Below are 576,716 nucleotides of genomic sequence, written 5' to 3'. Positions count from 1 at the left end.
CTAAACTCTTCTAAGCACCTTTGTTGCTTTTCTCTGCACTCTTTCTAGAATCTCAACATCTTTTTTATATTGTGGCAACTATGATGATGATTCCAGTATTAAGCATGTATCAAATTTAGCCAAAGTAATTTGCAATTCCTGAGATACCAGTGTCAAATCAACTATTAGTTTTAATCCAGTTATGTCTCTTGCCTGAACTCTAGTCACAAATTCCACAATTACTATGCAGGTTTTCAGGAATCCACATTTTCCTATGGAAAGCTGGTACTTGTCAAATTCATGACATCCTTCCCTCCTCCCTGGAGTATAATTGAGTTCAAGTGTAGTGTATTGGGCCTAACTGAAATAAACACTTTTCAACTTTGCCGACAGTTAAGTGCAAGAAAAGCTCCTGCATTTTAAATGAGTAATTGGATAGTAGGCTCTTCAACTGACAGCTCCATTCTCTGTTGGCTGAAAAGTTCAATCTGTTGTGTTAATGCTGAAATTTCCTCTTGGTTAAAGGGGTTTCTGTTGGGGCTTTTTAATGTTTAGATGTATTTACAGAAATTGAGAAAAGAAGAAAATGGCAGTCACAGTTACATGTACATGTAAGACATCTTGGCTTATCTTGACCAAGGGCTAACTGGAAGATAGGTTTGTGACTCAACTGTACAAAGGCTATGTGTACTAAAAGGCTATGTATACCATAATTGTGGCATGGGCTACAAAGAATAATATACACTGCCATTTTACATAGAGGTGAAATTAGCTTTAATATTGACTATTTTACTATTAGGATTAACAGGGATTTTATGTAGCTACTTAGTACAGGTGGTCCTCGGCTTACGACCACAATTAAGCCCAAAACGTCTGTTGCTAAGTAAGATAATTTATTGAGTGAATTTATCTCCATTTTATGACTTTTCTTGCCATTGTTGTTCAGTGAATCATTGCAGTTGTTAAGTTAGTAACATGTTTGTTAAGCGAATCTGGCTTCCGCATTGACTTTGCTTTGTCAGAAGGTCGTGAAAGGGGATGACATGACCTTGACTGCAACCGTCATAAATATGAGACAGTTTCCCATGGGGATGCTGCAATGGTCATAAGTGTGAAAAATGACCATAAGTCACTTTTTTCAGTGCCACTGCAACTTCAAATGGTCACTAAGTGAAGTGTTATAAGTTGAGGACTGCCTGTTTTTTGTGTGCTTGGCAACTGACCTGCATTTATGGCTGTTTGCTGCATCCCGTGGTCACATGTCCTCCATTTATGAGATTGTTACTGGGAATTGGCACTTGCTTCCAGTTTCTGGCAAAAACTGGCTCAGAGCAAGCAATGGATTCACTTAATGACCATGGTGTCCGCTCGACAACTCTGGCGCATGCTTAACGACCCTGCAAAAAAAAAGATTATAAAATCAGCTCAGTCACAGGATGACCTGTTTTACAACCCTTATGACTTACGACCATAATTACGCCCTTTCCTGGACCAACGGTCCCTACTCACAGTCACTCATGCCCAAGTCACTTCCCGTCTTGACTATTGCAACACTCTTTACATGGGGCTGTCCTTGAAGAGCACCCAGAAGCTCCAGTTGGTGCAAAATGCTGCGTGGTTTTGTGCAGACCCTGGAGTGCACGTGTGTCACCTCTCCTGTAGGAACTGCATTGGTTGCCGATTTGCTTCTGGGTGCAATTCAAGGTGCTGGTTGTCACCTTTAAAGCCCTTCATGGCTTCGGACCGGGTTATCCGAGGGACCGTCTCTTTCTCGCCAGTCACATCTACCTGACCCACCAGAGTGGGGAGGCAGGGAATGTTGCGGATCCCATTCCTGAGGGAAATATACCTGGTGGGACCCAGACGAAGGGCCTTCTCCGTGGTGGCTCCCTCTCTCTGGAACATCATCCCCGCAGAGATTAGAATGGCCCCCTCTCTAATACTCTTCTGGAAGGCACTGAAGACCTGGTTCTGCCAGCAGGCCTGGGGAACCCAAGGCGGGATGGAGTCCATCCAATGGCTAGTATGATCTGCTGGTGGTTTTACACTATGTAAGCCTCCTTGAGTTGCCACGGGTGAATAGGCAGCAATATAAATTAAACAAATAAATAAATAAAATAATTGCCAGGCTCAATTGCCGTCATAAGTCGAGGACCACCTGTGTTATCCTACAGATGCTGACATTTAAGGAATAAAGTGATTGGTTCCTTCTAATCTATTTTGTTATCAAATCACAGCCCTTATCAGTATTCCAGTGAAGGTCATATTGGAAAAGTGATCGCAGGCCTATGGCTGAACTTCATGCCAGTCTGGCCTTGGTAGGTGGCTGGAATGGGAGACTAGCATCTGATGTTTTCTTTTCCAAAGCGTGGGAAGGAAAATGGGGCCAGGTTGGACGTATGATTGACTGAAAGCCTCGAGGAGAATATCATGGCTGAGTGGCAGAGCGCCTGGGTTGCTTGCAGAAGTCCTCCTTCTGTCTCCAGATCAGGCTTGACTTGAAGTCAGCGTTGGCAACGTGGAGTTAAAACGGCCCATTGATCTGACTCAGTATGAAGCATGTTCACAAACGCGTCAGATGGACCTCACAACGCAGCAAATGGCGGATGCCTCCATCTGTCTCACAAAAGCTTTCTTTCAGCCAGAGTTTCACAGCCAGGCATCCATTATGAACTTCCTCTCTTCTTTGCTTTAACCGACCATCTCCTTTCTCCATTGAGTTTCCATTGTTTTTGGAAAGGGGCCAGTACCCAACCCCTCCTTCCCTCAAAATCCCTCGGGAATTGCCAGATGGACTCACAACAAGAGTTCATTGGCAACGTCTTTGTAAAAGAGAGAGAGAGAGAGAGAGAGAGAGAGAGAGAGAGAGAGAGAGACCTAGATTTGTTGGCCTTTTGAGAACTGTGAAGGTTGCTGGGATGGGAGAAATTTGAGAGCCCTGAGGAAGAGCTTTTACGATACCAAAATACCCTTGGAGCTGCAGCTGAGCCTCGACACTTTAGCAACGGGCACTGTTGTAAAAAAAAAGGTCAATGGAAAACCTGGAATCCTTAGCCAAATATACTACCAGTCGGGACTTGTAAGAATTACTGCTGGTTGCAAATGTTCAGGTGGTATGAGACAGGGAGCTGTTTTCTTTTGTATGTAACTCGAGATGTACTGCCTTGAGGCAGTGTTGGGAAGCTGAAGCTTTGTGAAGGCCAAAGAAACCTTAATTATCAGGAAGGTCACATACTGAGGCCTTCTACGCTCAGGCTTAGACAGGTGGTTGGTATACAAAATAGCCTTGCTCCATCTCTGATTCTAGAGAAAGGCACAGTGGTGGGATTCAAAAAAAATTTTTACTATCGGTTCTGAGGGCGTGGCATGATGTGGCTTGATGGGCATGGCAGGGGAAGGTTACTGCAAAATCCCCATTCCCTCCTCACCCCAATAAGCTGCTTTCCAGCTCCCTTCTCCTGTGCAGGGCAACAAAAGAAAACCCAGCTGATCAGCTGAGACTCGGGAGGCAGAGAAGAGATGGGGGCGGGGCCAATCAGATGTGGTATTTGCTGGTTCTCTGAACTACTCAAACTTTCCGCTACTGGTTCTCCAGAACTGGTCAGAACCTGCTGAATACCACCTCTGGGCAGGGGTGTCAAACTGAAGGCCGGGTCCAGCCCATGGGGTGCTTAGATCTGGCCCACGGGGCCGCCTTGGAAATAGCAAAGGGGGTGCTTTGCCTTGTTTTATGACCTTCCTTGCAATGATTGAATCGTTGCAATTGTTATGTTAGTTAAGAGCTGCAGTGGTGCTCAGTGGTTAGAATGCAATATTGCAGGCTAACTCTGCCCACTGTCAGGGATTTGAGCCCGACTGGCTCAAGGTTGACTCAGCCTTCCATCCTTCCGAGGTCAATAAAATGAGGATCCAGATTGTTGGAAAGCAATAGGATGATTCTGTAAACCACTTAGAGAGGACTGTAAAGCACTGTGAAGTGGTATATAAATCTAAGATGGTGCTACTGCTAGTAACCTGGTTGTTAAGTGAATCTGGCTTCCCCATTGACTTTGCTTGCCAGAAGGTCTCAAAAGGTGATCAATGTTACCCAGGACACACAACCATCATAATAACTATGAGTCAGTTGCCAATTTCTTGCTGGCTGGAGAATTCTGGGAGTTGAAGTCCACAAGTCTTAAAGTTGCCAAGTTTGGGGACCCCTGGTGTACGTAAAGGAAAAAAAATACATTCATCAAGAATCATAAGATATAACACTTAGTGATAGTCATAGGTTACTAATAAGTAATCAAATCATACTAGGAAACAAAACAATATAAATTGTAAAGATACAAGCAACACGGTTATAGTAATAAGTGGGAAGAGATAGTTAATAGGAAGGATGAGAAGAAGGATAGTAATAGTTTTACTATATAGTTTGACAGTGTTGTGGTGTGCAGTGCCCTATAGCGTCGTTTTGAGGGTAGAAATTAAAACAATTTATGTCCCGGATGTGAGGGGTCTGTAGGTATTTTCACATTTACAAAAGAGATCTAGTTCTCTTAGCCCTCCTATCCCTTGACAATAGTCCTGAATTCCTTTCTTCTTATTACTTTTAGTACAGAAAAATACCATTTTTTGTGTTAAAATGACCTCAATACAAAGGACAGCGACTAACTTGGATATTTTAATTAGGAAGACCCCATTTGCATTAATCCTTAACACCTTGCTCTCATTATTTGAAGGTATGTATAGGTTAGCCCACTCCTTCCTAAAATTTCACCTTTATCGTTTTAAAATGCAGTTATACTGTTGGTCAGGATCCAAATACTGCCCAGGCAAGAAGGACTTTGGACTTCTATTTCCTAAGTAGCAATTTTCTCGCTCCCAACTCAGTGCCACAACTCAGACTGCTTTGGAAATGAAGAGTGCAGTCAGATGTTGAGCTACTAAACAGTGAACAGGGGGAGGGGGAGAAGTCTGCTATCAGTAAAGCTGTCAAAAAGTCCACCTGCAGGACTTGAGCTGAGTGGCAGAGAACCTGTTTTGAATACTGAAGACCCCAAAGTTCAGATCAAGGCACCTCCAGGTAAGTTATGGAACATCACGGAGAGCTACCACAAAGCTAATCAACACAGACAGTTCTGTGCTCAAAAGTCCACTTGTCTGACTAGGATCTTGTTTTAAGATCCATGTTTTGATATTGCCTAAAACAGTCAAAAGGTAGGATTAGGGGGAGGACATGATAGCTGTCTTCCAGTACTTGTCCGAGAGAAGAAGGGATTGACTTGTTCTTCAAAGCACCAGAGGTCAGGACAAGAAGCAGTAGGTGGAAGTTTGCTAAAGAGAGATACAACCTAGAAGCAAGGAGAAATTTTTTGACAGAGCAACAATGGAATCACTTGCCTCCTGGGATTGGGGATAATCCATCACTGGAGGTTTTCAGAAATAGATTGGACATCCATTTGATCAGGATGGGGTAATTTCTTCTTTCTTGAGCAGGGATTGGAGGAGAAGTAGCAGAGGATTCCAAGGTGTCTTCCTGGCCTGTGTTCTGTGTTTTAATTTGATAGATCCAGAGTCATATTCTAACTTAACGGATTGGTTCGCTAATCTACTTTCCTTTTGTCGATTCCTTCCTTTTGAATATAGTCCTTTAAATTGATGAATTTTTCCAGGGAAAAACAAGAAGGTTCAAACAGCTACTTCACCATTGCTGTATGGAAATAGGCCATACTTTATTTACCTGAAGCTTTGCCTCCAAAATTCATCCTGGGGGAAAAAAGGATTTTGATTTCTTATGCATTTTATTCTAGGATAGGTAACACACACCCACACCCACAACATACACATGCAGGCAGGTGTGGGATTCAAAATTTTTAACAACTGGTTCTGTAGGCATGGCTTAGGTGGTGGACATGGCTTGGTGGTTTTAAAATGCAGTTATACTGTTATTGGCTGGGCATGGCCAACTCAATGTCACTCACATCGAGGCATGCATCTCCTTGCCTGGCCTCTCATGACTGTGGGAATGCTGCAACAGTCATAAGTGTGAAAAATGGTCATATGTCACTTTTTTCAGTGCCATTGTAACTTTGAATGGTCACTCCACACAAGCAAAGTACCAGCAAAGGAAGGAAAAACAACTCCAGAGAAGTTCCTGAGACAGGAAGTCTAGTCCTGCCAAGAATGTAATAAGGGTTAAAGGAGAGGCAGTTTCTGTAAGCAACACCAGAATGTTTCCTTCCTGCCTTCCTTACAGGATTAGGTCAGTAATTTCTTCTAACAACCGGTTCTCAGAACTGCTTAGAAAATTTAACAACTTGTTCTAGTGAATAGGTGCGACCTGATAGAATCCCACCCCTGCATACAGGTTGCTGAATTACTATTCCCAGAAGCTGCAGTTAGGTTAACCATCAGAGAGGGAGGCAGGGACTTCAGATTAGATCTGGATTATTATAGATTTCCCACTTTTGCTTGTGTTTATGCTGAGGAGCTCTCACTTTCATGCAAAGCAAGACAAGGACAGAGAAGAAATGCTTTTTTAAAGATTGGTTAAAAGCAGGGGTGGGATTCTACCAGTTCTGTCTGGCTCTGTAGAACCGGTAGCTCCAAAGAGCAGCAGATATAGATCCGGTTCTATGTCTGCTGCTGTTTTGGCCCATACACCCCCACCCCCGGGCTCTTACCTGACCTTTATTTCCTGTTTTTTCAACCTCAGCTGCTTTGCGTGGCACAGCTGTGGTTGAAAAAGCAGGAAAAAAGTGCTTTTTCAAATGCTGCTTCCCTGCACGCAGCACTGCTCGGCTGTCCAGGCAGCAATCTGACGACGATTCACACGTGCGCGCATTGCGCGTCAGGCGCACGCGAAGTACGCATGCGAGCACAAATCGTAAATCACCGAACCGGTAGTTACACCAGTCGGATCCCACCCCTGGTTAAAAGATATCTTAATTATGAAACTAGCAAAAAGCATTAATAAATGGTCTGACGCTACCTGTTGTACAAATTAGCACCCAAATCAGCCCTTAGAAACAAGATTCTAGAGATTGTTTGTTCTGATAAAATTACTGATTTTATATTTCTGTGAAGTTTTGTGAAGTTATTAGTCAGGGCTCTGGATTTTTTTTTTGGGTTGTGAACCAGCTCCAATCTAGCCTACTAATCCTTATTGACTTAATTCAAATGTATATAGGGTTGCAGCTTTGATAGACAAGCTATGTGGATGTAACCATGAAAAAAATTACGTTGCCAAGAAATTCAGCTCTCAGATATCTTGATATTTTTCTGCCTGCAGAGTTTTCGTTTAAGCTGCAATTGTAATTGCCAAGCTATTGATTGAGCTAAATGAAATAATGAACGTTTTGTGAGAAGATGATGATGGCATTTCTGTACTGGTTCCTTAAGTATTTGAGCCTGTTGTTTTTAGCCAAGTCAGAATAATCTACTGCCAGCTAGCAAAATGGTAATATTTACTAATGCATAATTTTTATCTGTTCTGACTGCTGTGTTTATTTAAGAGATTAAGCTTTATTTGAGTTTCTCAGAAAAGGCTTATCAGCACCAGATTGTCTCCTTGTCTGCACAATGTATAAACACTCTGAAAGCCCGGTTCATTTATATATTTATTTTATTTAGAAAAAATAATAATAATCAGGGTGCATCCAGATGGCAATTTCTCATGCGCTTCATTTAGAGTTCTAGCGTGCAATTGGGAGCATGGGAATTCTTCAAAAGAAAAAGACTCAACTCCACATTCAAGAAGCTCGTGTGAAGGTTTTCCCAGTCATCTTTGCTTCTTTTTGCATTAATCAACGTATATAACCTAAAATAAACAACGAGAGAAATTCTTCGGCATTTTTTTTTAATTAAAAAAATGCTCGTTCGGTTTGGAAGAGAATGCTTTGAAATTTCTTTTCTTGAAGAAGAATGGATATGAGATGCCTCCAAAAGGGGTCTATGACAACTCACCATGGCCAACTTGCCACGGCCAACTCTCCTTGGGACCACTATCCCCAGCCAACTTGCTGTGAGATAACTTGATGCAGGCCAAGAGTGGTGATAGAATAAAAAAAATTAAAGAAAGGATGGAAGAGAAGGGACAAAATAAAATAAAATGTGAATGACAAAAATTAAAATATTTTTTATTTATTTTAAATAGTAAATTGAATTGTTCAATTGTCCTGCGGTGAGTTGGCTGCGGTGAGTTGGCTGCAACAAGTTGGCTGTGCCAAGTTGGCCATGACGAGTTGGCCACAATGAGTTGGCTGTGGCGAGTTGTCCCATTCTGGTCCCACAGAAGATCCCAAAGACAAAATCGATGTTGTGCCATGGACACAAGCTCAACCAATTTCATAAATGTGTGCAACCTCATAGCCCAAATACAAAAGACATGGTGCTTGCTTCATATTGGTGCAACTTTACTTTTCGAATTTGTTTCCCTCTTTTTTGCTTGTGATGTTCTTGTGTTTATTGAATTAGAAATTGGCAAAGGGCAGTTTTGGATGTCTTCCATTGTACCTTCCTCATTCTATCATTCCATTGTCTCTGGTTTCCCACACTTGCCCCCTAACTTCTGACAAAGAGATGAAAAAGGTGTCCTTTCTTTGGGACTGCTTCAGTAGCAACTATCATTGGAGGAAGTCCAGGGTGGGATGTTATTGGTTCGGCCCAGTTCTATAGTACCGGTAGCTCTGAAGAGCAGCAGACACCGAACTGGTTTGCTGCGATGACCTTTTGGTTGTCTGTTTGGCCCACACACCCACCTGGGCTCTTGGCTGTCCTTTATTTCCTGCTTTTTCAACCGCAGCTCCTTTGCACAACACAGCTGAAGTTGAAAAAGCAAGAAAGAAGAGGATTTTCAAATGCTGCGCACCCACGCACAGCACTTGTCAGCTGTCTGGGTAGCACAGCTGATGGTTTTTTGCAAATGCTGTACACGCGCATGCAAAACGCACTCTCGCTGAACCGGTAGTAACACCAATGGAATCCCACTCCTGAGGAAGTCCTACTCTTAGAGAAATCTTGGAGGAATCCTCATCCTCATGGAGAAATTGGGAGAAGTTGTCCATCCAAAGTCTCTGCTGACAACTGGATGAAGGATTTTGAAAGGATATTTAGGCCCAACACTAATAACAATAAAGGATGTTTCTGCTCAGAATTGCAGAGATGCTTGTAAGGTTGGGTGAAGAAGAATTTGATGCATCCACCATTTGTAACCAGTAGCCACAGTAGCAAATATTTATTTTTATTCTATCCTTCAGCTGAAAATTGCCTACAAATATTCAGAAACGAAAAAGCCCTGATATTAAGCTACAATCTACAATGGAAGGAGGGAGGGAGGGAGGGAGGGAAGGAGGGAGGGAGGAAGGAAGGAAGGAAGGAAATCCTTGATTTTCTACAATCTAAAATAGTGGAAAAGAAGAGAAACTCCATCAAAAGAAAGAAAAACAGGCTAAATCTTTAAGATACTGTTTTCCCCCTTTTGATAGCAGTAAATGTGCATCTTGCGAAGTTTTAGACTATAATAATTCAGTATTTCCTAATTCCTTATATTTCTCCCTTGCCTCCCAACAACGACCATTCACATTTAGAACCTTAATGATAAATTGGAGTACAAGGCAAAGCTATTTTTTAAATGTTCCATTTAGTAAGAGTTGTTTAAGGCTCTCTTGTCATTTTGGGTGCTTTTCAGTTTCTATGGAGAACCAATGTTCATCCTGTGTGTAAATGGAGGAAAACCAAGGACCAGTTGGATTATTCATCTGAGCGTGGATAGGTGAGCACATGTGCTATGCCCACATACGAAAGTCTTGTAGCTCCTATCCACCATCCCTACTCTGAGGTCTCTCTGATGTGATAACTCCCAAAATTTCCTGCCAGTGTTGACAATGGAATTCAGTGAGTTGTAGTTCCCAACATCAGATGCAGGGAAACTCTGAAATATTACACTTAACCCCTGAAGAATAAAAGCAAATAAAAACACTAAGATCCTAATTCTTAGAAGAGAACCATTTCTCTGCATAGAAGTCTTGGATTGGCAAAAGCACCCCACTCACATTGTCTGGTTCCCCCAATGCAGCACTGCGCAACACTAAACACAGGTAGTAGTAACTTGCCTTAACAAATCACTTTGTGCTCTGGACGGAACACAAATAGTCACTGAAGTACTGTGCCTAATTCGTTTATTTATTTAGATTTTTAATCCTGCTTTCGTTGCTTTAGTTGTAACTCAAGGAAGCAGACAATTAATCCTTCCTCTTCCTAGTTTCCCAACAGTAACAATCCTGTCAGGTGAATTGGACTGAAAGAGTGTGACTGGCCAAAAATCACCCAGCCAGCTTTCACGCCTAAGGCGGGACTAGAATTCATCCTAGTTTCTAGCCTGATGCCTTAACCACTATACCAGGGATGTCAAACTCGTGTCATCACAGCATCGTCACCTGATGTATTGTGACTTTTTCCCACTTCGCTAAACTGACCATGGATGTGGCCATTGTGTGACACATCCGGCCTGCGGGCTGGGAGTTTGACACCCCTGCACTATACCAAATTTGTATCAGTAGCTCTCTGGAAGTGTTGGAAAAGTCTTCTGCAGATTCACAGAATCCTCTTTTGGTCACGGGATGTTCTGGAGAGAATTCTAACTGTGAAGCAAAAGACTTTAATGAAAAGAAGAATTAGGGGTGACATGATAGCAGTATTCCAGTATTTGAGGGGCTGCCACAAAGAAGAGTGGGGGTCAACCTATTCTCCAAAGCACCTGAAGGCAGGACAAGAAGCAACAGATGGAAACTAATCAAGGCAACAACCAACCTAGAACTAAGGAGAAATTTCCTGTAAGTTAGAAGGACGCACCTCCAGAAGTTGTGGGTGCTCAACTGGAGGCTTTTAAGAAGAGATTGGACAATCATTTGTCTGAAATGGTGTAGGGTTTCTGGCTTGAGCAAAGGGGTTGAACTACTGGTAGAAGACCTCCAAAATCCCTTTCAACTTGGTTATTCTGTTACTTTTGAGTAGCATTTTGAAAAGATGGGTCATTTTTGAAGTAGCCTTTATCTTACAACAGGGCACATTTTTCATAGTAACATAGATTGAAATCACCAACACCCCTAGATGTTCAGGAGAAGGTTGTTTGCAACTCTATAATCTTGATTTTTTTTAAAAAAAATGTATTAAAGTGTGGAATAGGATATAGAAATATATGTATATAAATGCATGCATATATGTACATACCGACACACTCAATTTCTTGCACAATGTTAAGCCAAGCAACGTTGCAAGGCAAGAATTCCTGTCCCCACCCTGCACCCCAAATGCCTTCAGCAGGTCATGTCATTCCTACCTCACAGCAAAAAGAGAAGCTTGCCCTTGTGCAAACAACCCTAACAGCCAAGAGTTTTATCTTATCGCACTCATGTAGGGCGGCTTGTCAGCCAATGTGCCTTTTACTGCCAAAATAAAATAAATCGAATCAGCTCACACATGATAACATGCACTTTTCTAACTCCAACTAATTGCTTGGCTAATTGATGTTTGTTGAACTTTCTCCATTTCATTGAGTGATTAGGTACAAAAGCTAACAGTTGACATCTGTAGGCGCTTAACTGGCATCTGTAATTACTGTTAATGTTAAATAATTGTTAGTTAATTGGAGTGGTAACTGACTGAATGGAATCCAGATTGAAGGGAAACAAACATACAGCCCCTCACTCCCACCCCAACAACCACTGACCTAATTAAATAAATATTCCTCTCTACTTCACAGAAACAAAACATTTTTCCCCTCTCAAGAAAAAAAATAAACAATATATCTGACCTTCTTGCAAGGATTAAAATGTCTGTCTAGGTTCTTTTGGAAAGCAAGAAACTAAAATGATACTGAACCCTCACTTGTTTTTTTTTTTTCACCTCTTATTTACAACAAAAGCATTTTTCCTCCTGCTTCATACCCAATACACAGATTTATTCATCTTTCCACAGCTGTGAATATTTCAAATGGAATAGAATAACAGAATTGGAAGGGACCTTGGCGGTCTTCTAGTCCAACCCCCTGCTAAGGCAGGAAACCCTATACCATTTCAGACAAATGGTTGTCCAATCTCTTCTTTAAAACTTCCAGTGTTGGAGAATTCACAACTTCTGGAGGCAAGTTGTTCCACTAGTTAATTGTTCCAATTGTCAGAAAATTTCTTCTTAGTTCTAGGTTGCTTCTCTCCTTGATTAGTTTCCACCCACTGCTTCTTGTTCTGCCCTCAGGGGCTTTGGAGAATAGCTTGACTCCCTCTCCTTTGGGGCAGCCCCTGAGATATTGGAACACGTCTATCATGTCACCTCTAGCTCTTCTCTTCATTAAACTAGACAAACCTAATTCCTGAAACCATTCTTTATATATTTTAGCCTCCAGTCCCCTAATCATCTTTGTTACTCTTCTCTGCACTCTTTCTAGATCAGTGGTTCCCAACCTTTTTTTCGCCCCGCACCCGTAAAGAAATTTCACTCTAACCTCGCACCCCCTGAAATAAATAATAAATAAAAATGCCAACATATAGCCAATATCCTATTATTTACCTGGACTTTTCTCGCACCCCCTGGAATATCGTCTTGCACCCCCAGGGGGTGCGAGCACCCCCAAGTTGGGAACCCCTGTTCTAGGTAGAGTCTCATTAACTTTTTTACATCATGGTGACCAAAACTGGATACAGTATTTCAAGTATCCTAACATTGGGTGACTAGGACTGTTCTGTTTGTTACATGTTTCCTTTGGTTTAACGTAGGAAGGATTTGTCCTCCATAGTTTTTTTTGTTTTCAAAGGATGGAAGATGGTTTTGGAATGTAGGGTGGAAATCCAACCTCCTACCAATCAGCCTTTCCCCCATCCCTCTTTCTCTGACCTTTCAGCCAAATTCCTGTGAAAGATTAGAGATTGCATTTATGCATATTTCAGCCAAATTCCAGTGGAAGATTAGAGATTGCATTGAAACAGATTTAACCCCAAGGTTGAAATTAGTAAGACACGTTTGACACCAAGGTTGAAATTGGCAAAAGGCATCAGCCTTCTCAAATAAAGGAAGTCTTTTCGGCTAATGGAGTGTGACATTTTATCCCATCATAAGTGAGAAAAGGGCCAAGAGGAATATCTGAACACTGTGTATTTTACTGTGGGACTTTTTCTCCAGAAGCCTGTAGACTCTGTGACGTCTAAAAATAAGTATTCTATATATTGATAGCTAGGGCCATTTATCCAATTAAGCACAATATTTATTACTTGGAGAAAGTGTGTTTTTCCTCCTGTATAAGCTCTCAGATGACAGCTAGTCACTATTTGATCCAGTATCTGCTGGGGAAGATCACGAGTCACATTCCGGGGGTGGGTACTCCGCCCCATTTAAACAGAGAGCCACCCCTCCCTCAAATCTTCTCCCAGAAATACTTTTGGCTTCCATGGAAGAACTAGATCTGCCCTGCAGTATAATGGTATAAGTCAGGGGTATCAAACTTGCAGTGTCACATTGTTGTCATGTAATATATCGTGACTTCCCCCCCCCCCTTTGCTAAACCAGGGGTGGGCGTGATCAGCACTATGACGCATCCTGCCCACGGGCTGCGAGTTTGACACCCTTGGTGTAGGTCAATGTTTCTCAACCTTCGCTACTTTAAGATGGGTGAGCTTCAACTCCCAGAATTCTAGGAGTTGAAGTCCACCCATCTTAAAGTAGCCAAGATGGAGAAACACTGGTGCAAGTTATTACTATTTATTTTGATTGTGTGTACATCAGTAGAGACAGTGGGTCACTCTGGATCTATATGTTGCATGGGTCACATGTTGCATGCCCCCGTCGGAGTCTGAATCCGAGGAGGAAGATGAACAGCCATCAGGGAGTGGGAGAGTGGCTCCATTGGCTGTGGAGGAAATTGGGGAAGGGGAAAGTCAGACTGGACAGAGCAGGGAAGAGGTAGAACAAGGGAGAGGTTGTTCAGAGGAAAACCAAGGCCCACCCCCTCTTCATTCTATGGTATGCAGGGAAGAACGGAGAAGAGAGCAATGTGGGTTTCGTGACTTACAAGGTAGGAAAGGGCCCTGATTCCCTTCACAAGACACTTGGGAGGGAGTTTAAAGGAGAAACAGTTGGGGGTGGGGGCATTTGTCAGGAACCAACATTGTCAGGAACCAACATTGAATCTAATGTTGGCTGCTGTTATCTTAGTTCCTGGCACCCTCCCAACTGGTTTGATTTACAACCGTGTTACTTCACTTCTACAACTCCTTATCTTGCCCTGCCACTTTGGATTGGAATATCTGCAGCCAAAGGCTGTTGCAGGTTCCTGGGAGAGTTTTTCTCCAGACTGGAAGGTAACCGGGACATTGGGGGCAAAGTTGGAGCTAATAAAGGGACCTCTACTTATTTTCTGGCTGGGTTGCCTTTGTGCCACACCCCAGGTCATCACACATATGCTGTAGACCTCTGGTAAACAGAAAGGAGAGGGCTGTCTTTTGAGGTTCTAGCTCTTGTTAAGGACCAATCTCAGGGAAGTAGAATGATTTTTTGTTCTTCTGCCTTTACAGATTCCCTGCACATGCTATTTTTTACATGTCCTTAGCCTTGTGGGACTGCATGCTCTCTTGTTTCTTCCCCTTTTGGACTCATTTTCCAGTTTTTCCTCTGGAGACACCTTTGTGGATGTAGCTGATGATTTTTTTTTTCCATCTCTGAGCTGGGTTGGACAGCTAGCTTGCTATGGGCTTGCAGGTACCCTATAATGACTCTGAAGGTGGTCAAAAAAAAAAAAAAAAATCCCAGCTAATTTTTGGGGAAAGTTTGAAACTTTCAGGGTGTTGAGGGATGAAATGGATATCTTAATACTTTCAAACATTTAAGGCACTCTTTAAAATGCTGAATATGATTCTTTTTGCTCCATTGGACGCATTTAACGAACAAAAGGAAACCTGGGCTGCATTTCACTTTGCATTTCTCCCTTTCTGTCCTTGTGTATTTTCCTTCTTGGGTTACCTCTTTCCAAAGAGCAGTTTACAATTGGCCCCCATGCCAGAGGAAATACTTTTGGTGAACGTTTAATATTACGCCTCGATTCCTATGGAAAACGGGCAGGCTTTGAATCCTGTAAATCCCACGCGAGTTATTTGTCTCGTAAAGGTCCGCCGTGTTGCACCAGGCAGGTTCTCGGAGGAGCCCAGATGGGAGAACCTGAGATGAACGTGTAAAACAGTTGTTTGTTTCTCCTTCCCCTCCCTTCAGAAATCTGCTTTTTATGTTTCTCTGACAACATAAGGTGGAACTGCCTGTGAAATTCCATGTGGAGCTTTTAATGTCAGATTGTTATTTGGTTTGACAGCAAATCCTGTCTAATCTTATGTATGCTTTGGAGGCGTTCCCCATCCCCCCCCCTCCCTGCCTTAGTGCAAGAGTGACAGCTTGATGAATCCAAATCCTACCCAAACAAAGAACCTTGGAAGAGAAACGGTCATGGCTTGACTGGCTAAGAAAACAAGATTAGATGGCTGACAAGTCCAAGCTGCAAAGAAGGTGACAGGGAGGTAGGGTTTCCCAACTGTCATGTTCTCAGCCAGAGATTTCTCTGCTCCTTGATCCTTCTCTCTCTCTCTCTCTCTCTCTCTCTCTCTCTCTCTCTCTCTCTCTCTCTCTCCATTTGCAAACCTTGATGCTGCTTTTGGTCAATGTGATATGCTTGATTGTCTCAAGTTTGTTTTGATTTTCTATAGCCCAGACAATTTAAATTAGTTTATAATGTGCTTTCTTAGAGAATAGATTTATTCAGTAACCAGATTAAATGGCTGGTGTGAAAAAACTTCTCTCTTCCCCTCCCCTCCCCTTCCTCTTCTTTCTTTTCTCTTTCTCTTCTCTTCTCTCCTTCTCCTTTTTTTTCCTTCTCCTCTCTTCTCTTCTCCCCTCCCCTTCCTCTTCCTCTTCTTTCTCTTCTCTTTCTCTTCTTTTCCTTCTCCTTTTTCTCCTTCTCTTTTCCACTTCCTCTTCCCTTGACCTCCCCTTTCTCTTCTTTCTCTCCCTTTTCTCTTCTCTTTCTCTTCTCTCTTTCGCCTTCTCATAAAAGAGAATTTTTCTGATAAAAAACAGCAGGGGGTTGTCCAGCCAATCACCATGAATCAAGACTGAATATTTAGGCTACACCATTCACTCGGTTCCTTCAATTAGGTCACATACACTTATTTATTTAATATTTCGTATTTTCATTCAGTCCATGTGCTTTCCACATGCACCTCTCCAAAAATATAGTTCATATCATCATGGAACTCCAAGAATGATCATGTATCTCATCAGAAAAACTGCAGGGACTTGTATAGGCAGTCATCCAGAGTCAAGACTGACTTGAAGGCAACAAGTACATGCATTTATACATACATGTACATACCAACATACATAGTGCCTTCAAGTCATCATTGATTCTTTGGTGGCTGCCTGGGCAAGTCCCTGCAGTTTTTCTTGGCAACATTTCAAAAGTGGTTTGCCATTTCCTCCTTCCTAGGGCCAAGAGAGAGGGACTGGCCCAAGGGTCTGGATTCATGCTTCAGATGGGAGTTCTTTAACTACTGGGCGTGTGGTGTGACCATTGTTATCATTTGGAAATTAAGCATGATCAAATAAATTAAAAATGAATGCCATTCCCTAACTCTAACTTGAATTTGTATCTAAGTCAAAACTCATACTTACAAACTGGCCACCTGTTACTGAAAATGGCAGGTGGTATTTTCCTTCCTTGAGCTGATGAAACAGTGAAGTCATGCAGGGCTTTGAGAAGCCAGTGAAAACAGGCTGTATATTACAAATGCCTGGCTTCAGAACTTTCTGAAAGCTCAGCTCGAGGAAGAAGATGCCATCTGTTGAGGTAATTCCCCGTTAGAAGAATGACTGCACACAGGGAGACATAGTGAGAGTGATGTTGAATAACACACGACCAGCACACAGATAACACTGAATAGTAAAATGTAGGTTTTACTTCCAGTGAACAGTTAAGCAAAGTCCAACAAGCAGTCCAAGTCATACATGGTTAAAGCAGTCAGTTTTCAGTCCAGGGATAATCCAAATAACAAAGTCCAGTATCATACACAGTTCAGTAACAGACTTACAGCAATCCAAGAATAACAACAATCAGCAACAGTCAATAGGAAAAATGCAGGAACCAAGAACATCGACCATCAGGACATCTAGCAACTAGCAACTAACAACAACAAAACTAAACAACCCAGGTTTCTGGCTCCATCTTATGGCTGTTTAAGGAACCACACCCATTTACAATTTAGCATTCCCTTAAAGAGACAGTATTAAATATCTATCCTGGTTTATATATTTCCAACCCAACTGTTAGGGGACTATCATTCCTCACATTCTCCCCTTTGAGTAGGACAATATATAACACCTTACAGTTTAAGTCCATAATCCTCACAGCAAGCCTTATGCTTTACAGAGCCTTGGGCTTTTGTAAAATGATCTGCAATGTTAATCTCTGACATGCAGTACTCTAGTTTAATCATTTTACTTTGTACACATTGTCACACATTTAAATATTTTAAATCCATGTGTTTTGATCTTGTCTTTACAGCAAGATTGGAAGCCATCTATATTGCTGATTGGTTGTCTTCATAAACAACAATATAATCTGTTACATCAATTCCCGTATCAATCAATAGTTGCTTCGAACAAACTAAATCTGTACATAATAAAGACAAACATGAGAATTCAGCCTCCATTGTTGATAAACTTAGATGTTTCTGTCGAATAGACCTCCATCCAATCAACACCTTTCCTAATAATACTACAGTACCTGACGTAGATTTATGTGTATTTACATCTGTAGTGAAACTTGCATCAGCATATGCAGTTAAAATGAGTTCATCCTTAGGCTCCAAATATAATGCATTGTTTGTTTCAGATATCTTAACACACGTTTAGCAGCTTGCCAGTGCCTTTCAGTTGGCTCAGCATTAAATCTGGCTAATTGGTTAACACTGTATACTATATCTGGCCTTGACCAGTTACTGATATAAGATAAGCTACCAATCAAAGACTGATAAATGTTCTTATAAAAAACAGGACTTTGTATATCACTGTGGCTAAACTCCTGGCTCATTGGTGTCTTAGCCAGTTTACAAAGTTCCATTTTAAAATTCTTTAGTAATTGATTAATTTTATCTGCCTATGAGATATTGTATCCTCCCCTTGTTTTATCTATCTTTAAACCAAGATGTTTAATTTCACCTAACTGTTTTATCTTAAATTTCTTTTCTAATAGTGAAATTAGCTCAGTATCTTGTTCAGTTTTGGTGATTAATGCTATGTCATCAGTAAACAATAGCAACAATGAAACTACACCATCACTTTCCTTTTTAAATAAACATGGATCAGCCATGCCAGCTACAAAACTTACCTTAGTTAATTCCTTAACTATACACTGGTTCCACTCATATCCTGATTGCTTCAAAGACTCTTTTTCAATCTCCAGCAATCAGTTGTATTATCATTTTTGATACCTAAAGCTTTCTTTAAATAACGGTGCATGCAGGTATGCCGTCTCTACATCTAAATGATTTACAATGTAAATCATTTAGATGTAGAGACGGCATATCTGCATGCACCGTTGCAACACACTATATATCTGGTCCTCATGTTACGGCTCGTGCAACACACTATATGTCTGGTCCTCGTGTTACGGCTCTCTGTTGATTATACTGACTGGACAAAGATTTGCTGATTTTTGTGGCAGTGTGATTTTTCTTTTTTTTTTTGCTCCTTGGGGTTATTTAAAGGTTGGACAGAGTTGTGATAAGCAAGGCTTAATATATCCCCAAGACTTAACACATCTATCTTGAGGCTGTAAACTGTCTCCAAAGGTGAAAAGAAAGAAAAATGGTCTGATAAATTTTGCAGCACCCATCTACCCCCTCCCCCCCCCACCCCCCCAGTAATATCTCTGCATCACTGGATATATTTGCACCACTCACAAAGGTTAAAAATAGTAATCATGGGGGAAAATGCCCATATCTGAATTAGTATGATTGAACAAACTATGGTTTGGTGCAATGTGCAATTCCAAACTGTCCCTCCTTTCCATTACCTTATTTATTTATCAAATTAATTTGGGCCCCCGTCTCATGTGTCTATATTTTAAATTGAGATACGTGAATGAGGACAAATTAATTCCTCTTCTCACAATGCATTGGGAGTTTAATTTTGTTCCATAATCTGCCTTGAAATACAATACAATAACTTTTTTTCTCTCTGTAAAAGAAGCTTCTTTTCATCCTCATTCTTAAGATACTTGGGAGTTTCTCTAAATGTCTCCCTCCCTCCCTCCTTCTTCTTTCTTTCTTTCTTTCTTTCTTTCTTTCTTTCTTTCTTTCTTTCTTTCTTTCTTTCTTTCTTCTTTCTTCTCTTTTCTCTCTTTTCTTCCTTCCTTCCTTCCTTCCTTCCTTCCTTCCTTCCTTTCCTTCCTTCCTTCCTTCCTTCTTCCTTTTCCAGTAGTGCCTGTCTCACTCTCAGAATGACTTGGGGGATGTACAATTAAATTATTATGGAAGGCCACAGTTTTCAGTTGCACTTTTCTCCTTCATTACAAAGCCTCCTTCCTTTCTAGATTTGCCAGACTTAAAAGACTAAGGAAGTCTCTCCAATAGAACACTTCATTCCCTCTTCAAAGTCCCATTTGTCTTGGAACTGGTAGTGGGGGAAACCATGAACCCTGGCTAGTTACATCCATGTTCAATTAAACTTGTACACAATGAATAATTAAACTTTGGAATTTAGTGTGGCACTGGCTACCAACTTGGCAGGCTTCAAAATGGGGTTAGACCAAGTCTTGGGTATCAATAATGCTTAGTCTTGATGGTAATGGGACTGCCTCTAAAGGCCACCTGCTGGGATGGGTCTCCTTATGCAATTAGTTGGCCACTGTGAAGAGGCTACTGAACAGAGAGGCTAGAGGGCTGATCCAACAGAGCTCGCTTGTATTATTCCTTTCTAAGAGGCATTGCTCTTATCGTCCTCCTTCTTTCCCATAAAGCTAAGAGTTTTCTGCTTGCTATATTAGCAGTTCGAAAGCATGTAAAAATGCAAGTAGAAAAATAGGGACCACTTCCCACTTTGGTGGGAAGGTAACTGCGTTCTGTGTGCCTTCAGCATTTAGTCATGACAGCCACATGACCACGGAGATGTCTTCAGACAGTGCTGGCTCTTCAGCTTTGTAACAGAGGTGAGCACCGCCCTCTAGAGCTGGAAATGACTACCATGTATGTATGTGGGGAACCTTTACCTTTTATACTAATAAACTTGAGAAACATGTTTTATACCAGGGGTGTCAACCTGAAGGCCCGTGGGGTGCTTAGATCCAGCCCACCCTGGAAACAGCAAAGGAGCAGCCCGCGGTGCCTCTGCCAGCAAAAATGCCTCCCCCCGCCCCGAGTTCTGTTTTCTGCTGCAATGGCCTCCTGCAGCCTTCTGCCAGCTCACGTCCCTCCCGAGCTCCGTTTTCACTGCCAGAGCACTTGCGCCACTACAGGTGCCCCCAACATAAGTGACGAACTAGCCACACAACCCTCCTCCTCCCCCGAGGTCAAACACAACCCTGATGTGGCCCTCAGTGAAATTGAGTTTGACACCCCTGTTTTACAGGCTAGATGAAAGCCGGAAGGATTAAGCTGGTGAAGCTTGTGGGAATTTAGAGAGGTGTGTGGGGAGAGAGAGAGAGAGAGGGAGGGAGGGAGAGGAGGAAGAGGAGGAGGAAGAAGAAGGAGAAGGAAAGAAGAAGAAGAAGAAGAAGAAGAAGAAGAAGAAGAAGAAGAAGAAGAAGAAGAAGAAGAAGTAGAAGAGAAGTAGAAGTAGATCCTTCTGGTGAACTCTGTTACGATATGATTTGGGGAATGTCTCCTTCCCCTTAGGACCATGTAATGGGAAAACGAGACCAAGAGATGCCTTCAGTCTATAGTGAAAGCGGCTAGGCTACCTAGCTAACTAATGCCATGAATGTACTGTGGAACTGAATACAGATAGTCCTCGACTTACAACAGTTCATTTAGTGATTGTTTGAAGTTACCATAACACTGAAAAAAATGACGTATGACTGTTTTTCGTACTTATGACCATTGCAGCATCCCCATGGTCATGTGACCAAAATGGCAACTGACTCCCATTTATGATGGTTGCAGTGTCCCAGGGTCCTGCGATCCTATTTTGCGACCTTGTGACAAGCAAAGTCAAAGACATGCTATTAACAATTGCAGAGGTTTCACTTAACAACTGTGGCGAGAAAGGTCATAAAATGCGGCAAAACTCACTTAAGAAATATCTTGCTTAGCAACAGAAATTTTGAGCTCAATTGTGGTCGTAAGTCGAGAACTAACTGCAAATGTCTGTTCTGGAATCCTTCCAATGAAAAACCCATCAGCAAGACCAAAATCTTGCATGATTTGGTAATCTCATGAGATTTTGGCCATTTTCATTTATTTTCAACTAAAAGACAATAATTATTAACCCCCACAGTTACTACAACAATGGATTTCTAGTCCTCCCCCCCCGTCCCACTGCATTTCCAAACTGGAAAGCACCACACTCCACAGTTGAACTTGCACAACAGAGCATATTTTTCAAACTCAGAGCGCTACCAAATATTATCCTAAATGTAATTGTATATAATTTAATGGCATGGATACCATGGAAAGGTGCAGTGGACTGCTTAGATCCACGAATGTCCTGTTACTGACCTTTGTTGTAAAACGTGACCGTTTTGGAAGGCATTTTTACTTCCTGTTGGTCCCTTAATTCTTGAATATTTCTAATACAGGATTGGACATTGAAGGTATATAGGAATATATCTCTAATGAACTCTACTAGTACAGCCAATGACTAGATTAATCTCCCTAATCCCCTAATCTCCCTAGTCAATCCCAAAGAGAGAACCAACCTAGAATTATGGAGAAATTTCCTGGCAGTTAGAACAATTAATCACCGGAACAACTTGCCTCCAAAAAGTTGTGGGTGCTCCCACAACACTGGAGATTTTTCAAAGAGTGGATAATCATTTGTCTGAAATGGTGTAGGGTTTCCTGCTTGAGCAGGGGGTTGGACTAGAAGACCTCCAAGGTCTCCTCCTACTCTGTTGTTCTGTTATCCCCTCACTCGCTCAGAGTTCTGCAAAAGGACAGGTTGGGTGGAAGACTGATGTTCTAAAGTCCTGTTCTGTCTTTGGACTTGTACCCAGAATATATTCCTCAGGAGGTTTCTAAAATCAAACTTAACCGGGAAAGTTTCAAGTGGAGAGGGAGGATTCCATTTTTAAATCATCCTCCACTATTTCAGAGTCATGAAATGCGGCTTTCAGAGTTTAACAATCCTAAACTGCTGCTGCTGTTGCTACTAGTTTGATGGCTGTTTTCCTTCTTTGTGAAGTTTGTGCATTTTCCCCCAATTTTTTCCCTCGTAATGGGGTGGAGGGTGTTTTGTGCCAAGAAGAAAGTTGGGAAAATGATGGAAAAATATTGCAGATTTATGAATGACAGTTTTAGATGCCAGACTCAGTGGAATTGTTGGCCAAAATCTGCAGGTCACCAAGTTACCACCCCTTCCATAGCTTCATCTGCCTTCTAGATCCTGTTCATTTGTCTTGTAGAAACAAAGATGAGACCTTGTCTTCTCAGCAGCCAAAACCTTTTAGAAAGAAAGGTGGGATTTTTTTTTCAAAAAACACAAAGCCACCTGGTGCGATCTCTGATCAGTAAACATGCAGGTGGCTCCTGTAGAAGAATACATGGGGAACCATATTTCCTTCACAAAAAATGGGTAGCGGTAGTAGGTAAAGTTTTAAATGATATGCCATAGCATCGTTCAGCCCACCTGGCTAGCTGGAGAGGCTGGTTTAAAAATAAAGGTTTCCCTGTCAGTTGGGTCCTACTCTAGGGCATGGTGTTCATCTCTGTTTTTTGGCCAAGGAACCAGTGTATGTACAATGCAAAGACAATTTCCATGGTCATGTGGCCAGCATATATGCCAAAGGCACATAGAATAGCAATAGCGCTTACATTTATATACTGTTTCATAGTGCTTTTACAGCCCCCTCTAAGCAGTTTACAAAGTCAGCCTATTTCCCCCGACAATCTGGGTCCTCATTTTACCCACCTCGGAAGGATTGAAGGCTGAGTCAACCTTGAGCCTGGTGAGATTTGAACTGCCAAATTGCAGACAGCCGGCAGGCAGCAGAAGTAGCCTGCAGTATTGCATTCTTACCTTCTTACCTCAGCTCTTACCTTCCCAACAAAGTGGTACCTATTGATCTACTCACATTTGCATGCTTTCAAACTGTTGGGTAGGCAGAAGCTGGGGCAAAAATGGAAGCTTCCCTTGCTGCATGGAGCTTGGATCTCAAACTGAATTGTCAGCTCTCCAGCTGACAAGCTCAGCATTTTTAACGCTGAACCGTTGTGCCCTAGATGCTGGATTAAGTCCTACCATATCCATGGCTTAGCAGAAGATGTAAACTCAGTTGTGTTACTCAAACACAAGGTGGGGTGATAAAGGCATAGGTGGCTTAAATAGTTTGTACTAGATTTGAGAATGGCCAAGCCCTGAAAGCAAGGACTTTTAGCATGTCCAGTTCTTGTGCTATAATAGCAGAAGTGTTTCACTGTATCAACTAACATTCTTGGTCTAGACAAAGCATAGTCATGCTTCAGTCTGCTTCCATTGCCCTTGACTTTTTGAAAGCCCAAGAGCATTAAAAAAAACGCTAATCAGAAAATCCTGAATAAATTGCCTACACTCTCAAAACTTGAGCAATTTGATACTATCTAAACAACCATGTCAAGCTTTGTGCCTTGGGCTGCAAGGGAAGAGAGTCAATAGAATGAATTGGAAAGCATTGATTATTTTGTTTGATTTGCTGTCAACACATCAAATGCACTGATTTAGCCTCCCAATGACCAATAAACGTTTATCTTTAGCTGCAATAAAAAGAAACAAATTCTGTGTGACACTTGGTTGCCAGAGTTAACCACTTTTTTATCCAAAGTCCGGTGAGAGTCTTATATTGATCACGACAGTGCAGGGTTTATTTTTTGAAGAGTGTGAGATCTAGGAAAAAGTCACCAGGTTAATCACCCAATTGTTGATCTGGAAGGAAGGATCAGCATTCTATTATGGGATGCTTTGTTTAAGTAAGTTCCATTGTTGAGTCCTTGTTGTGATTTCAGGAGGCTTAAGAATGAAAAGAAGGACTGGGGGTGATACGGCGGCAGTGTTCCAATATTTGAGGGTCTTCCACAAAGAAGAGGGGGTTTCTCCAAAGCATCAAAAGGCGAGAAACAATGGATAGACACTAACCAAGGAGAGAAAAGCAACCTAGAACTACGGTGAAGTTTCCTAACAGTGAGAACAATCCAGCAAGGGAATAGCTTGTCTTCAGAAATGGTGGGTGTTCCACCGCTAGAGGCTTTTCAAAGAGAGGCTGGACGAGAGATTTGTCTGAAATGGCATAGGGTTTCCTGCTGGAGCAGTGGGTTGAACTATTATTCTCTGTTCTAAGATTTAGTTCCTAATATCTTCAATTAGGGCTGAAAGCAGGGGCAGGAGCTCCAGTAATGGGGGCCATAAGAAGAGACTCAACTCTAGCATTGGTTTTATATCAAAATGTATGCAACGTTTTATCAAAAAATGTGAGAAGAGAGAGGGCAAGGACGATAAGCAGCTTAAAGTTAAGGATGACGTTTTTGCTCTGGATCTCAGAATGGCTAATGGTTGTATTCTAGAAAGAACAGGAGACAGTCCACATCTTTGATATATAGTAGCTGGATGTGACCTATGTCCATAAGTTACTTCCCCCACAATTACTGTTTTTATAAGTAACTAGAATAATCCAGCACTTCAAAATTGCCTTAATAGCATTGCCAAATTCTGATTTTGGCACCTGGTGAAAGGGACAAACTTTCGTGTACAAACAAGCAATCCTATTTGCTGTGTTTGATTAATTGAATTTAATTCACTGAAAGTGATCAGGAAAACAAACCGGATTGAATGTTGGTCCTGACTCCTGAGCTCTTTCTTGTTTTGCCTTCTGGTGGTTTGGAGAATAGGTTGATCCCCTCTTCTTTATGGCAGCCCCTCCCCCCCAAATTTTGGAACACTGCTATCATGTCGCCCCCAATCCTTCTTTTCACCAGACTGGACATACCCAATTGCTGCAGCTGAGCCTGCACATGGAATTGGCGTATGGCAAATATCTCAGAAGGAACCCTCCCTAGTTTCTTGGATTGTAAAAGTGACGGGTGAGAGAAATGTACTTTCAGACCTTCAAGATTCTCTAATCTTATATCAAATGTAGAGGTGGTACTTTTGGTTGTGCTTTTTATCTGGGCTGCCCCACAAGGCTACCGCCACTCATGGCTCCATTCTGGCAGATATTATATATGTTATATTATCCTGTGTTGCATTTATTGGATCACCTGTCCTGATGGGGTTTTAAAAGCCATTGAATACCTCTGGCTGATCTTCCAGGTTTTGGGAGAAAAGAGACTATTGAGTCCTTGTAGGTTGCTTTTGTTATTATAAATGATCTCTTTCTTAAAGTATTTCTTGCTTTTGAAGCATGTTCCGCTTCCTCCCTCTCCCTGCATTGTTTGGGATTGGGAAGCCTCTGATTTTATGTTTAACGAACAAATTGAAATAAATAAAACTTTGAAAAGCCGAACAAGATTGGGTCTGGTAAATTCATGGACAGGGGTTTTTTAATCACAAATCCCAGAGCTGAAGTCTAAGCTAGGAAATATAAAAAGTCTCAGAAGGAAGCAGTGCCAAATAACTTTTATATTATTGCTAAGAACCCACCGTGAAATGTGGATGGGATCATGCAGCTCTGAGAGCTGTTTGACCCGAGGAAAATTAATTTTTACTTGTTTTGCATTGTGTAGTTTGAAAAACAGACCATGACCCCGTACTATAGATCTCAGTTATCTCACAACCAATGAACTGGATGAGCAGTTACAAGTTTATACTGCAAGTGCAGTGATAAAACCTCATTTATACAACACCCCCCCCCCAAAAAAAAACCTATTCAACAAAGTAAGCATTCCTGTGATAAAGACCCCTCCAGGTGGGTCACACTGAAGAGATATGCTTACTTTCAGAATATCTGCCGCATCTGTTTTAAATTGTTTACCAGTGTTTTCCAGCTATATTATTCTTGTTTCATGTGATTCACTGCCTAAGTGTTTCAGTCCTCCTAATTCTAAATCAAAACCATCAGATCTCTGATTCAAATAATTGGTTTTCTGTTTCCAGTTGTCAGTAAGGTTTTTAGCTGCCTAAATTCAGACATGGTAACAATATGTGTAACATGGGAAAATATTTAAGCGGTAAGCAATGTTGTTTTTCTTCTGGATCTGGATGAAAGCTTAAACCAAAGTGGACCTCTAGTCTGCCGCCAACTCAATAGGCTGTTCTACCTCAAGAAATAAGGAGATCTTTCTTTTCAGATAAATGAATGAATAAATTCTTTATTGGCCAAGTGTGATTAGACACACAAGAAATTTGTCTTGGTGCATATAATCTCAGTGTACATAAAAAGAAAAGATACATTCGTCAAGAATCATAAGGTACAATACTTAATGATGAGTCATAGGGTACAAATAAGCAATCAAACCATACTAGGAAACAGTCAATAAAAATTGTTAGGCTACAAGCAACAAGGTTACGGTCATACAGTCACAAGTGGGAGAAGATGGGTGAAAGGAATGATGAGAAGATTAAAAGTAATAGTAGTGCAGACTTTGTAAATAGTTGGACAGTGTTGAGGGAATTATTTGTTTAGCAGTAACTTGGTTATTTAGTGAATCTGGCTTCCCCATTGACTTCACTTGCCAGAAGGTTGCAAGAGGGGATCATATGACTTTGGGACACAGCAACTGGTCATATATATGAACCGTTTGCCAAGCATCTGAATTTCTGATCACATAATCATGGGGATGCTTCAAAGGTTGTAACCGAAAAAATGGTCAGAAGTCATTTTTTTTCACAGACATGTGTGGAACAAATGGTGGGAGAGTATATTCCATTTAAGCCGGAATTTTTTCTCCTAGGAATAATACCAGAAGGGTATAGGAAGGATCTAATTTATTTAATTGTACATGTGTTGATGGCGGCTAGAATAATACATGTGCAATACTGGAAGGAAGGAAGCATATTGCCAGAAACAGAGATAATAAGGAAAATTATGGCCTGTGTAGAATTGGACAGTTTAACCCTAGAATTACAAAATAAGGGGGAATCTAAGTGTTATGAAACATGGAATAAATTCTATCAGCGGTTGCATAGAAGAAGGCAAGGTCGGAACATAAATAGTTATGATGATTAGAATAATTAGGAAACAATGTATCAAACAAGAGGATTGTAAATGATGAAGTAACATTTATATATGTATAACAATTGTAATGCCAGAATGCCTGCGCCGTGTTGTATTTTTATGTATCCCTCCCACTTGTGACTGTATGACTGTAACTTTGTCGCTTGTATCCTTACAATCTATATGGACTGTTTCCTAGTATGATTTGATAGTATGACTATTGTTAAGTGTCATACCTTATGATTCTCAACTCTTGACGAATGTGTCTTTTCTTTTATGTATACTGAGAGTATTTGCACCGACAAATTCCTTGTGTGTCCAACCACACTTGGCCAATAAAGAATTCTATTCTGTTTTGTTCTGTTCTATTCTATTCCACTCCATTCCATTCCATTCCATTCTATTCTATTCTAATTTAAATAAATAAATAAATAAATAATAGAATTCACTTTTTTCCTATGACGTTGTGACTTTGAACAGTCACTAAATGAACTGTTGTAAGTCGTGAACTGTATTGCTAGCCAGTAATTTAGACAGGGGATGTTTTCTGATTACTGACCAAGTACTAAAGCCATCAAAAGATAAGGAGATTGCTACTTAATTCAGGAGTGAGCTGAAACTGTAATTAACAACATTGCCATATCAAACTAGAAGTCAGCTTTATACGTTTGTATGCCTATGAAGAAATGGCCCTCCTGTGGTTAGGAAGCCAGCTGTTTAAAATATGCATCTGTCCAAAGCAAGGATGGTTTATCTCCCCTGTCCCTTTCCTCTGGGGAATGTTGTAAAGAGTTAGGAGCTTAAATCCAACTATCCATTTACTGTCAGTCTCAAATGACTGTTGAACAAATTCAAAACAGAAGCAAAATGGGGTATTATGTTCTTGGAAAGCTTTGCACCCTGGGGGAACCAGCTTTTCATGGAACAGAACTTTGCTGAAGAATGAAAAAGAAACCCACATGTTATTTTATTACCATAATTGATGGGAGGGAGTTTAATATTTCCATTGCAACAGAGGCTTTGTCAACAAGCAAAGCACATAGATTATTGGGTTTTGTTTTTTTTTGTATGGCAGATTTTGGTCTATAATTGCATCTCCCATTCTGGAGGAGCCAAGCTCTTGAGTGTTGACTGGATGTGCTTTCTTACAATCTTGGCATCAATCTTCCTTTCAAAATTACAGTTCCCTGAGGCTGTAAAATAGGACATCTCGGTATCTCAGCAGTAAAATCCAGGCTTTGCACGCAAAAGGGTCGTTCCACCCATAGATATCGACTAGCAGGGCTGGGAAAGACATTAGGTATGATGTCCTCCAGATGTTTTGAACTTCCATTGTGATAGTTGAATTCCAGATACCCAGAAGGCTGCAGGCTGCTTACCCATGCTGCAGAGATCCAGTGACAGTTGGAGTCATATATATTAGGCTAAATTAATGGCGGATTCTTGAAAGCTTTGAGCCAGCGATAAAACAGACCTAAAAAGGACAAAAGATGGCTGTGGGACACTGGCCAAAAGCAAAGTTGTACATCAGATGGGTGGACAGTCTGCCATTCTTCACCAATATTGGTCCTATTGGGCATTCTTTACCATGTGGCAGTCATTTTGCCACTTACCTATAGCAAAATTGCTCATGCAAAAGATAACACTTAAGAGTTTGACTTAAGCGATACATTGGGTGGGTGTGTACAACATGTTAGAATGGGTTAGCATGTAGTTTGAGAAACATATGATTTATAATCATTCATCGATCATTTTTGAGCTCTTGGCATAGCATGTTCTGTGAAACAGGGCATTGCACTGCAAAATAGAAGGAGGTAGTGGCTATTGGCATAATGATAAGAGCAACTGGAGTTTTAGTTTGGAAAGGGGAGAGTAACAGGAGGTATAAAGAAAATTGGAGGGAAGGAGGGAAGGAGGAAGCGGGAGAGAGATTATATATATGACATAGGAAAATATTTATTTATTTATTTATTTATTTATTTATTTTCACAATAACTGAAGAGCCTCCTGTACTGAAATTCAAAATGGACAGAATACGATTCTTAATAGAAAACAAGATAAATTCTGGAATAAGCTACCAGCATCCTTGTTAATAAAAATTGATTGTAGTCAATTGGAGTGGTTTCAAAACGAGTCTGGACAAGTTCATGGAAGATCATCCTTTGGTTTAGGAAGAAGAATTAAATCAGTATACTGATGTTATTTGACTACATATTGCTTTATCAGATACTTTGAGATGCTATGGAAATGTGTCTACAGGCAGTGAAAGTCTAAATTCACAAAAACAAACTTAGGCTAAACTCCAGCAAGATGGAATTACTGTTTGTTCACAAACATCTTGGCTCCTTGATGTCCTTTGTGATTCCTCCAGGTTAGGGACCCATCACTCTGAAAAAAACAAATCTGCAATTGGAGATCTTCCCAGATCTATACTTCAAGAGGTGGCTGGCCTGCTTTGTATGTACTATATCTCTTGAAGTCTGGATGAGTTGTTTGATTAAGTGGTACATAAGTTAGATGTCAGTTAATTAGGTAGTAGTACATAAGTTGGATGTCAGGTACAGTTGAAGACTGTGAGGTTCTGATGAAAGTGACTCAACCATCAACACTTGCTTTAATTATAGTAATACAACTCTCCATGGGCTACCTTTGAAGACAACAGAGAACCTAGTTCCAGATTCCTTGGGGATGGTTTCTTCCAGGTGATATCTATGCAGATGTGTATAAGCAGGGAAGAGATATTTAGAGTCATGTCCCACAAAAGTTCAAAAGAACACACCTCTAAAGACAGCAATTCTCTATAGAGTGTGCACTCCAGAGGTGTGCCAAGCATCCTCATTTTCACGCAGAGCCATGAAAATTATTTTGACGCATGGGCATTTGATGATGATCTTTTAAAATTTGTTATTGGACTCTACGGCTTTGGGATGCCTTTTAAAAATTCTTTGTTGATGTTATGTACAAGCACATCTTGTTTTTAACCTTTTTTTTTTTTTTTTTGTAAATTGCTTGGAGTCTTGGGACCTTGGCAGAGTAGAAAACCCTGCAAATAAATAAACAGAATATATGTGTGTTTACTTCCTCTGGAATTTCAGGCTGCAGGCCTTGAATATTAGTTAAGAGGAAGTAATTAAAAAAAAAGAGGATACTTAACTTCACATCCAGACTTGTGAGTTCCTTGGATGATTGTGCAACACAGGAAAGAAGAGTTATTTCTCTAGGGCTCTTCTTGAGTTCTTAGTAACCCAAAATACAGATAGTCTTTGACCTACAACAGTTTACTTGGTGACCGGTTGAACTTACAACATCATTAAAAAAAAGTGACTTATGACCTTTGCAGCATCCCCGTGGTCAGATGCTTGGTGACTGACTCATATTTATGACGGGTGCAGTATTCCAGGGCCATGCGGTCCCCTTTTGTGACCTTCTGACAAGCAAAGTCAATGGGAAAGCCAGATTCACTTAACAACCGTGTTACTGACTTAACAACTTCAATGATTCACTTAACAACTCTGGTAAGAAAGGTCGTAAAATCGGGCAAAATTCATTTAACCACCACCTCACTTAGCAACAGAAATTTTGTGCTACATTGTGGTCATAAGCTGAGGACTACCTGTACACACCTAAACTTCATTTAACGACAGATTCATGGCCATCTTCATCTGTGGAAGGTGTTGCTTTATTTTTTTAAAAAATATTATTATTGCTTTTAAATCCTTGCATTACTTTCCTTAAACTTGGAGATACAAGCCAATTCAGATGTTTTTAATAAAACTAGATTTGTCATGGAGCAATAACTTGGGCTTCCAAGCCTGCTCCCCTCGGCTCTTTACAAAGGTTTTCCATGCTGCAAGGCTCCCAAATCTTCTGAGGTCTGGAAAAAGAGACAAGTGCTGGCTGAGTTAATGAATGTTTACCCAAAATGACAGCCATAAAGTAGAAGCTCTGTGAGGTCTGCCAAGGCCCTGTCAGCTCTCCGCCTCTGTGTGTACAAAACTAATGGGACTAAAACAAGTCCAGAGCTTTCCCTCAATTTGTCTTTGTGGATTTCAGCAACTGAGAAGAATTCTAAGCCTTGGCAGCCTCCATCACTTTTCAGCTTACAATAGCTGACTTGGTAGACTGTTAAGGTTTAATGCATCCAGCAGGAAGGAATTGAGGTCTGGTGGATCTCATCTTGAAGGAACCTTTGTCTTTTCACCAGACAAGTAATTTACTCTCTCTCTCTCTCTCTCTCTCTCATCTCTTGGTAGCTGCAGAGGATATTCCAAGTTTTGATCTGGAGGAGTTGTAGATAATGCACTTGTGCATGGTCCAAGCAACAGACCAAAAATAGTAAACTAGGGCATCAAATTGCTTAAGATTTTTTTTTTGGTCTAGTCATTACTAGTTACAGGTAGAGTAGTGTGGTGGTCAAGACATTCATGTCTCACCAGGAAGGTTGAGAGTTTAATTGTAGATCGGAACAGATGTTTCTCTCTCGGGGCACAAAGAGAAAATAACTGCTGCGAACTTCACATAGGTGTCAGGAAGGGCATCCGGCCAGTAAACGCTCAGCTTCATTTAGTCACCCAGACTCTATCCCGAATAAAGGGATTATAGTCGTAAAAATAAAAATCTAGTTATGGGTAGTCCTAGACTTAGGAATGCTCACTTAGCAGCTTTTGGAATTACAAAGAACACCCCCTCCCCTGAAAGTTACTTACCGATTTTGATGTTACAATGACTGCATGTGCTCACACACATACACGCACACAAAGTCATGGGGTCACATTTTAGACCTTTGTCAACCAGATCACTTTTATAGCTGTTTGCAGAATCCTGAGGTCACATGACTCTGATTTTCAGTGGGTTTCTTTGCTAGTTTCTGGCATTTACTTCCATTTCTTGCAAAACAAAAAACAAAAAAAAGAACCTCCCATTGGGTAAAATGGATTTGCCTTAATGACTGGTGGAAAAAAATGCTGAAAAATGGGCTCCAGTCATAGGGTGCCCTGACTTAACAACTACAAACATCTTATGACCATAATACTGAACTCAATTATAGTTGTAAGCTAAGGTACAGGTCTTAAAATAGTTATGATTCTTAAAAAAACAAAACAGATAACAGATCATTAGAGTTGGAAAGGACCTTGTAGGTCATCTAGTCCACCCCCACCCCCACCCAAGCGGGAGACCCTATACCATTTCTGACAGATGGCAGTCCAATCTCTTCTTGAAAGCCTCCAGTGATGGTGCTCCCCCAACTTCCGAGGTCAACTTCTGTTCCATGGGTTGATTGTTCTTGCTGTCAGAAAGTTTCTCCTTATTTCCAGGTTAAATCTCTACTTGATCAGTTTCCATCCATTATTCCTTGTCTGGCCTACAGGCACTTTAGAAAATAGCTTGACCCCTTCCTCTCTGTGGCAGCCCCTCAAATATCGGAAGACCGCTATCATGTCTCCCCTGGTCCTTCTCTTTACTAGACTAGCCAAGCCCAGTTCCTGTAATTGTTCTTCATATGCCTTCGTCTTCAGTCCCTTAATCATCCTGGTTGCTCTTCTCTGCACTTTTTCTAGAGTCTCAACATCTTTTTTATAATGTGGTGACCCAAACTGGACGCAGGAGCTCTAGGTGTGGTCTTTATAGAGTGGTATTAGTGCTTCACTTGATCTATTATAAAATAAAAAGACTGTCTCATGGAGAAAGCTGACTCAGTAAACAGTGTGCTCTTAGTGATTAGCTATTGACGATAGCTCCACTTTGTTCCAATGTCTGGAGACTCTGTGGGTTTGAACGGGGAGGAAAAGGCCTAAGTTGAATCCAGATAAGGTTGAGTGGCTGTGGATGTTTGGACGGCCTAAGAGTCGAGTGATTCCATATTTAGCTGTAAATGGGGTCCCACTTCCTATTTCAGAGCTAGTGCACAATTCGAGGGTCTTTTTGGACTTAATAGTGCTTATTGATGAAGCAGATGGCAGCTGTGACCAGAAGGCCTTTGCATAGGTTACCTATTATGACAGTGGTGCTCATATCTCAACAGGGAGGCCCTTAAGGCAGTTACACGTGCTTTGATAATTCACGTCTAGACTATTGCAATGAGTTTTAGATGGGGCTACCCTTGAAGACTACTCAGGAGCTATAACTGGTCCCAAATGCAGTAACACGGCAGTTACGAGTGTGCCATTGTATGCCCACGTAACATCTCTGCTGCTGTGGGGGCTTTTTTTGGTTATCAGTAGACTAGCAGGTACAGTTCCGTGTGCTGGTTACTGTCTATAAAGCCCATCATGACAAATCAGTCTGTTTATTTGAGGGACTGAGAGGTCCTTGGTGCTCTGTTTTCTTGCAGACTTTTCATTACTCAAACTAAGTAACATCATCCATACTAGTGATCTGTGACTTGCACTGATGACGTTACCTAGTTTGGATAATGATACATCTGCAAGAAAACAAGCAAACTCAGAGAGCACCAAGCAGGGGTGGGATTCTACCAGTTCGCACCTATTCACTAGAACCGGTTGTTAACATTCTATGCAGTTCAGAGAACCGGTTGTTAGAAGAAATTACTGGCCTAATCCTGTAAGGAAGGCAGGAAGGAAACATTCTGGTGTTGCTTACAGAAACTGCCTCTCCTTTAACCCTTATTACATTCTTGGCAGGACTGGGCTTCCTGTCTCAAGAAGATCTCTGGAGTTATTTTTCCCCTTCATTTGCTGGTACTTTGCTCGTGTGGAGTGACCATTCAAAGTTACAATGGCACTGAAAAAAGTGACTTTTTTCACACTTACGATTGTTGCAGCATCCTCACAGTCATGAGAGGCCAGGCGAGGAGATGTGTGCCTCGATGTAAGTCATATTGAGTTGGCCACGCCCAGCCAATAACATGATCACCAAGCCATGTCCACCCAGTCACATGACCACCAAGCCATGCCCACCACCTAAGCCACGCCCACAGAACCGGTTGTTAAAAAATTTGAATCCCACCCCTGGCACCAAGGACCCCCTCATTTCAACCCCAAGTTACAAATATTCTCCTTTGGGGAATCCCTTGTAACTTTTGCCCAAGCCATACATTCTGACACACTTGGCGTGTTCCTGGTTCCATCAATTAGAAAGTGCCATCTGGTGGGACCCAACAATCTGCTCTTCTGTGTCATGATACCTGTCCTCAGGAAACATTCACCCTGAGATTCACATGGCTCTCACTTTAACTCTGTTTAAATGTGCTTTCAAGAGCTGGTTCCCACAGTCTTCCAGTACCATGAATGATGCACCCCTTTGGTGGCACTTTGATTTTTTGTTGGGATTTTTTTTCGGATTTTTTTTAAAAATTCTTGTTTTGTATCGTTTTGATTTTGCAAGCTGACCCAGAGCTATGATTTTGTGAATGAGCAAATAAATAAATAAGTAAACAAATAGGCAAGCACCATAAAATGTCCTGGCATGAGTAAAATTGCCCATATCTTAAGTGTCCTTCAAGAGGTTCCGCTCAACTACTTCAAAAGCTTTCCTTGGCTGTCACACACAGCTTGTTAATTTCAGTGGTATGTGTTGCAGGAATGTTGTTTATTTGGAGATAATCTAGGAAAGCTTTTGAAGCTCCATTGGCACCGAAAGGATTGAGTCATCTCAATTTGTCATCTCAGGAGGCTTAAAAAATAATCACAAGAAGAGTGCCTTCACTCTTTTGATGCCATACTCTAAACCTGAGATGCTCTCGCAATTGACATTCATCTTTGAGTCATTTGTGGTGGTAAACAAAGAGTTTCATTGGATTTCTTCACATGAAGCGTTTAATTTTATTACTTAATATATTTGTACTCTTGTTTTCAAAAACCGTTTGTGGCTTTGTTAATTCTCGCTGGTAAACAAATCGGGGATGGTTGGTGTTGATCCTTCATCTTCTCTCATAAAGAAAGGTCAGGCTGCAAATGGTTAGCTTTTCGTAGTTAGTTTTTCTATCAGGATGTAAAACATTAATAGAAAATCAGCCAGATTCTAAGTGGTTTAGATAGATAGATAGATAAATAGATAGATAGATAGATAGATAGATAGATAGATAGATAGATAGATAGATAGATAGATAGATAGATAGATAGACAGATAGACAGATAGACAGACGGATAGATATAGATATATAGATTTAGATAGATATAGATAGATATCAGAGCAACCTGGTCTTCCCAAATATGGGACAGAGCATACTGTTTCTACTTTCGCCTTTCAGCCCCAATCCAGGAGCCTTCGTAGGCAATCACTTTCGCAACAAATCTATACTAGTCTCCCTTTATTTCTTTGTCAGTAAATATAAACTCAACACAGTCAGACTCTAGTTTGTTCACCTAACATGCTAAAGTGTAGCTTCAGAGTATGTGTAGTTTGCCTTATTGTACCAACCATCTTTTAAAAAATGTGTTTGATGTTTTTGTTTCTAGATACAGACTTAGGAGTTGTTACGCTAACAGAAAATGAAGATCAAGAGGCCAGGTCTTTGGCTCTCCCCAAAATATCAGGATTAGAACGGAGCCAAGAGAAGAGTCAGGACGGTGGAAAAGAGCCATCGCTTGACCCTGTTGTGCCTCAGGATCTTTGTCCTCAAGTTTCGCAGCCTTTGGCCCCACCTCGTTTGGAGCCACCAACGGAGGCACGTTCTCCAGAGCCTGCTGGTGTCCACCCTGCTCGCTCCTCCTATTCGGAAGCCCCAGAGAAGCAACCAGCTTTGGAAGAGGCCCAGTTTCCCACCGTTCCTCCTTCCCAAATACAACATCCACCGAGACCTCCCTCTCCTGGGCAGCCGGCACATCCAAACCTACCACCTTCTCAGCTGCGTCCTCCCTCCCGTAGCCTTGCACAACAGTTGTCGACTTACAACAGCAGCAGTTTAAGCCTCAACAGCTTGAGGTGAGGATCACGCTGGGCTTTTTTCCAAGCATTTCTTGAAAAGGGGCCAGGCTCTTTACTTGGGTGAGTGCTGTAGGACAGTTGGAAAGCAGCCAACAAATTATAAATAACATTATCTCCCATAATCCAAAAACTCTGGGCCAATCCTGGAAACTGAGACTAGACAAAAAACGAAAGAGGTGCCAGTTTCCAGTACTGTTGTCTGCAATTTAAAGGACTAAAAGTACAGCAAGGCTCTTGCTGTGTCAAATGTTAGGGAGAGACTATTAATCAGGCAAGAAAATAAAGTACTAAATAATTAGACTGGATTCCTCACACCTCTGCTAATGAAACCCAGAGATGTGTAGCAACATCTTCCATCGCCTCTATCAATTTCTTGCGCTCCTCAATTTCAGATTTCTTTAAAAAAAAATTAAAAATAACTAAAGGGGAAATTGACTCGTGGCTCAGACAAGTATCAACCTTTATCCATATATATTTCCAATAAAATATCTGGGTTTCGTGTAGACCCAAGAAATGTCCTTCAGAAATCAAATGGCAGGTGGATATGGCTTGTGCTTTCTTTACAAGTTATGGCCCTTTTCCCTAAGAAGAAGTCAGATAAGGTGAGAAAATTAAATGCCTGCTGGGGAAGGTCTGAATTTGGCATTCTAGTAAATGAGTGTTTAGGGACTGATTTTATCCCTCAAGGCAGCCATTTTGTGAGAACAGTTATGGCATTCTCTCAAAACTGCTCAAGTGTCTGTCAGTCCCTAAACTTACTTTATTACCTGAACCTAGCCATTATAGCTTATAAACATGTGGTGCATGGCTTGGTGTTTGTGGAAGCAGGAACATGTTGGTTTGTTAGGCAACCAGGCTGGAACGATAATTTTAGCAAAAAGGGGAAGTCTAGCCATAATCTGAATCACCTTGTGATGAGATGGGCGGCAAACAAATTTAATAAATAAAAATAATATAATCATCTCTAAATCTCGCTTTCCATCAGACTGGTAGGATGAGGGAACCTCAGGCTACATTTCGTGGACAACAGATTAGGCCAATGATAATGACCCTTTGGATTTGGTGTGTCAAAAATTTGGAAAATGCCTAACTTGGCACTGCTGGTGTGTCGCACCCCCTCCCAAACAAAAGAGGAACAATTCTCTATCTCTTCTCCCCCCACCTCCAATCTAGCCCACTCTGAACAGTGGTACTCAGTGGCAGTGCCAAGACAGGGCCTGAAGTGGAGGCCCAGTTCTCTATTTCAACCCTTGTGCCATGGCTGCCACACACAAAAGGCTGCTTTGTGCCATGTGAGCCTTGGATAATGGCACAATTTGCCCTCACAGCCCAAGTGCTTCCCCAGGATCTGCTGTGTGGCGATTAATTTCAGTCTTTTCCTTCTGTTGACAGGCCCTCGTAGCCTAATCAAGGGTGTTGTGGGTCCCACGAGGCATTCGCCCTTGAAGCAAATCAGAGAACGTTCTTCCACAGCCTCTGAAACCTTCAAAAACTGCAAAATCATGCCCCATTCTTGCCCAAATTTTCGGAGGCCGTGTGAGAGCACACCTCATTCTCATGTGCCTTCCACAGCCTCTGAAAATTGTGTGAGAACCCGGCGTGCTTTTGACAGTAGTTATCGCCAGGTATTGGTGAATGCTGGCGCATCACCCCAAAGGTTGCGGCATATCATCTTTGACATGCGGGTCATAGGTTCTCCATCACTGGATTAGGAGGTTCTGATCTGATGTGGAGAATACGTGTAGTCCTTGACTTACGATCACAATTGAGCCCAAATTAAGTGAGTTTTGCCCCTTTTTACGTCCTTTCTTGCCACAGTGAATCACTGCAGTTGTTCAGTTAGTAACGCAGTTGTTCAGTGAATCTGGCTTCCCCATTGATTTTGCTTGTCAGAAGGTCGCAAAAGGTGATTATGTGACCCCAAGACCCTGCAGCCATCATAAATATGAGCCAGTTGCCAATTGCCTGAATTTAGATCACATGACCTTTCTGCAGTGGTTGTAAGTCTGAAACATAAGTCACACTATGCCGTTCTAACTTTGAACAGTCACTAAACAAACTGTTGTAATTCGATGACTACCTGTATTTTGGGAAGAAGACCTGTTCTCTCTGTGTGGCAATGGGAGGGCTTGTGGGTCTGCCCTTCCCTACTGGATAATTCCTTTCTGTGCATTTGCTAACATCTTCCTTTCTGCCTCTTTCCCCACAAACAGCAGCAGCAGAAGCAGCACCCCAGCCAAAAGTCAACCCCCTCCTCCCCCTCCGCCTCATCCCCCCATAGCTCATCACCCCTCGGCATCCCCCTTCCCTCTCTCTTTACCCAATCACAGCCCCCTTCATAACTTCACACCTGCCCTCCAGCCTTCTAATCACACCCATCACCCCAATATGTTTGCCCCTCCCACGGCATTGCCTCCTCCTCCTCCTCTGACATCGGGGACATTACAAGTTCCAGCTCATCCCGCTGGCACTGCTTACTCAGGTAAGGAAGAAAGCATCACTTGCCAGGTCAAATCCTAATTTCTTCGCTCGTTTTAATCAAGGTATTGGTGTCTCAGGTTATCTGAGGGACCGTGTCTTGCCAGTCACATCTACCCAACACATTAGAGCGGGGAGGCAGGGAATGTTGCGGGTCCCACCCCGCAGGGAGATACACCTGGTGGGACTCAGAAGAAGGGCATTCTCTGTGGTGGCTCCCTCTCTCTGGAACATCATTCCCTCAGAGTATTCTCTGGCCCCCTCTCTAATACTCTTCCGGAAGGCGCTAAAGACCTGGTTCTGCCAGCGGGCCTAGGGAACCCAGAGCAAGATGGAGCCCATTAAATGGCTCGTGTGAGGTGCTATCGCTGGGGCGGGTGGTGGTTTTATTATATTGATTTATTATATGACTCTTATTTGTTTTATTGTTTTTATATGAGGTTTTATATCCTGTAAGCCACCTTGAGTCGTCCCACCCTTCATGTTTTTCTTTTCTTTCCTCGCTCTATACTCTTCCTCCCTCCCTCCCTTCCTTCCTTCCTCCCACTCTCCCTGTTTTCCCTTTCCTTCCTTGCTCTATGCCCTCCTTCCCACCTTTCTTCCTTCCCTTCCTCCCTCCCTCCCTTCCTATATATCACACATGTAAAAAGACTCAGGGTTTTGATTGCCTGGGTCATACATTCTGATGTCATCAACCTCCCATGGCTGTCCCTGACTTTGCACATATCTAAATTATCCTCTATGCAATAAGGAGAAATCAATGGAAGGAAGATAGCCCAGGTTTTGGCTGTGTTACTTGTTTTTTCCCTTCCAATAAGATAAGATTGAGCCTTATTCTGGGTCCCTACACAGAGAAAATGGAGTCTTTTGATGACCTTGAAATAGCATCCCTACCAGGGGTGGGATTCTTCCGGTTCAGACCGGTTCACGTGAACCATATGTTCTGGTGACCATATGGCCCCGCCCACCTGGCCTTGCTCTTTCCTCTGCTTTATTTCCTTGTTTTGGAGCACAGCTGATTCGCACGGCAGAGCAGTTTTGCCGTGCCTCAGCTGTTTTTCTCACTGGGGCTGCATTAGAAGGTAAGCATTATAGCTGAAAATGGGCTTTTTAAAATGGTGTGCATGCGCGCAAAGCACGCAATCACCAAACCAGTTGTTACATCAGTTCAATCACACCATTGATCCCTACTGAGATCCACATGGTCTCAACCTTACTAGGTTTTATGAAGGTCATCAAAACCTGACTTTTCAATAGTTTAGGAGGGGGATAAACTTTGGGTTTCTCATACTATTCCTTTGTGTACAATTGTGAGTTGCTTTCTCCTTTGCTGTTATTTTAAAGATCCTGGTGTCTATTTTTAGCCTTCCTTACAGAACTAGGCATGCACATTGTTCAGAGTTGGCGATGATTGGAATGATGCATAAGATGTCTTAAAGGAGGAAAGGAGAGACTTTCATGATGTTGTCTTCCTTTCCAGAGCAAGATCTTCTCCGCCAGGAGCTGAACACTCGGTTTCTGGCTTCCCAGAGCGCCGATCGTGGCGCCTCGCTGGGCCCACCACCCTACCTGAGGACCGAGTTCCACCAACACCAGCACCAACACCAGCACACACACCAACACACGCACCAGCACACCTTCACGCCTTTTCCTCACGCCATCCCTCCAACAGCCATCATGCCAACGCCAGCACCTCCCATGGTGCGTAATCCAGGCAGAAATGTGAGGATAAGTAGCGCGCAGACTTCTTTTGTTGCAAAGTATATCGTGACAGCTACAAATAATAATCACAACAGCAAAGATGTTTGTGGAGTCATGGGAGAAAAGACTGAAAGGCATTTGGGACCCTCTGGACAGTTCCCCTTTGCAATGGGGAAGGGTCTTGAGGTAAAGGGACTCCCATGTATATAGATTTGGCATCCCAGATCTGGTATTCGTAATTTAATAGGTAATTTAACTTTTTGATTTTACAATCATGAGAAACATCAGTCACACTTATGTGCAAAGAAAAATAGTTATATAATTAATATTCCCACCCACTTCACAATTGTGCATCTGGGCGATGAGTAGAGAATGAAAACTGAACATACAAGTAGTGCAACCATTAAAACAAGTACACATCTAAGGATGATTAGAGCAACACTATAACAAATGCCCCACAGAATTGCCTGGATATTTTACAGCAGTAATTTAGTTCCAGGGCTGAAGTTTCAATTGGTCACATAGCTAAATTATACCCCATGTATTTCTAGCTTCTCTGATAATGAGCATGAGGAAAATCTCATTGAATAAGTACCATTTTTGATGTGTATTGAAAGTTTTCTGCATGAAATTTCTGGCTATTTATTCATCAGCTTAATATTTCCCTTGATTCTATTTGCTGTAAATGAGAGGCAGACTTTAATGAGTGCCTTTCTTTTAAAACAAAATAGAGGTATTTATCATATTTTAATAGAACCTTTTAATTAAAGGTGTAAAAGCCCCAATTTCATATCCCTCTCTGAGGCCACTGTTATGTTTATTGCAATCTCACAATTCAGACTTGGTAAAAAAAAATACAGAAAACATGGGAATGTGACAATTTGGCAATGATGTCATATAGTGTCTTTGAATAAAGGGAATGAATAAATAAATTTTATTTATTTATCTTTATTGCCTTAAATAAAGATTTAAATAAAACTAAACCACTGCGGGAAAGAATACAGTGAATTGTCAGTCTTCTTTCTTACGCTTCACTTTATTTACAGTATTACAATATTGTAGTATTTCTATATTTAGACCTAATCTATCTCTATGTCTATCTCTATCATTTTATTGTCGAGAGGGCAGCATACATGTTTAATAAATTATTAAATTTAAATTATTGATTATTACATTTAAATTAATATAAATAATCTTGGTCACTCTGATCAGAAATTCCATTTGGGTAAGTTTTAGCAGAATTAGAACTATCACAGAGATGACTGAGAAATGTGAGGTAGAAATGTGAGGTAAATATTAGCAGGATGGGTAGAATTTTGAATCTCACCATTATTGCTACAGGTAGTTCTCGACTTACGACCATAATTGAACCCAAAAATTTTATTATTAAGTAACACTTGTTAAGTGAATTTTGCCTCATTTTGTGACCGTTTGTGCCACAGTTGTTAAGTGGATCACTGCAGTTGGTAAGTTAGTAATCTGGCTTCCCCATTAATTTTGCTTGTCAGAAGATTGTAAAAGGGGTATACATGACCCCAGGACCCCACTGCAACCGTCACAAATCTGAGTCAGTTGTCAAGCATCTGAATTTTGATCATGTGACAATGGGGATGCTGCAGTAAATGTGGAAAATAATCATGTCACTTTTTACAGGGTCGTTGTAACTTTGAATCATCACTAAATGAACTATTGTAAGTCGAGGAATACCAACCAGTAATATTACTGATATTATCACTACTTTTATTATTATTATTTTTAAAAAACCCTACCTGCTGTCTTCATAAACCAAATCCAGCAAAAAATGAAGATGCTGTAAAATGATGAGTGAGGGATGAAAGGTTAAGGCGCCAGAGCAACAGAATGTCTAATCTTTGCTTGTTTTATTTCATACCTGAAAATTTGCTACCTGTGTTTTTCTTGATCTGTTTTGCTTTATGACTGCTAGTTCCTGATCCTTCTTAACTTCCAGGGACTTGTTTTGTTTTCGTTCTTTTTAAGTTTTCTGCTGTGATTTATATTGAGAGGCATCTTTGGTTGGGTTTGTGTGTGTGTATGAAGCATAAAAAAAAAACACACACAACAGTGACAACAGCAGGCAATTGAAGCCTTGTTCTTTTTTTTTTTAATGTGCTTCATGAAATGCACATTTTAAAAGGTGGGTTTTTGATACTGTGGTTGTGGCTACCATCTTGAGTTTATTATCCTTCTAACCCTCATCAATAACTATGAAATATGTATAAAAACTAATAGGAACATTTTTAAAAAAAATCAAAACTTCACAAAATGAAAAAAAAATGTGTGTTATCCTCTCCCCTCCCGACAAGATGTAATGTAATGAGTTTGTATTTCAATCCCTTTACAGTTTGACAAATACCCTACAAAAGTAGATCCTTTCTACCGTCACAGTGTGAGTTCTTACAATTGCATTAACGTGATTCTAATTGCTTTTCTTCCATGAGTTTACATCACTGTTCAGTCACTGAGAGAACATCCAGTTTTATGTCTCATTCCTTCACATCCATTCACTATAAAAAGTATCTGTCATCAATATTGTCAGTTGCTTTAGTTGTTGCCTCGTTGTCTTTTTCTAAAGAAGTAGCATCTTCTCCTTTTTAAAATTGCTAATGTTTTTTTTTCTCAACAAGTCTAGTTTTTTCATAATGAGGCTGGGTGTTCAGTGGATTTACAAAATCTCCCTTATTATTATAGGCTTCCTTATAGCGATAGCATTTAGAATTATATACCACCGTCTTTGCAGCATTCTCTAAGTGGTTTACATATTGCCCCCAACAAACTGGCTCCTCATTTTACCGACCTCAAAAGGATTGGAAGGCTGAGTCAACCTTGAGTTGGTCAGGATTGAACTCCTGGCAGATGGCAGAGTTAGCGTGCAATTCTGCATTCTAACCACTGCATCATCTTATTCATTCTAGGGTGATCGTTATTTTGCAGTTTGGTATGGCAATGAAGACAAGAGAGCCACATTCACGTGTTAAATAAAATCCCATGTTTATTCATCTTTTCATATCTGAGGTGATTTGTGCAGATGCAGTGCATACAGCTATGTCTCATAACTGAGATGGAAATAAGTTTTGCTTTGACTTTAAATCAGAACAATCCCAATTGGAACACTGGCTGTCATGCCCCCGTCAGAGTCTGAATCCGAGTAGGAAGACAAGCAGCTGACAGGGAGTGGGAGTCTAGCTCTGTTGGCTGTGGAGGAAACTGGGGAAGGGCAAAGTCTGGCTGGGCAGAGCAAAGCAGGGGAGAGGTAGAACAAGAGAGAGGGAATTCAGAGAAAGACCCAGACCCACCCCCTCTTCATCCTAGGGCACACAGGGAGGAATGGAGAAGAGAGCAACATGGGTTGCATGGCTTATGGGGGAGGAAAGGGCCCTGATTCCCTTCATTAGCCACATCTGGGAAAAGAGTTTAAAAGAAATGTATGCTGAGTGCGGCAGCTGCTGGGAGCAAACGTGAGTTTATCTTGTGTTGACTTTGCTTATCTGTGTTGTGGGCATGTTGAGTTATTGTCGTGCCTTCATGTCTGGAATTCTTGCTCCTGCCCTGTCAGACTAAATACCTCATTTTGCCTTGATTGGACTTATAGTTTTTGTTGACCACATTTTGGACTTGATTCTCTGCAGTCAAAGGCTGTTCCTGGGAGAGTTTTTCTCCAGCCAGAAGGTAACCAGGACATTGGGGGCAAAGTTGGAGTTAATAAAGGGATTCTTATTGATTAACTGACTGTATTGCCTTTGTGGCATGCCCTGGGTCATCACATTGGCTATGGGACATTGGGACAGACTGAGCCTTGGCAAAGTTGTGTAGATTCAAAAGCCAACTAAACTCCCTGAATAATCTTCTTCAGCTTTGGATGGAGTTGTGCTACCCGAACTTGCAATTTGTGGGGTCCTATTGGACTCACAATTTCTGCTTCTTGTAAATTACAGGTGGGATGTCAATTGCACCCATTCCTGGATCAGAGAGCTTTGTGTACAGTAGTTAATTCCTACCCTGTCACCTCACAGCTGGATTATTGCAAGTCACTGAGTAGGAGATCATCTTTAAAGACTGTGTACAGGTAGTCCTCAACTTACAACTACAACTTATGTTATTAACTGAGAAATTTGTTAAGTGAGTTTTGCCTCACTTTATGACTTATCTTGCCACATTTATTAAGTGAATCATTGCAGTTCTTAAATTAATAACATGGCTGTTAAGGGAATCTGGTTTCCCCAGTGACTTTGCTCGTCAGAAAGGCTCAAAAGGAGATCACATGACCCTGGGACACTGCAATTGTCATAAATGTAAGCCAGTTGTCAAGCATCCGCATGTAAATCATGTGACACAGGAATGCTACAGTGTTCATAAGTGTTAATAATGGTCATAAGTGACTTTTTCAGTGCCATTGTAACTTAGAATGGTCACTAAATGAATTGTTGTAAGTCAAGGACTACCTGTATTTATTGTTTGATATAATCCAGTCAAAACTGTTGGAATATAAAACCTTGAAAAAAAAACAGCATGTGAATAAATCAAACTATAAGATTAAAAGCTTAAACAGCACCTTATTTTAATGCATCCTAATTGATGGATCTTACTTAATGACCCAAAGCAGAGAGCTATTATGGTCTAAATTGGCAAGTAAGCTAGAATTTGCTTTTTACGTTTTGGATTTTGAGTGTTTATATGTTTTTTTTTTTACCAAAAGATACCAATGTAATTAGAAAATCACTATTGTGTTCAAATGTATTTGTTTTCTCCACTGAGAGTATAGAATTGGGCATAAAAAGCAAGCAAGCAAGCAACCCAAATCAAGAATATAATTTAATCCTGACATAGGATTATGAAAGTTCATAAGATCATAACAGTTAGAAGACCCGTTTAGCCCAACCTCCTATTCTATGAAGGAATTCACTTTTGTTAGTATCTCATATGGCAACTGTTTAATACATCCATTTAATGCATCAAGGTTGCAAATTCAAATGCGTTTTTCAAACTGAGCATGTATTGATCACCCCACTGGGGATATATTCCTATCATTTGCCCTACAAAGGAGATAATTAAGCTTTGCATTCATGTTAACACTTTTAATTTACCATATAGATAAAGAGTCATTTGACTTTAGTGTTCAATTTCTTGACTGTTAAAGAATCTGCGGACAGTAATACAAATCTCCACCTACAAGCTCCATCATTGTGATTCAAAGGACCTGACAGTTATATAAATGTTATAAATAAATAAAGTTAACCAGTTCATAATAAGGAAGCATAAAAAGGGAAAGGGGAGGAGAAAGACTCCACCCCAATATCTGTTGGGAATATATCAGGGAAATATTTTCGGTCACTGGAATTCTTGCAAGTTATCTTCCTTTCTTGTAAAGTAGGTAAGTCTTTTCTAAAATGGCACTGGAAAAACTAGTTTTAGGCAGAGGTCAAGAACCTGAGAACGATTGACAATTAAAGATTTTAATAAATGCCCATTGAGTTAAAGTTTAGAACATCCAAATTAGTAGGAACCACAGAGGACGCTCCAAGATAGATGTTGCTTCAGCATTGTTTAATTTCAGTGGAGAGCTTTAAGAGTTGATACTATTGTCCCCTCTGCTTTGGAGCACAAAACGTGAGATGCTCCTTGCTTGATTGCCAAGAATGAATTTGAGATGTTGGGATGTAGTATGACCATTGCCACAATGGTCATTTTGTTGTTAACAGCCGGTGGGCAGTAACATTGCTCTGTCCCTGGGCCTTTTTGAACAGCACATTATACAGAAAGTTAAATGTTACAGGCATTGGAGTCTTTAAAGATGCTCATTTTAGGCATTAAAAAGTGATTTCAGCCCCAGACTCTTGACTGCCTAATGACTTCTTAAAGCTTTCGGTTTCAATATCAGTTAATCTTGGAAATGTTTTCTGCATCATTGGACATTCGTGCTAAAATGAACTGCATTAAAACAGCACCGAGCTATCTTCAGGAAGAGAGATAGTATGTTTTTCCTAATGAGGTTGGAAGTATAAAAGGGGTTGAGGATTTTGAAGTATATGGGGAATAAGAGTGGCTTGCTTTTTGAGTTTTGGGACTTAGAAAGCATGGGAGTTTCACTATCCCTTGACTTTGCATTGGAAGTTTCCAAAAGAATGTTATTTTCTTGGTATAGCTGTGTTATTTTGGATTAGTGGTGTATCATTGTTTCTTAGGTTCAGTTCCCTGGTCTGTAAAATAGGAAAAATGGTATCCTATCTTTCATACCCGCATGCAATTAAATATGTTAATGTTTCCACCGAATTAAAAGTTTTGCTTGGCTAGGAATTTAATAGTGACCACGCTCTTATTTACTTTTCCTGCTTCTTTTCAATTACCAACGTATTAGCAATCTATACCAGCTCACGCAGCATTGCAATTATATTTGAGCTAAATGCAAAGTATAAAGAAGCAACATTTAATGAACTCCAATCCTCTCAAAATTGTGCTTTTTAATGATACACTCTTTCCTTTTGCAAATGGGGAACAGCAACTCATCAGTTAAGAGTGGGGATAGAATCATTCTTTTGGTGATGATGATGTTATCCATTCAGTTGTGTCTGACTCTTGGCGATTCTAAGGGCCAGGTCTCACCACATCTTCCAATCTTGCACTACTTTTTTTTTGAGTTGTTCTGTGTTCTGGCAAATGTCAGCTTTGATAGTGTCCAGCCACCGTGTTCTTTGATGGCCTGGTTTCCTTTTACTGCTAACTTTTCCCAACTCAACTGCTTTCTCCAGTCCCAAAGGTGCTTTTTCAGGAGGCAACTGGACTTTCTTGTTTTTTTTTTCTTCGAAGACGTTTCACTTCTCATCCAAGAAGCTTCTTCAGCTCTGACATGATAGTGTGGAATGGAATGATTTATATTCCTTGCAGACAGCTGGTCATTTGCATCCTTTTAGAGGGCATCCTGCAGTGCAAGAGGTTGGACTAGAAGACCTCTAAGATCCTTTCCAACTCTGTTATTCTGTTCTGTTATTCATGTATCTATTTTATACAAAGCTTCCAAGTTACCTAGATAGGATTGAAAGTAATACTATTACATTTCCCAACTGTGTCTTTTCCAGACAATTAAGTAATTATTGAATTAAAGGCATGGAAGAGAAACTGAGATACTATTTCTTTGTACGCTCAGTAGGATGATATACTATATTACACTAATGTTGGAATGCTATATACTTTTCATTTTTACATATAATGCATGAATTCTGTGCTCTTAATTGCATTTTAATGACTGGGGAAGTGGGAACAGGAATCCTGGAACTCATAACAATTTCTTCCCCAGCTTCAATTAAAGAGCAATTTTTGCCAAGTCTCATATCAAAAATCGCAGAGTATTTTCCCCCATTTCCTTTTCCAATATATAGAAAACTGGGTGAAGAGACTGTTTTCTACACTGCTTTTAAGTTTAAAAGCAACTGCTTTTGTGGCAAAATAATATTTGTGGCAAAATAATATTTTGGATGAAGATGGTCTCAGGTTCAGTTTCCTGACTCTCCAAGTATGGATGGAAAATCCTGAAGACTGAATGCTCCAACACTGGAGGTTTTTAAGAAGAGATTGGTCAACGATTTGTCTGAAATGGTGTAGGGCAGGGGTGTCAAACTGGATTTCTTCAAGGGCTGGATCAGCATTGTAGTTCTCCACGGGCTGGCTGGTGGGAGTAGGAGAAAGGAAGGACGCCTCTTGCAGCACCCAAAATGGGCCTGCGGGGTGTGTGTATGGCCTCCTGTACCCCATTTTTGGCTGGTAGAGTGCTGCAGGAGCCCGCTCCCCTGTGCCCTGAGGCACCGTGGGCCAGTCTTTTGCTATTTCCAGGCCAGATATAAGCACCCCACAGGCCAGATCTGGCTTGTGGGCCTTGAGAGTGACACGCCTGGTGTAGGGTTTCCTGCCTGAGTAAGGGGTTGGACTAGAAGGCCATCAATTCTATTCTGTTATTCTGTTACTATAGATGGTTATCTTTTAGACAACAGAAGTATGCAAAATTTGTCAGTCATGGATCAGAGTGTTCCATTCCCCTCCAGACTATCAAATCTCTTCCAAGTCATTTTGTTCTGGAGATAATTGCTGGCTTCCAGAAGCAAATCCTCTAAACCAGAAAGGGCTTGAGATGTTTTAGATATGATATTTGGATGAAAGAGACTGTTGGGAGCTGGATCATCTATCAAATCACCTTGAATTCAGATGATTGACATCTGAACTCCCCTTCTCGTCACCCCCTCGACCTAGAAGGGTATGGTCTGGAGACAAGCAGATCTCTCTGAAAATAAGTAGAATGTTCTTTTCGAATGGTTGCAAGAACTGGGCTTGGCTAGTCTAGTAAAGAGAAGGACCAGGGGAGAGATGATAGCAGTCTTCCAATATTTGAGGGGCTGCCACAGGAAGGAAGGGGTCAAGCTATTTTCTAAAGCGCCTGTAGGCCAGACAAGGAATAATGGGTGGAAACTGAACAAGGAGAGATTTAACCTGAAAATGAGGAGACACTTTCTGACAGTGAGAACAATCAACCAATGGAACAGAAGTTGCCCTCGGAAGTTGTGGGAGCACCATCACTTGAGACTTTCAAGAAGAGATTGGACTGCCATCTGTCAGAAATGGTGTAGGGTCTCCCGCTTGGGCAGGGGGTTGGACTAGATGACCTACAAGTTCCCTTCCAACTCTAATTATCTGTTATCCTGGACTAATTAATGTTGCACATCTCTATTAAGCAGTAATTTAGTGTGCAAAGAACACCTTCCTGTGATCTATATTACTTAAGTCATGGATGCATTAATTTTCTGGGAGAGTTTCGAGAGTTGGATATTAATTGCATAGCAGAGTTAAGGACTCATGAGATCAGAATCTACGGGGCTGCCACAGAGAAGAGGGAATCAACCTATTATTCAAAACTCCTAAAAACAGAACAAGAAGCCGTGGATAGAAATACATCAAGGAGAGGATCAACCAAGAACTAAGGAGAAACTTCCTGACAGTGGCAACAATTACTCAGTGGAACAACTTGCCTCCCGAAGTTGTGGATGCTCCAACACCAGAGGTTTTTCAGAAGAGATTAAACAACCATTTGTCTAAAATAGTATAGGATTTCCTACTTGAGGGTTGGACTGCAAGACCTTCAAGGTCCCTTCCAACTCTGTTATTCTGAATAACCAATAAGTGGGTGTGGGTCAAAGCAAAAAGAGAATTTAAAAAGTGCATTTTATTTTAAAAAAAAGTTTAATCTTATTCACAAGTCAATTCCCTCCTGTATTTTGCCACTTCTACTTTATCCTGCAACCGTTAAGTTGAATTGCATTGTATTTACCAAGTATCAGCAATCACTGAGAAGCTGCCTGGATGTTGAATGAAAAGTCTTTTGGGGCTGGTGCTGAAACTTGCACGCCATTATTTCAGTGCTGTATCTAATGCAATTGACAATGAGATCTTCTTTCTGCACTAGCTCCTTCCCTGCACTCACATATTTTCCGTAACGCAAGACGGCAGAGATAATTTTTGTATATCTACTATCGTTCTACCTCATGATGCATTCGCTCAAACAAGTCCTTCCCTCCATATCAATCATCTCTCGTCTTGCATGTCACAAATGCGCTGCGTAATCTTTTGCTGTCTTTGTTGTCATTTCTTTGTAGGCTTATCATTTCCTCCTTTGCCTAGTACTCGACAGATTAATAAGTTTCAGTGATCCTTCATGGTTTTTTTTTTTCTTTTTACATAGTCAGTTCACCATCTCATTCATGCTTGTATCTCTTTTGATTTCTTGTAAGTTGAAACTGCAAAACTTATATATATTTTTTCTTAAGTTTTCGCGGGTACTTACATGTATGGTATTCAGCTTTGTTAAAGTATTTTCCCACGTCATTATAGTTGTGCTTTTAAAGTAGTAGCAACGTTTCGGCAGAATCTCATCTGCTATCATCAGGCTTCAGTATTGTGTTCGTCCGTCCACAGATGAACACGATACAGAAGCCTGATGATGGCAGATGAAATTCTGGCGAAACGTTGCTACAACTTTAAAAGCACAACTATAACATGTGGGAAAATACCCAAACAAAGCTGAATACCATACAGATATATATGATTATGAATATATGTATATGTATGTGTGTGTGTGTGTGCATATATATATATATATATATATATATATATATATATATATATATATATATATATATATATATATATATATATATATATATTAAAATTAAAAGAGGGGCGGGAAATTAAGTCAGTAACACTAATCTCTTTCTACCACAGTTATTCCACTCTTATCCTCCTGCTGTGTCTGGGATCCCTCCTATGATACCTCCAACTGGTCCTTTTGGCTCACTGCAAGGAGCGTTTCAACCCAAGGTAAACTTACACTCTATAAAAGGTAAAGGTTCCCCTCGCACATACGTGCTAATCGTTTCTGCCTCTAGGGGGCAGTGCTCATCTCTGTTACAAAGCCGAAGAACCAGCACTGTCTGAAGACGTCTCCGTGGTCATGTGGCCGGCATGAGTAAATGTCGAAGGTGCCAGTAATGCTTTTACCTTCCCACCAAAGTGGTCCCTATTTTTGTACTTGCATTTTTACATGCTTTTGAACTGCTAGATTGGCAGTTCTACAATTACACAGGAAGAGGTAAGATATGGGGCAAATTATGAGATGTCAGTGACCTGCAAATATTTTGAGAGGGAGATTCAGAGCAGAGATGTTATTCATATTGACTTCACCCAACCTGAGATTTGCAAAGATTTTTTTAAAAAAGTAGAAATTAACTTGCCCTAACATTTCTTGAGTCCTTTTCAGAGGGGTCTTTTAAACGTCTTTGCCTCTTTAAGTTGACTGAGATGGGTAATGGATAATCTTCCTTACCGTAGCCATTTCATGTGTTTGGATATGACTCTTTCCGATGATTTGAATATTGGATATCCTTGATCTGTCAGTGAATGGGAGGACTCACCCAAAATTGTCTGGAGATTCCCTACAGTTTAGAGGTGGGCTGAATTTGGAAACAAAAAGAAGAAGAAGAGAAGCATTGGTTGGTTTTCAAACTATTTAAGTTGGGGTTTGTTTTAGCCATGGCTAAACAATAGTGAATCAATCCACACATATCCTTGTGAAGATTACAAACCAAGCGGCTAGGCTTTCATAACTTATTATGCTAAAAGGAAATAAAATTATAGTTTTGGTGTATGAATTAAATCAGAGGGAAGCCCAAGGCTCCACACTATAAATGCAGGAGTATGAATGAGAAGATGACAACTTAGAAGTAGTGATGAGATCTTCAGACAAGCTTTCAAATTCTAATTACTCTAAACTGTTTATACATCCTTTGTATGTCAGATATTTTATTTCTTTGTATGGAATGTTTTGTGAATGTGGGTGGTTGGATGGATGTATATAAAGTGGAAATCTATATTTTCAGCAGTGTGTTTTAAATCCACACTTTTTCAACATGAATCCACAGTAAAGTTGTGAATCGCTAACCGTGATTCAGGCTGCTTAAATATGTAGATTATGGGTCATTAACAGAGGCCTTCATATGTATGCTAATCAGTCTGTTAAGAATCCATTTGAGTTAAATCATCCATAGCATTGTAGATGGTTTGTTTTCTGAATATTTTTTTAAGGAAATACTTAACTGAGGATTTTTTCTTGATTTCAGAATTAGTTGCTCTTATGGAAGAACAGGCTTGCAGTTTGTGATTGAGAGGGGAAATGCTTGACTCTGGGGGTTGAAAGCATATGCTGTGGTTAGAAATGGGAGAATGGGACAGGAAAAAAGGGAAAAGATCAGCTTTAAAAATCTTCATCATTCACACTCTGAAATTCTTCCACTTCAAATCATTCTATATATATCATCAATCATCCAGTGTATATTATATACTTATAATATACACTAAAACATACATAAATTAAAACAGGCCAGTTTTCAAAACCTCATCATTGTTCTCAGATGGATTGGAATAATATGGCTCAACTTTCCGCCATTTTCTTTTTTTAAAAAAAAAAAATAGAAGAATAGAATAGAATGGAATAGAATAGAATAGAATAGAATAGAATAGAATAGAATAGAATAGAATAGAATAGAATAGGAATAGGAATAGGAATAGGAATAGGAATAGGAATAGAATTCTTTTACTGGCCAAGCGTGGTTGGACACACAGGGAATTTGTCTTGGTGCAAATGCCCTCAGTATACATAAAAGAAAAGACACATTCATCAAGAGTCAAGAATCATAAGGTACAACACTTAAATATAGTCATAGGATACAATAAGCAATCAAATCATACTAGGAAACAGTCATTGACTGTTGACAATTGAAATTGTAAGGATACAAGCAAAAAAAGTCATACAGTCACAAGTGGGAAGGGATGGGTGATAAGGAGTGATGAGAAGATTAACAGTAATAGTAGTGCAGACTTTGTAAATAGTTGGAAAGTGTTGAGGGAATTATTTGTTTAGCAGATTGATGGTGTTTGGGAAAAAACTATCCTTGTGTTGTTTTGGTGTGCAGTGCTCTATAGCGTCATTTTGAGGGTAGGAGTTGAAACAGTTTATGTCCAGGGTGTGAGTTTATTGTCCAAGATTAACTTTGAAAAGACATCGAAACTGTATTTCAACTTCTCAAAATTGCACACATCTCCATAAACTTAGAGAATGGAGCTAGATACCCTTCAAGACGGTTTCATCTCTGATCAGATGACCTCATTGAAGCAATGTGTGGTTCAATCTTGAGCTTCACGGGTATGTGGGAATAGCAAGGAAAAGACGAGATATCATCATTGAAGCAACATGGGGTTTAATCCTAAATTTCACAGAAATGTGGGAATAGGAAGGAAAAACTGAGATGCCATCATTAAAGCAACGTGTGAGTTATCTGTGAGCTTCCTCACTATCCAAAGCTGATTATATTTAAATTTATGTATGTTTAAATAATATATGTTTCATGTATGTTACATGTGACATTTGCAGACTTCAAATCCTATTGATGTTGCGACAAGACCTGGAGCTCTTCCACATACTCTTCTTCAGAAGGATCCCAGGGTAAGTCCCGTGAAGTTGCAGCTTCTAAAAAAACCTTGGAAAATCTAAAAATAAGTTGACCTCTTCTTCTTTGTGGGAGCCCCTTAGATATTGGAACACTGCTATTATTTCAACCCTTAGTCTTTTTTTTTTCATCATAACTCTTCTCACTGTCTATGCAGAAAGTTCTGATGACTTCAAGCAGTTACATAGAAGTTCCACTTCATTGGCAAAATCCATTCCTAAGATATCCAGGACTTGGGCATGGTCAATTGCATGGTGACAGGCATTCAAAGTTGGAATATGATATTGCTGGAAAATCCAGCATTGGTACCTGTGCTCTGTTGTTCATACTTTAGCCTCACACCCAAAGAAAAGCATAAATAAGATTTATAGGATGATATAATGGCCTGAAAAAGTACAAGTAATTACTTGAGCTTCCATGAATTCCTTCCAAAAGGAATCAAAGCACTGTAATAATATGAGTCAATTCTTGGGTATTTGAACATCATCACTTCATCTGAGTTCAGAGCAGTTTAATCCCAATGAAGTGTGCAGCCAAAAGGAATTATGGTCAGAAAGTTCTAAAAAGAAATTCAATTATATCGTAGCCTCAAGTCCCTAGCCTGCATTAAGAGCCCTCCAAATGAGAATTTTCTTCATAAGTCATAAGTAGTGCTGACCGTAATTCAGCACATTCTTAAATTTCTGAAACTGATGCAATAAAATCAGCTTCAAGGATCAATTCAAATTTAAATAGGTTGCCATGAACACAGTAATTTGATTTTCTCTAGATTGCATTTTATATCCTTACCCATTTTCATAACTTAAGGCATTTGATGTTGATTATTATTTAGTAAACCACTGAACCTGTCATTGCAATTTTTAGACTCTGGAGAAAAGAGGAGAAAACTAGCATATGCTGAAAGTTGATCTAACTGGAAGAGAAGGAGGGGCGTTTAGCACCGATGATTATTTTCTATATTGGAATTTCTCCCTTGGTGAAAAACTTTCTCTTAAAACCTAAGCTTATTCCCAGTACTGTTCTTCATTCATCTTGAATTTTAGAATGGAATGACTCTGAGGTGCTTCAACAGAAGGGGAAGGGTAGGGAATACATATTAGCAATTCTTTATGGATAATTCAGCTGCTTCTCAAATTCATTCCCCCCTTTTATCTTCCTGAGCTTATGCTTAGCCTGAAACCCAATGTCAATTATCTCCTTTCCAGCGTTTTATGAATGATGTAGCTCCAGGACAAACTATCACTTTGGAGACATGATTCCTAGGAAGTTGACAATCTGTCAGAACGGTATATATGATCACTTGCCCCTCGGCTCTCGAACTAGAGAGATAGGGATATTAAATTTCGTTATCTCCCCATGTATGAGATTTTACCTGAAGAATTTCTCAGTTCTTAACAACGTATATCTGGTGTGGTGGCTTTATTTATATTGACCACCAAGGGGCAGTAAATGATTAGATTCATGCTATGCTAGGATTGTTCAATTCTATATAAAGAACGGTTGCTGAAATTGGGTATGTCTAGTTTAATGAAAAGAAGGACTAGGGGTGACATGATAGCAGTGTTCCCATATCTCAGGGGCTGCCACAAAGAAGAGGAAGTCAAGCTATTCTCCAAAGCACCTGAGGGCAGGACAAGAAGCAATGGGGGGAAATTAATCAAGGAGAGAAGCAACCTAGAACTAGGGAGACATTTCCTGACAGTTAGTACAATTAAACAGTGGAACAACTTGCCTCCAAAAGTTGTGAATGCTCCAACACTGGAAGTTTTTAAGAAGAGATTGGACAACCATTTGCTTGAAGTGATATAGTGTCTTCTGCCTGAGCAGAGGATTGGACTAGAAGACCACCAACTTACTCTGTTCTGTTCAGATGGAATTCAAAAGAATCCCAGTATAGCAGCGTTTTTCAACCTTGGCAAGTGTAAGGCGTGTGGAATTCTCCATGTTGACATCCAAGCATCCACACGGCAATAGAGGATGAAGTCAGCCATGTTCTGCTGCTTGGTGGTCAATCCAAGATAATTAGGAGAATGTGGATTGGGATTATTTATTTGCTAATTCATATAAAACATTGTCCCTTCATCATTCTTCAACCAAAAAGCTTCCAGGGTGGCTTATAAATATATTGTTCCCCTTGGACACGCAGACAAAAACAGATGGGAAGGCAAGATGGATTAAACCAGATTTCATCCTCCCACAGTCCTTATGAAGACCATCTGGGAAGCTAACAATTCAGATGCATTGCTAGAAAAACAGCTGGCAGTAGACCTAAAGCTAGCAAAGAAATTGCTTTGTTTTTCTCCTCTCTATATTAAGGTAACAGGAAGTGCTTACTTGGGGCCACATGTACAATTTAGAATAGGCTAATGTTTTCCATTTTCAGATTCTTAAAGAGTGCTGATCTGCTAATTACCTGAACAGAGGTCTGAGTGACAGATTTTAATTCTCTCTCTCTCTCTCTCTCTCTCTTTCTTCAGTTGACAGATCCATTCAGGCCCATGTTGAGGGTAAGATGACAACTAACCGTTTTTGTCTTGTTTTGCTATGCCACTTCTGTTTTTCTTAGAATTTTCCCCAGCTGCCTTCCTCTTTGACTATTGCCCACCTAAGGCACTCATCACAAGGCATTATTTATTCTTTTTTTCAAAAAAGTGGGTCACCTTTTATGCTATATAAAAATTACTGTTTGTGCGATCTGTGATAAATCCGTACAATTTTCGAAGAGGAATAGACCGCAAAAATAATCTGGTCCAGTCCTCTATAATGTGCAAAACAACAACGAGAACTTCTTTGAGAGGTGGCAGCCTCTTAAAAACCTCCAGAGATGCCGAACTCACATATTCTTTGCCTCTTCTAGCTTCATCAAATGCCAGATTTCCTCCACAGTACATCAATAGTAGCCGCCCAAGAGCATCTTGGCATCTTGTGCCAAAGATTTTCCAGACATAGCAAGTGCTAAGGAATTGCCCACATTATGTACTTGGTGTGGCCAGCTTGGAAGCCACAGAACACATGCCAGAGAGTTTTCCAAACCACTTGATTTTAATCAGTCCTGCAGACATTCCCACAGCATGTCTGCATCTTCTTAGCTATGTACCTCCTTCTCAGTGGTTGTCAAGGGTTCTGGCAAGCAAGCGCTTCAGAGAAGTCATTGCTCACCTCCTTGCAAGCGTTCACCACAATGAGTGGTACCTCTGACATTCTCCAGACATTTTGACCATCATTGTATGGATGAACTGTGCATGTGTCAGCACATAGACAACTTTTGGCACTTGCTGGGGGGCGGGTTCCAGGTTGGATAGCTTGGGGACATGATGTGGGTAGTCCCCAAGGATGTTCAACCTGGAACCATTCTGGCCACAGGAGTGTTCAAAAGTACTTTGAAGCCACCCAGATTGTTTCATGTAGGCATTGGAGATATTTTTGTTTCAGCAAAATGAGTGATAGTGTCTCCACAGTTCAGATCACTTTACTGAAATAAATCTGCGTGGACAAGTTGTGGCGTATAGGCTACCCAGCACCATCAGAGGTTTACTTTGCAAGGCACAGTAGATGGACATGATTATTTTCTCTTCCTCATGTCGCCGCATCTTTTTTCCTTTGTCACATTGACTTTGTTATTAAAGTTCAACTCCTAACAGATGTCTTAATATAGCTAACTTAACAGCCAATGTGAAGGCACTCTATTTGGTCACAGAGCCTTTCCAGAGGTCTGGTAAATCTGCACATCTGCTTCTGCCAGTTTGGCAGGAGATGTTTTGTGATTGTAAAGATTCTCAGGGTATCAATAGTTATATCAAAAAAGTGCACTGTAAAATCATGTCTACAGCAATTGGAATCAGAGTGAAGGTGGAAAGGAAGAAGATGAAGATCTGTGTTAGTGGGCTAAATGTTTTGTTATGGACCATGACTGATGTCCATGATTATATCTGTGATGCCTTATCAATCAGTTGGCCCCACATCCCAAGATAAGACAGGTTGTCCTTGCTCTCCATTTTACAAGCTGATCCTGTTATTTCTGTGCCAGTGTGTGTGAATCCCCCTTCAGCAATAAAACATGCTATGTACCTTACATAAAAGGTGGCTTAAAGCAGCGGTACACAACTTTTCTCCATTAAAAATTGGCACCGTGGAGGCTCACAGTCTAAAAATAAAAATGGAAGGACAAAACCCAGAAATGATTTCAGTTTATTGATTTTTATATGCAATGATAGTTAATAAAATCAAATTCCAATATGGAATTAATAATTTCTCCTTTCCATTGTATTGAAAAATGAAATTTGGTCACAATTTTTGGACAGATCTGAGTCTTTCATGGGAGGGAGGGAAGTTTTCTAGTGACCCATGCAGTTCTAGGGCCTTTGGTTTTGAATCTTTTCTTTCAATGTATATAATGCTACAACTTTTGTGAATCTAAAAAGCAATTGTTCTCATCAGTGCCTGGATAGGAGACTCCTTATAGAACACTGCATTGTCTTATGTGTTGAAAAATAAACCCTCATAGATGGCAATTCTCAAGCAACAACAGGTTCACCTTTAAATTTCATTATTCCTATAGCCAAGAGGTATTGTTTTCAATTCTTTTTAATTCTTGTTTCTTTTGTAGAAACCAGGCAAATGGTGTGCTATGCATGTTCATATTGCTTGGCAGATATACCACCATCAACAGAAAGTCAAGGTGAGCTCTTTTGGGTAAAGATTGATTGATTGATCTCAGACTCTTTATGAGGTCCATAGCTCAATGACAGAACAAGAGTTTTGCATGAAGAAGGTCTCGGGTTCAATCCCCGAAAGTTCTCATGAAAACTCCAAGAGACCCAGTCAATATAAGCTCCTCTCTGCCTTATGCTTTGGAAAGCCACTGATGCTCAAATGAGGTAATACTGGACCAGCTGTTTAAGGCACTTCTTACAGTTATACATGTCAGGTAGTGTGATGACCCGTAGTCTCTCAAAATAACCCAAAACATACTTTAAAAGTCCGGTAATGCCTTCAACTTAACTTCACTGTTTTATTAGGCACAGTTTAAAGTCACAACAGTAAATAATGAGGCAAAAGGAAACCAAAAACAAACCGCATTGACAAGAGTTCCAAAGTAAGCCAAGATAATTAATCATACATTCCAGGAAGATAACTGGGGAGTCCATGGGAAGAACGCCAACAAAGATAAACCTCATTCAAAGGAAGCACTAAATGACTCCAGCAATTCTGACTATTCAGTTACAAACTTATATACATAGCTCCCAGCTGCAAGTCATGAGGAGGATCATGGTAATCTCCTCCTGATCCTCTCCTCTCTGCGTGCCCTAGGATGATAAGAATGTTCCACCTGCTCTTTTCTTAGTCACACTCTCAATGCCCCGGCCAAATGCTGCTACAAGTCCATTGTCCAGAATATTAACTTCTTGGCTTCCAGTTCACAAGTATGGATTACAAATATTGGCATCTATAAGACATGTATTATAAAAAGAACCTGACCTCTCTCTGATTTCCAAAATACTCCTGGTATGTTCCTTTTTTTTATTTTGGAAAAAACGTTCAGCCACCATCATGATTTTTCCCTCTATTTCAGAAACAGATGCAGTCTGATCCCCACAAATTGGATTTTGGTTTGAAACCTGAATTTCTGAGCAGACCTCCAGGTCCCAGTCTTTTTGGGGCCATCCATCATCCTCATGACTTAGCCCGGCCATCAACTCTTTTCTCGGCAACCAGTGAGTTTGTAAACCGCCCATCTGGTCTCTGTTTGGAAATGGAACAGGAAGAAATGGAAGGGAGGGCCATGTGATATGCGCTTCAGCAATATACGATAGTGTTTTACTATTGATAAATATTATCAAATGAACAAATAACTTCATGAATTAAAATATGAGACTTGAATTGACCTCGTTTGCTGTTATTTTAAATGCATTCTTCTTTTGATCAGAATTTCATTGGGAGGGTGGGATATGTGTATATAGGTAGTCCTCAACTTACAACCAACCACAATTGAGCCCCAAATTTTTGTCAGTCATTAAGTGAGTTTTCCAATGTTTTATAACCTTTCTTGCCATCATCGTTAAGTGAATCGCTGCAGCTGTTATGTTACTAACACAGTTGTTAAGTGAATCTGACTTCCCCATTAATTTTGCTTGTCAGAAGGTTACAAAAGGTGATCACATGATCCCAGGCACTGCCACCATTATGGGTTGCCAAACATCTGAATTTTGATCATGTGATCATGGGGATGCTACAACAGTCGTAAAAGAGTCAAAGGTCATTTTTTTTCCAATGCTGTTATAACTTCAAACAGTCAGTAAACAAATGGTTGTAAGTTGAGGATCACCTGTGCTGTCCATATGCTCATTTGAGATAATCAGTTACATTAGAATCAAAATACTGGAAGGGGCTGTTTAGGCCATTGAGTTCAATGTCTTGCAATGTGCAGGAATCCAGCATCCCAACCTCTCTGGCTAAACTTTAATCCAACTTAGGATACGGTGGTCCCTCTACAAGTGTTGTACTCAAATGTTTTGGTTTGCTTGCTTTTGAATTTGTTTTGCTAGGTGCCGCCCATCCTGCCGGTCCTACGTTTGGCCCTCCCCCGCACCACAGCAACTTTCTCAACCCTGCAGCCCATTTAGGTAAGTAGAAATCCTCAAAGTAAAGCAGTCAGAACCCTCTCAGAACGTGTCAGAGGCTGTCCTAGATTTCAGGATATTGTCCAAAGTTCCATGACGTTGAGCAGATTTGAGTCTTAGTCAACGTCCACTTGGGAAACGGCTTCCTGTCCCATTTTTTTTCATCTTGAGTTCTTTCGTGGACCAAAGGTGGAATGCAAACCTCAGAGATTATCACTGAGTTGAGGTTGCAAATGATTTTTAATCTGCATCGGATGGGAGAAGAGCATTTTTACTTTAGAACAGGGGTCTCCAACCTTGGCAACTTTAAGAATTATGGACTTCAACTCCCAGAGAATTCTAGGAGTTGAAGCCCACAAGTCTTAAAAGTTACCAAGGTTGGAGACCCTTGCTTTAGAACATGAGAACTTCCATACGTTAGTGTGCTGTGCAGCCTGTCTTTTTTTATTTTCTTTCAAATGTGGTCTCTTGTTCAGGCTTTCTTCTTCCATCACATCAGTATGATGCTTTATATATTTGGGTTTGTTCCTCAAAATTGGCAACACATGGTGAAGAATAATTCAGTGTGATGGTTTAGTTCAACTTTTCCACATCCAAAGAGCAGAGTGACTTTCCCTTTATAATTTTCCGCCCAACCTTAAATTTTAATTTTGGTGTGACTTACATTGCTTAAACTTAAGAGGGTGCTGTAGTGCAACACCTTAAAGATGCTGGATTTGTCAGCCAGAGGAAGTAGTTTGAGCCCACGATACCACGTGGTGGAGTGAGACCCTGTCATTTGCCCCCAGCTCCCGTCCACCTAGGAGTTCAAAAGCATGTAAAAATAAAAGTAGATCAATGGATACTGCTCTGGTGGGAAAAGCTAGCAATGTTTCATGCAGAAGTGGGAGCCCATGCCGGGCGTGTCCGGATTTCAGGAGAGGTCAGCGGAAGAAACTCCGGATGACCCGATATCTCCCAAACTCTGCTAGCCAGCTGGGGCAAAGTTAGTGTCAGGATTCCGGCAGTTACCCTTATTTAAATCATGCGTCTGGAGCCAAACTTCCAAAACTTCAAAAGTATTTATTGGGAGTGAAAAGGTCTGACACTGCCTGGATGATGCCGACTCTGAGTCACATCATTCATTGTCACCCTTGACCCTGGTTTCCCCCCACCCCTGGGTGTATCGTAATTCATATTCTCCAATGGGACACATTCATAGCCAAGAGTCATCAATCATACTCTCCAGTTAGAAACTTCAGTCACCTAGTTACTATCTTTGAAAACGTTTATGGAATGCAGTTTTGGTTTTCAAGCTGCTCCCCCCTCCCTTTATGCTGGCAATTCTAAAAGACCATAGAAATATTTTATGAGTTGACAGATAGTTCTCTCCAGTGGTGTGCCATGGATAGTATGCATGTGTGAACGAATGAACTCAGAATCTTAGGTATCCAGAACTACTAATTTTGGAGAAATTACAAAGTAAACATAACATTAATCTCAAGCATATTTGTTGAGTCTGAAATTAGTCCCATTGAATTAGCAGATCTTTAAATTCACATGGTGGCTCCTTTCTGTACAATGAAGCATCTAGTTAATGTTTTACTACAGCAAGCCAAGTTGTCAAAGTTGGAGTTTGTGACCCGGTTCAGTTGTCTCAGCCACTAACTTTCACAGTTTTAATTCTGACTTAACTTCTGTGGGCCTCACACCATATTTAAGCGTCCCTAAGGGTGTGTGCGTAAATGCACTAACTTGCCTATCATCCCTGTCACATTTTATTTTTTGTATTTCTTTGCGAGTTCAAATATGTAATTTTTGTTTGACAAATAACATTTTTTTTTTAAAAAAAAGGTAAAATGCAGTTTAATCACATACTTCCCCTTCCTTTCTCCTTCAACGTCCTTCAAATGTAGTACTGTTATATTTCCAAGATACAAAAGAGTTTCTGGATATGAAATCAGATCAATACATTTTTTTTTGTATGCTGCTAGTTTTGCTACAGTGCAAGCTTTTCCCCCTTTTTCAACTATATGTTCTGTTACAGACTTTTGCAAAATCCAAAACTGATTTGTTGTAATTTGAGGTTACTATTAGCCATTGTCTTTAACAAACATGGTAGTGCTTGATAGTCTGTACAATTAGGAGGGGCATCAGATTGGGTAGCTGTAGTGAGTTACTCTATTCAATCCGAAATCTTGATAATAGCATTATCAAGCTTGGGGATAGAGTAAGTCAAGTATCAAGGGTTTCTTCTCCTTCCCCTCCGTCTCCTCCACTTTCTTTTCTTTGTCATCCTTCTCCTTCTCTTCCTTCTCTCCTCCACCTCCTCCTTCTCTTTCTCTTCCTCCTTTTCTTTCTCTTTCTCTTTTTCTTTCTTGTTGTCTTCCTCCTCCAAACTCATTGCTTCCTCTTCTCTCCATTTCCATTATTTCCCCCTTTTTATCCTTCGCTTATTAATCTTATTTCCACCCTCTCTACATATTCTTAGCTTTCCATCTCTTTTCTTTATAAGGACATGTCCTCTTAATGCTTTGCTTGCCCTAGTCAAATTCAAGTAAGCCACTCTTTCCTCCCAGGAGGTAACACCCCTCCCATTAGCATCTTTCCGTTTGGTTTCAGAGACTTTTAATCGGCCCACGACGTTCACCAGCCTTGCAGCCATGAGCAGCAATGCCTTCGGGGGACTTGGCAACCATGCCGTTAGTGAGTAAATTCTCCTTCGGCTCTGGCTATGTCATGCTTTGGGTTGGTTTAGTGGCAAGGGTGATAGAACAGTAGTTCTAATTGGCAATGGGGACATGGAATTGGCCAAGTAGCCCTTCTCTTAGAGGGTACCACATTTAACATTGCTATGAAAACACTGGGATGGGTCATCCAGCAACTCAGCATAGTTTAGAATCACAATACTATACCCATCTTATATTCAGTTCTCAGCTTAGCTGGAAATTTCATTGAGGCTCTGTCCAGTGGTGGGCTGCAACCGGTTTAACAACCGGTTCTGTGCGCGCATGCGCACAGCATTCAAAAAACACAAATTTGAACCTCTGCATAGCAGCCCTGGTAGGTAGAACAGCTGAGGCGCATAAAATCCATTGTGCCGTGCGAATCAGCTGAGCTGAAAAAGACTGAAAGCTAGGGTGGGGGTGGGTGGGGCCAGCTGATCGTTGGAACTACCGGTTCAGTAGAATCGGTCCGAACCAACAGCAGCTCACCACTACTCTGTCCTACTTTACATTAGATGGAAAAAGGAGGGAGGGAGGGAGGGAGGGAGGGAAGGAAGGAAGGAAGGAAGGAAGGAAGGAAGGAAGGAAGGAAGGATCTTTGTGATACGGGCTGGGTTGAGACAGTTGACGGGCTCAGTGTCACTCAGCTGGCTCTCATGCCTAATGGCAGCCTAGAACTCATATTTGCCTGGTTTCTAGGCCAGCACTTTAACCACTACACCAGACCAGCTCTTGGTACATAAGCTACCTTGAACTGACCAGAAATAAGGATGAGGTTTTTTTAAAAAAACTTGCAATAAACAAAACAAATGTAAATTTGCTTAGTATTATATATTGCTTTGGGCTTTAGTAAATGTGTATGTATGCATGTATGTGTGTGTGTGTATATATATATTGCATCTTCGTTTTACTGGCAGTTTTAGTAGCATTTTGACGCTGTTCTACGCTGCCACGAATCTCAGAAATTCACCATCATATAAATTAGAGATCAATGGTTAATTCTAGATGATCATGTAATCTAACACAAATAACTCTCCTGTCTCTATGAAGACACCTTGAGTATATTGGTATATTTCCTCAGACATTGTAAAAAAGAATGTTCCACTAAATGGCTTTTGTAGAAGTTGGGGCAGATTAATTCACTTACTTCAGAAGAGGTAGCTCTGTCAATAAATTGTAAAAGCTAATGTTTTAAAACTGAAAAGTTCCCATTTATTTCATTAAACCGTAAGTAGGACCTGCTCTTTGGAGTTGGAAAAGAATCACAAGCCACCATTGTCCACATTGTTCTCAGTTGCAAGATGTAGATGCTACTAAATAACAAGAGGAATTCGAAACCAGAAAAGAATGATATTTTGATGAATGTTTAGATTAAGCAGTGAAATGTATAAGATTTTATTGCATCTGGTAACGACAGCAAATCAACTCAATTGGGTTGAATGTATCCTATCACTGATTGAACTCATCGTCTCTTATTAAGGACTGTTGGAAGGGAAGGTCCTAAATAATTTATCTACAGTTCTAGGCTGGTCATCTCAAAAAGCCCAGAAGAACACCTATCTTTGATCCAAAGCCTGCATTAAATAAGTCCATATGTCTTATGAGATAGCTTAATCATATTGATTGATTATGTGCTGTCAGTCATTGTTGACTTTTATTGACCACATAAATCACTGTTTCTCAAACTTGACCACTGTAAGGTGCATGGACTTCAATTCCCAGAATTCCTCAGTAGATTTTCTCCATTAAGGATCTGCCCATAATAACCTGATTCTTTAGGCCTTGCAGTAGTTTTGCCCATATTCCTCCCTGTTAATAAGTCAGTGGAACAAGCAAAGGCAATACTGTAGAAATGGAGACTGCATGGTTTTCATTATCAACTTTTATAAAAGGAAACATGGCTGGTGTTTTCCCTTCATTCAAAGTACCATATTTTTTGGCATATAAGACGCTCCGAAGTATAAAACACATCTAGCTTTTGGGGAGGAAAACAAGAAAAAAAAATCTGCCTGTGCCTCCCAGCAATTTGCCTCCTTGCAGCAAATAGCAAACAGCCTGTTTCAGCTTCAACTTCAGCACAGCCTGATTAGTACAAGCAGCCGATTATCAGTTGGATCGGCTTCCCGACAATCAGCTGTTTCAGGCTGCAGGGATCGCCATAGCCTATTGCCGCCTTCATGCACCCCATTTTTGGCATCTGCATCCCATTTTCAGCTTCTGCACACCCAATTTTCTGCCTGTTTTGGGTGGTAGGGATCAGAACAGGTGGAAATGGGGTGTGTCAAGGCCGGAAATAGGGCGTGCGGAGATGGCAATAGGTAATGACAATCCCTGCAGCCTGAAACAGCTGATCGTCAGGAGGCCGATCCAACTGACAACCAGCTGCTTGTACTAATCAGGCTGTGCTGAAGCTGAAACAGGCTGTTTGCTGTTAGCTACAAGGAGCCAAATTGCAGGCAGGCAGAGGCCAAAGGGTGGGGGCCAGCAGGTGGGCGGGACTTCAGCAATATTCGGTGTATAAGATGCACAGACATTTCCACCCACTTTTGGGGGTGGAAAATGTGTGTCTTATACTCCGAAAAAATACATTATCTTCAAATCCAAAGCTTTTATAGGTAGCAAGCAAAAATTTTAAAGAAGAAACAAACGAAAAGAACAGAGGTTTTAATTCTAAAAAAAATCAGTAAATTCAAAAGAAAGGAATCTCTAATTAACCATATGCAACATTCCTGAAGGAACAATAGGAATTAATCCTGCATGCGGGCATCTCTGTTGACTTAGGAAGTTATGGATTTGGCCATTAGTATATGTACATTCCAAACTTTTAGGGGCATGAATGGAGTCAAGAAAAAGTCAAGATGGCAAGCATGATGCCACAATCAAAGTCCCGTAGGTCAAATGTAAAATAAAGAAGGCTTCAATCACACAGTCCTGATTTTGACCAGTTGGAGTTTCTTTGACCCCTCCTTATAGATGCTCCTGCTTTTATTGACTATGATCTATCTAGTCTGCTCCTCTGGGTTATCTTCTCTATGGGCTTTGGATGCTACAACTATTTAAGGATTGTCCTGTTTTGCCACAATGTAAGGAAGACTAAATATTTTCCTTAAACCAGTGACACTCAATGTGTGGTCTGGGGACTCCTGCGGCTGCCAGAGACCCTTTCAGGGTGTCCGCCAAGTCAAATAAATGTTTAATAGTTTCTCAGTTTTAATTGCCAGTGCAGTCAACCTTAATAGATATAACCCACATAAAGCAAAGCTCCGTAAGGTTCTCAAGCTTTTTTAAGAGTGGAAAGGGGTCCCAAGAATCAAAATATTTGAGAACCCATTACCTTAAATTGTTGACTTGGTGAGAAAATTATGTTAAATTGGCTGAGAATCCTGCAATGGAAAAAGGACACTTTTTCCCATCTAACTTTCCTTTCCTGAGTGATTTTTTTTAAAAAAATTGGATAGTGTCTCATGACTTTGTATGCCTTTTTATTACGTTGCTGTGCCATAGATTCTCTTGACAGACACAGAAACAAACAGGTTCGAAATGTTTTAAAACAGCAACCAGCTTCGTGCTGGGCTCATTTTCTAATTAGTTTGGGCTTAGTTTTGTGTTGTTTAGTACTATCTTCAGGTTTATTTAGATGCTCTTCCTGTTCATAAAAAAAAAAACTAAAAACTTAAATGGCTCCCCCTGTCTTTCAACAGAGGGGTTGCATCTCTTCCCCTTAAATGAGGTGCTAACAACCATCTATCAATCTCCTTTCCTTTTCCAGCTCCCCATAATATGTATTCCTTTTAAAACTCTTGAGTGCTGTTAAAATAAACAAACTTGGGTTTGATTGGTAAGTACCCTCCACTGAGCATATTGCTTTCTGTTTCCCCTCCCTCCCTCCTTCCCCTTCCACTTCACCATTTCAGCACCCAATGCTATGTTTGGCCACAAGGATTGTCCCGGCATGCAAAGCTATAGTAACCCACACGAGCCTTGGAATCGTCTGCACCGAACGCCTCCTTCGTTTCCAACTCCACCGCCCTGGCTGAAGCCAGGTGAGCAGGAACGCAGCGCGTCCGCTGCAGCTCATGAACGAGACAGAGATGTAGATAAAGGAGATGCTTCTCTTAGTAAAGATGACAAAGAAAGGTATGAAAAGAACACAACGTGTATGAGCATTCTGGGAGACTTGTGGTTCCAGGGACCATCAATGGTCAGTGATGACACTATAAATTTTCAACAAAGGAGAAATATCTGCAGCTCAGGGTTGAAATGAGGGATCCTTGGTGCTCCCTGAGCTTGGTTGTTTTCTTTCAGACATCTCATTTCCCAAACTAGGTAACATCAATGCCTGTCACTAGCATCAGTGGTGGTATTCTACCAGTTCAGCCCGGTAGTAAAAAATGCTACCGTTCGGCCAAACCGGTAGTAAAAAAAAACAGCTACTGGTTCGCCTAAACCGGTATTTCTTTTTTTCCCCCTCCCAATGATCAGCTGTTCCAACGATCAGCTGTGCCGGAATCCAGGAGGCTTCCCTGAGGCGTAGGAGGCAAAAAGGTGTGTGTGCGTGCAGCGAGGCCCCCTGTGCTCTGTTTTTTGCCTTCTGGGCCTCAGGGAAGCCTCCTGGCAGCAAAAAGAGCTTCCCAGGAGGATTCCCTGAGGCGTAGGAGGCAAAAAAATGGAGCGCAAGGGGGGGAGGTGCTGCAAAAAAAAAGAAGAAGCCACATCCACCCAGTCACATGGCCATGCCCACCTAGCCACTCTCACCTAGCCACGCCCACAGAACCAGTAGTAAAAATATTTGCATCTCACCCGTGACTAGCATTGATGATGTTACCTAGTTGGATAATGAAATGTCTGCAAGAAAACAACCAAGCTCAGAAAGCACCAAGGACCCCTCGCTATAAATTATCCCTGTACACCAGTATCTCTATCTCTGTCTCTGCCTTTCAATTTATCTACCTAATCGATGGCCAAAATCTTGTAAAATTGTCAAGATTTTAGCCAGCAGGTTTTGACAATGCTTGCTTGACATCTCACGAGCTTTTGATATTCCTGATGAAACTTCCCTGCAAGATTTTACAGGGGAACTCTTAACATCCTTTTTGAGATCTGGGGATTCGGAAATATTTGCCAATTAAAAAAAAAAAAACTGACTACATTCCATTTTGATTTCCTTGAATATGTTTTGGGAAGTTACATTGACATGATGCCAGCGTGTACTTTGTTGGTAATGTTTGAGTTACATCACGGTCTTCAAAAGCTTTTTCATGATGACATGGTTTGCTTAAAGCAACAGGTTGGGGGAACTACCGTTTAGAAGCCTGGGGAACAAGTCAATATTTTAGAGCTGAAATTTACATCCGATGCTTTCATTTGTAGATCTTCCAATTTCATTTTGTAGAACTTTGTCACCACAACATATTTAGAGTTGATAGCAAGACTAAGATTGCAACCTTTCTTCTTGATCTGAAAATTTGCTCACCAAACCCAAAATAGTAGTTAGCTATGATGACCCAGAGTGTAACAAAAATGTAACAAAATCCAAAACAAACTATAATGAAGGAAATTCCACAATGGACCAGGATAAGTAATTACCAACTTCAAGGAGATAACAAGGCACAGTCTGTGGAAGAACGCCAACCAAGATAATTTCAGCCCAAAATAAAACATGCATTGCTTCTGGCAATGCTGTGTTGTAACCGTCTCTCTTATATACTATTCTCCCCACCTGCAACCAATATGGGGGATCATGGCCGCTTCCTCTCTCATAAGTCAAGTTGTTTCCTTCTCTGTTCCTCCCTGCATGTCCTAGGATGCAGAGGGGATGGGCCTGGTTCTTCCTCTGACTACCCAGCCGGCCTCTGCCCTTCCCCAGCCTCCTCCACAACCTCCGGAGCCACACCTCCATTCCCTGTCAGCTGTTCCTCCTCTCCCTCAGAGTCCGACTCTGCCAAGGGCATGACATTAGCTTCCATTGCATTTTCAAACCATTTAAATACAGGTAGTCCTCGACTTAACAACAGTTCACTTAGTGACCACTCAAAGTTACAATGTCACTGAAAAAAATGTGACTTATGACCATTTTTCACACTTAGGGCCTTAATTTTTATCTACATTACTTCTGGTCTCCGTGATAGTTGGAACCAAGTGTCCCAACAATCTCTTTTGAGTCTCCGGTTTCTCAGCCCATCTCTAGAATAAGACAGACAGATAAGGGTGTGGAGATACAGAAGTCTTCCTTTTGTCAAAAAAACATGGGTCTGCTTCTGAATTAGGAACTTACATTATTAAATCACAGGTTGCCTTCTTAATTCTGCATCTGATGCTGTTTTGATATACAAATGGCAGGGAGATAGAAGCCTTCTAGAAGATGATGTTGGAATCTGATCTTTGCCAAACCATCTGAAACTATAAGGAGCTGGAACTAGTTATCCACACTTGGCAGGTTATAGTTACGCAGGACATATTCAAAAATTTGGTTTTAAGCACCTCCATATCCCTTCTTCTGTGTTAATTTTTGTGCCTTTTAATACTTCTAGGGAGACTGTTGAGAAAAGACACTCAAGCCACCCTTCACCAGCATCTATCCATTCTGTGAGTTCCCTTGGACACAGCCGCAGCTCAGTTGAACAGATGAGGAGCCACCTGAACTCAGAAGCTCGTGAAAAAGAGAAGTCCAAAGAGCGGGAGAGGGATCATCCAGAACCACGGAAGGAAATCAGTGCCGATGAGCCACACAAGGCAAAGGACAACTACATTTCAGACAAGGAAAGCGTGAGCCACGATAGCAGATCGTTGGAAGAATCTAAGCAAGCATCTCAGGTGCCTTCACCCTTCACCAGGACACCTGTAGCAGAAAGCACCAGACCGAACAGCAACTCGAGTCGGGATGCTGAGAAGAAGAGTGAACCTACCTATGAGAACCTGAAAAAATCGAGCGAGGTCAAAGTGAAAGAGGAGAGGAAGGAAGATCACGACATTTCTCCGGAAACACCACAAACACACCGGCCTTCTGAGCAGCCACCATCCATGCCCACATCCAGTGTCCATCCAGGCTCTTTAGCGTCCATGCCCATGACGGTGGGCGTCACTGGCATCCACCCCATGAACGCCATCAGCGGTCTGGATAGGACTCGCATGATGACCCCTTTCATGGGCATTAGCCCAATCCCGGGGGCCGAACGCTTCCCATACCCTTCATTCCACTGGGACCCCATGAGAGATCCCTTGAGGGATCCCTACAGAGATTTAGACATCCACCGGAGAGACCCTTTGGGTAGGGAGTTTCTCCTGAGGAACGATCCGCTGCACCGCCTCTCCACACCCAGGCTCTACGAGGCAGAGAGATCTTTCAGGGACCGAGAGCCACATGACTATAATAATCATCACCACCACCCTCTTTCTGTTGACCCGCGCCGTGAGCACGAAAGAGGAGCACACCTGGACGAGAGGGAAAGGTTGCACATGCTCCGAGAGGACTACGAGCATGTACGGCTTCACTCTGTGCACCCGGTGGCGCTGGATGGTCATTTGGCTCATCCAAGTCTCCTTACTCCAGGACTTCCTAGTATGCATTACCCTCGGGTCAGCCCCCCGTCAGGACTTCAGAATGGCATCCTCAATAAAACTCCTCCCACAGCGGCCCTGAGTGCTCCTCCCCCTCTCATTTCCACCCTCGGACCTCGTCCTGGTTCCCCCCGAAGGACTACCCCTTTGTCGACAGAAATGAGGGACAGGCCGCCTTCACACACTCTCAAGGACATCGAAGCGCGATAAGTAATGGCCGAACATACATCCAAGTGAGAGAACAATTAGACAAACAGATCTTCTTACTCAATAAATGTAGACTTTGGTAATGACCCAGCTGTATAAGATGTACACACCCAGATGTACTAAGGTTTTTCTTTTCTTTCTTGGTTTGTTTTTTCCAAAAAAATAATAATAATGGTTGGGTTGTGTGTTATATGTTGAAAAAAAAAGTTTTCAGAACCTTTTAGACAAATTGGCACATTTTCTACGTAAATGCTCTTTCTTTCTTACTGTTCCTAACAGAACAAGATGTAAGGCAGTATTTCATCTCCCCCTCAAAGTTGTCCCTCTTTCCACCTTTCTGTCTCTCTCTCTCTCTCTTCATTCTCTCCAAGTTGAAATGAAGAAAAAGTAGAATCCCTTTATTTTACTTTATTTTTTTTCCTACCCTGTAAGAGAGTTGTTGAAAATAACATTATTTCGTGGGTTAGTGGGTCATATATGCAACATGGGTGAGACGAAAGCTTTACTTTGTAAATATGTACATAGGGGGAAAAAAAGAATAAGTAACATAATGCATTGCTACTTCTTAAACTGTGCTCTTTGCAGACTTTAATTGTGTGAAAGACCGCAGACCTGCGGTACATCTAATGTCATAAGACAGCTAAACCCCTTCAGCTATGCAATTAATTTTTGAGGTTTTTCACAAAAGCCTCTTTAACTCAAAGGAGCCTTGTCAACACACACAACCACACACAAAGTCATACTTTCCCTGAACAAACTCACATAACCCTGAAACCTTTTGGATGAAGAAATAAGTCATCTTCATCTTCAACAAATTAGAGCTTGGATTGCTCCTATTGTTCGTTTTTCCTACCTATTTTTTTTTTAAAAAAACCCTTTTGCTAGCTAGTGTTGTTCCTTTTTCATTATTTAATTTGAAAAAAAAATGTTGTACAATGTTAGATTACATCCAGCCTCTTCATTGCTGTTCCTGGGTCACTGTGAATCAAACTTTAAAACTTAGAAGTAGACCATTTTTTCTGAAAGCCATTTAGAGGAGCCAAACAAACTCTGAATTTAACTCCCAAGAATCCAGCCAGCATTATTGCCTGGACTGTCCTTCTCTTTAGGTCTTATAAAATGTGAGGAATGGGTAAGAGACTCACAATTTGCTCCCCCACTTCCAGGTTTTTGGCCAGATTACAACTTTGAATTAAGAACTATGGAAATTATGAAATAAATGAGAAATTACTATGTTAATTTCAATGTTATCAAATGAAGCAATTGTCCTGACTTTGCCTATTTGGTCATCCTTGTTTCATGCAACATATAGAGTATAAGCCAGGGATCTCCAAAGTTGGCAACTTTAAGACTTGTGGACTTCAACTCCCAGAATTCCCCAGACAGCATGACTGGCTGTGGAATTCTGGGAGTTAAAGTCCACAAGTCTAAAGTTGACTGGCTGAGGAATTCCGGGAGTTAAACTTACCAAGTCTTAAAGTTGCCAACTTTGGAGACCCCTATTATAAACAATGATTTCTCTAAGTGACAAAACGAGTGTCATGAAACAAGACTGACACTTATATAGGCTAATCTGCCCAGTGGGGTTAGAAAAGGCAAGATGGTAGTCACAACATGATCAATGCCCAGCTTATTTTTTAAAAAAACTTTTGCTTTATGAAGCAAAAGTTATGAAATGCCTGTAAAAATAGGCCGGACTTTGATCATGCAGTCACAGCTGCCATTTGACTTCCTAACCTCTCTCCCAGATGCCCCCATAGTTACATGCTTATACCAGATTTTGAGGTCAGAGTAGTTAAAGCCCAATAACAATATTTGTACAAGATCCTAAACGTGGTTCATAATCACCTTGGTTAATTGTTTAGTTTTGTGGTTTATGAAAATCCGGTCCATAGGGTGAGTTTATAGACTCAAAAACAAAACCTCCAGATTCTTGCCCCTAATTCTCTCATTAAGGTTGGGCAAGCAAGGAAGTGTTACGTAGAGATGAATGATGGGGTTTGTAGTCCAAAATCTGGTGGGTAAAATGATGGGTCTTGGGCGTTGCCTTAGTGGTTCTAGCCACCTCCAAAACTCAGCAAACAAAGGGCACCTGATGCTTCAAGACTATTCGCAGAAATATCTTCTCTTATTTTGGCATCGGTTCGATCTGATGGGAATTGGAGTCCAAAACAACCGCAGTACACCATGTTGCCTGTATTGAGTTTAGAGCTGAGCCTTATAACTTTTCTAAATGCTATCTGTTGTAAACCTGATACCTCTGGTGCTATATGGAGTAGGAACTTGGAACGTAAATATCTTTGCCATTTGGGAGAAAGAATCACTGATTTTGGGGTCAGGTACCAATTTTCTTAACCCTTTTCCTGCATTCAGACTCTAGTTGAACATCCATTAACATAGGCATAAGCCTTGTTATAAGGATGCACCTCTGACTAGGCGAAGAAGTCTGCTATTAGCTCTTCAGATACGTTGGTAAGACAGTACACTTAGGTTAATATTTTTCCACCATCCCATCATTGTAGGGGTGAGCAGTAGAGGACCATGGCAACATGTTGGCTGTATCCCCCTCTGGGAATCCACAGGAGCACCATGAATATTCCAGAAGCGAGAAAAGGCTTAAATTTCATGAGATCAAATAGGTTAGGAGATGTCAATGATCTCATTTGAAATTTCATGCATTTTCAGGTGAGAAGATTGGAGCCTTAGAAGATGTGGATGGAGGTGTGTAAGAATCCTAAAATTGCTTGAAATTGGTACTCCCAAGAGGTTTGGGCCATTTTAAAAAGGATACTCTGCTTGATTTTTGGGGTGTGCATCCCATTATAGGTAGTCCTTGACTTACAACCATTTGCTTAGTGACCATTCAAAGTTAACAGCGGCACTGAGACAAGTGACTGATGATTATTTCTCACACTTACAACCATTGCAGCATCCTTATAGTCATGTGATCAAAATTTGGCCACTTAGCGACTGGTTCCTATTTTATGACAGTTGTAATTTCCTGGGGTCATGTGATCCCCTTTTGTGACCTGGTTCATATTTATGACCTTTTTCTGTTTCCCAGGATCATGTGATCCCATTTTGCACCCTTCTGACAAGCAAAGTCAATGGGGAAGCCTGATTTGCTTAACGACCGTGTTAACTACCTTAACAACTGTAGTGATTCACTTAACAATGGTGGCAAGAAAGGTTGCAAAGTAGGGCAGAAAACTCACTTAACAGTCTTGCTTAGCAACAGAAATGTTGGGCTCAATTTGTGGTTGCAAGTCGAGGATTACCTGGACTCAGAATTATGTAATGATATTTATAACTGAAAAAGGTTGCCATTGTGAATTGTTTGACATTGATTTTTGTAATTGTTTTAGCATCAATCACAGGCAAAAAGAAATGACAAGTGTCCATTTTTTTCCCTAAGTAGAAATGGTTTTCATATGTTTGATGCTTCTGTTTCCTTAAGTGTCTTGATTTTAAATGCTGAGTTCTGTTTTGAAATACTTTGGAGAGAATATGACTTTTATCAGAAAGCGTACAATACCTTGCCTCCTAATAATCTGTAAAAATATGTGTATGGGATTAAAAGAAAATAGTTCCTTTGGTCTTCTAGTGTTAAAGTGATATCTCAAATTGTTTCTCCTGTTTTGACAAAAAAAAAAAAGTCTATTACAGACCACTGTTTCTAATGATCAAAAATCTATTTTAGTAGTCAACTAAAAAGTTTTAGTTGTGAACTTCAGATTTTGTGAACTCCAGATGTTGTGCAGTGTTTTTTTTAAGAACAAAACAAAACAAAGCAAAAAAAAAAAAAGAGAGAGAATCTGAAAAATATGTACACTGGCACTGTAGTGATAGCTTTCAGTATTGTATAAAAATATTGTTATATACAAACCTTTTTTTGCTGTTTCTCCTGTATGTAATAAAGTCCTTTCTAAATCTTATGTGAAAAAAAAAAAATCAACAACTCTGAAGCGACATTCAATCCACAGCATGTTTCCTCATGAGCAAAGCCTTGTGTAATGTAAAATCTGTGCCATGTTATTAAAAAATGTGAACTAAACTGGTAGGCATTCTTTGTTTGGTGGGGCATAGTTGAAAAGACAAGGAATTGGCAGTAACTCGTCAAACAGACCTCAGAGTTTGCTGAACGTCGATGGAGATTCTCAAGTCATCCAGGTCATTGTTATCCCAAAAATGCTTCTCTTTTCCCATATGCAATTAGATTTTCTTGGTTTTGCTTGAAGGCATTTCGCTTCTCATCCAAGAAGCTTCTTCACTTCTGACTGAGTGGTGGTGGGGAATTGAACTGGCATCTTGGTGTCTGGAGCTTCGTTCTATCTCCCCCTTCCCTTCTCCCATTATCTGTTGGCAAGCTGAGAAGCGAAAATAGGTGCAACAGCAAAAACGCTGTATGAAGCTTGACATTACCTGTCTATGTAGATAAAGAAATGCATTGAGAAAAAAAAATCTGATTAGTTGAGATCAGTTGAGAGTTCCTTCTGATGGATATCTAAAACGTAATAATGGAGAACGTAACAAGAGTAGACAATAGAGTCACACGTTGGGAGCCACCAGAGGTTGGAAGAAAATATAATAATATGTCACATATCCACTACAAGTTGTGCTTCCAACTCTGTTATTAATTCTGACAACTGCCTACAGCACTTTTCTTGACAGTATTTTTTGGAAGTGACAGGGAGAGAATGACTGAGCCAAGATTACCAACTAAGGTTAACATTGGACTAGAACTCACAGTCTCCTAGTTTCTAGGCTGGTGCATTAACCACCACACCAATGGCTGTTAAAATCTTTACACCAGTGGTGGGATTCAAACTTTTTTACTACCGATTCTGTGGGCATGGCTTAGTGGGCGTGGCAGGGGAAGGATCCTGTAAAATCTCCATTCCCTCCCCACTCCTGGGGGAAGGTTACTGCAAAATCCCATTCCCTCCCCACCCCGCTAACCTGCTTTCCAGCTCTGTTCTCCTGTGCAAGGCAACAAAAGAAGACCCAGCCAATCAGCTGGGACTTGGGAGTCAGAGAATAGATGGGGGGGGGCAGTCAGAGGTGGTATTTGCTGGTTCTCCGAACTACTCAAAATTTCTGCTACCGGTTCTCCAGATCTGGTCAGAACCTGCTGAATACCGCCTCTACTTTACATGGTCTGGCATCCTTCACCCTTTTTTTCTTTCAAATATCTGTCTGTCATTCTGTTGCAAATTCTCCTTCCTGGCTGCAAGTTAGCATGGCAATTAATTTTTTTTAAAAAAAATGAATTATTTGAAGTAGTTTTTTAAGTCACTGTGTTCTCTTTTGTGGGTTCTGTAATTCTTGTCAGCATCTGATTAGAAGACGTCAAAAGTGTACAAACTGGTTCCTCTTTCCATTTCTTTATTGATATTGTACATTTTTTAAACCCAAAATCTTATTTTCCCCCTAATTGCTTTTCATGGTTTGACATAATTAAAAGCTGATTTCATGGTTCGTCAACTTGTAAAACATTCCTTTGCCTGTTTTCAAGTTGCCATAAATAAGGAGAGGGGATCTGAAGGAGCAGTACTGGCAGTTTAAAACCAGAAGTGCATTCCACTCTTATCTTAAAAAGATGGTAGCTAGGCTACCGGATCTTCTGCCACTGAAAATCCTTCATTGGAGAATGTCACCCAGCCTATGAATGTGCTTCATTGTTGAAACTTGGCTCATGATTTATTTCTTTACAAGAGAGTTTACAAGAGTTACAAGACAGAATAATTGCCTTCAGAATAGATACACCTCTTTATTGAAGAACATAAAGGATGCTCATCATATTCCCACCCTTTCATCTTGATGGTTGTTAAAGACCATGGATAGGACTCAGTTCAGCTTAGTGAAGTATGGAGAAGGGTTCTCTCTTGAAGTAGTTTTTCTTTTTAAATTTTGATAGAAAGACTTAATAAATCCATGTTATAGGACTTGTTTCACATGCTTTCATCTGGAGTCAATGCTGACTTGGAGGCATAAATAAGTCTACTAACAACAGAGCATCAATCAACAATAAAACAGTTCCACCCTCAGGACTATTCCATCCCACCTGATGGAAAAGAAGAAGACCTAAAACATTCCCAACCAATGAAGTTCACTTCTCCAAAACTCATGAATGTCTGTAACAGAAGGAGTCATGTTGTAATGGTTACAAAAGCATGGATGATGATGATGATGATGATTAATAATAATTATTATTATTTACAGAATTACCTCAGAGACTACCACATCAACCCCCAGGCAGGTTAGAAAATAAATGAATTGGGAAGGACAAAGATGGAGGGATGCAAAGTTAGTTTTGGAGGCAATCAGAAGTATTGTAACACACACACACACACACACACACACACACACACACACACACACACTCCCAAGTGTCTGGTAGAAGATTGAGAAAGAAACATACCATCAATTCGAGGGAAAGGACTTTATATGTGTGTGTGTGTACATAATGGCAGGAGGGAGTTTGTGGCAGATGATTGTCTGTCTGTCTGTCTGTCTGTCTCCCCCCCTCTCTGTGTCTATCTACCTATCTGTCATCTTTCTTTCTTTCTTTCTTCCTTCCTTCCTTCCTTCCTTCCTTCCTTCCTTCCTTCCTTCCTTTCCTTTCCTTTCCTTTCCTTTCCTTTCCTTTCCTTTCCTTTCTATAGAGCTATGGTGGCACAGTACTGTAGTCTAATTCTGCTGACTGCCAGCAGTTCAACAGTTTGATTCTCACCAGGTCAAGGTTGACTCAGCTTTTCATCCTTCCAAGATAGATAAAATTAGACCCCAGATTGTTGGGCAATATGCTGACTCTGGAAACTGCTTAGAGAGGGCTGCAAAGTAGCGTGAAGCAGTATATAAGTATAAGTGCTCTTGCTATCTACCATACCTCCCGCTCCTTCCTACATGTCTGTCTGTCTGTCTGTCTGTCATCATCTTTCTATACTGCCACAAGCTCTTGGTAATTTAACAGAAAATGCATGCCAATAAAATGTCTAGTGTACATTTAAAAACTCATCAAAACCAAGAAACCCAAATGTCAAACCACCGGTGTTGCCATTCCAGAGGACTGGAACTGCTGTAGAAAGGCATTGTCTCTGAGCTTTAAGATCACCAGCTGGAAGATTTAATCTGATGGGCCAATTCTTGTAAACATTGATATTTATTTGCTACAATCTTGCATACAATTCTCCCCTAAATAATGCACTTTCCCCAAATCCTTGATTTCCTGTATGCTACTTTCAAAGTAGGCAGCTGGGATGAGGTGATTGGGAAATGGAAGGATGCATTTGAGTTCAATCTATATATCGATCCATGAACATTAATGTTGTCAGAACCTCTGCTAGAGACAACACAATATTCTGCCAAGCAGGGGTGGGATCCTACCAGCGTAACAGCCAGTTCGGTGAGCTTTGCACTACGCAAGCATGCACAATACTTGCAAAACAACTTGTCCTGCAAGCAATCACCATCTCCTGCTGACATGAGGCATTCAGCTGTGCTGCACAAAGCAACTAAGGTAAGAATAAAGGATAGCCTAGAGCCCAGGTGGGTGGGTGGGCCCAATCTAAGAAAATAAGTTCTTCAGTGAGAATCGGTTCGATGTCAGCTGCTCTTTGGAGCTACCGGTTCTATAGAACTGGGCCAAACCGGTAGAATCCCACCCATGCTCCCAAGCAGACCCACATCCAAAGTTTTGGACCAGAGCTCCCCACAGGAGAGCAATTTTATTCTCCTTTTCTGAAGTAAGGCCAGTAGGTGGCAGCAGAGCAAAGCACAGCAGAGCAAAGATTTTTATGTCCAAAAAAGCAAAGCTTTTGTGTTAGGGAAGAGATAGAAGACATACAAATTACCAAATACACATCTTCACATTACTCTGCATCTCCATGTTCACACATATTTTAAGGATAAGATGATGAAGATGAAGATGATAATGATGATGATGGAGGAAGAGGAAGGAGGAAGGAGGAAGGAGGAGGAGGAGGAGGAGAAGAAGAAGAAGAAGAAGAAGAAGAAGAAGAAGAAGAAGAAGAAGAAGAAGAAGAAGAAGAAGAAGAAGAAGAAGAAGAAGAAGAAGAAGAAGAAGAAGAAGAAGAAGAAGAAGAAGAAGAAGAAGAAGAAGAAGAAGAAGAAGAAGAAGAAGAAGAAGAAGAAGAAGAAATGTCGGATGCAAAAATGGCCAGAGTTTTTTATATCACTTTTTGGTCATATGCAATTTTCTGGAGTTTTGCAGCCCAGATCTATTCCATTCCATTCCATTCTATATAGAAAAATGAGAAGGAAAAGGAAAAAAATGGGGAAAAATTGTTTACATCAAAACAATGGGGAATTTCAAATCCTCTGATTCCTTCTTAGTCACTCTGCATTTTAACGGCTCTTGCAAGATCCTTCAGCCATGCCATCAAGTCTCTATGGTGCAGTCGCTGAAAGTTAGGAATGGCATTTTATTTTATTTTATTTTATACTATGTTTATTTCTTTTATAAGTACCTCGAAGCAGCAAATATACCTAATACAGGGGTGTCAAACTCATGGCCCGAGGGGCCAGATGCATCACGCACTAGCCAGCCCTACGCCCATTTTAGTGAAGGGGGAGAAGTCGCAATACATCACATGATGACAACTTGACGATACAAGTTTGATATCCCTGATGTAATACTTCTTCCTCCCCTTATTTTTCCCACAGCAACAACCTTGGTGAGTTGAGTTGGGCTGAGAGAGAGTGACTGGCCTATGGTCACCCAGCTTGCTTTTATGCCTAAGGAGGGACTAGAACTCACAGTCTCCAGGTTTCTACGTTGGTACTTTAACTACTACAACAGACTGGCTCTTCTCAAAGAAAGATGCAAGAAATATGCACAATTGAAGTTCCAGCAAAACACTAGAAATTCTGCAAACATCTAAGCTTTTCTGCCCTCAGAAAAATCCTGATCCTGTGTCCTTAGCCATGAAAACTGTAGATTATCATTCCAGGTTACTAGAAGGAGTTCCTAGTCATTGGTACCTAAGTAGCTGTCACTATTTTTACCAATCTGATTTGGGGTCAGGTGCAATCCACTACAGCAAATGGATATATCAGGATAGCCTGAATCAAGGATTAGTTGTTTTAGTCTATTATACTAAATATTTATTTTTATTTATTTGTTTGTTTGTCAAGCATGTACAAGAAAACAAGTATAGATATGAACATAAACAAGAACAAAGGGAGTAAATACAGATAAATGGGGACCGTAAGACAGGGACGGTAGGCACGCTGGTCAGCTTATGCACGCTCCCTTTAAGGACCTCTTAGGAATGGGGTTGAGATCCACAGTAGACAGTTTGAGTTAAAGCTGCGAGGGGTTAAGGTTGTAACAATGGAGTCGGGTAGGGTGTTCTAGGCATTGACACTCTGTTGCTGAAGTCATATTTTCTGTAATGGAGTTTGGAGCGGTTTACCTTGAGTTTGTATTGGTTGTTTGCCTGTGTATTATTGTGATTGAAACTGAAGAAGTCATTGACAGGCAAGATGTTTATAGCAGACAATTTTGTGAACTATGCTTAGATCGGACCGCAGGCAGCACAGTTCCAGACTGTCCAGGCCCAAAATTTTGAGCCTAGAGGCATAGGGAGTTCTGTTAGGAGTGGAGGAGTGGAATACTTTTCTTGAGAAATACCTCTGAACTCGCTCAATTGTGTTAATGTCTGATATGACAGTGTGGGTTCCAGGTGTACGAGCTGTATTCGAGAATTGGTCTGGCAAAGGTTTTGTATGCCCTAGTTAACAATTCAAAGTTGCCGGAGAAGAAACCTCACAAAATAAGGTTAAAAATAGGTTGAGTAAATAATGATTAAGCTAACCAAAGATGAGAAAGCGACACAGACATAGCTAAGGGATGCAAACTGTTGAGGATTGCACTGCAAAGTTCAATAGTTTTTCTTAAAACTGAATAATTCACCATGTATTTATTTTATTTGGTTTGTCAATTGCATACAAGATAATAGGTATAAGTAAAAACATAGATATGAATACATGGATACATATACGAAAAAGAAAAGGAACAATAGGACAGGGATGGTAGGCACGTTGGTGCTCATATGCATGCTCCCTACAGACCTCTTAGAAAACGGGTGAACTCAATAGTAGATTCTAAGGTTAAAGTTTTGGGGGTTATTTCAGGCTGCATTCAAATTTAGTTATAGCACGCTAAAACTATAAAACCCACAACTCAGAGGTAGGAAACGTCAGCTGACAAGATCTTTGGTGTCTGTACAAAGCTGTAACTTACTAACATCTGGCTTGTTCCATAACTCATGTCCCATAGTATCTTTAAAAAACAGGTTAAATCATGGCCACTGAACCAAAGTTTATTAAAACTGAGACATTTCATTATTCATCCAGGTAACCTCCTGCAGTCTGTATGGCAAGAATTGGTTCATTCCAATGACTCTCTGCCTATCCAACATTTCCATTTTGACTAAAGAAGTTACTTGGATGAGTAACAAAACGTCTCAGTTTTAATAAACTTTGGTCCAGTTGTCATGATTTAACCTTTTTAGATACTTTTGGCCTGAATGATTGAGTCTTCATTTACAGGAAACATCGTGTTCCATTGGCTTCAATAGAACTGCTCTAAGTTTGACTCTTTGCATCCATCCCGTTGACTGTCCTAATAAATATCCTTTGTTCTTATTTGGGTTTTTTTTTCTTGCTGTAATTGAGAGGGAGATGAGAGGTTGCTAGATAATCCTATAACCATTAGGTGGTGCTAGATGAATAAAAAATGTTCGGAGAAGATAACTTTGCTGCAGTTCAAGCAACCTTTCTGTTTCTGAGATTTCTTTGGTAAGCTACATTCGAACCTTGTTGTTTGGACTTTGAGGGTGCTATTTCTTCATGCTCTTGGTTTCTGTACATCTGCTCTGTACCACATCATGGCTAAATACAGGCCTCCAAGGAAACTCGCAACAATGGTCAGAGTATAGAGCAGGGGTGTCAAACTCAATTTCATTGAGGGCCACATCAGAGTTATGTTTGACCTGAGGGGCTGCCACAGAGGGGAAGGGATCAAACTATTTTCCAAAGCACCTGTAGGCCAGACAAGGAATAACGGATGGGAACTGAACAAGGAGAGATTCAACCTAGAAATAAGGAGAAACTTTCTGACAGTGAGAACAATCAACCAATGGAACAGAAGTTGCCCTCGGAAGTTGTAGGAGTACCATCAGTTGAGACTTTCAAGAGATTGGACTGCCATTTGTTAGAAATGGTGTATGGTCTCCCGCTTGGGCAGAGGGTTGGACTAGATGACCTACAAGGTTCCTTCCAACTCTGATTATCTGTTATCTGACCTCAGGGGCCGGATGAGCATGGCCAAGTTGGGTTTGGCCAGCGGAACATCATTCATGTCAGGGGCACCTTTCCCAGGCTCCATTTTCAGCTTCAATAGCCTCCTGCAGTGCTCTGCCACGTGTCTCTCCTGAGCTCTATTTTTATTCTCAGAATGCTGCGAGAGGCTGTTGCAGCTGAAAACAGAGCTCAGGAAGGCCACGCACGGCCCACCCAAGCTCTGTTTTCACTGGCAGAGGCACTGTGGGCCAATCTTTTGCTGTTTCCAGGGCGGTCCTGTGGGCCAGATCTCAGCACCCCTCTGGTATAGAGAGGAGCAGACTGTCTTGTTCTAGATGCTTATATTTTAAGCATTTGCGTTAAACTGCACTAGTGAGGCCACACTTGTAATACTACATCCAGTTCTGGTTGCCATGACACAAAAAAAGATGCTGAGATTCTAAAAAGAGGGCAGACAAGAGCAACAAAGATGATAAGGTGACTAGAGGCTAAGCTATATAATGAACAGTTAAGGAAGCTAGGTATGTCAAGCATACTGGACTGGAAGACATGATAATTGTCTTCTAGTACTTGAGGGGCTGTCATAGAGAAGAGGGGTTGACTTATTCTCCAAAACACCAGAAGGCAGGACAAGAAGCAATGGAGACATTTAAGAAGAGACTGGACAGCCATTTGCCTGAAATGGTCTAAGGCACGGGTGTCAAACTCGCTGCGTCATGTTGCCATCAACGTGACATATCGCAATGTTTTTCCCTTCGCAGAGCTGGGGTGGACAGGGCCTGTGGGTGATAGATCCAGCCCAGGGGCCACCAGTTTGACACCCCTGGTATAGGGTCACCTGCTTGTGTAGAGGGTTGGACTAGAAGACCCCTGAAGTCCCTTCCAACTCTGTTATTCTGTTATTCAACGAATGGAAGCTTGTTAAAGAGAAATTCAACCTGGAACTAATTTCCTGACAGTGAGAACAATTTATCAGTGGGAGAGCTTGTCTCCTGAAATTGTGGGTGCTGTATCACTGGAGGTTTTCAAGAAAAAGTTGGACAACCATTTGTCTGGGGTGGTATAAGGTCTCCTGCTTTGGGCAAGATGTTGGACTAGAAGGCATCCAAGGTCCCTTCCAGCTCTGAGATTCCAGAGGTAGAGATTATGGAAGGCCCATTTAGGTCATTAATCCCCTGCTCAGGACCAAGTCAAATTAAAGCATTCCAGACAGATGGCTGTCTAGCTGTTGCTTGAACATATCCAGCAAAGGGAACCTACTCTCTCTCTCTCTGAGAGCAGAGGTCTTTTAATGTAAATAATCATTAAGGCTTATTGAGTGGTGGCAGCCTAGTGGTAAAGATGCTTGCCTCCCACTCAGAAGGTTGAGAGTTCAATCCCAGGTAGCGGCAGATGTTTCTCTCTTAGGGTTCAAAGAGAAAACAGCTACTGCAAATGCCACTCTAGCCAGTAAATGCTCGGTGTCATCCAGTCATCCTGACTCTACCCCAAATTAAGGGACTACAGCAAAAGTCTCCGTCTTTTAAGAGCCATGGTGGCGCAGTGGTTAGAGTGCAGTACTGCAGGCTATTTCTTCTGACTGCTGGCTGACTGTAATTTGGCAGTTCAAATCTCACCAGGCTCAAGGTTGACTCAGCCTTCCATCCTTCTGAGGTGGGTAAAATGAGGACCCAGATTGTTGGAGGCAAATATGCCGACTCTGTTAACTGCGTAGAGAGGGCTGTAAAGCGGGGTATATATAAGTCTAAGTGCTATTGCTATTGCTGTTTTTTCAGCTTTGTGGACCGGTGTGGGTGTGTGTGAGAAGGGGATAGTTCCATGTGAGTGGTGGGTGAGCATGGGCACATGCAGCTCCATTTGCATAAGCAGAAGGCATATGTGCCCACAACTCACATTAATCAAGCTGCATGCGCTCAGTCATCCCACGTATTTGCCCACCGCTTCTGTGGCCTGGTTATGAACGGGCCATGGCCTGGTAATGGTCTGCAGCCAAGAGGTTGGGGACCCCTGGACTACAGGGTCATAAAAAGGAAAACAAATCAGATTTATGCCTTGGTTGAAAAATGTGGTAACAGACTCTGTTTTTGTCTACTATAGATGGTCTCCTCCTACACTGTCTGTTCCTTTCTGAGTAATAGGCGACACTGTTGAATTACTTTTATTGTTCCAATTTTTTTTTAATGCTGTCAGTTGGAATCTATCTTTCTTAAATCTCTTCTTCCGTGTTTTGCGTGCTGGAATGAGAGAACCAGTCTAGATCAACTTCCATGTTGGAAGAGTGGTCTTATTTTTCTTCCTGCATTTTTTTTATTTTGTAAACCAAGCTTGTTCAAACATTCTTCATTGAACTTCTAGTCTCCCGATTGACTTTGCTGGATTGAGAACAAGTGGGAAGGATCCAAAGAAGGCTGTCAGATGATCTGATATTCTGGATTAGAGTTAATGAATGCAGAAAGAGAAATAAAATTATAGGCCCAATTAAGGAGCTTTGGGAGTGTCATAGAATGCAGCCATCATCATTATCATCCATCATCTTTTAATAACCCCATAATCCCTTGCAGGGTGGAGTCTGGGCAACTGAATGGAGCTAGCAGAGTGTTTACTGGCCAGATGCCCTTCCTGTTGACAGCACAGAGTTTTGTTCAGCAGATATATTCTCACTGTGCCCAGAGAGAGAAATATCTTTCTCTACCTAGGATCAAACTCACAGCCTCCTGATTGTGAGGCGAGAGCTCCACCTCTAGGCCACCATATTACTTCAGTGGTTGGAATGCAGTATTGCAGTCTTATTCACTGCTCACTGCCAGGAGTTCAATCCTCATCGATTCAAGGTTGACTCAGCCTTCCATCCTTCCGAGGTGGGTAAAATGAGGACCCAGATTGTTGAGGGCAACATGCTGACTCTGTAAACTGCTTAGAGACCGCTGTAAAGCACTGTGAAGTGGTATATAAGTCTAAGCGTCATTGTTATGCTTTAAAGAGCCTCAACGTATGAATCGGTGAATACAGATTAAATGTGGATGGGGATGGAAGTAAGGAGAGCCAATTTGGTGTAATGGTGAAGGCATCAGGCTAGAAACTGGCAGAGCGTGAGTTCTAGTCCTGCCTTAAGCACAAAGCCAGCTGGGACTTTGTGCCAGCCACTGTCTCTCAGCCCCGAGAAGTAAACAATGCCAAAACATTTCTGAAAAGCCTCCCCTAGAAATATCTGCATCCAGACTGGAAAGTATTGAAATAATTGCTAAAAGAGCACCTATATCATGGTCCCTCAAAATGGTATAAAGAATGACCAGGCACAAACTGGGCAAAATCTTCTAGATGCCAGGTGAATTTGTCAGGAAGGGATAGGCTCAACGGCACTTAATAATCAGTGTAAAAACATGTTCATTGGTCCCTGGATCTACCCATTTAATGCCCCTTAGCTCAAATGAATCAAGAGTCTGGCAGTCAAGAGAAGATATGAGATTGAATTTCAAATGTCGTGACTAGAAAGCATGAGTTTAACATGGAGGTATGACAGGAGCAGAACCTTTTTGGGTGCATAGGAACAGTGGTGGGATTCAAAAAAAATTACTACCCATTTTGTGGGTGTGGCTTGGTGGGTGGGGTGTGGCTTGGTGGGCGTGCCTTGGTGGGCATGGCATGGGAAGGATACTGTTAATCTCCATTACCACCCCACTCCAGGGGAAAGATACTGCAAAATCCCCATTCCCTCCCCACCCCACTAACCTGCTTTCCAGCTCCATTCTCCTATGCAGGGCAACCAAAGAAGACCCAGACAATCAGCTGGGACTCGGGAGGCAGAGAATAGATGGGGGCGGGGCCAGTCAAAGGTGGCATTTGCTGGTTCTCTGAACTACTCAAAATTTCCACTACCAGTTCTCTAGAACTGGTCAGAACTTGCTGAATACCATCTCTGCATAGGACACGTTTGTGCTCATGGCTGTTTTTCTGAAATTCAGTATGTAATTCCCTGGGGAAGTTCCAGTTGCCTTGCCTTCACCTGCATCTCTCATGCATCAATTAAAGGAAGGACATTTTGTTTACAAAGGTAGGTTACAACCCCCCTTCTCTCTCTCTTGCTTCTCAGTTGGATTTGTCTGAGTTTTTCCCACATGTGTCATCCCAAGTTTCCCAAAATAGTTATTTTCATGTTACTTGTCCTTAGTAGGTTTCTCCCAGGTGAAATAGAATGTTGATAATGAGGACACATCACACATTATACAACAATAAAAAATTTAGATGTGCTTTCTAGGATTTAAATAGAAACTCATAAGCATCTTTAATGTTCAGTGTAAAGGATAGATATCCAAATTGTGGTTCTGCAGCTGAAAACCCAAATGGAAAAGGAAGAATAAGCAAGCTACTATGTATCTTTTCATAATGCCTTTAGTCTACATTTAGCAGTTCACCTTTTTTCCCTTTCTTGATGAAAATAAATCACCGGGGCCTGATGGATTACATCCCAGAGTTTTAAAGGAGCTGTCAGAGGTCAACTCAGAACCACTGCGCCATATTTTTCAAAAATCCTGGAGCACAGAGGACTGGAAAAGAGCTGATGTGGTTCCCATCTTCAAAAAAGGAAAACAAAACAGACCCAGGAAACTACAGACAATCAGCCTAACATCAATACCCAGGAAGATACTGGAAAAGATAATAAAAAAACAGATCTGCCAACATCTAGAAACAAGTGAAGTAATAACTAGCAGTCAGCACGGGTTTGTTAAAAACAGATCATGCCAAACCAATCTTATTTCATTCTTCAACACAGTGACTATATTAGTAGACCAGCAAAATACTGTGGACATAATATATTTAGATTTCAGCAAGGCATTCGACAAAGTAGACCACAACCTACTTCTTAGTAAACTAGAAAAAAAGGTGGAATAGATAGCACCACCACTAGATGGACTCGCAACTGGCTGGCAAACTGTACTCAACAAGTAGTCCTTAATGGGTCTAAGTCTACATGGAGGGAAGTAAGCAGTGGGGTGCCACAAGGTTCCATCTTAGGCCCAGTACTCTTCAATATCTTCATTAACGACATAGATGAGGAAATAGAAGGGGAACTTACCATGATACTAAGCTGGTAGGAATAGCTAACACCCAAGAAGATAGGCTCAAGATCCAGATGGATCTTGACAGACTAGAATACTGGGCCATATCTAATAAAATGAAATTCAATGTAGAGAAAAGTAAAGTCCTACACTTAGGCAAGAAAAAACCAAAAGTATACATATAGACTGGGTGAAACCAGGCTCAACAGCAGTAACTGTGAGAGGGATCTTGGAGTCTTAATGGACAACCTTCTAAATATGAGCCAGCAGTGTGCAGCAGCAGCCAAAAAAACTAATGCAATCCTAAATTGTATTAACAGGGATACAATCAAGATCAAGGGAAGTACTAATACCACTCTATAAAGCCTTAGTAAGACCACACCTAGAGTACTGCATCCAGTTTTGGTCACCACATTATAAAAAAGATGTTGAGATTCTAGAAAAAGTACAGAGAAGAGCAACCAGGATGATTAGGGAACTCAAGACTAAAATATATGAAGAAAAGTTACAGTAACTGGGTAAGGCTAGTCTATTGAAGAGAAGCACCAGGGGAGACATGATAGCAGTCTTCCAATATTTGAGGAGCTGCCACAGAGAGGAAGAGGTCAAGCTATTTTCTAAAGCACCTGTAGGCCAGACAAGGAATAATGGATGAAAACTGAACAAGGAGAGATTTAACCTGGAAATAAGGAGAAACTTTCTGACAGTGAGAACAATCAACCAATGGAACAGCTTGCCTTCGGAAGTTGTGGGAGCGCCATCACTTGAGACTTTCAAGAAGAGATTGGACTGCCATTTGTCAGAAATGGTGTAGGGTCTCCTGCTTGTGCAGGGGATTGGACTAGATGACCTACAAGGTCCCTTCCAACTCTGATTATCTGTTATCTCTTACCTTTCATTATTTTAACAATAACATACTTATTTTAAAATATAACAAGGACACCATTGTGAGGGTTTTTTTGCTAGAGGTATATGGGTGTGTGTAGTATGTACAGATTTTTAATTAAATAAAAATCCACTTTGCATTCCCTTTGAAGACCGCAATCACATTTAGGAGACACAAAATTATTATCTTTACAGTCTAACTCAAAATTATGCTGTAATTGTGTTTCCCCTCATTTATATACAGTATAAAATCAAATTGGTAGATTATGGAGTCAGATCTTGCTCACATTTTAAATTTTTAGTGCCGCTAATTTCCTATCCGACATCTCAACTCTACTTTTGTAAAAATAAAATCCATGATGGTTTGGCAGGAGGTTTTTAAATATTTTAAACAGAAGTTGCGCTGGGTTATTTTAGCTTGGATTTAACACAGAATAGCCTGAGTAAGGCTTCCATGCTAAGATTCTGTGTTATTTGATAAATAAGATGAATAATACCCACCGTTTGAGGATCCTGGAAAGCAACAGAATATTTTTATTCTGTTCCTTCCCTGTATCCTGCATGTGATATTTTCAGGATGATTTCTGCCCTGCCTTGCAAGGATCTAATTACACAAAATATCCTAAAGTGGTTTCCCCACCCTCAAAAGGCAACTGGACTTTTCTTAGGTTCCCCACTCCGCTCTAATTTGAAAAAAATTTGCTTCATGACCTTGATGTTTGAAAATCTCCATAGACATATACACAAAGTATCTTTTTAAAGAACTTTAAGAGAGAGAGTCCTAAATTCCCAGCTATGTTTTATCTTGAATAACATGGAGGGGTATTTTGATAAAATATGATGATTTTCAAAATCTTGAGTCCTTCATTAATATATTTAATGCAGTGGTTGAAAAGAAATCTGGATATGCATATTTAGATAAAGTTGAATTATTTCTACCCATGGTGGCACAATGGTTAGAATTGTATTGCACGCTGACTCTGCCCACTGCCAGAAGTTCGATCCTGACCAGCTCAAGGTTGACTCAGCCTTCTGAGGTCAGTAAAAGGAGTGTTGAGGTAACTTCCCGTTAGGAGAATGAGCGCATACAGGGCGACGTATTTGAGAGTAGTGTTTGAATAATACACATACAGCACACAGATACACTGTACAGTAAATGTAGGTTTTTACTTCCAGAAACGTTAAGCAAAGTCCAAACAAGCAATCCAAAGTCATTCACAGGTAAATCAGTCAGGTTTTTTTTAATCCAGGGATAATTCAATAACAAAGTCCAGTGTCAAAAACAGTTCAGTAACAGACTTACATTAAATCCAGAAAATATCAGTCAATTAGGAAAAATTGCAATATTCTCCAACAGAACGAAACAGAGACTTACTCACACTCTCTTCTGAGACTAAGGCTAAACAACCCAGGTTTCTGGCTCCATCTTATGGTCGTTTGAGAAACCACACCTAATTACAGTTTTGCATTTTCTTAAAGATACAGTTTTAAAATGTTTATATATTTCTAACCCAAATACCTGTTAGGTATTATCCTGGTTTATATATTTCTAACCCAAATACCTGTTAGGTGACTTATATTCCTAACAATGAGGACCCAGATTGTTGTCGATTGACATTTGTAAACCACTCAGAGAGTGCTGTAAAGCACTATGAAGTAGTATATAAGTCTAAATGCTATGACTATTGCCATTTGTGTGAGGAGGATTTGGTCATATGGGGAGCATGCTGTACTGGTAGGCTGTATTTTATTTTTTATATAAATAACTTAAGGCAGTGAATATACCTAATGTGAATGAATGAATTCTTTACTGACCAACTGTGATTAGATACACAATGAATTTGCCTTGGTGCATATGCGCTCAGTGTACATAAAAAGAAAAGATACATTCCTCAAGAATCATAAGATACAACACTTAATATAGTCATAGGGTATAAATAAGCAATCAAATCATACTAGGAAACAGTCAATATAAATCGTAAGGATACAAGCGACAAAATTACAGTCATACAATCACAGGTGGGAGGGGATGGGTAATAGGAACAATGAGAAGATTAATAGTGATAGTAATGCAGACTTTGTAAATAGTTGGACAATGTTGAGGGAATTATTTGTTTAGCAGAATGATGGCGTTCGGGGAAAAACTGTCCTTGTGTCTAGTTGTTCTGGTGTGCAGTGCTCTGTAGCGTCGTTTTGAGGGTAGCAGTTGAATAGTTTATGTCCAGGATGTGAGGGGTCCGTAGATATTTTCACAGCCCTCTTTTTGACTTGTGTAGTATACAGGTCCTCAATGGAAGGCAGGTGGGTAGTAATTGTTTTTTCTGCAGTCCTAATTACACTCTGGAGTCTGTGTCTATCTTGTTGGGTTGCAAAGCCAAACCAGACAGTTATAGAGGCACAGATGACAGACTTAATAATTCCTCTGTAGAACTGGATCAGCAGCTCCTTGGCAGTTGGAGCTTCTTTCCTCCTTCTATTTTCCTCAGAACATCGACCCGGTGAGCTAAGTTGGGCTGAGAAAGGGTGACTGGCACCAGCCAGCCTTTATGCTTAAAATGGGATTAGAACTCACAATCTCCTGGTTTCTAAGCTGGCATCTTAACCACTAGATCAAACTGGCTCTTGTCAATTACTTTAAGCAAGAGCTGTGATGGGACGATTCATTCATTCTTGTTTTCTTTGCTCTTTCAATATTCAGTGTTAAACTCTGAGCTATAAATATGATCTTCTATTAGTTTTTCAAGGAATCCTTCTGGGACAATTTTGGGGATGAAGGTGAGTATTCCCTCCCCCTTTTTATTGTGGTTCTTCTTCTTTCTCTTGGCTGGTTCCAATAAGTGTTGACAATTTGGGGAAAGATTGCTTCCATGGACCTTCACTAGTAGATTGCTACAGTATTTGGTGTTCTTTTCTGTTTAACATCTACGTGAAACCATTAGGTGATGTCATCTGCCAGTTTGGGGTCAGATGTCATTAATATATGGATTATATTTAGCTGTATATTTCTATGCAATTGTAGTTTGGATTCCCAGGAGGAACCCTCTGCACTCCAGAGGGCCAAGAGAGTTGGGAGAAAGAAGGTCAAGTCATTTCCTTCCTAGATGTTCGGAGAGTAGAGTACTAGCAATAGGACTTAGACTTATATACCGCTTTACAACCCTCTCTAAGTGCTTTACAGAGTCAGCATATGGCCCCCAACAACCTGGGTCCTGATTTTACCAACCTCAGGAGGATGGAAGGCTGAGTCAACCCTGAGCCTGGTGAGATTCAAACTGCCAAATTGCAGGCAGCCGGCAGTCAGCAGAAGTAGCCCACAGTACTGCACTCTAACCACTGCGCCACCGTGGCTCGTATAACTTTAATGATGCAAGTAGTGATAAGGAACAATGAAAGGAAGTAACTCTGTGTGTCCTTCTTGGTTTTGATGAGCCTGACGGTACCCTCTATCTCAGTGATGGCTAACCTTTTCGGTACCAAGTGCCAAAAGCATGCTAGTGTGTGTGCGTGCACCCCCAAAATAAATAAGTGTACCCCCTGCACATCTGCTGTCCTCCCCTACACATGCATACATATCCCCAGTACATGTGCCCCACACATGCACATGTGTCCCCCATGCATGCACATCCCCACCCATACATGTGCATCCCCACCCATGTGCCCTACCTGGATGCTGCATGCCTCTGCACATGCACGGCAGATACCCAACAACCAGCAGTAGGGTGTGCATGCATGTGCAGTGGGGCTCTTCCAGGTGACCTCTTGCATGCCACTTCCAGCACACGTGCCATAGGTTCACCATCACGGCAATAGAAGGTCAATCTACTCTCCAAAGCATCTGAGGGCAAGACAAGAAGTAACAGAAGAAAGCTTATCAATGAAAGGTCCAGTCTAGAACTAAGGAGAAATTCCCTGTCAGTGAGAACAATTAATCAGTGGAACAGTTTGCCTTCAGAAGTTGAAGTTGAAACAATTCAACGTCAGGTTGTCCTTAATTTGAGGACTACCTGCATTTACTGAACAAACAAAAAAAGCATTTTTACAAATGTTTCAGAGAACAAATGCATCAATCAATTAGAATAAAGTGCAAGAATGTCATGGAATTTCCTACAAAAGACACATGCATACATGTCCCCAGTACATGTGCCCCACACATGCACATGTGTCCTCCATGCACGCATATCCACACCCATGCACGTGCATCGCCACTCATGTGCCCTGCCCCCCCATGCATGCACGGCAGAGACCCGAAGACCAGCTGGCCAGTGGGAGGTGCACACACGCATGCGTGGTGGAGCTGAACTGGGGTGATGGCTGGTGTGCCCAGAGAGGACTCTGAATGCCATCTCTGGCATGCGTGCCATAGGTTTGCCATCATGGCTCTAGCTGGATATATGATCTGGTCAAAGCCCTAACTTAGTTCCTGGAGGCTGTGCAGGCCACTTTGGGAAGAAACAAGGTCCATTATGACATGAACAAATGACTTTGATTGCATGGGCCCCAGAGATCTAGACGTATTCCACTGAATGTTATAAACACAATTAAATAAATATGGAGAAAATTATGTGATTCTATGAATGTTCCTTGTTCATATGAGGCATAAGCATCCCTATAAAACAGGGGTTCCCAGCCAACAGGCCACAGCTCATCTCCAAGCCTTGAGCAATTTGGAACCAGGTCGTGGAAGAGATAGGCGAGTGTTCATGTATGTCCGCCACTTGCACAAACAGCAGGCAACCCTGTGCACACGTGCTCCGTTTCATAAATGACGGACACGCATGCCCACGTCTCATGCAAAACCATCCTTTCTCCACCTGCCCACCGGTATTCAAAGCCAAAAGGGTTGGGGAACTCTGCTATAAAATGATGATCCCATTATCCCCATTTGGTCTCAAGTTTCTATAAAGTTGAAACACGCTGTATGGAAATAATAGTACAAAGAAGGCAACAGCAATAACAATAATGACAACATCTGTTCAAAAGAAAAGGTTGAGGGACTCAAAGGAATATTCAAATCAAACAGGTTCCATCATCTTCTTTATTTCACTTGCATTAATGCATTGAGCATGTATGGGGAATATATGCATTTGCATATGATGGCTCATTTCATCAATATCTGGAGTGAGATTTATTAAAGATAATTACATTCAGCCTATTGTGTCTCTGTAATAAGTATTGCAAATCCAGTCTTCTGGGGAAAAGATGCGAAAGGAAAAAAGCATAAGGACCTTCAATGGCCTTTTAAAGGGGTGGCAGGAAAAAAAAACAAGTTTTTCAAGATCTCATAAGTTAAGAAACATTGTTCTAAACAGCTGCAGAGGCATTTTTCTCTGGCCAATAATTTTAAAAGAAAAGATTGCTTTGCTATTGCTTTTTTTATTTAGCTGATGACATTTCGAATAGGACTAGTAAGTGCAAGGCAATCACATCTGCAGAAAGATCTTTGCGGTCAAAAAACCCCCAATTTCTGGTTTCTTGTCTGTCCAGGAAAGCCACAGGTTTTTTTTTTTTTTTTTTGCTACCAATAAATTACAGGTAGCCTTCAACTTACAGCCATTCATTTAGTGACTGTTCAAAGTTACAACCAGTGGTGGTATTCAGCCGGTCTGCACCGGATCGGGTGAACTGGTGGCAAGGATTTGGCATGGGTCACCAAACCAGTAGTAAGCTCTGGCTGGCCACGTCCCCCGACCTGGTCACCTGGTCGCAGCTGGCTCGCTTGCTCTGCCCGCCAAAAGCTCACCCTCAAGGTATTTCTTTCTTTCTTTTTCCTCCCGACAATCAGCTGTTCATATGATCAGCTGTGCTGGGATTCCCCTTGATGAGGCCCAGGAAGGCAAAAAATGGAGGGAGGGGCTCAGCCCCCCTCCATTTTTTTGCCTTCCAGAGCCCCAGAAGAGGCTTCTGGGAGCAAACACACACACACACCCAGGCTCCTCTGAGGCCAAGAAGGTCCCAAAATGGAGTGTGGAGCGGTGCTGCACGTCCCTCCCATGCTCTGTTCCTTTTCTTCCTGAGCCTTAGAGGAGCTTTAGGGGAGCAAAAACGTCCCCCCAGAGCCTCCTCTGAGGCTAGGAAGTTCCCCAAAACAGGTTAGGGGGGTGGCTGCTAAAAAAAGCCACGCCCACCCAGTCACATGGCCATGTCCAGCTAACCACACCCATCAAGCCACGCCCACAGAACCGGTAGTAAAAAAATTTGAATCCCACCACTGGTTACAACGGCACTGAAAACAATGACATATGACCACTTCTCACACACTTACGATTACTGCAGCCTCCTCACAAAATTCGGATGCTTGGCAATTGGCATGTATTCGTGACTGTTACAGGGTCCCGAGGAATCACGTGATCCCCTTTGGTGACCTTCTGACAAGCAAAGTCAAGGGGGAAGCCAGATTCACTTAACAACCGTGTTGCTAACTTTGACACAGGGATTTTCTGTGGCAAGAAAGGTCATAAAATGGGGACACTTCATAAGTGTCTTGCTTAACAACAGAATTTTGTGGCTGAGTCATGGTCATAAGTTGAGAACTACCTGTACCTAAAATACTTCCCATTCAAATGGTTCATAAAGCAAAAATATTTTCATTTTGTTATCTATGCTGTGCATCTAAGAAGCCACTTCCTTTTAAGATAGTAATGAATGGACAAATATGCGCCAGTTTAAGGGCTTAAGTTTAAAGCATTTGGGGATGGGGGTGGAATGAGAGAGAGAGAGAGACAGCCATTTTTAATTTACATCATATCCAGGCATAAAAATTCCTTGCTAAAGTTGTTTTATCTTTCCATTGTGGAACTAATAGCAGCTTTGGGGAAAATCAGAGGAAGGGAAAAGAGAACATAGCAAATGTTTCACCAAGGACTTTGAGGTGTAAGAAGAAGCAGACACAGAAAAAAGGGAAACTTAATGTTTTGTTTTTCTGGAATTAGCAGCTGTGTTCTCTCTGAATCCGTCTTGCCGAGGAGCTGTTCAAATATCTCCTCAAATGATGTATTTCAACATCATTTAATCAATCCAGTTATCTGAAGTCTTCAGTCTCAGCTCTGGCACAAATAATCCTAAAATCAAGTAGAAGACAAGAGATTATAACAAGGTCCTTGGTCATTCAGAATGCTCAGCTGATGTTTCAGCAAAGAGGGTTAATTTCTGGGAACTAATTTCCTAAGAGATTGAAAAATCACTTCATTTTTTGAAAAAGGAGAGCAATCAGGGCTTGGCGAAGGGAAATTAATGCAGTGCAGAAAAATTATCTTGCATTTCTCTTCTCTATTAGTTCTTGTTCAGTTGGACCAAAGAGAATTTGCTCTTCAACATTTCTCTTTGAGCTTTGCTTGTTTAGTTGTGAAGTGGCTAAGCTCTATGTGTGAATCATCTGTCTGTCATTGTAGACCAATTTCTCCAGCGGTCTGCAGCCTTTCTGCTTCCCACAATTCCATGAAATCTCAAGGAAAAACATTACATATATTCAGTTTTTTCAGCTGGGAAGGATACTTTCTCAAGTATTCAGAGGCTGTAAAATAATGTGAAAACACGGCACAAAAAAACACAGCAGTAGAAGCTTCTTCAACCACATTCAACAATCAAGCAATATTACAAGAGTTGTTGGGAGAAATATCCACCTGGTTCAGTTCCAAGCTGGGACAAAGATACTGGAAACATGGAGGCTGATTGGAAAGATGGTTTATTGACGAACAGGACCACAAGGGTTTGAGGTCCTGGGCAGCTGACCACATGGAGTTGAGAATGAGGGTTATTTATACCTTCTCTTGGGCCTTGCTCTTGAGGTTCCTGTTCCTGTACAAGAACATGTATTCTATTGGCTGTTGTAGGGGGTCATAGCTAACCCTGTAGGTTTTCTGAGAAGTTTGGTGGAAGCCTGGAGGGTGATGCAATGTCCCCAGGTTATTCTGCAATGCGGTGAGCTCTGCTGCTAGACAATCAGAGAAGAGCAACAGAGATGATAAAAGAGTTTGGAGGCTAAATAGTATGATGAATAGTTGAGGGAGGTAGCTACGTCAGGCCTATCAGAGAGGAGGATTAGGAGGGATATGATAACTGTCTTCTAGTACTTGAGGGGCTGTCACAGAGAAGAGGGGATTGACTTAATCTCCAAAGCACCAGAAGGCAGGACAAGAAATACTGGGTGGAAACTCATTAAAGAAAGATTCAAACTAAAAATAAGGAGAAATTTCCTCCCAGTTCCGATTAATTAAGTTGTGGAGGTTTTCAATAGGCTAGACAACCATTTGACCAGGATGATATAAGATATCCTGCCTTGAGCAGAGAGTTGGATGAGAAGACCTGCAAGATTCCTTCCAACCATATGATTCTGTGTTCTAATTCATTGGTCACAGGATATAATTGGTGAATGGATGATGCAAAAATGCATGGTGTTGTGTTGTAAAGGAAGAAAGTCTAGGGGTTTATCTTTTAAACTTGATGAAGCTCGGTTTACAAGGGACCTGAACCCATAGACAGATTGGATGGCTGTTGATTTTTTATTTTTATGTTATGTGTTTGATATTCAATGGGGAAAAGTCAGTGATGTCAGACTTCCCCCAATGGTTCATTTTCCAGGTGGGAAAATGAACATCCGTCAGTGGCTAAAGTTGTGGACAGCAGCCTGTAAAAAGAACAGCAGGCACTCCTGGTGGCAGTCTTTACTCGGAGCAGAATAAAGAAATCTTTCCCCTCTCCCCGTTGTCCTGCCTCTTCAATCTAGCCCATATCTAACGGCTGGGGCTTAGAGGACGGTGCCATGGCTACTAAAAAGACAGGCCACAGTTTCCCTCCTCCCTCCTTATTTTAATGCCACAGTGCAAAGGATATATTCCTTCCCCTCTTTACATGGCACATTCAGCTTTTTCATTGCCATATTTCAATGAGCTGCTAATGCCCAACTATAAATCGGACAATACCCTTGGATGTATTCCTTAACACAAAAATAAATATGATGTGCAATTAGCCCTTTTACATTTATGTTGTTGTTACAGTGCACACGAGATCATTAGTTTCACAAAGAAACTCTGTCTCAAAATGCTATCCTAAGCACACTTCATTGATTAATGAAATTAATGTGTGGACGGGCAAAATATCAGTCTCATCTGAGCTTCCAAGATCAATAAATTCTTCCTTTTCTTCTCCTTCCCCCTTTCCCTACCTAAACAAAAAACAAAAACAAATACATTGCCTTTTGTAGGAAATTCCATGACATTCTTGCACTTTATTCTAATTGATTGATGCATTTGTTCTCTGAAACATTTGTAAAAATGCTTTTCTGTCTGTTCAGTAAATGCAGGTAGTCCTCAAATTAAGGACTACCTGACGTTGAATTGCTTCAACTTCAACTTCTGAAGGCAAACTGTTCCACTGATTAATTGTTCTCACTGACAGGAAATTTCTCCTTAGTTCTAGATTGGATCTTTCATTGATAAGCTTTCTTCTGTTACTTCTTGTCTTGCCCTCAGATGCTTTGGAGAGTAGATTGACCTTCTATTGCCATGATGGTGAACCTATCGCACGTGTGCCAGAAGTGGCATGCAAGAGGTCGCCTGGAAGAGCCCCACTGCGCATGCATGCACACCCTACTGCTGGTTGTTAGGTATCTGCCGTGCATGTGCAGAGGCATGCAGCATGCGGGTGGGTTTGCGTGCACATGAGAGAGGTGTGCAGTGCAGAGGGTCATGCACGCATGCGCAGGGGGTGGGGGGAGTTCTGCGTGCATTGCATCATGGGTACAGGCACACAAATGTATGTGCACACACTTTTGGCACACAACATGAAAAAGGTTAGCCATCACTGCTCTATTGTCTGTAAAAGCCCCTGAGATATTGGGCGACTGCTATCATGTCACCCTTAGTCCTTCTCTTCATTGGACTAGACATACCTAGTTCCCTTAGTCGTTTGTTGTATGGCTTGGCTTCCAGTTTCCTAAAATCGCCTGACTGAAAGAGACAATTAGACTGGTCCAGAAATCAAGCAGGCTTAAAGTCTGTGAATATGATTGGGAAAGATACCATATGCCAGCCTTTAATGAAATTGGCATGATTTGGGTTCAACTCTGGTGTTCAGCCAGTCACACCTCAGGCAAAGGGCAGCTGCAATGCTATTCCTCCTGTTGTGACAATCTAAACTTTTATTGCATCTATAACTCATGTCAGGGTCTGCATATGCCGCGTAGGTATGTGATATGAGTCTCTTTAGAAAATTAAGTATGTTGTGGTGGCATGCACTACTCACTTTGTGAACCCATGCTAAAATCAGTAGAAATAATAAAAATATTAGGGGACGAGGAGGAGGGGGCCAATCACACAATTTTAATTAATATTTTCCACAAAGCTTGAATAGCAGTATAGGTAGTCCTCAATTTATGACCACAAGTAGGAACTGTTCAGAGTTTTGCAGTATAAATTTAGCGCCAGAAAAGTAAACACAGATGGCTGGTGCTTCATTTAATGTCTTTATAAACATATTAAATAAATTTTACAATACCAGTTGTAGATTTCTCCAACATGGAGCAAACTCATACAGAAGCAGACCTGTTGCAGGTTCAGAGAAGAACAGCAACTCAGCTTCAGCAGACAAGCAGGCAAGTTAGTTTCATTTTCAACAGACCGACTCAGAACTTAACATAGCTCCAGAGCTCCAGAGCTAAATAGACTAGGCTAAGGGTCACCAACCTTTTGGACCTCAGGGACCACCAAACACATAATTTTAAATCCAGGGGGACCACTAATATGAATTTTGACTGATGGTGGCTTGCTGACATTGGTGGGAGAGAGAGAGAGAGAGAGAGATCTCATCTAACCTCTCTCTCCCTCCCTCCCTCCATCCCTCTCTCTCTCTCACACACACACACACACACACACAGAGGCAGGGGTGGGATTCAAATTTCTTAGCAACCGGTTCTGTGGGCATGGCCTAATTTGTGGGTGTGGCTTGGTGGTCATGTGACTGGCTGGGCATGGCTTGTATGTAAATATTATAAATATTTATATAAATATTGAATTTTTTATAAAAAAGAGCAACTTTTACCCAAAATCAGACAAAGCAGGCAGGCAGATTGAGTTGCTTTCAGAATTGCAGATTCATTCAGAGATCTATCTATCCGCCATTGGCTAGCTGAGTCTGTCACATAAAATTTGCTTGCAAGGAAACTCATAAAATTAACTCACAACACAACATGAATGTAAATATTGAATTTTTTATTAAAAACGAGCAACTTTTACCCAAAACCAGGCAAAGCAGGAAGGCAGATTGAGTTGCTCACAGAATCAAAGATTCATTTAGAGATCTATGATTCTGCTTAAAAGCAGAGCCGAAGATCTAAAGATTAGTTAGAAAGCAAGAAATCCAACGATTTCCTGCTTTCTAGCTAATCTAAGTCTCCCAGCACAGCAGAACAGTTGATGGTCAGGGGAAAAAAAGGAAAAATAGCAACTTAGCAGGCAAGTTTTCCAGGTAAGGAGTGAGTGGGCGGGATGGGTTCCCACGGGCCATGTGGGCTGCGCAGCCTTGTGTTCCTATGCAGCCTGGATTAATTGCTTTGTGGGGTGCTCTGGGGGTGACATTTCTCTGTGGACCACCAAAATTTTCTTGCAGAGCACCAATGGGTCATGGCCCACCAGTTGGTGACTGCTGGTCGAGGCTACTTCTAGTTTCAGTTTCCAAACAATCCTCATTGGCTGACTTAGTTGCTATGCCCATTCATTGGCTGACTTTTTTTTACCATGCTCTATTACAGTTCATGAACATACTCTGACAGGAACTTAATTTCCATTGCTGTTAAGTGCATTGCACCCAATTTTATGGCCTTTTTTTTTTTGCCATTGTTGTTAAGCAAATCACTGGAATGGTTAAGTCAGGGGTGTCAAACTCGCATTGTCACGGTGGTGTCATATGACATATTGTGACCTTTTCCCCCACTTTGCTCAACCAAGCATGGGCATGGCCAGCGCATGATGCACCCATCCCGCTTGCCATGAGCTTGACACCTTTGGGTTAAGTGAATCACGCAGTCCTTAAGTGAATCCAGCTTCTCCCATTCCCTTTCTTTTGGAAACTGGATTGGTGATCACCCTGGGGGTGTTGTAACTACAACTGTCGTAAATAGATACTGGTTACCAGGTGCCTAAACTTTGATCATATGACTTTAGGGATGCTATAATTCTTGTAAATCAGCTTTTTTAAAGCTCCACTGTAACACTGAAGAATCACTAAATGAATGGTTGCAACTTGCAAGTCTAGAATTGCCTCTGAATCAATCCGATACTGCCACTTTCTTTTGGCCTGCAACCAGTGAGGGCATTACAGCTCTAGCAGTCTCATTTTCCAATATCTTTACTAACTGCATATCTCCAATGGTGCGTGAAATTTTCTAGGCTGTCTGGTATTAACACAAGAACTTTATTTTTTAGTTTAAAAAGGCATATTGTTGGCAATTTCAGCTTTAACCAGTGAACTATCTCCATACAAGTTTTAGATGTTATCAGGGTGTCAAAGAAGACTGCCTGTGTTAGTCCCCTTGGGCAGGGCTGTCAAACATTCAGCCTGCGGGCCAGATGCGTCATGCACTGGCCACACCCATACCCACACCCAGTTTAGCAAAGGCAGGGGGGAAAGTCCTGATATGTCACATGATGTGTTTGACACCCCTGCCCTTTGTGGATAGGTGCAGAGATGGTATTCAGCAGGTTCTGACCAGTTCTGGAAAACCGGTAGCAGAAATTTTGAGTAGTTCGGAGAAGCGGCAAACACCACCTCTGACTGGCCCTGCCCACATCTATTCTCTATCTCCCAAGTCCCAGCTGATTGGCTGGGTCTTCTTTGGTTGCCCTGCACAGGAGAACAGAGCTGGAAATCAGGTTAGTGGGGTGCGGAGGGAATGGGATTTTGCAGTATCCTTCCCCAAGCCATGCCACGCCCACCAAGCCACACCTATAGAACTGGTCGTAAAATGTTTTGAATCCCACCACTGGATAGGTGGTAAGATGGAGAAAAGGGATTTGATTGAGGAAAGAAGTGTCTTGGTGTTGCAATGCATGCTCCACTCCCTTTTATGCAAATTGTCTCACAAAGAAGTGGAGTCTCCATGTGTGATGCCTCCGTGATATTTTCATTGTTCTGATAACAAAGTAAGAACCTAGGGATGCCTCTGCAGACCACAGTAGCCAATACAACACCTCAGGAGTCAACCATAGAAGAGGGACATTCCATAGGAGCATACAGCTGTGATCTCTTCCTTATCTTTTTATATTTATATAGGGAGTGATCCATAAAACTCTCAGCAGGTGGTAGCATTGACTGATATTATTGGAGGATGGAAATTAAGCAGGGCCAGGCCTGGTTATTTCTTGGATGGGATCTGTAAGGTGCCTTTGACTTTGGTACTGAAAAAGTTCCCTCCCAAAAGTCAATACAGGTAATTCTCGTTTAACAACCGCTTGTTCAGCAACCATTCAAACTTGCAACGGTGCTGAACTAGTGGTAGTTATGACTATCCATGAAATTCCAGCCATCACAGAGATCTCACAATCATATGATCGCAATCCAGGGCATGCTTGTGATTATGAAATTGCAGCATCCTATGGACATGTGACCATGATTTTCAACATTCTCTTCCAGCTTCCCTGGGGAAGTCACTGGGGAAGCCAACAGGAAATCGGAAGTTGCAATGACTTAAAAACTCCTCTGATTCTTAATGCCATTAAGTTTTAATCCATGCTATTAATTACCAGCTTAATTATGGTAGTTGGAAACCGACAGAGCTGCTGTCCTTAAAGAACACAGTTACATAATGTCACCATTTATGGCCTCGTTGATTAGTGCTGGAAATTCTGATCTTAACTACCATTGTTACAGGATTACCTGTAACTTCTGGGTTGACAAGGAAGTTTCTGTTGTCCAGAAAACCTGTGGTTATTTGGAAGACGTCATCAGAAAGTTTGATTTAACAGATACTCTGATTTTGGTCTATAAATAATCTGAATCAGAAAAAAAACAACACCAAATTGCATCCAACTCATGATGAAATAAATAATTGCAAATTTGGAGCAGAGGTACGCCTCAAATTTGGCAATTTATCTGGCACCAAGACTAAAACTCATTGTCACTTATCTATTTTAGTAATGGAAATGCTTCGAAAATAATGTGCTTTCCATGGTCATTCTGGAAAAACAACAGGGCAACTTCAACAGTGAAAGAAAAACAGATTGCATGGAAAATGCACACTCCAGGTTTGACCTCTAATCCTCTGAAACAGCCTCCAGCGCATGATGTTGGCAAGGAGTATAAATAAAAATATGTTGCTTTCTGTGTGACATCCTGTGAGGCAGGAGCTATTTTGATGAAGGATCTAAAACCTCAAAAGTTGCCTGGAGATGTGGTTGATAAAGATTGGGAACATAGCAAATTATGAAAAGTTGCTTGGTAGTCCTTGTGGACATGGAACATTTTTTTCTTTCAGGATTGCAGATTTTTAAAAAAATGTTCTACATTTGCCAATCTCATTTTATCTCAAGTGCTTATGGGAAGATTCATAATGTTTTTAAGGGCTATTCCATTACAGTTAAGAAGCAACCGAGCGCTTGTATATCAGCAGTACAACTAATATTTTAGATGCAAATTCTGGGTAAGATTGCAGGAGAACGAGAAAGAGATGTGATGCTGGTTACCAGTTGGTTGACTTCAAAAAAGGTTGGATATATTCATGGAAATATTGGGGATCAATAGTGCTTAGCCTCAATGGTGGCGGGATTGCCTTTGAAGGTCACCTACTGGAAGAGAAAGGACTTCCCAGTGTAATTTGTTGTTCAGTAGCAAAGGTGTGACTGACCCTTCATGAGTCCATGGACATAGCACACCAGGCTCCCTTGTCCTCCACAGTCTCCCAGAGTTTGCCCAAATTCATGTCCATTTGTGTCAATGACACTATCTAATCAGCTCACTGGACACATTCGGATCTGAAGATCTCATCTTCCAGCATAGTATATTTTAGCTTTTCGATAGTGTTTTCTTGGCAAGGATACTGAAGTGGGTTGCCATTTCCTTCTCCAGTGGGCCACATTTTGTCAGGGCTCTCCATGAGAACCTGCCCATCTTGGGTGGCTCTGCACAGCTGAAATGGAGCAACTCGCCATGGCCAATTTGCCAGCGTCAACTTGGCATGGCAATCTCGCCAGGGGACAACTTGCCACAGGATAATTCAATAAATACAAAAGTTAAATTAATTTTGACATATCCATGGTCAATAATAATAATAATAAAATAAGAAAGTCATTCCATGAAATACAAGAGTTACAATAATTTCTATGAAGATAGGGTCACCAATAATAAAAGTATGAATGAAATGATTAATACAGTGTTGAATTGTCCTGCAATGAGTTGGTCATGGCAGGCGAGTTGGCTGTGATGTGTTGGTTGTGATGAGTTGGCTGTGACGAGTTGGTTCTGATGAGTTGGTTGTGACGAGTTGGTTGTGATGAGTTGGCTGTGGCAAGTTGGCCATGGTGAGTTTTCCTAGACCCTTACCCAGTATAGCCTATCGCATTATTGAGCTGAGAAGCCCCCTTGCCATGACTGGTGTGTCACTAGGAAAATAGACTGCTAGACTAGCTGGACCAGGGTTCCAACCCAGAAGGGCAAGTAATTGTGCTTAGAGTACGTTCTTCAAACTTTAAAAAAGGTTATCAGGAACTTCCAGTATGCTTCTCATAGCAAAGAGAGGAGTTACTGTACCATACTTGGTTTTAATATAAACAATTTCTTGCTCCCTCACTGGGGTGTACTTTTAAAATAACCTCCATTTAGAAGGGCTATTTTAAAGCTTCATTGTTCTGTGGAGGAGGCTTTCGAATGGAGACCATTAATGGGCAAAGAGGAGAGAAATTTCCTCTCTGAGATTGCTGCCTTATTTGGAAAACACAAAGACACATATGCCCAGGGACACATTAAAACTTCATGTGCTAAAGCCTTATGGCTCCAAGGAAGACATTTTCAAGGGTACCAAACTCCCTTTTGAAAATGAGATATAGATGAAGGCAAGCATATGTGAATGAATGGGGGTCCAGGCAAGGGCTTCCTGTATTTAACGCTTGATTGGATATCTATGCTGCCTTTCCTATTTGTTCTCCTATTTTTTTCCCATGACAACAGAACAGTCCTGAGAGAAAAGTTGGAATGAGAGAGCAGGCCTAATTCCAAGTCATTTCTGGGGTGGAGAAAGACTTGAATTTGAGTCTCCCCGCTCCTAATCTACGATAGCAGTATTCTATGCTTTCACTGAGAAGGACGCGTCAAGCTATTCTCCAAAGCTCCTGAAGGCAGAACAAGAAGCAATAAATGGAAACTAATCAAGGAAAAAAGCAACCTAGAACTAAGGAGAAATTTCCCAAGAGTGAGAACAATTAAATCAGAGGAACAACTTTCTTCCAGAGGTTGTTGGCGCTCCAACACCAGAAGTTTTTAAGAGGAGACTGGACACCCACTTGTCTCCAAATAGTATAGGGCTGTGATGGTGAACCTATGGCTTGTGTGCCAGAAGTGGCATGCACAGCCATCTCTCCATGCATGCCAGCTGTCACCCATTGCTCTTCTGGGTTCTGTTGCATGCCAGCCAGCTGCTCCTTGCACACAAGAGCACCAGAAACCAGAAGAGCAGCTCCCAATGCGTGCATGTGCATCAGCCACCTGGTTTTCCGGCTTCTAATACACATGCACGTGCGAAGACCAGCTGGCCGGCCAGTTTCTAACATGCATGTGTGTGCTGCCAGCTAGTCTTCACGCATGCATGCATGTTAGAAGCTGAAAGACCAGATGGCCAGTGCACTTGCATGTGTCAGGAGCTGATCTTCCAGTTTCCAGCATGCACACATGCGCATGTGTTTCAGCATTCAGTTCTTTTTCGGTGTGTACATGGTCCCATTTCAGCACTCAGTGCCGAAAAGGTTAACCACCACTGGTATAGGGTCTTCTGCTTGAGCAGAGGGTTGGACCACAAGACCTCCAAAGTTCCTCCCAACTCTGTTATCCTGTTAGTCCACCATCTTCACCTACCTTGTCTTTCAGACTTAGAAGGAAAGTCTGGTTCAGTTCACCCAGCAAGATGAAGAAGGAATAACAGATAACAGATACTCAGAGTTGGAAGGGACCTTGTAGGTCATCTAGTCCAACACCCCACCCAAGCGGGAGACCCTATACCATTTCTGACAAATGGCAGTCCAATCTCTTCTTGAAAATTTCAAGTGATGACACCCCCACAACTTTGGAAAGCAAGCTGTTCCATGGGTTGATTGTTCTTACTGTCAGAAAGTTTCTCCTTATTTCCAGGTTAAATCTCTCTTGTTCAGTTTCCATCCATTATTCCTTGTCTGGCCTTTAGGTGCTTTGGAAAATAGCTTGACCATTTCCTCTGCGTGGCAGCCTCTCAAATATTGGAAGACTGCGAACATGTCTCCCCTAGTCCTTCTCTTTACTAGACTAGCCAACTCCAATTCCTGTAACCGTTCATTGTATGTTTTAGTCTCCAGTCCCCTAATTATCCTGGTTGCTCTTCTCTGCACTTTTTCTAGACTCTCAACATCTTTTTATAATGTGGTGAACAAAACTGGATGCAGTAACTTGACGTACATTTGGAGGTCTAATCCACAATGCCCATTGTTGTACGATGACTGTTTCTGGAACATGGATCCTTTCATTCCACACTTTAACCACTCTACCACAAGACTCTATATCACCCAGGCTTATGTGTACATGTGGCGGGTGAGCCCCCCTGTTTTCAAACTGGAACAGGGATTTCAGTATTTTTAAGGGCTAGTGCTTTGTACAATTTTGTACTGGTTTATTTTTGGTAAACTGCCCTTTGATTCTCAGACAGATGCATGCACACGTGGACATGTTCGCCACACGCGGAGTTACCCATAGCTCACTCCACTCATCAGCTAAAATAGGCCCTCCATCTGCTCCTTCTAAATGTTAGAGGAAAAGATTTCCTATTCTGGCAAGGGGTGGACTGGGTGACCTTTGAATATGGAGATAAAGATCAGTTTATGGCTGAATTCACACAACCTATTAAATGGAAATGCAGCTGGCTGATTTATGGCTCATGCTCAACTATAAACTCAGAGCCAACTAGGTTAGCTCAGGAAAAGCGTAGTTCACTCTAAAGCTAAGCCTCTCTGTTTTGGATATACTTAATCATACTTCTCGTTCCTCCTCTTGGGTATTTGTTTAATATGTAAAGTACGAAAGAAAATGTTTGCATTTTCAAATGCAATTTCCACTGTTTGTGTGTGTGTGTGTGTGTGTGTGTGTGTGTGTGTGTGTGTGTGTGCACAGCTTCTCTACTGCTGATGTACAGGTAATCCTTGACTTACAAACATTTGTTTAGCGACCATTTGAGACTACAAAAACACTGGAAGAAGTGACTTCCTTATTTTTTGTAAAAAGTGTTTTTATTTTTTGACAACAAACATAAACACAAAACAACAGATAAAACCTGCTTTCAGTTGTACAGTGTGTCGGTTGGTACATAATTCTTGTGCACAATATCTATCGTCTTTCTCTCTTAGATTTAAATTTATATTCATATTATATTAATTAACTTTCCATATCATGTTATGTTATCATTACATCATCATTAGACTTTAGTTGAAAGTTCAGATTGTCCTTTTCGAGCAAATCTCAAATTTTGACAAATTCTAACTTATATTATAATTCCGAAAGAAGTGACTTTCAACTGGTCCTCTCACTTATGAACATCACAGCAGCCCTATGGTCACATAATCAAAATATGGGCACTTGGCATCTAACATATATTTATGAGCCATGGCAGCACAGTGGTTAGAATGCAGTACTGCAGGCTACTTTTGCTGACTGCCGGCTGCCATTTAAAGACTTAAACACTCTCCTTTTCCCCTTATTTACTGTTTTCTTAAAGAGATAATCTTATAGTTGTGAAATTAATTAAGCTGGATTGTCTTTGAAAGCTATTACCTAATGAGGTGTTTCTCTCAACCTCAGCAATTTTAAGATGTGTGGATTTCAACCACTTGAAGCATTTGGAAGAACTGCAATATCTGACATAAATGAGCATCTGGAAGAGTAAAGCCTCACAACCAAATGCAGATTAGTTAATGGAATAATTTTCCCAATTGCTACTTATGGCTGTCAAACCTGGACTCTGAAAAAGGCAAATAGGAGGAGGTTGGGCGCCTTTGAACTCAGGTGCTGGAGGGTGACTGTTAGGCATCCCATGGACAGCAAAAGTAGACCAAACCTCACCAAAAATATCACTCAAAGCCAAGATCAACAAACAGAGGCCGTCATCAGGGGTGGGATTCTACCGGTTCGGACTGGTTCTATAGAACCGGTTATTATAATTTTGTGCAGTTTGGAGAACCGGCAAATAGTGCCCCGGCTCCCCCCATTCCTATCCGTCCACCACTTCCCTCCCCATCCAATCAGACTTTATCGTGCATGTGTGACATCACACACATGCCCAACATTGCTGACTGCATTCTCCCCTGCCCAGTCACTCCTTAAGGTATTTCTTTTTTCCCCCTCCTGACGATCAGCTGTTCCAATGATCAGCTATGCTGGGATCCCCCTCGCTGTCTTACTACTTTGCCCAGGAGGCTTCCCTGAGGCCCAGGAGGCAAAGAGGGGTATGCGGGGGATGATGACAAGGGGGAGCTGTGTGCACCCATGCACTCCATTTTTTGCCTTTCAGGGGAGCTTCCTGGCCCCAGGGAAGCTTCCTGGGAGCAAAAATGCCCCCCAGAAGGCTTCTCTGAGGCCCAGGAAGCCCCAAAACAGGGGAGGGAGGTCCCAGGGAAGCTTCCTGGGAGCAAAAATGCCCCTCAGAAGGCTTCTCTGAGGCCCAGGAGGCCCAAAAACAGGGGAGGGAGGTTTGCTGCAAAAAAAAGAAAAAGAAAAAAAAAGACGAAGCCACGCCCACCCAGTCGCATGGCCACGGCCACCTAGCCATGTCCACAGAACTGGTTGTTAAAAAGTTAGAATCCCACCCCTGGCTGTCATATATGTCTTGAGAGCTGACTCTACAAAGAACATGGGGATACAAAAAGGACTAATGTTATAAAGGAGATTTGTTAGACAAGCAAATATTACTATTATTATTGAATTAATATCAGTATAATGAATATTACGGTAAACATTTTGATTATGATTTCCTGAAAATAATTGTACCCAGACAACACACTGTTTAATTGAAACTGAATTTTTATGTGTTATATAAATAAAACAAATGAAAAAATTGGAAAAGAAGAGAACATTTAAGGTTTGTAGCAAATATCTTCTTTTAGAGCAGGGGTCTCCAACCTTGGCCTCTTTAAGACTTGAGGAATTCTGGGAGTTGAAGTCCACAAGTCTTAAAGAGGCCAAGGTTGGAGACCCCTGTTTTAGAGCCATGGTGGCATAGTGGTAGAATGCAGTACTGCAGGCTAATTCTGCTCACATTGTCAGGATTTTGATTCTTTCGATCCTGACCAGCTCAAGGTTGACTCAGGCTTCCATCCTTCCAAGGTGAGTAAAATGAGGACCCCATAGTGTTGGGGGTGATAGTCTGACTCTGTAAACCACTTAGAGAGGGCTGTAAAGCACTGTGAAGTGGTATATAAGTCTAAGTGCTCTTGCTGCGACAGTTGGAGTATAGATATGACAGATGTTTGCAACCTTCCTTTCCGGTGTCTGATAAGCAAAGCGAATGGATTCACTTAACAGCTGCATGATTCACTTAGCAATTGCAGTGATTCGCCGAACAAGGGTGCCAAAAAAAAGGTCATAAAATCGGGCATAACTCACCTAATAACCTCCTTGCTTAGTGATGGAAATTGTGGTTCCCATTGCGATAATAAACTGAGGACTATCTGTAGATGTAGCACTGTCAGGACCAACAAATACAAATGCAAGACTAGCATGAGCCTTGGTGGCACTGTGGTTAGAATGCAGGACTGCAGGCTACTTCTGCTGACTGCCGGCTGCCTGCAATTTGACAGTTCGATTCTGACCGGCTCAAGGTTGACTCAGCTTCTCGTCCTCCCGAAATCAGTAAAATGAGAACCCAGATTGCTGGGGGCCAATATGCTGACTCTGTAAACCGCCTAGAGAAGACTGTAAATCACTGTGAAACGGTATGTACGTCTGAGTGCTATTGCTTCATACCCTTTTCCCTTAATGCAAAGCATCCCTGAGAAGAAATCCCTCTGTACGTTCTACATAGAACAAACTTTGTACAAAAGAATTAATGGAGAACAGCTTCACATCAAGACTTAAAATAAGGGCAAAGTAAAATCGGAATTTTTTTCAATCTCCTAGGACACTTCATTAATGATCTCTTTTGGAAAAAGAGAAAGTTTAACAGCTTCATTTAGCAAGAGATTACTGAACTCATAAACATTAGAAGGTTGCAGGCAATTTCAAAAGGTCTCGACAAACGCAAAAGGTTTTTAACACATTACAATTGTTAATGCTAAGGTACTTGTAAACTGTCTCATGTGTAACCGACATCTGCATAACTACTGTCAGGATTCCGGCAGTTACCCCAATTAAATCATGAGTCTCAAGCCAAACTTCCAAAACTTCAAAAGGATTTCTTGGGAGTTAAACTGTCCGGCACTACTTGGTTGCAGCTGACGCTGAGACACATCGTTCATTGTCACCCTTGACCCTGGTTTTCCCCCACCCCCTGGGTGTATCATAATTCATATTCTCCAATGGGATACCTCCATAGCCAAGAGTCATCAACCCTGTTCTCCAGTTAGATATTTGCTCAGCAGAAACTTCAGTCACCTAGTTACTATCTTTAAAAATTAATTATGGAATGCACTTTCGATTTCCAAGCTGCTGCACTGCTCTTTCAAACCCCTTTCCTCGCTCTCTTTCTGTTGGCAACTCTAAAAAAAGACCATTTTCATTTCCCTTCCCTTCTTCTCCCAACACCTCCTCTCAGTTTAAACCCTACAGCAGTTCAGCCACCCTGGGCATCTGATAAAGTCAGCTCTACTCACAAAAATGGATGCCTTTTGGAGGCAGGGCTTGACTTACGGCCACAACTGAGCCCAGATTTTCTGTTGCTAAGCCAGACAGTTGTTCAGTGAATTTTGCCCCATTTCACGACTTTTCTTGCCCCAGGTGTTAAGTGAATCACTGGAATGGTTAATATAGTAACATGGTTGTTAAATGAATCTGGTTTCCCCCTTGCCTTTGCTTGTCAGAAGGTAACGAAAGATAGTCACACGACTGCAGGATACTGCAACCATCATACATACCGCAACCATCATCAATTAATACCACACCTAGAGTACTGCATCCAGTTTTGGTCACCACACTATAAAAAAGATGTTGAGAATCTAGAAAGAGTGCAGAGAAGAGCAAACAGGACAGAGGTGGTATTCAGTAGGTTCTGACCAGTTCTGGGGAACCAGTAGCGGAATTTTTGAGTAGTTCAGAGAACCAGCAAATACCACCTGGGACTGGAGATTTTACAGTATCCTTCCCCCACCAAGCCACGTCCACAGAACCGGTAGTAAAAAAAACCCTTGAATCTCACCACTGAACCAGGATGATTAGAGGACTGGAGACTAAAACATATGAAAAACTGTTGCAGGAACTGGGCTTGGCTAGTCTAGTGAAGAGAAGGACCGGGGGAGACAGGATAGCAGTATTCCAATATTTGAGGGGCTGCCACAGAGACGAAGGGGCCAAGCTATTCTCTAAAGCACCTGTAGGCCAGACAAGGAATAATGGATGGAACCTGATCAAGGAGAGATTTAACCTGGAAATAAGGAGAAATGTTCTGACAGGGAGAACAATCAACCAGTGGAACAGAAGCTGTCTTCAGAAGTTGTGGGAGCTTCATCACTTGGTACTTTCAAGAAGAGAATGGATTGCCATTTGTCAGAAATGGTGTAGGGTCTCCTGCTTGGGCAGAGGGGGCTGGACTAGATGACCTACAAGGTCCCTTCCAACTCTGTTAATCTGTAAAACATCTGTAAAACCATCATCATTAAAGGGATGCTGCAATTGTCATAAGTGTGAAAAATGGTCATAAGTCACTTTTTTCAATGCCATAAGGAATTTTTTTTAATTGCTCAAAAACAGAGTAGACATGCAACAATGCGATGACATCACACAACTTGGCCACGAATTTTAAGGAAGAAGTTGAGGGGGTTTACATTTTTTTTTTCATTGTGTAACGCTTACTCAGTGGTTAATACCTTAAATAATACACTTAAATCACCAAAGTGAGTGACTGTCTATGGAGATTCACAACCATCCAGGTCATGGTTGTCTCAAAGGTGCTTTTCCAAAAAGCAACTGGACTTTGTTGGTTTTTTCCTAGAAAACGTTTCACTTCTCATCCAAGGAGCTTCTTCGGTTCAGTTCATGAACTGAAGGAAAGGGGTAAAAGAAAACCAGGAAAGTCCAGTTGCTTTTTGGAAAAGCACCTTTGGATCATCAAAGTGGGGTTTCCCCCTTTATTTTCTTGAGACAAGATAGCAATAGCAATAGCACTTAGACTTATACACTGCTCCACAGTGCTTTACATCCCTCTCTAAGTGGTTTGCAGAGTCAGCATATGGCTCCCAATAATCTGGGTCCTCATTTTACCAACCTCAGAAGGATGGAAGGCTGAGTCAACCTTGAGCTGTGCAGAATCAAACTCCTGGAGTGAGCAGTAAGTTAGCCTGCAGTACATTTGTGATGACCCGGGGCATGGCACAAACACAGTCAGAAAATAGGTATCAGTCCCTTTATTTGCTCCAACTTTGCCCCCAGTGTCCCGGTACTCTCCAGCCTGGAGAACCTACAACATGAACCTACAACAGCCTCTGGCTGCAGATACTCCAGTCCAGACGCTGTAAGCAGAATGACTGCAATCAATCACTCCAGCAGGGCAAGATAATAAGTCCAATAATTCCAGCAAGGCAGATAAGCACACAGAAGCACAGCAATAATTTGCACAGACAGGAGGAATGCCAGGAATGCAGGCTAAAACTCACAATACTGCATGAATTCAACGTTTGTTCCCGACAAACACCCTTCCCAATTGCCTCTCCTTTAAACTCCATCGCCAGTTGTGCCTTGTGAAGGGAATTGGGGCCCTTTCCTTCCTCATAAGCCATGCAACCCAAGTTGCTTTCTTCTGCGTTCTTCTCTGTATGATGGGGAGAGGATAGGCCTTGGTCTTCATTTGAACTCCCTCTCCCTTGTTCTACTTCTTCCCTGCTCTGCCCATCCTAAATTTGCCCTTCCCCAGTTTCCTCCACAGCCAACGAGCCGCTCTCCTGCTCCCTGTCAGCTGTTTGGTCTTCCTCCTCAGATTCAGACTCTGACAGGGGCATGACAACATTCTAACCACTGCACCCTCACAAATGCTGCTAAATTTCTGAGGATCACAAAGGGTAGAGGATCACTTGAAGTGACTGGCTATAGGCCTGCCCACACTTGTTTTAAATAACATCTGGACTTTATCCAAACTGAAAAGCGTAAGGAAAGGTTAGCATAGCAGAGAGTCTTTATAAATTCATATTTGGCTCAGTTTGCTAAAACCTCCAACTTAGAATCAATATTTAGCTAGGTTACTGTGCACAGCAAGCAGGCTGGTAGGTGGCTGTGAGATCTGAGAGTGACTTAGAGAGAACAAGATGTCACAATTGGATGCTTGGAAGACAACTTGGGAATGGGGTGGTGGTGGAAGGGGATAGATTTGCAAGCTGTTTTTCATGTGGCAACCAGGGTTTCATGTGGGTGATACAACTCTCGGATTGCGTTTGCTGCCTCTGTAGTTTTTGCAGACTTATTTATGGATTTGAGGTTTAGTTTGCCACCATGATGTGACCATCAGTGGTATACAGAAGGTTAGAATTGCAACTTTCCTCAATTTGGGGTCCTCCAGTTGTTAAGAAGTTAACTTCCAGCATGACTAGTTGTGGAAAATGGATATAAACTGTCACAGTGATTGCAAAAGACATCATTTTTAAGGCAGCTCTGTTACAGTTGGGGGGGGGGGGCTTTGAAACAGCAGGCCACACTGCCATTTGCATGCGCAAACAGAGGGTAAGATGGATGTGTTAGGAATAATAGAGACTGAAGGAGGTGGACAAATTTAGTCTGAGGGGGAACAGGTTTCCTTGCTTTAAACCTCTGCAAAGCGAAATACTCAAAGGCAGCCACAAAAAAGGGAGTCCCTGTAGATTTTACTTGGCTAGTCATTGCCAGCTATAGAGGGTAGTGCTCACCTCCCTCTGAAGTGCTACCTATTTATTTATTCACATTTGCATGCTTTCGAACTGCTAGCTTGGCAAGAGCTGAGGTAAGTAATGGGGGCTCATCCAGTTGCACGCTGCTTGGATCTTGAACCTGGGTTGCTGGCTTTCCAGCCGACATCTGAATCACTGAGCCACTGTGTTGCCCAAAGGCAGCCATGGCCTTGTTTTTCTCACTCCATCATATAGAACCTGGAATTATAGATTCAGAACACAGCAAGGCAGACATTTATTGAATGCTAGGGGGAAAAAACTTGTGAGGTCCTTGGTCCTCTACGATCTTGGTTATCTTCTGGCAGACATTTCATTACCCAACTAGGTGACATCATCAATGCTAAAAAGGAGTGGGTCTGTCTGCTCTCTGTTTATACACTAGTTGCTTGCCTAGTTGGTGGGAGTGTTCCTGATTCGGCTATTGTTTACTGTGAGATTGATTGTCTGAGTTGATAGTTCCTTGATTGGAGTATTATGTCAGCTTTGGAAGCCATATTAAGATCAGATGCTCCCACACTGCCATATCTGAGCCTGGGAAAGTGGGAGTTGGGAATATATTGGAGTATATCTAGTTAGACATAATAAAATTCTTTTTCTGATTCAAGGTCAGGTTGTGTTGCACATAACTGAGAGGAAGTCTTAACTGGAGATGGATGGTGATTGGGCCATGTGATGTGGTGATGGGTGCAGGGGATGGATTTGTAGTTTTTACTTATTGTAAGGAAGCCCAGAACTTTCAGATTCGGGATTCCCCAGTTGTGCCAGTTACTATCCAAATAAAAAGGAACCTTTGAGACACGTCTGTCTCAGAGTTATTGGGTGGAATGGAGGGTTGCTGGAACTCTGACATGTTGTTTACTGCTTGAATGACCAACTCAGACAAACAATGTAATAGTAAACAGCACCCTAATCAAGAAACCATCAAGAGCACTCCGACCAACACTGACAGGGCAAGCCACTTATACAGTATATAAACAGAGCTCTCAAGCCTCACTCCTTCCTAGCATTGATGATGTTATCTAGTTGGGTAATGAGATGTCTGCAAGAAAACATCCAAACTCAGAGAGTACCAAGGACCCCACCGTTCAACTCTCTGCCATAAATATTCTGGTGAAAAAAAAAACTTTACTGTCCTTAGAAGCAGTTCAGTGGTGGGACTGATCATCCAGAAAAGTGAGGCCTTCAAATGGAGAAATGGAAAGAACTGGGAATGCCTAATCTAACAAAAAGAAGGACTATGTGTGATATGATAGTAGTCTTTCAGGAGTTCAGGGCAGTGGTGGGATTCAGATTTTTTTACTACCGGTTCTGTGGGTGTGGCTTGGTGGGCGTGGCAGGGGAAGGATACTGTCAAATCCCATTCCCTCCCCACCCTACTAACCTGCTTTCCAGCTCCGTTTTCCTATGCAGGGCAACCAAAGAAGACCCAGCCGATCAGCTGGGACTCAGGAGGCAGAGAATAGATGGGGGCGGGGCCAGTCAGAGGTAGGGATTTGTCAATTCTCCAAACTACTCAAAATTTCCGCTACCGGTTCTCCAGAACTGGTCAGAACCTGCTGAATACCACACTGGTTCAGTGGCTGTCCAGAGAGAAGAAGGGGTTTATTAGGAATATAAGTCACCTAACAGGTATTTGGGTTAGAAATATATAAACCAGGATAAACATTTTAGTACTATATCTTTAAGGGAATGCAAGCGCATGAAATTGGGTGTGGTTTCTCAAACGGCCATAAGATGGAGCCAGAAACCTGGTTTGTCTTAGGTCTGAGTCTCAGAAGAGAGTGTGAGTGTATCTCTGTTTCCTTCTGTTGGAAAATATTGCTGTTGCTCCATTTCTTCTAATTGACTGATATTACTGGATTTAATGTAAGTCTGATACTGAACTGTTTTTGACATTGGAATTTGATATTTGGATTATCCCTGGATTGAAAAACTGACTGATTTACCTGTGAATGATTTTTGGACTGCTTATCTTGAACTTTGCTTAACATTTCTGGAAGTAAAAACCTACATTTACTGTACAGTGTATCTGTGTGCTCTGTGTGTATTATCCCTACACTACTCTCTATACGTCTCCCTGTATGCACTCATTCTCCTAACGGGGAATTACCTTAACAGGGCTGACTATTCTCCATATTACCTGAAGGCAGGACAAGAAGTAATGGGTGAAAGATCCAACCTGGAACTAAGGAAAAACTTCCTGACAGTGAGACCAATTATCAGTGGAACGATTTACCTCCAGAAGTTACCGGTGCTTCATCACTGGAATAGTATAGGATCTCCCGATTGAGCAGGAGTTTGTTACTAGAAAAGACCTCCAAGGTCCCTTCCAATTCTATTATGCCATAGTCTATGTATGTCAAGGACTGGAAAAGGACAACTCACCATGGCCAATTCGCCATAGCCAATTTGCTATGGCCAACTCATCACAGGACAACTTGCTGTGGGACAATTCAACAACTCAATTTAATTATTTAAAATAGTTTTAAAATATTTTAATTTTTGTCATTCACATTTCATTTTGCCCCCCCTTGGCATCCTTTCTTTAATTATTCTATTCCTCTATTTCTTTGATATTAATGTAATTCATGTCCCGTGGCAAATTAGCCGGGGCAATTTGGCTGTGGTGAGTTTCCATTTGGACATTCAGACATTATTTCAATATCTATATAAAAGAAGTGGGATTTCATGCATAGCATTGCTGTCTGTAGAATGACAAAGTCATTCTGGTTTGAAATTCCATAGACATCATTATCTACACTGTAGTGCTGACCTCCAAAATTTAAAATAATGTTTTGCACACCAATGTAGTATCTGAGAATCAAACCCAGGAATTCTCTATATAAAACCAAGCAACTATGAGAAAAGGCAGCCAGATGTGAAATGATATTATTTCTCTTTATAATACAGTTTTGCTGCTGCTGGCCTTGTATTATTTTATAGGATGCTTTAAAGTATCACTACATTACCAGCTGTAGATTGAACCAATAGAAGTGCTGTAGCTTCAAAATCCATCTTTGCTAGCTGGATTCAAATGCAGTGCTAACTATGGCTTATTTTAATGATGTTTTGTTGAATAATACCTTGACACCCAATACCTTGACACACAAAATGCTTCCCTGGCTGAATAGGTTTCTCCAGTTTTAATTCATCAGGATAATTAGAATAACCTGCCATTTCATAAGACAAAACATACCTTGTACTGAAACACACACAAAAAAATCCAGATCTGACATGGGTCAAAGCTAATATTAAAACTGATAAGAAACCTATCCATCTTCTCTGTCACTTAGATGAAAAGAAGCAAAACATGGATTTCAAGGTCATGAAATGGCAGCCACTTTTACAAAAATGTTTTCTGATTTTAAAAAAAGAGAGATTTTTTTAGGATCTATCCTAAGATTGGGGCGGAACAAGCCTCATTTGCCACCATTAGCAAAGCTGCTGCTTCACATTATGTTAATTAATCTGCCTTGATGATTGATGGATTTTACTGTGCTGTGGAAGCTCACCTTGCCTTGAGCTCCTCTTTATTGCAATTCAAAGCTAATCCTTCTGCCTTGCTTTCCAGAAGAATATATACTGTGAATATATACTCTCTCTCTCTCTCTCTCTCTCTCTCTCTCTCTCTCTGTGTGTGTGTGTGTGTGTGTGTGTGTGTGTGTATTTTCTTAAGTTTTCGTGGGTACTTACATGTATGGTATTCAGCTTTGTTCGGGTATTTTCCCACATCATTATAGTTGTACTTTTAAAGTTGTAGCAATGTTTCGGCAGAATCTCATCTGCCATCATCAGGCTTCTGTATTGTGTTCATCTGTGGGTCAGACTTTTATAATGGTTTCAGTTTTAAATTTGGGGCTAGCCTACTGCTGTGCCAGAATGGTTTTTTCTTCATCCTGATTGGTTGGGAGTCTTGGTCTGTGTTTATTGGTCTTGGAGTTTGCTGTGTACTGCTTGATTGGTGTTTCTAATATCTTCTGTCTGTTTTGTGGCTTTTTTTGTGTCTTAATTGGCTGGCAACATTGTGTTCCTGTATTGGAGGCTTTTAGTGCAGCTTGGCTCCGAGTAAATGGACGGCTATCATTTGTTAGGAAGCTAGGTTTCATCTGGGTGACTGGTTGGGGTGTGTTTGAGCTGGAGGTATCAGGGGGGATCTGTTTGTGCCCAGGTGTTTGCCTGACTAGTGGTGTGGAGATTTTTTTGTTTGTGAGTTTTGTTTTTTTGCTTGAACGCTCACTAAATGAACTGTTGTAAGTCAAGGACTACCTGTATTAGATCTGGACTGTAACATATCAGAAAGCCCACTAGATGGAGGCTGGGATATTGAGAACTTAAACTTATTGCTACCATCTAGTGGTCATCTAGATTGTTGCAGCCCAGACCTGCTGGACCTGGCTCAGAGTAGGCTCCTCCTAACTCTGTGTATATGTGTAGGTAGTCCATACATATGTAGTTATAGGATTATCTGTGTATATGTATGTGTATATGTACTACGTATGCATATGTACCAAATAAATTGTTTTTAGAGTATGATTTCCTCCATTAGGCCTGAATATTTATATTTCTTTTGTATCTCATTCTTTTCATTTTCTAAGTGCTTAATTTTAAATGCTTACTATTTCTTACTTATTTTATGCACTTTGCACAGTGCTGTTTCTCTGGAAGGGAATAAGATGATAGTTATGTTCTGTTTATTCTCTGTATATCTGCATACTGATCAGATTTGCCAGCAGGCTTTGATATATATAATTGGATACTTGTTTTCCCCCAGAAATAGATTGAATACTTTTCCAAAAGCAAAATTAGTAGAAATTTTACAGATCTGACTTTACAAACACTGCACCTGCTTGATGATGATATAGCTCTTTTTTAAAAAAGCACAATTTTCTACAGATTACCAGAGAAAGAAGTGAGATTTCATTTCCTGCTTTGTAGAACTACACATTAGCTTCATTTAAAATTTGAAATCTACATTTTGTTTGGTTGTTAAGATTGGGAGGTGGGCAATGTTTCTTTGGAGATATCTTAACTCACTCGTTTCCATTGCTTTTTTCTAAGTTCTCCAAAGGAAAATGTGAAGGCTGAAAATCCTGCCATCCCAAAATATGCCCCCTTGCATTTTCTTGGATTTCCTTTTCCTTGTTTTGGGGCACCAACACAAGAGCAGTAGCTTCTGAAGACAGCTCTTGACCTCAGTCCAACCTTCTAAGAATCAGATTCTGAGATGTCTATGGAAATTTTCAATCATCCAGGTCATGGTTGTGGCAAAGGTGCTTTTTCCAAAAGGTAACTGGACTTTCTTTCTTTCTTTTTTTCCTTTGAAAACATTTAGTTTCTCAGTCAAAAAGCTACTCCCATTCAAAAGTGAAGAAGCTTCTTGGACGAGAAGTGAAACATCTTCAAGGAAAAACAAAGTCCAGTTGTCTTTCCAAAAAGCACATTTGGGACAACCATGACCTGGGTGACTGAGAATCTCCACAGATATGAAAAAAATAAATAAACCCAGTTGCCTTTTGGAAAAAGCACCTTTGGGACTCTGAGAGGTAGATCTTCAAATTCTGGACACTCTTGAGACACTCTCCTATAGAAATTTAGCACCCAGCCATCTCCTAGAAGAATGGAAGATTTTAGCAAATATTAAAAAGGCAGAATATTTCCCCTAAAAGAGAAACAGAAATCTTAAGGGACACAGAAACTCAGCCCCAGCTCCATCAGATATTTTGGTGCCAGCCTATCTACAAAACAAAAAACCTTCAGACAGGGGTGGGATTTAAAAATCCCAGCAAACAATTCACTGCCCAGTTGCTGGGTGGGTGTGGCCATGGGTGGGTGTGGCCTACCATAACTTCCTGTTTCCGGCTTCTGGTGGGCCTCCAGAGCCTGAGAGAGGCTGTTTTTGCCCTCCCAAGGGTCCAGAGGCCTCCCTGAGCCTCTGGGAAGGTGAAAATGGCCTCCCCCGGGCTCTGGAGGCTCTCTGGAAGCCGGAAACATGCCCATTTCCAGACTTACAGAAGGCCCATTTCCCCCTCTCCCAGAGCCTCCGCGTAGACCTTGCACTTACCTCCACTGAAAATGGGCCACATGGAGACTCTTGGGAGGGGAAGGGTGGAAGAGCAGGGCCAGCCAGTCAGTTGAAATACTGGTTCAGTGAACCAGCTGTAACTTTAATATCTGGTTCGCTCGAACCGGTAGAATCCCATCCCTACCTTCAGCTCCAGGATGATGGGATTATCCTTCAGAGCAAAGCCATTCAGCCCCAATAGGAACTGCACAAGAAAGCCCCTTCATTACCTCAGACCAGGGTTCAACCAAACTTGATTCAGACAGCAGAGTCTGACAGCAACCAATAGAATACATGTCCTTGTCACAGGAACAGGAAGCTCAAGGGCAAGGCCCAAAGAGAGGGTATAAATAACACTCACCGTTCACTCCATGTGTTCAGCTGCACCAAGACCTCAAACCCATGTGGTCCTGTCTACCACCAAACCATCTTTCCAATCAGCCACCAGGTTTCTAGTTCTTTCTCCCTACTTGGAACTGAACCCAGATGGATATTTCTTCCAACACTTTCATGGACTGTAGGATTGTCGTTCCATCAATAACCATAACCAAGCCTTGACATGGTTTGTCTTTTCAGATTGCCACTTGGATAACCCCGACGTAATTTCCTCTTTGCTTTGGCAATGTAACTAGAACACGCAGAATCATGCTTGCTCCTATGTAGATTATCTCTCTCCTAGCAGCAAATGTTATTCGCCCCCGTTGGCTTCAAAGCAAAAAGCTTTTGCTCTGCTAATGCAACCTCATTATCTCTTCCCACCTCCCCCCCAACCAGTCATATTTACATTCTCCCTCCCCACTCCATGGAGTCTCTAGGCAACCATCCCACACTTCTTCCTTCCTTCCAGATGTCTTAACAAGCTTAACTACTCAAGGTAATTGGGTCGTGAGAGCACCCTACTGCTTGTCACTGAAAAAGTGGTGAAATCAATAATTTGGGGGCAGATGCATTTAATAGCTTAGTTGTTATCACTGAGTAGCTGAAGGAACACCTTCTGATGTAATGTCCTCACCTCCCTGCCCCAATAATTCCTGGCATAATAAATTAAGCTGGTATTCAGGGAAAGCCCCAGGAAAGCAATCTTCTTTTTATGACTTGCAAATACGTTCTATGCTTTGCAATGAAAAACAAATAATATTCCAGTTCGGATGGATGCTGCTTCCCATCAGTTTTGCAATTTTCTTACCAAGGCAAGATCTATGCATGATTCTTATATTTTGGATTAACACTGGTACCAAGTTGGAAAATTCTCCTGCCTTTTTTTCCCTTCCAGTTCTCATTGGGTTGGAGGAAAGAGATTTTGCTTTTCAATTCTTCCAGAGGAAAATGGGATTTTAGAAGAATTTGGATGAGTGGAAGATAGGCTTCTTTCTCCTAATGGAGTTAATGGAGGTGAACAAGGGTCCTTTTAAATGCCTCTCTTTCAAAACTTTCTCCCTAGCTTCCCCATTTGGAGGTTGGGTTTTTTTTGAAAACAATTTTATTGATTTTTTAAAAACAAACAAAACAAACAAAACATAAAAACATCAGCTCTCTTCCATACATATATACAAACAGTGTGTCGGTTGGTTCATCAGTTTTGTGCATAGAATAAACTACCTAAATGATAGTTATCTCATAAAGTATGAATGAATAAAATTATAGTCAAATGATTTTCTAATAGTGATACTAGGATATATAAGTTTGGATTGATAATATGAGTTATTATGTAATGTAACTGTAATTGAGACTACGAAATGAATGCCCATTTGGAGTTTTGTGTCCAGTTCTGAGCACCACAACTCGAAAAGGACATTAACAATTTGAAGGATGACTACTGAGACAGTGCAGAATCTGGAAAGCAAATTATGTGAAGACTGGTTAAAGCAGGGGTCTGCAACCTGCAGCTCTGGAGCCACATGCAGCTCTTTTGTCCCTCTGCTGAACCCACCGCTGGCTGGCCCCTCCCCTCCCCTCCCCATCACTTTTTGCCTGGCCTGAGAAGGTAAGGGTGATGGCTGGGGATGGAGACTCGCTCCATATTCCAGAGCAGGAGGTGACTGGGTGGGAGTGAGAGAAGTCGAGTTAGCCATGCCAACCCAGTTACACCGGTTGTTAAATTATTGGCTCCCGGTGTTTTCTTTTCTGTGGGAAACAATCTAAATGGCTCTGAGTGTTTAAGGGTTAAAGACCCCCCTGGGTTAAAGAATCTGATTAAACTGAGCCTCCAGAAAAGAAAAGATAGTCATTATGATAACAGTCTTCAAATCTCTGAAGAATAAGTGAATGTATGGAACTGAGTATTTACTGGCCGGATGCCCTTCCCAATGCCATGTGGAGTGGCAGCAGAATTTTTTCTTTGCCCCTTAGGGAAGAAGCATTTGCCACTACCTAGGATTGAACTCTCAACCTTCCAAATGGGAGGGAATGTCTTCACCACTAGGTCACCATGCCACTCTGCCATTGTGATTTCATGTAGCCCAATAAACTCCTCTTTCAATGGCTTTTTTAAAGAGAAATATTGCAAACACTCTTTACATCTTTTGTAGGGGAATTGTTTAAGCCTTTGACAAATGATGTTGGTTACCTACTTCTGCGCTTCATTCAAAGGGTGAGATCAGTTCAAACTCACGTTATAGCCCAGCAGACAGGTGAAGCACTTACTCTTTTCAGAAGAAGAAATATAGAGTAATTGTGGAGCCCTTTCCCTTGTATGCAAGAGGTCAATGGTTCAATTCCCAACATTTCCACTCAAAACAAGCTTATGTAACAATTGAAGAGCAATGACCAAAAGGCTGGTCAAGTCCTCTTCATAATTCATACAAAGACTTGACAGAGAGAGGATTTAATTGGGATTCTTGAATTGAGCAGTAGTAGGTTTGGCCTGATGACCTCAAGGGCCATTTGCTGCTCTAAAATTCTGAATGTTGACTGAGTCACTGAAAAGTGATGCTACTCGGGTGATACTTGACCTATCTACAATTAAATTCTTATATGAGTCAGAAGACAGAATTAACTATAAGAGGAGCTTAAAGTGTAAATGTAAGCATCTTAGAAACAGTAAGAATCATTCACTGAAGTGGATAAAGACAAAATGTAATGCTGATGTCATTGTTTTGATCCCTCCACAAGAGAAATGAAGAGTTGAAAAAGACAATACTTTGATAAGAGCTTGATGTTTATTTAATGTGTTAGGAAAGAGTGTTAAATCTCAGCTCACCTATGGCAGATGTAGAGAAAGGGAGATGAGAAATAGATGAAAAGAGATCACGTGAAAATAAATGAAATTGTGTATTATTCATTTGAGTATCTAGGGTCTGTCTATATTAGGGTCTGTCTTTTCTAAACTGCTTACATTCCTGTTGAAAGCAATGGCACTTAGTGTAGTCATCACAGTGAGCTCTTCACATCAGTTTTAAAAAGATCTAATTTCAACTAACTTAAAACAGTTTTAACTTAGGGACTAAGTGATTACCTTAGATCGGATCATTTCTAAGTCTAGTAGCTTCAGGCAACATTGTATTCTCCATCGTGGAAGGAACAGGAACTATTTGAATTTGGCCACTGCAGATGGGAGAACATTGCTTGGTTCAATTTTACTTTTGTTACCAGTAGTTTGTCTGAAAATTTCTTATTACCAAAGCAGAAAAAAACCACCATAAAACAGTAAGAGCCGTTAACCACTGGGATGGGTTGCCTCATGAGCTCTTCATTTTCGTTGGTGGTCTTCAAAGAAGTTGATGGTGTTCTCCATTCAGTCATGTCTGACTCTTGGCTACTCTACCGGACAGATCTCTTCACTTCTTCGGATCTTGCACTCCTTGAGCTATGCTAGTGAGGGCTAACATTTTGGGCACTAAGTGCCCAAAGCGCATGCTTGTGCATGCATCCCCAAAATGCAATATGCATGCATTCTCTCTGCATGCAACCTGCCCCCCACGCATGCACGTGTGTCCCCATGCATGTGTACATGTCCCCAGTGCATGCACCCTACCACTGTGTATGCCTCCACTCCTGTGCATGTACATATGTCTCCCACAGATGCGCCTCATCCCTGCATGTGCCCCTCCCATGCGCATGCACAGCAGCCACCCAAAGACCAGCTGGCCAGCAGGAGGCACATGTGTGGCAGAGCTGAGCTGGGTGATGGCTCATGTGTCCTCAGAGAGGGCTCGCCATCATGATTCTATGCTCTGGCTACTGTCATCTTTGATGGTGTCCAGCCACCACGTTCTTTGATGGCCTGGTTTCCACTACCACCAACTTTTCCAAACATAACAGCTTTCTCCAGCGAATTTCCCCACACACCATGGCCAAAATAAGACATTGTCAAAGAAGACTGGAATGTCAGCTGCCTAATGGCCTTAAAACCAAAGGGATGCATTAGATGATTTCTGATTCTTCTATCTACTCTGGGATTTGGGTTATAAATGACAGATGCTTTTTCATCTTTCAGTCAGATGAATCTGGTCTGAAAGATTTTTTTTTGTACACTCATATGATTTACGAGTGTATGAATGTGCCTCTCTTCACCCCATAGTCTTAGAACAGGAGTGTCAAACTCAAGGCCCACAGGCCAGATCTGGCCCATGTGGTTCTTAGATCTGGCCCACAGGACTACCTTGGAAACAGTGAAAAACTGGCCCGTGGTGCCTCTGCCAGCAAAAATGTTGCTCGGGAGGGCCACATATGCCGCTCCCGAGCTCTGTTCTTGGCTGCGATGGCCTCCTGCAGCTCTCTGCCAATGAAAACATTTTCACTGCCAGAGTGTTCGGGCCACCACAGGTGACCCCGACAAAAATGATGTTGAGCTAGCCATGCCCCCCCTCCCCCTTGAGGTCAAACACATCCCCGATGTGGTCTTCAATGAAATCGAATTTGACACCCCCGTCTTAGAATCCTGGTGGGGTTTCAAATTATAAGAAGAGTCTTTTTGAATCAAGCCGAAAGCTGATTTAGCTAAGTAATCTGTGTCACCCAGTAGCCAATCAGAACCAAACCCTGAAGTCCCTTCCACCATGCCTCCCTAGCAACTGGTATTTAGAAAGAGAAGGCAGCCATCGCGCAGTCCCTGATATCTCCATGAATGCTAATATGGTGTAAATTAATCACATTTATCATGTCAGATGTCACAGAATGTCATGATTTAAATGAAAACGTACATCAAGGGCTACTGATGGGAGAGCAAAGAAAAACAATGTAAAAAAGCCTCTTTCACAGTTTCTCAAAAGATTACTTCCTTGGCAAAGCAGAATATTCTGCTTGACTCTTGGAGTGCGAGAGACTTTCTTTTAGCCTGCTCTTGACAGATCTTCCAAGCTTATTCTGGAGACGGTAAAGGAAGCTACTGCTTACTTTGGTACCTTTTGGTGACACTGGTTTTCATTATCAGTAAGGGGGAGTATTTGTAGCTCAGGGTTGAAATGAGAAGTCCTTAGTGCTCTTTGAGCTTGGTTGTTTCCTTACAAATGTTTCATTATCCAAATTAGGTAACATCATGATGATATTACCTAGCCTGGGTAGAATAGAATAGAATAGAATAGAATAGAATAGAATAGAATGGAATGGAATGGAATGGAATGGAATGGAATGGAATGGAATGGAGTGGAGTGGAGTGGAGTGGAATGGAATGGAATGGAATGGAATGGAATAGAATAGAATAGAATAGAATAGAATAGAATAGAATAGAATAGAATAGAATTCTTTATTGGCCACCTGTGATTGGACACACAAGGAATTTGTTTTCGTGCAAATGCTCTCAGTGTACATAAAAGAAAAGATACATTCATCAAGAGTCAAGAATCATAAGATACAACACTTAATAATAGTCATAGGGTACAATAAGCAATCAAATCATACTAGGAAACAGTCAATATAAATTGTAAGGATACAAGCGACAAAGTTACAGTCATACAGTCACAAGTGGGAGGGGATGGGTGATAAGGAGTGATGAGAAGACTAACAGTAATAATAGTGCAGACTTTGTAATAGCTGAACACTGTTGAGGGAATTATTTGTTTAGCAGAGTGATGGTGTTCGGGGGAAAATTGTCCTTGTGTCTAGTTGTTCTGGTGTGCAGTGCTTTATAGCGTCGTTTTGAGGGAAGGAGTTGAAACAGTTTATGTCCGGGATGTGCGGGGTCTGTAAATATTTTCACAGCCCTCTTTTCGACTTGGGCACTATACAGGTCCTTGATAGAAGGTAGGTTGGTAGTAATTGTTTTTTCTGCAGTCCTAATTATCCTCTGAAGTCTGTGTCTGTCCTGTTGGGTTGCAGAACCAAACCAGACAGTTATAGAGGTGCAGATAATAGACTCATAGAATAGAATGGAATGGAATGGAATGGAATAGAATAGAATAGAATAGAATAGAATAGAATAGAATAGAATAGAATAGAATAGAATAGAATAGAATAGAATAACAGAGTTGGAAGGGACCTTGTAAGTCATCTAGTCCAACCCCCTACTCAAGCAGGAGATCTTAATGAAACATCTGCAATGTAATAAAACATTTGAAAGAAAACAATCAAGCTCAGAGAGCACTGAGGACACTTCATGGTTTTCATTCCTTTGCTGCCTCTTTGGTTGCTTCACATTTCCCAGTTGGGAAAGAGGAATAGCCTCCATGGAATTTCATTCATGAAGTCTTCTTTTGGGATTTGATTGACCAATGAGAAGCCAAGTGTCAGGGTTCCAAGTAACAGATCCAAGACAATCAAAACTCCGAAGCCTGAGTGTTTTTCAAAGTACAGATTTATTAGGCATGTCATATCAGCACATCTGGTGAACACCCGACTCTAAAAGTGCTGTGGTTTCCCTACCCAAATTAAAAGTAAAAGTTCTCCCCCCGCCCTTCCACATGACCATCATATGGTCCAATCAGCTCACAGTCCAAACTTCAGTTGGGGTTTCAGTCCATGCCTTCCCAGTACCCGGTGAGAACATCCCTAGTTCTCAGGAGAAAGAATTTTATTTTGTCTACAAGTCCCCAGTTATCTCTATTCACCCCTCCTGTTCCCACAGCTTCAACAAGTTCTGTTGTGGCAGCCCCAAAGATGTTCCACAATGGCTGCAGGGTTGACACCAAGGATCTGCAAATCACAGATGAAGCAGAGGTGGTATTCAGCAGGTTCTGATCAGTTCTGAAGAACCAGTAGCGGAAATTTTGAGCAGTTCGGAGAACTGGCCCCACCCCCATCTATTCTCTGCCTCCCGAGTCCCAGCTGATTGGCTGGGTCTCCTTTTGTTGTCCTGCACAGGAGAAGGGAGCTGGAAAGCAGGTTAGTGGGGTGGGGAGGGAATGGGATTTTGCCGTATCCTTCCCCTGCCACACCCACCAAGCCACACCATGGCCACCAAGCCACACCCATAGAACCAGTAGTAAAAAATTTTGAATCTCACCACTGGATGAAAGGATTGTAGAATGACAGCCAAACACTCTCATGCAGGCATACTATTTCAACCACCATTTTAAGGGGTAAGCCCTCCATCATTAAAAAATGAAAGCCTTCTACCCTTTGAAAGAAATTCTAAAGTGATTTTTTTTCTTCTGTCAGGTTGAATGAAACTTGGACGGGAGAAAAATGCAGGATTTCTCTCGGCTGCCCACGCTAACATTGAAGCAAGAAAGTACTTAGCAGAGTTCAGAGAGTAAAACCAAGTCAGAGAAGACATTCTGCAAGTTATACAATGGAGCTAATAAACTTCTGATCCCCAACATCGAGGTTGCTATACTTCAACATCTCAATCATTTCATGATGTGAACTTTAGCCTGACAATCTCTGAGGAGCTGCAGATTTTTTTTTACTAAAAACCAGAAGAAAAACTGCTTATGGGGGAACAAGAAGAGAAATAAGACAGCATAATGGGCAGTAGGAATAACTTTAAGGAATAGGACAAAAAAGAGCCATGGACAAGAATTAGATAAAAGAAATTTGAGTCCAAAGCAGAAAAGTAAATTGAGAAAGGGTCTTGAATTTGACTTTCTCTAGATTTCATGAAGATAAAAGAAGAGAAGAGAATGTTTATGGTGATTCTCAATCATCCAGGTCATGGTTGTCCCAAAGGTGCTTTTTCCAAAAGGCAACTGGAGTTTCTTGGGTTTTTTTCCCCTGCTTCTTTAAAAATGTTTCACTTCTCATCCAAGAAGCTTCTTAAGTTCTAATTGATTAGTAGAAAATGGAAGGATTTGTATTTTTTACAATCATGCAGTCGTTAAAGAAGGGAACCTATAAGATTCTGTTATTGCAGCCTTATAATAAAAGTATTATTTATCTATTCATTCATTCATTCATTCATTCATTTTTATGCCACCCATCTTCTCTGCAAACTCTGGGTATATTAGTATTTGTAACTTTGGTTTTCTAGTCTTGTCTATCCTATTACTCTTATAATAACACTATGATGAGCAACAGAAGAGAATTAAGAAAGAGAGAGATGGCTACCTTGAGACAGAATGAGCATTTGTTATGGAATGACCACTAATGAAAAGAAAGTCACGCTTTAAGAGTTATGCTTTCTTTAAGGGAAAAGGTTGGGTGAGAAGGAACTTGAAAGGATTTTGAATAAGGCTGAATTGTCTAAGATTTGTGTGATGCCACTAGAATGAGTAGGCACTGCTCCTGCATTAGTCATGCCATCCTGGAGAATCTTCAGCAGGGTTGGAAGTTTGGGAAAGTACTGGTGTTCTAGTAAGGTATGTCTAGTTTGAAAAGAAGGACTAGGGGAGACATGATAGCAGTGTTCCAATATCTCAGGGGCTGCCACAAGGAAGAGGGAGTCAACTTAATCTTCAAAACACCTGAAGGCAGGACAAGAAGCAATGGATGCAAACTACTCAAAGAGAGAAGCAGGGGTGGGATTCTACCAGTTCGCACCTATTCGCTAGAACCGGTTGTTAACATTCTAAGCAGTTAGGAGAACCGGTTGTTAGAAGAAATTACTGGCCTAATCCTGTAAGGAAGGCAGGAAGGAAACATTCTGGTGTTGCTTACAGAATCTGCCTCTCCATTAATCTTTATTACATTCTTGGCAGGACTAGACTTCCTGTCTCTGGAACTTCTCTGGAGTTGTTTTTCCTTCCTTTGCTGGTACTTTGCTTGTGTGGAGTGACCATTCAAAGTTACAATGACACTGAAAAAAGTGACTTATGACCATTTTTCACACTTTCGACTGTTGCAGCATCCCTACAGTCATGAGAGGCCAGGTGAGAAGATGCGTGTCTCGATGTGAGTGATATTGAGTTGGCCAATAACATGACCATCAAGCCACATCCACCCAGTCACATGGCCACTAAGCCACACCCACCAACTAAGCCACACCCACAGAACTGGTTGTTAAAAAATTTGAATCCCACTCCTGGAGAGAAGCAACCTAGAACTAAGGAGAAATTTCCTGATAGAACAATTAACAAGTAGAATGACTTGCCTTCAGCAAGAGATTGGAGAACTATTTGTTTGAAATCATACAGGTATTTTCCTCCCTGAGTAGTGGGGTTGGACCGGAAGAAAAGATAACAGAATTTGAAGGGACGTTAGACGTCTCCTAGGGTTCTAGGCTGGCTCATATTTAAGTGATTGTCCACTTAGACTGGGGAATGGGTGGGATTCTATTGGTTCGGCCAAACTGGGCCGAACCAGTAGCTCCAAAGATCATCTGGGAACGAACTGGTTTACTCCAACGAACTGCTGTTCGGCCCACTCACCAGTCCAGGCTCCCATATTGACCATTATTTCCTGCTTTTGAAGCACAGCTACTTTGTGCGGCACAGCAGATTGCCACGCGTCAGCTGTTGAAGACACAGGGAGAGTGCAGGTTTGCAGGAGGTGAGTAGGAAAGCCTCTGCACATGCGCAAAGTGCATGTTTGGCACGTACACGCGCGCAAAGTGTGTGCCTGCACGCAAAGAGCACCCACCAAGCCATGCCCTCTGAACCGGTGGTAAACCACTTTGAAACCCACCACTGACTAAGACTCCAAGGTGCCAGCTCTGGTGGTCTAGAGGTGGAACTCTCACCTCACAATCAGAAGACTGTGAGTTGGATCCTAGGTAGAGGCTAAAATTTGGAATAGACTCTCCTGCTTAAGCAGGGGGTTGGACTCGATGACCTTCAAGGTCCCTTCCAACTCTGTCATTCTATGTTCTATGTTCTATCCCTCTCACAGTCTCTACTATTGAGCCAGGTACCACCTGCACTATACCCACGGATTTGTTTTTTCCTGCCTGAATATAGAACCTTACTTTTTTCACCATTGAATTTCATTTTATCGCATAAGGACCAATGTTCAAGTCTGTCAAGATCTTTCTGTATCTTTAACCTATCTTCTGGAGTGTTGACTGTTCCTGCCCAGGAATATCTCTTTAAAAATTGCAGTGTTGGAGCATGCACAACTTCTGGAGGCAAGTCGTTCCACTGGTGAATTGCTCTAACTGTCAGGAAATGTCTCCTTAGTTCTAGGTTTCTTCTCTCCTTGATTAATTTCCATCCATTACTTCTTGTCCTGCCTTCAGGGGGGGTTGGAGAATAGTTTGACCCCATCTTCTTTGTGGCAACCTCTGAGATATTGGAACACTGCTATCATGTCTCCCCTAGTCTTTTTCATTAAACTAGACATGAAAAGAAGGACTAGGGGGTGACATATCTAAGGGGGTGCTACAAAAGAAGAGGGAGTCAAGCTATTCTCCAAAGCACCTGAAGGCAGAACGGTCCTCCCTTCTGCCACCATAAAAATTGCAAATGGCTGGCAAATTTTTAGAGGGGATCTGAGGCCACATTAAAGCTTACAAGCTCCAGTTCATTCAAGAGCTTCAGGCTATGCCTCCCTGGCTTAGAATATTGCAGTTGATGTTGACATTCCTAGTCTATAACCTCATTCATAACTCTGTCCGACAGCATGAGCTTTATGTGCAAATGAGGCCTTCTCTGCTAACCGCCTCTCTGCTCCCCTTCCATCAGTAAGCCATTTCATAAAAGCCTTAGTCAGTATTCTCCTTTATTAAAACTTGCCCATGCAGGGAAACAAAATCACAACTTATTTTCCCCACTCTTCTTGGACAATTACAAGTGTTGAAATCCATGTCCCATCGTTCACCAGAGTTGTAACCTTCTGATTCCCACTCACTGTGAACATATGAAACTGGGATGGCAGAATTGACTCCAAGATCTTTTATTTTGTGCACATTAGAAGCAAAGAAGAGTTGGTACAGAAGAGACCAACTCACGTGCTAGAGGTTCCAAATCTGGAAAGAATAATGTGGAAACGTATTATATACTATAGTAAAAGGCATAGTGGCTCAGTGGCTTAATGATGCTAGAGATGGTGTCAGCAATGGAGGTTCGAGCCCAGGCACTGCATGGCAGGGTGAATCCCCATCACTCGCCTCAGATTCTGTCCACCTAACAGTTTGAAAGCATGTTTTATGCAAGGCACCACTTTGGTGGGAAGACAAGCTGGTGCTCTGTGTAGGCAGTCAGACAGATATGGTATTCAGCAGGTTCTGACCAGTTCTAGAGAAGTGGTAGCAGAAATTTTGAGACTTTGGAGAACCGGCAAATACCACCTTTGACTGGAGATTTTACAGTATCCTTCCCCTGCCATGCCCACAGAACCGGTAGTAAAAAAATTTGAATCCCACCACTGCAGTCAGATTCCTGACAGCTCTGAACTTTCCCGACTGTGGCGTCAACTTGCAAGACTTAGACTTAAATACCACTTTACGGTGCTTTTTCAGCCCTCTCTAAGCAGTTTACAGAGTCAGCCTATTGCCCTCAACAATCTGTGTCCTCATTTTACTCACTTTGGAAGGATGGAAGGCTAAGTCAACCTTGTGCCTGGTGAGATTTGAACTGCCAAATTGCAAGCAGAAATAGCTTGCGGTACTGCACTCTAACCACTGTGCCACCATGGCTCATATTCCTGTTCATTGCATCAATGACATTATCTAACCATTTTATCCTGTGCTATCTCCTTCTCCAGCCTCCCATTTTCCCAAGGTCAGGGTCTTTTTCAATGAGTTCTCTCTTCTCATCAGATGGCCAAAATATTTGAGCTTCACCTTCAGTATCTGTCCTTCCAAAGAAAAATGAAATACACTGGCATATTACAAGCAATTGTAATTTCAGAATCTACTCAAGTGAAAGAGAGGCATTTAAAAATGCTACCCTGGACACACATTTCATTGCAGAATTTATCCAGAAAACAACCTGATGGTGATATCAATTGTTGTGAATTTTCAGGTGAGCGGTGGCAAATGAGGTCACTACATTTCACCTCTCTGCCTTTTTGCAGCTTTCTTTGAGGATGCAAAAGAAAGTCGCTATTAAGTCTCCATGCCGTTTTTCTATTACAGACCACATTAAAGATGGCCGAGTGCAATAAAATCAAATAGACGTAAAATTAAACATGATCGTAAAAACAAAAAAAATTGTAGAATAAAAACATTGTTGGAAGCACCCCAAATGAAAAGGAAATTTGGAAATGCATCCAACCCAAACCCTCTGAATGTGTGTGTGTGTGTGTGTGTGTGTGTGTGTGTTGAAAGGTAGCCTGTCTTACCAAAACTGTGGTTGAAAACTTTATAGAATAGAATAGAATAACAGAGTTGGAAGGGACCTTGGAGGTCTTCTAGTCCAACCCCCTGCTTAGGCAAAAACCCCCACACCACTTCAGACAAATCCAGTGTTGGAGCATTCACAACTTCTGGAGGCAAGTTATTCCACTGGTTAATTCTTCTCATTGTCAGGAAATTTCTCCTTAGTTCTAGGCTGGATCTCTCCTTGATTAGTTTTCATCCATTGTTTCTTGTCCTGCCCTCAGGTATTTTGGAGAATAGCTTGACTTCCTCTTCTTTGTGGCAGCCCCTGAGATATTGGAAGATGCTATCATGTCTCCCCTAGTCCTTCTTTTCATTAGACTAGACATATCCAGTTCCTACAACCATTCTTTATAGGTTTTAGTCTCCAGTCCCCTAATCATCTTTGTTGCTCTTCTCTGCACTCTTTCTAGAATTTCAACATTTGTTTTACATTGTGGCAACCAAAACTGAAGACTACAGGTAATCCTCAACTCACAACAGTTCATTTAGCAACTGTCCAAAGTTATAACGGCACTAAAAAAAAAGAAGACATTTTTCACACTTATGACCTTTGCAACATTCCCATGGTCACCTGATCAAAATTCAGAGGCTTGGCAACTGACTCGCACTTATGATGGTTGCATTGTCCCAGGGTCACGTGAACCCTTTTTACGACCTTCTGACAAGCAAAATCAATGGGGAAGCCAGATTCACTTAACAACCAAGTGACTAACTTAAGAACTGCGGTGATTCACTTAACAACTGTGGCAAAAGGGTCACGTAATAGGGAAAAAACTCACTTAAGCAGGCGGGGCAGATGATTCCTAGAATGTTTCTAGGAACATTCCTGGCATATAATTTCCAATGATTTTCTAATCTATAAAGCCTTAGGGAGCATATGGATTTTTCCCCTGAATCAGAGGTGAACACGCGGAAGCAAAATATTATTATATTTAGTTATTATTTCATAGTATATATTTAATTGGGAAATTTATACGCCACCACAATCTCAAGGTAGTAGACAGGAGCACTAGTCTCGAACAAAATCAGTGCAGCACATAATAAATATGGAACAACCAGAATATATTCTGTATGATAATAATATTCATGCATGGTGCTGCTCAACCATTCCAATTAAATCCCCAAATTCTTTCAGAACAAGTGAGATTTTACAAGCTTGTGTAGGCTTCTGAGGCCATAAGAACTGAATATAACTGAGTTTCCTCCCCTTTTCTTGGATCAGGAAATGATCTCCAACCTGGCAGGCATTTCTTTAATTATGAATTCATTTCTATATTTGTTTTATTTATATCTCAACTTCAGAGGCTCATGACAGTATAGTTCTTTTCCCCATATTTCTGCACCATCGCCTTGTAAGCGAAATAGGATAGCCTGAGTGATAGAGACCATTTCTTTACTAGTAACTTGTAGCATTATTAACCATTCAACTGTTGTTGAAATGATATGCAGATAGTCCTCCACTTATGACCACAATTGAGCCCAAAATTTCTGCTGCTAAGCAAGGCAATTATTAAGTGAGCAGATTTACTCTTTACAATCTTTTTTTTTTTTTTTGCCACAGTTGTTAAATGAATCGCTGAAGTTGTTGGGCGAATCATGGGATTGTTCAGCAGATCTGGCTTCCCCCATTGATTTCGCTTGGGAAAGGTAACAAATGGTGATCACATGACCCCAGGACAGTTCAATTGTCATAAATAAATACATAACAGATAATCAGAGTTGGAAGGGACCTTGTAGGTCATCTAGTCCAAACCCCCACCCAAGTGGGAGACCCTACACCATTTCTGACATATGGCAGTCCAATCTCTTCTTGAAAGTCTCAAGTGATGGTGCTCCCATAACTTCCGAGGGCAACTTCTGTTCCATTGGTTGATTGTTCTCCCTGTCAGAAAGTTTCTCCTTGTTTCCAGGTTAAATCTCTCCTTGATCAGTTTCTATCCATTATTCCTTGCCTGGCCTTCAGGTGCTTTGGAAAATAGCTTGACCCCTTCGTCTCTGTGGCAGCCCCTCAAATATTGGAAGACCGCTATCACGTCTCCCCTGGTCCTTCTCTTCACTAGACTAGCCAGGCCCAGTTCCTGCAACCGTTCTTCATATGTTTTAGTCTGCAGTCCCCTAATCATCCTGGTTGCTCTTCTCTGAATAGCTACACTTCTCTGTACTTTTTTTAGAATCTCAACATCTTTTTTACAATGTGGTGAGCAAAACTGGATGCAGTACTCTAGGTACATAAATATATGTTGTTAGGGTTCCAAGTAACATACCCACAGCAAACAAAACTCCAAGGCAGGTAGATTCCCCAAAGAATACTTTGATTGGATATGTCATATAGGCACAGATCTGGTGAAAACCAACTCTGAAGTTTCCCATGGTTTTCACCTAATTAAAAGTAAAAGTTGTGAAAAATACCATGATATCATGGGCCCGGAATTTTGGACATAATATTGGTCTAGATGAATGGGAGAAACTATGGACTACAAATTATAAATGAATGACATCTATGGCATACAAAGAAAACTTATACAAAATGTTTTACCGGTGGCACCTGGCCCCAGAGAGATTGGCTAAGAGATACCCCAACACAAGTCCAAAATGCTGGAAATGTGAACAAAATGATAGTACCTTCTATCATATCTGGTGGCTATGCCCAGAGAACCAGGAAATACTGGATTAAAAAAAAAGATTGGCTACATGAAATTACCAATTATCAAATTGAGCTTAAACCAGAACTTTTCCTATTAGGAATAATTACAGATCAATATCTAATATCTGATGGTAGCCAGAATAACTTTTGCAGAAATGTGGAAAGGGCCCAACATCCCATTAGATGAGTTAATTATATGTAAAATACTGGAATGTGCGGAAATGGATATGCTCACGTTAAAAATGAAAGAGAAGGAAAACTCAGAATATTAGGCAATATGGCATAAACGGTATGAATGATTAGAGAATAGATATAAAAAGTAAGAAGATTAGAGCAATGTAACCAATTTAAGAGGCCTTAAGAGAGTAATAATAGACCGTTCTTCATATATTTTAGTCTGCATACACTGCTCAAAAATACAACATACACTGCTCAAAAAATAAAGGGAACACAAAAATAAGACATCCTGGATCTGAATGAATGAAATATTCTTATTAAATACTTTGTTCATTACATAGTTGAATGTGCTGACAACAAAATCACACAAAAATTATCAATGGAAATCAAATTTAGCAACCCAGGGAGGTCTGGATTTGGAGTTACACTCAAAATTAAAGTGGAAAAAAAAAAACACTACAGGCTGATCCAACTTTGATGTAATGTCCTTAAAACAAGTCAAAATGAGGCTCAGTAGTGTGTGTGGCCTCCACGTGCCTGTATGACCTCCCTACAATGCCTGGGCATGCTTGTGATGAGGTGGCGGATGGTCTCCTGAGGGATGTCCTCCCACACCTGGACTAAAGCATCCCCCAAATCCTGGACAGTCTGTGGTGCAATGTGGCGTTGGCGGTTGGAGTGAGACATGATGTCCCAGATGTGCTCAATTGGATTCAGGTCTGGGGAATGGGTGGGCCAGTCCATAGCATCAATGCCTTCATCTTGCGGGAACTGCTGACACACTCCAGCCACATTGTCATGCATTAGGAGGAACCCAGGGCCAACCGCACCAGCATATGGTCTCACAAGGGGTCTGAGGATCTCATCTCGGTATCTAATGGCAGTCAGGCTACCTCTGGTGAGCACATGGTCATGCTGGAGGATGTTGCAGGCAGCAGAACATTCTCCACAGCATCTCCAGAACCTGTCACGTCTGTCACATGTGCTCAGTGTGAACCTGCTTTCATCTGTGAAGAGCACATGGTGCCAGTGGCAAATTTGCTAATCTTGGTGTTCTCTGGCAAATGCCAAACGTCCTGCAGAGTGTTGGGCTATAAGCACAACCCCACCTGTGGACGTTGGGCCCTCATACCACCCTCATGGAGTCTATTTCTGACTGTTTGAAAGCCACATGTACATTTGTGGCTTGCTGGAGGTCATTTTGCAGGGCTCTGGCAGGGCTCCTCCTGTCCCTCCTTGCACAAAGGCGGAGGTAGTGGTCCTGATGCTGGGTTGTTGCCCTCCTACGGTCTCCTCCAGGTCTCCTGTTGTACTGGCCTGTCTCCTGGTAGCGCCTCCATGCTCTGGACACTACGCTGACAGACACAGCAAACCTTCTTGCCACAGCTTGCATTGATGTGCCATCCTGGATGAGCTGCACTACCTGAGCCACTTGTATGGGTTGTAGACTCCGTCTCATGCTACCACTAGAGTGAAAGCACCGCCAGCATTCAAAAGTGACCAAACCATCAGCCAGAAAGCATAGGAACTGAGAAGTGGTCTGTGGTCACCACCTGCAGAACCACTCCTTTATTGGGGATGTCTTGCTAACTGCCTATGCTTTCCACCTGTTGTCTATTCCATTTGCACAACAGCATGTGAAATTGATTGTCAATCAGTGTTGCTACCTAAGTGGACAGTTTGATTTCACAGAAGTGTGATTGACTTGGAGTTACATTGTGTTGTTTAAGTGTTCCCTTTATTTTTTTGAGCAGTGTATATAAGATAGAAACAAATATAGATAAAATAAAATAGATATGCGTTGATGTATATAAAGAAAAATATATATAATAAGATTTATATGACATATATATTTGTCGATGCAAATGCACTGTTAAAAATATAAATGAGATTAGTACTTGTGGGAAAACACAATAAAAATCTATTTATAAAAAAAGTAAAAGTTTTCCCTCCTTCTCAAACAATCAGTCACATGGTCCAATCAAGGTTCTGTCTGGTTGCCTGGTGACATTGCTTCTCCTTCCTCTGACCAGGTGTGAGAATGCCCTTGGTTCCCAAGAGAAGGTATTTTGTTTTGGCTATAAAACCCAAGCTATCTCTATTCCCCATTCCCTATTCCTCAGCTCCAATGTGGCAACAGTGAAGCTCCAAGATGTCTTCGGTCAGGTCAGCTGCAGGGTTGACACACACCACTTGCACGTCCAAATTTTGATCACATGATCAGGAGGATGCTGCCACAATCATAAGTGAAAGAAAGACTTTTGTTGCTTCTGATGCTTTCCTTGCATGAAGCCAACAGAATCTCTCTCTCTCTCTCTCTCTCCCCCTCCCTCCCTCCCACCCTCCCTCCCTGGGAACGGAGCTAGAGACGGTATCCTGCGATCCCAAATAAAGAATGATTGATTGGTAGGAAAATGGGATGGGGAATTTTCCTGCAGACTTTTTGGGGGGATTTTCCCAGGGTCTCTGGTCTGCGGGATTTAAAATGATGAGTTTGGTGGTCCCTGAGGTCCAAAAGGTTGGCGAACCCCGGCTTAGAAGAAGAAGCTAAAATTAGGAAACTAACTCACACCATTAGGAAACTACGAAGAAATTTCCTAACAGTGAAAGCAATTAACCAGTGGAACAACTTGCCTTCAGAAGTTGTACATGCCCCATCCCAGAGGCTTTAAGAAGAGACTGGACAGCCATTTATCTGAAATGGTATAGGGCAGGGGTCTTCAAACTTGACAGCTTTTAGGCTTGTGGACTTCAACTCCCAGAATTTCTCCTCCAGTCATGTGAGCTCAGGAATTCTGGGAGTTGAAGTCCACAAGTCTTAAACTTGCCAAGTTTGAAGACCGGTGGTATGGGGTTTTCCTGCTAGAGAAGTGGGTTGGACTAGAAGACCTCCAAGGTCCCTTCCAACTCTGTTATTCCATGTTCTAAAGTGATGGCATATTGTGCAAGTTCTATGTCTAAGTGAGGCAATTTCTCATCTTCAGGTGCCTTTGAGCATACGTCTAGGAGAAGATGACCGATGGAGATACCATCCTTATCTTCTCAAATCTATTCTGACATTTAATTAACAAGTCTGAGATTTAATCAATTTAATCAATGATTCCCTGAGATTCTGACATTTAATCAGCCATTCAGAATGAGGGTAGCAACACTGAGCAGAGCTAACCAGAGGAACTGTAAAGGAAGCAAATGTGAGACAGGTCCTATCATTAGCTGAAGGTTGAACATCTGCAGGATTTGAATACTATTTTTAAGGGAATGGAAGTGAACCTGAAAGAAAAAACATATAATCCCCAATTGTATTAAGAACCTTTTATCCAACTACTCAATTTATCTAATTACCTTGTTAAGATCACAGATCACAGATCACAGACTGGTGAAGATTTTAAGGCAATCTTCCTTCCATCGGTAATCACGTTCATTTTTGCAACTAAAAGGATGCCAGACAGAAATAAAAGAGTTACCATGTTTTTTGTATATTTGGGGAAAGGCTCAGCGTGTGAGTCACGTATACTCCTAAAATGGGAGAAATGATACTGAAAAAAACACCTGCTTTTAATAATAACCCATCCCCTCCCACTTGTGACTGTATGACTGTAACTTTGTTGCTTGTATCCTTACGACTTATATTGACTGTTTCCTAGTATGATTTGATTGCTTATTGTACCCTATGACTATCATTAAGTGTTGTGCATTATGATTCTCGACTCTTGACGAATGTATCTTTTATTTTATGTACATTGAGAGCATTTGCACCAAGACAAATTCCTTGTGTGTCCAATCACACTTGGCCAATAAAGAATTCTATTCTATCAACCCCCCACATGTTTTCTATATCTTTTCTTGTTTTAGATAGAAAGTGTGTTGAGATTATCAGGATATTGTTCTGACCCGAACTCTTTTCCAATAAAACAAACACGAACCAAAGGGAACAGAAACCTTTTAATGATTCTTATGAATCCCCAGTTAAAAGGCTGCTGCAAACTAATTAACTTCGATAAGCACAAGCCTCACCAAAACTATGCAAGGCTGCCAAGAATCACAGATAAGGTTACCTAGAGATATTTCACAACACAAGGGTCTTCAAAAACCAACTTAAGATAGTGCAATGTCCATGAGGCTCGAGTTTCAAAATGTCTTTGCTTCCTGCAAAGAACGTCTGCTTCACAGCTGGCTTTTATCTTCTTGACAGAGGGGGCATCAACTTGCAGCCTTACTCCAGAGTCACTCATGCTGCTGCAGCTGTTCTTTCCTATGAGCAGCCCTGCGTGCACATGCACTTGGCACAGGCTCCTCAGGAACCTCCTCATCACTGCTGCCAGCCCCCACAATCTCTGAAGGCTGCAGTCCACTCCCTAATGGTCCTGGCCCCTCATCTGAGTCCTCGCTCTCTACAGCCATCCGCACCTGCTGCCGACTAACCGCAACAGATATACAGGTAGCCTTTGACTTATGACCATAATGGAGCTCAAATCTTCTGATAAGTAAGGCAGTTGTTAAGTCAGTTTTGCCCTATTTTAAAGCCTTTCTTGCCAGTGTTGTTAAGCGAATCACCACAGCTTTTAAGTTAGCAACGTGGTTGTTAAGTGAATCTTGTTTCCTCATTGACTTTGCTTGTCAGTCGTTTACAGAAGGTGATCGCATGACCCTGGGACACCATAACAGTCGTAAATATGAGTCGGTTGCCAACTGTCAGAATTTTGATAAGGTGGAAATGGTGACCATTATAAGTGTGAAAAATGGTCATTGGTCACTTTTTTTCAGGGCTGTTAGAACTCCAATTGGTCACTAAATAGAATAGAATAACAGAGTTGGAAGGAACCTTGGAGATCTTCTAGTCCACCCCCCACCCCGCTTAGGCAGGAAACCCTATACCACTTCAGACAAATGGTTATTCAATATTTTTTAAAAACTTCCAGTGTTGGAGCATTCACAACTTCTGGTGGCAAGTTGTTCCACTGATTAATTGTTTTGTCAGGAAATTTCTGCTTAGTTCTAGGTTGGTTCTCTCCTTGGTTAGTTTCCATCCACTGCTTCTTGTCCTGCCTTCAGGGGCTTTGGGAAATAGCTTGACTCCCTCTTCTCTGTAGCAGCCCCTGAGATATTGGAACTCTGCTATCATGTCTCCCCTAGTCCTTCTTTTCATTAGATTAGAGATACCCAATTCCTACAACCGTTCTTCATATGTTTTATCCTCCAGTCCCCTAATCATCTTTGTTGCTCTTCTCTGCATTCTTTCTAGAATACGTTGAGTGAATAAGTTGAGGACTACCTGAAAAATACAAAGGAAAAGAAAGGTAACTGGGACATGGGAAAAAGAAAGAGAAGGGAAAAGAAAATGTGTGAAATGGGGAATAGAAAAAAAATTGGCTTCCAATATTTATCAGCACATTAAAATACAAAATAAAATTGCAGCCTGAACGTTTACTTTTACATACAGTACTTAGCACTGTCTAGTACTTAGTATTAGTCATTTCTATAACAACATACTAATCAGTAAAAGCCCAAATCAATATTTTTAATTTTGTTAGTTTGTCTCAACCACAAAATCTAGAAGCAGTTTCTAGGAAGAAACAAAACTGGATATGCTCTCTTCTTTGATTAAAACAGTTAATGTTGCCATTTCTGCTAGCTCCTTCACTTTTTCCATCCATTCTTCCATTGTGGGGATTGTCATATCTTTCCATTTTTGTGCATAAAGAAGTCTCATTGCGGTCAACATATACTATAAGAAAGTTCCAATTTGTTGGGGAGAGACTGGCTGAGCTAGGGGGAGGAGTCAAGTGGGGAATTAGTCTGGAATCGTTACATAGTCCTAAGAGAGCAAGGCCAGACTCGCATTGAATGCCACTGAATTTTATTTAGTCTGGCCCAGGTGCATACTGCCAGTATGGGAAGATTCTTGTAAAATAGACATGAGCAATAAAGTAACTAATTGAATTCTTCAGGTGTGGATCTAGTTCTGTATACCGGACAATACTCCCCCCAATTTCTTTATCTATGGGGGTGGGGACTGTCTTGAAAACATGCTGGATTGCCAAGCTGTGGCAATAGCACATCCCTGGACTGTAATGAAATGCTATAAAATATGAATCTGGAGTGAGCTAATTACACCCACAATCAAATTAAAATACATATAGAGGTTGCTCAGGGAAACTGCAGAGCAGTGAATTTTAAAAACTTTAAATGACTTCACTGTAATGGTGTTACTATCTGAAATTCTTGGGCTGAATTTTTAAAATGTGCATGAAAGAAGCATCTCTGAAGACCCAAGAGAGAAGCTCAGTCATGTTGAGGACCAACAGCCAAATTAAAAATGCTGGAAAATATGCAGGATAATCAGATGGAAATGGCACCGCAATTCACACACACTCCTTGGTCATCTTTTTAGATCGGGGATTCCCAACTTTGGCAAATTTAGACAACTGGACTTCAACTCCCAAAATTGCATGGGTGGCTGGGTAATTCTGGGAGTTGAAGTCCATATGTCTTAAAGTTGTCAAGATTGGGAAATCCTGATTTAGACACACAACACATATGTAAAAGAGCAGGTGTTCAATCATACAACCATGGCTGTTGTCTAGATTTTTTTTACACCTCCCTAAGGATGCTCCTATCCCAGTACAACATCTGGCTCCCCAAAGTCTTGGCAATAACCAAGTTGTTGTTGAAACAAAATTCTAACAATTATGAAAAAGACAACATACTGAATGTATATGTAGGGGATGATACCATGAAACATCCTGAATGCATATGTAGGGGATGATATCATGAAACATATTTAATAATGTCAATGTCAGTGTAAAAACAATCCAGTTTTTGTTCTGACCTATACCATCCTTATATGCTGCCATGTTTTCTCTTCCATTCATTCCCCAATTTTCTCATGCAGTTCTTTTTTATTGCATTCTTCCCCAGTGAATGCCTGAAAAGAAATAAAGGAGAAATTTCAGCACAGAGAACCAAAACTGCAGCAGCAGCAACAACAATAACAACAGTCTTTAAAATGTCTGGTGGGAAACTACATAATGTTTCAGCTTCTGAGAAGACTTATGTGTATCAACAAGGAACCTGCAAATTTATAGTAACAATAAACCTTGGTTCACAGCTAAACTTCCAAAGAGGAAGCCTACAGAAAAGGTGACGAAATGCTATACAATCAGGCCAGAAACATATTTTTTCTGGGAGATCAGAGAAGCAAAAAGAAGCTACTCTGAAAAGTTAAGGAATCAGATCTCAACAAATGAACAAGCAAACATGTGGAAAACTCTCAAAAACATCACTGGCTACAGCAAACCTCCTTCCCAGGAAGAAGGAAATCAACAACTAGCAAATGACCTGAATATGTTATACTGCAGGTTTGAAAGGAAACTACAGCCACCTATCTCCACAATCCCCATCTCAAACACACCAACAACAGCCAGGCCTCCTACAACTGACTCCAATCCATTGGGTTCACAACCTCTGGTGATCACAGAAAAAGAAGTGCAAGATCTATTTCACAGACAAAAGTCAGGAAAAGCACCAGGGCCAGACAAGATAACTCCTTCTTGCTTAAAAGTCTGTGCTGACCAATTGGCCCCCATCTTCACCCAAACCTTCAATAGATCACTACAGATGTGCTATGTTCCTTCTTGCTTCAAACACTCTACTATCATCCCAGTGCGAAAGAAGCCCTCCATCAAGGAACTGAATGACTACAGACCAGTTGCTCTAACATCTGTAGTTATGAAATTCTTTGAAAGGCTAGTGCTGTCCCACCTGAAAACCATCACGGATCCACTGTTAGATCCCATGCAGTTTGCATAACAAGCAAACAGATTGACAGATGATGCTATTAATATGGCTCTGCATTATATCCTACAACACCTTGAATCTCCAAACACAAACACAAGAGTCCTCTTTGTAGACTGCAGTTCAGCATTCAATACCATCATTCCAGACATTCTTCTAAGTAAATTAAACCAACTAGCGGTACCTGAACACACTTGTAAGTGGATCATAAGCTTCCTAATAGACAGGAATCAGCAGGTGAAACTAGACAGAATCACACCTGATACCTGTACAATTAGCACAGGGCCCCCCCAAGGCTGTGTGCTTTCTCCACTTCTCTTCTCCCTAAATACCAATGACTGCATCTCAAACAATCCATCTGTTAAAATACTGAAGTTTGTAGATGACACAACAGTGATTGGTCTCATATGAGACAATGACGAATCTACATACCGACAGTAGGTTGTACAACTTGCCTCATGGTATAACCGGAACAGTCTGGAACTGAACACACTCAAAACCGTAGGAATGGTGGTAGGCTTTAGAAGAAACCCTCACATACTACCACCTCTTACAATACTAGACAACACAGTATCAACAGTAGAAACTTTCAAATTTCTAGGTTCTATTATATCACATGACCTAAAATGGACACCTAACATCATAAATGTCATAAAAAAAGCACAAGAAAGAATGTTCTTTCTGTGCCATCTCAGAAAGCTCAAACTGCCCAAGGAGCTACTGATACAGAGGAATTATTGAGTCTGTCATCTGAACCTCTATAACTGTTTGGTTTGGTTCTGCAACCCAAAAGGACAGACACAGACTTCAGAGGATAATTAGAACTGCAGAAAAAACAATACTACCAACCTGTCTTCAATCAAGGACCTGTATACTGCACAAGTCAAAAAGTGGGCTGTGAAAATATTTACAGATCCCCTCACATCCCAGACATAAACTGTTTCAACTTCTTCCCTCAAAACGATGCTATAGAGCACTGCACACCAGAACAACTAGACAAAAAAATAGTTTTTCCTGAAAGCTATCACTCTGCAAAACAAATAATTCCCTCAACACTGTTCAACTATTTACAAAGTCTGCACTACTATTACTGTTAATCTTGTCATCACTCCTTATCACCCATCTTGTGACTGTTATGACTGTAACTTTGTTGCTTGTATCCTTACAATCTATATTGACTGTTTCCTAGTAAGATTTGATTTCTTATTGTACCCTATGACTAGCATTATTAAGTGTTGTACCTTATGATTCTTGACTATTGATGAATGTATCTTTTCTCTTATGTACACTGAGAGCATTTGCACCAAGACAAATTCCTTGTGTGTCCAATCACACTTGGCCAATAAAGAATTCTTCTTCTTCTTCTACATGTTTGGACATTATGGATGTCAGTTTAGGGTGCAGGAAACCAAGCAGGGAGGATATAGAGTAGGGGCTAACAGTCCAGGGTTTACAAATCAATGTGTCCCAGTATGGATTTTGCAATTTGCACAGAATCCCCATGTTGCAGAAACAATGACCCAGCAGCCCCAGAACAACAAAAAACAAAAAAGCAAGAGTCCTCTATAACATATAGTGTAAGGGACTGTAACAGCCACTGTGTAGGACAAATAGACAGAAGGCTAGCAGAGCACATCCGTGAACATTAACCAGCAGTCAGAAGACATGATGAAAACTCATTAGTTTCACAACGCATGGACAGATTTCACAGTAATTTAAAATGAGAAATTGTGAGCATAGTAGGCTAAGCCAAATATAAAAATCCTAGAGAATTTCTGGAAGCTTGACAGTCAGGCAAAGCAACCATCAACAAGCACATAGAGAAAAACAACACATACGTACCATTCAAAAGAGACAATCAAAAAGCCAAAAACGAAATGAAAATACCAAAACATCTCTTCATTAGCAATCAACACCCAGATAAGTAGAGATTAAAATCATGATTAATACTAGACCAACAATCAAGCAATAAACAACAGCTTTGGTTGCCATGATGTAAAAAAGATGCTGAGACTCTAGAAAGAGTGCAGAGAAGAGCAACAAAGATGATTAAGGGACTGGAGGCTAAAGCATATAAAGAACAGTTCCTGGAATTGAGTATGTCTTGTTTAATAGGAGTGACACAATAGCAGTGTTCCAATATTTCAGGGGCTGCCACAAAGAAGAAGGAGTCAAGCTATTCTCCAAAGCACCTAAGGGCAGGACAAGAAGCCATGGGTGGAAACTAATGAAGGAGAGAAGCAACCTAGAACTAAGGAGGAATTTCTTGACAATTAGAATCAGTGGAACAACTTGCTTCCAGAAGTTGTGGGTGCTCCAACACTGGAAGTTTTTAAGAGGAGATTGGACAACAATTTGTCTGAAGTGATGTAGGATTTTCTGCCTGAGCAGGGGGCCAGACTAGAAGACCTCCAAGGTCCCTTCCAACTCTTCTCTTCTCTTCTCTTCTCTTCTCTTCTCTTCTCTTCTCTTCTCTTCTCTTCTCTTCTCTTCTCTTCTCTTCTCTTCTCTTCTCTTCCCTTCCCTTCCCTTCCCTTCCCTTCTCTTCTCTCTACTCCAACAGCCTAATGAAAGAACCAACAAGAACACTTTCACTAATGCTTACAAAGCAAACAGAGAGCAAACCTCACTCCCTTCCAGCACTGATGATGTTATCTACTTGGGTAATGAAATATCTGCAAGGCCTCATTTCAAACCTGAGTTACAAATATTCTCCTTTATCAGTACCACCATAAATTGCACAACTCTGCAACCCCTCAATTCCTTATAACTGTTTAGGAAACAATTTAAACTAAGGGCAGCTGTGGAAAAGATCCGTGCTTTCCAACTAATAAATCACACATTGAACTGCAAGGCTCCCCGCACCTCCCCCAGAGTTTGCCAAAAGAGGCAGACCAATTCCTACTGAGGAACAGACCCAATGATAAACTTGTCAGCTGCCTCCATTTGGTTTTTTTTTATAGATATGGCATTTTGTTTACTAAGCATGTGTTGGTCACCCTGAGATTTCCCTAGGCAGAAACTATATTTATTAAAGCAGCAGCTATTTCATTTTGAGTGAGTCAGCTCTGTGTTCCTCCCAAACAGAAGGAATATTGCTGAAGTCGTAAATGGGATTAAAAAAAAATCCCTGGTATGATTGCAACTATTTTTGACTAGGTTGGCATTACTGTGTTTTGAGCATCTGTTCTTCCATACCAGCTACTTTTAAACCCCAGGGTTTGTTTTTTTTTCCCAAGCAGATGGCAGCATACATCTAGGTGACTTTTGGTGATCCCTGCAAAAGCTCACCAGGGTAGACAATTAGCACTTTGATCAGAGGTCATTTGGAAATTCTAGAATTGCTGGCTAAATTGGGAACAGAAATGATATCATACCGCTTCTATATTATTTCCAAGGAAACTGTATGTGAAGGTCCTAAGAGTCAAGGACAAGAGAACAGCAGTCGTTGAATAAAAAAAATATTAGAATCAAGTAGAATAGAATAGAATAGAATAGAATAGAATAGAATAGAATAGAATAGAATAGAATAGAATAGAATAGAATAGAATAGAATAGAATAGAATGGGAAAAAACAGAATAGAACAGAACAGAATAGAAAATATAAAATGGAATAAAATAAAGAATAGAGTAGAGTAAAATAGAATAGAAAATATGGAATGGAATGGAATGGAATGGAATGGAATAGAATAGAATAGAATAGAATAGAATAGAATAGAATAGAATAGAATAGAATAGAATAGAATAGAAAATATGAAATGGAATGAAATAAAGAATAGAGTAGAATAGAATAGAAAATATGGAATGGAATGGAATAGAATAGAATAGAGTAGAATAGAATAGGATCGTGTAAACACAAAACTCAAAGTGTTAACAAAGATGTAAAGATTTTAACATCCAGACTGTCTAACGGTTTTCAAGAACTGTCATTCATCACAATGAATAAATATGCCCTATGTCAGTGTTTTAAATCAGTCAGAATAGAGCTGGAAGGGTCCTTGGAGGTCTTCTTGTCCAACCCCCTTCTCTAGCAGCAGACTCTATACCATTTCAGACAGGTGGCTGTCCAGCCTCTTCTTAAGAACCTCCACTGATGAAGCACCCCAACTTCTGCAGGCAAGTCATTTTACTGATTAATTGTTCTCACTGTTCTCAATTCCAGGTTGCTTTTCTCTTTGAGTAGTTTCCATTCATTGCTTTTAGCCTTGCCCTCAGGTGCTTTGGAAAATAGCTTGACTCCGTCTTCTTTGTGGCAGCCCCTCAAATACTGAAACATTGCTATCATGTCACCCCCTACTCCTTCTTTTCTCTAGACGAGCCAAACCCAAATCCTGCATATGTTTCAGTCTCCCGGCCTTTAATCGTCTTAGTTGCTCTTCTCTGAACTTTTTCCAAAGTCTCAAAATCGTTTTTGTAGTGTGGTGACCAAAACTTGGATGCAGTTCAGGATCAGCCGAGATCAGCTAGGAGTTAGGTTTTAAAAGCAAGGACTAAATGGAAATCAAACAACTTTCTCTTCTACTTCTGCTTCCTTTCATTGAGAAACGGTAGAACCACCGTTCTTAAGGATCCACGTCTTAGTATCTAAGCAGTTAAGTCTCAAAGCATAACAAGGACCAGAGCGACAAGCTGTGTTCAGTACTGTACTCAGTACTTCATGGATAGACATGAAGCAGAGTTTGCCACATTCCATCTTGCAGCTGCTGAGTTGCATTTTGGACTATTTTAGAACCATGATGCTCCCCCTCCCCTCTCCAAGTATATATTTAACTGAACAAACAAATATCCTTTGGGTTTTTAAATGGTGGGAAACAGCTGTTGCGGAATAAGTGAAGGCAGCGCACAGTGGATGGAATAGAAGCCACAGAACTAGGGAACTCAGCAGTCATGGACATGTTTTCTGGACATCGAAAATTGCCATCCAACTACCTTAAAGTGGGCTGTAAAGCAAGAAAAAGACCTAATTTAGAAAGAAAGCAGAAAAATTAAGTCTTGCCTGTAAATGTAATAGGAGTCTGCCTATCTTGCACCATTGGTTTGCTTACTGTATTTCTCACTCTCCTCCCCAAATTTTAAATATAGACTTTGCTATCAAAAGACACCCATGTTTCCTTCTCAAACCTGGGGATAGGTGTTGTTAGATGTGCAAAGTTTCATTCCCACCATTCTCCAGCCATAATGGCTGTTAGGAATAACAAGGTTACCTAACGTAGTTTGGGTAAAATAATATATATAAACTATGATTGTAAGTTTAAGTGTGTGTCACTTTAAACTGCAAAGCATGTAATTTTGGGTGCGGTGTGAAACCGCCATAAGAGGGAGCAAGAGAACCTACTGATGATTCCCTGATGATTGCTGGTTTGATGGATTGATGGTTTGCTAACTGCGTGTTTCCCTACTGCTGAGTTGTTGAAGGAAGAGAGGAGTTTTGACTTCTTCATATCTCTACTGCGAGGAGATATATTACTGGACTAATATTTGTAAGTTTATTGACCTCTCTTTTTCGACACCGGACTTTACAACTGAATAATCCCCAGACAGACTGAATTAGTGAATGATATATGGACTGTTTGACTATGCTAAAACTCTTGCTGGAATAAACTATTTAACTAGCACAGTGTATCTGTTTTACTGAGTGTAAGCTACAAAAACGTTTATCTCACATATTTTGCCTGCCTGCCTGACTGCCATGCAGATTCTGCTAGGGTGTATCCCTAACAATGGCCAGGCTGATAATTCTGGGAACTGGACATACTTGCCTCAACGATGATGATATTGAGGAAAGTCATTTACAACAGGGGTCCCCAACCTTTTGGACCTCAGGGTCCACTAAACTCGTAATTTTAAATCCCAGGGACCACTAAGTGATTCTGTGGGTGTGGCCTAATTTGTGGGTGTGGCTTGGTGGTCATGTGACTTGCTGGGCATGGTTTATATGTAAATATTATAAATATTTATATAAATATTGAATTTTTTATTTAAAAAAAGAGCAACTTTTACCCAAAATCAGGCAAAGCAGGCAGGCAGATTGAGTTGCTCGCAGAATCATTCATTGATTCTGAGCTAGCCATTGGCTGTCACATAACATTTGCTTGCTGTGAGTCTGCATTGAGTAATAGAACCTTCAGTGCTAAGGGAGGTTCGGCTGTGCTTAAAAGCAGAGCTGAAGATCTAAAGACTAGCTAGAAAGCAAGAAATCCAACCATTTCTTGCTTCCTAGCTAATCTAAATCTCCCAACACAGCAGAACAGCTGATGGTCGGAAAAAGGAAAAATAGCAATTTAGCAGGCATGTTTGCCGGGTAAGGAAGTAAGTGGGTGGGGAGGGTTCCCACAGGCCATGTGGGTGGCACAGCCTTATGTTTCTGCACAGCCTGGATTAATTGCTTTGGGAGCGGGGTGCTCTGGGGGGTGAGATTTCTCTGTGGCCCACCAAAATTTTCTCATGGCCCACCAATTGGCGGCTGCTAATTTAGAACAACATTCTTAATGTAGGATTCTTGCATCTTGATTCTCCCTGCAAGTTGGACTGTCCTTCATCTCTTGAGGCAGTCTGCTATTGTTAATCATAGTCAGCATCCCTTTTGTTGGGGCTTGTTGCCACTAGCCCCTCCAGCAGCTGAATCAGAGGAGGAGGAGGAGTGGGAGTCAGATGTCAGCATTCCAGCAAACCTCCATTCCAACCAATAACTCTGAGACAGACATCTCTCAAAGGTTCTTTTAATGGGATAGTAACTGGCACATCTGAAGAATCCTGAATCTGGAAATTTCGGGCTTCCTTGTGAAAGTCAAAACTACAAATCCATCCCCACTTAGCCACATTACATGGTCCAATCCCCGTCTGTTTATAAAGTAGGATTCCCATTTCATTATGCGCCACACTCCGTGACCTTGAACCGGCAAAAGAATTTTATTTTGTCTAACTAGATATACTCAAATGAATTCCTCCCTCCCACTTTCTCAGGCTTAATTGTGGCAGCGTGGGAGCATCAAATCTCAATATGGCTTCCAAAGCTGACAGTCAGGGTCAGCATCAAGGCAACCTGAGAGCTCTGAGGGGGAGGAGGGAATGGAGCTGGCAGAGACAGAGAGAGAGAGAGAGGGAGGGAGGGAGTCAGAGTCGAAGCCTGAGCTGTCCGTCAGCCCTCAGATGGAAAGTCAACAGCCACCAGGTCTGGAGGTGGCTGATGAGGAAGACGAGGATGCGGCTGAGCAGAAGGCAAAGGAGAGGAGAGCAATGGTAATCTGTGGGCCGATCCTTGGGAAGGAAGAGCCACCACTGCGAGTGAAATCCCAACCTAGTTCTGGGGATAAAAGGCGTGAGGTGGAGAGGAATAGATGTGGCAGATAACTTCATCTTCTGGCCAACCAGACTTGTTAGCCTGCGAGAGAAATTTTTTACCAGGCCTCCTGGCATTCCTAATAAAGGAATATTTTGAGTTCATGTGACAGGGTTTGTTGTGTTTGGGCGGCTGGGTCAGAACACCTCTTGTTTCTCCTAATTGGTTCAAGGTTGAGGCCAGTTGGATCAGCTGAGACCAAAAAAAGTCTGTTTTCTGCACAACCACCTTCATGAATCTGAGGACAGCTCTGAGAGTTGTTGGCTTGAGAAATGGGTCTTTAAAAGAGTGTTTCTACAAATTATTTAGTAGCAGGTAAAACCCAAACAGGGAAGAGAGCTCCCTTGCTTACCCCAAAAAAGGAGGTGTCACTATTTCTCCAAAGCATCTGTAGTAAGTTAGCACCCACCCCTCTCCTAGAAAATTGAAATATCCTAGGAAATATTAAAAAGGCAGAATACTTCCCCTAAAAAGAGTAGAAACTCAGAAGCAGAAACTCACTGCTACCTTTGTTAATGGGTGAGCCATTAAGCCCTGGGCCAGAATACTTTACATAACAAAGATCTCCAGGTAAAGCTATAGCAATTGCCAAAAGCCCTTTCAGTGCATCATCATCCAGCAAGGCTCAACCAAGCCTGGAACTCAGGACAGCCTACAGAGTTGCCCCTGCATGGCCCCATGGGAGTCTGACAACCAATTAGAAACAAGCTTCAATTCAAAGCCCAACAAAGGTTATAAAACCCAGGCACTCTCAGCATCTCAGCCCTTTCTTGATCTCTTCCTTCACCTTGGAGCATGTGATCATCCTTTCTTTTCACTTTGGAGCTCCAGGCCATGTGGTCCTGCGCACCATTAAACCTTCCAAACAGCCTCCATGTTTCCAGTGTCTTTTTCCCCACTTGGAACTGAACCCAGAAAGATATTTCTTCCGACACATCTACAAACTTTTAATAAGATAAACATGTGAAAGCAGAACAAGAAGCAATGAATGGAAATTAATCAATGAGAGAACCAACCTAGAATTAAGAAGAAATTTCCAGACAGTTAGAACAATTAGTCAGTGGAATGGCTTGCATTCAGAAATTGTGGATTATTGAAGATTTTAAAGAAAAGATTGGACAACTATATGTCTGAAATGGATTAGGTTCTCCAACTTAAGCAGAGGGTAAGACTAGAAGACTTCCAAGGTCCTTCCAACTCCGTTATTTTATTTTTCTGTTAAGATAGCATCTGAGTCAGAGGCATCAAAAATAGCATTTATTAGTTTTTAGATCTGTGTCTTATATGCTTAAATTTATATCCCTCCTTTCCTTCAGGAAGTCAAGGTCGCATATATACTACTAGTGTTTCTTCACAATAGCAGCCCTGAGAGAAAGACTGGGCTGAAAGAGATTAGGTAGCCAAAGTCATCCAATGAGGTTTTTTCTTCTTAAGAGAAACCTGGAACCAGATCCTTCTAGTGACAACTATAAAACATGTATAGAAAATGTTTTACCTCAGAGTCAGCTATGCCCAGGTCATGCCGACATGTTGACTTCTAATAAATCTTTGAAGTTTTGAGAATGTGGCTTGAGATTCATGATTTAATTGGAGTTACTGCTGGAATCCTGACACTTAGTCTGCAACCAATACCTTAACCACCACACCTGATTCAGGCATGATCAAATCCCCACCTCCACTTTCTTCTCCTTCCCAAGCAAAGCCACCTTCTGAAACAGCCAGGATGAAGACTAGCTGTTAACCATTAAAGGGAAGCTAATGCTGGATGCTGGATGAGTTTGGGTTAACTGAATAACAAAACTGGGAGGGTCTTTGGAAGTCTTTTTGTTCAACACTGTAGGAAATTAGCACCCACCCCTCTCCTAGAAAAATTGAAATATCCTAGGAAATATTAAAAAGGCAGAATATTTCCCTTAAAAAGAGTAGAAACTCAGAAGCAGAAACTCACCTCAGAAGTAGAAGCTCACCCTGGAAGGCGGAGCTTTCATCGCAGTGGTACAGCATGCGATCTTTAAGCTCTAAGATCGCTGCTGATATCTCCATTGCAGGACGGTCCCAACGGACCTAAACCATCCCGTAGAGATGGTGACAGAGGAGGGCACATCCTGTCGACCCCAGGGACATCACAAAGTCCCCGGTAGATCCAGGAGAAGCCCTTTTTTCCTGCAGTGGAGAGGCAGCCATTAAAGCTGCTGAAGCTGGGACAGCTCCGGAACAGAAGAAAGCTGGAAAGAAAGTGTGTCAGTTTGGTGAGATAATTTTCTACTTATTTTTTTCTGGAGAGAACACCCTAAAAGATTAAAAATTAAATTTAAAAGTGAAAATAAAAGTGCTTAAGCGGCGAGATTAAGCACAAATTAAACCTGAAGGTTTTTTCTTTCTTCTTATTGGAACTTTGGATTTTGTTAAAACTTTTCAACTTTTCAACTGGATTGATCTTTCCTTTTTTAATTTTAATTTCAAAATAGCTCTTTGGAAAAGCTTTTTTTCTCTTGTTTTTTCTTTTTAATAATTTTAGATTCTTTTTATATTTTTTATTCCTGATTTTAATATTAGAGGAGAAGGAAAAGGAAAGGGAAATAAGCAGCGCTGCCACCTCGAAGCTTGGATATATTGTTTTCCTTTCTTTCTTTTTTGTGGATACATTTACTGTTACATTCAAGGACTCTGTGCTTTTCATTGAAAAGATAGTGGGGAGAGCATGTAGATTGCTTGCAGGTGCTCTTCTGTGGAACTACTGATAGATGGAGTCTGGATTTGAAATTGAAGAAAGAAGATTGAAGTGACCATGAAAAGAGAACTGAAAATTTTGTTTTTTTGATTTAGTAAAGAGTCTCGAACATATAGTGGCAGTGCTTTGCTTATTGAGAGAATTGCATTTTCTCTTTCCTTTTTTTTTCTATCCCCCCCCCCAGTTGGATTTTTATATTTGGACTTGTGTTCTTTGATGCAAGAATAAGACTACTTTTTTTTCTCCCTCCCTCCTCCTTTTGTTTTACCTTTTTAGCAAGGGGAATATACAAATTTCTGTCTTTTTGAATTTTTTCCTATTTTTTTTTATTTTTTCATCCTTTTTCCATTTTATATTTTTTCCCCTTTTTTCCTACATAATTGGAACCAATTGGATTAAGGTATTCAAGTGCCTGAAGATTTTTTCCCTTCCCTTTTTTAATTTTTATCTTTTTTTTTTTATTGGAGTGGCAGTTGGCTGCTCATGCTCTTTCTTCTCAATTTTCCTATTAAGTATTCTAAGATGAGCAGAAAGATACAAGCCTCAGCTTCCTCAATCCCAACTTCTTCCTCCTCACCATCTGGATCAATACAGGTGATCTTACAACAAGAGAAGGAGAAAGAAGTGACACTGCAGATGATTATGCAAGGAATTCAAAAGATACAAGTAAAAACAGATAATATTGAAAAGAGAATGAAGAATATTGAGCAAAGAACTGAAAAGACAGATGAGAAAATATTCAACAGATGGTGATGCAATACGAGGACAGAATCAAGAAAATTGAAGAACAAGATGTACAAAGAGATAAGAAGATTGGAGATATGGATACCTGATGGAATGAAGTGGAAAGAGACAAGGGCAGATCTCTGCAGTCATTGGGATGGGAAATTATTAGATCAGAATTCTATCTTAGATTTCAAAATATAGAAGAAGAAAAGGGTGAAAACCTTGCTGAAATGATGACAGAAATCCTGGCAGAAGCATTAAAGGTAACTAAAGAGAAGATGATGGATGGAATGGATGAGGTTTTTTTGTGTTTATACAAGATATGCGATGAGAAATAAACTGCCAAGAGAAGTTCATATCAGATTTACTAAGAAAATAATTAAATCACAAATACTGCAGGCGGCAAGAGAAAAAACACTAAAGTACAAAGATAAAGAAATAGTGGTACTGAAACAGGTACTGCTGTGAGAGTGAGAGAGATAAGAAGAGAATATTTATTTTTGACCAAAGAGTTACAGATGGCTGATGCCTGAAGGTCTCATGTTTACCTGGCAGGAACAAAGACACAGAATTGATACAATTGAAAAAGCGGAGTTATTCTATCTGGAATATTTTAGAGGAAGGGAGGAAGATACAAGAAAAGAAGAGTCATTAATTGAATTTCAAAAGGGATCCTTCCATCATCATCTGTCCATCAAACAGCAATAATTGAAAAGAAGGTGGTGTACCCAGAGAACAATGAGAACCAAGATCTACTAGAGCAACAAATCCGTCCTATAAAGTCTAAAATGGATGAGAGAAAACTGATTACAATTAATATAAATGGCTTTAATTCAGCTATTAAAAGAAGAAAAGTATTTCATAAGTTAGAGAAATTAAAATTTGATATAATCTGCCTACTATTAGAAAACAACATGATTATATATTGAAACAATAAAAATTAGGGAAATTATTTACAGCGTTGACACGCTAAAAAGAGAGGAGTGGTGTTATACATAAGAGATACAATCCCTGCGGAACAAATATATACAGATGATGATGGAAGGATTTTGATGGTGGAGATAATGGACAATAATCTAAAGACACTTTTAATAGCAATTTATGCCCCAAATGATAATCAAGAAGATTTTTACAGGAAATTACATAAGAAAATAGTTGAACTGGACTATGCTAATAGCTGTCTGATGGGAGATTTCAATAGAATAATAAATGACAAATTGGATTATAAAACACAAAAAAAAGCAAAGAAAGCTAGAAAGACATTGCCAAAATCCTTCTTTCGAATGGTAGATGAGATAAACTTAAAAGATGAATGGAGAGAGAGAAATGCAGAAAATAAACAATATACCTTTTATTCAAATAGACATACATCATGGTCTAGAATAGATATGATATGGATATCAACAGAATTGTTTTCAAACATACAAGACATTGAAATAGAAGCAGATACCTGGGCAGATCACAATCCAATAACACTTGTATGGAAAGGACAAAAAAGGAGATCTAGATGGACTTTAAATAATACAATATTAAAGGAAAAAGACTTTAAACAGAAAATGGAGAGAGAATTGGATTTTTTGTCTTTAAAGAAAATACAAAAGAGGATACATCATTACAGAACCTCTGGGACACGATGAAGGCTTTTACAAGAAGTTTGATAATGGGCTATACAAGGAAAAGAAACATAAAGCAGAAAAAAATCCTTAAAATATTGGAAGATGACTACAAGAAGTTGGAAAAAGAACTACAGAAATCACCACAAAAAAGGACATTAAAATTAAAATGGACATAACTAAGCATAAAATGGGGCTAATGGAAAAAGAAGAAATAGCACAAAAAATTTAAAATGCTAAGCAGACTATTCTGAAGATGCAAACAAACCAGGCAGATGGCTAGCATATAAATTGAGAAAGGAAAGAGACTTAAGAAAAATAAATCAATTGATAAATGAACAAGGACATGTATGCTATGGAAATGCAGAGAAGAAAAAAATTATTCAAGATTACTATGGAAAACTGTACCATCAACAGAATGTTCAGGAAGAAAGAATTCAGCAATACTTACAGGAAGCAAATTTGCCCCAGATACCCAAAGATATTGAAACAATGTTAGAAAGTAATATAACAATAATGGAATTAACAGAAGCTTTAAAAAAGCAAAACATTGGGAAAGCACCAGGTCCGGATGGTTTGCCAGTGGAATTTTATAAGACATTCCAGGAAACACTGAATCTTTACTTATTAGATATTATGAATGAAGTTATGACAAAGAAGAGAATACCCAAAACATGGTCAGAAGCATATATCACACTTGTATAGAAGGAGGACACAGATCCACAGCAAGTTAAAAATTACAGACCTATATCATTATTAAATTCAGATTATAAAATTTTTGCTTAAATTCTGGCAGAAAGACTGAAAAATTACTTAAACAATTTTATTCATCCTGATCAAAATGGATTTTTGCCGAAGAGATAAATTAAAGATAATAATTTAGATTAAAGAGAATAATTTTGGATACACTGGAATACTATGAGGCACATCCTGAAAAACAAATGGCTCTGATGTTTATAGATGCACAAAAAGCCTTTGATAATGTGAATTGGCGTTTTATGCTGTTACAATTGGACCAAATGGGCTTCGGTAAAAAATTTACTCAAGCCATTGAAACAATATATCATAAACAAACTGCAAAGTTTATGATAAATGGAGAGATAACAGACTTTATAGATGTAAGAAAAGGGATCAGACAAGGCTGCCCACTGTTGCCTCTGTTGTCTGTTAACACTGGAAGTGCTGAATAGGAACATCAGAGAAGAAAAGGATATAAAAAAGGATATAAAAGGAATGAAAATTAAAAAAAGAAAAGTATAAATTACAAGCCTTTGCAGATGACCTGGTATTTATATTAGAGGATCCATTGGAGCCTGCACCTAAACTGATAGAAAAGATAGAAGAGTATGGGAAAGTAGCAGGTTTGAAAATAAATAAAGATAAAACAAAGATTTTAGCAAAGAACATGTTAGTAAAACAAAAGAAAGAATTGGAGGAAGTTTTGGGGATCCAGGTCACAAACAAGGTTAAGTATTTAGGGATACATATAACACCAAGATGTAGCACACTTAAGGAGGACAATTATCTTAAACTTAAACAACAGATTGCAACAGATTAGATAAAATGTGAAAATTGACAATTATCACTGATTGGGAGAATATCTACAATTAAAATGAATGTATTGCCTAGAATCTTACACTTATTCCAGACAATTCCAATCAGATTAGGGAAATAATTTTTTGAAGATTTAAACAAAATAGTGCTAAAATACATTTGGCAGGGGAAGAAAGCGAGAATAAAACTTAAATTGTTACAAGATGCAAGAATAAGAGGAGGATTTGCTTTGCTCAGTTGGGAATTATACTACCAAGCAACAAGTCTGATGTGGGTAAAGGAGTGGATAACACTAAGGAATACTAGACTTTTGAATTTAGAAGGACATGACCTGCTGTTAGGGTGGCGTGCCTTCCTCTGGTATAAGGGAACTAAAACGCAGGGGTATTTTAGAAGATATTATATTCGAGAAGCATTGTTTTTAAACTGGGAGAAGATAAAAAAGCAATATTGTTTAAAAATTCCGCTATGGTTATCTACTATTGAAGTTTTTTCCTATCCAATAATATATAAAAAAGAACAAACAGTTAGATATGGTGAGATATTGAATGAAAAGGGTGAACTTAAATCTATGCAAGCATTGGAAAAACAAGGTGTAAAAATTAATTGGTTTTCATATTTGCAAGTACAATCTAGATTTGATAAAGATGTTAAAACAGAAGGTATCTATAAGTTGACTGATTTAGATAAAATTTTGACAGGTACTGATGAAAAAGTAATAAAAAAAACTTTATGGACATTTGCTAGAGTTTAAATTAGAGGAAGAACAAGTAAAAGAAACAATGATTGTGCGGGGGGAAAATTTCAGGTATGGGATTGATTTAGATAAATGGCAAAAATTGTGGTCTCAAAATTATAAAATGACAATGTCAACTGCATATAAAGAAAATTTGTATAAGGTGTTTTACAGGTGGCACTTACCCCTGACGAGAATTGTGAGGATGTTCAAGAATAAATCGGATAAATGTTGGAAATGTCATCAGATACCTGGTTCATATTACCACATGTGGTGGACATGCTCGGGTGCAAAAAGATATTGGACTATAATCCACACATGGTTGGAAAAAATGACAAAACAACACATAGACTTTAAACCTGAGATATTTTTTATTGGGAATTATACCAGAAATATATTGTAAAGAATTGCAATATTTAATTGTAAATGTTTTAACAGCGGCTAGAATTGTATTTGCTAAGAATTGGAAAAATGAAAAAATACCTATGCAGGAGGAAATTATTAAGAAAATCATGGACTGTGCCAAAATGAGTAGATTGACATTTGAAATTAGAGAACAAGAAGATAAACAATTTTATATGATATGGGATTTATTTTATCAATGGTTAGATAAAAAGACATGGTAAAGAAATAGATTAGTAAGCCTTACAATAACAGTTAATAGACTGATAAAGAATACAATATAAAATATATAACCATTGGATGAATGTATAAGATTAAATCATAATGAAAAGTAGAATATCTCATCTAAAATGATGGAAAAATAGTCAAATGAATGTTTAATAATTGATATTATATAAGCACAAGCTAGATCAATAAGGTGAGAATTTATATAACTTGTGAGTAATGGTAAAAAAAGGATAGCATAAAAGATTGTAACCAATTGACACACTGTATGTATATAATTGAAAGAGGGCTTTATGTTTTTATGTTTTGTTCATATGTTTGTTGTAAAAAATAAAAACTTTGTAAAAAAGAAGAAGTAGAAGCTCACCCCCACCTTTGCAGAAGGCAGTTCTTTGTAGAAGATGGGTTCTTTTCATTTCCAGATTTCAGGCTGTTGGAAGTTATAACTCACCCCTCTCCTAGAAACATGAAATATTTTAGGATATACTAAAAAAAGGCAGAATATTTCCCTTAAAAGAGAAGTACAAACTCAGGGAGGCAGAAACTCAGCCTGCCTTGTCAATGGGCCATTAAGGCCTGAGCCAGTCTATTCTACACAACAAAGGCAGGATTAGCCCTCTACCCACCTCACCACATGGCACCTGGAAAGATTATATCAGCCAGCACTTAAACAAGCTTGGGGCACAGACAAAGCCTACAAAGTTAGCTAAGACCCCACCACTCCCTGGGAGTCTGAAAGCCAATGGGATACATTTCTTAAACAGGAACAGGAAACACTAAGGTGTGGCCCTACAGAGGGCAATAAAACTCAGGTACTCTCAGCATCTCAGCCCTTTTTTCCTTCCTTCACCCAACATCTTGAAGCATGTGATCTCCCTTTTCACCCAGGATCTCCAAGCCATGTGGTCCTGTCCACTATTAAACCCTCTTTCCAAGCAACTTCCATGATTCCAGTGTCTTTTTCCCCATTTGGAACTGAACCCAGAAGGATATTTTGTTCCAACAAGGCCTTGGTTCATTTGAAGCCGAGGGTATGAAAGTAGATTGTGTAATCAGCTGACCTATTTCATGCGATAGAGGTGGCGTGGTTAGTTTTCCTTCAGCCTGTACATTTGGATTAACGTAGGTAAATCTCTGTGGAGATTCTCAGTCATCCAGGCAAGAGCTGAATTTAATTCAGAACTGGTGAAGCTTCTTGGATGAGAAGCGAAACGTTTCCTTCTTCTTCCTCAAGGGAAAAACAGTCTGGTTATCTTTTGAGAAAGCACGCTTTGAGATGGATAAATCTCCCTTTTCAGCCTCACCATCGAGCTGGAAGTGGGGATGTCTGCAGAGGGACCGTTGCAACCACAGGATTTCTCTAAGCAACAAGCAGGTGGCAAAGGACCAGTTTTACCCTACCCCTTCTTTACCCCCTGCATGGTAGCTTTGATATCTAGTGGAATGCGTATCTGGAGGTGGAAGGGATAGGAAATATCACTTGACTAGCTGTTGCAAAAAATGTCTGGGATAGGAGCCAAAGAAAAGGGCAAAGAACCATCGGTTGTTGTATTATCTAGCACAACAGTGGTGGGTGTCTCTCATGATTTATGCCAAGGCAGGCTTAGCTTGTCATTCAGTCAACTCATCCTTGACTATAAATTAGCTGCTGGAGTTAAACCCCCTGCTTATTTTATTGCCTTTTATGTAAAACCTTTCGGCTGGGGGATGCACTTTAAGGGAGGGGTGTGAATGTCTAATAATCATGACATCACTGGTGTGGATAGAAGGGGTGTCTGTGAGGGAGAGGGAAGATGCTGGCACACATTAAAGAGACAGGGCTTTAGTTGTGCAATTGTAGCCATCAACTGTTGTCTCTTTGTACTCCCTCCCACAGATGTAGACAGTCTGCAATCTCCATCCATTTTTGGTTTTGGGAGTGCTCTGAAAGTTTTAAGGTGCAGAAGGAGATATTCGAAGCAGCCATCTTGTCAATCTGATTCACTGCCTGAAAGGAATCCAATAATTTAGCAATCCATATTGGGAAAAGACCCCATAGGGGACAAAACATGTGTGTTTACCATGCAATGTGTGTGTGTGTGTGGTGTGTGTGTGTGTGGTATGTGTGCATGTGTCAGTGAGTTTTCATGTGATACTTAAATGTGGGTACATTGTGTATGTATGTGTGTGTGTGTGTGTATTTGCATGCGTTGCCCAAGTAATGTAGACAGAAATACTGAACCCCAAACAACTGCCAACATCATTCCAACAGTTGTCCTCCCGCTTTGCGTGGATAGTTTGCAAATAAATTCCAAATATTTGAGACCGTGCAGACTCTCCAGCTTTACGAATTAAACCCTGGGCTGCTCTTGGTTGAAAAACAGGGATGGCTCAGCTTCTCCTCCTCTCACGTGTGCAATAATAATAATAATAATGAAATATTTCACAGTCCTGTGGTGATCTAAAAGGTATGAGGCATTTTAAAAGGTTTTTTAAAGTGATTTGTTCTCCCATTCAGATAGTCTGGAGATTGCCGTGTCTCTCCATCTCCTGCTGCCTTATTAAGGGAGGAGGGACTGGAGCCCAACCACCTGTCTTTTCACTGGATGTTGTGAAGTGGTTCCAGGTGAGGTTAGGCCAAGTATGAGGACAGGCGTATCAGTGGCTTCTCTAACAGTGGAAAAAAGAAAAGTTATGTATTTTTCAAGCATTGACATGCACTGTTTTCTCTTTTTTATGATAACTTTATTCGATTTTCAATGAAGAAAGACAGAAATTAACAAAAACTAAAAAGGAAAGAAAGAAAGAAAAAGAAAGAGGGAGGGAGGAAGAAAGAAAGAAAGAAAGAAAGAAAGAAAGAAAGAAAGAAAGAAAGAAAGAAAGAAAGAAAGAAAGCTGGCTTCTCTCAGATTGATCCCTATCACAAAGGAAAACAATTAATATTAATTGTAAAAACAATTCCATGCATTTGTTTATTTTTCAAGTCATTTCAACCAATAGATTTAAAAAAGAAAATTCACTTATTTATTTGTTTGGGATGTATAAGGCTCCTGCCTTGACCAGTGGGATGGATTGGAAGATCTCTGAGGTCCCCTCCAACCCTATAATTCTATGTTACTACAGGTAGTCCTCGACTTGTATCCATCAAGTCCACTTAAGTCCATAACGAAGCCTGGCATTATGGTCATAAAGTGAAGCCATTGTTTGTTATGGGCCACTTCATATGGACAGTTTGTACATGCAGGTTTGGGCAAAAGCATTGTAAAACATGTTAGAATAGAATAGAATGGAATGGAATGGAATGGAATGGAAAAGAATAACAGAGTTGGAAAGGACCTTGGAGGTCTTCTAGTCCATCCCCTTATACCATTTCAGACAAATGGTTCTTTAATCTCTTCTAAAAACTTCCAGTGTTGGAAAATTTACAACTTCTGGAGGCAAGTTGTTCCACTGGTTAATTGTTCTAACTGTCATGAAATTTCTTCTTAGTTCTAGGTTGCTTCTCTCCTTCATTAGTTTCCACCCATTGCTTCTTGTCCTGCCTTCAGGGGTTTTGGAGAATAGCTTTAACTGCCTCTTCTTTGTGGCAGTCCCTGAGATATCAGAACACAGCTATGACATCACCCCTAGCCCAATCCCTACAATCAAGATCAAGGGAGGTACTAATACCACTCTAGAAAGCCTTAGTAAGGCCACACCTAGAGTACTGCATCCAGTTTTGTTCACCACATTATAAAAAAGATGTTGAGACTCTAGAAAAAGTGCAGAGAAGAGCAACCAGGATGATTAGGGGACTGGAGACTAAGACATATGAAGAACGGTTACAGGAACTGGGCAGGGCTAGTCTGGTGAAGAGAAGGACCAGGGGAGACAGATAACAGATAACAGATAATCAGAGTTGGAAGGGACCTTGTAGGTCATCTAGTCCAACCCCCCCACACACAAGCGGGAGACCCTACACCATTTCTGACAAATGGCAGTCCAATCTCTTCTTGAAAGTCTCAAGTGATGGCGCTCCCACAACTACCGAGGGCAACTTCTGTTCCATTGGTTGTTTGTTCTCACTGTCAGAAAGTTTCTCCTTATTTCCAGGTTAAATCTCTCCTTGTTCAGTTTCCATCCATTATTCCTTGTCTGGCCTTCGGGTGCTTTAGAAAATAGCTTGACCCCTTGCTCTCTGTGGCAGCTCCTCAAATATTGGAAGACTGCTATCATGTCTCCCCTGGTCCTTCTCTTTATTAGACTAGCCAAGCCCAGTTCCTGCAACCGTTCATTGTATGTTTTGGCCTCCAGTTCCCTAATCATCCTGGTTGTTCTTCTCTGTACTTTTTCTAGAGTCTCAACATCTTTTTTATAATGTGGTGAACAAAACCGGATGCAGTACTCTAGGTGTGGTCTTACTAAGGCTTTATAGAGTGGTATTAGTACTTCCCTTGATCTTGATTGTATCCCTCTGTTAATGCAATTTAGGATTGCATTGGCTTTTTTGGCTGCTGCTGCTCACTGCTGGCTCATATTTAGCTGGTTGTCCACAAGGACTCCAAGATCCCTCTCACAGTTACTGCTATTGAGCCTGGTTTCACCCAATCTATATGTGTACTTTTGGTTTTTCTTGCGTAAGTGTAGGACCTTATTTTTCTCTACACTGAATTTCATTTTGTTAGATACCGCCCAGTGTTCTAGTCTGTCAAGATCCATCTGGATCTTGAGCCTATCTTCTTGGGTGTTAGCTATTCCTGCCAGCTTAGTATCATGGTAAGTTCCCCTTCTATTCCCTCATCTAAGTCATTAATGAAAATATTGAAGAGTACTGGGCCTAAGATGGAACCTTGTGGCACCCCACTGCTTACTTCCCTCCATGTAGACTTAGACCCATTAAGGACTACTTGTTGAGTAGTTTGCCAGCCAGTTGTGAGTCCATCTAGTGGTGGTGCTATCTATTCCACTTTTTTTCTAGCTTACTAAGAAGTAGGTTGTGATCTACTTTGTTGAATGCTTTGCTGAAATCTAAATATATTATGTTCACAGTATGTTGCTGGTCTACTAATTTAGTCACTGTGTTGAAGAATGAAATCAGATTGGTTTGGCATGATCTGTTCTTAACAAACCCATGCTGACTGCTAGTTATTACTTCACTTGTTTCTAGATGTTGGCAGATCTGTTTTTTTTATTATCTTTTCCAGTATCTTCCCAGGTATTGATGTTAGGCTGATTGGTCTATAGTTTCCTGGGTCTGTTTTTTTCCCTCTTTTGAAGATGGGAACCACATCAGCTCTTTTCCAGTCCTCTGGTAGTGCCCTGGTGCTCCAGGATTTTTGAAAGATATGGTGCAGTGGTTCTGAGATGACCTCTGCCAGCTCCTTTAAAACTCTGGGATATATCCATCAGGCCCCAGTGATTTGTTTTCATCAAGATCAGACAGGTATTCTCTTACTATTTTTTTGTTGTTGATTATTTTAACTTTTATTTTTGGTCTGTCTTTTACAGTTATGTTTTTGGTGGGTTGAGCTATAGTTTCTTTTTGCGTAAAGATGGATGCAAAGAATGAGTTAAGAAGTTCTCTCTGTTGCCTGTTATTTCCTTTCCATCTTCTCTCTTTAGCAGACCGACTATTTCCTTGATTTTTTTCCTGTTATTTATATGTTGGAAGAGACTTTTTTTTTTTGTAAATTTTATTTGAGTTTTCACAAAGAGAAAAAAAATACAAATAAAACATCTTTTTTGAAAGTAGCATAACCCCGGGTTACATTTCTTCGTACAGACACAAATTTAGGTTCCTGCTCATTTTTATATTCTATTCCATATCTTATTATTATTTTACATTTTCTGCATAGCTTCTCCCCTCTTTTAATTTTCTCAATTTTATTTTAATTATCTCATCTCAATTCAAATCATTGTATTTATATTTTTTGTCTGTCCTGTTTCAATTATCTATTATCTTTTCTCATTTAACAAAATTTCTCCTGTAGTTACTGATTGGAGTATGACACCTTTATATCTTTTCCCTAAAGTTGTAACATTCAATATAATACATAACTTCCATTCGGATTCTGCTTGGTACATTCTTAAAATACACACTGTATTCTTAAAAAAAGAAAAAATTATAAATGTATATAATTAAAACAACATTCCATTCCAATTCAATTATATCATTAATATTCATTAAAGTCTTAATATCTTTAACATTACTTTTCAATTAAATATCATACTTCTATGGGAACAATTATAAGCTTTCCATAGTTAATCCCCCCCTTCACTTATATTTTATAAAACATTAACTAATTAAAATTACTCCTCACTTATATTTTATAAAACATTAACTAATTAAAATGTTCCCGTTCCTTCCTAATTCAATTTTCTCATTTATTTTATTTCACTTATTTTATTCACAAACATTTCACTAAATTACACCAACTATTTTATCCCTCATTTTAATCATGCGTTATTTCCAATTTTCTAAAATTATTTCTATTACTAATATAACAATACAATCTTATGTACCTTTACAGAATCCCTTTTTCAGTTAGATTTTCACCCATTATCTCTAAATAGGTCCTGTTTCTCTATATCTTGCTCCGGTCCCTTGTAACTTCTTTTCCTTTCCTTCTTCCCTCTCTTCTCTCTCCCCTTTTTACCCACTTGTCGCTCTACCTCTATTTCTCTCTTCTGTATTCCCCTTTTCTGTTGCTTTCCAGTATTATACTTATTTTTCGAATTATTTTTCTTTTCTTTGGTTGTTTTTTTAAGTCTTAAATTCTCCATTCTCTTTCCCCACTTTCCTTTTTCTTCCTCACATAAAATTGCTTGTTCATTAAAGATGGCTTCTTCTTTGTCCCAGTCTTCTTGTTTTGCAGTCATTTTCTGTTGTTTCTCATAGTTCCAAATCTCCATTTCTAAGAATTGAAAAACAAAGCCAAAAGAACCCTTCCCTTCTTGTGCATCTTCTTTGTACTTTTTAAGTTCCATTTTCAATTCATCCAGAAGTGATGCCATTGTATAAATTTTTAAACAACCACCCGATTGATTTTAGTCATTCAAATATAATAACCAAGAATCCAAAGATCACCAAATAATCCAAATACATGCAAGCTGTTTCTTTTTTGCTCTTTTTTTCACTTTCTCTTCCTGGGGTTACTATTTAGTTGCAAAGTTTCAGTTAAAATGTATCTTTTAGAAGTCTTGTTGAAGTTTTACTGTAGATTCTTTTTAATTACAGGCAGTGTCCTCCCTCTTCCAGATCCTGCCCTTATTCTTTTTCTCTCCCTTCCTGCTTATGAAAAAGAAAAAAAAATTAATATCCAGAAATCTTTATTATCCCTTTGGCATTTTGTTTTATTTTCAGCTTAATTGCCTATTGATGTCAAAGCGGATTTTTCTGATTTCTTATTTAAGTCTCTTAGTTGTCAGTATAGGGAAGGAGAGAGAAGGAAAAAAAAGCCAAACCTTTCCCTTTTCACTTTCCTTCGCTGCTTCCAACTCTTCTTTGGGAGCGATGTTATTTTTTGTAAGTTTAAATTCCAGGGTACCTTAGTTGTTGCTTTTACAATTTAACCCGGTCAGCCAAAACTTTCACCTCTTATCTTATCTTACCTCTTATCTGCAAAGAGACATGATAGCAGTCTTCCAATATTTGAGGGGCTGCCACAGAGAGCAAGGGGTCAAGCTATTTTTTAAAGCACCTGAAGGCCAGGCAAAGAATAACGGATAGAAACTGATCAAGGAGAGATTTAACCTGGAAATAAGGAGAAACTTTCTGACAGTGAGAACAATCAACCAATGGAACAGAAGTTGCCTTCGGAAGTTGTGGGAGTGCCATCACTTGAGACTTTCAAGAAGAGATTGGACTGCCATTTGTCAGAAATGGTGTAGGGTTTCCCGCTTGGGTGGGGGGTTGGACTAGATGACCTACAAGGTCCCTTCCAACTCTGATTATCTGTTATCTGTTAGTCCTTCTTTTCATTAGACTAGACATACCCAGTTCCAGCAACTGACAGTGAGAACAAACTTTATATGTTTTAGCCTCCAGTCCCCTAATCATCTTTATTGCTCATCTCTTCACTCTTTCTAGAGTCTCAACATCTTTTTTACATTGTGGTGACCAAACGTGGATGCAGTATTCCAAGTATGGCCTTACCAATGCCTTATAAAGTGGTATTAACACTCCAAGTGATCTTGATTCTATCCCTCTGTTAAATGTTCACATGACCATTGTCAGAACTTTCAAACCAGGTTGTAGGTAGAGACGGGGAAATCTGTAGTAACTCCAAATGGCCACCAAGGAACCAGTCATATGTCAGGGATTATTGTATTTCATAGTATGTGGCTTAATCCAGCAACACACGAAACAATTTTACAAATCAAACGTTCAAATAAAAAGCTACTTCCATAACTGGATGATTTGCGGCTCTGACATTTTTCTTCGGACTTTTTTCCCCCCTTAACGGATCTGAATGGTCTTCAGAGCTGGTGAAGGTTATACAGGCAGTCCTCAACTTACCACCGTTCATTTAGTGACCATTCAAAGTTACAACAGCACTGAAAAATGTGACTTGTGACCGTTTTGCACAGTTACGACCTTTGCAGCATCATGCAGCATGATCATGGGATCAAAATTCAGATACTTGGCAACCAGTTCATATTTATGACCACTGCAGTGTCCAGGGGTCATATGATCCCCTTTTCATGACCTTCTCCCAAGCAAAGTCAGCCAGATTCACTTAACAGCCAGGTTATGAATTTATCTTCTGCAGTGATTCACTTAAGAAAGGTCATAAATAGGATGAAACTCACTTAACAAATGTCTCCGTGAACAACAAAAGTTTTAGGATCAGTTGTGGTCGTAAGTTGGGGACTATCCATATTTAATTTTATTTGAAATATAAGCCAAAGGGATTTTCCTCTATTGGTGTTCCAACTTTTAAAACACTTGATGCACAACAGCAGGGCTGTCAAACTCAATTTCATTGAAGGCCACATCCGGATTGTGTTTGACCTCGAGGAGGCGGGTGTGTGGCCATCATGACATCACTCATGTTGGGGGGAGGAACCTCTGGTGATCCCAGCACTCTGCCAGCAAAAATGGGCTCCTGAGCTCTGTTTTCAGCTGCATGCGGCTCTTGCAAGCTCTATTGTCACTGGCAGAGGCACTGCTGGCTGGTTCTTTGCTGTTTCCACAGTGGCCCCACGGGCCAGATCTAAGCACCCCGTATCTCGGCCCTGGGCCTTGAATTTGACACCCCTGCACTACAGCAATTCCAGATTTAAAATAGAGTAGAGTATAGTAGAGTGGAGTGGAGTGGAGTGGAGTGGAATGGCATGGCATAGCATAGCATAGCATAGAAAATAGAATAGAATAGAACAGAACTTTATTGTCACTTTGAAGGTACACTAATTGGCATACATTAAAATGAAATTTCATTGCATACAGCTCTCAAAGAATCTCCACTGCTAATATACACCACATAAACATGACAAGATAAATAAATAAATACAAAATTATGCATATACCCCCATATATGATATGATACAGAGAAACAACACAGTCTAGTTCGGATGTATACATGTACATGGTGAAAGAAACAAATCTTATGAGTTCAGCAGACGGATGGCCTAGGGAACAAAGCTGTTACAGAATCTGGAAGTCCTGCTAGGAATACTTCAAAACCTTCCCCCAGAGGGGAACAACAGAAACAGACCATAAAGTGGGTGTGTGGGCTCTCTAACAATGCTTCAAGCTCTAAGCACGTAGCACTTATGATTTATTTCATGGAGGGATTTCCCTCCCCTTCCCTCCACTTGGCACTTCCAGAATTGCCCATGTAATTTCATAGTCGAGGTGGTTTCCATGGTCATTCCTGGAAAATCAGGACTAATTCCTTGGACCCGTGAGGGGATCACAATTTAGGTGTGTTTAGTTTCTCCTGCTGCGGCTCTTTCTTTTGAGTTGTGTTAAACCTTTCGCTCCTTAAATTAAAAGAAGCGAAGACATAGATTGTCCTGGAGGAAGGGCTGCCCTAAATGAATAAATATTTCTGGTACGCTCGGTGTGTAAAACAAGTCTCTCTTTGCCAATGACATGGAATAAAAATTAATTCATTTTAACCTTGATGTGGAATACATTGTATTTTTAATCTGAGCAATGAATTCCAAGCCCTCTCCCCTTTAAAAAAAAAAAAACACAGGCATTGTGAAAGCTGATATCAATGGATTGGCTCAAGAGCATAGAGTCCCTTTTTATGTGCAAGGAACTGCAAATACATTTCAAAAAAGAGGCTTGATACATAATGCTTTCGGAAATGTAAAGGAGACTATAATGGAGCAAAAAGAAAAAGGGAAGGAAAGCTTCAAAGGGAGATAAGTAGGTCAAGAAATAGGAGGAAATAAGTTATCCGCCTTTTTGCTTTGTGAATGACATTACAGTTGCTCTGAGAACTACAATCTCTGTGGGAAGCATCCTAGAACAAGACCACAGAGGATAGATCCGCACATGACAGGAATATGGGGTGCACAGGGACCATTTAATCCAGCTGGTGGACTGAGATCAAGAGCTGTAATGGGAAGAAGTAGTAACCTTGGGGAACAGGAGGAAGGCAATAGTCAGATAAAGGAAATCTCTCAGCCTCAGGGATAGAAATGTAATTTGAGAAAGCATCTCAGATATGATCCTCTCTTGAAATGAAGAAACATGGAGGATGGGGGGAGGGGATGTGCATTTAGAGTTGCAAGATTCTGTTGCTACAGAGGTTCTCCAACCTATGGTCCCCGGTTGTTAGGAATCTGTCCACCAGTTAGTTGGATTGGCAATATATAAACCAGCAATGTATGTTTGTAGCTTTAAGACAAAATCACTGTATTGATTTATACTACATATATTCCGATTGGTTGATTATATTGCAAATTACCATAAGAGGGAGCTAGAGATCATAGCTTGCTCTCTCTGACATTCTGTCTCTCTGACATTCTATTGCTATCTAAGGATCTCTGTTGTATTTATGTTGTGCTGATACTTGGATATCTTTGTTTACTGTAAATGACAAAGGCAACCGGTAAGAAGATTTTGTAATTGGATATTCTTTGGACTGTTAAACGTATATGCCCTGGACCATTTATTGGACTGTGCTATTTCTTAAAGTAAACTTTAACTCAATTTAGTGTATCGGTGTGTGGTTGAATAATTATTCATAACTACTCTCATAAACGTTTCCATGTGCATATCCTTGTTACTCAAGAGTTATTCTGTACGTATCATAACACCAGTCCCCTGCGATATTGTCACAGGAGGTTCGTGAAGTCTTGAAGAAACATTATGGTTTAAATCCTGAGTTAAGTCTTGGTGGTCTGTGGCCACTAAAGGTATTTAAAGGGAGTTCATGGTGAAGAAAAGGTTGAGAACCACAGTGTTATTCTATTTATGGATTGAAGGAGGTGTGATGGCTCAGTGGTTAAAAACACCGCCAGCTTTCCTTTATCTGACCATTGCATTACTTAAGAGTTTTCCTACTGTTCCTCAAAGTTATTCCTTGTTCCCATTACACCTCTTGATCTTAGTCCACCAGCTGGAAAGCTGACAGCCTGGGTTCGAGAACTTCTTCCAGAAGTTGTGAATTCTCCAACACTGGAGGTTTTTAAGGAGAGTTTGGACAACCATTTGTCTGGTGTAGGGTTTCCTGCTTAAGCAGGGGGTTGGATTAGAAGACCTCTAAGGTCCCTTCCAACTCTTCTCTTCTCTTCTCTTCTCTTCTCTTCTCTTCTCTTCTCTTCTCTTCTCTTCTCTTCTCTTCTCTTCCCTCCCCTCCCCTCCCCTTCCATTCCATTCCATTCCATTCCACTTGCTCAAGCTCCGCTTTGGCAGAAAGGTTACCACATTCCATGTACCTTGGCATATAGTCATGCTGGCCATATGACCATGGAGGAGTCTTTGGACAACTCTGGCTCCCTTGGCTAGGAAACAGGAGGGTGAAAAATGGGCCTCCTGGAAGTTCCAGAAGGCTGGAAATGGGCCCGTTTCCAGCCTCTGGAGGGCCTCCCAGAGGCTCAAGGAAAGCTTCTGGAGCACGGGGAGGGCAAAAATACCCCCCTGCCATGGTGCACTAGGCTGACTAGGCCACGCCCACCATGGCCACACACCCCAGCCACTGGGCAGAGAACCCATTGCTGAAATTTTTGAAGCCCACCCAGTGGTGGGATTCAAATTTTTTTATTACCGGTTCTGTGGGCGTGGCTTGGTGGGTGTGGCAGGGGAAGGATACTGTAAAATCTCCAGTCAGAGTTGGTATTTGCTGGTTCTCCGAACTACTCAAATTTTCCGCTACCGCTTCTCCAGACTTGTTCAGAACCTGCTGAATACCACCTCTGAGCCCACCCCTGGTGTGGCAATGATGGAAAATAAATTAATTACTTCTGAAGAAGTGTAGCATAAGCCCCTTTGAAGAGAGAGAGAAATTCAGTGAAGTAAATAAATTCCAAAATATCTCTGCATCCACTTTAGCAGTTCCAGTACGAATATGCTCCAGCAAAGATATGAATAAAATAAATGATAATATCTACCTATAACTTTCTAATTCAGATATCTTCCCCATGTAAATTTGCTACCTTAAAATTTGGGACATTTGGGTCTATGAAAAAATGGCTGCATAATTCTGGGTGGTTGAGTCAATCATCATTATAATAATATTTTGAAAGCGTCTGGTGCCTTTTATTCAATTTGTTAACTTCTAATTCATATGTGAAAAAATGTGAGATAACTCTTTTGAATTCATTAATTGTTACAAATTTAGCAAATTGATTTTCCTTTTTAATGTTTCTGGTCCAATGCAATGAACATTTTTTTCCCCCTGGAAAAGCATCTGAAGCATTTTTTCCATGTCATTGAATTAAGAAAAAGAGAAGCAAAAAAAAAAAAAACCTAAACAAAAATGAATTTATCACTACTAACAACATAAAAAGAGCTGTGCTGGTGTAATAACAATTTTGGTGCCTTTCAGTTAATTTTGATGCCTGATGACTGCCTGGAATAATCCCTGCAGTTTTCTTGGTGATATTTTTAGAAGCAGTTTGCCTATTGCCTCTTTTCTAGAGCTGTGAGGAATGACTGGTCCAAAGTCACCCAGTTGGCTTTGTGACAAAAGTGGAACTAAAACTCACCATCTCCTGGTTTCAAAATCACTACACCAAACTAGTCTTCCTCTTCCAAAGTAACCTAGAACTAAAAAGAAATTTCCTGACAGAACAATTAATCAGTGGAACCACTTGTCTCCAGAAATTGTGAATAGCAATAGCAACAGCACTTAGATTTACATACCGCTTCACTGTGCTTTATAACCGTCTCTAAGTGGTTTACAGAATCAGCATATTGCCCCTAACAATCTGGGTCCTCATTTTATCGACCTTGGAAAGATGGAAGACTGAGTCAACCAGCTCCCACAACCAACTCGCCATGGTCAACTCGCCATAGCCAACTCACCATGGTCAACTCGCCATAGCCAACTCGCCATGGTCAACTCGCCATAGCCAACTCACCATGGCCAACTCGCCATAGCCAACTCACCATGGCCAACTCGCCATGGTCAACTCGCCATAGCCAACTCGCCATGGCCAACTCGCCATGGCCAACTCGCACAAAGCCAACTTGCCATGGCCTACTTGCCATAGCCAACTCACCCCAATCAACTCGCCATGACCAACTTGCCACAGCCAACTTGCCACAGCCAACTCAGCATGGCCAACTTGTTGCAGGACAACTCTCCATGGGACAATTTAACAATTCAATTTAATTACTTAAAATAGTTAAAACATTATTTTAATTTTTGTCATTCACGTTTCATTCTGTCCCTCCTTTTTCACCCTTTTTTAAAAGATTCTGTTCCATCATTTCTTTAATATTAGTGTAATTCTTGTCCTGCAATGAGTTGACCCACAGTGAGTTGGCCATGGCAAAATGGCCATGGTGAGTTGGCTGCCATGAATTGGTCAAGGCAAACTGGCTGTGGCAAATTGTCATAGATCCATAAGGTTGGTCAGAGGTTTATCTTCCATTGAGGTGCCTGTCTGAAATGCGGATTGAGTGGCATTTCTTAGCCGCTGCTGGAAATCAGCCCTAAGTGGCTTGTTAGCAACAGCCTGAAAAATGTGACAAACTTGACAAGCTCCTGGATTCTTGCACAGCTCAGGCTAAAATTGAAACTGGTGGAAGAAACACTGGCAAACACACTCCATGGCTCAGGAAGAAAGATTCTTGGGTACCAGATTATGCCTTTTGCCCGCCTGGATGTTCAGTGTTCCTGAGCCAGGACTTAGTTGTCAGTTTGTGATGGTGGCAAATATCTCTAGCTTGGGTATAGGATGAGGGTGGAGCTTTGTCCTCCAAGCTTGGGGGTTGGTTTCTGAAAGTTTCACTACCAGTCTAGGTAACATCTTCAGCAGAGTAGGATGTCAGTGTCAGTGTTCCTCTGTTTATAAGGGCTTTGTGTGGTCAGTACATTTTGTAATAAGGTCCGTGCTTGTGGATGGTTGATCGGTGGTTGATAGTGTATGCCAGGGGTGTCAGACTCAAGGCCCATGGACCAGATCCAGCCTGTGGGGTTCCTAAACCTGGCCCACAAGGGCCACCCATGAAACAGCGAAGGACTTGCGGTGCCTCTGCTAGCAAAAACAGAACTTGGCCCTTGGCAGGTGGCCCTCCTGAGCTCCATTTTCACTGGCAGAGGATTGCAGGAGGCTGTCATAGCTAACAGTGTGCGGCGGCAGCCAAAAAAGCCAATGCAATCCTAAATTGCATTAACAGAGGGATTTAATCAAGATCAAGTGAAGTACTAATACCACTCTATAAAGCCTTAGTAAGACCACACCTAGAGTACTGAATCTGGTTTTGTTCACCACATTATAAAAAAGATGTTGAGACTCTAGAAAGAGTACAGGGAAGAGCAATCAGGATGATTAGGGGACTGCAGACTAAAACATATAAAGAACAGTGGCAGGAACTGGGCTTGGCTGGTTTAGGGAAGAGAAGGACCAGGGGAGACATGATAGCAGTCTTCCAATATTTGAGGGGCTGCCCCAGAGAGGAGGGGGTCAAGCTATTTTCCAAGGCACCCAAAAGCCAGACAAGGAATAATGGATGGAAACTGATCAAGGAGAGATTCAACCTGGAAATAAGGAGAAATTTTCTGACAGTGAGAACGATCAACCAATGGAATAGAAGTTGCCTTCAGAAGTTGTGGGAGCTTCATCACTGGAAGCTTTCAAGCAAAGACTGGACTGCCATTTGTAAGAAATGGTGTAGGATGTCCTGCTTGAGCAGTGGGTTGGACTAGAACTAGATGACCTACAAGGTCCCTTCCAACTCTGTTAATATGTATCTGTATCAATGGTGGATAGGAAAGAACAATTTGTATTTTGGGTGGGGGGACTTTCCTAAGTTTCCACCTTAAATCTGAGAGAGTTGACTGTTGGTATAATTGACATCTGAGAATCACTGGCTTTTGGCTTATCTCTTACACCAGGATCCTCCAGCGAAAGGCTAAGCCTTTCTAATGTTAATCTCCCAGGCAAGACTGTTTTGGCAGCTATGTTTCCCCACAAGGACTGATCTCCATTTGTATACAGTTTTAGATGCAAAATGAGCCAGCTCAGCTCTGAATAGGAGAGGCTGAAAATTGGAGGAGAGGTGGAACAGTCTATGGCATATTTAATATAAGGACAATTATATTTTTCCTGGTCTCCAAATGGCCCGGTTCGTTCATTGTATCAAGGCATGATTTGCTTATCAATGATTTGTTTAATAATAACGCATTCATTTCTAGTGCACCTTTCAACCAAGGGCCACCTATTCAAAAGACAATGAACATGTCGGAACGTCAAAGAAAGCCAATAATTACAGACCTTTACAACATGAAATTAGAAAAGCGTGTCAACAACCTAATAAAAACCAATCAATTTACAGTCCCTGAAAGAGCAAAACCAATTAAGGCACATGTGATCACATATTCTTGTTAAACTGCCAGTAAATCAATTCCATTATATAAAAATCAATAAAATAAAAATGCTCCATGCCACTAGGTGTTAAGTTTCCCACAGACAGCCCTAAATCCCGTTTCAACTTAGAGCAATGTATTATACAGAATAACAGAGTTTGGAAGGGACCTTGGAGATTCTCTAGTCTAATCAACCCCCGTGCTCCAGCAGGAGAACCTATACCATTCCAAACAAATGTATGTCCAACCTCTTCTTAAAAATCCCCAGTGTTGGAATGTCCACAAATTCTGGAGACAAGCTGTTCCACTGAGTAATTGTTCTAACTGTCAGGAAATTTCTCCTTAATTCTAGGTTGCTTCACTCCTTGTTTAGTTTCCATCCATTGCTTCTTGTCCTGCCCTCTGGTGCTTTGGCGAATAAGTCAATCATCTGACAGACCCTCAAATATTGGAAGACTGTTATCATGTCACCCCAGTCTTCTTCTTCATTAGACTAGGCTCACCCAGGGGTGGGATTCTACTGGTTCGCACCTATTCGCTAGAACCAGTTGTTAACATTCTAAGCAGTTCGGAGAACCGGTTGTTAGAAATTATTGGCCTAATCCTGTAAGGAAGGCAGGAAGGAAACATTCTGGTGTTGCTTACAGAAACTGCCTCTCCGTTAACCCTTATTACATTCTTGGCAGGACTAGACTTCCTGTCTCAGGAACATCTCTGGAGTTTCTTTTCCTTCCTTTGCTGGTACTTTGCTTGTGTGGAGGGACCATTCAAAGTTACAATGGCACTGAAAAAAGTGATTTACGACCATTTTTCACACTTACGACTCTTGCAGCATCCTCATAGTCATAAAAGGCCAGGCGAGGAGATGTGTGCCTCGATGTGAGTGATGTTGAGTTGACCACACCCAGCCAGTCACATGACCGCCAAGCCATGCCCACCAACTAAGCCACGGCCACAGAACCGATTGTTAAAAAATTTGAATCCCACCCCTGGGCACACCTAGTTCCTGCAACCATTCATCATATGTTTTGTCTCCAGCCCAGTGGTGGGATTCAAAAAGTTTTACCACCGGTTCAGTGGGCATGACTTGGTAGGTGCACTTTGCATGCGTGCACACACTTTGCGTGCGAGCACACACCAAATGCGCACTTTGTGCAGGCGCAGAGGTGTTCCAATTCACCTCCTGCAAGCCTGCACTCTCCCGGTCACTTCAGCAGCTGCCACACAGCACTTTGCTGTGCTGTGCAAAGCAGCTGCGCTTCAAAAGAAGAGGATAAAGGTGAGTATGGGAACCTGGGTGGGCGGGTGGATCCAACAGCAGAGCAGCCGAGAGAACTGGTTCTGTCTCTGCTACTCATCGCCGCTACCGGCTCGACAGAACTGGGCTGAACTGGTAGAATACCACCACTGCTCCAGGCCCCTAATAATCTTTGTTGTTCTTCCCTGCATTATCTAGAGTCTGAACATCTTTTTTGTATCATAGTGACCAAAATTATACGCAGTATTCCGAGTGTGGGCTTACCAAAGCATTATAAAGTGGTACTAACATGTCACATGAGCTTGATCTCTCTGTTGATGCAGCCCAGGATTGCATCCTTTCTTTTGACAACTGCAGGACACTGTTGGCACATACATATATACATACATATATACATACATATATACATATACATATACATATACATATACATATACATATACATATATATATATATATATATATTTGTTTTCTGAGGTTCTCGGTATTTATATGTGGATCTTTGGTTGTTCGGGTTTTCTCCCGCGTAAGATTCAAGTATCTAGGCAACGTTTCGATGAAGTCTCATTCATCATCTTCAGGCTTCTGTCTCCGGCTCTGTGCTTTTCAGAGTAATGTGAGATTGCAGCTGCTTCCTCCTTTTAACTGCCAGTGGGGTGGGACTTGATTGGGTGGGGGCTTGGCTGTGTTCTGATTGGGTGGGGGTGTGTTCTCATTGGTAGGGGTTTGGTTGTGTTCTGATTGGTTGGGGTTAGCCGTGTTCTGATTGGTTGGAGGCGTGTTCTGTTCAGGTGGGGGCTTGGCTGTGCTCGGTTAGTCTTAGTTGCTGGGGATTTGAGCTGGTGAGTTGTGATCTTGCTGTTTGGCTTCTAGTTCGTGGTCCTGTTGCATCTTCATAGTGGGTGTCGGTTTGCTTCATGTATGGCTCGGAGGGGTTTGAAGTGGGTAGTGATGCAGCTGTAGTGCAGCTTATGGTCCATGGTCGTGTCTCATCTTCTGAGTGGGTGAGAGTCTGTTTTCTACATGGAAGTGTGGTGGTGGCATCTTGTGTGGCTCTCATGGGTGTGGGTCTGGTGTCCTTCTTCATGTTAGGTACTCGTCTGTTCATGAGGGCGGGTTTCCAAATGGCTGGAAGGCGGGAAGTGTCATCTCGTTTGTTCATGCTGTGTGGGCGTTTTTCTATCTCTATGGCTTCTCTGATTATTCTGCTGTTGAAGTGTTCGGTTTTGGCGATAGTTCTGGTGTTTTTAAAATCAATTTCATGTCCTGTGGCTTTGAGGTGTTGGACCAGGAAGAGGTCGTTTCTTCTTTTTTGATTGAGTTCTTATTGTTCTTCAATGCGTGCATTTATTCTTCTGTTAGTTTGTCCAATGTATGTGGTAGGGCAGGCAGTGCAGGGGATTTCGTATACTCCTTGGTTTTCTAATTCGATTTTGTCTTTGGGGTTTCTTAGGATGGTGGATATTTTTCTGTTTGTGCAGAATGCTGTTTTGATGTTGTGTTTTTGGAGGATCTTGCTGATTTTGTCTGTAGTGCCTTTTATATATGGGAGGAGGGCTTTGCCGTTTTCTTGTTCTCTGTCTTGGATTTTGGTTGGGGTTTCTTTTTGGATTAGGTGGGTAATCTTCTTTCTTTGGAATCCATTGGCTGTAAGTACGTTGGTGAGAGTGTGTAGTTCAGTTTTTGGTGTTGTTCATCGGCTAAGCATTTTGTTCTGGAGATGAGTGTCTTGGCTACGGAATTGATCTGTGCTGGGTGGTGGTGTGAGAGTGCATGTAGATAGCGGTTAGTGTGTGTTTTCTTCTGGTAGATGGTGTGTCCTAGGGAGCCATTGGATCTTTTGTATACCAAGACATCTAGGAAGGAAGTTGGTTGTTGGCTTCTGTTTCCATGGTGAATTGTATTTTGGGGTGTAGGCTGTTGAGGTGTGTGAGGAAGTTGTTCAGTTTTCTTTCCCATGTGGCCAGATTATGAAGGTGTCATCTACGTATCTGAGCCAGAGTTTGGGTTTGTGGTCGTATTTTCTAGAGCTTGTGTTTCAAAGTGTTCCATGTAGAGGTTAGCGATGACAGGTGAGAGGGGTGATCCCATGGGTGCTCCTTCTATTTGTTTGTATTTTTGTCCATTGTAGGTGAAGTATGTATTGGATAGGCAGTGGTTGGTTAGATCTAGGATGTGCTTGGGGGTTGTATTTGTTTTGGATGGCTGTCAAGGCTTCTTTTATTGGCACTTGGGTGAAGAGGGATATGACATCAAGCTTACTAGTAGGTCGCTGGGTTGTAAGTTTTGTTTCTTTATGATCTCGATGAACTGGAATGAGTTTCTTACGTGTGAGTTGATGGATTCTGCATAAGGTTGTAGTTGTTTGGCGAGAAATTTGGCTAGGTTTTGTAGAGGTGAGCCTATGGAGCTGACTATTGGTCTGAGTGGGGTTCCTTCTTTGTGTATTTTGGGGAGGCCATAAAGCTTGGGGCATCTGGATGATTTTTCTCTGGGTATGATTCGTTGCTGGATTTCTTCACTGATGGGGGAGGCTTTTATTTTGGATTTGGTAGTTTTTTCTAGGTAGGTGGTGGGGTCTGTCTTTAGGGGTTTGTATGTGGGGTCTTGGAGTAGGTTGGTTAGCTTGGTTTGGTAGTCAGATGTGTTCATAACCACTGTCGCATTGCCCTTGTCTGCTGGTAGGATTATTATGCTGGTGTCTTCTTTCAGGTTAAGTAGTGCAGTTTGTTCTTCTTTGGATAAGTTGCTTTTGGGTGGTTTGCTAGTGCAGAGGATGTTGGTGATTTCGAGTCTGATTTTGTTAGCATCATCAGGGTTGGTTTTGGTCAGGCTGGTTTCAACTCCACATATGATGGTTTCTGTGGGGATGTGTTTGGGAGCAACAGCAAAGTTGAATCCTTTTGAAAGGACCTTGGTTTCAGCTTCAGTGAGGATCTTGTCTGAGATGTTGTGCAATGTTTGTTTCATGTGTGGCTGTGGGGGAGGGGAGTTGGTTTCTGGCATTGTTGTAGTTTCCTGAGTTTGTTGGTGTGAGTATCTGTCTTGAGGGTGGTCTGTGTTTCGCTCTCCAGACAGCAAGTTGTTTGGATTTGTCCCAAAGTAGAGGGTGAATCTTGTTGCTGAGTCTGAGGTGGAGTGTGAGGAGATCTTTGTTGATTTGGTCTAGGAGAAACCTTTTCATGTGAAGTTCATTTCTAATTAGGGCCAGTTCTGTTCTTTTAAGGATGCGTTTGGTGGCTGCTGTGTTGGTGTGGAATTTCAATTGGAAGCTTGTGGGAATTAAATTTTGATCTCGGCAGTTGCATAGGAATGCAAGGTCACATAAAATGGAGGCTCTTTGGACTTCAAGTTTTTCATAAGTCCTGGTCAGATGGTGGGTTTCCTCCCGTAGAGGTGCAATATTTGTTTTCTGAGGTTCTCGGGTATTTATATGTGGATCTTTGGTTGTTCGGGTTTTCTCCGCGTAAGATTCGAAGTATCTAGGCAACGTTTCGATGAAGTCTCATTCATCATCTTCAGGCTTCTGTCTCCGGCTCTGTGCTTTTCAGAGTAATGTGAGATTGCAGCTGCTTCCTCCTTTTAACTGCCAGTGGGGTGGGACTTGATTGGGTGGGGGCTTGGCTGTGTTCTGATTGGGTGGGGTGTGTTCTCATTGGTAGGGGTTTGGTTGTGTTCTGATTGGTTGGGGGTTAGCCGTGTTCTGATTGGTTGGGCGTGTTCTGTTCAGGTGGGGGCTTGGCTGTGCTCCGGTTAGTCTTAGTTGCTGGGGATTTGAGCTGGTGAGTTGTGATCTTGCTGTTTGGCTTCTAGTTCGTGGTCCTGTTGCATCTTCATAGTGGGTGTCGGTTTGCTTCATGTATGGCTCGGAGGGGTTTGAAGTGGGTAGTGATGCAGCTGTAGTGCAGCTTATGGTCCATGGTCGTGTCTCATCTTCTGAGTGGGTGAGAGTCTGTTTCTACATGGAAGTGTGGTGGTGGCATCTTGTGTGGCTCTCATGGGTGTGGGTCTGGTGTCCTTCTTCATGTTAGGTACTCGTCTGTTCATGAGGCGGGTTTCCAAATGGCTGGAAGGCGGGAAGTGTCATCTCGTTTGTTCATGCTGTGTGGGCGTTTTCTATCTCTATGGCTTCTCTGATTATTCTGCTGTTGAAGTGTTCGGTTTTGGCGATAGTTCTGGTGTTTTTAAAATCAATTTAAAAATATCCACCATCCTAAGAAAAATATCCACCATCCTAAGAAACCCCAAAGACAAAATCGAATTAGAAAACCAAGGAGTATACGAAATCCCCTGCACTGCCTGCCCTACCACATACATTGGACAAACTAACAGAAGAATAAATGCACGCATTGAAGAACATAAGAACTCAATCAAAAAGAAGAAACGACCTCTTCCCTGGTCCAACACCTCAAAGCCACAGGACATGAAATTGATTTTAAAAACACCAGAACTATCGCCAAAACCGAACACTTCAACAGCAGAATAATCAGAGAAGCCATAGAGATAGAAAAACGCCCACACAGCATGAACAAACGAGATGACACTTCCCGCCTTCCAGCCATTTGGAAACCCGCCCTCATGAACAGACGAGTACCTAACATGAAGAAGGACACCAGACCCACACCCATGAGAGCCACACAAGATGCCACCACCACACTTCCATGTAGAAAACAGACTCTCACCCACTCAGAAGATGAGACACGACCATGGACCATAAGCTGCACTACAGCTGCATCACTACCCACTTCAAACCCCTCCGAGCCATACATGAAGCAAACCGACACCCACTATGAAGATGCAACAGGACCACGAACTAGAAGCCAAACAGCAAGATCACAACTCACCAGCTCAAATCCCCAGCAACTAAGACTAACCGGAGCACAGCCAAGCCCCCACCTGAACAGAACACGCCTCCAACCAATCAGAACACGGCTAACCCCCAACCAATCAGAACACAACCAAACCCCTACCAATGAGAACACACCCCCACCCAATCAGAACACAGCCAAGCCCCCACCCAATCAAGTCCCACCCCACTGGCAGTTAAAAGGAGGAAGCAGCTGCAATCTCACATTACTCTGAAAAGCACAGAGCCGGAGACAGAAGCCTGAAGATGATGAATGAGACTTCATCGAAACGTTGCCTAGATACTTGAATCTTACGCGGGAAAACCCGAACAACCAAAGATCCATATATATATATATATATATATATATATATATTAATAGCAATAGCTCTTAGACTTATATACCACTTCGTACTGCTTTACAGCCCTCTCTAAGTGGTTTACAGTTGAGTCTTCATGTTGCCCCAAACAATCTAGGCCCTCATTTTACCAACCTTAGAAGGTTGGAAGACTGAGTCAACCTTGAGCCGGTGAGAATTGAACTGCTGGCAGTCGGCAGAATTAGCCTGCAATACTGCATTCTAACCATTGCGCCACCATGTCATCAGATAGTACATGGTTGAGAAAGCTGCCTTTGTCCTTCCAAGCTATGCCACCTGCACAGCAATTCCAATTCTTTTCAAAATCAAGAAGAGGTAAAAAACATCTGCAAGAAGTGATGGTTTCATTTATTGAGTTCAGGAGTTGTTAGGTTGATATGCTCAGGCCATTCTTGATTTTCAATTGTCTTATCCAAAGAGTTCTGGATTCATTTTGCATCACCTCCAATAGAGGTTGAAAAGAAGACAACCATTAAGACAAATGCTGAGGGGGGAAACCAAAGGTGATTTTGCAAGCAAAGAAAGTGGATGTCAATTGGGAGAAAAGCTCCTTTGCTTTACTAACTTCAGCTCCCTGATTGAGGTTAAGCTACTGACCAATGAATCTTTTCATGTCATCTGAAAATGCTGGACACTGCTAGGACCTGTTTTATTGAGAGTGTGTGAACTCTGGCCCCACAGTGGCCTGTAGATTAAGCTTAGACTCAGTACGTCTTCCCAAAATAAAGATAAAAGTTTCCCCTGTCCAGTCATGTTTAACTATATGGGGTGGTGCTCATTTTAGTTTCTTAGCCAAGGGAGCCGGTCTTGTACAAAGACAATTTCCATGGTCATGTGCCCAGCATGATTGTATGCTGAGGTGCATGGGAGGACACCTTCCCACTGAAGTGGTCCCTATTTATCTACTCGCATTTGCATGCTTTCCAACTGCAAGGTTGGAAGGAGTTGGAGCAAGTTAAGGGGAGCTCACCCCATCATGCAGCGCTCGGGTCTCGAACCTGGGCTTTGTAGTTGACAAGCTCAGTGTCTTCCTTTGTGGGTGTGAGAGAGAGGAGCAGGAGAAATTATTTAGGGGTAATTGTGAAAATTTGAAATAAAAGTTGAGCTGCTCAAGGTTTCTCTAAAAATAATACTAAGATGATTAGGGGTGAAATGTAGGGAAAACAAACTGTATTATTTTCCTTGTCTTTAACATTTTATAAGCAAAACCAGACCCATATTTTTCTTTAATTGAAAAAGTCAACACAGATATCAGCTGCATTAACCATCTGACTTTATCTAAGTTCAGAAGCAAAACTAGGTCAGCTTTGGAGGGTGCTTAGATAAGAGATCACCAATAATGTTTCCCCAGCTGCTCAATGAAAAGAAGGGTCAATATTATTATCATTTTATTTTATTGTTTTAAAAAAAATATTAATAAATGTTATTAAGTTTTCAAATTTAAAAAAACATAAAATAAAACTTTATATATTGTTATCAACATCAAGACATCTTTTGTATCTCCTTACATTTTTCAATATATGTATTTACTTATTTACTTATTACTTAGAAATAAAAATAAAATAAAATGGTAATTAGGAAAAGAATGAGAGAATATGTAAATATGTAAATATACCATAGAGGAGATTGATGTGTAAGGATAAAAGATACTGATTTATAGCAAGAGTAAAATGTAATGGTAAGGGAATAAGTCATTATTATTATTATTTTAGTGAAATTGCCATTCCTACTTTAAGGAAAATGTTGAATTTGGATAGGGTGGGTTAGAGCTGTCCACCCAATCGCTTGTCAGTTAAAAAAAACTCTATCTTGTTTAGATTTGGTCTTTATTCCAAATTGGGAATAATTCCAAAATACTAGATAAATGGAGAGCCGGTACTCATATTGATTGTGTTAAATTAAATGATTGATTTAATTTAAATTATTTTTTGTAATGTGGGAAGCCTCCCCCCCCCCAAGAATGAAATATTTTGGGAAATATTAAAAAGGCAAGTATTATATTTCTCTAAAGGAGACATGGAGAAACATGCTATTAAAGACACAAAGTAGCCCCCAAGTCTTTCTTAAAAGCCCACAGCAGATGCCAGCACTTAAGGAGATAAGGAGCTTATTGAAAGAGGAAGCCAGCTATCTAGATAGCTCTATTTACAAGCAAAGCAAATACTGCAGGCAGAAACCCATTCAAGACAGGATATTTCAAAACTCCTTGAAGCAAAGTTTGACAACTAACAAAGGCAGAATGGTAAGATTAGAACAAGCAGCCCCTCACCCAAGATCCAACACAGGACGAAAGCCATTAGCCACAATAAGAATTGCCCAACACCCTTTCAGAACACAAGCCCCTTCATTGCTCAACCCCCGGAACAGTCCAAACTTCAAAATCACAGAAATCTATAAAGATCCACCCACTCATTCAACCATTTGTTCAGCTGACCCAAAACTGCACACTCTGCACAATGTTCAATAAACTTTCTTTCCAATCAGCCTCCATGTTGTTTCCAGCATCTTTCCCCCAGTTGGAACTGAACCAGACGGATTTTCCTTCCAACAGTAACTCCCATGTGATCTCTAGCATGCTATTCAAAAGCCAAATATCATTCTGGCTTTGAAAGAGTGTGCGTATCCTTGTATATGAAAGCCAATTTGGTGTAGGAGTTAAAGGCAAATGGATTAGAAATAAGGACACCAGATAACAGATAACAGAAATCAGAGTTGGAAGGGACCTTGTAGGTCATCTAGTTCAACCCACCCCCCCAAGTGGGAGACCCTACACCATTTCTGACAAATAGCAGTCCAATCTCTTCTTGAAAGTCTCAAGTGATGATGCTCCCACAACTTCCGAGGGCAACTTCTGTTCCATTGGTTGATTGTTCTCCCTGTCAGAAAGTTTCTCCTTGTTTCCAGGTTAAATCTCTCCTTGATCAGTTTCTATCCGTTATTCTTTGCCTGGCCTTCAGGTGCTTTAAAAAATAGCTTGACCCCTCCCTCCCTGTGGCAGCCCCTCAAATATTGGAAGACCGCTATCATGTCTCCCCTGGGAGTTCTAGTCCTGCCTTTGGGACAGAAGCTTGCTGGCTGGTCTCAGATCAATCACTTTCACTCAGGCCCAGGCAGGAAGAAATAACAAGTCACTTATTAAAATATTGCCAAGAAAACTGCATGGATTTGTCCATGTAGTCAACAGAAATCAAGAGTGACTTGAAGGATACATCAACCTGCAACAGTTCATTTAGTGACTGTTTACACTTATGACCATTGCAGCATCCCTATAGTCATGTGATCCAAATCCAGATCCTTAGCAACTGACTTGCATTTCTATGTATGTATTTATGATGATTGCAGGGTCCCAGGGTCATGGGATCACTTTCTGTGACCTTCTGAAAAGCAAGGTCAATGGAGAAGCCAGATTCACTTAACTGTGTTACTGATTTAACAATTGCAGTGATTCACTTAACAACTGCGGCAAGAAAGGCTGAAAAATGGGACTTGCCTTCAGAAGTTGTAGGAACTTCATCATTTGAGATTTCCAAGAAGAGATTAGACTGCCATTTGTCAGAAATGGTGTAGGGTCTCCTGCTTGGGTGAGTGGGGGGTTGGACTAGATGACCTACAAGATCCCTTCCAACACTGTTAATCCCTAGACAATCTGTAGGGGCAAAATTCACTTAACAAAGTCTTGCTTAGCAACAGACATTTTAGGATCAATTGTTGTTGTAAATTGAGAACTACCTGCAATAAGATTTATCAATTCTGGATAAGAAAGACAAAAAGATCTGGATCGTGGATGTGGCAGTAACTGGAGACAGGAAGAATACATAAAAGAGAAAGAACTGGAGAAGATAACAAAGTACAAAGGTCTGCAAAGAGAAATAGAATGACTGTGGCAAAAGAAAGCAAAGTTAATACCAATAGGCCCCTTGGGTATAATCTCCAAAACAACTGGAGCACCACTTGAACACCACTGGCATTGACAAAAAATCACAGTCGGTCAATTGCAAAAGGCAACTTTACTTGGAACACCTTACGTCCTGTGGCAATATCTCTAATAGCATCCACACATCCACATCTGCCTATTGCAGGTCCTTGGGAAGGACCCGATAGGCGGAAAATAATGTCAAATCCAGTCTAAATATCTGTCTGACTATGCAAGGAACTATAATCATAATAATACGGTTTTAAGTCATCACACACACACAAAAAGGCTTGGCACGTATGTCAGCTGAATGTTGAGTTGCAGAATGTGCATGATTTGGCTTTTTGATTGGTTAGATCACCTTTCTGTAGCTCCTGGCCACCCCAGCAAAAGAATTGCAGTCCAAACAAGAAAACTGGAACGATACAAAGCACAGCCATTCCAACTTCAACACTTTTCCACATGAGGAACTGCTATAGCGATAGTCTCAACTGTTTCCTGACTCTCTAATCGCCACGTGGTCCCTTTGGGAAGATTGTTAAATCTGGAAGTCATTATTTTTTATTTTATAAATGTATTTGATTATTGCAGAGTCAGGATGAAGGGTTCTGGAGATGGAAGTCTCCTGCCCTCGCTCTTTCTTCAAAAATATAAATTGATTGTCATCTGCTATTTGGTTGATTAAACATTAGTATGATAAGTCAGAAGCCCATTTAAGTCTTTATTGTTTATTTTCATTTGAGCCTTCAAGTTACTGCAGACATTCTTCTTGGATGAGGTTGAGGGGCTGATTTGCCCCATCTCCCCTCTAGGAAGGAAATGCTGAATTCCACTCTAATGAAAGAGTAGACGATGCAAAAATTCAGAACTTTTTAACCATCCAAGCAGGATTATAATCCCATGCTTCAAAGATCCATTGAAAAGCATGAAAACATATTTATGATGTCCTGTGAATTCCAGCAGCAAACTGAGCCACTGAGTTTTGGCAGTGAGATTGGACAGAGGACCACCCTCCCCCCCACAAATAAAAAAATGGGAGGAGGGAAGAACTATCTGATATAGTATAAAACTCTGCAAACAGCAATCCCAGATGGTTATTAGTACTTAATTTATAAATGCTATTTTTAATTTTCCTTTCTTTCTTTCTTCCCAGAATCTGAAGTGAAATTTCAAAGACAGAAGGAGTCAGCAAGGGTTATATGCTGAACTCTCATCTCAGAGTTGTGAGTCGGTGAGGCAGTAAGTGATCATCGTAATCTGCATGAAGAGGCTTGCATTATCAATGGTTCCATTCTTGCTTTCTATGGGAAAGAAAGAAGATGGCTCTTAAAAAAATCACAAAAATAGGAGAGAACATACCGCATATCGCTCAGGTGATCGGAGTGGAGCCGTTGTGTTCTTGGTGTTGTCTGAGCTTGGTAATTCTCCTCCAGATGTTTCATCAGTACATAGGTGGTGTTATCTAACCTGGCCATAAACATCTGGAAGAGAATAACCAAGCTCAGAAAATACCAAGAAATACCTATCACAAGGTGATAAGAAAGAAAAAAGAGAATAACAAGGAGCCATATTTTAACCCAACCCACTCACTCACAACAAAAGTTGCCCATCAGTTTTCAATAATTTCCATTTTGCAAACACTGCCCTCCAAAAGTTACAACTTACTATAAAAGACAGTGTTTCAGATTTAAAGGTTAAAAAAAAAAACCCACTACTCTAAAGAGATCACATGTAGCTTTAAGTCAACTACCCGTATGTCTTTGCTATTAGCTGCCCAGAGTTGCTCAATTGTGAAATGAGTAACATGGAACGAATGAATGGATGGATGGATGGGTGAACGAATGAATGAACGTCTTTGTCTGAATATAATTTAGTGTTGTGGAGGGCAACTATTTGATTCCAAGCAAAGATCCATCTGCTTTATAGAATTGTATGAACAGAGACATATAACATTGGTTTTCCTTTATAAAACTCCAGTGCTATAGATTTTTAATTAGTCTTTCTTTCTTTTATAAGATATAAAAGGTAAAGGTTCCCCTCGCACATACCTGCTAGTCGTTTCCAGCTCTAGGGGGTGGTGCTCATCTCTGTTACAAAGCTGAAAAGCCAGCACTGTCCGAAGATGTCTCCATGGTCATGTGGCTGGCATGACTAAACACCGAAGGCGCACAAAACGCTGTTACCTTCCCACCAAAGTGGTCCCTATTTTTCTACTTGCATTTTACATGCTTTCAAACTGCTAGGTTGGAAGGATCTGGAACAAGTAACGGGAGCTTACTCCATTATGTGGCACTAGGGATTCGAACCACTGAATTACTGACCTTTCTCATCAACAAGCTCAACGTCTTAGCCACTGAGCCACTGTGTCCCTATTACAAGATATAACATCCACCTAAATTTCTGCTGTGATAAAACATTAACTTTTAGGGCAACACTTTGTTTTTCACTAGAGAGCAATGCAATATAGTGGTTAAAATATTGGACTAAGACTGGGGAAACTTGTCTTTGAGTCTCCTTTTGGTTATGGAAATTCACTGGATGATTTTGGGCCAGTCTCTCTCAGCCCAGCCCATCTCACAAAAATTATTGGAATTTCTCCATCCAATGTAAAATTCATATTGCACAGTTTAATGTCATGAATTATTAGATATCAACTCATTCTTTTAAAAAAGATCTTAAGTTCTAAAGTGATCTGAAGTCTTTTAATATGTAGAACTAATGTTACGTTGACATTTTTATTTAATCTTATTATAACTGCAATTCATAACCTCTTTGATTTCCTTTTTTTCTGATTTTCTTTCTTGGGGTTAAATAATTAATAAAGTATGATATTTGGGTGGAAAAAAAATGAAATGAGAAAGCGCTATGTATGCTGTCCTGAACTCCTGAATGAAAGATGGGATAAGAATCTAGAAAATAATAGCATGAAGACACTTGATCCTAACAAGCAATACTAAATGTTTCAGAATACAGAATATCGGAGTTGGAAGGAACATTGGAGCTCTACTAGTCCAATCCTCCCCACTTAAACAGGAGACCTTATATCTTTCTGAACCAATGACTGTCCAGTCTCATCTTAAAAGCCTCCAGTGTTGAAGCACCCACAACTTCTGCAGGCAAGCAGTTCCACTGGTTAATTGTTCTCACTGTCCATACATTTCTCCTTAGTTCTAAGTTGCTTCTCTCTGTGATTAGCTTCCACCCATTGCTTTTGGTCCTGCCTTCAGGTGCTGCGGAGAATAGCATGAGTCCCTTCCACCCACGCTTCTTATGGCAGAATACCTAAGGAAGCAGCAGTGGATATGAAGGAATGATATGCAAGAAACACTTTGCATCATGGAACCATCTTTTAATTTAAGGAAAAATGGAGGAGAGAGAGAGGGAGGGAGGGAGGGAGAGGGAGAGGGAGAAGAGAGCTATTTTGGTGTGGTAGTTAAGTCACCAGGCTTCAAATGGGGAGCTTGTGAGTTCTAATCCTGCCTTGGGCACAAAGTCTGCTGGAAGATTTGGGGCCTGTTGTGGTCTCTGAGTCCTGAGAAGGAGCCAATGGCAAACGACTTCTGAAATATTGCCAAGAAAATACAGGGAGAGTTTTTTCCTAGCCAGTCATTAGGAGACATTGATAGGGAGAGGGAGAGGGGGAGGGAGAGAGGGGGGAGGGAGAGAGAGGGGGAGAGAGAGAGGGGGAGAAAGAGAGAGAGGGAGAGGGAGAGAGGAAGAGAGAGGGGAGGGAGAGAGAGGGAGAGGAGAGAGGAAGAGAGAGGGGAGGGAGAGAGAGAGGGGAGGGGAGAGGGAGAGAGGGGAGAGGGAAAAGGAGAGGGAGGGGGAGAGGGAGAGGGGGAGAGGGAGGGCGAGAGGGCGAAAGGGGGGAAAGGGAGAGACAGAGGGAGAAAGAGAGGGAGAAGGGGAGAGAGAGAGAGAGAGAGAGAAGGAGAGGGAGGGAGAAACTCTTAAGCACAGGTGTTGAACTCGCAGTATCACGGTGCCATTACGTGATGTTTTGTGATGTTTTTCCCCTTTGCGGAGCTGTGGTGGTGGGCGAGTCCTGCACATGGTGCATATGGTCCACAGGCTGCCACTCTGACACCCCTGCAAGTGCAACCCCTGCAAGGTCAGAGGATTAAGCAGAAGGGAAATCACACGCACTAGGATTAATAAATCCCTTATTGGGATTTATTGGTCAGCTGCTTTCAACCGAAGGTGATGAAGAACACTTGGTGTGGTCTTCTCTAACACCCACCCCCCCACCATCCACTCAGGAGTGGAATGAAGTTTTTTTCAGCAAGATTGATTTAAACATACAGCCTGTTGTAGGTAAGGCACCACGAGCAACTGTTAAAGGGAAAGGTTCCCCTCACACATACGTGCTAGTCGTTTCAGGCTCTAGGGGGTGGTGCTCATCTCCGTTACAAAGCCGAAGAGCCAGGCTGTCTGAAGATGTCTCCATGGTCATGTGGACGGCATGATTAAATGCTGAACGTGGACAGAATGCTGTTAACTTCCCACCAAAGTGGTCCCTATTTTTCTACTTGCATTTTACATGTTTTCAAACTGCTAGGTTGGAAGAAGCTGGGACAAGGAACAGGAGCTCACTCCATTACGCGGCGCTAGGGATTCGAATGGCTGAACTGCCGACCTTTCTGATTGCAGCATCTTAGCCACTGAGCCACCATTCCAGAGGCCTTATTAAAAAGGATTTATAGGTAGTTCTCAACTTACAACCATTCGTTTTGAATCTGTTTAAAGTTACAGTGGCAGTGAAAAACAGTGACTTATGACCAGTCCTTCCTCTTATGACTCCTGCAGTGTCTTTGCAGTGTCGTGATCAAAATTCAGATGCTTAGCAACCAGCATGTATGGTATACATACAGAACAGAACAGAACAGAACAGACAGAACAGAATAGAAACAGAATAGGAATACAAATAAGAATAGAATAGAATAGGAACACAAATAAGAATAGAATGGAAAGGAATGGAATGGAATGGAATGGAATAGAATAGAATAGAATAGAATAGAATAGAATAGAATAGAATAGAATAGAATAGAATAGAATAGAATAGAATTGGAATAGAAATAGGAATAGGAATAGAATAGGAATAGAAATCTGGAAGGGACTTTCAAAGTCTTCCAATCTAACTCCCTGCTCAAGCAGGAGACCTGACACCATCTCAGACAAGTGACAGTCCAGTCTCTTCTTAAAAACCTCCAGTGACGGAGCACCCACAATTTCTGAAGGCCAGCTGTTCCACTGGTTGATTGTCCTTCTCCTTAATTCCAGGTTGCTTCTCTCTTTGGTTAGTTTCCAACCATTGTTTCTTGTCCTGCCCGCTGGTGCTTTGGAGAATAATTTGACCCCCTCTTCTTTGTGGCAGCCCCTCAAATACTGGAATACTTGCTATCATGTCGTCCCTAATTCTTCTTTTGTTTAGACTCACTAGCCAAACTCTCCATTCTTCATATGTTTTAATCTCTAGGCCTTTGATCATCTTAGATGTGCTCTCCTCTGAACTTTGTGTGTGTGTGTGTGTGTGTGTGTGTGTGTGTGTGTGTGTGTGTGTAGTATAGAGTCTCCTGCTTGAGCAGCGGGTTGGACTAGAAGACCTCCAAGGTCCCTTCTGGCTCCATTCTGGTTCTGATTGATGTACTTATGACGGTTGCAGTGTCCCACGTCATGCCACCTTCCCAGCTGGCAAAGCAAAGTCATTGGGGCGGGGGGAGACAGATTTGCTTAGTGACCACAGGGTTCACTTAACTACCATGATTCATTTAATCATCGTGGCCCCCATCCCCCACAAAAAAGAAGTCATAAAATCGACTCATTTAACAACCACCTCGCTTAAGAATGGAAATTCTGTGTCCCAATTGTGGTTGGAAGTCGAGCATTCACCTACGTGCAGAACCTCTTGTCTCAAGGCTACGGATTTGGGATAGGAAGGCAGAAAAGCATATGGGGCTCAAACTAAAACCAGATGTTGCATACAAGGCAAGTTCCTGGGCACGTCTTGACTTCCTGAACTGGCTGATTTCTGGGAGAGAGAGAACGGGTTTTTTTTTTTTAAGAAGGAAAAAAAACAGCGTAGCCAATTAGGATAACAGAGAAAGGCAATCAGAGGACTGCAAATCCAATATAATTTTAACTTTCGAAAGGGTAAAATCTTCTGTGAAAGCAGCAAGCTAGTGGGGCTATAAAAGCTGAGATCTGCAGATCAGAGTGACAATAGAAAACCCCTGGTGGCCCCCCAGTGGTTAGAAGGCAGCATTGCAGGCTAACTCTGCCCACTGCCAGCAGTTCGATCCTGACTGGCTCACAGTTGACTCAGCCTTCCATCCTTCTGAGGTGGGTAAAATAGAGGACCCAGATTATTTACAGGGCTCCAAGCTGACTCAGCCTTCTATCCTTCCCAGGTGGGTAAAATCTGAGGACCTAGATTGTTGGGGGCAATAGGCTGACTCTGTAAACTGCTTAGAGAGGGCTGTAAAGCACTGTGAAGCGGTATATAGACGTCCTGTGGCAAATCCCTCGTGGGTCACCAACCACCAACTCAACCAAGTTTAAAATCAGCTGACCAGCTTCAAACCAACCCAGGCTCTACATACCCAGCCGCTGCCACAGATGCATTGTGTTAGTTTAGGGCAACCCTTCCAATCGTCCCCTTCATGGGTTCGGTGAACCAGGGTAAGCTGGCACGGGGCCTCCCCAACTCTCTGCGCCAGCCTGGTCCCGGTTTCTCACCCCACTCTCTTCTGGTGGGCTCCAATGGCTCCGCTCGCCTCCCCCACCCCACCCCGCCCCCATTCCCCGCCTGGTCTCCAGCCCGGGTTTTCTATGCAACGCCGCCTCCCAGCCATGCAAAGGGGAGGGTTCCCCCCCCCTCTCCTCTTCCAGGCTCAACGAAAGCGGATGGCTCCAGCCGCGGCAGCTGACGGAGCGGCGGCGATGGGAAGTCCGAGCCGGGGAGCCATCTCAGGAGCCCCGGGACCCGCCGGCCTCCGCTGCTCTTCATTCTCTGGGCTTGCGCTCCTGAAGACTTCTCGGCCGCGTTCCGCAGAGGCCACGATGACCTGATTTCCCCGGGGGTGCCGCCGTTGCCTTCGCCGGGTACCCTCGCCCGGCTTTTCTCCCAGCGCATCCGCCCGGCCGGCATCCTTGGGAGAGCCGCAGAGAAGAACCGCGCCGCCCCCGAGCGCTCCGGGGAGGAATGCGCGCCTGGCCGACGGAGCGCCATCCGGAGCGGGGCTGGAGAGGGAAGAAGGAAGAAGCGAGGGGGCCCTCTTAGCAGCACCTGCGCGCCCCGCACCCCCCTCTGCCCATCCGCTCCCGCGTCTCCCAGCTGCTGCAACCCTACAGACTTTACAAAAGAAAAAGCGAGCGCGGCGGAGAGCATCTCCTTCCAGAGACCGCCTCGTCGCCTTTTTTTGCGCGCTCTTTCTCTGGCTTTCTCACTCTCTTTCTCCTCCTGTCGAGTTGAGGGGGGCTTTCCTCTCGGACCGCTCGGTAGATTTTTTTTCCCCCTCTGGTCTTCTCTTTCATTGGTTCGGGTCTCTCTCTCGCTCTCTCTCGCTCTCTCTCGCCCGGCCGGTCCCCCGTCTCCCCCGTCTCTTTCTTTCTTTGCCAGCATTTTTCTTCTCCTCCTCCTCCTCTTGCTTTTGTTGCCTAAAAGACATCTCTCCAGCAGCGGCTTGGCGGGCTTTGGCTCGGCATCCTCCGCGGGGAGAAGAAAAAAGCATCCGCTCTTTACTTTCCACTCCCCACCCCTTCACCCCTCACAAAATTATTTAGAAGTTTGCAGATAACTCCTTTCCCCTATTGTGGAAACGTGGTCTCTCTCTCTCTCTCTCTCTCTCTCTCTCTCTGTGTGTGTGTGTCTCCCTCCCTCCCTCCGACAAGAAATAAAGTTATCCTTTTTAAATTTCTAGCCACGTCCTTTTTCTCTTCTCTCTTTCTGCGTGCCTTGCTCGGCTCCCCCCCGCCTTGCTCTTGCAGGGCTTAAAGAGAAAGCCCAGGAAAACGTGGCTGCGTCCTAGGGTTTCTCTAGGTCAACTCTTTTTACTATTGAAAAAGGACCTGAAGTATTTATTCAGAATCCAGCAGCCTCCTCGTCCTCTGCCACCCTCCCCGCCCTTTTCTTCTGTTTTTTTTTTTTTTGCTACCCCGGGACTTTGGAATTTCATCGGGATTTATCCCCCTGGCAAGCCAGTCAGACTGGAACACACAGCGACGACGTCGGAGAACTTGGTCTTCTGCAGTGTGCAATTGTGTGTAATTCCAACAACCTCCCCTTCCTCCCCCCAATATAAGGGGGGGTTTGGTTTTTCCCAAAGACCAGTAGCCTCTCAGAAAGTCTGGAGGAGGTTGGCGCTTTCTGGGACGGATTCCCTCTCTCTGCTGCAAAGGATGTTCTCTGCTTAACTTCCTTTCTGGCTCTCGCAGAGAGTCATGACAACCTTGCTTCCCAGCCTTGCAAAGCTTTTATCTTTGGAGTGGGACCTCCAATTTGGTCTGCTTTGCCTCTTGCCTGCCACCTGCCAGCACTTGTCGCTTTAAATAACTCAACTGTGCAAACTGAGGGAGACTTGCCAAAGATGCAAGGATGGGGAAGGTGTCCTCGTCACCATCAGCCTCTTCCTGAAGGGGCTCCATCACAGGTTATCCTCCTCCAAGCTTCCTTGCTCTTCTTCCAGTAATCGTCAAAAGAAGAAGAAGAAGAAGAAGAAGAAGAAGAAGAAGAAGAAGAAGAAGAAGAAGAAGAAGAAGAAGAAGAAGAAGAAGAAGAAGAAGAAAGCGGCTCCAGTTGCACGTGTCCCACATTGGGAAGTTCTTGATGGCTTCTCTAAGGAGAGTGAAAGTCTTGCTGATCTTGAATTTGATTGCCGTGGCTGGCTTTGTCCTCTTCCTGGCCAAGTGCAGGCCCATTGCGATGAAGAACGGAGATGCTTTCCATGAAATTCATCCCAGGGCAGAAGTGGCCAACTTGACAGTCCACCCAGCCAACCCCATTCAAGATGCGGTGCTGAAGCGGTTATCCCTTCTGGAGGACATTGTCTACCGGCAACTAAACGGTAGGTCTACTGTTTCTCTTAGGGGTTTGTTCCTCTAAGTAACTCTCTTGCAGTTCCAACTGATCTGTTTTGGGTGGCTTTGTAAGAAATGACTGGATTGTATGTGATGAAGAATCTGGGTCAACAAGTCCTATAACTAGTGGCAAGACTGGAGAAGGTCTTGAAATCCATTACTTACCTCTCCAGTTAGAAAGGGAAAGACCTGTAAAAAATACTTCTTCCCTTGATAACTACAGTATTTTGACTTGATTTCAGGTAATGTCCAGTACATTTAAGATTGAGGCTTATTAGTTAACACAACTTACAGATAGAGGATATGAGGTAGGGAAGGGACTTGGTGAGACATTTGCTCATTAGTGTAGATAATACAGAATAAGCCCTCTGGATAGATACACCAGCTTTTCTCTGGTTGAATCCCCATACCTGGCAAACCTAGTTACTAAATTAACTCTTCCGGTGTGCACAATATATCCTGGCATTATATCATCGCCTGGGCTAGATTTGCACAACACATTAAGATACACACTTCCCATCCTTTGATTTTAAAAATGCAACCAACGGATGATGTTTAATTGATCTAGTTAAAGTTGCTGTGTGAACGCACTCCCTGAATTAAACATGGTGTTCTTATCTTGTAAGATCAGGCACTTCGCTGTCCTCCATGCACTCTTAAAGATATTTAAAAGTCTGAATTTCAGAGTGTGAATTCCTGCATGTTGGCACCATCTGTTTTTGCAAGATGATGGTGGCTGCTTTCCTTGCGCTTCTCCTGTGTGCAGCTTTTCGCACCTGGCTAACATTTGGTGGGGTCCTCTGTGCATACAATTATTCTGGGGTATGTGCGCACATTGTGGCTTGGGTGGAAAATATCAGGATGTTGCCTGCTTTTCCCATGGAGCTTAAAAAAAAAACATTTCTCTCCATCTTCAAAGCTCCCTATTATTTCAATTGTTGCAAGTTTTTGGGATCCAGATACCCAACAGGGTAAAGTTAATAGCTAGCCTTGATGTCATCTCTGGGTGAAAATAGAGTAGGAAGAATCTGTTAGGAGGTAATTGTGTTCTGTCCCTTCACCAAGTTGGAGATAAAGGAGAAGTTAGTTTTTGAGAAACAATTTACCTCTAAACTTTTTCCTCCACCCGACTTTTCAACATAAGGATATTGACTTGAGCGAAGCTTATTTTAAAATGCTAAAGCTGCAGCCTGACTGTGATGGGATTCAGCCTAAGTAAATAGACATTGTAATAAGCTGTAGGATTCTAAGAGGTTGAATCACCAAGTTTCCCATTGGCTGTGTTTGCACAATTTGCTTAACCAAGTCAGGTAAAAAAAAATCTATTTGCTGCATTTGCATATCCGGCTTGGGTTGATTTGTTTGATTAATATTAAGGCTGTTTAAGGTTGCTTTGTGTGTGGCAGGGAGAGAGAGATGTAATATGTTAGATGACCTTAACCTGTTTTGTCCTTTGGGTGAACCCCCAAAAGGGCTAATCAGGGCAAATATATTATGTGAACGCAGCTATTAAATATGGATGGTGTACGTTGTCTAAGGCCACTTAGCACATTCTTCTGAGCTTGGAAATAAAATACAGGTAGCAAGAATTAGATCAGTGGGGATGCCTTGAGTTACTCTTTCTAAAACATTGGCCATGGGAAAACTGTATATTTTAGAACAGATCTCGCAGCCTCCAATTACCTCTGATTTGTGAAGCCCACAGAAATATCTACGGAGCTGCTCAGTCATCCAGGTTCATGGTTGTCCCAAACATGCTTTTCCAAAAGGCAAATGGACGTTGTTTTCCCTTGAAGACATTTCGCTTCTCATCTAAGAAGTTTCTTCGGTGCTGACTTCTTCAGTCAAAAGTGAAGAAGCTTCTTGGGTGAGAAGTGAAACAAAAAAAGTCTAATTGCCTTTTGAAACAGCACCTTTGGGACCCACAGAATTTGCTTTCGTTGTGATGCTGAAATCTGGCTATTAATGCTCATCCTGTTAACTATGAAGTAGCACCACCGTCTATCTTTTCATGCTTGCTTTTACTATTTTATATTTAGAATATGTTGACTTTGACTGTTCACAAACACACACACACACACACACATGCACACACACACCTAACCTTGGCCAACTGCATGAAGCAGTCCTGTCTAGCTAGATGACATGGACCTAACCATTGAAACTTGCTAATAAATGAATACCTTTGCGGGAGGGGGATCTTTTGCACCCAAAGGCGAGAGAGGTATTTTATGAGGTGCAATTGTAGAGCTCTTCCAATTGTTGGAAGAAATATTCATCTAGTTCAGTTCCAAGCCAGGAGAAAGACAGTGGAAACACAAAGTCTGATTGGAAAGATGCTTTATTGTTGAAGCAGAACCACATAAGTTCTGGGTAGCCGACCACATGGAGTTAAGAGCAAGGGGTTTTTGTACCTTCTCTTGGACTTTGCACTTGAGCTTCCTGTTCCTGTGGAAGAACGTGTATTTTATCGGCTGTTGTCAGACTCCCATGGGGCCATGTACAAACCCTAGGAGTTTGTCTGAGCTAAGCTTGGTTGAAATTTGGCTGATGCAATGAAGAGGCTTAATGGGCAATTCCTATTGTGGCTGAAGGCTAACCCTACCTTTGTTCAGACCTTGTTGCAGGATTTTTTTGCCTATGAATAGAGATACCTATGTCTTTATCTCTGAACTGCTGATATCGCTGTGGGCAGGGTTGGGATTCTATAGATTCGGACCAGTTCGGACTGAAGCGTGCACTCACCAAACCGGTTGTTACACCGGTTGAATCCCACCATTGGCTGTAGATTATTAAGAAGGTGGGGGCTGCTTTCCAAGAGCATGTTTCTGCATTTCTCATCCAGGGAAATATAATATTCTGCCTTTTTAATATTTCTCAAAATATTTCATTCTTCTAGGAGAGGAGTGGGTGCTAACTTTCTACACTATGAAAAAGGAACAGATAAGCATTTCTCCAAACATTAAAACCCCCTGTGCTGATTATATGACTGAGACCAGGGCCCCCCAAACTTGGCAACTTTAAGACTTGTGGACTTCCACTCCCAGAATTCTCCAGCCAGCATAGCAACGGGAGTGGAGGTCCATAAGTCTTAAAGTTGCCAAGTGTGGAGACCTCTGATTTAGACTTAAGAAGTTGTTACAGCAATCTGATCCTGCACCCTTTACAACCAAGGTATGATGTGGCCAGTGTTCATCTCCCCAACGAGGCACAAAGAAGGCTGTCTTATTTATAGCAAGGACCATTGGATTTCTAGTGGTTGCAATCTTGTGATCCACATTAGCCATATCATACCTTGGTTCTGAAGGTGTAGGATCAAATTGCTGTAACAACTTCTTAAATCATATAACCAGCACAGGGCATTATGACTGCATTCACCCAGACCTTTGGTGTGTGAGAATAAGACTTCTCACTTCATCATGCTTTATTTACATTGACTTTATTGCAATCGCTTTGTTTGATTATTTTGAGGTGGCATACAAGTTAAATTATTATTGGTTGGTTAAATTATTGGTTGGTTGCAAAGTCAGCCAGGCTGTATTCGGCATTTTTATTCACCTATCCAAGGACCTGAGATAGGCAAGTGTTGTCATTTGATGGTATTAAAAGTGCTGCCAGAGGTAGTAAACTGTTGCAAATAAAATTGAGTTTTGCACTTGGCTCTTGGTGATTTGGTCAATGCCCAATAATGTTCAAATGGTGCTCTAAATATTTTGGGATTGCACCCAAGGCATTCCAATACTATTTGTACTACACTTGTTTTCGTTTGTCACACTTTACTTCTATTTGCAGGGTTTGTGATATTACCTTTTGTGATTTTTTTCCAGTTCTTTCTCTTCGCTTTTGCTGTCTCCAGCTATTGCAATGTCCACCATCCAGATTATTTATGTCTTTCTCATCAACAATGGTTAAATGTTGAGGTGTTGTATGGCTAATGCTTGTCTGTTTAAATTCTGAAATCTCGGAGCATTTTAGCTTCTTCATTTTCTATTACAGGTACTCCTCGACTTACAACAGTTTGTTTAGTGACAGTTCAAAGTTACAACAGCACTGAAAAATATGACTTATGACCATTCGTTCATACTCATGACCGTTGCAGCATCCCCAGGGTCCCAGGGTCAAAATTCACACGCTTGGCAACTGGTTCATATTTATGATGGTTGCAGAGTCCCAGGATTATGTTAATTCTCCTTTGGCAACTTTCTGACAAGCAAAGTCAATGGGGAAAGCTTAACAAGCGGGTTACTAACTTATCAACTGCAGTGATTCTCTTAACAACGGTGGCAAGAAAAGTCATAAACCGGGGCAAAACTCACTTAATACGTGTCTCACCTAAACACAGAAATGTTGGGCTCAGTTGTGGTCGTAAGTCGAGGATTACCTGTCCATTGTCTATTTTCTGGTCCTACCAGTTCTTGCTTGCAGTCGACTGATATTATCCTATCAGTCATATGTGTACATGTGAAATCACAGTTGCCAGTTCTTTAGCTAGTGTTGGCCTTCGTACGCATTGAGCTCCTCCCAAGAACAAGGATGTTGTAATGTATCAGTGTAGTATGTGTGTGGATCCAAGCAGGGTGGCCTTTTTAAAAAAGAAATCACACTGGAGGATGCTGTGACAGTCCTAAGTGTAAATATCAGTCACAAGTAATCTTTATCAGTGACATTGTAACATTGAACAGTTGCTAAACGCACAGTTGTAAGTCAAGGATTCTCTTGTTGTTGACCTGGATTGCTCGACTAATAATGATTTAATACCAAAATAAATTAAAAGTATCAGGTTTTGCCTATGTAGGAGCCATAGTGGCACAGTGCTTAGAATGCAGTACTGCAGGCTGACTCTGCCCACTGTCAGTAGTTCAATCTTGACGGGCTTAAAATTGATTGTTGGAATTGTTAAAATTAAGATTATTGGCAGCAATATACTAACATTGTAAGCTGTCCAGAGATGATGTAAAGCACTATGAAGTGGTATATATGCCTAATTGCTATTGATATTTCTAGCCAATACCTATTGTAGATAGTCTTGAGATTTTGCTTATAGCAGGTGGTAACCCTAGCTGAACTTGGCTGAAGCAGTGTTGGACTTCAATAATTAATTGTTGGATGGTAGACCTGAGGAAAGGGACACGGTGGCTCAGTGGCTAAGATGCTAAGCTTGTCGATCAGAAAGGTCAGAAGTTTGGCGGTTCAAATCCCTAGCGCCGCATAATGGAATGAGCTCCCATTACTTGTCCCAGCTTCTGCCAACCTAGCAGTTCGAAAGCAGGTAAAAATGCAAGTAGAAAAATAGGGACCACTTTGATGGGAAGGTAACAGAGTTCCATGCACCTTTGGAACTAAGTCATGCTGGTCGCATGACCACGGAGACATCTTTGGACAGCACTGGCTCTTCAGCTTTGTAACGGAGATGAGCATCGCACCCTAGAGCTGGAAAAAACTAGCATATATGTGCAAGGGGAATTTTTACCAATAGACGGGTGGGATACAACAGGGTTAACTACCGGTTCGGGATTTACAAGCTTCCCTGCCCGCTGTGAGCCGTGCGCCTGTAAATCGTCATTAGGACATCCTGAGCACATCATTAGCACGCTGCTGTGCCGAGAAGCAGCCTTTGAAACAGCCCTCTTTTCTTGTTTTTTTAACTGCAGCTGTGTCTCGTTCGGCAGCTGAAGTTGAAAAATCAGGAAATAAAGATCAGATAAGAGCCCCGGTGGACAGGTGCTCAAAAACATCAGCAGATATAGAACCAGTTCTATGTCTGCTGCTCTTCAGAGCTACCAGTTCTACAGAGGTGGACAGAACCGGTAGAAACCCACTCCTGCCTTTAGACCTGAGGAAATTTTGGACTATAGCATAAACTGGGAAGTTGGGGGGGGAAAGTAGCTCTGAAAGAATGCAGTTTCATACTGTTGCCAAGAAAACTTCATGACATCATCAGGTCTAGAATGTGACTCGAAGGACATTTATCTTCTGGCTTTTAATAGACCCTTCCCTGGTTCAATGTAGGAGCGTGCCTTTAAGTCACCTATGGCAGGGGTGTCAAACTCAAAGCCCGCAGGGTGCTTGGATCTGGCCTGTGGTGCCAGTCTGGAAACAGCAAAGGACCGTTTTCACTAGCAGAGGGCTGCAGGAGGCCATTGAGGTCAAAAGTGGGGTGGCGGGGGAGCCGCACGGTCCCCCCAGGCTCTGATTTCACTGGCAGAAGGCTTGGAAAACAAATTAAAAACAAAACAAAAGGAGACATGTTTCCCCTTTTTCATTTGAGCATGCAAGAAGGGACAGGGAAGGAGAAAGGGAAAGAGGAAAGACAAAGATGGAAAGAAAGCAAAGAAAGAAAATAAGGAAAGAGGAGAAGGAAGAAGGAAGGAAAAAGAGGAGAAGGAAGGAAGGAAATTATAATGAGAGTGAGGGAGGCTCTGTGGGAAGTCCTGCCTTAGCACTTGGCCACCACAGATGACCTCAACATGAGTGACATCGAGCTGACCGCATCCACCATGGCCGTGCCTCCTGGCCACAACTCTCCCAGCCCTCCGAGGTCAAACATAACCATAATGAAGCCCTCAATGAAATCAAGCTTGACACCCCTGACCTATGGTGTCTCTCTCAGCATAAACACACGGTGGCTTGTATACCTTGCAGATTGACTTCACTCAGCTTGGTGAAAAAAAACCCACACCCATTGTTTGGGGGAAAGGCGAGCAATTGAAGCCAAAAGTGTCTTCTTCGTTGGCGATTCTATGTGTAGCCGCTGCTATTTTATTTTTAATTTTTTTTACAGGAGGTGATTTGCAGACCAAAAAAAAAAAAAAAAACAAGGCAAGCACAACCAACATCCTTTGGTGAGAGAGTTAGAAAGGTACACACTGCATTTACCTAAATTATGTAGCGTGCTGAGTGGTGCAGTTTTGAGATGCAGAAACTCATCGTAATAGGCCTCAGACCAGTAATAAAGATCTCTCTATTAAATTGACAGGGCATGGCTTTAAATCTATACATTGTGTTCTGGCCTCAGGTCTATAAAACACAGGGGTGTTTTTTTTTTCCTAGACGGTGTAGGGTCAACTTGGAAAAGCCACTGAGTTTTAGACAACTATTTTCAGAGCTGAACTATAACCTTCATCTTTCAGTTTGAAAGGCAAACCGTCTCAGAGAGTCTGTAAAGTTTCTCAGTCATCCAGGTCATGGATGTCCCACGGTTGCGTTTTTCAGGAGGCAATGAGACTTTCTTGTTTTTTTTTTTTCTTTTGGAGAGGTTTCACTTCTCATCCAGGAAGCTTCTTCAGCTCTGACAGGATAGTGGAGAATGGAAGGGATGAACTCCCTTTAAATGGTTTGGGAGTAGGAATGGATCAGGTGACCTTGAGGACACAGAATAACCTCCAAGTGGCCTCAACCATTCTCTGCAAATGACCAGCTGTCTGCAAGGAGTATAAATCCCCTTCCATTCCTCACCAATCCTGTCAGAACCAGAAGAAGCTTCTTGGATGAGAAGTGAAATGTCTTCAAAAGAAAAAAAAAACAAGAAAGTCCAGTTGCCTCCTGAAAAAGCACCTTTGAGACATCTCAGAGAGTAATGCCACTGTTCAGACTATTAGTACAGGTAGTCCTTGACATATTAGATTAACAGAGTTGGAAGGGACCTTGTAGGTCACCTAGTCAGGGGTGGGATTCTACCGGTTTGGCCCGGTTCTATAGAACCGGTAGCTCTGAAGAGCAGCTGACACCGAACTGGTTCGCTCTGAAGATCTTCTTTTCTTCAGTTGGGCCCACCCGCCCACCTGGACTCTAGGCTGTCCTTTATTCCCTGCTGAAACAACCTCAGTTGCTTTGCGTGGCACAGCTGAGTGCCGCACGTCAGCAGGAGAAAGTTGTGTCTTGCAGGAGAAGTTGATTTACAAGTACTGTGTATGCGCACACAGCACATGTTTGGCGCACATGCATGTGTGCAAAGCACATGCGTGTGTGCAAAGTGCGTGTGCATGTGCAAACTGTGTGCGTGTGTTCAAAGCACGTGCATGTGTGCAAAGCATGTGTGTGCATGCAAAGTGTGCGTTCAACAAACTGGTCGTTATGCCGGTAGGATCCCACTCCTGCATCTAGTCCAACCCCCCCTCCAATATAGTGTGGACTTACAACAGTTCGTTTAGTGACCATTCCCTGAGTCTACTTTGAGGTTACTTATGATCTGGTTTTGAAGTTGCCATGGTTGGTCTTGCAAACTTCAGACACCACTCTACTGCGGTATTTAGACATGTCCTTCTCCATCAGAACATTTCTTTTAGGGCCATATTGTAGTCTTCTCTCCATAGGACAGATCTCTCTCTCTCTCTCTCTCTCTTTCTCTCTCTCTCTCTCCTCACCCTCCCTCTTTTTCTCTTCTCACAAGCTTCTGATGTTTGCATTTTATAGAAGACGCCTCAAGGCCATTGAATTAGCTGAGCTATAACTATAAAGTCAATGGCAAAAGCCTACAGTTTCTATTTGTTTAAATAAGGTTTGAGCAGTCAGACCTCAATGATCAAGTAATTTGGAGGATTAAGCCAGAAAATGAGGCAATAATAGCAAAAGTGCACCCAAATGTTGCTGTAGGAAGAGATTTGGGCAGGGGTGGAAAAGCTGTAAGTGTCCATTCTCATCCAAACACAGTCACTACATATTTGTAAATAAACTAAAGATTTTAGTCCTTCCAAAGTCTCACTCTTGATGCTGCTGGTTCCTAGAGGTATACAAATTGGTGTCATTTGATTGTAAGAATTGACTTGATTCAAACTTTCAAAATCAATGCCTTAATCTGATTTGGAAAACCAATTCAGTTAGAGAATTAAAAAGGTGCCCTCTCTACGGGAAGTCCTCTACTTGCAATCACAATGGAGCCTCAGATTTTGTGGCTAAACGAGACAGTCGTTAAAAGAATTTTGTCCCGTTGTATGACCTTTCTTGCCACAGTTGTTAAGTTAGTAACATGGTCTTGAAATGAATCGGGTGTCAACTCATAAAATATTTCTGTGGTCTTTTTAGAGTTGCCAACAGAAAGGGAGGGGGGAGCAGTGCAGCAGTTTGCAAACCGAAAGTGCATTCCATAAATGTTTTCAAAGATAGTCACTAGGTGACTGAAGTTTCTGCCATGCAAAATTCTAACTGTAGAGTATGATTGATGACTCTTGGCTATGGATGTGTCCCATTGGAGAATATGAATTACGATATACCCAGGGGGGTGGGGGAAAACCAGGGTCAAGGGTAAAAATGAATTATGTGTCTCAGAGTCAGCTATACCCAGGAAATGCTGGACCTTTTAACTCCCAATAAATCCTTTTGTAGTTTTGGAAGTTTGGCTCAAGACTCATGATTTAATTGGGGTAACTGCCAGAATCCTGACATCGGGCTTCCCCATTGATTTTGCTTGTCAGAAGGTCACAAAAGAGGAATCATCTGATCCCAGGACACTGCAACCACCATAAATATATGCCAGTTGCCCAAAGTTCAAATTTTGATCATGTGAAATACCCACCAAGTTACGCCCGCAGAACTGGTAGTAAAAAAAAAATTGAATCCCACCACTGGTATATAAATCAAGAATCTGATTCAAGGGGGCAAATTCATAAATCCTATTGAACTGAGATGCATTTTTACACAGATTTGTTAATTAGCTCCTCAAATCACACACCTTTCTTTTTGTACAACTAGTATTTTCTACTAAAATATCAAGCAGTATAACTCTTCTGAGGTGTAAAGAAGGAGTTTTAAATCTGCCCTTTGGGTTGGAGCACGGTTGGAAGCTATAAAGCCTCTGGGTGAGAATTCTATTGAAAAGTGGACTTGAAAAGACACAAAAGTATGTTTTTAAGGGTTCCCAACAGATTTTCAGATTGATGTGTGGAGCTCCGCATGTTCTCTTGATAGTTTTTTCTTTGCAGATCTTAAAGTTAGTGCGGCTTTGAGTTACACAGTCAACACTAATGACTTGTGTCTTTTTCCCCCAAAAAACTTCCTGTGAGCATAATATATAATTGTACCATGAAAAAACTGGCCAACAAAAAGAGTCAAATTGGCCTCTTGGGAAAGGCTCTTCTGATTTTGCTATTTCATTTTCTGAAAATCTTTTTGCAAAGGAAAAATGGTCTTGGAACTGTAAAAGGCAGGAAACAATAGACTCACAATTGGTTGTTGACCTATATTGTGGCAACTTATAAGGCAACCCCCTTTTTTGTTCAAGGGACTATTTTTCTAATCTCTTATTGAAGATAATCGAGATGGGGTTAGACTAGAAGACCTCCAAGTTCCCTTCCAGCTCTATTCTGATTGATTGATTAATAGAGGTTCATTCCGATCCGAACCATCCAATTGTTTCAACTGAGATTCTCAAACTAGTTTGATTGGGATCTTCAAGTCAGCACAATTCTATGAATTATGCTATAAAAAAAATAAATGGATAATCCGAAAGATATCTGAAGAAGTTCAACTTGAATTGAATATATCCATTTGGGCAGTTTGGATTTAAATTAACAATTAATCTTGTTTGGACCTTTAGTTGAATTGCCTTCTAATGGAAGCCCAGACTGAATATTCACATGCCCTTATTAGCTAACTATCTCCTGCTTTCAGAGTTCTCTCTTCTCTTCTCTTCTCTTCTCTTCTCTTCTCTTCTCTTCTCTTCTCTTCTCTTCTCTTCTCTCCTCTCCTCTCCTCTCCTCTCCTCTTTCTATCAAAAATTCATCTACATATCTTTTATCTATCCCATCTATCCATCCATCCAATTCAGATGCATGTATTATGAATAGTTGAATCTGTGTGGGACCAAAAGAGGATGTTATAGTATATGATCTTGAAGGCTGATATACAAAAATTCCCTACTCAGAGAGGCAACGCCCCATGATTCTGTTCATACAAAACCAATAAAACAGGCATTCCTTCAAGTGTGTGTATTACTAAGATATTCATACTAGCGTCATCTCACCAATACTGTATAAATACTCAGGGCATACAGGACAGTGTTATGTCTCTCTGATACTTGTAGACACTAAACCTCCGACAACATACAACCTTCCCATGTTCTGCACAGCAGCAATTAAAATCCATCAGATGATGGCCTGTGCCTCAAACTGGTCTTAACAAGCATCCAATTTGTTATTTAAGAGTGCCTTATGCTATATAGATTAGTTAACCATGTATTAACTTGTATATGTTCTTGTATTTAATTAATGTTTTATTCCTTTTCATATATATTTTTTAAAATATATTTTTTGTTTTTATTTATTTTTTAACCCGGTGTATTTTATAATTTTTAGCTTTTAAAATTACTAATTGTATTTTATTTTTCGAATGCTGATCTCTAACCATAATGAAGATTTTGATTATATCCTCCCCCTTTTTAATAACTGGGTGGTTGGCCTTGAGTGCCTGTTTTTTTTTTAAAGAGTCTGCTTTATTTCTGAAGTACAAAACTCACCCCAAGACATGTCTGAAGAAGAATAAATTGTCAACCTCTCCCCAGCCCTGTTTTTCACTACTGCATATATTTCTATCTTGCTTTTATTTGTTTTATATTCAAAGGAGCTAATACTCCACGCTGGAACGCCATTGTTAAACCCTGGCAACCAAACAAAGCGAAGCATTAATAAAAATGTCACAATTACGTTTTTCAGGAAAAAGCTGGGAACAATCTCCATTGAACCGAGAGGGGGTGGAGTTCAACCTGGGAATGTACAGTACAGGGATTTAACAAAAGATACTCAGCCTGAAATGCAGGGCTTGGCTTTTAATTAAAGTAGCAAACCATGTCTCTCGATTTATCCTGATTATTCTTTGGCTTCCTCATTCTCACCCTTACTTGGCGTCAAGGAGATACACAGTGTATAATGGTTGTTTGTATCTCACCTTTATTACTGTTTACAAATAACTCAAGGTAACAGACATACCCAGCACACCTTCCTCCTCCTATTTTCCCCACAACAATCCTGTGAGTTGGGTTGGACTGAGAGAGAATGACTGGTCCAAAGTCACCCAGTTGCCTTTCATGGCTAAAATGGGACTTGAACTCATAGTCTCCTGCTTTCTAGCCTGGTGCCTTAACCTCTAGACCAAACTGGCTCAAAGGGTAGCTCAACACTCAGAGGCCTTTTAAAAGTTGGTTCTCTCTCTCTCTCTCTCTCTCTCTCCATCTCTCATCTCTCTCTCTCATCTTTCATCTCTCTTTGTCTCTGTCTCCGTCTTTCTCTCTCTCCATCTCTCATCTCTCTCTCATCTTTCATCTCTCTTTGTCTCTGTCTCTGTTTCTCTCTCTCTTTCTCAAACACACACATCTCTCATTTCTCATCTCTCATCTCTCTCATGTCTCACTTCTCTCTGTCTCTGTCTCTCTGTCTCTCTGTCTCTCCATCTCTCATCTCTCTCTCTCACCTTTTATCTCCCTCATCTTTCATCTCTCTTTGTCTCTGTCCCTGTCTCTCTCTCTCTCTCTCCATCTCTCATCTCTCTCTCACCTTTTATCTCTCTCATCTTTCATCTCTCTTTGTCTCTGTCTCTGTCTCTGTCTCTGTCTCTGTCTCTTTCTCTGTCTCTGTCTCTGTCTCTCTCTCCATCATCAGTATTAGCCATTATCTACTTTGAGTAACGAAACGTCTGCAAGAAAATAACCAAACTCAAAGGATCTCTCATTTCAACCCCGAGCTACAAGTATCCTCCTTTATTGGGAACTGGCAGCTATTTCTGGTTTTTCAGCAAAACTGCACCCATAGCAAACCATTGGCTCATTTAATTCACTTAATGATCCTGGGTTCATTTAATGACTGCCAAAAAAATCACAACATTGATTCAGTCACAGTCTAAAGGGCTGCCACAAAGAAAAGGGTGTCAGCCTATTCCCCAAAGCACCTGAGGGCAGGACAAGAAGCAATGGATGGAAACTAATCAAGGAGAAAACCACTCTAGAACTAAGGAGAAATTTCCTGACAGTTAGAGCAATTAATCAGTGGAATGGTTTGCCTCCAGAAATTGTGGGTGCTACAACACTGGACATTTTTAAGAGGAGGTTGGATAACCATTTGTCTAGAAAAAATGCAGAGAAGAGCAACCAGGATGATTAGGGGACTGGAGACTAAAACATATGAAGAACAGTTACAGGAACTGGGCTTGGCTAGTCTGGTAAAGAGAAGGACCAGGGGAGACATGATAGCAGTCTTCCAATATTTGAGGGGCTACCACAGAGAGGAAGGGGTCAAGCCATTTTCCAAGGCACCTGAAGGCCAGACAAGGAATAATGGATGGAAATTGAACAAGAAGAGATTTAACCTGGAAATAAGGAGAAACTTTCTAACAGTGAGAACGATCAACCAATGGAACAGAAGTTGGCCTCGGAAGTTGTGGGAGCACCATCACTTGAGACTTTCAAGAAGAGAAGAAATGGTATAAGGTTTCCTGCCTGAGCAGAGATTTGGACTAGAAGAAACCTAATGTCCCTTCCAACTCTGTTATTCAGTATTCTGTACATTTTGTGACTGTCATGAGTTACAGCCATGATAAACAGGCTCCATTACGATCATTACTTGAGGACTACCTGTAAACTCTACCAGTTTTCCTTTATCCTTTAGCAAGCAAAGTCGATCGGTTACCTTGACGCTCTGGGAGACAATTATGTTAATCTTGAAAATTATTCAGTTTTTCTACTTCCCTGCTTCTCAGACCTATTTATTGTGGTTGAGGTACTGTCAGATTTCATGCCGCTTCTATTCAGCAAAATTACGAGGCCTAGCAGAACAAGATGGATGCTTGGTTCATCCGGGTGGGTTAAGGGCTAAGCTTACATTCTTCAGGACGAATGAAAGAATCAGCTGATATACTTAACATCTCTTGCTATTATGGCGATGTCTAATTATTGTCTTCTGCAAGTAAGAGCCAAAATGAATGCCACTTACAGGTTAAATTGAAACCACCGTTAGATTTCTTTATCATTTAACATCTCTACTTTAAGAATTAGCATCCTCCTAAAATGAGTCAGAATTAGACTATAACGAGTAACTAAATAAATACATGACAGAAGGATGACTAAACTATGGAAAAACATGCTACAAATTAAGCTTTCATCAAAACATCATAACATGGAGAGCATCTGTTTGGATGTACTGCTGCGTAAGCAACATCCCACCATTTCCCAAAAAGCTTCCCAATAATCTTATTTAAAAAGCAACTAAAAATAAGTAAAAATGAAAGGTCATTGGTATAAATAAATAAAATATGGACATGAAACTGAATATTTACTTACTTGTCTTAATGATAATCATTCTTTTTTTTTCTTGAGATTTAATTTTTAATTATGTATGAGGCTTTCATCCAACCTTTATTACTTTATAAGTAACTCAAAGTGGCAAACATGCCAAATATTCCTTCCTCTTCCTCCATTCCCCACAATGACCTTATGAGTTGGGTTGGGCCTAGAAGGAGTGACTGGCCCAAGATCACTCAGCTGGCAGGACTTGAACTGAGGGGTTCTTGGTGCTCTCTGAGCTTGGGTTTTTTTCTTGCAGTGGCTTCATTTCTTGCAAACCTTACATTTCAACCCCGAGCTGCAAATATTCTCCTTTATTGGTAGAACTAGAACTCACAGACTTCTGCTGTCAAGTTCGAAGCATGCTTTTGCTGATGCAACCATTATCACTTCCAAGCTGGCTAACAAACCAGGGGGGAGGGAAGAGGGCAATGGAATGTAGGCTCCAGACATCAAGAAGACAATTGTGAGAGCCAAGGACACTTCTGCAGGTGTTTGCCAAACTCAAGGACTTTTTCTCATAACAATACAATGAGATTCAACTGGAAAATGTCACATGCTCTAATAGGGGGAGGGAGAACCCTATAATTTAATGAGGTGGATTTGCACGGGAATTAGCTAGATCTGGGTTTTGCCCTCATCAGTGCCAAAATGATGTACTCAATAAAGTTTCGCATTCAGAGATTGGATTGTCTCGACTGTGCCTCCTTTGGTTGGGTTTGTCAGTTGGAATATTGACACCTGTTTTCTAGGCCAGCACATAGACATAAGAAAGGATACAAGTGACTGGAAGAACAGAACACCTGCTGTAATCCAGCTGTAACTAAGAGGAGACATCAGAATCACACTGTCTCCAAGATTTGGGAGAAGAACCATGTCTTCAATAATTGCCTGAACAGTGTAAGAGGGAGAGTCTCATAAATCTTTATAAGGACAGAAAAGACGGTGTGCAAACTAGGAAAGAGACACTCAAAACATAGGATGGAGAATTAAGTCATCACTAAAGCCTGAATGAGAGAGAGGAGGGGAGTCCTATGATTTCCTTTTGATTAGTTAAGGAATGGGAGGTGGGGAAGAAGAGAAGAGAGAGAATTTTATTTCTATACTAGCTCGATACCCGTGCTTCGCTACGAAACTATGTGGTTGGGCTTAGTTTTGGGGAAGGAAAATAAGGAAAAATTCTGCCTCTGCCTACCAGCATCCATCGGTATTCATCTGACTAGTGTCCTGTCAATGTGTGAAAGAGTTGAGGGCTGTTTGGGAACTGAAACAGTATTTGCTGTGTGAGCAAGAAGGAGACAGCAAGGAGCCTGGGTGTGGCTTAGCTCAACTGTTCTGTACAAAAGCTTCTTGGTACTGTGAAACTAAAACTGAAACTGAAACTCCTCTCCGCTGCTTGTGTTTTATATTTGGAACTGATTTCTTTTCAGGTGGGGAGGGGGAGTAGAACTCCTTAGCATCAGAGCGTGTTAATAATAATATACAAAATACTAATGCTCTGATGGTCATTTTGAAAAATCCTTTCTTAGTGAGCACTTGGAAGCTAAGAAGAACGTGCATGCCAAATTTCAAGTTTGTAGGCTTTACGGTTCTGGAGATTTTGTGATGAAGCATGAGTGGTATATATGTATGTATGTATGTATGTATGTATGTATGTATGTATGTATAAATTATATATAAATTATATATATATATAATTTGGAGTCTCTACAACATCTACAGAATTGACTTCATCTGTCTTCAGGCTCTTTTCAGTCTGCCTTAGACATTTATACACACACACACACACACACACACACACACATATTTGTATGCATAAATATCTAAATATTATATAAATATCTAAGGCAGACTGAAAAGAGCCTGAAGACAGATGAAGTAGAGGTTGTAGAGACTCCAAATTCTAGGGATAAAAGAAGTTAAGTTGTCAGCCAAAAGGTTGATGGGCTATGTTGCTAGGCCTGATGTAAAATTAATGATTGTCTTGCTGAGAGTTGAACTGTAGAAAGAAATGGTATCAAAAGAAAAATGCTCATGGCTTATGGAACAGGAGGAGCCATTTTTTAAAAACTGTGGGCTTTTTCTCAGTTTTTCAATGCTGTATACACTTATAGAGTTTGAGCACTGTATGATAAAAGAATCACAGTTCCTGGGGTGCGAGGAACCTGTGAGTTTAAATTGATGGTGGGAAAAACAGTCAAAATCTGTAACGTCCATTATTTAAGGCAGATGTGTAGGTTTTGTTGGTTCCTCAGTACTGAAATGGCTAAGCAGTTGGTTCCCACTGTGGTTGCATCTTGCTCTGATTGTTGTAACTGCCTATGGCCTGGTTACTTTCTTGTATGCATAACGCAATTCTACATAATGGTCTAGGCCAGGGTTGTCCAACTTTGGCAATTTAAAAACCCACGGACTTCAACTTCTAGAATTCCCCAGGCAGCACTGAAGTCCATGGGTCTTAAAGATGTCAAGGCTGGAGATCCCTGTCTAAGAGGAGGCTAAAAACAAAAAGAATGACAGGAACCGGGTATACTGTATTTATCCTAAGGAAGGCTGAGGCAGGCATGTTAGTCTGTCATCACTTAAAATGTTTTCACAAAGACAAGGAAGTGGATTTATTTTCCATATTTCCTGAGAGTAGTAATTTAGCATTAATATTATATCCTCCCAAGCTATGCAGCATATCAAGCAGGAAGGGGTCTCCAGCATTTTCAGGTTTGGGGCGAGTACCTCAGCATCTTCCTATGTGATGTTTAAAGTCTTTAAGACATCTAAGAATGTTCTCTGCCACGTATTTTGAGGGCATCCTCTTGGTCGTTTGGCATCAAGCTTCAGATAACAATCATAACTGCTACAGAAACAGCATGAAGAATCTCAAGAAAATTTAGTAAACCTGAAAGTAGCAATGGATGAAAATTTGATAAAGAGGGATTCAAAATCAAAACATGAAAGAATTTCCTGACCATGAGAACTATTAAGCCATGGAATATTTTGCTTCCTAGACTCATGATGCTTCATCTCTGGAGATTCTTTTTTTTTTAATTAAAAATAAATTTTATTAAGATTAAAAATAAAAATATGTACGATACATAGAATACAACCTTTTGTTACAAACAAAATCAGTATACAATTACATAACAAATAAACATAAAAATAAAACATATACGTTTCTAATCAACTAAGATGGTGTGATCTTTTATTGAAAACAATTTTACTAATATTCAGTTCTTGTTTTTGGTAAATGCTCTTAATCTAACCATTTCATTTTTCAAATTCTTATCTTTTAATTTCCTGGTTTTTTAATCTTTAATCCACTGATACCATTTTTTCCAAGCTGTAATATGTCTTGAGTCTTCCTTATCCCTACGTTTTTGTGTAAGTAGGTCCATTCCAGCACAATCAAGAACTTTCTGAATAATCAAATTATTTGTTGGCATTTGATCACCCTTCCAGCACTGTGCCAACGCAATTCTTGCTGCCATAATTATATGGAGAATTAAATATTTCGTTTCTTTTGTGTAGTCCCCTTTTAATATTCCTAACAAAAATATTTCTGCCTTGGAATCCGCAACTGTGCGCAGTTTCTGCCTGTGTTCGCTGCCCAAGTGCCCTGAGCCATCCGGCTTCAGGGCCAAGCCACCTCCGTAGAAGCTGGCGAAGACAGGGGGGACCTGGCAGGGTCGAGAGATATCGCACCTCTCTTCCCTAGCCGGCAAAACCCCCTTTTCCGAAGGCAGCTGAGCAGCGGTCAGAAATGGCCGCCACATAGAAGCGCTCAGCCCGAAAAAGAAAGTGCAGGAGGAGTTGTGAAGAAGTGAAAGTGCTTTTTGCTGACCGGGAAAAGTAACAGCGAAAGTATCCTGGATTTTAAAAGTTGCCAAAGATACATCGTTACCAGAGACTTACAAGCGGCGAATGGAAATTTAAAAGGGAAAGTTTTTCTTTCTTTTCACTCTTCTTCCTAACGTGACAGTGAACAGAACTGCAAGAGAAATTGGAAAACCTGCATTGGAGGTAATTAAATGGTAAAGGGATAAGGATTTCTGAATATTCAAAAAAAAATCTTTTTTGCTGCAAGTGGGAAGGGAGAGGAAAAAAAATTTGGAGCAGAATTTGAAAGTAAGGAGGAGATTGCCTAGAATTTCAAAGAGTTATTAAATATTAACAAGACTTCTAAAAGATATATTTTAACTGGAACTTTGTGACTAAACAGTAACCCCAGAAAGAGAAAGGGAAGAAAGAAGAAAGTACTAAAAGAAACAGCTTATTTGCATTGTTTGGTGATTTTGGAACTTTTGGGAACTACCTTTGATTAAAAGCACTTGGGTGGTTGTTTTGAAAAAACTTTTATTCTCTACAATGGCATTACTTCTGGATGAATTGAAAATTGAATATCAAAAATACAAAAAAGAAGAACAAGAAAGGAAAGATTCTCTTGGCACTCTTTTTCAATTTTTAGAAATGGCGGTTTGTACATATGAAAAACTGACTGCGCAACAGGATGACTGGGATAAAGAAGAAGCCATCTTTGATGAACAAGTGACTCTATTTGGGGGAGGAAAGGAGAAAGAGGAAAAGAAAAAGGGGACTTTAAGACTTGAAAAAACAACCCAAAAAGAGAAAAATAAGGTGAAAAGTGGATACAATGTTAGAAAACAACAGAAAGGGGGAAGGCAGAAGAAGAAAAGGGAGGTGGAGAGACAAGGGGGTAAAAAGGGCAAGAAGAAGAATAAGCAAGGGAGAATGGAAGGGATGAGAAGCCTCAGTGGTGGGGAGTAAGATGTAAAGAAACAAAATTCTTTTAGAGACAATGGGTAAATTTAATTGAAAAAGAAATTCTGTAAAGGTACACTAGATTGTATTCTTATATTTGTATTTAGAAATAATGTTAGAAAATTGGAAACAACATGTAATCAAAAATGGGATAAAATATTTAGTGTAATTTAGTGAAATTTTTGTGAGGAAAAAGAAGGTAATGAAATAAATGAGAGAATTGAAGTAGGAGAAATGGGAACATTTTAATGAAATGATTTAAAATATGTGATGTGGGGGGGAAATAATTATGGAAAGTATAAGTGTTCCCATAAAAGTATGATTTTTAATTGAAAAGTAACGTGTAAAGTGTTTAAGATATAAATGAATATTAATATTAATGATTAGATTTGTATTGGTATTAATAGCTGTTTTAATTACATCATATACCTATAATTTCCTTTTTTCTTTTTTCTTTATAAAAAACATTGTGTAATTTTAGAGAATAAAATTGTGAATAAAATAAATGAAATGAAATAAATGAGAGAATTGAATTAGGAAGGAACGGGAACATTTTAATTATCTAACGTTTTATAAAATATAAGTGAAGTGGGGAGGAATTAACTATGGAAAGTGTATAAGTGTTCTCATAGAAGTATGATATTTATCTGAAAAGTAATGGGCAAAACGTTAAGAGTTAAATGAATATTAATATTAATGATAGAACTGAATTAGTATGGATTGTTGTTTTAATTATATTATACATTTATAATTTTTTCCTTTTTAAAAAATATAGTGTGTAATTCTAGAATGTACCAAACAGAATCCCAATGGAAGTCATGTATTATATTTAGTGTTATAAATTTAGGGGAAAGAGTTAAAGGCGTCATACTCCAATCAGTGTACAGGAGAAACTTTGTTTAAAGAGAAAAGATAAATAGATAGCTGGAAATAGAACAGACAAAGAATAATAAGTATTATGATTTGAACTGAGATGAGATAAATAAAATAAAATTAAGAAAGTTAAAAGAGGTGAGAAGTTATATAGAAAATTCAGAGTGGTAATAAGATATGGAATGGTATATAAAATGAATATGAATTTGAATTTGTGTCTGTATGAAGAGTTGTAACCCGGGATCAAGCAGCTTTCAGAAAAGATGTTCCATGTTTTTATGTTTCGTTTGTTTGTGTATTGTCTTTGAAAATCAATAAAATTGTTTAAAAATATATATTTCTGCCTTAAGTTTTAGTTGGATATTTTTAATTTCTTTTATCCAAATTCTAATTTTTTCCCAGTATTTTTTACTTTTTGGGCAAAGCCACCAAATGTGGAAGAAGGTACCTCTTGCTAGCTTACATTTCCGGCAAGTCGTACTTAAGTTTGGGTACATATTCACTAATCTGGAGGGTGCCAGGTACCACCAGTAACACATTTTATATTGATTTTCTTTATAGACAGCCGATTTTGTTATTTTGTAATTTTGTTTCCAAACTTTTCCCAGTCTTCCAGATTAATGTTGTGCCCTACATTCCTTCCCCATTCACAACTGGAGATTCTTAAGCAATGGCTGAGTGACATTTTTCTGGGACCCCATAAGTGCTTTTTCAAGAGGCAACTAGACTTCCTTCTCATTCTTTGAAGATGTTTTGCTTTTCATCCAAGATGCTTCTTCGGAGCTGAAAAAGCTCCTTGGATGAGAAGTGAAATGTCTTCAAAGAATGACAAGAGAGTCCACTTGCCTCTTGAAAAAGCACCTTTGGGGAAACCATGAGTGAGAATCTCCATAGACATATATCTCTGCAATGTTCTGAGGATTCCAGCCCTGGAAAGAGAGTTGGACTGAAGATCTCCAACCTCCCTTCCAACTCCATGATTTTTTGTCTGTTGTTATTATTTGACTCCCACCATATCTCTTTTTATTGCTGTTCATTGGTTGAGTATTAATGAAAGATGCCGTTATAAATTGCAAGGGTTGACACATTGTACTCTGTAAATGCTTATACAATTATTTGAAAGACCTGCTGGTGACATACTGGATCCAATTACTGGGACAAGATTGATTGATTTACCTGCCTATGAGAATATTCAGGTCATGGTTGAGAATTTTGTTTTTCTCATCTGACTCTGGTTCTTCAGGATTAAGTGCCTAGAATGACACTGGTTTTCTAGTGGTACAGTGGTAAGAATGCAGTATTGCAGGCTATTCACGGTCAGGACTCACTAATAACTTAATAACTAATCCACTGGCATGGTGGCACAGTAGTAAGGGTGCAACATTGCAGGCTAACTGCCCACAACCTGGAGTTCGATTGTGAGTGGCTCAAGGTTGATTCAGCCTTCCATCCTTCCGAGGTGGATAAAATGAGGACCTGGACTGATGAGGGTCAACAGGCTGACTCTGTAAACTGCTTAGAGAGGGCTATATAAGCACTATGAAGCGGTATATAAGTCTAAGTGCTCTTGCTCTGGGTATTTTTTAATCTATAGTCTTGTTTTTTATGATGATTGTAGAATATTACAATAGTAGGATTTTCTTATCTTATGACTACACCCCGTTTAGCTACAGGTACAACAGGAAATTGCTCATACTGTTTATTGATTGATTAAAATTTTAAGCCACTCATCTTCCCTATAAGGTGACTTTGATCAGTTGGGCTATAGCGAGAGCTGTACAATTACAGGAGAGGTATACAGAATAAATTTCATCCTGCTCCAAACCCAGCAAACTTTTGTGGTGGGTTGACACACTTTTACATTTGCAAAATAATAACATGGGGTTCTCTCACAAAATAGGTAAAAGCTTTCCTAGTTATAAAAATTGTTACCATGGTGGCCTTGACTAGTAGAAAATACCCTATTTACCAGAAGAGAAATTGGGAAACCCTTCTCTTGTCTCATATTTCTTCCCTTATGTACGGATTGCTCTCTGCTTGCTTAACCATTCTTGTTTTTTTTTTTTCCTGGGCAGATGGCTATATATTCCAACAAAACACCGTGTTGCAGTCATCTATCATTAAAAATAAAACAAAAAAATTAAGTGCATCAATGTAGGGCTCAAAGGCATTATAAGTAGCCAATTATGATCATAATTGACCCCAACATTTTTGTTGTTAAGCAAGACAGTTAAGTGACTTTTACCCCATTTTACAACATTTCTTAGCACAGTTGTTAAACAAATCACTGCAGTTAAGTTAGTAACACAGTTGTGGAGTGAATCTGGCTACATATATACAAAGCCTAAGGTTTACTGTTGTATATTGGGGTGAAAACACCTATGATGAAGCAATGATTAGGATAGACCAAGATCTAGCAAGATGGTTGATCTTATCCTATGACATAGTTACTCCTCAATTTATGACCACAATTGAGACCAAAATTTCAGTTGTTAAGTGAGTTTTGCCTCATTTTATGACCTTTCTTGCCACAGTTGTTAAGTGAACCAATGCAGCTGTTAAGTTAGTAACCTGGTTGTTAAGTGAATCTGGCTTCCCCATTGACTTTGCTTGTCAGAAGATTTGCCAAAGGGGAATCACATAATCCTGGGACACTGCAATCATCATAAATATGAGACAGTTGCCCAATCTCTGAATTTTGATCATGTGATGGTGGGGGAGTCTGCAATGGTTTTAAGTGTGAAAAATGCTCATAAGTCACTTTTTTCAATGCTGTTGAAACTTTGAAGAGTCATTAAACCAACTCTTGTAAATGGAGGTTATCTTACTGGAATAAATGTTAGGCTGCTTTCACCTTATTTTGTTTGCTTTAGATTTTTCTCTTGAAAAAAGTAAAAAAAAAACCATTAACATTAAATAGGACAGAAATCCTAGCAAGAATCAGTAGAGGTGTCCCTGGAGGACATTGGAGCCCATTGCAGAATCCAGGTTGCAGAATCTGAAGAGCTGAAGACCAGGGAGCTGTCCACAGATGTCCTGCAATGGACGGTGCTGAAAAGAGCCTGCCAGCAAAATATCTAAGGCCTAAGTCCCCAAAGTGCTTTTTTTCAAGAGGCAATTGGACTTTTTTGATTTTCCTTGAAGATGTTTTGCTTGTCATCCAAGAAGCTTTTTCAGTTCTGACTCATCAATCAATCAGTCAGAACTGAAGAAGCTTCTTGGATAAGTAGTAAAATTTCTTCAAGGAAAACCAAGAAAGTCTAGTTGCCTTTTGAAAAAGCACTTTTGGGACAGCCGTGAGCTGGATGACTGAGCATCTCTGTAAATATTAAGGCCTAAGTCCTGAAATTTCAAGGTTGTTTAAAGATGAATCCGATGAATATATCTGTTGTATTGCAATGCAAGTATAATTCTCCATGCTGCGGCATAGCAATTGCAGCAAGCAATTGAGTTAGATCCCAGAGCAGAAGGACATTATCCATGGAAATTCCATGTGAACCCAGAATACAAGGATGCAGATTTTACTGAATTATAATCTTTCAGTGGAAAAGCCTGGGAATAAACAAAGACTAGGATTCTGAAATGCACAGAGTTTAATTGTATTAGATTAAAGAACAATTGCGCTCATTAAACTAAAATTGAGTTCAGTTTTTGTCTATGTGCAGTTCTATGATTTTGGGATGCAGGCCTCTACTCCAAGGCCAGATTTTAACTTCTCTTGTTTTTCACTTCCTCCTTACTCCCATATTTCAATTTTATTACTTTTGCATAGATTTTGCATAGATTTCTTTTATCTACAATTTTATCTCTCTAATATTTTTCTAATATAGAACTTCAGTAGTAGATGATAGGTAGGTAGATAAATAGATAGATGATAGATGATAGATAGATAGATAGAGAAAAAAAGAAAGAAAGAAGGAAAGTAACAAGAAACAGAAAGAAAGAAAGAAAGAAAGAAAGAAAGAAAGAAAGAAAGAAAGAAAGAAAGAAAGAAAGAAAGAAAGAAAGAGAAAGTTGCTCAAAACATACCATTTTCTCTAAACAGTGTTGTACAATAGGATGGTACAATTTCTTTCCTATTACTGCATGCAGGGTGTTTTCTCCCGTTTGTTGCATCTTAATATACAGTACTTAGTTTAGGAAATGTTCAGATAATTGCACCATAAAAATCAGACACATGAGAACATTGCAGGAAAATGTCCTTTCATTTTTATGTTTTGATAATGAGTTCTTTAGATTCTTATCTCATGAGAAACTCGATGTTCCTAGCCTCAGTTTGCACAAATTTTGTTTTTAGTGTTTTAATCGCATACTCTCAAAGTGTTGGCCAGTCTCTGCTGATCCAGAGAACAGTAACTGCAATGCACCCCTAATTCAGGGATAGGAAATTATAACGAAACATAGCCTGTTTTCTTTCTTTCTTTCTTTCTTTCTTTCTTTCTTTCTTTCTTTCTTTCTTTCTTTCTTTCTTTCTTTCTTTCCTTCCTTCCTTCCTTCTTTCCTTCCTTCCTTCCTTCCCCCTCCCTCCCTCTCTCCCTTTCTTCCGTGCTTCCTTTTCTTTCTTTCTGAAACTTCCTCCAGTTGCCTTGCCTGTAACCAGCTGCACTCTTTCTGTGCAAATATTTTTTTCTTTACATTCAGTGCTGCATTCTCACCTTTTCTGTTCTTTCTGAATAAAATGTAGCCTTCTAGCGCTATGTCTCAATCTTGAGTACCGTCCCCCTCAAGTTTCTATGATGCCTGTCACATCACTCCTCCCTAGTTAGGATCTGTACTGTTATTTATTTGATTATTTATACCTCCACCTTTGTTATTTTAACAAATAACTCAAGACAGCGAACATATCCAACACACCTCCCTCCTCCTATTTTCCCTGAAACAACCCCATGGAGTGAATTTGGCTGAGAGAGAGTGATTGGCTGTTTGATGCAACCTATGATTGCATTTACTTTAATTTGCAACTGCATCATACTGTTTGTTTTTAGTTTGTGGTGTTCCAAGTCTCACAAACGCTTTGTCAGGATTCCGGCAGTTACCCCAATTAAATCATGAGTCTCAAGCCAAATTTCCAAAACTTCAAAAGGATTTATTGGGAGTTAAACTGTTAGGCACTGCCTGGGTGTAGTTGACTCTGAGACACATAATTCATTGACACCCTTGACCCTGGTTTTTCCCCCCCACCCCCTGGATGTATCAAAATTTATATTCTCCAATGGGACACATCCATAGCCAAGAGTCATCAATCATGTTTTCCAGTTAGATATTTGCACGGCAGAAACTTCAATCATCCAGTTACTATCTTTGAAAAACTATTTATGGAATGCACTTTTGATTTCCAAGCTGCCGCACTGCTCTTTCAAACTCCTTTCCCTTCTCCCTTTCAGTTGGCAACTCTAAAAAGACCATAGAAATATTTTATGAGTTGACATCCTTTGCATATAATGTGGTCTAATGTAGTCTAGAATGAAAGAGTTGGAAGGTACCTTGGAGGTCTTCTAGTCCAATCCCCAGCTCAAGCAGGAGGCCCTATAAGCATTTCAGAAAAGTGGCAGTCCAGTCTCTTCTTAAAAATGTCCAGTGTTGGAGCATTCACAACTTCTGGAGGCAAGTTGTTCCACTGGTTAATTGTTCTTAACTGTCCGGAAATTTCTCCTTAGCTCTAGCTTTAATTTCTCCTTTGATTAGTTTCCATCCATTGCTTCTTGTCCTTCCTTCGGGTGGAGAATAAGTTGATACCCTCTTTTTTGTATCAGCCCCTTAAATATTCAAACACTGCTATTATGTCGCCCCCTTCCCTTCATTTCACTAAGCTATCCAATTCCTGCAACCATTCGTCATACGTTTTAGCCTCCAGCCCTCTAATTATCCTAGTTGCTCTTTTCTGCGTTCTTTCCAGAATCTCAACATCCTTTTTATAATAGGGGTGCAGTATTCTAAGGGTGGTCTTACTAAGGAGCACGTACTATATTACCAGTTTCAAACTGGTAATATAGTATGTACTCCTATACCTACTATATTCAAATATTTTTACTACCAGTTCTGTGGGCGTGGCTTGGTGGGCGTGGCAGGGGAAGGATACTGTAAAATCTCCATACCCTCCCCACCCCACTAACCTGCTTTGCAGCTCCATTCTCCTGTGCAGGGCAACAAAAGAAGACCCAGCCGATCAGCTGGGACTTGGGAGGCAGAGAATAGATGGGGGCAGGTCCAGTCAGAGGTGGTATTTGCTGGTACTCTGAACTACTCAAAATTTTCGCTACCGGTTCTCCAGAACTGGCCAGAACCTGCTGAATACCACCTCTGTATATTACCTATAAAAACACATAAGGTTTACTTTCTTCCTCTGACTCCTCTCCCATTCTGGGTTGTGCCACCTCTTGTCTTGCTCTTTTTTGGGGCGGGGGGGGGGGTACTCCCTCATTCCTGGGAAACTGCCACTTCATTGAACTCCATCGCACCGGCTCCTTCTCTGTAGGTCCCAATTTTTACGCTCTTCAATTTTTCTTTTCTCTCATCTCAAAGGCTTTCTGAAGCTTCAGCAATGCTCTTTTGTAAAGAGTCATTATCCAAGTCAATCTCTTGGCTCCTCGTTTTATATTTCAATATTTCTTCATATTCTAATATTCCTGCCTCAGATGAGGTTTGATTCAACTCTTTATCCTGTTGATCTTCCAAGGAATTAGCTTTCAGTCTGCTTGCACTTTCTCATGCATTAGTCATATCCCAGCCAGATTACTGCAGTGTGCTACGGATGGACTGGTTCTGAAAGCCACCCAGAAGCTACAGTTGGTTCAGAACACACCAGCATGGGTAAATATGAGTACACCTCCACCCCCATACCACTTCATGCCCTTGGTTTTAACCTTTTACTTATTTAGTTATTGTTAAACTTAATGTTTTCACTGCTTTTATGCATTTGTGTTGTTGTAAGCCACTCAGACTCACTCAAAACAGTGAGATGGGGGTCATGTAAATTTAAGAAACAAACTAATATCCATAATCCTGCTAAAAGCTGAAATTGCATTCACCTTGGTGAAACTTCAACTCAAAATCTCATATCTAGACCATCTGTGCATCAGAAAAGTTCAGACATTGTTTGGGCTAATTTTTTTTTGGATATGTAATAGAATTAGACAAATGGCAGAAACTGTGGGATAGAAATGTTAAATTGATTATGTCAACGAGATTGGTGAAAACGTATAAGGATATATCTGCTAAATGTTGGAAATGTAATAAAACTCCTGGTTCATATTACCATATGTGATGGACATGTCCACAAGCTAAAAAATATTGGATGAAAATACATACCTGGTTGGAAAAAATGATAAAACAGCATACAGGCATGAAACCAGAAATATTCTTATTGGGAATTCTACCAGAAAAATATGATAAAGAGACTATATACTTGATCTTACATGTATAAACTGCAGCTAGAATTGTATATGCTCAACAATGGAAGTTCAATGAGATCCCGACAGATAAGAATGTAATTAAAAATGCTAGAATGTGCAGAAATGGATAGACTAACCCTTACTATTAAGGACAAAGAAGAAACTAAATATTTTTTGACATGGGACCATTTTATCAATGGCTAGACAATAAAAATAGAAGTTAGAAAGAAAGGGACATAAAAAGGATAAATGTTAAAATGGGAATTTGTTAAAATGGACAAACAAAATATTATTTATACAGTATTAATGTTATTGTGATAAACGATATTATAAATACCTTGATTATGATTACCTAAAAACAATTGTACCCAGACAACACACTGTTTGATTGAACTTGAATTGTTATATATTATATTAATAAAAGAAATAAAACTTGAAAAAGAAAAGAAAAGTTCAGACATCAATAGCCAATGGGAACTCATCACCTCTTCCTCCCTATCCACATTGTGAAATTAGAAAAAATTAGTCACCCACTATTAACAGCTTTATCAGTCTCACAATCCCACAGTATAGTTATGGTTATGGTTATGGTTATGGTTTATGATTCCTTCTGCTGCCTCCATTTTGGTCTCCCTAAAACACAACTGTAACCCACAACTTTCCAATTCTCCTTGCTGAACGGAAGGGATGAACTTTATTTTTAGCTGACAATGGCAGCATGCCAAGAGGTTTAATTTTTTTTATCAGCAATAATGTTCTATAAATGTCATTTTAGTTTCATTTAAAAGAGAGAAAGAGAGAGAGAGAAGGAAATAAATAAACGAGCAGCCGTTCAAGCTCGTTAATGCAGCAGTTGGGACTGTCAACTAGCTGTGCCCTGAACTTAATGTATTTTCTAAAATGACTGTCTAGACAAATGGGAATAGAATACGCCTGCTCAGGTTTCGGAGGACTTGGATTATGTATTTAAAAATAGATAAGGTGGCATTTACTTGAACCTGTTAGAATGTTTTCAGTTTTTCACTCGACGCATCTTCAGAACAGCTGGCTCTTGCTTGCGATTACTGGAATGAACTGCTGGTTAAAATGTTGGATGTGGACTCGAAATAACTGGGTGGGACTGGGCCACTCACTTTTTTCAGCCCAACTTAATGAGCCAATAGAGTTGAGACCCCTTATATGATATTTTGAGCTCACAGAAGAAAAAAAAAATCAAAACATGAATTCCAACAATTAATATACTGAACAGTCCTCTTTACAGTTGTTAAATGATTCCACCACAAATTCCTCTTTGATTGTGTACAAAGTTGACTCCTCCTCCTCCTCCTCTCTTGTCATCTATCTATCCTATTTAATCTCTGTCTCTCATTCTTTCTCTCTCTTGGCTGGGGCAGTGGGATCGATGTTCCTTTTCCGCTTTCAAAGTGGCAGCAAACAATAGCCTATTAGCCACAGATGTCCCCACTATCGCTGTTCTACACCAATCATCAAAATAGATTGGGTGACTTAGTATCAGTCCCTGAATCTCAGGCTGTCTAATAGAATTGTTCTGGGAATACGATGGTGTGTGGGGAGGTGTCTTAGTGTAAACCAGCCTGTGCGAAAACAGGGTACAAATCTAACAAGTAGTAATGGCAGTAGTTCTAACCAGGGGTTGGCTTCAAAAATTTTAGCAATGAGTTCTCTACCCAGTATCTGGGTGGGCGTGGCCATGGTGGGCGTGGCCTAGTCAGCCTCCTGTACCACGGTGGCGGGGGGGGGGGGGATTTTTGCCTACCTTGGGCTCCGGAGGCTCTCTGGAAGCTGGAAATGGGTCCATTTTCGGCCTTCCTGAACTTCCGGGAGGCCCATATTTTACCCTTCCCGAACCTCTGTGTGCACCCTGCACTTACCTGCATCCAAAAAACGGGCCACATTTGGACTCCTGGGAGGGACGGGCAGGGTGGGCGGGGCCAGCCAAGAGTGGGATTTGGGGGTTCTCTGAACTGTGCAGAATCTTAGCTAGAAGATCTCCCGAACCGCAGTGAACCCCCAGCAGCCCAGCCCTGGTTGTAATAGTCATGTCAATTAGCAATTTAACATGATTAAGAATCCTATTACGGTGGCTTTAAGTGTTTGCCAATCCAATCTGAAGCATCTGTACTTCAAAACCATATTAACTATACAGTGGTACCTCGGTACTTGTCAGTTGGTTCTGGGAGGTTGGATGAGTACTAAAAGCTACGAGTACCAAACAAACCATGTGTCTAATGCATCACCCTGTCAGTTTGGGAAGCCACATTCCACGCTGCCACATTGCCTGAGAAAATGGGAGCGGGGTGATTTCAATTAAGTAGCTCTAAATAGACAAAATAAAATTCTTCTGTTAGTTCAGGGTCATTGAGTACGGTGCAGGTTGAAATAAGGATCTTACTTTTGGACGGATCGTGATTGGGCCATGTGATGTGATGACGGCAAAGAGGGGATGGATTTGCATTTTGGGAAATTGTGGAAAGCTGAAAAAAAATTTTAGATTCGGGTTTCCACAGATGTGCCAGGTGCTATTCTAAAAAAGGTACTTTTGAGATATGTTTGTCTTGGTGTTACTGATTGGAGTGGAGGGTTTCTGGAATGCTGACACACCCTTCATTTTGTTTGTAAAGGATAGTGAATCATTAGGCAGCCAACACCAATATGTTCTAGTTTGTGCATAAAGTACTGAACAAATGACAATTTAGCAAGACAACATTTTCACATCAAAATGAATGGAGTACCAAATTTGACAAGCTTCAAAAAAGTCGAGTACCAAGGTATGACTGTACAGGTAGTCCTCAACTTACAACAGTTTGCTTAATGACTGTTCAAAGTTACGGCACTGAAAAAAGTGACATGACCATTTTTCACACTTATGATCATTACAGTAACCCCTATGGCCACATGATTTACAGACAGATGCTTTTGAAAACTGACTCAAATTTATGATGGTTGCAAAGTTCTGGGATCATATGATCACCTTTTGCGATCTTCTGGCAAGCAAAATCAATGGGGAAACCAGATTCACTTAACAACTGTTTTACTTATTTAACAACTGCAATGATTCACTTAACAAACGTGGCAAGAAAAATCATAAAATGGGGCAAAACTCACTTAATAAATTTCTCAACAAGAAAAATTTTGGGCTCAATTACGGTCATAATTTGAGGACGACCTATATTCCTTTCCTCAGGCAATGCAAAACAAGAAGGTAATCTACAATCAAATGGGAAAATGGTCCTATTATAATAGAAATGAGAGCTAGTTTGGTTAGTGGTTAAGGCAGCAGGTTAGAAACTGGGAGTCTGTGAGTTCTAGTCCTTCCTTAGGCATAAAGCCTGGTGGGTGAGTTTGGGCCAGTCACTTTCTCTCAGCCCTAGGAAGCAGGCAATGGCAAACTACTTCTGAAATCTTGCAAACAACAACAAAAATCTGTAAAGACCAGTCCAGGCAGTCATCAGGAATCAACACAACTCTACCCCCGCCCTGCCCCTAAGGGTTTTGGGTGGCTATTTGTTGCATATTGTTTTTAAAAAAGAATATTCATTCCTGGCTGTAAGTGAAAAGTTTAGAAGAGGAGATGAGAATAAAATGTTTGTCCTACATTCTAAACGAGGGTGTATCATTGCATAAATTACTTTTAAGAAATGCATTCTTGGAACATCCTCTGGGGTTTTTTTAAGAGCTTTCCATTTTCTAATAGCAACCAGCCAAACACTTCATGAAATGTTTTTTCTCTGAACTCAAAGTATCACATAAGGTATTCCAACACTGTGAGGAAAGTTGGGCTGAAAAAAACCTGAGTGGTCCTGTTATTGTTAGTTGTGAAATTGTGTCTGACTCCTCGCAATCCCATGGATAATGTTCCTCCAGGCCTTCCTGTCCTCTACTATCCTCTGGAGTCCATTTAAGCTCATGCCTACTGCTTCAGTGACTTGATCCAGCCACCTCATTCTCTGTTGTCCCTTCTTCTATTGCCCTCCATCTTTCTGAGTGATCTAGTCCCACCCAGTCAGAGATTTCTGGCCTGTCAGAAATGGTGTAGGGTCTCCTGCTTGGGTGGGGGGTTGAACTAGATGACCTACAAGGTTCCTTCCAACTCTGATTATTTGTTATCTGTTACGGTGTGTTCAAGATCAAATGAAGTGTTAATACCACTCTGTAATGCCTTGGTAAGGCCACACTTGAAATACTGCATCCAGTTTTGATCACCATGATGTAAAAAAGATGTGGAGACTCTAGAAAGAGTGCAGAGAAGAACAACAAAGATGATATGGGGACTGGAGGCTAAAGCATATGAAGAACTGTTGCTGGAATTGGGTGTGGCTAGTTTAATGAAAAGAAGGACTGGGGTGACATGATAGCAGTGTTCCCATATCTAAGGGGCTGCCACAAAGAAGAGGGAGTCAACATTCTCCAGAAGGCAGGACAAGAAGCAACGGATGAAAACTAATCAATGAGAGAACCAACCTAGAACTAAAGGGAAATTTCCTGACAGTTAAAACAATTAATCAGTGGAACGACTTGCCTCTAGAAGTTGTAAATGCTCCAATACTGGGGGGTTTTAAGAAGAGATTGGAGAACCATTTGTCTGAAATGGTATAGGGCTTCCTGCCTGAATAAGGAGTTGGACTACGAGGCCTCCAGGGTCCCTTACAACTCTGTTATTCTGTTCGGTTCCTGTCTTTGATGTGAAGAGCAGTGTGTGACATTCTCTCTCAGACTTAGGAAGCAAGCAACGGCAAACCGCTTCTGAAATCTTGCCAAGGAAACTGCAGGGACTTGTCCAGGCAACTGTTGGGAGTCAACACTAGCTCAAAGGCATCTCTTCAAAAAGCAGGGGATAAATTTGGATGCATCCAGTGGAAAGATGCAACGTTGTAATTGTGGCTCTCTGTGTGTCAAGTCTTGGATTAAGTGATGATACAAATGCTGTGTATTAAATTAATTCTGCCTCTGTTTTTATCATTTTAACTGAACCGAAAAGGAACAGCTTCTGATTTCTTCCCCGAAAGTGAAAAAGTCATAATAAGGGCAAAGAACTCTTGCCTGTACCACGGTAATGAGATACCCTTGATCTCTCCAGAGATTTGCAGCTTTCTTTGCTACATTTCAAACGAATCCTTAGGGAAATTTTCCTGTGTTTTGCTTATTTTCAGATCAGGAAGCAAAAACACTATAAACATAACAAAGTGGGAGGCAAGTAAGAATATACTCAGCCCAGGCTGTGTGTAGTAGAAGGATGAAGGGGTAGGAGAAGGAGAAGGACAGGCAGAACCTACAGTGGAGTCAAGAGAGAAATCAGCCTGGAGTCATTATGTTTTCACAAATGATCTAGTCCAGGGGTGTCAAACTCAAAGCCCCCAGGCTGGTTCTGGCCCACAGGGTGCTTAGATCTGGCCTGAAAACAGCAAATGACTAGCCTGCAGTACCTTTGCCATCAAAAATGGAGTTTGGGAGGGCTGCACGCGGTTCTCCTGGGTCCTATTTTTGGCTGCGGTGGCCTCCTGAAGCTCCCGCGAGCTCCATTTTCACTGGCAGAGGGCTAGCAAAGCAAACTAAAACAAAACAAAAGATGAAAGTTTTCCCCTTTTGCATTTGAGTATGCAAGAAGGGACAGCAAAGGAGAAAGGGAAAGAGGAAAGAGAAAGAAAAAGAAGGAAAGAGGGGAAAAGAGCAGGGAAGGAAAAAAATAAGGAAAGAGGGGGAAGGAAGAAGGAAGGAGAATGAAGAGGAAAGGAGAAAGAAGGGAAGGAAGGAAGGAGATAGATTATAATGAGAAAATCCTGCCTTAGCACTTGGCCACCACAGGTGCCCCTGATACGAGTGATGTTGAACTGGCCACACCCACTTCGCCCCTCCCCCAAGGTCAAACATAACCCTGATGCGGCCCTCAATGAAATCGAGTTTGACACCCCTGATCTAGTCCAACCCACCTTGAAATCCATTATCCAGTGCCAATGTAGTTCTGTTAGTTTACAAGATTTTTGTCTATAAGCATGAGCACTAAATCAGCTTAACTGACATTTAACCTGTGGTCCTGATTCTTTCACACCTGACAGAAGGTATCTAAAGCCCTGTGAGGTAGAATAAAATGCCAGCCACTTTCTGACCTACACTTACATCACTTCAGGACCAGAGGTGGTATTCAGCAGGTTCTGATCAGTTCTGTAAAACTGGTAGCGGAAATTTTGAGTAGTTTGGAGAACCGGCGGTAACCTTCCCCCAGGAGTGGGGAGGGAATGGAGATTTTACAGTACCCTTCCCCTGCCATGCCCACCAAGTCACGCCCACAGAACCGTTAGTAAAAAAAAATTGAATCCCACCACTCTTGTGGACTTTATAACAACTAACAAACTTTAGTCTGAACACAAAAAATGGCAGCTGTTAAAAACTGCTCTTATAAAAGGCTTTCCTGACGCTTGTCCAACAAGGTCGAAGAGAAGAATAAAAGTATGCAAAAGGATCAAATCAACCCCATTTTCAATTATAAGATGATTTGAGATGTGGGAGATAAGGGGCTAGTCGTAAAATCGTGGCAGTATTGCATATTCGGTTTTATGTCGTTAGCATGATGGTATCATGTTGCAAAGGACACAAAAGATGACATTTGTACCCTTTGCCTAATTGACATGTCGATGCCGTTACATCCACGATGTAAATTTGCATTCAAAGGCATCGCGCGAATCACCGTAAAAATTTGGCCCATGCATGTGAAATCCAGTGCAGTCCACTAATTTGATATTTTTTCCATACGTTATGTTTATTACGACATCCAGGGGAGAGGAATAAAGAAATGGACAGCTGCAGCAAAATACAATTAAAATAAAATGAAGCCTAAAGTTGCCAAAAATGAACACATCAGACTTCCCAAGCTAAACATATTGATTTTATTTATTTATTTAATCAATTTAATTACCACCTCTATTTTATTTTTTTATATTTATTTAGATTTATAGGCTGCCAGATCCAATGGATTTAGGAAACTTTTGGGTGCGTGAGAGAGTATGTGCTTTTGAATCAGAGTTGACTCTTGGAAAGTGCCTCGACTAAGTTTCTGAAATTTCTTGGAAAGATTTTCAGAAATGATTTGCTGTTCCTGGGCTGAGAAAGAGGAGCTGGCCCAAGTCACTCAAATCACTTGGTACCTAGTGACTAAAGGAAAATTAAATGGTCTCCCAGTTTTTAGCTTAATTTCTACAACAAACTAGGTGTCAAGGTTCCAAGTAATAGCCCCATAGAAAGCAGAACTCCGAGGCAGGTAGATTCCTCAAAGAACAGTTTCATTGGAAATATCATATTGTCACAAACTGGTGAAAACTGATTCTGAAAGTTCCCATGGTTTTCACCTGATTAAAAAAAATGAAAGTTCCCCCTCTCCTCCAAACAGTCAGTCACGTTGTCCAATCAAGGTTGCCTGGTTACTTCACCCCTCCTTCTGTAGCCACCTGTTGGAACATCCTTGGTTCCCACAGTTTTGGCTACAAAATCCCCTTCTTCACATTGTGGCAACCCTGAAGCCTCCAAAATGGCCCCAGCCAGGTTCTCTTCAGAGTTGACATTAGATCTCCTAGGGGAATATAGAGATAAAGAAGCACAAAAACATTGTGAAGCCACATAAAAGCAGACACAGGCAGTCCTTGTTTTGTGACTACAAGTGGGGCCAGCAATTCGGTTGTTAAGTGAAGTGTTCTCCAGTGAAACTGAGGCTGTTCTTATGAACTTATTTCAGCTTCCCTTTGCTTTATCGACCTGTGAAGGATGAAAATGAGAGGATTGGTTGCAGAGTTACTTTTTCACCACAGTTTTAATGTGAACGGTTGCTAAATGAGGCAATCACTAAACAATCATCTATATAGTGCATATAGAACATTCTTAAAACCAACCATCAATCCATTCAAGACCAGAAATCACCCTGCCTTCTGTCCTGTTTGCAAAACCAGGTTTCTAGAGCTTTTCTAGAACTGGATGAACCACCAGGGAGAGGGTATTTATCACATGGTGAAAGCAGAGAGGGGCATAATTCTGGAACCCCACTAAATGGCAATGTTTAATCAGGGCAATAAACCTTAATATTTAATTATATTTTCAGAAAAATACCTGGGACAACACAAAAATGATTGGCGTTTACTTTCTACTATTTTCTGCAGACTAAGATTAATTTGGTGGGTGTTTTCTAAAGTCTATGGAGATTCTCAGTCATCCAGGTCGTGGTTATCCCAAAGAAAACTTTTTTCTCAAGAGGCTTTCTGTTTTTTTTTTCCTTTGAAGACATTTCACTTCTCATCCAAGAAGCTTCTTCAGCTCTGACTGGATGGTGAGGAATGGAAGAATTTATACTCCTTGCAGACAGCTGGTCATTTGCATTCTTTTAGCGGGTTGTTAAGGTCGCCTGGAGGTTTATCTGTGTCAACAGTCCTTTCAACAGTTCCAAGAAGGGTCCACACCCATTTGAACTGCTCAGGTGACCTTGAGAACACAGATAAACCTCCAGGTGACCTTAATGTCCCACTAAAAGAATGCAAACGTCCAGCTGTTTGCAAGGAGTATAAATCCTTCCATTCCCCACCATCCAGTCAGAACTTGGATGAGAAGTGAAATATCTTTAAAGAAAAACCAGAAAGTCCAGTTGCCTGTTGAGAAAAAAAAAAGCTTCTTTGGAAGTAATTCCATAGATTAAAAGTAAAATAGTGCATTGGATGATTTTAGTAAAGTTCTTGCAGAACCCTTGAATTCTCCAATAAATGGTTAGGACTAGTAGGGTTACCATAGCTGCTTGCAAAAATCTGGACATCCACTAGAGAGCAGAACTAATGTTTTGCATGTTTCCTTTTTGCTATCTAGCATATGTTTGAATTACTGCATTAAAGCACATTAAATAATTTTTAAAACAGGCTCATAAACAAAACAGAAAAACAGATTTCTGTTTCACAGAGGAAGAAACTGCAGGAAACTGAAGGACTTATTTAGGCACAGATTACTTCAGTGCACCTTCTGTTGGCTGAAAAGATTCTATTTGAACTGTGAATAATAACTTGTAAGAAGCTTTTTCTTTCTTTAATCTGGGATGAATTAATACCTGTAGTGTGGAGAATGGTTTTCTCCTTTTATTTCTGGCCTTAGAAAAGTATATAGATTTTAAAAGATGAAGTCCCAAGATAGAATAATTAGGACGATGGTGCTTGTTAGCCATTAATGTTGTGCAAAATTCACAATTATGGGGATGGCACATTTCAATGTTCTTATAGGAGATGACCAGACTGAGCCTGAATGAGGGGTCAAGTGTATCATAAGCCTTGAGTCACCTTGTGCCCACAAAACATGAAGCCCAATTTTAAATCTAGCCCTGCTTGACTTCTGTTGATTTTTATCGACCACCAATTCTCTTTGACCATTAGTAGTTCACATTCTTATAGAGAGTATTAACATAAACCCATATTCATTTGAATTGCCTGGGCCCCTAATTTCCTGCATTTGACAATTCTCTGGAGCAGAGTTTCTCAGCTTTAGCAACTTTAGAGGTTGTGGACTTTAACTCTCAGAATTTCCTGAAAACATGCATTTGAAAAACACTGCTTTAGAGCATTCGCTTTTGAGTTTGGAACATGGCTGTAGTACTGAGGAATTTTCCCTTTTCCTGGAAATTTTAATTCCGGAAAACTACCAAGTTAGCTCCAGAATGACTAGATTGATGTACTCCAGAAGAGAACCAGAATGTTTTGCAGAATATCAGAATGTTTCATTCCCAATATGGGGATTCTTGCAAGTACAGCTTGGTCTTTGAGAGATGTGGTAAGGCTACTTGGGAGCCAACTTGGTATAGTTAGTGGTTAAACCATCAGGCTAGAAACCAGGAGACTGTGAATTCTAGTCCTGCCTTAGGCACAAGCCAACTGAGTGACTTGGAGGAATGACAAGACAAGACCATTTGGCTTGTATTACATGCTAGGCTAAAGTCATATAATATTAGCTAGTCTAGTCAACATGTTGTGGGAATCGAGTCATTGCCATCACTGTTTTGTAACCATGGCCATCATGTTAAATTGTCATATATTTTATGTTTTGAGTCACGAAATGTATTATAGCTACTACATCAGTGGCATTTTGTCAACCCAAATGGATATATTGTGCTATGTAAAAACTGTTTTTAAAGTCCTCCAGGGACTGTTATCTGTCTAAGAGCTTCTCAGTCCCTCCTGAAGAAGCCTTTTCTGGGAAATTGGCTGGCTCTGCTTGGCTTCATTTCAAAACCTCCAAGGACACAATTGTTGGGGAAATAAGTTGGCTTATATGGGGATTCTATTTGGGTCTTACAGGCTGTCTTTGCGGCTTGATTGAAAGTCTGCAGATATCTAGTACAAGAAAATCCTCTAGGTTGTATCTTGTGTTGATATTGTTTTTAATTTTGGAGTCATTTGTTAATTTGGAAAGGCTAAGCTTTAAGGAGTCATCTCTGCCTCTGTTAAAGGGCTTATTGTTGAAATTTAGCTTTAGGTGCATATAAAAAACCAACCCCAACCCTATCTTTTATTTCACACATTGTTTCTAACAACCTTCACATTTACAAATACAGTTGTATCAGCCATCCCATCCACTGGGATAACCTTTCCATGAACTACTCCAATTCCCATCAGCCCATCAGACTGATTGGTCTGTAGCGAGGGAAGTTGCATCTTCAAATTCAACAATATTTGCATGATACAGATCCACGCTTCTGGGCTGTTCCTTCTATAATTTTATTTAACTGCAGCTAAAAATAAGGATATAGAAATGTGATTTTAGGGTGAATATGTTTTCTCCGATATTTATTTATTTATTTAGTGTATAGCATACAATCTCAGGGAAATCTATACATGCTGGACACAATGCAGTCCTGACAACCCAGATTGCTAGTTTATTCTGTTCGGCACTTGTGCGCTTATCTTGGGTGCATCGTGGGGGTTGAACTAGTTTTATACCTATTAATCAGTGGTGCTCAGGTTGCTGGTTCTTCCAGATTCCTCCACCCATCTCACCTTGCTCACTTCAGAATGCCTTGCATCTGGTCAGATCCAAGGCCATCTTCTGCTCTTTACGCCCACAAACACAGCTAGGTTTTCCCCCCACCAAAGTGGTACCCATTTATCTACTTGCAACATTGCATGCTTCCAAACTGCAGGGCAAGCAGGAGCCAGAGATTGAGTGACAGGAGCTCACTCCATTTCACAGAGCCGGGCTCAAACTTCTGGATGCAGACCATTTCTGGCCAGCAGTTCCGGTATCATAAAGGCTCTGTGCCACCAACATCCCCTTTTCTCCAACAAACTCCCCCCCTCAGTATTTTCCCCTGAAGCAGTGTTTTTCAACCTTAGCAGATTTAGGATGAGTGGAATTTTCCAGCCAGCAAGGGTGGCTGGGGAATTCTGGGAGCTGAAGTCCATTTATCTTAAAATTGCTAAGGTTAAGAAACACTGCTTTGTGGGTTTGGGGGATGGGTGGGTATGCATTCTCTCTGGAAACATACTTATTTCCTCCAGTATACTGATATTTTCTAAATTCAGCATTGGAAAGTGCAAAATGTTTGGAGTGCTTGACCGATCTTTTGGCCCTGTGTACTTAAAGAAATAGGCTGTATAAAATTATTTCTGGTCTTTGTCCACCTCACAATGATAGCTACCTTTCTAGTTTCTTTCTCTCTCTTTGCCTCTCCCAATGAATTTTTTTTTTAAGCTCATCTTTTCTTCTCAACTGGGATAGAAAACTTCCCTCAGAAACACGGTGGCCCAAAGTCCCTTTGGACAATGACATGGGCAGCATAAAAATTAAACCAATAAATAAATATGGAAGAGATCTACTATCTCGGCAAGGATCATAGGGTCTTTTTGCTCAGGTATTGACCGGTTCTCTTTGGCCCAGTGAAAACCATCTGCTTATCAAAATGGAGAGCCATTTAAGACCCATGGCAACCATCTCATGCTGTTCAGAATCTTCCGTGGATAGCAGCATTGAGGTTTGTTTATTGGACAGCAGTCTTGATCTTTGTGTGGCTTAAAGAGAACGTTGCTGGTGGCAATTTCCAATTAGTCGAAAGGTAGAAATCATAAACAAGAAACCGATTTTGCCCCAACATTTCCATTTTCTATTTTTGCCAACAAATAAACCCGGTAGGGAAGCACTGTTCATTTGATTTCTATCCCCTTTCCTATTCAGTCACCTGTTCAAAGCAGTGGGCAAAAAATTCAAATACACAGAGCAGTATGAAAGGTTTTCAAAAATAATAATAATAATGGTGAATTAAAAGTCGAGGGGAGCCAATCTGGTGTTGTACTTAAGGTGCTGTCCTGGGAATCAGGAGATTGTGAGTCCTGGTCGCAACTTAGACATGCAAGCCAGCTGAATGACTTTGGATCAGTCACTCCTGCTGAGCCCAACTCATTTCAGAGGTTTCTGGGATTGGGTGTCAGCTTTGGAAGCCCTATAAGAACTAGAAGCTTCCTTGCTGCCACATTCCTGTGCCTGGGAAAGTAGGAGGAGGGATTTTTAGAGCATTGATAGTTAGGCATTCTTCTTTTCAGTCAAGTTTATGTTATTCCTGCACCTGGATGCAGAGTGGTTGGAGGGATGTCTCAAGTTGGGATGGTTGGTGATTGGACCATGGGATGGACTGATGGGTGCAGGGCATAGGTGGTATTCAGCAGGTTCTGACCAGTGCTGGAGAATTGGTAGCGGAAATTTTGAGTAGTTCGGAGAACCGACAAATATCACCTCTGACTGGAGATTTTACAGTATCCTTCTCCTGCCACGCCTACCAAGCCACACCCACAGAACCGGTAGTAAAAAAAAAAAAATGAATCCCACCACTGGTGCAGGGCTTGGGTTTTGACTTTTGAATTACTAAGAGAAAACCCAGAACCTTCAGATTCGGGTTTTCCCAGATGTGCCAGTATACCTACTCTAATAAAAGGAAACTTTGAGAAAATGCCTGTCTCGGAGTTTTTAATTGGAGTTGGGTTTTTCTGGAACCCTGACACTGGGGGTGTATTTATACCTAGGTCTCTCCAGTGCTGAGAGAATACCTTAAACTCTAACCATACTGGCTCTCATCTGTTTCAATTCAATTAAATAACTAATTAATCAGTGGATTGATCATATGCCATCAAGCGGGTGTCAATTCTTAATGACCACATAGATTTTCTCCATGACAAATAACCCTCACTTAAAGGTGCTTTTCCAGGAGGCAACTGAACTTTCCTGTTTTTTCCTTTGAAGACTTTTCACTTCTCATCCAAGAAGCCCCTTCAGCTCTGGCTGGATGGTAGGGAATGGAAGGATTTACATTCTTTGCAGACAGCTTGTCATTTGCATCCTTTGAGAGTCATTGAGGCACTTGGGGGTTTATCTGTGTCTTCAGGGTCATCTGATTGGTGCAAATGGTTCCTGTAATCTGCTTTTTTATCCCCTGGAAATCTGTTCATACTCCAACACCATTTGAAGGTTTTTCATCTTTGCACCTTTGGGACAAGCATGTAGATGGCTGAGAATCTCCATAGACTTATAACCCTCACTTGAATTCGAGAAAGCACGCAGAGAAGAGCAACAAAGATGACTAGAGAACTGGAGATTAAAACATAAGGAATGATTGCAGGAATTGGGTATGTCTAGTTTAATGAAAAGAAAGACTAGGGTTTACATGATAGCAGTCTTCCAATATTTGAGGGACTGCCACAAAGAAGAGGGGGTCAACCTACTCTTCAAAGCATCTGAAGACAGGGCAAAAAACATTGATTGGAAATCAATTAAGGAGAAAAACAAGCTAAAACTAAGGAGAAATTTACTGACAATGAATCGATGGAAAGGTTAATTGTTCAAAAGTTCTGGGTGCTCCATCACCTTTGTTGTTGTTAGTTGTGGAGTCATGTCCGACCCATCGTGACCCCATGGACAACATTCCTCCAGGCCTTCCTGTCCTCTATCATGTTCTGGAGTCCATTTAAGCTCTGACTGCCTCAATGATTCCATCCAGCCCCCTCATTCTCTGTCGTCCCCTTCTTCTATTACTCTTGATCTTTCCCAGCAATAGGCTCTTCTCCAGTGAGTCCTTCCTTCTCATGAGGTGGCCAAAGTATTTAGAGTTTCATCTTCAGGATCTGGCCTTCTAAAGAGCAGTCAGGGTTGATCTCCTCTAGGACTGACTGGTTTGATTGCCTTGCAGTCCAAGGGACTCTCAGGAGTCTTCTCCAGCACCAGAGTTCAAAGGCCTCCATTCTTTGGCACTCCATCACTAGAGATTTTTAAAGAGTTTGACATCCATTTGTCTGATACGGTGTAGGGCAGAGGTGGTGAATTCAGCAGGTTCTGACCAGTTCTGGAGAACCGGTAGTGGAAATTTTGAGTAGTTCGGAGAACCAGTGGTAACCTTCCCCCAGGAATGGGGAGGAAATGGCGATTTTACAGTATGCTTCCCCTGCCACACCCACCAAGCCGTGCATGCCCACCAAGCCATGTCCACAGAACCGGTAGTAAAAATTTTTAATCCCACCACTGGTGTAGGGTGTCAGGATTCCAGCAGTTACTCCAATTAAATCATGAGCCTCAAGTCACGCTCCCCAAACTAAAAAGGATTTATTAGAAGTTAACATTCTATGTCTGGCCTTAGCCTGGGCGTAACCAACTCTGAGATATGTAATTCACATAGGGTTTCCTGCTTGAGCTTGGGGTTGGACTAGAAGACCTCCAAAGTCCCTTCCAACACTTGTTATTCTGTTCTGGTTTGTTCTGATCTTTCAGGATTTCTTGTCAAGCATATCACCACTGTAACTGAGTTCATCCACCTGGGTGCTGGTCCTCCTTCTTCCTCCCCGCTTCTTTACACTGACTAATTATGTCCCATCAAGTTGGTGATGACTCTTATGGATCACATAGGTAGACCTTCCCTATGACCACCTATCCTATTCTGGCTCTTCAGGTCTTTCAAATGTGCTCCTGTTTCCACTGTAACTCCATCTCTCCACTTTGTTCCTAGTCATTCTCTTTTTCTCCATCTTATCCAGCATTAGAATTAGTGGTGGGATTCAGTTTTTTTTAGTACCGGTTCCATGGGCTTGGTTTGGTGGGCATGGCAGGGGAAGGTTACTGCAAAATCCCCATTCCCTCCCCACTCCACTAACCTGCTTTCCAGCTCCGTTCTCCTGTGCAGGGCAACAAAAGAAGACCCAGCCAATCAGCTGGGACTCGGGAGGCGGAGAATAGATGGGGCGGGGCCAGTCAGAGGTGGGATTGACCAGTTCTCTGAACTACTGAAAAATTTCCACTACCGGATCTCCAGAACTGGTCAGAACCTGCTGAATACCACCTCTTCAGAGAGCTGGGTATTTATATAATATGTCTGAAGTAGGATAATTTGAGCTTGATCATTTGTGCCTTGAATGAAAACCCTGGGTGGATTTGAGAATAATTCCACTGCAGGTTAAGGTTTTTTTGAAACAGATTTCAAATTATCTTGAAGGTAAACTCCTCTCAAGAATATAGCACTGTAATAGGAACAGAAGCCATGTTATCAACATAATGATATCTCAGAACTGATGCCTTATTTTAAAAACTATGCGAGCTCTGCAAATATCTGGGCAACTATGCATTACTGCTGACACTTAATACAGGTAGTCCTCACTTACTATTTCCAATGGGTAGGGCAACAAACTGGGTATGTCTAGTCTGATAAAAAGAAGGACTAGGGTTGACATGATAACAGTCTTCCAATATCTCAGGGGCTGCCACAAAGAAGAGAGAGTCAAGCTATTCTCCAAAGCATCTGAAGGCAGGGCAAGAAGCAATGAATGGAAACTAACCAAGGAGAGAAGCAACCTAGAACTAGGGAGACATTTCCTGACAGTTACAACAATTAATCAGTGGAACAACTTGCCTGCAGAAGTTGTAATTGCTCCAACACTGGAGGTTTAAAAGAAGAGATTGAACAACCATTTGTCTGAAGTGGTGTAAATGCTTAAACAGGGGGATAGACTAGAAGACCTCCAAGGTCCCTTCCAACTCCGTTTTTCTATTCTATTCTATTCTATTCTATTCTATTCTATTCTATTCTATTCTATTCATCTATATTTCTCTATATAGTCCTTCACAAATTCTTCCCTCTGTTCACGAGTGGAGAGGTAAGGAAGTGTCGATTTGCAGATTATTTTCTCGGGAAAGGGCATTTCAGATTTGCCAACAATTTTGAAGAAGTGCAAATTTGTTCTCAGCAAAAATCAGGCCTCTCCAAAAAAAGGCCTGTGTCCAAGAATCCAAAATCTTTCATGCGAGATTCTTACAGGAGAGAATAATGAAGCCATGAAAAAGAAAAAAAAAGAAGTAGCAAAAAGAATTTCCGACTGAACAAATTGCTGTCCATTGTAAGGGAACCGAATCGTGCTGTGCTAAGCTCTTTTATTTTCCTAAGCCATTTCCCCCACTATCCTGTCTCTGAACCTGCTGAAAAAGTCCACCCGTTGTGTTTATTATTGGAATCTACAGAGGGAGCTTCCTGACGGTATGATTAAAAAAGCTGCCATAATATTGCTCCCCAGACATTTGAAGTAATTTAAAATGATACTTCAAGACTATTGCCGAAACTCTGCAGCCAAAAGAGCTCAGATGTCATCTTCTGTACCGGGACAGTTTGCAACCCGAAGGACAATTCAGCTAAAAAGCCGGAGTTGGTTACAAGTAGCTGTTTGAAATCTTTCTGCAGACAAGTTGACTCTTTGAAGTAGCTTTGTGGCTAATTCAAAGAGGCCAGATTAGACAGCATGCATCTGTGTTGTGGGCCCTTGTTCAATTCTTTGTTTAAAAAAAAAACATTGCAAATGAAGATAGCTGTACTGTTTTAAGAGATTAAGATAAATAGGTAATCTTCAATTTACCACACAAATAGGACCAGAATTTCGGTCATCACTTGTTGTGGTTGAAGGTCAAAGCACTCATGTGCCCGGCCCTGATTTTTCAACCCTTTTACGGTAATTGTTAAGCAAATCATGCAGTTGTAAATCTGAAACATGTGATCAATAAGCAAATACATTCTCCTGAACCAGCAAAAAAAAAAAAAACCCTCCAGAAACTGGCTACAGCCATTGCAAATCATAGATAAATGACCATGGGACACTGCAACCAGTTGTAAATACTATGTTTAGTATAACTAGCTGTAAATACTAGGTACTGGAGCAGCTTTCCCTCAGAAGTTGTGGGAGTGCCATCACTTGAGACTTTCAAGAAGAGATTGGACTCCCATCTGTCAGAAATAGTGTCCTGCTTGGGCAGGGGGTTGGACTAGATGACTTACAAGGTCTCTTCCAACTCTAATTATCTGTTATCTGGTTGCCAAGCACCTGAAATCCAGTCATGTGACTACAGCACAACATTTTACAATGACCCCTTGATATGCCATAAAGCATCCTTTCTGAGGCCGTTAAAGCTTCAAAGGTCATTAAATGTTCAAATAGTTGTAAATCAAGAGCTACCCGTAGATATAATGTAGTCATGGGATTGGTTTTATTCTTTTTTTGAGTTGTTAATGTTGTTTAGTTATCCTATATTGTTTTGTTTCTTGAGAGCTGGTCCTTTTATGTTTTCCTTTTGCCTCCTTTTAGAGAGATTAGCATGATTTTCCCCCCAACTGCTTTGTTTCTCCGAGGTTCTTTATTTATTAAACTGACAGACTTTTATACTATACTAGCTCGATACCCGTGCTTCACTACAAAACTATGTGGTCGGGCTTAGTTTTTGAGGAGGAAAATAAGGGGATAAAATTCTGCCTCTGCCTACCAGCATCCATCGGTATTCATCTGGCTAGAGTCCTGTCAGTGTGTGAGAAAGTTGAGAGCTGTTTGGAAACTGAAATAGTATTTGCTGTGTGAGCAAGAAGGAGGCAGCAAGGAGCCTGGGAGTGGCTTAGCTCAACTGTTCTGTACTAAAGCTGCTTGGTGCTGTGAAACTAAAACTGAATCTCCTCTCCTTTGCTTGTGTTTTGCATTTGGAACAGATTTCTTTTCAGGTAGGGAAGGGGAGTAGAACTCCTTAGCATCAGAGCGTGTTAATAATAATATACAAAATAATAATGTTCTGATGGTCATTTTGAAAAACCAAGATATATATATATATATATCTACCTTGGTCCACCTTGCATCAATACTTCTTGCTCTGTCACCAGCCCATTTCCATTGCAATTCTTTTACTCTCTTGATGATACCATATATTTTTATTTGTTCTCTAATCCATAAGTATAATATTGTTATTAGTGTACATACAATATTATGACATTGCAGCATTGTACAAAACATTCCAATACTGTACAGGTAGTCCTTGACTTACAACAGTTCATTTAGTGATTGCTCAAAGTTACAACGGCACTGACAAAAGTGGCTTACGACCATTTTTCATGGTTACAACCTTTGTAGCATCCTCAAGATTCTGTGATCAATATTCAGATGCTTGGCAACTGGTTCATACTTAGCAATAACAATGGTACTTAGACTTATATACTGCTTCACAGTGCTTTACAGCCCCTCTCTAAGCAGTTTACAGAGTCAGCCTATTGTCCCCAACAATTTTGGGTCCTCATTTTACCCACCTTGGAAGAATGAAAGGCTGAGTCAACCTTGAGCCTGGTGAGATTCGAACTGCTGAACTGCAGGCAGCTGACAGTCAGCAGAAGAAGCCTGCAGTGCTACACTCTAACTACTGCATTACCGTGGCTCATACTTACGACCATTGCTGTGTCCCAAGGTCATGCAATCCCCTTTTGCAACCTTTTGACAAGCAAAGTCAGTTGGGAAGCCAGATTTACTTCCCAACTGAATTGCTAACATAGGAACTGCAATGGTTCACTTAATAACTGTGGCAAGAAAGGTTGTAAAATGGGAAAAAACTAACTTAACAGATGTCTCACTTAAGAACAGAAATGTTGGGCTCAATTGTAATCATACTTTGAGGGCTACCCGTACTATGTTTCAAAAATATAATTTAAAAAGGCAAAAGAGAAAAGAAAAGAAAGAAGAGATGTTAAGTGGATGTTTCTTTTCCTCAGTTTCAGGGAAAAGGTGAAAATTGTCCAGCAATTTCTCAAAAAAGAATCTCCCTCCAGGAAGTGAGTTCAGTATTGCTATTGAAAAGGTTTTTCCTCCTGACAAATCTCTGGGAATTCAGTGGAAATATAGGAAGCAGGCAGTCTGTTTGCAGATCCCTGGAGAGTGGATTATGTCGTGAAAGACTCAACTTTCATACAAATCCCTTGGCCCTTTCTAACTAAGGCTAGAAAGGCAACACTGCCTTCATTTCCATTTCTAAGAATTCCTTTGAATGTCTCTTCTCCTTTGAAGGAAATGCCAAAGTCTTAATCTTCTTCAGGAATGGAATGAGAAACCTTTGTACCTGGATGGGACAGTGAACTTGTGAGACATCCTCACACGGTTTTGTGTTGATGTTGTTTCCATTTCTGTTTAGACAATAGCAAGGGTCAACAACATAGCATTTCTTATAGCCCAGAATGATGACTGTAAGGTAAAGATAAAGGTAAAGGTTCCTTTCATACATATGTGCTAGTCATTTCCATCTCTAGGGGTGGTGCTTATCTCGGTTTCAAAGGAGAAGAACCAGCGCTGTCCGAAGATGTCTCCAGGGTCATGTGGCCAGCATGACTAAACACTGAAGATGCACAGAATGCTGTTACCTTCCCACCAAAGTGGTCCCTACTTTTCTACTTGCATTTTTATATGCTTTTGAACAGCTAGGTTGGCAGAAGCTAAGATAAGTAATGGGAGCTCACTCCGTTACGTGGTGCTAGGGATTTGAACTGCTGACCTTTCTGATCGACAAACTCAGCATCTTAGCCACTGAGCCACCATGTTAATGATGACTGTGGCCCTTTCCAAACTGACCTTAAATGAAAGTAGTCCTCGATTTACACTATAACCAAACCAGCAAACTGTTCAAAGTTACAATGGCACTGAATGGTGGTCTTTGGAATTCCCTTCTCGACTAGTGCTTCTCACGTACCCTCACTTAATGAACGCATCACTTAGCAATGGAAATTCTGGTCTCAATTGCCATTGTAAGTTGAGGACTACCTATGTGTAGTTTTTGCCTCCATAGGTGATCTCAGAAGCTTAGTGGGCCAAGACCTCATTAGTTTTGGGATGGGGATCATGTAAGATTATAGGACTAATTGGCCAGAGTGGTAAATAATAAAGATAATAAAAATCTTTAAAGAAAAGAAGCCAGCCATTTCCACTACACTGTTACCAAGGGTCAAACACAAGGGTGCCTTTCCGTAATTTATGTGAAATTGCTAAGTTATTAAATGTTACATTTTTTGAGTGATTTTGCAATTGCATAAAGGAGGTGAGCACTGAAAGCTCATGCTCTTTGATGAGAATAGAATAGAATAAAATAGAAAATAGAATAGAATAGAATAGAATAGAATAGAATAGAATAGAATAGCAGAATTGGAAGGGACCTTGGTGGTCTTCTAGTCCAGCCCCCTGCTTAGGCAGGAAACCCTACACCACTTCAGACAAATTCCAAGCTCTTCTTAAAATCTTCCAGTGATGGAGCAACCACAACTTCAGGAGGCAAATTGCTCCACTGATTAGTTGCTCTCACTGTCAAGAAATTTCTCCTTACTTCTAGGTTGCTTCTCTCCTTGATTAGTTTCCACCCATTGTTTCTTATCCTGCCTTCATGTGCTTTGGAGAATAGCTTGACTCCCTCTTTTTTTTGTGGCAGCCCCTGAGATATTGGGACACTGCTTTCATGTCTCCCCTAGTCCTTCTTTTCACCAGACTAGACATACCCAATTTTAGCAACTGTTCTTTATATGTTTTAGCTTCCAGTCCCCATATCATCTTTGTGGCTTTTCTCTGCACTCTTTCTAGAGTCTCAACATCTTTTTTTTTTTTTTATGCATAGCTTTGTGGAAGAGGGGTGGTGTATTTGGCCATTGTAGGTGATCGTTGGATAAAGACGAAAAGGATTGCTGACCACTGCATTATCACTATCATTTTTACATCTGCACCCATAACTACGAACGGTCGCATGTATGGAATCTTCCTCTCGTCTCCTCTTTTGGTCCATTTTCTTCTATTGAGGGCACTTGAAAATGACAGCCCAGATCAACCAGAAGAAAAGGATTGATTTCTCTCACAGATCTCATGGGCACATAAGATATCTTGAAATCATATTTGTACAAGCATATCTTAGCTTCATTCACAGTCTGCTTACAAATTGCCTTCTTTAAGCACTATCGCCTTTGTTTTACAACACCCAGGACTTAAAACAAGCTAAATCTGCATTTTAATTACTATTTTTCTTATGATGTCCTTTGTCATTCTTTTTCATAATGGATTCCTTCTGTTTGCCAGTAGATATTATTTCATATTCATTAGTACCATTTCAGCTTTGCCCATCAAAGGGAATGTGGAATCCCACAGAAACCACTTCTCTAAGGATCCCTTTTAAATCTTCTGGGCTACATTTACTCTGACTTAGAAATGCATCTACAGGACTGAATTTCGCATAAAATGCTATGCTGTCCTATTGAAAGGTGAGCTTGGTTGGGTTCACTTATAGTCTCAAGCCGTGGCTTTTACAAATGTGGTTTACGAAATACATTTAAATTGGATGCTTTCGTACAGCCTGTTAAACTGTAAATTCTGGTTCTCACTCACCATGTTAAACTAACCCCAAAATGAACTCTTTATTGTGGCTTAATGTGATAGCCCCCAGACAGTGTTTTCTCATAAAATATATATTCAGTTTTAAAGCCACTCTCCAGTTACAACCTCTGCATGTCACCTTGAAAATTCGTCCTTTTGAATTCCTGGAACCGTATCTCAAAATACCTCCATATGGAATTGAAGTCTACAACTCCTGCTTTCCTCTCTCTTTTTCTTTAGTCTTTAGCTCACCATTTTCTCATGCCAGCTGGGGAATTCTGGGAGTTCGAGTCCACATATCTTAAAGTTGTCAAGGTTGAGAAACACTGCTCTAGCCTGATAAAAACCTCGGGAGATGTTGAAATTTTGCTCGGGTAGTCACATTTGGATCCATCCCATAAGCTAATATGTGTTTTGCTTTTTCTCATGGATTAATCCTGCATCCCATGCTTTTTTAAAAAAAAAAATCATGCCAATGTTTATAGTTGGATTTCCAGCTACCAATCATAGACACCATTATTCCGTCAGCCATCTTATTTCCTCCTATCATTTTTGTGTGTGTGTATCACCGATCTTTTCAAATTAAAAAATCTTCACACGTTATTGGAAAGATGAAGGGATAATCAAGAAGATACTAGACTGTGCAGAAATGGATAGACTTACATTGAAAATTAAACAGAAAGAAGACACAGGATATTATCAAACATGGAACTTATTTTACCAGTGGTTGGAAAAAAGGGGTAGAGAGTAAAAATGGAATCTGTATTGTTAAGCAAATTAAGTACCCAGACAATATAATGTTTATTATGCACTAAGAAATATAATTAATAGTAAATTAATAAAATTTCTTTTTTAAAAAATCATTTCAATTTTTTAAAATTGGGATGCTTGTCTAGGAATGCGAGATACTGGCTTTTAGTCCTGTCTTTATAGTTTTGAAACTCCAGCTGATTCCTTAAGGCTGTTCTTGGAAATAAAATGATGGATGGGCAGCTACAATCTGTTATGGTGTTTGGAATTTCTCTTGTCTTTGTTTGGAAAGACATAGATCCAGATGAGGAAGAGAAGAACCATGCAAATCAGTGTTTGTGGCTACTTTGCTCCCTTGTGGCTGCCATGAAGAAGTTCACATGGTAGGCAATTTGTGAGAAGGTCCACAGCCTCTCTCAAAATTCCAAGTAAGCTCTTCACCCCTGTGAAATGAATCAAAAGTCTAAAATCTGGGAATGAGGAAATGACAATACAGTAGGGGTGTCAAACTCAATGTCATTGAAACATCAGGGCTGTATTTGACCTCGGTGGGGTCAGGGTGGGCATGGCCAGCTCAACTTCACTTGTGTCAAGGACGCTTGTGGTGGCCCGAGCCTCCTGACAGAGAAAACAGGCTTCTGAGCTCCATTTTCTGCTGCGACAGCTTCCTGCAATCCTTTGCCAGTGAAAAGAAAGCTCAGGGGGCCTGTGTACGGCTCTCCCAAACTCTGTTTTCACTGACAGAGGTACCATGGGCCTTCGCTGTTTCCAGTGTGGCCCTGAGGGCCTGATCTAAGCACCCCATGGACTGGATCCAGCCTGTGGGGCTTGAGTTTGACACCCCTGCAATACAGGGACAAGCCTACCCCTTGTAGACAGTGAAATAAGATATATAATTGTAACTACAGCTACCTTAATTTCATTTAAGGGAAAGCATTTCTGATGGTAGCAGTGGTGAAATAGTCTACTGATGGTTGTGGATTCTTCATCACTGTAGGGGTTTTTTTTTGTCTTAATTTGTGTGAAGATCCACAGCAAAAAAACTGGACTCCAAGTTAATTTGGTTTGTTTTACTGCACATTGCAGAAGGTTTGATTAGATGATCCATGTAGTCTCTTCCATCTCTGTGATTCTGTTTCAATGTAGTTTTTGCTGTAAATGCAAAATATGCTACAGCATCAATTATTAAACAAAAGTCCTTTCATAAATTAATAAACAAAACATAACCTATATATTTCAAAATTTTAGGTTACTCGACATCTATAATACCTTGATGGGACATTTATACATTTGTCTAGCCTTAAGGAAATAAAGGAAGGAAAAAAACTAAGTCACCTTGGAAAAGAAGACTTGTTATCACAGCCAGGCAACCTGCATAAAAGTTAAAATACTTTTATTTGTTTAAAGATCTATGCTAATCCAAGTTGTTCTTCTTTTACTCTGTGTGGAAATCAAAAGAGGACAATGCCAAATGAATACAGTTTCTCTTGTGCTAATTTTAAATTTTATATTTGCTAAATTTATTTGATAAAGTGATGGCTGTTAATATTGATGAAATAATTCAGATGCATTTCCCCCAAATTCTGTACCTCAGATATGAAAGACAATGAAGACTCTGGGACTACACAAGGATTAAACATGTTGGGAACAAGGGTATCATTTAGATAGATGTGATGAGATGAGATTAGACAGATAGAGGTAGGTAGATAGGTTGAAATAGATAGATAGATATATATATAGATAGATAGATAGATAGATAGATAGATAGATAGATAGATAGATAGATAGATAGATTCCCTGAATATGTTGACATTGCTTTATTCTATTTTTAATTCAAAAAACTGGTAGAGATGTTTTTACCACAACCTCACTGATCCCTAGAACAATACTGAGCAGCAGGAATTACACCAGAAACAAGAGTTTCTGGTGATTCTCAGCCATCCAGGTCATGGTTGTCCCAAAGGTGTTTTTTCAAAAGGCAACTGGACTTTCTGCTTTTTGTTTCACCCCAGAAACTTACTCAACTCAAGTTTCACTTAGCTTTCCATCCTTCCAAGGTTGGTAAAATGATTGTCAGAAGCAATATGCTGACTCTGCAAACAGTTTAGGGAGGGCAGTAATGCACTATAAGCAGTATATAAATCTAAGTGCTATTACTACTGCTATTTTAAATGATGGTCCCAGCGAGGACCATCAGAAAGTTCAAAGCCTAGAGTTCAACTTCATTCAGCACCATGGATAGTTCCAGGTTGATGGTTAGAATGCAAGGTTTGTATGCCAAAGGTTCCTGGTTCTGGCATTGATGTCATATTCTAAAAAGGACTGGGAAAGAACCTGGATAGTTATAGACTGTTTATCAACCCAGATGCCCTGTGGTAAGAAATGCACAACAAAGAAGAGCTCTGCTATTGGTATCTACAAACTCCAAAATTTGTGGCTCTTCATCAGCTGAACTGCTCTGGACACAGATGCTTCCAGGGCAATTTTGCAACCTTTCTTAATAAGCAAGGATATTTCTTTCCCTCACGTTATGCAGAAGTATGCTGTGAATTCATTTGTCAATCTTTGACATATTAAACACAGCATGCCAGATTACTCGAGGATGCATTGGGACCTTTTCATGTCTCAGAGCTCAGCTGAGTATATATAGCTTCCTTTACATTATTTTTAATGTTTAATGGCAGCATCTGAATAGCTCCACTCCCCCCATCCCCAGCCTCAGTTTGGCCTCAATTTAATTTCCTTTAAAGTTTTATCTCCTCCACATTATTAATTAAGCATTGCAGATTGAGGGCACTCTTGGGTTGGACATTTTTCATGTTTCCCTTTTAACAAAATATGAAAGCTGTGACCTATTTGATGCAAAGGAGAGCAATTTTGACGAAGCTCGCAGGCGGATGCTGCGGGAGTGAAGAAAAAGCAGTCAAATCTCTTGGCTGAATGTTTGGCTTTGGGCTGCATTGTAGGATAAGCCTTTGAGTGGTGTTAGTCTTTTTCACTCTGCCACTCGATCCCTTCTTCCAGGTGGTAAAGAAGAACAGCCTCCTGGCACTAACAGAATTTTTTTTTTCTTGATTTACTGGCACTGTTCGGCATACAAGCATCATTGAATAATGTTGTGCCAAGTTGGACAAGAAAAGAAGCCATTGGCATCCTACAATAATGTGAATGAAGACTCCCATTCTGACCTTTTCTGGTTAAGCATATCGCCTTCAATGGATTTATGCAACTGTAGCTGGTTCTTTTGATGTGTGTAGCCGAGAAACTTTAAGTTTGAAAGAACCCTATAGGCTAGTGAGCCCAATCTCCTTCTATGCAGGAAACCAAATTAAAGCATTTGTGATACATGGCTGTCCAGGCCTCTCTTTGAATACAGTGAAGGAGAAACAGCATCACAATGGGTAACAGGTTCCACAGATGAACAGCTCTTATTATTAGGAAGGCTTTTTCTAATGTTCAGTCAGAATCTGACTTCTATAACTCACATTCATTATTTCGTATCCCGTGGTTTGATGCAAAGGAGAACAGATCCTGACCTTCTTCTGTGTCACTGACTTTCAGGTATTGACAAGTCCTGTCATCCCCCCTTCAAGTCTTGTTTCCCAACATTAAAAGCTTCCAATTATTTCATTCTCTTTTCCTTACTTTCTGCTGCATTTTCATTCTCCTTGTTATCCTCAAAGCTGTTCCATTCTTCTTGAGGTGGGGTGTTCGGGACAATAGCACAAATGCCCAAACTGATACCTGACTAATGTAGACAGCAAGGGAGAGACACGTATTACTTGAGACATATTACTGGAACCCTGGAGGGTCTGGACCTCAGGGTGGAGAACTGTAATTTAAACTCCTTTGTCCCTGTCCAATTGTGAAAGTGGCACTCCAGCCCCAACTTGTTGCCACAAAGAAGAGGGGGTCAAATTATTCTCCAAAGCGCCAGAGGCCAGGACAAGAAACAATGGGGGAAGTCAGATTATTTTTAACAATTGCAATGATTCAATCAATCAACCAAAACAGAGATGTAAAGGACCCTGGACTTCTTCTAATCCAGTGGTTCCCAACCTTTTTTTCACCCCACACCCCTAAAGAAATTTCACTCGAACCTTGCACCCCCTGAAATAAATAATAAGTAAAAATGCCAACATATAGCCAATATCCTATTATTTACCTGGACTTTTCTCGCACCCCCTGGAATATCGTCTCGCACCCCCAGGGAGTGCGAGCACCCCAGGTTGGGAACCCCTGTTCTAATCCAACCCCTTGCTCAAGCAGGAGACCCTACACCATTTTAGAAAAGTGGCTACCTAGTCTCTCTTCTTAAAAACCTCCAGTGATGAAGCATCTACAACTTCTGGTGGCGAGCTGTTCCACTGGTTTATTGTCCTCACTGTTAGAAAGTTTCTCCTTAATTCCAGGTTGTTTCTCTCCTTGATTAGTTTCTAACCATTGTTTCTTGTCCTGCCCTCTGGTGCTTTGGAGAATAATTTGACCCCCTCTTCTTTGTGGTAGCCCCTCAAATACTGGAATGCTGCTATCATGTCACCCCTAGTCCTTTTCTCCAGACTAGCCATACCCAATTCTTGCAACCATTCCTCATATGTTATAGTTTCCAGACCTTTAATGTCTTAGTTGCTCTTCTTTGCACTTTTTCCAAAGTCTCAACATCTTTTTTTTCTAATATGGTGACCAAAACTGGATGTAGTATTCCAGGTGTGGCTTTACTAAGGCTTTATGAAGCAGGACTACCTGTGTTTTTGATTCTATGCCTCTGTTTATACAACCAAAGATTGTATTAGCATTTTTGGCTGCTCCTGCACACAGCTGACTCATATTTAATTAATCATCTTAACAACGATTTAATTGATTCACTTAACAACGCTGGCATAAAATCGGGCATGGCTCATATAACAATCACCTTGATAGCAGCAGAAACTCTGCTCCCAATTGTGGCTGTATATTGAGGACTATGTACTCAATCAATTCTCAATCAAAGAACAGAGAAAATAAATATACACAGAATTATATAAAATGATTCCTTTTTTAAAAAGACAAATGATTCAGTGGGAATTCTTTTTTTTAAGGATTCAACACTCCAGATTTGTTTAAATAACACTCCAGAATAAGGTGTCAGCCTTGGAAGACATTTTTTTTTTTAACTTGGAAGCTTTGAGGCTACCACATTCAGTGCATGGGAATTTTGGAGGGGAGATTTCAGAGTGAGGTAGAAGATTAGACTCAACAATATATTTTCTCAGAAAGCCAAGGACATGTTGCCCTGCACCTGGAAGGGAGTGACTGGGGGAATGTCTCCAGTTGGGATGAAGATTTGATTGGGCCGTGTGATGGACTGGTGGACACAGGGGATGGATGTTTGAATTTCTGTTGGGAAGGGAAAACCCGGAACTCTCAGATTCAGGTTTTCCCAGATATGCCAATATGACAACTCTAATAAAATGGAACTTTGAGATAATGCTGGTCTTGGATTTTATTGGATTGGAGTTTCTTAGTTGGAATGCTGACACAGGGGGCAATGAAATTTCTCCCTCCCTGGAATGTCAGCTCTAGCCTGCAGATTGAATAGCCTATATAAATTGTCTATATACACATGCCATAAATTATACTCTGTAAATGTACTATAAATAAATGCACTATTTCATTCCTAATGGATCTAATATGGAATGATGGCCATTCTAATCCATTCATCAGCCTTTGCCATCTGGATAAATCTTATGGCAATAAGATGAAAGGAAGGACCAATGAACAGGCATTTGTTGCCCAGAGATGCGTTTGCATATGGGTAGTCCTTGACTTAGGACCACAACTGAGCCCCAAATTTCTGTTGCTAAGTGAGACCGTGGGGAAGTCAGATTCACTTAACAGCCATGTTGCTAATCTAACAATTGCAAGGGTTCACTTAACAACTATGGCAAGGAAGGTTGTAAAATGGGGCAAAAATTCATGGAACTACCTCACTTAGCAACAGAAATGTATTGTCTAGGAAACACACATTTTATATCGCTTAAAATTTGCAAAAATGGGTAGTTATTCTCACCAAAACTACATTGGATAGGTGTCTTCATGCATGGGTCAAGGGTATTGTTTATGCTTTGCAAAAATTTGCACTGAATCTTCTATATCTTGAGCAATTTCAACCAAACTTGGTACACAGATGACTTACCCTCTGGAAACAAATACTGTGGGAGTAAGGCACCCCTAACACTCTGTGTGTGTGTGTGTGTGTGTGTGTGTGTGTGCGCGCGCGCGCGTGCCTTAAAATGGCTTCTAGTGTACAGCACATTGGACTTGCCATAGTAACAGCTTGACAGTACTCCAGTAGTCCACAAGGGAACTCCCTCTCAGCCCTCCAAGGAAACATCAGGCAATTGGCCAAGTGCAAGCAAAAAAATGAAACACCAGCATAGACAAGAAACTCCCAAGGAGAGGAATAGAAGATTTGCGATGTTGCATGATGTTGCATGAGAAATGTGAGTCCTGACTATAGCATTTTCTTGTATAATACAGGATTGGGATAGATAAGTACCTGGACAATGCCAGGTTATTGGCTAGTCATATACAAACAAACACCAACAAAAGTAATTTCAGGAGAATGTAAAGAAAGGGGGAAAAAATAAAGTTGCGGGGCAAGTTATTTTTAATCCATGTATATTAATACAAAAGGCATGTTAAAAAAGGCCAGGGATATTTATGAGTGAAAATGGATGTGGATTTTTAAAACTTTTCCCCCCAAGTCTGCATTTAAAATGGGAAGAACGGATCAAAATGTACTGTAGTTCTACTCACATGGATAGTAAACACAGACTGGAGTAATCTGCATTTATATTGCTTAAATAAATGTTCGCGTTATTATGTTTTTACAATGATGTTGCTACCACTTTTATTATCATTGTTCTCTAAGGTATGCATATTTTAAAGGTAATGCAAGTAGCTTTAAAAATGCATAAGGACATTGTCAGAAATAAAATCGAAGGTAGTTTAATCCCAGTTGCTGCATGTAGTATCACTGCCACTTCACTGAACATGAACTTCCGGGCTTCAGATGTCTCACAATTGTATCCCAAGGCTCCAGGGTTCTCATCTGTCCATAGCTTATTTATTTATTTTTACTTGTTAAATGTAAAGGTCACCCAATCTTGGCTTTAATACTTATACAGGTAGTCCTCCACTTACAACAGTTCATTTTAGTGACCTTTCTCAGTTACAACAGCACTGCCCTTAAAATTTTCAACTGATGTAAAACGAGTGTTTCCTGGACAATGAGGATAGTGTTGCTTGGTTTGTTTCCAAGTGCCGTTCAAAATGCTGGTCATAGGGTTGGAAGAGACCTTGAAGGTCCTCTAGTCCAATCCGCTGCTCAAGCCGGAGACCAGTGGTGATATGCTACCAGTTTGGACTGGTTCTGCTGAACTGGTAGTAAAAAAAAAGGGGGGGGCTCCCATGATCAGCTGAGAGGAGGAAAAAATCCTCAGACAATCAGCTGAGAGGAGAAAGAAGAGAAAAGCGCAGGATTGGCCTTCCCAGCTGTCCCTGCGTTTTTCTCTTCTTTATCCTCTCAGCTGATTGGCGCTGAAGGCCTCAGCTGGTGTGTGGAAAGCTGTGCACGTGTGTTAGATGGCATGTGTGATGACCCGGAGTGTAACACAAACATAACAAAATCCAAAACGTAAATAAATGTCCTTTAATGCCTTCAACTTGGCCCCACTGTTCTATAATACTCAGTTGGAGATAAAAAAAGCAATACAGTCCGAATTTAATGAGCAGATAGAGGTAAAATAGAAAAGCCAAACAAACTATAATGATGAAATTTCCACAATGGACCAGGAGAAGTATTTACCAAATTCAAGGAGATAACAAGGCACAGTCTGTTGGAAGGACGCCAACCAAGATAACTTCAGACCAAAATAAAACACGCTTTGCTTTTGGCAATGGTGTGTTTTAACCATCTCTCTTATATACTAGTCTCTCCAGCTGCAACCAATGAGGAGGATCATGACCACTTACTCTCTCGTAAGCCAAGTTGTTGCCTTCTCCAATCCTCCCTGCATGTCCTAGGTTGCAGAGGAGATGGGCCTGGTTCTTCTTCTGACTGCCCAGCCGGCCTCTGCCCTTCCCCAGCCTCCTCCACAACCTCCAGAGCTACACCTCCACTCCCTGTCAGCTGTTCCGCCTCTCCGTCAGAGTCCAACTCTACCAAGGGCATGACAGCATGTGTTAGGTGCACGTGCACACAATCACTGAACAGGTAGGATCCCATTGCTGCCTGAGATCCTATCTTATTCCCGATAAATGGCTGTCCATGTTCCGCTACGTTTCTAAGAATCTTCTTTAGTTCTCAGATGAGAAGCTTCTTGGGTGAGAAGCGAATTGTTGTCAAAGAGTAAAAAAAATCAAGAAATCCCACTTGACCTTTGGAAAAAGAACCTTTGGGGCTGTCTAGTCTCTTTCTGAAAACCTCCAGTGATGGAAGACCCACAACTTCCATTGATTAATTGTTCCCACTGTCAAGAAATTTCTCCTTAGTTCTATGTCTCCTTAGTTCTATGTTCTAAGATTCCTTAGTTAGCATGAACTGTGGAACTTAAAGTCCACCCATCTTAAAATTGTTGAGATTGAGAATCACAATTTATCTCAAGTCAAGTCTACCTGCTTGCTTCAGAGAAATTAGGGAGTTTACTGAAAATCACTCCCTACCTAGGAAAACACCTCGAAGTGCAGATAGTTCTCCTCTACTCTTCCGATGAATAGCAAAAATGTGGTTTTTCTAAAAGGCCTGCTGTGATAAAGACACTAGAAGAAGATCCGTGCTATTATCACTTGCCCTTCCTTACAGATGTAATTGCTTTTGTTATCTTAGGCTTGCTTTTATTGACTTGCCTTGGCTTTTGCACATGTTCTGGGAAAGTGCCCACTTTAAATAAGAAACCAAAGTTGTTTGGAAACTGATAATACGAAGTAGCTATTATTGGCATGCACAACTACAGTGATCGCGGGGTTCTTGGCCACAAGAATGGGGAAAAAAAGCAGCAAAATAAACAAGATTATGGATGATATATCCCCAGAAAGGTGATATAGGAATGTTAATGAAAACAATGTATATCATACTATGACCTTTACAGGTGAAATGTAAGAGCTGACAACAATATAGGATGACTTTTCTATGGTTGTCCCAGCACCTCCATGTTCTTATTTGTTCTATGTCTTCTCTACTGATGGGACTCTCATTAATACTGTGTGTCATACATAATGCCACTTATTGTGCCCATATCCTACCTCCCTTCACATCAAAAGAAAGTCAGCGGTCTGGTTTTTGTTACCTGCCTCCTCTCTCCAGGGTCATCAGGTGGCTCTGGATTGCATTTCTGTACCCTTCCATGGCCTAAGCCAGGGGTCTTCAAACTTGACAGCTTTAAGACTTGTGGACTTCAACTCCCAGAATTCCTCCTCCAGTTATGTTACCTCAGGAATTCTGGGAGTTGAAGTCCACAAGTCTTAAACTTGCCAAGTTTGAAGACCCTTGGCCTAAGCCATGGATAAGCCATTACATATGACAACCCTCCCCACATGGACTGTAGAGCCTCTGGAATGAGCTGAAATGAAATAAATAAACATTTTTGGATGCCCTTTTTGGAAAGAAATTGACTTTTTTTTAATCTGTATGGAGTTTTAGCTATTTTTATTTATTTATATCCTGCCTTCATTATGAGAGCATACCTAAAATTCTTTCCTACTCTTTCCCCCACCACCACCACAACAACCCTATGAGGTAGGTTGGGCAGAGAGAGAGAGAGAGAGAGAGAGAGAGAGGCCTAAAGTCACCTAGCTAGCTTTCATGCCTAAGGCGGGACAGTCTAGAACTCACAATCTCCTGTTTTGGAACACACCTATCAAGTGTGGAAGACAGGACCATGTCTTGTTGCAGTTAAACTAATTTAATGATCATGCTTATGCACTTATGAATCTAGACAATTAACGGTTAGCACAATTTGGGCGCTAAATAAGGGCTATTGGAATTCAAGAGGGGTAGGACTTAGACCCCTTGTTGAAACTTAGAGACTCTAGGCTGATACCTCTCTTGACTCTACCTCCAGGCTCTGCCACTCCTCCTGCAATAGCATATCTTAAAACAGCCCTGCCTTTGTTCTGTGAAAATGTGCAAAATCGGAAGAGGCAGCTGCTTTATGTATTTGAAGCAGATGCTATATTTGCACCCCTTTGTTATCCAAATCATCTTTTACAGATGGATTCCAAAATGGGGGACAATCTTACAAAGTGCCATTCATTGTTGTTACTAGACAAGCCTGCCTGGATGCGTGATTCTGTCTCCATGCCCTTTCTATTTTCCTTTAGCTGGGAGCAAGTCCCCTTGAAGTCAAGAGACTTATTTTAAATGGCAATCACAGGATTAAAGAGTTGATTTTTTTTTTTGACAGATGGCATGTTTTTAATGCCTTTGATGTCACAAGGCCTGCCACTTTCTTTTGAAAGTATTTATTGCAACAGCAACAGGAATGGAAAAAAAAACCCCACCAACCATTAGAAGTAAAACAAAACAGGGATCTTGATTTATATTTCAGCAAGGAGAAGAAAATTGGTTCACCTGTGATACTAGCTCATGCTCTTAATTGGACTTCAGGGAGCCTCATATTATAAGCCTATGCAAGCCCATGCAAAATCAGCATCGAAATGATCTGCATCCTTCCACGTGATCTGGATTTCACAGGCAAAATCTCAGGGGTGACAGCGGTCAGTGGGTTGATCTGAATGGCTGAACCTAATTGCATTTCACTTCTATTTAGTTCTATTATTCGGTCATTATTATCACTTATCTGTCACTGTGATGCTTTTAGTGAGAAATGCCCAAACCTTCTGGTCCTGCATATTGGAAAAGTTCAGGGTTTGGATGATGGGAAGGCAGGACCGGTGTGGTTTAAAGTTACCCAAGAATAAATGTGTTTACTCTCATCTCTGTTTACTTTCTGCAATGGCTTCTAATAACTGGCAATGTGAACATTTAGGAACGGGAAGAAAAGTGTGCTATAAATGGCCCACTAATGGGTTTTGAGTAAATCCATTCCTTCCCCGCTATCATCTTGTTGGAAATGGGATGTGTTCCATCCTTCTCTCTTTTGTTTTCTGCTCTTTCTTGTGCCTGAATAAAAACGTCCAAAACAACCACCTCCGGCCTCTCTGCGTCTAGTTTTCCTCCCTCCTCTTCCAAAACAATCAACCTTTCTGCAGTGTTTGGTAGAGAGGGAGGTTTGCCTATTTTAATAATCACGCTAAAATATACCACCCTCTAGCAAAGAAATTTTACAATATTGATGCAGCCGGTAAAATCAATTAGATAAATTTAGCAACGGCTAATAGAGTTTGGGAACAGTCAACCACTGAATGGCTGATCCCGGACACAAATATTAACGCAGTTGAGAAAGTCCAGAAACATTTCACAAGAAGAGTTCCCACTCCTCTACTCATTGTAGAATACCTTATGCCACCAGACTCGAAATTCTAGACCTAGAAAACCTTGAATTATGCCGTCTTCGGTCTGATCTAAGTATGGTATATAAAATCATACATTGCAATATCCTACCTGTCAATGAATACTTCAGCTTCAACCATAACAACACAAGAGCAAACAATAGATACAAACTCAAGGTTAATCGCACCAAACTTGATTGCAGGAAATACGACTTCAGCAACAGAGTGGTCAATGTCTGGAATACTCTACCTGACTCTGTGGTTTCTTTCCCAAACCCCCAAAACTTTAACCTTAGACTGTCTACTATTGACCTCACCCCTTTCCTAAGAGGTCTGTAGGGAGTGTGCATAAGCGCACCAACGTGCCTACCGTCCCTGTCCTATTTCTTTTATTTTTCTTATATGTATCCATTTCATGTATTCATAACTATGTCTATATTTATACCTGTTATCTTGTAAGCAATTGACAAAAATAAATAAATAAAAATAAATAAAAATGAACTGGTAAAGAGGTGGGAAACAGAATGGCTAGGTGGGTTGCAATTTGCTTGGGAGCCGCCCAGGGTTTGATATAAGATGGGAGGCTAATAATGCGTCTAGTTTTCTCACCACAATACAAAAAAGATGTTGAGACTCTAGAAAGAGTACAGAGAACAGCAACAAAGATGATTAGGGGACTGGAGACTAAAACGTATGGTGAACAGTTACAGGAATTGGGTTTGTCTAGTGCAACAAAGAGAAGGTATAGACAGGAAGATATGATAGTCTTCCTGCCATTGTACCTGAGGAGAGTTTTAACCTGGAAATAAGGAGAGACTTTCTGACAGTGAGAACAATCAACCAATGGAACAGCTTGCTTTTGGAAGTTGTGGGAATGCCATCCCTTGAGACTTCAAGAAGAGATTGGATTGCCATTTGTCAGAAATGGTGTAGGGTCTCCTGCTTGGGCGGGAGGTTGTACTAGATGACCTACAAGGTCCCTTCCAACTCTGATTATCTGAGGAACTGTCACAGAAAAGAAGGCTTATTCTCCAAAGTACCTGAAGGCAGGACAAGAAGTAATGGATAGAATCTTAACAGAGATATATAAGCTAGAACTAGGGAGAGATTGCCTGACAATGAGAACAATTAATCAGTGGAAAAGTTTGCCTTCAGAAGTTGTAGGTGCTCCATTACTGGAGGTTTTAAAGATGACATTAGACAGCCATTTGTCTGGAATAGTATAGGTTCTTCTGCTTGAGGAGTGGGTTGGACTAGGGGATCTCAAAGCCCCCTTCCAACTCTGTTATTCTGTATTCTGTAAATAATGAATACCGTCCAGAATTCTCAGAAATGCCATGCTAGTTTGGGAATGATGGAAAGTGAAGTACACACCAAGATGTATAAGGAGTCAAGGCAGTAGAGGCAGCCATCTTGGAGCCAGCAAGCACAAGAAGTGTGCCATGGTTTTCCTTTGCCCTAATCTGTGCCTCAAGCAAACCAGCCTGATTCTCCAGTGTCCCACCAAGTGACCATCAGTCACCAATTACAGTATGCACAAAGCAGGAAACCCCATCAATAACTAACTTCCTGCACTGGCTCGTATGCTAGATTTAATTTGGGTATGACACGTCCTTCTATATCAACTATGAGAGCTTTTTCTATGCAGAGGTGTTGTCATGCTCCTGGTGGAGACTGACTCTGAGGAAGAGGAGGAACAGCCAACAGGGAGTGGAAGTGTGGCTCCAGAGGTGGTGGAGGAGGCTGGGGAAGGGCAGAAGCCAGCTGAGCAGTCAGAAGAGGACCTGGGCCCATCCCTTATCCACCCTAGGGCACGCAGGGAGGAGAGGGTCAGGGTAAAATGTGGTCTGCTCGGGAGGAGAGGGCCATGATCTTCTTCATGGGTTGCAGGTGTGAGATCTGCATGAAAGGTTGGACCTGCGTGCTAACAGATGCTGGAGACAAATTAGTGTTTTTTTTCCTAAAGGATTATCTTGGTTGGTGTTCTTCCAACGGACTGTACCTGGTTATTTTCCTGAAATTGGCAATTATCTATCCTGGTCTGTCATGGAACTTTATTCAGTGCAGTTTGGTTTTGGTTTTTGCTTCGTTATTGGCTCTTTGAATTTGAACTGTGTTTCTTTCCTTTGAAATGTTATTTTGAAAATAGTTTAGTCCTCCTCTGTGAACAATTAAAAAGTGAAGCCAAGTTGAAGGCATTAAAGGGCTTTTATTTACGTTTTGGTTTTTGTTATATTTCTGATATACTCTGGATCATCACAGGTGTCCAATCTTGGCAACTTTAAGCATGAGGACTTCAACTCCCAGAATTCCCCAGTCAACATGGCTGGCTGAGGAATTCTGGGATTTGAAGTCCACAGATCTTAAAGTTCCCAAGATTGGACATCTCTGTTCTACTGACGGAAATGATTGTTCTCAACATAGGAAGTATGTAGATCATGCATTTTCTCTGCCTTTTAGACAAAAAATAACAGGAGGAAACAGAAAAGGATTCTGCTAATTGCCTACATATTGGTATCTCATCTAACAGTACAGGTATCCCTCAACTTACAATCATTTGTGTTGCAACCATTTGAACCAGTCCTTACACTTATGACCGTTGCTGCATTCCCATGGTCACATGGTCAAAATTCAGGCACTTGGCAATTGATATGTATTTACAGTGGTTGTACATCCTGGGCTCATATGCTCACCATTTGTGACTTATCACACCATCTTCAGACAAGCAAAGTTAATGAAGTGAATTAATTATTCACTTAATAATTGAATAATTCACTTAAAACTGCAGTAGTTCACTTAAGAAGCATGACAAAGAAGGACACAAAATTGGGGATGACTCAATAACTGCCGTTTAGCAATGGAATTTCTGGTTCCAATTCTGGTTCTAAGGTGAGTATTACCTGTAAGATACTTGCTGGAATTCTTGTATTAAGAAATTAACTTCCTTTTCAGTAAAAAAATTATTAATCTCAGCTCCTGGATCCTCATGTCTGAATGTTTCCAATCCAAACTACAAGATGCCCACTCAACACAATATTTTCCTTTTCCTCCCTCTCCCCTTTGCACAGCAGGACCTCATGACATTATCTTCAACAGGCAGATAGTATTTTTCATTTCAAAGAAGTTTTTGATGTGAGTTTTAGGTGGAGATAGACTCTATAATTGGATTACTCTGTAAAAGTGGTCATGGGTATGCGACGAAACGGATTGTCAGCATCTAAACTGAAATTTCAACTTTCAGTTCGGAGAAAGACCCACTCACCAAAGGTGGTATTCAGCAGGTTCTGACCAGTTCTGGAAAACCAGTAGCAGAAATTTTGAGTAGTTTGGAGAACTGGCAAATACCTCCTCTGACTGGCCTCACCCCCATCTATTCTCTGCCTCCCAAGTCCCAGCTGATCGTCTGGGTCTCTTTTTGTCGCCCTGCAGAGGAGAACAGAACTGGAAAGCAGGTTAGTAGGGTGGGGAGGGAATGGGGATTTTGCAGTAACCTTCCCCCAGAAGTGGGGAGAGAATGGAAATTTTACAGTATCCTTCCCCTGCCACACCCACCAAGCGTTACACCTACAGAACCTGTAGTAAACATTTTTGAATCGCACCACTGCCACTCACATCACCTTTAACAATCAAGAACTAATTGTTTTATTTCAAAAAGTCAGCCTGTTAAGATGCCCAAATATAGCATCTGCACAAACAGATATTATCGGGCTTGTAATACAGAAGAATTGCAGGGCACTAGGTTTGCTGTACATGAGTGAACCAATGTTTCCTAGAAGAAAATTAATTACCTGAAGTCTCTTCCATTTACCAAGCTTCCCTGTTTTAATTTGGGGGAGAAGATACCTTATTCTGCAGGAAGTAGGTCACAGTAGCTATCTGCTGAACCAAACCTCACAGCAATGCATCATCCCTATTTGCTTATTTGTCCATTGTTGGTTTGGCCACAAGCCAGTTGCACTTTGTCCAGATGTCCTCCTTGATGAATGCTAAGCGTTTCTCTGAGAATAAACACTGATGAAGCCTTTACTTCTTTCATAAAAAGGCCCAATGGTGGGATTCAATTTTTTTTTTACTACTGGTTCTGTGGGCGTGGCTTGGTGGGCGTGGCAGAGGAAGGATACTGCAAAATCCCATTCCTTCCCTACTCCACTAACCTGCTTTTCAGCTCCGTTCTTCTATGGAGGGCAACAAAAGAAGACCCAGCTGATCAGTTGGGACTTGGGAGGCAGAGAATACATGGGGACAAGGCCAGTCAGAGGTGGTATTTGCAGGTTCTCCAAACTATTCAAAATGTCTGCTATCGGTTCCCCAAAACCTGCTGAATACCACCTCTGCAAAGGCCCGTAAGAGAGGGGAACTCACTCTTTCTTTGGTCACTTTCCACAATGAAGTGGGGAGAACCATGATGATGAGATCATGCACTTCTCAGTCCTATTAGATCTCTCCCTTGGGGATCTTTCAATCCATCAATCATAATGTCCTTCAGAATTACTTACAGACTTGGATGCATTGATTGATGACAATTCTGCTCCTGTAGAGAATAAGGCGGGTGAGCTTGGCAGAGACATGTGTGAGCTATTGGCCAGTCAAAACAGGAAGATAGCATTCAGAAGACAGATCTTTGATTCATTGAGTTATGAGAGGGAGGCACAGCAGAATCAGACTTGCGTGAGCCATGGTGGCGCAGTAGTTAGAGTGCAGTACTCCAGGCTACTTCTGCTGATTGTCGGCTGCCTACAATATGGCAGTTCAAATCTCACCAGGCTCAAGGTTGACTCAGCCTTCCATCCTTCCAAGGTGGGTAAAATGAGGACCCAGATTGTTGGGAGCAATAGGCTGTCTCTGTAAACAGTTTAGAGAGGGCTGTAAAGCACTGTGAAGCAGTATGTAAGTCTAAGAGCTATTGCTATTGCAAGATTCTGTAATAATATCCAGTATCAATAAAAGTAGTTTTAGTTGTTTTGAAGAGCTGAGTTCTTGGTGTGATCCATCTAGTGGGGCTTCTAGATCCATCTCTGGTTCTTCAGAACTCATATCCCAGTTGACAGAGCTTTACCTAGTACAGGGAGTCCTCAATTTACAACTGCAAGCCCAAACTTTCTGTTGCTAAGTGAGACAGTTAAGTGAGTTTTGCCCCATTTTGCAACCTTTCTTGCCATAGGGAATCACGACAGTTGTTAAGTTAACCACATGTTAAATATGATTAACTTAACAATTTAAGTGAATCTGGCTTCCCCATTGACTTTGCTTGTCAGAAGCAGTGGTGGGATTCAGATTTTTTTTACTATCGGTTCTGTGGGTATGGCTTGGTTGGCGTGATGTGGCTTAGTGGGCATGGCAGGGGAAGGATACTGCAAAATCCCCATTCCTTCCCCACCCCACTAACCTGCTTTCCAGCTCCCTTCTCCTGTCCAGGGCAACAAAAGAAGACCCAGCCGATCAGCTGGGACTCAGGAGGCAGAGACTAGATGGGGGCGGGGCCAGTCAGAGGCGGTATTTGCCGGTTCTCCGAACTACTCAAAATTTCTGCTACCAGTTCTCCAGAACTAATCAGAACCTGCTGAATACCACCTCTGGTCAGAAGGTCACAGAAGGTGATCACATGACTCCAGGACCCTGCAACTGTCCTAAATAAGTGCCAGTTGCCAAGTGTCTGAATTTTGATCATGTGACCGTGGGGATGTTGCAATGGTTGTAAGTGTGAAAAATGGTCCTAAAGCACTTTTTTCCCAGTGTTGTCGTAACTTTGATTGGTTACTAAGTGAACTGCTGTAAGGCAAGGACTACCTGTATGTTAGTTACAGCTCTACCTGGATCCAGATGACCTGACAATGATAATTCATGTCCTGATAGCCATTCATTAGGGTTCGGACTAATGAATCCAAGTCTACAAATAGCAGAGCTAATACTCCAAACTACTGACCTACATCTTTGGATTCCACAAGCTCAAAAGATCTCAGCAATCATACCATGTCTTTACCTCACCTCACAGGAAATTCTCCACACTCCCTCAGAAAATCCTCAGGAACCATCAAATGCCTGAAGGACATCTAAGTCTACCACCTTCACAGAAAGGCAGAGGAAATATGTGCACATCTTGTTTTGCATTGTACAATATTCTATCCAGCAGTCTCCAGCTGCTGGCTTCTTACATCCCAGTAGAATTGCTCATGAGGGAACACTTCCACTGTTTTTTTCCAGACTAGAAAGTACAGTCATTCAATGAAATGGCAGAATAATAAACAAACCTGCCACAGAAAAAGAACATTTCCAGCTATAGCGCCTTTTATCAATTTTGACAACAAAGTTATCTCAAATGCCATCTCTGCACCAAGAGAAAATGTAAAGAAATCCTCAAGCACTCTAGGAATAGCGGGGTCCTTGATGCTCTCTGAGCTTCATTGTTTTCTTGAAGACGTTTCATTATGCAACTAGGTAACATCATCAAGGCTAAATGTCTTTGGAGATTCTCAGTCATCCAAGTCATGGTTGTCCCCAAAGTGCTTTTTTCAAGAGGCAACTGGACTTTCTGGTTTTTCTTTGAAGATGTTTCACTTCTCATCCAAGAAGCTTCTTCAGCTTTGACTGGATGGTGGGGAATGGAAGGATTTATACTCCTTGCAGACAACTGGTCATTTGCATTCTTTTAGTGGGTCCTTAAGGTCACCCGGAGGTTTATCTGTGTCGTCAGGATCACCTGACTGGTGTAAATGCGTTTGGAGACTTCTTGGAACTGTTGAAAGGACTGTATTGTATGACACAGGCAGAGGTGATATTCAGCCAGTTCTGAGTAGTTTGGAGAACTGGTAAATACCACCTCTGGTTGGTCCCGCCCCCATCTATTCACTGGCTCCCAAGTCCCAGATGATTGGAGTCCCAGCTAATCAGCTGGGCCTTCTTTTGTTGCCTTGCACAGGAGAACGGCGCTGAAAAGCAGGTTAGTAGGATGGGGAGGGAATGGCGATTTTACAGTATCCTTCCCCTGCCATGTCCACCAAGCCATGCCCACAGAACCAGTAATAAAAAAAAATTGAATACCACCACTGGACACAGGCCATTCTTTTAAATACAACATTGTCCATATTTTGGGCAGACAGGGGTGCTGTTTGAAAGAGGGGTCAAAGAGGCCATCTATGTCAAAACTGAACAGCCCTCTCTCAACAGAGGGAAAGGAGAATGACACCATCTATCTCCAACCTACAACACAGTCTTTTCAACAGTTCCAAGATGGCTTCAAACCCATTTGCACCAATCAGGTGACCCTGAAGACACAGATAAACCTCCAGGTGACCTTAAGGACCTGCAAATGACCAGCTATCTGCAAGGAGTATAAATCCTCCCATTCCCCACCATCCAGTCAGAGCTGAAGAAGTTCTTGGATGAGAAGCGAAACGTCTTCAAAGAAAAACCAGAAAGTCCAGATGCCTCTTGAAAAAAGCACTTTTGGGACCATCAAGGCTAGAAGGGAGTGGGGTTTACTCTGTGTTTATTTACAAGTAGCCTGCTCTGTCAGTGTTAGTGGGAGTGTTCTTGGTGGTACCCTGATTAAGCTGTTGTTTATTGTTTGATTGTTTGCCTGAGTTGTCAGTTCCTTGACAGGAGTATTTTTTTTTTTACTAATCAAGAAAATCGCCAAGCTCAAAGAGTACTAAAGGCTCCTCAATTCAACCCTGAGCTACAAATATTCTTTTCTGTTGGCTGCCTTGAATAAGATAGAAAAATAGAAGCTTTTTTTAACCAGAGGGGAAGAAAACTTTGACACATTGGAAGACAGATTTCATGATAGCCTGGCCTATGTAAAGACCAACAAATGATCTTTTTTGCAAAGCACATCTCCACGTTCCTCTGCTTCCTGACTCTAGCACCATATTTCTCCAGATTTTAAGCTTTCTTTAATTAAAAAGAAAAGCTCCATCATCTTTATGAGACAAAAATTAGATTTAAAAAAAAACTGTCTGGGAAGTTCTGGTGTGAAACTTTTTCTGCAAAAGGACATTTTATGAAATTCTGGTATTAAATCTGCCTGGTCTAAGAGACACTGATCATAAATGTTTCATTGCTTCAAGAACTTCTCGAGCTAACTGTTGGACCATTTAGTATTTTATGTTCCAATGATCACCAGGAATGGCTAAATCTATCAAAAAGCTATTTATTTGATTGATATTAGGATTATCCACTGTATACCCAATCCCAAACTCAGCCTTCATATTAAAAAAATTACATTTGGTCTGAAACCATCTGTACATTTAATTGAAATTAGCTACATTGCTTTTCATGTCTTTGCCTCTCAGGAGTTGATTTATTTTTCTTTAATTCAAAATACATTTTTTCCTCTTAAAGATAGATAATCCTCAATTTATGACCACAATTGAGTCCAACGTTTATGTTGCTAAGTGAAGCAATTGATGAGTTTTGCTCCCTTTATGAGCTTTCCTGACCTGAGTGTTAAGTGAATCACTATAATTAAATGAATGAATGAATGAATTCTTTATTGGCAAAGTGTGATTAGACACACAAAGAATTTGTCTTGTTGCATATGCTGTCAATGTACATAAAAAGAAAAGATACATTCGTCAAGAATCATAAAGCACAACACTTAATATAATCATAGGTTACAAATAAGCAATCAAATCAAACTAGGAAACAGTCATTATAAATCATAAGGATACAAGCAGGAAATTATTTGTTTAGCAGAGTGATGGCATTCTAGAAAAAAAACTGTCCTTGTGTCTAGTTGTTCTGTGTGCAGTGCTCTATAGCATCGTTTTGAGGGAAGGAGATGAAACAGTTTATGTCTGGGATGTGAGGGGTCTGTCAATATTTTCACAGCCCTCTTTTTGACTCGTGCAATATACAGGTCCTCGATGGAAGGCAGGTTGGCAATGGAAGGCAGGTTGGTAGCAATTGTTTTTTCTGCAGTCCTAATTATCCTCTGAAGTCTGTGCCTGTCTTGTTGGGTTGCAGAACCAAACCAGACAGTTATAGAGGTGCAGATGGCAGACTCAATAATTCCTCTGTCGAACTGAATCAGCAACTCTTTGGACAGTTTGAGCTTTTGGGGCGCAGAAAGAACATTCTTTGTTGTGCTTTTTTGATGACGTTTTTGATGTTAGGTGTCCATTTTAGGTCTTGAATTATGATGGAACCTTGAAATGTGAAGGTTTCTACTGTTGATACTGTGCTGTCTAGTATTGTAAGGGGTTAGGGTTAAGGTTAGGGTTTTATTATATAATTGATATATTATTAACACATGCTCATGTGAGCAAAATTCAGATGTGTGGCAATTGGCTCTTATTTGTGACGGTTGCAGTGTTGCAGGGTCATGTGATCACATTTTGTGACCTTCTGACAAGCAAAGTCAAGAAGGAAGCCAAGTTCATTTAATTGTGTTGCCAACTTAACAACACAGTGATTCACTTAACAATGGTGGCAAGAAAGGGCTGTAAAATAGGACAAAACTCACTTAACATCTGTCATGCTTAGCAACAGAAATTTTGGGTTCAATTGTGATTGTAAGTTGAGGACTACACATACCTCATTCAGTACCATAGTAGGTCTAGCCATGACTCTTGTCTAACTTAGTTATGATGGTTCTTTTGTATTGGGGAATGGGGATAAATAAATAATCTAAAGAACCTTCAGTTATTCTGGGTTATTCTCCTAGTTGCCTTCACATAACATCGCCATGCTGAGGCTTGTGGGAATTATAGCATGAAGTTCCTGGACTGCCCAACCTGGCTATTTCTAATCTGAATTCTAAGAATATGATGATCATATTGGCCTATGTAATATATCTAGCATCTCTGACCTGTGTTGAAATGATTTGTACAGAAGTAAAAAAAGAATAGAATAGGGCTGTAAAGGACCTGTAAAGGCAAGGTGTTCCACTGGTTAATTGCTCTCCATGTTAGGAAGTTTCTCCTTAATTGTTCTCCATGTTAGGAAGTTTCTCCTTAATTGCAGGTTGCTTTTCTCCTTGATTAATCCATGGTTTCTTGCCCTGCCCTCTGATGCTTTGGAAAATAAGTTGACCTGCTCCTCTTTGTGGCAGCCCCTCAAATACTGGAATACTGCTATCATGTCCCTGCTAATCCTTCTTTTCTCTAGACTTGCAACCATTCTTTATATGTTTTAATTGTCAGGCCTTTAATTGTAACAGTGAATTTGTTTATGAAAAGATCTGGATTTCCTCTATTAAAGAGTTGCAATCAGTATTTTCCAAAGATGGGTTATACTTATTATAACCTTCATTTTACTTTTCTTAATTCTTTATGGCATGGGAAAAAAAATTGGCTTGTGTATTTGTGTGCATGAAGCACACTATTTATTCTCTGGTGGGATGTCACACATGCCTGATTTCCGCTCCCAGCAAATCTAATTGTTTTGGCTTAAAAAAATAAGCGAGATGAACAAAATAATAAAAAAAAATCTGACACTTTCCTAACTTCACCAGTTTAGCAATGTGCTTTTGTAATAGTAACACATGATGCTTGAGATCTTTTATGATGTTAATCTCCTTGACTGGAGAGAGAAACTTGATCCCCCAGCCTCTCAGTCATGAACTGTTTTATTTCCCTTCAGCCTAGGAAGATAAATATTTTGAAACATTTAAGCTGACCAATACATTTCAGCCTCTCTGATGTGGGAAGATATGATGTGCCACACTGTGTAGTTGTGCAGCATTATTTCCTCCAAGTTAATTGCTGTAGGTTCTACATCCTTAGGGAATTTCTAATTCTTGGCTAAGCTTTCTGGGAATTTGGACAGTTGTAATTTACTGATATCTTGAGAACCACATTTTATCCACCGTAATAGGGACCAGGAACACTGCCATGATCAAAATGAAATCTGCAGTTGTGGATTTGTGAACAGTTATGCCAAAATAGTCTTATACCATTATAGAACAACCTCCAAAATAGTCTTCTACCATTATAAAAGACATCCCTTAGCCATGGGTCAATCCTGAAGCTGGCCTGCCAAAGTCACCTTGGAGCCTCAGTGCTGCCACTCCTGCAGGATGGGGGGGGAGGGTAGGGAGGGGGGAATTAGAGATAGTTGGGGTTGTGTAGTCAAAATAAAATACTTCCTCTTGGGAACCAAGGTCGTTCTCACACCTGGTTGGAGGAAGGAGGAGTGATGTCACTAGAGCAGTGGAGACTGCCTTGATTGGGCCATGTGACTGATTGTTTGGGGTTGAGGGAAACACTTTTACGTTTAATTCGGTGAAAACCAAGGGCCCCCTCAGAGTTGGTTTTCACCAAATATTTGCCAATATGATATTTCCAAGAAAGCTATTCTTTGAGGAATCCACCTGCCTCAGAGTTCTTGCTTGCAACGGATCTATTACTTGAAACACTGTTTAAATATCAGAAATAGATAAGGAAAACATCATGATTGCAAGTTTAGTAAACAGTAGAACAGTCAAATTACAGGAGTTACGGTTTCTTCATTCCTGGAGATTTTTTTAATAAAAAGCTGAATAACCACATCTAAAAGATTCCATTGGTTTTCCTACAAAAACACAGACGATTAGCCTGGATCAGTGCTTCTCAACTGTGGCATCTTTAAGATATGTGGACTTCAACTCCCAGAATTCTCAAGTCCCGGAAGGTTGAGAAACACAACCTTAGATGATCCTTGTAATTCATTCAATTCTGCAATTCTACCATTGTCCGATTTTATGATTAATAACATGGTGAAAAACACAAGAGCTTGGGGGGGGGGCGGGGGGGGGAGAGGAAAAGCTCAGGACCTTGGAGAGCTCAATGGAGAAAGCACAAGAGCTGTTGTTGATCAGGTTGGCTCTTATTCTTTTACCTCTGGAAAACTGTAGGTCATTTAGACTGCAGGATTTCAAGAGCAGTAAGAACATATTCTATTTTAAAGTTAGATTGCTTTTATGGATAATTTTATCTCTCTTTATTGCAAACTGCCTACCGTTGCACAAATAGCTGTTGGTAATGAGTAAATCCAGCTTGACATATTTACTTGGTTTGCTCCCTTTCTGCTTTCTCAATACACTCAATACACAATTAAGAGCAGAACCAAGTCTGCAGGACAGATTAGAGCATAATGTGGCTTTATAGTTTGTATTTCAGTATGTTCTGCCACAGCCATTCCTTTCACTTTGCATTTGCGGGTGGCGTTTTCTAGAGATAATCCTTCGGGTAGAATATGTCAGAGCCCATTGATGTAGATGGCTTTACAAAAGGATTGCATATATTCACTGAAGTATCAACCCTCCAAAGTTATTGCTAGGTAGGATATTATCTTGTTCAAAGATAGACTTAGTTCTGAGGAATGCTTGCGGAGGGATCACTGTTTCTGTGACACTTGGTCTGGATACTTATAAGACTTCACAATGTTCAAAGGTAATGTTAGAACTGAGAAAGGGGAAGATAAACCTTGCTTGTGGGCTTGCCAGAGGCAGATCATGGGTTAGGTTAGCAATGATCTATTCAACCTGTTCATGTTCTCGATGAAAATGTATCTGCTGTAAAAAAAAAGAGAGAGAAAGAGAAGATTGGATGACATATAACAAATAAGAAGTAGGATGGTATTACAAATAAAGGCTTACATATGTGTCCTAGGGTAACATTGCAAGAATCAATCTGGGTTGGTCACCAGGACAAGAGGTTTTGTGCTAGAGCCCATCCTCAGTAGGATGGTATTATTTGCAATATCAGATTTTTGCTGAATCTATCATATTATGTCCTCCTCGATTAATGGTCCATTGGAGCTAGTGTGGAACATTCTTGTGCAATCACTACCAAACCTGGGTGACTTCTGTTCTGCAGAGAGAAGTGCACCATACTTCATTCCTAGGTAGCTTCAGCCACACTAGGTGAAAACATACACAGTCTTATCAAAAAAGAATGTAACAGTTCATCAGCAGAGGTTTCCACAGGAGAAATAAGACTACTATCAGGATTCTGGCAATTGCCCTAATTAAATCATGAGCCTTGAACCAAGCTTCAAAAGAGTCCAGAAGATTTATTAGGAGCAACATGTCCCAAACATAATTTACAGTTACCTATGACCCTCTTTCCCCCATCCCTCCTGGGTGTATCATTAATCAGATTCTCCAATGAAGCCTGTTCATGGGCTGGGTGTCATCAAACACGTTCTCCAATGAAGGTTTTCTCAGGTAGAAGATTCGGTAGCTTAGTTACAATCTTTGTAAGATAAGTGTGGAATGTACTTCTGGTTTTAAGCCGCCCTGCTCTTTCAGATTTCCTTCTCACTCCCCTTGTTTATGGCAACTCTAAAACAGACATAGGAATGCTTTATAAGTTGACAGCTACTTGAGAGTAATGGCCATATGAATTAGCCTTTCAAATTGAGCAACATAAGCTGAACTGTGTCTTAGCATGTTGTGTGAACAAGATCATCAGCTTAAGATATAGTATGTTTTATTGGTCTGGGCATAAACATCATGTGGACATATCACCTGTGTTGGTCAAACTGGATTGCAGGTTTAGATCAGGGGTAGGCAATTAACTTTCTCAAGGGGCCACTTGCAAAAGTCGGACTGTTAGGGAGGACTGTTATGAAGCATGCACACACGGACTTATATAAATTGAGAGTCACCTTCAAAATAAAAGCAATCTATGTGAGCCAGACAAGGACACACAAGGAGCCAGATAATGGCCTGGGGAGTGTAAAATGCCCAGGTTTGCTTTAGTCTGTACTTTGTATCCAGCCATAGGGTCATGGACAATTGCAGGAGGATAAAAATTGAGATCAAAGCCCTAGCCCCTTTTTGTAGTTTTATGCAATGCCATTGCTTGTACAAAAGGAGAAGACCTGACGGTGTTTTTTCCAAAACACAACTGGACTTTCTTATTTTATTTTTATTTTTAAATGTTTTTTATTTGAAAACATTTTGCTTTTCAAAGAAGCAAAAGCAAAAAGCAGAAGCAAAAAGAAGAACTAGGGGTGAAATGATAGCAGCATTCCAATATTTGAGGGGCTACCACAGAGAGGGGCTTCCAAAGCACCAGAAGACAAAACAAGAAAGGATGGATGGAAACTAAACAAGGATAGAGGCAACCTAGAACTATGGAGAAATTTTCTAACAGTGAGAACAATCAACAGTGAGACAATCAACCAGTGGGATGGCTTGCCTTCATGGGTTGTGAGTGCTCCATCACTGGAGGCTATTAAGGAGGAGGAGGAGGAGGAGGAAGATGAGGTGGAGGAAGAGGAAGAAGGAGGAGGAGAAGAAGGAGAAGGAGGAGAAGGAGAAGAAAAAGGAGGAGAAGAAGGAGAAGGAGGAGAAGGAGAAGAAGAAGAAGAAGAAGAAGGAGAAGGAGGAGGAGGAGGAGAAGGAGAAGGAGAAGAAGGAGAAGGAGAAGGAGAAGAAGGTGGTTCAGTTCAAGAAAGTCTAGTTACCTTTTGCAAAAAGCAACTTTGGGACAACCATGACCTGGATGATTGGGAATCTCCATAGACAAAAGGGAGAAGAGTTCATTTGAGAGGAAGACCAGCATCTTATAAATTTGGACAGTCACCTATCCCCACCCCCTTTGAATATGTTGCCACTTAGAATGTGCCTGTGAGCATAGTGACTTCTTTTCACCATCAACTATGTTGCTTTCATGTTTGTTCTATTTCCTGGAATCAAGTTCCCATGAATTCTGTATCAGAGCTGTGCAAAAAGATGTGTTGGAGAGTGTGGGTGTGAGAACGTATCACTTGTCTGCAATGTTTTAATGAATCTGTGCCCAAACCCAGAGGGGAAAAGCTGTTTTGAAGAGTTGTTACATTCACACTCCCACAAGCTTTGAAGAACTTTTTTTTCAATAGAATCTAAAATATTGCATATCTTTATTCTTTAGCAGAATACAGGTAGCCCTCGACTTATAATCACCATTGGGACCACAACTTCTGTTGCTGAGCAAGATGGCTATTAAGTGAGTCATGCCTGACTTTTGGGGGGCCGTGGTTGTTAAGCAAAGATCACTGCAGTTCTTAAGTGAATCATGCAATTTGCAAATCTGGGATTCCTGTTGATTTTGTGTCCTGGAAGCCCCCTGGGAAGGTCACAAATGGGGATCACATGACCCTGGGGTGCTGCAACCATTGTATACATGCCAGTTGCCAAGCACTTGAATTTTGTTCACATAGCCACAGGGATGCTGCAACAGTCATAAATACGGGGACCAAATGTAAGTTACTTGTCAAATGCAGGAAACCAAGAGTCAGAGCAGTTCAAAAGAAAACAGATTGATTGCATGCTAACACTCTCTACAAGACTCTCTACAAGAATCTGAACTACTAACAGTCAAGGCAAATTGGTGGTGGATAAGAATCAACAGAATACAAGGTGGGCGGGACTTAGATCTCTTGCAGAAACGAAGAAGACTGATGACATGCTTGATGCCTCCCTCAGGTTCAGCCTGGTCATCTCCTATATTTTTTTTGATGCTGCTGTAACTGTGAATGATTGCTAAATGAACGATTGCAAACCAAGTACTCCTTGTACTCTTAAGGCTTTCACCTTCACGTACAAATCATTCTTGCACACATCTGAACCACGCTTACAGACAGGCACGCAAGAACACTCATATGAACTGTCATGTATTTACAATGGTTGCAGCTTCCTGGAGTCATGAATTCACCATCTGCAACCTTCCCAGATGGCTTCCAACAAAGAAAGTCAACGGGTAAAGCTGGATTCACTTAATGACCGTATGATTCACTTCATGGCTGCAGTGATTTGCTTAACAAAAAATCATAAAATTAGACGCAACCCACTTAACAACTTGTCAGCGTTCCAGCAAACCTCCACTCCAATCAGTAACTCTGAGACAAACATATCTCAAAAGTACCTTCATTAAAATAGCACCTGGCTCATCTGTGGAATCCCAAATCTAAATTTCTGGGCTTTCCACACATTCCCAAACTACAAATCCATCCCCCTTAGTTGTCATCACATCACATGGCCCAATCACAATCCATCCAAAATCCTTATTTCATCCTGCACCATACTTAATGACCTTGAACTAACAAAAGAATTTTATTTTGTCTACTTAGAGCTACTTAATTAAAATCACTTCCTTCCCACTTTCTCAGGCTATGTGGCAGCATGGAATATGACTTCCAAAGCTGACACAACTGCTTTACTTAGCAATGCAAATTCTGCTCACAATTCTGGTCGTAAGTCAAGGACAACCTGTAGAAAAGAAGAATTAGGGGTGACATGATTTGAGGGGCTGCCACAAAGAAGAGGGGGTGTAATTATTCTCCAAAGCACATGAGGGCAGGACAAGAAACAACAGATGGAAGCTAATCCAAGAGAGAAGCGACGTGGAATTAAGGAGAAACTTCCTAACAGGGAGGACAATTAACCAGGGGAATAGTTTGCCTTCAGAAATTGTGGGCGCTCCATTACTGGAGATTTTTAAGAAGAGTCTAGACCAGGGGTATGAAACTCCATTTAATTGAGGGCTGCATCAGGATTATGTTTGACCTTGGAGGGGGCGTGGCCAGGGGGGGCATGGCCAGCGAAAACGGAGCTCAGGAAAATTGCCCGTAGCCCACCCAAGCTCCCTTTTCACTGGCAGAGGCACTACTGGCCTGTGGGCCAGTTCTAAGCACCCTGTGGGCTGGCTCCAGCCCACAGGTCTAGAGTTTGACACCCCTGGTCTAGACACTTTGTTGTGGTTCGCTGGCAGCCAGTGCAGATGGCAGAGGTATCAGGCAGTGAGGACGAAAGGGAACCAGTCAGGGAATCTGGTGAGAACTTGGATGAGGGTCCTGCATCTGATGCAGGGATGGGGCCAGGACCATCCAAGAGTGGGGTGCTGTCTCCGGAGCTTTTGGAGTCTGGCAGCAGTGAAGCAGAGGACCCCAGGCAGCCTGTTCCCAGTGCGTGTGTGAGCAGAGCTGCTAGAAGGCGAGAACAGTTGAAGCAGAAGGAGCAGGGCTGGGAGGTGATTGCCCCTCCCATAAGGGATAAAAGTCAGTCCTCAATGATGAAGAGCTTTGCAGGAAGCAAAGCAGTTCAGTAATTCTCCGAGTCCTTTGTGAAGTCTATACTCTGGTCAGTTTTTTCTAGGTTTTTGGGTTGGTTGATATTAGCCTTAATTGGACTTCTGTTTCTTGGCAGCATTTGACAGCACTGAAAAGCCTGCTCTTACCTGGAGGAACTGTGTATAATGACTTTTGGCTGGGAATGCAAATAATTCCTAGCGTCGCATTAAAAAAGGTTTTACTTTTAAATTCAGTTTGTGTTTTATTAAATTTGATGAAGCTTGGGTCAGAACAAATTATCTGAAATGGTAGAGGTTCTCCTGCTTGAGCAAGGGCTGCACTAGAAGACTTCCAGCTCATTCTATTCAATTCTAAAAATTGAACCCCCCCCTCCTTTTTTTTTACAATTCAAAAGTGGGGGTGGGATTCTGAGGAATGCCGTGACAAAGTTTATCCCGGATTCAGGCAGCACCACCACTGTGATTTATAAATCAAATGTTGTTAGCGTGGTGGATCATTTTATGAAATAAAATGCCACTGGTGGGCATTTTGTAGATTAAAGGAGGTTTTAATAAATGGTATTTCTGGAAAAGTAGAGCTACATGTTAACACTATTATGGAATGTCCTGTTATTCACTCAAATTGAATATTCTTTGGATGCAGGCAAGCAGGGGATGTGTTAAGAGCTCTCTTGACAGCAAAATCACTGCTTACAGAAGCTGCTGAACATTAAGCTTGTATAATAAATGTGACTCAATGCCTTCGGTATCTCTCTTTCCCTTTTTCAGTATGCTGATGGGGTGGCACAAGGCTCAGGGTTGGTTCTCTGCATTCAAATCCAGTCCACTGCAGGTAATCCTCCACTCATGATCTTTCGGAAAAACAACAGGTTGTGGCCCAATTGTACCTCAGATAACAGTTAACCTAATAGTTAACTGTTATCTGAGTTAACCTAACAGTTAACTGTTATCTGATAACAGTTAACAGGGACCTTGTAGGTCATCTAGTCCAACCCATTGCCCACGTGGGAGACCCTACACCATTTCTGACATATGGGAGTCTAATCTCTTCTTGAAAGTCTCAACTGATGGCACTCCCACAACTTCCGAGGGCAAGCTGTTCCATTGGTTGATTGTTCTCACTGTCAGAAAGTTTCTCCTTGTTTCCAGGTTAAATTTCTTCTTGTTCAGTTTCCATCCATTATTCCTTGTCCGGCCTATAGGAGTGGTAGAAAATAGCTTGACCTCTTCCTCCCTGTGGCAGCCCCTCAAATATTGGAAGACTGCTATCATGTCTCCCCTGGTCCTTCTCTTTACTAGACTAGCCAAGCCCAGTTCCTGCAACCATTCATTGTATGTTTTAGCCTCCAGTCCCCTGATCATCCTGGTTGCTCTTCTGTGTACTTTTTCTAGAGTCTCAACATCTTTTTTATAGTGTGGTCACCAAAACTGGATGCAATACTCTAGGTGTGATCTTACTAAGGCTTTATAAAGCGGTATTAGTAGCTCACTTGATTTTGATTGTATCCATCATTACCTCAGGGGAAATGATGTTCCACAGAGAAGGATCCACCACCAAGAAGACCTATTGTGACTCTGGGTGGCTCACAAAATGTAAAATTGAAAAAAAATAGAGCTCCAAAAACAGCCCCCAAATATATATAGGCACAAAAATAATTAAGGACAATAAAACAAAGAAGAGACATGATGGCTCAGCAGTTAAAATGCAGTATTGCAGGCTAATTCTACTGACTGCCAGCAGTTCGATTCCCATGGCTCAAGGTTGACTCAGCTTTCCAATGTAAGTAGAATCTGATTAGAACCAGAATCTGGCTAGAATCAGAGAGCTGTGGTGGCACAGTGGTTAGAACCAGTATTGCAGGCTAACTCTGCCCACTGCCAGGAGTTCGATCCTGACTGGTTCAAGGTTGACTCAGCCTTCCATCCTTCCAAGGTCAGGAGGACCCAGATTGTTGAGGGCAATATGTTGACTCTGTAAATGGCTTAGAGAGGGCTGTAAAGCACTGTGAAGAGATATATAAGTCTAATTACTATTGCTACTGCTAATATAAACCACAAAATCTTTAAAACGTAAGCACAAAACCATAAAAATATAAATTTGTAGGAGAGCACTATTCATTTTCTTAACTGTATACCCACTTACCGGGATATCTGATAACTTCACTGTACACCCAAATCACATGGCAAAGACATGTCTTCAGTCTTCCCAAAAGCTAAAAATATTGGGGTCAAACTCACTTCAGGGGAGAGATTGACACTGTGAATGAAGGCAAATATAGACACCCTAATGTTGCAGGATCCAATCTGAGTCAGTCACTGGGACAAAAGGTTTATTCTTCCAAGCTTTGGGGCTTGTGATGGTGTCCATCAACAGAGAAGTTAACTCTCTCCTGACTGAAATTCATTCAAAAATGGAACCTGCAGCATACCCTTTTTGTTGGCTCTGTCATGCCTGTCACAGACAAATAACTCAGAGAATTTTGCCCAAATTATTTGTCAGCCAGATTGGTCAAGTATCCAAAAATCCTGGAAAGTTGATAGAAAACTTGGAGTTCTTTAGAAGCAACGCAATACAAATTTTCTTGCAGAGTTTCTTTATGAATTCTGCCATGATCTGCCTCTATAAATCCTTGTGCCTGATCCAAATTCTTTAGTCCTTGGAATATTTAGATAGTTTACAGAGAATAAGCAATCTATCTGAATGTTATTGAAGAACAGCTCTCTATTGCAGAGATTCACAAATTAAGACCTTCGTAGAATAACAGAGTTAGAAAGGACTTTGGAGGTCTTCTAGTCCAACCTTCAGACAAATGGCTGTCCAGTCTTTTCTTAAAAGCCTCCAGTGATGGAGCACCCATACTTTCTAAAGGCAAGCCATTCCACTGGTTAATTGGTCTCACTGTTAGGAAGTTTCTCTCCTAGATTAGTTCCCATCCATTGCTTCTTGTCCTGCTCTCAGGTCCTTTGGAGAATAAGTTGACCCCTCCACCTTCTTTGGGGCAGTGACCTCTAGCCAGTGTTTTTGTCTTTGAATATGGGACACAGAACATATCTCCACAAGATATTGAAAAGTTGTATGTCATTGCAAAGTGTTCAACTCGCAGGAACTAAGTACATTAAATACACTTAATCCATTCATTTTCAATTAAATCAATGTTCACAAGTTTCTTCCCTGTAGCTTCACCCTAAAGTCCTGTGACTCAAAAGCCAAGTCATATTTTTTTCAGGTAAAATTAGGAGCACATTTTTTTCTTTGTTGAGATAAAGTGTAAGTTCAACTTAGGAACCTGTCCTTACCGTTTTCTTGTCAAAAAATAGGGTTTTCCATTGCCTTTTTCTGTACTATGTTTTGACTTCCAGTCTAGTATTCCTTAGTGGTCTCCCGTAAGCTTCTTTGCCAAGGTTCTTGGCCATCTGCTGTTGAGACTTGTTCCGTTGAAGATGTAACCTACTTAAAAAGCTAACTATCTTCATACTTTTGAACAGCAGATAAATAAATGTCTCATATTCTCAGGATGGCTGTGAGGATCTTTGAAGAACCAACTCAAATAACCGATTTGACAAATCAAGTCAAGTCAACTACCTAACTCCATACAAAGGAGTCACCACATTCATGTTGGAAGTCCATCAAATTGTTGGATCATTTCAAAGGCAACTGAGCTGAATGAAGTCGTCAAAGACCTTACTCAAAGGAATGATTCAACGGTGATCTTCCACCTGAATCCTCAAGTGGAAATTTCACATAGGCCAAATTCTTATTTTTGCTACAAAAGGGTGAATTGGAACATTCTTAGTTAACTCACATTTTTTTTACCACTTGTGCAGTTTTTAGTACTGCCTGACTTGTTTGACGAGGGTATGGCAGCATTTCAAATTCCTTATGAACTGATGTTCTTTCAAAGAACTTTCCCAATAAGATAAAGAGGAAGAAGAGAGAAGATTGTCTCTTGCTGATAGTGCTACTGCTTACCACCATCTTTGGTTGCTTTCTTCTGCTCATCAGTCATTCTCTTTGATTAAAAACATCAGAGAAGCTACAGTAACAAGGTGGCAGCAGAAGTCAGTAGCTTCTCAGCAAATGAGTAGGAAGAAAATCATGAATTGTGTTCTAGTTTGTCTTTCTGACCTGCCTTTGCAGATAGTAGAAACTGGAGGAATGTAGAAACGATAGCCATATTACGGAGTGTCCTATCATCAAAAAAGGAGAAATAGATGAAAGGCTGTACTCTATAGAGATAAGAAGGCCTTCTGTCTGTAGAGATATTGAGCCAAGATAGGGTAGAAGTACAGAAAGCAGAAGGAGCAATACATATCTTGAAGTTGCCTGCTTTGCATTATTTCCCCACCTAATTGCGCTCTGTCCTCTGTGATCTTCACCAACCCAAAAATATTAAACTCCCAATTACTGAAGGATGAGGGTGAGTTAGTCTTAATCTATTTGTTTGTGAAATACCAATGGATAAATTCATATACATGTATTTAGAAGGAATATTTTCACAACCTTTACAAAAGCTTAGAGGAGCTGAGTTTATATACCTTGGCTTATTTGACCTTTTTTAATCAAAGAAGCCACAAGATTTGGGGTTCATATATTCTTAAGTCCAATGTTAAGATTTAACCCACGATTTACAAAATACAATGGCTGGGTTAACATTATAGGTAGTCTCACCTTACAACCAGTTGTTTAGTGACCATTTGAGGTTCTGACAGACTTACTGGAGGTACTTGTAATCAGGATTTGAAGTCCTAAGCATCATTCTCCCCACTCATAGTTACATGACTGCATTTTGAGCACTTATCAACCAGATAGCACTTATGGATCAGCGGTGGTATTCAGCAGGTTCTGACCAGTTCTGGAAAACTGGTAGCGGAAATTTTGAGTAGTTCGGAGAACCGGAAAATACCACCTCTGACTGGAGATTTTTGCAGTATCCTTCCCCTGTCATGCCCACCAAGCCACGCCCAGAGAATCGGTAGTAAAAAAAATTGAATCCTACCACTTTTATGGATGTTCACAGTGTCCCATGGTCAGATGAGTGTGCTTTATCTATTGATTTATTTGTATCTCATCATCATTATTTTTACAAATCATTCAAAGTGACAGACATATCCAACCTGCCTTTGTTTTACAATGGTTTTGCAAAATAAACTAAGATCGACTTTTAAATTCAACTGAAGATGTTAACTAGCCTAGAAACAAAACATTTGGAAAACAACCCACAAGCTCAGAGAATGAACCTTCAGTCTCACAAAATGCCATCTATTGGTTTTAAATGGCCTTCTCTTCTTCCCATATTGTTTTAGCTGAGACTGAAACATAACCAATGTCCAGCATTCAACAACCCAAGAAAAAATATTAATAACCACAATATTTAAGAAATAACTTTATGCCTATTTGGTGTCCCCTAAACACCTACTATGGTACCTTGCTACTCATTGTTAATTGGTTCCGGCAGGTGTGATGAATACCAAACATGTTTTTTTCCCATAAGAAATAATGTAGTGAGTCACAAGGCAGCTGACACTGACAAGTTCTAGCTTGAGCATTGAGTACCAAACAAATGATGAGTCCAAGGACAAAAGTTTCACATCAAAATGCAAAGAGATTAGACAACCATTTGTCTGAAATAGTACAGTAGAACTTATGGTTATGACCATAATTCGTTCCATAACTTTGGTGATTTCTTCATCTTCTAATGTTTCATCTTCAGGAATTTCTGGGTCAGAGGTCATGTTTGATCACCACCTGAGTATGTGTTTGTGACCAGATTCAAAAAATTTGTGAATTTTTTGGTCAGAACCCAATTTGGTCATGGTCAGAATCATTCATGACCAGAGGTTCTACTGTATAGGGTTTCCCGCTTAAGCAAGCAGTTGGTCTAGAAAACCTCCAAGTTCCCTTCCAACTCTCCATTATTCTGTTACAAATGTGTTGGGTAATGAATTTGATGAGTCTGAAAGCAGTTGAGTACCAACGTACCCCTGTATCTGTAATGGACCATAGGGACAGTCTTGAGGAAAAGTGTTGTGGTCCACCAGCAGCCCGCGGAGATGGTAACAGAGTTGGACAGTGGGGAGGAACATCGGCCAGTCCAGGAGTCAGGGGAGAATTCAGACGAGGGTCCTGCATCTGATACAGAGATGGGGCCAGGGCTATCTGGGAATTATGTGCTGACTCTGGAGCCTCCGGAATCTGACAGCAGCGAGGCAGAGGAACAAGGGGAGCCTGTTCCCAGTGCACGTATGAATAGAGCTGCCAGAAGGCAAGAACAGTTAAGACAAAAGGGGTGACTTGGGAAGATACTGATACAGATAATCAGAGGTGGAAGGGACCTTATAGGTCATCTAGTCCAACCCCTCACCCAAGCGGGAGACCCTGCACCATTTCTGACAAATGGTAGTCCAATCTCTTCTAGAAAGTCTCAACTGATGGCACTCCCACAACTTCTGAGGGCAACTTCTGTTCCATTGGTTGATTGTTCTCACTGTCAGAAAGTTTCTCCTTGTTTCCAGGTTAAATCTCTCCTTGTTCAGTTTCCATCCATTATTCCTTGTCTGGCCTTCAGGTGCCTTGGAAAATAGCTTGACCCCTTCCTCCCTGTGGCGGCCCCATAAATATTGGAAGACCGCTATCATGTCTCCCCTGGTCCTTCTCTTTACTAGACTAGCCAAACCCAGTTCCTGCAACCATTTATTGTATGTTTTAGCCTCCAGTCCCCTAATCATCCTGGTTGCTCTTCTCTGTATGTTTTCTAGAGTCTCAATATCTTTTTTATAATGTGGTGAACAAAACTGGATGCAGTAGTCTAGGTGTGGTCTTACTAAGGCTTTATAGAGTGGTATTAATACTTCCTTTGATGTTGATTGTATCAATCTATTAATACAATTTAGGATTACATTAGCTTTTTTTGGCGGCTGCTGCCCACTGCTGACTCATATTTAGCTGGTTGTCCACTAAGACTCCAAGATCCCTCTCACAGTTACTGCTATTGAGCCTGGTTTCACCCAGTCTATATGTGTACTTTTGGTTTTTCTTGCCTAAGTGTAGGACTTTACTTTTCTCTATATTGAATTTCATTTTATTAGATATGACCCAGTGTTCTAGTCTGTCAAGATCCATCTGGATCTTGAGCCTAACTTCTTGGGCGTTAGCTATTTCTGCCAGCTTAGTATCATCTGCAAAGTTGGTAAGTTCCCCTTCTATTCCCTCATCTAAGTCATTAATGAAAACATTGAAGAGTACTGGGCCTAAGACAGAATCTTGTGGCACCCCACTGCTTACTTCCCTCCATGTTGAATTAGACCCATTAAGGACTACTCGTTGAGTATAGTTTGCCAGCCAGTTTCAAGTCCATCTAGTGGTGGTGCTATCTATTCCACTTTTTTCTAGCTTACTAAGAAGTAGGTTGTGGTCTACTTTATCGAATGCTTTGCTGAAATCTAAATATATTATGTCCACGGGATTTTGCTGGTCTACTAATTCAGTCACTGTGTTGAAGAAAGAAATAAGATTGGTCTGGCATGATCTCTTCTTTTTTTTTTTTTTGAAAATTTTATTTGGGCTTTCACCAAAACAAAATACAAATAAAACATCTTTTTTGGAAATAGCATGATCCCAGGTTATCACTTCTTCATACAGACACAAAACTCAATTTCATGCTCATTTTTATATTCTATTCCATATCTTATTACCATTTTATATTTTCTACATAGTTTTTCCCCTCCTTTAATTTTCTCAACTTTGTTTTAATTATCTCAATTCAAATCATTATATTTATACTTTTGTCTGTTCTGTTACAATTTCACATTATCTTTTCTTATTAAGCAAATTTTTCCCTGTAGTTACCAATTAGAGTATGACACCTTTATATCCTTTAATTTTATCCACTCAAGCTCTTATTTAAGCTTCAATGTATAGCTTTAATATTATAGCATTCAATATAATACATAACTTCCAATCGAATTCTGCTTGGTACATTCTTAAAATACACACTATATTCTTAAAAAGATATATATATATTAAAGAAAACACACATTCCATTCCAATTCAATTCTATCATTAATATGCATTAAAATCTTAACATCTTTAACATTTCTTTTCAATTAAATATCATACTTCCTTGGGAACACTTATAAACTTTCCATAGTTAATTCTTTTTTCCCCATATTTCTCACTTATATTTTTATAAATCATTACTAATAATTAAAAATGTTCCCTTTAAATTCTCTCAATCATTTTAATTCATTTATTTATTAACAAACATCCCACTGCATTACAATAAATATTTTATCCATCATCATATTTTCTAAAATTATTTCTATTTGTAATATAACAAAGCTATCTTATGTACCTTTGCAGAATCCCTTTTACAATTAAATTTTCACCCATTATCTCTAGACAAACTTATGGTTACAATCCTTATATCTTTTCCCTGTTTCTCCATTTCTTGTTTCTGTCTTTTACAACTTCTTTTCCTTGCCTTCTTCCCCCTCTTCTTCTCCCTCCCCTTTTTACCCCCTCGTCTCTTTACTTCTAACTCTCTCATCTGTAATCCCCTCTTCTTTCTTTCTAATATTATACTTATCTTTCAAATTGTTCTTCTTTTTGGTTGCTTTTTCTAGTCTTAAACCTTTCACTCTCTTTCCCCCCCTTTTCTTTCTGATCACTGCTACAACCGCCTTCAGGAAAGGGAGTAATGGCCAGCCGGGGAGGAGAGATGTGGCTCTCCTCAACCCTGCAGGCAGTCTTCCCCCTCTTCACCACCTCTACGGGGTGGCTTAGCCCCAAAACCAGCCGGTTCGGGGCACTCCAGCGGCGAGCACGGATCGAAGCCTCAGAGAGATGAGGCTTCGGTCTGTCATCAAAGAAGCTCAAACTGGAAGGGCGGCATGATCTGTTCTTAACAAACCCATGCTGACTGCTAGTTATTACTTTACTTGTTTCTAGATGTTGGCAGATCTGTTTTTTTATTATCTTTTCCAGTATCTTCCTGGGTATTGATGTTAGGCTGATTGGTCTATAGTTTCCTGGGTCTGTTTTTTTTTCCTTTTTTGAAGATGGGAACCACATCAGCTCTTTTCCAGTCCTGTGGTAGTTCCCTGGTGCTCCAGAATTTTTGTAAGATATGGTGCAGTGGTTCTGAGATGAGCTCTGCCAGCTCCTTTAAAACTCTGGGAGGTAATCCATCAGGCCCCGGTGATTTGTTTTCATCAAGATCAGACAGGTGTTCTCTTACTATTTGTTTTTTGCTTATTTTAACTTTTATTTCTGGTCTGTCTTTTACAGCTATGTTTTTGGTGGGTTGAGCTATAGTTTTTTTTGCGTGAAGACAGAGGCAAAGAATGAGTTAAGCAGTTCTGCTTTCTCTCTGTTGCTTGTTACTTCCTTGCCATCTTCTCTCTTTAGTGGACCGACTGTTTCCTTGATTTTTTTCTTGTTATTTATATGTTGGAAGAAATGTTTTTTATTATCTTTGACTTTTGTTGCAAGTCTTTGTTCATTCTGAGCCTTTGCTATCCTGACTTCGTCTTTGCAGATTCTAGCAATCTGCTGATATTCTGCCTTAGTTGTATGTCCTTCTTTCCATTTTTTGTACTTGTCCTTTTTGGGAGGAGTAAGGCTTAGAGGTGATTGGCCCTCCCATAAGACATAAAGGAAGAGTAAAGGGACAGGAACCTTTGCAGGAAGCAACTTTGGTCATACTGGTTGGTTTGAAACCTGAAGCTCTGTGTTGAATTTGTGCTCCAGTTGGCCTTGTATAACTAATTGGAAATTTGGTCATTAGCAGCATTTCAAGGAAGATAAAGGTGCATGCTTATCAGAGTTATCCTGAAGGACTTTGGCAGACTTCCATGGTACTATTACAAACAGTTTGAGACTCATTACAGGCTGTGAATGACTAAAATTCACAGCTGTTGAAATAAAGAAAAAAAGGGTTTGGGAACTAATGTGTGTTTGTTAGTGTCTCAATAAGCCTTGTTCAGAACAAAGAGGAGGAAGAGCTGCAAACAAGGCAAATGATCAGATAAATGAAATCTGAGTCCAGGTCAGTTTCTGAGTCCAGAAACATGTAATTTCAAAAAACATCACAGACATGACTCTCTTTAGTTTTTAAGAAGAAAACGGGAGGTGAAAATACATTCAGAAGCATTTATCTATGGACAAGTATATCTGCGAGTATATAAGTAGGTCTCTTCCAACTCTATGATCCCATGAAAGAGGATTCTGTTTTCAAAGTCCTGTCACTTAATCCTGGCTTTTTTGGATTCATGCTTCTGACATTACTTTATGGTCAGAGATGACAGAAGGTGCTGATGCTGATATTTTTATAGCACAACTTTGCATCACTTTGAAGCGTAGGAGATGAACAATTTTTCAACCAAGAAATCTGTTAGGAATCAAGACTCAGATTCTAAGAGAATAGAAGCATATTCAGTAATGGTGAAATTTCAAGATACTACTATTGCAAACATAACTCTAACATCTATTTAGTTTTTGGCACAGGCATTTATACAAAAAAAAGCCTAAAGTTTTAGCTAAGCCCACTCAGCATGAAGTAGCCCAGTTAGGACAAGGGGTTATTGGAGGGTTACACTGAAGTAGCTAATAATGGTTTTCCAATGCTTTTCATGTGTACATTTACCATTGTACATAAATGGCAAGAAAGTCGAGAGGGTTGGTAGTTTTAAATTTCTGAGCACTTATATCTCGGAGGATCTCTCATGGACTATGAATTCTAACATGCTTGTAAAGAGATTGCTCAGTAAGATAACTCCATCTCAGTATCTACTTCTGTCCTACTACCGCAGCACCATTGAGAGCATCCTGACAAATGGCATTCCTGCATGGAATGGGAGCAGCTTGTAGCGGACAAAACTGCTCTACAGAGAATCATTAAAACTGCCCAGAATATCATCGGGCTCCAGCTACTAGCCCTGGATGCCATCTTCGCATCTTGCTTTTTGAGGAAGTTGCACAACATTCTCAGAGACTCTTCCCATCCTGCTTAAAATCTTTGTGAACTATTACCTTCTGGCAGAAGATACAGAACAATTAAAACTCAGACCACACATTTTCTGAACAGTTTTTATCCCAGAGCTATAATTGCATTTAACAGTGAACTTAAGGACCACCGTCAGTGAGATGTTGGACAGTATTACTTGGTCTGTGGTGTGGATGCTTGTGTGTTTTAAGGGGTGGGAAATGTTTGTGGGCGGGGGAGTGTTTGGGGATTGTCATGTGTGTGTACATGTTGGGTCTGGTCTCTGAGTGTTATGTGAATTTCATTGTATGTGTATTCGGCGTATATACTTACAATGACAATGAAGTATTATTATTATTACTATCCAGAGATCTCAGCAATGACTCTGATAGCTAGGAATTCTGGGAAATGAAGCCTTCCCATCTGGAAGTAAGGCTTTTAGTAGGAAACAGGGCCAGAATTTGGTTCTTTGGATTCAAGAAGCTCATTCTTATCTTTATCCCAAGATCAAGAAAATCTGAGGAAATCATTTCTTGTATATATTAATTACTGATTGATGAATTCATAGAACATGATTCATTGGATTACTTAACTGGCCCAGTCTGGTTTCTGAATCCACTAATCCAAAATGATACGAGGGCAATTGTAAGTCAAATTTCTCCTCTCTAATTAGCCATGGTGTAGTTTCCAAATATTGCCCAGTCAGTCCTCTAAGAAAATGAGACAGGAGCACAGGGTGATTGAAAATGCAAAGAATTTGATTACTGTACTCACTGCCAAGGTGAAGCAATAGAGAATAGGCATCCCAAACACTCATTAGCTGTACATCCTACATTATGCCAACTGATGCATGTCTAAATAATACAGAAGGGGCCTGTGACAAAGTCCCAAGAGGTGGGGAGCTGACTTGGGAGCAATAGAAAAGAAACACTGAATCGGAAATATATGGAAAAACTGCTGTAGTTTATTCCCTTCAGACCCTTGAGCATTAAGTGTCAGAGGTTGATGCTTTGGAGGGTCAGCAGACCAAACCAAGAACTCAAAAGTAATTTCTCAAACTACGGAACAATGTTAAACCAAGGGAAAAAATATGGCAGACAGCAGCAGTTTGAGGGTTGTTATCCTCCCTTTGCACCAGGAGACTCCATGGATATTCCCACCTCAGCATAAAGTCAATTCCCTTCTTGGGAAGTCTCTGGCTTTTTTCTTTTCTTCTAAGGAGGCTCTCCAATATCTGCTTATGGGCCTGAAAGACAAGCGGAGCTCCAGCAAAACAGGGTGAGGAGTGTTTTTATACAGGGCATGGTAAGAGTAATTCCAGCTATTGTTTTCCTTCACAGGCTTCTTTGGCCATTATTTTCTCCTCTCTGTCATCCCCCTTCTACACCTTCTTCTCCAACCCTCACATCTGCTCTTTCAACAGAGAAACCTTTAAGCTTAGCCAGCCCTGGATCCACAGGCACGGACAATCAGCACCTGTGACTAAGCGATGAGGATGCTGGTATTTTCTCTTCACCATATTTCACCCTACGTGGGCCTCGGGTAGCCTTTTGGGATGGGCTTTCTGGGGCTTCAGATTTTCCACGGGGTAGTCAGGCACCAGCCATACTTGTTTTTTGGTTGCTTGGATCACTTCATCTCCTGCTTGGAGTAAACCACGTGACCTGGGGGAAGTTTCTTGTCCAGCATCTGGCTTGCTTTTAGCTTGTCCTGGAGAAGAATAGATTTTTTTCAGTGATGGGAACTGATCACCTGCTTCTGAAGGAGTAGAGAATACTCTATCATCTTCTTCAACCTGCTCGTGAATCTCACAAGCCATCAAACTGGAACCAGGTTGGCTTGCAGGCTCCAGCCATTTTTTAAGCAGATTGATATGCCAGGTTTGCTTTGAGGGGCAGTGTCCAGGCATCAGGATTTCATAGCTGACTGGTCCTATGCGTCGAAGCACCGAAAAAGGCCCTTGCCACTGAGCTAGCAATTTGCTTGCAGTGGAAGGGAGGAACAGTAACACTCTCTGTCCTGGATTAAATACTCGCAAGTTAGTATGCTGGTCATAGTATACTTTTTTATGAACTTGAGAGTGTCTAATGTTGTCTGAAGCCAGCTCCCTTATCTGGTCTAGCTTGTCCCCCATTTGCAGGATATAGCTAATATTTCTTGAAAGAGACTTGGCCTTTCCCTCCCAAATTTCCCTAACCATTTGAAGGGGTCTTCTGACTTTTGGACCACATAACAACTCATAAGGAGAGAATTCCATAGAAGCCTGAGATAGCTCCCAATAAGCAAACAATAAGACCAGGAGCCACCTGTCCCAGTCAGAACCTGTCTCTGAAATGTATTTTCTCAGCACTTGTTTAAGGGTTTGGTTGAATCGTTCCACTAGACCATCAGACTGAGGGTGATAAGGGGAAATTTTGATTCTCTTAATTCCTAATTTTTTATAAAGGAGATTCATAGTTTGGCTTGTAATGTTTTTCTCACGGTCTGTAACTATCTCACCAGGGATTCCGATTCTAGAGAACAATTCTACTAAGGCTGAGGCAACCTCCTGGCTGGTATCTGTCCTCAGGGCAAATGCTTCAGGATAACTTGTGGCATAGTCACACACTACAAGGATAAATCTATAGCCTCGTTGACTTTTTGCTAACGGACCTATTATGTCCATAGCTATGGTTCTGAAGGGAATATCCACCATGGGAAGAGGGAGCAATGGACTCTTCTTTGGGTCCTTGAGGAGTTCTGATTTTTGGCATTCTTTACAGCATGCACAAAACTGGCGAGTATCAGCATACATTCCTGGCCACCAAAAGACACGTGCAATTCTGGCATATGTACGCTGATGCTCCCGGTGTCCTGTCCAGGGTATCGTGTGGCTGATTTTCATGATTAGAGATCTGCATGCCATGGGCACAACTAATCTAGAACCACATTTGTCGATGACATACAGGATGTCATTCCTTTGGGTAACCTTTTTACCACCTGGTAATAGGCTCCCCAGTTGTGAAAGTACCTTCCGTAGAGAAGGATCAGATGCCTGGAGCTCTCCTATATTTTCAGGAAGTTCCCACTTTGATTCTGTTCTTTCTTTAGGATTGTTGACTTGGGTTTCCATGCACAGATTCTCCTCTTTCTTCTTCTTCTTCTTTTGAGTGTTAGGTTTCTTAGTTTTCCCTGGGGTCTCACTCAGGGCTCCCTGGGGATCAGGTAACCTTTCCCGCAACCAACGCATTTGGGATTGAGCCTGAGTGATGAGAGCAGGGTTTGTCTCCAAGAGTTCCTTCAGGTTCGGGAGGTCTTGCCCCAGGATCATGTCATAAGGTAAGGTGGGATTCACTCCCACATGGAGAGAAAAAGCTCGCCCCCCAACTTCTACTGGGACCTTAGCCACAGCATGAGGTCTGGATTCACCATCAGCCCCCAAAACGAGAAGTTGTTGACTTGGGATATACATCTGGGGGGATACATGCACACTTTTAATCAAACTCTGGGAACATCCTGTATCAAGGAGTGCTTTCAGTGGTTGGCCATTGACCACTGCAGTTATCAGTTGTAGTTTAGTTACAGTGTCTCCAGGCATCTCCTCCACCATCTCATATGTGGCTAGGGGACACTGCTCAGGCTGATGTCCTCCTGTATGACAATGAAAACACTCTTGTGGCTTTCCTACTCTTGGTCTACTGCTTTTAGTGTTACCTTCAGCGATCCTAAAAGTCTGACCACTGATATCTTTCTTGGTACTACTTTTAGGAAGGCCCTTGGTCGACCAGGTTGTGCGGTTTGTAGCCCAGGACCCTTCCTTACCACCAGGATGGCATTTGGTTGTTCTGGTTGGTTGGACTTTCTGACTCCTTTTGAGCCAGTAGCCAGCTATCTTCTCAAGCGGGACTTCCTCTTTTGGGAAGCCGTTGTCCCTTTTCCTAGTTTCAGAGTATCTGGAAACAGAAGTCTGGTGAGCCAATAAATAGTTCTCTGCCAGTTCTAAAGCTTGGTCACAGTTGTTTGGTTGGTGTTCTAGAACCCAGTGCTGTACTGCTTCTGGAAGGATGTTAACAAATTGCTCTAAAACTACACTCTCAAACACTTCTTGGGAGGTCCTTATTTCAAAAGACAGCCACCCCCTGGCAAACTCTTTGAGCTGGTTCAAGGCTTTTCGAGGTCCTTCCTCTTCTTTGAATTGATATGTTCGAAACTGTTGCCAGTTGGCCATAGAATGGAGTTCAGCCTGCTGTTGAATTTTAGCCTGAATCAGTTTATAGTCAGCAGACTCTTGGGGTGAAGGACTTTTACAGGCTTTCAAGGCCTTCCCAGTCAGACAGGGAACCAGCCATGACACCTCTTCTTTTTTTGGCCAGGGGCATGCAGTAGCTTCAAGTTTTGTTAAATAAAAGTTCACATCCTCATTCTCCCCCATCTTCACTAGCTTTGGAAGAGGAACAGTAGGAAGAGTTAAGGAAGAAGCATCCCATCTGCGGATCTCCGAACTAACTGACATCTCCTTCTGATGCCTTTGCTCATGGTGGTCCCCTTCATCTGGGGCACATCTTTCCCTTTCCAGCTGATCTTGGCATGCTTGCTCCTGCCAGTGCTGTTCTGCATCATCTAGGGCTTGTTTCTGGTACATCAGGGCTTGCAGAATGGCTGTGATGGGATCGACTTTGCCTATAGCCTGGTCTTTAGGTGCCGACTCCTTTAAAAGTGGCCCTTGGGTTGGCTCATCAGAGGTGACATCATCATGGTTTGAATTAACTGCTACATCTTCTCTGTCCATGTTCTCACTCATGGCAAGATGCTGTTGCTAAACCAATTTAGAGTAAGCTTGGGTTTGGCCACCTAGTACACCATGTCTTAATTTAGCACCCCTCTGGGATCCCTTTCCAGGGTCAGTTGCTTGCACCAACCAGGCCTCTTCTGCAGCTGAGACCAGTATGGCAAAGTCCCTTGCAGACAGGTGGGGAGCTGACTTGAGAGTAAAACAAAGCACTGGACCCCAAATATATAGAAAACCTGATGTAGTTTATTCTCTCCAGACTCTTCAGAATTCAGGGTTAGGAGTTGAACTCAAAGACAATCTTCAGTGGTCCAAACCAAGAACCCAAAACACTGGGAGAGAAAATGGGATTAGCAGCAGAGCAATCTGAGGCTTGTTATTCTCCCTTTGCATCAAGAGATTCAATGGGTGTTCCAGCCTTGGCACATTTGGCAATGCCCTGCTTGGGAAGTCTGGCTCTTTCTTTTTTTCTACGTAAGACTTTCCAGTATGAAGGACTTGCTTTATTCTGGGCCTGAAAGAAGAACTGGGTCCTGGATAAACACCCTAGAAAGATGGGGGAGTCTGTTTATACAGGCCTTGTAAGGTTACTTCCAGCTGGTGCTCTCTCTTCTGGCTTCACTTGGTCATTGTCCTCTGAGAGAGATGATAATCTCTCTCTACCTCCTTCTCCAACCTTCACATCTACTCTCTCGAAAGAGCAGCTTTTGAGCTTAGCAGCCCTGAGATCAGAGTTACTTACTCTCAGGAGATAGGGCTTACTTACAAGAAGGTTGATGTTTTCCTTTCAACACAGGGCTATTGATGTAATAAAGCCTCACCAATAATCCTCAAGTGCAAGGCATCATGGGATACTAGGAAGGACTTTAAAAAGTGAGAAAGATTCCATGTTCCTTTACATACTGGGTGTTCTTTTTTACCCTGTTAGCGTTACCTGCCAGTTCCGAAACAATAGGTTGTAACTATGGTTAATGAGCCAGTAGAATTTATGCCAAGGACTGCAGTAGGCTTGAATTTGCAAGAAACTCTCCAATAATTCTTGCTGGAATCAGAAAATGTTTCCATCCCAATCTCATTTCCCTGCTGTTGAATGGATATAGACATTGGCAACATCAATGACTTTTAATTCGAGAAACGTCTGCTGTGTAATTAAAAGGAGTCAGTGGCCAAGAGAAATCAGCAGAAGCTTCAGAGTGAAATTTCAGAGGAATATTGCTGACAAGCAACTTAAAAGAACTGTTTAGGATCAAAGTACAAATACACAAAGAACAGATGTTAGTGGGTTAAACAAAATAAGAATGCTGCAGAAGCACACCAAAATGGTTGGAAATTAGAGGTCAGATCTGTCTGTCCTAAAATCTTACGTGATTGAATGTACTCCTTGTTTTGGGGTGGGGATTTTTTTTTTAAAGTGATTGATTAAATGTGTGCATGAAGGAGCCTTCTCCTTTTTACCCATTTTTGCACGCTGCTTTATCACAATAGGATAAAAGTGTTTTCTATTTTATATACATAACATTTCATTTAAGCCAGGTGATGCAACTGTAGCATCTCAGATGGGATTCGGAAGCTATAGTACAGGGGTCCCCAACCCACGGTCTGTGGTCCAGCACTTGTCCATGGCATGTCAGTATGAATTGGCATCCTTCAGTCTCAAGAGACTATGATATCGTGCTCTGAAAAGAGGTCCTAAAACAGCATCTAGTGTGGCTAAAAAGGCCAATTTGAGAGTGGCAATCCCTTGCACACTGAGGACAGATACAGTCTGTCTCCTGTCCAGCCCCAGGATTACGCTGGTTCCTGCACTGCCTCTTTGCCTCCTCCTGCTGAATGAGTGTCTCTTCGAATTGGAGAAGTCCATGCTGCATGTTTAGCCTCCAAGCTCAACGATCAGAGGTCAAGGTTTCCCAGCTGTTGGTGTCCATTCCCAAGGCCTTTAGATCCCTCTTGTAGATAGACTTACATCACAGCTGTGGTCTCCCTCTAGGGCACTTTCCCTGCACTAATTCTCCATGCAGGAGGTCTTTCGGAATCCGATCATCAGCCATCCTCACGACATGCCCAAGCCGGCATAGACGTCGCTGTTTTAATAGTATATACATGCTAGAAATTCCAGCACGTTCCAAGACTGCGCTGTTTGGAACTTTGTCATGCCAGGTGATGCCAAGAATACGTCAGAGACAGCACATAGGGAAAGTGTTCACCTTTCTCTCCTGCCATGCATAAAGGGTCCAAGACTTGCTGCAGTACAAGAGTGTGCTCAAGACACAGGCTCCATAGACCTGAATCTTTGTATGTTCTGTCAGGCACGTCAGTAACCAGGCCACCAAACAAACAGAGCCCCATCCACGGGATGCAGGCAGCATGTGAAACCATGCCCCCTACGGTCCATGGGAAACCTCTCACTGCGGAACCTAATTTTAAATAAATAAAAATTATTTTAATTTTTGCCGTTCCCATTTCATTCTGTCCCTCTTTTGGCATCCTTTCTTTAATGATTCTATTCCAGATTTCTTTGATATTAGTGCAACACTTGTCCTGCAGTGAGTTGTCCTGTGGCGAGATGGCCATGGTGAGCTGTCCTGCAATGAGTTGGCCATGGCAAGTTGGCTATGGTGAGTTGGCCATGGCAAATTGTCATGGACTCCCAGGAATCATAAGGAGTGTCTCAGCCTTTCTGGGTAGTCCACATCATGAAACCCAAATCATAAGTACTAATGTTACCTTTATCAAAAGGTTACAGTAACAAAATCTTGCAGGTCTGAAAGTTTTTCCCCTCTCCCCTACCATAGAACTAGGTAGAGTCCCTGCTGAGATTCTTTCTCCATTCCCATTCTATTTGTGAGCTGAGATAGTTCTTCTCTGACTATTACCTAGGCCAGAGGTCTCCAAACTTGCCAACTTTTATGATTTGTGGACTTCAGCTCCCAGAATTCCTCAGCTAGTCATGCTGGCTGGGCAATTCTGGGAGCTGAAGTCCACAAGCCTTTGAACTTGCCAAGTTTGGAGACTCCTGACCTAGGCTGTGACTCTCCCTTCTGTCTGTCTCCTTTTATCTGCATTCTTACAGCCCATCACAGAATGTTACCAGTGACTCAATGCCACTAGAGAAAGACATATAACTTTTCAGAAGGGATTGAGCGTGATTATCAAAATCTGGGGAAAACAGCTTTGCAGAAACGAATGCAAAAAGTGAACAGGTGCAATTTGAGGTGCTGGAAAGGAAATTGAGGTTACAAAAATGAGTGGGAGCCACATGTGCATCGTCCACCCTCTGGAGTTAGATCCTCTATGGATCAAGGAGCTCTCCAGGAGGTCTAGGTCCAGTCTTGATTCTTCAGCCCAACCTAAATTACAGGGATATTATGAGAATCAAGGGGGCGAAGGGAGAGGACAATGTCATCCTTTGTGCCTGAAAGAAGAAATACAACTTTTGTAAACAGCAAGCAGAATATAGCAATAGCATTTAGACTTATATGCTGCTTCATAGCAGTTTATATATTGCCTCCAACAATCTGGGTCTGCATTTAACCGACTTTGGGAGGATGGAAGGTTGAGTCAACTTCTGAATCGAACTTCTGGCTGTGGGCAGAGTCAGCCTGTAATAGTGCATTCTAACCAGTGCACTACCATGGCTCTTTTATCAAGGCATTATACATGTATATCCTTGCAGAGGTCCTTTTTTTTTTGATAGTGGTAGATTCACTGCTTCAAAGCCCATTCATTCAGTGAATGGCAGGTCTTTTCTTTGTCTTAAAGGAGATTGAGATTCCTTTCCTATGAATTAATTTGTTACAGCCAGTGGAGAGAAAAGGGGTTATGAGCAGAGTGATTGATTGGCGATAGTTTTATTTATTTCTTTAACCTTTAGTTATCCGGCTGTCTTTCAGGAGTGTGATTTAAGAGGAAAGATACTGCATCATTTGGGGAAGGACTACCCAAGTTCATTGAGTGATTAGAACTCTCTTTCTGCTTTTCGGTGGCTTAGGTTGAATTGCAATAATTTCCAAATAACCTTTGCAAAAGTCACCTTCATGCATGTAGTGGCTTTTGCAAAGAGCATCAAAAAGTTCCTGCATTGAAAGGGAAATGAAACCCAATCAGGATGAAAAAGTCACGGGCAACAAATTCTGGTCCGAGCAAATATTGATGTTTTCCTCCCAAGAGCTCTCCTGTGGATGAATACAACAGGAAATAATATTTAGAATCAGTTTGGTCTAGTGGTTAAGGCACCAAGCTAGAAAGTGGGAGACTGCGAGCTCAAGTTCCACCTTAGCCAGGAAAGCCAGATGGGTAACTTTGGGCCACTCCTTCTGTCTCACAGCCCAACCCACCTCACAAGGTTCTTTTAGTGGGGAACACAGGAGGAGGAAGGTGTGTTGGATATGTTTGCCCCCTTGAATTATTTGTAAAAATAATAAAGGCAGGATAGCAATAGAAATAGCATTTAGACCTATATACCACCTCACAGTGCTTATAGCCCTCTCTAAGCGGTTTAGAGGCAGCATGTTGCCCTCAACAATCTGGTTCCTCATTTTACCCACCTCAGAAGGATGGAAGGCTAAGTCAACTTAGAGCCTGGTGAGATTCGAACTGCCAAATTGCAAGCAGCTGGCATTCAGCAGAAGTAGCCTGCAGTACTGTATTCTAACCACTGCACCACCATGGCTCTAGAATACAAGTCTGTAAAAAATGAGGAAGGGAGGGAGGGAGGGAGGGAGGGAAGAAGGAAGGAAGGAAATAAAAATATTTTATTTTTTCAAGCGACTATAAGATAACAGGTATAAGGATAAACATAGTTATGAATACATGAAATGGATACATATAAGAAAAATAAAAGAAACAATAGGACAGGGACAGTAGGCACGTTGGTGCACTTATGCATGCCCCCTACAGACCTCTTAGGAAGTGGGTAAGGTCAATAGTAGAAAGTCTAAGGTTAAAGTTTTTGGGGTTTGGGGAAGAAACCAGAGTCAGGTAGAGTATTCCAGGCATTGACCACTCTGTTGCTGAAGTCGTAATTTACCTAATTTGTCTGTATCATTACTTAAGATCTTGCCATCTTGTCTTCCATTGGCTCCCTTTTTTTTATTGCCTTTGACATTTTTCAAACACCAAGATTTTCTCTGATCACTGCAGGATTTGGGTTTGGTTAGTCTAAAAAAAAGAAGAATCAGAGGTAACATGATGGCAGTATTCTCGAGGGGCTGCCACAAAGAACAGGGAGTCAAATTATTCTCCAAAGCACCAGAGGGCAGGACAAGAAACAAGGGGTGGAAACTAATCAAGGACAGAAGAAATCTGGAATTAATCAGAAACTTCCTAACAGTGAAGACAATTAACCAGTGGAACAGCTGGCCTCCAGAAATCGTGGGAATTCCATCAATGGAGGTTTTTAAGAAGAGTCTAGATACTCACTTATCTGAAATATATAGGTTCTCCTGCTTGAGCACGGGGCTGGACTAGAAGACCTCCACGGTTCCTTCCAGCTCATTGTATTCTATTCTATTCTGTTCTGTTCTTTCTCGCATTTTGATTAAGTGTCCCAAATATCTCAGCTTTTGTTTTATTAGTGATTCCAGTGAACAGTCTGATTTTACTTCATCTAGCACTGAATGACTGGTTCTTCTAGCAATTTAAGGATGTCTCAGCAATTTTCAAAGCCTCATTTTTTTATTTTTTATTTCCTTTTGATGATTCAGCTTTTACATCCCGTTGTTACAGCTGGAAAAACTACAGCCCTGACATGATCCGCTTTGGCTGTCAAATGTATATATGCCTCTGCCTTTTAATGTTTTGTCTAGTGCAATCCACATGCATCACTTTAATGACATCATTGTGCGAGATTTTAAGCAGTTTCATTGATGTTTCATCAACTTCTGTTTCTTTGTTGCTAGCAATATGTTTTACAGCCCATTCAATTGCAGTTTCCACAATATCTGGCCCTAGTTCCATGATCAAGCCTTCATACCTATCACAAATTTTGGAGTTTTTCACATACAGATCTTTGTGTGTGTCTGTATGTGCACACACACTCTCATGTGCACACACACACACACACACACAAGGCAAAGAAGCACCAGACAAGGAAGATGTCTGTCTGTTTGTCTGCCAGTCTGTCTCTATCTATAAATATTTATATCTATCTATATCTATCTCATCTCTATTTTATATCTATCTATCTATCTATCTATCTATCTATCTATCTATCTATCTATCTATCTATCTATCTATCTATCTATCTATCTACCTACCTACCTACCTATCTTGGTTGCCATTTGTGAGTATGCGGCAATATAAATTCAATAAATAAATAAAAATAAATACATATCTATCTATCTATCTATCTATCTATCTATCTATCTATCTATCTATCTATCTTTCTATCTTTCTATCTATCTAGTCACCATGTGCAAATAGGCGGCAATATAAATTCAATAAATAAATAAATATATCTATATCTACATTGTCTGTCTGTCTTGTCTATCTACAGTATCTATCTAAAGAGCTCCACCTGCCCTCTAGGCTACCACACTACCCATACTTGATGTTTATCAATTTCCTAAATAAATCTCTTTGTCCTTTCTGTTATCCTTCTGTTATTGTTAGAGTTATCCTTATCGTCTTTATTCAGAGGGTGTTCTTTCCCTTGCTATTTTTATAAAATCGAGTATTTAACTGGCAATTTTTCCTCAGGCTCTGTTGCCTTCTACTTTTCAGTCTTTTTCATTATTTTCAGCAGATCAACAAAGAAACATTTTGCTTTCTTCTGTTCTTTGCATTTGGGGATGTTTTTTGTTTGCTTCTTCTTTTAATATTGTCACGCATTTCATACCAGTGTTCTTTAAGCACTCCATTTATCAAAGCCAACCCATTAAATCTATTATTTACTTCACCCCATAAACATGTGAAATAATGCTGAAGCTGTATTTTGTTACTCTGGTAATTTTATTTCTTTTTCTTAAATTACTCTTTTGGAAGGAAAACCTGATATTCTGAATCACAATCAATGGCAGGACTTGTTTATGCTGTGACCGAATAGATTTCACCTACTTTTGCTTGCCTTAAAAAAAAAATCAAGTTCATCTGTTTATGTTCACATTGTCTAGTCATTTTTTTACTTACTCACTTCCCAGCACTTTACTGTGGAAGAGAATGCCATTGTGAGCTTTGTACATGAAGGAAGGAATATAAAATTTGGTAAACAGCAAGTAGATTATAGCAATAGCAAGGAGCTGCCCTGGCACAGTGATTAGAATGCAGTACTGCAGGCTACTTCTGCTGCTTGCAATTTGGCAGATCGAATCTCTCCAGGCTCAAGGTTGACTCAGCCTTCCATCCAGGGGTGAGATTCTACCAGTTTGCACCTATTTGCTAGAACCGGTTGTTAACATTCTAAGCAGTTCGGAGAACCGGTTGTTAGAAGAAATTACAGGCCTAATCCTGTAAGGAAGGCAGGAAGGAAACATTCTGGTGTTGCTTACAGAAACTGACTCTCTGTTAACCCTTTTTACATTCTTGGCAGGACTAGACTTCCTGTCTCAGGAACGTCTCTGAAGTTTTTTTCCCCCTCAGGATTAGGCCAGTAATTTCTTCTAACAACCGGTTCTCTGAACTGCTTAGAATGTTAACAACCAGTTCTAGCAAATAGGTGAAAACTAGTAGAATCTCACCTCTGATTGCCATGCGTCAGCTGTTGAAGACACAGGGAGAGGGCAGGATTGTAGGAGAAGGTTAGTAGAAAACCCTCTGCACGCGCACAAAGTGCACCCACTAAGCCACACCCACAGAACTAGTGGTAAAAAAATTTGAAACCTACCACTGAGTCTGTGCTATAGCTATAGTAACACTTAGGCTTATATACTGCCTCACGGTGCTTTACTGCCCCCTCTAAGCAATTTACAGAGTCAGCCTATTTTCCCCAACAATCTGGGTCCTCATTTTACTAACCTCAGAAGGATGGAAGGCTGAGTCAACCTTCTTTTGATCCGGTCAGGATCAAAGGAATCAAACTCCTGGCAGCGCGGGCAGAATTAGTTTGCAATACTGCATTCTAACCACTGTGCCACCACGGCTCTAAAAGAAGACATTTGCTATAAACTTTAAATGTCTTTGTAGAGTCAGCTCTCATGATGTATATGACAGCCTCTGTTTGGTGATTGTGGCTTCAAGTGATATTTTGGAAGAGGCTAGGTCTAGGACTTATTTATTATTTTTGCTGTCTATGGAAAGGTGCTTTTTCAGGAGGCAACTGGATTTTCTTGTTTTTCTTTGAAGATATTTCGCTTCTCATCCAAGAAGCTTCTTCAGCTGACTGGATGGTGGGGATCCAGTTCTTCAGAGCTGAAGAAGCTTCTTGAATGAAAAGCAAAATATCTTCAGAGAAAAACAAGAGAGTCTAGTTGCCCCCTGAAAAAGTACTTTGGGGATGACCATGACCTGGATGACTGAGATTCTCTACAGGCCTTTTGGCCTTGGGAAGCAGAATAGTCACCTCCAGGACCACTGTTCAAAGGCACTCAAAGGCAACCTCCTCCTACCTGCCTTTTTCCGAGTCCGAGTTTCACAGCCATAAGTAGCAATTGGGAAAATTATTGCATTAACTGATCTGCATTTGGATTTGAGGCTGATGTCTTCACTCTTCTAGATGGTAATTCATGTCAGACATTGCAGTTCTTCCAAATGCTCCAAGTGGTTGAAGTCCACATATCTTAAAATTGCTGAGGTTGAGAAATGCTGCATTAGGTAATAGCTTTCAAAGAGAATCAGCTTTAATTAATTTCACAACTACAAGATTATCTCTTTAACAAAACAGTAAATAAAGGAAATCAACCCCCTTGAAAAAGGAGAGTGTTTCACCTATACTTCAGAGATGGTTAAATTAACACGAAGTCTTTAAAGGCAACACATGAAAACAATATTAAGGTGCGTGTTTGTGCACACAAATATACACATGCATGCCTTGGGCAAATTTGTCTCTTAGGCTGCAAGAGTAAAGCTCTTGATCAAGCATTTAAAAGAACATAAAAATGGAGGGATAAATGGGAGAAGGACGAAGAGAGCTTTCAACATCAGAAGCATAAGCGTATATATGTGGTGGACTGTAGTAAGGAGGTGGATTCCCAGGAGGGAGGGGCTGCATTCCAGAGGAGTGACAATTCAGTTCAGATAGTTCATGTGCGAGAGAGAGGATGAAGACAGACCCTCCCTAATAGTTCCCAGAGGATAGACTTAATGTGGGCAGTAGTTTGCTTGAGTTGGGCAAGATTCTGTCTATAGGTGGGGAACAAAGAGAAACTTGGAACTACTTGGGAGATTCACTAAACGTCCTTCTTGGTTTGGGGGCCTGACAATTATCTTGTAAGGGTCCATGAGTACCTCTTCAATTTCTGTGGAATTTTCTTGGAAAATAGACAGTCAGTTTTCCTGTCTCATCCATTAGAGATTTTTTTTAAAAAAATAATCTTTCTTGCTTGTTACAAGTTTGCAGAAAATGCTATAGCTTCCCAGCCCTCCTCTTTTCTATTGTATATTCTGGTGTGGGTATTTAAGTATAGCTCTTTCTCAGTGGTGGGATTCATTTTTTTTCTTTACTACCGGTTCTGTGGTTGTGGTTTGATGGGCATGGCATGGCTTGATGGGTGTGGCATGGCTTGGTGGGTGTGGCAGGGGAAGGATACTTTAAAATCTCCATTCCTTCCCCACTCCTGGGGGAAGGTTACTGGAAAATCCCATTCCCTTCCCACCCCACTAACCTGCTTTCCAGCTCCGTTCTTCTGTGCAGGGCAACCAAAGAAGACCCGGCCAATCAGCTGGGACTCCGGAGTCAGAGAATAGATGGGGGTGGGGCCAGTCAGAGGTGGTATTTTCCAGTTCTCCGAACTACTCAAAATTTCCACTACTGGTTCTCCAGAACTGGTCAGAAGCTGCTGAATAGCACCTCTGCTCTTTCTCCTCCAAAGCCTCTCTACTTCCTGTTCTGAAAAAAGTTAATCTCATCAACAGTCCTGCTACACATGCTGCTGAAATCTGCCTTACAATATCTGCAAATTGTCTTTCCCATGAATGAAGATTCGGTTTATCATTTCATTCAAAATGCTTGAGAATTTCATTTGAATTCATGTTTATGAACTTTTGTGAATTTAGATATGATGTTTTGTTGGTGCTTGTTACTCAGAAATATTTTCTGAGATTGGATCCTACAACATTATCCTGGATCATGTTTATTAGCCTTCCTTTTGTGAGACATAAGTCTTCTAAAATTCTGTCCCCAATTTTTTTGTAGAAAAGATGATCAATTTTTCCAAGAGAAGGAGAACCTCTCCAAACATTTCTCAGGTCCAATGGGAGGAAATTTCCTTTTTGGTCTAGTTCTCTTTGTAGTGAATGGATTTTTGGGAAACCAGAAAAGCTGCAGAATGCTGGAGAGGGAGTTTTATAGAGCATATTTGCATATTATGCATATTCTGGTCATTTTATACTTCAAGAAATGCAAGAACAATCTTCTCCTGTCCTGAAAATGTCAACAGAATTCTCTTTTAAAAACACACACACACACATTCTTTTCCATGGAACTGGCAAGAAAAGGGTAAAATGCAAATGAAAAGTTCAATACAACATTAACCTTACTTGACCCAAGGTGTAATACTTGAGGTAGGTGCTCAGAATCCAATTTTGTCTCCATTCCTTCCTAGGAATGCTCTCGCTTCACCTTTCTCAAATGCCTTCGACTAGGTTCTGACACTTATCCAACTCAATGCACTATTCCATTTTCCTTCGCGATAGCTTCGGTAGGTCAGTGAACTGACAGAACAAAATTTAAATGCTTCTTTCCAAAGCTTACCTTGTGCACTTTTTATAATGGGGGTAAGCAGTACGTGCTCGGTTCTCCCAAAGCGCTTTGCACGTGCGTTATACTGTATGAGCTGTATATTTGCAAAGAACTTTTTCAAGCATTGCTTCTAAAAAGCAATCGGAGAGAAACTGTTCCTACCTTGATTGCTTGGTTTCAAGAGAACTCCCAGCTTTAAAAAAAACACACACACACACACATGGGAAATATAAAACCAGACTTTTGATATTGCGGTTTTAAAACTCACCAAGTTAAAAGCCTTCTTTTTTGCTTTGGCCCAAGATAATGTTGGAAGAAATGTCCATCTGGGTTCAGTTCCAAGTGGGAAAAAGACACTGGAAACATAGAAGCCATTTGGAAAGATGGTTTATTGATGAACAGGATCACATGGCTTGGAGATCCTGGGTGAAAAGGGAGGAGATGCTGAGAGTGCCTGGGTTTTATGCCCTCTCTGGGATTTGAACTTCCTGGGGCACAGGAAGCGTATCCTGATTGGTTGCTGTCAGAGGTCAAAGCTAGCTTTGTAGGTTGTCTGTGTGCTAAGTTTGGTTGAAACTTGGTGGGTGGTGCAATGAAGGGCAATTGAATGGCTCTGCCTGAAGAAGGTAGATCTTTGATATGTAGAATAGACTGGCCCAGGTCTTAATGGCCCATTAATAAAGGTGGGAGGGCTGAATTTCTAGCTCCCTTTTAGGGGAAATATTCTGCCCTTTTAATATATCCTAAAATATTTCATTTTCCTAGGAGAGGGGTGGGTTTTAACTTCCAACAACAACAGGGCAAAAGTAGATGGTTTCTTTTTAATTTACAGTTCCCTGGTGGCAGTTCAGCTGTTGGAAAGCATACATTTGCTTTTTTTTTTAGTTTCCTTTTTCACTTCCAGCAGTTTTTCAGATCCTTGCAATTAGCCCTTGTTGAAATAAACACAGCCTCCCAGCTTCCCATTTCGCCACAGTTCATCCACAGTTCACCCACAAGTGATGCCTGAGAACTTGATTCGATCTCCATTTTGTAGCTGAGCTGACTCGGTCAGCATTTTATGAGCTAACGTGTGCAGGCTGGAATCTGAGGCACACGTTTTTTGCCTCCACAAACGGTCTTAGCTTAAGGGGTTCAAGGATGGGTACATCTTAACGTGCACTGCAGGATAAAAAAGGCTGAAGAATGTCTCAGTGCGTTAAAAGAGATTTTGGTCAACATTACTAAAGGGAGCATTTCCTATGTATCAGTCGTCAGCATTCAAACTAACAAACTCAGAGATGAATATTTCCTCAAAGTTCCGTTTAATTAGAGTTGTCATTTTGGCACATCTGGGAAAACCTGAATCTGAGAGTTCCAGGTTTTCCCTTCCCAAAAGAAAATCAAAGATCCATCCCCTGCACCCATCACATGGCCCAAACAAATCTTCATCCCAACTGGAGACATCCCTCCAGTCACTCCCCTCCAGGTGCAGGGCAACATGCCCTTGACTCTCTGAGAAAGAATGTTGTTGTATCTAATACAGCTTATCAGTCTGGAACCCACATTACATGTCTGATATTAACACAGTTGAGAAAGTCCAGAAATATTTCACAAGAAGAGTTTTCCACTCCTCTACTCATTGCAGAATACTTTATGCCACCAGACTTGAAATTCTAGACCTAGAAAACCTAGAACTATGGCACCTTCGGTCCGATCTAAGTATAGTATATAAAATCATACATTGCAATATCCTACCTGTCAATGAATACTTCAGCTTCAACCATAACAACACAAGAGCAAACAGTAGATACAAACTCAAGGTTAGCCGCACCAAACTTGATTGCAGGAAATATGACTTCAGCAAGAGAGTGGTCAATGTCTGGAATACTCTACCCGACTCTGTGGTTTCTTTCCTAAACCCCAAAAACTTTACCCTTAGACTGTCTACTATTGACCTCACCCCTTTCCTAAGAGGTCTGTAGGGGGCGTGCATAAGCGCACCAACGTGCCTACTGTCATTGTCCGATTGTTTCTTTTATTTTTCTTATATGTATCCATGTATTCATAACTATGTTTTTACTTATTCCTATTATCTTGTAAGCAATTGACAAACCAAACAAAATAAAATAAAATAAAATAAAATAAAATAAAATAAAATAAAATAAAATAAAATAAATAAATCAATCTTCTACCTCACTATGAAATCACCCGTCCCAAATTCCCAGGCACTGAACGTGGCAGCCTCGAAGCTTCCAAGAAAAAATGGCTTCCAAGGCTGGAAGTAGTAGGGTGGAGTGTGGAGGTATGAGAACTCAATACATCAAAACTTGCACTATAAAAAGAAAGACAAGTATTTTGTGGGGGCCTTTGGAGCTCTCTGAACTTGGTGGTTTCCTTGCAGGCATGACCTGACTAGGTAACAACAACATCAGTGGTAGAAGGAAACGGGGTTTGCTCTTATTTTGATACACTATTGCCTTGCCCTGTTAGAGTTGGTGAGAATATTCTTGGTGGCTCCTTGATTAGGTTGTTTTTATTGCACTGGTAATTTCTTAATTGGCAATTTCTTAACTTCTCGATTGTTGGTGTAGTTTTAATCTTGGTATGTTTGTCCTGCCTAGTGGATGTTACAATCCTTACACTGTAGGTTGTAAGTGGTTCCTATTTTTCCTTCTAGGAAAAAAATGACCAAAATTTTTTGTTTTCTAAGAATTTTGCTTGCTGCTTTGTTTCTGAAAAAATTGGGGTGGAACTGGACCGATTTAAAGGCAAAGCCCAAATGAAGGATTTTCTTTTAGGAAAAAAAAAAGAACAATTCACCAAAACAAGGTACTCCTACATTGTGATTCTTAATTCCTCCCAAATGTTTTAGGTTTGTGCAGAATTTTGTACTTAAAGGGAAAATGGTGTTTCAGAGCACTCATAAAATACACACTTGTTGACAACTCATTAAAAGCAGGTGTATCATTTTTGAGGTTATTTCCCATTAATTCAGGTAAGGCATTGCAGCTTTATTGAGTTTCTGGTCACGAAACACCCATGTATGCTTCACAGGAACAACTCTGTGTGAAGAAACCTTTTGCCTTTGAATCCAAAATGTTCACTTCTTTATTTTCTATTTAATTTGTCACAGAAATATTTTATGTAGTGTATTAGAATCCCGAGAGACAGTTTGGTGCTGTGGGCAAGAAGGTGGGAGAATTCACATTTTAGAGCTGCCTTAGGCATGAAGCCATCCAGATGACTTTGGGCCAATCACTCTCTCTCAGCCCCAGGAAAGAGGTAATGGTAAACCACTTCTAAAAGTTGCTAAGAAAACTTCAAGGAGTTGTCTAGGCCAGGGGTCCCTAAACTTGGTAACTTTAAGACTTGTGGCCTTCAACTCCCAAAATTCTGAGAGTTGAAGTCAGTGGTGGTTTTTACTACCTGTTCTGTGGGTATGGCTTGGTGGGCGTGGCAGGGAATGATACTGTAAAATCTCCAGTCAGAGGTGGTATTTGCCAGTTCTCTGAACTACTCAAAATTTCTGCTACCGGTTCTCCAAAAATGGTCGGAACCTGCTGGATACCACCTTTGGTTGAAGTCTACAAGTCTTAAAGTTGCCAAGTTTGGAGACCTCTGGTCTAGGCAATTACTAGGAGTCAGCATTGACTGGAGCAACAATAACAAAAGATGATTATTAGTTTGGTGAAGTGATCAAGGTGCTGGACTACAAGTGGAGAGGTTGTAAGTTCTGGTCCTGGCTTAGGTATAAAGCCAGGTAGGCGATTTTAGGCTATCATCCTGACTCAACTCTAGGAAGAATGGAATGGAATGGAATGGAATGGAATGGAATAGAATAGAATAGAATAGAATAGAATAGAATAGAATAGAATAGAATAACAGAGTTGGAAGGGATCTTGGAAGTCTTCAAATCCAACCCCCTGGTTAGCAAGGAAACCATATGCCATTTCAGACAAATGGTTATCCGATCTCTTCTTTAAAACTTCCAGTGTTGGAGCATTAATGGCAAATTACTTCTGAAGAACATTACCCACACAAGTGCCAGGTAAGTGACTTTGGGCCATCATTCCATCTTAGCTCTAGGAAGAAATGATTAATGGCACTCCACTTCAGAAGAATGTTACCTCCCCCACCACAAATGCTTATCATAAGTAACTCAACAAAAAATAACACTTTCCAACTGTGCTGTTTTTAGCAGAGTCCATTCTGTCCTGTTAGTCTGCTTGTTCTCTTTGCAAAAATCTCTTTCCCTTTACGTTGGTGGATGACAGTGTCTTATTATCAAGCCATCAGCCTTGGCCTTATTTCCTTCTGTGTGCTGAAGGAAGCTTCCAAAACATTCTTAAAAGCCTCCCTAGATTTTCAGATCATCCCAGGAAGTGAAAGGAAAGGAGTTCACATGACTTCACACCTGAAACCGGTGAAGTTACTGGTGCTTCAGATATTTTCCTTGAGGCCAGCCTTAATGATCAGTTCTTCTCAAGGCTGGTTCTGCAAAGGCAATTTGTCAGTTGGTTTCAAGCCTGTTTTCTTTTTTTCTTTTTTTGCTTTCAGTCAAACTTAAAGTTGGGCAGTTAAATGTACTATCCTTACTTTGCAGTCTTAGCAAATCCTTTCTGACAAGCTGTGCTAGCGGTGAGTGAGTTCGGAGACCTGCTAAGAACGAAGAGGGGCTGCAGAGAATGCAAATTCCTCAAGCTGACATTGTGCATGAGATAGCTTTCATTTTTATGACAATCGCTTTAGGTGTTGTGGAGATAACGAAGGCGGGCGGGAGAGAAAGAGGGGCGGTGCTCTTTCTTTAAAGGAACCACTTTATGATATGCTTTGAATCATATGTGATGTATTGTGGCTGCTTCCTCTAAAGCAGGGGTGTCAAACTCAAGGCCTGCAGGCCAGATCCAGCCCATGGGGTGCTTAGATCTGGCCAGTGGGGTCACCCTGGAAACAGCGAAGGACCAGCCTACAGTGACTCTGCCAGTGAAAATGGAGCATGCAGCCCTCCCGAGCTCTGTTTTCACTGGCAGAGGGTTGCAGATAACAGATAATCAGAGTTGGAAGGGACCTTGTAGAATGTAGGTCATCTAGTCCAACCCCCTGCCCAAGCAGGAGACCCTACACCATTTCTGACAAATGGCAGTCCAATCTCTTCTTGAAAGTCTCAAGTGATGATGCTCCCACAACTTCCGAGGGCAACTTCTGTTCCATTGGTTGATTGTTCTCACTGTCAGAAAGTTTCTCCTTATTTCCAAGTTAAATCTCTCCTTGTTCAGTTTCCATCCATTATTCCTTGTCTGGCCTTTGGGTGCTTTAGAAAATAGATTGACCCCCTCCTCTCTGTGACACCCCCTCAAATATTGGAAGACCGCTATCACGTCTCCCCTGGTCCTTCTCTTTACTAGACAAGCCAAGCCCAGTTCCTGTAACGGTTCTTCGTATGTTTTAGCCTCCAGTCCCCTAATCATTCTGGTTGCTCTTCTCTGTACTTTTTCTAGAGTCTCAACATTTTTTTTATAATGTGGTGAACAAAACTGGATGCAGTACTCTAGGTGTGGTCTTACTAAGGCTTTATAGAGTAGTATTAGTACCCCCCTTGATCTTGATTGTATCACTCTGTTAATAAAACTTAGGATTGCATTAGCTTTTTTGGCTGCTGCTGCACACTGCTGGCTCATATTTAGCTCATATTATGCAGGAGGTAGTCTCAGCTGAAAATGGAGTTTGGGAGCCTGTTAGGAATAACATAGGTTACCTAACGTAGTTTGGGTAAAATAATATATATAAACTATGATAGTAAGTTTAAGTGTGTGTCACTTTAAACTGCAAAGCATGTAATTTTGGGTGTGGTGTTGAACCGCCATAAGAGGGAGCAAGAGAACCTGACAATTTGCTGACGATTCCCTGACAAGTACTGGATTGCATGAATTAATGGTTTGTTAACTGCGTGTTTTCCCTACTGCTGAGTTGCTGAAGGAAGAGAGGTGTTTTGACTTCTTCATATCTCTACTGCGAGGAGATATATTACTGGACTGATATTTGTAAGTTTACTGACCTCTCTTTTTCGACACTGGAATTTGCAACTGAATAATCCCTGGATGGACTGAATTAGTGAATGATATATGGACTGTTTGACTATGCTATAACTCTTACTGGAATAAACTATTTAACTAGCACGGTGTGTCTGTTTTACTGAGTGTAAGCTACAAAAACGTCTATCTCACATATTTTGCCTGCCTGCCTGACAGCTGTGCAGATTCTGCTAGGGTGTATCCCTAACAGAGCCCATTTTTGCTGGCAGAGAACTCAGGCCATCACAGGCGCCCCCGACATGAGTGATGTCAAGCTGGCCATGTCCACCCTGGCCATGCCCTCCCCAGCCCCTGAGGTCAAACACAACTCTGATGCGGCTCTCAATGAATTTGATGCTCCTGCTCTAAAACGAGATGATTCGCTTAGTGTAATTTATTGAATGCCAGCTTTATACCCGTGCTTCACTACAAAACTATGTGATCGGCTTAGATTTTTGGGAGGAAAATAAGGGAAAAAATGTGCCTCTGCCTACCAGCATCCATTGGTATTCATTCATCTGGCTAGCGTCCTGTCAGTGTGTGAGAGAGTTGAGGGCTGTTTGGAAACTGAAGCAGTATTTGCTATGTGAGCAAGAAGGAAACAGCAAGGAGCCTGGGCGTGGCTTAGCTCAACTGTTCTGTACTAAAGCTGGCTGCTGCTGTGAAACTAAAATTGAAACTGAAACCCCTCTGCTTGTGCTTTGCACTTGGAACATATTTCTTTTCAGGTGGGGAGGGGGAGTAGAACTCCTTAGCATCAGAGCATGTTAATAATAATATAGGAAATACTGATGCTCTGATGGTCATTTCAAAAAATCCTTTCTTAGTGCACCTAGAAGCCAAGAGGAACATACCTGTCAAATTTCAAGTTTGTAGGCTTTACGGTTCTGGAGATTTTGTGATGATGCATGAGTGGTATTTCACTTTTATATATATATAGAAGAAGAAGATAGAGTACAGATTTTAAAAGTTAGTAGATGGCTTCATTTTGAACAAATGAAAAGTAGACTATGGAAAAATAGTTATGGAGAGAAAGGAGGGTGATGGATGAATGGACTCAAATACTAATTTATTTTATTTATTTATTAAATGTATATGGCCTCCCAACTCACATACAATAATCCATAGGATAGCGAAGGCAACCAGAGGTCTTAGTGCTGAATTCTGACCTTGGTCAACTTTCCAAATTCCTCTAGAAGCAAACTGTTGGAAGAAATATCCATCTGGTTCAGTTGCAATCTGGGAGAAAGGCACTGGAGACAAAATGGAAGCTGGAGGCTGATTGGAAAGAAGGTTTAATGATGATGCAGAACCACCAAGCATGTGTGATTCTGGGTAGCTGACCACATGGGGTTGAGAATTGGGGGTATTTATACCTTCTCTTGGGCTTTGCACTTGAACTTCCAGTTCCTGTTGTCAGACTCCCATGGAACTATGTACAAAGCCTACGAGTTTGTCTGAGCTAAGTTTGGTTGAAGTTTGAATTGCTGAGGGTGGTGCAACTGAGATGATGCAATGAAGAGGCTTTGGGCAATTCCTATTGTGGTTGCGGGTTAATCCTACCTTTGTTGGATCTTAGGTGAGGGTATTTGCTTATGAATAGAGCTAGCTATCTCTTTATCTCTTAAGTGCTGACATCTGCTGTGGACTATTAAGAAAGGTGGGAGCTGCTTTCCAACAGCATGTTTCTCCATTTCTCATCCAGAAAAATATAATATTCTGCTTTTTTAAAAAATATTTCTCAAAATATTTCATTCTTCTAGGAGAGGGATGAGAGCTAACTTTCTATAAAACAATTTTACATACATACATTCTCATCATGCTACTTTCTTTTGGGGAAAGATTCTTATGCAAAGTGCTTTAAAATGCAAGAAACAATAAACCAAATACATTAAAGGCACAAGATAAAGGAAAAAGGAAACAAATATAAGGAGCCCAGCATACAAACACTGTCCATCACTATCCATTTATATTTCTTCCTACCATTTTTCCCCTTGCAAACCATCTTTCTGAGTCCATTCATTACTTCATGCATTGCCTTTTTGGTGTATCAATTTTTCAGCTCTTTGTCAAATTCTACCCAGAATCTAATTAACTACGGTTTTCTTAATTTTCGAGTTCCTCTGGACAAGTTCATTCTTCCTTCATAAACTGATTTTGAAGTTTGACTCTCATTGATTATTTCTTTTGTTATCATCAAATCCCAAAGCAACTAAATCGCTTTGAAGATACAACATGAATGTATTAAATATGCAGACAATGACAGTGTATACTGAGTTTTGAGCAAAGCAGTGGCAGCTTGCTGAGCAGCTCTGAGCAGCAGCATAACCATGGCTTATAAGAAAACTATATAATTACATACTAATCTTTAAAATGGAAGACAAACAAGTAAAAGAAACAATGATAGTATGGACAAAAAACTTTGGCTATACTATAGAACTGGATAAATGGCAAAAACTTTGGGATAGAAACTACAAAGTGACAATGACTATTGCATATAAGGAAAATCTTTATAAAATGTTTTACAGATGGCATTTGCTACGGGCAAGATTAGCAAAAATGTTTAACAGCATGCCTGCCAAATGTTGGAAATGTAATCAGATTCCAGGCACCTATTATCAACGTTGTGGGCATGTATAAAAGCAAGAAAATATTAGACAAAAATACACACATGGCTGGGAAAGATGATAAAGCAGCCTATATTATAGATTTAAAGCCAGAAATATTTTTGTTAGGTATAATACCTGAAAACTATGATAAAGGGACTATATACTTAATGCTACATGTATTCACAACAGCAGCGAGAAACTGGTATTTGCACAATATTAGAAAAATGAGAACACAACCACCAGATGAAAATATAATTCGGAAAATATTGGATTGTGCAGAGATGAATAGATTGATACTGAAAAGGGGTAGAAATTAGATGAAGAAAGATCATTGTTATCTGTAATAAAATATGAACGTTGTTCATAATTATAAGTATGCCAGTATAATTAATATGATCATAAATAAGCTAATACAATTATAAATATAGTTATAATGATCACATGTATTATCATTATTATTATCAGTATATCTGTTTTTTTTTTTTTTTTTGTAAAATGAAATGTCCGGACAATATTCAAAATACGTATATGTAAATAGAAAACTTGACTCAAAAAATAAAAGAGCTTGCTGGCTGCACAGCGTATGTTGCAGTTTGCCTGCAATATACACTGTGTAAATTGCAGAGTTTGCCTTCAATACTGCATTCTAACCACAGAGTTTGCAAGCAAACTCTGCCCACAGCCTGGAGTTCGATCCTGGCTGGTTCAAGGTTGACTCAGTCTTCCATCCTTCCGAGGTCAGTAAAATGAGGGCTCAGATGGTTGGGGACAGTATGCTGATGCAGTAAACCACCCAGAGAATCCCGTACAGCACCGTGAGGGTGGTATATAAGTGCTATTGCTATAAATGCTATTATGTACCTTTGGCTCACTACATTGCAAAGCCAAGACAAAGAAAAGGTAGACACAGTATGAATTACAGCAGGACACTGGAGAATTTCAGATAAATCCATCTGGGCGACCTTCTTACTATTTATCTTTTCCTACTAGGTTGGCATGCTAGCTATACTGTCTTTCAGATATGGTCAGTAAATATAAACAATTTGGTTTACTGATTCTTCTCCTTGCTACTCAGGGTCGGTTAAAGCTTGCTGTGAATGCTTTCTTACAAGGACACATTATCTAGAGGTGGGCAATTAATTTTCCCAAGAGGCCACATGAGAAAATAAGACTGTTGTCGAGAGCCACTGCAGCTCTGCCATCCCACTCCACACTGAAGCCACCCACCTCCATCCTACTACCCGACACCCTGCCCTCCCAATGTCAATGCTGCCAATTCCTTGGGCTGGACTGGGACAGCCAAAGAGCTGGATGTGTCCCATCAGCCATAAAGTTCCCAGGTTTGCAATTAGTTTAATTCACTTGGGGGAGGAATGATTTATGTATGGGGTGGGGGAAATTGCATAGCTCATGAGCGCAGCTCTCATCTGTATGAAGGGTGCCTTTTACTGCTACACTCTATAAGACCAAACTACTTAAACATGCTTAATCCATCTCTTTGGGTTCAGTCCATATTCTGTCAACTCATAAAATATTTCTATGGTCTTTTTAGAATTGCCAACAGAAAGGGAGGGGGGGAAAGGGGTTTGAAAGAGCAGTCCGGCAGCTTGGAAAGCGAAAGTGCATTCCATAAATAGTTTTTCAAAGATAATAACATATTCATCGAGTAAGTATACATTTTTTTCACCTGACCCCTTCTTGTTTTGACACACATGTAACAATACCTCATGCATTTACTATAAATGCATTATGTATCTAAAGATTTGGTGGGCAATACTTCAGGTCAACCTTGACTCCTGGCAACTATATAATTTTCTGTTCTTTTTTTCCCCCGTTTTGCCATTGCAACTCTCCTTAGAGTCACTGGTCCAAAGTCACTTAACTAAGGCCTGTATGCAGTGGTAGGATTCAATTATTTTTACTACCGGTTCTGTGGGCGTGGTTTTGTGGGCGTGGCGTGGCTTGGTGGGTGTGGCTTGGTGGACGTTGCAGGGGAAGGTTACTGCAAAATCTCCATTCCCTCTCCACTCCACTAACCTGCTTTCCAGCTCTGTTCTCATGTGCAGGACAACAAAAGAAGACCCAGCCGATCAGCTGGGACTTGGGAGGCAGAGAATAGATGGGGGTGGGGCCAGTCAGAGGCGGTATTTGCTGGTTCTCCAGACTACTCAAAATTTCCGCTACCGGTTCTCCAGAACTGGTCAGAACCTGCTGAAGACCACCTCTGCCTCCATGTTAAAGTAGGATTAAAGTTTATCATCTTCCAGCTTCTATTCTAACACCTTGAGCCACTATACCAACTGGCTCTCTAAGGGAATATTACACTTCCTTATTTTGCCCCAATGGTGAGATTCAACTGGTGTAACAACCGGTTCGGTGAGCATGAGCTTCGTGTGCTCTGTATTTAAAAGAGCCCATTTTCAGCGCTAATACTTACCTTCAACTTCAGCCCCTGTGAATTAAACAGCTGACACACGGCAAACTGCTGTGCTGCGCGAATCAGTTGTACTCTTAAAAAAAAATGAAACAAAGCACAGGAAAGAGCCGAGGTTAGGAGCAAACCGGTTAGGAGCTAGCTGATCATCAGAACTAGGGGTTTGCCCGAACTGGTCCAAACCGGGAGAATCCCACCTCTGTCTTACACCATCATTGGAGGCTTTTAAGAAGAGACTGGACCACCAGTTGTCTGGAATGGTTTGGGTTTCCTGCTTGAGCAGGGGGTTAGACTAGATGACCTCCAAGGTCCCTTCCAACTCTGTTATTCTGTTATTCCCTGCCCAAAGTGTAACCATTGACTACGAATTTCCTTATTTTTCTATAGGACTTCTTACAGCATATTATTTCCATCAGATGCATCAATCTTCATGTAAAATACCCCATGATTCATACCTATTCACTTTATTATATGCTTCCTTTAAATCAAAGATGAACAAATTGTTTCTCGCTTTTATACATTTCCCAGTGACCAACTGAAGAGGGAAAAATGGGGTCCACCCACATCCTGCCTAGCACAAAGCTTTATTTCCCAAATTTTGTTCATTGTCCCTTTCATACTGTTTCAATCACAATTGTGTCAGCCTTCCCAGGTGCATTAAACAATTTAAAACTCCTTTCGTTTTCATATTCATTTTTAAGAAAATCTTTCCCCTTGCATAGGGAGAAAATAATGGCATTCTTTTGATTCCCTAACAAAGATGCCATTTTCATACTGATATGATAAGCAAGTCGTACAGTCTCCATGTGAAACTGCATTTGTATTTTAATATTTCCCCAGTTTCAACATCTACATGGTGGTCCTACCATTTTCCAACTTTCTCACTGCATCTGTGACTTCCATTTCATAATTTTTTAAAAACATTACTATTTATGGCATTCATTTCCATTCTAATCCTCAAAATATCATTATCCTTCCCATTTTTAATTTCAACCACACTGCTGGAACCTCCCCCCTCTTTTTTTACTCACTTCCAGAAGATTTTTTAACTTAACTATTCCTTGTTTTGTTTGTAACAGAATTCAGAGTTGGAAGGGACCTTGGAGGTCTTCTAGTCCAACCCCCTGCTCAGGTCAGAAAACCCTATACCATTTCAGACAAATTGTTGTCCAATCTCTTCTTAAAACTTCCAGTTTTGGAGTACCCACAAATTCTGGAGGCAAGTTAACTACAGTTATCTTCCTTCCTTCCTTCCTTCCTTCCTTCCTTCCTTCCTTCCTTCCTTCCTTCCTTCCTTCCTTCCTTCCTTCCTTCCTTCCTTCCTTCCTTCCTCCTCCCATCTCCCCTCACCTTCCCTCTATCTCTCTTTCTGTTCATTCTCCATTAATTTCTCATGGGAACAGCATGTATGTACATGAACATTTGGATACATCATCAGAAATCTTCCCCCCAAAAAAATATTTTTCAAAAAGACTTTGAACATTCTTTTCCTGCATATTTTTTGCAAACAATATTTTCAGCTACATTATTCTTTTTTAAAAAAAAATTATCCAGTTTTTCACATAAAAACAACAATCTTTTTTTAGTGGACAACATATTTCCAGGCCATCACTTTTACATACAAATATGACAGCAGTTATACATTCATACATGCATACTTAATTCTATTATTACCTTTTCCATTCCAAATTTTCAGTAAGGAGAGAAAAAAAACAAATTAATTCTAGCCTCTTTCATTAATCTCAATCGGAACATCTTTTTGTTTCATTTCAATTATTTCAAATATAATCCTTTAATATTTATTTTAAAAATAAAGATAAACAATATATGTTTGAATAATAATAATAATAATAATAGTTGCCAATGTCTCTCCTTCCTTTTAATAGTCTATGTTAACTTATTAATTTAAGTGGTTCTTTAGTCTGTCATATTCCCTTTCCATTACACATTCTTTTTATAAATTCTAGATTAATACAAGTTTTAACACTAAAGAAAAAAGAACAAGTATAGGTTTCCCCCCTTTTACTGCTTTGAGTGTGACACCTCAGTGGTTAAAATATACCTTTATTCCCTTATCTTGATTCCCAATAAACCATTATTTTTAAGAAGTTACAATAATAATCGTTACATCTTTTCATCTGGATTCCACAACATATTTCCCCCCTTTAATTTTTAATAAATTACCAGTATCTATCCCTCCTTTAATAATATATATTACCCTATTTTCTAAATATTTTTAGTTACAGATATATTCTTGTTACCCCTTGTCACCCTGCAGAATCCCCTTTTCAATTCATCAACCATTATCTCTGAAAAACCAATTTCTTTTCAACATTTTATTATTTTCGTATTTCTGTATTTCATGCACCTGTTTCTTACTGCTTCTCCTCCCCCTCTTTTCCCCATATCTTTTCTCATTCCAGTTTATATCCCTCTCTTTCTTGATATCTTCCTTTCCCCTTTTCTGCTGGATCTTTCTGCCTTTCCTGATTTCACACGTATTCCCCTTTTTGACTGCCTTCTTAAATCTTGACTTTTTAGCCTTCCTTCTTTCCCCATTTCTTTGTAGTGTTCTTTGTGTTAATTGTCTATTTAAAATGTCTTCTTGAGTCGACTCCTCCTCCTCTGAAGCTCTTTCTTCTTGTTCTTCAATCGCCATTTCCATTTTTTCTAACACAGAACAAAGTGATTCGCCTCTTTCCTGTAGTAATCCTCTCATATTTTTACGTTCCAGTTTTAATTCCCGAAGAGATATCATCATTACACATTCTTATATTTTATGATCGTTGAAGTGCACAAAAAACACTTTTACTTTCCTTCTTTCTTCTTTCAATTTTCTAAAGTTCTCAATTATTCCAGCGCAGGGTCTATACCAAAAACATCAATCAATCCCACAGTCAGTCTTTCCTTGCTTTTTCCTTTATTCTGGTTCAGCTTTCACTTCCTAAGATTCTTACTTTGTTTCAATATTTCTTTAACATTATATCAACACAAGTTCATTCAAAAACAGGATGCTTTCCCTTTTGTTTGAGCTCAAGTTTTTGTCAGAAGGTGTCACTCCCCATTATACAAAGTCTTCACCTTTTTCCCCTATTTTTTTATTTATGGTTTTTCGAACCTCAATATTCCAGCACAATCCAGTCTCCAATTTGTAAATTTTATTATTATTTTTTGATAATCTTAAGTCCACTTTGTTTTATGCCTGTTTATTGCCAAAATATTTTAGTCCAATTTAGTTAAATCTTAGTTCCAGCTTCTTCCTTTCCCGGTTTGAAGCCCCGCTTAACTGTCAAAAATATTTTCTTTTTTTTCTTCCTGTCCCTTTTAATTTTGCCACTCACTTTTCTTTTCTTAAAAATTCAATGTTACCTTAATCCTGGGGTACTTTTGTTTAGTTGTGTCACCCAGTTGTCCCAGTTCAGATGTTATCCACCTCTTTCTTCCCTTCTGCACAAATCTTAGTCCAGCTGAGTCCTCCTCTTCAGGGTGGCCATTTTAGACCACCGCTGCAGTCGTCTTCGGGGGGGGGGAAGACCAAGCCCAGGAGGGGAGATGTGGCTCCCCTCAACCTGGCTTGTGGCTTCCCCTTACTTCACTGCCCCTCCAAGGTAGCTTCAGCCCCTAATTGTGATGATCGGGGCTCTCCAATGAAAGAACACAGACCATAGCTGTGGAGAGTCGCAATCTACGGTCCATCAGCAGGGAGGCCTCAACCCAGAAGTCCAGTTACATTATTCTTATTTTTTTTTTGTATGAATATACTATTGTTTGTGCACTTTCCCACTTTATGTGCCCATATTTGTACAAACTTGATGCAGAATATTGCACTAAAGAAGGAGTAGTTGGAGTATAAATGATTGCTAGCTAAGATGGCAGTAATATTTCCTCTAATAATCAAAGTAAAATACCTTTGAACATCAGTTGCTAGGGAACTCAAGCAGCAAGATGCTACTTGTGCTAAAGTCCATTTTGGTAACACTGCTTTTTATAATAGAAGAACTGGGGTCATCTAAAGAAGATGTCAGGTGAGAAATAAAAGACATGAAGAGGAGGAGGATGACTTAATGATTTTGAACTATAGAATTTACTGCCTGACATACAGTGATGGCCAACAATATTAACATTCAGAGGTAATAGCTTATCAGTTTTATTTTAGGACGTGTCAAATTTTTCAACTTTCAATTTCCAAACATTAGCTCAAAAGTTGTGACATGCCTTGGGAATTGTAAAGATATTTCATTTACTTCAATATAATTTAGATGTGCTTGGTAAGGAACTACGTAGATATTGTAAGTTTTTAACATTTTGTTCGTTTCATTTGAAATATATGTCTCCTGCTCTATTAGTGAGAAGATCAGTTGCTAAAAACTTAAAAGGGCCAGAGGACTAGAAACGGTCTTTTTTTGAGGACTTCTACAAATATTTGATGGATTATTGTGGTAGAAAAAAAAAAAAGATAGGATGGAATCCAAATCAAATCTCCCAGGGTTCTCATATAAACAAACTATACATTGTCTTAAATATTGTGCCTGCAGCCAAGTTGAAGTTACTTTCCTGAATTCAGGTGATTGAAGGGATATTTTCAAACTCTCAATGGACACACAATCAGGATTTATTTTTTCCCTTCCCTGTCATGATCTTCCCAAATGTAAGTACCCTTCTGGCTAGAATCAGAGAGCTGTGGTGGCACAGTGCAGTATTGCAGGAGGCTAACTGTCTACTGCCAGGAGTTCTATCCTGACCAGCTCAAGGTTGACTCAGTCTTCCATCCTTCCAAGGTCAGTAAAATGAGGACCCAGATTGTTAGGGGCAATAGGCTGACTCTGTAAACTGCTTAGAGAGGGTTTTAAAGCACTGTAAAGCAGTGTATAAGTCTAAGTGCTATTGTTAGTACTATTGCTATTAGGAAAAAAAAAGAGATAATGTCTCCTAAGGTAGGAGTCCTCAACCCCCAGGCAGTGTCCCACTACCAGGCCATGGGCTGTTCCTGCTGGTCCACAGGAGAAGTGGGCAAGCACATATGCATGAAGTTCTATTTGCATGAGCGGCAGACAAGTGCGGACACATGCACAAAGCTCCACATCTGTGAGTGGAAGCTGCTTGCGCTCACATGTGAAGCTCCACTCAGGCGAGCAGAGGGTGCTTGCGCTCACACATAAAGCTCCAATTTGCATAAATGGAGCTTTGCATGCAAGCACAAGTAGCCTCTGCTCAAATGCTCTCCGCTCGTGTAAGCGGAGCTTCAGTGTGAGCTTCTCATGCAAAGAGATCTCTGTGTATGTACATGTGTCTGCCACTCACATGCCCCTCTCCCGTGCCGGGCTGGGGACTGCTGTCTTAAGCAATTGTGGATGTGTAATTAGGTAGACTTTACTTTCTACAATCGACCATGCTCAGCTCCTAAATCTTTTCTAAGTAGGACAAACAGGCAGAAGACTGGCAGGAATGCATTCATGAACACCAACTGGCTGTCAGAGGACATGATGAAAATTCTTTAATTTCACAACATACAGACAGATTTAACCATAGTTTCGATTGGGACAATGTGACAATCCTAGACTAGGACAAGTCCAAAAATGCCAGAGAATTTCTAGAAGCCTGGCACTCTGACAAATCAGCTGTCCACAGTCCCATAGACATTAACAACATCCATGGACCATGCAAAGGAGATAATCAATCTGCCCCAAAGAGAAAAAGACTCCAGCGTCTCTCCACCAGTAATCAGCACCCAGATCAGCATAGATTAAGTCCAAGATTAACTTCAGACCAACAATCAAGCAATCAAGAAACTGCCAAAGAGCCATCAGTAAAGAGCCCAACCAAAGAATCTCTAAGACCCTCACCCATCCACACAGAAAGGCAAGACACTGGAATATAAACTGAGAGCAAACCTCACTCCTTATTAGCATTGATGAAGTTACCTAGTTAAGAGTAATGAAATGTCTGCAAGAAAACAAGCCAGCTCAGAGAGCACTAAGGACCTCCTCCTTTCAACCCTGAATGTACAGATGGGGTGGGATTCTATAGGTTCGCACCTATTCACTAGAACCAGTTGTTAATATTCAAAGTAGTTCAGAGAACTGGTTATTAGAAGAAATTACTGGCCTAATCCTGTAAGGAAGGCAGGAAGGAAACATTCTGGTGTTGCTTACAGAAACTGCCTCTTCGTTAACTCTTATTACATTCTTGGCAGGACTAGACTTCCTGTCTCTGGAACTTCTCTGGAGTTTTTTTCCACTCCTTTGCTGGTACTTTGCTTGTGTGGAGTGACCATTCAAAGTTACAATGGCACTGAAAAAAGTGACTTATGACCATTTTTTCACACTTATGACTGTTGCAGCATCCCCACAGTCATGAGAGGCCAGGTGAGGAGATGGGTACCTCGAAGTGAGTGATATTGAGTTAGCCACGCCCAGCCAGTCATATTACCACCAAACCACTCCCACCACCTAAGCCACGCCCACAGAACCAGTTGATAAAAAATTTGAATCCCACCCTTGGGTACAGATATTGTCCTTTATTGGAATCTTTTCTCTGTTTGGTTCCTCCAGGACACTGAACTCTTGACTTCTTTTAGCAGAACCTGTGATATGCACAAACTAAATTATTAAAGAATATTTCTCTCCATCTGTTAAAACTCCATCTCTCCAACTTTTATTTTAGAAGCTCCCTTGTTTTTTTCTGTGTGAGCATTCTTAGGACATCTCACCTGTCTCCCTGGATGATGGTAGAATGGTTTCCAATCCATATCTAGATGGAAAAGAGAAGCTTTGGAAACTGGGTTTTTGGAACATGGAACTGAGGGCTCATCAAATTAAGCTGTTTTGTTTGTCAAGCTCTTTTGTTTCTTGATCACCGTCTACTCAAATAAAGCATCACACAAAAGACCTGCCTAGGAGGGCCTGAATCTCTTGAACCATAAAGGTGGGAAAATAAATATCACGGCTAGGAATAAAAATCATCCATCAAAGAGCTCAGTAGCGCCTGACAATGAGAGAGGTGTGAATCTCTCCTAAAAATAAATGTAAAAACGTCAGGTGCTACAAGCTCTCTATAATGCACAGTGAAGCATGCCATAAAATATTACTTTGTCTCTCTTTTCCTGACATGCTTGGGTTAAGATTTTTTTTTTCTCTCTCTCTCTCTTCTGGATGGGGGATATTCACTCTTGTGGCTTGGCTTTTAAGAGGTGAAAGGAAAATTCGTTTTATTTCCAGAAGGCCTGAGAATAGTACTGCGCCTGAATGTGCACGTGTGCTTTAATGGAGGCCAAAATTGGCCTTTAAATCGGCATTCAATTTAGCTTATTCACAGTTCAGATTGAGAAAATGGATATTTACTTGGCAGCTACCTACATTTTTTAAGAATAAAAAGTCAATTGGCCCACCGTTGGCAAGGGAGCAGGAGCTGGCAGGTTCATGATTGAGAAGCTAGACGGGAATGGGGAATTTGGCCTGCTAATGATGGAGAGTTTAGGTGGGAATTTGACTTATTTGGAAGTCAGCCAAGATGGAATTTGTCGTACTATGATTCAAATGGTAGGAGGTAATGGGAAATTTAACTGGCTATGATTCAGAGGCTAAATAAAATTCGGCTTACCTGTGACTCAGACACAAGATCAAACGAAGGAATTAGGCTTATTAATGATTCATATAACAAATCCTTTCCACTCTGCCATCTTGAGATGTCATGTTAGCCTTAGACTTTCAACGTCCCCTGAATATCACTGTGCAGGAATATAGTTTAATAATGCATAGATAAAAGTCCCTTGTTCAGTTCTTACAATTTCCAAGTAAACTCATCTTAGAAGCAAAGCTAAGGGAGGCTTTCCTCTCCCTGTGGTTGTTTGTAGAGAATCTTTTCAGTGGCAATAGGAAACACTATGTAAAATTGATACGGTCAGGGGGACTAGAGCTCAGAAATAAAGACCATACATAACTGGTCAGCATCTGAAGGCAAGACATGAAGTAACAGGTGGAAGTTTATTGAAGAGAGATCCAGTCTAGAACTAAGAAGAAATTTCCAAATGGACAGGCATTTATCTGGAAAGGTATAGAACAGTGATGGCTAACCTTTTTGTTGTCGCATGCTGAAAGTGCGCACGCATAATGCCCGCACCCACAGTGCAAAGTGCATGCAACTCCACTCACCCTGCCCCTCGTGAATGCGCATGCGACCCCCTGTGCTCGCCCCCCCCCATTCATGTGCACACAATCTCCCTGTGTCCTGTTTGGGGCCTTGTAGGCCTCCCTGCAGCCTCCTGGGAGCAAAAACGGGCAACGGGGAGATTACACCACACTCCCCTGCACTCCCCTGCACTCCCTCTGCCCTCCACACATGCACAAGTGACCCCCCCCGCACTTCCTCTGCCCCTACACAGGCACATGTGTCTCCCGCATGCCCCCTGCCCCCCGCACATGCGCAGCAGAGACCCAAAAATCAGCTGGCTGGCAGGAGGAGTGCACACATGCATGTTGGAGCTGAGCTGGGCGACGGTTCGTGTGCCCACAGAGAGGGCTCTGTGTGCCACCTGTGCCACCTGTGCCACCCGTGTCATAGGTTCGCCATCATGGGTATAGGATCTCATGTTTGAGCGGGTGGTGGTGGATTAGAACAGTAGTCGCCAACTGGTGGGTGCAGTTTTGGTGGTCCACAGAGAAATGTCACCCCCAGAGCACCCCCCAAAGCAATTAATCCAGGCTGTGTGGGAACACAAAGCTGCACTGCTCACATGACCTGTGGGAACCCTCCCCACCCACTCACTCCTTACCTAGCAAACTTGCCTGCTAAGTTGCTATTTTTCCTTTTTTTCCCCACCATCAGCTGTTCTGCTGTGTGGGAAGATTTAGATTAACTAGAAAGCAGGAAATCATTGCATTTCTTGCTTTCTAGCTAATCTAGCTAATCTTTAGATCTTCGGCTCTGCTTTTAAGCAGAGCCAAACCTTCCTTAGTACTGAAACTTCTATTATTCAGTGCAGGTAGCTGATGGCAGAAAGATAAATCTCTGAATGAATCTGTGATTCTGTGAGCAACTTAATCTGACTGCCTGCTTTGCCTGATTTTGGGTAAAAGTTGCTCTTTTTTCATAAAAAAAATAATATTTACATAAATATTTATAATATTTACATACAAGCCATGCCCAGCAGTGACATGACTACCAAGCCACACCCACAAATTAGGCCACACCCACAGAACTGGTTGTTAAGAAATTTGAACCCCACCCCTGCCTCTGTGTGCTTGTGTGTGTTTGTGTGTGAGAGAGAGGGAGGGAGAAGGAGAGGGAGAGAAAAAGAGAGAGGTTAGTTCAGATTTCTTTCTCTCTCTCTCGGTCCCCAACCAATGTCAACAAACCACTGTCAGTCAAAATTCATATTAATGGTCCCTGGGATTTAAAATTATGAGTTTGATGGTCCCCGAGGTCCCAAAGGTTGGTGACCCCTGGATTAGAAGACCTTCTGATACTGGTTCCTTCCAATATTATTCTATTTTCAATATTCTATTTGTTCCTTTAAAAGATGGATAGACTAGTATCCCTTTCTTTCCTTTATAGATACATTAGTAGTACAGCCATGATATGTTGATGGTGATTTTCTATACCTGTTGACTGGTTTCAAGGAAAGATGGCTGTCATAGCTTCTAATGCCTCCTTTCAAGACTGACTCTTGTGTATCTCTTCTTCTTTTTTTTAACTAGGTCTGTCAAAATCCTTGGGGCTTATTGAAGGCTACGGTGGTCGTGGCAAAGGTGGCTTGCCTGCCACTCTTTCTCCAGAGGAAGAAGAAAAAGCCAAGGGACCGCATGAAAAATATGGCTACAATTCCTATCTCAGCGAGAAAATATCCTTGGACCGCACCATACCAGATTATCGTCCAACGAAGTAAGTCTGAGGTTTTCCACCAGAGAGGAGGAGCAGTTCTACTATTTGGTATAGTGGGGCAATTGTTTCCAGTTACAGGTATTGGGATAAGGTGGACCAAGTTGAAGGACAGAGTTGTCTGTCTCCTGATCTAGGTCTCTTAAAAGCAAATTGGTTTTGGTGATAGAGCTACTTTATGTGATCTGCAAAGCTCTGATGAACAGCAAATACTTGAAGAGAGATATCAGAGAAGAGCCGACTGCCCTTCCCATTGGTTTGCTATGTGCAATGCGAAAAGCTGCCATCTTCTTTTTATCTATTTTTCCCCCTCTGAAATGATGTCTACATGCAAAATCATTGGTTTGAAATGCCATTTTGACTTGGTCTTAGGTTTCTGCTGAGTGTTTTCCAAATAATAGACTCAGACCCATGCCAAATCTCCCAGTTTGAAATGCCATTTTGACTTGATCTTAGGTTTCTGCTGAGTGTTTTCCAAATAATAGACTCAGACCCATGCCAAATCTCCCAGTTTGAAATGCCATTTTGACTTGATCTTAGGTTTCTGCTGAGTTTTTTCCAAATAATAGACTCGGACCCATGCCAAATCTCCTAGTTAGTGTGCAAAGATCAGTGCACCAATTGTGATCATCAGGGGTGGGATTCTACTGGTTCTGTCCACTTCTGTAGAACCAGTTGCTCTGAAAAGCAGCAAACAGATAGCATACATAGAACCGGTTCTATGTCTGGTGCTGTTTTGACCCACCCACCCACTCGGGCTCTTACCTGACCTTTATTACCTGCGTTTTCAACCGTAGCTGCTTTGCACGACACAGCTGTGGTTGAAAAAGTATGAAAAAGGGGCTTTTTCAACTGCTGCACACTTGCACACAGCGCTGATCAGCTGTCCAGGCAGTTAGATGACGACGATATACACGCGCGCGCAGTATATTGCAAAATATAAAATCACCGAATTGATAGTTACACCAGCCAGATCCCACCCCTGGTGATCATGCTAATATAGTGATGGTGATGATAACTGTAATATTAATTGTGAATAGGTAAAAGAATATAAGGTAAACTACTTCTCCTCCTCCTCCTCCTTCTTCCTCTTCCTCCTCCTCCTCCTCCTCCTCCTCCTCCTTCCTTCCTCTTCCTTCTTCCTCCTCCTCCTCCTCCTCCTCCTCCTCCTCCTCCTCCTCCTCCTCCTCCTCCTCCTCCTCCCTCCTCTCCTCCTCCTCCTCCTCCCTCCTCCTCCTTGAGTTTGGGGACGCATTAATATCTGTTCACTCTTAGTTTAAAATTCCAAAATGTTGGGCCCAGGAACCACCAGGGGACAATCTGTCCATCTGGTCTAGGCATCCAGAGAATATCTTCCCTCCTTGTGAGGTCATAATGTATGCCCTATGCAATAGATCTTCCGAGCTTCAGCCACCATTCCCCACTTGGAAGGCTAACCTCCCAGAAATATGTACTGTACATCCCTACTTAGAATTCAAAAATAAATTAAAAACTGTTAGATTGAATGCACTGATGGTCCTTAGCTGTCCTTGGTACCTTCTTGCAGTCTGTGTTTCACTGTGTTTCTTTGTTTTTGATATGGTATATTTATCTTCTTGTTACTTGCCCAGAGTCTCCTGATGTGGTGAATGAAGTCTATAGTCCCAAACAGAAGGGGCTGAATTCCAGAGAGCAAAGAGGCAGCAATTCATGGAGAGTTTGGTCTGGAGAAAGAGGGTGTTTTAATTTAATTGCTGGGCTCCTTCCCAGCAATTGTCAGAGTACATCTAATAGTTGCTTTGGTTTGGCAAGATTCTGTCTAAAGGTGTGGAACAATAAAGGAAACTGATCAAAAGTAACTCAATGTCTTTCCTGGTTCTTGGGGGCGTTAGCCATAAATGTCAGCAAGATCCTTTAGCCCAGCGTGCCTTGCCCAAATAGAATTTGAATTAGAGGTTGGAAGATGTTGGAAGCAACTTAGAAAGACAGAGAATTGTTTTATACACAGTTCAGACGTACTGGATTTAGAATGAGCTCTTTTATTGTTTAGTATCATCTGACTCATCTGTGATAAAGAATTCATCAGTAACATTATACGTATCGTGTAACATTCCGTCACACCCCGTAATACTCTTAGTGTGATCTTATTGATGCTCATCCTCATATGCAGCAGGTATGGCTTTTACATTATAATGAGGCATACTGAGTTTGCAAGCTACTAGAGTTCAACCATATGTACAGTCCTTGTCTTTAGCAGGTTTGAACTAGTTCTTATCGGATTCCCCGTTCCTCGTGGAAAAATTGCTTGTTATGTCGAAGAACTAGTAACATTAATCAAAGAAAACTCCTAGTTACTGAAAACACTACTCCACAGTGGTTAGAATGCAGTACTGCAGGATACTTCTCCTGACTGCCAACTGCCTGCAATTTGGCAGATCAAATCTTACCAGGCTCAGCCTTCCATTCTTCCAAGGTGGGTAAAAATGAGAACCTAGATTTTGGGGGGCATTATGCTGATTCTGTAAACCACTTAGAGACGGCTTTAAAGCACTGTGAAGCGGTATATAAGTCTAAGTGCTATTGCTATTCAAAGAGGGAGTCCTCTTCTGCTCTCATTAGGGGGAACTGACAGCTGGCATAGGAATCGGATATATAATAAGTATTGCAAATCAGTAAAGTAAGTGAAGAAAGTAACATCTGCTTGGTGGCTTCCTGGTCTAGTGCATTTTTGGAAAATCCATGTTAGTATCTGTAGTGATGGGCACAAAGGCTCCCAGAGGTCATTAGTTGCAGCAGGAGCATCCGTAGTTTCTTGGTGTGGCTTATGGTAATGCAGAAGTTATTCTCAAAGTGAAACGGGGCAAAAGCTCCTTAAGAAAGAGTCTACTGGGTGTCAAAAAATCAGGTTGAGAGGTCCTTGGAGAGCCCCATCCTCAACAACCTATCCAAGGATGTCAAACAGCTTTACCAGTGGATCTTAGTGTAACTGATAGATCAAGAGAGCTATTTTGCTCCAGGCATCTATATATTTCATCTTAACCTAACAACGTAGACCTTGAATCACAATTTCTTTTCTTCAAAAGTGAAAAAAAGAAGAACTTTTGTCTAACCTCATAAATGTTTTAAAATGACACGAACCACCTCTCTTCTCATTCAAGCTGAGTCTTGAGTGGCTGTCATTCTGGTCCTTTTTTTCAATGTGTAGTTTATCTCCGCGAAGGTGAGATTAATGCGCAAACACATCTCATTGTTTGGATCGGTGCTGATGTTAACAGCAGTTCTCATTCTTTCTATTTTAAGTGTTCATAACAATAGTACCATTGGTAATGCATCTGAAATGGCATCAATTGTGTATAAGGGTTGTGTATAAGAATTTCAAGGTTTGTGGAAAAAAATAATAATGTAATTTTTAAAATAGATATGGAAAGCAATGCCTGTTGGAGACTCCAAAGCAACCACCAGAGAATTGTGTGTGATTAGGAATCACGGTATGTTGAACAGACTATGGGGAAAGTGAGCCATGAACTGTAGGAGGGAAGGAATACAGTGAAATTTCCTAGGAAAGGACATAATTATCTAAGTTGAAAAACAATCCATTTCATCACAGGTCCTGCTTATACTGTAGCAGGTGCAGTTCTGCTTTGGAGGCAGATGTTTGAAGTAAATGGGTCTTTGAATCTTGATTGTTCTGGGTGGGTAGTGTGGCACACAACTGTGTCGGTGTAATTGGCCTGCTATTGATATGCAGTGATATTTATCCGTCTCAAAGTCTCCCTCTCCACTTTATTTCATCCCTTTTGGATATGCCTCTCATCTCTACACCGTGCGAAGGCCTGTGTGTGGACTCCAACCGTGTGGAATTCACAGTCTGCTCTTAGGCTGTTGATATATATTGAATTGGCAATTTCAATACAGTTGGAAGACATGCATTGCTTTTCCTTCATTGAGAAAGAAATAGGTTTAAAATGGGTTTTCAGATAGGAAAGCAAGCAGTTGTACAGCCATGCAATTTATTACAGGGAAACTGAATTGTGTGGGGAAGATAACTTTATAAAGAAAACGAATATGAAGAATATTATAAAATAGTTGCTTGATAACAAGATGGGTGGTGTATAAATTTAATAAATAAATACTACAAAGTAGAAAATGAATTAGATCTGGGTTTTCTTCTAAACACATGTTTATTGAATTGAATTCTGCCTTTATTATTTTTACAAATAAATACAACGGAAGAGAATATACCCAACACACCTTCCATATTTTCCCCATGTGAAACGATATTCATTGTCTTAATCAAACCCTCTTGCTTTGTTCACATATGCTGCTCAGTCTCTGATGTTCACAGTGTGATATGTCCACAATATGGACCAAAGGATTAAAGCTAGACTGATTGACGGATGTACTGATTTTGCACCAACAGGCCAGCGTAGATCCCTGGTGACTAGATAGACTTTCTCTAGGATGATGTGTCTCCAAAGGGGCCCCTTAAGGTTCCCCAACAGTGCAGCCATTGTGGCTGCATTTGGGTCCATCTCTCTTGCTCTTGGTTCTTCTCTTTCATTCTAACATAAATATGAGCCAGCAGTGTGTGGCAGTAGCCCCCCCTTCCCAAAAAAGCCAATGCAATCCTAGGCTGCATTAATAGAGGTATAGAATCAGAGGTGGGGACTCCTGGGAAGGGTGGGCTGGGCTGTTGGGGGTTCATAGGGGTTTGGGAGAACCTCTAGCTAAGATTCTGCATAGTTCAGAGAACCCCCAAATCCCACTGCTGGCTGGCCCTGCCCATCCCACCCCCTCCCCTCCCAGGAGTCCCCACGCAGCCGGTTTTGGATGCAGGTAAATGCAAGGCATGCATGGAGGCTCAGGGAGGGTGAAAAAGGGACCTCCCAGAAATTCAGGAAGTTTCTAGGGCCATTTCTGACCTGGAAATAGGCCCATTTCCAGCTTCCAGAGAACCTCCGGAGCCTGGGGGGGGGGGCATTTTCACCCTCCCAGAAGCTCAAGGAAAGCCTCTGGAGCCCAGGGAGGGCAAAAAAGCCCTCACCCCGCCGTGGTTCAGAAGGCCAACTAGGCCACACCTACCATGGCCAGGCCCACCCAGCAACCAGGCAGAGAACCCATTTCTAAAATTTTTGAAGCTCACCCCTGGATAGGGTCAAGATCACATGAAGTTCTAGTGCTGCTTCACAAAGCCTTAGTACCCTTCGAATACCACATCCAGTTCTGGCCCTCACACTATAAAAAAGGTGTTAAAATTCTAGAAAAAGTGCAGAGAAGAGCTACAAGAATGATTAGGGAGCTGGAGGCTAAAACGTATGAAGAACAGTTACAGGATGTGTCTAGTCTAATGAAAAGAAGAACTGGGGGAGACACGATAATAGTCTTCTAATATTTGAGGGGCTCCTACAAAAATGAGGGGGGGGGGGGGCTCAAACTATTTTCCAAAGCACCAAAAGGCCAGATGAGAATCAATGGATGGAAACTAACCAAAGAGAGAAGCAAACTAGAACTATGGAGAAATTTCCTGACAGTGAGAGCAATCAACCAGTAGGATGGCTTGCCTTCAGAAGTTCTGGATCCTTCATCACTGAAGGCTTTTAAAAAGAGACTCGATGGCCATTTGTCTGAAATTGTAAGGGCAGGGGTCTTCAAACTTGACAGCTTTAGGACTTGTGGACTTCAGCTCCCAGAATTCCACCTCCAGTCATGTTAGCTCAAGAATTCTGGGAGTTGAAGTCTACAAGTCTTAAACTTGCCAAGTTTGAAGACCCTTGGTATAGGGTCTTATGCTCAAGCAGAGCGTTGGACTAGAAGACCTCCAAGCTCCCTTCCCATTCTATTATTCTATGTTTCAACTTTCCTAGCATTAGTTACCTCTCAAGAAATCCTGGGGTTTTACATCATGATTCCAAAATATGATCATTTGAGCCTTGAATAAGAACACTGGATTGATTGCTTTATGACCCATTCATTTATTGCCTTACCTATCTATTGTCATCTCAAGAAGTATATATATATATATCTGTCATGGCATCTGAATATCTTTCAAGGCCTTCACAACTGAAGTACTAGTCTGCAGCCTATTTCTTCCCTGCGGGTTCCTTTAATGATGATAGCGGATTCCTCCCAAAGCAAAACCTATTCATCATTTCAAGATCTTCATTATGAGTTCTAGTTGCTGTCCCTGTTGTTATAAATTTGGTGTTCCTTATATTTAATCATAGTCACACTTTTTGCTGTGTTCCTTGACTTTCATTATTGGAGTTTGCAGATCATTTGTATTTTCAGCTACCAAAATAGCTGAAACATAACATGGAATATTGATGTTTTTGTTCCTCCATCATTTAAAAAAACATGTTCAATTTCTTCCAACCCAGGCTCCCCTCAGTGTATATTCAGCATATAGGCCAAATAAATACGGGCAATCCTTGACTTACAGCCAGAGTGGTATTCAGCAGGTTCTGACCGGTTCTAGAGAACCGGTAGCAGAAATTTTGAGTAGTTTGGAGAACCGGCAAATACCACCTCTGACTGGAGATTTTACAGTATCCTTCCCCTGCCACGCCCACCAAGACCCGCCCACAGAACCGGTAGTAAAAAAATTTGAATCCTACCACTGCTTAGGACCATAGTGGAACTTGACCATTATGCTGCAAGTTGTGATGGTTGTAAGATCATATGGCCGACCCAATTTTACTATCTTTTTTTATGGGGGCAGTTAAAGGAACAACACAATTGTTAAGTGAACCAATGGCTCATTATGGGTGTCATTTACTAGAAGTAACTGCTGTGTTTTTTGGCAAAACAGTGGTAAAACACAGTCACATAACTGTGGGATGCTGCAAACAACTGTGGTGGAAGACCCCCTCTCCTAGAAGAATGAACTATTTTGAGAAATATTTAAAAAGGCAGAATATTATATTTCCCTAAAGAGGAACGGAGAAACATTTTTTTCTTGAAAGACAGAAAGCGGACTCAATCTCCCTCCCCCAGCAGAATTTTATGACCATTGAGAAAGATTGGGCTAGCCTATCTACAAAACAAAAGACTTTGAGCTCCAGAGTGAAGAGATTAAGACATGACTCTCCAGGACATAACAGGATTAATCCACTAGCAGCAGAGCTCACTACATCGCACAAGCTCCTAAGGACATTACATCAGCCAAACTTCAACCGAGCTTGGCTCAGACAAACTCCTAGGATTTGTACATGGCTTCATGGGAGTCTGACAATAGCCAATAGAATACATGTTTTTGCACAGGAACAGGAAGCTCAAGTTCAAAGCCCAAGAGAAGGTATAAATACCCTCACTTTCAACTCCATGTGTTCAGCCGCACCAGAGAACTTGCTTACTTTATCATTAAACCACCTTTCAAATCAGCCTCCAAGTTTCCAGTGTCTTTCTCCTGGCTTGAAACTGAACCAGATGGATATTTCTTCTGACAATTGTAAATGTGGCCTGGTTGCCAAGCACCCAAGGTTCAGTCAACAGAATTCAAGAAGGGTTGGAGTTGGACCATCTGTGCTGTAATGTAATGGATAGCTCTGATTCTTTGTACCTGATAACACAAAGGGGGAGCATCAAACCAGGCAAGATGGAGGCGGCAACATCATGATTTTTATGATGCATGTGAAAATCAAAATGGTGGGGTTTGAATAGGAATGTTGTTCAGTCATCTCACCTTTCTTTTGGGTCCTCTTTGCAAATACCACTGGTTCTCACACCATGCTGAATCCAGTTTAACCTACTCTAGCTTGATATGGGAACATGCTTAAGGATCTTTTCTCTGTTGCCATTTGCGTCTTTCCCACCTCTGCATATCATCAACTTTGATTCTGTAGCCTTAACTTGAATAATGCTCTTTATCAAAATCTGTTCATAAACATAGCCTTTCCAGCTTCCTCTCACAGCACTGTTCAAGTTGGAGGCATTCCATGGGAAGTGGGGAGGGAGGAGAGGAGAAGTTTAAAAAGTCAACCTAGTGGTTGCAATTCCATGATTAAAGCCCCCTTTCCTGTTTTTTTAACATCTTGCATTTTGCACATACAATATTCATTAACATTTTGCACATACAATATTCATTAAAGAAGAGACAGGTTTTTGTAGTGGCAATCACCATCTTGACTGTCTTTGACCCTTTCTTCTGCAGGAGCCTCTGGTGAGAGCAAAAGTCTCTATAACACTTAATGGTTTATTTTCTTTCAATCTATTTATTTGTCTCTCTTTTGCTGTCCACCTTCAAATGCCAGCTTTTTGTTGTTTGGCAAACAGCAACTATGATTTGATTGTGGGTTTTATGGAAGCTGAAGACAACAGCAATGACAACAATTATCTCAAGTGCTTTAGCTTCTGATTAAAATGGAGACAAGTCAAAGGAATTTAGTCTAATGGGGTTTCAGATCGCTGAATTAGCAGGGGTTCAGACTTCTAAACTATGTATTACTTTCAGTAAAACTCCAAAGAACAGAATAATGGGCTCATGAGGATATTCACAAATAGACAGATTCCAAGTTTTTTTAAAAAATGTATTTGTATCCTGCCTTTATTATTTTTACAAATAACTCAAGGCTGTGAACATGCCAGAGGTGGTATTCAGCAGGTTCTGACCAGTTCTGGAGAAACGGTAGTGGAAATTTTGAGTATTTTGAAGAACCAGCAAATACCACCTCTGACTGGCCCCATGCCCATCTAGTCTCTGCCTCCTGAGTCCCAGCTGATCAGCTGAGTCTTCATTTGTTGCCCTGCACAGGAGAAGGGAGCTGGAAAGCAGGTTAGTGGGTGGGGAGGGAATAGGGATTTTGCAGTATCCTTCCCCTGGAGTGGGGTGGGAATGGAGATTTTACAATATCGTTTCCCTGCCACACCCACCAAGCCATTTCATGCCCACCAAGTCATGCCCACAGAACCATACAATTTTTGAATCCCACCACTGGAACATACCCAACCCACCTTCCTCCTCCTATTTTTCCCACAACAACCCAGTTAGGTGGGTTGGGTTGTGAGAGAGTGACTGAGCCAAAGTTACCCAGGTGGCTTCCATAGGTAAGGCAGGGCTTGAACTCACCATCTACCAGATCTACCAAGAAGACTGCATCCAGTTCTGAGTACCCATATTTAGGGAAAATATTGACAACAAAAACAGAGCAGCCACCATGCTAGAGTCTGTAAGCATAAAGATGTGAGAAATGGTTAGAGCTATTGAGTAATGCTTAGTCTAGAGCAGGAGTACCCAACCTTGGCAACTTTAAGACCTGTGGACATCAACTCCCAGAATTCCTTAGCCAGCCAACATGGCTGTGGAATTCTGGCAGTTGAAGTCCAAAAGACTTAAGGTTGCCAAGATTGGATGCTCCTACTCTAGAGAACAAAAGACTGAAGGAAAACATATCTGTGAAATAGCTTGTCTCCTACTATTCTTTTCCAGGAAGACCCCTCCATTAAACGTTGCCATCCTGTGGGACCTAGGAAGCTAATCTTCTTATTGTGGCCCCCACCCTCTGGAACAATACACCCCCCCCCCCAGAAATAAGGGTGGTCCTAGGGTTCTGGAAAGCTTTGGACATTGGTTTGGTCCCAGATCTAAATGATTTTTCAATGGCCCCTGGTAGATATTTTTGGTTGTTCTGCTGCTATTTTTTAGATTATTTTAGTTCTGGGTTATCTATTTGATTTAATGTTTTTAGCTGTTTTTATGCTTTCTATGCCATCCAGCATCCACTGGAGTTGGATAGTAAATAAATTTTACTACTACTACTTATCAGGGTTCCAAGTAATAAATCTAGGGCAAGCAAAGCTCAGAGGCAATTGGGTTCCTCAAAGAATACTTTTATTGGAAATATCATATTGGCACATATCTTGTGAAAACCGACTCTGAAAACTCTTGTGGTTTTCACCTAAATAAAACTGAAAGATTTGCTACTTTCTCAAAACAATCAGTCACATGATCCAATCACCGTGCGGTCTGACAACTGGGAAGCATCACTCCTCCTTTCTCCAACCAGGTGTGAGAATGTCCTTGGTTCCCAAGAGGAAATATTTTGTTTTGGCTACAAAATCCCCTCTATCTCAAATCCCCCCTCCCTGACCCTCAGCTCCAGTGTGGCAACACTGAAGCGATCAAAATGGCCTCAGTTAGGCCAGCTTCAGGGTTGACACTACTACTGTTACAAGTAGTCTTTGACTTAAGACTGGTCACTTAATGACTGTTTGAAGTTACAATGGAACCCTCACTCCCAAAGGTACTTATGACCTGGTTCTAAAGTTCCAAAGGTTGGCCCTCTTGTGGTCATGTGACTGCTTTTGGGACACTTGACAACCTACCTGCTTATATGGCTGTTTGCAGCATCCTGAAATCACATGATCAACATTTACAACACTTTTCCTAAACACCACATTTATTTCCAGTTTTTGGCAAAAATACCCCATAGCAATCAATAGCTTTATTAATGACCACGATTTTCATTTAATGATGGTAGATTCACCTAAAAACTGTGGTAATTCATTTAACAAGTGCCACCCCAAAAAATCATATTATCATGTCAGTCCTGTGATGACCTGTTTTATTACCATTATGACATGACTATATTGGACAGGCTCCATTATGGTCATAAGTCAAGGATATCTAACAACAACAACAACAACAATAATAGTAATTGAAGACATGCAGCAAGAAAAAAGCAGCAAGAAAAAATCACAAAGTATCAGGACTTACAAATTGCAGTTGAGCAAATTTGGAAAAAGAAATTGTGTGTTATCCCAATTGTAATTGGAGCCCTTGGAGCAATACCTAAAGGGCTACCTTGCTATTTGGAAATTCTGAATTTATCAGACTTGAATTCCCTACAAAAAAAACCACCCTACTTGGAATAGCTTATATCCTCCAATGCTACCTTAACAGTTCCTAGGTCCTTGGTTAGGGCTCAAGCTGTTGAGCTACCAACCAGCCCCAAAGGCTGTGAATCTCATTAAAGATTAACCAATAATAATAGTATTTCTTTATTGTCATTGTATGAATATGCATAGTATTCACATACAACAAAATTCATATAACACCCAGAGACCAGACCCAACACACACACACACATGACAATCCCCCATCACCCCCCACACCCACCAAGGTTCTACACTACTACTATTCCTCCTACTCCTACTCCTATCACTACTAATAACATAGAAGCTGCTTTCAAATATCTGAAGGGTGTCTATATATAAAGTCAAGAACTGTCATCCAGATTTTGCTCCTGTGAAGAGAATCAAAGATTAGTCAAACTGAGTTCTTGATCCATCTGTTTTCTTGGGCTGGCCATGCCCCCACCCACTTTGGGGGATGTAGATTGGGTGGAACAGTCAGAGGCCAAGTACAATCCTTGGCCAAAGAAAAGTTCTTCTGGTCCCGCTACGTTACTACTCATAGGGAAATAAATTAATAATGCCCAGCATAAAGAGTGAAATCCCCTTCGCTTTATGTGTGCTTGATCAAAGACTTCTATGAACAGGTATTTTCAGAGAGGAATGTATTTGCTCAGTCAGAATGTTGCTTACCTAGTGCTTCATAAATTAGGCATAAACCGACTTTCTATTGATAAATCCTTTTGAAGGACTGCAGATGTAAAAAAAAAAAAAAAAGAAGGAAGCAAAGCACAACAGGAAAAAAAAAACACGCACCTAAATCAAAGCTTGTTGTTGTTTCGAAAGTTTGTGGGAGAAGAAGGAAGGAGCAGAATTCATGCAGCCTGCAAGATCTCCTTTGTCTCCGTCTTTCTGCTGTTGGTAATACCTTTTCTAAAGCACCACGTAATCACTTGCAGCTCAATTAATTTTCTGCTTGATCGTAGCGTTTGTTTCAAAAGGATCTAATCAAGCATTCTTCAACTAATCTGCTCTAATCAGGGCAATAACTTATGCTCTCAGGATGAATTGGAAGTTTAAAAGAGGTCATTTTCTACTGAGCGATAGAAACCAAGAGCTTTGGGTTAGTTTCTGAACATTTTGTTACCAGGCTAGGTTACATCTTTAGTGGAGTTTAGGGGGTGTCATTGTTCTTTCATTTAGTTCAGTGGGATTTCTGTGGTCAATAGGTCTTATGATGGATCACATGTGTGTGTGTGTCAAGTGAGAGTCTTGTGATGGGTCTTGTGATAGAGAGGTTACATCAGGTGGGAGGAGAAGTGTTGGTTGCAGGAGTTTGCATGAGTTGGTTGAGGGTTGGTCTCGTCTCTGGTTGGCCGTGCAGTTGATTTGGATTCTGAGGGTTTCATAGGCTGGTTGTAGGTCAATGTGTCTGTTGATAGAATTGCTTGTGGAGTGCCAGGCTTTGATGAACTGACAAGTATGACAGTTGGTAGCATAGCCAATAATTGTTGTGTTGTTCCAATCAAACTGGTGCTGTTTGGTGTCAGTATGGGTAAAGATTAAGGATTTGGGATTAAGGATTTGACATGACCTACACTACTAACAAAACATTGAGAAACCAACCCACAAATTCAGAGAACAAACCCACATCCTACTATTTCTTGTTCTCTGTGTTTTGTGTGTTACCAAGTTTGGGCATTTTCTCATGCTAAGTCATGCTTCTATGGGAGGCAGTGTTGTGAAATGGAAAATATTTATATTGAAAAGTGCTCTACAGCTGTCCCAAAGGTGATTTTTTGGGGAGGCAACTGGACTTTCTCGTTGTTTTTGAAGATGTTTCGCTTCTCATTCAAGAAGCTTCTTCAGCTCTGACAGGATAGTGGGGAATGGAAGGATTGTTCCTTCCATTGAATGTGCTACAGCTGTTTCTTTTTCTTTTTTCTCCCTTTTTTCTTCCTTCCTCCTTTTTCTTTTCTTTTCTTTCCATTTTCCAATAGAAAGTTTTTCCAATTGCTGAAAGCCAATTAATTGCTAACATAATCCCTGAAATCTCCAGTTTTGGAAAATCTGTGAAGGGGCACTTGCTTCCCTTTGACTGAAAACATTCCTTCAAAGTGAAGCATTAAAGTGAAGTGAAGCCACACCTTGCTTTGATTCATTGGGAAGTAGTAGCTGCTTCAGTTGCCTCCCCACTGCAATAGAGCCATGGCACATGTGTAGATGATGTTCCAGTTATTGAAGCAAAGAGTTGATTGAGGTAAGTCACAAGTTTGACGTATGTACGATAGAAGAGAAGACATGTAGCTCAAAATTGCAGTGTGAAGTCCTCAGTGCTTTTTGAGCATAGTTGTCTTCTTGCAGATGTTTCATTACCAAACTAGGCAACATCATCAGATGTAGGTGTAAATCTATGTATAGGTCATATGTCAGAGGGCTCATTAGAAGTATTTTTTTTAAATTTTGCAACATACATTGAAAGGTTTTGTTACTGAGTGAATGACAAGCTGAAATAAGTTATCCATTAGGAATCATCTGAAGTCTACTAATAGTTCCCACTTGATTCCCCCACCCATGGGACCTGTCCAGGGTCCTGAAACATCACTTTTTGCTATTCAAACTTCAGTATTTTATGCTGGGCAAAATGAGGGATCAATAGTTGGAATCTGAGTTTAGGGACCACTGATTCTCCTATAGCTCCTAATCTAACATGCAACCTTGGAACCTAGGAAGAAGATGGCTTCTACTTAGTTGCTCATAAAAACTTGTCATTTGATAGCTTAGCATGTTGTCGGAATCTAAGCTTTGATTAGTTTAGGTTTTTTTAGTTGTGTGAACATAGCATATATATTAAGGTACTTCAGAATTGCTAAGGCAGCCTATATTCTCAGGGCTCCATGCAAACTGCAAGTTGTATTTATCAGGCTTTTTGAACCCCATTTAACCACAACTCTCATCAATCCAATTCTACTATTTTAAAGTGAAAACTACAGAAAAACCATATACTTAAACAATTGATTGCTCACTCTGAGTTTATGTTGCTAACCTATATTTGTCTGACAGTTCTAGATCAGGTCTCTGATGGGCATTTCCAGGTAGAGGTTTTTTTCCTGCTTATAATCTTTTGCTTTTCTACCCAGAGGACAAAATAAGATTCTAGTCTTCATGTTCTAAATAAGAAGAGAATTACCAGAATTAAATGGGTCACCTAGCTCTAAACTAATGAGCTTGATAGGAATCTTGATGTTGTCAGTTCTGACTCAAGGGTTTAAACTTTGCCTTTTCCAATGTTACATGAGATGTGCAGTGGTGGGATTCAAATTTTTTTACTACCAGTTCTGTGGGCATGGCTTGGTGCTCATGGCACGGGAACTGCAAAATCCCCATTTCCTCCCCACTCCAGGGGGAAGGCTACTGCAAAATCCCATTCCCTCCCACCCCACTAACCTGCTTTCCAGCTCCGTTCTCCTGTGCAGGGCAACAAAAGAAGACCCAGCCAATCAGCTGGGACTTGGGAGGCAGAAAATAGATGGGGCAAAGCCAGTCAGAGGTGGTATTTGTTGGTTCTCTGAACTATTCAAAATTTCTGCTACTGGATCTCCAGAACTGGTCAGAACCTGCTGAATGCTGCCTCTGGGGATGTGGGAATTGAATCTAAGAACTATTAAATATTTGAGAGGCTGCCACAAAGAAGCAATAAATTGCCCAATAAATTGAGGGGCTCAATTTATTCTCCAAAGCAATTGAAAGCAGGACAAGAAGCAATGGATGGAAACTAATCAAGGAGAGAAGCAACCTAGAACTAAGGAGAAATTTCCTGACAGTGAGAACAATTAATCAGTGGAATGGCTTGCTTTCAATTCAGAAGTTGTGAATGCTCCATCACTGGAGCCCCAATGGTGCTTTTTCAAGAGGCAACTGGACTTCCTGGTTTTTCTTTGAAGAGGTTTCACTTCTTATTCAAGAAGCTCCTTCGATGAGAAGCAAAAAGTCTTCAAAGAAAAACCAGAAAGCCCACCTGCCTCTTGAAAAAGCATCTTTGGGACAACCATGACCTGGATGTCTGAGAATCTCCATAAACAGCCATCACAGGAGGTTTTTAAGAAGAGATTGGACCACCACTTGTCTGGAATGGTATAGGGTCTCCTGCTTGAGCAGGGGATTGGATTAGTACAAGGGTCTCCAAACTTGGCAAGTTTAAGACTTGTGGACTTCAACTCTCAGAATTCCTGAGCTAACATGACTGGATGAGGAATTCTGGGAGTTGAAGTCCACAAGTCTTAAAGCTGTCAAGTTTGAAGACCCTTGGATTAGTAGAATCCTTTCCAATTCTGTTACTCTGTTAACTTTAGCTCTGAAGGCATATGCTCTACCAGTAAGCTAGAATATAGAATGGCAATCCAGTTGTGCACCAGACATTCTGAACTAAAAAAGAAAATGTTAAGGTTGTGCAATGACCCCCATCCCTAGGGGGCCTTTCAAGCCTTTCTCAGTGTCCCAATATTTTGATCTTCTGAAAAAAAAAAAATTGCAGAGAAAGCTCTACAATGACAGAATGAGTAGTCTAAATGCAAAGCAAGCTTAACCAAGCACGACAATGAAAATTTTATTACAATGTGGTTGGCATTATAAGGTGGGGGATATCGTTGCAATGATTGTAAGGCTGATATCTTCATGGATGAATGAATAATCAACATTATAGGGCACTCTCTGAGCTTCTCCTAAGCACACTTGTTTTATTTTGTTTTGTTTGGGGTATCTTCAAATCAGTGTTGATTCCTGACAACTGACAGTGTTGATTCCTGACAACATATTCATAACTATGTTTATACTTATACCTATTATCTGGTAAGCGATTGACAAATCAAATAAATAAATAAAAATAAATAAAATTGTCAGCATGGATCTCTGAAGTTTTCTAGGCAAGGTTTCAGAAGTAGTTTGGCTTTGCCTGCTTCTTCCTAGGGCTGAGTGAGATGGATGGGCAAAGGTCATCCAGTTGGCTCATGCCTAAAACAGAACTCAGACTGACATTATCCACTTTCTAGCCTGATTTCTTAACCCAGGGGTCCCCAAATGTGGCAACTTTAAGACTTGTGGACTTCAACTCCCAGAATTCTGGGAGTTGAAGTCCACAAGTCTTAAAGTTGCCAAGTTTGGAGACCTCTGCCTTAATCACTATACTAAACTGGCTCTCTGATAGTCCTTCACTATCATTCATTTAGTGATCATTCAAAACTACGCCAGCACTGAAAAAATTGACTTATGACTGTTTTTCACAGTTACGACCATTGCAGTATTCCCACGGTCACATGATCAAAATTCAGATACTTGGGAACTGACACATATTTATGACAGCTGCTGTGTCCCGGGATCATGGGATCACCCTATGAGACCTTCTGACAAGCAAACTCCATGGGGAAGCCAGATTCACTTAGCAACCCTGTTATTAACTTACCACCTCTGAATGCAAAACTTTATTGAGTACATCATATCAGCACAGATTGAAAGCAAAACCAACTCTAACTAATTCCCATGGTTTTAATATAATTAAAGAAGAGAATCTCCCTCCTCCTATTAGTGCAAGTCACATTGTCCAATCAGATGGCCAGGTATTGTTGTGGTAATGGGCTAAGTTAGGGGTGTCAAACTCAATTACATTGAGGGACACATCAGGGTTGTGTTTGACCTTGGTGGGCTGGAGTGGGCATGGCCATCATGATGTCATTCATATTGAGGGGCGCCTGTGGTGGCCTGAATGTTCTGCCAGTGAAAATGGGCTGCCGAGCTCCGTTTTTGGCTGCGATGGCCTCCTGCAACCCTCTGCCAGAGAAAATGGAGCTCCATTTTTGCTGGCAGAGGCACTGTGGACCAGTCCTTCACTGTTTCTAGGGTGGGCCTGCGGGCCAGATCTAAGCACCCTGGGGGCCAAATATAGGCCCCAGGCCTTGAGTTTGACATCCTGGTCTAAGTCTTTAGATGTTAGATGACCTTGGTTCCCACAAAACGATTTCTTGCCACCGTCTGGAACTGGCATTCTAAAGGAGGTTCTCCCCTCCACCCTATTGTTGAAAAGTGGCAATAGCTGCAGCAGCAAAATCACGCTTTGACAGTCAGGCTCGACTGTGGTCATAAGTTGAGCATTACCTGTGTTAATAAAAAGGGAACATCCCTCAGTGCTTCCTCTCTTTTCTAAGCCACTTGCGGGAGGGAAGTAGGGAGTTAAGACAGTAAAACACCTCTCTCTTCAAATGGCAAGTACTTAAGAATTCTCAGCTCAGGCATTTGTGCCCTTCATCCCCCTCAATGTTACTACCAGAGAGCACTGCAAGAGGGAGGCATTAAAGAAATTTATTAACTTACTAAAGCAGAGCTGTCTCTGCTCCTGGCATTGGGAGTGAAATAGCCCGGCTCATTTTAGTGGAAGGGGTGGGGAAGGAAGCCTCAGCAGACAGCTTCTCTAGCATCCTTCCATCAGCTTAAACCATTTTGAAAAGAGACCCGTTTCAGGCCTGCTGTGCTTCTATCTCTGGGGCCAGAATAACAGAGTTGGAAGGGACATTTGAGATCTTCTAGTCTAGCCCCCAGCTCAGGCAGGAAGCTGATTCTGAGTGATTTATTTTTGGATTGGAAACTCCTGGGAGATCCTAGAACTTGGATGGGAGATCCCCTGAAATCTGGATTGAAAACTAAGAATAGATGTAGATACAAATATATACCCACACAAAACCACACACACAAATGGAAGAAGGAAATGACAAACCACATTGTTGTCAAAGGTTATACAGACATATCTGTGATTTCAAGGTTCCAACTAGGATCAAAGGAGAGTTTTCTTCATATACTGTAGAAATATCAATGTCTATTATTCTTTAGCAGAATGACAGAGTTGGAAGGGTCCTTGAAGGTCTTCTAGTCCAACCCACTGCTCAAGCAGGAAACCTATAACATTTCAGACAACCAGTTGCCCAATCTCTTCTTAAAAACCTCCAGTGTTGGAACACCCACAACTTTTGGAGGCAAGTTGTTCAACTGATCAATTGTTCAGGAAATTGTCAGGAAATTTCTCCTTAGTTCTAAGTTGCTTCTTTCCTTGTCTAGTTTCCACCCATTGCTTCTTGTCCTGCCCTCTGGTGCTTTGGAGAATAGCTTGACTCCCTCTTCTTTGTGGTAGCCCCTAAGATACTGGAACACTGCTATGATGTCACTCCTAGTCCTTCTTTTCATTATATTATATTAGACATCCAATTCCTGCAATCGTTCTACATATGTTTTAGCCTCCTGCCCCTTAACCATCTTTGTTGCTTTTCAGAGGAAGACAAGTTGCTTTGAAATTTAAGCCCACAAGTTCTTGAAATGTGCCGAGTCTCAAGGAGAAAACACGATGGAACATTATTGCTGCTGAGATTTCAGCACAGTTATCATCATTCATTAGCCAAATATTGAAGCTGTCAGGTTATAAAGCAAAACTGCTGAAAAAAAAAAACGTGTGGGGGGGAAAAAAAGATGTATTGTGTTATCTATATCATGTTTGCCTATTTATTAGGGACGTCCCTGATTTTTTTTCTCCTCTGCTTATTTTTCTTCTTGCTTTTAAATAAACTGCCCTTCCTTGTATCTACATTTGTCACATTTGTGTGTTATTATGGCAAAGAATGAATTACAGTTTGCGGTTCTGGTTATTCATAACTTCAGATTGTCAAACCTGTCTATATCCACTTTGGATGAATTTATCAGTCTGCGTTTCTTGAAATGCTCTCTCTTTCCTTTGAGGTTTCAAAGTTGGGGCATGCTTAGCTTTAACACTTTAAAATGTCCTTCTCTTCTTGCTTTTTTAACTATCTAGCCAGATGCAGAGTCTTGAAGAATCCAACCCTTCATAATTATTATAACATTTCAGTTCACCTAAGAAAAACACTACCTCCTTTACACTGATGATTTATTTGTATAGACTGTCTCTGTTTTCTAGTACCTGACCCATTTTCCAGGCTGAATCCCCTCTAGGGTTCTTTAATGGAACTAGGGTAGTCTTGGCTAGTGAAAAATACTATATTTTCTTGTCAATCCTCTCTTCCTTTCTGCCATATATTTGAACATCCAAATATGCATTCTTCCCTCTTCCTAGATAAAGGGTTATCAAATACATGAAGAGGGCTTCAACTTTGATCTTCCTGACATCTAAACAGGTTTTTTTTTTTTCATTTTAAAAAGATTCTGTGGTTGCTATTGTCACTTAGGGCATTCTTCTGACCTTCGGGACATGGATTGCCTGGGGTTAAAGGCTAAAACATATGATGAACAGTTGCAGGAACTGGGCATGGCTAGTCTAGTGAAGAGAAGGACCAGGGGAGATAGGACAGCAGTGTTCCAATATTTGAGGGGCTGCCACAGAGAGGAAGGGGTCAAACTATTCTCTAAAGCACCTGTAGGCCAGACAAGGAATAATGGATGGAACCTGATCAAGGAGAGATTCTCCCTAGAAATAAGGAGAAATGTTCTGACAGGGAGAACAATCAACCCAAGCTTGCCTTCAGAAGTTGTAGGAGCTTCATCACTGGAGGTTTTCAAGAAGAGGCTGTACTGCCATCTGTCAGAAATGGTGACCTACAAGGTCCCTTCCAACTCTGTTAATCTGTATCTGTATCTGGTCTGGATCACACAGCCTGATATTTGCAGATCTTCTGGAATCTCTTGAAGTGAATTTTCAGAAAGTGAAGCAAATTGAAGCAAAATCTAAATTCTAATCTCTAACCCCAGTTAACCAGATCTGGATGGCTAGGGAGTTGTCTAGAGTCTCCTATTCAATTCATTAATCTCCATAAAAAAAATTAGACTAAACTAATTCAGATTAATTGCATTATGACAACTATTAGGCCAGAAGGTTAATTGTCCAACTTCTGATATAGGTAGATTAGATTAGATAGATAGATAGATAGATAGATAGATAGATAGATAGATAGATAGATAGATAGATAGATTCAGACAGACAGATAGACAGACTCTTAGAGTCACCTTGTAATTTATGTTCTCATAATTCTATTTAAATTTTTCATTAAATAATAAAAGATCATGCAAACCAAGTAACAAAAAGAAGCAAAAAGGCACTAGAAAACAAAATCAAAGGAAAAAAAAACCCAAGAAAGCAACCCAGTCATTACAACAATTTCACTATCTCTTTGTTGCCTCTTAATTAACTCTTATATTAAGCTCTTGATCCCTTAACTCATCTCTTAACTGTAGTAGACAAATCCAGTCAGTAGCATCTTCTCTAGTCCAGGTGTCAGCAAAAAGTCCAAACAGAGCCCTAAAATAATAACACTAATTAACAGATATAAAGCTCAGCATTCCATATCTCAACTCTTAACTGCAGTATAAGCAAATCCACATTTAAAAGGCAGAAAGTGGTTCCAGTATCCTAGCATGAACAAAAGATTAAATGTAATATGACAGAAGGACATTTTCTCCTTTCAAGAGAATAAGCTGACAAATCCCTTACTTTAAGTGGAAACACTTAATTAGATACAAAGCCAATTTCAATGCTATCAGGTTAGGATATCTAAAGTAAACACTAGGTTAACTGTTAAGCAAATCCAATATACATTGTTTTCCAGGCCAGATGTCAGCTAAGGCAGAAAGAACCACCCCAAATAATATCCCATTTTTACCCTAATCACATAAATTAGCTTTGTGTTTTTTCTTTTGATGTAAAACAATCTTGCTCTTAATCTATTCAGATGATTGCTGATCCTTGCTTCATTTTCCACCAAAACTTAATAGAATAGAATTCTTCATTGGCCAAGTGTGATTGGACACACAAGGAATTTGTCTTTGGTGCATAAGCTCAGTGTACATAAAGAAAAAATAAAATACATTCATCAAGAATCATAAGATGCAACACTTAGTGATAGTTATAGATTACTAATAAGCAATCAAATCATACTAGGGAACAAATAAAACAAAATAAATTGTAAAGATACAAGCAACATGGTTATAGTTATAAGTTGGAAGAGATAGGTAATAGGAAGGATGAGAAGAATATTAGTAATACAGTCTTACTAAATAGTTTGACAGTGTTATGGGAATTAGTTGTTTAGCAGAGTGTTTCCACTTGGGGAAAAACTGTCCTTGTGTCTAAACATCCTCTTTTGTAAATCCAGGAAGAAGAAACTATTCCAATTGCTGTCTGCAATTGTCATTTTTTATTTCCTTCTAAATCTTTAAAACCTCATCCATTTTTTATGTCTAATGACAAATTCTTGTTTAAATTATTTTCCGTGATGTTCTCCATTACACTTTTTCTGTAACAACCTCTTCTGGGAACACAGCTGACATTATTGATTCAAAGTCCCAGTGCAGTTCCTCAAAAATGTCTTTTAATGCCTTTATCAATTGCGAATCTTCTTATGTCTCCAGTATAAAAAAAAAAACTGTTTTTACTTTCCCACAAAAATACGCTTGTTCTTTAAGATTAATTTCAAAGACTTCATATTCAAAATTATTTATTGATCAAATTTAAATATCCTCCATCTCATTCTCAGAGATATTCAATCTCTCATCCAATACTTTAATATTTTCTAAGCCATTAATTTGTTCAAAACTTTCTGTAGCCAGAACTTTGTCTTGCTTTGTACTGTTATTTTAAATTCTTCATAGTTTTGAAGATACACCTTCATTTTCTTACATCCAGGACCGAAGGCACCCAACTCAGCCTTGTCATTTTGCAATTGTCTAACTTCTTTAAAGCAATGGATTACATGCATTATATCCCAGAGTTTTAAAGGAGCTGGCAGGGGTAATCTCAGAACCACTGCACCATATCTTTCAAAAATCCTGGAGCACCAGGGAACTACCAGAGGACTGGAAAAGAGCTGATGTGGTTCCCATCTTCAAAAAAGGAAAAAAAAAAAACCAGACCCAGGAAAGTCCAATCAGCCTAACATCAATACCAGGGAAGATAGTGGAAAAGATAATAAAAAAAACAGATCTGCCAACATCCAGAAACAAGTAAAGTAATAACTAGCAGTCAGCACAGGTTTGTTAAAAACAGATCATGCCAAACCAATCTTGTTTCATTCTTCAACACAGTGACTAAAATTAGTAGACCAGCAAAATACTGTGGACATAATATATTTAGATTTCAGCAAGCCATTTGACAAAGTAGACCACAACCTACTTCTTAGTAAGCTAGAAAAAAAGTGGAATAGATAGCACCACCACTAGATGGACTTGCAACTGGCTGGCAAACTGTACTCAACAAGTAGTCCTTAATGGGTCTAAGTCTACATGGGGGGAAGTAAGCAGTGGGGTGCCACAAGGTTCCGTCTTAGGCACAGTACTCTTCAATATCTTCATTAATGATTTAGAAGAGGGAATAGAAAGGGAACTTACCAAATTTGCAGATGATACTAAGCTGGCAGGAATAGCTAACACCCAAGAAGATAGGCTCAAGATCCAGATGGATCTTGACAGACTAGAACACTGGGCCACATCTAACAAAATGAAATTCAACGTAGAGAAAAGTAAAGTCCTACACTAAGTCAAGAAAAACCAAAAGTACACATATAGACTGGATGAAACCAGGCTCAATAGCAGTAACTGTGAGAGGGATCTTGGAATCTTAGTGGACAACCATGAGCCAGCAGTGTGCAGCAGCAGCCAAAAAAGCTAATGCAATCCTAAATTGTATTAACAGATTGATACAATCAAGATCAAAGGAAGTACTAATACCACTCTATAAAGTCTTAGTAAGACCACACCTAGAGTACTGCATCCAGTTTTGTTCACCACATTATAAAAAATATGTTGAGACTCTAGAAAAAGTACAGAGAAGAGCAAGCAGGATGATTAGGGGACTGGAGGCTAAAACATACAAAGAACGGTTGCAGGAACTGGGCTTGGCTAGTCTAGTAAAGAGAAGGACCAGGGGAGACATGATAGTGGTCTTCCAATATTTGAGGGGCTGCCACAGGGAGGAAGGGGTCAAGCTATTTTCCAAGGCACCTGAAGTCCAGACAAGGAATAATGGATGGAAACTGAACAAGGAGAGATTTAACCTGGAAATAAGGAGAAACTTTCTGACAGGGAGAACAATCAACCAATGGAACAGAAGTTGCCCTCGGAAGTTGTGGGAGCATCATCACTTGAGACTTTCAAGAAGAGATTGGACTGCCATTTGTCAGAAATGGTGTAGGGTCTCCCGCTTGGGTAGGGGGTTAGACTAGATGACCTACAAGGTCCCTTCCAACTCTGATTATCTGTTAAATCTGTTAAAATCTGTCAATTAATAGATGATTAATGAAAGTGATTAGCAAGGGAAGTGTAAACTTTTGGAAAGCTCCATTTGTGGCTGTAGCAAGTGTGGCAAATTCCCTTATTTCCTAGTTCTTTAATCCTCTGGGGGCAGCTGGTTTGCAGTCTCCTCATGAGAAGCAACCATACATACATATTCCTAATCATAGGAACCCTGGTGGGGCAGTGGCTAGAATGCAGTATTGCAGACTAATTCTGCCCTGAAGTTTGATCCCAACAGGCTCAAGGTTGACTCAGCCTTCTGAGGTCAGTAAAATGAGGACCCAGATTGTTGGGGGCAAAATGCTGACATTGTAAACTACCCAGAGAGTGCTGTAAAGCACTATGGAGCAGTATATGCACATCTAAGTGATATTGCTCTATACAACACAGCGAGGGGTGGGCTTCAAAAATTTTTAGCAAGGGGTTCTCTGCCTGGTTTCTGGATGGGCATGGCCATGGTAGGCATGGCCTAGTCAGCCTCCTGCCAATGGAGGGGGAGCGTTTTTGCCCTCCCTGGGCTCCAGAGTCTTTCCTCCAGCATTTGGGAGTGTGAAAACAGCTTCCCTGGCCTCTGGAGGCTGTTTGAAAACCGGAAATGGGCCCATTTCTAGCCTTCCTGAACTTCTGGGATGCCTGTTTTTCACCCACCCCGAGCCACTGTGCATGCCCTGCACTTACCTGCATCCAAAAGGGGTTGTGTGGGGACTCCTGGGAGCGGCGAGGAAGGGTGGGCAGGGCTAGCCAGGAGTGGGATTTGTGGGTTCTCCAAACTGCACAGAATCTTAGCTAGTGGTTCTCCCAAACCCCTGCGAACCCCCAGCAGCCCCACCCTTGAGCACAGCTTGGGTAATCTTGCATCCTCCCTTTGTCCAGAGAGGGTCAAAAGATCTGGTCTGCTCGTCAGTTCCTGTTGTGGTTAGCCAGCAGCAGGTGTGGATGGCTGAGGAGAGCGAGGACTCAGATGAGGGGCCAGGACCATTAGGAAGTGGACTGCTGCCTTCAGAGATTGTGGGGGCTGGCAGCAGTGATGAGAAGGTTCCCGAGGAGCCTGTGCCAAGTGTGCATGTGTGCACGGCTGCTCGCAGGAAAGAGCAGTTACAACAGCATGGGCAACTCGGGAGTAAGGCTGTGAGGTAATGGCCCCTCCCTCAAGAGGATAAAAGCCAGCTGTGAATAAACGTTCTTTGCAGAAGGCAAAGATGGTTTGAAACTCAGCCTCATGGACATTACAGTTGGTATTTGAGACTCTTCTATTGTAAACTATTTGTTATCAGTTGTTTGTTGACAGCTTTGCAAAAACTTGGCAAGGGTCTTTCTTGTCGGAGCTAATTAGTTGGAAGCAGCCTTTTATCTGTGAAGAAACAGAATTCACAGAGGAAACATTAAAAGGTTGTGCTTCCGGCTTTGTCTTGTGTTTGCTTTATTGGAACCAGGTTGGGTCAGAACAGTTCCCTGTCCTTAGCCACAACCATCAGCCAGTTTTTCACAAAACTGTCTTCACTATTCTTTCTAAGAAGTCCTTTCTGCTTCGAGCTACTTTTATGATTTGATTGATAGTTCTCCTAATAGTTTGTGGCAATTTGCTCTTATGAAATTTCTGAAGGGCAGGCCATATATCTAAATAAGAGTAAATTTTGCAGCAGTGAATGTATCACCTTGCAGTGAGATGGATGGCAAGCAAATTTAATAAATAAATAAAATATTCATGCACACAGTACAGTACATGTTTTTGTTTGTTGATTGATGCCCTTCCTATTGACCAATTCAAATAGCTCCATTTGAGTGTGGGATCACTGATTTTGGTACTAATTTGATGTCAGAACATGGGGAACATTTGAGATGAATGTTGTTGCAAGGTAGTGGTGTTATTCTACCAGTTTGGCCCAGTTCAGGTGAACCGGTAGTAAAAAGAATGCTACCATTTGGCTGAAACGGTAGTAAAAAAAAATCTACTGGTTCAGCCGAACCAGTATTTCTTCTTTTTTCCTTCCAACGATCAGCTGTTTTGACGATCCGTTGTGCTGGGATTCCCCTTGCTTTCTTACTGCTTCACCCAGGAGGCTTCCCTGAGACCCAGGAGGCAAAAAACCAGAGCATGGAGGGTGGGGTGCTGTGTGGTCCCCCCATGCTCTGTTTTTTGGGCAAAAACAGGCTCCCAGGAGGCTTCCCTGAGGCCCAGGAGGCAAAAAAGCAGAGCACCAGAGGTAAGGCTGCTGCACAAAAAAAGAGAAGAAGCCACACCCACCTAGCCACTCCCACCTAGCCACATCCACAGAACCAGTAGTAAAAATATTTGCATCGTACCCCAGCTGCAAGGCCTAACTTAATAGACAGCATTCCTCTCCTTACATATAGCTTTTGGTACTGTTAATAAGTGGCTCCCAGACTGATGAGGCTGGGAAGTGGCTCCCAAACCACTATCTAAATAGTCAACTGCAAGCTTCTGTGTTATCAGTGAAAAGACCCACCAGCTTTCTGATTGATAGAAAGGTAGTTAGAAAAAAAATTAAAGATGTTTTCTTTCTTTCTTTTTCTTTTTTGCCTTCAAGTCAGTCTTGACTTCTGGAGCCCACAAAGTTCTTTATGCAATATTCTTGAAAATAGTATGCCACTGCTTTCTTAGAGAGAATGTTTGGTCACAGACCTTATGTCGGCCTAATGGCAGGACTGAAACTCAGGCTAGCACCATAGCCACTAGATCAAACTGGGTCTCCCATCCTAATGTACATTGAAATAACAATAGCTATTATTGTTTATAGTTGTAGATGGAAAATAGTATTGTTTCTTGGAATTCTTATAACCCCATCCTGTTCATTTCATTAAATCTTGCTAAAGAGATTTTGTGACTATCACATTTTGTGAAAAAAAAACCCCACTTTCAGCTTTAAGTATATGTCAAATAGACTGACAGAGGCAGGTGGTCTTCTTTTCTTCTTCTTCTTCTTCTTCTTCTCCTTCTCCTCCTCCCCCTCCTCCTCCTCCTTTTTTGCCAGGTCAGGGCAAAAGCATACTTGGCTTTTATGCCTTGCCAGTTTCTGCGTGAAGTTCAGCCAAGTGACATTGCAAAGTCTCCGGAGTTTGTATGTGTCACTGAATTTTTAAAGCAGTAATGTTCCGTTTTACAAGATTGAGGGAGAAGAAAAGGTATTCAAGGCAGTGCGTTTCCAATAAGACAGTTCAATAACTCGGCTGCAGGATCTAAAGTGGAGTTCAGATGAATAGAACTGTGTGAAAAGGAATCATGGAGTGCATGGAGTGATCACCTTGTAGGCAAGGTTCAAGTGATCCAGATGTTAAAAGCAAAGCCAGTCTTCCTTGGCACTGTTGGAAGAAATGTCCCTTCTGGGTTCAGTTCCAGGTGGGGAAAAAGACACTGGAAACATGTTTGGAAAGATGGTTTATTGATGCACAGGATCACATGGCTTGGAGATCCTGGGTGAAAAGGGAGGAGATGCTGAGAGTGCCTGGGTTTTATGCCCTCTCTGGGCTTTGAACTTCCTGGGGCACAGGAAGAGTATCCTGATTGGTTGCTGTCAAAGGTCATAGCTAGCTTTGTAGGTTGTCTGTGTGCTAAGTTTGGTTGAAACTTGATGGGTGGTGCAAATGAATGGCTCTGCCTGAAGGAGGTAGATCTTTGTTATGTAGAATAGACTGGCCCAGGCCTTCATGGCCCATTGACAAAGGGTGCCTGCCTCTCTGAGTTTCTACTTCTCTTTTAGTGGAAATATTGTGCCTTTTTAGTATATCCTAAAATATTTCATTTTCCTAGGAGTGGGGTGGGTTTTAACTTCCAACAGCACAAGGCAGCAAGACAAGGGATCATGAACTTTGTGTTCAATGGTCAGCCTAGTGAGTCTACTGTGCTTTCATTTTTTTCCAGACAGTTCCCCTGATAAATTTGGCATCCATCAATTCTGAAATGTCCCGCATTTTGTTTTAGGGAGTCCAGTTTCCTGATGTAATGGTGTGTGGAAATAACTTTGGGAGACCAAGCAAAGGGATGCTGCCTAGGCAATGGTCAGATAAGAGGGACCATAGCCCATAGCTGCATAATGGGCAGAGGGAGAGATGCAGAAGGCACTCTCCCTAAGTTATCAGTCTGTAAAGGAGACAGCAAAATTATTGTACTTGCAGACTTGCAAAGTTCTGTTAGTGTAGCTTCACATGAAAATGGAATTAGCTTATACAGCAATAGCAGTAGCAATAGCACTTAGACTTATATAGCACCTAGACCTCGAGTTATTTGTAAAAATCATAAAGGCAGGATAGTACTAGCAATAGCCCTTAGACTTATACACCACTTCACAGTGTTTTTCAGCTCTTTCTAAGTGGTTTACAGAGTGAGCATATTGCCCCCAACAATCTGGGTCCTCATTTTATCGACCTCGGAAGGATGGAAGGCTGAGTCAACCTTGAGCTGGTGAGAATCGAACTACCAAACTGCTGGCAGTTGACAGTCAGTAGAAGTAGCCTGCAGTACTGCATTCTAACCACTGTGCCACCACAGCTCTTGATATGGACATGTTTCCTCCAGCCGTCACATATATTACCCAATTCATCAGGTTAGGTCTCTCCTGGGCATCCATTCCTTAGTAGGATTTTTCTTTTTTGTCTAATCTCCCAAGGGCATTCCCACATACTATTACATTTGACCAAGGCCTCTGTGATACTAATTTCATTGTATCTCCATTTTATATGCAGTCTTGCAGCTTTTGAAAGTGGTGCAATCGCTGCCCCAAGCTTTATAGTCATTTTCCCCTTACCCCCTCCTTTAAGCAAAATAGACATCATTTGTGGAAAACTGAACCACGGTGGCGCAACTGTTAGAATGCAGAATTGCAGGCTAACTCTACCCACTGCCAGGAGTTTGATCCTGACTGGCTCAGGATAGACTCAGCCTTCCATCCTTCCGAGGTTGGTAAAATGAGGACCTAGTCAAAGAGGGCTGTAAACGCACTGTGAAGTGGTATATAAGTCTAAGTGCTATTGCTATTTGGTGTTTGCCTGTGTGTGTGTGTGTGTGTGTGTATGTGTGTGTGTGTGTGTTTAATGAGTACAATGTCTCTGCAAGCTTAAAGCAACCTTTCATTCCTCATGTCAGTCTCTCAAGTTTGTGCAGTTCAGGAAACAGACTTCTCAAGGAAACGAGAAGCAGATTTCATCAGAATTGTCTATAATAACAGAAGCTTGAAAACCTGGCTGTGCTTTTCCCTCCCTCCCTCTCATATCCCAGGGAATCAGGGAAGAGCCAGTACTGTTATTTTCCTTTCTCCTTCAGCTCAGGACCCGGTTCTGCACATTTTGCCTTCATTTTTGACCTGGTTTCTGAATAGCTTGTCCAAGGTCATCTTCTCAGTTCCCTAGACCAAGTCCATGCCATTCTAAATTGGGCTTATTCCCAGTGTGAAGTCAGATGGATGCCATAAATGGTCTTCTGAGGGATATCCATCCCTGCTTTAGAATGCTGTATAGATAAATTCCTTGTCTCTGCCTATGGCTATTCTTGTTTATTACAAAGGGGCAGGGATGATGGAGTGGACATAACTGTATCTGCATTTGGATCCAATAACCTCTTTCGTGATTGCCATCTAACAAGCTCACCTCGGCTCACAGTTCAGAAAAACAAATCAAATATCCGTTGGCTGGATAGTTTTCTTTGTTTCTTGCCACTAAAGTGCAAAAGAAAGATGCTTGAACATATAACATATAATGCGAATTCCAGTGTGAATTGTCCTGATCTGTTTTTCATGGATCAATGTGCAGAAAGAAACTTAGTTTTCCATTGGGCTTTTCACCCATGGCTATTTTGATGCCACTCTTGGTTGAAACAGAGCAGCGAAATGTGTTTTAAAAGTGTATATTTTAAAAGGAAAATGCTTTCCAGAATTCCATCAGAGTGGGATTTTTTTTTCCCCTGATGGAAATTAATACTGAAATAGAATAAACTGCAGATAATTCAGTCCAGGGGTAAACGATAGGATTTTTCCTATTGCCTTTTTAAAATGAAGACAATGATGGCCCCCGTTGAACTGGTTTTGAAAGGGGACCAGACAAATTCATGGCGGACAGGATCTCAGAACTGATGGCTGTTTATTGTCTTACGAATTACAGGAAGTCCTCGACTTATTACCTCGACCACAATTAGCTCAAAATGTCTGTTGCTATAAGTGAGATATTTGTTAAGGGAGTTTTACCTCATTTTATGAACTTTTGTGCCACTGTTGTGAAGCAAATCCCTGCAATGTTTAAATTAGTAACATGGTTGTCAAGTGAATCTGGCTTCCCCACTGACTTTGTCAGAAGGTCACAAAAGGGGAACACAGGACATTGTCGCTGCCATAAATGTGAGTCAGTTGCCAAGCATCTGAATTTTGATCACTTGACCATGAGGATGTTCCAATGGTCATAAGTATAAAATAATGGCCATAAGTCGTATGTATGTATGTATGTATGCATGATTTATATTTTATTTATCAAACAAATGTAGAAAGTTAGCACCCACCTCCCAGAAGAATGAAATATTTTGGGAAATATTAAAAAGGCAGAATATTATAAGGAGAAATGAAGAAATATTTTCTTTTTAGAAGCAGGAAGCAGACTCAGTTTTTCTTAATAGCCCCTCGCAGATATTTTGTGGCCATTAAGAAAAATTGGGCCAGGATACTCAGAAACCAGCCCCAGTTTCCCTTCTCCAAGCAGAAACTGAGGAGACCAGCTTTTAGAAATGCAGATTTGGTAATCCATTCTGAAAGACTGGGTCAAGACAGAAAACTCAGATAAGCAACAAACAAAAGGTTGACAAAATTAGCTCAGACGAACACCTAGGATTTGCTTTTTTTTCTTTTGCCCATAGAGCCAGCTTTGACCCCCAAATAACCTCTACATGATCCCATAGGAATCTGACAACAGCCAATAGAATACATGTTCTTGCACAGGAACAGGAAGCTCAAATACAAAACCCAAAGAAGGTACAAAACCACCCACTGTCAATTCCCTTTTGTCAGCTGTACCAGAACCCTGGTGGTTCTGCTTAATCAATAAAGGGAACCTTTCTTTTCAATCAGCCTCCAGCCTCCATTTTGTCTCCAGTACCTTTTTCCCAGCTTGGAATTGAACCAGATGGATATTTCATCCCACACAAAAATTACAAATTTGAACAAAGAAACTAAGAAAATAAAAATGTAACAGGGATGATAGGCAGGTCAGTGGCCTTATACAAGCCCCTTTAAAGGTAAAGGTTTTCCTCGCACATACGTGTTAGTCATTTCTGGTTCTAGGGGGCGGTGCTCATCTCTGTTTCAAAGCCGAAGAGCCAGAGCTGTCATATGGCCAGCATGACTAAATGCCAAAGGTGCACGGAACGCTGTTATCTTCCCACCAAAGTGGTCCCTATTTTTCTACTTGCATTTTTACATGCTTTCGAACTGCTGGGTTGGCAGGAGCTGGGAGAAGTAATGGGAGCTCACTCCATTAAACAGCGCTAGGGATTCGAACCGTTGAACTACTGACCTTTCTGATCGAAAAGCTCAGTGTCTTAACCATTGAACCACCGCGTCCTTTAGAGACCATTTATTTAATTATCTTATTGGGAACTCACTGCCTTGAGAGGTTTTTTGGGAACACAGGTATTCCTTGACTTATGACCACAATTGAGCCCAAAATTTCTGTTTCTAAGCAAGGCAGTTGTTAAGTGTGTTTTGCCCCATTTTACGATCTTTCTTGCCACAGTTGTTAAGTGAATCACTGCAGTTGATCAGTTAGTAACATGGCTGTTAAGTGAATCTGGCTTCCCCATTGACTTTGCTTGTCAGACGGTTACAAAAGGGAATCATGTGACCTGGGGACCACATGACCCAGCAACCATCATAAATATGAGTCAGTTGACAAGTATCTGAATTATGGTGACATGATCATGGGGATGCTGCAGCAGTAGTAAGTGTGAAAAATGGTAATCACTTTTTTCAGTCCTATTGTAACTTCCAATGGGCGCTAAATGAATTGCTATAAATCAAGAACTACTTGTGTTTCAATTCAGTCTCCTTCCCCTCCCCTTCTCTTCTTCTCCTGCTCCCATTTCTGCTCCCTCCCCCCACTTCTCTCCTCCTGCTCCTCCTTCTCCTCTCCTCCTCCTCTCCTCCTCCTCCCCCTCCTCTCCCCTCCTCCTGCTTCTGCTGCTCTTCCTCCTCCCCCTCCCCTTCTCCTCTCCTCCTCCTCCTGCTTCTGCTGCTCCTCCCCTGCTCTCCTCCTCTCCTCCTGCTTCTGTTCCTGCTCTCCCACTCCCCTGCTCTCCTCCTCTCCTCCCCTCCTCCTCTCCTCCTGCTCCTCCTCCTGCTCCTCCTGTTCCTCCTCTCCTCCTCCTGCCCCTTCTCCTGCTTCTGCTCCTCCTCCTGCTTCTGCTGCTCCTCCTCCCCCTCCCCTTCTCCTCTCCTGCTCCTCCTCCTCTCCTCCTGCTCCTCCTGCTTCTTCTGCTCCTCCTCCTCCCTCTTCTTCTTCCCCTTCTCATCTCCTGCTCCTCCTCCTGCTGCTTCTACTGCTCCTCCCCTCCTCCCCTGCTCCTCCCCTGCTCCTCCTGTTCCCACTCTTGCTCTCCTCCTCACCTCACCTTCTCCTCTCCTCCTGCTCTTCTTCCTGCTCCTCCTCCTGTTCCTCCTCCTGCTCCTCCTCCTGCTTCTGCTCCTCCTCCTTCCCTCCTCCTCCTGCTCCTGATCTCCTCCTCCTCCTCCTTTTCAGGTGAGGCAGGTATAGTTACCATGGGTCATACTTCTTTGTTTTTGTAATTTTTTCTAACTTTTCAGCTAATATCTTCCTTCCTCTCTCTGTCTCTCTAGGTGTAAAGAGCTTAAATATGCAAAGGATCTCCCACAGATTTCTATTATTTTTATCTTTGTCAATGAGGCGCTTTCAGTCATCCTGCGTTCAGTTCACAGCGCTGTAAATCACACTCCAGCTCACCTCTTGAAGGAGATCATCCTTGTAGATGACAACAGTGACGAAGGTATGGAGCTCAATTTTTAAGGCAGGGGAAGACCAAGCAGGCAGGAGACTTATGAAATATTCAGTATTTATTTATTTGAACAATATCTTTAGCTTGCTGGGGTACTACAATCAAACTTTCTGTGCTAAATACCCACAGTCATCTAATACCAAAAGCATGGTGGGTTTGCACTAAGTTTACTTGCTTGTGGAATCTAAGGAGGATTGTGAGCACTTATCTCTCTGCAGGAGAGAACATCTATAAGATGTTTTATAGATGGCACCTGCCTCCTGCGAGATTGGCAAAGATATATCCCAACATGAATCCGGCATGTTGGAAATGCAAGAAGAAAGAACGTACTTTCCATCATATGAGGTGGTCTTGTTTAGGAGCCCAGAAGTACTGGTTTAAAATTCAAAAGTGGTTACAAGAGATCCTCAAGGAACAAATAGATTTGGAACCAGAATTATTTTTGTTAGGGAGGATTAAAAAGAAATATGAGAAAGATACAAAATATATAATATCATATATCTTAACCGCTGCTAGAATTGCCTATGCTCAATGCTGAAAACAGAATTCTATACCAACTGATCAACTGATTATTCAAAAAATAATGGTGTGTGCCGAGATGGATAAATTAACCCTGATGTTACAAGAGAAAGAGGAATCTGAATATGACGGAATTTGGGGGAAATTGTACAACTAGATCGAATTAGGACAAAGGGATAATGAAAAGAGTTAATGATAAGCATTTTATAGATTAAAGGTTTATATTTGCATGAACTGTATATATTTGTAAATAAGCACAAAATAGAAGTATATGAGATAGATGTCACACACTGTTAATGTCATAATATTTATATTTTTGGTTCGTTTTTTAGAAATATAAAAGACTAATAAAGTTTATTTAAAAAAAAGAAATTTCTCCTTAGTTCTGGGTTGCTACTCTCTTTGATTAATTTCCAACCATTGCTTCTTGTCTTGCCTTTAGGCACTTTAGAAAATAGGGTTGACCCCTCTTTTGGGGGGCAGCCCCTAAAATATTGAAATACTGCTAGTCCTTCTTTTCACTCAGCTAGCCATGCCCGGATCCTGTAACCGTACTTCATATGTTTTAGCCTCCAGCCCACTAATCATCTTTGTTGCTCTTCTCTGCACTCTTATCTAGAGTCTCAACATCTTTTTTATAATGTGGTGACCAAAACTGGATGCAGTATTCCAAGTGTGGTCTTATTAACGTTTTATAAAATGGTACAGTATTCCAAGTGTGGTCTTATTAACGTTTTATAAAATGGTACTACTGCTTCATATGAACTCTATTCTGTCTCTAGTCTAAATCTATGTTCTCCTCAAGGGGAACAATTCTCAGTAGATCTTCTCTAGATGAGGGATCATACAACATTTCTTGCTTTTGCTGTTCTTGTTCAATTTGATGGAGAAATTGGTCCCACCACCTTCAATAGAAAAATGGTAAAATTATCATTACTTAAATTATAATTATAGTATTCTGAGTCTTTGCTTTGAACACTTTAAATTGGTTCTATTGAAAACCTCAATTCAGTGCAGGCATTGAGCCTTTGAGAAAATTTCTTGGCAACTAATTTTGCTCAATGCATTGAATCGATTAAGGCATTTCAGATGATGATTCCAGTGGAAAGGACAATTAAATTACCTTCAAATTAAACCTTTGAATGAAAGCTTTGCATCAGCCTAAGCTGGTTTTTAATTTTTGCCAGGAAGCAGAAGGAATCAGATATAACATATAACATAGAATAATAGAGTTGGAAGGGACCTTGGAGGTCCTCTAGTCCTACCCCCTGCTCAAGCAGGACACCTTGTACAATTTCAGAAGAATGGTTGTCCAGTTTGTTTGTGAAACCTGAAGGGAAGCTATTCCATTGGTTGACTGCTCTCACCATTAGGAATTTTTTCCTAAATTCTAAGTTGCTTCTCTCCTTTTGGTGGTTTGGAAAATAATTTGACCCCCTCATCTTTGTAAGAGGCCCCAAATATTGGTACACTTCTATCATGTCTCCCCTCATCCTTCTTTTCATTAGACTAGACATATCTAATTCCTGTAACCTCCAGCCCCTTAATCATCCTTATTGCTCTTCTCTACACTCTTTTCAGAGTCTCTACATCTTTTTTATATTGTAGTGATGAAACCTGGATGCAGTATTCCAAGTATGGTCCAAGTGAAGGCTTGGAATAGATAAGGATCTATGTTTCACTTGGTTTTAGTTTTCTCATTTCTGTTATATTCTTATGTACATATTTATTAAATTTTTATGCCACCCATCTCCCCTCTAAGGCAATTCTTTGCAGTTTCTTGCTACTCTAGAAGAAAGTTTTCAACTACTTGACTTTAATGCTTGGAAAAGCTTGAATGAAAAAAATGGTCAACTGGAATAAGATAACAAAGTTACTTCCTATCTGATAGGTAGCTGCTGTATTTCTTTTGCTTTGATCTCTGCAACTGTAGATGTTCTCCTTGTATCTTGAAGAAGGATAATTATGTTTTAGAAGCCACTGGAGTCTTCAGCCCGATGGTGTGCTGGAGTCAGCTGGTGTGAGCTGATTGTTAAATTTTTGGAAATTTTTGAGCAGCCAAAAGCAGAGTTGAGTGCAAATGCATAGCACATGATCAGTTGTTTGACAGCTAACACTGCAGTAGCACAGGTGGGGGGGGGGCAAAGCTGTTAAATATTTATTAACACACCACTGCTTCAGCCTCTCCTACATGCCTGCTCTGTCAAACATTGTAGGGATTGTCTTATATTAATAGGAAACCAGCAACAGCTTAATGAGAATGAAAGGTTGAGCAGTGGTCTGGTTAAGATGATACCTGATGACTTCATGGAAACACATGGCTCATTTTATTGGAAGCCATTGAAGAGATTTGTCATTGCCTTCTCAGGCAATGACACCCCCTATCTCCTGCATTCAACACAGTCCTTTCAGCAGTTCCAAGAAGGCTCCACACCCATTTGCACTATTCAGGTGACCCCAAGGGCAGAGATAAACCTCCAAGTGGCCTCAATGACTCTCAGAGAGACTGCTAATGACCAGATGACTGCAAGGAGTATCAATCCTTCCATCCTCAACTATTCAGTCAGAACTGAAGAAGCTTCTTGGTTGAGAAGCAAAACATCTTCAAGGAAAGTCCAGTTGCCTTTTGAAAAAGCAGCATTGGTACAACTATGACCTGGCTGACTGAGAATCTCCATAAGTCACTGTCTTCTTAGAGTTTTTCTTCTCAAACCTTCCAGTCTAGTTTACCGCCCTGAGATTTGCTGTTAGACTTCCATCCCAACAGAAGTCAGGTTTGATCTTGCTTGGCATTTTGAAGTTCTGCCAAGTATCAAACCTCAAACTCTTTGATGCATCTCAAAAGTACAGAATTAGATCTTCTAAAGCAGTGGTCACCAACCAGTGGGCTGGGGACCACTGGTGGTCCACGAGAAAATTTTGGTGGTCCACAGAGAAATGTCACCTCTAAGGCAATTAATCCAGGCTGTGTGGGAACACAAGGCTGCGCCACCCACATGGCCTGCGGGAACACAAGGCTTGTGTCGCTTGCATTGTGAACAACATGAGATAGTGAGAGGAGGGGGGAAAAGATGGAGGGGGGAACTTGCCCCACATGCCCCACTTGCCTCGCCTGGCCACTGGCCTGCTTCTTTCCTCTTCTTTCTTCTTCTGCTTTTGGCTGCATGCAAGGAAAGCAGCACAAGTATTTCTTTCTCTCCCCCAAACTCCACCAGAAATGAGTCTTTGGGACCCTGCAAGGCCTCCTACTCCAAGAGGCTGCACTGGTGTGACAAGTCTCACAAAGATTCATTTCTGGCAGAGTTTGGGGCAGAGAAAGAAAGACTTCTTCTGCTTCTGCTGCTTTTCTTGCATGAAGCCAAAAGTCTCTCTCTCTCCGTCACCGAGAATGGAGCTGGAGACAGTATCCTGCGATCCCAAATAAAGAATGATCAATCAGTAGGAAAACGGGGTAGGGAATTTTCCTGCAGACCTTTTTGGGATTTTCCCAGGGTCTCTGGTCCTCAGGATTTAAAATTATGAGTTTGGCGGTCCCTGAGGTCCAAAAGGTTGGCGACCCCTGTTCTAAAAGTGTAAAAATACATGTATTCAGCCAATTTGATTTAGAAGGCTTGGGCTTTGCTTTCTGTTTCAGAATGCAGTATGCCTATTCCTGGGTATGATGAAAACAAGACTTACCCCAAAGAAAACTTGATGTGTACTCTGAAGAAGAGACATACATACAGAGCAGAAGCAGTAGCTATTCAGTCTTTATACTTACATTTTCTCAGTCTGACCTCAAAACATCTACCAGCTGTTGGCTCTACTTTTTCTTTCAGCTAGAGTCTGTTTTGCTGCAAGCACGTTACTCTTGCAAGCATATTTACTAACCAAAGGTGGCAGGGTAGGGGGAGGTAGGAAAAGGAAAGAGGAAGGAGGACATGACATGTGTTATGAATTGATACAATGAGAGTTTGAGTGAGCCCAAAGTATTTATGCAAAGAGAAAAGGCCAAGAATGTTTCTCAAGGGATGAGCTGGATTAAGGGGATATTTTCCTCATTTATTGTTTAAACCAGGTCAGTGCTAATCTCAAAATCACTGTTTCCAATCCAGTATTCCAGAGGTGGACATCATTGTAAAAGTTCATGCTGCCCATAATAGTTTGGAAGAAGAACAGAATTGACCTATGCAAGGTGACTACGCTAAACAGACAAGACTCTGTTTCAGACAGCGTTGGGCTTCAGGGTTTAGTGACCATGGTTTAAACCAGGGATCTGCAAATTTGTCAGCTTCAAGACTTGGGGATTTCCACCTCTAAAATACCTCAGCCAGCTGTGTTGCCAAGTTGGAGATCCCTGGTTTAGACCGCAGATGTCTTGACATTTTGATATCATCTGTGGCTGGCATCTTCAGACGCAAAGTGGTGACATCTAAAGATGTCAGTCACAGTTACCAGCAAAACAGGTTGTCTAAACCATGATCACTAAACCTTGAAGCCCAACACTACACAATGCATACTGTCTTTGAAATCCTGCTTTACCATAATGCCCTGATCCTTTTAGGTAAACCTTTTTAAAGCTTTAAACTGTAGTTCTGTTTTTCCTGGAATAAGGAAATGGTTAAAAACAGAGGTGGTATTCAACAGGGTCTAACCAGTTCTGGAGAGCCAGTAATGGAAATTGTGAGTAGTTCGGAGAACCGGCAAATGCACCCCTGACTGGCCACACCCCCATCTATTCTCTGCCTCCCGAGTCCCAGCTGATTGGCTGGGACTTCTTTTGTTGCCCTGCACAGGAGAACGGAGCTGGAAAGCAGGTTAGTGGGGTGGGGAGGGAATGGGAATTTTGCAGTAACCTTCCCCCAGGAGTGAGGAGAGAACGGAGATTTTACAGTATCCTTCCCCTGCCATGCCCACCAAGCCATGCCACGCCCACAGAACCAGTAGTAAAAAAATTTGAATCCTACCACTGGTTAAAAACCTTACAGTTGATGTTAAGACATTGAGCTAATGAGGGCTCCCAGATTCTCCATTCCTCCCCAGCCCTAAAAGGGAAGCCAGGTTGCCTGCACACACTGGGACATAGTGAAATCTTTCGGGATGAGACTCTATTTCATTGAATCTACAAGAACCATCCATTAATTCTTCTAGAAATGGATGTGGGATTTTTACTCCCAGAGGGATCCACAATAAAAGAAAAATATTTATGGCTATAGTTGGGCTTGTAGTCGTATTGTCTCCCAGACAATCCCAGGAGGATTTTTTTTTTTTTTTAGGAAAATGATTGAGGAAGCAAAAATGATTGTTTTCAACTTAGCCATTAAAAAAAACCAGGATGCTCCTAGAAACACCTGTCTTGTAGCTGAGTTTCTTCTTCAGCAATTTCTATAGTGTATGCTAAACGTTTCCAGAGGAAAACTAAGAAACCTCAGAGAAGGAATGAAAACCATGGGCAAGAGCTTAGTACTGCTAAAAAATTTCTAGACTATTAAAAATCTAAGCAAAGATGAAAGAGATTCTTCAGGTACCTTGCCCATTTCTTTAAAAATCCAGCTCCCCCCCCACTTTTTTCCCAAAAATTCTTCATCATATAATAATTTAAGTATCCTTAGGTTGTTTTTTTTTAGTTTCATTTATTTTAGCCATGCCATGCGGGAGAATTCACTGGAGAAAGTATTAGCGGTAGAAGGAAACAAGGCCATCAAAAAACACAATGGCTGAACACCATCAAAGCTGAAACTAGCCAGAGCATAGAACAACTCAAAGAAGCAGTGCCAGATTGGAAGATGTGGCGGGACCTGGACCATAGAACTGTCAAGAGTCAGACATGATTAAATAGATATCATCATCATTAGTTTTTCTTTTTCAATCAGTTGATTGTTCTGCTAAAGGAGGTCGCTATACAGCATGGATATTTTGAGGGTCTTCATGGCCTTGATAAGGAAGTTTGCCTGCCAAAACCAACATAGGTACAAAGAAGCCAACATTCATGATCCCATCTCTGGATATTTGTTAAAATGACAAGGTCAACGGAAATCCATGAGTTTTCCTCCCAAATAAATGAATCTAGAGTAGAATCTCAGGCTCTGTTCAATGTCCAGCATTGCAATTTGGACATTGCAACTGCAGAGATAGGTTCTGTTCAACTCCAGATAGAAGTTATCTTCTTGTTAAAGGGAAGCTATGAGTCATCTTAAAGATGAACAAATTTATGATGGTGTCTATTTTCATGACCCGTAGTTGTCAAATGCATAGAACATTGTACTGGAAGAGGATTATATAGGAACTGTTGCTTTTTCCCTGGTAATATCACACTACTAACTAGAGCATACAAAACATTTGCTAGACCAATACTTGAACGCAGCTCATCAGTCTGGAACCCACATTACATATCTGATATTAGCACAGTTCAGAAAGTCCAGAAATATTTCACAAGAAGAGTTCTCCACTCCTCTACTCATTGTAGAATACCTTATGCCACTAGACTTGAAATTCTAGACCTAGAAAACCTTGAATTATACCATCTTCGGTCTGATCTAAGTATGGTATATAAAATCATACATTGCAATGTCCTACCTGTCAATGAATACTTCAGCTTCAACCATAACAAGAACACACAATAGATACAAACTCAAGGTTAACCACACCAAACTTGATTGCAGGAAATACGACTTCAGCAACAGAGTGGTCAATGTCTGGAATACTCTACCTGACTCTGTGGTTTCTTCCCCAAACCCCAAAAACTTTAACCTTAGACTGTCTACTATTGACCTCACCCCTTTCCTAAGAGGTCTGTAGGGGGCGTGCATAAGCGCACCAAAGTGCCTACCATCCCTGTCCTATTGTTTCTTTTATTTTTCTTATATGTATCCATTTCATGTATTCATAACTATGTATATACTTATTCCTATTATCTTGTAAGCGATTGACAAATCAAATAAATAAATAAAAAATAAAATAAAAATAGATTAAAAGCAAAATAGAAGAACAGAGTTGGAAGGGACATTCCAGACAAATGGTTGTCCAATCTTTTTTTTAAAACTTCCAGTTTTGGAGCACCCACAACTGATATGGTTCTAACTGTTGGGAAAATTTTCCCTAGTTCTAGATTGGTTCTCTTCATCCATTGCTTCTTGTTCTGTCTTCAGGTGCTTTGGAGCAGCGGTTGCCAACTGGTGGGCCGCGGCCCACTGGTGGGCCGTGAGAAAATTTTGGTGGGCCACAGAGAAATCTCACCCTCAGAGCACCCCCACAAAGCAATTAATCCAGGCTGCGCAGAAACACAAGGCTGCGCCAGCCCATGGGAACCCTCCCCGCCCACTCACTCCTTATCTGGTAAACTTGCCCGCTAAATTGCTATTTTTCCTTTCTTGAACCATCATCTGTTGTGCTGTGCCTGAAGATTTAGATTAGCTAGAAAGCAGGAAATGGTTGGATTTCTTGCTTTCTAACTAGTCTTTAGATCTTCGGCTTAGCACAGCCGAACCTCCCTTAGGACTGAAGGTTTACTTGTAAGCAAATTCACTGCAGACTCATGGCAAATAAATTTGAGAGACTGAGCTTGCCGATGGCAGATAGATAGATCACTGAATGATTCTGTGAGCAATTCAATCTGCCTGCTTTGCCTGATTTTGGGTAAAACTTGCTTTTTTTATTAATTTTTTTTTATATGGATGATGTATTGTGAGTTAATTTTGTGAATTTGCTTGCTAGCAAATTTTATGAGTTTGCTTGCAAGCAAATTTTATGTGACAGATTGAGCTAGCTGATGGCAGATAGATAGATCACTGAATGATTCTGTGAGGAATTCAATCTGCCTGTTTTGCCTGATTTTGGGTAAAAGTTGATCTTTTTAATAAAAAATTCAATATTTATATAAATATTTGTAATATTTACATACAAGCCATGCCCAGCTAGTCACATGACCACCAAGCCACACCCACAAATTAGGCCACAGCCACCGAACCAGTTAGTGGTCCCTGAGATCTAAAATTATGAATTTGATGGTCCCTGAGGTCCAAAAAGTTGGCAACCCCTGCTTTGGAGAGTAGGTTGACCCCCTCTTCTTTATGGCAGCCCCTTAGTTATTGGAACACTGCTATCATGTCATCCCTAGTCCTTTTTTGTGTTAAATTAGACATACCCAGTTCTTGCAAACGTTTAGCCTCTAATCATTTTTGTTGCTCTTCTCTGCATTCTTTTTACAGTCTCAACATCTTTCTTACATCATGGTGAGCAAAATTGGGCACAATATTGCAAGTATGGCTTTACCAAGGCATTATAAAGTGGTATTAACACTTCACGTGATCTCAATTCTATCCCTCTGTTAATGTAAGCTAGGATTGGCTTTTTTGGCAGGTGCAGCACACTGCTGGCTCATATTTAAGTGAATGTCCACTAGAATATAATTCTTTATTTGCCAAGTGGGATTGGACACACAAGGAATTTGTCTTGGTGCAAATGCACTCAGTGTACATAAAAGAAAAGATACATTCATTAAGATTCAAAATCATATAGTACAACACTTAATAATAATCATAGGATACAATAAACAATCAAATCATACTAGGAAGTCAATATAAATCATAAGGATACAAGTGACAACGTTACAGTCATAAAGTCATACAGTCACAAGTGGGAGGGGATGGGTGATAAGAATGATGAGAAGATTAATAGTAATAGTAGTGTAATCTTTGTAAATAGTTGGACAGTGTTGAGGGAATTATTTGTTTAGCAGAGTGATGTCATTCGGGAAAAAGATGTCCTTGTGTCTAGTTGTTCTGATGTGCAGTGCTCTATAGCATCGTTTTGAGAGAAGGAGTTGAAACAGTTTATGTCCAGGATGTGAGGAGTCACTAGGACTCCAAGATCCCTCTTGCAGTTACTACTATTGAGCCAGGCAAGAAAAACAAAAAATGAATGGAGTAGAGCTCTAGGAAACAATACGTAGTTACGGAACAGCAACCACTACAAAAACAGTTTTTGAATGTGACACAAACTTCTTATGTAGGCTTTTGGTCAATCATACCTTAATACCCTATCTTAGATCTTCTTGGAAAAGCAGAAATATTTTTGATCACCAATATCTTCCAAGTTCCTTAAATCCTAAACATATGCGCAGGGACAAAAGAGAAGGAATTCTAAAGTAATTTAATCCAGTCTTGTGCTGATTGTTACTTCCCTGACAGATGAGACCCAGTTAAAATATTTCCAGAGAAGCACAACTGTTCCACAGACAAGGACTTATGGTTTAGACGTTTCTATTAAGATCATTGTCAACGTTCCAAATAATGCATCCATTGAAAGCAGAACTCCAATGCAGACAGATTCCTCAAAGGACAATTTATTGGATACATCATATTGGCACAAGTGGTGAAAAATGACTCTGAAGGTTCCCACGGTTTTCACCTAATTAAAAAGTGAAAGTTTCCCCTTTCCCCCAGGTGATTGGTCACCTTGTCCAATAGTGGTGCTAGCAGGTCACCTGGTTACTCCACCCCTCATCTTCTCAGCCACCTGTTGGAATGATCTTGGTTCCCACAAGAAAATAGTTTTTTTTTTTTTGATGGCCATGGCGAGTTGTCTAATACCCCTTCCTTTCTCCTCCTCTGCTTTGTGGCAACCATGAAGCCTCCAAGACAGCCTCAGCCAAGTTTGCTTCAGAGTTGACAATCAGATTAAAAACCTGATTTTCCTCCATTTTCCATGGATGGAAGTTCTAATTTGTATGAAATGTCAGACACAAATCTTGACAGCTTCAGAGACTTTTTATTTTTCTTGGATAGAGAATACCTTCCATGATGGAATATACAGATAATCCTAGACTTACAACCATTCATTTAGGAACTATTCAAAGTTACAACAGCATTGAAAACAGTGACTTATGACCATTTTTCACCCTTATGACCCTTGCAACATCCCTTTGGTCTTGTGATTTGGACACTGGCATGTATTTATGATGGCTGCAGTGTCCTAGGGTTACATGATCACCCTTTGTTACCATCTAACAAGCAAAGTGAATAGGGAAGCCAGATTCACTTAACAACCATGTTACTAACTTAGTAATAGTGATTCATTTAATGAATGTGGCAAGAAAAGTAGTTAAGATGGAACAATTCAACAGGTGTCTTGCTTAGCAATGGAAATTTTGGGCTCAATTGTGGTCATAAGTCAAGGATTACCGCAGTGGTGGTATTCTACCAGTTTCCTACTGGTTTGGTGAGCGCGCACTTTGTGCATGCACACACTCCTAACGCGCCTGTGCAGCTTTCCAAACACCAACTAAGTCTCGACTGCACCAATCAGCTGAGAGTCTAAAGAACAGAAAAGCGCAGGGGCAGGTGGGAGGGCCAATCCTGCGCTTTTCTCTTCTTTCTCCTCTCAGCTGATCACTGGAGCTTTTGTAGTACTGGTTTGGCTGAACCGGTAGCTAGTTTTGCTACCGGTTCGGATGAACCAGGCCAAACCGGTAGCATTTCACCACTGGACTATCTGTATTACCATGCAAATTTGTAGAGTCTGAAAACAAATTTTCTCTCTCTGATGTCTGAAGTAGGAATGGAAAAATAGAGGGTGTCAGGTCCCGTCACACAACTGAAAGAAAGCACAACAGCCACAATAGGATTTGATGTAAGCAGTTTATCTTCCTCCGGAGGGTGCTGGCACTTAACTGACCAGCTGCTAAACAATGCAAGCTAACAGAGATTAAAGTCAGGGCTAATCACTTAGCCCACCCCCCACCTTTATTACACCCAATGTGCCCTTCCCCAATTATCCCAGCATGCCCCAACCAATTATCCTGGCATGCTCCAACCAGCAGGCACACACTCAGTTAGTCTTCGCGAGAGGAGCACGCCCCCTTTCCCGCACCCTACGCCCACCCCAATAACCACTGGTATACCTCCCAATCACCTGTTTCACAGCGACTTCGGTATTTCCCTCTTAACTCTTCTGCTGTTGCTCAAGTTATGCCTGCAGGCTCGCAGCAGCTAAATGATCGGGTGTCACAGGGCTTCATAGCAATGTCCTTGGCCATCAGCTTGCATGATCAGGAGTCATAGGGTTTCATAGCAACATCCACTGCTGGCCCGCCCCCCTGAATGGCAACCCATGGATGATGTTGGGCTGATAAAGGGTCCATATTAGAATATGATCTCTAACCAGCTTGAGTTTGACTTTACATGCATTGTGTTGCATATATGTAACATCTAAATATATCTAAATTTGATAACGGAAATATTTACCATTTACATTGCATTAGCAATAACAGACTTTTATACCACTTCATAGTGCTTTATAGACCTCTCTAAGCAGTTTGCAGAGTCAGGATATTGCCCCCAACAATCTGAGTCCTCATTTTGCTCACCTTGAAAGGATGGAAGGCTTGAGCTGGTCAGGATCGAACTGCTGGAGTGAGCAGTGAGTTAGTCTGCGGTACTGCATTTTAACCACCATGGTTAATTTACTGCATTGTGCACAAATGTGGTGTTTGATGACAGGAAGTGGTTAAATAGGCAGTGTGCCCTATGTGCCCACTGTCAGGCTCCCCTCCTAACTTTCTAATATTCTTCTAATCTAAGTATTAGTCTTTTTTGAATCATGTTTTTTAAAATGACATGTAAAATTAAATAGAAGCTGACATCTTGTCAAACCTTCATAGCATCCTGCAGCGTATCTGGTCTCCATGAGTCACCCCGCTGGGATGCTAAAAAGTAAGTGGAAAATGGTTTGAAAGGGTGGCGGGGGGATGTATTTTTTACTGAACTAAAACTTCCAAAATGTTTCTGCTATTCAGTTGGTGAAAAATATCCTTCTAATCAAAGGTTTATCTCCTGATCAATAGGGATACAGAGCTCCATAAGGCAGCCATTTTCTAAGTGGACTACTTTCCCATGACAGCCATTTTGTGAGTGCGCCCACCCCAGACTTTCCAAAATGTCAAATGTGTTTGCCTTGTTTTGGACTGTTAACAGAATTTCTCATCCAAATCTGATCCACTGCTGGCTTGTAATTCTCCTCTGATGAATGGAAGAGAAAATACCTCATTATTTAAACAAGTTTCCCTTTTTAACAACCAGAATTCCACCTAAACTCTGAAGGAGATTGCTATATATTTCTCATTATATTTCTTTCTAAATGTGCTCAGGTTTCACAAAATAATCAATTAAACTCATTTGAAACACACACAAAAGATTTCTTTTATTGGTGACGGCTCTCATAAAACGACTATAATAAGATTCTTTTCCTCTCCTTCTCCACTTTACTGAAACTTAATTGAATTTTAATGAAATGGCTCAATGGATGTGTGCTCATACATTTTCTGAAAAGCTGAGTCCCAGATCACTTCCCCCATCAACCCCAATTTGGACAGACAGGAAAGGGACATTTAGAATAGAATAAAATAGAATAACAAAGTTGGAAAAAACCTTGGAGGTCTTCTAGTCCAACCCCCTGCTTAGGCAGGAAACCCTACACCACTTCAGACAAATGGTTATCCAATCTCTTCTTTAAAACCTCCAGTGTTGGAGTAATTACAACTTCTGGAGGCAAGTTGCTCCACTGATTAATTGTTCTAATTAATTTGTTAATTTGTTGTCGTTCGCTAAGTCATGTCTGATTCTTTGTGATCCCATGGACCATGATACACCTGGGCCCATTGTCCTCCACTGTCTCCTACAAAAGGGACAGACAGGAGATTGCCACAGAACAAATATGAAAAACTATCTTAAAGCTAAAAGAGATTACAGAAAACCAATAATACAATCTGGCCACCCCGCGGAGTTTGCCCTCCAGTGAAAATAAAGACAAACTCAAACAGGATTTGAAACATTAGGCACAAATACAAACACTCACACAAAATCAACTTACAAAGGGAGAAAAGGGTATAAAAAACCAGGGACTTACCATAAGAAGCTAGCTAGCCCAGGAATGCAGACTTCTTGCTGTTCTCCGCCTTCCTGAAAAATAAAAAGATCCAGCTTTCAAGCAGTTGTCTATATCCTTGCGCCGGAGCTCTCCCAGCGAGAAAATCGAATCCTCGAAAGAAAGGCATTTTGACACTTTTCAACAATGTGCAAACTAAGTTATTAAACTGAAAGAGTTTTCCGCTTTCTCAGGCAGTGATGTTTTCTATCCCATGCTATCCAATCTTTTTAACTTGGAGGAACCTTTGACCTTGAGCCTAGCATTCCAAGAAAGTTGAAAGAGGACAACATAAAATTGGACTGAAATTAACTTGACTAGGTGTGGCAGTGGAATCTGAGTAATTTTTTTTTTTAAAAAACCTCCCTTCTAATGGCCTTTCTCCAACAATCTCATTTCTATTTTTTATTTCACGTTTGAGAACAGTCTTTATAGCAGCTGGCTGTCTGCCATGATGTGAATCTAAATGTCACTAATTCTGTGGTGATTTCTGCCATATTTTACATCTGAACATTTAAGGATCTTCTTTTCTCCTTTGGACAAGGATTAGAAATGCTTAGGAAATCATGTTGCCTGCATATTTAATGCCAAACCAAGAGATTTATTTCCCTTTCTCTTTCTCCTTCCCTTCCTCCTTCCCTTTCTCCTTCCTCTTCTTTGTCTTTTCATCCCTCTTCCTTCTCCTGGCAGTTTTGCATCTATGGGGATTCTCAGTCAGTCGTGGTTGTTGCAAAGGTGCTTTCTCAAAAGCAAGCTGGACTTTCTTTGTTTTTCCTTGAGGATGTTTCACTTCTCATCCAAGAAGCTTCTTCAGTTCAGAACTGACTTCAGAACTGAAGAAGCTGCTTGGATGAGAAGCAAAACATCTTCAAGGAAAATCAAAGAAAGCCCAGTTGTCTTTTGAAAACCCATTTTTGCGACTAGTAGCTTCAGAGGGACAAAAAAAAAAAAAAAAGTAAAAGTAAAAGTGTTCAACATGTAGAAAAAGACAAAGGAATGAAAAGAATGGAATGCATGGAACAAAAACTTCCTTTGATTTATAGCCTCTCTCAAATTAGAAACATCTCTCCAAGTTATGGAATGAAAACCACATTTTGGTTCAGGTGGCAACTTTAGCCACAGTGTATGACTTTGCCGTGATGCCAATACAAGTGTTATTTGTAATTGGTGGGTTGGTTATGGTCAGCTCATCAAATCCTTGAACTTGGAACCAGGGGTGGGCTGCTATCAGTTCACCCTGTTTCAGGTGAACCGGTTGTTAATTTTATGGCTGGTTCAGTGAACCAGCAAATCTCACCCCTGGCTGGCCCTGCCCATCCCACCCCACCCCTCCCAGGACTCCCCACACAGCCTGCTTTGGATCCCAGGTAAGTGCAGGGCATGTGCAGAGGCTCGAGGAAAGCCTCTGGAGCCCAGGGAGGGTGAAAAATGGGCCTTCCAAAAGTTCTGGAAGGCCAGAAACGGGCCCATTTCTGGCCTCCAGAGGGCCTCTGGAGCCCAGGGAGGCCATTTTCGCCTTCCCAGAGGCTCAAGGAAAGCCTCTGGAACCAGGGGGTGGTGAAAATGGCCCTTCTGCCATAGTGCAGGAGGCCGACTAGGCCACACCCACCATGGCCACGCCCACCCAGCAACCAGGCAGAGAACCAGTTGCTAAATTTTTTGAAGCCCACCCCTGCTTGGAACACAATGACACTTTTACTAGGTTCAAGACAAGTCATGTTTGTACATGCCACATTAGTGTGCAGTGTGGTGGAATCTCCATATATTTTGTAGATATTATAATCAGTCCATATATTAATTTTAACTTATCCAACATATCTGTAGGTTAAATCCTTTTGACTTAGTGTCAAAAGAAGTCATCCGTTTTTAGACAACCACTGTGTTATTTTTCCAGTAAGTGTTGTAAGTTGCTATTCTGTATTCTACCTCGTTGTTTTCACATGTTTCTGAGTTGATGTCCAAATCCTGTAAGAAGATGACATTTCAATTTATTTCAGAAATTTCAGTACAGCTATTGTGATCTCATCGAATTAGTGCTCCAAACCATGGTATGTCCAAGATCAGCAAAGCATGTCACTGGGCAACTAACCAGAACTAGAAATCAGAAATAGAACTGGTGCCATTAAATTGGATTTGATGTGATGTCTAAATCTTAGACAATAGCTGCTGGCCAATATCGTGAGATTGTTGTATTATAAAAACAAATGGGGGTAGATAGAAAAGAGAAGAATTTCATTAGATATGCAATTTTTTTTTTAAAAAATGGGAAAGGTAGACTGACTTTGGAGATTAGACCTATTGCATTTAATCAAACAAGAGCTGATAAGAGGTGGCATTAAGAATCAAATATGGCTGTTTGATCCAGGACAAATTAATAGGATTAATTTAGGGAATGTTTCAAGATAGTTAAGAAGCCTTGGTATATTTTCAACAAGTTGATTACAATAGCAGTTTCTTCACAGAGGGGTTTGGAATTTTAATCTTGTTCATTTTTTTTATTACTGCTGTTCTTCCTGTTAACCAATTTGCTATTAATGCAGTATATAGATGACAGGCTAACAATTTGTAAATAGAATTAGTAGCTTAGTCCTTTAAAATTATTTGGGCCTGTTTTGCAAGGGGTGGGAAACTAAAATTGTTGTAATATACAAATCAGCATTCAACTAGGGAGAACAATGAGCAACCAGGATGATTAGGGGACTGAAAACATATGAAAAACAGTTACAGGAACTGGGCTTGGCTAGTCTAGTAAAGAGAAGGACCAGGGGAGACATGATAGCGGTCTTCCAATATTTGAGGGTCTGTCACAGAGAGGAAGGGATCAAGCTATTTTCTAAAGCTCTTGTAGGCCAGATAAGGAATAATGGATGGAAACAGAACAAGGAGAGATTCAACCTGGAAATAAGGAGAAACTTTCTGACAGTGAGAACAATAAACCAAAGGAACAGCTTGCCCTCAGAAGTTGTGGGAGCTTCATCACTTGAGACTTTGAAGAAGAGATTGGACTGCGATTTGTCAGAAATGGTGTAGGGTCTCCCACTTGGGTGGGGGATTGGACTAAATGACCTATAAGGTCCCTTACAACTCTGATTATCTGTTATCTGTATATGCATTATCTCCCAAGCTTCTTGTATTTGGTCATTGTTTTCACTTCTCCTTCTAGAAGAATTGAAGGCACCACTGGAAGAGTATGTCAACAAGAGATATCCAGGCCTGGTGAAGGTTGTCCGTAATCAGAAAAGAGAAGGTTTGATCCGAGCTCGTATTGAAGGGTGGAAAGTGGCCTCAGGGCATATCACGGGCTTCTTTGATGCACATGTGGAATTCACCTCAGGCTGGTAGGTGACCATGTAAGATGCACTGTTTTAATTCTTTATGCTTAGCTCATTTCTATTCATCTTGTCTTCAGCTGGGCTGCTTTTGATTCAACAGAAGCACCTTATCTGTTTCACAATTCTTTTTTATCTAATTGAAGAGGACAAAAAGGAAACAAAATTGCAAGCCATCTTTCAAATGTGACCAGACAATATCTTGACAAAAGATGACAAGTGTAGAGTGTGTTTACTTGTGTTTATGTTTTGCCTTCTCCATTCATAAGATTTTCCATTGCAAGGAATGAGCAATATTGCACAAAAGAGAAAAGAAAGCAAAAAAGAAAAAGATCCCCAAGGCTTAAAACTTGGTAAGACCTCACTTGGAATACGGCATCTAGTTTTGGCCATCATGATTAAGGTAAACTGCTTCAAACTTGATTGCAGAAAATACGACTTCAGCAACAGCGTTGTCAATGTTTGGAACACTCTACCCAACTCTGTTGCAGAGGTGATATTCAGCAGGTTCTGACCACTTCTGGAGAACTGGTAGCAGAAATTTTAAGTAGTTCGGAGAACTGGCAAATACCACCTCTGACTGGAGATTTTACAGTATCCTTCCCCTGCCATGCCCACCAAGCACGCTCACAGAACTGGTAGTAAAAAAATTTGAATCCCACCACTGCTCTGTTGTCCCCTTACAGCTTCAATCTCAGTCTGCCATGGACTTCACCCATTCCTAAGACGTCCTTAAAGGGGATGTGCATAAGTACACCAGCGTGCCTACCATCCCTGTTTTACTGTCCCCATTTATCTATATTTACTTCCTTTGTTCCTATTTATGTTCATACTTATATTTGTTTGACAAACAAACAAATCAATAAATGATATAAAAAAAGATGTTGAGTCTCTAGAAAGGGTGCAGAGAAGAGCAACAAAGACAGTTAGGGGACTGGAGGCTAAAACGTACGAAGAACGGTTGCAGGAGTTGGGTATGTCTAGTTTAACGAAAGGAATGATAGCGGTGTTCCAATATGTTAGGGGCTGCCAAAAGAAATGGGAGTCAAGCTATTCTCCAAAGCAGGGTTCTCCAACCTTGGCAACTTTAAGACTTGTGGACTGGGAGTTGAAGTCCACAAGGCTTAAAGTTGCTAAGGTTGGACACCTTTGTTGTAAAGCACCTGAGGGCAGGACAAGAAGCAATGGATCGAAATTAGTCAAGGAGAGAACCAACCTAGAACCAAGGAGAAATTTTCTGACAGTGAGGACAATTAATCAGTGGAACAACTGGCCTCCAGAAGTTGTGAATGCTCCATCACTGGATGTTTCTAAACAGATGTTAGACAACCATTTGTCTGAAGTGGTATCGGGTTCCCTGTCTGAGCTGAGGATTGGTCTAGAAGACCTCCAAGGTCCCTTCCAACTCTGTCATTTCATTATTCTGTTATTTTCAGCAGGGAATATTAACAAATCCAAATTTAAAGTAGTCCTTGACTTACGACCAGAAATGAGCCCAAAATTTCTGTTGCTAAGCGAGTTATTCAGTTTTGCCCCACTTTTTTGCCCCAGTTGTTAATCAAATCACTGCAGCAGTTAAGTTAGTATCATGGTTGTTAAGTGAACCTGACTTCCCCTCTGACTTTGCTTGTTAAGAAGGTTGTACAAGGGGATCCCATGGCCCCGGGGCACTGCAACTGTCATAATTACATGCCAGTTGCCAAGCGTCCAAAATTTGATCACGTGACCCTGGGGATGCTGCAATGGTCGTAAGTGGAAAACAGGAATAAGTCACTTTTTTCAATGCTGTTGTAACTTTGAACAATCACCAAATGAATGGTTGTAAATCAAGGACTGCCTGTATTCCGTAATTCCTTAGGCCGTGAAGAGGTTTTAAACAAGGTAGGCCAGCATAATTCTCCTAACTGACTGATGGGTCTAAGAGGAAATAGGCATTTGTGCATTTCAAAGGATCCAAAAATAAACCATTTAAAATCCCAGGAGATTCTGAGACAAAGCAATCAAACACTTGGTATACAAAGGAATTGCACAACAATAGAATAGAACAGAATAGAATAGAATAGAATACAATAGAATAGAATAGAATAGAATAGAATAGAATAGAATAGAATAGAATAGAATAGAATAGAATAGAGTAGGGTAGGGTAGGGTAGGGTAGGGTTGGGTAGGGTAGGGTAGAATAGAATAGAATAGAATAGAATAGAATAGAATAGAATAGAATAGAATAGAATAGAATAGAATAGAATAGAATAGAATGGAATAGGAATAGGGTAGGGTAGCCTATGGTAGGGTGGGGTAGAAAAGAATAGGGTAGGGTAGGGTAAGGTAGAATAGAATAGAACAGAACAGAACAGAACAGAACAGAACAGAACAGAACAGACTGGACTGGACTGGACTGGACTGGACTGGACTGGACTGGACTGGAATGGAACGGAATAGGAATAGGAATAGGGTAGGGTAGCCTAGGGTAGGGTAAGGTAGAATAGAATAGAATAGAATAGAGTAGGGTAGGGTAGGGTAGGGTAGGGTAGGGTAGGGTAGGGTAGGGTAAGGTAGGATGGAATGGAATGGAATGGAATAGGAATAGGAATAGGAATAGGGTAGGGTAGGGTAGCCTACGGTAGGGTAGGATAGAAAAGAATAGGGTAGGGTAGGGTAAGGTAGAATAGAATAGAATAGAATAGAATAGAATAGAATAGAATAGAATAGAATAACAAAGTTGGAAGGGACCTTGGAGGTCTTCTAGTCCAACCCTCTGCTTATGCAGCACACCCTATGCCCGTGATGGTGAACTTATGGCATGCATGCCACAAGAGGCATGCAGAGCCATTTCTACCGGCATGCAAGAGGTTGCCTGGAAGAGTTCCACTGCACATGTGTCCCCACCACCAGCCAGCTGATTGTCGGGTATCTGCAGCACATGCATGGAGGGAGACATTCTCATGGGAGACTTGTGTACATGTGCAGAGGGGTGCGGTGCGGGGTGCATCATGCGTGCTTGCGCACGGGGTGGGGGGAGTTGTGCGCACATTGCATCATGGGTGCAGGCACACATGCGTCCACATACACACACGCACTTTTGGCACACAATGTGGAAAAAGTTAGCCATCACTGCCCTATGCCATTTCAGACAAATGGTCGTCCAGTCTCTTCTGAAAAACCTCCAGTATTGGAGCACCCACAACTTCTAGAGGCAAGTTGTTCCACTGGTTGATTGTTCTGTCAGGGAATTTCTCCTTAGTTCTAGGTTGCTTCTCTCCTTGATTAGTTTCCATCCATTGCTTCTTGTCCTGCCCCCAGGTGCTTTGGAGAATAGTTTGAAACATTCTTCTTTGTGAGATTTTGGAAGACTGGTATCATGTCACCAGGGGTGGGATTCAATTTTTTTAGCAACCGGTTCTGTGGGTTTGGCTTAGTTGGTGGGCGTGGCTTGGTGGTCATGTGACTGGGCGGACATGGCTTGGTGGTCCTGTTATTGGCTGGGCATGGCCAACTCAATATCACTCACATCAAGGCACCATGTCCTCGCCTGGCCTCTCATGACTGTGGGGATGCTGCAAAAGGTCATAAGTCACTTTTTTCAGTGCCATTGTAACTTTGAATGGTCACTCCACACAAGCAAAGTACCAGCAAAGGAGGGAAAAATGCTCCAGAGAAGTTCCAGAGACAGAAAGTCTAGTCCTGCCAAGAATGCAATAAGGCTTAACGGAGAGGCAGTTTCTGTAAGCAACACCAGAATGTTTCCTTCCTGCCTTCCTTACAGGATTAGGCCAGTAATTTCTTCTAACAGCCAGTTCTCTGAACTGCTTAGAATGTTAACAACCAGTTCTATCAAATAGATGAGAACTGGTAGAATCCCACCCCGATGTCACCCCTGGTCCTTCCTTTAATTAAACTCAACATACCCCAAAATAATAATATTGACAGTGTCTATAATTTAACTCTGAAAGATAAATATTGAACTTCTGAAGCTAGATATAAACATCTTTGTTTTGAAAATCGCAAATGCCCCTTCTTTAAAAAGTTGGCCTAACGAGAAATCAAACAAGAGGGTTTGAGAATGGCACAAAAGTGACATTGACAAAGCAGTTCAAGGATTCTTTATAGAAAGCCTTCGTCTCTACCCCTCCTGCCTTAAGCTTTCATCTAAAGTCCATCATAGGTTTTCCTGCTATTTTAGATTATTTCACTATGACAAGTCATAAAATGTGTAAAATCGGATTTAATGCAAGAGTGGAGAATCCCAACCTTTTCAGAGAAGCTGTTAGAGGAAGAGTGTGCAGCTGACTGGAATAGAAGACAGGAAGGAAGCGGCAATTGAAATGGAAGCAAGTCACTGTGCCTGAAAAAATGTTGTGTATTGATCAGTAGTGTGTTTCAAAAAAAAAAAAAAATCCTACCGGTTTGGAGGTTGCTTCAGAGCTTGCTTTGTGGGCACGCGGGCAATTCGCGGGTGCGTGCACCAATCCTGCACTTCGCGCATGCATGCGCAGTAATCAAACAAGAAAAAAAACTGACTCTGCCTCCCATCAATTTCCCTCCTTGCAGCAAACAGCAAACAGCCTGTTATAGTTTCAGTTTCAACACAGCCTGATTAGCCAAGTAGCCGATTGTCGGTTGGATCAGCCTCCAACCATCAGCTGTTTCAGGCTGCAGGGATTGCCATGGCCTATTGCTGCCTCTGAATCCTATTTTCAGCCTCTGCATGCCCCATTTTTGGGTGGCGGGGATCGGAACCGGCCAAAAACGGGGTGCATGGAGGCCAAAAATGGGATGCACTGGGGCCACACAGGGGCGGCAATGGACTATGTCAATCCCTGCAACCTGAAACAGCTGATGGTCAGAGGCCAATCCAAATGACAATCAGCTGCTTGTGCTAATCAGGCTGTGCTGAAGCTGAAGCTGATACTGAAACAGGCTGTTTGCTGTTTGCTGCAAGGAGGGAAATTGTTGGGAGACAGAGGCCAAAGGATTGGGGCCAGTGGGCGGGTGGAGCCAGTCAAAATTTTCCCTACCAGTTCTCTGGACCAGTCAAAATTTTCCCTACCAGTTCTCTGAACCAGTCAAAATCTTCCCTACCAGTTCTCTGAACCAGTCAAAATTTTCCCTACCAGTTCTCTGAACCAGTCAAAATTTTCTCTACTGGTCTGCAAGGACCGGTCAGAACTGGCTGAATACCATCCCTGATATTGATCAGGATAAAGTTGGACTCCCCCGCCTTTTTTAACAGCAATTTTATAATGAAACATATGGGATGCGGAAAGAAATGCAGCTTCCAAGAATAGATAGGGTAAAAATATTGAACCCTGTTTATTCTGGAAATGTGTTGTTTCTCTTCACTGGACTGGAGGCTAAAACATATGAAGAATGGTTGCTGGGATTGGATATGTCTAGTTTAATGAAAAGAAGGATTAGGGGTAACATGACAGCAGTGTTCCAATATCTAAGGGGCTATCCCAGAGAAGAGGGGGTCAACCTATTCTCTAAAGAACAAGAGGGCAAGACAAGAAGCAATGGATGAAAACTTATCAAGGAGACAGCCAATCAGGAACTAAGGAGAAATTTCCTGACGGTGAGAACAATTTATTTATTTATAAAGTTTATTAACCACCCATAAGGTAACAATTAATCAGTGAAACAGAAGAAGGTGCTCCACCATTTGAGATTTTTAAGAAGAGATCGGACTTTTAACTTTCAGGTTAGAACAGTCCAACTGCACCTGTGGCAAGCTACGGGGCTGTCAAGATTGTAACATTTGATGACATCATCACACAAATTCTGTTGTTCGAAAATTGCACCACAATATCTGATATCAGGTATCAAGTATCAAGATCACATAAAATGTTAGTACCGTTTAAACTGCGCTGATAAGACCACACTTGAAACGCTACATCCAGTTTGGGCCACCATGATATAAAAAAGATGTTAAGAGCCTACAAAGAGTGCAGAGAAGAACAACAAAGATGATTAGGAGGCTGGGGGCTAAGGCACACAAAGAATGATTACAGGAATTGAGTGTGTCTAGCCTAATGAAGAGAAAAAGTAGGTGTGGCATGCTAGCAGTCTTTCAATATTTGAGGGGCTGTCCCAGAGAAGAGGGACTCAGCTAATTCTCCAAAACATCTGAGGTCAAGACAAGAAGTAATGGAAGCTTATCAAAGAGAGATCTAACCTAGAATTAAGGAGACATCTCCTGACAGTAAGAGCAATTAATCCTGGAATGGCTTGCTTCCAGAAATTGTGAGTCGTCCATCATTGGAGGCTGTTAAAAAGAGATTGGGCAGCCATTTGTCCTGAATAGTACAGGGTTTCCTGTTTAAACAGGGGTAGGACTAGAAGTCCTCCAAGGTACCTTCCTACTCTGTTATTCTGTATTCTAGTCTGTGTTCCTGTTCTAGGAAAAGCTGTAATTGGCACACAAAAAGGACCCATTCAAAACCCCTTACTTGTTCCTCAAGCAACACTCGTAAGTCCAAGGGTTGGGTCCAACTAGCTGAACCCAGCTGAATGCCATCCTATTTAGTATGGGATCAAGGACAAATTGGATACCTTATGCTTTTCGGGACCACCAAATAGTTGTACATCAGGTTACCTCTTGTATATCATTCTATTCCTGGGCACAATCACCATAGCAACTACTTTGCAAGAACACCCACACTTGACTCAAAATTCCAAAGGTGCTTATGACCCCCCAACATTTATATTTAGCTGTTTTGGAAGGAAGATAGATAAGGGAGAAGCATATTAGAGGCACACGCCACAATACCAAAATAACAGAGTTGGAAGGGAACTTGGAGGTCTTCTAGTCCAGCTCCCTTCTGGAGCAGTGGTGGTGTCAGCTCTGGAATTCCACAGCTGCCAAAGGAATGTTGTGTGAAGAATGAAGGGGGTGAGGGGGTTGAACAGTTCAAGGTTATTTAGTGTGTCACATGAGAAATTTCAACTGCAAGTAATTGGTTCTTGTGGTTAATGAAGTGTAGTAAGTGGGAAGAGATAGGGTGGAATTTATGAGACCTCTGGGAATGAATTTCAGTTTTGGAAATTCATAGACGTAACTGGCGTTGTTCCTAATAAATCAATTGGAGATTACGCCTGTCTCAGAGTTATTGATTACAATGGATAATTTCTGGATGCCTAACAGGTGGGATTCAATTTTTTTTTACTACTGGTTCTGTGGGCGTGGCTTGGTGGGCGTGGCAGGGGAAGGATACTGTAAAATCTCCAGTCAGAGGTGGTATTTGCTGGTTCTCCAAACTAGTCAAAATTTCTGCTACCGGTTCTCCAGAACTGGTCAGAACCTGCCGAACTGGTCAGAACCGCCTCTGTTCTGGAGGCAAGTCGTTCCACTGATTAATTGTTCTAACTGTCAGGAAAAATATGATATTAGATATGGTACAGGCTCTAGACAATATGGTTAGAGAAATTCTAGGAGGAAATTACATCTCAAGAATCCCAGGAGAATGGAGATGCTTTAAGAAACATCCTGCCTTGGGTCCTGAATGACTCTTAGGTCGATTTCAGTTTCTGGTGGGCAAGCTAACATCAGCATTAAACTGCTTTCATTCATGAGTTCCTTGGACCAACAGCATACTAGGATCAACCTTATGTGTTTTGAATACTTGATTCCTTGAAATCCTATTGTCCTTGTTCACAGTTTGGATAAGATTCAGTTTCAGGATCATATCTGGTACCTTGGACAGTGATATGGGCAGCATATGAATTTAGTAACTAATAAAGAGTTCCATGATGGACAGCCACCCTCTCTAAATATCTCTCAGCACTCTAAACACAGCTAGTATTCTGAGTAAGAACAAGGACTTTCAACAGCAGGCAACGTTCAAGCAATGAGCAAATCCAGGAACAGAAGTCCTGCAAATCCTCCCCAAGGGTGGACTTTACTATGAGAATATTCTTCCTAGTCAATGAGAGGAAGCTGCTGCTGTTATTGGCTATTAATTGACATATTGATTTGGTGTTTGTATCTTTGTTATACAACGCATAGTATTGAAGTATTTAAACTGCTTAGATTTTAGCTATGGATTTGAATGAAGCAATCTGTAACTCCTAGTAATTAATAGTAAGGGGCCCATTTTGGTGTAGTGGTTAAAGGCACTAAACTTTAGCATGCAGGAGGCTGCGAGTTGTAATCCTATCTTCGACACAAAGCCAGCTTAGTGACTTGAACTAACCTCACTCCCTCAATCCTAACAAAAAGACAACCACTTGGCAATCACTTCCAGAAATGTTGCCAAGAAAATTGCTTGGAATTGTCCAGGCACTCATCAATAAGGAAGACTGATTTAAAGACGTAACTAAATAAGTAAGTAACTACTAGAAGAAATTGGGATCCATTCTGAGCCAGGTTTTCAAACAAAGCAGGTTTGAAAACTGCTTGAAGCAGAGATAAAGTTTATTCGACAGCAAAACAGGAAACTTAGCAATTGAAGGTGGCCACAAATTAAAAGAAAAGTTTGGTTCACATTTATGGAGAGTTACATCTTTTGTTGCAGAAGTGTGTGTGTGTAGTCCATTTCCCCGCATCCCAAAATATGCTAGGTCCAGTAGAGAGGAAATTCTCACCCTGCAGGGTTTTGCAATCTTTTCCTTTTGTGAGTCCAAGTGTTGACCTTAAGAGGTAGATTTGAAGTTGGGGGAACCTATCGTGTGTGTAAAAGATTTTCATATCTTGAGGGGATTGTCCTTAGTTTTAATTAAGCTGCTGGTGTTTTTCCAATTTTCTATCTAAAGGCATACTTAGTTTCAGCCTAGGTGTCAGAAACAGTGGAAAGCGTTAAGCAATCTTTCGTTTTATTGTCTCGGGGTCACTGATGGGTCAGAGATAGCTGGGTTTAGTGAACGACATGGATGGAAAGGTTGCATGGAGGTTTTTCTTCACATGTTACCTAAAGACTATCTTGCCAATATTCCAAGTAGGTGGTTTATCAACCTCCTACAAAGGTACTAAATACCAATAGTCGAAAATGTGTAGGAGAAGGAGGGGATGCGGTGGCTCAGTGGCTAAGATGCTGCTGAACTTGTCAATCAGTAAGGTCAGCAGTTCGGCTGTTCGAATCCCTAGTGTAATGGAGTCAGCTCCTGTTACTTGTCATCCCATCTTCTGCCAACCTAGCAGTTTGAAACCACATAAAAAATGCAAGTAGAAAAATAGGGATCACCTTTGTTGGGAAGGTAAGAGTGTTCCACGCGCCTTCGGCATTTAGTCACGCTGGCCACATGACCACGGAGATGTCTTGGGACAGCGCTGGCTCTTCGGCTTGGAAATGGAGATGAGCACCGCCCCCTAGAGCCAGAACCGACTAGCACGTATGTGCAGGGAAACCTTTACCTTTAGGAAAAAGAGAGGCAAAATCTGGGGGCAGAGCCAAAAGAAGGATCAGCCTAGAATCCCTACGTAGACACAAGTGAACTAAGTCAAATTCCCTTTGAGTTCCATTGACCCTTATTTAATTCCAAGCAGGTGCTAACTATTAGTTGAAAAGATTCTTGTGTATAGGCATGATTAGTAATAAATCAGTTTAATTGGACCTTCAGATGTAGACCTGAATTTTTATGCCTGACATTAATCATTAAATTAATTTATTACTCACAGTTAATACCTGCTTGGGATTAAATAAGGGTCAAAAGTATGGCGTGGTGGACTTAGTTTGCTTGTGGCTATATAAGGATTCTAGTAGAGGTGGTATTCAGCAAGTTCTGACCAGTTCTGGAGAACCAGTAGCGGAAATTTTGAGTAGTTTGGAGAAATACCAAGGAAATACCACCTCTGACTGGAGATTTTACAGTATCCTTCCCCTGCCATGCCCACCAAGCCATGCCCACAGAACCGGTAGTAAAAAAATTGAATCCCATCACTGGATTCTAGGCTGATCCCTCTTTTAACTCCTACCCCAAGGTCTCCCACTCTTTCCCCTACAAAATAATTTTCACTGGCTTACATACAGTCCGGTAGGCATCTCTTCCTTTCTCCTGAGACTGTAATAAATGCCTTTCATTTTTATTAACATTGTTTGAAAAATGTTCTGTGGTGAGGTAGCAAGACTCATGTGGATCTTACAGAGCACTCTTGATTTTTTAAAGTACAATGAGCCATGGTGGTGCTGTGGTTAGAGTGCAGAACTGCAGGTTACTTCTGCCAAACGGGGCTGGCCTGAAATTTGGCAGTTCAAATCTCACCAGGCTCCAGGTTGACTCAGGCTTCCATCCTTCCCGGGTGGGTAAAATCAGGACCCAAATTGTTGGGAGCAATATGTTGGGAGCCGCTTAGAGAGGGCTGTAAAAGCACCCTGGAGTGTATATAAGTCTAAGTGCTGTTAGTATTGCTATTAGACTTCATTTGGCCATTTATTTATCTGTTCCGCTTTCATCCTTCTATTCTTCCAGGAATTCAACATATCTCCTTCATACTTTTCCTTGTGAAGTAACCTGGCCTGGAATAGAAGGATTGGGTCAAAGTAAAACCCAAAAGTTCTACGGCTGAGTAGGGCCTTGAATTTTATTGTTGCCAACCCTAAACACAGGAGGAAACCAATTATCCATGCTTACTTTTAACAAAACCATTTTAAACTCCCCTTCTAAAAACATACTTTTATGCCAGAGATATCTATTGAAGAATATCGGTAGAGTTAAATTCTAGTCTGTGAAAGGACTAAAAATTAATAGGTTTTTTCCGTTTCTTCCTCCTCTTGTGGTAAACTCGATTTTATTTTCTAGAAATAAAGATTGTTTCTCTTCCACTTTCCGCTTGATATGGATATGACAGGAGAGCCTCATGCACAATTCATCCTGTGCCATAGAAAGAAGAAGCTATCGCTCCCAGGAGGAAAATTGTAGAATATCTGCAAAACAGATGGGAGCGGGTGGGGAAATGGATTTCAAATGGGTTTATGGGTGTCTCCTTTTGAACAATGAACCCCAAAGATATGTTTCAAAGGCATCTTTTCAACCCTGGCATCTATAGGTCAAGCTTAAATGCCTCTTATCCCTCTCAGGTTGCCCATTCTTCAGAGCTGGGTGTTATATATGCAGTAGAAAAGACTGCTGTTTACTAAAAGGTCATCTGAAAAGACCTTCACCAGGGAATGTATTAAGCAGTTATCTCTGCTTTTGACTGTGCTGAGAGCCTGTTGTTTAAGAAGGCAGGTTGGTACCAGGATCATATTATGTGGATGATCTCATAGCATTAACTCTTCTTTCAGTCGCTCATGCTCTGGGCATCGCCCATATCAACTGCAGGTAGTCTTCAACTTACAATCCTTCATTTAGTGACCATTCAAAGTTACAATATCACTGAAAAATGGAACTTACAACCAGGGGTGGGATTCTACAGGTTCCACCTATTTGCTAAAACTGGTTGTTAACATTCTAAGCAGTTTGGAGAACCGGTTGTTAGAAGAAATTACTGGCCTAATCCTGTAAGGAAGGCAGGAAGGAAACATTCTGGTGTTGCTTACAGAAACTGCCTCTCCATTAACCCTTGCTACATTCTTGGCAGGACTAGACTTCCTGTCTCAGGAACTTCTCTGGAGTTGTTTTTCCTTCCTTTGCTGGTACTTTGTTTAAGTGGAGTGACCATTCAAAGTTACAATGTCACTGAAAAAAGTGACTTATGACCTTTTGTAGCATCCCCACAGTCATGAGAGGCCAGGCGAGGAGATGGTGCCTCGATGTGAGTGATATTGAGTTGGCCATGCCCAGCCAATAACAGGACCACCAAGCCATGTCCACCCAGTCACATGACCACCAAGCCACGCCCACCAACTAAGCCATGCCCACAGAACCGGTTGTTTAAAAAATTGAATCTCACCCCAGGGTGACATGATATCAGTCTTCCAAAATCTCACAAAGAAGAATGTGTCAAACTATTCTCCAAAGCACCTGAGGGCAGGACAAGAAGCAATGGATGGAAACTAATCAAGGAGAGAAGCAACCTAGAACTAAGGAGAAATTCCCTGACAGAACAATCAACCAGTGGAACTTCTCTGGAGTTTTTCTTTCCCTCCTTTGCTGGTACTTTGATTGTGTGGAGTGACCATTCAAAGATACAACGTCACTGAAAAAAGTTACTTATAACCATTTTTCACACTTACGACTGTTGCAGCATCCCCACAGTCATGAGAGGCCAAGCGAGGAGATGTGTGCCTCGATGTAAGTGATATTGAGTTGGCCACACCCAGCCAATAACATGACCACCAAGCCATGTCCACCCAGTCACATGACCACCAAGCCATGCCCACCACCTAAGCCACGCCCACAAAAAATTTGAATCCCACCCCTGGCCTGGAGTACTGTATTTTAACCACTGCACCATCGCGGGTCAATGGATAGAGATTGAGCACAATGGATAGACATAAGTCTGTGTTATTCACATAATCTTGGTGGTATAGTAGTTAAACTGCAGTATGACAGGCTAACTCTGCCCATAGCCTGGAGTTTGATCCTGACCAGTTTAAGGTTGACTCTGCCTTCCATCCTTCTGAGATCAATAAAATGCAATATGCAATATATTGGAATATGCAATATGCAAATAATGCTTCTACATTATAAACCACTCAGAGAGTGCTGTAAAGCACTATGGGGTGGTATACAGCCCGCTGTGCTATTGCTATGCTATTGCTATAACAATGCTGTGATATTTTTTTTTTGAGGGAAATGTTTGTTCCCCCTTACAAGGAAAGCAAATGAAGCATTGTATTGCCACATTTTGAAGCTGGCATGTTAGAGATTCACTCCTAGTCTCATATTATACTTGATTCTGATGGGAATATAAAGGGACCGTGATTAGCCTTTGCATTTAAATGTCAGGAGAAGCATCCAAATTTGGAAAGCTTGCATGACATTGGAACGATGTCACTCACAGGGCTAATTTTCTCATTCAGGCAATGTTTTAGTCAACCTGCGTCAGACGTGGGAATATAGATTGTCAAATGTACTGTTAATTTCTTTCCAGGTCTACTGAAAGGCAAGACCTACAGAGCTTAATGGAAACTTACCTTTAGGCATCTACCTCGGATTGCAGCCTAAAATCCCCATTGATGGATTCAATTGATCTGCCTCCCTTCCACAATCTTTGTTGTCAGCCTGTGTGAAATCTTTCCTGCATTTTGAATGAGGATAAGGAAAGATGTACTTGAATAACCTTGAGATAGATGCCTCACCATCTCATGCTCTTTTCACAAGGTGTTTCAGGAGAAATTCCTTGATGCTGTCTAAGCCAGTGCAATTGTTAAAGGATTTATTGACTTAACATAAGCCAAGACTGAATAAATATCCATATACTGTTTTCCTAAGTGGTTTATTTTATTGGGCTTTAACTCCACTTTATTTTTATAAAGGCCAGTGATTTCCATGCACAAAGCTCTCAGCATCCCCATTAAAGATTCTTGCTTTCTCTCTTTGGGAAATATATCGAAATAAGACCAATAGTTAAATGTTACAGTAGAGGCTGGATCCTGATTCCATCCTTAGTTTCTTCTACTCAGGAATGGAATAGAATAGAGAGACAATGTGTTCTAATGGTTAAGGTGCTGGAATAAGGTAGAGGTGCTGGAATAAGGTAGAGAAGACCCGGGTTCAAGTCTACCCTCAACACGGGTGTCTTTGGGTGAGTCACTCTCCCTCAATCCAATGCTTTGTGTTGTTGCTGTGAGCATAAAATGGATGAAGATATTTGAAAGTTGCATTAGGACACCGAAGAAAGGTTAGGATTATAAATTGATTGATTGATGGTGATGATGATGACGACGATGATTGAAAAGAAAACAAACGTAATAGCAATAGTAATAGGCTCCTTGGGTGCAATCCCAAAAACAACTGGATCACCACGCAATCCTCAGTTGTATTAACAGAGGGGTACAATCAAGATCAAGGGAAGTACTAATACCACTCTATAAAGCCTTAGTAAGACCACACCTAGAGTACTGTATCCAGTTTTGGTCACCACATTATAAAAAAGGAGAAGAGCAACCAGGATGATTAGGGGACTGGAGGCTAAAACATACAATGAACAGTTACAGGAACTGGGCTTGGCTAGTCTAGTGAAGAGAAGGACCAGGGGAGACAGGATAGCAGTCTTCCAATATTTGAGGGGCTGCCACAGGGAGGAAGGGGTCAAGCTATTTTCTAAAGTGCCTGTAGGCCAGACAAGGAATAATGGATGGAAACTGAACAAGGAGAGATTTAACCTGGAAATAAGGAAAAACTTTCTGGCAGTGAGAACAATCAACCAATGGATCAGAAGTTGCCCTCAGAAGTTGTGGGAGCGCCATCACTTGAGACTTTCAAAAAGAGATTGGACTGCCATCTGTCAGAAATGGTGTAGGGTCTCCCGCTTGGGTGGGGGGTTGGACTAGATGACCTACAAGATCCCTTCGAACTCTGATTATCTGTTATCTGTTACCACTTGAACACCATTGACACTGACAAATCACCATCAGTCAATTGCAGAAGGCAGCTTTACTTAGAACAGCTTACATCTGTGATGTACCTTTAACAACATCAGCTACTTATCTCAAATCCTTGGGAACTCGATAGGTGGATTAAAAATGCCAAATCCAGTTTCAACATCTGGCTACCTGTGTGACAAACCATAATAGCATAGAATGTGTGCTCTTAGGTAGGTAGGTGGGCTAGAATTTTGATTCCTTATAAAAAAAAGATTGCATAGACCAGGGTTCTGCAACCTTAAACACTCAAAGAGCCATTTGGACCAATTTCCCATAAAAAAGAAAACACTGGGAGCCTCAAAACCTGGGTGGGCATGGCCAACTCAACATCACTCCCACCCAGGCACTTGATACCCCCTCCCCCCCCCACACACGCCTACCCAGGTTTTGTGGCTCCTGGTGTTTTTTGTGGGAAATGGGTTTTTCTCTCTCTCTCCCTCCCTCCTTATCATTTTTGTTTTTGGTGTTTTACCTTCTCAGGCCAGGCAAGGAATGACTGGGAGTGGAGGGTGAGGGGCGGAGCTAGCCAGTAGTAGGATCACCCAACAGGAAGCCACAGCAGAGGGCCCAAAGAGCTGCATGTGGCTCCAGAGCCATGGGTTGCCCACACCTGGCATGGACCATATATTCATCCTTCATTCAAGCTATATGAAGGGAGCATTCCTCTGCCCGCCACTTCATCTCTAGGAATTTTGCCAAAAGCAACCGCAAGATATCAAAAACCAATCTAATCAGTTGTGTGCTTCTTGGAATGTAATTGCCCAGCATCTTTCCAAACTAATGGTTTGCTTTTTCTCTTCTAGGGCAGAGCCAGTTCTTTCAAGAATCCAGGAGAACCGCAAAAGAGTCATCCTCCCGTCAATTGACAATATTAAGCAGGACACCTTTGAGGTACAGCGCTATGAAAATTCAGCCCACGGATACAGCTGGGAGCTGTGGTGCATGTATATTAGTCCGCCAAAGGATTGGTGGGATGCAGGAGACCCTTCCTTACCTATCAGGTTGGTTTTGAAATGCAAGTTATTAGGTATTCACCATGTCTTATTTTCCTTTTTTAGGGGGGATTTTTCAGAGTGGAATATAATGTCACATAAATCAACATCTTAACCTGATGCTAGTATTAGAACTTGGCCAATTTATCATATTAAAAGCTTTTCCTTCTGAACCAAGCTCTGAGTGAGCAGAATTTTGAAGTGTTGACTGGAAACAAACAAACAAACAAAAATATCGAGAACAGACACCAGTTATTATTTTCTTGATTGTTCTTATTGTGTTTATTGGATGGCTTTCATAAAAAGGTGCATGGTGTGGTAGATATTTACTTTGGTTCTAAATAGTTTTCATGTCCCTACTAATCATCAAAACTTCCTTCACCTCCTCTTCTCCTTATGCTGATTTTAACTTTATACAACCAAATCTTAGCTTAGAAGCTAAGTGGATCACTTTTAACTTTATAATATTCTCCCACATTTTTGTCTGATTGATTTTTCTCCAACATAAAAAGAAAAAGAAATTAATTACAAGAATGCTTCTAGAGACTCTACATAACACACACACACACACACACACACACACACACACACATATTCTTAAGTTTTCACGGGTATTTATATGTATGGTATTCAGCTTTGCTCGGGTATTTTCCCACGTCATTATAGTTGTGCTTTTAAAGTTGTAGCAACATTTCGGCAGAATCTCATCTGCCATCATCAGGCATCTGTATTGTATTCGTCTGTGAATCAGACTTTCACAGCTATTTCTGTTTTAAATTTGGTGCTAGCCTACGCTGTGCCAGAATGTTTTTTTCTTCATTCTGATTGGTTGGGAGTCTTGGTCTGTGTTTATTGGTTTTTGCTGTGTTCTGCTTGATTGGTGTTTCTAATATCTTCTGTCTGTTTTGTAGGGTTTTTTGTGTCTTGATTGGCTGGCAACATTGTGTTTCCTGTATTGGAGGCTTTTAGTGCAGCTTGGCTCCGAGTAAATGGATGGCTATCATTTATTAGGAAGCTAGGTTTCATCTGAGTGCCCGGTTGGGGTGTGTTTGAGCTGGAGGTATCAGGGGGAGTCTGTTTGTACATCTGTGTGGGTGTGAATCTGCTTTCTACGTGGAAGTGTGGTGGTAGCATTTTGTGTGGCCTTCATGGGTGTGGGTCTGGTGTCATTCTTCATGTTAGGTACTCGTTTGTTAATGAGGGCGGGTTTCCAAATGGCTGGTAGGCGGGAGGCATCATCTCGTTTGTTCATGCTGTGTGGGCGTTTTTCTATCTCTATGGCTTCTCTGATTATTCTCTTGCTGAAGTGTTGAGTTTTGGCGATAGTTCTGGTATTTTTATAGTCCACGTAGAAAGCAGATTCATACCCATACAGATGATGAAACATGACTACGGACCAGAAGCCGTACAGCAGCTGCATCACTACCTGCTTCAAACCCCTCCGACCCATACATGAAACAAACTGATGCCCAACATGAAGATGTGGCACGACCATGAATGCGAAGCCAAACAACAGGATCACAGCTCATCAGCTCAACTCCTCCAACAACTAAGACTAACCTGAACACAGCCAAGCCCCCATCTGAACAGAACATATCCCCAGCCAATCAGAACACAGCCAACCCCCCAACCAATAAGAACACACCCCCAGCCAATCAGAACACAGCCAAGCCCCCACCCAGTCAAGTCGCACTCCCACTGGCAGTTAAAAGAAAAAACAGCTGCAAGCTCACATTACTCCGAGAAGCACAAAGCTGAAGACACAAGCCTGAAGATGACGAATGAGATTTCGTCGAAACGTCACCAAAATACTTCTAATTTTACGTGGGAGAAAACCCAAATAACCAAAGATCCACATACAAATACCCGCGAAAACCTCAGAAAACAAATGTATGTTTGTATGTATGCATGTATGTATGTATGGTATTCAGCTTTGTTCGGGTATTTTCCCACGTTATTATAGTTGTGCTTTTAAAGTTGTAGCAACGTTTCGGCAGAATCTCATCTGCCATCATCAGGCTTCTGTATTGTGTTCGTCTATGAGTCAGACTTTTACAATTGTAAAACAACTGATGATGGCAGATGAGATTCTGCCGAAATGTTGTACAACTTTAAAAGCACAACTATAATGACATGGGAAAACACCCAAACAAAGCTGAATACCATACATGTAAGTACCCGCGGAAACTTAAGAATATATATATCTGCGAAAACTTAAGAAAACACACACACACACACACACACACACACACACACACACATATAAAGAAAAAGAAAAAGAAAAAGAAAAAGAAAAATAAATGATGGTGGGAATCTAAGGTCCTATGATGGGAAAGTATTCCCACTTTTCCCAGATAACAGACCAAAAAAAACAGGGAATCAAGGAAGCATCACAGAAGTCTAGAAATGATGGTAGAAAACCAAGTCACCACATTGTATTTTAAGAAATGATGCTTCATGCCTCCTTACACTCACCATTGCAGGCGATGTGTGGTGATGTTCATGGATTTCTCTCAAAATTCTCAAGATACCCAGCAGTCCAAAAATGTTGCCTATATTTTGCATTTTTGTTTTCTCTTAACAACCCTATTATCCCTTGCATCGGGGTGAAATTGGAGTGACTGAATGAAGCTGAGCATTTAGTGGCAGGATGCCCTTCTTGATACCAAATGGAGTTCACAGCAGATATTTTCTCTTTGTGCCCAGAGAGAGAAATATCTACCACTACCTAGGATCGTAATCACAGCCTTCTGATTGTTAGGTGAGAGCTGCACCTTTAGGCCACCGTACTGCTCTTTCTCATTCCTATTGTATTCTTATTCTTTTATTTATATGTTTTAAGAGTTAGAAAATTGGGTGGGTGGGGACTGGCAATTGACTGCTACGGAGAACAAACCATAAGTAGAGCAAATTATCAAGTATTTCTATAACTCTTCCAGTTTTCTCTTCAGACAAACTTTTGAATTCCTCAAGAGGCATTGTGAATACTTAAATGTGGATGTTTGTAGAAGAACAGGCAGAGTTTGGGGCTGGCGTTAAACATGTCATCAGCTTAGAGTCCTTACATTCCCACAAACAATCCAAGTCCAACCCCTCTTGAATTCCATTGACTCTTATCTGGCACCAATTCAATTAAGGTTGACTTAACTTCCTGTGTATAGGTTTGAAAAAATATTTTGTACTGTGACTTAATGAATGGTCCCAATCCTTTGTCTCTGACAATGTTTTTCTTGTGGGAACAATATGTAGCCAATGTATATCTTCTGCCTACTGCCAGCTTTTCACATGGCTCTTTTTTTTTTTTTTGGTATTTGGGCCCAATTGTCCATAACTTTATTATGTTAATTGTTGTTGATTGGTTTTTACCTTACCTTTATTTTGTGGTTGTTGTTTCTCTCTGGTCCTTTATGTCATAACTAGCTGGATACCTGTGCTTCACTATGAAACTATTTGGCCGGGCTTAGTTCCTCCTTAGGGGAGGGGAAAAAAATTCTATCTACCAGCTTCCATCAGTATTCATCTAGCTAGTGTCTTGTCAATGTGTGAGAGAGTTGAGAGCTGTTTGGAAACTGAAACAGTATTTGCTGTGTGAGCAAGAAGGAGGCAGCAAGGTGCTTGGGCATGGCTTAGCTCAACTGTTATGTACTAAAGTTGCTTGGTGCTGTGAAACTAAAACTGAAACTCCTCTGTTTGTGTTTTGCATTTGGAACAGATTTCTTTTCAGGTGAGGAGGGGAAGTAGAACTCCTTAGCATCAGAGCAATAATAATATATGAAATTAATAATAATATACGAAATACTAATGCTCTGAGGGTCATTTTGAAAAATCCTTCCTTAATGGGCACCTGGAAGCCAAGAGGAACATACATGCCAAATTTCAAGTTTGTAGGCTTTACGGTTCTGGAGATTTTGTGATGATGCGTGAGTGGAATTTCATATATGTATATATATATTCCCATTTTTTATCAGATTTTTTTTTAAAATGGAGAGTTGGGAACAATTTTATGCCAGAAAAATGGGTTGGCAAACCACTCTGTGCTGTTACTAATAAAACCGCAGAGGGGTAATGTGCAGAAAGAATACTTTAAGGACTGAAGGAAGAGCTGCAACCAAGACAATGGATTGAGAAAAGAAATTTGAGTCTGAGGCAGAAATTTAATTTGAGAAAATGTCTCAAGCTTGACCTTCCCTAGTTCTCTTGGAGATAAAGGGAGGGAGGGAGGAAAGTCATGCATTCAGACTTGCAAGGTTCTATTACTGTAACTTTATAATAAAAGTAGCATTTACATTCATAACTTGGTTTCCTTGTCTGGTTGACCTTGAAAGGTTGTCCATAAAGCCATCAGAAGCTGAGCATAATTTAACGGAATAACAGAATAGCAGATTTAACAGATAACAGATAATCAGAGTTGGAAGGGTCCTTCTAGGTCATCTAGTCCAACCCCCCACCCAAGCGGGAGACCCTACACCATTTCTGACAAATGGCAGTCCAATCTCTTCTTGAAAGTCTGAAGTGATGGCACTGTCACAACTTCCGAGGGCAACTTCTGTTCCATTGGTTGATTGTTCTCACTGTCAGAAAGTTTCTCCTTATTTCCAGGTTAAATCTCTCCTTGTTCAGTTTCCATCCATCCTTGTCTGGCCTATAGGAGCTTTGGAAAATAGCTTGACCCCTTCAGTAGCACTTAGACTTATATACCACTTCACAGTGCTTTTACAGCCCTCTCTAAGTGGTTTACGGACTCAGCCTATTGCTCCCAACAATCTGGGTCCTCATTTTTACCCACCTCAGGAAGGATGGATGGCTGAGTCAACCTTGAGCATGGTGAGATTTGAACTGCCAAATTGCTGGCAGTCACTGGCCAGCAGAAATCACCTGCAGTACTGCATTCTAACCACTGTGCCATCACTGCTAAGACATTTTATTTATTTTTATTTTGTTTTGTTTTGTCAAACATGTACAAGATAACAAATATAAGTATGAATATAAACAGGAACAAAGGAAGTAAATACAGATAAATAGGGACAGTGAGACAGGGACAGTAGGCACCCTGTTGCACTTATGCATGCCCCCTTTAAGGACCTCTTAAGAATGGGGTGAGGTCCATGGCAGACAGTTTGAGGTTGAAGCTGTGAGGGGTTGAGGCTGTAACAATGGAGTCCAGTAGGGCGTTCCAGGCATTGACCATGATTAGTTTCCATCCATTGCTTCTTGTCCTACCTTCAGGTGCTTTGGAGAATAGCTTGACTCCTTCTTCTTTGTGGCATCCCCTGACATATTGGAACACTGCTATCTTGTCACCCCTAGTCCTTCTTCTCTTAAACTAGACACACCCAATTCCAGCAACGGTTCTTTATAGGTTTAACCTCCAGTCCTCTAATCATCTTTGTTGCTCTTCTCTGTACTCTTTCTAGATCAGGGGTCTTTAAACTTAAGAGCTTTAAGACTTGTGGACTTCAACTCCCAGAATTCCTCCTCCTGTCATGTTAGCTCAGGAATGCTGGGAGTTGAAGTCCAGAAGTCTTAAACTTGCCAAGTTTGAAGACCCTTGGTTTTAAAGTCTCAACATCTTTTTTACATTACATCTTTACTTGAAGGAGACTACTTTTAAGTAACATTCTACTTCTGCTCCTAAAGATTGATATCAGGCACCTCATTTCTAAGTAGACCATCATTTTCCTGTCCTCTAATTTCCACCTAAAATATCTTCCTCTCCACCTGTGCAAATAAATGCCACAGCAGAGGAATAATACACAAATGTAGAAAAGAGGTTATTGATCATTGCCTTGTGGGAGAGAAATGGTTGCAAAGATGTCCAACTTAACCTGTAGTGACCTCCAAAAAGTCACTGGAACTAGATCAGAAGCCCGGTAGACTACCACCAAAGTGCAGGAAGGGAGATGAAATAAAATCTATGAAGCCATAGCTTGGAAGGAGACAAGATAATATCACAGAGCAGAATTGGGTTTACAGTCTAAATCGTCCTAGTAGAAAATAGAAGAATAATTCCCCTGACAGACTTGGTATATTTGAAAGACATTCCATCTGCTTGCTGTCCGTACAGTCTGCTCTCTTTGAGTGAAGGAACAGACAGCCTCCCCCTCCCTCCCTCCCTCCCCCCCCCCTCTCCTGGGGCAAAGTGCCCAGAATCAAATGAAACAGTTAAGGCTTCACAAAAAAGTGAACTTGAGGTGGGGATTGGAAAACCGCTTGCTTGATCACTGTGATAAAAATAACTAGATTGAAAGTAGGATAATCAGGAACTTCCATATTCTGATCAGAGGAAAAAAGCAAAGGACTTAGAGACCATCAGTATGAAATTTGCTTATCCTCTGACTTGCAATGTTGGAAGAAAACTCAAAGATTACCAGATCTTGCATTGTTGAAATGATAGGCCACCATCCGTTCCATGCTTAATGATATTGAATGTGTAGGGCAGGGCTGTCAAGCTCGCAGCCCATAGGCCAGATGTGTCAGCACTGGCCACGCCCAGTTTTGCAAAAGGGAAAAAAGTCCCGATACGTCACACGATGCTACCGTGACGACGTGAATTTGACAGGGGAAAGAGTGCCAGAATCAAGGGGCAGAGTCAAAGTAGTGATAAACCTAGAATCGTTACATAGTCACAAGTGAAATAGGTCCAACTGTCCTTGACTTCTGTTGACCCTTATCTAACTCAATCAGGTGCTGTTACTTGAGAGTATTCCTGTGCATAGGCATGAGTAGCCACAAATCAGATTACAGGTAATCAGAGTTGGAAGGGACCTTGTAGGTCATCTAGTCCAATTCCCCACCTAAGCAGAAGACTCTACACCATTTCTGACAAATGGCAGTCCAATCTCTTCTTGAAAGTCTCAAGTGATGATGCTCCCACAACTTCTGAGGGCAAGCTAATCGATTGGTTAATTGTTCTTACTGTCAGAAAGTTTCTCCTTATTTCCAGGTTAAATCTCTCCTTGTTCATCAATTTAAATCTATTTAACTGGATCTTCACATGTGGACCTGAACTTATGTGCCTGACAAAATGGAGGTTTAATAATCTTCAAAAGAGAATCCACAACCACTCAAAGATGCCAACTACCCACCTGCTTAAACAATTCTGCTGTGGAAATCAATCTTTCTCTTTTTGCAGTCAAAACCCACTAACATCTGAAACAATGGGTGACAAATTATCTACCCCTTTTAAGCCATTGGCTTCTTAAAGACATCTTAACAACTGCCTCGATCTCCTCTTCTGCAATAGTTTGAATTTAATTTATGGAATACAAACTAAAGAACCCTTTTCCAACAATGACCACAATATGATTGACTTTTGTCTCAACATAAGCCCACATAAAAATCATCACAATGACGTAATCCCCAACTATAACTTCAAAAAAGGCAACTATGATCTTATAGACAACGATCTCTCATCCCTTGATTGGCAATCTCTATTCACTGGATGCAATACTGTTGAAGACCATTACAACATATTTTTACTTGAAGTCAAAAGAGTCATCAAACTATATGTACCAATAACAACTCCCCAAACAAACAAACAACAAAAAAAACCAGATTACCCACAACAATAAGGAAACTTCAGTCCAAAAAGAGGTGGAAAAACAAATCTGGTCATGTTGCCAACTTCAAAAGCCGATACAAAAATTTATGCCACCAGATAAAGACTAAATGCACCAATTATCACATTAAACAAGAGGAAAACCTTCTACACACCAATTCCACCCACGCTTTTTACAATTTTGTAAACAACAAACTGTGTCTGGAATACTCTACCTGACTCTGTGGTTTCTTCCCCAAACCCCCAAAACTTTAACCTTAGACTGTCTACTATTGACCTCACCCCTTTTGTAAGAGGTCTGTAGGGGCGTGCATAAGCGCACCAATGTGCCTACCGTCCCTGTCCTATTGTTTCTTTTATTTTTCTTATATGTACCCATTTCATGTATTCATAACTATGTATATACTTATACCTATTATCTTGTAAGCGATTGACAAATCAAAATAAATACATAAATAAAAAATCTTTGAAAAGTTCTTCACCATTGTTTCTGATTTTCATAATCCTGAGTAGTTGAGCTTCCCCCTAAAATTTGGCTAGCTCATTACTTGGTTTATGGCTCCAAATGGAATAGTGTCACAAGGGAATTAAGACAGATTTACAAGGCCAGATTTATGGAGACATTGATGGCTACCAGACATACAGACTATACATCATCTCCAATAATAGAGACACCACATCTGCTAATACCAGATTTATTTATTTGCTTGGATTTTTTTAAATCCCACTTTTATTATTTTATAAATAACTCAAGGCAAGGCAACATACAGAATGCTCTTTCCTTGTGTGGGCTGAACTGAGAGAAAAGGACTGGCCCAAAGACATCCAGCTGGCTTTCATACCTAAGGCTAGATTAGAACTCAGAGCCTTCTGGGTTCTAGTCTTGGGCTTTAACCACTAGTCTAAACTGGGGAAGCTGAAGAAGGGAGTGCTTTTGTCTTAATACCCTGCCTGGGGTTCATCTAGAAACGTTTACTGTAGGAATCTGGATAGTAGATTGTATTGTTTTTTAGATCATTCTGACCTGCTATCTAGCAACTTGTATTATTTCTTTAAGTGTTTGTTTAAATTTTTAACAAATATCAGGATTCCGGATAAGATATATTCACCTATTAGTCTTTCCTAGGGGAGATAAGAGGTCTATCAATAAACTATCAGAACACAACTATGAAGCTAAAAATTAAAATATTTCCTTTATGTGGCCAGTTGGGGAAGGAACCTTACTGGAGATCAAGAGAGATGTCCATGGAGACATTGGTAGTTGCCAGCTTTATGATGGAAAGCTGCAAAAATAAGATAAGTGACACCAAAGGGAACAATCCTCCCTTCTAATCATAGCATCCTTTCCCCCTGAATTATGCCACTGCATATAACCGTCTGGAAAAAAAGGGCTCATAATTCATGTATGTAAAGGGGATATGGGAGAAAAGCCAGATTGCAATCAATATTACACAAGTCCTGGCATACAAATACCAAAACTCAGAAAGCAGATGCTTGGCCAGAATTTTACTATTCTCAGAATGACTGCTCCAACTGAGCCTGGGAATAGTTTGCGAATATCAAAGCCAAAAGAAAAAAGAGAAAGGAGGAAGAATCTGGATGAAATAAGAAAAAAGTGTTAATCATATTGCCATCTACTTGCGTGTATTAGAATGGGGAGCTAGAAGTGAATAGACCTTAAGATTTCCATTCAGTTGAACTTCATGCTTTGTTTAAAAAAAAGACACACGCAAGACAGGACAATATTCACTGTTCTATAAGATACCAATACAAGAGAATATTTATTGCTCAGGGTTGAAACATGGAGTCCTTGACTGTTTTCTTGAAATGTCTGCAAGGAAACAGCCAAGCTCAGAGCGGGTGTCTGTTGTAACTGCAAACAGTTGCTATGTGACTGTTTGTAATGTGAAGTCTATCTGTAAACTCTTTTCCAAGTCCTTCCTTAATGGTTCATTCCTCCCTCCCTCCCTAAGGAAGCTTTCATGCCTTAACCAAGCTCGGCTCTAAATTCCTTTAAAAGTAAAAGGTAAAGATTCCCCTCGCACATACGTGCTAGTAGTTTCCGGCTCTAGGGTGTGGTGCTCATCTCCGTTACAAAGCCAAAAGAACCAGATGTCTCTGTGGTCATGTGGCCGGCATAACTAAATGCTGAAGGTGCACAGAACGTTATTACCTTCCCACCAAAGTGGCCCCTATTTTTCTACTTACATTTTTACATGTTTTCGAACTGCTAAGTTGGCAGAAGCTGGGACAAATAATGGGAGCTCACTCCGTTATGCGGTGCTAGGGATTTGAATCACCAAACTGCCGACCTTTTTGATCAACAAGCTCAGCGTCTTAGCTACTGAGCCACTGGGTCCCTATTTAATTCTTTTACATTTGGTTAAAGTTGAGATTAAGGTTCAGTTATTCAAAAGAAACATCATCCCCTTTGCCAAATCATTCTTCTTTCAACTTCCTCTCTTCCTCCCTCCCTCCCTCATTCCTCCCTCATTCTCCTTCCTTCCTCCCTCCCTCATTTTCCTTCCTTCTTTCCTTCCTTCCTCCCTCCTTCAGTCCCCTTCCTTCCTCATTTCCTCCCTCCCCTCCCTCCCTCCCTCCTTTCTTTCTTTCTTTCTTTCTTTCTTTCTTTCTTTCTTTCTTTCTTTCTTTCTTTCTTTCTTTCTTTCTTTCTTTCTTTCTTTCTCTCTCTCTCTCTCTCTCTCTCTCTCTCTCTCTCTCTCTCTCTCTCTCTTTCTTTCTTTCTTTCTTTCTTTCTTTCTTTCTTTCTTTCTTTCTTTCTTTCTTTCTTCTTTTTCTTCTTCTCCAAGTCATATTTTTGATGCCTGGCCACTGCCTGCATTACTTCTTGCAAGCTTTCTTAATAAAATCTGCCTGCTTCCGGATCCCATTTGTATATAGCTTTAATTTCCAATCCTTCTTTTTTTTTTTTATCCTACTGAGCACAAAAATAGCCTCTCCCATTAAACCCTCCCAACCCCCACCTTTCTATACATTTCATAGGCTAGAAGTTGAAAGAAAAATTGTTTTTGAGCCCATGACCTCCAGAGAATTTCATTGGGGAATTCCAGAATGATAAACAGACATTTCAAGTGAGATCCTGAAACACAACTGATATCCGTTGTTGTCAGGTTCTTTATAAAACCAGGGAAACTTAAATTGGTAACGATGGCAGACAGCAAATGTGTTTCTGCAGCCTCATGATCGTGCCAAAGTCAAGCAGCACCACTAAACCTAGAGGGAAATTAAGAGGGAAGGAATTTTGAGCCATGCTAAGTAAAAGTCCCATATGAGTGCACACATACGGCTAGCACACTGGTTACATTTCTGAGTGGCTTCTCATGCAGAAGCAAACCTCAGTCTAATTAGAGGCATTTCTGAACCCTGCCCAAGAACTGTTCAAGTTGCAATAAAAAACCTGGGAATTTGCTGTCTTCTTAGGTGTTCCTAATGTCAGAGATTCGGGTTAATGTCGGTGTTCCAACAAACCAACTCCAAGCCAATAAGCGCTGAGACAAACACTTTCTCAAAGTTCCATTTTATTAGAGTTGTCATATTGGCACATCTGAGAAAACTCAAATCTGAGAGTTCCAGGTTTTCCCTTCCCAAAAGAAAATCAAAGAACCATCCCCTGCATCCATCAGTCTATCACATGGCCCAATCAAATGTTGTCCCAGCTGGAGACATTCCTCCAATCACTCCCCTCCAGATGCAGGGCAACATGTCCTTGACTTTCTGAAAAAGAATGTTGTTGAGTCTAATCTTCCACCTCTCTATGAAATCCCCCCTCCCAAATTCCCAGGCATTAAATGTGACAGCCTCGAAGCTTCCAAGTAAAACATGGCTTCCAAGGCTGACACCTAAGATGGCTGGGGAATTCTGGGAGTTGAAGTCCACACGTCTTAAAGTTGCTAAGGTTGAGAAATTTCATCCTATAGTCTTCGAAAAGCCAGTTGACTGTAGTACAGGGGTCCCCATCCCATGGTCCATAGACAAGCCCCTGTCAGATGGTGCTCCATTCAAAATCCAAGAAAGACACTCTTAGACTCCATTGTTATAGAGAAAAGGAACTTGTACTGAAAATCAAGTGATAGGAATCAAAGGATTCTAGATCTGAGGATTTACTGAGGATTGTACTGAAAATCAAGTGGTAGTGGAATCAAAGGATTCTAGATCTGAGGATTTATGCACCAAAAACACATATACAAAGTGATGGCAACATTCCCACCTACCATAGTTTAAATGCCCCATCCAATCAAAGATGTGTATAATGTCATGTGGGGCATCTTCAGGTGGTGATGCAGACATGTGGCCATTGACTTTGGCCTACTTTGATAAAGAGCTACAGTTGTGCAGTAAGCAAGCAAGTAGGCATAAACTTGGATTTTTCTCTAAGTTATACAGCTCATTCTCTAAAATCTCCAGCATATTTCCCATTCCCACATAGCCCAATTATTTCACCCTCCCCCCGTTACTATGGCAGCCGAAAGAAGCAAGAGAAAGGAAAGGAGTCTTGAAGGCTGACAGCACCAGTCCATAGCCCACCAGGAACTGGGCCATGCAAGTGAGCAAAGTCCCATCTGTGCACACACAGGATGCAGGCAGTGAGCGAAACTACGTTCCCCCTACCCCAAGTCTGTGGAAAAAAATCAAACTTCACCGAACTGGACCTTGCTACCCGAAAGGTTGAGGGGACGCTGCTGTAATGGTTAAGGCACCAGGCTGAAAATGAGGAGATCGTGGATTGCTGGATTGTTGCAATATGCTTTACATGAGGCTGCCCTTGAAGACTATTCAGAAGTTACAAGTGGTCCAGAGTGCAGCAGCATGAGCTGTATTGTGTGCCAATAAGTTTGCCTATGTTATACCCTAGTTGTGCAATCTGCAGATTTCTTCCAGGTACAATTCAAGATGCTGGCTATCACCTTTAAAGCCCTACGTGACATGGGACCCTGATTATTTGTGGGACTGTTTTTCCCTAAGAATATCCATTTGATTCACTAGATCAGATAGACTGGGCAAGGACCAGGTCTCCTCACTAAAATCTTGCTATCTAGTGAGACCTTGGAAGTGTGCCTTTTCCTTTGGCTGTCCCTACTCTTGCGGAACAGCTTTCTGTTGGCAATTCAAAAAGCCACCATCCTTCTAGCCTTTAGAAATCCTTCCTTCCCTCCTTCCCCTCTATTTTTATTCCAAGCAATCACATTCTTCCCCATTTCTGACTGGAGTAACTAAGCCTCACCATCTATAATTCAAATCCCCCCTTTTCCCCTCCCTGTCTCCCCTTTCCCTCTCCTCTCTCTCTCTCCATCTTCCCTTTCCCTCTCCTTTTCTTCCAGTAGAAATCTGTGTGTGTGGATGTGGGTGTGCGCACGCGTGTGTGCGTGTGTGTTTCTCTGTGTGTCTGTGTCTCTGTTTCTCTGTCTCTGTCTCTCTGTGTGTGTGTGTGTGTGAGTGTGTGTGCGTGTTATTAATTGCGCTGTTAAAAATGGTTTTGTCACCAAATTATGGGCAGAGTTTTATTGAGTGTCTTGCAGAGAAGGCACCAAAATCTTCCTGGATTTTGAAATGTTTGCCAGCCAATACCCTTTAGACTGGCGAGGCCTTAGCTTTTACAGCAAACAAATGCTGACAGATGAGCTAACATTACCTCCCAATTTATTATGCTAGCATAGTAAATAAGGCTTGAAATGAGGCTCCCCATTCTCAGGATTCAATTAATCTACTTTTGTTCCATTCATGCACACTCTCCTTTTTCTCTGGTCCCCCTTTTTGAAAGATTTACTTCTTTGCCGAGCCCATGCATGCATAATACCAGGGTTGGATAAATAACTTGTGGCATTTTTATCGGAAAATAAGGCAACATTATCATTTTTTCCTCCATTTTGCTAGATGCAATAAGCTTAAATTTCCTCATGAAACCTTTTGAGAGCTCACACTGTATAATAAGATGGAAATAGATATGGCATGATGGTAGTAGTGCTACAATATACATAAAACATGTCTTAAAGTTGTGTTTAACATTTCATCTCCCACCGATCTTTACATACTGGTCCCATCCAAGTGAGATATAAACTACATTACAAAGATTTAAACATGTTTGTCTTCGAGATGGCTTATAATAACTACAACTGAGGCTTACTTTAAGTAATAAGTAATACAGGTAATAACACTTGTAGCAGAACCCTATTCTATATAAAGATTGGCGAAAGCCCATTTATATAATCTGTAGAATGCTTCCTTTAGTATCAAAGTCCTAGTGGACAATCTCTTAAATATGAGGCAGAAGTTCGTTGCAGCTAGCCAAAACAGCCAACACAGTCCTAGGCTGCATTAACAGAGGGATAGAATTAAAATCACGTGATGTGGAGGAAGGGGCCAAGCTATTTGTTAAAGCACGTCAAGGCCAGACAAGGAATAATGGATGGAAACTGAACAGGGAGACATTTAACCTGGAAATAAGGAGGAACTTTCTGACAGTAAGAACAATTAACCAATGGAACAGAAGTTGCCCTCAGAAGTTGTGGGAGCGCCATCACTTGAAACTTTCAAGAAGAGATTAGACTTCCATCTGTCAGAAATGGTTTAGGGTCTCCTGCTTGGGCGGGGGTTGGACTAGATGACCTACAAAGTCCATTCCAACTCTGATTATCTGTTTATCTATTTACCACTTTATAATGCCCGGGTAAGGCCACATTTGGAATACTGCATACAGTTTTGGTTGCCACGATGTAAAAAAAATGTTGAGACTCTAGAAGGAGTGCAGAGAATAGCAACAAAGATGATTAAGGGACTGGAGGCTAAAACATATGAAGAAGGATTGCAGGAATTGGGTATGTCTAATATAATGAAAAGAAGGACTAGGGGTGACATCATAGCACTATTCCAATATCTCAGGGGCTGCCACAAAGAAGAGGGAGTCAAGCTATTCTCCAAGGCATCTGAGGGCGGGACAAGAAGCAATGGGTGGAAACTAATCAAGGAGAGAAGCAGCCCAAAACTATGGAGAATTTTCCTTATAGTGAAAACAATTAATCAGTGGAACGGCTTGCCTCTAGAAGTTGTGGGTGTTCCAACACTGGAGGTTTTTTCAGAAGAGATTGGACAACTGGTTGTCTGAAATGTTATAGGTTTTCTGCTTGAGCAGTGGGTTGGACTAGAAGACCTTCAAGGACCCTTCCAACTCTGTTATTCTGCTAAAAAATAATAAACATTGATATTTCTACAGTATATGAAGAAAACTCTCCTTTGAGCCAGTTGGAACCTTGAAATCACAGATATGTCTATATAATCTTTGACAACAATATGGAAGTGGTTTGTCATTTCCTTCTTCCAGTTTATGTTTGTGGTTTTTGTTTGTGTGTATATTTATATCTACACCTTTTCTTAATTTTCAGTGCAGATTTCAGGTGATCTCCCATCCAAGTTTTAGGAGCTCCCAATAGTCTCTGATCCGAAAATAAATCACTCAGAACTAGCTTAGTTTTTGAAGATCAGTCCTTCAGCAAAGTCCTGCATCCCAGCTGTGTGCATATATTTGTATTCAATTGTATTCAAAAGTTCATGTTTTGTAAGCAGTCTTTCCAACAAAGACTTCTAAAGGGGTTTAAAGAGAAGTTGAAAAATCATGAAAGCACATTTGAGTTTTCTATTCTATTCTATTCTATTCTATTCTATTCTATTCTATTCTATTCTATTCTATTCTGCTCTACTCTACTCTGCTCTACTCTACTCTACTCTATTCTACTCCTACTCTACTTCTATTCTATTCTATTCTATTCTACTCTACTCTACTCTACTCTACCCTACTCTACTCTACTCTACTCTATTAATTCTTGGCTTCTCTCCAGCCTCTTTCCCATGTAGAAAATACAATGAATCCACTCTTAGCCATGGACATAGATACAGTCAGGAACAATGCTGCATAATTATAACTTAGCTTCCTGGCATCCCCTCCCATACCAGTTTATAAATGAAGGTTGCATGGCCCCATCTGAGGCTCGATCGAACTTCAGTATGAGTCAGAATGACTAGGAATAATGTAATGAATACAGAGAAGCACAGCTTGTTTGTGATGAGTCACTGTGCTTATTTTTTTTTCTTTTTCCCTGACCATCTTTTTAAAAAAGCATCTTTTTGTCAGTTCAAAATCTGATCCCCCGGGTTTTCGTGTGGAGGTTGGCTACGGATTCTGTTATTTAGGGAGATTCAGATTTGTCTAAAAAACAGTTGCAGGAATGTGAGATACCTCTGCTTCTTATTGCCAGCAGGAGCTAAATTTCTCTCTTGCTCCAGGGTAGGCTTATTTGGACCATTGGAGTTGGAATTTGAGACTCAGATAGCAGCTGGCAGTGGTTTGGAAGTCTGGTGCATTATAATCTTTGTGCTTCAGATATGAAACAGATCTTATTTTGAGTTACAGGTGCTTATGCAAGTCAGTTTGCAGACTGATAAGGATTCAAGGAAACAGTTTCATAAATAGACCTCAGTTAGATCACCTTCTAAAAGATCTTTCCACCTCACCAATTATTACCATTGTGTTTTTATTTATTTATTGTTATCCCACCTTTATTATTTTATATATATATATATAAAAAACTCTAAGCAGGGAACATATTTAATGTTCCTACCTCATCCTATTTTCCCCAGAACAACACTGTGAGGTAAATTGGGCTGAGAGAAAGTGATTGGCCCAAAGTCACCCAGCTGGTTTGTTGTTGTTATTGTTGTTGTTGTTGTTGTAGTTGTTGTTGTTAATAATTATATTTATGTGCTGATGAACTCTTAATGACTCAAGGTAGTTACAAATAAAAGCAAAATTTTAAAACCCTGATAGATTATTTATGTATTTATTTAATCAGATTTACATAACCACCAACGTGACTCCGTGCATTATTCAATAAAATAACATGTTCCAACAATGAAAACAGTTGAAAATGATTAAATATAAAAATTCAACACAAATAAGCCTCCCCCATACGCAAAAACTTTCAGAAACAAATATTTTTAATTTAAATAAATTTAATTTGCAGAAAGGCCATCAGAAACTAATTGTTAAAGGCTCTGCTTAATTTCTTAGGAAATAAATTAAAGCAGGAATTAGTTCATTTGCTGAAACTTTTGTTCCTCTCTCACTTCAGTGAATCTTTTTAGGAAGACCATGCAAGATTTACACCTGGGAAAAAGATTAGTTTTAGAGCCAGTTAGCATTAAGACAAACTTTTGACTTGCAACTTTACATCTCTGTCTAAGGATGATTGGAATCTGATCCAGATAGTACTTAAGAATGAGTCAGAATAAATTTTGAGCCATGTGCATCTAGGAAGATTCAGTCACAAATTCCCAGAATTGCTGTTAAGATTAATTCATTTATTCCAGACTTCTGATAGGTAACTGGTTAGCCATTTATTCAGCATAATAATGCACAAACACAAAACCATATATGAGCAATATGAACAACTTTGATTGGATAGAGTTAACCATGTCTGTAGTGTAAACAATGGCTAATTTGTTAGTTAAAATCCTACACTATTGTCCTTTGACCAAAGTGTAATACTGAAGACAATTGACAAACACACACACACTAAAGGATACACATACACACAGGGGTACCAAATAGTCAGGCCACATAAGCCAATCACAGCAGGATTTACTAATTAATATATTTCTTTCAACATTATTGTACTACATGCTGTGTTCAAAGATCATGCATCAAATGAATAAGGAAATGTTTAGTATAAAGTAGCAACCAAGTCAAATGTTTGATATCTACATCAATCATCTCTCTGTCTCCCTCCCTCCCTCCCACCTATCTACCTACTTACTCTTCTCTCTCTCTCTCTCTCTCTCTCTCTCTCTCTCTCTCTCTCTCTTCTTAAGTTTTCACGGTACTTACATGTATGGCATTCAGGTTTGTTCGGTATTTTCCCACATCGTTGTAGTTGTGCTTTTAAAGTTGTAGCAATGTTTCGGCAGAATCTCATCTGCCATCATCAGGCTTCTGTATACAGAAGGCTACAACTTTAAAAGCACAACTACAACGTAGCAACAAACGTTGCTACAACTTTAAAAGCACAACTACAATGACGTGGGAAAATACCCGAACAAAGCTGTATACAGAAAAAAACTTTGCTGCCATCTAATCTGTATCCAGTTTTGTAGAATAGGTAGCCCTAAGCATTTCAGATAACTCAAACTACTGATAAAAATAATACATATTCTGGATAATGGTTCTAATGCCAGGAAGTGATAAGGCGCAACATCATCTATAAAGTCCAAAGACTGTGAAAAATGGGCAGCATATAAATTTAATTAATCCATATATGATGATGTTGATGGTATCCTTTCAGTCATGTCTGACTCTTGACAATTCTATGGGCCAGGTCTCCCCATATCATCTGATCTTGCACTCCTTCTTTGAGTTCTTCTGTGTTCTGGCTAGCGTCCACTTTGGTGGTATCCAGCCATCGTTTTCTTTGATGGCCCGATTTCCTCAATCAATGTAGAAATTAAAATAGAAGATGCTGAATTAGCAGTTATCTATTGATGAAGAAAAGTTAGTTTTGCTTCACATAAGATGGCTTGAGGGAACAGAAGAATAGAATGACTTTTTACTTCACAGTTGGGGAATAAAATGGAGAATTTCATGTTCCAGTATGGAGCCGGTTGTTAATATTACTTTAAAACTGCTGAAAGTAACATTATCCAATCTGGTCTTTTTTCTTCACCCCTTACTCTTCTGTGTATTGAAATAAATCAATAGGAGAGTTTCATTCAATATTACATAAACTAAAATTCTTGGGGAAATGGGCCTTTATTCTAGGAACTTTCCTTTTTTTGTCTCACCCAACCTGTTTGATTTTGTCCTCTAAAAATAGCTGTAGCAAAATTCATAGTTTAGCAAGAAACTCATGCCATGACTTTGATAAATCATTCCAGACAATTGCTTTAGTGGGTTAGGATGGTGTGCACCCAACAGAAATCATCAAATGGAGGTAAATTCCCAGCTGTAATTATAAGATATGCCATGAATGTATTGAGGACTGTTGCATTTCTAGATTAGTGGAAATGTCGCCTTTGATCCATAGTGAAAAAGACTAGAATGGTATATCTGAATGAGATTCTGTTCTCTTATAAATATTTCAAGGTATTAGCAATATCAATAGCAATAGCACTTGGACTTATATACAACTTCAATCTGGGTCCTCATTTTACCTAAGGGGATGGAAGGCTGAGTCAACCTTGAACCGATCAGGATCAAACTCCTGGCAGTGAAATCCAGGGTTAACCTACAATACAGCATTCTTACCACTTTGCCACCACGGTATTCAGATGCGTAGAATGGTGTTACATAGTTATATGCTTTGTTGTGTGCCATCCAGAGTCATTTCTTCAAGATATAGGCAGCTCCATAAATTAGATAAATATATAAATAAAATAAATCATGGAAAATAATCTGTACTTTTAAATCATTGTCATATTATTTATTTATTAAACTTTTATGGAACCAGATAATTGTGGGCAACAAGCTGATTCTGTAAAGCACCCAGAGAGTGCTGCAAGGCACTGTGAAGCGATATATAAGTCTAAGTGCTATTGTTGAGGACTACCTGTACTAATTACAATACTAAATACACAAATTCAGGAGGAATCAAAGAAAAATGCTACTTGAAGTAACCAATAATAAAGTGTGTATTACTGATAAAAGGGATCAATGACAATGCTCCCAATAGCAATTGGAAGAAATCTCAAAATCTTATCTCTGCTGAAGTCAGATGAATTAGCTGCTCGTGGAGAAAGTTTGGGATGGATGAAGCCAAATTATAATTAAACCCCAGTGAGACCAGGTTAACATGCAAAAATTGGGCTCTATGTCTACCATGTTCAGAACCAAGGTTGGGAAGATGGTGGTTACCCTTGAGTTGAACAGAAAATGACCAAATATTTCAGAATAGTATTAGATAACCCTTGGATTTAGATTGAATTCCAAAATTAGACATTTGTTCAGGTTGATGAAATGTATTGATATTTCTTCCCTAGCTAATGGCCAGACAGTGTTGCAATATTATATAAAATTGTTTTCTATTAAAAAAAAATAGGACTCTGAAATGGATATATGGCTTGTAAAGTCTTTTTCTTCCATTCCGGAGCTTGATAACAAATTTATTCTGAGCAGAGTAGAAAACATGTGGTCATCTTCTCTTTCAGTCGCATTCAGCCAATTTCATCATATCTAATTCTCCCAGCCTCCCTGGGAAGGAACAGCAGCGCTGTGATAACAATTGGCAGTAATTTTTTTTGATCAAATTCTGGCTTAAGTAGGGGTGGCAGAGAACTTTCATCCGTCTATGCTTTTATACAAAAGTCCCCTGATTCTCATCCCCTTTCTCTGTTTTGGTAAGATTGGCTTCCCTCTTCAATTTTGCTCAGCGTATTAGCTCTAAGTCTGTTTTCCTTCTGGGGAATTTATAAAGGGCTTGTTTGTTTCAACTTTGAGCCCTGAATGATATGACTTAGCATTGGCGATGCACTAGATGGAATTTTTCAGGCTTTTGAGGGTTGGGTTTGGAGAGTGGGGTTGAGGGATGATAGTTGCATTAAGTCATGTTATGCTTCAAAAGCCGCTGATATGCATCACTTTGGAAGATTTTAAATGTGCCATAGCTGCCTAGAAATTGGGGGAAAGACTTTCCCTTAACTTTCATATTAAAAAGACCCAGGACTTGGTAATTTTTGTTATGATTATTCAGAGAAACTCTAGAACCAAAACTGGAATGCTGAGAACCATCTTAGAATCACAGAAGGGTTGGAAGGTACCTGGGAGATCTTTTACTCTAACCCCTGCCCAAGGCAGGAGATCTTACACCATCCTGGACAAATGGTTGTTCAACCAGATAACTTCCAACGATGGATCATCCACAACTCCGGATTGCTGACTGTTCCATTGTTTAATTGTTCTCACTGTCAGGAAATTCCTTCTTATTTCCAGGCTGGATCTCCTTCCGATCAGCGTCTACCTATTTATTCTTGTACTGCATTCAGTGCTTTTGAGAATAAATTGACACACTTCCCTGTGAACGCCCTACAAATATTGGAAGATGGCTATTATGTGACCTATAACCCTTCTCTTTGTTAGGCTAAACCTACCTATTTCCCTTAGCCATTCATCTTAGGGTTTAGCTCCCAGTCACATTATCATATTTGTTGCTCTTCTCTGCACTCTTTCTAGAATCTCAGCATCTTTTCTGAATCATGGTGACCAGAATTCGATGCAGTATTCTAAGTGTGGCCTCACCAGTGCAGTATGGAATGGTACTATCTAGAGGTGGTATTCAGCAGGTTCTGGAGAGCTGATAGCGGAAATTTTGAGTAGTTCGGAGAACCAGCAAATCCCACCTCTGACTGGAGATTTGGCAGTATCCTTCCCCTGCCAAGCCCACCAAGCCATGCCCACAGAACTGGTAGTAAAAAAAAATTGAATCCTACCACTGGTATTATTCCTTGCCATGACCTTGATGAAATACCTCTGTTGATGCAACCTAAGGCTGCTATCAGAGGCTGAGGATGAGAACTTGGTGCTTTAAAAAGGCACCGTACTAGATCACAATAGAAGGAACTGATGAGCACATGATATTCACATATTTTAAGACACTACAGAATTTTTGATTTGGACATTTAGTTCAATGAAGAGGCATCTGAATCAAATGGGAAACCTAGAGATCAGTTTGGATGATGGCTTTGTCAACCTAACTTGCTGTTTTGGTTCAAATAATCAAGCCAAGGGTGATTTGCTGACTGGAATCAATCATATTAAATTGGAATTTATGTGTCACACAGGTTGCTGTGGTAACATTCATAGTTGCAGTGATGCATGACGGTGATACAATTTATTGTCTTTGTATTTTGCTGATTAATTGTTTGTTTCCTCCAAATTCTGGTTGACCATTGTAGACAATTGACACTGGATGAAATAAGCTTTTGGTCTGATCTGGGGGGAATCCCCTGGACAGTTTTATTTTTATGGTGGTTTTATCCTTACTTATTTGTTAATGGTCTTATTTTTTACTCTGTTTTTTTTCTTAAAGCCACCATTTTTTTAAAGTTCAGCTTTCTCTCCTCTCCTTGGCACATAATCCCAGCCAGTTGACAAGATGCCTCCACTGAGGCATTCATGCACTCAAATTATGCAGATAGCTGTTTGAAAATTGACATTTTTTTCCCTTGAGGAAAGGCTTATTAAAGAGAAAACTTAAATTGTTGCACAAAAAGCCTTTTGAATAGATTGGACAGCTTCAGGGGGTGGATATGTATATCTGAGCTCCTGCTAAGAAGGTCAGACCTTCACCCTCGCCCTTTCTTTTTGAATCATGTGTCCAGTTCTGGGCTTTCTTAAGAAGGCTTTAGTGGAAAAAAAATCAGGTTCAGCAAAGGTCAATAAGAATCATCAGGGGAGTAGAAATGAAATCTTATGAAGAGAAATGATATGTTTAGCCTTGAGAAGAGAAGACCAGGAGGTAATTGAGAAGAAAGTCAAGTCCACTTTATCATTCCTGAAGGCAAAAGGCAGAATAATGAAGTTACAGAAAGGGAAAAATAACATTAAATGCAATTCTACAGTGGAACCAATGAATGAAGAAAGAGATGAGTTCCTTTCCATAGATGGGCATCTGTCAAAGATGCTTTCAATATAAAAGAATATTTGTAGCTCAGGGTTGAATTATGGGGTCCTTGTTGCTCTATGAGCTTGATTTTTTTCCCTTGTAGATGTTTCATGTTTAATGGAGATTTTCAGTCATCCCGGTCATGGTTCTTCCAAAGATGCCTTTTCAAAAGGCAATTGGACTTCCTTTGTTTAGCCTTGAAGACGTTTTGTTTCTTACCCAAGAAGCTTCTTCAGTTTGAACTTGGATGAGAAGCAAAATGTCTTCAAGGAAAAACAAAGAAAGTCCAGTTGCCTTTTGAAAAAGCATCTTTGGGATTAGAGATGTTTCATTACCAAGGTAACATCATCAGTAATGCAAAAAAGCAACCAAGCTCAGTAGGCTGGTTGCAATACCTTTTCCAAACTGTGGGAAGAAATATCCATCTGGTTCAGTTCCAAACAGGGAGAAAGACACTAGAAACATGGAAGCTGATTGAAAAGAAGGTTTATCAGTGAAAAGAACTACCAAGCACATGGTTTGGTGCAGCTGACAAAATGGAGTTGAGAGTGAGGGGTTTTTATACCTTCTTTGAGCTTTGTACTTAAGCGTCCTGTTCCTGTGCAAGAACATGTATTCTATTGGCTGTTGTCAGGCTCCCATGGGGCCATGTAGAGGTTATGTAGGGGTCATAGCTGGCTCTATAGACAAAGTACAAATCCTAGATGTTTGTCTGAGCTAAGTTTGGTTGAAGCTTGGACTACTCTGAAAAGGTGTTGGGCAATTCTTGTTGTGGCTTCATGGCTTTGCCCTGTGTTGGATCTTGAGTGAGGGCTAATCCTACCATTCTGCCTTTGTTTCAGAATATCCTGTCTTAAATGGATTACCAAATCTGCATTTCTAAAAAGTGGCCTCCTCAGTTTGGTTTCTGAATAGGCTGGCCCAATCTTTCTTAATGGGCACAAAATATCTGCTGGGGCTATTCAGAAAGTGGGGGTTGCTTTCTGCCTCTAAAAAACATGTTTCTCCATTTCTCATTTAGGGAAATATAATATTTTGCCTTTTTAAAATATTCCTCAAAATATTTCATTCTTCTCGGAGGGGTTGGCTTCCCACACAACCCTATGATTCGGTTCCTTCACTGTGTCTGTAAGAGTTGAGAACGCTGGTAGATAAAGTCTTTGGGGTGGGAAGAGGGTTTAGGATGGGGAATCATAAACCAGAAAGGACCAAATTGATTTTTCTCTCCAAAAGATAGATAGCCTCCAGTTTTCCCAAATAGATATGCCTGCAGATAGTAATTGATTGTGGGATAAGGGATTATGCAAAGAAGCTTGGCTATACGATCTGTATAATTTGGATTAAGATTTTCTGTTTCCTTCCCCAATTTTTTTTTTGAAAGTCAATATGATGCAGTGATTAAGCTATAAATTCAAATTGATTCTTATATATGGAAGCTCATCTAGCCATTACTAAGGTGACCAACCTTTTTACAATGAAAAGGAGGACACAAATAAATTGAAGAAAAAAACAAAGCCACTTGCACATGGCGCACTCTTGAGCATGGTGCACTCTTGCGCAGGGCACACTCTCTCAAAACAATTCTCCTGTGGGGAGTGTATGTGTCTCATCATTGCGTCTCGCCACACTGTACCGAGCCTTGACGAACCGTCATGTCAAATACAAATATGTCACATCACATACAACAGATCGGATCAGCATCGATCAAAAATGGAGATTTACGGATTAGACTTCAAATATCAAAAAGGAGGACATGTAGGAGGACACTTTTCGAGAGAGGACAGAACTTACAAAAGAAGGATTGTCCTCCCTAAAGGATGATGGTTGGTCACCTTAGCCATTACCTTCTTTCAACCCAATCTGTCTCATAAAATTGTTGTGGGGAAAAATAAGAGGCAGCAGAACAACATTCTCAACCCTACCAACTGTAAAATGTGAGGACTTCAATTCCTAAAATAACCCAGCCAGCATGGCTGCCTCGGGTATTCTGGGAGTTGAAGTCCGCGTATCTTAAAATTGTCAAGCTTGAGAAAGGAAACATTATTTTATCTCTTTGGGCTCCTGAATAAAAACTAGGATATACATTTGTCACCTTTTCCTTTTTTAAAAGGATGCACACTGGGTTTTTTGTTGTTGTTGTTGTTAAGGATTGCACTTATTTTTTTCCCCCAAGTCATTCACACCCCCAACTGTTGGAAAACATTTCGCTAATGTTTGCAGTCAGCTTGACAAATTTTGCAAAAAGGCTAGGAGCACAAAAATGGGGTCCAGGGAGCTCATAATGCTCCAGGATTGTAGGTTTCGCCTCTCCTAGCATACCTAATCCATATATTTGCATGCATTTCACAGGCATCATTTCAAGCCTGAGACATGCAGAAGATTAGTCTGTTATTAGAGGGCAAGAAGGATTTGGAGAAATGCTTGGTAAGGAAAAAAAATATAAGAAAAGTATGATTAACGTTTTCATAATATCCCACATTTTTACAGATAGTTCTCGACCCCCAATTGTAATGGACCCTGCCTATTTCTGTTACAGATTGTAATGGTGATTAAGCATGATTACCACTGCTCTCTTTGATGCAGTGTTAAGTGATCGTGTGGGTTGTTAAGAGCAGGGGATGCCAACCTCTGGTCCATGGCCTGACACTGGTCAGTGGCATGCCAGAAACTGGACCACACAAAAAAGCGAAGCTACATCCGTGGGATGCAGGCAGCACACGAAATCACGCCTCTTCCCAGTCCACAGAAAAACCTCTCTCCATGGAACTGGTCCCTGATGCCCAAAAGGATGGGGGCCTCTGATTAAAAGGAGCCAAGGCCTCCCGCACACACCCCTGAAGCACCTTTTGCTCTGTGTCTATGGAGATTATTCAGAATAACAGAGTTGGAAGGGATCTTGAAGGTCTTCTAGTCCAACCCTCTGCTCAAGTAGGAAACCCTATATCATTTCAGACAGATGGTTGTTTCATCTCTTCTGAAAAACCTCCAGTGTTGGAGCACCCACAGTTTCTTGAGGCAAATCATTCCACCGATCAATTGTTCTTTCAGGAAATTTCTCCTTAGTTCTAGGTTGCTTCTCTCCTTGATGAGTTTCTATCCACGGCTTCTTGTTCTGTGTTTTCAGGAGTTTTGGATAATAGGCCGACTGACTCCCTCTTCTTTGTGGCAGCCCCATAGATTCTGATCACATGAGCCGTTAACTCTGCTCTGCAATTAATATTTAACTCTCAAAACTCTCCCAGAAAAGTAATACATCCATGACTTAAATAATCTAGATCGTTATTAGGAAGGTGTTCTTTGCACACTAAATTACTGCTTAATAGAGATGTGCAAAATTAATTAGTCCAGGAAAAGAACATCCCACTTACTTTCAGAGAAATCTGTTTGTCTCCAGACCATACCCTTCCAGGTGAGGATGGGAGGGTGGGGGAGAGAGCGTTGAGGGATGTGAAGGAGAGTTCAACTGTTCTGAGATTCTCAGTGGTCCAGGTCAAAAGGTGTTTTTTTTTCAAGAGGTCACTTGGACTTTCTGGTTTTTCTTTGAAGACGTTTCGCTTCTCATCCAAGAAGATTCTTCAGCTGTTCCCCAATTTTTTGGGTGGGTGGGGGTAAGCCCATGTGATGCAGTGATTAAGCCAGTGAGCTAGCAAGGGAGAGTTCCAAATTGAAATTGATTCCTATATATCAGGGGTATCAAACTGGATGTCTTTGAGGGCCAGATCAGCATTGTAGTTCTCCTTCGTGGGCTGGCCAGGAGGGGAGGAGACGGGATGGATGGCAGCCTAGATAGATGCCTCCTGCAGCACCCTGCTGGCCAAAACGTTTTCGCTAACAGAGGCACTGCAGGCTGGTCCTTTGCTATTTTCACGCCAGCCCTGCAGACCAGATCTAAGCACTCCACGGATGAGATCTGGCCCACGTCGAGAATGGTATTCAGCAGGTTCTGACCAGTTCTGGAGAACTGGTAGCGGACATTTTGAGTAGTTTGGAGAACTGGCAAATACCGCCTCTGACTGGCCCCGCCCCCATCTCTTCTCTGCCTCCCGAGTCCCAGCGGATCGGCTGGGTCTTCTTTGGTTGCCTTGCACAGGAGAACAGAGCTGGAAAGCAGGTTAGTGGGGTGGGGAGGGTATTGGAGATTTTACAGTATCCTTCCCCTGCCACGCCCACCAAGCCACACTCACCATGCCACTCCCACAGAACCAGTAGTAAAAAAAATATTGGAATCCCACCACTGGGCCCACAGCCCTTGAGTATGACACCTTTGTTATATATGGAAGTTTATGTATATGAGCTGAAGAAGCTTCTTGGGTGAGAAGCGAAATGTCTTCAGAGGAAAACCAGGAAGTCTAATGGCCTCTTGACAAAGGAAAGGAAAAACACCTTTGGGACCCTCTGCTCTGCTTCCAGTCCCTTGGGATGCGCATTCCGAAAATGGCGCTCGCTTCTGGGACGGTCCCACATGGCCTAGGGGCAAAGGTGGGTGGGACCATTTGCCCTATTTCCCTAAGGTGAGCATGGCACCATCCGGAGATGGTTGCCATTTTTGGAACAGCCACAATTCCCTGCTCAGAAGTGGGATTTTTCTCCTTGCCAGGTGTTTTTTTTTTTTTTTTTAAAGCCTCCTAGTCTGCAGGTACATTCCTAGTTCGCTCTGAATCTGTCATGTCAAGGTAATCTGGAAGCGGCTTCATTTTGAACCATGGTGTAGAGATTCACAACTGCATTGCGGTAGGAGACAAAAGATGCCCCACCATGCATGGTGATCGAAAGCAAAAGACACAGCCACATCACGGTACTTTTTGGAGAAGAAAAAACAAACAAACAAACAAACAAACAAACAAACAGCGCTATAATTTGCTTTTTCATTCCTGGGGAAAAAAAAAAAAGTCTCTCTTCCTGTTCTTTTCAGTTTGTATTCATTACTAAGAATAGAAACCAAGTATCACGATCTGGAATCATGAAAAGGAATTATGAACGCACCGCTTCCCAGAAATGTAAAATAGGGAAGGCATGATAGTGGAAGGGGGTGGGGAGGAAGGGAGGGAGAAGGTGAGGGCGAGAAAGAGAGAGAGGGAGGGAAAGAGAGAATGAAGAAGAGAGAGGGAGGGGAGAGGGAGGGAGGGAGAGGGAGGGGAGAGAGAAGCAGGGAGAGAGAGGATGAGGGAGAAAGAGAGGGAGGGAGGGAGGGAAGGAAGGAGAAAGGGAGGGAAGAAAGAGGGAGTGGGGGAGGGGGAGAGAGAGGGTGGGGTGAGAGAGAGGGGAAGGAGAGAGGGAGACAGGGTGAGGGGAGAAAGAGGGAGGGAGGGAAGGAAGGAGAGAGGAAGGGAGGGAGGGAGAGGGAGGGGGAGAGAGAGAGGATGAGGGGAGAAAGAGAGGGAGGGAGGGAGAGAGGGAAGGGAGGGGAGAGGGAGGGAGGAGAGAGAGGAGCGGGAGAGAGAAGCAAGGAGAGAACGGGTGAGGGGAGAAAGAGAGGGAGGGAGAGGGAGGGTGAGGGGAGAAAGAGAGGGAGGGAGGGAGAGAGGGAAGGAAAGAGAGAGAGGGAGGGAAGAGAGAGGGAGGGAGAGGGAGGGGAGAGGGGGGAGAGAGGGGGAAGGAGAGAGAGGGAGAGAGAAAGAGGGTGAAGGGAGAAAGAGAGGGAGGGAGAGAGAGAGGAGCGGGAGAGAGAGGAGCGGGAGAGAGAAGCAGGGAGAGAATGGGTGAGGGGAGAAAGAGAGGGGGAGGGGAGGGTGAGAGGAGAAGGAAGGAAGGAGAGAGAGGGAAGGAGGGAGAGAGAGGAAGGAGGGAAGAGAGGAGGGGGAGAGGGGGGAGAGAGGGGGAAGGAGAGAGAGGAGAGAGAAAGAGGGTGAAGGGAGAAAGAGAGGGAGGGAGAGAGGGAAGGAAGGAGAGACAGGTAGGGAGAATGAGAGGGAAGGAGAGAGAGAGGGTGGGGGAGAGAGATGGTGAGAGGAGAAAGAGAGGGAGGGAGGCAGAAAGAGAAGGAGAGGGAGGGGGGGAAAGAGAGGGAGGGAGACAGATAGGGAAGGAGAGAAAGGGAGGGGAAGAGAGAGGGGGGGAGAGGGAGGGGGGAGAGAATATGTCAAAATTCGCAACTTCTTATGGTGCTGAATATCACACAATGATTTTGCAAGATGATATGTATGCCGAAGTAATAAATCATTCAAGGAATTCTGTCTTCTCTCCCTTCATCTCAATCTGTTTCTGCTGTTTAGCCTTGCCCAGTATATCTCTGCAGGGTTTCCCATTTGGCTCAAAAGAAATAGAAAAGACAGTGAGTGCTCCCTTGTGGAGGCCAGCATAGGCTTCCTGATGCTCCTGGAGCATGAACAATATAGTATCACTTGGTCATCACAGGACATAGAATAATAGGGCTGGGAGGGACCTTGGAAACCTTCTAGTCTAACCCCACCACCGCCGCCCAAGCAGGAAACCCTACACTATTCTGGAAAAAACATCTCTTCTTGAAAAATTCCAGCCATGGAGCGTCTACAATTTCAAGCAAGCCACCCCACTGATTGACTGTCCTCCCTTGGCAGTAAATTTCTCCTCATTTCGAGGTAGGTGATGAGTTTCCCTTCATTTCTTCTTGCCCTGCCCTCGTGCTTTGGAGAATAGGTCAATTTTCTCTTCTCTATGACAGCCCCTCAAGACCTGGAAGATTGCTATCATGTCATCCCTAGCCTTTCTTTTTGTCAGACTAGACATATGTTCCTTGCATGGATCAGTTGGAATTCATCATCATCGCATCAGTTGTCACTCTGACAATTGAAGTCACCCCAGAGAAATGTAAAGGGAAAGAGACAGAAACCAAAGATTGCTGGCGTACATGCCCCGTTATGACTCTGGCTTGGAACATCAACAGTTGGTGCCTATGAATAAAGGAGACGGTGCCACCAATGCCAACCAAAGTATCTCGAGCAGCAGCATGCCTCCTCAGTCTAGGTCAGGGGTCCTCAAACTATGGCCCGTGGGCCATATATAGGGCCTACTAAACCCAGCCAGCCAACGTGGGATCATAAGGCTGCCCTGCCCACATCGCCCCATCTACATGGCTGCCCTCACCCACTTTCTGGAGGCTGGCGAGGCCAAAAATGGAGGCTGGCGAGGCCAAAAATGGGACGCGCGGAGGCCTCAGGAGATCAAAAACGGGATGCTCTGAGGCCTTGGGAGGCTAAAAACGGGCCCATTTTTGGCCTCCCCAGCCTCCAGAGAGAGAGGGAGGGAGAGAGGAAGAGAGAGAGAGAGAAAGACACACAGACAAAAACAGAAATCCCTCCCCCTTCCCCCCAAGGCAGACACAACCCTTCACTAACCTGATTTCCACCCCTAGGAGCATAATAACAAATTAAACTTTAATTTGTGTGTATTGTTTAACGGACTGCTAAATTGGCCATGCCCATCCAGTCACATGACCACCTAGCCGTCCCCACCCAGCCAGTCCACCCCCCCCAACAGTATGAGGGACCACAAATTAGCCCCCTGTTTAAAAAGTTTGAGGACCCCTGGCCTATATTGTCTATATTGTCAGGGGGAAAAAAAGAACTCCTTTCTCCAAAGTGCCATGATACTTTCATGGCTTTCTCTTAAATAACAACAGCAAAATTTGAGATCTACTGATGATACGTTTTAAAATGTGGGTGGCATTTCTGGAACAAAATAAATGTTGGGTTGATGATGTCCTACAGAGGGCATATCGAAGGCGACCTCTCTGCCTTGCAGAAGTCATATCCTTTTGCTAAGTTGGAAGGAGAGAGAGATATGCAAAAATTGGTTCTCGGACTAATAAATGTTCCAGAGATTATATATAATAACCAATTATATGAACTATCTCTCACCAGCATATAATTTACCTACTTAGGTGTGCATGTCTTCCTAATTATGCTAATTTTGAGATGTGTTCTAAAGGTGGAAACTGCATTGTAGATGGGAAAGTTGGATGATTACACCGTATATGAATATACAGGTAGTCATTGAGTTACAACAGTTTATGACCGTTCAAGTGACCATTAAAGTTACAACGGCACTGACCTATGGCCGTTTCTCATACTTATGATCGCGGTCATGTGATCAAAATTCAGAGGCTTGGCAACTGTCTCATTTTTATGAGAATTGCAGTGTCTTGGGGTCATGCGATCATTTTTTTTTCTGACTTTCTGATACGTCAAGTCAATAGGGAAGCCAGATTCATTTAACAACTGTGTTACTAACTTAATAATTACAGTGATTCACGTAACAATTGTGCCAAAAAGGTTGTAAAAAGGGGCAAAACTCGGTTAACAAATCTCTCACTTAGCCACAGAAATGTTGGGCTCAATTGTAGTCATAAGTCAAGGACTAACTACCCTGTTTCTCTGAAAATATGACCTACCTTGAAAGTTAGTCCTAGCTGGATTTTTACACATGCACCCAATATAAGCTCTACCCTCCCAAATAAGCCCTAATTAAGATCCTGCCACTCCAGAGTGGACAGGTAAAAATTAAGCTAGGGTGGGGATGGGGGATGGAGCTGACCTACTACTTACCTTTGGACAGTTGTAGCCAGGCCTCGCACACCCCGACACCTGCCTTGCCGGCCCATTTGTTCCACAGCCAGCAAGGCTGGCAAGGTTTTCCTGGAGGCCTCTGGAGCTGATAACAAAGCTCTGGATCAATCTGGAGCTCTTAATGAAAGCCTTGCAGGCCGCAGAAGAAGTTCCCGAAGGCCTCTGACAGCGAAAAGGAGGCTGGGGGTGACATACGCAAGTGAGGTTAGTCAGTGGATGACATCCCCCCCAAAATAAGACCTAGTGTCTTTTTTGGTGGCATTTTGGGAAAACATGGTATATGTGTATAAAGACCCACATTCCTATAATGATGTTATCTCACTGTCAGGTTGTTCGTAAGTAACCTAAAATCAAAAGTAATTATTTTCCAAGAAGCAGTCTCAAATAGCTTTTTTTTTAGCAAGTTTTATTGAGATGGAGCCAGTTAGGTGTAGTGGATAGACACCAGGGTAAAAAATGGAAGACCCTGAGTTCCAGTCCTACCTTGGGACATAGAGCCACCTCTGATACATTGGGCCAGACACTCTCGATCCTAGGAAGGAAGCCAAGCATTTCTGAAAATCTTGCCCCCCAGAATTTGTCCAGATGGTCATCAGGAATCAAGAATGACTTGAAGGCAGTACAATAAAATAATAATATAATAATAATAATTTTCTCAGTCCTGCGAAAAATGCTTTGGGTTGAAGATCTATGGAGATTAAAGTCATGATGTCCCAAAGTTGCTTTTCAAAAGGCAACTGAACTTTCTTGGGTTTTTTTTCCTTCCTTGAAAACATTTCACTTCTCATCTAAGAAGCTTCTTCGGTAACTTCAGTTCAGTAAGAGAACTGAAGAAGCTTCTTGGATGAGAAGGGCAATGTTTTCAAGGAAAATAAACAAGGAAGTCCAGCTGTCTTTTGAAAAAGCACTCTTGGGACGTTTGGTTGAAGCTGCTCCTGAAAGGTATCACATGGACCTCTAAACATGTCCTAATCTAGATCACTGGGTGGGTCTCCTCCTCCCTCTAGTAATATCTGAGCAGAGTTTCCTGAGATCAGATTGCAGCATTTTGCAATCTCAGCAACTTGAATCCAAGCAAATTTCAACTCTCTGAATTTCTCCAGTTAACATTTTCTTCTTGTGCCTCTCTCTACTTTTTGCATTTGACCTTGAGGCTTGATGTTGCAGTGTTGTGCTTTTGCATCATTGCTATCTCAACACAATTTTGGAAGCTTAGTTCAATTTTCTACACTCTGAATACGGGCTGTTAGTTGATGAGTAGGCAAAGGTCAAATTTTTCTTTCTTCCTCTTTGCCTAGAGCAGCTTTCAGTTTTGATCCTGTGTCGGGGCTCTGGCATCCACCCCCCTTTAAATCATGAGTCTCTAGCCACATCTCTCAGAGTTTAAAGAAGATTTATTAGGAGTGAACATGACAGTGGTACCTGGCTGTAGTCGACTCTGAGACACATCATTCATTTCACCCTTGACCCTGATTTCCTCGCCATCCCCTGGATGTATATTCTCCAATGAGACGCATCCATAGTCAAGAGTCATCAATCATGTTCTCCGGTAATAATCTTGCATGCCAGAAGCTTCGGTCGCCTAGAGATTATCTATGAAGCATTTAAGGAATGCGCTACTTCTACCCATCCCTTTCTGCTGGCAAGTCTAAAAGACCAGAGAAATATTTTTTGAGTTGACACCCTGAATGGGTACAAGCCTTAGGATGCCTACCAAACCAAATTTTTGTTGCTTTTCAGAACAGCTAATACCACAGTACAATCTTTGCTTATAGGAAGCCTGAAAAGAAATCACAAACGGGGATCACATAACTGTGGGGACACTTCAACCAACCTAAATACAAGGAAAGATCATAAGAAGCACTTGTACAGCATTGTCATAATATTGAACCGGTTGCTAATGAAATGGTTGTTAACCCAAAGGTGCTTTTTCAAGAGGCAACTGGACTTCCTTGTTTTTCTTTTGAATATATTTTGCTTCTCATCCAAGAAGCTTCTTCTGCTCTGACTGGAGGGTGGGGAATGGAAGGATTTATATTTATGTTTGTAATCCATCTCCCACCCTCCAGTCAGAGTTGAAGAAGTTTCTTGGAGAAAAGTCAAACATCTTCGAAAGAAAAACCAAGTGAGTCCAGTTGCTGTCAGGATTCCAAGTAACACACCCATGTCAAGCAAAACTCTGAGGCAGGTAGATTTCGCAAAGAATAGCTTTATTGGACATATCATATTGGCACAGATCTGGTGAAAACCAACTCTGTGGCTTTCACCTAATTAAAAGTAAAAGTTTTTCCTCAACCCCAAACAGTCAGTCACATGGTCCAATCACGGTGCTGTCTGGTTGCCTGGTGACATCACTCCATCTTCCTTTGACCAGGTGTGAGAATGTCCTTGGTTCCCAAGAGAAAGTATTTTGTTTTGGCTAAAAACCCCAAGCTATCTCTATTCCCCCCTGCCTATCCCTCAGCTCCAGTGTGGCAATGCTAAAGTGGTGAAATGGCTTTGGCCAGGTCAGCTTCAGGGTTGACAGTTGCCTCTTGGAAAAGCACCATTAGAACAATCATGACCTGGATGACAGAGAATCTCCATAGACAAGTGGTTGTTGAACAAGGACCGCTAATATATTCCTGAAGCGTTTTTGACAATTGTCAAAAATAATAGATGTAATGGGATGACATAACACACCTTGTCTCTTGGGTCTGAGAACTTAAAGAAAGAGATGCTTTGTTCATATCGCTGTTCCCACTCATTTGTTGATAAACAGGCTTCTATAGCCATAAAATAAAATACCATAACATATGCAACTTAGTAATCATGATTGGAAAGTTCAATTTCCAGGAAAGAAAGTTGGAGTATATAAGAACTTTAGCAAGCATTGCAAGCCGAATGGGCAAAAATTGGCCATGACAAATAGCACTTAGACTTATATACCGCTTCACACTGCTTTACAGCCCTCACTAAGTGGTTTACAGAGTCAGCATATGGCTCCCAACAATCTGGGTCCTCATTTTACCAACCTCAGAAGGATGGAAGGCTGAACCAACCTTGAGCCAGTGAGAACTGAACTGCCAAATTAGACCCAATGCAGTGAGCAAAGTAGCACAGTGACTGCTGAATTGGTGATGCGAATATATGAGTTCAAATCCCTATTCATCCATATACTTTGGTAATAAAATGACACCGAGCTATATCTTAATACAGATTTGTTGAGAAGATAAATAGGGGAAGATGGGCAAGGAGAGAATGATCTTAATCATTTTGAGAGGGGAGCATTAAATCTGAATCAAGTCGAAGAGGCAGCTCAGCCCTGTGAGCAGCATCTTTAGAAGGCTTCTTTCAAGGGAAGAATTGAAATAAAACTGAGCATTTGAAGTTCACTTTTGCGCTTGGGTAGAAAATTTCAAAAAAGCAAAGGCAGAGTTTAATACCAACCATCAAACCAACCAACATTTCTCCTGTGCATAGTTCAATTGGCTGAATTCAGCCTCAATCAATCAATCAATCAATCGATCAGAATAGAGCTGGAAGGAACCTTGGAGGTCTTCTAGTCCAACCCACTGCTCAAGCAGGAGACTCTATACCAGGGGTGTCAAACTAAATTTCATTGAGGGCCACATCAAGGATTGTGGTTGATCTCGGGGCCCAGGTGTGTGTGGCTGACTGGGTGGGCCTGGCCAACTCGATGCCACTGCCCACACTGCTGGCATGCTTCCTCTGTGCATTGAGTAGACCAGGCGGAAGCCACACTGGCCTGATCCCACAATTAACACCAGTGACCTAATTATTGTAGGAATTTCTGGTTATGAGGATTTGTGAGCTGGCTGTCATATTCTCCGTCTTCAGAACATGAGTTTGTATCTGTGGTTTAGCAGTGGGGATATCTGGTTCGGTTTCTTGCCTCTTGTTCTCCAAATTATGGAATATGGAAGATCTACCACATTGGCACTCCTCTGCCATTAAGAGCTAAGATTTGAAAAACAGAGCTTCTCTTTGGTCATTAACAATTATGTGTGTTTATCCAAGATCTGAGTAAGGTTGCAGGCCTGAAGTTCATATAGAGCAGGGAGGGTCAAACTCAATTTCATTGAGGGCCGCATCAGGGCTGTGGTTGATGGTGGGGGGGACGGGGGGCAGGGCCGACTGGGTGGGCATGGACAGCTTGATGTCACTCACTGGGTGTGGCCAATTGGGTGGGTATGGTTAGCTTGACGCCACTCCCCAAACTGTTGGCATGTTTCCTCTTCGCACTGAGTAGACCGGGCTGAAGCGATGCAGGCCAGCCCCTTACATTTTCCAGGACAGCTCCATGGGCCGGATCCGACCACATCGTGGGCTGGATGAGGCCCGCAGGCCTTGAGTTTGACACCCCTGTTCTAGACGATGTAATTGGAGGATGACCTCAGTGGCCCCACTGAAAATCTTTTGTATAGTCTCCAATCCCGGTGGCAGGGGATGATGGGATGGGTTGTCCAAAACATCTGGAGAGCAATCTTGGCTTTTGAATGGAAGATGTGAGCTTTTATGTCAAAGCTCCGAATGCCTGTTCTGAAATTAGTGCCAAAGAGCACTTTTCTCCTTGTATGAGTTACGAAAGGAAGGAAGAGACTCACAGAGTACTTGGTCTCTGCGCCAGATACATTTTCTCTCTCCTGCCCTCCCTCCTGGCTTTTATTAAAAGCATATGTCTCCAAATGTTCCAAATGTGATTAATTGCTGATTTCCAACTGGGTGCAAAGCTGGAGAAGGTTACGTGTGTCCTTTTCCCTCTTTCTTTGTCCCCAACCCCTAAGCTGCAGGCAGTGATAAGTAGCTCTGTGAGTCTCTGTGTGTGCATGTAGAGGAGAAATAATATACACACACAGAAAAACACACACAAACATCTCTCAGATGACAGGAGGCATATGTTCCCTGACTTGTCAAGCAAATGAATGCTGAGATCAAGGAAGAGATAGTTTAGAAAGGAAAACATCCCCTAGTTTTCTTACATGTTATCTAGGCTAGCTGTGAACTGCCAGGCTGAATATTATATACTGTGAGAAGTATAAATAGTATAAGTGAAAAAGAAAAGAATATGGTGGGGGAAAAAGAAGCGGAAAAGATAGAATGCATAGGGAGTGTTCTTAAGTTGGCACACCATAATTGGATGTAAGGTAGCTTGAAACAATAAAACCGCCTGATAGCATCATATAAGTCAATTACAACCAAGTTAGTTAAAATCAGCTCCACTATGGTAAGCTTAGTGAAAAGCCTGTGGTTTCACGTTCAGGTGCTTTGGCTGGCAGAGAAGGAGCTCAATATTATCCCTCTCCCTCTCCTCTTTCAAATATTGGAACACTTGCTATCATGTCACCTCTGGTCCTTCTCTTCACTAGACCAGCCATGCTCAGTTCTTGCCACCATTCTTCATACGTTGAGACTCTAGAAAGAGTGCCGAGAAGAGCAACATCTTGTTTTACAGTGTGTTGACCAAAATTGGATGCAGTATTCTAGTGTGGTCTTACTAAGGCTTGGGAGACATCCAGAAACTTGGGAGAGATCCAGAAGAAGGCCTTCTCCTGTGCATCAGATATCTGGTAGTGGGATCTTCTTCAGGAAGGTGAGTCTTCTCAGGTGGTGTTTTTCAGCCTCAACAACTTTAAAAATGTTTGACTGTCAGCTCCCAGAATTTCCCAACCCATGCTGGCTGAGGAATTCTGGGAATTGGAATTCATATCTCTTAAATTTGCTGAGGTTACGAAACACTACTCTAAGGAACCAAGTAGGTTCACGGTGGCCCTTTGGATAGTCAGACCTTTAGAACTTTAACAATCAAAATAACAGAGTTGGAAAGGATCTTAGAGATCTTCTAGTCCAACCCTCTGCTCAAGCAGGAAAACCTGGCCTATACGATTTCACACAAATGGTTCTCCAATCTCTTCTTAAAAATTTCCAGTGTTGGAGCACCTACGACTTTTGGAGACAAATTGTTCCACTGATTAATTATTCTGTCAGGAAATTTCTCCTTAGATCTAGGTTGCTTCTCTCCTTGATTAGTTTCCACCCATTGTTTCTTGTCCTACCCTCAGGGGCTTTGGACAATAGCTTGACTGCCTCTTCTTTGTGGCAGCCCCTGAGATATTGGAAGACTGCTATCATGTCTCCCCTGGTCCTTCTCTTTACTAGACTAGCCAAGCCCAGTTTCTGCAACCATTCTTCGTATGTTTTAGCCTCCAGTCCCCTGATCGTCTTTGTTGCTCTTCTCTGCACTCTTTCTAGAGTCTCAACATCTTTTTTACATCGTGGCAACCAAAACTGGATGCAGTATTCCAAGTATGGTTTTACCAAAGTATTAAAAAGTGGCACTAACACTTCACGCAATCACTGATGCCTCATGTGATCAATGCCCCAAAACTTATTTTGCTGGTTCCTCTTCTTCCTGAGCAATTTATCCTTACAAAGGTTTAAAGCATCATGGACATTAAGTGGAAGTAAGGTTAGGAAACAGATTTTGATCTGAAACATGTTTTGCAATATCTTGTGTCCCTCAGCGCTGTTTATTGCACTACCAACCGTTGTAGAAAATTGGACCTCTGAGCCTGCTTTGAATTATCTAGGCCACCAATGGGCAACTTTCTGTTTTTACTTTCTGTGGAAAATTACATTTCTCTGAAGCTATCCATCAGGAGCAGTGGAAGGCTGGGCTTAAACAAAAAAGAAAATGGGGTGGCCGGTGGGGTGGGGTGGGGTGGAGGTGGAGCCAAAAATACTCCTGATTCTTCTGATATCTCTTTTTTCTCTCCTGATTGGTGACCTCCCTTTATCCCTTCCTTCTTTCTTCCCTCTCTTTCTTCATAAAGAATGGAATGGACTGCTTTTTTTTTGCAGAAATTGGGAGGTGCAGAGGTGGGTTGGGCAGCATGTCAGGTTCAAAGGCCACGCCATTCTTTGGCATGTACTATGAGCTGCATGTGATGCCCCTGCAACCCATCATTTCCTAGAATTGCACTGCAGTTGCACAGATCAGCTGCAAAACCCCAGGGGGAAAAAGACCTCTGTTTTATAGAGCTGCGTACAAGGGTTACGCGAGCACCCCAAAAGAGGTAGTCCTCAATGTTAGAAATGATAGTCACCTAACAGTTGGGTTGGCAATATATAAACCAGGATAGTCGTTTAATATTGTTGTATCTTTAAGAGAAGGCTGTAATTGTGATTGGCTGAGATTCCTCCAATGGCCATAAGATGGAGCCAGAAACCTGGTTTGTTCCTTTTTGCATTTCCTTTGCTTCCCTTTTGCCTTTTTGCGTGATCATCATTCTGTTTGAATTGCTGTGAGTCTTGCAAATGTTCGCAAACTCCGTTTACTGAACTTTGTTTATGATACTGGTAACGAAAAGGTCTTCGTTTTTGGATTATCCCTGGACTGCTTGTTTTTGAATACTAACTGCTTTAACCGTGTGTGATTTGGACTTTGTTTACCCATTTACTGGAAGTAAAACTTACATTTTACTATTCAGTGTATCTGTGTACTGGTTGTGTGTTATTCATCACCACTCTCATTCTCTCATTCTCCTAATGGGGAATACCTCAACACTCAACTTACAACAGTTCATTTAGCGATCATTCAAAGTTACAACGGCATTGGAAAAAATGACTTATGATTGTTTTTCACACATATGACTATCGCAGTGTCCCCACGGTCCTGTGATCAAAATTCAGACACTTAGAAACTGACTCAAATTTATGACAGTTGCGGTGTCCCTGGGGTCACATAATCCCCTTTTGCAACCTTCTGGCAAGCGAAGTCAATAGGGAAGCCAGATTTACTTAGCAACTGTGCTATTGTCATGCCCCTGTTGGAGACTGACTCCAAGGGAGAGGAGGAACAACCGACAAGGAGTGGAAGTGTGGCTTCAGAGGTTGTGGAGGAAGCTGGGGAAGGGCAGAGGCTGGCTGGGCAAGCCCATTCCCTCTCCATCCTAGGGCACGCAGGGAGGAGAGGATAAGGGAGAGATGTGAATAGTGTGGTCTACAGGGGAAGAAAGGGCCTTGATCCTCTTCATGGGCTGCAGCTGTGAGAACTGGTTAAAAGGACAGACATGCATATAGGTCAGTGCTGGAAACAAAGCATGGAAATATCTCTAGTCTATCATTCCTCTCTGAGTTTGGCGTCCTTCCCAGTGTGTGTTCCAATATCTGTGGATGTCTTCAAGCCCTTATCTTGCCTGGTTCCCTTAATTGCTTCAGTGTGGTTTGTGTTGTTTTTACTCTTTATGATTTATAGGCATTTTTAGTTTAAATGGCATTTCCTCCTTTTCGTAATTGCTTGTGGGGGAGTTTTTTGTCTCCTGTCAGAGATATTTGGAGCTTTGAAGCAAAGTGAAGGAATAAAAGAGGCTTCACCTGTTTTTGTGACTGTTTATTTTGTATCCCACCCTGAGTCATCACAGCTATTAATGTAAGAACTGCAGTGATACACTTAACAATTGTGGCAAAAAAGGTCGTAAAATGGGGCCAAATTCACTTAACAACTGTCTTGCTTAACAACAGAAATTTGGGGCTCCAATTGTGGTCATAAGTCAAGGACTACCTGTACGATCCAAAGCACTTTTTTGACATTGAATCCAAAATGCTGTATAGACCTAAGGCTGAAGAATTTTGATTATTTTTTTAGATTAGATTAGATTAGATTAGATTAGATCAGATCAGATTAGATTAGAATAACTTTACTGTCATTTTGAATGATCACTAATCGGCATACATTACAATGAAATTTCATTGCATACAGCTCTCAAAGGATCACTATCTCCAATATACACTACATAAACATGACTAAATAAATAAATAATAAATAAACACAAAAGTATGCATATACCCACATTTGTTATATGACACAGAGAAACAACACAGTCTAGTACAAATGTATACATATACATAGCGAGAAAAATGAATCTTGCGAGTTTACCAGATGGGTGGCATGGGGAACAAAGCTATTACAGAAGCTGGAAGTCCTGCTAGAAATACTTCAAAACCACCTCCCAGAGGGGAACAACAGAAACAGACTGTGAAGTGGGTGTGTAGGGTCTCTAACAATGCTTCGAGCTCTAAGCACATAGTGCTTATAAGCAGTATCCTGAATAAGGGGAACGGAACTTCCTATGATCTTCTCTGCTGTCCTTACCACTCTCTGTAGGGACTTTCTATCTGAGGCACTGCTGCCACCAAACCAAACAATGATGCCGTTTGTTAAAATGATCTCAGTCGTGCCTCTGGAAAAAGTGGCCAGGACAGAAGGAGGAAGATGTGCTCGCCTCATCCGATGCAGGAAATGCAGACAAACATTAACGCAAGGGCTGCTTGCAATCCAGAAGCTATAAATTTCTCACCCTTGATTTACATTTTCAAGATGAAGCCAATAAGGAGGTTTTTATTTTGCTTGGAAACTGGTCGATCTTTCTGCAGCTTGATCTTGGCTTGTGCCAGAACCAAAGATTAGAAAAGACATGGTCAAATGCATCCTGACCTCTGAAAGAGCAATATTCAAACATGGCTTATAAATAAGCTGAGGATCTGAAGAACTTGAAACCTGCTTCCTCTAGAAAAAAATAATAATTTCAGCAGTAAGCATTAGCTTGAAAGGCTTCTGTTTCATCCTCTGCTTTCTTTCTTTTTCTTTCTTTTTTCTTTTCTAAGCTCTTAAGGCTTGTTAAACTCCTGCAGAATTGAGGGTGGAAGAGACACTTAACGGGCTCTTTTTATGCAATCTCTCCCATTTTTAATTAGTTTCTCAGATACCCAAACTGTTGGTGGGAGTAAGAAAAGAAAGCCCATTTGAAACAGACAATTAAGCTAGGTTATCGGAGCACAACAACAAGGATTTATACATCCAGTGTGTTTTTGCAAATGTGTGTGTGTGGGGGGAGAGATGGGGTATTAAACATCAAAGTCTTAATATAATTTCTTTCCTTTCAGTTTCCCATCTCCTTCCTTGTGATGGGTGAGACTTTGAATGAAGGGCAATTAAAATGATAATAACAACTTAGCTCTTCTCCCCTCCCTGCCTGCCACCCACCCAAATCTCCTCTGTTTATAATATATCTCTGCTTTGAGTCTGTCTCAGACCATTTTGTGCAAGGTCTAATCTAGGGGGCTGCCACAAAGAAGAGGGGGCCAGGCTATTCCCCAAAGCCCCTGAAAGCAGGACAAGAAGCAATGGATGGAAACTAATCAAGGAAAGAAGCAACCTAGAACTAAGGAGAAATTTCCTGACAGTGAGAATCAGTGGAAGGCCTTGTCTTCAGATGGTGTGGGTGCTCAACACTGGAGGCTTTTAAAAAGAGACTGGACAACCATTTGTCTGAAATTGTATTGGGTTTCTTGCCTGAGCAGGGGGGGTGGACTAGAATAGTGGTCACCAACCAGAGGGCTGGGGACCACTGGTGGTCCATGAGAAAATGTTGGCAGAAAAATGCCCCCCAAAATCACCCCCCAAAAAGCAATTAATCCAGGCTACGCGGGAACACAAGGATGCACCACCCACATGGCCCACCCACTCACTGGGCCCCACCCTTCAGCCAAGTGCAAACCTTACCTTGAGTAGAGCCATGCGAGTTGGAACTGGAAGGTAAGACCAATGGCGGGGGAGGGAAATCCACCCTGGGATGGCTAGCTGACATTGGTGGGAAAGACGGTCCCATATTCCAGAGCTGCAGTAGTCACAGGACTGGCCCTTTGGTCATCCCGGAGCAGCTGCTCCTCTACCTGGGTGCACCGGACTGGAGGAACTGCTCTGGGATGACCAAAGGGCCAGTCCTGTGACTATTGCAGCTCTGGAATATGGGACCAACTTTCCCACCAATGTCAGCAAGCCGCCGTCAGTCAAAATTCATATTAGTGGTCTGTGGGATTTAAAATTATGAGTTTGGTGGTCCCTGAGGTCCAAAAGGTTGGCGACCCCTGGACTAGAAGACTTCAAAGGTCCCTTCCAACTGTGTTATTCTATTAACGAGAAATGGAGGAAGGTGACTAATATTTTGTGCTGGTGGGTTTATTTGTTTTGATCTGGACTTTTTGCAGAGCCTCTCTTTAGCTCAGAGTTGGTAAACCTTTAGTGCCCCAAAGCCACACCAATGAAACAGAAAAGCAGGGTTGGAAGAGTCCTTGGAGGTCTTCTAGTCCAACTTCAGGCAGGAGACCCTATACCAAATGTTGTCCAGTCACTTCTTGAAAACCTCCAGCGTTGGAGCGTTCACAACTTCTGGAGACAGGTCCTTCCACTGATCAATTGTTCTCACTGGCATGTTAATCTCTCCTTAGTTCTAGGCTGCTTCTCTCCTTGATAACTTTTCACCTGTTACTTCTTGTCCTGCCCTCAGTGGCTATCTATCTATCTATCTATCTATCTATCTATCTATCTATCTATCTATCTATCTATCTATCTATCTATCTATCTATCTCTATCTATCTATCTATCTATCTATCTATCTATCTATCTATCTATCTATCTATCTATCTATCTGTCATCTATCTATCAATACTTCCATTCCCCACCATCCAGTCAGAGCTGAAGAAGCTTTTTAGATGAGAAGCGAAACATTTTCAAAGCAAAACAAGAAAGTCCAGTTGCCTCTTGAAAAAGCACCTTTGGGACAACCATGACCTGGATGACTGAGAATCTCCATAGACATTTACAGAGGTGGGGGGGGGTGGGGGGAAGGAATGAGAGAGGGTGGGCAGACAGATTATTCAAGAATGATAAAGCTTTTTAGCAAGAAATGCTGCAATGGGGTTTTATTATGTCTGAATAGCTGTGTGGAGGCAATACCCCTGTGGTTCTGCACACACTAGTAGAAGGGATGCAATATGTTACATCGTGCAACCAAATACTGGGTAAAGTAAGAGTAGGAATCCAGCTGTCACTATCGGTTGTTTGCCCCCAAAATTCTTCTTGTCTAACATAATCTCAGTTAGGAGATGAGACAGGAGATTAACTGAGGTGAACAGAATGGAAAGGATGGGAGAACTGAACCTCAAACCATCAATACTGATTAATGATTCCAGGTTAAATAGCATCAAGGTTAAGATGATTTCCAAATTTAGCCTTTATCCGAAGCAGGAAGATTTCTTTTCCTCCTGAACCTCTGTTAATTTGCTGGCTTCCAAAAACCAAGCACTTTTGTGCTATTTCCCCCTTACTTCTTTCCCCTTTCCCCTTTTCTTTCACCAAAAGTCCTGGTGGTACGAAAAGCCCTGGTGGTACAATGGTTAAAGTGCAGTATTGCAAAGCAAACTCTGTCCACAGCCTGGAATTCGATCGTGACCGGCTCAAGTTTGACTCAGCCTTCCATCCATCCTTCCGAAGTCGGTAAAATAAGGACCCAGATTGTTGGTGGCAATATGCCAAAAAAAAGAGTTTATATAATAAACCACCCAGAAAGTGCTCTAAAGCACTACGTGGTGTTATATAAGCCTAAATGGCATTGCTATTGCCACTCTTTTTCATTTGCTTTGAGTTTTAGTTAGTGTTCTGACCTAGGCTTCAAAAGATCATGAAGCAGACTCCTCATCCCAATAAAACCTCTTTTATTTAGGTTAAAGTGAATTCCTCTCCAGCAAAGTCCCAGCAAACAGTCTTTCATGAGATTTCACAACTATAGGCCTTAATCGGGCTTGGAGAGTTGCCAGGCCGATATCTTTCAAACACCATGCTGTAGCAGAAATTACTTGGCAACAGGAACAGATCTTTATCCTAATGAATTGAACTTATTGTCTCCTGCAAACCTCACTCCCCTTTCGTTCATCTTTATTCCCTATGGGAGGGGCCATTCACCACCCACCTGTGCCCTTACTCCTGAGTCGACCCTTGTTCCTTAACTCCTTCTCCTGGCAGCTCTGCACATGTGCACACTGGGAACAGGCTCCAGCTGTTCTTTTGCCCCACTGGGCTGACTCCGAAGGCAGCTGATAACTATCAGATGGCCCCATCTCTGCCTCCGATGCAGAGCACTTGTCAGAGCCTTCTCCAGACTCCAGGACTGGCCCATGCTCCTCCCCAACCTTCTCGCTGTCTGAGTCTGCTACCAGCTCTGCTGGCGGGCCATAACAATTAGACCCATTCTCATGTATAAAATTTTCTATAAAGCTATATTAAACCAAAAACAAGCATCTTTCCCCTTTTATCTTACTTTTTCCTCATAATCACAAATAACGAAGCTGTTCAAGAAGCAGGAGTTTTCAACATTATTATCTTTCTAAGATGAATTGCTTCGGCTAAATGGTTGTTAGACATTACGACTTATAAACAGTGAAACGGAATTCTTAAATAGTAGACGGCGAAGTTTGGAAAATGAGTCGAGGATTTTATCTTTCTCTCTAAAGCTAAGCTCCAGATTTGTATCCTTGAACATATTTATCAAATATATTAGCAGCACCAAATGAAGCCCTCTGATCTCAAAGGGGAAAGCAAATGAAAAAAATGGATAGAGGTATTGAAAAAAAAAAAAGAGCCAGTCCTTGAGTTACGGCCGCTCGCTTAGTGACTGTTTGATGTGATGACAAATCTCTCTGGATGTACGTGGGATCTGGATTTGAAGTTCTGAAAGTCCCTCCCCCCTATGGTCACATGACGGCACTTGGCAATCAGGCCAGATTTAGGGCCGTTCGCAGTGCCTGAGGTCATGTGACTGCACTTTAGGATGGCTTTGCAGAAAAGTGGCATTTATTTTCAGGTTTTAGCAAAACAGCCCACCCAGCTAACCATTAGTTCATGTAATGGTTGTGATGTTCATGTAATGACCACTGCAAAAAAAAGCTCATAAGATTTGGTCATTCATGTAGGCGACCATCCCAAGTTAAGACTGTGATGGGCAGGCTCTGTTATGGTCATAAATGGAAGGCTACCCATGGTTCTGGGACGCTGGCAATCTTAGCAAAAGGTTTACATTATCATTAAGCTTTGCCTTGCCAGGGGCAGCCCAAGGTTAGGATGAGGGTTAGGGTTAGCAGCAGGAAGGAGAAAATATAACAGATAACAGATAATCAGAGTTGGAAGGGACCTTGTAGGTCATCTAGTCCAACCCCCTACCCAAGTGAGAGACCCGGCACCATTTCTGACAGATGGCAGTCCAATCTCTTCTTGAGAGTATCAAGTGATGGTGATATGGAGCTCCCACAACTTCTGAAGGAAAGCTATTCCATTGGTTGATTGTTCTCACTGTCAGAAAGTTTCTCCTTATTTCCAGGTTAAATCTCTCCTTGTTCAGTTTCCATCCATTATTCCTTGTCTGCTCTATAGGTGCTTTAGAAAATAGCTTGACCCCTTCCTCTCTGTGGCAGCCCCTCAAATATTGGAAGACCGCTATCATGTCTCCCCTGGTCCTTCTCTTTACTAGACTAGCCAAGCCCAGTTCCTGTAACCGTTCTTCATATGTTTTAGCCTCCAGTCCCCTAATCATCCTGGTTGCTCTTCTCTGTAGTTTTTCTAGAGTCTCAACATTTTTTTTATAATGTGGTAAACAAAACTGGATGCAGTACTCTGGGTGTGATCTTACTAAGGCTTTATGAAGTGGTATTAGTACCTCCCTTGATCTTGATTGTATCCCTCTGTTAATGCAATTTAGGATTGCATTAGGTTTTTTGGCTGCTGCTGCACACTGCTGGCTCATATTTAGCTGGTTGTCCACTAAGACTCCAAGATCCCTCTCACAGTTACTGCTATTGAGCCTGGTTGAACCCAGTCTATATGTGTACTTTAAAATGAGCGGGGATGCTACAGAAGAGGGATCGTACAACAAGAGGGAGAGCAATAGCAACAGCGGTGAAATGCTACCGGTTCAGCCCAATTCGGCTGAACTGGAAGTAAAAAAAGCTCTGACAATCAGCTGAGAGGAGGAAGAAGAGAAAAGAGCAGGATCAGCCCTGCCCTTTTCTGTTCTTAATCCTCTCAGTTGATTGGCACGGCAGAACATGTGAGAAGTGCACAATCACCAAACCGGTAGGAAAACTGATAGAATCCCACCACTGAATCGCAATAGCACTTCTATAACTATACATCTAACTAAATTTGTAGAACCTGCCCAGAAACCCAGGTTGCCTCTTATTGATCTACCTTAGTTTACTTTTTAAAATCAAGTAGACGATCAAAAAAAAAAAATCATGATTTTGTAGAGTAACCAAAGGCAGTAAGGAGAGAAAGAGAGGTAATATAATCCAGATGTAGCAGAAGGAGGAAAGCTGTTCAAAAACTCAAGAATTTTAAGTATCTATGAAGAAGACCTTGAAAACACCAAGAGAGATGTCAATCTTACCAAGTAGGTCAGATCGGAAACCCTACCAGATAAGCTAATTCTACGTTATTGTAAAACTACATTAGGAAAATTTTGCAAGTCTGAAAGAAAAATTCTCCCACAGTCTCCTATACAGCTTGAGAAACTAGGGAGGGTGTCTTCTGAACCCCTTGCCCTGCCCATTATCCAGCTCTGGGCTCTGCTATCTCTTATCTGACATTCCCTAGACAGAAGAACAGAGTTGAAAGGGATCTTGGAGATCTTCTAGTCCAACCCTCTGCTCAGACAGGAAACCCTACACTATTTCACACAAATGGTTGTCCCATCTCTTCTGAAAAACCTCCAGGGTTGGAGAGACCACAACTTCTGGAAGCAAGTTGTTCCGCTTGTTTATCACTGTCAGGAAATTTCTCCTTAGTTGTAGGTTGTTCCAGGTCTCCTTAGTTCTAAACAGTGTCTCTTTGCCCTGTCTGCCAAGGTCTTTCTCACACATACTATTACAGAAACCAAATTCAACATAAATTCCGGATGAGCTGGTTCTTCCTTAAAATCTGAAAATGATATAGAACCTACCTGAATTAACACAGTTGCTGGTTTTCAAAGAGAGATTCATCAATATAGGTGCCTAAGTAATTTATCAGCAGTTTGGGCTTCAGCAAAAAGAAGGACTGTGGACACTTAGATGGGAATTCAGCTCCAAGAAGACAACTCTTCCTTTCCCTTTCAGTGGACTTCTTGCTGATATTGCAAGGAGCTGCTGGTCTCAGAAAAAGTTGCCTATTCTTTGCATTGAGCAACACAAGTTGCCTATTCCTTGCAAGGCACTGAGATTTAGCGACAATAACATTTGGTTAATTTCAAAATCTGAAACAAACCTGCATCATATTAACTGACATCCCTCCTGTACATAGTTCAATTGGCTAAATTCAGCCTCAATCAATCAATCAGAATAGAGCTGGAAGGGACTTTGGAGGTCTTCTAGTCCAGCCCGCTGCTCAAGACTCTATACCATTTCCTGGTCCTAATTCAGACTTAGAAAAAGAGTTGGAGCAGAGACCCTCTGTTTCAGTTCAAGAATTGGTGTGGTTCAGTTATGAAGACGTTGGATTAGGAATGGGTGGACTATGGTTTAACCAGTGGCTGGATCAGTTGCGTTCCTTTAGGCCCGTCTGTCTCACAGGAATTGTTTTGGGGGAAAATAAAAGTAGAGAGTGCTAATGTGCATGGGTAGTCCTCAATGTACAATCATAATTTCTGTTGCTAAGTAAGACATTTGTTGAGTGAGTGTTGCCCCATTTCGCGACTTTTCTTGTCACTCTTGTTAAGTGAATCACTGTAGTTGTTAAGTTAGTAACATGGTTGTTCAGTGGCTTCCCCATTGACTTTGCTTGTCACAAGGTTGTAAAACGTGACCATGTGACTCTAGGACACTGGAACCATCATAAATATGATGTCGGAGTTCCAAGTAATACAGCCATAGCAAATAGAATTCGGATGCAAGCAGTTTCCTCAAAGTTTATTGGATATATCATATTGGCACAGGCTGGTGGAAACCAACTCTAAAAGTTCCCACGGTTTTCACCTAATTGAAAGTAAAAGTTTTTTTCCCACCTTTCCTCAACAATCAGTCCCATGGTCCAATTAAGGTGCTGTCCAGTTGCTTGGAAATTTCACTCCTCCTCTCTTCAGCCACTTGTGGGAATGTCCTTGGTTCTCAGGGGAATCTACTTTGTTTTGGCTACAAAACCCCAACTATCTCTATCCCACACCCTCCCTATCCCTCAGCACCATAATGGCAACACTGAAGCCTCCAAGATGGCCTCAGTCAGACCAGCTTCAGAGTTGACATACGAGTCAGTTGCCAAGCATTTGAATTTTGATTAGGTGAACATGGAGATGCTGCAGCAGTTATAAGTGTTATAAGTAACAGTCATAACGTCACTTTTTTCAATGTTGTTGTAACTTTGAGTGGTCTTTAAATAAACTGTTGTAAGTTGAGGACCACCTATGTATTCTGCTCTGTGATCCTGAAGGAAAGGCAGGGTAGAAATCAAACAAACAATTTGATTCAGTCCACATCCTCTTGATACCATGAAAAGATTCGCCTGTAAGTGTATTGGCTCAGCGGTTCCATTCAGTGCATCAAATTAATTGTGGTGTCCAGTTCAAAAGGGTGACTTGAGTGAATCGGAGCTTCATCCAGATCTAGTAAATTGTTAGCATGTCTGTGTCTAAGATAATCTTTGCACAAACAAAAGAGACCGTGGACAAAAAATTGACGCTCATGAGCGTTCGCTTTCTGGAAGCTTGATATCCATCGAGCATGAAAAGAAATATCTTCAGGATAACAGTAGTAGAACAAAAGAATCAATTACTCAGAGGAGATTAAAAGAATGAGGTGGGAGGAGGAGCTGGGAGGGTAAATTTGGAATTTGTAGGCATATCACAGCTAATCTCAAAATAGCTAATTTGATGGAGCCTGCCAGGTATAAAGCACAGTAGTTATTTGAAGGCCAGCTGGTCAAGCTCAAGTCCTTCAGGAATAAACTGTCCCATCCAGACTTAATTTGGTCTTTTCCTGGATACTTGGGTTGGATATCCTTCTAAACACACCACTGAGCTCTGAGAAGTCTTCAGAGCGTTCTTCTGGCATCTTCATCAAACCCAGAGGCATCCTTGCAAATAGAGATAGTGTTAAAAGCTGGCACATTGTCCATTACTTTCTTTTAATTACAAAAATGTAATTAGATTAATTAAAAGAATCTTAAGTAGAATAATCTTTCTCAAATTAGCAGGGAGCATCTTATGCATCAAAGGAGGGGGTCTGTAGGCACAAGGATGCTCACAACCATCAGATTGTCTATTGCTGATTTAAACTTCTATCACAATAGGTGTTCTGTTGTGGATGGCACAGTGGTTAGAATGCAGTATTGCAGGTGAATTCTGCCAACTGCCAGTAGTTATCAATCCTGACTGGCTCAAGGTTGAGTCAGTCTTCCATCCTGTGAGGTTGGTAAAATGAGGACCCAGATTGTTTGGGGTAATATGCTGACTCTGTAAACTGCTTAGAGAAGGCTGTAAAGCACTGTGAAGCTGTATATAAGTCTAAGGTCTATTGCTATTGCTCTCCATGAACAATTAGACCTGTATCTCTTGGGAAAGATAGCAATAGCAATAGAACTTAGACTTATATACCACTTCACAGTGCTTTATGGCCCTTTCTAAGCAATTTATAGAGTCAGCATATTGCCCCCAGCAATCATTTTACCCACCTTGGAAGGATGGAAGGCTGACTCAGTCTTGAGCCTAGTGAGATTTGAAGTGCCAAATTGCAGTCAGCAGAAGTAGCCTGCAGTGCTGCACTCTAATCATTTGTGACACCGTGGCTCAAGATATAATCAAACCACAATAACAAATCACTTTCTTACTTTCTTCCATTTATTCCTCAGGACTCCAGCTATGATTGGATGTTCTTTTGTGGTAAACCGGAAGTTCTTTGGGGAAATCGGTCTTCTCGATCCAGGGATGGATGTCTATGGTGGAGAAAACATAGAGCTTGGAATTAAGGTTGGTGAGATGATTACAACAAAGTGATTCTTCTTTCTGAGGTATCTTAGTAAGAGCTTGTAAATTGAAATCTGATTCTTCCTCCTGGACCATCCTTTTTGTCGATAAGTGGCTTCTTTCGTTAAAGAAAATATTATGATTAAGTCTTGTCTCCTATCGTTTCAATGTTTACTATATCTTTAAAAATAAATGGGTGGTTTTTTTCTCAGATTGCTTCTCAAGAGTCACATAAGCTTCGGTCCTAAACCTTCAAAGAAATTGATAGGGTTTCTGCATAAATATACATCATTGATATAAATATAAACATCTCTAGAGAAATATTAGCTGGTCTGAGATCAAATTGGTATTATTCTCTAAATCGTAGGAATTAATTAGCTATCACTCCAAAGAAGTAAAAGATAATAAATGCTTACTGTTTTCTTCCCTCTGAATCTAAGGTTCACTTTGGTCTTCTAGAAGATGTATGTGTTCTGCTAATCAGAAAAGCCCAATTAGATTTCTTTGAGCATTCAAAAGTGTGATTAGAAAGTACACTCTCACTTCCATCCCACATATTGGTGAGCAACTGGTGAGACCTTTTGCACACCTCAAGGAGAAATAAACAGATTAGAAATGTGTTTTATTTGAAATGTTTATATTTCATCTATCATGCACCATCCCTGAAGACAGTATGCAGCAACACACTGCAATAAGTTGAACAAATGAGTTCCGTCTGCATTCTCAGTTGCAAACAAATGAACTAAGGTTAGCAGTATTAGATTAATCTATTGTTTGATTGCTCCTGGAAGATCCTTACTTGACCTTCTACCAAAACAGCCAAGCTAATGTTATTGCCCAGATCCTGTTGCAATCATGGTTTTCATTTCTTTACTGGTTCGTGGTTTTTATTTTATTTATTTGTTTGTTTGTCAGACATCTACAAGATAAGGACCTAAGATTAGGTTAAGGTCCACGGTAGTCAGTTTGAGGTTGAAGCTGTGAGGGGTTGAGGCTGTAACAATGGAGTTGGGTAGGGCGTTCCAGGCGTTGACCACTCTGTTACTGAAGTCGTATTTTCTGCAATCGAATTTGAAGCGGTTTACCTTGAGTTTGTATTGGTTGTTTGCCTGTCTATTATTGTGATTGAAGCTGAAGAAGTCATTGACAGGCAAGATGGTATAGCAGACAATTTTGCGAACTATGCTTAGATCAGACTGCAGGCGGCACAGTTCTAGACTGTCCAGGCCCCAAAATTTCGAGCCTGGAGACATAGGGAATTCTATTGTGAATGGAGAACTGTTCTCGAGATATACCTCTGAACCCACTCAATTGTGTTAATGTCCAATATACAGTACAGTTTCCAGGTGGACGAGCTGCATTCGAGAATTGGTCTGGCAAAGGTTTTGTATGCCCTAGTTAACAATTCATTGTTGCCAGAGAAGAAGCTTTGCAAAATAAAGTTAACAACTCTTAAAGCCTTTTTGGCAATGCTGTTACAGTGAGCTCTGGGCCTTAGATCATTTGAGACAAGTACTTCTAGGTCCTTGACAGAGTGATTCTTTACTGGTTCTTGTTTCTTCCTCTTTCTTCTGTCCAATCTGTTGCTAGGGACTGATATACTTTGACGGACATACTACTAGAGTCACTAGAAGGAGTAGGCAGCCATATAAAGTATAAATAAATAAATACATACATACATACATACATACATACATACATACATACATACATACATACATGCCAGAGGTGGTATTCAACAGGTTCTGAGCAATTCTGGAGAACCAGTAGTGGAAATTTTGAGTAGTTCGGAGAACCGGAAAATCCCACCACTGACTGGCCCCGCCCCCATCTATTCTCTGCCTCCCGAGTCCCAGCTGATTGGCTGGGTCTTCTTTTGTTGCCCTGCACAGGAGAATGGAGCTGGAAAGCAGGTTAGTGGGGTGGGGAGGGAATGGGGATTTTATAGTATCCTTCCCCTGGAGTGGGATGGGAATAGAGATTTTGCAGTATCCCTCCACTGCCACGCCCACCATGCCATGCCCACCAAGCCATGCCCACAGAATCGGTAGTAAAAAAATTTTGAATCCCACCACTGATACATACATACATTATTATTGCTGTACAAAATCGTCCTTAACTTACAACCACAATTGAGCCCAACATTTCGGTTGTTATGCAAGACAGTAGTTAAGTGAGTTTGGCCCCATTTTATGACCTTTCTTGCCGCGGTTGTGAAGTGAATCGCAGCAGTTAACTTAGGAACACAGTTATTAAGTGAACCTGGCTTCTCCGTTTGCTTGTCAGAAGGACGCACAAGGGGATCGTATGACCCCGGGACACTGCAACCATCATAAATGTGAGTCAGTTGCCAAGCATCTGAATTTTGTTCACGAGACCATGGTGATGCTGAAAACATTCATAAGTGTGTAAAATAGTCATAAGTTACTTGTAACTTCAAGCAGTCACAAAATGAATGGTTGTAATTCGAGGACTACCTGTACAACAGAAAAAGACAACCAATGAATCTGTGATACTGAAATAGGGGTAACTGAATCATGTCAGCATTCCTTCCTTCCTTCCTTCCTTCCTTCCTTCCTTCCTTCCTTCCTTCCTTCCTTCCTTCCTTCCTTCCTTCCTTCCTTCTTCCTTCTTTTTTCTTTCTTTTCCTTCCTTCCTTCCTTCCTTCCTTCCTTCCTTCCTTCCTTCCTTCCTTCCTTCCTTCCTTCCTTCCTTCCTTCCTTCCTTCCTTCTTTATTTCTTTCTATCTATCTATCTATCTATCTATCTATCTATCTATCTATCTATCTATCTATCTATCTATCTTTCCCTCTGTCTCTCTTTCTCCACATAATGTAATAGAGAACATAAGAAGTCTTATGAATGTTTGACCCACTGAAGAGGGAAGCACATTATAATCACCTAACTTCATGTATGCACTGATGATGTTACCTTAGTTTAGCAATAATGAAACATCTGCAAGAAAACAACCAAGCTCTGAGCACACCAACGGACCCCACAGTTCAGCTCTGACCTACTAATATTCTCTTCAATTGCAACGTTACAATCATCATCAGTTTAAGTGAGCAACTGTCACACAGGAGAATGGGAAAAAAAAACAGTTCTTTATACAGAGAACACGACTTTGAAGCTAATGGGCTCAAAGGTCAAATAAGGGCCTTTGACAGATCCTTAGAAGACTTTTCTGGGTAGTAAGAGCCGTTCAATAATAGAAACAGCCATCTATAGCCGTTCAATAATAGAAACAGCTTTCTTGACAGCCATCTATAGATCCTGTGCCCTCCACTTCTGTAATCTGATATCATTAGATTACACTGTTACAATCAGTGCCCTTGAATGTGATCTATGGCTAATTACACCCCATTTGCGCCCCAGGAAAAAAAAAAAAACCTCTTCCCAATCAGGCTACCAACGCAGCAGCATTCATCTTCGGTGGCATAAGTTTTACTGATTTTTTTTTCCACCCGTAAAATAAGCAAAATGAATGCAACCTACTTCCCTCTGCTCTCAAACTTACTCCCACCTGGCAGGCTGAAAATGAGTTCGGGCCTTGCAAGCGATTAAAATGTCAAGCTAATCTTCTAGGTCATTAATTGAGCTTAAGCTCGTAGATTTAAGTTTTGTTACCAAGCAGGCTGTGAACAGAGCCAGGCAATGAGAGAGGCGGTCCTTGTTCACCTACCACAGTCGGGACTGGTAACTTGGTCGTTAAGTGAAGCAGTTAATAAGTGAAACTGCAACTGTATTTAGGATTTTGTCAAGGTTCCAAGTAATACTTCCTCAACAAAGAGAACTCTGAGGCAGGCATATTCCTTAAAGAACATTTTATTGTGACATATCATATCGGTGGAAAACCGACTCTACTTTCCCATTGGTTTTACACCCAAGTAAAAGTAAAAGTAAAAGTAAGAACCCCACCCCACAATCATTAGTCACCTGATCCAATCAGAACACACTCTACTGGTTGGTTGTCTTTGTTGTAGAGCGGCGGAGGAACGAGGCTAAACCAGGGTGCAATTTAAAAGGCTTTATTACTATGAATAAAGGGTTGCCGCGTCTGCCTTCTCACTAGGCAGACTAGCTAGCGACAACGGTCTGGCACTGCTCGACAGCCGCCTTTTATAACTGGCTGTCAAACGGTGCCAGCCAATGGGAGCAGCTGGTGCTCCCGCTCAAACAGCGGACCTGGTTGGGGACTCCAACCAGTTCCAAAGACATAACACTCCTTTCCCCAGCTGGGAGCATGCGTAGTCCTTCAGGTAAGTTGGTTGTCTGCGCTGGTGGCCGGAACGTCGCAACCGGGCAAGCTGCTGGCTGGCGTCAAGTCCTCGCCCCCAGGAATCATCTCAGAGGTTGTCGGGAAGTGGGTTCGGTCAGGTGTGGTGCTCTGTGAATTTGGTAAGTCCACATTTTCGGGCTGACCTTGGTGAGTCGCTTGGTCCGGCTGGCAGGCTGGTTCGCTTGGCTGTTGGCTCGATGTCTCTTGTTGACCGCTCGGACCCTCCAGCAGAGCCTCCTGGTCGATGGGGTAGCTCGGATCCTGCAGGGAGCTCCCGACTGGACAGGCTGGTACCAGCAGGGAGTCCTCAGTGCTAGGAGGTCGGGTTGGGTTGGTATCAGTCGTGCTTTTCCATCGTCTACGGAGCTGGTCCATGTGTCTACGCCACAGGCGTCCATCTTCCAAGAGGACCCTGTAGGATCTAGGACCTGTGACTGACACAACTTGACCTGGTACCCACAGAGGATCCCCTGCATAATTCCTGGCGTACACCCGGTCATGCAAGGCAAAGTCCCTGACCAAACTGTCAGATCCCAAAGGGTTGTCTGGGCAATAGTGGGGGTGCAACCTGTCCAGGGTGGTCCTCAGGCGTCTCCCCATCAAGAGTTCGGCAGGGGATTTATTAGTAGCGGTGCATGGCGTCGTATGTTGGCTCAGGAGGTAACGTGACAGTTTGGAATGCCAGTTTTCCTGGCCAAACCTGGCAAGTGCCTCTTTTGCTGACCTGACTGCCCTCTCAGCCATCCCGTTGCTAGCGGGGTGAAAGGGGGCTGTAAGGATGTGTCTGATGCCCAAGTTGGCAACGTACATGCTAAACTCACATGACGTGAACTGGGGGCCATTGTCAGACACCAGTGTGTCAGGGAGCCCATGGGTAACGAAGAAGCGGGTCAGAGCCTTAACAATTGCTTGAGTGGTTGTTGAGGGTAGTAGGGCCAAGTCTATCCACTTGGAATAAGAGTCTACTACAACCAAGAAGGTCCTGCCATGTACTGGTCCAGCCAGGTCGATGTGCAGGCAAGACCAAGGACCACTAGCACTTTCCCACTTGGTAGGCGTGGCTGCTGGTGGGGCAGCCCTGGTTTCTTGGCAAGGTTGGCATGAGCTTACCCAGTTGGAGATTTGGGCATCCATGCCGGGCCACCAAACGTAGCTGCGGGCCAGAGCCTTCATCCTTACGATGCCCGGGTGGCCCTCGTGAAGTACCTTCAGGATGGGTACACGAAGAGTGGCTGGAATGACTACCCTTGTCCCCCACAACAGACATCCTTGTAGTTTCGACAATTCCTGCTTACGGGTTTTGAAAGGAGCAAAGTCAGCGGTGTATTGCGTTTCCGGCCACCCCCTTCCCACCCAGTCCATAACTTGGGCAATTATTCTGTCTTTTTTTGAGTGCGCAGCAATGTCCTCGGCTGTGACCGGCAATTTAAGTTCGTTAACTTCAAAAATGGCATGAACAGGTGCTGGGTCTTCGACTGGGACTGGTAGGGGGCAGCGACTAAGGGCATCGGCGTGACTCAAGTTTTTTCCAGGGCGATGCACCAACTTGAATGAATAATGGAAACTTCCTCTGAAGGGATGGTGGAACTGCTGGGTTTTACAGGAGTTCCTTGAATTTCAGCTGCTGATTGGGCAGAGCGCTCAGCAGCTTGGGCTTCCTCCACGGCTAAGGCTAGGTTTAAGTCCTTTTTTGCTAGCAAATGTCTTTGCAGCCTAAGGTCTCTAACCCCACAGACGATCTGGTCTAGTAACATGTCTTCTAGGTAGTCTCTGAAACCACACTGTAAGGCAGCTGTCCTCAGAGCTGCCACATACTCGTTAATTGACTCTCCCTCAGCCTGTTTTCTGGTTCGGAAAGTGTATCTTCTGGCTATCTGGGATGGCTTAGGTGAGTAGTGGTTGGAGAGGATCTCTTGGAGTTCATCCCACGGGACGCTCCTGATAGCGCGAGGGGCGACTAGTGCTGTAGCGGTGTCAAAAACCGCAGCCCCACATTAGCTGAGGAAGTAGGATTTTTTCCTGTGCTCAGCAGCATCTGCTAAACCGATGGCATCGAGGAAGTAGCTGAAACGATTTTTATGAGTCCCACGTTTCCTCGGCTGGCTTGAATGGCGGGAATGGCGGATTGGCATTCATTCTGGAAACGGCAGTGCTCGTCTCTTCAGTCTTGATTCAAGGTTCGCGCTCTTAGAAGAGCGCTTGCGGCTGCGTTATCCGGCGGTGTCTGCCTCTCCGGCTACGGAGGCTTTTTTGAATTTCGCGCCCTTTTTTTGAGCGTCGGCGGCTGCGGCTTCAGCGCCCGTGACTTCGCTCTAGTGACTACAGCTCAAGCCCGGAGGCTTTTTGAATTACGCGCTCTTTGTGAGCATCGGTGGCCTCAGCTCTTCGGAATCGCACTACTGGTAGCCTCTGATCGCATCCCATCCTCATCGCCAGTGTTGTAGAGCGGCGGAGGAACGAGGCTAAACCAGGGTGCAATGTAAAAGGCTTTATTACTATGAATAAAGGGTTGCCGCATCTGCCTTCTCACTAGGCAGACTAGCTAGCGACAACGGGCTGGCACTGCTCGACAGCCGCCTTTTATAACCGGCTGTCAAACGGTGCCAGCCAATGGGAGCGGCTGGTGCTCCCGCTCAAACAGCGGACCTGGTTGGGGACTCCAACCAGTTCCAAAGACATAACAGTCTTCAATCTCTACTTTCCAAAAACCTGTGGCAACATCCTTGGTTCCCAGAAGAAAGAATTTTATTTTGGCTACATCACCTCAGTTTTGGCAGCCGCCAAAAAAGCCAATGCAATCCTAAATTGCATTAACAGAGGGATACAATCGAGATCAAGTGAAGTACTAATACCACTCTATAAAGCCTTAGTAAGACCACACCTAGAGTACTGCATCCAGTCCACACTGTAATAAAGATGTTGAGGCTTTAGAAAAAGTACAGAAAAGAGGATGATTAGGGGATTGGAAACTAAAACATAGAAGAATGGTTGCAGGAACTGGACCCGGCTAGTCTAGTGAAGAGAAGGACCAGGGGAGACATGATAGCTGTGTTCCAATATTTGAGATGCTGCCACAGAGAGGAAGGGATCAAGCTATTTTCCAAGGCACCCGAAGGCCAAACAAGGAATAATGGATGGAAACTGAATAAGGAGAGATTCAACCTGGAAATAAGGAGAAACTTTCTGACAGGGAGAACAGTCAATCAATGCAACAGCTTGCCCTCGGAAGTTGTGGGAGCGCCATCACTTGAGACTTTCAAGAAGAGATTGGACTGTCATTTGTCAGAAATGGTGTAGGGTCTCCTGCTTGGGCAGGGGGTTGGACTAGATGACCTACAAGATCCTTTCCAACTCTGATTATCTGTTATCTGTTGTCTCTACACCCACTTCCCTGGCCCTAAGCTCCAGTGTCAAGCCTGAAGCCATGTGAAGAAAATCCCTACAGGAAAACGAGAGAAAAGAAAATGGCCACATCCAGGCCAGCTTCAGGGTTGATAGAAGAAAATATTTATGTTTCAGGGTTGAGCTGTGGGATCCTTGGTGCTCTCTGAGCTTGGTTGTTTTCGTGCAGATTTCATTACCTCCATGCACTGATGATGTTACCTAGTTTGGTAATGAAATGTCTGTGAGAAAACCACCAAGCTCAGAGAGCACTTAAGATCTTAATTTCAACTTTCCTTTGCTTTACAGATCTGAAAAAGTTGTGAATGCAAGGATTGGTTGCAAAGTTACTTTTTTCATCACCATCATAACTGTGAATGGTTGCTAAATGAGGCAGTTGTTAAACAAGGATTAGCTGTAGCCCAGGTAGGTGGGGTTGATTGTTAGGAAGCAACCTGACAGTAATGAAGGCTGCACAACAAGAATTGTCTTTCTCAAGGCTTATTTGAGAACTAACTTACAATTCCCCCTTGGCTTTCTGCCTCTTAAAGTGCTGGTATCTTTCCAGGTCAGGTGGAGAAAGCTTCTGGAGACCCTTCCATATCTTGGTGAGACTTGATATACTTTGTTACAGGCCCCTCTTTCTCATGGATGAGGATGTCACCACTGGAAATCTCTCTCCAATTTCCTTTGACTCCTTATCTGTTGCTCCTGTTCTTCTTCAAGCTTCTGTTGAGGATTCAGGAGAAAACGCCAGAAGGAAAAGAGATTGAGTTGGTTTCAGTGTGCTATGGGCACAAGGCCATTGTGATTTTCTTTGATTTTGATTTAATGTGTTTTATAAACATGGTCATTCTGGTTTCTAAAGCTTAGGAGATGATGTGATGCAAGACAAATCCATTTTTAATAAACCAGGGTCAAGCTAACGGTGACTTAGCACAATGAGCAAATGTTACCAGGTATTAAAGACAGAGAGCAATCGATGTTAACAAGATAAACTGAGGGCTCAAATTTGGTGGATGCCCGTCTAGCTTTAATGCAAAGGAGCCACATCAAGATGGAGATTTTTCAGGATGGAGATTTTTCAGCTTGACTTGTTCACTTTTCCATGTTATGGAGCAGCAATAATTTCAGTCCTCTTCCATCAGCCTCCGAAAGGCTCCAAATGTTAGAAACGGTTTAACTAACAAAGAACAAGGGAAGAAAAAAGAATTTCCCAAATGGTAGTTGCTATTTCTAACTCCTAGTTTATCATTAAACTAATGACGATGCCGAGGTCGCTACTTCAAGAATAGGCAAAGTGAAATCTAAGGGAGGCCAAATCAAGGTATTTGCAAGCCATGTTGATTTTATACTTCATTCATAAACATGAGTGGTGTGGTGGCCTAGTGATGGAGGTCTCACCTCACAATCAGGAGATTGTGAGTTTGATCCTAGGTAGAGGCATATATTTCTCTCTCTGGGCACAATGAGAACGTAACTGCTGAACAAAATTCCGCATTAGCGACAGGAAGGGCATCCGGTCATTAAAACACTCTGCTAGCTCCATTCAGTTGCCCAGACTCCACCCCGCAAAGAATTATGGGGTCATTGAATGGAGATGATTCATTGGTAAACATGCCCAGTTCTAGTTCTGCAATGTTTTATGTTTGTTTGGGGGGAAAAAACACAACCTCATAAAACTTTGTGTGTGTGTGTGTGTGTGTGTGTGTGTGTATATATATATATATATATATATATATATATATGTGTGTGTGTGTGTGTGTGTGTGTGTTTTCTAAAGTTTTCACGGGTACTTTTAAAGTTGTAGCAACGTTTTGGCAGAATCTCATCTGCCATCATCAGGCTTCTTCTTCCACGAACACAATACAGAAGCCTGATGATGGCAGATGAGATTCTGCTGAAATGCTGCTACAACTTTAAAAGCACAACTACAATGATGTGGGAAAACACCCAAACAAAGCTGCATACCATACATACATACATACATACATACATACATACATACATACAACCAGTAGTGGGATTCAATTTTTTTTACTATTGGTTCTGTGGGCATGGCTTGGTGGGCGTGTCAGGGGAAGATATTGTAAAATCTCCAGTCAGAAGTGGTATTTTCCAGTTCTCCAAACTACTCAAAATTTCCACTACCGGTTCTCCAGAACTGGTCAGAACCTGCTGAATATGACCTCTGAAATAAACCCATAGATGAACATCCCTATCTGAAAGGCAGTTATAGAGCTGTAGTAACTTTGGCAAGCTGGAAACAGCACAAGTGTTTTCTATGATCCTTAATTGGCTACAAAAGGAGGCATGGAAAACCCATTTTTAAATGTGCCAAATGCAAGTGTGGGTTGTGTAGACATACAAATAGCACAGCTCTCTTTGAGCTGCAGTATAAAAAGAGGGAAAAAATAAATGTTATGGGATAGACACAGCTTGTCTTGTTAGATCTGATGCAGACTATCTATCTTTCTGCCAGGAGTTGGAAAGTTTTATATTACTGTGCAACCTCAAAGGTTACTGTAAATCACTAACAATAAAAAGCACACTCCAAAGCTTAGAAAATGTCAGAGGTTCAGTTTGTAGTATTTGCTTATTCCAAGATGCCTTGAAGCTGCTTCAATAAACTCTTGCCAGTCTCAGCCCACAGACTCCCATGTAAATTCTGAAGGGGATTTGATGGCAGTTGTTTAGCCCAATTGTGGAAAACAGATGTGACAGGCACAAACAACCAGCCCCACACATGCAGAGTTCAATATAACTACTTTATTATATTCTGCCTACAATGCAAGAATCTCCACAGACTGGAAGCCTTCCCTCGGAAACAAATCGATAAGGCCCCAAGGAACTGGTAGCTATTTTTTAAAAATAAACTTTATTAATCTTTTATAACTTTAAAAACAAACAAAAAGTGTACATATCTTGACATTAACAATTTGTGGCATTCATCTTATGCTACTATTTTGTACATTATTTACAAATATATACATTTTATGTGAATGTAGGAATTTAACTAATACATTGCTTATCATTAATCTTTCTATCTTCCATCTATCTTAGCTCAATCCAGTCATACCATTTTCCCCAAATCCTGTAATACTCAGAATTCTCTTTCTCTTGGAACATCAGAGTTAATTTATCCATCTCAGCGCAAGTCATTATTTTTTGGATAATCAATTCATCTGGTGGTACATTTTTATGCTTCCAACACTGGGCATAGGCAATTCTAGCTGCCGTTAAGATATGTAACACTGTATATTTTATATTTCTCCCATAATTCTTTTTAAATATCCCCAGCAAGAATAGTTGCGGTTCCAGTGAACTGGTAGCTATTTTATTGTTTTAACAAATGGTTAATGTTATAGATGATTGCTCGTTGTGTTTTGGGCATTTCTGTACACTTTACACTGTCCAGAGTGATGTTGCTTGAATGGGGGGGGGCATGTAAGTGCTTCAGAGAAAGAAAGAAATAATCAAGTAAACAAATAGATGAGATGAAATCACAATTTGTAGAGTTTAGAAAACCCCATACAGTGAGAACAATTATCCAGTGGAACAAATTGTCTCCAGAAGTTGTGGGTGCTTCATCACTGGAGGTTTTTAAGAAGGGATTGGACAGCCACTTGCCTGGAAGGGTGCAGTAGAGTCTCCTGTTTGAGATGGGTTTGGACTAGAAGACCTTTAAAGTTCCTTCCAACTTTGTTATTCTGTTGTCTAGTCCACTGTTTATCAATCTCAACAGCTTTAAGATGATAAGACTTCCACAGAAATCCCAGCCAACATAACAAGAATTACAACAGTCAGATATCTAATGAAGTAACCAAGATAAAAATGATTATATACCTCCAGCTCAAACACACCCCAAACAGGCACCCAGATGAAACCTAGCTTCCTAATAAATGATAGCCGTCTGTTTACTCAGAGCCAAGCCGCACTAAAAGCCTCCAATACAGGAACACAATGTTGCCAGCCAATCAAGACAAAAAAAGCTACAAAACAGACAGAAGATATTAGAAACACCAATCAAGCAGAACACAGCAAACTCCAAGACCAATGGACACAGACCAAGACTCCCAACCAATCAGGATGAAGAAAAAACCATTCTAACACAGCAGTAGGATAGCACCAAATTTAAAACAGAAATGGCTGTGAAAGTCTGACTCACAGATGAACACTATACAGAAGCCTGACGATGGCAGCTGAGATTCTGCCGAAACATCACTACAACTTTAAAAGCACAACTATAATGACGTGGGAAAATACCCGAACAAAGCTGAATACCATATATATATATACTGCATATATATATGGTATATATATATGCAGTATTTTACTCAGTTTTTCTAATAAAAAAGAACAAAGCATTTTATCTGACTGTTGTTTTTTTACTCTGACAAATGCAATCTCACAACTGAGCCTACCAGAGTAATGTAAGGCAATTGTGCAATTGTCACATGAGTTCAGACAGGCCTTTGGTGCTGTCAGGCAAAACAGCCAAACCTCTCAAGATTTCACAGCTTAAAAATGCTTAGAAGCATTTCCCCCCAATCAATAGAAGATGGGAAACTGTTAAACAGTGTGACGAATGCTGTGTTGCTAAGCCTGTGTTGAGACTTTAATCCTTCATAGAATATTTTCTTTCATTAAATATGACTTATACTGTGAATCTAAAAATCACTTTCCTCTCTTCTCTTTATCAGAAAATAAGTAGGAGAATTTTACTTTCAGACTTGCAAGACTGATTGATGTCAACATTACCAGGTAAACCAGACAGGAAACGCGAATAGATCAACAAATTCTACTTTATTTGTGAAAACTACATTAACAGAATCTCTTGCAAGTCTGAAACAAAATTTCTCCCGCAGCTTGAGAAACTAGGGAGGGTCTTTTCTTAGTCCTTTGCCCAGCCCATTATCCAGCTGTAGGATCTGCTGTCTCTTACCTGACATTCTCTAGGCAGAGTTAGAAGGAACAGTACCCCATGGTCAGACAGTAAATTCTATACCAGGGGTGTCAAACTCGATTTCATTGAGGGCCACATCAGGGTTGTGTTTGACCTTGGGGGGGCATGGCCAGAGTGAGCATGGCCAGCTCAACGTCACTTATGTCAGGGTGCCTGTGGGGGCTGTTATGTCCCTGGAACTTACCAAAGTCCCCACCCAGGTCCGTTCATGCTGCGGGGGCGTTTGCTGCCCCTCATTGGCTGGCCTCCCTCGACAGCTGGCTATAAAAGCCAGCTGCAGGGTCCGGCCAGCCGCTGTTCATTGTGAGCCTGCTCCAGGCAAGGCTAACACGTTCAGTCCTTTATTGCTCCAATAAAGTCTTGTTGCATCCATGCCCTGGTCTAGCCTCTCATTGCTCAACTACAACACTGGCGACGAGGATGGGATGGCTACCAGAGGCAACCCACAACAGCTGAAATCACTAAAATCACTGAACCGCAGCCGCGCCATTGGAGAGCTCGGTCAGCAAGAGCGAAAGTAATAAGCGTCTGTAGCCGCTTGGTTAGCAAGCTACAGGGGAAAGTGGAGCGCTGCGAGCCGCAGCCGCTCAACACGAAAGAGCGCGAAATTCAAACGGCTGTCGTTTGAATTTCTTGACGGAATACAGCGCGGTGCTGTTATTCCGAGTCACTGACGCCTACGCAGGCACGAATTTTAAAGCGCTATCAGAGGCGGCTAGCCATTACCGCCTACGCTCCCCAGGAGCGCGAAATTCAAAGCGCTGCCAACAGCCGTTGCAGCCTTACCACATTGTTAGCCCAGAGAGAGAGAGCAGAGAGGTTCTGTGGAGCCTCTCCAGAGCTGTAATCACTAACCTAGCAAGAGCACAAAGTGCCATTTTGTTGTCCCAGAGAGATTTCACAGCAGCCTAACCAGCAGAAGTCCTCATCATGAACTCCAACCCAGCTTTCCCACCGTTCAAGCCGGATGAAGAAAAATGGGAGTCATACAAAAATCGTTTTAATCACTATATCGATGCCATTGGTCTGGCTGATGCTGGGGAGCACAGAAAAAAGTCATTCTTCCTCAGTTATTGCGGAGCCATCGTTTTTGATACCGCCACAGCACTCGTTGCACCACGTGAGTTAAAGAATGTCCCCTGGGCAGAATTGCTAGAGATCCTCACCAATCATTACTCCCCCAGACCCTCACAAATTGCGAGGCGTTTCACCTTCCAGATGAGGAAGCAAGCGGAAAAGGAAACCGTCAACCAGTATATGGCCGCCTTGAGGACTGCAGCCCTTCATTGCGGGTTCGGGAACTATCTAGATGACATGCTCCTCGACCAGCTCGTCTGCGGGGTCAAAGACCTTCACCTCCAAAGGCGACTACTCGCCAAGAAGGACCTCAACCTCTCCCAGGCCGTCGAGGAAGCCTTGGCAGCAGAACTGGCAACACAGTCAGCCACCGAAATTCAAGGTCCCGTTCCCAAACAAAGCTGTGCCACCGTTCATTCAGAAGAGGTAGTCAACGAAGATGATCCCAACGATCAAACAGACATCCACCGTCTCGCTCATGCCAAACAACCACAGGCAGGAACCAGGCAAGAAAGCATCAGCACACCCAAACACATCACCCTGTGCCTATCCTGTGGCGGACCTCACTCGAGAGCTTCGTGCAAATTCAAGGGTGCCATCTGCAACAATTGCCACAAAAAAGGCCACATCGCCAGAGTCTGCCAGGCCGGGCACAACTCAGCACAAAAGGTTCCTCCTTTTTCCCATTCTGGGCCACAAAGGCAAGTACTAAATTGTCACACTTGCTACCATGCTAACCACACCTGTCACTCTATTAGTAAAATAACACTCTCCATTTTATTAGAAGGTAAACCTTGTCGAATGGAGGTTGACACGGGGTCAGCGCTCTCAATCATTTCTTGGAGCACCCTCAAGAAAATCCAGCCCAGACTATCCAGCAACCAGCTCCAGAAGTGCCAGATCACCTTGAGGGATTATCAGGAAAGGACATTCCAGTACTTGGCAAAGGCAAGTTCCTGGTTAATTTTAAAGCTTTCAAAGGCCACCTGCCTCTAGTGGTAGTTAACGGCAACCTCCCTAGTCTTCTGGGGCTTGATTGGTTCCCCTACCTCGGCCTAGGGTTAACAGGAGTCCATGCTGTCTCGGCTTCTGACACTGACTCCTTATTCACTGACTACTCAGACGTATTCAGCGATGAGTTGGGGTGTTATAATGGTACCCCCATCTCATTTACGGTTGACCCCCAAGCGGTCCCAGTACGGCTGAAACCTCGTAGAGTCCCATTCGCCATTCGGCCTAAACTGGACGCAGAGCTGGATAAATTATTAAAGCAAGGGGTCATTGAGCCGACAGACTTCGCCAAATGGGAGACGCCAATTATCACACCCCTTAAAAAAGATGGCAGCCTGAGAATTTGTTCGGATTACAAAACAACAATTAACTGCTTTCTACAAGTTAGCGCGTACCCAGTTCCGGTCATTCAACATTTATTGCATACATTTGAGCCTGGCAATATTTTTGCCAAATTGGATATGTCACAAGCGTATCAACAGTTCCCTGTTGACAACCAAACAGCCGAACTGCAGACCATTTTGACCCTCAGGGGTGCCTTCCGGTGCAGGCGTCTCCAGTTTGGCGTAAGTGTGGCCCTGGGCATTTTCCAATCCCTCATGGAGCGCATACTTCAGGGCCTCCCTGGCGTAGTGCCCTACTTCGACAACATATTGGTCTCGGCCAGGGACAGGCCCCAGCTCTTCCAGAGAGTCAGAGCAGTGTTAGACAGGTTCAGACAGCATGGCCTCAAATTAAAACGGGAGAAATGTGCCATTGCCACTAAACAGGTGGACTTTCTGGGCTATAGAATTGACACCTCAGGCATTCACCCCCTAGAATCCAAGGTCAAGGCAATTCATGAGGCACGCACGCCAACCACTAAAGCCGAGCTGCAAGCCTTTTTGGGATTATTGAACTTTTATGCATCATTTCTACCTCACAAGGCATCAGTAGCAGAGCCCTTACACAGGCTCTTAGATAAAAAAAATCACCTTGGCACTGGGGACACAAGGAAGACACCGCTTTTCGCGCAGTCAAATCACTGCTCACATCAGACGCGGTCCTTATTCAATTTGACCCACACCTCCCATTGGTACTGGCTGCAGATGCATCCCCTTTTGGGATTGGAGCCGTACTAAGCCATAGACTACCCAACGGCTCCGAGGCACCAATCGCTTTCTTTTCCAGAACGCTCTCAGCAACAGAGCGTAACTATAGTCAAATCGACAAGGAGGCTTTAGCCGCAGTGGCCGCTGTTAAGAAATTTCATGAGTTCCTTTTTGGCCACAACTTCGAACTAATCACGGATCACAAGCCTCTCCTGGGTCTCCTATCTGGAGACAAGCAGACTCCACAAGTGTTGTCTCCCAGAATGACGAGGTGGACCTTGTTCCTGGCGGCCTATTCGTACAAGCTCATCCACCGCCCAGGAAAAACTTTAAGCCACGCAGACGCCCTCAGACGCTGCCCCCTGCCAGCTCCAGCTGAAGACCCGGCCCCGGTCCATGCCATCTTCGATGTCACCGAGCTTGACCTCCCTGTCACCGCCCTCGACATCGCCACCAAATCCAAGACGGACAAAACTATCGCCCAGGTACTGGACTGGGTGAGGAGGGGGGCGGGCTCTAACCTCGCAGCCGAATTCACACCTTTTAAGACCCGTCAACAGGAACTATCTAGCTTACAGGGCTGCCTGTTGTGGGGCACCCGGGTGGTCATTCCGGCCTCACTTCGCACACCAGTCTTAGAGGCACTACACGAGGGCCACCCGGGCATCGTCCGGATGAAGGCATTGGCTCGGAGTTACGTCTGGTGGCCTGGCTTGGATGACGACATCGTCAAGTGGGTAAGCTCATGCCAACCCTGTCAGGAATCCAGACCATCCCCTCCAGTCACCACCCCCACAAAGTGGGAGAGCGCCAACGCGCCTTGGTCAAGGCTACACATTGACTTAGCGGGTCCTATACACGGCAAAACCTTCTTGGTGGTCGTAGATTCATACTCTAAGTGGATCGATGTGGCCCAACTATCCACGACCACCACGCAAGCGGTTACCAAGGCTCTGACCCGCCTGTTTGTAACGCACGGGCTACCTGATACCTTAGTTTCAGATAATGGCCCCCAGTTTGCCTCAACAGAATTTAGTCGTTTCACCACCAATCTTGGCATCCGACACATCTTCACGGCCCCCTTTCATCCTGCCAGCAACGGACTGGCAGAGAGAGCCGTTAGATCCACAAAAGAAGCATTAGCCAGATTCAGCAAGGAAGATTGGCATCACAGACTCTCCCGCTTCTTGCTAAGCCAACACTCAACCCCTTGCACGGTCACCAACAAATCCCCAGCTGAACTTCTGATGGGTAGACGCCTAAGGACTGTATTGGATAGGCTCCACCCTCACTATTGCCCTGATACCCCTCTCGCTTCAATGACGGGGGTCAGAGATTTTGTCTTGCAGGAACATGTCTTCGCAAGAAACTATGCCGGAGACCCGCTTTGGATTCCTGGAGTGATAGTAGCCATCACCGGTCCCAGGTCGTACCGCGTCCAGCTGGAAGACGGCCGCATCTGGAGGAGACACCTGGACCAGCTAAGGAAGCGACAGGGCACCTTCGCCAGTGCCGGATCGTGGGCTCAGGTCGACCCCCAGGTGCCACACCAAACGCTTATCGAAGACCATGCCAGGATTCCTTCGCCACCACCACCCGGACCAAGGGAGCAGGCAGTAGACCAGGACTGCCCGATGGGTCCTCCACTTGAACCAGCAGACGGGGCCACGACATCACCGACCAGAAGCACCGTACCGGTACCAGCGCAAACCGCAGAGCGAGGCTGCACCCCATCACCAACCCTACCGGTTTCCTTGAACACTGAGACACTTGGTAACTCACCGGAGTTACGACGCTCGGGGCGCCAGCACAGACCGCCCGCTTATTTAAATGACTATGCGTGTTCGCATCTGGGGGGAAGGGGTGTTATGTCCCTGGAACTTACCAAAGTCCCCACCCAGGTCCGTTCATGCTGCGGGGGCGTTTGCTGCCCCTCATTGGCTGGCCTCCCTCGACAGCCGGCTATAAAAGCCAGCTGCAGGGTCCAGCCAGCCGCTGTTCATTGTGAGCCTGCTCCAGGCAAGGCTAACACGTTCAGTCCTTTATTGCTCCAATAAAGTCTTGTTGCATCCATGCCCTGGTCTAGCCTCTCATTGCTCAACTACAACAGGGGCCTAAGTACTCGGCTAGCAAATGGGCTCCCAAGCTTTGTTTTCAACTGTGACGGCCTCCTGCAACCGTCTACCAGTGAAAACAGAGCTTGGGATGACTGTATGTGGCCGTCCCAAGCTCTGTTTTTCACTGGCAGAGGCATTGCGGGGCAGTCCGTTGCTGTTTCCATGGCGGCCCTGTGGGCCAGATCTAAGCACCCAGTGGGCCAGATCTGCCCCCTTGACCTTGAGTTTGACAGCCCTGCTTTACCCCATTTCACACAAACCGTTGTCAAATGACTTCTTAAAATACTGCAGTATCGGAGCACCCACAACTTCTGGAGGGAAGTCATTCCATTGATTAATTGTTCTAACTGTCAGAAAATTTCTCCTTAGTTCTAGGCAGCATCTCTTTGCCCTGTCTGCCAAGGTGTATATGTAGATTCTCAGTCATCCAGGTCATGATTGCCCCAAAAGGTGCTTTTTCAAGAGGTGACTGGACTTTCCAGAAAGTGTGGTCTTTACCAGTGCAGTCTAAAGCTGCCTAACACTTCACGTGATCTTAATATTTGATACCTGCTATCAGACCTTGTGATGTAATTTTGGGATGATTCGTGTCATGATATCATCGATCGTTACTATTTTGGTAACCCTGTAGCTTGCCACTTTTTCCTGGCCACTTTTTAGAGAGGCACGATTGAGAGCTTTTTAATGAACTGCATCCCTGTTTGGTTTGATGGCAGCAGTGCCTCAGATAGAAAGTCCCTACAGAGAGTGGTAAGGACAGCTGAGAACATCATAGGAAGCTCTCTTCCTGGTATTCAGGATACTGCTTATAAGTGCTATGTGCTTGAAGCATTGTTAGAGACCCCCACACAGCCACTTCATGGTCTGTTTTTGTTGCTCCCCTCCGGGAGGAGGTTTCAAAGTATTTCTAGCAGGACTTCCAGCTTCTGTAATAGCTTTGTTCCCCATGCCATCCATCTGGTAAACTCGGAAGATTTGTTTTTGTCGCTATGTACATGTATATACTTCTGTACGAGACTGTGTTGTTTCTCTGTGTCATATAATATATGTGGGTATATGCATAATAGTGTATGTATGCATGTATGCATGTATGTATGTATATGTATTTATTTATCTTGCCCTGTTTATGTAGTGTATGTTAGAGGTGGAGACCCTTTGAGAACTGTATGCAATAACATTTCATTTTAATGTATGCTGATTGATGCATATTCAAAGTGACAATAAAGTTATTCTAAGTCTAAGTCTACAGATTCTCTTCTAAGTCTACAGATCCTGCTGAGCTCTAAGTTAAAAACATTCCCACATTAAAACTTTTACAAAACAGATATTAACAATAATAATTGTACAAACAATGGGGATATCTAGCATGCTGCTGTGAAAATGCATCTTACATTTTACAGTTTAGAATTCTTTGGCTCCATGGGGATAAACATTTAATTTGCATACTAAAACTGTTTTTCTGAGTTCGTGTAATATACTGTATTGAACCATGAACTAATTCCAAAGGTGGGGTTTGCCCTAAACCATCAAAAGCAACCTCCAAAACCTAAGCAAAAACGAGACAAGAATAAAGCCATCTGATCGATCTTTAATTAACTGGATTATTGACTTTGTGAACACTCCCTTTCCGTCTCCGTCTCTCTCTCTTAAATTCACACATATTGTTTCTTCCCTATTAAGCAGAAACCAACCACAGATTAACATCTCAAGTATGGGATTCAAGAGGAGCAAGGAAGGATATTTGTTGTACATTCAGGGCTGGTAATTTTTTCAGATGCATATTAGCTCAGTTAAGGACCAGATAAAGTAAACATGTATTTTGCATTTTCCCAGATAAAATAGTTTAATGACTGCTGTGAGCAATGCTGCGATATCCATCACTGATTTCATTCCATCATAGACTCTGTTAGTGATGCTCTGGGGGTATCTGAACAGCTGCTTGCTTTGTCAGGGAATCAGTTTCTGTGCACAGACAGAGACACAACACACAACTAGGTTTATTGCTCAGGAACACACACACACATACACATACATTCAACTTTGGAAAAAAAATATGGCATAATTAAAACACCTGATCATCACATCCAACCTTCATCCCAAACTTCTTGACGAAATTCAAAATTCATGTTATTTCCCAGGTTCTTGTACAATGCAGCTTGAAAAGAACAATGGAAACAAGAAAAAGAGAAAATGATTCTCTATAATGAATGAGCAGAAAGAGAAAATAAAGCTAGGCTGAAATATCCTGCCTAATACCCCACTCTATGTTTTGTAGTAGTAGTAAATAATAATAACAATAATAATAATAACAACAGCAACAACAACAACATACTGAGCTGTTGCAAGACAATTGCTCAGACTGATTACAAACAACGTCACAACACAGTCACTCAGATCGTCACAACTGGTGACCAGATGGTCAGATAGAACTTGTGTCACAACTACCATCTTCCTGTAGCAAAGAACTGGTGGGATCATAAGCCTGAAAAAGTGGTCAAAAATGAGCATGCAAAACTACTGTGGGACTTCCAAATACAGACTGACAAAGTTTTGGAACACAATACCCTGGATATCATGATTGTGGAGAAGAAAAAAGTGTGGATCATTGACATTGCCATACCTGGTGACAGCAGAATCGACGAGAAACAACTTGAAAAAGTCACCAGATATCAGGACTTGAGAATTGAACTTCAGAGACTCTGGCATAAACCAGTGCAGGTGGTTCCAGTGTTACACGGCACACTGGGTGCTGTACCTAAAGACCTAGGCAAGCACTTAAAAACAATTGGTACTGACAAGATCACCATTGGTCAGCTGCAGAAGGCCACCTTACTGGGATTGGCTTGCATAATCTGCTGATACATCACGCAGTCCTAAACACTTGGGAAGTGTTCGACTAGTGATTTGTGAAATGAAACCCAGCATGGTTATCTCATTTGCTGTGTATACTGTCATTTATGTGTATAATAATAATAACAATAATAATAGTAGTAGTAGTAATAGGCACTTTGGGCGCAGTCCCAAAGCAACTGGAGCACCACTTGAACACCATAGGCACTGACAAATTTGCCACCAGTCAATTGCAGAAGATAGCTTTACTTGGAACACCTTCCATCCTGCGGTGACATCTGTAACACCGTCAAACATCCAGATTTGCCTATCCCAGGTCCTTGGTAAGGACTCGATAGGTAGACAAAAATGCCAAATCCAGTCTGAACATCTGGCTGACTGTGCAATGAATAATAATAATAAAAATTCCTCTGCTTATCTTCCTTGGCTCAAACCTGGCTATTTCCTATTATGGTATTCATCTCCAGCTAGAGTTGCCAACAGGGGCATTGTGTGTATGTGTGTGTGTGTGTGTGTGTGTGTGTGGTGTATTTGTGTTTTGTGTTGGTGCCTGTGTTTGTGTTTGCAAGAAAAGTCAACTGTTGAAGTGCCACTGCATTTCTTAAATGTATTACACCTCATGTAAAAATAATGATGAGGCTTCAGTTCCACAGTTGCTACCACTGTCTTATCCAGGTAGTCCTCATTTAACAACTGCTTGGTTTGTCAATCGTTCACAGTTATGATGGTGATGAAGAAGTATACACTTAAAAGTATATATCGGTAACTATTTTGTGACTAATCTTCAGATTTACAATATTTGCAGATCTGTAATCAAAGGGAAGGTGACGGTCAGATGGTTATGTACAATCACAGTTTCACACAGCAACAACTTTATTTCACTTCACTTCACTTCATTTATTTATTTATTTGTTTGTTTATGTGTCACATTTCTGAATCACCCATCACCCTCAAAGAGATGGGTGGTTAATGACCAAGTTGCTGGTCCCAATTATGATAGCGAAACAAGAACTAACTGTACATCCAGCCAATGCCTCTGGTTGTAAATGCCCATGAAATCTGGTCAGCTTCCCCCCGCTTAAAATTTTCCCTCCCCAGTTGCTTTTCAAAGTCTCCCCAATTTCAATACCTTTCCTATGTTATTTTTCAATGACAAAGTAAAATATTATGCTCTGTATCCCGGATGGGTACCATTCTTCCTTTCCCCAACCCTCAGCCCTCACAACAGGATTTGATAACTGTTGGTGTATGTTCAACTTGATTATGTAGAGGACCATGGTATGATTCTGTATCAGTTGTAATCTGTTTTACACTTTAATTCTCATCTGACTCGAATTAAGAACTGTAGTGGCAGAAATGTTCCTTCTGAAATGCCTCAAGTTTTCTCTGAAATATTTCAGGATTTTCACCAATAATTCATTACACTATAATAATAATAATAAAACATAAAACATAAATATATTGGGGTTGGTGCTATTGCTTTTTCCTCTTTTCCTTTCCTTTCCTTTCCTTTCCTTTCCTTTCCTTTCCTTTCCTTTCCTTTCCTTTCCTTCCCTTTCCTTTCCTTTCCTTTCCTTTCCTTTCCTTTCCTTTCCTTTCCCCTTCCCTTCACTTTCTTCCCTTCCCTTCCTTCCTTTCCTTCTCCCCTCCCTCCTCCCCTCCTCTCTCCTCCCTCCCTTCCTCCCTCCTTCCTTTTTTTCTTCCTTCCTTTCTCCTAAGCAATCCCATCCCATTCTTCCCTCTTTTAATTGAACTAAGTCTCCCCATGGTAGAGAGCTTTTTTTAAAAAAAACTTTTTAAAAGCTTTTACAGAATTCAAGTTACACTGGGGGCAAAATACTGATGTTATTAGAGTTAGGGACAGAATTTTCTTCTTTTAAGAAAATGTCTCTTCTCTCTTTCGTTCTCCGTACGTTGTGCATGTATTTCATTTGGTATTTTTTTTAGTATTTATTTGATTTGTCAATCGCTTACAAGATACAGGTATAAGAATAAATATAGTTTTGAATACATGAGATAGATACTTATAAGAAAAATAAAAAACAATAGGATAGGGATGGTAGGCACGATTGGTGCGCTTATGCACGTCCCCCACAGCCCTCTTAGGAAAGGGGTGAGGTCAATAGTAGACAGTCTAAGGTTAAAGTTTTTGGGGTTTGGGGAAGAAACCACAGAGTCAGGTAGAGTATTCCAAAGATTGACCACTCTATTGCTGAAGTTGTATTTTCTGCTGTCAAGTTTGGTGCGGTTAACCTTGAGTTTGTATCTAGTGTGTGCCCTTGTATTGTTATGTTTGAAGCTGAAGTATTCATTTATTTATTTATTTATTCTGTAAGCCAATGAATGTTCAGTCTTGGACACTTAATGCATATCTTTTATTACTTCTTAGTTTTGTTCCCCTGAGATTCTTAACCCAGCCAACCACAACCCCACTCAGTTCTCTTTCCTTGTTATTCTGGCAGCGTATAAACTTAGTAACTAGATTCAAAATCTTCATTCAGAGACGTGTCAATTTTCTTGAGGAAGTGCCTAATATCTCAAGAACCTTTGTAGCAGGAAAGCACAGATAAACCTTCACAACATCAGCAGCTCTCATTTATTGTTGAAGCAGGCACTAACAGTTGTAGAAATAATGGAAAGGAAGAATGAGAAAATCAATCTCCTCAAAATACATGCAATATTCATCTCCTATTCTCACTAGTTCTTTTACCATACATTCAGTAGAAATCTTTGTGGCAACATTCTAACTTCTTTCTTAAAGAAATATGCAGAGCCAATCTCCAACCTGTTCACTTGCAGAAAAGAAAGCATACAGGTAGTGAACAAAATAACGGAGTTGGAAGGGACCTTGGAGGCTATCTAGTCCAAACCCCTGCTCAAGCAGTAGACCCTAAATCATTCCTGAGAAGTGGCTGTCTAGCTCTTCTTAAACACCTCCAGTTCTGGAGCACCCATGACTTCCAGAGGCAAGCTATTCCACTGATTAATTGTCATAACTGACATAAAAAATTCTCTTTAGTTCTAGTTCGATTCTCTCCTTGATAAGTTTCCATCAATTATTTCTTGTCCTGCCCTCAGGTGCTTTGGTCAACCCCCTGTTCTCTGTGACAATCCCTCTAACATTAGAAGACTGCTATCATGGCAGCCCTAGTCCTTCTCTTCTTTAAATTAGACATACCTAGTTCCCCCAGTCAATCATCATATGGCTTAACCTCCAAATCCCCAGTCATTTTTGTTGTTCTCTGCACTCAATCTTACCACATTTTGGAATGGAAACATTGGATGACATGCAACAAAGTTTTCTTACAACCAAGGAAGGACCGAAAGATCAGACCGACATTTATTAGAGAAGAACTGTCGCTAACAGAAATACAAAACGTCATGGAGAATGACTTTGGAGAGGATATCACTGCTCACTTGTCTGGAGCAGAGAGGGAAGGGTTTATTTAACAGAATAACAGAATTGGAAGGGAACTTAGAGGTGTTCTAATATAACCAAGCAGGAGACCCTATACAATTCCCTAGAAATGGCTGCCCAACCTCTTCTTAAAAGCCTCCAGTGATGGTGCACCCACAACCTCCAAAGGCAAGCTGTTCCATTAGTTAATTAGTCTCACCGTTATCAAATTTCTCCTTAGTTTCAGGTTGCTTCTCTCCTTGATTAGTTTCCACCCATTGTTTCTTGATATGCCTTCTGGTGCTTTGGAAAATAGCTTGATCTCCTTTTCTTTGTGGAAAAGGCTAGCTGCTTTTGAATTAGAATAGTTGGTGCAGGGTTAGCATGGCCAAATTGGGGCAGAGGGAGTTATCTGTGGGTTTAGAGCCTTGAGGCTATGAAAATTACCTTATGGAATGTTTCCTGTGTTGTCCTTCATTAGAGGAAGATGATTGCGCAATATAGGCTCTTTCCAAGGCCCATCCATAAGACCAGAACTGTGCATAATGATGAAAAAAAAAAGACACAGTAAATGAACCTGATAAGAAGACTCATGCCTGATAATTAGAACTAAAAGGAATTCTTTCCCTGGATCGGTCACTTTGCAAGATAAGAAAAACGGAAATAATTCCGCGATCAAAACAATTAATTCTGGTCTTGTCACCCAGAACATTCTGCTTGTCCAAACCCCCTCTGACTCTGATTCTATCTTGCTCAGCATTCCCATTTCTTCTACCCTTTTTCACAATTTTCAGGTTTAAATGCCACTTTCAGTGTCCTTTTGTCGAAGCGGAGGGACTGTCTAATGGATTGATGCTGCCCTTTCTCTCAAAGCAAGGTGCGAACACAGGAGCTATACAAAATTAGATTTTCAGGAACCTGGATTTGAATCTCCTTGTCGTTATACCCTGCTAATTGCAAGCAGAAATTAAAGTGCAATCTGCATGCAGATATATGGGGTGGAGGGAGATGTAATTCCAATCCTCTAATTGAATCCTTTCTTGCTACAAGCATTTCCATTCTCTTGAAAATTGAAGGTCTGTTTCTAGTACTTGAGAAAGCCCCCTGGCTAGATATTTGTAGCCTCTGTTGGATTTACAGTGACCACGTGATCTATTTCACGCAAAGAACTCCACTATTTAAAGTAACTAGTTTCTATCTGCATCTTCTTTTTTTTTTAACATAACGTTCTTATTTGATTTGATGGAAAGACAATAGGTTTTTTTTAAAATAGCCAATAGCCTTTTTTTTTTTCCTCTCAGAGAATGCGGTTAAAATTCTCATCCGCAGAATGTTTACGCTGCGTTGCACTTACCTCGTTACAAAATGGTTAGGGGGTATAAATAGGTGAATGGTGTGTCTTTCATTTCACAAGCATTCCTCCAGTAGTTTCCACCCCTCTGGCTTTCTACACTTCAAGGAGAGCCAGCAGGAGGGACACGGTCTTCTTGGTGTAGCGTGCTTGGAGAAATTTGGACAGCCGTCAATAATAAACTACGTTGTAAGACACCATTATGAGAAAGAGTAAAGAAACTGCCAAACCTCCAAAGTGTAAAAAAAAAAAGAGAGAAAGAGAAGGTGCTTTGTCAGGACAAGCAACTGGAAATGCAGAGAAGAGCAACTACTGTAAGATGATTAAAGACCTGGAGACTAAAACATATGAAGAACGGTTGCAGAACTGGCTATGACCAATCTAGAGCAAAGAAGAACTAGGGGGTAACTAGATAGCAGTATTCCAGTACTTGAGGGGCTGCCACAGAGAAGAGGAGAGTCAACTAATTTTCCAAACCACCAGAAGTCAAGACAAGCAAAAGTGGATGGAAACTAATCAAGGAGAGAAGCAACCTGGAATTAAGTGAGAACAATTAACCAGTGGAACAGCTTGCCTTCAGAAATTATGGGTGCTCCATCACTGGAGGTTTCTAGGAAAAGACTGGATAGCCATTGGTCTGAAATGTTATAGAGACTCCTGCTTGAGCAGGGGGTTGGACTAGAAGACCTCCAGGGTCCCTTCCAGCTATATTCTGATTGATTGAAGTTATTATATTTATTTGGCGTATGGCAGTGTTACAATAGCCCGGAGAGTACAATCCTAACACAGAGTAGTAGTTTGGCTGCCTAAGATTACTAGCCCAGTTTGGTTCATGCTTGCACACTTTCTAAAGTGCACCACAGGGGGAGAGCTACCTAGATATTGGCACATAATTAATGGATGGAAATGATACAGTATAGGTCAGTGATGGCTAACCTTTTTGGCACCAAGTACTCAAAGCGTGTGTGCATGCGTGCATCCACAAAACGCAATATGTGCACGTCCCCCGTGCATGCGCCTCACCTCCATGCATGTGAGCACTCCCCTGCACATGCGTCCCCTGCATGTGCTCCCCCACGTATGTGGGGCAGAGACCCAAAGACCAGCTGGCCGGCGGGAGGCGTACGCGCACATGCACAGCAGAGCTGAGCTGTGGTGACGGCTCTTGTGTCCACAGAGAGGGCTCATGGGTATAGGTAGTGTTTGACTTATGACTGATGACTTAGTGACCATTCAAAGTTACAATGGACCACCCAAAAAGTACTCACAACCCATTTCAAATGTTCCAACTGCTATATCTTCCCACCCACCATCATGTGACTGCATTTTGGACACTTGGACAACTGGTCCGCTTCTTAGATTTTAGAATTTAGAATTGTTTGCAGTGTCCTGTCTCCATGATTTACTGTAATTTTACTGAAAAAAATGATGCTTATTTCTGGTTTTCACCAGAAGGTATCCCATAGCCAACAATGGGCTCACTTAACAACCACTAGAAAAAACTCATAAAAATGGGTCCAGTTACATGGTGATCCATTTTGTGACCATCACCACTTATGACCGTAATTACTGTTGTAAGTTGAGGACTATTTGTAATGTTGACCAAGCTTGATTATTTCATGGACCAGAGTTTTCTTGGCAGAGTTGTGGAAAACATTTGCCACTGCTTTCTTTAGGCATTCTTTTCAACCTCCAAACCTAGCCTATAGCCCAAATCTAGCCTATAGCCTGATATAATTTGCTCTTTGAAAGCATACTTTATCAGAAACACAGTCCTTTTAAAGACTAAGATTAAATATCTGCAATTCCTGTCATGCATGGCAATCAATCTCCAATCTTCTATTTGTCTTGTAGACCAAAATGATCTTGAGGTGATCCAGTAGTTTTTGTGAAGCTAATTTTCTGAACTGAAAGTGCTTCAAAGTATTCTAGTCAGGATCAAAATGTTAATTTCTGGAACTGAAATGGCCAGATTAATGAGGCCTGAGGAAAATGGAATGTTCCAGAAAACCCAGAGCTTTCCAGAACATTTGATGGAACAGCAGGTTTTACACATACCATCTTATAACCATACTTAGCCAGTTTGTTTATGTTGGTCCTTTTTTGAATGCCCACTTGAAAAAGTGGAAAGTGATAGACTATAAGACCTAAAACAATTGAAAATTTATTTAATTTTAAATTAATTAAATTAATGAACCTCTTAAATAACTGCTTTGGAGATATTTAATGATTTCTCCGTTCCTGGATGTTATAAAATTCAGTTGGTGAAAATGTTTGAAAGCATCTTGAGGGCCCATGAAAAGGTTTTGAAGATTATGAAAGTGGAAGAAAGATAAAGAACTATCAAAGGATGGTGCATTAGCTTTCAAATCAGAGCTGTGTCAAAACTCTTGAACACATTTTCTTTTAATATCCACAGTTTGTGTGAAAGAGAAGAAAGTTCAATTTCTTTCCCAGAAAAGAAAACACAGGTGAAAATCAAATGCCACAGGGGTGATGTTGTTGCAATGTACTTGGTTATGAGGCAGCATAAAAGTGTCTTGTCTTTCACTGCAGAGTAATAAGCAATAAAAATAGGGGACTGTGAGAACACAGCCAGTTTGGTGTAGTGGTAAAAATGCTAGACTAGGACTGGGGACAGCCTGGTTCAAGTTCTCACTCAGTTATAGAAGCTCCCTAGATAACTTTTGACCAGTCACTTTCTCTCAGACTAACCTACTTCACAGGGATGCTGCTTTGACAGAGGATAATTGGAGGGGAAAACACCTTTTCTATTGCAATCATTAAGTGAATTTGCTCATCATCATGTTGGAAGAAAAATCCAGGTCCAGTTCTAAGCTGGGAATAAAATGGAGGTCGCTTAAGAAAGAATGGTCCGTTTATTGATGAGCAGAACCAGCACACATAACATGCAGTTGTGGGACAGCTGACAAAATGGAGTTGAGAGTGGGTGGGTTTTATACCTTCTTAATTTCTATTGGCTCATGTAGGGGGTCATGGCTGGCTGTATGGGCAAAAGGGGAAAGGCAAATTCTAGGTGTTTGTCTACAACTAATCTTGTCAATCTTTGGCTTGCCTAATTGTGTTGCTTATCTGGAGTCTCTGTCTGACCCAGTTTTTTCTGAATGGATGACCAAATCTGCATTTCTAAAAGCTGGCCTCCTCAGTTTCTGCTTGGGGCAGGGAGACTGGGGCTGGTATCTGCCTCCCTTAAGAGTTTTCCCCATTTTCTCCGTTAGGGGAAATATTCTATCTGGCCTTTTTAATATCCCCCAAAACATTTCATTCTCTTGGAGGGTAGGTGGGTGCTGACTTTCTACAATCGGATGCCAGTTGGGAAGGTCGTAAATTGTGATCTTGTGACTGTAGCATGCTGCCAGCATCATGTGTGACAGTTGCCAAGTGCTCAAATTGGGATCACGTCTACAGAAAGCAGGAAATAATATTTTCTGTAGTAGCCAGAGGTGGTATTCAGCAGGTTCTGACCAATTCTGGAGAACCGGTAGCGGAAATTTTGAGTAATTCGGAGAACCGGCAAATCCCACCTCTGACTGGCCCCGCCCCCATCTATTTTCTGCCTCCCGAGTCCCACATGATTATCTGGGTCTTCTTGCATTGCCCTGCACAGGAGAATGGAGCTAGAAAGCAGGTTAGTAGGGTGGGGAGGGAATGGGATTTTGCAGTATCCTTCCCCTGGAGCGGGGTGGAAATGGGGATTTTATAGTATTCACCCCCTGCCACACCCACCAAGCCATGCCCACCAAGCCACATGCAGAGAACTGGTAGTAAAAGCTTTTGAATCCCACCACTGGTAGTAGCCCTCACCCTTCCATTTCCACATAAGTGAAGATGATAATGGAATTATTCTCCTCAAAACATTTTTGTCTCCCCAAGATAAATGAAGCAAAGGATTCATTTCCAAAACTCCTTCATCTATAGGTCAGGTCACTTCAAATATTTCAGTTTCCATCTGTTGCAGCACAACACCAACTTAGAATGAATAAAGCTGTATCAAACTTAGAAGAAGAGTATTTTGTTGGCCTGTTTGTGTTATCATTCCAGGGACATGAGTAGTGCTAATCAGTCCATCAAGACAAGGAGTCACCTCTGCAGGTTTGTGTCTTCTTGTATATCAGAGCCTGTTCTTGCCCTTGATGTGCAAATCAGATAGACAATAGGCTAGACAAATATGGCAGATCTGTTCCAAGATTACCCCCTGAAACCAGAGAGAGAAAGTAATTGAAATGCCTGTCCTTCTCAGATACAATTTTTGTTTGTTTACTCCAGTGCCCTGTGATTTAACAATTGCTTCATAGCTGTGGTCTTTGTAACGTCTCCTATATTTAACAGGCGTTCCTTTGGACTTCTCTCTTTATTTTGCTCATACTTAATGGATGATTAGGAGAAAAATGCTTCTGCGTATTGCAGCCATGAAATAAGTGTGGAGGAAAGTGAGATATGTATCTCGCTCTCTGTAAGAGACATCTGGTATAATTAACAAGCCACAGCGAATATTCTAAAAATCTTTTGACAAGTTGTTTTTTTGGAAAACATGGTGTAATACATAAACACATACACATTCCTGTTTCCCCCCCTTTTATTTTAAAAAGCCCTGTATCACATCGATGCACTGGTGAGAAGAAACATCAGCTAAATTTTTGAAGTTTAAACTTTCAGTCTAGCTAGATGGCAGGAGGCTACAGATGATCTAAGAAAGCTAAGTAGGATCAAACATGTTTAGAATTTGGATGGGAAACAAACTGGGCAAATGAAAATAATATCTCCCCAAATGCAGTAGGAAATCATATTTATCCTCTTGCTAAGTAAAAGCCACAAGGCGTTGACCATGGAGTTACTAGATTTTTTTTCAACTTAGTGAATATTTTTTAACTTTACCAATATTCATATAGCAATAGCACTTAACTTATAAACTGCTTCACAGTGTTTTACAATCCTCTCTAAGCAACTTAGAGTCAGCGCATTGCCCCAATAATCTGGGTCCTCATTTTACTGACTTATGGAAGAATGGAAGGCTGAGTCAACCTTGAGCCTGGTGAGAATCGAACTGCTGGCAATCAGCAGAGTTAGCCTGCAATACTGCATTCTAACCACTGCTCCAGCACAGCTCCTATATGCTTAAATTGTTCAGTTTGCATTTAATACAAACTAGTCTGCTCTGCCTTTCTCTTTTAGAACACAATTATAGATAGTCCTAAACTTACAGTCATTTGTTTAGTGATTGTTCAAAATTACAGTGACACTGAAAAATGTGATTTATGACCATTTTTCTTATGTATGGCCATCATCCTCATGGTCATGTAATCAAAATTCAGATGCTTAGTAACTGAATCCTATACATGACAGTTGCAGTGTCCTGGGGTCCTGGAGTCACCTTTTGAGACCTTCTGAATAGAATAGAATAGAATAGAATAGAATAGAATAGAATAGAATAGAATAGAATAGAAGGCTTCCGGTGATGTCATCCTCACTGATGGACCGAAGACTGTGACTGTCCATGGTTTTGATCTGTGCTCTCCCGTCGGAGGGCTCCGATCAACTGCATCTGGGGCCAGAACCACCCTGTAGGGGCGGTGAAGAAGGGGGAAACCACCAGTTGGGTTGAGGGGAACTGCATCTCCCATCCTTGGCTTGGCAAACACTCCCCTCTGAAGACGGCTGTAGCGGTGGTCAAGATGGCCACTCTGAAGAAGAAGAGCTGACCGAGACAAGATTGTGCAGGAGTGGTGAAGAAGAGGACAGCTTGAACAACCGGCCTAATCAGGTGCAACATCCAAATACAAGGTACCCTGGAATTATACTTTAAGGAATTTTTAAGAGAGCTATTTACAGCGGTGGACAGAGAAGTGAAGAAAAAAGGGGAAAAATTGACAGCTGAAAGTGTCTTTGAACTTTGAAAGAGAAGCCTGAAGAAGATATTTGTTTAAATTGGTAAATATATTATCCTGACACTAAATAGGCAAATATAAAGCTGAACTTGAACATGTCAAAGGAAAAAATAAAACACAGTAATTGATATTTGGATCTATCGGAACTGTGAATTTTAAAAGGCCCTTAAAGAGAAAAAGCGGAGGAAACAGGGTGAAATTTGGACATAACAGAGAGTGCCATCTAGTGGTAAAAGGAATAATTTGTGATTTTTTTTAAATCTAGTTCACTTAAAGAACAGATACAAAGTAAGTGAAACCTTTCTACAATAACATAGAACCCCTGGTAAGTGAAAATGGAACATTGAACTTTGAAATAAAGGAAAAAGCAAGAAGAAACTGTTTTTGGGATTTTTTGGTGACTTTGGTATACACATAAATCTTGGATATTGAATTACTTGATAAAAATCAATGGTTGGAAATAACTTTTAGACATTGGCTGAACTAAATTATTGGATAGAAAAAACTTTTAAAAAACTTTAAAAACTTTGGTTTTTTTGGAATTGAAAATGGAACTAAGAGACGTGAAAGAAAAGCTGCAAGAAAGAGGGAAATCGTTTGGCTTTGCCCTACAATTTTTAGAAATGGTGATTTCAGAGTACCAGAAGGAGAGGAAGTGTTGATTAAAGAGACCATCGTTAACAAATAAGTGGAGCAATGAGGGTTAAAGGGAAAAGGGGAAAGAATCGGAATTAAAAACTGGAGGCTTGAGGAGGTAATTAAAAAGGGGAATATTTTGAAAACCAAACAAAGTATAAGGAAACAGCAGAAAAGGAAATTGTGGAAGGAAGCTTTAAACAGAGAGAGGGATAAAAACTGGAGTAAGAAAAGGAAGGGGAAAATGAAGGGGAAAAAAATAATAAGAAACAGAACCAGGAAATAAAGAAATATGGAAATCAAATAAAAATGAAAAAGAAATTGTTTATTTAAAAGACATAGAGATAATGGTTAATTAAGAATTAAGGGAGAAGATCGTGCAAGGTGATAAGGTGTAGTATAAATGTACTAGAAGTAATAAATTATTTAGAAAATAGGAAAATACAGATTATTAAAATGGAAGACTGGAACTGATTTTTTTGTTATTGGAATACCTGTTTTTTTTGTTAAACTAAATACAGAGATAAATGGAATAAATATGAAATAAAGAAATTATGAGAAATTTATTAACTATGTTTGATTAATATATGGAATATAATGGTTGAATGACTAATGGGATGGAATCAATTATAAACTATAGAGGTGGCACACTCTGGTAATTGTAGGGGAAATCTTTGTTTTGAAATGTTTGAATTAAAGTGGAATTTTTTGAAATGATGAAATAAGAATATGTGATGAAATTATAAACATGACAGATAAAAGTATAAATATAATGAATATGAAGATACGAGAATTGTTTAAAGATATAAGAAATTGGTTAAGAAATGAACTGAAAATCTATAAAATAAGCCTGAGGGAAACATTTGAGCAAAATAATAGAGAATATATAAAATAGCGGTAAGATATGAAATTAAATATGAAAGATGAATATGTAATTTAAGCCATGTCTGTATGGAGATGTGAAAACCTGGAATCATGCTGTTCACTAAAAAAAGATGTTTTTTTCTTTTGTTTTTAATGTGGAAAACTCAAATAAAAATTTATTTTAAAAAAAGAATAGAATAGAGTAGAATAGAATAGAATAGAATAGAATAGAATAGAATAGAATAACAGAGTTGGAAGGGACCTTGGAGGTCTTCTAGTCCAACCCCCTACTCAGGCAGGAGACCTTATACCATTTCAGACAAATGGCTGTCCAATCTCTTCTTTAAAACCTCCAGTGTTGCAACACCCACAACTTCTGGAGGCAAGCCATTCCACTAATTAATTGTTCTCACTGTCAGGAAATTCTTCCTTAGTTCTAGGTTGTTTCTCTCCTTGATTAATTTCTACCCATTGCTTTTTGTCCTGCCTTCAGGTGCTTTGAACTAGCAATATCAATAGGGAAGCCAGAGAGGTACTTAACGACCATGGTACTAACTTAACAATTGCAGTGATTCAGTTAACAACTGGGGCAAGAAAAGTCATATAATGGGCCAAAATTCACTTAACAATGTTTTGCTTAGCAACAGATATGTTGGGGTCAATGATGGTCATAAGTCGAGGACTGACTGTACTTTCCTCTTGTGGTGGACATTCTTCCTGGTAGAATAGGAAGTCCATCATAGATTCATTCACTGATTCATTAATTCAGTTATATCTTTTTGCTATCCGAAGTGACTTTCAACAGCTTTCATAATAATGATAATCCTCTCCGTATGACCATTCAACTAATGATGGTTCAAAGTTACAGTGGTGTTGACTAATGACCTGACCTCAAAATCCCACTATTTTACCAGCCCTGTGATCATGTGATCACAATTTGGGCACTTGGGAAGTGGCTCGTGTTTACAATGGTTGTGGTGTCTTGTGGTCACATGATTGTGATTTGTGATTTGTGATCTGACAAAGCAAATCCAACAAGTACATTTATTTATTTATTTGTTTGTTTGTTTGTTTGTCAAACATGTACAAGATAACAAGTATAGGTATGAACATAAACATGAACAAAGGGAGTAAATACAGATAAATGGGGACAGTAAGACAGGGACGGTAGGCACGCTAGTGCGCTTATGCATGCCCCCTTTAAGGACCTCTTAGAAATGGGCTGAGGTCCATGGGAGACAGTTTGAGGTTTAAGCTGTGAGAGGTTGAGGCTGTAACAACAGAGTCGGGTAGAGCATTCCAGGCGTTGACCATTCTGTTGCTGAAGTCGTATTTTCTGCCATCGAATTTGAAGCGGTTTACCTTGAGCTTGTATCGATTGTTTGCCTGTATATTATTGTGGTTGAAGCTGAAGAAATCATTGACAGGCAAGATGTTGTAGCAGACAATTTTGTGTACTATGCTTAGATCAGACCACAGGTGGCGTAGTTCCAGATTGTCCAATCCCAAAATTTCAAGCCTGGAGGCATAGGGAATTCTATTTTGAGTAGAAGAGTGGAGTACCTCAAGTATTTGGTTAACAACTGCATGGCTCATTGAATGAATGTGGCAGAAAAGATTAAAAAAAAATCTGGTGTGGTCACATGATGCCTTCTTTAATGACTACATGGCTTAACAATGAATTTTCTGGTGTCAGGTGTGATTGTAAGTCAAGGATTACCTATATAAGTAAGAAGATACAAGATCCCAAGAGAGGAGCACAAGAGACTTGTCAAAAAGTCAGTAAGAGTTGAAATACTAAAAAAACCAAGAGATGATGGTTAGATATAGAATACTTCTTAATATGGTAATTGCTTTATTAAGGGTTAGAAAATAGAGGTAGAAAGTAGAAATTGGGAAAATAGTATTATGTATACCAAGATGTAATAGAATACATTATAATTACTATGTATATGTAAATGTTAGAAGTTGAAAGATGATTCATATGTATACCTAAACAGCATTATTATTGTTATTAGTATTGTGTATAATATATATTAACCCAGACTATACACTGTTCACCAAGCACTTATTGATGTTAAAGAAAAAAACTATAAATAAAATTACAAAAGAATTACCTATATAAGATAGCTTTCCAGTGGATTGCTGCCAAAAAGCTCCTATCACACTCAAATGCACTGCTGGCTTCTTCTGAAAATCTAAATATGGATGGTAAAAATCCAGAAGAGACTTGGAGAATGGATTTGTACTTGTGCTCTTTCCCAGTTTCCTGGGCATGGTTTCAGAAATCTTTTTTTCTTTAATCAGCCATTTCCAAAGTTAGAAACAAGAGTGGCTTCACACAATATATGCTGTAGAGTAAACAGGTTTGGTAACTGATGGTTCAGCAAGTTGCTTTGGCTATGTATCACTTGCCATTTGAAAAAGTGAGTTTTAATATACACAATAGGAAAGGCAAACTAAAAATGAAATGCCTGTGACACTCCATCATTCTGATCTGGATGGGTTTTCAGGGAAATTATGCCTAATGCATAATACATCCAAACATTATGAATCAGATAAATTTGCATTCCAAAGTAGATAACTAAGAGATTTCAACCTCATTTTTTCAGGGGGGACACAAGAACTTCAAAAGCAAAAATTGCTTTGCCTTATTTAGGAAAACAGAATGCCTAGAACAACGTTTCGTAATGAAGATGAAAAAGTGTCTCAGATGTGCTACTGTTTTCGGTGTTCCCCCCAAAAAAAATTAGAAAAATAATATCGGAGCATAATTTATTTAAATGTGCATAACAGAAATGAGGAGATCTGTTTAACTCATTCAGATTGTGTTTAAAATGACTTTCACATACGCATTTGTTCCAATTTTTTTTCTCTACCCCGTTTTTCAGAAAGTGGATCAAAATCTACATATAAGTTTTTACACTTTCTTCTTTTAACTGTGACAACTCACTTTCACAAAGTCATGCCTCTCTCTGTGTGTGTGCCCGTTTTGTCTGAGAAGTAAAGAAAAAATGGTTATCAAAGTCATTCTATATTGACTTCCTTTCGTGCCACAGTTTGTTAAGTGAATCACTGCCGTTGTTAAGTTATCAGCATGGCTGTTAAGCAAATCTGGCTTCCCCATTGACTTTGCTAGTCAGAAGGTTGCAAAAGGGGACCACATGGTCACTGAACAGTGCAAACATCATAAATATGAATCAGTTGCCAAGCGTCTGAATTTTGATCACATGATTGTGGAGATGCTACAATGTAAAAATGTCCTTGCTGCTCATTTCTGTATTCTATCTGGGTCATTTGCAATGTTATTTCTGTCGTGGGCGGTGTGGGCTTTTCCTCCCAATTTTATATCATCTGCAGATCTGTTAAGTATTTGCTTCGTCTCTGACATATCCATTTGCTTGCTCACAGTGATGGGGTTATCCATTATCCCTGACACTCTTCCCCTCCCTGCTCTGTTCTGCATTCCCCATCCTGTGTCTTTTCCATTTCTTAAACTGACTTCCGTCTTCTCTCCTTCACTCCCATTTTTTCTATCTACTAATGCTGGCAGGCAGGAGAATGTGATTTTCTAAGAGGTCTCTCAATGGATTATTTGCAGAAGACTTTTCAAATTAGACCAATGGTTGTAGGCCCTGACCCCTGGACATATACATATACATATATATATGTTTTCTGAGGTTTTCGCGGGTATTTGTATGTGGATCTTTGGTTATTCGGGTTTTCTCCCACATAAAATTGAAAGTGTCTTGGCGACGTTTCGACGAAATCTCATTCGTCATCTTCAGGCTTGTGTCTTCGGCTTTGTGCTTCTCAGAGTAATGTGAGCTTGCAGCTGCTTCTTCCTTTTAACTGCTAGTGGGGGTGTGACTTGATTGGGTAGGGGCTTGGCTATGTTCTGATTGGTGGCAGTGTGTTCTCATTGGTTGGGGGTTTGGCTGTGTTCTGATTGGCTAGGGGTGTGTTCTGTTCAGGTGGGGGCTTGGTTGTGCTCAAGTTAGGCTTAGTTGCTGGGGGATTTGAGCTGGTGAGCTGTGATCCTGCTGTTTGGCTTCACGTTTGTGGTCGTGCCACATCTTCATGGTGGGCATCCATTTGCTTCATGTATGGGTCGGAGTGGTTTGAAGCGGGTAGTGATGTAGCTGCAGTATGGCTTCTGGTCCGTGGTCATGACTCATCATCTGTGTGGGTGTGAGTCTGCTTTCTACGTGGAAGTGTAGTGGTAGCATCTTGTGTGGCCCTCGTGGGTGTGGGTCTGGTGTCATTCTTCATGTTAGGTACTCGTTTGTTCATGAGGGCGGGTTTCCAAATGGCTGGTAGGTGGGAGGTATCATCTTGTTTATTCATGCTGTGTGGGCATTTTTCTATCTCTATGGCTTGTAGCATTGATTGTAGCATTGCTGTGTTAATCAGCTACACAAAACTGTTGTGGCCAGTCAGCCACTGGCCCCTGCAGCAGCTGAATCAGAGGAGGGAAAACGGAATGGAGGCAGAGAGAGAGAGACAGAGGCATCCATAAGCCTTCAGATGGAAAGTCAGCAGCCCCCAGGTTTGGAGGTGGCTGATGAGGAAGAGGAGAAGCAGCTGGGTCCAGTACCTGACATGTAGATACACAGAAGGCAGAGGAATTGGAGAGCAGTGGAAATCCGTGGGCCGATTCTTGGGAAGGAAGAGCCACCGCTGCTAATGTAGTCCCACCCTAACTCTGGGGATAAAAGGCCATGGGTAGAGATGAATAGATGTGGCAGACAACTATTAATCTTCCAACCGAACAGTAGCCTCTGTCGAGAGAGAAACTTTTTGCGGGGATGCTGGTGATTCTAAATAAGGAATCATTGCTTCAGCTACAGAGGGCTTGTCGTGTTTGGAGAGCTGAGTCAAAAGAAAAACTCTGGTGCCACTGTTCTTTAGACAACCTTGGATTTTCTGTGCTATGCTTCCTTCCTTCTCTTGTTTCTGTCTATCACATCCTGTAATGGTGTATGGAAATGACCATTGGGGACAGGAGGAAGAGCTGCACAATAGACAGCAAAGATAAGATAAGTGTGCAAAATGACTGGGGGCTGACAAGTGTCTTAGAAGAACCGTTTCTAGTTTCTTGGACTGCAGAGGCAAGAGGGAAAGATGTACTTTCAGATTTGTGCGTTTCAGTTAATGTAACCTTACAATAATGTTAGAGCTAGTATATCTGGATGTGCTTCTTGTCTGGATTATTTCAGAAGCAGACATGGCCATAATTCCACTCTTTTAAATTTTCTTCCACTTGTTGTTGGGAAGAAGAAGAAGAATTCAGAATGGAAAAGACAGAAAGGGGAGAAAGCAGCGGTGGGATCCTACCTGTTCCACTCCTAGTTCAGTGATCATCCACGCGCAGCTTTCCCCACACCAGCGGAGACCTGCAGCACCAATCAGCTGAGAGGATAAAGAAGAGAAAAGTGCAGGGGCAGGTGGGAGGATTGATGGCCGGGAGGCATTTTTCCCTCCTCTCAGCTGATTGTGGGAGGCTTTTTTTTTTAACTACCAGTTCCGCTCAACCGGTCCAAACCAGTAGCATTCCACAACTGGGGGAGGGGGGGAGTACATTTCCTTTAAAACCCATTAAGAAGGATTGAGACAAACGAGTTTTAGAGAAAGGCAGAAAGAAAATCAAGCTATTGAAATAAGTGGTTAGATTTAACCTGGAGCACACTTTGGACAGGATCCAATCTGGATCAGTCATCAGGACCAGAGGTTTAGTCTTCCAAGCTTTCATCTTCATGCTGGAGCCCATCCTCAGGGAACGTCTCTCTTGCAGAGTGTGTGCTTTGGGCTATTCTGTGTGTGGTATTTATATGGCACCTGTTATGTGTGGCTTTTTAGATGTTGATTGGGGTGTTGATGGTGGCTATTGTCCTTGGCTGTTGTTTCCTTGTGCTGCCAAGCCTTCACCTCCTAATAATATTCACCTGATAAGCTGGTGGTAAATCAGAACTTCTGTTGACTGACAAGAGGCCTGTTCCCAAGGCTTTAACCACCACCCTGGCTATTTTTGTGCCTGCTCATCCAACAATCTTAGTAAATGCAAAATTGAATGTATGTCCTTGTTTATTGCAATGTACTTGCAATAAGACATGGTGTCACAGTGGTTAGAGTGCAGTACTGCAGGCTACTTCTGCTGACTGCCGGCTACCTGCAATTTGGCAGTTCAAATTTCACCAGGCTCAAGGTTGACTCAGCCTTCCATCCTTCTGAGGTGGGTAAAATGAGGGCCCAGATTTCTGGGGGGGGGGGGGTGTAATATGCTGATCCTGTAAACTGCTTAGAGAGTGCTGTAAAGCACTGTAAGGCAGTATATAAGTCTACATACTATTGCTATTTTGAAGACCTGAAAACACTTTGAATAGCTGAAAGCTAAATGCAAAAAAAAAAAAGGCCAAGATTCTGTCACCCCAGAGAATAGAATAAGGAATAATGGCTTATTTAAGTTATAGATTCTGGTTGATAGTAAAAAAAAATTCTTAATGGAAAGAACAGCTATAGTTGATGTACACTGCCCAGAATCAGCTTTTAATAAATTTGATAAACAAATAAATCAACAAACAATTGAATGGTGGAACCAATTACGCACAAAGTTAGTGAGTTCCCACTTACTGGATGTTTTTCAAGGAGAGACTAGAAAACAGTTTACTAGAATCAGTCCTGCCTGCCTGCCTGCCATTGAATTCAAAATGAGTTTAAGCAGCTTACACAAGCAGAAATAGATAACCACACAAACAAGGTAGATAGATAGACACAATCCAAGTACACAACAATGATAAGAACACACAACTATCAGTGGAATCTACACCATCAGTGGAGAGGTTGTCTATTGTGCAGTTTTTCTTCCTGTCTCCCAAGGTCATCTTCGCATATCATTACAAGATAAAAAAGAGAGAAGGAGGAAAGCTTAGCACAGAAATCCTATGGAGACAAAACAGAGCAATGCTACAATCTACTTTCCTCTTGAGATGGGCATTCCTCTCCATTGATAGACAAGGACACACAACTATCAGTAGATAGGCACACCATCAACATCTCAATCTCTGAATGCTTTCCTAGATCATCAGGTTTTCTAAATATTAATAGCAATAAGATAACCTTTATTGTCATTTTTTTAAAACTATGGGCACTCTGGCACATATTAAAAATGAAACTCTTGTTGCCTGCTCTCAGAAGTATACACATACATAACATACAAATAGACATGCTATATACATACATACTTTGTGCACTTGACAACTGGCATATAGTTAGAGCAATTCCAACATCTCTGGATCATGTGATCACCAATTGTGATTATCCCAGCTGGGTTCTGTCAAGCAAAGTCAATGGGGGTGGTGGAGCCAGATTCACTTAATGACCATGACATTAATTTAATAACTGCAGGGATTTGCTTAACAGCTATGGCAAAAAAGGTAATAAAATCTCTTAACAACTGCTTGCTTACTAACAGAAATTCTGATCTCAGTTGTGATGGTAAGTTGAAGACAATCTGTATCAGCTTGTTGTGGCCCACCAGACATGGACAGTGAGGAGGTTGGGGAGGGACATGGTTCAGTCCTGGAGTATGGGGAAGGCTCTGATGAGAGCTCTGCATTGGAGACAGAAATGGGGCCAGGGCCATCCAATAGTTATCAGCTGCCTTTGGAGTTGAGATCAGTGGGGAAGAAGAACAGGTGGAGCCTGTTCCCGATGTACGCATGCTTGGAGATGCCAGGAGAAGAGAACAGTTAAGGAACAAGCGTCAACTCGGGAGTAAAGGCACAAGTGGATGGTGAATGGGCCCTCCCATAGGGAATAAAGAGGAGTGAAAGGGGAGTGGAGTTTTGCAGAAGACAATTAGTTCATTTAATTAATGTGAAGATTTGTTTGTGACTCTCAGAGACTCCTTGCCAAGTATTTTCTTGTACAGCGTTGCGCTTGGAAGATATCAATCTGGCATCTCTCCAAGCCTGATAAGGTCTGTGGTTATAATTCATCCTTGAAAGACTTGTTTGCCGGGACTTTGCTGGATGCGAATGATAGAAATCTACACTAGTCTAATAAAAAGGGGTTTTGTCGGGACAAGGAGTCTGCTTCGTGATTTTGTGAAGCCGAGGTCAGAACACAGCCAGTGAAATTGACTATCAAATGAAGCGGTGCATATTTTTTTTTCTCTTTAGAGACCTTCAAACAGAAGGCAGATAATCTTCTATGAGGCTCGCTCTCGTGGATCCTGCTTAGAGGATGGGATTGGGGTAAATGACCTCTAAGGTCCCTTTCAACAGTATGATCTATTCCCTTGGGATTTACCTAAAGAGAGCTACATGACACTCAAGGCTGGAAAGCAGTGGCTGGATGATAGAAAGAGATAAAGAAGCAGTTTTTAAGAGCCATTGAGCCCAATCTTTTACTCAGGGAGGAAATCTAAATCAAAGCATCCAATTCAGATAAGTGCCTGGTGTCAATCTGAACATGTCCACTGAAAGAAGAGCTGGCTACTTTGCTGGATAATTGGTTGCAATGTGGATTTGTTTTTACTGGCAGGAAAGGGTTTTGGTTTTAATTCCCAGTGGGACTTTTGCTTTCCTGTAAAACTCATTAGTCGGTGTCCCATTTTCTGGAATAATTATGACCAGACATTGACTTCTATGAGCCATCCTTTCTAGTTCCTGAAAAACACCCCTGCATCTTTTTGGGGGTCTTGTCTGTTCAGGGCTAAATGTTCCCATTTCTTGGGGACATTTCACTTCACATGACTTCATTTAGGCCTATCAGATTTGGGCTACAAAAAATTTGAACTATATCATCATCATCATCTTTCTAGCATTATTCCTGCAGGTGCAAGATCCACATTTTGGATCGATGAACAGAATAACAAAGTTGAAAGGGGCTTTGGAGGACTTCTAATGAATGAATGAATGAAATCTTTATTGGCCAAGTGTGCTTGGACAGACAAGGAATTTGCCTTGGTGCATATGCTCTCATGTACATAAAAAGAAAAGATACATTCTTCAAGAATCATAAGGTACAACAGTTAAAGAAAATAGTCATTAATAGTGATAGTGGAATCCCCTGATCAAGCAGGAAACCCATTTTAGACAAATGATTATCTAATTTTTTCTTCCAGTGTTGGAGCAGCCACAACTTCTGCAGGCAAGTCATTCCACTGATTAATTGTTCTGATTGTCAGGGAATTTTTCCTTAGTTCTAGGTCCGTTCTTCCTTTATTAGTTTCCATGCATTGCTTTTTGTCCTGCCTTCAGGTGCTTTGAAGAGAATGGAATGGAATGGAATAGAATAGAATATAGAATGGAATGGAATGGAATGGAATGGAATAGAATAGAATAGAATAGAATAGAATAGAATAGAATAGAATAGAATAGAATAGAATAGAATAGAATATGGAATGGAATGGAATGGAATGGAATGGAATAGAGTAGAGTAGAGTAGAGTAGAGTAGAGTAGAGTAGAGTAGAGTAGAGTAGAGTAGAGTAGAATATGGAATAGAATAGAATAGAATAGAATAGAATAGAATAGAATAGAATAGAATAGAATAGAATAGAATAGAATAGAATAGAATAGAATAGACCTCAGAAGCCTCCTAGTCCAATCCTCTGCTCAGGTAGGAATCCCTATAGCATTTCAGACAAATGGTTGTCCAATTCCCCTCTTAAAAACTTGGAGCATTCACTACTTCTGCTGTCTGCTAGCTGCCTGCAATTTGGCAGTTCAAATCCCACCAGGCTCAAGGTTGACTCAGCCTTCCTTCCTTCTGAGGTGGGTAAAATGAGGACCCAAATTGGTGGGGGCAATAGGCTGACTCTGTAAACAGCTTGGAGAGGGCTGTAAAGCACTGTGAAGAGGTATATAAGTCTAAGTGCTATTGCTATTTAGTTACAACAGCCAATGAAAAAAAAAGTTATTTCTAATCATTTTTCACACTTACAAGTGTTGCAGCATCCCCATAGTCACATGATCAAAATTCAGACACTTGACCACATGTGACAGTTTTTATTTCCCAGGGTCACATGATCCCTTTTTGCAACCTTCTGACAAGCAAAAAACCAATGGGGAAGCCAGGTTCACTTTACAATCGTGTTACTAACTTAACAACTGCAGTGATTCACTTAACAAGGGTAGTAAAATGGGGCAAGGCTGACTTGACAATGGTCCTACATTGGGTTCAATTGTGGCTGTAAGTCCAGTGTTGCTTCCTGGGAGCTGAAAAAATATACTTCTGTTGATCCATCCAAAAAGAAAAAGAAAAATGCCTTGGCTTCCTTTGCAATGACATCATCAACTACTAGTCCACGACCTTTCCCTCAAACCCCATTTACTAAGCCACCTGATGTCTGTGCATTTCACTTTTCTTCTGTCAGCAAAGAACTCTGCGCTTCTTTCTGTAAAAATGTCCTTGCTTCTCATTTCTGTATTCTATCTGGGTCATTTGCAATGTTATTTCTGTCTTGGGCGGTGGGGGCTTTTCCTCCCAATTTTATATCATCTGCAGATCTGTTAAGTATTTGCTCCGTCTCTGACATATCCATTTGCTTGCTCACAGTGATGGGGTTATCCATTATCCCTGACACTCTTCCACTCCCCCCTCTGTTCTGCATTCCCCATCCTGTGCCTTTTCCATTTCTTAAACTGACTTCCGTCTTCTCTCCTTCACTCCCATTTTTTCTATCTACTAATGCTGGCACAGGAGAATGTGATTTTCTAAGAGGTCTCTCAATGGATTATTTGCAGAAGACTTTTCAAATTGGACCAATGGTTGTAGGCCCTGACCCCTGGACGAAAGGTTTGGGGCAAATTTAGTGCTTGTGTTTCATGACAAGAAATGATCCTTTTGAGCATGGAAGAAAATGAGATTCTCACTTAAGGAGATGCAAAATCCATCTCTCTTTTCTGTGCTTATTCCTTCCCAGCTCTACATATTTCTTCAATTTAGGCAAGGGGTGGGCTGCTAGGGGTTTGCAGGGGTTCAGGCAGTGGTGGGATTCAAAATTTTTAGCAACCAGTTCTGTGGGCATGGTTTGGTGGGCATGTGACTGGGTGGACATGGCTTGGTGGTCATGTTATTGGCTGGGTGTGGCCAACTCAATATCATTCACATTGATGCATGCATCTCCTTGCCTGACCTCTCATGACTGTGGGGATGCTGCAACAGTCGTAAGTGTGAAAAACGGTCATACGTCACTTTTTTCAGTGCCATTGTAACTTTGAATAGTCACTCCACACAAGCAAAGTACCAGCAAAGGAGGGGAAAAAAACTCCAGAGAAGTTCCAGAGACAGGAAGTCTAGTCCTGCCAAGAATGTAATAAGGGTTAACAGAGAGGCAGTTTCTGTAAGCAACACCAGAATGTTTCCTTCCTGCCTTCCTTACAGGATTAGCCCAGTAATTTCTTCTAACAACTGGTTCTCCAAACTGCTTAGAATGTTAACAACCGGCTCTAGCGAATAGGTGTGAACTGGTAAAATCCCACCCCTGGGTTCGGGAGAGCCCCTACCTAAGATTCTGTACAGTTTGGAGAATCCCCCAAATCCCACTCCTGGCTGGCCCCACCTACCCCTCCCCTCCCCTCCCAGGAGTCCCCACACTGCCCATTTTGGATGCAGGTAAGTGCAGGGCATGTACGGAGGTTCGGGGAGGGCAAAAAACAGGCCTCCCAGAAGTCCGGGAAAACCAGAAATGGGCCCATCTGTTTCTGGATTTCAGAGAGCCTCCAGAGCCCAGAGAGGCCATTTTCACTCTCCTGGAGGCTCGAAGAAAGCCTCCAGAGCCTGGGGAAGGCAAAAGTGCTCCCCCCTGCCTTGGTGCAGGAGGCCAACTAGGTCATACCTACCTTGGCCACACCTTCTTCCTTTTATCTGTTAGTGGGGGTGTGACTTGATTGGGTGGGGGCTTGGCTGTGTTCTGATTGCGTCGGGGTGTGTTCTCATTGGTTGAGGGTTTGGCTGTGTTCTGATGGGTTGGGGGGTTGGCTGTGTTTTCATTGGCTGGGGGTGTGTTCTGTTCAGGTGGGGGCTTGGTTGTGCTCAGGTTAGTCTTAGTTGCTGGGGGATTTGAGCTGGTGAGCTGTGATCCCGCTGTTTGGCTTCGCGTTCGTGGTTGTGCCACATCTTCATGGTGGGCGACAGTTCGCTTCATGTATGGGTCGGAGGGGTTTGAAGTGGGTAGTGACGTAGCTGCAGTATGGTTTCTGGTCCATGGTCATGTCTCATCATCTGTGTGGGTGTGAGTCTGCTTTCTATGTGGAAATGTGGTGGTAGAATCTTGTGTGGCCCTCGTGGGTATGGGTCTGGTGTCATTCTTCATGTTAGGTACTCGTTTGTTAATGAGGGCGGGTTTCCAAATGGCTGTTAGGTGGGAGGTATCATCTCATTTATTCATGCTGTGTGGGCGTTTTTCTATCTCTATGGCTTCTCTGGTTATTCTGTTGTTGAAGTGTTCAGTTTTGGTGATAGTTCTGGTATTCTTAAAGTCAATCTTATGTCCTGTGGCTTTGAGGTGTTGGACCAGGGAAGAGGTTGGTTCTTTTTTTTTGATTGAGTTCTTGTGTTCCTTAATGTGTGCACTTATTCTTCTGTTGGTTTGTCTGATGTATGTGGTGGGGTAGGCGGTGCATGGGATTTCGTATACTCCTTGGTTTTCTAACTCGATTCTGTCTTTAGGGTTTCTTAGGATGGTGGATATTTTTCTGTTTGTGCAGAATGCTGTTTTAATGTTGTATTTTTGGAGGATCTTGCTGATTTTGCCTGTAGTGCCTTTTATATATGGGAGGAGGGCTTTGCCGTTCTCTTGTCCTCTGTCTTGGATTTGGGTTGGGGTTTCTTTTTGGATTAGGTGGGTAATCTTCTTTCTTTGGAATCCATTGGCTGTTAGTACGTTGGTGAGAGTGTGTAGTTCGGTTTTTAGGTGTTGTTCGTTGGCTAAGCATTTTGTTCTGGAGATGAGTGTCTCGGCTACGGAATTGATCTGTGCTTCCCTTCCTAGATGTTTTAGTATACAAAAAATCCAATGGCTCCCTAGGACATACCAACACATACAAACAGCTATCTACATGCACTCTCACACCACCACCCAGCACAGTGGTGTAGCCAAACAACAGGATCACAGCTCACCAGCTCAAATCCCCCAGCAACTAAGACTAACCTGAGCACAACCAAGCCCACACCTGAACAGAACACACCCCCAGCCAATGAGAACACAGCCAACCCCCCAACCAATCAGAACACAGCCAAACCTCCTACCAATGAGAACACACCCCCACCCAATCAGAACACAGCCAAGCCCCCACCCAATCAAGTCACACCCCCACTAGCAGTTAAAGGGAAGAAGCAGCTGCAATCTCACATCACTCTGAGAAGCACAGAGCCAAAGACAGAACCCTGAAGATGATGAATGAGACTTCATCGAAACGTTGCCTAGTTACTTTGAATCTTACGCGGGAGAAAACCCGAACAACCAAAGATCCATATATATATATATATATATATATATATATATATATATATATATATATATATATCCAATTGATTTTATGATCACCTGTTTTATGACTATCACAATTTATGACTTAAATGGGCAGACTCCATTATGGTCATAAGTCAAGGAGTACCTGTACATCATCACTTGTATAGGCCTGTGTGAACAAGTGAACTTTATTGAACATTCAGTTTCTCCTCCTTTTCCTCCTCCGCCTCCCTTTTGTAACATTCATGTTATCTGCCAGTCACTTCTGCATTTGATTTCATACATATTTGAGGCCATGTAAGTCAGCTTGGCTGTATTTGTTCCTGCTTGGTCTTATCTTACACCAGCACACCTTGAGGCTGAGTCCTTCAGGATCCAAAAGGTGAATTCTTTGTTCCCATTTTGTAGTTAAAGGAACGACAGCAATTTATTTCTTAGGAAGGAGTGGGATCAAACACGGGCTTGGATGCAGTGTCCAATCCTGCAAATCCTCCCCACCACTGCACCTCACGACACACAGCTTCCAAATGCAACACCACACATCTTTAGCATCATATTTCTGTCACAAAATTAAATTCAGAAGCTTTCCTTGTTAGTCCTTCTCATGGAGCCTCTTCTAAGATAGGAAGTTGCAAAGCACATGTACGGCTTTGCTCTATATTGCAGTTCAACTCTTTTAAAAAGTTAAAGAGGCGAGACAGCACTATAAGAGCCCTATGTCCATGCCTGATAACAAGAAAGACAGAAAAAAGTGGGGGAGAGTGTGTGGAGAGAAATGAACATTAGGAAGAGAAAATTGGCAGGGGAGATAAAATGGAGGGGTGATAAAGCTAGTATATGTTTTCTTGTATGGACTAGGCCGCAAATTAATTACGATTCTTCCGAGCTAAGTTCTTCATTGTTTCACACCTATAGACAAAATCTCACCAGATCAAGGACAACCTAATGATAGTAATCTGCACCTACAATATATGCTGGGAACTATTAGAGATGGGCTGTCTTCACCTCCTTTCTCCCACACATAATATCTAGGCTGAGTTGCCTCTTACTCCTCTGGAATGCAGTCCCTTCCTGCTCCTCCTTACTATATTCCACAACCATATACAGGTAGACCGTATACTTATGACCACAATTGAGCCCCAAACCTCTGTTGCTAAGTGAGACATTTGTTAAGTGAGTTTTGCCCCACTTTACAACTTTCCTTTCCATGGTTGCTAAGTGAATCACTGCAGTAAGTTATGAATCTGGCTTCCCCATTGACACTTATTTTATTTTATTTTATTTTATTTATTTTATTTGTCAAACATGTGCAAGATAACAAGTATAGGTATGAACATAAACATGAACAAAGGGAGTTAATACAGATAAATGGGGACAGTAAGACAGGGATGGTAGGTACATTGGTGCACTTATGCACGCCCCCTTTAAGGACCACTTAGGAATGCAGTGAGGTCCACAGTAGACAGTTTGCGGCTGAAGCTGTGAGGAGTTGAGGCTGCAACAATGGAGTAGGGTAGAGCATTCCAGGTGGTTGACCACTCTGAAATAATATTTTCTGCAGACTTTGCTTATCCGCAGGTTGCAAAAGTTGATGATGTGACCTCAGGATATTACAACTGTCATAAATATGAGTCATCTGAATTTTGATCATGTAACTATGGAGATGCTCCAATAGTTGTAAGTGTAAAAAACGGTCATAAGTCACTTTTTTCAATGCCATTGTAACTTTGAACAGTCACTAAATGAACTATTGTAAGTCAGGGACTGCCTGTATGTGCTTATATGTGTGTATATGGATCCTCTTTAGAATATTTTGTTCAAACCCCCCTCCATCTCAACTGCATCACAGAACACAGTTTATTTCCACTGTCAGGGTTCCAACCGATGCCCTAATTAAATCATGAGCCTCAGGCCAAGCTTCAAAAGAAATCCAATTATTTATTAGGAGCTTCATGTCAGCATGGACCAAGGGAAGCCAACTCTGACCTCACTTAAGTCACACTTTGGCTCTGACCCTGTTTCCCCCACCCCTCAAGATGTGTCATCAGTCACATTCCCCAACAAAGCAATTTTGAGGGTTATAGAAGTCACTCCTTCCGGCCACTGTGGTCTCTGTGGAGATGACCTTGATATTGACAGCTGGAATGTGCTTTGTTTTGAGTGAAATGCAAGTTCCTCGATGCAGCTGTGAGGTTTCATTCCCCATCCCCCTTGCCTATGGCAACTCAAGAGTATGTCAGGAATGCTTCACGAGTTGACATCACATTGTTACAAGCAAACCTTTCATAATAAATGTTGCAACTCACATTTACATGGACAAAAATAATAGTGCTGTTGTGTCTTGGGGTATTTTTGGTGAGGAAAAAGATTGTTTCCCCCTTTATGCCTAGTGGAGATTGGGGAGGCGTGAATCATCCACAATTTCATTGGTAACTCAATTTGAAAAATCACATCAGTCTAATTGAAATTTCCCTGTTGATTCAGACAATCCAATTCAGATTTGCAAGTCAGTTCCAAGAATTCTGTTCAGAAAAAATGCTTTTGCATGTACAAGAGTCCATCAAAATGCTGACAGGGGTATGTGGTATTTCAATTCAATCTGGAGTCATCTGGTTCAATTTTATTTTTCAACTCAGTTCAGAATTTTGCTTTGAAACAGATTATTATATTGAGGGAATCACTTTCTAACAGAAGTTCTGAAATGAATATTGGCCCAGCTATAGTGGAGTAGCTTTGTTACCTCTATTGGGCTTGACAGCAAAGGGATCTAAGTAACTTGAAGGTGTGATGTTCAGTGATTACTTCTGAAGGTCCAGAGATAAGCATCTAAGATATTAAAGTGTTTGAAATCAATCAAAGGAACAATGGTGGAAAGAGCTGGCTATGTACCGCCACTTGAGAAGACAAGATTAAGGGATGCTATGAGAGCTGTCTTAAAACATCTGAAGGGCTGTCAGATGGAAGAAAGGGCAGCTTTATTTTCCATTGTTCATTTATTCAGAATTAAAGGATGGACACCACAGGGGGACAGATTTGGGGTAACATCAAGCAAAGTTCTTTAATGGCCACAGCTGTTCAACAGTGGGGCAGATGCTGTCTAAAGACAATGCGTTCTCTTTTGGAAGAGAGCTAAGCACATGGTCCTTGGTTTGATTTCCAAAAGGTTGCTTTGGAGCATAAATGCTGTGATGGAATGTGTGGTTGAAGGAGATAGGGCAGGAGCAGGGGTGGGATTCTACCAGTTCGCACCTATTCACTAGAACCAGTTGTTAACATTCTAAGCAGTTCAGAGAACTGGTTGTTAGAAGAAATTACTGGGCTAATCCTGTAAGGAAGGCAGGAAGGAAACATTCTGGTGTTGCTTACAGAAATTGCCTCTCCGTTAACCCTTATTACATTCTAGGCAGGATTAGACTTCCTGTCTCTGGAACTTCTCTGGAGTTTTTTTTCCCCTCCTTTGCTGGTACTTTGCTTTTGTGGAGTGACCATTCAAAGTTACAATGTCACTGAAAAAAGTGACTTATGACCTTTTGCAGCATCCCCTCAGTTATGAGAGGCCAGGCAAGGAGATGCATGCCGTGATGTGAGTGATATTGAGTTGGCCACGCCCAGCCAATAACATGACCACCAAGCCATGCCCACCACCTAAGCCATGCCCACAGAATTGGTTGATAAAAATTTTGAATCCTACCCCTGGGCAGGAGGTCCAGTCCCCAACCTTTGTTTCTTCATGGCCTGGCTAGGGGGGAGAGGAGACCTGAGCCATGCAAGTGGGGTGGGGGGGCATGCACACACAGGCAGCTCAATTTGGGTGAGCAGTAGGCTGGCATGAATGTTCATGCACAGGTTGGGGACCTCTGAGATAGGGGAAATGTCAGTAATGGCACTGCATATTCCCAGAGAGAGGTGCCATACAAGAGACTGTATGAACTGGATAGAGAAGGGAAGAAAAAGTGCAGGGTAGCCACACCCGAGAATCTCCCAGAATAAATCTAGTAGGTGAATATCAAGCATGGGAAAATCAAAAACCAAGGCAGTTCAAATGAATTTTATTGCAAGCTTATGCTCTTTACAAGGATCTGAAGGACTATTAGGTCAAAGCAAATTGGCAGTAAATAAGAGTCAATGGAATTCAAGGTGCTTGGACTCTTGTGGGCACAAAGGGACTTGAGACTGATGGTGTGTTTGACCCCTTCCTCAGGCTCACCTGGCCATCTCCTATGGTGAGAAGGTTATAGCTGTAATCTGGTAAGATTTTGTCTACTGGTATAATCAAATTCTTTTTAACTGGACTTAATTAGTTGTCCCAAAGGTGCTTTGTCAAGAGGCAACTGGACTTTCTGTTTTTCTTTGAAAATGTTTCACTTCTCATCCAAGAAGCTTCTTCAGAGCTGATGCTTCTTGGATGAGAAGTGAAATGTTTTCAAAGAAAAAACAGAAAGTTCAGTTGCCTCTTGACAAAGCACCTTTGGGACAACCATGACCTGGATGATTGAGAATCTCCATAGACATTGGACTCAATTGGATTTTTCTAGGAGCCTGGGTTTGACACACCTGTTGGCCACACCTTAAAGCTGTCATGACCTTTTCTATTTGTTCATGAATCTGAAGTGTTGAACAGCCCTAGTATTTAAGTGGGGGTGCACCTCACTTTGTAGGTCCCTCATTGAACAGGAGGTCTGAGAGGGACTCAGGAATGCCATATTAGCTTTTGTGCATTCTGATCATATACTATTGAGAAAGATTTATTCTCTTTTTCATCCCCTCTGGGCAAGTCACTTAAACTAGGTATTTGGTGTTGCAATGGAAACATGGAAATTGATATACTTGCATAAGAGTGCAAGTAGAAAAAGGGAATCACTTTTGGTGATGAATGGGAAATTGATCTATTGTAGATCACAGGAGACATTATAGCCAAAAGGAAGCTGGATGCTGGGTCTAGGCTGCCAAAAATTCTGTCTGGACCAAGAAGAGATGCTGAAATCACCCAAATGTATATATAACAGCTGTTCTTTTGGTGAGCAGACAGCAGCAACTGGTGTTTTTGAGTTCACTTGTAATGAGCGAGGAGTTGTGAGATTTCATCATGCTCAGAGCTGTTAATATAGCCTTTTTGTGGATTCAAGATTCAACCATACCTCATCTTTTCAATCCCTTTGTGTTTTATTTATAATATTTATTGTATGTTAAATATTGAAAAACATTCATAATCACAAATTTGGCATCAGCTGGTTGTGTTCTTCAATCCATTGAAAAAGAAAGTAACTAAATGTGCTAGTAGGGATTTTTAAAAAATATTCAGCAAGAAGGTGACAATAGTGTTGATTTTAGAAAGTTTTAAGCAGACTAAAGGTTAGCTGGATTTGAATTAAAGAAGAACTTTGATGTTAATTAAAAGGATGCTTTCTTGTGGGAAAATTTGTTTTGTTCATATTTAAGCTGAAAATATGACTCTGAAGGTTCAATATTCAAGGGTACCAGATGGTATCCCTAAAAGAATTGTTTGATATTTGGGGATAAGAGATGTTCAAGTTATTTAACTCTGCAATAGAATAAAATCTGCTATTGAAAAGGAAGATTCACTGAATAAAACTGAAGTGATTTTAAGGATTTAAGAATTATAACCCATAAGAAAGAGATGGGAATAATGGATCTACAAATGTAATTTGTACAGAAAATTTGCACAGAAAAAAAACACACACAGAAGGGATTTGCTGGAGTTAATATATTGGAATTACAGAAAGATGATAAGAATTTTGAAAGAAGAGATAAAGAAACTATGAGAAACAGATGTTAGAACTTCTTTTGTAGGATTTTTGTGGGAAAAAGAAGAAAAATACAACATTGATTTATTTGATTATGGTTAAAATAATGGACTTATTTCTGGTGATGTCTATTTTTTACAGATTGGATTATGATTGTTATTTATGATAATGTTTACTTGTGGGTATTGGATATCATTTGTAATACTTGTATTATTTTTTTCAGATAAATAATGGGTTGCTATTTCTGCTGATATTTAATGGTTTCTTTTGATTGGGACTGGATGATGAATTGGGCTTTGATTATTTAAAGAGAAGGGTTAGGAGGAATTTATTGAAATGGAAGTGGAGATATAAATACTTAAGGTGTTATTTTTGATAACCTTTACTGGGCTTCTACTGATAAATAAGAAAACATGAAGATTTAGAGATATGCTTATAGAAAATTGGCTGAGCTATGGAATACAGAATACAGAAATGTTTGATTGCATTTTAAAAGACATGATAATTTGTGATGTGCAATACTTGCTGGGGATGAGAGGAAAATTTCTTTTTCTATTTTTTTATTTTTCTTAGATTTTTTTTATGTCACCCTTATTGTTTTTATAAATAACTCAAACTGACAAACATACTTAATACTCCTTCCTCCTCCTATTTCCCCCACAATGCAACTGTTGCTTATAAGCAACAGTGTCCTCTTCGCAGATGACGTAAAACTATTCAACACCACTGACAATGCTACTGTCCTTCAAAACGCCCTTGATTATGTGTCTGAATGATCAAACATTTGGCAACTCCAAATCTCAACCAACAAATGCTCTGTTCTACACATTGGTAAAAAAAAAAAAATCAGTACACCAAATACAAGCTAGGCAGATATGACCTCATTGACAACCCTCACTCTGTCAAGAACCTTGGAGTACTCATATCAAACAACCTAAGCTCCAGAGCTCACTGTAACAGCATTGTCAAAAAGGCATTAAAAGTTGTAGTTGTAAATCTAATCTTACGAAGCTTCTCCTCCGGTAATATTGAATTGCTAACTAGGGCATACAAAATCTTTGCTAGACCAATACTCGAATACAACCCATCTGTCTGGAATCCACACGGTATATCGGACATTAATACAATTGAGTGAGTACAGAAGTATTTCACAAGAAGAGTACTACACTCCTCTGCTCGCAACAGAATACCTCAGTGGTGACTAACCTTTTTGGGCTCCTATGCCAAAAATTTTGCATGTGCTTGTACACTCACACTCGCATGCCGGCACCCAGAAGCCAATGCGCGCCCCCACCCCCTACGTATGCATGTGCAATCCCCACCCACCCTGCTGCCCCCTTACCTGCACTGCATCTCAAAGCTGATTTTTGGCTGGTTTGAGCCCTTTTTCGGCCTCCCAGAGGCTTGAGGAAGGCTTCTGCAGGCTTTGCAAGCTGAAAACTAGACCCGTTTTGTCACTTCTGGTATTTTCGGAAAAATAGGAAGTGACACATATGCGCGTGCACTTGCCAGGCACTCACATGGCCTAGTGGCCACCAGACCATGGCTCAGTAGTGAGGCATGGCCCACAGGTTGAGGACCCCTGAGTTAGAGGCATCCTGTCATTAAATGTACTGCTTCATTGATGGAAATGTCAACTTGTCTTGCGTGTGCAGATGCAACCCACACTGGAGCAGCATTGAAAGAAAAACCAAAAGACCCCCTCCCTTAAAATTGTAATATCCATAGAGCAGTGATGGCTAACCTTTCTGTCCTCATGTGCCAAAAGTGTGCGCATGCGTGCCAGCACCCATAAGGCAATGCACACAGGAGGCCCCATGCCCCCTGCACATGCACACATGACCCCCTGCACATGTGCCATGCATCTCTACGCATGCCTGTGCGACCACCCCACATGTGCTATGTGTTTCTGCACTTCCAGCACACATGCCATAGGTTCACCATCAACTCCATCAACCAATCAAGAGGCAACAGCGCAGCCAACCAGCCCAGCACACCAGCCCTCACCACAAGTATTTATAGAGAGACAGCAGCTCCGATCATACACTGCTTGCATTGGCATGAAGCTGAAAGCACCAGTCTGAGGATAGTGAGTGGGACCTTGCCGAAACGTCACCAAGATACTGTTAATCTTACATGGGAAAAGACCCAAACACACCTAGACCACACCTAGACCTACATACCTGTGTGTGTGTGTGTGTGTGTGTGTGTGTGTGTGTGTGTGTGTATAGGCATTCAGCTTTGTTTGGGTATTTTCCCACGTCATTGTAGTTGTGCTTTTAAAGTTGTAGCAACATTTCAGCAGAATCTCATCTGCCATCATCAGGCTTCTGTATTGTGTTCGTCTGTGAGTTAGACTTTTACAGTTGTTTCAGTTTTAAATTTGGGGCTAGCCTACTGCTGTGCCAGAATGTTTTTTTCTTCATCCTGATTGGTTGGGAGTCTTGGTTTGTGTTTATTGATCTTGGAGTTTGCTGTGTTCTGCTTGATTGGTGTTTCTAATATCTCCCATCTGTTTTTTGGTTCTTTTTGGCTCTTGATTGGCTGGCAACATTGTGTTACTTTATTGGAGGCCTTTAGTGCAGCTTGGCTCTGAGTAAATGGACGGCTATCATTTGTTAGGAAGCTAGGTTTCGTCTAGGTGCCTGGTTGGGGTGTGTTTGAGCTGGAGGTATCGGGGGGATCTGTTTGTGCCCAGGTGTTTGCCTGGCTAGTGGTGTGGAGATTTTTTTGTTTGTGAGTGCAGGCTTCCAAATAATACACTACCTTTTGGCTCCCCATTCTTCTGCCTCCTGGTTTCTAGTCCAGTGTCTTAACACATTTGATGTTTTTTTCTCTTCTGCATTTTTTAATTGTTAAACAATTTTAATGTATTTCTCTACTATATTGTTGCATTGATTTTGGTTTTACTTAATATAATCCTTAATAAAATGATCGGGAAAGAAAAACCAATGCAAGTACAAAAGAAAAGAGCTTAGGCAGGAAGTCATCATACATATTTATCATTTTTGTGCCACCATGGCTCGCTGGATATACCTCATTTACACTGAGTAATCTTCCAGATGTCCTAGTGGAATAAAATGGATCTGAAAGGTACCATCTTGGAAGGTAGCAACGGACGTTAGGATATGTGAATATGAGATGTTTCCAGTTACTGACTTTCTGTTGTTGTCTTTTCTCCTTTGTCTCAATCTTCCCAGGTATGGCTGTGTGGTGGCAGCATGGAGGTTCTCCCCTGTTCTCGAGTGGCCCACATTGAGCGCAAGAAAAAGCCGTACAATAACAACATTGGTTTCTACACCAAGAGGAACGCACTGCGGGTGGCCGAGGTCTGGATGGATGATTACAAGTCTCATGTATATATCGCATGGAACCTTCCATTGGAGGTGAGTCAACAAACGTAGGTCTCCATCATTTGCCTTGTCTCTTAATGTCCTTGATGTGAATCTGTGAGGGACTATGTCTATAGCAGAGAATCTTTCAGCCTTTTGTAGGCATCATATTTGTACAAAGGGCCATGGTGGCATAGTGGTTAGAGTGCAGTACTGCAGGCTACTTCTGCTAACTGCCATCTGCCTTCAATTTGGCAGTTTGAATCTCACCTGGCTCAAGATTGACTCAATTTTCAATCCTTCTGAGGTCGGTAGAATGAACAGCCAGATTGTTGGGGGCAATTTGCTGACCGCTTAGAGAGGGCTGCAAAGCACTGTGAAGCGGTATAAAAGTCTAAGTGCTATTGCTATTGCCACAAACACACACACTACATAAACCACACAGTAGATCTGTCATACAAAGAGGCTAGAGAAATCTAATTTCTCCTCTTTTGAATTCCTCTTGCTCCAGATCTTTTTTCCTCTTTTATGAGAGGGAGGAGACCTTGACCTTCTTTTCAGACATTGCTGGAACAAGTCATCACTTGTTGCCAATCTGCTAGCTTTCAACTTGTCAAATGGGGGTGAAGAAAGTGCGAACTTTGCTCCAGACAGAAAAAAATATGTGTCATGACCCATCTCTTAGCACCAGAAACCATTCAGATTTTCTTTCCCTTTCTCTTCTTTGTTTACATTTTAATGGAAAGGAAAAAAAAAAAAAAATGAGGACGAATAGAGATGGAAATTTCCAAACTTGGTTATTATGGTACTCGAGTAACTTTGGAAACTCCCAAATAAGACCACAACAATGCCAGGGGTTTCATATGGACCGAATTCTAGGAACTGTGATGGGCTGGAAAATGGACCTCAGCTTCAGATTTTGCTTTTTCATTTGGAAGTACCTAATTTCCACATGAACATGTTTCATGAACCTGTTGGAAATGACCAGGGGGAGCCTGAGAGCAGGGTCAAATGCACCATTTGTTTGGAGTCTACACCTCCATAAAAGACCTAAGTCCTGCTCCTTTGAAGTCTCATCTGGTGTCAATTCACCTTGACGTTAGTAGTTCTGATTCTTGTGTATAAGTTGCAAGGAATAAACTTGCAGTCCTTTTTTTTTTTTATCTTGATCCGGGGTCCTGGATTCTTGCACCTGACAGAACCCACCTGAGTGCCAATTTGATTGAAAAGTTCCACTTTTGACAGAAATGAGTAATATGACCCCATTGGCCATAAGTGACCCCACCCGTCCATTTATATAGATCACAGGGGTGTCAATCTCAAGGCCCAGGGTCCAGAACTGGTCCATGAGGTGCTTAGATTTGACCCATGGGACCACCCTAGAAACAGCAAAGGACCAGCCTGCAGTGCCTCTGCCAGCGAAAACGGAGCTCATGAGGGCTGCGTGCAGCCCTCCCAAGCTCCGTTTTTGTTGGCAGAGGGCTGCAGGAGGCCATCGCAGCCGAAAATGGGAGCCCGTTTTCATGGCAGAGAGCACCCCCTCAACCCAAATGACATCATGCTGGCAATACCCACCCCAGCCATGCCCACCCTGGCCTTCCAAGGTCAAGCACCACCCTGATGTGGCTCTCAATGAAATCGAGTTTGAGAGCCCTGATATAGATGCTGGAGCCCAAGCCAGTTCCTACCAGTGAATTTTGATGGCTGAAATTGTTTACTATCAGCCTCCCATGAATGCTAAAATTATTGTGTCTACAGAGATTCTCAGTCATCCAGGTCATGGTTGTCCCAAAGGTGCTTTTTCAAAAGGCAACTGGACTTTCTTTTTTTTTTCCTTGAAGACGTTTCACTTCTCATCCAAACAGCTTCTTGAAGAATCTTCTTGGATGAGAAATGAAATGTCTTTAAGGAAAAACCAAAGAAAGTCCAGTTGCCTCCTGAAAAAGCACCTTTGGGACTTAAATGGTTAAGTCTGAAAGGCTTTTTACAAGTGTCTTGCTTTAAGTATGTCCCCAGAGAGGCTTTAAATAGCTGTTTTTCTCAACCTTCATTCAAATAAGAACATGAGAAATAAAACCTAAAAGCAAACAAATATATAAAAGTGCAGAGGGAATCCATCCATACCTCTGTGACTTTATTTTTCCTGAATGTAAGTAAGGCAAACTTACAATGAATTCCAATTCCCGAAGATTTCATGGATATGTCTGTGCTATTTTCTTGGAAACAATGTGGAAGCGCTTTGCAATTGCCTTTTTAATTTCTTTTTAACCTCCCGATGTATCACCTGCTGGTCTCACATTCTAATACTAATCAAATCTAACACCATTTCCCTTTTCAAGTTCAGTCAAAGTCATCTAGGTGCTGACTTCCATACATATTATTTTCTTAATTACAGCAGGCTAGAATATTGCTATTTTTCAATTTTCCAGGTATTTTTACCTTACCATCTAAGCTACAGATCTGCACTTCCTAATGTGTTAACCAGATCTAACATTACTCAGATTTTTGGATCTGTTGCCATCTGTTGGGACATTTCTTTTCATTAAAAAAAAGCAGCATGGCTAATTTAATAATCAGGTTGATAGTTAGGTGTGGAGAGTTTTACTAGTGAAGATACATTATCAATACAGAAGCCAATTGTTTGTTCAGCCTTGTTAGAAATGAGATCTTGGACTTCTAATCAGGCTTAAAAACTATTTCTTTCTTCTCTGGCACATTTAGTTTTAATGATTTCGGCCTTTGTTTTTCTGGTTATCATTTCCTTTGGTATGTTTTATTGATTTTTGTTTTTTGCTTTTATCTTTGTTCTTTGCCTTGAGAGTTGTCATCTTGAAAGATAAGCTCTGTATGTTTTCTAAGCCGCTAATCGAGCATAGGTTGAACTCATTAAAAATGAAAGAAAGAAAGAGAGAGAGAGAGAGAAAGAGAGAGAGAAAGAGAGAGAGAAAGTAAGTGGACTCTGAATCAAATTTCCCAGATAACAGAAATTATAATTCCAAATATTCACAAACATTCACTACCCTGAAAGGTATTTCTTTTCAGACTGGACAGTATAAAAATTGAGAAAACCTATTTTGCTTTTTAAAAAGATTCATATATTTTTTCTTTACTGTCTGAAAAGTGAACACAATGTCTCAAAAACATGTTAAAGATAGATTGTGATTGAAAAATAGAAAATTATAACTGGGACTTTCAGCTAAATGTGGAAAAACTCCTTAACCAACTTTTACCCTTGATAAGGGATTTAAAAAACTTTCTTCATCCCATCATTTAATTACTTCTTTCCATGGTATTTCTCATTGTATGAGATGGCCCAGTCTCCACTGTTCACATTTTAGTCCTCCAAAAATTTCCAAGTTTTTCTTTTCCCTTTTCAGTTTTTTTTCCCTTGCACTTCTGAAATGTGAGATTTCCATAAACATCTAGATAGATGGTGTTATTTGGGGCTGCAAATTCATTCAGTGGCATTCGTTTCTGAACATTGGCAATAGAAAGAGTGAAAATTCAATTTATGGGAGCATAATAGTTTGGCCTCACATCAGTCATCTTCTTTAACAATAGTAACTACCACAACAATTAAAAAATATCAACAGCAAAAGCTTCCATGAATATTGACTTCTGCTGCCTATTATGGCTTCAGTCAATCAAGATTTTCACATAACTCCTCAACATTTCCATTAGATAGAGAAGACGTACACTATTTTAAATACCTGTAATTAAAGGGTGCATTTTACCCCAAGCATACTATGGTTTTCTCTGCAAGGTAGAATCTCTAATCTAATCTTTCAAGCCATCATCTAGTTGCCCAGATCACAGCTACTAGGAGGAATTTGCAATCTCCAACATTCTTCAGAAGACAGGCCTATAGAGAGGGATGCAGTGATGGCATTGGTATAAATTTAGCTGGATTTATCTTTCTTCTCTCTTATCGTTTGTCTTCATGGCTTCTTAATCCCTTTCTCTGCTTTGCATAACTTTGCTTATTTTGAAAAAAAAATAGGCATGATGAGTATGTATATATGTATGAAAATAGTGATGATGATGTTGATGATGATGATGATGATGATGATGATGATGATGATGATGATAGGTTTGGAGAAACAAAATCTCATTAAAGAACAAGCTAACCAGGCTTCTTAAAATTATAAATTCAACATTCTGGATATCACTTCACACCAGGACTCCCCAGCAGATTTTAATGCTGAGAAGGTTACCTTTTTATATGTCTTAAGCATTCCAGAAAAAGGTGCCTTTGAGAGACTGAAATCCTAAGCTCTTCCTATGAGACATCTTGATTTTGATATTGAAGGGCCCATTTCTGAGCATAGGACTAAATCTCTTTGAACATTCTCGAGTTATCTCAAGTTCCAAAAAGAATCAGAGCAGACTTTCCCTTTGTTTTTAAAATCAAAATGTTGCATGCTGATTTCAGAATGCTTCATCTATTGCCATTCATAAACATTTTGCTACTCTTAGTTGGAAGTGGTGGGGATTGAACTTGTGATCTTCTAGATTACAGGTGTCAAACTCACTGCAACACATTGCTGTCCCATGATGTTTCATGACATTTTTCCCATTCATGGAGCTGGGGTGAGCGTGGCCTGGGCATGATGTATCTGGCCCACGAGCTGCCAGTTTGACATCCTGCTCTAGATGTAAAGCAGGTGCTTTGCCACTGAATTATACTCCATATCTTTAGCTGTATTGGTGAGAGTGTGGTGACTCACATGAGTTGACAATCAGCAAGCCCATGTCTGAGACCCGAGTATTGCTTATAGAGTGAACTTCCATCATTTGCTCCAGCTCCAAAAAGCATGCAATCGCAAATAGATAAATAGGTACCATTTTGGTGGGCTTATTAATGGGGATGTGAAAGGAGTTCCTCAACTTCCTGGGCAACAGTGATATCATCAGTTAACCCTTTTAACCTGGAAGTGCCTTGTTGCTTCTTCTGACACAAATACAACAACGATGATGATGAATTGTATTGGCTGGGATGAATGGGAATTTTATGCTGAGGGTGATTTTTAGGCCAAAGATTACTCATACTTGATAAAGAGGTCTGTTAGCTCACCTAACTCCAGATATATTGACAATCTTGTTCTAAGTTTCTTAGGGCTTTCCAATGTGAAAAGAAGAGAAAGTTCTCAAGGGTGACATCATAAGCTATGGAGGTAGGAGAATCCAAAAGAAAAATTCCTAACAATGAATTTTTTAAAAGCAGTAGTAAACATCTGATTATCTCAGAACATAGCAACGATAACAGAAATTGATGGTGTAAACATGTACCTGTCTTTCAGAACCCAGGGATTGATATTGGGGATGTTTCGGAGCGAAAAGCATTAAGAAAAAGTTTGAAGTGCAAGAGTTTCCAATGGTACCTGGACCACGTCTACCCAGAAATGAGAAGATACAATAACACCATTGCCTATGGAGAGGTAATTAAGAAAGAACTACCACATGGAATATGTAGGGATTCACCGTGAATTTAGAGGACATTTTATGCCTCTCCTCTAACCATTTTCTAATGAGATCTGCAGGGAGTAACTAGAATCAACCAGTTTTACTCAAAACTGGAATTAAAACTCCTTCAGCCAACCCCAATGGCTATCCAAAGTAATTCTTGCCTTCAGAAAAGAAGATTACAAAAATCTCTGGAATCACTTTCATTTGTCATGTTCCATTTAATCCAGAATGGTCTACATCAGGAGACTTGGTATCTTTCAGAGATTTGGGGGTTTCAGTTACTATTCTTCTTGAATGTTGTCTTTGCTGGTTATCAGTTGCAGAAGATGCCACCAAGATTTGCATCATAGCTTTCCACTTTAACTTTCTACTTGAGAAACTTTCCTAACTCTTTATCAAGATATCATTTCTTAACATTGGTTATCCTAGCCAGAACTGATAGGAAATATAGATTAACCACATTTGGTAGGCAGCACCAAGCCAGACCTGGTTTTAAATAATAGGGACTAGGTGCCATCTGTTTCTAATCTCAGCTCAATTTGCATGGCCTGCTTGATCTGATTCAACCATTCAAATTGATTTGGAAATGTAATTTATTTCAACTGGCAGTCCATTTGAAAAGTTGTTTTGATTCTTCCTTCAATCAAATGATTTTCAAATTGTTTTTTTTTTTTAATTTGGCAACTTCTCCACCACCAGCCTGGTGATATCTGGCCATTATGACTGCAATAGAGTGTGCTGTAAGCAATTTCCCAGCTGTGCTAACTGGTGGTCCTTTTTTTCAATGGCAAGACTAAAGATGGGTTCCTTATTACAAATGTAACAACTGCATTTGAGGCTCTCTATTATAGGGATCTTGGAGTCTTAGTGGACAACCAGCTAAATATGAGCCCAGCAGTGTGCAGCAGCCACCAAAAAAGCTAATGCAATCCTACAGTAAGTTGCATTAACAGAGGGATACAGTCAAGATCAAGGGAAGTACTAATGCCACTCTATAAAGCCTTAGTAAGACCACACCTAGAGTACTGCATCTAGTTTTGGTCACCATATTATAAAAAAGTTGTTGAGGCTCTAGAAAAAGCGCATTGAAGAGCAACCAGGATGATTAGGGGACTAGAGGCTAAAACATATGAAGAACGGTTGCAGGAACTGGGCTTGGCTAGTCTAGTAAAGAGAAGGACCAGGGGAGACATGATAGCGGTCTTCCAATATTTGAGAGGCTGCCACAGGGAGGAAGGGGTCAAGCTATTTTCTAAAGCTCCTATAGGCCAGACAAGGAATAATGGATGGAAACTGAACAAGGAGAGATTTAACCTGGAAATAAGGAGAAACTTTCTGACAGGGGGAACAATCAATCAATGGAACAGCTTGCCCTCGGAAGTTGTGGGAGTGCCATCAGTTAAGACTTTCAAGAAGAGATTGGACTGCCATTTGTCAGAAATGGTGTAGGGCCTACCGCTTGGGTGGGGGGTTGGACTAGATGACCTACAAGGTCCCTTCCAACTCTGATTATCTGTATCTGTATTTGAAGAAACTGCTGAAAATAGGTGGCCATCTACCATCTCACTGTTATCAAATTAAAGTGATGGTAGCATCTGAGAGCCTTACCCTTGTCTCTGTTCTAAATAATGTCAAGCATTGGATCTGATGAGGAGAGAACATTATTCTTTGTCTGAAATTTAGTGGAGAGAAATTAGTTGTACAATTTACAAAAAGCCAGATGGCTGTAAGTGCACTTTGATTCAGATGGAGTTCTACTTCATGATGAATCACACTGGGTATGAAATGTGTGTTGTATTTTTCAGCCCTAATTATAAAAGGATGAATGGATGTCTTCTGTTGTTTCTTTTCTATTTCTTGTATTTGTTTAGTCTTGCAATCCTCTTGGACTCCAGTTTGATTAGGAAGGCTTAGGCACTGTATTGATTTGCAATATTTGTCAGGCTGTAACATTAGTTCCGTAGCCACGGCTGAAGGGAATTACAGACCAACCACATCTGCTAGGACATGAGTTTCCCATTCCTGGTTTGGCAGTACCAAGCTGTTGGTTTTAGACAGCATGATCTGAATTGATTTTAGACATATGGATAGGATGCTGTCTAATTCTAATCTCAATGCAGGTAGGATGGCCTCGTTTACCTGTTCTAACAATTCATACTAATTTGCCAATCTGAATGATTTCAGCTGTCAGTCCATTTGGAACGTTGTTTTTATTCTTCTTCATTCAGCCAAGTGATTTTCACATCAAATTTCCAAATTGAAGTTTTATGCAATTCTACTTTAACAGTCACTTCCTCAATTCAGTTATATAGAGCTGTGGCTGAGTGGGTTACATGCAGAAATTTAAACGCAACATTCCCAAGTCAGTTTGAGAAATATTCCTGCTGGAAACTTTGCATTCATCATCATTCTTTATCGCGACTACTAAATTAAGCCATTTTTCTGGGTTGACACAATGTAGTGAACCAAACTAACTAATTGCCTTGATTTACATGATCCACTGAGCCACGAAAGCAACTGACCAAGATTTGATTCTGATTAGAGCAGTCGATAAGTCTTATAAGTGAGTAAATAAATAAAGTGAATATTACTGCAACATGCAATTGTAATGTTCTTGGTTATGTATTTGGGTGGACACAGCCAATGCATGGTATACTGCAGTTGATAGATCAATAGTTTGGCTTCTGTAGTCATAAGGTCTTCACTATTCAATCCACATTTCTTTGTTGATAAACAGAGCCATTGTCTGATCTGAGATCACTTTGAACAACAGAGCTTAAAATAGGAGAAACAGCTCTAGAAAACAACTGTTGGAAAGTAAGCTATAGAGTGGGATATCTGTATAGTGGTGGTGGACATTTATAATGTTCTCCTTAGCTGAAAACTCCTGCCCTTTATGAAGTATATGAATAGGGCAGGCGTCCACTTCATCATATTCAGCCCAGAATTAAAATATAGATCGATGTGCAGTCAAAAGCCATTGCACAGCAGCACCTGGGAACTTTGCAGAAGCCCTCACTTGCTGGCCATTTGCTTGACAAGCTGGCAGAGAGCCTAAGGATACAGACAGAAATAATTCACCCATAATTCATTTTCAATTGCTATTTTATTTCAGACATAACCAATCACTTACAAATGGACATTCAGCTATTTTTTTTACGGTGTATCAAGTTTCCATTCCACCTAGAGAATTTCAAAAGAGAGAAAAAAAGAAATCTTTAATCTCCCATCACTTCTTTAAAAAGATAAATGTTTGGCGGAGAGGAGAAAAATGCTAGGAGAGAAAGCCAGAAAGATTCCTAGGAGATTCATCCTGTAAAGATAACAATAATGTATATATTACCTATGTACCAGGATAGATAATTCTTGATATCTGGTGGATACATTAATAGTAATTGGGGGAGGAAAGCCTACAGTGAGTTTGGCTATGATGAAGAATGGATAAAATATGTTGCTCTTATGTTAGTCCAGCTTTGCTTGGCCTGGGATTCTTTCCATTACTACTTTTCTAATCAGTGTGAATTATATTGTAAGACAGTGGGAATTAATTTTCAGACTGTGTGTGTGCCCACACCCCTCCCCACCCTAATCCCCATTGTTGTGGTCTGAGGGAGTATCTATTCTGTAATGGCACCCTCCCCAATGGAACAGATTTCTACCCCCTTCTTCAAGAAATGGAGGGTCCACAAAGATCTCATTGGGGCTGAGTTAGAAGTCACTGAAACATCGGCATGAGTGTAAATGATAAATAGACTTGGATCTGGTTTATTTTTGATTTTATGGAACTTCTTATTTTGTTCCCCAGCCCAAGTTTCTCAGATTGATGGGTGGGCATATAAATTGGATGGATGGATGGAAGGAAGAAAGGATGGATGGATATTATAATGAGAGCTGATTTTGAATGGTATTATTGTTTTGTGAAAGAACCAAGAAATGGGTTGATAATACAGGTAGTCCTCGGCTTACAACCACAATTGAGCCCAACAATTATGTTGCTAAGTGAAACATTTGTTAAGTGAGTTTTGCCTCATTTTATGACCTTTCTTGCCATGGTTGTTAACTGAATCACTGCAGTTGTTAAATGAGTAACAAGGTTGTTAAGTGAATCTGGCTGCCCCATTAATTTACTTGTCAGAAGGTCGCAAAACAGGATCACATGACCCAGGGGGCACTGCAACCCGTCACAAATATGAACCAGTTGCCAAACATCCAAATTTTGATCACATGACCACAGGGAGGCTACAACAGTCATAAGTATGAAAAATGGTCATGTCACTTTTTTCAATGCCGTCGTAACTTCAAATAGTCACTAAATAAACTATTGTAAGTCGAGAATTGCCTGTATAGTAGAATTCCCCCTCATGCATCTCATAGCTTGAAATGCCAAAAGAAAATGCTTCAACCAAATTGTTTTAAATTTTCTGGGCTTAGCCTGACCCACCCTCCTGAGAGAAAGGCCCTCGTACCCATGGCTTCCTCGTGGCAGTCAAAATGGCTGCTGATATAACTTTTACACTTCTAAAAACATGTGATTTGAATCCAAACCAATACCACGCACAGTCTGCTTTCTGATGTCCTGTAACATTTTCTATTCTGTCAACCTCATTTTCACAGGGCCCAAGAATTCGTTGTAGTTAAGCTGAGGTGAATTGATCTCTGTGTTTAATCTACAGTCTCCCTGGCTGCCGCTATTTGCTTTCTGTTTGGACAGAATCCCTGTGTGGGAAGCCAAGAAGGCTGCCGATTGCTGGTGAACTAAGAGATAAGAAAATATACTGAAATCCAAAAATACATAAGATTCATAAGAATTTCACTAGAGGTCTCTCTCTCCTTTTTAAACAAAAACTCGTTTCATCCATAAAATTAAGCATACCATTGTAAGTGAAAATGAATGATTAGCTGATGATGCTCAGAGTTGCTTTGGATAGTGATCTGGATGGCATATACATTTAATAAATCAATCAATAAATGGGCTGTTGGTTTGAGCTCCAAGCTTGGCAATTTGGTTGCAAACGTTTCATCACCATTCGAGGAGACATTGTCATTGCACTTTGAATTGTGCTCATCTGTCAGAACACTGGCCTTTAAATATCTTTTTTATGTGATGCAGATTAGTGTGGATGTTGTTTGTTACTTCTGAGTCATGGTCTGATTGTTGATTGGCTGTTGTTACCAAGGCATGGTCTTTGGTTTTATGTACCATCTGTGTGATGTAAATTAGTGTTGTTTGTTTTATATCACACAGACAGTACTTAAAACCAAAGAACATGCCAATCAAGAATCAGACCATGACTCAGAAGTAACATACAACATCCACACTAATCTGCATCACATAAAAAGGTATTTAAAGACCTGTGTTCTGACAGATGAGCACAATTCAAAGCGTATTGACGATGTCTCCTCGAATGGTGATGAAATGTTTGCAACCAAATTGCCAACCTTGGAGCTCAAACCAACAGCCCAACTACCAACCCAAGCTACTAATATTTGAACGCATCTCAAATCAATAGATCCTCCAGTAATTATAAGAGAAAACACTTGTCAAAATGTCTTTATCTTAGCCTTACAGGGTCTCATTCTGTTTTTGGATTTGTTACAGCTGAGGAACAAGAAGATAAAAGATGTCTGCCTCGATCAAGGGCCACAGGAAAACCACACAGCGATCCTCTATCCATGCCATGGCTGGGGGCCACAGGTTAGAATTCAACTTGGTTACCATGTTGTGATTTCAACAAGGAAACTGCAAAAGTTCTAATGCACTAGTGAAGAAGCCCTGGTGAATTCTGTGCTAAGCAAGAAGTTGGGCTAGATGACTTCTAAAATATGTCCCAGATCTAGGATTCTAGGGGTCAGTTAATTCAGGATTACCAAGATGGAAGGTAGCAATAGCACTTAAGCTTATATACTGCTCCATAGTGCTTCACAACACTCTCTACGCAGTTTACAGTGTCAGCATATTGTCCCCAGCAATCTGGGTCCTGACCTTGGAAGGATGGAAGGCTGAGTCAACCTCAGTCAGAATTGAACTTCTCATGATGGACAGAGTTAGCCTGCAATACTGCATTCTAACCACTGCACCACTGAGGATCTTAAGTATGACCATACTGTATTTCAGATTCAACCTTTAACTGTCAGCTTTCTTTTCATTCCATTTCTACTTCATTTCACTAGAAGTAGACTGGGAAAATGAAAATGGTGGGTGTTGTGGCTCCGGGCTTGGATTCAGCTCCTGTGACTGATATGAGTTCAAGTGAGGAGGTCATGGCAGAAAAATATGAGCCGGCATGGCTTAGTGATTGGACTGATAACCAGGATGAGGAGATGGACATGACAAAGGATGACAGACCTGATGTATTAGAATTGTCAGGACCTTTGACTTCCTCTGGTTTCTTATCTGATCAACAGCCAGGAATGGCTGACAGGGAAGTTTTGAGAGAGTCTTCTAGTGGAGATGAGAACTTGGAAAATTTGTGGTTAAATGTAAAAAACAGAAGACGGTTGAGAAGGCAAAATCAGCTGGAGCGAATGAGGAGAGCGAGTCAGTAAATTAGCACGTTGCCTCAATGAGTATAAAAGGACGCAGCTGGGCTGGTACATTTTGCCAGGAACAAAATGACTATTTGAGTGAGGACGTTACAGCAAGAAGCTCTGAGACTGGAGATTTATTGCCAGGACTGGTTTGCCGGACAGAGCAAAGATTTATGCTGTGAGGTTTCTGCCAGCCGTTATCTTGTAAGACTTCTTTCCGTTTGATTTAATTGTGAAACGGCTGCTTTCTGTTTTGTTCGTTTGAATTTCGAAGGGGAGTCATAACAGGTGGGTATTGAAAGATGGAACCATGGATATAATTTCCAGACAAGAACATGGAGAATTGGGATCAATAACTCGATCTCTTTCAGTGGAATAAGAAAAAGCCTTCCTTTTTGAAATGGGGTTTGTGCATCCCCTTTCACGGATGTTTCTGGGCAAGAAGCATCTCAGTTTATGGACCGCTTTCCTGTTTGACATTCAGGAATGTCAAAAGAATTTCTGTCTTTGTAACTTATACCTCCAAGAGGCTGTTTTCTTCTCCCTCTCTTTCCCCAAAGGTCAACTACTGTGTACATTCTACACTTGAACAGAGCTTGTGCTCTGCTCTTTTTCTTTCTTATGTGGCAGATCCTTTGCCTAGTGACTTTTCTAAAGTGAAATTCTTCCACAAATGTGCACAGTTATGTAGGTTTTTCATCTTGGAATGTCCTACTTGCCCCAAACATTTATTTCATAGTTGGACATGCAAGCAAATATTTCCCTTCCCTGCCCTTTCCCTTTATTTAGAGGGTAATCCAATCCAAAGATAGTTAACAGAATATAAGAGAATAACAGAATGGGAAGGGACTTTGGAGGTCTTCTAGTCCAACCCCCTGCTCAAGCAGTAAACCCTGTACTATTTCAGACAAACAGTTGTCCAATCTCTTCCTAAAAACTTCCAGTGTTGGGGCACCCACAACTTCTGGGGGCAAGTCATTTCACTGATTAATTGTTCTAACTGTAAGGAAATTTCTCCTTAGTTCTGGGTTGGATCTCTCCTTAATTAGCTTCCATCCATTGCTTCTTAATTTGCCTGCGGGTGCTTTGGAGAATAGGCTGATCTCCTTTTCTTTGAGCAGCCCCTTAGATTTTGGAACACTGCTATCATGTCACCCCAGCTTTTCTTTTCATTAAACTAGACATGCTCAATTCCAGCAACCATTCTTCATATGTTTTAGCCTTCTGCCCACTAATCATCTTGGTTCCTCTTCCCTGCCCTTTTTCTAGAGTCTCGACATCTTTTTTTTTTTTTTTCATAATCTGGCAGCCAAAACTGGATGCAGTATTCCAAGTGTGGCCTTACCAAGGCATTATAAAGTGGTTGTCAGGTTGCCAAGTGATGAAAATCCATTCAAAGAGAAATAAGCAAAATTCACCTTCCAAAACAAATTTCTTTTATTTAGGTAAGCATCAAATTGGCAAAGTCTGTTGTAATTCCGGATCTGACACAAACCAGAATGACACCACATTATATTGGAAATTAGAAACAGCCCCCCAAAATCACATTCCCCAGTAGAAGTAAATCAACATTGCCTGGTGTCATCAATCTCCACCACCTCCAGGTCTCAGCATGATCAGCTTTCGTTCCCACGGGAAAGAGAACCACCTAGCCTAAATAACTCTCTCTATTTCCACTCCTCCCACCTTAGGAATGTGGCAAGCCCAAAACCCTTCCCCTCATAACCAGCAAAGAGAAATAAATAAAAGGAATATATGATTAGAATCTACAGCTAAATAAAATGGCTACATATATGTCAATTTTGGGCTCGACAGTGGTATTAACACCTGATCTTGATCCTATCCCTCTGTTAATGCAGCTTGACTTGTTTAGCAGCTGCAGCCATTTCCATCTGTTTTCTGTTTTCTAACTTGTGTGCCAAACCTTGCTGCAGAAACTCCAAGAATTTTGCTTTTACTCCTACCTCAAATTTATTCCAAGAATTGCTATCTTTTTCCATACCAAGACCCTTCAGAGTGACAGTAGGCTGCTTTTTGGGGAGGACCTTGGGGAAACAAATGGCAAGGATAGTTTAGCAGACACCACGATTTGCTCCAATAGAGGTTTTCCAGTCATCCTTTCAGGGTAGCCCCATGGGTAGCATACATAATATCAGTTATGAAAATCTGCCCAGCCCAAGACCAGTGGGAGCACCGAAGGATGAGATGTAATTTGCAAAGGAGCACCTTCCTCCAAGTGCAGCGACAGCCACAGAATCAAAAGACTTTCCAGGCTGTCAACCAGCTCTTTTAATTCCTCACAATTCTTCTTCTTCTTCTGGTTCTATTATCTTTTCTGTTTTATTTATTTTATTCCATTTCAATCAAACAGTGTGTTGTCTGGGTACAATTGTTTTTAGGCAATCATGGTTTACAATGACATGCATCACAATAACATTAATACTGTAGTAACAATAATATTTTGTTAGTCCATATTAACAGATTTCCATTTTAAAATTTATCCTTTTTATGTCCCTTTCTTTCCAATTCCTGCTTTTATTGTCTAGCCATCGATAAAATAAGTCCCATGTCAAAAAGTATTTAGCTACTTCTTTGTCCTTAATGGTAAGCATTAATCTACCCATTTCTGCACATTTTAATATTTTCTTAATTACCTTCTCATCTGTCAGGATCTCATCACACTTCCACTGTTGAACATATACAATTCTTTGTTTTAAATTATTTTTAATTTTAATTATGCAAATACAACACAATACATCCAACTTATCCTTGTTATTCATATATACATTTTACTTCATCATTTATAATCTCTTTATTTAATATATTAATTACAAATTAATCTAATCATAACTACTTGTTATACATCTATACATTTTACTTCATCATTTATAATCTCTTTATTTAATATATTAATTACTAATTAATCTAATCATAACTACTTGTTATACATCTATACATTTTACTTCATCATTTATAATCTCTTTATTTAATTTATTAATTACTAATTAATCTAATCATAACTACTAGTATTTTGACATGTCTTCTACTATATAACCATTTATAAAATTTATTCCATGTTTTATAATATTTAGACCCATTTGTCTTTTATTTCTAGAGTTAACCTATCAGAATCTGCAGGTGTAATAATTTTTCTTGTTATTTCTGTTTCTGGAGGCATAATTTCATTTGTCCAATATTGTGCATATAATATTCTAGCCGCTGTCAATCCATGTACTATTAGATATATTAATTCCTTCTTAAATTTTTCTGATATTATTCTAAGAAGAAAAAAAAATTCTGGTTTAAATGGAATATACTCTCCCACCATTTGTTCCATCCATGTTTGAATCAGTCTCCAATATTTTTTTGCAGCATATACAATTCTATCTGCAGTTAGTACATGTAAAATCAAGTATATAGTCTCTTTATCATATTTTTCCGGTACAATGCCCAATAAAAATATTTCTGTTTTCATATCAAAATGCTGTTTTATCATCTTCTGGTTTTTAATGAACAGAGCTTGGAAATAATGGAACACAGGTAGTCCTCCAATTACGACCATTGATTGATTTGAAGTTACAAATGATGGCACTGGAGAAAATGACTTACAACTGGTTCTTGCCCTTATGACCGTTGCAGCATCTCCACAGTCATGTGATTAAAATTCAAGCACTTAGCAATCAGCATGTATTTAGGATGGTTGCAGCATCCTTATGCCATGCAATTGCCAACCATCTTAGACAACTTCTGACAAGCAAAGTTAATGGGAGAACTGGCTTTGTTTAACAACTGCATGTTTCATTTAACAACTGCAATCATTTGCTTCACAATTTCACAACCAAAAAAGGTTGTAAAATTGAGTGTGGCTCACTTAACAACCACCTTGTTTAGCCACAGAAATTTTGCTCCCACTTGTTGCCATCAGGAGTAGTTGTAGATCAGGGGTGTCGAACTCACGTCATCCTGGCTGTATCACATGATGTATTGGGACTTTTCCCCGCTTTGCTAAACCAGGCATGGGCATGACCAGCACATGATGCATCCAGCCCGCAGGCTGGGAGCTTGACAGCCCTGCTATAGATGATGAACTAGACTAGTGTTTCTGAACTCCAGCAACTTTAAGATATGTGTGATGACCCGGGGTGTGGCAACAAAGGCAACACAGTCAGATAATCAGTAGGAGTCTCTTTATTAGCTCCAATGCTGTCCCCAATGTCCTGGTTACTTTCTAGCTGGAGAAAAACTCTCCCAGGAACAGCCTTTGGCTGCAGAAAGTCAAGTCCAAAATGTGGTCAACAAAAACTGTAACTATAAGTCCAATCAAGGCAAAATGAGGTAATTAGTCCAGCAGGGCAAGAGAAAGAATTCCAGATGTGAAGGCACAGCAATAGCTCAACATGGTTGGGAGGACGCCAGGAACACAGATAACCAAAATCAACACAAGATAAACTCACGTTTGTTCCCAGAAGCTGCTACACTCAGCATGCATCTCTTTTAAACTCTCTTCCCAGCTGTGGCTAATGAAGGGAATCAGGGCCCTTTCCTTCCCCGTAAGCCATGCAAGCCATTTCATTCTCTTCTCTGTTCCTCCCTGTGTGCCCTAGGATGAAGAGGGGGTGGGCTTGGGTCTTCCTCTGAACTCCCTCTCCTTTGTTCTACCTCTTCCCTGCTCTGCCCAGCCAGACTTTGCCCTTCCCCAGTTTCCTCCACAACCAACAGAGCCACACTTCTGCTCTCTGTCAGCTGTTTGTCTTTCTCCTCGGATGCATATTCCAATCGGGGTGTGACAATATGTGGATTTCAACTGGCTGGGGAATTCTAGGTATTGAAGTCCGCGCATCTTAAAATTGCTGGGGTTCAGAAATGCTGAAGTAAACTAACAGCCTTCTTCAAAATGTGCTTGCAAGCAAGGGTGGCAATTGCATAGCCCTATAATTAGAACTGTCCAAAATATGGTAAGTTTGAAATGTAGCGAATTCAAAATGATTATTGGAAGAAAAAAAAACTAACCCAGAATAAGGCAGCCCAATTGCAGAGTTTTGTCCTAAATTCAAATGAGATTAAGTATTGTAATCATCGTTTCAAATGTTACAGTTGGGAACAAAGGAAGCTCAAAAAAAGATCCAACTCTTTTTCTTGTCATCCTGGGGTCACAAAAATAGATGAGATGATAGTCCATGCTGAGCACTACTTACCTTATTTACCTAATTTACCTACTTACCTAATTTAAAAGCAATTTAAAACTCTTAAGAAATGGACTCAGTCTGGGACGATCTCTCTTTTCTCAAAAAGGGAATATTTTTCCTTCTTTCTATATTCCTTTCAGGAATATTTAAATGTGTTGACTTTAGCATTTAGAATATTACTCGAAGTTGAGTAATGATCACCTGATAAGTCACTGACTCCTCCCATAAAGGAGAAAAACTGAAAAGTGAAGCAAACTTCATGGTTCCTTGAATCCCATTTAGGTCTTCATGAAATATCCATGTGGTTTCAATCAATCAATCAATCAATCAATCAACCAATCAGAATAGAGTTCGAAGGGAATCTGGAGATCTTGTAGTCCAACCCCTGCTTAAGCAGGACACCCTATACAATTAGAGATCTTTGAAAGTTTCTTTGAAATATACAGTCTGTGTGGGGCCATGACGCTCTTTGAATTCAAAGATGCATGGTCCATGATGACGTTGGTCTGCTCATCTCAAGAGGACCTCTCTCCTCCTTGTGACCTTTATAGGACCTGGAAGAGTTGGAAGTGTCAGGGTTCCAACCAGTGCCCTAACACAATTAAGAGTCTTAAGCCATCTGGCAATAAATAATTATTCGGAGCACTGTGTCAGGATTACCTAGGTGAAGCCAACCCTGACTTCACTCCTTTTGCACCTTGCCTCTGACCCTGTTTCCCACTCCCCCTCAAAGTGTGTCACCCGGTCACATTCCCCAATGAGGTAATTTTGCAGGTTGCAGATGTTGAATATGTTAATGAGGAGGGAAGCCAAGGGACAAAGGTTTCCCTCAAGTCTGCCTGCTTGGCGGGAAATACTAGTTTAAAATCATTGGTCAGCCTTGCAGGTGGGAAGATTAAACCTTATTGGTTGGGCTGTCCAATAGCTCCCATTAAAAGGGAGAGCTGTCTAACAGCCACTTCACTTCAGTGTACTGATCTACCAAATATAGAGCTGTAGTCACTATCCTTGAGTCCTGCCTCTTTAATCCACCCCAACTTAATAGTAGAAGTCATTCCTTCCAGGCATTGCTGGTGTCCACGGAGATGGCCTTGACTTTCTCAGCCCAAATGAATCTTGTTATGACTGAGGAGTGAATTCCTTGGTGCAGGAGTGAGGCACGAATTCCCATCCTCCTGCTTATGGCAACTCGGGAATAGGTCAGGATCTTCTCTCTGCTGACTTTGCACATCCTTCCTTGGCTGATGCCCCTCCCTTCTTATTTTTCAAGAAATTATTAAAAACTTATTTCTCCATCCAACCTTTGGCTTGATGGAATGAGTTGTTGGGTATCCATCTGTATATTTGTTTGCACAATTTGGAGGTGTTGGCATGTTGCTTTGGACTTTGCTGTACATAGTGCACAGCTATAGGATTGGGCCAGCTAATAAATACGGTAAGCAAATGTATTATTTATTTTATTTTTATTTATTTATATCCTGCCTTTATTATTTTTATAAACAACTTAAGGAGGCAAATATATCTAATACTCCTTCCTCCTCTTATTTTCCCCACAACAGACGTATAAGATGAATTGGTCTGAGAGAGAGTGAATGGCCCAAGATCACCCAGCTGGCTTTCATAGCTAAAGACTGGATTAAAACTGATGGTCTATTGGTTTCTATCCTGGTGCCTTAACCACTAGACTAGTGATGTCCAACCTTGGCAACTTTAAGACATGTGGACTTCAACTTCCAGAATTCCCTAGCCATCATAATTGGCTGAGAAATTCTGAAAGTTTACAGATAATCAGAATTGGAAGGGATCTGGTAGATCATCTAGTCCAACCCCCTACACAAGCAGGAGACCCTGCACCATTTCTGACAAATGGCAGTCCAATCTCTTCTTGAAAGTCTCAAGTGATGGCGCTCCCACAACTTCCGAAGGCAACTTCTGTTCCATTGGTTGATTGTTCTCACTGTCAGAAAGTTTCTCCTTATTTCCAGGTTAAATCTCTTCTTGATCAGTTTCCATCCATTATTCCTTGTCTGGCCTTCGGGTGCCTTGGAAAACAGCTTGACCCCTTCCTCTCTGTGACAGCCCCTCAAATATTGGAAAACCACTTTCATGTCTCCCCTGGTCCTTCTCTTCACTAGACTAGCCAAGCCCAGTTCCTCTAACCGTTCTTCATATGTTTTAGCCTCCAGTCCCCTAATCATCCTGGTTGCTCTTCTCTGCACTTTTTCTAGAGCCTCTACATCTTTTTTATAGTATGGTGACCAAAACTAGATGCAGTATTCTAGGTGTGGCCTTACTAAGGATTTATAGTGTGGTATTAGTACCTTACTTGATCTTGATTGATGTCAACAGGTCAGCTGTGCCTTTTCCGAGCATCACATGGCTGCTTTCCGCAGCTTTGGGCCAGGTCAGGAAGAAGATATACTAGAAGATCTACAAGATCCCTTCCAACTCTGTTATTCTGTTATTCATTTAAAGGGTTGTGGATAGATGTGTCTTGCTTGCCCTTCCACCTTTTCCCTTTGGAATCCAAAGAGCAACCTAACCCCATGACATGCACAATCTTGCCATGGACCTCTGATCATTTGGGCTTCTCTGAACCTACTGAAAGATTCTCCTTAAATTCATTCATCAACTGGAGAAGATGGAGAACAGAGCGGGGGCTGGGAGGGTCTTAATGCAGTTCTACAGGGATGCCACAGAAGCCTTACATCATACCTTTGAAACATCTCAGTTGCAAGGGAAATAAAATAATTTCCATGCTGTTTGCTTATTCTGTGCTTGTAGCTGAATGCCCCCAAGAAATTATTTGTTATCCTGAGCTGGCTCGTATGGTTAGTTTCTCCCGCTCTCTGCCCCCAGTCACTGTTTTAACAAAACAACTTTTCTTCTACTGCTTGATTTCTTGAATTAAAATTTGGGGCTGCTGTTTGCTTCTTTCAACCCATCTGTCAACGAAGCGCAAAGCTGTTTCTCTTTTCCTGATCTTTCTCTCTCTCTCTCTCTCCCTCCCACCTTCTTTTTCCATTTCTTTTCATTGTTAGATAGCAAGAAGCATCCTTTTTCCCTCCCCCAGCCTCGCTGATCTTCTATTCAATTGTACCGTGTCTTTAAAAACAAACAAAACAGCAAATCAAGGTGGTTATTGATTTGCATAGAAGCTGTAAAACCTAAGTTTTTCTGACAGGTAGTCTGGGGGGGTGGGCAGAATTTTCACCCATTTTAATTTGATTCCTTATAATAAATACCTGTCGGTGAAATGAGAGATTAACAAAAAGATTCAATCTTGGAGCCATCCATCTTGGGGTATAAATTGCATTCTGGTTTGCATGCCTAGACTTGCTTCAGCAGTTAAAATGCTATCACCAGTGTGAACAAATATGAAAAATGTTGAAGAAAAGCAAAAAAATATAAATCCTTAGAGACATGAATGCCTGTGATAGAAAAGGTGAGCATGGTACCCAGGAGAATATGATCCAAGTTTCAATCACACAGATACGGCCACCATTTTGACTTTTTCAAACATACCTTAAGGATGTTCCTGCTTCTAAGGATTTTTTTCTTTTTTCTTTTGCATTCCTTTAGGATTTACATATTTATTTTTAACTATATGCTGCAGAGATCCATGCTTAGAGAGGGAAATGCCCCAAGGTCAGATTGAGGGGAAATGTAAATCCCCTCCAAAAACTGATACTTATGTGTAATCTTTGGGGAGTATCCTTGGCTTACAACCATAATTGGAACCAGAAGGTCCATGGCTAAGCAAGGCAGTTGTTAAGCGAATCACATCCAATTTTACAACTTTTTTTTTTTTTGGCCATTGTGGAGTCTTAAGTGTTCACTGAGCTTGGTTGCTTTCTTTCAGAGGTGCACTGAAGAGGTTAGTTAGTTGGATGATGAAACAACTGCAAGCAAACAATCAGGCTCAGACAGCACCAATGATTCCACATTTCAAGCCAGAGCAACAAAAATGATTAGGGGGCTGGAGGCCGAAACATACGAAGAATTCTTACAGCAATTGGGTATGTCTAGTTTAATGAAGAGAAGGACTAAGGGAGACATGACAGCACTCTTCCAATATTTAAGGGGCTCTTACAAAGCACCAGAAGGTAAGACGATAAACAATGGTTGGAAACTAACCAAGGAGAGAACTAAGTAGACATTTTGTAATGGTGAGAACAATCAATCAATGGAATAACTTGCCTTCAGAAGTTGTGGGTTCTCCATCACTGGAGGCTTTAGGGAAAAAAAACTGGACAACCATTTGTCTGAAATGGTATAGGGGAGGGGTGTCAAACTCAAGGCCCGCAGGGTGCTTAAATCTGACCCACAGGGCCGGCCTGGAAATATCAAAGGACCTGCCAGCAGTTCCTTTGCTGGCCAAAATGAGCCACAGGGGTGGGGGCATGTGTTCCCCCCCATGGCCCATTTTCAGCCTCCACGGCCTCCAGCAGAACTCTGCTGTAGGTCTCTGAGGTCCCTTCCAATTTTATTGTACTATGTTCTATTTTCCTCTACAGGTTATAACCATTGGATGGAATGTGTGAATTATGCCCTAGAAATAATTTGCAAGTGCCTTTCCTTCAGTCTGGATCCATAATTCCACTTAACCTCCTGCATAAGACCCAACCACCCAACAATATTTACAAACACACAGGCACCATTTGGAACGAGCAAATCTCCAGTTCAGCGCAAAACTCAGTGAGAGACTAGGGTACCAAATAGCATTCTAATCATTTTGTAGGATCCTTGTGAGAATAACACACACCCATTTACATTCGATCTGCTGGTCCGAAAAACCATTAAGCATACTTGGCTGACAATTCGAGTCAAGAAAAATACAATAGTGCAGATCATAAATAGGTTTAACATGTTTTTCCCTTCTAAATGTTTTCACACACACACACACACACACACACACACACACAACCCCAAACAGTAAACTAGAGATTCCCATCTTCTTTGCTGGAACTCCATCCGGCTTCAATACATATTGCACAAAAGATGAAATTTCAAGCATGAACTCATATCAGGTCTTGCCTGCTTTCCTTTTTTTTAGCTGTATAAAGGCAAAAATAGCAGCCAGCAACTTAAACTGTGATTCTTTTTCAATCCCTGAGTGGATAAAAAAAAGCTACTTGTTTATTATACATTGAGCTACTGTTTGTTTTAGGGAGATCATCTACCTGGTTTGGTACGGTTTGTGAGAAGTGGATGTTATTTCCTGGCATTGTGTTATTCTTTGATTGGTCTTCCATGTGATGTGGAGCACAACATGCCTGGAAGGAGGAGATAATTAGTTTTACTACAAGAGCTAGGTGATGCCAGCCAAGAAGCTGTGAAGACCAAACATAGAGCAAGGTTGATTAGGGAATTGGAGGCTAAAGCAACCATGAATGGTTGCAGGAACTGGATCTGTCTAGTCTAACGAAGAGAAGAATTAGGGGTGGCATGACAGCAGTCTTCCAATATTTGATGAGTGGGTTGACCTATTCTTCAAAGCACCCGAGGACAAGAAATAACAGATGGAAGATTGTCAAAGAGGGAGAACTAACCTAGAATTAAGGAGAAATGTCCTGACAGTGAGAACAATTAATCTGTGGAACAGCTTGCCTCCAGAAATTGTGGATGCTCCATCACTGGAGGTTTTCAAGAAGAAATCGGACAACCATTTATTCGTCTGGAAAGATATAGGATCTCATGCTTGAGCAGGCAGTTGGACTAGAAGACAACCAAGGTCCCTTCTAATTCTGTTCTATTCTGTTTTGTTCTTTTCCACATTCTACTATCCAGAAAGCAGCATGGGAGGAAAAAGAAACTGCCCTAAGCACTGTGGGAAGCCATCTCTGAGTCAATTGTTCCCATTGGACTCATCGGCCAATTCTAATTTAGATAATGTTCTGGGCTACACAGTGCTTTAGACTCAATTCTGGGAGAGGGGGAAGTGCTTTGCAGTATATAGAGTGCAAAATGCAGAACCTGCCAAAGTCTTTAATACACATGTCCAGGATTCTGTGATTCCTAGAAATAAATCCATCTTTCTTAATGAGTCAACCAGAAGTGCTGCATTCATACTTCTCTGCATTCCTTTCAGAACTGAATCTGCAACATCGCTCTACTGTACGTGATGTGCATGGGTTTTTAGGCCAGCTATGGACACCTACAATTTGTTTCTTTAAATTCAACTAATTGTCTCTTGGAAAGTAACACATGCAGAATTTATATTTAGTGAGGGGGAAAGAGAACTCTGATTGGCAATGCATTTTTTTTTAACTCATATAATTGAGTGATTGCTGTCTTCCACTTTCCTCATGATGAGCTGGCAGGTAAATTTGATTAAGAAACAAAAATAAATCATATCAAAATATTGCAAGTTAATATACAACAGCTTAATTTCAGTAATTCCTTTACAGGGCATGCAACTGCACTCTGAATTATGGTGACTTTATAATGACAGGGTTTGGGGCCATGTTAAACTGATATTCTGTAGCTCTGACTTGCTACAGGCAATTCCAAGCCTCACTTAGCAAGCCTTAAAAAAAAGAGTGAGAGAATATAATTAACTTTCTCCCACTGTGAGCACACAGACCCCAACCAAAACCGTAATGAAGGAAGATGGATGTTCAGTGTTAATTTCCAGCAGAAGTGATCAAATGGAGTTAGCAGTGTGCCAACTATATTTCTGGGCTTCTTGTATTCCGCAAAATTTTCCAGCTGGTGTCAATTTAACATTAATTAAGATTAATTGCATTTCTCTAGGGAGCAAAGAGGGGCTTCTCTATAAAACATGCAGTGTTGAAAAATGATAAGGCAAGCTTGTCCCTGCTATCTCTTGGCTGATATGAAGTCTACATAAGCAGACTATTTTATACAATACCGCCTATGTCCCCCAAATCTTATACATTATATTGAAATCTTCACAAGAGTTTTGAAAGCTTAGAAGATAGATTCCATCTAGACCTCGGTTTCTCATGTTGGCTGAGAGGTCCTGGAAGTTGAAGTCCACACATCTTAAAGTTGCCAAGTTCGAGAAACATTGATCTAAACTTTATCTGGCTTAGAAACTAACTCAGGAAATTGCTGAGACAAGGTTCAGAAAGATAGCAATAGCACTTAGACTTATATAACACTTCGCAGTGCTTTACAGCCCTCTCTAAGCAGTTCTGCAGAGTCAGCATATTGCCTCCAACAATCTGGGCCCTCATTTTACCAACCTCAGAAGGATGGAAGGCTGAAGATGGTCTCAGTCTCCAGAACAGGATCTTTCATCCATCCGTGTTAAGCCAACTCTTGCATTCTCTGTATTTCAGAAAGTGTAGCTCTTTTTTAAACATTGGTTAGCCATACTTGTATCTTTAATATTTGTACTTTAAAGACTTTTCCAGCAATTTTCTTCCTGCAGCACATGATTGAAATTAATCCCAGATCTTAAGTTGATTTGTTAATTTTTTTTAAAAAAATATTTGGGTATTTACTATGTCCTATGGTTGTGGAACTCTATGTCCTTCCATTCTCCATTAATTAACCCAACTTCTAAAAGGTTAAGGTTAACTCTCACTGGCTTAACACTCCATTTCTTCTGTTACATACTGATTGTCCAAAAAGCAAACCAGTAGCCCTCCAGTGTACAACTCCCAATAGTCACAATCAGTATAATCAAAGTTGAAAGAAGCTGGGAATTTTAATTCAGCAGTATCTACCCATACAAGTTTCCCATCCCTGGCTTAAGGCTCTGCTGGATTTCTATTGTATGGAATTCCACATTTGCTTTAAAATGTAGATAATACCACATATTCTTTTCAATATATGGAAGTTTCCTCTTGAGTCCCATTCCTTGGAATGGTGTTCCTCCACTGTTTGTCAGTGAAAGGACAACCCAACTTTCTGTCTCTCTAGTTTTCATGTTTGAGTGGGGATGAAATCCCCAGGTCTCTCACCAAACAAATTATTTGATGGGGTAAATCTTGATTACAATAAGTGATTCTTCTATTATAGTCTGATGTGGTCAACTATATGGAGCATTGTCTTCCAATTTAAGCTACCACAATTCTTAAAGAACAGTGACAAACTGGAGAAAGTTGAGAGGTAGACAACCAAGATGGTAAAAAGTCTGAAAACAAGACCTTATGAGGGATAGTTAAAGGATATGGGTACATTCAACCTACAGAAAAGACAACTGTTATAGGGGGAGATATGATAGCAATAGCAATAGCACTTAGACTTATATACCACTTTAACAGTGCTTTACAGGCTTCTCTAAGTGGTTTACAGAGTTAACATATTGCCCCCAACAATCTGGATTCTCATTTTACCAACCTCGGAAGGATGGAAGGCTGAGTCAATCTTGAGCTGGTGAGACTCGAACTGCCAAATTGCAGGCAGTCGGCAATCAGCAGAAGTAGCCTGCAGTACTGCATTCTGACCATTGTGCTCAGTGGGTCATTGATAGCTCTCTTTAAATGTCTGAAATACTGTTGCACAGAATAGTCAGTGGTCTTTACTTTCTCTGCGTCAGAGAGAAGGACGCAACCAACAGAAGCAACAGTTCCTCCAATATCTTCACTATATCAGGGCTCCAACAAATCCACTCTCATTCAAATCAAAAGTCTCTAGCCACATCTCAGAGAAAAGTAAATTGATTTATTAGGAGTGGCCCTGTTGGCATAAGCTGGATGCAGCCGATACTAAATTACATCATACATTTCCCCCTTGACCCTGGTCTTCCCCCCATGTGACTTCTCTAATGGGACACATCCATCTCCAAGAGTCATCCATCATGCTCTTCAATAACCTTCTTGTGCACCGACAACTTTGGGCTACAAGGGTAATTATCTAGGCATTTAAGGAATGCCCTGTTTTCCCCCACTCCCTTTTTCAGGCAGCTAAAAAGACCAAAGGAGTATCTTTTTAGTTGACACACTATTTTTTAATTTTGACTTATTTATTGTTCAATTTATATTCCACTCATCTCACCTAGAGGTGACTCTAGACAGCTTACAACAAATAAAAGCAATAAAGTAAGACATTATTATTTATTATTTAGTGTATGATGAGAACATGACTTAAGTATACATATACACACAATGCAAGTAATTATATATAAAACATCTATGGGAGTACGACTGTGGCCTCATAACTAGATGTCCAATTCAGCTCTTCAGGCTTCATGAAGTACTATGCACCGGTTAGCAGCAGCAACATACTGCTCCACATTAGAAGACTACAGGCTCTCATTCACCAATGGTCAACGATGCTAAACAACAAGGCCTTCCCTATTCACCAGGTCAATGCACAGTCCATCACAAGATTGAAATAGGCCAACATGGAAAACAGATATTTACTGAACATCTACTCAGTTTAACTCCAAGAATCTCTGAGAGAAGAACAGTCCAAGGTCCCTTCTTGTGGTCTGACTATTAGTGAACCCTCTACCAAATCACTCAGTTTAACCTCCCTCACTCTGTATGGATGAAATTGAACAGATGTGGGTAAAACATTAAAATAGTACAATAAAAAAATATCACCATTAAAATTAATGTTAAAATTGTCAACCACGGTGAGGATACACATTGGCTCATGATACGGGAACGTATCATACTGTAGGTATGGACTGAAAAAATGCAAGTCAATCACCATCACGTTGAAGTCTAAGCATACCCATCATGCTTTGTAAGGCTGAATCCCCTGATTATCCTTAACGTCTTTCTCTGGACCTTCTCCACGGTTTCTCTGAAGCTTTGCCCAGAGCTTTGCACAGCTCTTGAGATGGAGTTTCACCAGAGCAAAACAACATTTAAAATCATAACAATCAATATTATCATTCAGTACCAGACCGTATTTGGTTCTGCAGTAGATAACATTCATATTTCTAAACCTGGCTCTTTCTCTCTCTTCCTTCCCTAGCTTGCTCGCTACACCAAAGAAGGATATCTGCATTTAGGAGCTCTTGGGACCACAATCTTGCTCCCAGATACCCGCTGCCTGGTGGATAACGTGAAGAGTAAACTCCCTCAGCTGCTTGACTGTGAGAAGGTCAAGAGCAGCCTTCACAAGCGTTGGAATTTTATACAGGTTCATGTTTTTTATGCAATTATTTTCATATGAATTGTTTGTGTTGTTGAAAAAAATATCCTTCTGGGTTCAGTTCCAAGTGGGGAAAAAGACACTGGATCAATGGGAGTTTGTTTGTTTGCTTGTTTATTTATTTGTCAAACGTACAAGATATCAAATATAATTATGAACATAAACAGGAACAAAGGGAGTAAATACAGATAAGTGGGGACAGTGAGACAGGGACGGTAGGCATGCTGGTGCGCTTATGCACGCCCCCTTTAAGGACCACTTAGGAATGGGGTGAGGTCCACCGTAGACAGTTTGAGGTTGAAGCTGTGAGGAGTTGAGGCTGTAACAACAGTCAGGTAGGGCATTCCAGATGTTGATGACTCTGTTGCTGAAGTTGTATTTTCTGCAATCGAGTTTGGAACGGTTTACCTTGAGTTTGTTTCGATTGTTTTCTCATGTATTATTGTGATTGAGCTGAAGAAGTCATTGACAGGCAAGATACTATAGCAGACAATTTTGTGAACTATGCTTAGATCAGACTGCAGGTGGTGCAGTTCCAGATTGTCCAGGCCCAAAATTTTGAGCCTGTGAGTGGAGGAGTGGAATACTTTTCTTGAACCTGCTGAATTGTGTTAATGTCTGATATACAGTGCAGATCATGAGCTGTATTTGAGAATTGGTCTGGCAAAGGTTTTGTATGCCCTAGTTAACCATTCAATGTTGCTGGAAAAGAAGTTGCTTGGAAAGAAGTTGTATTGATAGACAGGATCACATGCCTTGGAGATCCTGGGTGAAAAGGGAAGAGATGCTAAGAGTCCCTGGGTTTTATGCCCTCTCTAAGCTTTGAACTTCCTGGGGCACAGGAAGCATATCCTGATTGGTTGCTGTCAGGGGTCATAGCTAGCTTTATAGGTTGTGTGCTAATTTGGTTGAATCTTGCTGGGTGATGCAATCTTCCGAGATGCCATGGGGTAAAATAGAGAGCTAATCCTATCATGTCCTGAGGGCCATGTCTTAATCCCATCACCCTGGAGCTGAAGGGAAGGCAGGGAGCTGCTTTGTCTTTAAAAACATGTTTCTCCTTTTCTCATCCAAGGAAATATAATATTCTGCCTTTTAAATATTTCCTTGAATATTTCATTCTTCTAGGAGAGGGGTGAGGGATTGGGCTGTCATCTATCAGATATGATGTAGGGTCTCCTGCTTGGGTGGGGGGTTAGACTAGATGACCTACAAGATACCTTCCAACTCTACTAATCTGTTAAAGTACCTTTGAGACAACGGAGCCAGGAATAGTAATGTTGCCAAATTGCCCCTTCATCATCCCCAAACTGGGTTTGATCACTGACTGTGAAGGGTTTTGTTTTTTTGTTTTGCTTGTTTTAAGTTTAAGGAGAAGAAAGGACAGAAAACCTATCTGGCCATCTCATTAAAATTATATATCCTCTTTAAAAAGTTGGATCCTTTCTAGCGATGAGCTGAAAGCCTTCTCCCATTTCCTCCTATGTACATACCACCAACATTCAGTGGAGGAAGGGCCCATTTTGAATACACCATTTGTCACATAGTTTTGATAAAAGGGAGGCTAAAACAGATTCAACATTTCAAAACAAAAACAAACAGCCACACACTTTGTGAGAGGAGCCAAAGCTAACAATGGATGCAATGTGCATCAAATAATTACTCAGTTCTCTTTGCTTGTTATCCCTACGCTTGTAAGCCACTGAAATTAAACCTACATAAAACTAAACAGAGAGTTTCAGTTGACTTCAGCCCAGCTCGACTGTATTAATTTTAATTTTAATGAGGTGATGTTCCCAAAGCTGTTTCATAATATAGGAAGCAGCCCTGCACTAAATCAAACCGCTGGTCCAGCTATTCTAGTGTATTATTATGAGGTACACTCTACGTGATTATGGGCGCTAGTTTGGAGCCTGGCTATCTTCAGTTAATATGTGGAATCTGAGAATTCTCCTTTGTTGCCTTGGTACAAAATAAGTATGGGCACATGTCTCTCTCCCTCTCTCCCTCTCTCCCCTCCCTCTCCCTCCCTCCCTCTTTTTCTTTCTCTTTCTCTATCTTGCACATGCACACGCACACACCAAAATGTTAGAATTCTGGAAGCTTCCTAATTTCCTACCAAAATCAGCCTTGCTTGCATTGGAGAGATTTCCCAATGTTAATCCAAACATGCCAATGGTTGAAGCTGAAACATTCGAAAGTAAAGCAGGTGTGCTCATTTCTCTCAGGTATACCAGTATAACTGTCCTACCTGGATAATTTGGCTGCAGTATGAAATAACACCATGTGCAGGGACATGTGTTGTTGGTGGTGGTGATGGGCTCTCAAAAAGTCAGCGTGGTGTTTCAGACCACTGCCTTGGCTTTTTTTTTTTTTTTGGTTTCAGGTTTTTTATTTTATTTTACATATACATCCATATCAATGCATGAACAATTGTGGCACCTAGGCACCACACATTCTAGTACAAACAACAATAGTAATCATAATCATATTTGTTACATTAATCAAGCCTATGTAATTCTCATGTTAATACCCTTATTTATATTGAGATACAATCCTTCATTATTTAATTATTCAATGTTTCAATGTATTATTCTAATGTCAATCACAATATTATTTAAACATACATAATAATACTAATCATATTTGTTACATTCATTGAGCCTATGTAATTCTGAAGTGTACATATATTTGTATTAAGGTATACTCTTCCATTATTTAATTGTTCAATATTTTAACATATTATTCTGATGCCGATTACTATATTTATTTAAACATACATAATATTACCATAATTCATTCTCTAGTTTTTCCATTTTATTGTTGCTTTTTATTATATAAAAGTGTATATGCAAACATTCCCCCATTCTCATATTTCTACTTCTATTCTAACTTTTAATCATGCCACCGTTATATTAAAAGACCTTTCCTTTCTATCCATCATCTCTTTTTTACTTCAATAATGTGATTCTTATTCTTTTTTTTTTTTTTGACTTGCCTCCCATATTCCTCTCTTGAATATTTACCTCTGTCTGCATCCACATCCTGACTATTCAGTCTAGGTATTTCTCCCATCCCTAGCCTCTTCCACTGCTAAGCTTTCAAAATATCTGCCCAAGCCCCTATCCCTTTCAAAAATAGCTTCCAGCATCTCCAGTTCTCTTTAAATCTCTTAAAATATTTTCCCCTGTTTTAATTCATTAATCATTGTTTTTATTGTTGTCTCTTTCTTATCTTCTTCTTTTGGTTGCTGGTTCATCAGTTCTATTATTTTCTCCATTCTTTCTATTGTCTCCTCCCTTTCCTGGGCATCTTGATCTTCGCTCATTGTCTCTTATATGATATTTTCCAGGTTTCCTTCTATGCCATGGATTAGTTTCACAATCTTCTCATGTTTTTTCCCCATAATGTCCTTCATACTTTGAAACATCAATGCCACCTCTTTCAAAGTTCCACTTATTTCCCTCTGATGGAGCATCTTGTCTTATTTTAATAAGTCCCACTTTTATCCAATAGTCCAAGAACCATATATTCAGACCTAAAATTGCTGTTCAAAAAAATACATTTGTGTCCCATAGTTAATCAGTCAGTTCCATTTAAGTAGTCCAAGGAGTTATCTGGAACATCTTTAGATCCCCTTTATAAATTCAATCATATATCATAGCATTCAAAGGTCAGTGTCAAACTTATGTCGTCACGGTGATGACACGTGACTTATTGGGATTTTTCCCCCTTTGCTAAACCACGCAGGGTTGAGGACAGCACATGATGCATCCATCCTGCGGACCACGAGTTTGACACTCCTGCTTTAATTAGATGTCTTCCTTGTTCTCATATTTAAATATTCAGTAGTCATGGGGTAGATGCATATAGCACAGTAGGTATCATCACAATCTGTTAAATAAATATTCCCAAGCTTGTAGTGATATATTATATTTTCCTTTCATCGGTAGGTGGCACTCTTAACTTAAATTTCAGTGTTGTCACAGGTTCCATCAGTTTTAGTCTGTTTTTGATTATTTTAATTATAATTCGATTGTAAAAGCAAAATTAATTTTGTAGGTAGATAGTTCCAGAGTTTTAAAATGCCTTTCCAATACAACGTCTTCACAGTTTAAGAGTCCAATTTCCTGTATTTTTTTTTTTAAAAAAATTGTTTTTCTCCCCTTTGTTCTTTTCTTTCTAATCTGGGTTGTTGTTGTTTTTCCAGAATGCTTAACCACCATTTTGACAAATAGTTCTGAGCAAAATAATTCTCCTGGATTTGGGGTTAGGTTTTAAATAGAAAGAAATCCTCTCACCCAGTTCCAGTCACTGTTCATCTCCAATGTTCCGGTACATTCTTAGTTGCCTCGGCTGTCCCAACTTCATGGCAGCCATGTTTAGACTGCCTCTCCTCCTCCTCATGGCTGAGAGGAAAAAAAGCCTTAAGTAAGGCAGGAGAGTTGCAACTATCTGGGACCTTGCAGAGTGCCCCTCTTTGCTTTGTCATCTCTACAGGGCAGATTTGGCTCTTTTCAGAGGGCACCGATGGGGAGAACTCAGCACAGGAGTACGGAGACCTGCTTCTTGGGTCTGACCTTGTCACAATGTCAGCTGGAAGTTGACTTTTTTTTTTTTTTACACTTTTCCCCTGCTGCCCCTGACTATGAGGCAGGCTTTGGGGCAAACAAAGTCTTTGGAACATGAATGGATGCTGACCAAGAACCATGCTGCAGCTCTTTAAAGCAACTATATCACTTCATTGTACAGTTCCAGCATGATCCTGAGAAAGTTCATGAATTACAGAAGCTGCAGGTGTGTGTGGTCTATATGACCATTCATTCCCCAAATGACTTTTTTTGCCTTCAGATCCAAAGCCCTACATAGCCTTTAGACAAATTAATTCAAGTGAAATCCATATTCCAGTACAGTATGTGAAAGATCTTTCATTGAGTGTGCCGATATATTTTCTTGAGATTTCTCTAAAGAAAGTTCTCTGAAGAGTTACTAGTTTTCCAAACTGAACAGAATGGTATTAAGTTTTGGCTACAGATACCTATTATCAATCAAAGAGCATCTACTAGCCTTGTCAGGGGTCTGTAGAGATTCTCAGTCATCCAGCTCATGGTTGTCCCAAAGGTGCTTTTTCAGGAGGCAACTGGACTTTCTTGTTTCTTTCTTTTGAAGACATTTTACTTCTCATCCAAGAAGCTTCTTCAGATCTGACAGGATAGTAATCAGGGATAGTAGTTGGGATAGTGTGTCAAGGGTCCTTAACTCAGTAGCCCACCTGTACTTGTGGGTGAATGTGTGTGGTGCTAATACATGCTAAAGAAGAATCCAATTCGAACAACATAAGAACAACAATCCTACGGGAAAGCTAATTTAGCAATAGCAACTTTCTAGTCGTAGGTCTCCCATAGGGTTGTGTTTCTCTAGCATTCTCAGCAAGTGAGCCAAAGAGCTTCCGGTGCACTAGATTGAGTTCATACAAGATGACTTGGGACATAATTGTATTAAGGTTCCTGTATTTCTTACCATTGACTATGCTGTTTGGAGCACCTGGAAACTGTAGTTCAACCATATCTGGAGGTTCATATGTTTCCTGTCCCTACAGTGAGCCTGTGAAGAGGCACAATGGCAGCATTTGTGTACCGTACAACCCAAATGCTGAATTGTCACCTTTTCCTAGGTTCATATATCAGTATTTATCATGTATCAATATACCAAACATACAAGTGAACTGTGTGGGCTGTATTTGTACATGTTAGGTTTGGTTAATGTTATCTAGGGGGTTGGAGTGGATGGATGGTAGGCTTATGCTGCAATAATCAGGGTCTGACCAAGCATGTTATCTGAAATCAACTAGCACGTTTGGCTGCAAAACTTAAAATTGCCACTAGTGGCAGCAAAGGATTAGAATGTTATAACCCTTTGCTGCCATCTAATGGTTGATCCAGTTACACCAAGTCAAACTTGGTAATTTTTTTAGCCTGAAGCTACAGGACAATATCATAAAAAGGGAATTCCTCTTCCTTGCATGTCCTGAATTACAACTTCAAAAATTCCCAAACGACATGGGAATTGTAATCTGACCTATTAAAAGGTGATGGATGTAAACACTGATTTATTTCTCTCTCTCTCTCTCTTAAAAATAAACCAGCATGGTGCAATCCTAAACAAAGGGACAGGACGCTGCTTGGAAGTTGAAAATAAAGGCACATCAGGTATGGATCTTATTCTTCGCAGCTGCACAGGTCAAAGGTGGACAATTAAACATTTTATCAAGTAGAGAGCCTGTTACCCATCGTTCAAGAAATCTTCAGACTGAGTTCACACCAGGGGAGACATTGTTATCAAACCTTCCACTCTCATTCACAATATCAGGGAAGACTCATAAGGGAAGGTGTTTGAGTTGTTGTTGTTGTTTTTTTTACATTTTATTTATTTGAACTTTGGTTATCTCTCTGCCAAACTTTGACTGACTGATAGAATGAAAACATTCCAGATCTACAGTTGTCATTATCCTGAAGGCTCACGGAACATCTTGGCTTAAGGACAGTAATGAAAGCTTACAAGCATTTCCAAAAATAACCCTAATCCCTACTCCAAATACAGGACCAGCAAATTATATTTGAAGTTCAGAGATGAAACTTTTGATATTCTTTTATTTGAATGCACACAATCTTGGAAATGAGACAATATATTAATATGGAATACCATGTCAAAAGATTTAATAAAGAAAATCCATGAAACTAGCATGAGATGACTATCACAGCCTCATTTTGGAAGTTTCAAGTGCTCTGGAGTTCTGGAAGGACATTTGATAAACTTTTTGCAGAATGTGTTCTTCATACCAAGCACACCATATTGTTATCGACTTCATGCTACTAGTTCAAAGAGGAGCAAGAATTATCCTGAAATGTTGTGAAGTACCAGGGATGTCAGTGCAATCCACCATGGAGTTTTAAAAGAAGAGATTTGCAGCAACAGAAGAACATGGACTCTGCTATTGAAGTGAATGGACCTGAACATCTGTATTACTCCCATGAAATTTCCCACACCCACATTAAACCAATTTGTTTGTGAAAGATACAGCCATAAAAGATTGTTTCTGAAATTGCATACATCACAGTAGAGTTGTGTAAGAAACATAAGAGTCTAAATAACAGGCTAAAAAGAAAAGATGGTTATGGAAAAAAATTGTATTTGTTTGGATGCTAGGAGTCAAAAATGACTTGATAATACATAACCAATGTAGTGGAGAAGCATAGATGTAAAAAATAAGAGTGAAAAGGGGAAAATGTTATCACAAAGAGCATCAGGGAAAAGTATGTTTACAGAAAAAATATTGGAGGGAATTTCCATTAAAAGGCCGGTACTTTAAGAAAAATGTATCTAATGTTATTGAATATTTAAGAAACGTAATGTTTGAAAACTTATGCAAATAACTGATTTAAACAAATTGATAAATGAGACGGGTTCTGCATTGTTAGAACAAGCCCCGGACCAATTTTCTGCCCTTTGTCAGTCTTAAAAAGAGAGTACACTATTTCCAATTAGTAGTTGATGATCAATAATGAGGATGTTTTCATGAGGAACTATATTTCTCCCAGGTTCCCAATAAGCAAAGGGATTATTTTTGCTTCATTGTATATGAGATGTGAACTATGCAGTCTTAATTTAAAGAAAAACCCTGTGAAAATGTGCTTAAAACAAACAAACAAAAACTCACACTGTTTCCTACTTGGAGCAAAATCCCTTGTCATGATTTTGGCATGTGTTGATGGGCTTCCTTAACCGTTGGCTAATTTAAATTCAGCACAGTTGGTGGAAGAAAAAGAAAAAGCTTCTTTAAAACAAGAATTTTTTTCTTTCTCTCAGGACATCCAAATAAATAATCCAAGATCTAAAATTCTGGTAAGACAAGAATGTTCTCACATGACATATTTAGCCGGGTCATTTAAACACTTAAGAGTTTGCATCTGGATAATATGCTAAGAATGGTTTGTGTTGATCTTTGTTGGTTTCTTTATGGCCTATCCCAATGTGCATCCTGCTTGGTTGATTTCTGTGCAATGAATTCTATAAACCCAGAAAACTGGGTTAATTCAGTAATCAGGTTAAATGGTTGTGAATGCAGCTGTTGTTCAATTCGTTTAATTAAATTCTTTAATTTCCAGAACCAATCGCCATAAGATATGTTCAAGGTGTATCAACAGCTATTAGCCTTGATGGCATAAAAGGAATGTCCATATTCAGATGGCTTACTGTGTTAAATACCATTGGAAACAGAACATCAACTGAGACATTCTACTAACTACTAAACATTTCTGATACACATTATTGGTTGCATAAGAAAACAGAGCATTAGGCAAGATAACATTTTGGCACAATTCAATATTTTATCCTGTACTATTGGTAGTTCTTGACTTAATGATCCATCACTTAGTGAACATTTGAAGTTACAAACGGACCTCTCCAGAACAACTTACAACCTGGTTTCAAAGTTTTGATGGACACACACACACACAAAACTACCTCAGGGTCACGTGATGACATTTTGGGCACTTGGCAACCAGCCTGCATTTACAGTTGTTTGCACATCATCACAATTTACAATGCTTTTGGCAAGAAACCAGCATTTACTTGTATTTTCTGAAAAAAGAAATGGATTTTAATGAGTTTGCTTAATGACTGCCCCATTCATTATTGACGGCACAAAAATGGTTGGGTAAAATTGGACATAGTCATGTGATGACCTGCTTAATGGCCAACACAATTTACAGCCATAATTTCAGGCTCACTTAGCCCATAAATCACTGGATACCTGTACATTATTTGATTTGACGTAGCACCAACTATCCAAGCCATTGAATAGATTATAGGGATAACAGATTAAAAACCAACACACAAAACCAGCCACTTACGACATCAATTAAAACAAAAAGTTTTTTTTAAGTTAAAAATGTCATAATTAACATTAAAAAGCTCATATAAAAAGATGTTTTGCGAGTGCTTTATAAAGCTAATAAAGATATTGAGCTTTCAATGTTTCAGGGAATGCATGCTGGAGAACAGGGGCAGCAGCTGAAAAGGCTCAATTACGGATAATTGTAGGCAAGCTACTCAAATAAGCTTAATAAAAGTGAAGGTTCATACAGGAGGTTTTCTTTCAAAAGCATGCGGGATGTGGAATTCTGGGAGCTGAAGTCCATGAATCTTAAAAGTTGCCAAATTTAAGCAGGAGTGGGCAGCTTATGGTCCCTTTATGACCTGTGGACTTCAATTCCTGAGCCAGCTTGTTCAGGAATATTGGGAGGTGAGCTAAAATCCATAGGTCTTAAAGGGATCATAGTTGCCCATCCCTGGCTTTAAGGGTAATCACCTACATTGTGTATTTGGCCAAAAACAATTACAAGACAAGAGTTTCAAGTCCAAGTGTTTATCCCTGCCTTCTTTCCTCTCCCTCTTCTCTCTCTCTCTCTGTCATCTCTCCTCTCTCTCCTCTCCTCTCTCTTACTTTTTACCTATTTCATATCTCATATCTTATTTTATGTCTTATACCTTATCCTATCCTATCTATCTTATCTTTATCTATCATCCAACCATCCATCTATCTCATTTATCTATTATGTTTGTACAGTCACCAATCTTAAAGAACAACTAGGAAGCTACCAGTCAATGAAACAATATATCAAGTAGTCTTCCACTTATGACAATCAAACCCAAAATTTCCATTGCTAAGCAAGGATTTTCACCATGGTGGAGCACAATCTTCTAGTCAAGATAGAGGGTTTCACACCAAATAGTTAACATCAGAGGAATGGGACTGTTTAATAGACAAACGGAGACATAAGGCATGTGTCCTTGTAACTCTCAGTGGCCTGTAGTAATTTTTTTATCAGAATCCCATAGCAGCCCCTAAATCTTAAGATGTGAATGCTTCCTTCTAACTAAGACCATTGCTCTCTGTAGATAATAAAAGGGCAAGAAGTAATTTGAGATACATTATATTATTGCTTATGAATACATAAGAATGGATTATTTCCCTTTCCTTTCCGAAGTATATAAACATAAGGACATTTCTGTCTGCAAGAGATGGTGAAATAGCTCAGTGGTTAAAGATTTATTTATTTAATTTATATTGTGCCTATTCACCCATGGCAACTCGAGTTCACTTACACAATGTAAAAACATATTTAAAACAAAAATAAAAACAATAAAAACTAACAAAAATAATCAAATAAATAAAGATGCGGAGTTTGTTAGCTGGAAAACTGATGGCCTGGTTTGCGACCTGAGCACCACAGAACAGGGTGTGCTCCTGTTCCTTGCTTCAGCTCCTGCCCTCCTAGCTATTTGAAAGCATGAAAATGCAAGTAGATAAATAGGTACCACTTCAGTGGGAAGATAACAGCATTCCAGGCACCTTGGTGTACAGCCACGCTGGTCACATAACCACGGAAAATGTCTTCAGACAACTCTGGCTTCCTTTTCTATAGCTCTGCTCTATAGTGGGGCCACGCTTGGAGTACTGCATTCAGTTCTGGGTACCACAATACTCCTGGGAAGGGTAGGACTTTAGAACAGGCATTTGAAAAGATGCTGAGACCCTGGAGAGAGTGAGAGAAGAGAAACAATGATGATAAGGTATCTGGAGGCTAAACCACGAATAGATATGGGAACTAGGTATGTTTAGCCTAACAAAGAGAAGGCTTATGAGCGACATTTCTTCCAATGTTTGAAGGTCTGACACAGAGAAAAGAGGGTCTATTTATTCTCCAAAGAACCTGAGGGTAGGACAAGGAGCAATGGATAGACATTCATCAAAGGAAGATTCAACCTGGAAGTAAAGATAAATTCCCTAGTTAACTCTGATGAGCACTGTGCCCAGAGTTGGACAAGACTGGACAGGGAAGCCTTTATCTTTTACTTCATCTGCAGGAATATGTCTCCCGCTATTATTTTGGAGAAGAACCTCTCCAGTGTGCACTGTTAACAATAAATACTGCAGTGATTATTGATTATTTGTATTGGGTCCTACAATATGATTCCACTCCATATGGAGCTATTTTAGTGTTTGAAATTCCCTAAGAGTGAGAACAATGTAGTCAATGGAAAAGCTTATTTCCTGAGGTTGTGGATGCTCCATTACTGGAGGTTTTCAAGAAAAGACTGGACAACCATTTGTCCAGCATAAAATAAGGACTCCTGCCTGGTAAGGAGGTTGGACCTCCAAGGTCCCTTCCAACTGTGTGATTTTATAATTCTTTGTGCTGGCTCAAGGGAACTAGAGAGAGATTTGGGCTCAGTGGCATTTTCAATCCTTGTCTTTCTGAGAGAGTGTGACCCATTCAAGAGAAGAGGATCTATCACTTCTCTAGACAGCTGCTTCTTCAAAAATCAGCATGTCTACCCTGTTTCAAATTCAGATTCAGTTTTCTATGCCCCATCTAGTTGATTACTGATAGTGGCAGCCTTTTAAGGAATCACTCTATTTCCTGAGTGACTCCCTAAATTTTCACTCCACTCTATTTCCTGAAGGGATGTGGTAGATCAGTGGCTAAGACACTGAGCTTGTCAATCAGAAAGGTGAGCAGTTTGGCGGTTCAAATCCCTAGCGCCGCATAATGGAATGAGCTCCCATTACTTGTCCCAGCTTCTGCCAACCTAGCAGTTCGAAAGCATGTAAAAAATGCAAGTAGAAAATAGGGACCACTTTGGTGGGAAGGTAACAGAGTTCTGTGCGCCTTCGGCATTTAGTCATGCTGGCCATATGACTACGGAGACGTCTTCGGACAGTGCTGGCTCTTCAGCTTTGTAATGGAGATGAACACAGTGCCCTAGATCCGGAAACGGCTAGCACGCATATGCGAGAGGAACCTTTACCTTTACTATTTCCTGAAGAGGTTTAAGGAAAATCAATGTGGGTGTCACAAGGATAATTATAGCACCCAGTTTTAAATCATCTGATGATTTTCCCTGATTTTTCATGTAAATATTGAACAACATTACTACAACCTTGACAATACCACACTGAAATCTGTCCAAAAGACAGGAACAAGAGACCCACAACAAAATTTACCTCCAAAGCCTAAATATCTTTGGTGACTTGAGACTTGAGAGATTTAGAGGTCAGGAAGAACCGATAGTCTGTTTCTACTCATTCAAAGAGCATTCATTAGAATGACGAAAACAGATTTAACCCCATATCCAATTTGAAATGGATTGAGATAATCCACTTCTTCTAGTTGAGAAACCACCAATCTTTCAATCACTCTACTCTGCAATGAATTAGGTTGTGAAAACCAAGTTTCATTTTTCAGTTCAAATTTGACACCTTCTGGACAATTTTTGTCTAGTTTCTGTCTTTGACCCCAAGCTCGTTGCTTATTTGGTCACTGGTTTTGCAAATTATTAGATTTGTTGAGAATGAAATGTAGGATTACCAGATCTGATCTGCAAATATCTGGATGGCAGTGTATGGTAGCAGTGGTACAAGGAATTCAAATATTTATCGCCTTCTACTAGCCACCTGGATTTTGCAGTTCACTTCTAGGAGTCTGAATTGAATTAAATTGAATTTGGGAGTCCATATATCTTAAACCAGCTGAGGTTAAGGAACACAGCTGTGCTGTAAAGCTTCCATCAACTGTATTCTTAAAGAGATTTTATTGAAAACATGATTTTTTTTTTGTATAAGATGTATTCCAACAATGTGCATTTTTCATTAGTGGTTGAATCATCAATGGTACAAGAACCTCCTGGAAAGAGTAGGACTTTTGAACAGGCATTTTGAAAGAATCAAATACATGTATTTTTAAATATTAATCCCAATGCCCTAGTTACAGGAGACAAATCCCTCCAGTTAAACTTGTTCATTTTTTCCTCTTCTTTATCCCACCAATTTTCCATTCCATTTCGCTAGTTATTGTGATTTTTTCCTAAATTCATACATATCTCACTCCCCAAATCAACTTGTGTGTGTGTGTGTGTGTATGAAAAAGAGACCATTTTTATTTTTCATGTATAAATGTATAATATACATGTTTATATAAAGACTTTCCCTTAAAATGTCTACTTCGAGATCAAAATATGCAGAAAAATATGACACAAAAGAATAATTGCAATGTAATTTGTATATTTATGGAGGAACAGAAATGAGCTAAATTCATGACTGTGAACTAAACCCATTTCCCACCATCTCTATCGTAAAGGATTTGACATAATGACTCACGATATGAGAAATCCAATCTTTCTCTCCTCAATAGCAATTTCAGAGGTTGTAAGGAATATTAATTATGGTAATGATGATAATGATGATAATGATAATAATAGTCTTTGTATTCCACCTTTCTATCTATTTGACATTGAGGAATTTCACCAGAACAAAAGATGAAATTTAAATGAAGAAGTCGTAACATGAGTATGTTCCAGATAGATATCCAACATTCACATAAATAAAAATTAAAACAGTTGGGATGTGATGTGCTATGAGAATAACCTTGGGAGGGGGATAGGAGAAAATGTTGCGATGGTCTAATAAATTTACATTCTGGATCCAAAATACAGATGGGGTAGAGAAAGAGGGACTCTCTCTAAATTCTCTGGAACGTACAGATAATCCTTGATTTATGATTGCTCATTTAGCAACTGTTTAAAGCTATGACAGAACTCCCTAAGAATACTTATGATCCAATTCCTATGTTCTGATGTAATGAAGTTTCTCTGTCGTGGCATGAGAGTTTCACTTTGGTTGAAGAGCTTCAATCTGGCCACAAGGCAGAGCCTCAATAAGAATTAGTAATAACAATAGCATTTTAGGTTTATATACCACCCAACCTGTAGTGATTTACAGCACTGTCTGAATGATTGACAAAGAAGAAGCATTATTTGCATATTTCCCCCAACAATCTGGGTCCTCATTTTATTGGCCTCAGAAGGAAGGAAGTCTGAGTCAACCCTGAGCCAGTCAGGATTGAACTCCAGGCTGCGGGCACAGTTTGCCTGCAATACTGCACTTTAACCACTGTGCCACCAGTGCTCCTTGTTAACAATTCTTTCCTAATTCTTTCCCTCACTGTATTTGGAATCTTCTTTGAGATTAGAGAAGAAATTCCAGTCAGTTTCATTTATCTGGAGTGGACATCACAGGACTGTACTTCCAAAATTTTACAACACATCATATGAGGCCTACACCTATTTCTCAGGACCAACCTTCTCATGAAGAAGATATCCTGATTTGATTCAGGAGGAGGAACCAAAATGTGCAAAAAGGCACCATTAAAAAATGGGGCTCAAGTGATATGATTTATGAGATTTTGCTTCAAAAGTATAAGCTTATATGAACTGAAAAATGAAAGCCACTGGGGAAAACTGTTAAGGAGTTGCATTAGACTGAGAAAACTTCATTGAAGGTAAGAGAATAACAGAATAACAGAGTTAGAAAGGACCTTGGAGGTCTTCTAGTCTAACCTCTTCCTCAAGCAGGAGACCCTATACCATTCTGGACAAATGGCTGTCAAATCTCTTCATATAATAGAATATAGAGTAGAGTAGAGTAGAGTAGAGTAGAGTAGAGTAGAGTAGAGTAGAGTAGAGTAGAGTAGAGTAGAGTAGAGTAGAGTAGGGTAGAATAGAATAGAATAGAATAGAATAGAATTCTTTATTGGCCAAGTGTGATTGGACACACAAAGGAATTTGTCTTGGTGCGTATGTTCTCAGTGTATATAAAAGAAAAGGTACATTCGTTAAGAATCAAGAATCATCAGGTACAACACTTAATAATAGTCATAGGGTACAATAAGCAATCGAATCATACTAGGAAACAATCAATATAAATTGTTAGGATACAAGCGTCAAGTTCTTAGAAACCTTCTGTGATGGAGCCCCCACAACTTCTGAAAGCAAGCTGTTCTATTGGGTAATTGTTCTGTCATGAAGTTTCTCCTTAGTTCTAGGTTGCTTCTCTCTTTGATTAGAGGTCACCACCAGTCATAAAGTTTCACTGGGAGACCATAGACCAGTTCCTATTGTTCAGTCCAGTGTTTTCAGCATTGGCAACTTGAAGATATGTGGACTTCAGTTCCCACTCAACAGGCGGAAGTCCACATGTCTTAAAGTTGCCATGGTTGAGAAACATTGGTTCAATCCAACCTTCCTTCCAGGGCTAGTTGTTGGAAAAGAGGAAGGGAAGAAAGAAGTACCACTTGGAAAGGGGAGCTATGGATGCCACTTGGCATTCTAGGAAGAAAGGCAAAATATAAATCTAATTAATAAGAACAATGAAACAACAGCAATGTGTGTTTAGTGCTCTCTGGCACTATATCTCAGACAAATGAGCCTGATTTGCAATGTGACAAATGAGTTCGGAATATAGATTGGGTATATAGTCCATTAGGAGTTATGTTGGTGAGCTTATTAGCTTCTCTGGTCACAAAGTCACACTCTTAAAAGAGTAGTTGCTGTAAAGATAATCAATTTAGGGGGATGAGTGTGACAAGGGATCAGAATAGAATTGCCTACAGAAATTTGATCCTGTCAGTTCCCCTTGCACAGAGATGAATGCGTACCACAAGATCAGTACTGTAGTTCATACTTTTGCCATTTGGGCTTAAAGACATACACACACACACACACACACACACACACACACACTGTTGATGTAAATAAGGAGGAATTTCCCAACCATGAGAGATGATGCACAGCGGAACAGATGGCCTCCTGCAATGATGGAGACATTGCTAAGGGTTTTCAAACAAAGGTTAGGCAGCTATTAGTCAGGGGTGGTGTATGGATTCTTGCTCTGGGTCACGCATAGAACATAGAATAATAGGATTGGGAAGGGACTTTGGAGGTCTTCTAGTCCAACCACCTGCTCAAGCAGTAGACCCTCTATCATTCCAGACAAATTGTTGTCTAGTCTCTTCTTCAAACTTCTAATGATGAAACACCTACAGGACAACTGATTAATTGTCCTCATTGTCAGGAAATTTCTCCATAGTTTTAGGTTGGATTTCTCTTTAATAATCTTCCACCTGTGACTTCTTGTCTTATTTCCCGGTGCTTTGGAGAACAGGTTGTCCCCCTTTTCTCTATGACAGCCCCTCAAATCCTGGAAGATTGCTCATGTCACCCAATCCCTAGAAACTAGGTGTACCTCCCTTCCTCAGTCATTCACCATATAGTTTAGACTCCAGACTACTTATCATCTTCGTTGTTCTTCTTTGTACTCTTTCTATGCTCCCAACATCTTTTTTTTTTTTTGTATGTTCCCATTTGAATAGAAGATTTGCAATATTTCTTCCAAATCTATCTTTTGGGTGCCCCATAAAAATGACCATTTAGAAGTAGCAACTTTAGTTGCTTTAAAGATTCACACATCAGAGTAAGCCACCACTCGTTTGAACCACTGAACGAGCCATTTGCTGAACTAGCCTTTGTTTTCTGCTGTTCAGATGAATGACAAACTCTTCTTTTTTTCCCCTTTTTCTGAGCAGCATAGAAAAGTATAGGTAGTCCTCATTTAGCAACCATAGCTGGAACTGGCAACCTGGTAATTAAATAAAGTGACCCTTAAGTGAAACTGACTGTGATTATAAACTTATTTCAGCTTTCCTTTGGTTTACAGCCTGCATGTGACATAAATGCAAGATCGGTCCCAGAGTTACCATCACCACTGTAACCATGAACAGTTGCTGTAGTAGAAGGCAGTCGGAAAACAAGGACAATCAATAATAGCACATGAGATTTTATTTATTTATGTTGATGTAGCTGCCTACTTCAAAGTAGTAACCCCGGGTGGCTAACCACTGATAAAAGCATCCTAAAATTTCCTCCTGATAATAATCTGAAAACAACCAATTAATAAATTAACTAGGATACGGCTTACTCAGTTTCCCAGTTTTCACCATTTGATTTTCTGTCAAACTCCAGAATTCTGCCAACTCTGTGACATTCTAATTTGTTCTCCAATTCCTAATTTGTCCTTCATCAGAGAGCGGGACCCAATTCACCTTTTTCATTTATCAAAATATAAAGGGAAATCATTCAGACAGAAGCACTACCTTGTTTGTAAACCTCCCAGGAAGAGCTGACAATTTTGTAGTGTTTATTGTATTTACATGAGCCTTCGAACATTTGCAAATGCAGGCAGTCCTTGATTTACAATCAGCTGCTTAGTGACTATTCAAAGTCATGAGGGAGCCTGGAAAAGGGACTTATGACCCGATTTCAAAGTTCTAACGGTCTCCTGTCCTTGTGGTCACGTGATCGCATTTCACTTGCTCAACAACTGGCTTGTATTTACTGCCATTTACAGCATCCTGCAGTCACACCTGGAATTTATGACATTTTTTTGGCTTCTGCTTTTCAGCACAAAAATACATCAGGGTGAACAATGGGCTTGCTTAAGAACTGTTGCAACAAAGCTTGTAAAGTTGCATCTGTCATGTGCATACTCTGCTTTATGACCATCATGATTCACGGCCACAATGGCAGGTCCATTAGGGTCATAGGTTCAGCATCAATGTTCCGAGTAACCCACCCATTGAAAGCAAAACTCCAAGGCAGGTAGATTCCTCAAAGAACATGTTTACTGGATACATCGTATTGGCACAGCTGGTGAAAACCAACTCTGAAAGTTCCTACAGTTTTTACCTAATTAAAAGAGTAAAACTTCACCCCCTCCCAGATGTCACCAGTCACATTGGCCAATGAATATAGCTGGCAGGATCCTTTCCTCCTTCACCAGGCACCTGTTATGATGACCGTGGTTCCCACAGGAATCTTTTTGGTTTAGTTTTATTGGATTTTTATTTTTAAATATACATCAATATCAATACATGAACAGTGTGGCCTCTGGATACAATTCATTTTGTTGCAAGTAGCAGTAATAATATTAATAATATTTGTTACATTAATCAAATTTATGTAATCCTAGTATTAATATACATGTTACTTTTAAAGTAGCCATTCACTATTTCAATGTTCCATTTTAATGCCAATGATATTATTTAAGCATATGTAGTAACACTATCTTTGAGCCTCTAATCTTTCCATCTAGTTATTGCTTATAGTTTATTATATAAAAATTATATATGCTAATATTCCTCCTATTTCTTATTTCTACCTCTATTTTAGCTTCTAGTGAGGCCACCGTTACTAATCCTAGTGTTAATACACATGTTTATATTAAGATATAGTCCTTCATTATTTGGTTTTTCAATGTTTCAATATGCCACTTTAATACCAATCATCACATTACTTAAACATACATAATTGTTATGTTTCACCTTTCTCCTTTCCAAGAAAGATGAAGAGTCCAAACTCAAACAAATACAAGGCAGGCAAGAAGACTCGGTCTTTACAGAGTTAATTCCTTTATACAGATAATGTCCTTGGCATTCTAACACACGCTGCCTGCCAAGTCTGAAATGATAACCAGAAGATTTAATCACTAAAGCTTCCAACGCAGACCATAAGAAACAATCACACCAAAGCCTGAAAGAAAAGTAAAACTTTGTCCCGTACAAGGTCTCCAGAGAAAACACACCCACTTTTATGTGGGGTGTGTCTCAATGACTCAGCTCACTCTCTGATTCGCCCACGCCTCCTACGTTGCAGCTCACACTTCTTCCTACGATGCTGCCTAGGATCAAGCCAACATTCGTCTACTTGATTCCCTGTCAGAGGCTGCTCCGATATGCCCTCCTCCTCCTGATTAATTTCAGGCTGTTCCTCTCAGTTATCTGCTGAAACCTGAGGTATTATCAGGAAGGAAGGCATTGCCAAAGAGGAAGGTCCTGGGAAGGAAGGCATTCCCAATTCCTCCTCCTCATCTTCCTCTTCCTCTAACAACACAGGCTCAGGAATCGGAGCCACAACACATAATAATACCACCTTTCATCCTCCAATCTTTCCATCTAACTATTGCTATATATAAAAGTGTGTATTATTTCTACCTCTATTCTAGTTTTTAATCAGGCCATCATTATAAAAGAAAAAAATCCTTTCTAACCACTGGAAAACTTTTTTATTTTGACTGTTAGCTGAGCTATTTACTTCCCCCGTCCTTTCCCCTTGTTGGAAGTAAAACACACCCTTCTCCTAGAAAAATGAAATATTTTAGGATATACTAAAAAGGCAGAATATTTCCCCTAAAAGAGAAGTAGAAACTCAGAGAGGCAGAAACTCAGCCCTCCCACCTTTGTAAATGAGCCATTAAGGCCTGGCCCAGTCTATTCTACATAACAAAGTTCTATCTCCTTCAGGCAGAGCCATTGAATTGCCCTTCATTGCACCACTCACCAAGTTTCAACCAAACTTAGCACACAGACAACCTAAAAAGCTAGCTATAACTTCTGTCAGCAACCAATCAGGATATTTTTCCTGTGCCCCAGGAAATTCAAAGCCAGAGAGGGCATAAAACCCAGGGAATCTCAGCATCTCTTTCCTTTTTCTTTGCCCAAGAGCTCCCAAGCATGTGATCCTGTCTACCATTAAACCATCTTTCCAAACAGCCTCCATGTTTCCTGTTATGTCCCTGGAACTCAAAGGAGTTCCCACTCAGGTCCGTTCATGCTGCGGGGGCGGCTGCCCCCTCGCTCATTGGTTGGTTCTCTCCACCAGCCAGTTATAAAAGCAGGCTGCGGGGTCCAACCAGTTGCTGATCGCTGCGAGCCAGTTCCAGGCTTGGCTAGCACGTTCAGTCCTTTATTATTCAATAAAGTATTTGTTGCACCCATGCCCTGGTTCAGCCTCTCATTACCTGAACTTAACACTGGCGACGAGGGTGGGATGGCTACCAGAGGCACAATGCAACCGCTGAGTCACTAGCCGCTGATCCGCAGCCAGAGAGAGAGCGATCAGTCGGCAATACAAGCAAAACGCTGATCCACAGCTAGAGAGAACGATCAGTTAAACAACGAAAGCGAACGCTGATCCGCAGCCAGAGAGAGCGGTCAGCTACAGCAAAAGTAAGAAGCGTCTGTAGCCGCTTGTTAGCCTAGCTACAGGAAAAGTGAAGCGCTGTGAGCCGCAGCCGCTCGTTTCTTTAGGCGCGAAATTCAAACGGCTGTCATTTGAATTTCTGCCTTAAAAGTACAGCGCGGTGCTGTAATGCGAAGTCACTGACGCCCACGCAGGCGCGAATTTCAAAACGCTGCCAACGGCCGTGCAGCCTAACTACGTGTTAGCCCAGAGAGAGAGAGGGGGTTGTAAAAAACCTCTCCAGAGCTGAAGTCACTTGCCTGCCACAGGCACAAGAAACCTTCCTGCTGCTGCCCCAGAGAGATTTTTCCAACAGATTACACAGCCTGATTTCCTCACTATGAATTCCAACCCGGTCTTCCCAGCGTTCAAGCAGGATGAGGAGAAGTGGGAGTCATACAAGAACCGCTTTAACCATTACATCGACGCAATTGGGCTGGCTGATGCAGGGGAGCACCGGAAAAAATCTTATTTCCTGATCTACTGTGGAGCCATCGTCTTTGACACTGCCACAGCACTCGTGGCTCCACGTGAGTTGAAAAACGTTCCCTGGTCAGAACTGTTAGAAATCCTTACTAACCACTATTCTCCCAGACCCTCACAGATTGCCAGGCGATTCACCTTCCGCATGAGGAAGCAATCAGACAAAGAGACCATCAACCAGTACATGGCCGCCCTCAGGACTGCAGCACTCCATTGTGGGTTTGGAACCTATCTGGAGGACATGCTCCTCGATCAGCTAGTCTGCGGAGTCAAGGACCTTCACCTCCAAAGGCGCCTACTCGCTAAGAAAGACCTCAACCTCGCACAAGCCGTCGAGGAGGCCCTGGCAGCAGAGCTGGCAGCACACTCAGCCACCGAAATCCAAGGCCCTACTTCCAAGCTAGTGGCAGTTCCAGTCCACTCCGAAGAAGTGGTCATAGAAGAAGACCCCAGTGATGCAACCGACATCCACCGCCTCGCCAACGCCAGACAACCACAGGTAGGAGCCAGGCAAGAAAGCATCAGTCCACCCAAGCACATCACCCTGTGCCTATCCTGTGGTGGATCTCACCCGAGGGCCACCTGCAAATTCAAGGGAGCCATCTGCAACGTCTGCCACAAAAAGGGGCACATCGCTAGAGTCTGTCAAGCCTCTCACAACTCGGCACAAAGGCACCCTCCCTTCTCACATTCGGGACCTCAGAGGAAAGTATTGAACTGTCGCACTCACCACCATGCCAAGCACACGTGCCATGCCATTAGTAAAATTTCTCTCTCCGTTTTGTTAGAAGGTAAACCTTGTCGCATGGAGGTTGACACGGGGTCAGCGCTCTCAATTATATCGTGGAGCACCCTCAAGAGGCTACAGCCCAGTCTATCAAGAAGCCGGCTCCAGAAGTGCCAGTTTAGCCTGAAGGACTACCAGGGGAAGGACATTCCTGTAATCGGCAAAGGCAAGTTCCTTGTCAATTTTAAAACTTTCAAAGGTCACCTACCTCTAGTGGTAGTTAACGGCAACCTCCCCACACTCTTGGGGCTTGATTGGTTTCCCCATCTCGGCCTTGGGCTAACAGGAGTCCATGCTGTCTCAACCTCTGACACTGACTCCTTATTCGCTGACTACTCAGACGTATTCAGCGATGAGCTGGGGTGTTATAACGGTACCCCCATCTCATTCTCAGTTGACCCCCAAGCAGTCCCAATCAGGCTAAAACCTCGTAGAGTCCCATTCGCCATTCGACCTAAATTAGATGCAGAACTGGATAAATTATTAAAACAAGGGGTCATTGAGCCAACAGATTTCGCCAAGTGGGAGACGCCCATCGTCACACCCCTCAAAAAAGACGGTAGCCTGAGAATTTGCTCGGACTACAAGACCACAATCAATAAGTTTTTACAAGTCAGCGCTTACCCAGTGCCCGTCATTCAGCATTTATTGCACACTTTTGAACCTGGCAGTATTTTTGCCAAATTGGACATGTCTCAAGCATATCAGCAGTTCCCTGTTGACAACCAAACAGCGGAACTCCAGACCATTGTCACCCACAGGGGTGCCTTCCGGTGCAAGCGTCTCCAATTTGGCGTAAGTGTTGCCCCAGGCATTTTTCAATCCCTCATGGAGCGGATTTTGCAGGGCCTCCCTGGTGTAGTACCCTGCTGCCCCCTCGCTCATTGGTTGGTTCTCTCCAGCAGCCAGCTATAAAAGCAGGCTGCGGGGTCCAACCAGTTGCTGATCGCTGCGAGCCAGTTCCAGGCTTGGCTAGCACGTTCAGTCCTTTATTATTCAATAAAGTATTTGTTGCACCCATGCCCTGGTTCAGCCTCTCATTACCCGAACTTAACATTTCCAGTGTCTTTTTCCCCACTTGGAATTGAACCCAAAAATATATTTCTTCCAACACCTTCTCTCAGGCTTCATGGCAACTATGAGGCAGCACAGGATGGCTTCAGTCAAGTTTGCTTCAGGGTTGACAGTTGAGGACTACCTGGACCTTCAGAAAACAAAAAGGAAAGCATTGATGGTTTTTGTTTTAAAAGACTGTGGGGGAAGGCAAAACTGTGAGAATGATCTGCTCCGAATTGGAATGTGAGGAACTTCACAAGGCCGTGTTTCCTTGATGAAATGTCAGAGTGCCTCTTGTGAAATGCCTTGGTACTTTGGTAAAGTGAAATGGCCCCCTACTTCCAAATATGAGAATGGAACAGCTCTGGGTGTCGCTTGTCTTAGAGTGAGAAAAATGCTTCTGTGCACACCTCGAAGCATTGCTGGTTGATGCACATGAGAGCCACCTTTGAGGGGTTACTATCCTGAGGCAGAACATGTCAACACAGTGACATACAAATTGCTTGTCTAGACAAAGTGCCTCATCTAAACAGAGCCCTGAGGCCTAATCTTTCAACCCTTGTTTGTCTGATTGTCATTTCTTTTTTTTACTAAGAAATTGACAAACTATGTGAATTTGTTCCTAAGCTGGATGGAAATTGCTTAAGAGTTTGAGGGAGGAAAAAGATTTTTTAAAATGCGTTTATTCATTTATTAATATTTATTTCTGAACCACTTTTAAAGAAAGAGATAGAAAAATGACAAAGTACCAAAAGAAGGGGGAAAGCCACCAAGAACTATTCTAGGTTTCAGTCACAAATTGAATGGACCTTACATCATACTTAAGTGGTTATTAGAGGGGGTGTGCATAAGTGCACTAATGTGCCTATCACCCAGGGGTGGGATATGACAGGGTTAACTACCAATTCGGGATTTACGAGCTTTCCTGCAGGCTGCGAGCCGCACGCCCGTAAATCGTCATCAGCATGCTGTGTGCAGAGATGCAGCCTTTGAAACTGCCCTCTTTTCCTGCTTTTTAAACTGCAGCTGTGCCTCGTTCGGCAGCTGAAGTTGAAAAATCAGGAAATAAAGATCAGGTAAGAGCCCGGGTGGGCGGGTGGGCAAAAACATCAGCAGACATAGAACCGGTTCTATGTCTGCTGCTCCATCCTATTTTTACCCCTTGCTCCCTCCTTTTAAAAAACAACAACACACTCACATTTTTTATATCACCAACAGAAATAATCCGATGTTGGGCGCTGCTCAGAGCCTCCACAATATTTCTATGTTTAACAGAGTAGTTGAATTATTCTAGCACTGGGATCTGGGTGGCTTCTCAAAGATATCAAATATTGACAGCATTTGGAGTGGTATCTCCAGGGAAGGCGAAAAATGGAAAAGAAAAAAGAAGATGGCGGCCATGCCATGTCATGTGATTGAACCCCTGTCCAATGATACATATGTCTCATTCAAAATGTATGTTAAAAAGGGATGGTCTTTGTGTGATCATAGATATTGTCTTGATTTTTTTTATACCCTTTCAACAATACCCTAGAGAGAAGGATGTTATAGGGAGAGAAAAAAATTCCTGAACCAAGTCTGCCCAACTATCAAGACCCTTGAACTCAAGTAAGTCTTTTTAATAGAAGGTATTTGCAGATGCTGGTTTAAACCAGTGTTTACATTTTTAAATGAGAGCTAAGAAGTAACCAACCACAAAGCTGACACACACTGACTTTTATTTTGTTAACTGTATTTTCACAATAAGCAAAAAATCTAACCCATAATATCCAAAATAAGATGATGGGCATTTGACATATTACAGATCAGGATTTATTGCATGACTTCAGAAAGATGGTTTGTATCTTCCTTCGTGGGTAGAATCTCATGGATGTGCTCAACACTGTTCAGATGAACTTGGTTGAAGCAGATTGTGTGATCTTCACTTGTAAATCAGGTTATGGGGAATTTCCCCCTTCATGCTGCTTGATGACCTTCACACTCTCACCCAATGGCAGAGAAACAGATGTTGGCTTTGGTACTCCAATTTCAGATGAAATATCCTTTGAGCTGCTGCTAATAAGATGATAAGGTCATAGTAGCCTCTTAAATATAAAGAGGGGAACACCACTAGTTGTGGGATTCAATTTTTTTTACTACTGGTTCTGTGGGTGTAGCTTGGTGGGTGTTGCAGGGGAAGGATACTGTAAAATCTCCAGTCAGAAGTGGTATTTGCGGTTCTCTGAACTACTCAAATTTTCTGCTACTGGTTCTCCAGAACTGGTCAGAACCTGCTGAATACCACCTCTGAACATCATACACAAATTGTTAAATTGAATTTTGTGCAATTCCAGCTCAAACATATGGGTAATTCCCTGACAATCTTCAAAGATTTATAATCATTGTTGGTTGCACAGCCAACCAGATGTTTAGACAGGATTTATCCACCTACAGAGTCCTTCCCAAGGATAATAGCTTTGTTCTTTGATGTTGTTAAGAGTATCATCACAGGATGCAGAATAGAATAACAGAGTTGGAAAGGACCTTGGAGGTCTTCAGGTCCAACCCCCTGCTTAGGCAGAAAACTCTACACCATTTCGGACAAAAATGTAAGCCATTCCGAGTAAAGCTGCCTTATGCAATTGACAGGTGGCAGTTTTTGTCAATGTCAGTGGTATTCAAGTGGTGCTCCAGATGTTTTGTGATTGCAACTAAGGTGCTCATTACTGTTGGTAACCATCTTTGCTTTCTTTTGCCACAGTCATTTTAATTCTACTTGAAGGTCTTTGTATTGTTACTTCTTCCACTTTTTAAAATATATTGTCCGGTCAACTCAAGGTGGTGAATATTCTTAATCTTCCTACAAAAACCTTGTGAGGTGGGTTGGATGAGCGACAATGGCTGGTCCAAAATCACCCAACCAACTTTCATCTCTAAGGTAGCCAAAAACCCAGTCTCCTGATTTCTAAGCCATACTAAGCCATATTCCTCAACCATACTAGCTCTCCAAACTAAAGAACAGTTTATTTGACCTGATGACTCACTACAAGCTAACTGCTTGCCAATCTTGTACTCAAATGAAATTAAAAATGACTGATGAATTCACCACTGATTTTTTTCATGAACTGCTGAAAGGTGCTAGGCAAGTGTTTATCAATCATCAAATAAATTACATCAGACAAGTAAATAACTTTATTTGACAAATGATACTTGAACTACTTACTTTCCAATCATATTTCCTGTAATCTTTGTTCACCCTTTAATGAATCTCACCCCTTGTTTTGGACTTTTCCAACTAATAATATGTATTTGCAGTGATTGTGGAGGTAGTTTCCTTTTGAAATGACTGCAAGAAATGTGATGAAGTGTGCAATTGTCACATTGCATCATCATTTGTCTAAGGAGCACTCTAGATGTGCTTTGTTGTCTCTTTTACCTAAAGAACACTACAGCATTGTCGTCAAGCTATGCGAAGAACTGTCCATCAATACTTGAGGAAGGATTTTTAGAGGTGGATCAATGCTTCACAAAAAAATGATCTTGTTCTCATTTGCTCTGGCACGTTTCCAGAATTTGTAAGCATTTTGGGAAGACTGTTTCTTGAAAAAAATATATTTAAAAGCATTCTTAGTTAAGTAAGTAGGGTAAGATTCGTGGTGTGAATGGATGAGAAGCTATCTTCAACAAAAAGCTCTTTATTGTGTACATGTGAACAACGTGTACTCCTTTTATAGGGAGCTGTCAACTGGGCAACCAGTTTAAAGTATTTTCCTGCTTCAGCAGCAGATCTGAGTGAAGACTTCAGCTTTTAGTTTCAGCAACTAATTGTAATACGTAACAAGTAAGTTAGAGATTTTCAAACTTGACTCTGTAGTATCAAATGTGTGCCATGACTAAAACAAGTTGTACTTCTCTTACTATTTGCATATGAATGATACACATGTTCATTTGATACTTTATATTTTACAGGAACAATGTCTCTTCTGCATTCTTTGTGGCACAAGTCCTTATGAGGAATCCTTGCTGCTTTCTGTGATTGAGCGTTTTCTTGCAGACATTTTATTACCCAAACCAGGTAACTTAATCAGTTCTACTCGTTGGTGGGTGCTACCCACTAGCACTGATGATGTTACTCAGTTTGGGTAATGAAATGTCTGCAAGACAACAAACAAACTTAAGAGTATCCAAGACACTTCATTTCATCCCCGAGCTACAAATATTTTCCTTTATTGGTGCAAATCTTTATTCCTATAACTGTAAACATTACATTTCTGAAACAAATGGACCATGTTACTGTAAAGTCTCAGGATCACTTTAAGGTGTCCCCCCACACCAGCCAGGGACAGTACAACTGTCATAAATACATGACAAGAACCCAAATTTTGACCCATGACCACAGGGATGCTGCAACAATTGTAAATGTGAAAAATGATCAAAAGTCACTTTTTTCAGTGCCATTGTGACTTCGAATGGTCCTAAATGAATGGCTGTAAGTCAAAACTACCTTTATAGAGAATATTTCTTTGAATATCAGGTTAAGAAAGAAATCTGAATGTGCAGATAAGACATGGCTTTAAATAGAATATTTACAATTTGTAGGATTAGTGTTAGTGTTACAGTTAGGGTTAGTGTTGAATTGAGGGTTGGTATTGGGTTAAGGTTAGGGTTAGGGTTAAGTTAGGGCTGGGGTTGTTATTGAGTAAAGGTTAGGGTTAGGGTTGGGATTAGGTTTGTTAGGGTTAGGGAGGGTTAGGGTTAAAGTTAGGGTTAGGGTTAGGTTAGGGTTAGGGTTAGGGTTAAGGTTAGGTTAGGTTAGGATTCGGTTCGGGTTAGAATGGGTATTGGGTTAGGATTAGGGTTAGGTTAGGATTGGGGTTGATATTGAATTAGGGTTAGGGTTAGAGTTAGGGCTAGACTTAGGGTTAGGGTTGGGATTGGGGTTAGGGTTAGGGTTAAGGTTAGGTTAGGATTTGGTTGGGGTTAGAATGGGTATTGGGTTAGGATTAGGGTTAGGTTAGGATGGGGTTGATATTGAGTTAGGGTTAGGGTTAGAGTTAGGGCTAGAGTTAGGGTTTAGGTTGGGATTGGGGTTAGGGTTAGGGTTAGGGTTAGGGTTAAGGTTAAGTTAGGATTCGGTTGAGGTTAGAATGGGTATTGGGTTAGGATTAGGGTTAAATTAGGATTGGGGTTGATATTGAGTTAGGGTTAGGGTTAGAATTAGGGCTAGAGTTAGGGTTAGGGTTGGGATAGGGGTTAGGGTTAGGGTTAGGGTTAGGAAGGTTAAGGTTAAGGTTAAGGTTAAGGTTAAGGTTAGTGTTAGAGTTAGTGTTAGTGTTAGGTTTGGTATTGGTATTGGGGTTGGGGTTAGGGTTAATCAACTAACAAATGTTGCAGAAGATTCCTGAGAATTTCATGCATAGCCAGAAGGACAAACCAATGGATGATTGAATGAAGCAACTCTGAGTTCTCACTAACGCTCAAGTGATCAGGCTCAAACGATCCTACTTTGGTTCCATTATGCAAAGACCTGGATGGAAGGAAATATGGAATGGAAAGAGAAGATGAGCAGCAATTAGGTGGATAGACTTACAGTAGTTATAGCATTAATAGGTGAACCATAGGGAGACTTGAACAACCAGCTTGAGGAGAGTTTACCCTGGAGAAAATCTATCTACATGATCCCTAAGAGTTAACATTGACTTGTTGACATATAATGAATTCACCATAATTGTTAGAATAGAACTTGTACTATTACAAATATGAAAGGCATGCTTTAACATGAAAGAGAAAAGAGAGATCCTTGCTCCATTCAGGCGTTTAATAAGGTAAATATAATCACTTCTTGCTCTACTTAAGAAATGTTCAGGGCATTCTTACACTCTGCGAAAGAGATAAAGGAAACCAACCAGTTTTACCCTTCACTGATACTACTAAAATGTATTACACTATGAGAAACCTTAAATTGACCAATAATGGAGGCAGTGGGGGGGTCAAATTTAAAGGTTTATGGACCCTTATGGTGCCATCTTACTTATTCTGTATTTTGTTGCTTTTCCCAGAAGAGCACCATTTAAAGGATGTGTATTAGTTCAGGGTCCCATCATTCTGAAGCCCAACAGTGTAACTTTGGATTTCAACATTGGATTGGAACTCATCAGTCTGGAACCTGCATTATATATCGGATATTAATACAGTTGAGAAAGTCCAAAAATATTTCATAAGAAGAGTTCTCCACTCCTCTACTTGTAGCAGAATACCTTATGCCACCAGGTTTGAAATTTTAGACCTAGACAACCTAGAACTACGCCGCCTTCGGTCCAATCTAAGTATAGTACATAAAATTATCTACTGTAATGTCCTACCTGTCAATAAATACTTCAGCTTCAACCACAACAATACAAGAGCACATAATAGATACAAACTCAAGGTAAACAGCATCAAACTTGATTGCAGGAAATACGACTTCAGCAACAGAGTGGTCAATGTCTGGAATACTCTACCTGACTCTGTGGTTTCTTCCCCAAACCCCCAAAATGACTGTCTACTATTGATCTCACCCCTTTCCTAAGAGGTCTGTAGGGGGCGTGAATAAGTGTACCAACGTGCCTACCGTCCCTGTCCTAGTGTTTCTTTTTTATTCGTATCCATTTAATGTATTCATAGCCATCTTTATACTTATATCTGTTATCTAATACTTGCTTGACAAATAAATAAATAAATAAATAAATAAATAAAACAATTTATCTTCCAATTGTATCTACATATATGATGCTACTTTGCACTATCTTCATCCTTTCCAAAATCAATAAGTATATCTCCTAGCTATGAAAATGATATTTACTCTTGTTTGTTATTTGTCTTGTTCCTGGCTTAGGCTTGTAAATATAAAGTGCCTAGGATGAGAAACTGTTATGAACAAAAATCTATTAACTGCAATCTGGACACTATGGAGTAAAGAAACCTTCAAGGTGATTTGGAATGATAATGATTGTATCTTGGCAGTATTACAAAAGGAATTCACTAGTGCTTTTGTCCAGGATTTTTTTCATTCATCTTCCCTGTAACTACAGCTCTGGAATTCTCTGATCATCTTCATCCAATTACTCATCAGCCCTGAACTCACTTAATGTCAGGACTGCCATCCTGCTACACCAGCCGTGCTTCGCCAGATGTCAGCCTGCCATAGGCAATGGGGGGGGGAGGGGCCTGCAGGGAGGTAGAAGGGAGGCTGAGATAAGGGGGAATCAAACCTATATTTGAATCAAACCTATTTTAGAAAGAAAAGATAAATAGATAATTGAAGAGAACAGACAAAAGATACAAGTATAATTATTCAAAATGAGATGAAATAAATATAATAGAATTATGAGAGTGAATAGAGGAGAGAAAATATATAGAAAATACAGAATGTTACTTAAGACATGCAACAGTATATTAAGTGAGTATGAATTTGATTTATGTCTGTATAAAAAGAGGTAACCCGGGGTAAGCCGCTTTCCAAAAGAAGTTTTAGGTATTTATGTTTTGTGTTTTGTACGTTTACGTTTGAATTAATAAAATTTTAGAAGAATGTAACAAGAATGTTGGAAGAGAACAATGAAATTGTAAATAAGACAGATAGATATAAAAAATGTATACAATCTAAAATAAAAGAGATATAATTTGAATAAATAGAAGGAGAGTAATAAAGAGAAGTTGGGATAAGATGTGAAGTTGAACAGATAAGGTAAATATATATATTAAATTGTGTTCATATGGAAATGTGATAATTTGGAATTATTCTGTCTTGAAATAGGATGTCTTATTGGTTTTTTTAGAAAAAGATCTCTTATGTTATTATATCCTATGCTTTGTTTGTCTGTATATTGTTTTGTAAAATTAATAAAATTTGTTTTAATACAAAACCTATTTTTGTTGCCATCCCATGGCAGCCACTAACCTTTCCAAAGTCATGGAATGGAATGTGATGCCATCTCGCCTGCCAAGCTAGGGACTGTTACCAAACAATTTGGCTGAATGTAGATGGACAGTTAAAAGATAGCTAGGGAAAAGGTGGGGAGAAGAGAAAAATTAATCAGTTGCATTGGGCACAAAACTTCAGATCCAGTTTTGCTACTCTATAACCACTTGGCTCTGGTAAAGTGTATTTTCATTAATAATGAAATTAATAATGGATTAGAGAGCCTTTCTTTTCTAATTGACCAAGTTGGAACAGCTGACATTAAGCCAGATCTGAAGTATCTAAAATCAAACAAGATCAACCAGGTGAGAACATGAAATGATTTTTGCTCATTTCAGATGCTAAGCAGATGCTACTAATTTTGTGTGTGTGTGTGTGTGCGTGCGTGCGCACATGCATCATCGGCATTTATCAAATTGCATGTAATAGTATGTAAGAACAACTTTGGAAACAGGAGAAAGGATGCTACACAGAGAATAAGGGGGCTTACCTGCGGCTGCATAACAGGAAGAGAAAAGGACTCGGAAAGGGATTTTTTCTGTCATCCCAGACTGTAAAAGTGACAGCAAGAAATTTATACTATTGGGCTTGCAAGATTCTGTTCGTGTAGAATTAGCTCTGATTAACTAATTAGAATTAGTTGTGTTTATTGTCTGATTTAACCTGGAAGGGTGACATTAATCTTGCAAGTCTAATACGTGCAAGATAATACTGTACAAATCTCCTGTAATAATACTGTACCAATCTCCTGTCACTTCTTTGCAATCTGAGAAGTTAGAGACGTTCCTTTCTGAGTCACTCTCCCTGCACGTTATGTACTTGTGGGCTAGGCCTACTCTTATCTGATTATTCCTTAGACCAGGGTCCCCAACTCCCACTTCAGGGCCATGGCCTGTTTGATACTGGGCTGCATGAGAAGCAGGCTGGCACCCACCTATGTGCATGCACCTCCACAGAACTGCTCATGTGAGTGGAGCTGTGTACATCGCATCCCAATTCCCTCTCCCACCCACAGCCAGGTCACCAAGCCACAAAGGTTAGGAACTGCTGCCCTAGGCAGCATCTCTTTCCCCATTTCCCAAGATTTATAGATAATTTTTGTCTGTTATTCATGCCTCCTTGCTTGTATCTACCTTTTACTCCATTTTTAAATGTTAATATTTTGATATTTATTGAGTTTTAATAAATAAACAATAACTGATAGTGATTGAAATGAGAGTACAAGATGGCCTTACAAGATGCAAAAAGTAGAGGTGGGCTAGCGCTCCCAAACTGGGAATTATATTATTGGGCAGCCAACTTATTATGGTTAAAAGACTGGGTCAATTTACGGAACAAAAGAACTCTAGTCTTGGAAGGGCACGACCTTCAGAGAGGATGGCACGCATTTCTATGGGATGTGGGGAAAACTAAACAGTCGTACTTTCATAGACATCTTATTAGAGATTCACTATTAACTAATTGGAAAAAGATATGTAAAAAACATTATTTAAAAATTCCGATTTGGCTTTCAACAATGGAGGCAATGGTTCATCCCAACAACTTGGATATAACAAAAACGACTAAATATAAAGATTTATTAGACCCTTTAGGAAAATTAAGAACTCGACAGGACTTACAGGAACAGGGATTTAAAATTGATCAGTGGTTATATATACAAATCCATAGCAGATACAAACAAGATATCAAAGAGTTTGGAATCTATAGCAAATTACAACACTTAGATAAAATCTTATTAGGATCAAATAAAAAGAATATCTCCAAATTTTATAAATATTTATTGGAGGTAGAATTAGAGCAAGAGATAGTGAAAGGGAACATGATAATGTGGAGTAGGAATATTGGAAGAAGCATTACATTAACAGAATGGGAAAAGATCTGGAATAGAATCATTAAGATTACGAAATCCGCGGCGTACAAAGAAAATATGTATAAAATGTTATATAGATGGCACCTACCCCCCTCGAGGTTAGCGAAAATGAACCCAAACTCCAGTCCAAAATGTTGGAAATGTAAAAACATAGAGGGAACCTATTTTCATATGTGGTGGACCTGTAAAGAAGCCCAGCAATACTGGCAAAAAATTAGAAAATGGCTGGAGGAAATAACCAAAGAACAAATCGAATACAAACCAGAGTTCTTCCTACTAGGGATCTCTGTTAAACATTTTTCTAAAAAGATGAAATATATTATAATTCATATTCTAACTGCGGCCAGATTAGCATTTGCCCAGTGCTGGAAATCATCCTATTTACCTACAGATCAAATGGTCATCCAGAAAATATGTGACTGTGCAGAAATGGACAATTTAACCATAGCTCTTAAAAATAAAGAGTCTTCAGCATTTTATAATAATTGGAATGCGTGGTATAATTGGTTATACCAGAGATAAACTGTTCAATGAATAATGGGTAATGTAAGCATAAATAGTGATAAGATGTGTATATTTAAAGTAAGGTAGGAGAATTGGATCTTGCAGACTGTCAAAAAGGATATCTGTCTGGTTTTAACGTATTTTCTTTTTCTTCCGTCTCTTTGTTTTTCTTTCTTTTATACTTCTTTTTCTCCTTTTTCGAGTCGCAAGACCGAGCGTTTTTTTTCTTTCCCTTCTTTCTTTCTTCTTTTTCTCTCTCTGTTGCATATGTAATGTTGTTATGTTTTTTTTAATTGTAAATTCAATAAAATTTATTCAAAAAAAAAGAAAGAAATGAGAGTACATGTATGTTTGGCCTGCTGTAAATTGAGGGACCAAACAAATAACAGAATAACAGAGTCAGAAGGGAACTTGTAGTTCAAGGATGTCAAAGTCATGGTGTAATGTCGTTGTCATGTGACTTTTTTCCTCTTCGCATGGGTGTGGCCAGTGTGTCAGCTTTGGAAGCCATATTAGAACCAGAAGCTTCCACGCTGCCACATTCCTGTGCCCGGGAAAGTAGGAGGGGGGATTTTTAGACATAATAGCATCCTTTTTTTCGGTCAAGGTCATGTTATTCCTGCACCTGGAGGAGGAGTGGTTGAAAGGATGTCTCTAGCTGGGGTGGATGGTGATTGGACCATGTGATGGACTGATGGGTGCAGGGGTTGGGTTTTGACTTTTGAATTACTCAGGGAAAACCAGGGACTCTCTCAGATTTGGGGTTTCCCAGATGTGCCAGTATACCTACTCTAATAAAAGGAAACTTTGAGAAAATGCCTGTCTCAGAGTTTTTAATTGGAGTTGGGTTTTTCTGGAACCCTGCCATGTGATGCATCTGGCTTGTGTGCTGCGAGTTTGACATCCCTGTTGTAGGTCATATAGTCCAACCCACCAACCCCCGTCTAAGCATGTGATGAACGCAAACTAACATGGAAATTATAATTTTCTAACCATTTTTAAATGGGAACTGGTATAAGTTAGACTGGGAATTTGAAAGCAACATCTTCCTAGAAAAGATAATGGCCCACCTTTTTCGTATACTGTTGCCAGTGGTGGTATACTGCCGATTCACACCAGTTCAAGTGATCCAGTAGTGCCTGTCTGCAGTTGGCCCCATCCACTGCCCTCACCCTTTCCTGTCCTATATTCCCTTTGTAGCTCAGCTGGTTCACAGAACCAGGAGTAAAGAGGTTTGCATCCCACCACTGACTGCTGCCAAGATAGCAACAAGGATATGACCAGGAAGCCACAAATAAGAGGAAGTCAATCTATTCTCCAAAGCACCTGAAGGCTGTCCAGGAACCAAGGGATGGAAACTCATGAAGGAATAAACCAACCTACAAATAAGGAGACATTTCCTGACAGTGGGAATAATTAATCAGTGGAATGGTCTGCCACCAGAAGTTGTGGGCTTTTAAGAAAAGATTGGACAGCTAGTTGTCTGAAATGGTATAAGTCTCCTGCTTGCGCAGGGAGTTTTACTAGAAGACCCCCCAAGATCCTTTCCAACTCTGTTACTCTATTCAATTCTACATAGGAGTTGAACTTGACTTGGCGACATTACTTGTAAGCAATTTTTATGAACATTTTTATCAACATGGGAATATTGTAACCCTAGTTGACACCCCAAAAATTGGCATGGAAATCCCAAAGGTGCTTTTTCAAAGAGGCAGCTGGACTTTCTGGTTTTTCTTTGAAGATATTTCACTTCTCATCCAAGAAACTTCTTCAACTCTGATAGGACGGTGGAGAATGGAATGAATTATACTCCTTGCAGACAGTTGGTCATTTGCACTCTTTTAGCAAGTTGTTGAAAAAGCACCTTCGGGACAACCATGACCTGGATGAATGAGAATCTCCATGTACAAAATTTGCATGGAACAAATCGATCAGGTTTATTATCTCACTCAGTTTGTCCCCTCACCATTGCCATAGTCTAAGACAGGAATAGCTTCTTAGACTTCATGGTCTAAGACAGGAATAGCTAACACCCAAGAAGACAGGCTCAAGATCCAGATGGATCTTGACAGACTAGAACACTGGGCCATATCTAATAAAATGAAATTCAATATAGAAAAAAGTAAAGTCCTACACTTAGGCAAGAAAAACCAAAAGTACACATATAGACTGGGTGAAACCAGGTTTAATAGCAGTAACTGTGAGAGGGATCTTGGAGTCTTAGTGGACAACCAGCTAAATATGAGCCAGCAGTGTGCAGCAGCCTCCAAAAAAACTAATGCAATCCTAAATTGTATTAACAGAGGGATACAGTCAAGATCAAGGGAAGTACTAATACCACTCTATAAAGCCTTAGTAAGACCACACCTAGAGTACTGCATCCAGTTTTGTTCACCACATTATAAAAAAGATGTTGAGACTCTAGAAAAAGTACAGAGAAGAGCAACCAGGATGATTAGAGGACTGGAGGCTAAAACATTCAATGAACGGTTGCAGGAACTGGTCTCAGCTAGTCTAGCGAAGAGAAGGACCAGGGGAGACATGATAGCAGTCTTCCAATATTTGCGGGACTGCCACAGAGAGGAAGGGGTCAAGCTATTTTCTAAAGCTCCTGTAGGCCAGACAAGGAACAATGGATGGAAACTGAACAAGGAGAGATTTAACCTGGAAATAAGGAGAAACTTTCTGACAGTGAGAACAATCAAGCAATGGAACAGAATTTGGCCTCAGAAGTTGTGGGAGCGCCATCATTTGAGACTTTGAAGAAGAGATTGGACTGCCATTTGTCAGAAACGGTATAGGGTCTCCCACTTGGGCAGGGGGTTGGACTAGATGACCTACAAGGTCCCTTCCAACTCTATCTGTATCTGTATAGACAATGCAGGAGATCATAAGAAGTTGGTAGCCATTATTTTTAGTCATGATTGATGCATTGGCTGAAAGACACTGTAGGCGTTTTGGGAGAAAAGTTCTGAAAATTCCTATAATTCTAATAGTACAGAGCTTTGGGGCAGAAATGTACAAGTGTGTGGATGAAGAAAAAAAATGATGGACTGGGCTGAGTTGGGATAACTGTATTAGAATCCTGCTAGCGAATCAACTAATCTTACCAGACAAAAATATGAGCTATTGATTTATTGTGAAACGCTTGAGGAAATTAGTTATTTTGCTGAGGCATTGATTCTCAGTTTGCTCTGAGGAGCCCTAGTGTCAGCACCGGGTAAAAAATGACTTTCACTATTTCACACAACATCCTTAACCAGATCTGGTAAAGACCCATCAATCGCATTCACCACACAGGAGGCTAAACTGGATTAGTGTAAAGCTATTTTCCTCCCCCTCCTTCTCTTTCTCTCTCTCGGTATGTTTTATGGGTTGAACTTACTTGTTTAGTTTATACTTCTATATATTATGCAATTCAGAAAGTTAGGTCAATAAAACCTAGTTTGATATGTTCTATGAAGGAGCATTTGAGCTTTGACAAGCTGGGCAGTGGTGTCAATTAAAGGAAGCATATGAAGAACAGTTTCTGGAACTGGGTATGTCTAGTTTAATGAAAAGAAGGACTAGGGGTGACATGATAGCAGTGTTCTGATATCTCAGGGGTTGCCACACAAAGAAGTAGGAGTCAAGCCATTCTCCAAAGCACCTGAGGGCAGGAGAAGAAGCAGTGGGTGGAAACTAATCAAGGAGAGATCCAACCTAGAACTAAGGAGAAATTTCCTGACAGTTAAAACAATTAACCAGTGGAACAACTTGCCTCCAGAAGTTGTGAATGCTCCAACAATGGAAGTTTTTAAGAAGATATTGGACAACTATTTGTCTGAAATAATATGTGGTTTCCTGCCTGAGCAGAGGGTTGGACTAGAAGGCCTCCAAGGTCCCTTCCAGCTCTATTCTATTCTATTCTATTCTATTCTATTCTATTCTATTCTATTCTATTCTATTCTACTCTACTCTACTCTACTCTACTCTGTTCTATTCTTCTTATCACTGCAGTGAATATCCAGATAACCAGATTAACACCATGATTAATACAAGACTATCAAACAGTAAACAATTCCCTAATAGCAATAGAACTTAGACTTATATACCGCTTTATAGTGCTTTACAGCCCTCTCTAAGCTGTTTACAGAGTCAGCCTATTGCCCCCAACAATCTGATTCCTCATTTTACCGATCTCAGAAGGATGGACAGCTGAGTCAACCTTGAGCAGATTAGAATTGAAGGAATCGAGCTCCTGGCAATGGGAGCAGAGTTAGCCTGCAATACTGCATTCTAACCACTGTGCCTCTATGCCTCTTAATCAAGGAACTACAAACTAAGGCAAACAAGGTAACAGTAAATAACAGCCTAATTAAGGAGCCACCAAGAACACTCCCACTTTTACTAACAAAGCAAGCTAATGTATATAAACAGAAAGCAAACCCCACTCCCTCCTAGACTGATGATGTTCCCTAGTTGGGTAATGAAATATCTGCTAGAAAACAACTGATGTCAAAAAGCACCAAGGACTGCAAGGATACATCACTATTTTGCTCCAGTAATATGTGCATCCTGGAAACTTCTGAGACAGCCTCCATTGACGATTTATATTTTTAATTTATGCTCCTTAGAAAAGGGAAAGATATAATTTTAATTATTTAGTCCTAGTGCATTAATATTTTACATTTATGCAGGTTTAGTGTGCCAATACTGAGAAGGCAGGAGCAGATACAATCCAACCCTTTCAAACTTTTATTTTAAATACGTGCACAATCACAGAAACACAAAGTAACATGACAGTAAATGTCTACGGAGATGCTCAGTCATCCAGGTCATGGTTGTCCCAAAGGTGCTTTTTAAAGGGGCAACTGGACTTTTTGGGTTTTCTTTGAAGAAGTTTTGCTTCTCATCCAAGAAGCTTCTTCAGCTCTTCTTCAGAGCTCCCCTTCATAGCACACAAGTGAAAATAAGGACAGATAGTAGGAGCCCTCGTGGCACAGTGATTAGATCTCTGCACACTGCCAGGAATTCGATCCTTAGTGGCTCAAGGTTGACTCAGCCTTCCATCCTTCTGAGATGGGTAAAATGGGAACCCAGATTTTTGGGGGCAATATGCTGACTCTGTAAATTGCTTAGAGGGGACTGTAAAGCATAATGAAGTGGTATATAAGTCTAAGCACTATTGCTATTGTTAGTAATGATAACTATCTTTGGCCAACACACTAAACCGTAGATTTGGGGGTTAACAGATTAAGAGATAATCAGAATTGGAAGGGACCTTATAGGTCATCTAGTCCAACCCCCTGCCCAAGCAGGATACCCTACTCCATTTCTGACAAATGGCAGTCCAATATCTTCTTGAAGGTCTCAAGTGATGGCACTCCCACAACTTCCGAGGGCAACTTCTGTTCCACTGGTTGATTGTTCTCACTGTCAGAAAGTTTCTCCTTATTTCCAAGTTGAATCTCTCCTTGTTCAGTTTCCATCCATTATTCCTTGTCTGGCCTACAGGAGCTTTAGAAAATAGATTGACCCTTTCCTCTCTGTGGCAGCCCCTCAAATATTGGAAGACTGCTATCTTTTTATTTATTAATCATAGCTTATTAAACCATAACCGGCAAGTTCACACAATATGAAAAACCTAGAGTTTCACCAGCCCCATAGGCTGGGTACTTGAGATACTTAAAGTTGCTTGAGATACTTAAAAGCATTCTCTCACACACATAAAGCACATAAAGCATAAAGCACACCATATTGTGATTTAGCATGCTGTGGGGAATCCAGCAATAGCCTACGCGTAAACACACTCACATACACATGCCAGCATTGCAGAACATTTTTAATTTGTAAAATATCGAGACAAAAATGACTTGCATAAATGAGATTTAAAACAACAACATTGGTAAAAGAGCAATATTAATCCATCTGAAGGAAAAAGATTGCTTTTAGAAGTCAAGACCATTAGATGTCTGCTTGTTTGTTTCTCACAAATTTATCCCAGCATGGGAGGAAAAGATAATTATCTGCACTTGAACAAAATCTCCGGAGTGTAAACTAATTTTCTACTAACTACTTCAAGGAAAGGAAAATGTCTACCACTGGTACCTATAGAGCATTCTGTTTTTGACATTTTGTATTTTTCATTTTTTTCCAGAATAAAATACTATCTGCATTGTCCAACATAACTCTCTGAAATTTTGCTGAGTAGTTTAGAGGCCAGGCCATTTAAACCCATCTTGGAAGGATGGAGGGTTGAGTCAACCTTGAATCAGTCAGGATCAAACTCCTGACAGTGAGCAGTGAGTTAGCCTGCAATCCTGCATTCTAACCACAGTGCCACCATGGCTCATAATACCCATATTAGATACCCATATCACACTGACCATGTGGGCATTTTCAGTGAGGAAGGAACAAACTTTTTGCAGAATCCAGAATATGAAAGGCAGGTAAGGACCACTTAATTTATGGCTGATATTATTATTTTTAAGTTAAAATCGGGTAGCACTGAACCCTGCTGTGCAATCTGAGAAATAAACGAGACGGATTTTCTTGATTGATACATCCCTAAATTGCAAAGGACACCATCCTGGCTTGGTCTGTTCTAAAAGACCATGGTTTGCAGATTCTACATTTGTGCATACACCTGAAACCACAGAGAGAAAAAAGAAAACATTATGAAATGGATGGAAAAATAGTACACATTTGATCTCTTGCATTTGATCTAGTCAAGAGATAAACGAGGGGAGGTATCATGGATTTAGCACAAAGACAACCTTTTCTGTGAATAAAAACAGCATTTTGGCTGAAGTTCGACTCACACTAATTTGGCATTCTGATTTTCCATTCATGTTTTCCAGAAATTGGTACAGGGAGGTAGATTTGCTGTCCCATGTCTTAGACTGCAAATGCCATTATCCCCAGTCAATGTAGGAGACCTGGATTGTTGTCTTGGATGTCACTATTGATTTAGTGTGAAAAAGTTAAATGCCTCCTCCTCCTCCTCCTCCTCTTCCTCCTCCTCCTCCTTCTGCCATATCCATCATGGGATGTTGGGGATCATGTTGGCAATCCTACTTTTATCAACAGCCGCACAAGAAAGTGCTGCTGAGTTTTGTCCAAACCGATCCCTTAGATTTTGAAGCCATGGTGTTCTTCTTTGGCCTGGACCTCATTTGCCTTCAATCTTTCCCTGGAGGATTAAGTGAAGTATGCCATATTTTGGGTATAGGCTTTCCTGTTTGACTAGGGACTAGACAATCTCCAAGGCCCATTACAACCTTAATTATTCTATCTTCACTGTTCTAGTGCCCTTACCCTGACCTATGCTTTGACTGTATTTGGAATAATGTGGAAAAGTTCCCTAGTTTTTGAGATCCTTAGGAAAAATTCTATGTATAGGGGGGGTTATGTGAATGATAAAATTAAAATTATGGATGGTGTGCCTCAAGAGAGTATTTCCCCTAAATTATAATATAATTACAATAAAACCCTACAGCCAGTGGTGGTATTCTTCCGGTTCAGCCTGGTTCAAGTGACCCGGTAGTAAAAAAATGTTACCATTCAGCCAAATCCATAGCAAAAAAACATCTACTGGTTCAGCTGAACTGGTATTTCTTTCTTCTTTTTTCCTCCCAACGATCAGCTGTTCTGATGATCAGCTGTGCTGGGATCCCCCTCGCTGTCTTACTGCTTCACTCCAGGAGGCTTCCCTGAGGCCCAGGAGACAAAAAGTGGTGCGCAGGGGTGGGTGGGTGTTGCGCAGTCCCCCAGCACTCCATTTTTTGCCTCCTGAGCCTCAGGGAAGCCTCCTGGGAGGCTGTTTTTTCTCCCATGAGGCTTCCCTGAGGCCCAGGAGGGGGAAAAATTGGAGAGCAGGAGAGCACTGCAAAAAAACCCAAAACAAACCATGCCCACCCAGTCACAGGGCCATGCCCACCTAGTCATGCCCACAGAACTGGTAGTAAAAATATTTGCATCCCACCCCCGCCTACAGCCCTCACTCTTGTCTTGCTTCTGCTCTCGCTCTGATTTGGCTTTCAAACCATATCATCAAATGTTCATTTCTGAATGGAAGGATTCTCGAAAAACAAAAACAAAAGAAAGGCAAAGTAAAGGTAAAGAGACACAATGGCTCAGTAGTTAAAAGATGCTGAGCTTGTTAACTGGAAAGCTAACAATCCTGATTTGAGACATGAGTGCCAAATGCTGAGGTGAATTTCCGTTACCTGCCCCAGCTCCTGCCTACCTAAGTTCCAAAGCATACAAATTTGCAAGTAGATAAATAGGTACCACTTCAGTGGGAAGGTAACAGCATTCCATTACACTCCTCAGTGTATAAGTCATGCTGGCCTCATGACCGCAGAAACATCTTCTGACAATGCTGGCTCCCTCAGTTAGGAAACAGAAATGAGCACTGACCCCTAGAGTCAAACACGATTGGTCAGGGAAAGAATACAGTAGAGTAAGAATAGAATGGAACAGAACAGAACAGAACAGAACAGGAGCTGGAAGGGAATTTGGAAGTCTAGTCCAACCTCTGCTTAGGCAGGAAACCCTACACCACTTTAGACAAATGGATATCCAATCTCTTCTTAAAACCTTCCAGTATTGGAGCATTTACAACTTCTGGAGGGAAGCCATTCCACTGATTAATTGTTCAGTCAGGAAATTTCTCCGTAGTTCCAGATTGCTTCTCTCCTTGATTAGTTCCATCTATTGTTTCTTGCTCTGCCTTCAGGTGCTTTGGAAAATAGCTCCCTCTTCTGTGTGGCAACCCCTGAGATATGGGAACTGCTACCTTTGCCTTTACCTTTGAACAAGGTGAAAAACTTCAAGATTCCATCCTCGGTCAGGGACACGCCCCCCATTGTCTCAACCTTCCATCTCATAACAATGGACTCCCTCAGCTCTGCTGCCCTCCTGAAAGGCCCATTTAGCCTCATAATAGAAGTAAGCTCAGGTACGCAGCAGACACAAGATCCTACCTTATTTCCCCAAACTATCCAGCCAATCAGATCCTTAGGATTTCCTGATTTTAGTCAGTCTTTGGACAATGCTGGCTCAAACAGAGATGAACACACACACACCCTGCAGACAGACAAAACTGGACATAGAAAACCTTTACCTTTAAGGAAGGAATAAGTGAGTCAGTTTGTCATCTTCCAACTTCTTAAGAAAGATTTAGTTTAGAACTTTCAGCATGACATTTATTTCTGATGGATTTATTTTTTTAGATTAAGTGTTTTTAGGTTAAGGTACACTTATCACGAATCCACCCACACTTATTCAGTTTCAGTGGCCACTGTGAAACAGGTTTTCTCTTTTTGTGCCTCCATCAAGTCACTGGAAATTTATTCTATGTTTCAAATAAAAAAAAAAAAGGAAAAATCAGATTTAATTCAGCAGCAACCATTGCTCAAAGGGCTATTAGCCAGGAATGGTGCAGTGACTCATAACCCACACTCTGTGAAGTACTGACAACCCAATTTCTGCTATGAATTTAAATGAAAATTAGATTATGAGCTGGGGGTTAGAGAAGCTGAACTTATTAATTGTAACTAAATAATGTGTGACTCATTGGATCATTGTTTCAGACTTGTTTCTTTACTAGGTTCCTCAATGCCTTCAATGACAGAACTTCAAAAATATATTTCTTTCCCTGAAAATGTTCTTAAAAATGCAAGGAGATTTTTCCTGAGCTGTGTCTGTCTTGAAAATAGCCATGTTGAACTGTGTGGCATAATCAAACCTCAGGAACTGACCACAGTAAATGTTCTATGACTTTGTGTATTACAGCAAAAAATGTTTTAGGATAACAGTTATGTCATAAAATATTTTAGAAAATTTGCCCAATTTCAATTCCATGGGTTCCTGATTTTGGATGCATTCTTTAAGTTAGTCCATCTGAGGTACTTTGGTTCAATAATGGTTGCCTTATGATGCACTGTTTTGCCCAGTCAAAGGATACACACAAACAAACAGAAGATGTTCAGTAGTATATAGATGAAACTTGATTCCAGAAACTTTCATGGTAGAACCTGTGTACAAGATACATGGCAGAATGTTTATAAGATACTTTGGAAGTGTTGGAAGAAATATCCTTCTGGGTTCAGTTCCAAGTGGGGAGGAAAGACACTGGAAACATGGTGACTGCTTTGAAAGATGGTTTAATGGTAGACATGATGGGTTCCTGGGCAGAAATAAAGGGGAGAGATGCAGACCCTTGGTTTTATGCCCTCTGTTGGGATTTGAATTTGAGCTTGTATTCTAATTGGTTGTCAGAATCCCAATCGGCCATGCAGGGGCAACTCTGTAGGCTGTCCTGAGTCCCAGGCTTGGTTGCTGGATGATGATGTAATGGAAAGGCTTTGGGCAATTCCTATTATGGCTCTACCTGGAGTAGATCTTTGTTATGTAAAGATCAGAGTAATGGCCCATTAGCAAAGATGGGGGGCTGAGTTTCTGCCTCTGCGTTTCTACTTTTCTTTTTAGGGGAAATATTCTGCCTTTTTGGTATATCCTAAAATATTTCATTTTCCTAAGGGAGGGTTGGGTTTTAACAGATTAGTTTGACAACCAGTCAGGATACATTTCTTGCCACAGAAACAGGAAACAAGTTCAAAGCCCAACAGAGGGTATAAATATATTGCATCTCACTGTCCACTCCATGTGGACAGCTACCCAGAAACATATGTGCTTGGTGGTTCTGCTTCACCATTAAACCATCTTTCCAATTCGCCTCCATGTTTCCAGTGTCTTCCTTCCCACCTGGAACTGAACCCAGATGGACATTTCTTCCAACAGATACAAATACTTAAATGTAACATCTCTTTCCAAGCTACCTAAGTCCCTAGAGTTAATGTATTAAACTGATTAAGGCTGCTTTAAAGTTAATATCCTATTATCTTCATACTTTTTCATCACACCCTTTTTCTGTGTATATTCTTGGCCACAGCCAGGGGTGTTTTTCTACCAGTTCTGTCCACCTCTGTAGAACCGATAGCTCTGAAGAGCAACAGACATAGAACCGGTTCTATGTCTGCTGATGTTTTTGCCCAGCAGCCCACCTGGGCTCTTACCTGATCTTTATTTCCTGATTTTTCAATGTTAGCTGCCCTGCGAGGCACAGCTGCAGTTAAAAAAGCAGGAAAAAAAGGGCTTTTTGAAAGGCTGCTTCTCTGCACGCAGCATGCTGTTGACGATTTACAGGCATGCGCCGGCAACGTGCAAGGAAGCACATCATAAATCACCGAACCTCATAAATGAACTGCTAGTTAACCCTGTTGTATCCCACCCCTGGCCGCAGCAATAATTGTATGCCATGCCTTCTGTGATCTGCTGTCATTCAGTTGGTTTTGAGACAATGAGATGAAGAATGAAGCCAAATCAGAATGAGGGTGATATTTCCTAGCTTCATCCTAGTGACTTAAAGCAAGGGTCCCCAATCCCCAGGCAACAGACCAGTACCGATTCGTGGCCTGTTAGGAACTGGGCCACACAGGTAGAAGTGAGCAGTGGACAAGCAAAATTGGGCATGGAAGGGATCTAAGCAGGGGTGGGCCTCAAAAATTTCAGCAACAGGTTCTCTGCCCAGTTGCTGGATGAGCGTGGCCTAGCCAGTCTCCTGCACCACAGTGGGGTGGGTGGGTGCGTGGGCATTTTTACCTTCTCCAAGCTCTGGAGGCTTTCCTTGAGCCTCTGGGAGGGTGAAACAGCCTCCCCTGGGCTCTAGAGGCCCTCTGGAGGCCAGAAACGAGCCCGTTTTCAGCCTTTTGGCACCTCTGGGGGGGCATTTTTCAGCCTCCCCCAGCCTCTGCGTGGGCCTTGAACTTACCTCACATCCAAAACGGGCCACATGGAGAGTCCTGGGAGGGTGCAGCTAGGGGTGGGATTTGACAGTTCTCCAAACTGTATGTAACATTAGCTACAGGTTCTCCCAAACCCGGGCAAACCCGTAGCAGTTGACCCCTCGATCTAAGTTGCATGCTCCTCCTCTCTCCTCTCCAGTCCATGGAAAAACTGTCTTCCACAAAACTTTAGGGAGAACAGTCCTCCTTTTGTAAGTTCTGTGCTCCCTCGAAAAGTGTCCTCCTATATGTCCTCCTTTTTGATATTTGGACACTAATCTGTAAATCTCTGTATTTGATCGATGCTGATCCGATTCGTTGTGTGTGATGTAGTGTATTTGTATTTGACATGACGATTCATCAAGGCTTGGTACAGACAAGGCAAGACGCGATTATGAGATGCATGTGCTCCACACAGGAGAATTGTTTTGAAAGAGTGTGCTGCGCGCAAGAGTGCACCATGCACAAGAGTGCACCATGTGCAAGAGTGCGCCACATGCAAGAGTGCACCACACGCAAGAGTGCACCGCATGCAAGAGTGCACCATGCACAAGTGGCTTTGTTTGTTTTCCTTCAATTTATTTGTGTTCTCCTTTTCATTGTAAAAAAGTTGGTCACCTTAACAAAACTGATCCCCGGTGCCAAAAAGGCTGTGGACCACTGGCTTATAGGATAAAGAACAAGAAAACAAGAAAAGAAAAAAAGATTAGAATCGACAATACTGGGGAACAGGCTTGTGAAAGTCACAAGATTGTTTACAAGTGAAATTAAGCTTTTTATTATTCCTTCATCCCTGTTCATATCATACATCACTGAGTACAATCATATAAATGTTGATGATGCAGAATATAAACATTGTAAAATAATAAGTGTAGTAATTTTGGATCACATTAACAAAAATGATTCACTCATCTATATTTTTCCGCATCTCAGCCTGTTCCAATGCTTATGGAAAGAATGGTTAGAGATACAAGGTATTTTTTTTTTGTATGTAACTCATGTTGGACTATTGATGGACTTACTCTGCCCTCTGGTGGTTTATCTTATCCCGCTCTATTTGAAACAGATTACACTCAATGATTGGTGATGTTCTTACCATAGCATAGTTTGGTATTTGCTTGTAATTGTTTTGTTTCTACATGGGGACTACATTGGATTCTTGTTTGAGAAAGATAAAAATGAAGTTCTGGGTTTAAAATTCAATAGATTTGTTACGGTTATAGAAATAGCATATATCTTATTATGTGTACGTGTTATATTCCTGTAATCATATCTTTTACATAATTATTCGTATCCTGCCTTTATTATTTCTCAAATAACTTAAAAGGGGCAAACATATCCAATACATCTTTCTATTTTCCCCACAACAACCCTGTGAGGTGAGTTGGGTTGAGAGAGAAAATAACTGGCCCCAAATCACCTAGCTTTTCTGCCTAGAGTGGGACTGGAATTCCCCGTCTCCTGTTTTCTAGTCTGGTGCCTTAGGTTATTTAGAATGTTATTTTGTCATATTGTGCCAGGGCAGGGGTGGGATTCAAATTGTGTTACCGCCAGTTCGATGGGCGTGGCTTGGTGGGCATGCTTTGCCTCACACCAGCGTGTAGCTTTCCCCACTGAGGCCTGCAGTGCCTATCAGCTGAGAGGACAAGGAAGAGAAAAGCTCAAGGGTGGGTGGGAGGGCTAATCCTGCACTTTTTTCTTCTTCTTTTTCCTCTCAGCTGATTGTCCAGGATTTTTTTTTTTTGCCTCCTCTCAGTGGATCCTCGGCTTTTTTTTTTTATTACCAGTTCAGCCAAACTGGTCTGAACCGATATCATACCACCACTGTTCTAGGGGACCATCCATGTCCTGACACCTGCCTCACCTTGTGGCCATGGCACCACCACACCACTCAGCCTCCTGCTGCGTTGCAGCTACAAGCAAGCAGAAGTCAGCCGGCGGCCATGTGGGCTCTTGCTGCACAGGGCTGCTGCAACACAGGTGTCAGGGTATGGATGGCCTGGATGCAGGGTCCCCTGAGATCAGTTGGTGAGGGGCATGTGAGGCAGCTCCACCACCACCAGCCTCACCTCATGACTGTGACAATGCAAGCAACCAGACACAATGGGTGGGTTAAGGCTCTTAAGTAGGGCTTATTTTGAGGGTAGGGCTTAGATTAGGCATACACGGAAAACATGCTGGTCTTATTTTCAGGATAGGTCTTATTTTCAGGAAAATAGGGTATATTTCCACTGGTATGAAAGTGAGATTTTTTTTTTTCTTTTGCCACCTTTCAACTTTTTTCCCAGTCTGTGTTTATGTCCTGGTCCCTGAGAAAAGAGATATTTCCTGACAGTCAGAACAATCAATCGTGACAATAGCTTGCTTCCAAAAGTTGTAGGTGAGTTGAGGTTTTCAAAAAGAGACTAAACACTTGTCTGAAATATATAGGGTGTCCTGCTTGAGCAGAGGGTTAGAAACACTAGAAGACCTCCAAGGTCCCATCCAACCCTGTTATTCTATTTTATTTCCTTCTTTCCTTGAACACAAATTCCATTGCTCTTTCCCCTTTCAAATCTTTGGCTTGGATTGCTAATTAAAGAGGATGGTTGGGCGGCTTTGCCACAAGAACAAAATCCATTAGCACGAGAAAAATGTGGCAGCTAGAAGAAAGGGAATTCATCCATTCAGTGGTAAGGCAAAGAGGGCATCAATTATTGTAATCAAAAAGTTATCAAGGCATTAAAAAAGGTAGAAAAATGGGGAAGATCACTGCATGACAGGGGTGTAAGTAAAGAAAACCAGAGCTCCATTAATTGGAAGTGTAATTAGGGAAGGAAGTGGCCATAGAAAAGTTTGGCAACTACTTCTCAATTTACAACCATTCATTTAGCGACTGTTCAAAGTTACAAGAGCACTGAAAAAAATTACTTAGAACCAGTCATCATATTTACAACCATTGCAGCATCCCCATAGTCACATGATCAAGATTCGGTTGCTTGGCAACCAGAATGTATTTACTATGATGGTTGCAGCATCCCAGAGTCAGGTGGCCACAGCCAGCTTCCAATAAGAAGTCAGTGAGAAAAGCTGGATTCTCTTGACAACAATGGGATTCACTTAATGACCGCAGTGATTCACTTAACAGCTACATCAAAAAGATTATGAATTCAGGTGTGATGTCAACTTGTAAAGCATTCCTGGCCTGCTCTTGAATTGCCATAGGCAGGAGGGGGGAAAACTGATAGAGCAGAATGGCAGCCACAACCAGAAGCACATTCCACGCATACCTTCTTCAAGGCTATATCCTAGGCTACCAAGTGCTCTGTTGGAGAATGTGATTTATGACACACCCAGGGGGGAGGGGGAAACAGGGTCATAGGTGGGCTGTAAATTACATGAGGCACAGCTGACTTCATTTGGGTATGTGCCAACATGTTGCTTCTCATAAATAACTGGATTTCTTTTGAAACTTGGCTCGAGGCTCATGGTTTAATTAGGGCATCCCTCGGAATCCTGACAGCAAGCCAGCTCTTTCCTTAAATTCACTTAACAGCCACCTCATTTAGCAACAGGAACTGTGCTCCCGATTGTGGTCGTAAGTTGAGGACTACTTTTACTACATAGATGTCTGCAGCAGGGTTTTCATCAGAATGAGGAAATATATATTGTGTAATATCATAATGGAAGCTCCCATCCTTGAAATATTTGTTTGCAATGTCATGATGCCAGCGGTGGAATTTGCATTACAGCTATGATTCATTTCTTGGCTAAATATATTAAATACAGTTTAGAGAACAACTAAATATATTAAATAAATATATTAAATACAGAGAACAACTTTTGTTGTTCTCTAAGGATGGTTATCAAAGTTCTGAGGGCCCTTGAGAGCTCAAGTTGTATTTCCCTGTTTTAAATAAACTTTGTAACTCTACGTTTTTTAAAAAAATATCTCCATGATGTCTCTTTCTCTCACAGCTGATTAATTTCTTCACGATTCCAATGAGATGACCCCCATTTCTATGAGTTGCTTCTAGAGTTGAATACAAGTAGTGCTCAACTTTCAACCAGTTGTTAAATGACCATTTGATTACAATGGCCTTGGAAAGAAGGCATTATGGCCAAATTAAAAAAAAAATCCTGCCTCTCTCCTGCCCTCAGAATCACAACTGATAAGGTGCTTGGTCACCTGTTCACACTTATACCTGGTGCTCATGTGATCAACATTTGCAATCTTCTTTGATAGTTTCCCTAGAACAGTGATGTCAAACTCACATCGTTATGATACATCATATGACATATTGTGTTGTGGCCTAACAGTGGCCAGTGGAGCTGGCAGCAGATTTTGGCAGTGAAGACATTGAGGAGGAACATAGGCCAGTTCTGGAGTCTGGGGAAGGCTCTGACAAGTACTCTGCGTCAGAGGCAGAGATGGGGCCAGGGCCATCTGACAGTTATCAGCTGCCTTTGGAGTCAGACATCAGTGAGGCAGAAGAACAGATGGAGCCTGTTCCCAGTGTGCACATGTGCAGAGTTGCCAGACAAAGGGAACAGCTGAGAAACAAGGGCTGACTTGGGAGTAAAGCCACAGGTGGGCAATGAATGCCCCCTCCTCTATAGAATAAAAGAGGAGCAAAAGGGGAGGGGAGCTTTAAAGGAGACAATTAGTTCACTCCAGCATGCTTGCCAAGTACTGTGGCATCTGAAAGATATAGCGCTGGCCACTCTCCAAGCCTGATAAATGTTTGTAATTGGAAACTATCGTGAAAGACTGTTGGCTGGGACTTTGTTGGAGAGGAATTTCTTTGTAAATCAAATAAGAGGGTTATCTGGATGAGGGTTCAGCTTTGTGCTGTTGGGGGAAGCCTAGGTCAGAACATATTGGGACTTTTCCCCCCTTTGCTAAACCGGGTGTGGGCCAATGGTGATATTCTACTGGTTCAGCCCTATTCAACCAAACTGGTAGCTCTGAGGATCATCTGGGAGTGAACCAGTTTGCTCCGATGATCAGCTGCTGGGCCCTGCCTCTATACTGACCTTTATTTCCTGCTTTTGAAGCTCATCTGTTTTGCGTGGCAGAGTGGATTGTCGTGCGTCAGCTGTTGAACACACAGGGAGAGCGCAGGATTGCAGGAGAAGGTCAGTAGGAAACCCTCTGCATGTGCACAAAGTGTGCATTTGGCGTGCATGCGTGTGAAGCACCTATGGGCGCACAAAGTGCACCCACCAAGCCACTCCCATTGAGCCGGTGATAAAACAATTTGAATCCCACCACTAGCATGGGCGTGGCTAGCGCGTGATGCATCTGGCCTGTAGGCCAGGAGTTTGACAGCCCTGCCTTAAAAAGCCAATGAGGAAGCTGGTAAGAAGTTTGCAAACTGTTGCCACCTTCCAAGATGAATCTCTCATTTCTCTGGGAGCTGACTGAAAGACCTGGCTATCAAAGGAAGCTGAATTCCTCTGGTGGGATGAAGAAACGGAGCTTAGATCACGAAGATTCAAGCAATGTTCCTGTAGCACACCAGAACACTTCTTTTTCATGCACAGAGGGGAACTGAACTCCTTTGGCCAAAGTAGAGAAATGAAACTCAATGTTGGGCACAAACAATCAGGACCACACATTAAGTTACAGTTAAGCCAATGCATTTCTCATATCTTGTGCACAGGAATATAGTCAACTAATGGTCAGCGCTCAATTGGATAAGAGTCAACAGATTGCAAGGGAATTGACTTGGATTGCTTGCAGCAACGTAATGACTCCAGGCTGATTCCTCTCTTGACTCCACCTCCAGGCTCTTCTTCTCCTACACAAAGATCCCAAACATTTGTTTTAATCCTCTTTCCCAGGAAGCAGCAAAACTTTACATTCTAAGAGGAAAAAAAAATCCTATCTGAGCCACGTTGGCACAGTGGTTAGAAAGCAGTACTACAGGCTATTTCTGCTGACTGCTATTTGGCAGTTCAAATCTCACCAGGCTCAAAGTTGACTCAGCCTTCCATCCTTCCGAGGACCCAGATTTTGGGGGCAATAGACTGACTCTGTAAACCACTTAGACAGGTCTGTAAAACACTGTAAAGTGGTATATAAGTCTAAGTGCTATTGCTATTGATGATGAATTCATTCTACACACACACACACACACACACGCACGCACGCATGTATGGGGCAGAATTGGGTTGCAAGGATGATACACATTTTGCCATCTGTTCCTCCTGACCCGTCCCAGTCAGTGTGTATTTATGGCAAGTCCAAAGATATTTAAGGATTTGAAGGTTAAGACCAAATTGTTAAATAGCAGGAGAAGGTCTCTGAAGTGTTGCTGACGATGCAGAAGTGCTTGCAGGGCCCCAGGGGAAGCGCTTCTCTTGTTTAGCTGTTGCACATTGGGTAGCTCCTGCTTTCTCTGTCTTTAGAAATCAATTAAGAGAGATTTTTTAGCTGAGCCTTTAAGTATAAATGTTCTTATAATTTGCATTTTAATTGCTTGTTTGTACCTTTTCCTTTTTTGCTTTGTTCCTTTGGTGACGTAAGTCACATTAAGTGTTCAGTTCCAACAGGAAAAGCAGAAGATACAAGGAGTGAGCAATGCTATTATTCTCATTTATGGTATAGTTTTAAATGCCTTGGGAATTTCTTTCCAAACTGGGCCTGACTTCAATGGAACCTACAGACATTTATTATGTTTTTATTTTTGCACTTGCCAATCCTGTTTAAAAATATACATTTAAAAATAGCTAGAGTGTTGCACACCTCAAATGCATATTGACCTGGCAACTTGATGGATTTGATTGGCAGGGAGCTTACAAATGGATTTGATCTATAGACAGATAATAGATTAGATAGATAGATAGATAGATAGATAGAGATAGAAATAGAGAGAGATATAGAGATAGATAGATAAATAGATAGATAGATAAATAGATAGATAGATAGATAGATAGACAGAGAGTTAAAAAGATAGATAGAGATAGAGATAGAGATAGATAGATAGATAGATAGATAGATAGATAGATAGATAGATAGATAGATAGATGATAGATAGATAGATGATAAAAGATAAAAAATAGATATGGATGGATGGATGAGTAGATGGGTAGACAGATCAATAGATCGATAGATAAATGGATAGGCAGACACACAGTTAAATAGATGATAGACAGCTAGATAGCCAGATAGTTAGCTAGATCATGTTAGATAGATAAATAAATAGATAGATGATAGATAGATAGATAGATAGATAGATAGATAGATAGATAGATAGATAGATAGATAGATATACCCATAGATAGATAAAGATAGATATATAAATATAGATGTTAGGTAACTGATAGATAATAGGTACATAATGCATAGATACTGATGATATAGAGATATAGATGATAAATAACTGATGGATTCATACATCTATAGATGATAGATACTGTACATAGATGACTGATACATATATACATAAATGCTAGATGCATAGATGCCAGATAGATACATACAGACATAGAAATAGTAGATGATAGATGATAGAATTGATAGATACATAAATACTTGCATAGATAGATGATAGATACATTGATAGACAGACAGAAAGACAGACCTGATGGAGATTAGAGATATAAACTTTCATATTTTATGCTCTCTCTTTTTTAATATAGCGTAATTGCCACTGCTAAGGAGATGATTTCCTACCCTTGAAACATTACTAGATTTCCCCGCTTTCCTTGGTAAAATTCAGATCCCAAAACTTTCAAAAGGTCATTAGGGACCAACTTTTATTCCATGTGTAAATCCAGTCACTGCTGGAAACTGCAGCTGAGAGCAAGAAGCAAGACACCAACTCAAAAGAAGAAAGCAACTTTATTACTATTGCATAAACAGTGGTTAAAATTAGACTTTTGTGTTTCTCTTCATTTTATACAGATAAGATCTTTACAGTGCTGTTTGGTTAAATAGGATATATGGCAGTATCTTCCCTTTATATATTCTGTACAGTGCAATAATATAGAATGTGTCTTATATATTAAAATATTTTTTTCATTAAAAAAAGGAGCATGCAAGGGACAATAGCAATTTTAAAATTTATACCTTTATGAATTGATTTCTTTGCACTGGGGTTTGTCACAAAGTCTATCTGTGAAGCAACTTTTTTTTTTTTTAATTTGAAAGAATGTCAAGATGGAAAAAAATGAACGTCTTCCAAAATCAAAGAATTTAAATGATAAAAAGCCCTTTTTGTTGCCTTTTCTTGGAGAGGAAGAGGGCTAGGACGGCGCACCCTGTCCAGGAATTCAATCTCCACACTTTTATCCTCAAGCTGAAGAACCCACTAAGGAGATGTGTGTGGGTTGTGTGCAGATTTCATTCAGAAGTAGGATCCTGAGCTTGTTTGGCGGTTCAAGCAGGAGATTGTAGCTATCACATATCTTTAACTGAAGATTGGTACATCTATCTAGGATAAGGGGGATCTGGCTGCAACATCTGTCACTCCACTGAACACCAGGGTTGATTCAGCTGATCTGTCTGGCTAGGCAGGTGTCCCCTTCCTCACCATACCAAGTACGTCTGAAAGACGTCTGTTCAATGGAAGATGACCACCCCAAATAGAAGGAATGTACCGATCTTTGGTCAAGAGCAGAGGTGGTGTTCAGCCAGTTCTGACAGGTTCTGGAGAACTGGTAGCTGAAATTTTGGGTAGTTTGGAGAATTGGCAAATACCACCTCTGACTGGCCCCGCCCCCATCTATTCTCTGCCTCCTGAGTCGCAGCTGATCAGCTGGGTCTTCTTTTGTTGCCCTGCACAGGAGAACAGAGCTGGAAAGCAGGTTAGTGGGGTGGGAAAGGAGTGGGGTTTTGCAGTAATCTTCCCCCCGAAGTGGGGAGGGAATGGAGATTTTGTAGTATCCTTCCTGTGACATGCCCAACAAGCCACGCCCACAGAACCGGTAGTAAAAGAATTTGAATCCCACCACTGGTCAAGAGTATACAATAGCTGAGTTCCCCCGCTTGAACGTTCCAACAAGCTAATTCAGAGATAAAACTTCCTGCATGACAGGGAAGGCAGTTTCCCATTTCTCCTCCCCACACATTCAACAGAACATGAATATATGAAAATAAGCCTGAGGCTATCCTGCAGAATACAAAGACACGGAGCCCAGGGAGTTGCAGGAAACTCAAGCTAAGTAAGGTTGACTTTGAGAGGGGATCCTTGGTCGTCTCTGAGGTAGGTTGGCTTTTTTTTTGCAGACGTTTCATTACCAAACTAGGCAACGCCATCAGGGCTCCTGATGTTGTAGCCTAGTTTGGTAATGAAACATCTGCAGGAAAACAATCAAGCTCAGAGAGCACCAAGGACCCCTTGCTTCAACTCTGAGTTACAAATATTCTCCCGTTTTGATGGGGTTGACTTTGGTTATATTTAGATGGCCTGGGAATTTCAGAGTTGCTAAACTCAGAAGTAAAAAAAAGGAAAAAAAAAAAGACACATTTCTTGTCTGGATGTAATTATCAAGAGTCAAGCCCAGCTCAATTTTCTTTTCTTTTTTTTTCCAGCTATGTCTCATCAACTTTTAAGAATTGTTGAAATTTCTCACTGTAATCTGGTCTCTGCCATTTGAAAAATGAAACGTATCACACACCAACAATCACGGAATTACTATAAGGTAAAGCATAACAAACTGACCAGATGCAACTGATCATGACATTCTTCAGAATATATAATCTACAATGTCCATCATATAAAAACTCAACAATACTCTTCCAGTGCACTAAGGCACAAAGGGTACCCTGGGCCTGCCCAAGTTTCTATATCTGGCAAAATAGCACTCTAAAATCCTAGAGAATGGAAAAATGATGTGCTACAATAAGTTATTACTTTGTTTTCCTGGGGATGCTAATCTTCGTGGATAATCATCCTTCACGGCAGTTATTTATTCACTGATTGATCTATTTGTTTATTTATTTAAATGGGAGGTTGGATGGAAGCGAGGCAAATAAACATGGCATCACCTTCACTTAAAGCAGAGGGTTGGCAATGATGGCTGGGGAATTCTGGGAGTTGAAGTCCACAAGCCTTAAAGTTACCAACTGACTTAAAGCATGGTTTCATCAACCCAGGATTAGCTACAGTTAGTGAAAATAGTGTCTCTCCCTAAAAATGGTCCATCTTCCTGAGCCCGTGATCCATTCAGAAATGGCCAATTCTGGGAACATACAGTTAGAAAACATTTCCTCTCTATTACGTTCCGATAGCTGACATAATATTCTTAGGTGTAGCCTTAATATAAAGGAAATGGTGGTCAGGACTGTCGATTAATCGGACTGCTAAAGAGAACAGCGAGGATGAACACAGATGACTCTACCAAAGATTATGAGTGTAAGATGGCTTGATATCAAATTACTTTAATGTTAAAGAAAACATTAGCAATGGGATAAAATCCCTGTGAGTACTGTATTGACTAAAAACCCGATTCAGAATACAAGCAATCCTTGACTTACAATCATTTGTTTAGCACCTGTCTGAAGTTACAATGGCACTGAAAAAAGTGACTTACAAGTGACCCTTGCACTTTTGATGGTTGCAGTATCTCCAAGAGTCTGTTTTGACCTGGCTCCCAAATATGACAAACCCTCTGCAGTTAAATCAATTATTCCTTTATTAGGAGCGCCAGTCTCTCTCTCTCTCACACAGCAGGCTAACAAGTCTGTCCAGCAGGGAGATTAATAGTTGTATGCCACACCTATTCATCTCTGCCCCCTTCCTTTTATCCCCAGAGCTTGGGTGGGGCTTCGCTAGCAGCAGTGGTTCTTCCATCCTAAGGATCGGCCCAGAGATTTCCACTGCTCTCCTCTCCTCTCTGTGCATCCACGCATCAGGCACTGGACCCAGCTGTTTCTCCTCTTCCTCATCAGCCACCTCCAGACCTGGGGGCTGTTGACTCTCCATCTGAGGGCTGATGGACGGCCCTGGCTCCACCTCTCTCTCTCTCTGACAGCTCCATTCCCTCTTCCCCCTTGGAGCTCTCAGGTTGCCTTGATGATGGCCCTGACTCCCACGCTGCCTCCTCATGTGATTTGGCTTTTGAAGGGGCCGTTGGCCGACAGGCCACAACATTGTCATATGAACACAATTTGGATACTTGGCAACCAGCATGCATTTACAATGGTTCTAGCATCTCAATGATCCCCATTTGCAAATTCCCAGTTGTAAGCAAAGTCAAAGAGGGAAGCCGGATTGGCTTAACAACTGCATGATTCATTTAACAATTGCAGTGTTTCATTTAACAATTGTGGCAAAAAAAAGGTCAGTTGTCCTCGTAAGTCAAGGCCTACCTGTACACTTTTTCATGTCCCTCCAAGCAGCATTACTAATTTTCTGCTTTACTCAAGAGGGAAATATAAATAAAAATATGGCCTATTTCCATATTTAACACATGTTAAATCTACCCACTGAGTTCTAATGTTGATAATTCATTTGCTTTTTTCTGTACATTTCCTATTTGCTATTGTGATTCTTTCCTGTCATAAGGCTTTGCAGTGATGTCTGCAAGCAGCATGCTCAAATATTTTTATTTATTTATTTAAGAGAACTTACAGGGCCACCACTCACTCTCAGTGACTCTGGGTGACTTGCATGCTTAAAGCATGGTTTCATCAACCCAGTGTTCATTGTTCCCCAGTCCAGGATTGATTGAGTTGTGGTTCTGACCTTATTTATGATTCTAGATTTATTCTGGGGGAGGAAGAGGGCAGGGAGTGGAAAGGGGTATTTAAATACTGCTAAATAAAATGTCAAGAACTTTATTTTGGGACACTTTCCTCCATCCTCTCTGGGTGTCACTTAGAATTAGACACCCAGAACAGGTCTTGGTTGCCTAAGGCTTCCAAAAGCATTGGTCTTCCACAACCTGATCCAAAGGTTGCCACCTAAAATTGTCGTTCTTAAATTTGACAGGTGAAAATTAGTAAATGCATGCAAAGTAATCAAATACATTGCTCTTAATTAATTTGATTTATGTTCAGTTTAGTTGCACAGAAATCAAATTTGCAATTTGTCCCAGCCTCATTGGTTGTTTGGAATGCAGACTGCAGGATGCTACTGAAATGCCACACGAGGTGGTATTCAGCAGGTTCTCACCAATTTTGGAGAACCAGTAGTAGAAATTTTGAGTAATTCAGAAAACCGACAAATACCGCCTCTGACTGGCCCTGCCCCCATCTATTCTCTGCCTCCCGAGTCCCAGCTGATCGGCTGGGTCTTCTTTTGTTGCCCTGCACAGGAGAACGGAGCTAGAAAGCAGGTTAGTGGGGTGGGGAGGGAATGGGGATTTTGCAGTATCCTTTCCCTGCCGTGCCCACCAAGCCTCACCCACCAAGCCACAGCCACCAAACCATGGCCACAGAACCAGTAGTAATTTTTTTTGAATCCCACCCCTGAAATACCATCTATTTAAACTTTAATTGACAGACTTTATTTTAATATCTTCAGGGAAGGTTAGTGTCAACTCTGAAGCTGACATGGCCGAAGCCATCTTGGAGCGTCAGTGTTGCCACACTGGACCTGGGGGATAGGGAGGGGGATTAGAGATAGCTGGGATTGTGTAGTCAAAACAAAATACTTTATCTTGGGAACCAAGGACATTCTCACACCTGGCCGGAGGAAGGAGGAGTGAAGTCACCAGACAGCCAGTCTGGGCCTTGATTGGGCCATGTGACTGATTGTTTGGGTTTGAGGGGAAAAACTTTTATTTTTAATTAGGTGAAAACCTAGAGGACTCCCAGAGTTGCTTTTCACCAGATATGCGGCCAATTTGATATTTCCAATAAGGCTATTCTTTGAGGAATCTATCTGCCTCAGAGTTCTTGCTTGCAATGCACCTATCACTTGGAACCCTGACAGTTAGTCCGTCACCCAAAGAATCACTTTTTCAGATAATTTGATATCAGCTATCACCTCTAGAATGTAGAATGACAGAGTCAGAAGGGACCTTGGAGGTCATCTAGTCCAAGCCCCTGCTCGAGCAGGAGAGTCTATTCCAAATATTGGCTTCTCTACCTAGGATCGAACTCACAGCCTCCTGATTGTGAGGCGAGACCTCCACCTCCAGGCCACCACTTCAGGTCCTCTCCTACGGGCTAAACCAGAGGGATTATTTGCCCCGAGGGATCAGTAACAGAATGAAACCCAGAAGTAAACACTTGTCCTGAGTTTCCAGAAAAGTCCAGCACAAAGCAAGCAATTTGTGTCAGTTAGTTTAAATTGTAGACATCCGGAAGCCTTGGTAGAAGGCTAGTAGATAAATGCCACCAAATACCACGACTAAGATTATGACCAACAACATCATCTTATTTCTGTAAAATGCACCCCATTACCTAAAAACTTTGGAAACATCTTTATTGCTGTGAAAGGAACTGTGGGTGTGTCAAGCCAAGATCTAACTGAGCAGAAGCTCAGTCAACTTTCTCATAGCACCTCTCTGTGCTACACCACCTTCTTACAATTCAGTTCTGTCATTCTCCAGATTTTTTGTCTCTCTGTTGCCTTCACCCTTCTGAATTACCTTACAAGGTAATAGTCTATGGGGATTCCCAGTCATCCAGGTCATGTTTGTCCCAAAGTCTCTTTTTCAGGAGGCAACTAGACTTCCTTGTTTTTCCTTTGAAGACGTTTCACTTCTCATCCAGGAAGCTTTTTCAGCTCTTCAGGTCAGAACTGAAGAAGCTTCTTGGATGAGAAGCAAAATGTCTTCAAAGGAAAAACAAGAAAGTCCAGTTGCCTCCTAAAAAAAGCACCTTTGGGATATTACAAAATAATGTTCACTACCTTGTACATTAAAAATGTATACTAAGTTTGTCAGCATGATAGAGCAAAGCTACTGGTTAGGACTGATGCCAAAAGTCATAGCTACTTGTTCTTAAATATGACTTTGTCTTATTGGAAATCTTTGATGGCAAAGAGACACTTTGTCCTTCAATGTTCTTTTTCCAAGTCAAACTCCCATCTGTTCCAAAATGTCTCTTTATTTGGAGGCTAAAATTTAATACAACAGCATTTATAATTGCCAGAGCTGCTGGGAAGCATAATTATCTGACCCTTTGAGTGACAAAGTATCCTGATAGTATTTTCTGGGACATCCAATTCCTTACCAGCAGTAGTGAACTGTTTTATGCAAGCCACTGTATACCATTCCAAGTCTTTTGCAGCTTGACCTCTTGGGAGTCAGCTTCATGATAGTACCGCTGTAAGAAGATGTGTGTTTTTAATTTGAATGGGGATACTAGATAGGAGTAACAAAACTGCCCTTTATAATGGCAGTTCATTACCACAGTTAACTCAATGGTTCGTATTCCATTGGTGCCCTGAATAAAAGCTTTTGAGGTCCAATAACCAAAATAGCAGTTTATGAATATCACAAATCCAGATACATGGGAGGATATACACAGCTTAGGAATTTGTGACGTGGACTAGAACCCATCTCAAAACTGTCTTGCGAAACTCTCCCTGCCAATCATGTTTACTTTTAATTTGCGGTCTTTTTCACATGCTGATCTGGGAGAAAGCAACATTATTTCTTGTTGTTTTCTCCAGACCTGTGGAAAGTGACCTAACAGCACAGCCTGATCCAATATTGTACATATGAAAATGAGAAGGACAATAATAATTATACTGCAATCCTTCTCATCTTCTCTACTACCCCCTCTTGCTCATATCATTATTATGATTATTATTACTCTTTTGCACTGGAGACAAATTTCTTGGGGGGTCTCTAATCATATTTGGCTACAATAATCCAGAGCTCCATAATAATCCAGAGCTCCATGGGCTACAATAATCCAGAGCTCCATAAATGTCAGCCAAGAGGTCTATGCTGCAACTCAGAAGCGCAGATGTTTTGTGACTTTCTAACTTCTTTCTGTTAACTGAGACGTTTTGCAAACTTTCAAGCAGCACTTTTTCCCAGGTGTTTGTGTGTGTGTGTGTGTGTGTGCCATCACCCAAGTAGGATTTTTCCCCCTTCTCCAGATGTTATTGTCTGATCTGAATGCAACACAACCATGGAAGAAATGCTATACAAGTGCAGGGAAGGGGAAGAAACAAGGCTTTGTGCAGAGAGCCCCATTTTTCTGAGAGTACACAGGTTTTTTTACAGCTAAGCAACACACAATCTGCCTCTGCGTATTTACAAAAGGAGCACCCCTTCCTTTCAGCTAAACGATCTAGCAAATGTTTCCATGGGGTTCTAATAGAAACTCTATCAGCATAAACCACTGGACTGTCACTACAGCCTCCAAACTATCAGAGAAATGGAGTCAATTTACCCCATTCTCACCTTCCCTACATCTGGCACACATACAAAGAAGTTGCCATGTGAGCCAAACGGAAAGGAAGGTAAATGTCTATGGAGATTCTCAGTCATCCAGGTCATGGTGATCCCAAAGGTGCTTTTTTTGAAGAGGCCACTGGTCTTTCTTGGCTTCTCTTTGAAGAGGTTTCGCTTCTCAACCAAGAAGCGTCTTCAGCTCTTGACCTTTTTTAGCCCAAGAGCTGAAGAAGCTTCTTGGATGAGAAGCGAAACCTCTTCAAAGAAAAACAAGAAAGTCCAGTTGCCTCTTCAAAAAAAAAAAAAAAAAGCACTTTTTGGGAGAAAGGATGCTTATAATTGCTGGCCAAACAACATAAGCCAAGAACTTCATGTCGGATGCCTAATTTGCATGTTTAACTGGCCATTGGTCAATTTATGCCTTCCTGCTGAGCCAAATTGTTCTGAAACAACAGAAGTGGCTTTTTGGAGTGCTCTAATATTGGCACCAGTTTGTGGGATTTTAGTTGCTAGGTAAACACACATGCTAAGGATTTTCAGCCAGGCTATAACATGCTTTAATTTTCATTTCCAAATATAGAAAGGGGGAGAGGGCTGATACGTCCATCATCTTCATTTTTGGATCTCTCTTCATCCATAAACATTGCTGCCCCTATGTTAAATCATTTCTATTATAGGTAGTCCTCGACTTACAACCACAACAGAGCCCAACATTTTGGTTGCAAAATGAAAACTGTTGTTACGTGAGTTTTGCCCCACTTTACGATTTTTCTTGCCACCGTTGTAAAGGGAATGGTTAATTAGTTGTGAAGTGAATTTGGCTTCCCCAACGATTTTGCAAAAAAAAAAAATGATCATGTGAGTCCGGGACACTGCAACCGTCATAAATATGAGTCAGTTGCCGAGCATCTGAATTGTTAATCATGTGACCACGGGGATAATGCAATGTGGGTTAGTGTGAAAAATAGCCATACAGTTTTTCAAGACTGTTGTAGCTGTTGGAACTTCAAATGGTCATTAAACGAACTGTTGTAAGTGAAGGACTACCTGTACATTGGCTTATATTAAGCTATCATTTTGTTGTTCACCTTTATTACTTTGATTTTTTGCTGCTGCAGCCACCACTACAAATGATCTCAGTTTTTCTAAGTTACTTTTGGGTGGTTGTGCTGAGAAAGATAGAAAGGTCTTATACTCCAGCCATGTTTAAAAATTAGAATAATAATAAAAAAATAACACAGAGGTCTATTTTGATAATGTGGCTGCCTGAAGGAGAGTTGGGGTGCTCTGAATAGGGTAGCGCAGGTTAGCAGTTAATGTGAAAAATCTGAAGTATAACGTTTTCTATATATGCAGATATGGGTGTGTGAACGCAGAAGGCAAACAGCAAACCATTTCTGCAGCATTGCCAGGAAAACTACATGGTTTTTTAAAAAAAATACACACACACACA

The 576,716-nt window shown here is 41.1% G+C and overlaps 2 protein-coding genes across 10 annotated transcripts in view; both read left to right on the top strand.

The window, feature by feature from the left end:
* Nucleotides 1–74,594, top strand: part of AUTS2 (activator of transcription and developmental regulator AUTS2) — a 983,444-nt gene extending 908,850 nt beyond the window's left edge. For 2 of the 8 annotated variants that reach the window (XM_087926153.1, XM_087926195.1), the window contains 13 exons: nucleotides 35,746–36,211; nucleotides 38,428–38,696; nucleotides 40,173–40,414; nucleotides 42,756–42,800; nucleotides 50,672–50,767; nucleotides 53,376–53,447; nucleotides 55,929–55,958; nucleotides 58,058–58,129; nucleotides 59,024–59,165; nucleotides 59,997–60,074; nucleotides 62,673–62,756; nucleotides 66,691–66,913; nucleotides 69,307–74,594. In XM_087926153.1, the coding sequence (XP_087782279.1) occupies nucleotides 35,746–36,211; nucleotides 38,428–38,696; nucleotides 40,173–40,414; nucleotides 42,756–42,800; nucleotides 50,672–50,767; nucleotides 53,376–53,447; nucleotides 55,929–55,958; nucleotides 58,058–58,129; nucleotides 59,024–59,165; nucleotides 59,997–60,074; nucleotides 62,673–62,756; nucleotides 66,691–66,913; nucleotides 69,307–70,543 (3,056 nt within the window). In that variant the 3' untranslated portion in view covers nucleotides 70,544–74,594. The remainder of the gene's footprint in view (nucleotides 1–35,745; nucleotides 36,212–38,427; nucleotides 38,697–40,172; nucleotides 40,415–42,755; nucleotides 42,801–50,671; nucleotides 50,768–53,375; nucleotides 53,448–55,928; nucleotides 55,959–58,057; nucleotides 58,130–59,023; nucleotides 59,166–59,996; nucleotides 60,075–62,672; nucleotides 62,757–66,690; nucleotides 66,914–69,306) is intronic. The other 6 variants (XM_087926163.1, XM_087926166.1, XM_087926175.1 and 3 more) reach the window with 6 other exon arrangements.
* A 117,271-nt stretch (nucleotides 74,595–191,865) lies between these two features.
* GALNT17 (polypeptide N-acetylgalactosaminyltransferase 17) lies at nucleotides 191,866–523,692 on the top strand. Of its 2 annotated transcripts, none has more exons than XM_087926233.1 (11): nucleotides 191,866–193,069; nucleotides 318,684–318,867; nucleotides 350,811–350,977; nucleotides 367,572–367,743; nucleotides 383,000–383,197; nucleotides 432,656–432,773; nucleotides 488,140–488,325; nucleotides 493,572–493,709; nucleotides 499,337–499,432; nucleotides 515,352–515,519; nucleotides 521,677–523,692. In XM_087926233.1, exons 1-11 carry the CDS (start codon nucleotides 192,832–192,834, stop codon nucleotides 521,803–521,805), a joined length of 1,794 nt encoding a protein of 597 aa, XP_087782359.1. In that variant the 5' UTR covers nucleotides 191,866–192,831; the 3' UTR covers nucleotides 521,806–523,692. The 2 variants fall into 2 exon arrangements, with proteins under 2 accessions (XP_087782359.1, XP_026564439.1); XM_026708654.2 differs by having other exon boundaries at nucleotides 367,569–367,743.
* The last annotated feature ends 53,024 nt before the right edge of the window (nucleotides 523,693–576,716 follow it).

Source organism: Pseudonaja textilis, chromosome 1, assembly GCF_049901715.1.
Source record: "Pseudonaja textilis isolate UNSWEBS1 chromosome 1, rPseTex1.2, whole genome shotgun sequence".
In the NCBI taxonomy this organism is placed as follows: domain Eukaryota; kingdom Metazoa; phylum Chordata; class Lepidosauria; order Squamata; family Elapidae; genus Pseudonaja; species Pseudonaja textilis.
This window is presented reverse-complemented; position numbering and strand designations above follow the sequence as displayed.

Bases quoted from the DNA above. Each gene is read 5' to 3' on its own strand.
- GALNT17 (XM_026708654.2), top strand. From the start codon at position 192,832: ATGGCTTCTCTAAGGAGAGTGAAAGTCTTGCTGATCTTGAATTTGATT. The intron at 432,774-488,139 runs GTTGGTGAGATG...CAATCTTCCCAG, and splicing joins ACATAGAGCTTGGAATTAAG to GTATGGCTGTGTGGTGGCAG. The intron at 488,326-493,571 runs GTGAGTCAACAA...CCTGTCTTTCAG, and splicing joins CATGGAACCTTCCATTGGAG to AACCCAGGGATTGATATTGG.